This window comes from Colletes latitarsis, chromosome 8 (genome assembly GCF_051014445.1).
Source record: "Colletes latitarsis isolate SP2378_abdomen chromosome 8, iyColLati1, whole genome shotgun sequence".
In the NCBI taxonomy this organism is placed as follows: domain Eukaryota; kingdom Metazoa; phylum Arthropoda; class Insecta; order Hymenoptera; family Colletidae; genus Colletes; species Colletes latitarsis.
In genome coordinates, this window is record NC_135141.1 from 23,521,937 (window position 1) to 24,088,952 (window position 567,016).

Here is a 567,016-nt window from a genome sequence, read left to right on the forward strand (position 1 = left end):
GTGTCGCGACAAAGTAGTCGAGCAAACTGCACCTGCGATCGTACGTATCCTTCTTGCTTTCCGGTTCGGTTGTCGAGGCGACAGTTTCGGTTTAACTATTTGCATGATACAACGCTAGACGTATGGAACTTGGCCCCTTGTTTATCGATACACCATGCATTGTATTCACTCATTTTTATTTAACCGGTCGGGATTCAGTTGATTAGAGGACAAACGTACCTTGGCGCCCATAATAAGCGCAGCTGAAGGGTCCTGGTGGCGTAATTACCGGTCAACGATAAATCCCGAGTGCGTGCTGTAGCGCGCTTAGAAAGGGGACTCGTGGTCCACCTGTGAGCGCGTTATCGTTTCATCTAAACGATTTCCAGTGTACGTATCCGACAAATGGTCAACGTAGATGAGAGACTCTCATTATTCGGAGCCCGCGTGCTTTGCGAGTAGAAACAAGTGCACGAAGGGAACGTTTAAGTGCATTCTCGATTCACTCCGGTCGCTTTAAAGTTATTCGACTGATTCTCAGCCGCTGACGAGCATTTGAGATGCCTTTTTCGAAGAGCGAGATACTGTAAAATAGTTATATACCAATTCTTTATAAACCATGTTATTGCTTTAAAACTACAATCGTTATAGAGGGTTGAGTATGGGTGAGAATTGAGTCAACGCGACCCATAAGAGATTCGAGACTATAGAAATTTGGGTGGGAAAACGAAGTCCGAAATGTTCGACCCTCGGCTAGGTGTTTACATCCCGTGGATCGCGTGGCAAGTGCAAAACGACGACGTTAAATTGTTCCAGTCCCTTTTGGTTCGTGCGAGTCGAATAGGACGCGGTCCATATCTGTCGCTTTTATGGCTTGTAAAATATCTGTGCCGACGAATACACGATACGCGTTGAGCTTGTGTTCCGAATATAAAAAGGGGGGCTGTTCCGGTCCCCTCGATCGGGTTTAATCCATTTCGGTGCTCCCTTGCGTACCAGGTACGCAGACCCCGCGAAGGACACAGGAGACAGGATCGAGCGGAGTCCTCCAACCGAGGAAAGGAATAAAATGGAGCGACGGTTAAAAATCTTAACATGCTTGCAAGCATAGCAAGACCCCTTCTTTTCGCGTAATGTATGCTGCGAGAGCTGTTTTTAACGACTTCAACGAGGAACGTTCCAAGAGGATGGGAATTAACCGAACACATCCCCCCCTCGTGCCCCTCACTATCGCCGATCAGAACAGGCCAATGAATATTTTCCCCCCCAACCCCTTCCACCGATCGAATGTTTCATTCTCTTTGAGCCTAACCCAAATAGCAAGCTTTGCAATATTGCAAGCGCACTAGCATTTTTCTTAACGAAATATGGAAAAGGGTACCTTGGATAGGAAGGTGAAGCTCCACAATAATTTCTACGAAGCTAAATTTGTCAAGCAAAGATTGCAAATGGTCGTCTAGACGTGACACCAGTCGGGGGTTGGAATTTGTCGCTGTCAGCGCGATTAATTCGCATGAAACGCGCGACAGAGGCATCGCGAAAACCGCCGATACAATGCGATTATTCACGGCTCGGAGACAAGAAAGAAGAAGCCATTAACGGTCCCGATTTGCCTCCTCGAGGGTTGCTTCCTCGGCTAACCCCGAAGAAAACAAGAATCGCCACGAAACTTGGCACGAGTTTCGCCCGGTCCAGCCCCCTTCCACGCATGAAGGGAGATCCACGGACGAGAGACGATCCGCATCGTTCTTGCGAACTGAATCGTGCCTTGATCGGTTGAAAGGAACCGTGCAGACTTCTTGCAAGCATACAAAAACAAAATGAAAGAAGGATCGTTGTAGAAAAAGAGCAGGTGATCACTGCGCGAACCCTCGAAATCTCTGGAGGATCTACCGACGGATTGCGTTTCCAAAGATCTCTTGGTTAAATAATAAAATGGCTTGATTAAATAAATAAACAGTACGAGTTTCGGTGGAAAATAAAATACCTAGATGCCGAGGAACCTTTCTTGGAGCTGACGCGCGAAGAGATAAGAGAAGACATCGCCGCGGAGCTGTGAGTTTCTTAAGAAGATATTCGGTGGTCTCTGGCGGAAGAAAGAGGAGGTCGAGGGGGGAGGGCAGGTGAACACTTCGTACCTAATCCCTTTTGAAAACGTCGTGGCGAATACACGCGAGCGAAGGTTACACGCACGAGAAGAAGTGTACGGTCTGTGTACGGTCCCTAAAAATAGTCTATTCAAGTTGGTGAACCCGGTCCCCTCTCGCCCAGCCCCCTTGGCCGCCGTTTCTTCGAGTTCCTTCCGCGCTCTCCTCACGGCTAAGCTCGGAGACTCGGTTCTGATTTATATTGGATTGACCCCGGGCACACCTTTCGCTGGTGGCGTTTCTCTCGAAATGGTCCCGTGTCTCCGTCGAGTATGACGAGCCGAGGGGCGAAAAACGGCCAAGGGCGAGACGAGCGAACGCCCCAGTCGGTAAAGGAGAGACGACCGAAACCTGGAACCCACCAGAGGGGTGGGATTTCACAAGAGAGCCAGTCGAGGGACAATCAAACGCGCATTCACGGGGTTTGGCTCGGTTTTCGGCGATAGAGCGAGACGGACTGATCGAACCAGAGCTGGGGAGGTCAAAGAATCGGAGCAGGGACAGGAAGCGGAGGAAATGCGTTCCGAAGACAGACTTTCGAGTCTGCGCTATTTGGAGCACACCTGTCCACCGGTTTTCTCCGTCCCTCTTTCCTATTCCCATGTTCCCCTCGACGTCGCGATCGCGATCCTCTTGTCGCTGAAACGTATTTTTCGGCGGGGGTGCAGAAACTAACAACGCAATTCACTAATAGAAAACGCAAAATCTTGAATCTTTCGAACCAAATAATCTCCTAGCACCTGTAAATAAACATAGTGTTTCCATCGATTGAAGAACCGTGTTGTCATTCGTTAACTAGCATTATTTCTTACTAAACTAATTTTAAAGTCAAAGTGATTTATAGGTTTCCCGGTTAAGTACTTTTCGAAGCCGTGGCTATAGATGAAAACTTTAGATCGATAATGCTTTCGAGCTACTTCTATTACTCTAAATAATAGTTTGATACGTGTCGTTTTATAACACCAATATATCTTGGAGTAAATAATTCAATCGAAATTACGTTATTCGAAGCACAATGGTTCGGTGTTTGCAAAACGCTAAAGATCTCGTTCGACGACAGTCAACAGTCACAAAGTCCAAGTTTCCCTTTCATCCTGAAGTCTGGGAATCGGTTAAAAGGGAACGAGTCCCGGCCCCAACGCGAATAATCGAAACGCAAATGACCGTCAAAGGGGTAAGGAATAGGTGGAAGACCGATTGTAATTAAACTGGAAATTTGCGAATTGCAAAGGAAATCGGGGGCACGTTTCAGGATTGCTGACACCCTTTCCCGACGGGCCGAGGCAGGGTGCGGACATTCAGGACGCGCCTCGAAAATAAGACAGGAACAATGGAGCGAAACGAGTCCTGGCGAACAAACGCCTGGCCATTTAAATGAAGGGATCCCCGAGAAAAGGTTCCACGAGCTGGACCCACGGGGTCCTTGGAACTTCGACAGGAAAGTTTGTATAGGACCCACGGGTCTCAGACTTTGCTGGCTCCTTCGTTACGAGTCCCTTTCAGTTTTTTCTACCCCCCCCCCCCCCTTACTTCTTCTTATCCGTTCCTTTTTCTGCCTCCTTTCCCGATTCTCTTTCGTTTACCCTTCTTTGACAGATGTACCGGGAGCCACGCGCGTTCGCGTTCCTTTTTTCTTCGCCGTCGTTTTACCTCCGAAAGACCCGTGTGCTACAGGATCCGCGGAGCCTCGCAATTAGACGAACTTCTAACGTCGCTTTTAAGAGAGCACTGGGCTTTGTTCGGTCAACGACCAAATTCTCCACACCGTTTCGAGATAAGCCCCGACCCTCGCCTTGTTCGCGTTTTCCTTAGCTACTCCACGCCAAGGTCGCATCGTTCTCTATTCCTACGTTTCGATGATCTTGCAAATTTGCTGGACTTTTAACTTTCGTGGTCCTGTTCCCAATAACGTGTCGCGTTGTAACGTGGTTAATACGTTAGGAAATCGTGTTGTAGGAGAATTTTTAAGAGAAATTCCCCTGATTTCGACAAACATCACAGATCATCGAGCCATTAGGGACCCTTATGCTTTTTCCCTGGCGTTTTCTTCATTTTTCCACGGCCATAGAAGCCGATCGACCGCGGAGAAATAAATGAATACGCGAGAAACTTGATAACGATTGAGACATAAAGGTTCGTGCAATCGGAAACGACAATAATCGGACGGTAGACGGTAAAGGATACCTATCGATCCGAGCCATTAATAATTCAGGGCTGATATCCGTGCGGTTACCAAAGTGCCTTCGATTGATTCCAAGGTGGATGGTCGCTCTAATGCCGATACGCCCGGGAATAGCGTTACAGCCAAGAGCTGATTAACCCCTTGCATTACGATTTATTTTCAACCGAACGTGCTTACTCAGTTTATTAAATTTCCATTCTTGGGCAGCAAATTATACGGCTGCATCGTTCGAAAATAATGCCTCCAAGACGATAAAAACAATTACCATTCTCATCGTTGACTTGAATCGTATCATTCGATTACTGTTGCGTAACAAACAATGCGTACACGCGGGAAATTTGAATTTCACTGAGCATACGTAAGAAATGATCACCGAGGGGAAGCTTATTTTTCGAAGAACTTTCGCGATTGCTCTGGGAAAACCGTTCCACTAACGGAAGACGTTGGAAAAGTACAGCTCGGAACGGTTCAAAGGACGAAAACGTCGGGCCTGGTCCTCCGGTTCACCCAAGTTCCCGAAACCGGTCGGTATAAAATGTATACTCACTGCGTGTCCTTGAGGATAAACGCGATTCGGCTAATATATCCAAAATTAGCACCGATTGTCAGTCACTATTTCGATCACAGATTTCGATGCACATAATCCGCGGTGGCGAACACACTGGCGGGAAGAACGAAACGGTTCGCGATAGAACGCAACGAAAGGTGCAGGAACACGGCACGGAGAGGTGTCGGGAACGTGGGCACTTCAAAGGCTGGCTCTCTACTGACGTGGTGGGGTGAGAACGTGGGCCTTATGTAGGAAAGGGTCCCTAGGTGAGGCTACGAAACAAGAGAGACCGGCTCTATACTGTCTGTACTATACCTGTATCCCCACTCCCGAGAACCACAGTGACCTGACCACGGCAGCCACTCCACTCGCCCCAGGTGGACGGTCCCTGGACTCCGCGACTCGAAGGCGCTGGTGGGTGTCTCGAGATTGCGGACGATTGGAATGTTAGGTACCGATAACGGAACGACGACGAAGATCCTTCCGATAAGGTCCTCCGGACAGATTATTGTCTCTATCTTTACTGGAGGAGCCTGTTACAGCGATCTTTCGTTAACGTTCGCTAGCTTGGGTCCGCGACGCGAACGTTACCGTGGGATTACTGTGTTTGCTGAAACAAATTAACTCTAGATTTATAGAGCTAATCATGAGCTCTCCGCACCGGTGACGTGGAAAATTGTTATCCCCCTCAACACAATTTGAAATTACTATCTTGCAAAATAACAAAGACGTAGGTTTAGTCGTTTTCGTCTCTATAGAGCTCCGATGTCGCAATCTCGATCAACCGTGTCGCGTGTTCAACGATACGTAGCAACCGAAATAATCGAGTTTTCGAGTGGGCAGCTAGATTAAGATCGGAATGTTTTCCCAACCAGAAAACTCCGGTGCACGTTGCAGTCGCCAACGTCGCGCTAAATAGTTAAAGTGCATTTGTACTCGTGCAAGAGAAAGTCGGGACACCGAGGGACCAACTGCCTACGTAGTATAGTCGGTTAGATCTGTTTACAAAAGTTACATCGAACCCACGTCAGGCCGGTCTTTCGCGTGATTTCTAATCTCACGGTTGTTTCCTCTATGGAAGACCTTAAAGGTTCGATCCCTCGACGTCCAGGTAAAGCATACATCTTTCAGAGACCTGTCCTTCCGCGTTAAAAGCTTCCTCTGGTCGAGGCGTACCACAAATGTGCACGATGGACTTCGGTTCCAATATCGATGGCACACTTTTCATTCAGAGTGGAATAAAACGAAAACCTTAAACGTCAACCGTTAACGCTAGATTTACAGAACAATTTGATGAGTGTCAGATTCCATATTTAAGAAAATTGTTGGCAATTTCAATGTTATCAATTCTTCCTACGGATCTTTCTATAAATTTATCTACTTCGAAAGCTAGAAAGAATTTTTGTTGATACGATCTCACGACGTACGCTTGAATAAATGTTATTCAATGCCACAACCTGGAATCTAACAAGGTTTTAATAAGCAAGGGCGAGTGGTATATAACTGGTGCAATACGATGCATAACCGTAAAGATGACGAAAAAAGAAGAAGAAGAGACACGATATCGATCACGCACGAATAACTCGAGCGATCTTTTACGAGCACGCGACAATCTTCCAGTCGTTGCTTCTAAAAGAAGTAACCGCGTCCTTCGGCCGAATAGGTCTCTGTGCAAGGACTGGATTCTTTTGTGCACTCCCCCGCACGTGCCAAGAAAGAACTCGGGGCTCCTTTCTCTCCTCTCCCCCCTTAAAACGCATACGCACAAGGTCCAATTACTCGGGCCGATTCGACGTATTCTTCGAGTCCGAGCTTCTCGATCTCAAACCTCTCGACAAATTCGTTCGAGATCCTCCTGACAGCTGGTGGTCTCTTCGCCCGGAAATCGACGCTCGTATCGCAGAGAAGACCTCCTTTTCCGTGTGCTTATATAAATATAAGAAAAAGATTAAAAGTCTGAAGATTCGCAAGCGGAGCGCACAAAAGTCGAAGAACGTTGAGGCTGGAACCGTTTCACGGTTTTGTAGATGCGGGACAGCTGCGCTGGTGGGTGAGATCGTACGAGAAAGGATATATCGAGCAGGGATCCTTGTCCCGGGGAGAATAAAGCGGTTTCATTATTACTGGCGAATTTCGATGCGAACACAAGGCCCCGCATGTCCTCGGTCATAATTAGAGGCGGCCCGTTTCGCGTGTTCTTAAACGCAACGCGTACCCGCACCGAACCCCCCGTCCCAGACAAAGAAATCCAAGACAAGGGAACTCTTGACTCGTAATTAAAACCGAGTCAATGGTTCCGAGCGAGAAACGAACGGGGGCGCGATGACCCTAACACAAATAATGGACCCTTTCGAAAGGAGCTCTCTCTTTCTCTCTTTAACGCGTTCAAATTATACTCGAGTATAAGTGTACTCGCATTGGAATTGTTAAAAATCCTAAATGTAAACGATTTTGAAGATTAAATCACATTCTGTGACAATGTGATCTGTACCGCAAAGAGTTCGGTTAATGGTATTAATCTATTTATTTAAAAACCCAGCATAATTTATAATTGTAAAGTGCATAAACCAGTGTGTTTCAAATGCTTAATAAAGAAATAAAAGAAAATTTTCGATGTTCAACGACTTTGTTGCTGTCATTCGAAACGAAAAGGGGAAAGAAGGGGAGCTCGTTTCGAACGTGACGCCATGTTGCCCGTTCCTATTCAACGATGGAAAGAAAAAACCGCAAAAGGGCACACGTACCAACGAATCACCCCAGTTTTCCTCGAGTTTTTCCGAAACGGGACCAAGAGGGAACGTTCGCCAAATTAGAGCGTGATTCGATTGTTCGGATTCGCGGGCCTGGAAACACGTAGACGGTAGATTTTTTCAACATCGACTACGAAGGGAGATGCTCCTCTTATTTTCCTCTCGCTCTGCCCTTCGACGGAGCTCTTCGTGATTCAAGTTTTCGAGTTCCCACGTCTGTCACGGTCCCACAAGGCGACACGTCGACCTTTGTTGAGAGATTTTTGCAAAATATGATCAAAATACGTTCTTGTTTGCCTTTCTCGTTAACGAAACAGTCGCTCAGGATCAGGGTTCTTGGAGCTTATCCACGAAGACCGATCCAAGCCACCCCTGTTTCCGGGAACAAGGTGAAACTTTGATTGACATCTTTATAAAGAATTTCTGTCCATAAAGCGCACATAAATTTTTGAATCAAGGTTTGGATCGAGCAGTGGTGGCTCAATCTTTCTCAATTTCGCGTCGCTGAAACGAATCCCTAAATCAACACCTGGCACGAGTCCAGAATTACGAAAAATGAGTTCGTTAGAGAAATAGTAAATATCGAGCTTTCATTGAGCAGTTTAATTCGCGTGCAATTCCATTTACAATGAAAGGGAATCTTAAATGTAACTTTCGACGAACACACCTAATTTCTGGGAAATCATGGACTTGTTCAAAATTATTTAATTTCTTTAGACGTTTAGAAACGAACGACGCGTGCGGCGTTCGAGTCGCCAAAGCGCCTAGGGAAAATCGAGGATAATTAATAAAGCAGCTGCGGGGAATAATAAATGCGCTAGCTGTGCCAAGCAAAAACAAAAGCAGCTGCGCTAAAGAATTATTAGCGTGTACGTTGATTATTCCTATCGATCGCTAGACGAAGGGATTGGGGGGTTGTCCACACGGTGTCCCTGAAAGTTACATGTAGGCATCAGGTAATTCCCGAAGACGGAATTTCCTGGGTCGTTTTCAGTAAAATTAGTCCTCTAGATTGACTTTGAAAGGATCCTTTGACTCGCAACCCTTTCGTCAACGGGGTTTAAACTCTCGAGGAACGTGAAAAGCCTGAAGAGGGGTCGATAGTATCTTCGAGCCTGGGACATTATTTAAAAACAAGCCCTAGGAACGATCTCTCGAGTCTCTTCGAGAAACCCTATCGCTTCTGTGGCCGCTAAAACGTACAAAACCATTTCGTTGACAAATTTCTTTTCTGAAATTAGGGTCTGCGGACATTAAAGGGGCCCATGAAACGGCTCGAACCCTTTTCGGGTATCGGGTGCAGCTTCCGCGATCGACCGGAAAACGAATCTTCGATTCTTAGATCGAATTTGTGAGATCATTCTCGGAAGTTATGGAGACGCAGCGACGCTTTACTAATGGCCATAAATCTCTAGTGTTCGCGAAGCTGAAAATTTAGTATTCGAAATTCTTATCGTTTCTTTTATCAAATATCACAATGAGGAAAAATATTATTAAATATCAGATAATATTGTTATTTTATAGCCTCGGTGTCCCCTGCAGAATAATTATTCTATTAAACGTATATAAATAACAAATCGAAAGGGAAAAGAGCACATTGGTATTTGTCTCGATCGAAAGATTAGAATTCCATGCATGGAGGTGTTTCATCCACCTTATCGGACATATCGATCGCGGTTGGGGGTCGTGCGTACTTGTAAAACGTGTCGCGTAATCGCTCGAGGGGCTTACTTTTGAAAAGAAACGTCGACGTTTTGCGGTAAAGCGATCGCAACCCTTTCAACGAGCAAGTACCAACTTTTGCGCCGCGAACAATGGACGGAGTCGTTGACCCCTCCCTCTTAAACAATCAGCTATGAATACCCCTATGGATTATCGTCTAGCGTTCGAAATAACGCGAGGAGAAATGTGCACAGTGACAAAAAGGGATCCTGATTTCGAAGCATAATTTTGGATCAATTTTAATCCTTCGGGACAGGAGATGGAAACGATTTTAATACTTCAACTGCCGCGTCATCCATATACGAATGACAGAATTTTTACGAAGGAACGAAAATAAGTATTGAGACGAGTTTAAAGCTATGTAGTTTACGATTGTCAAAGTTCGTTCTTCTGTGCCAATGGTGGAGTGAATAAATTAGTAACAAGTTTAATTCGGTTAGCGAGTTCGAGCCCTCGATCGAAGCTGATTGCACGGTTTCGTGAAATGTTTATGTAATTAGACGACGGCGTGCATAGATTAAGGATCGATCGGCGTTGCCGCAGCCCCGACAGATTAACGGGGTTAATACTGGAACGAGGCATGAATCAGGATTACCACCTGCCAGGATTTATGACCGTGCTCATTGTACCGTCACACGTTACTTTTTGGTCAGGAGGAAGGAATCGTATCCGCGTATGAATATGCAATTTCATCGACGGCTGCTCGCATATCGATCCGAGTTACGCACGGAACGCGTTTCTACACTACGAAACACAAACGATCGGACATTTTACACATCTATTTCTAACGTTCTGAAACGAAAGCTTCAAAAGACAATCAGACGCTCGTTTTTCGACGACGTTATGGGCTGCATCGAGAAAGCAAAGATAGCGTGGGAGTCACGAATAATTGAAAAATTGAGATAAACGCGTGGCGGATGGCAAAAGAACGCGACGACAGAGCTCCGATAAACACGTGTCAAGTACGGAAGAGTTCCTCGTTGCAGGGGCGGACAGCAGCGATAAAGCGTGTCAATAATTCCGTGGACTTGGGGAAAACGGTGCAAGATATCGAGAAGCAGACGCCAGAGAAGAATATAAACATGTCACGGTGACGACGAGGAAATCGTGGAAAAAAGAGGCGCGGAGATATTTATTAGAAGCTACAGAGCAGGAGAGAGCTCCCTCTCATCGACCTAATCGACTATTGTCGCGTTATTTCTAAGCCGTTAAGCCGGGCCCGATTCTATTCTCTGGAAGGTGGCCGCCTCCCCGTTTCGCCGTGACACTTTTTTTCGTCGCTACCACCACTTCTTCTTACTTTTCGATCGTCCTTCCAACGACGAGTCGAGAAACTCGAGAATTGACACTACTATAAAGTACGTCGCAGAATAATCTTCATTAGAGGTTGAAACTGCATTTAAAGAAAGTAAAGACGATTTCGCGACATTGGAGATGGTTGAAATGTCGTCGATCGGGGGGCGTCGGTTCGTGGAAAAGGCGGGAAGAAAAAATTTAGCCCATCGAGAGGCACACGTGCGCGTCTCTTCTTGCGTGGAGGGTATAGATCGAAGGAGACGGTTAGCAAAACTGCCTCCCATGGGAGCTTCTCTCGTGCTAGAACACGCGGATCCCGCTTCCGTTACGAAAATAAAGTACGGTCGGGAACGGCGCCGCGAACCGTATCAGCTCCCGAACAAACAAGAAGAGCGCAAGCGTTCGATTGTGCTGCCAAAAGCTATTACGGTTCTATTCGAAGTCCGCCATCTAAACGGAAGTAAATCAGGGCCTTGTTGACGTCATGAAAGAAACGAGAGAACGCGCACAAGTCCCATCTAATCTTAACTCGTTCGCTTCCTCTCCCTTTCCCCGCTCCGAATATTCTTGACCGTCCCGGTTTTACCACGAATTGGACTCTCGTATAACGCGGTTTATACGTTAGGAGAAATCCAAGAAAAATTGTCGAATTGCGTTATTCTTAGCATGGTATAAGAGTCACATAATAAATTGCGAAGATCTCGAAATACTCCTAGACCACATTTCGAAAATGGTGGCGATACACCCTGACCTATGGGATATTAGGCATAGTTGTCGTTTCGGAGGGCACTGGACAGTCGGATATAAATCCCACCCCTGATTATCCGTGACACCCCCGACTGGGTAACTGCCAAGAGCAGCAGCGGTGGCAATGGAGCGAAGATATTGCCGGGAGGGATTGATGGAAGGCCGTGTTCGTGAAAACAGGTCAACGAAGAATGCTACTACCGCGTGAGAATAACCTAAATACGTTGGATACTCCATGAAAACGACAGCTGAATTATCCACAGATTTCGTTTACCTTGATCCTCGAGTTACCTTCCCTGTGCGACCATCTATTTCATTTTGTTTTCAATTTTACTGAGCAGTATCGGGTTTACGGAGGAAGCAATTTCGTTTACGGAGTCGGGATCAATCCCATAGGTACGACAAATATTGGACACTTTCTTATCCTATCAACTAGACTGGATGATAAGGTAAAGAAACTAATTTCCAGAAACTAAGGGATTAATAAGTCACGACGTAACCAATATAAATCAGCAAAGAAATGAATTTTTTAACAAGTTAACAAATCAATGAAATTACTTTCCCATCGATTCAATACTAAAGTGGAACGCAAAGGGTTGGTCTTTGAGCAGCGAGAACCTTGCCGATTCGACAATTTATCGCGGCAGTTTCTTAAGCCGGTGCTTCTTTTCTCAAGGAGAGGACGTCCTTCCCGAGGAGGAAGACGAACGAGCGTGCGATATACGCCACCCCCGATCGGTCGAGACGCCCCTCCGAGCGTGAGAGGTCGAAAAAGGTGTTATAGGAGGGCAGGAACGTCGAAGGAAGGAAACGCGTGACGGGGCAGGTCGAGAAATAGTCCGTGCTCACCGCGGGAAGTCCGATATACAGAAGGATCCGGGACACGATAATGAGCCTGATTCTCGAATCAAGCCTGTCATTGTCATCTGGGCCATTCGTCGCCGTTGTATCGCATTATCCCACCATAGAATCGTGCGTGTTACCGTTTTCTTTCATCCGAGTCGTCTCTTCCACTTTCTTCGTCGACCCTTCGACGCCGTTAATCCCGAAAGCAGCTGTATCGGGATCTACGAGGCTCTGCGGCGAGAATTCCCGTGCAATTAGAATTCATTCGATTCAAATTCGGGAGATTATCCAAAGCGTTGGTCAGCATTATCCAGAGAATTGACGAGGACGTATAAACCGAGACCGTTATTTTGTAACGTTTCGGGGCTCCCACGCAACGCGAGCAGGATACTTTCGTTCGAACTATCGAGCGACTCTTATTTTATTACCACTTTCCACTCGAAAGCAAGGCATTTCTTTATAGGTCATAAAAAATATACTAGTCACCAGACAGCAATTTATTCGTTCCGGGCGGCTTAACGGAAACGTGCCAATGGATACGATGAAAAAGATGGCTCCGGCCAGGCTTCCATTATCCATCGCCATCGATCAATTATACTAAAAAATTAAGGGCAATGATTTTGCAACATCTCTCTTTCTCCCTCTCGATTCCCCTGCAATTTGATGCATGATCTCTTTAACATTTTGATCCACTTTGTAGGAACGTATCTAAAAAAAGGATAAATTAACTAAAATGTTTCTTTACTAGTCTCGCAGCTTTCCTCCTTTGCTCGTCTCTGACCTCGTCGCAATAATCGTGCATTAACTTATGTTCCCTTGACTGGTCTGCTTATCCATTATCCCCAAAATTACCCCGTGTCGGCCGCGTATGCCATGGTTACTGTCGACATTTCGTCGTCAATAATAAGTGCGTTCTGGCGTAATAACGTCGACAGGATAAATGCCAGTGATAAGACCCTGTAATTAGGTGGGTAGACTCGAGTCCAGAGGGGTTCTCGTGCGCGTTCGCGTTGTTAGTTGCATAGGTACCACCTCCCACGTTGGTCGTAGTGGTCAACCCTTGACATACATTACAATGAGAAACGTAAACGAACGTAGAAAAAGCATGAATGCATAATTTACTGTGAACCGGTGGCACAGGCCACGGCGATGATGAGGGGGTGGTGCGACGAGTTACGGAGTTTACGCTCTGTTAACCGCGCACGGGGCACGAAGGGTTGGTATTCGTGCCTCCCCGTGCCGCCGCGGATGAACGGCGGTTGTCCAAACAGAATGACGTTTCCTCCTTTTCACGAAACGCTAACCTTCTGCGCTTTAACTCCATTTTACACGCATTTTTATTTCAAAGGGAGGTTCGAAGATTTCCTTAATGTTTCTTTTATAACTACCCCTTCGTTCGTTTGAATTCGGTGACTATTTAAAAATTGAGTAGATCGAATTACTTGTAACAGAAAAAATATCCTTGGAAACTCAATTGATTCGACATCGATACAAAAAAAAACAAAGGTGGTCGATAAATAGAGGACACTAGTGGGAAACGCATTTTTGGTACGGAAGAGTCGTTATCGAGAGATTGAAACAATTGAAACAAGAGCGGTGGGCTCTGTGTCAAGAAACAAGATCGACGACAGACTCCGGACTAAGGGGTAGCGCGAGTAAAATTATCTCGGTTCGGTCGGTGAACGAGCGAGGAAGAAAAATGGCGGAGAAGCAGAAGGGAGAGAGAGGAAACGTCGGAACGGTGGATTTTCTACCCGCTCCGACGTCGCTTCCTCTGCCGCTAATTGGCGAGAATGACGCACGACCCTTATAATTGCCCGAACGATGCGAAGAAACCGAAGGATGATATGTGTCTTCCTCCCGCGGGCCGCGCTCCAACTTTTCTCGTTTTCCTCGAAAATTTTCATCGTTATCGGATTACATTTTCTCCGACTTCGTTAAACGTAATATTTAAAGATCTCCTTACATAGTAAACCGATATACCTCTTAATTGTTGGCAAAACATGTCCGATAAACAATCCTTGGTTTCTTTCCTCCCGTCGAAAATACGTAACCATTTTCGTTTACTCGTCGTCCCTAAAAACGAAGCAATGAAAATAGAAAATTCAAGACGCTGCGACGCGACGACGAAGGTCGCCGAAGAGAGTGCTTTAATTAAACCTTAATTAGTAACCTTATTTCGTAACGAAGCGACGAAAGCATCGAAAGTAGAGAAGCAAAAGCTATCACTCGGAAGATTTAAGGGAACGTGCGAGCGATCTTGACCAGCATTGTAGCACGAGGGCGAACGGAGCTACATTTCGTCGGAAATTTATGTTCCAGCTATATTCTTGGTTCCTTTAGACAAGACCGTACAACCCTAGGGAGGAGACCTCTTGGACACAGAGTCGTTCTTTGCTCGTTGTAACGCGATGGCGTCACGGTGGCCAATGACCGCATATCTGCGGCCGACCTTCCGCTTTTTCGCTCGTAACCGATATTCGCCCCGTAAACGCGGAATGCGGAACCTTTCGATATAGGAAAGAATGTCGTAGGTTAGTTAATACTTTAATATACAGGGTGTTCGGCCGCCCTTAGAAAAAAATTTTAATGGGAGATTCTAAAGGTCAAAATAAGACGAGAATCAAGAATACCAATTTGTTGATTGAGGCTTCGTTAAAAAGTTATTAACATTTAAAGTTCCGTCTGTAAGGCGGCAGTTTGCGAAAAGTTGCGTGTGCGCGATAATAGTTCTTACCACAGACGAGATATACGAGTACACCTTACACCTTATGGACTTTTGTGGTTCAATCTAACTGCTATACTGACCGGAAAATTTTTCGGTGTAATTAAAAAATTTCGAATCGTTCTAAAAAAATTATTTTTAGTTGCGAGAGTCAACTATAGTCATTTTTGGTCAACAGACATACCCCCGAAATCCTACTCAGTTTCGAGAAAAAAATTCCTTACCGAAAATATAATTTCTGGCCAGAAATGTCTGCCCAAATTTTCATGCGAATCTTTAAAACGTCATAACTTCTGAACGGATTGGACGATTTTAATGTTTAAAAAAGCAAACTACGCGTATTTTGATGGAGAATATGTACAAATCGTAAAAATATTCGAAAAGTTGGTCCTTGACCCCGCAAAATGAGAAAACCCCCATAAAAACGGTCCAATTTTCAAACAGCCATAACTCCTACAATTGTGAATATATTTCAATGAAACTTTTTTCTGAAGTAGAGCTCATGGGTACCTACAAAAAAGTATTAGACATCTTTTCCGTAGGGCGTCAAACAAAATTACTAAAAATGAAAAACGAATTTTTAAGAAAAATCGACAGGGGGTAGGTGCTTAAATTTTTCGGCGAAAAAAAAAATTTTCGAATCATTCTAAAAAAATTATTTTCAGTTGCGGGGGTCAAATACAATAATTTTTGGTGAAGAGACATACCCCCGAAATCCTACTCAGTTTCGAGAAAAAAATTCCTTACCGAAAATATAATTTCTGGCCAGAAATGTCTGCCCGAATTTTCATGCGAATCTTTAAAACGTCATAACTTCTGAACGGATTGGACGATTTTAATGTTTAAAAAAGCAAACTACGCGTATTTTGATGGAGAATATGTACAAATCGTAAAAATATTCGAAAAGTTGGTTCTTGACCCCGCAAAATGAGAAAAATCCCATAAAAACGGTCCAATTTTCAAACAGCCATAACTCCTACAATTGTGAATATATTTCAATGAAACTTTTTTCTGAAGTAGAGCTCATGGGTACCTACAAAAAAGTATTAGACAACTTTTCCGTAGGGCGTCAAACAAAATTACTAAAAATGAAAAACGAATTTTTAAGAAAAATCGACAAGGGGTAGGTGCTTAAATTTTTCGGCGAAAAAAAAAATTTTCGAATCGTTCTAAAAAAATTATTTTCAGTTGCGGAGGTCAAATACAATCATTTTTGGTGAACACACATAACCCCGAAATCCTATACACCTTCGAGGAAAAAATTCTGGAATGTTGACAAATTTTTCTGTATACTGCTAGCAACTTAAAGAACTGCGTAAAACGCGTAGGAAGGAATAGAATTCGACGAATGAAGGTAGCTGAGGTTATTGTTAATTGATCTTCGCAAACTAGGCCCAATTCGTCCAGAATAGAGCCTCGTGAATCTCGTCCGATTCGACGAAAACGTAACCGTCGCTCGAAAGGATCGAGTTCCGTTTCGCAGACCCCCAAATTTTCTTTCATAGTTCTTAATCGAATGTCTTCACGGTGGCCAATGGCCGCCATCCGCATACCATTCTTGTCTGCCGTACTCCGGGGACGAGTTGCTCCTCTCCACGACGCGTCTTCTTCTACTGTTAGATTTAAGGCGTCACGGAACATTAAACGTCGCTGCTCGGCCGGCACCCTTCGACGTCTGTAGACACCCGATGAGAGGCGAATTTGAAAGAAGAACTCGGAAGTTGATAGTTAGGTAATTATCGTAAATTCACCGGGCTTCTCTGCCGTGACGATTGCCGTTCTTCCGTAACGCAGGGCACAGCTCCCTTCCTACGGCAGAGCGAATTTCTGTAAATATCGATGAAATACTGACCCCGACCATTTCTCACCCCGAAAACGAGCCACTCCAATTTCGAAAGAGTTTCTGCCGCTTCTAACTTGAGACATCTTCTTGCAAGGAAGCGTTCCGTCGTTCGAGCCTGATAGCTTTCAAACTTGCAGACAGAGTTTTGGGATATCACCTCTACCTAAAAGTGAATTTAATATACCGTCGAACAGAGGACCCGTGAAGTAAATGGAGACTATTGGAAAAACCGACAGTCATGTTTGCTAGCACTCGTAAATATGTCAGGGGACCATCGTGGTCGAAATCTGGAATTACAGAACGATGACGAGGCAGCTCTTCTATGCCAAGTCTAATGACATTAACCGTATGCAATGTAAATAATTTGCTTACAATAACGTTTTTACGAGATACTTGTTGCCACCTTACGATCTCGATTAATTTAATAGCTCGATTGTATCGTACGAGTGGTAGCGAGATACACTGCGGACAGCGAAGAAAGAAGAAGACGGTGGAGAATATGAAAATATACGAAGAATACCTTGGAGGATGTTTCCCCGAAGCCACGCATATGGAAACTATTCTGGGGGTTGTCAAGCAACGATCACTGTCACGGTGGTCAAAACTGCATCTGTGGTTTCGGTAGACCGACCCCTCTTCGCGTTTCAGAACGTCGGACACTGATCGGTCTCGACGGATGCAGGATCTCTCACGATCCCTTCTCAGCCTTCTGAAAAATCGGCTGCTTTATAACAGAAAATAAAACAGCGATCGAAAGCTAATGTACTTCTCGAAATAATAGTATTGCAAGGAGTAAAAACGACAGAGGAGTCTGGAAAGCGAGGGACAAAAGCGACAGGAGAGAACACGATGTCTTGGAGGCACACGGACGACTATCGCGAAGAGAAAGACGATGACAAAGACACGACAGAGTGTCCAGGCTCGACTCATAATTTTCCACCGAGCGTCGCACGATGCGCGACGTGTACGTGTCACGGCGTCGCGACGCACTCGTCCGTCTCAACGCGGCTGGAACACCAAAAACGAAGCTATTTTATTGCTGTCCTTCGAGACGGAGATTCCTCCATTTTTCTTGCGCGGTCATACGGTTGTTTGGTGGCTACCAGCCATCTTTGGCGAACGACTCTCCAGTTGCGTTCGAAAATCGCTTGCGGAACATATAGCGAGTGGTGTCTTCTTCTAGTTAGAACCGAGTGCTTTGCAGAGATGAAAAAATATCTATCGATTGATGACTCTTTGATTTCGATCACTTTAAAAATCTTATAAGGCACGATATTATCAACAAGTTTTTTCTGTACAAATAATTGTAGGTTTTGAAAGCATTAATCGACAGATTCGCAAATATTTGGCGAAGCAAAGGGTTAACGGAGCCTATTTTGTAAGATAACCTGATACATTCGGCGGTTCCCTATTTATTCCGAGGAAAATAATCCGACTTAAGCGAGCGTCGAAAGTGGACAGCGAACGAACGGGCGCACAGACGCGTTTTATTGGGCCAGCACGGTTGACAGCAAGAGTGACTGCGCTCGTAAAAGCCTCGTATAAATAAAATCGCCGGGAATATAATTGTTGCCGAGAGCCAGTAACGTTCGTTCCACTCTGAAGTGTAGAACGCGGTCAGCTGTCGACAGTCCGTTCTCCAGCTTTTAATGCATTTTTACGTCGATCCTTACCAAACACCGTAAAACTCTCCTTTCTTCTCGAATTCTATTCCGTGCCGGTCAGGCGAAATATCCTCATCCGCGCGGTACTTGGATTCAATCACTCGTAATTCCAAAGTATTCGAATCATGGACTTTCGGTTACAGTAACTATTGCTCCTCTTTTCTCCTAATTCGAATCAGAAGCAAGAACCAAGGACCGTGATCTCGAAAAAAGCGGGGGAAGTTCGGCGAGTAAGAGAAAGGATCGGGGTTCTCGCGTTAAAGCGAAATCGTTACTCGACACCCTTGTGTAACGAGAGCCAAGCCGCGGCCATGAAGAAGACCAATGTTCTAGGGGCATAAAGAACCGTGGTTCGAAAAGACCCTGAAAATCGACACCACCGTGACGCCGGCGCCTGTCGTTTATTCTGTTTCCATGCTGAACTCGTACACTTTCGAAATTTCGATACTTTCCCCAGAAATTCAAATACGGAAGTTCGAGTTCTACGCGTTGAGAGTCAAAAAACCCGCGTCGACTTTGAAAGCATCGCGAAAAGGAAGAACAAAAGACAAGCGTGAAAGTGTTATCGCGATGACAGTAAAATTTCTTGAAGAATCGTCTGCGAACGAGGCTTTTTAACCCCGAAGAGTTGCGTGGAGAAAACGGCAAAGGCCCAGCGGTATCGTTTCGAAACCAATCAGCTTCTAATGAAGGTGGAGCTTGACGAGGAAATCTCCACCTACTCTTAAAATGCGCTATTTCTCTCCTCTCCTGCATGCGTGTCTCTCCGCGTGGAAGGCAGAACGCGTTGAGAAACAGCGGGGGTGAGAGAGAAAGAGAGAGTGAGAGACAAACAGTCGAGAGGGGAAGAAACGAAGAGGAGAAACAAATGAAGAGACCGAGGAGGAGATCTTCAAGTACGTTTTAACTCGGCCAAGTCAGTTGGCATCCCGCCGCACCGACTAATACGATGGTTTCGTTGGAACACGGTTTCCGCGGTGATCTTTCGATGAAATCGATCGATCAGTTGTGAATTTCGCGCGCGTCCCGACCGAGTAAACGAACGTTTCATCTCAAGGCGGCAAAAACGACGATCTCTGTATTTCCGTAGTGGGTGATCATCGTGCGAATGTCCCAAATTTCGCATTTAAATTGAAATCGAAGACATTACGCTTCCCTAGAGAAACCAACTACGAAGGATATTCTCAATCCTCGCTACTGCGAAAGAGAAGACCACGAGAAGACACAAGGATCGTGAATTTCGTTATAACTCTAACGCGTAGAGGAGCGATTCTTCCGACGGGAATTGATATTCGTGTAACACAATAATTGGGTCACCAGGGTTCTTTTTATCCCACCTAATTTGCATCCTCGCGGTTGCATTTAAACGCGAAGAGTGAAGGCGCGCATTGACTCGAGTCGCCCCTTTCAGCGAGGGAACGTTGAAACGAATCGTAAAATTGATCGTAACGAACGACGAAATCTTAATCGTAACCATCGATAATATATTCGGCAGTAAATCTCCGATAAAATTTCCACGACGACGCGTCGTCACGGATGCAGGAGAATTGAAACGCTCCCAAGGTAGTTGGGGATAAAATACGAGAAATTAATGTTCACCCGAGGAATACACATAAACGCGACTCAACTTTCAACAATTATTATTAAACGAGTGACGGACGATCGTTCGAATAGAAATAGAAAAGTTGGAACGACGAGGCCGATAGCGAGGCGAAAAATATTTTCGGAAAACCAATAAAACGTTTTTCGGAAGGTCGTAAAAACACTGAGCCGTGCTCGACCACCACGTGACAAACGAGACCCTAATTGCTGTGTCACGCTTCGCCTCGGCGATGCTTCGATTAACATATTCGAACGCAAATTACGTATGAAAGGCCCATCTCGTATATCTTCGTTTCCCCGTAAATAATTGTTACATCTACCCGAACAACTTGGCGGTTCCGGCGAATCCATAGGACGCCCGTTTCCGGAGATTGAAACGCGTGAAATGTCATATTGCGATCCGTCGGACACCACGTTAACGAAATTATCCTACAACGGTCGCCTCCGTACCTCGAAATAATCGCCCTCCAAAGGAACGTTAATCGATGCGTCCAGTGAACGAATCGAAAGAGGAATACAATGTTGTGCGCGAATTCCGAGCAAGATGGAAACAACGGCGTGATAGTTTCGCAAGTCGCGAATCTTCATGCGCCGCAAGACTTCACCGTTTCGCGCCTTTTATCCACGCCGACTCATTCGTTGGGTAAGAATCCTATTCGAACCATTTAATTTTTTTTTACGACATTTTGACGTATCGTTAATTGCCGCCATGGTTTTTTCTTTGTACACGTGATAAAGAAACTCCATCAAAGTACTTTACATACCAGGATTTTTACTTAAAAGCGACCTATCGGGTTTTGCCATCCGACCGCAGGATTAATGCTTTCGTTTTTGCCAAGATTGGAAAAAAAAGAATTGTTAGCTTTAGCATTCGCGACGCACAGTGTTTTACGTAATTTTCTGTGGACATACTGTTCGATATATTAATTCTTACAAACGCTTACGTAACGTGACAGGAATTGCTAACCGCGGTTTAGAGATCGCGCGTGTTTCGCAGAGGCAGACAACCGGAATATATCCTTGACGCGTTTCCACGTTCAATCCATGGTCCACGGTGCGTTTGATTCCATCGAAATCATGCATTTCCAGTCATGCTGTTCACGTTATACCGCTTTGATGAATGCTCAAACACAGTGGATTCATTCAAGAATAGCCGCGCCTATGCCGCCTCTCTTCTCATTCTCCTTTAGTTTTTTGAACGCGTTGCTTCTTCATCGCAAGCGGCATCTCCGAGCATTCTGGTTAGATTTTCGTTTTAATATAATTAATCTCACCCCTTGACCTCTCAGGTACAATAACAAATTGGACACTTTCTGAACGTATAAGCAGGGGCTGATTTTCTATTTTTGGTCTAGGCAGATCCTTTGTCCATGGTTCGATGGTTCAATTTTTTTAGAATGCAACGAGAGTTCCTCGCCGGCCGCGAGCAGGAGACCTAGACGAAGCAGAACGACGTTTTCAGCGCAACAATTGGCTGCTTTGGAAAGGGTCTTCGAAAGGACGCACTATCCCGACGCTTTCGTCCGGGAGGAACTGGCAACCCGAGTGTCCTTATCGGAAGCCAGAGTCCAGGTAACGTCGCGACACTCTTAAACTATCGTAATGAGTCGAATGTAGTCGCGAGGTTTGACAAGACCTTTTAGAAACACTTTGTATACTAGAACCAGGGAGCAAAGAATGTCTCGGATGACAATTGACACGACGAAAAAAGCTTCGACCTTAAGTCGCGGTAGTATCTTTTGATGACGACTTCCACTTTGCAAAGAGGAAGAATGTCCATCAGAAAAAGTATCGGTGCCTGTGATGGGCCAGGTTCGCACATGTTCCGCGAGATTATGGTGGATAGCGGCATAAAGACAGACGGAGGCGGTGGCGGAGGGTGGCGTAGGGAGGAGAGGAAGGAGAAGAAAAAAGGGAGTAACGGAGAAGGAGGGTGGAGGTCGCGGATAGCTAGGCAGAAAATCGGAGGAGACAGGTTGTCAGGGCAAGGAGCTATGATTAGCTTGCCGGGATAGCTGCGCCGTTCCAGCAGCATCTGTGCTTGGCATACGGCACAGAGGGTATGATGCGCGGCCGTATCCAGCACGTGTGTGGTGTGGCTCGTCTCTTCTCTTCTCTTCTCCTATACACGGTCGCGCGGAGAGCACACTTTTCGTTGCTCGTGTCAAACCATCCGCTACCGCTGCTGTTGCTACGTCCCGCGTCTCCCGCGGATGTCTGTCTATCCGTCTGTCTGCGGACTGTACGCCTGCCAGGAGCCGTCACGCTGTCCCGTCTTTGCTCGGTGCATCCCTTCTTACCATTCGTCCGTTCGTCTCCTCTTCGCTTCCTTTCCTCGGCCCGGGCGGAATCTCTTCGATAAGACGTTCTAACGATAATTCCCTCGCAGGTATGGTTTCAGAACAGACGCGCGAAATTCCGTCGGAACGAAAGGAGTTCCGCTATTAACCGCGGAGTCTCCTCGAGCAGGGAAATGGAAGCCGCGTTGCCTCTGCGGCCAATCAGAGTAACCCACACCCAGGAAAACAACACGGAAGCTTTGCAAACGTCTCAAACGGCTCCGTATCCGTACACCGAATATTGGCGGTCGTCGCAACACTACGCTTCTATGCAAGCGACGACAACCTGCCACGGGTTCATCAACGGTAATTTGGGAAACGTAAATCTTCCGTCTTACCATCAGACTGAAATTCACGGGGGACTAGAGGGAACCGCGATGAACAGTCTGAACGCACTTAGGTTCAGAACGCATCCGTACGGAACCGCGTACTCCGCCATGCACGCGAGCATGTAACATCTTCATGAAACCGAGCAAGTGCTTCCGATCGCGATGTACAACCAGGAAAAGCAACCTGATACACCGAAGAGAACAATATTTGAATATACACTATTTTTAGACGAACAATTGCCGGCCATCGACTACATTTTCATACACTTTTTTTTTTAAATATGGAATACAATAAGAGTAGCGTGTGGTCAGATGTTTGTTTCCCTGATTGTACGTGCTTATCGGCAATCCCAAAGGCACTTCATCTCGATAAATGCCAATCTGTTTATCGAATGCCAAAGCTTTTATTCTGTTATGTAAGATAATCCAGAAGCGCGCGAAATAATGAAGCGATAAAGACCAAACGCTCACACGCAATTATATAAGGTATATAGCGTTTAAGCACAAAACACAGGGTAGAATTTATGTAGCGTAATAAATGATAAAAATCGTAAATATATTATGTTATTGATACAAGAAATATATACAGAAAACGATATTATAATCTACAAAGCCGACATTATATGTACGTTAATAGTAAAAAAAAAAGGAAGATGTATACGAATACAAATATTGAAGTACGGAAGAACGGGACGTTCACTTGTTGCGGCAAGAAACATCTAAAATTACAGTCATAAACAAGTATTGTTACTTGTACAATATATAGTACGTGAATATTGGCACAAAATTAGAATACGAATTTTATAGATGTATTGGTCATATTCGTGTCTTTTATAGTACTAAACGAGCTACAACCACGTAAAAAGTTTCCAAAAATGTGTTTTGTATGTTATCGTCCGTCCAAAAATTCTTAAATATACAAATGTCTTTAGTACTATACAGTTACTTGTACATTTTGTACAGCATTGCTCCAGTCCACTTTGGAAGGAACCAAATAAAACGCGGGTGCTATTTTGCTGCCACATGGGCATTGACTGCCAGCTATCCAACTAAAAGAACCCAATTTTGTACTGCATTTTGGGCAGTTCAACTTTCCTTCGACCTTATGCGTTATATCGGGCATCCAAGCCAATGGCTCTACAAATAATATTTTAGTACAAAGCTCTGCAGGCTGTTGCTCTTCTTTCTTCTGTGGTTCCACAGGCTCGTGCGAAGGTTTTGATTGCTTAGACGTTCTCTTTGTACTTATATGCCTCCAGATTTGTTTTTCCCTCGGCATATGCGGCAGAATGTTACTAGCACTAGCCACGATTCTCCGACATTTTTTACAGCGATAAACCGTGGGCTCTGGACGTACCGTAGCAAGAGCCGGATCTGGTTTTATCAATTCTGTACAGTTTTGTGGTAAAATTTTTGCTTTCCGAACTTTATCAGCAGCAATTTGCAATTTGTACATCTTAAATTGGACGCTAGTACTGTCTATACCAAAATTCATTTCTTCGTAAAGTTTCAACTGAGCTAGAAATCCGGCATTAGGTCCAACAAAACGTCGCTTTTCTTTCACAACTTCAAACGTGTCGGAGAAACTTTTACCATACTTCTTCATTAAATACGCAATTACTAATGTGGCTGATCTAGAGACACCAAAATAGCAGTGCACCAATATTTTATTGTTTGATTCTAAAGCATGATCTATAAATTCATAAGAATCTCCAAAATGAGTCAGGAGATCTTCGCGTGGCATGTCTGTAATTTGTATGTATTTTACAGTCAAATTTGGCAAAAGCTCTTGGATCTTCCGAGGTAATGGACAAGAATCCACTGTAAGTATATAATTTATTTTTGCTTCTTTCAACCATTCAACATCCGTGGCAGCTGTAAGATTTCCAAGAAATAAACCAGAAATAATTTCATCGTAACTAGAAGGACCAGCATCAAAATCTTCTCTAAATAATTTGTCTGTAGCTTCTTGCGCCATGCTGGCTACTCTGAAATAAAAAATAAAGCTACGGTATGCAATCTTGAACGTAACTAATTAATTTTTCAATTATAATATACAATGCACATAAATGTCAAATAAAATTTCTACATAATCTTACTAATTACAAAAATAATTTGTAAAACCTAAGAAGTATTAAATTAAACATAAACTTGCCAAATAAAAAGACTTGTCCACGCGTGGTAGAACGATGAACATCCAAAATTTGCCAGCCTATTTATGAATCATGCTCTAAATTCAAATTAAAGTGTTTATTACCTGGCTTATGCGTACAGCGAATAATTAAAATATGCCAGTTCATAGAACTAAATATTCTATGAATTTTGTCTAATAAAGAAGCCTCAATAACAATGTTTTTCGTAAAAATTGACTTTTTTTTTCTAATATGAAAAATTTTTGTTTTAGCAAACGCAATTGCATTTCTAGAACAAAATAATCAACGGTTTTCAAACCTTCATCGTATCACACATCTTGCACACGCTTTGCTACATCTTGAACGTGAATAATATATCTTTTTTTTATTTTTTAAAAATATAAAATAATAAAAAAGACAATATTTTACATTTATGAAATACGACTCGAGAGTAAATTTTTAATTATCAACGCATGAGTACGATGACGCCTGCGGTCTCTTGGTGTAGTTGTACATTCATGAACAATACGATCCCTAGCGTATCAATAGTGTAAAACTAGGAACAAAATTCAATCCATTTTACGCATTTATGTCGCATATCTACCAACATTAGAAGAGATGGTAAACTCTGCACTAGTAACTTTCCCCTCAAAATGTTGAGAACTAAATTGCCAACAATTTAAAAATATATTAAACCTGACAATTATGGTTCATAGTCTATCAGAATCAATTTGATCGCTTGTGTGTACGTCTATATAGTGAAACTCTATTTATATGAACCTGACGAGGGACAAGCAGTTCATATAATCGGATAGGTTCATATAATAAGAGTCCACTGATTATCCCCACTACTTGTAACCTCTCATTCAAATAACCGGAGTTCTCGTACAGATAAGTGGATATAATCATTCGTTTAGCTCATTGTTCAGATTATATATAATAATATTTCAATCTTTATGAACTTGAAGATGACTTGTGAGGAATAAATGCTAAATCCTTTAAATCTTTCAAACATTGTAGATTAATTTTATTTACATCCGGCTATGCTTTTAATCATTGCATTAATAATTAATAATTGCATTTACGGAATACAGTACGTCAATATGCCTGGAAACTAATTCGTTATACAATCTTCACTATCTTACATCGACAACAATGACAACAGAGTATAAATATGTTTTGTTTATATAACTAAAATGACGCTTGGCAATAGTTTAGATAATAGAAGTCCAAAAGTTCATTACATCGGGAATTGATAAAAATTTCGTTCCAATAAATGGAATTCTATTGTACTTTTAAAACATTCTAAAGGATTTAATTTCAACACGATTAGCGTATGTGCGCCATATCGTATAGATCGTTAAGAAATAACAATATTTTGACAACAGCTTTGCGATATTTAAACTTTTGTAGATGATGTAGTTGCGCCATCAAGCGAACGAATCAAATGAATACTTTCTAGTGATTAATTATGAATGTAACGATCTCACTTGCTTCAACAATGATATTTCTCTCGCACGGCACAAATCTGTATTATCAATTACATATTGTTTGAAAATACACATTTAGATAAATTGTATTCTATAAGCAAAGAAACACTTGTTTTAAAATGGTATAAACTTTGTTAAGTAGCCATGCCATTGTTCGAATAAAAAGAACTTGGTTAAATTTTGTAACACAATTTCATTGACTTGAAGTATTAAATTTTACTTAGAAATAATCGTAAAAATTAAGAACAATGTTCTTTCTTATTGTATATTTGTATAGATAGTAAAGTATATTACTAAAGACTAAGGCATATCAATAGAAGAGACAAATTACCAAAGGAGGTTCAATTTACTAGTCAATTCAAATGACAGTCGAGAAAGTAAATGTAATTCGAGTGGTCAACCCATCTTTACACTTTCGAAAAGATAGCGGAATAAGTTGTTTGACCACGTACGCCGGAAATGACGCGACCTCGATCCTCCACATCACTCGAAAGAGTCGCGAGAATATTGCTCGCATAGTCGTGCCAAGCTACTGTACCTGCCTGTTCCGTGTTTCTCCGATTTTCTCCCTCTATCTCGCTCCTTTCACCTATCTCTGTTGTTCTCTTTTCTGCGGTACCACTTGCGTGCGCGCACGTGTGTATACGTGAGTGTATGGGTTATTTTTTGATTTTTGAATAAAACAAGATGCGGATCTCTAAAGAGGTGATCTCTAAAGCAGAGGAAATCGCTGATCAGGTGAAGTTACGAGCCAATTATGCTCGATTTATTTTCTTGTGTGTGTGCAGTGTTGTGTTTGTAAAAAAATTCGTGATAGAAGACCAGCAGAAATCCTGTAGGAGCACAGGTGCACTCCTGTCAACGTCATCGTAGCACGATTGCCTATATATACTCGCATATTTTAAATCGGATCTGTCCTTTCTTCCATAATGCGTTGTTGTAAAATGCGTTTTATGTCATTAAATGTTGCAAACTGTCCTGTATTACTGCCTGTATACTTGGAAAGGTTATGCACTCTCGAGAAAATACATGTTACAAATTTTACCATCCCACCCGGTTTTAGTTCGTTGTAAAATAATAATTCGAAATAGTTCGTTATTTGTGCAATACATCTTGTACTTGCCGGCAAAACTTACTCTTGTGCTTTAAATTTAAATAAATTACATTAATAAGAATTTGAAAAAATATGTAAATGATGTTCATTTTTATCATTATTCAGTTTATCTTATGTAATGCTGTTTTCACTAAAATGCTTGCTATGATATATATGTATCATTAACTTTCACAAACTTAATTTCATTCTTTCTTTTTTATTGTAATGCTGGATAATGTTCAGATGATGCAATAGAAATGTTGTGAATGATTTTAAGAATTTAGTATACTATCATATTTTAAGTATTCAACATTATTATAGCTACATTTCTTTTCATAATGATAGGTAATCCGCAATGGGAAACACATACTACCAACTCTTGCAAGACTTTGCCTCATAGCCACATTTTTAGAAGATGGATTGAGAATGTGGTTTCAATGGTCAGAACAGAAAGAATTTATGGACAACACATGGAATTGTGGTGTTTTTTTAGCTACACTTTTTGTCTTGGTTAATTTAATTGGGCAGCTTGGAGGTTGTGTTATGGTTATTGGAAGATGGAAAGTCAGCATTGCTTGCGAAATCTTATTCTTCATAGTGGTCCTACAAACATTAGCTTACAACATTCTCTGGGATGTAACATTCCTATTCAGAAATTTAGCATTAATAGGTGCACTTTTACTTGTTCTGGCTGAGTCAAGAGTAGAGGGGAGATCATTATTTGCTGGAGTACCAAGTCTTGGAGATAATAAGCCTAAAAATCTACTACAATTAACTGGCAGAATTTTGTTGGCATTCATGTTTACCACATTAATTCGCTTTGAAATATCATTACTTCAAATTATGCAAGATATTCTTGGAAGTACTTTGATGATCTTGGTGACTATTGGATATAAAACTAAACTCAGTGCCTTGTTACTTGTGTTATTATTAACAGCACTCAATTTCTACCACAATGCATGGTGGGCCATTCCAGAATATAAAGCACTTAGGGACTTCCTTAAATATGACTTCTTTCAGGTAATAATTTATTAACTATTATTACAGGTATCCCTCGAGTTACGCGATTAATTGGTTCCGCGTAAATCGAAACCACGTAAGTCGAGACTCAGAATTAGTCTCTGAAATATTCTGAAATATATACAAACTATTGTGAAATACATATTGTGTAATACCTATTATCTTTTTTATTTAAAAACATTCATCTATAATTACCGTGTAACTCGAGCATTGCCGCAATTTTTTTTCCGCGTAACTCGAGGGAATCCGGTATTTAACTTACTTGATATTTCTTTTATTTTTTTCTTAAATAAATGTGTTTATTTGCAGACACTGTCAGTGATTGGTGGGCTTTTAATGATAGTCTCTTTAGGCCCTGGAGGTGTATCAATGGATGAACATAAGAAAGAATGGTAGATGTCATGATGTTAACTGACTGCACATCATTACATTTTCATGATTATTAAGTAAAAACAGTCTCCCATTCCTGTTCCTTCCTATGCTCAATTGAGTTTACAATATGTTTACAATTTATTGAATGAAAAGCTGTAGCATGCACTCATGTTGAATTGATCAATGTGGGTACAGGTATCATCAGAGTATTGTTGAAATTATGTATTTTAAGGTGACATAAATTAAACTACATGAAATTATAAAGAAAAAATACAAGAAACTCCAGGATAATACTATTAAGATACAAACAAAAAGAAGACAACACCAAGACTAATTTATATTATGAAGCATTGTACTTATGACACTGCGTTTATCAAGGCAAAACAAAATATATTTTTTCTGTGTGTTTTTAATACATCAGCATATTCTTCCATAGAACTACAGTTATGTTATTTTATTAAATTTATAGACAATAGAGCAATGAAAATATCAAGTTTTCAAGATTTTTATACTATTAAATTATTGCAAATAAATATTCCATTTCAGATTTTTTCATTTATAATTATTTCTACAATCATTAGACAATCATTACTCGTAAAATAACTATTGCTAATTACCAGATTTAGATTCTTCCAATAATAAGTTTTACTAAAATAAACTGATCTCAAAATAGTCTGTAGGTAAACTTACATGATCAAAGTGGTAAATAACTAGAGTTACTTAATGTTGCATTGTGTTATTTAATATCGTATTAAAATATAAAGAATTAATTTCAAATAATTCGTTTTTAATAAAAATGAGAATACAGAATGGATATAAACGGCTGCCCGTAGTTACAGGAACTACTATTTTAACTGCGAAACCTTTTGTTTACGTTTTACGATCTTTGTATCGTACTAAAAGATGTGACCATTGTTTACAAAGGTAATTACAATTAAATAAATAACTTTCGGTCGTAAGTGTACGCTATATATTATTCTTCGGTATTTATTATTTCTACCAACGACTCGTTTTTACTAAATGAATTTCTTGGGTTTTTACTATATATTATCAATATGTTCTTTTATTTTTTAATAAATTAAATTAAAAGAAAACGAATGTGTAAAAACATTTAATCAATATTAATTTAGGTTATCTTTTCAAACCAATCGTTTCCTATACTCTCGTTTCTATTATTCTTTACAATTTGTAATTGCTTATTCATGTTGAAAATAAACGTTTTTAATAAATAAAACTTTTAATAGAGATGAGTATAAGTGGAAATTCTATAAAGAAAGGAAGTACTATATTGACTACCAAACCATTCGCTTATGTTCTTAGTTCAAAATATAAAACTGATCGATGCGATTATTGTTTAAAAAGGTATAATTTGATCATTCTAAAAAAATGAAAACGTCTTTAAACTTAATTATATTTTTATACATTTTCGTAATACGTTTAAAATCTTCTTATTACTTAATAAGTCTATAATAATATTAACTACATATCTCAAAAGGACATATACTTTGAGCTTTATTTACATATTTTAGTGGGAAACTTCTAAAATGCTCTGCTTGTCAGTGTGTTTATTATTGCAATCGATCTTGTCAACAAAGTGCTTGGCCTGTACACAATACAGAATGTGCAAATTTAAAAAGAGTTTCGCCAAAAGTTGTTCCAGACATGGCACGACTTATAGCTCGTATAATTATAAAATTAAATCAAGGTGGAGGTGAAGAAGTAGGATATTACAGTGAAACAAATTACAGAAAATTTAAAGATTTAATGTCTCGTAAGTATTTTATAATGATTAGTAAAAAAAATATGAACATTCTGATTCATTGATAATCAACTTATTATATCATTAGATTATTCTGATATAAAGAAGGATGAAAAAAGAATGGAACATTTTATGTGCTTATGTGGGGTTTTATTTGAATTCCTTCGAGATGTACCTATGCCAAATTCTGCAGAATTAATGGGCATTTATGGCAGAATATGCATTAACTCATTTAATATATTTGATTTTGATATGAATAGCATTGGTGTTGGCATTTATTTGGGACCTTCTATCATAGATCATAGTTGTGCACCAAATGCTGTACCTACTTTTGAAGGAACTACTATAATTATCAGAACAATAGAAGATCTTCCTTGTTTAGATTGGTCTCAGGCAAGTGTTTCACATTTTTATGCTTACACTAAGCTTCAATGAAAGTTTTTATTGGAAAAACCTTGTACAATATACAGCATTATAATTGTAACTATTTATATATCTAGATAAGAATATCATATATTGACATATTTAAAACAACAAAGGACCGGCGTGCAGAATTACAGAGTTCATATTATTTTTGGTGTACTTGCAAAAAATGTGAACAACCAGATGTACTAGAAGAAGCTGCAGCATGTCCAAACAAATTTTGCACATATCCATGTACTCCTGATACAAATATGTGTCAAAAATGTAATACACAGTTCCCTGAAAAATTTAAAGAAACCTTTAAGGAGGTATCTGAGTTTAGTGCACATCATTTACAAAACATGAAGAATATGGCTTGTATCCTTTTTAATAATAATATTGGGTAATTGCATTAGCAACAACACTCGATAAATATACAATTTTTTTAACTGGGAACTTAGATCTAGATATAAGCAAGATGTGTCTGAAAAAACAAGAAGGTATTTTACATTCTTTTAATGTACAGCATGTGCAAACTCTACAAAGTGCTTTTGATTCAGCTGTAAGTTTGCAACATTGGGAGGAAGCAGAATCTTATGCTAAAAGACTTATTAATGGCTACTTGTAAGAAAACGATTTTTTTTATCATATCCAATTAATAAATGAAAAATAATAACTCATTTTCATGTTGTCAGGATCTATTATGGAGAGATTCATCCACTCACTGGAGTATTGTATCTTATGACAGGAAAACTTCAATTATATTTGGACAAATCAAAACAAGCTCTAGAATCATTAAAGAAAGCAAAAACGGTGCTAACAATAACTCATGGAGAAAAGCACACTTTCCTAAAAGAGAATTTAAAACCTCTTCTTCAACAGGTCACAATGAAAGAACTTTAATAAATCATATTTATTAAAATGTATTAGCAATTTGTAATAATACTAATAAACGGTTTTAGTACTTAAACAAGTACAATTAATCTCCAGTTTTTATTAAAAATGCAATACCCGTTAATATGTGCAGCACATAAACGGATCTTAAAAAGTACCGCTTTCATTACTGCCACAATTTTAACAAATATTTACGTACCAACATTACCATCAGAAAATAAGTACCAACAGTAATGTTACCAAATGACAGACTGCTGACTGATGTCCAGAAGAAACTACTCCTTCCCTTTTGCACGACCACAAATACATGAGCTTTTGCGCTTGGAACAGCTTCGGGAATTCCAAAAAGAAAGTGAATGTGTACCATTCTTTCTCGCTCTCGAAACAACTGAAATCGGAAACGAGAAGGAAAAGCTCACATTTACCTACTTTTCTCAAATCCCCGAATTTATCCGAAGCACCAGATCTCAAATACATGTTGCTGTGCATTAGTGTGTGTAAGTGGAGGGGTAGTTTCCTCTTGGACACCGGTCTGCCGTCTGGTAACACTGATCTACAGCCATGTACAGCTGCTAAGTGACAGCTGCTTAAGTTCTATTGAATCGGTTATCTGTTTCTAATGAATTTTTATTTTCAATGGAAAATTTAGAATAACATGTGGTAAGCAATCTAATAATCTGCTATTCACGTTGCAATTTATTCCTAAATTAGTCACATTAGAATGTTTATTTTCTTACAACAAACATACTTTTGCTGTATAATTATAACAAGCATTAGGGAATATTAGTTTGTTTATTAACGAAACACTCTCTAAAATTTTTCATTGTGTTGGACAGTTCAGTAGATCAAACTATGATAGTGTGAACACTAATCATGTTTCATTCGGACATAATAAAGGAATTTAATATTTGTGTATTCTTTCTATTTAGATATTTGTTTTAATATTATTAAGGAAAATAGTCTTTTCCTACATTATTATTGACTGAACTGAAAAAACGTGAACAATGTTATCTGCATTTAAAAGATTAGCTGGAAAATCTGATGGAGTTGGTAATATATCTCCTAGACCAGCTCATCAATCGATGCCAACAACATTACAGAGAAAATTTGCCAAAGGTGTACAGTATAATAGTAAGTATATTTCACTAATTGATCTTTAATAAAAATGTAAAATACTTAAAATAAAAGAAATTTTATTTTTTAGTGAAAATTATTATAAAGGGTGATAGGAATGTGGGAAAAACCTGTTTATTCCATAGACTTCAGGGCCAAAAATTTATAGAAGAATATATACCAACAGAAGAAATACAAGTGACCAGTATTCAATGGAATTATAAAGCTACTGATGACATTGTTAAAGTAGAAGTTTGGGATGTTGTAGATAAAGGTCGACGTAGAAAAAAATTAGAAGGTCTGAAAATGGACAATTCACCATCCGAAAATATTATTGAAGAACCTGCATTAGATGCAGAGTTTCTTGATGTATATAAAGGGACCAATGGTGTTATCATTATGATGGACATTACAAAATCTTGGACATTTGATTATGTACAAAGAGAACTTCCAAAAATACCTAGCCATATTCCAGTCATTGTTTTAGGAAATCATTGTGATATGGCACATCATAGAACAGTCACAGCAGATCATGTGACATATTTTATTGATTCATTACACGAAAGATCAGCGCAAGTAAATTTGCTGCTATTATTAGACATAATTGTTTGAAAAAGCATGCTTGTAACATTCTGTACTTTCCTATTTTTCATAGGTAAGATATGCAGAATCATCTATGAGAAATGGCTTTGGGTTAAAACTTTTGCACAAATTCTTCAATCTTCCATTCCTTCAACTACAACGACAAACACTATTGAAACAAGTTGAAACCAATGAAGAAGAAACTCGTTTAACGACCCAAGAACTTGATCTCTTTCAGGAGAGCACTGACGCCGATTATAACGTATATTTGGATAATCTTATTAACAAGAGAAGAGCCTTTGCTGACTCTATTTCTGCCACCATTCTAGTCCCCAATGTTACATCTTCTCTAAGCAATCATCAAATATCATCTTCCAATGGTAATACAAACGTAAATGTTGAAATTAGGAGATCAGTTACAATGCCTGGTCCAATAGGAGGTGGAACACCGATTCCAGTGAAGAATATAGATTTGAAATCTTTGCCAAAAAAAGAAAATATGAATACTTTGGAGAATCAAGCAGTTCCTATTAAAAACTCGCAAATTGCATCAGCATTATCTGCCACACAAATTATTTCAAAAACAGATTCTAAAATGGCTGAATTTTTAAATGATAATTCTGATAGAAAAGACTCGATTGGCAAACCACAATCACTTATGTCAAAGATATTTGGCAATAAAAAGGAAGATGAAGTGGACAGAGCAGCCCAGATTAATAATACGAATACGAGTGTACCATTAACTAGCGTTGAAGATTTTGTACCGGACGACGGTCTTTTAGATCGATCGTTTTTAGAAGATGGTAGTCAAATTTCACCACAGAAAGTACAACACGATGACCTAGATTCTGAAAGGTATATTGTAAGAAATTTAAATAAACAAAACTACATGAAACTTAACCCCTTAGTCTACCTTTCAACTCCTGACTGCTCGGGCCACAATACTTAAATAACGCGGTCATGCGTCGAACCAGGCTCGTGTTATTAACGTTTGTTCTGAATCAAGTACCACGAGCCAGGCTCGTGTCGCTTACATATGGTCCGAACAAAGTACCACGAGTCACACTCGTGCTTATTGCTTTTGGCCCGAGTTTCTTATCACGAGTCTCACTCGTCATTGTAGGCCAAGGGGTTAATTTAATTTTCATTATTATTATCTTTTTTTTTAATAGCGAAACTGAAACTGCGAATCCTTTGGTCGCTGGTTATGAGGATGATTTATCATCAGCTGAAGAAACGACACCTCCGGTTCAACCAAAATTGGTCGAAAATCCTTTATCTAAACAGAAACACAAACGTGAGACTTTATCGAACGCAGAAGTAAATTCAGAAAAGCTACGGCAAACCGATAAGCGTGATTCTGTTTCATCCATAGACCAAGAATTGCAAATATCGAACGATTATGATATAAATGAACAGCAGGAAATTAGTTCCGACGCGTTTGATAGTTGGCTTCGACGCGATTCTAAATGGAGACAAAGTCCTGAAGGCGGTGAAGACGTAAGCAGTAACAGCACCAGGAAGGACAGACTAGAGTTAAGTGATAAAAGTTTAGACGTCAGCGTGACAAGTTCTAATGTTCATTTAGAATTACTTGACAATACTAGCGTACGTCAAATGAGTTCTGATGGCGGTAGCCCTGTACTAAAAGAAAAAAAAAAGCACAAAGAAAAGGTATGAAATTAAATATTTTTTAATGCATTTTCATTTTATATTAATACCTCTTTGAACTGAATTTATTTTAGACGGAAGATAAGGAGAAAAAGAAGAAGAAGAAAGCTAAGGATAAAGACAAGGATAAAGACAAAACAGATAAAGCAGAAAAGAAAAAGAAACGTTCGCTACATCGTTCTAGAGACGAAAATAGAGAACGCGATGAACTGGAGGAATTTCTCAATGGTTCAGTGACTAGAATTGGTGTTGACGTTGCTTATGAAGCGATATAGCGTTTTACATAAATAACGTTACATTAACCGTATTTTTAATTAATAACGTTGTCTTCTGGTAAGATGCGCAAGATGTCCTTTAACAATAAATTTTCAAAAATTGAAATCAAATAAATGTTTGCAAATAATTTTACAGCAAGCAATATACGATACAAAAATTATGTTAACATTCTATATATGACAAAACAATATTATGAATTGTAACAACAAAAGAATTTTTAGCAAACCAAAAGTAAAATTATATTTTTAAGTTTCAACCTTCAATACTTGTTGATTTATATATATATATTGCCAAATTAGCATTCTACGCGTGTCTGATGTAAAAATGTGTACGATATCGTTCGAATTCAAATATTTTATCATTGCATGTTTAAAAGCATTTATAATCTTATGTATTTAAAATATTTATTTTGATACTAATTTTCATCAATGACATACTTCTTAAAATATTTGATATAAGTATTTTTTAAATTATTAATTGTAAGTTTCCATTAACGATCATTTTTATTGTTGAGTATGTTTTTTTTTAAATAAAGAGATGAAAAGTTACAATAAATTAATATGTTAATTAAAAAATGTTACATAATTATTGTTTCTTCTTTTCTTTCGAATATATCATTATAGTTTCACTGTTGCAGCCTCATGTTAATATATGTATATAAATAAATAACAAATTGTCATATTATATGATAATTTACTTTTTATTCGTGATGTTTCCGAGGACTTTCATACCTAAAAATATTGAGTTTCCCTCTGACAATCAACGCCCTCTCCTAAATATAAAGTTACGATTGTTAAAAATCTATGAAAAATTTGTTCGAAACATAGTGAATTTATCAGAGACTGTCTATAGTATCATGTTGAGGTCATGCCGACATTTTCGTCTGTCGCACGTTGTGATATATTCCTAATTGAAGAATATTGAGTGTGATAAGTGAAACGCAAATTCAGAAAAAATGTCTTTATGTTTACGTACTCTTCCAAACAAGTTAACATCTTTTGTTAATACAAGAAAACAAGTAACGAAAATCGACCGTCACTTACTAAAACATGTTACATCGTCTCTGTTATTTAAAGAGGTATATACTTGATATTTTTCTAAGACATTTGTTAGTTATTAAACTTTCAACAACATTTTCGTCTGTTAATAATTAAAATTCTTTTGTCGTAAATTATTATTACTTTCTATCACTATACAGATTTGCCGAAATAAGTTAACCTTAAAATTCTTATGTAATAGGCATTTTATCATAATAATTGTATATGTTTGTAATTTTTGATTGTTATTAGAATTGTTATAACTCTGAAATTTCTCTCCTCTTTCCGCCGTCTGTTTCTTCATACCTTTTACAAGTTCAGAGCATATTAATATATGTGTATTAGTATTCTAAAACTAAAATTTTAATAAATAAAACTGAAAGATACATTTTATTCAATTTCAGTTTTTGGGTACACAAACAGCAGCATGTACAAGAATGAATTGTAAAGAAAAATCTTTAAATTCTACAATTCATTCAGTACATCAATATTTATTTACAAATTATATGGATACTTGTGCAAAGTGGCCAGAAATATTAAATAAAAAATGTAACTGGAATCAAGAGCAAACATTATTGTTGCAGCAACAGAGACAAACAAATACTAGAACATTGAATGCATGTAATATTAGTGTTGCAAATAACTTTACACTCAATAGTACACAATGGTCAGAACCTCACATAAATTCTAACTACTTGCATAGAAATAAGAAGTCTTGTATGTTTAATACTAAGATGCTCTCAGTTAGCAAAACTGTAGACAATGATTTATTTAATCCTGAAAAGAAAAGAATATTATATACAGAATTATCTCCTAATGAACAAAGTGTAAATAAAAAGGCATCTCCAGAGGATCATAAACCATCTGAAGCACAATTACAACATGTATTTGACACTCTTAGCAAAGAAGTATGTTGTTCTATTTTGAAAACGAATTATATACTTGGAATGATATAAAGTTTAATAACCTTTTTTTATTGAAATATGTTTTTTTCAGTTACCTAGCCTGTTTATTAAAACAATGGATTATGGAATGTATACACAAGATGTAGTATTTATAAACAATATTCGAGGAACATCAACTACGTATGTATATAATGTGAAATATTTTCATTGTTAATATTATTTATACAGGTATCCCTCGAATTATGCGATTAATTGGTTCCGCGTAAGTCGAGACTCAGAATTAGGTCTCTGAAATATTCTGAAATATATACAAACTATTGTGAAATATATATTGTGTAATACCTATTATCTTTTTTATTTAAAAACATTCATCTATAATTACCGCGTAACTCGAGCATTGCCGCAATTTTTTTTCCGCGTAACTCGAGGGATACCTGTAGTTAAATTAATATGTATTATAGAAAATGTATAATATATATGCTTGAAAATGTTTCACAGGGGTATTGTTAATTATATAAAACAAATAGCATTCTTAAAAATAGTAGGTCATATAAAGTTTGCCTATGTTAAATTTGATATTTTAAAAATAACTATGCATCCAGAAGATAGCAGTATTAAAGTTCGTTGGCGGATAATAGGCATTACTGGTACACACATATTTCTTCAATTTTGGAGACTTAAAATTTGGAAGATGAAACAACATATACGAGATCAACAATCGTAAGTAAATTCAATTATTGTTGTAGTAAATTATTTCTTACATTCTGTAATATCAATTACAAAAATTTATCAATAGGTGGTATGACGGTTTTTCTACGTTTTATGTTAATAATGACGGTAAAATATTTAAACACGTTGTCGATAAAATGATGCCAGATCAAGATGGATATACAAAAACATCTATAGAGGCAAAATTAGCTTTATTTTCATCATTGCTAAATTTAGATTCCTACAATTTCAGTAAACTTTGTTCAAAAATAAAATTTCGTATCACTCAAATAAAATGAAATAAACAAATGTAAAAGAATTTGCGGAGTTACTATCCTAAATAAGAAGTAATTCATGTATCGAAGTACATTATCTGTTTAGATATATCACTTAAATATATCTATGAAACTACACGTGCGAATAAACATATGGCACGAATACTTTATGTATTTATAATAAAATATAAATATTTAATTGCGAAGAAGTTTTATGAATTACATTCTGAACAGTTTACACCAATGGGGTAAGAATAAGCAATCCCACAATATTCTGTTAATACTATTAAAGTTGTGCAAATTGCATAGCTCCAATTTGAGTATGTGTGGTAGTGCCCACCAATTCTTGGAAGCCAAGCGGCTTCGACATCGAGCGTGCCGAGCGTAACTTGATGCCGGTTGTTATCGATACATTGTATATATGATTTCGGGTGCCAGCTATTGTATCTTACTCGCGCTTATCCTCTTTCCTTATCTCCGTTGAATTCTGAGAAGTAACCATGCCCACAAACGACCACGACCGGTCCTGAGCGCGGACACTTAAGTGGGCACTACTGTAATTCTAATCACTTGTATGTAGAGGCATTTAATAAGAATTAAATTATTTATTATTAATAAATGCAATAAAACATTTTTGGTTTAAATGTTCTTTAATATTGTAAATTATATTTTACAATTTTATATTAAATGTACATATTGTGATTAAAAATTGTTTTCATTAATAATTCTCAATAATATTTTTTTCCCGTGTTTGTTTTATATTATAGCAATTGGAGGAGGAACTTGTATGTTTTGATTTCTTATTGAAATGTATTTTAATATCATTCCGTAAAAAATAATTTTATTTACCGTTACAAATTTATGCATAATTAAACAATCAATGTTTATTCTCTTTAGTTGCACACAAGTCCTATAAAAGAGATACGTTTATAAAGACAGTATTATAAATAAAGTTATTAGTCAATAAAATATATAATTACCTAAATAATCATCCATTAATGTTCCAATGGCAAACTGTAAATAAAAATATAATATTAACATTTAGTAGCATAAAATATAAAGAAACAAATGTTATGTGCTTCAATACTAACAATTCCTGTAGCATCAACTCTTGTACCAACAATTTTTAATCTTATTTCATCATCTGGTTGAATAATTACATCCTGTAATGTATATTATCACATACAGGGTGTTCGGCCACCCCTGGGAAAAATTTTAATGGGGGATTCTAGAGGCCAAAATAAGACGAAAATTAAGAATATCAATTTGTTGATTGAGGCTTCGTTAAAAAGTTATTAAAAAATTTCAAATCATTCACGAAAAAATCATTTTCGGTTGCGGGGGTCAGTTACAATCATTTTTGGTCAATAGAGATACCCCCGAAATCCTACGTACTTTCGAGAAAAAAATTCTTTACCGAAAATATACCGCGTGGCCGGAAATGTTTCTATAACTTTTTAACTAAGCCTCAATCAACAAATTAGTATCCTTGATTTTCGTCTTATTTTGGCCTCTAGAATCACCCATTAAAATTTTTCCCAGGGGTGGCTGAATACCCTGCATAATTATAAAGTTAGAACTATGCAACACATTACTTGTAACAAAATTTACCTCTTCTTTTGATTTGTAGCATGGAGGATTTACATTTGGGCAAAATTGCATATCTGCTGGGATTGACTGTAAACAATATTACTAAATTATTAAACAAAATTATAAAATTACGACTCGTTCGAGAGTAACTTACATGATGAGATATAAAACATGAAAGTGGACCAATTTCTGCAAACATTCCAACCTATTGAAAAGAAAAAAGAAATTATCAATAATATTGTGGTTTTATATACATGTATATAACTATTCCTTTACCTTGTTTACTTGTGTTACAATAGCATCCAATACTTCTCCTTTGAATGGTCTAAAAACAATGGCTTTATATTTAACTGGATATACTACAAATCCTTGTCCTGGTTGTATGATACCTGCACCTATATTATCTATTGTTGTTACAGCAACTACAAAACCGTATCTAAAATGCCATAAATTATTTAATATAAATTTCCTGCTTTTAATATAATTATAAACTATGAACTTACTTTCCTGTGCAGGTACCTTCAACCTCTGTGTACAATTTTTGTTTGACAGTATCTAACAATTGAGGTCCAAAATATCTAGGATGTAACAAAATTTCATGTTCCAAGGATATCTACAAAGGTATAATGATTTAAAATTACAATACAATTAGATCGAGTCAAGAATTATTTCTAATCTTGGATTATAATCGTTATTCAATTACAGTATCTATTTATTAAGATTCTTTGTAGATTAGTAGATGGAAAAAGTTTCGTACAAATGAAATGACTTACGTGATAAAACATGATGTGTTTTAATATTATAAAATTAAATAATATTTAATAATTCAAAGCTTGAGAAGTGCTCTACGTATGTTCCACTGTTTTAGGTTATATTCGAAAATCGAGTAAGTACCATCTTTTATTGAAAATTTTCATTATTATTTAAGAGTTTATAATTACTTAAATGTTGGGTATATTTTTCTGTGTATTTCGTTAATTATTTATTTACGATATTGATTTACAAGGAAAAATACGAATCAATACTAAAAGATAATTTTTGAAATTGATAGTATAGATATTGCGGTTATGTATCATTAATTGCGCGGGAAGATGTAAATAGAAATAAACAGTTTACATCCATATTTTTATTATTTTTTATTATATTACATTTTTATACAAGAAGCATACTGCAGATTCAAAAATTAATTTTAGAAAATGATAACACATCCAAATTTGATGCAGAAAAATATATTTATTCTAGTTCGTTTAATACATTTTAGGAATTCTTAACAGAACTATCTCTGTAACATGTAATATTATATTAATTTAATTAATTCACGTACTAATTTCGAGCAAGCTGGTATGCTAGTTATTAGTTTATACGAATTATAGATCAAATGTGAAGTTATATTATTTATCATCATCTACAGAGTTCATTTTTTTTTTTATTTCTAAAGCTAATTTGTATCCAAGTTCCGGTCGTCGATCTTTTCCTTCGACCATTGCTTTTACCTGATTCGAATTCACAATTACACCATTATTATTTATGACAGTAGCTTTCGTTTTTTCTATATCTACAAGATCTACTCCTCGACTACAATCGTCGATGAGAATAGTTCGATAACCACTTTTAAGTGCATCAACTGCGGTAGCTCCGACGCAAACATCATAAGCTAGTCCACAAATATATATATCTGTTGTCCCAGTTTCTTGTAATTGTGAAGACAACGTGGTGTCTTGCAATTTCTTGTTATCCCAAAACACAGAATATGAATCCACTTCTGGATTTGTTCCTTTGTATATTTTAATTGCGTTATCAACGATCTTTAGGTCTTTATGAAGCTCTGCACCCCAAGAGTCTTGAATGCAATGACGCGGCCAAAGACGTTGCGTTAGTAGCGGTGGTCCTTTGAATGTAACCGTATCATAAACTTGTGCTATTTCTTTTGGAATTTCGCTACTAGGATCAACTTCTCTGCACAAAGATATTTAACTTGTAAGTATGACTATAAAAATGTACTAATAAGATTCAAATATGTATTAATTACCTAAGATGTAAATTATCGATGAAAGAGACATGATCTACAGGATGCCAATCAAGAGAGTAAAATACTGCATCAAATGGTACAGTATCCAACAAACGATTGATTGGTTCGATCACTTCTGAACCATCGTGCTGTGCAGCACATTGTTTTATATTTAACGAACCCGTTATAAAATCATTTTGTACATCTACAATCAAAAAGACACTTTTTGGACGACAACATATTTTAATCCAACGATTCCAGCACATCTGCAAAATTATGAAAAAATGTTAAACTTACTTTCAATTTTTAACATTATAATTAGATTAGATTAGATCTTATGGTTACATTGGACATGCAATATTTACAAATATACCTCGAACTCTTCCCTATCAATCTTTCCATCTTTTTTCCAATCAAATACAGAATATATTTCATTTAACTGATTCTTGTCAAGAGTATAAATTTTTCCGCGATCATTACGAAACAATGCACGACAAATGAGTTCAAATTCTGTGAGAGACAAATATCCATCTTCATCTTTGTCAAAAGCAGTGAAACATGCATCCATATTTCTTTGCTGTTACTTGTCTCTAAGTCATTTGTTTAATCAATACTCGTTTTAGCAGTGCACAGCCACATTATATACTTCTTTTTATACCTCCTTACAGGCAAAACTGCTGATAAAATACTGCAATGTATTTCTATATGATCTATTTCAATTTTACTGCAGTGCAGTACTAACTTTTCATATTTTCATTCAGTACATAGAGCATACACACCCTTCTTCAATGTCAACATTTTATTATATTTTGTACGTAAATATTAAAAAAAATTTATTAGAAACTAAAAAATATTTATTAGTGTCTGTCGTAAATTAAAAATTTACATTAAGAATTATTATAAAATATATATTCTGTTTATATGTTGAGTAACATGTAGTTATATAAGTGTAGTACAGAATCATTGTGAAAGTCTTTGATGAGTTAATAACGATATATCAACCATTGGCTCAGGTTCTAATAAGTTATTTACTTTATATTTCATAGATTCTTCGTAAGCATATGTAACAGATGTATCTGTTAGGTGCATATTACATTTTGCTAAAATTAAAATACAATTACGAAGTCGTGCACAAACTTCACGATTTTCCTGTGGGATCCTTGATAAATCTTGAGTGAAACCACCCTCTGATCTGTCAGTATCTTGTTTACTAGCTCCAATCCATATATAACCATTGTTTCCTAATATTAAACTTGCACCATTCTCCAAATTGTGAAAATGTGTTTTCTTTCGTTTTATGAGTGCTGGTGAAACTTTTATCATTATACCCTGAGATAATTTACCATATTTTAAGACTCTGGTATGCAACGAAAGCGAGCCATCTACAAAATTACTTTGTACTTCTGCACAAATTAAATCTCCCTCTTGAAGATATCTTCGCATTGTTTGTTCATCTTCTGCAGATCTTCTCCTCTAATAAATTACAATGAAAAATAATATTTGCATTTAAAATCATTTACACTTTAAATATCGAGTTATGAAAGATGGCATAGTTATATATCCTACCAATTCTCCTCCAGGCAAATTAACACTAGATAGTAAAAGTACAGAGTCAAGTTTTGAATTAGTATCAACTTTCCATCGTTTTTGTTGCACCTCGGTTATACGCCCAACAACAACATCTCCTATTTCGCCCTGATAACGTGCTTTCAAGGGTCTTATCGAAATAAGTTTGTTTACTTTTTCTAAAACGCCAGCTACGGACGCACGTAATGTATTCTCATCATCTACATATGTTCCATGACCCCTAATGAAAATTCATATAGAATGAAAATTCTGCTTCTTATTCATAGGCAGGTTACACGCAGTTTCATTACCTCAAAAAATCAGGTTGACTAGATATTTCTTCTCCCGGTGTATATATTCGCGGCTGTATATCTTCGTTTCTGATTAAATTTAGATCAATTCTATTTACAGCCAAACGTATATTAATCGGCGGATATTCTTCCATCGTAATTAAATTATAATTTTCCTATATTTTATACAGGTAAGAAATATCGATATGCTCAAACTTATTTTTTGTTATCTTTTACGCATGCACAGATTATATTTGAGGTTATGTCTACTCATCGCTTATATTAACCCTTTTTATCCCGCAATTTTTCAATGTTCATGTAAATAAACCTTAGTACTTGTAAATTTTTTATGAGTGTCATGGATATTACGAATAATATAATTATTAGAAATGTGGTAACTATTTTTATTAGTTGTTGTCGTGTACATGTGAAAAAAAAAGTTATAGATATATAACTAATAATTTAATATTCAACATTGTATAATAGTTTTTAGATATCATTTTGTTTAATATGTATGTAACTATTATTTAGTCTCAACAAATTTCACTTGTAATAAGAATTCATTGTTTTTTAGTACATTACAATGGAAGATTTTATTCCGACGCGGGTGTCGAAGATGAAAAAAGATCTTGCAGAAGAATTCGTATCAGTTAATTACAAGCAACCAAGGAAAAAGGTAAAGGAGAATGTTAATTTTCGAGACGACAAAGAAAAAACTGATGCACAGGACAAAACTAAAGAAGATCAAAAAAGGAAACAAGAATTAGAAATGAAACGTTTTAGGTACGAAGTTATGAGATTTGGTATATCCGGTTTCGAAAAAGCAAAGGCAAAGAAATCAAAAATCGAGCTTGTCTTAAGTTTAGGCGCAAAACCTCCTAAAAACAGGAGAATAAATTATAAAACATTGAAAATGCAAAAAGCAAGGCAAAAGGAAAAGCAACAAAACGAGAAAGATGTATCAGGAGCTGCAAGTAGTATGGTAAAACATAAAACTACAAAGATTCGTAAGAAAAAATCTGATAATATATTGGAGGTTTATGGAAATGTGAATGAAAAACCATTGAGTAGAAAAAAAAAAACATGAAATTTTAACTGTAAATGTTTAAAATATTTTTAGTTGTTTCAACGTAATCTATACAACAATCAACTAATTATGTTTAACAATAACATGTTCCATATATTGTATGTTATATACGAAGAATAATGAGTAATAAAATAATATTTTCATGTATGTGAATTCATTTGGGTCAGCTTTGCAAGCTTTGATAATAGAATACACATTTTTGTCTATGCATATTTAAAATAGATATCTACAAATGGTTCACCATGCTGCAATGGAATGATTTGGCATTAAAAGAACCGTTCCTTGCATTCGATCGAGGTCAGTCAAAGGCTGCAGCCGTCGGTGCTACCTCGAGTAACATTTGAAGGAAGGCATTCACACCTTCTGCAAATCAGAAAAGTAATATTTTACCCTTAATATATTTGCTCCTTATGTGTTGCTTCCTATTAAATTCCCACTTACCCATAAATTTGGGCACATATCCGTATTTAACAAATGGGAGGTAGACAAGCATGCCCGCAAATATGAACCCGGTCGCATACAAGTACTCGATTTGAGGCTTGTCAATGATTGGTGCTACAATCAGGTACGCAGAGATTCCAAGTACGAGCACAGGTATCACCAGCGGACATTTGTATGGTCGTGGATGATTTGGTCTGGTCCTTCGCATCACCAACAGAGCAAGCATTGCTCCGCCATAAAAGATCCAAGCGGTAAATGAAAAAAAGTCGATCAAGGAATCTATGTTTCCAGACAATACCATCGTTCCTAATTGACGTGAACGTATTTTATTAAATAATTAGTACCTTTATACTAATGTATATTTCATTGTGTTTAGAATAGGCGCATAAACGATACCTGCAACGAGAGAGTGGAAGATAAGTCCTGGCGCGGGAGTGAAGCGTCGCACGTGCACGTAACTGAGACAGTCGAGTAAATGACCCTCTCGGGATGCGGCGAAGCATAGTCTACCTGCTGCAAAGAGAGTACCATTTGCGGAACCGAACGTGCTGATTGCAACCGAGAGCGGCATGAGCCACGCCATTACGCCAAGAATCCGATTGCCAAAAGTCTGCAAAACATTATAGAAGGATGACTCTCTCCGTTGAATAGATTTTGACTTGTATGCTTTTTTTCATTTTTCTTTTCGAAAAATCCGATTAGCTCTAAAAAATAACGAGGATGCGAGGTGTCTGTTCTAATTCTTGGCTTCTAATCGAAATAACGATGAAATTACAAATTGTCGTCTTACCACTGCAACGGCTTCGCTTTCGATCATTTCCGACGGCGACATCACGGCTAGATAAGAGACGTTTATCAACGCGTAACAGAGCGTGACAAGAGGTATACCGATCATGATGGAACGCGGCAGATTTTTCGAGGGGTCTTTGATTTCTTCTGTGACGTAATTTAGATTGTTCCAACCGTCGTACGCCCACAGGCCAGTGTAGAAGGCCGTGGCCAATCTTCCGATATTCACGGTATTGTCGCCGTCAATCATGTCGAATGCGCCTTTCAGATGCTGCGTGTTACCCTGTATCAGCTTGTAAGAACCACCGGCGATTACAACGAGTATGGCAATCAATTTGGCCGCAGTGAACGCGTTCTGCACACCCGTGGCCAGATTAACGCTGTAACAATTCACCAGCAGTATAAGTATGATCGCCAGGAGCGCCACGATCTTTACGATTTCCTCGGGTGGATCGCAATCGGCCGCGAACGCTTCTACCGCGTATTGCGCGAACGAGAGGCATATGATCGCCATCTGAGACGGCTTCAGGACCAAAGTGGAGACCCACGAGAAGAGGAAAGCAGGCGGAGCACCGAACGCGTCCATGAAGTATGCGTATTCCGCGCCGCTGCTCGTGTTCATCGTACCCAGTTCGGCGTATGCCAACGCGCCGCACAGACTTAACAAGCCGCAGGCCGTCCATACGAGGAAGCTAATTCCAATACTGCCAGTTCGAACCAAAAGCCCTGACGGCGAAACGAATATCCCGGAACCTGGACCAGAAACGTAAACAAATGTTATGCATCCTACAATTAAAGTACAGGTCCTTCGGGTTCCCGATTTTGGTAAAACCTTATACTCTCGTGGATCTAGGCATCCTGTTCATGATAACAGGTGGCATTATTTTAGTTTTTGAGGTTTCACCGAAATCGGTGACCGATATTGACCCTTACCTATCATGGTACCAACGATTAGAGCCACCCCACTGACGAGTCCCACCCGTCTCTTGAGGTGAACAGAGTTGTTCTCCTCTGGGTCCGCCCCCTCCAGCCCTCCACCCCCTCCACCCCCGTCTTCATCATCTCCCACATCCCCAGATTTAGTTTCTTTTTGTTTCCGTTCGTGTAGCTGTTGTTGAGGCTGAAACGGCGTCGTAACAACGGGGTTCCAGCCGTTGCTGTTCCCATTGATCCTAGCTGATCGCGAAACCAACGTTGTCTCGGGAGCTCCAGTCCAACTACCGGGTTGCAGTTGTTGTTGCGGCTGATTGCCGTTGCTCGTCTGTGGATCATGTCCCACGGTAGCTGAAACAATACATTTCATGTTTTTACTTTTCTATCCTCCAAAACATGATAAAATGCAAATATCTGCCAACGTATCACGTATGCCACTACTCTTTGAAACATTAAACTTTACGATCGAAGCGTGATGCGCATTTATCGCACTAGAACTGAAACAGGACAATTATCGTACTAATTATCATGTAAACTTTCGCGAAGGAATGCGATTTTTACCCGTCATTGATTCCTATCATTTGCTATCAGCAGTTATTGACAAGTGGAATTGTTAGCATTCTTCACTGCCGCGCGACATAGACAGGCAAACGGAGGTTGTCCCACGAAAAAAAAACAGTTTCACTTATAGTTCCATTCGCATCGTTTAAGTGAATAGGAAACACCTGCTCGATATAGCCTGTTAAATCGGTGCTGATAGTCGTGTACACTTCAGTAATTCTTAAACACCGTCTCGAAAAGCCGGTTACACTGCGCCGCGAATGTTTAACATGTGTTTAAATTGTTCGCGAGCAAAAACCGTGCCAGGTTTGTCTCGATAAATTCGATCGACTCGAAATAAATTAAAATATCTTAAACAGACTGGAGAAGTTTAAAAACCACTGTGTTACTTGAAAAATCACTTGTGGTTCAAATCACGCGACCGTACCGCGTCGCTTGCTTCTCGTGACTAACGAAAGATGAGCGAACTAATTCAAAGCATTTCTTGAAAGGATCTGAAAAGTGGCAGATCGTCGAGCTTGTGTTTACTTTGTCACGTGACATATATTATTATCTTTGGGACGTTGCTGTTACCGTAATAGTTCTCGTGGCCGGATGCCAAAAGATTTCTCGTGACCGAGATCGTTATGCCTTCTTTACGTGCTTCGTCGCACAATAGAACAAGACGCACGCGACACGCAAAACGCGCGCGATTTTTCTCCGATTATACAGGGTGTTCGTTCGAAAAGTTACTAGTTGGAAATATTTCGCAAACTTTCTAATTTTTCAAACCTCGTATAGTGGAAATGTGTCGATAAAGATATCGGAACAGATTCGATACCGAGTTGATTAATCATTCTCGTAATCGGTTCTGCGATTTTACTCACACATCGAAAATCAATATTATGGATAACAAAGGACTGATAAGCTATATAGGAAGGCAATAAATCTTCCTAGATTAAACGATCGTATGTAATAAACGCAGTAACTGCTTATATGGTGCGCAATACGAGCACGTTGCATTCTTTCAAAACGGATTTAGTCTTGAGGCGATTGAACACTCGTAATACGCCAGGCGTGTTGAGCGTGGTTTCTTATTCAAGGTGACCTTTCGATAAGGGACTATCGATTTTCTTGACGCTGGCAATGGTTTTTCATTGTATAACATTTAAAGTACTGTCCACCTTAAAATATCGTTTACTTTCTCCCCTGAAAGGTGCACGCGTGCGAGTTTTTTTTTTTGCGTGGCAAAAATATCCATGGAAAATGTTTCAAACGTTCGACTCGATTTTCCGATAAAGCACTTAGTTCTTTAGTATTTCCTGGACATTTTAAAATGCAGTTCTTATTAACCAGACTCTCTCGTAAAATTTATCCGTCAAGTTCAAAGATCTATACGTAAAATATGAGGGTGCATTCTTTCAAGTATATTTTCAATGACTTTAGAGAAAGTCATTGCACAAATTGCTGACAGCAATAAATAATTTGTGTCACGAATACCTCGTATATTGATTACACGCAAGAATTCGAAAAATAAATTATTTCTGTCGTAGTCATTTTTCAGTTACAGGAATATTTCGTTATTGTTCTAAACGTCAAAATATCTAATCACAGCTTTGAACATTAATAATATCGTCTTTCCATAAATTTGTTGAAAATATGTTTTCTTATTATTATAGAATCAAGGCGTACGTGGTCAAATGTACAAACATGCAATATAGATAGAACAATTACCGTTATTGAATGTACACGTATTAAATTTTCATCGGATAGAGAGCAAGGTCATAGCTAGTAATTGTTTTAGTTATGCATCTAATCAGACAAGATATATTTTGTTCGAAAAAATAAAAAAACTCTAAAATCAGTATGATTAACTACGATACTTCGGTATGTACATATTTTATTTTCAGGAGGAAAATTTTAAAGACTTAAAAGTTGTGGCGTAATCAAGAAATCAGCAAATTGCACTGTCGAGTAAAAGAATTCGAAAGAAAACAGCGCCAGAAATTTCTGCAGAACCGAATAATGCACGATTAAAATCAGTATCATTAGCAACTGTAGAAATACATCTTAGGGATTTAGCTTGAGGGAGTAGTATTCTAGTGTGAAATTTAAGCTACTTGGATCTAAATGCTGAATTTATGTTTGCCGTTCTACCAAGGAAAAGATGATAACATCACGTATACACCTCACAGTGATGTATGGAGATGGATCTATTTAAGTCTGAAAGATGTTTGTCAGCCTCAGGAATAGGTGATCTTGTTTACATAGATCGTACATCAAACAAAGAATATTATAAACAAATATTGGAACACCACACCACCGCGTCTGGACTATGTCTAATTAGAGATTTGTCTTACAAAAAGATAATGATCCTAAATATTCGTACAAATTTTGGGATTATCTGGAAATTGGATGCTTGTAATTAGTATAATTCCTCCCCTATTTTTGTGTTATTGATTATACATTTATTGTTATCATACATACTCTTAGGGTAAATAGTATAGGTCTGATTTTATAACTTTCTGACCTGCAAGGAAGAAGGATGCTTTTGGTTTTAATGGCATAAGAAACTATAAAGTTTTCAGTTACCTTATGCTAAGTATCGCAGGTCACTCTTCGTTTGCGATAACGTATGTAACACGAGCATAAAAAATGCTTGGTAATAGTTCTTAGTCAGGTATGCAATTAACAATATATTAGCCGTAAAGTTCGTAAATATCGACGAATATGTACTGTTGTCAGCGGAAAGTTAAACCGACCACTTAAATGCTTGGCATAGATTCAGCGAATAATTAAAAATAAAAGTTAAATCGGTTCGGTTAATGTATGAAACTAAGAAAAAATACAAAGATTATATTGTCCTAATATCGTATGAATTTATAAATAGAGCAAATCTAACGAGACTGCTCCGTAGTAACGAAAGTCTTTCTGGCTTTGATCGTTCGGTTGCAATGATGCAATACCGAAAATGATTTCCAACGTTCTGCGGCTTTTGAGATGATTTATGCGACCGAGACACAATGAATTTAACATCTCAAAACTATTTTACGAGGCATTATATAAAATGCTCGTATAAAGTAAAACGAAAGAGGGGAAGAAGGACGGTTTTCGTTACTTTGCGACGCTATTGCATCGTTTTCAACCGGACAAGCGTGTTGAGAGTACGCAGAATGTAATTCGGTCTTGTTTAACACTAGATTTACGGGCATTGATCGCACGTATATTTATTGATGCCTTTCACGTTGACGGTTACCTTAAAATACGATTTTTCTTTTAATTAGAATATGTATTCATACCATTGCATCAAACAAATTCAACATAAATTGTTAAAAAATAATATTTATGCGTTCTGCAATTTTAAATATGGAATCTGACATCCGTCAAATTGACGGCTTCCGTAAATCTAGTGTTAAAAGCAATTGCGAGTGATATTTCGTTCTATCGTCGAGCGATGTAATTGCTCGACTCGAAAGGAATGTGAGTTTAATGGTTTTAAACGATTAAGGAACATGAGTTTAATCGTTTTAAACGATTCAAGTAACAAAGATGTTGCTCGATAAAAGGTGATTGTCACCTATCATGGTTGTTCTCGCGCTACGAATTAAGTTACAAATTTTTTCGAACTGGTAACACGATACGCTAGCTAACACTGACGTTTGCAGAGTTTAATAGGCAGTGTCTATCAATGGTTACTTTATCTTTCGATACTGCACAAACATTACATTCCTTTAAATGCATTAATTACCACATAGGGTGAGAAGATTTTTTACCAAGGAACTGAAAATATTAATTTTTACCGTGGAATGTTAAAGAAAAATAATCAATGGAAATCCAGATGATCGTATTCTAAAATGTAAGTACTTTTATCATATTAATCTATTTATTCTTGTTTGTCTCAGTTTACAAAATCCAGTGATGGATCATAATTTACGAATTATTCAAAAAATTGCTTTGCTGATAGTGAATGTAATACTATATTCATATCCCGTATTTTTCTTTCAGTTAATCTTCAACGTACAACCACGAAACGAAGATAATTGTCAGCGTTGTTGGGACTCACGTATAATTAACAAACCATAGAGCTGTTGTTAAATTGCGCGCTAATGGCTCATTGTGACCAAGCATCGAATTGATCCAATTGCGTTTAATTGATTGTATGAAAGGAACGATATTCGCGCGCGCGTAGACTCGCGAACGATTGCGACCACGACGAAGGTCGAGTCGGTCGTAAAATAAGCATTAAATCGCGCCTGGAAGCTATTAAATTCGTTTGACAGAGTCTCGTTCGTCACGAGAGTTGCATTTCTACGACCTCCTCGCAACCGCCGGCGACACGTACGCGTCTGTAGAAAATCTGAAACGATGAGATCAACGCTACGACAAAGAGGAACGGCTTTTTGCGTCGCGACCAACAGTTGTCTTCGAGTCTTATACGCTCGACACGTGGTTCATGATGACCTACTCCGCGAACTGTGAGGTCTAACACTTTGAACCACTTGGCCGGACGCATGAACCCGTCGATCGATTCGTCGAGTCGAAAATCGTGCTGAAACGCCGCTGCATTCCGCTGATATCCGAAAACTCTCGTTTCTGTTGCGCAAATACCGCTGGGAAACGTTCAATTCGTTTCTCATGCCAATCCGTAATATTGCCCGTGTAAAGCCGACGATTTGATGATTTTCGTTTCATTTTATCGATTACGGGTGCTCGCCATTGTCTTATAACCCGGAGCAGATAGCTTTTCTTCGCGCATAAAATATAAATTGAAATCGAAACGACGTTATGCGGATAGAATGTCACGTCGGAAGTGATCGGTGAGCTTTACAGTTTAAATTAGAGATTTTCTTCGACGCGGTAACGAATTTTTGTCGTAGAACCGACGGATTTTCAAGCACGTACGACCCAGATAGTGACGGACCACCATTGAAAAGAATTAACGCGCGTATTGGTTTGCGCGTAAATGGGCATAATTCGCTTAAACGGAACGTGTCGCCGGAGCGTTTGTCGTCGTTCTTCTCCATCGAGTGATTCGTTGAAGAACCCGATCGTCTATTTACGGCCACTTCGTACAGCACATATTCATTGTGAAACGTTAAAAATAAACCCGCGAACTCGAACGTGGGAAGAGTGTTCGATCGGCATCGAACTTATATCCACAATGCTTGCTCGTTTACGAGAAACTATTCCTTCATGTATGCCTTCGTGTTGAAAAATTGTTTATGATTATTTGAATCTGGACATTCGATTCGGTATAATAACAACGTAAGTGTAAAGAAATAATGTTAGAACGAACGTGTTCTTGACTTGGGTCATTTTCTTTGGCATTGCCACTCTACGGAGGGAATCAAACAGGAAGCACGAAGATATTTTCGGAATAACTTAAGGATTCCATGCACCCTGCGACTCGAGCTTTCCGTTTCACGAGATGACGCAACTGTCCGTAGATTTCGGTAGTCGGGCTCCCGCGTTGCATAACCAAGACTTTCCATTGCATTTAGACCTAACGAACGTTTCCGTTTTTATTCGACCTTACTGCTGCGAGTTCCGCTTTGGAACGGTTCGTTGAATCGTCTACATATATAGCTATCTGTGCCAATTACGCGCGACTGTAAACATCCGAAATTGCCAAGATCAAACGGTGCACGTGCGTAAATTACGTGCTATACGTTAAATAGCGTTTCGTGTTGTTCTATACGATCTTAAAGGCAAAGCACAGAGAAGTGCACAGCTCAATTTCCACGATCTATCCCCACTCTTGCCTTGAGCTCGGCAAAAATTGACCCAGCAGAGAGGGAAAGAGAATCGATTAACTCTGGATTCACGGAACCCGCCGATTTAATGGGTTTCAGATTCCATAAAAGTTACAATTTATGTTGAACTGTATTGTTTCAGGTACAAGTGAAATGGTTTCTGGGACCACATAATTCTAAGAAGGACGAATGACACGTACTTATGCGATGACCTAATGCATAATATCAGCTGCAGTAATTTAAGCTTTTAAAGTGTTATCAGCACTTTTCTTGTAACAGAAGGCAGCGATGAAGAGTAATTCTATACGAAGGGCAGTTCTCTTTCTATAAGGTAACACGACACTTGACAAACTCCAGGTGACAGATGACAAAGAAATTGTACATTTGAAAAACATAAGATGTAAATTGTTTTCCCGCGTAAGAGAATATCAACTGGGTATATAACTAAATCGGATATATTGTTAGTGTCGTACGTCACTAGGTCTACTTCTTGGCTGACAATTTATGGGCTCAAATTATTGAGAAAACTGTTCTTACAGGTAATAGTACCCAGAGCCAAGTTTGGGTCGTTTGAGTAGCCTGTCTCGACCATACGGAGAATGTTGAGGGGGATGGTAATTCTGGGTCTTTCCCTCCCCTTTGTTGTGGAAGGGCCCGGGGGTGGATTCTATACACAAGCTAAAGGAAGTATGTAAGTAAGAAATTCTAAGAGTCTAAACAATACTGGAGGTTCGTGTAGAATGAATGATGTAACACGATACTTGTGTATTCAAACAAGAAAATTCAACACCAACTTCTACGAACAATTCATTATTACGTTACTTGTTCTAACGAACTTGCATTGCGTCATCTACGCTGCTTGTTTCAAACGTTTTTGCATGGTAGAAAAATGTAAAAGTATTTTCTCTATTATAGCGTTAGGAGACCCCGCTAGATAAGACTAAAACGTTAATACATAATTACACTCGCCGACGGCCGGGTACAGCGAAACTAAAATGGCGGTGCAACTTGGCACGTGCTATCTCGTTCTATAACTCAAAACACAAGCGTGCACCAACAGGTTTTGTTCGACCGATGAATTGTGTCTTTTTCCGCGAAGGTTTCGAAACATTCTGCGCTTGATTTATGCTAAGCAAGTAGTCTTTCTGACGGATGATTTTTGAAATATTTACATGTAAAGCAGTTTCTACGATTTCGCTTATTATCTATATATTTTTAATCGTTAGTCGTTGTCCAATTTTTACGGAAATATTTTACATGCTGCCGTAAGTTGGAACGAAATTACCATAGTTTCTAGTACGTATACCGATAGAGTTCATTATATTTTTATAATAACAAAATATTCTGTATAAAAAAAGTCTCGATAGAGTTAGTGGTAAATGGTTCCGCGCAACTCGAAACTTCTCGTGTATAGTAACAATCGCGCACGCTTGACGCAGTGTTCGTATAGCTCGTCAGTCTCGACGAGAGGGTCTTGTCCTAAGAATGAGAGCAGTGTTTATGAATGAAGTGACCCGGCGAGGGTAAAAAGCGCGCGAATCTTTCCAATTACGAACAAGTATCTGGCAGCCTTGACGATATCGCGCGGAAAAAGGATAAAAACGGCCAACGATGGGCAAGGAAAAGCGTCGCTCACCTCGTTTGAAGGGCGCGACATGCATGACTCTAATAGGGACCGATAAGAAGGGCGGATTGTGAGACCGCCTCTCATGACACCACGCCGACTTTTCGGTGCAACCACTGCCTTTGCCAGACTACAGCTGTCTTCTGCTCGCCGTCTGACTCTCTTCTCGCGCTAAATTAGCTCGCAAGTCGCTCGTTTCGAGGGGCGACCGTTCCGTACGCCCTTCTTTTCTGCTTGGATTTCTTTAACGGTGTCACCACGCCGCGACTCCCTTCTGCTTGCGAAACCTCTACGTCTCTGACTTGGCTTTTCTACCGCGAATATCCGTATGCGTCGTGCGAGGCTGCGGTATTGCAACACGATATAAATCCGATCCAGCTCTGACCAGCTCTGACGATAAACTGGGCGTTTAACAGAAGGAGACGTATTCGCCGAACAGCGAACAGAAACGAGGTCGGGTAGGGGAAACTGAAAGAGCGAGAGGGAAGGAAGGATGGACGCCGGAGCGCCCAGCGTCGGCGCCCGAACTCGCTCGATATCGTTTTTCTGTCTTTCGAGTTCTACCGGACACCTACGGATTCACCTCGTAAATCGATATCTTATCTAAATCACATCTATAAACTGGTCTTGCGTTCCTTTAATTCCTCGTCGCTTCGACAAATCGAAACTTATTAATATTTCTCATTTTTCTCTTCAAGCATCGAATGAAGATTTTCACCATTACGCGTATGGTAGCACGTAGATTATCCGAAGTAATTTAATAAAGAAGAAAATGCATATATTTTATTTGAATAATGATTTCAGAATCTGGAACCGTGCTATAGAATTTCTATTCCGCAAATCAGTAATATTTCTCTTTATTAATGCAATATCTAACTAGACTTTGTTTTTGGAATATTCATTTCTGTGTCAATGGGTCTAATATATATCGTTATTTGCCAATTTTTAACACGGCGATGATTATTACTTTGATCATTCGTTTCTGTTTCGTTGACTTTTCAATATTCCGTGGTTAAACTAGAAACTCCTTCGCTTCTTTTGAAACGTTCCATAATGTGTAATTTGAACTATGTATTTACATTTAATATTTGCAGCACAGTAAGTGCGTTTACACAGTCAGAATTTATGCCGGTGTTACATACAACATCGATATACACCGGGGAACATTAATTCTTGCCCTCTAGGAGAAAGTTACCAGCTTCGTCACTAGTTCGCCTCCAATGGCGGATACAAGGGGAAGTTACAGAAATTTTAATCGTTGATATTTCTAATCCTGTTTATATAAGTGGGGATCTTGAATTCTTAAAATCTTGAGTGTTTCTATTGCAAATCTGCCATTGCTTGCTTAGAAACGTTTACATGGTACAAAAACTGATCATGTGTAGTCTAAGGAAATTTGCAATCCCATCGTGTGTCAATTTAACAGTATTATAGTTTGACATTACGTATGAAGTTCTATTCATAACTAATAATAACTTGTTAAGTGACATATCTACTATTGCGTTCTTTCAAACATCGATCACGTAATTATATTTAACATCTCGCCGTAACTTCGTTATATGCAAATGCAGTCTATTCGGATGAATTGTTTAATGTATTTGAATCTTACAAGTATGTGCAAGTATCTAAAGAATGTATCATGAATTGAGGACTGAACCACAGACTAGGTACAGAATAGATCTACCGTTAAATGTATTTTCATGTCTCACGGTATGGGGACAATTTTCATTGATCATAGTTCTCAAGATCACCGTGCTTCAAACAAGGAGGTCGCTCGAAATCCAATGGTTTTTTTTACCAGATCGGTATTGCAGTATGTGCGACACCAATTACCATAAGTAGTCTGCCTGTACCGCAGATGATACGTACAGATGCAAAGATAATATCGTTGGCAATTGTTCGAACTGATGTACAAAAAGACATGTATTAACAAAAATTAACAAATAGAAAATGAGTAATACTACAGATACGGAGGTTATACATATATGTCTTGATAAATCTAAAAATTGATTCATAACAGTGTTATCAGATGGCAGACCGGTGTCCAGAGTAAGCTTACCCCTCCATTTACACACACCAATTCACAACCATGTGTACGTGAGCTTAGGTGCTTTGGACAGTTTCGGGAATTCAAGAAAGAAGGCGAATGTGAGTCTTTCTTTCTTGCTTTCAAAACAGCTAAAATCCGATTTGTGTCAACCTGCATACGATTTTGAGTCTCGACTGCCCAGGCATTTTTATTTTCCAACCCATGTATATCTATTACACATAAACGAGGTAAAGAATAGACCTATCGCTAGTGGGATGAACGCTATCGCTGTACCATGAGTATTTTATAACATGAGATACTGTTCCAAAGTGGAACAAAATGTTAAAAAGATCATGCATCAAATTGTAAGGAGATCCTCGTAAGATGGCTTTAATCTTCGTAATGGTTTTAATGGGTCGATGATCAACAATAACTTATGGTCACTGGTGGTCAACAGTGAGGTTGACCTCAAGGTCAACGGTCCAGTGAAGATCTAGAAATGGTCAAGAGGTGGGACCAATCGAAATAGGGTTGTTCTCTAGACCAAGTGGTTCTTAACTCTTCACGTTGACACTGTCTCCCCACTCTTCGACTTCCCCACTTAAAGACTACCGCTGGACAAATTCTTCAGTACCCCTGGAGCATCCAGGGGAATCGGGTCTCGCGGGCCATTCGTGGATCACTGACCACTGGGGGGACCAGGAGTGACCAGGACTGACCAGGACTGACCAGAACTGACCACTACTGACCAGTGCTGACCAGTGGAGATTCGACTAGTGACCACTACTGACCAGTGCCGGACGGTGATGACCAACGGTAAGAACTGTTTAAAAATTCTCTCCCCTCTTCTATTCTATCGTTTGATACCAATTTCTCTTCAATAAACTGATTTTGCCTTGCTTGTCTAACTGATGTTGCTATAATACGAATATTTTCTTATTTTACAGTTGGTCCAGTGGCAACAGTGGTTACAGTGGCTTAGTGGTAACTATCCTATGTACTGACGATAAGTAGTAAGTCCATTCCTCTTATTTATATTTTATTATTTTTATTTGTTTGTTTGATGTGAATTCACCTCTATTTATCTATCTTATTTTATTTGATTATTATGAATGTCCCTTTTCTCTGTTTCCATTTTTACATTGTTTGTCGAATTTATGTTATTGCTTTCATATGTATAATATTGCAGGATATAATAATGTAATTTCAGGTATTTTTATTCCACTGATTAGAATAAGATTTTTGTGGTTACGTTCTTGCTCGAATTCTCGTAATAATCTGCGGAGGTACTTTGTTTGATTCTTTCGTTTCATTTGATTGTTTGGTGTTGATTCAATTTGGGGTCTCGATCTAAGTTTGTTTCATTACTATGAAAGTTCGTTTTGATATGTACAACACTGTGTTGATTCAATTTGGGGTCTCGATCCAAGTTTCTTCCATTATTACGAATGTTCGTTTTGGTATCTATAACATTGTGTCGATGTATATACCATATTTGTTTCGATGACACTGATTAATATAAGAGTTTTATTTTTATGTTTCAGCTTAAATTCTTGTAATATGTTGCTTAATTTCCTTCCATATCTTACTAATATAAATATTAGTTTCGATTTCAGTTTAAATTTAGATTAATCGCAAGGACATCGAGGGAGTACGCCACAACCGCCGGGGGACTTCTAATTCCAAGTTGATTAGTTTTAAGCTTCGTCGCGAATCTTAGAATTAACGTCGAAGATTTCTTTATTGTACATATTTCCGCGTCCTACCAAGCAATTATTCAATAAGTAGCTTCTCGTTTTCTCGTTCCCTCGTTCCTAGCTTCGGTCACCGCTGTTTCATCGATTGAAACATGTGATCGGCCGTGTATCTGGTCCGAAAGATCTAATCGCCTTCCCTTGGTAAGCTTGATTGAGGGAAAACGGCACTTCGCTGGAAGGTGTGGAGTTTCCGTATTCTGCGGAAACGCATACCTTCCAGCGGAAGTCGACTCTGTCTCAGGTACTCTCTCTTTGTCAGACAGCCTAAGTCGGGTCCTTCGGGCTCCCGGCGGGTTGCGTTGGAGAAATGGAGACCTCGATTCGGAGTTGCAGTTCTCTGTTTTCTTGTTGAGATCGAGTTAGCAAGGGCAGTAGGTTCGATCCTCGGATCCGCTGCACGGTACAGCATCGCGTCGCGTCGCGTCGCGTATCCCACGATTTAGCTTCATCCCTCTTTTTAATCACATAATTGCTTGGTACAAGGAACTTTGTTTCCTACTATCGTCCGAATTTTAGCTTCAACTTGACTAGACTCGAGCTTCGACGTTAATTTTAAGTCTCTAGTGTATGCGTCTCCCAATATTGCCAAGTAATTATTTAACAAGTAGCTTCTCTCGACTCGTTATCTCGTTTCTTGCTTCGGTCACCACTGTTTCGTCGAACGAAACATGTGATCGGCCGTCCAGTTTGTCCGAAAGATCTAGTCGCCTGCCAATGATAGATCGATTTCTAGAAATAGAAATCAATTTACCAAGGGCAGTGTCGATTCGATCCGAAGATCTGCTGCACGGTTCAGCATCGCGTCGCGTCGCGTCGTGTCTCCAACAATTTAGCTTCATCCCTTTTTAAACAAAATAATTACTTGGCATGACTAATCTAGCTTCTAAGGATGTAAAAGGGAGATCGATGGAACTTGGATTCCATCTATCTCTCTTTGGGTCTCCACTCGCAGCAACCTCCTCGTGGTGAGACCTGGTAATCGGTGTCACCCACGATAGAAAAGTTATTCTTCGTGGGTGACACCGAGCTAATGGCTGCGAATTTAGAAGTGTTTCTTGATATAATAAACGAATTTAGATTTATAGTTAGGCAGGTGTTTGGTTAACCATTATGTTACGCAGATTATTTTTGCTTGAAGACAAATTCTTTTGAAAATTCTTTCAACTCTCTTCGTTGGTTGTGCATATTACATTGGTTGCACTTTCGTTTGTTTCTTCTTCGACCAACGATCGTTGGTCACAGAAGATCTTTATTAATGAAGGATGATTGGGAATCAGTTAGGGCGGGTCTCCATTCGCAGCAACCTCCACGTGGTGAGACCTGGGTAATATTATTTAACGTTTAATTAATAATCGTATCACTCTTAGCTGGGTAATGCAATTATTAATTAAAAACTAAGTAATATTAGCAAATTAGGCTGCGATCCGCTTTGCATAGGTCATCATAAATATAGAGCTTCTTCGCTAGGTTAGTTTTGATTCTCATTGATTCATCAAAGATTCTAGAGTATTGTTAAAGACGAGGTATACGAGTAAATCTTTCACCCAATGTATTTTTTCGGCCCATTTTTATGGGGTCTCGAAACCCCATTACCATTTTCATGTCATTCGCAACGCTACCAACAGATTCAAAAATGAATTTTAATCCCTTCCATAGTCAACTCACATGTATTTACGCAAACACTACAGCTGTTTGGCTGCAATACTAATTCAGTGAATAGTTTCTCAACTGACCGCCATCCATGAGAAGAGGACGCTAAAATCACCTCCGAATTTTCAGGTCGGTATGGCAGTTAGATTGGGCCACGAAAGTCCATAAGGTGAAAAGTCTACTCGTATACATCGTCTGTGCTTTTATATCTAATATCTACATAGTTTTAAACAATTATCATGCAAAAGAAATTTTCTAATTTTTATTCTTATAAAATGAAACAGTATTAATGCTAGAATTATATCTAAATAAAACGCTATAAATTAATTTTGGTAAAATAAAAATTTTGAACAGTATTTTCCGAAATTGTTCTAGTTGATTTTTAATGTTATTGCATATTGATTATTATTTCATTAACATCAATATTTCAGCCTTTCTAATATAAGAATGTATTTTTGGTGTTAAATTATTATAGATGTATAGTGCGAGAGAAGTGATATGTTATGTGAATTAATTATTTTATTAGATTGATGTACATAAAATATAAAATACGTCATTTAATATTTAAAAATAATATACTACGGTAAGCACCGTAATATTCAAAGTTGGATTACAGTCATACAACTGACCGTGTGGCCTAATGGATAAGGCGTCGGACTTCGGATCCGAAGATTGCAGGTTCGAGTCCTGTCACGGTCGAATGGTCAATTCTTTTTTTCTTGACTTTGTTTAATTTTATAATATTTAAACACTAATAAAAAAATACATGTTATATGTAGGTTCATTATTTTTAGCAACATTTTGATTGAATAGTAATTATATACTTTTATTTACTTGTTTTTCTACGTCCATTTATTCTGAAATGAAAACGATTGCATTTATTTGTAATGTAGAAGCGTAGAATTATTAAACATACCCTTAAAATGTTATACTGTATGTTAATGTTCAGTATATGTCTTATAGCTAATTGCAAAAGTAATTACATAATTAATAATTGATAGTATTGGGTAACAAAAATATTATTATAATAACAAAATCGTTATAACATATAATACTTTAAAAAGGGAGAATAAAAAAAAAATTCCTTCGAGCCGGATTTGAACCAGCGACCTATGGATGTCTCATTCAATCGTGCCTACTACAGTCCACCGCTCTACCAACTGAGCTATCGAAGGTTTGATAATTCTGGTCTGTCGTTAGAATAGTGATAAGTAAATTATTGTATGGATTCATTCGAATTGTTTGATTTTATATTAATTATGAACATTGTTTCAGAAAGACTAAGCTAATATTTTGAAAAAATATTATAAACAAATATTGGAACACCACACCACCACGTCTGGACTATGTCTAATCAGAGATTTGTCTTACAAAAAGATAATGAACCTAAATATTCGTACAAATTTTGGGATTATCTGGACACTGGATGCTTATAATTAGTATAATTTCTCCCCTATTTTTGTGTTATTGATTATACTTATATTATCATACATACTCTTAGGGTAAATAGTATAGGTCTGATTTTATTACTTTCTGACCTGCAAGGAAGAAGAATGCTTTTGGTTTTAATGGCATAAGAAACTATAAAGTTTTCAGTTACCTTATGCTAAGTATCGCAGGTCACTCTTCGTTTGCGATAACGTATGTAACACGAGCATAAAATATGCTTGGTAATAGTTCTTGGTCAGGTATGCAATTAACAATATATTAGCTGTAAAAAAATCGTTATAACATATAATACTTTAAAAAGGGAGAATAAAAAAAAAATTCCTTCGAGCCGGATTTGAACCAGCGACCTATGGATGTCTCAATTCAATCGTGCCTACTACAGTCCACCGCTCTACCAACTGAGCTATCGAAGGTTCGACGATTGTGGTCTGTCGTTAGAATAATGATAAGGAAATTATTGTACAGATTCATTCAGATCGTTTGATTTTATATTAATTACGAACATTGTCTCAGAAAGACTAAGCTAACACTTTGAAGTAACGATTATGTTGCACACGAAGTGCGTCACAGTCGTGAATTACGACAGCACACGAGAGATAAGAAACTTGATGGGCATTGTACATTATTTAGAGCAGGAATTAAGAATTCGGAATAATTCATCAACATGTAACGGAATATAATATTTACGATCTTTCGTTTCTTTATAATGAGGCTAGCATCAAGTTCTTCGATAAAGAACACGTGTGAGGAGCAACTTGACCTCGAAACATTTCTTTCAATAGAGAAAGATAGAAGAGTGAATGTGACGCGAAGATGAAGGGAATTATTTGTCGCACGCATTGACATTATCGTGATTATAAAGGTCGGAGGTATTTTTTAAAATCCTACCACGGATTTCATGTATATTTTTGTTTGTAGACCATTATCGAAAGTAATCAGAAGAAATATTACAGTATATATTAACGATCAATTAATGCAGGTTATGATTGTATAGGTTATGTAGCTTTTATATAAAATATTTTTTTCTTTTAATATTGAAAGAGCGTAATTAGAAATTATCTAGAGTAAATTAAGACGATTACCAATCAGGTTAATTAACATCTGTGTATGTATAGTATAGTTCGAGGTCATCTTACGTATCTAATCGATCTGAAAGGATGAAAATCGTTGTCAAGTGCAGAAACAATTAATGCGTGCTAGTGTGAATGTTAATTTAATTACTGTGGCCAATTAGCATATTGTCAGTGCGTAATACGAAACGACAACAACTCTGTAACCTCTTTGAAGTTGTTTTAGGACAGATAAAGGCTATTAATGTGTCCGATGGACGACCAATTTTCCTGTCTTGTTTTAATTGTTATTTTCTTAAGTCGACCATTATTCGACACATTTTCTAAATGTTCTCGTTGAAATTATCGTATATTGTTCTTTCTAAAATTGAATCAAAGTTTTCAAAGTGTCTGGTTTAATTTCACAATAGAAGTGGCTTCTGGACATTTAAAGAGAAACAGTAATTTGTTTTCGCATAGGATTGCGTAATATGTTTTTTTTTTTATTCGAATGATTCGTATCGATTCGAAGCATTTTCACGGCAAAATCCATCTGGGTGTGTCGCTTCTCTAATCAGAACATAGTGAATCCATTTTGACAGAACCGCACCTAAATGTCGGTCGTACTTCAGACGATCCTTTCTTTTGATTTTGTTTCACCCATTCGTTCGTACAACCAAATATATTATGGCTATTTCATAGTTTCTTTTACTTAATTTCCCCATTAACAGTTTCTTGTTTTAGAGGACAAGTAAAAAACTGATTATAAAATGTGGATAATAATATTGAAAAAAATAATTAAAAAAATTTTTGTTTAGTGCACGTATTAAGCATCCGCCGGAAGAAACTTAAAAAAGTAAAGTAGTGAGTTTTCGATCGAAAGATGCTTATAAGGGGAGTACATCAATAAAATAGTCAACATCGTCCTCCACGGAAGTAAATATTCGATATTGCTCTACCAGCAGCCGGAAATTCGTACAAAGCATAGTTCAGTGGCATGCAAATACTTGAAGATACTTGGAAACTTCAATAAATATCCGGATACGTCTATTGAATCAATCTCTGATCATCCGACACGATGCACCCGTTTTACGATACAATTATTCTATCGGTTATTGTTGTACGATGTTATATTCTTGTTTTAGCGATTTTTTTTATTACGGTTTTTAATTCATGTATGCCATAAGTATGCGTAACTGTAGCGTGCGATAACAACATACGGTACAAAAATCGTGGGAAATATATTATGTATTTTCCCACATATTAAATGATATACCATCGATACGGCAGAACCCCTTTTCGATTGCGTGTACTTTTTTTTTTATTTCGATCGCCAGCGTCGTTGCTAACGTATAAAAAATTAAATATTTATATGTAGACATGTCGTTTGTTTTAGGATGACTTATATAGTAGGGTAATTAATTTTAAACTTTGGTATTGAAGGTTACGTGTCACAATTAGGAAGTACTGTATTCGTTAGGACAGTTTGTATAACGATAACAGAATTTATTTATAGGCACATTTTATTTTTAAATTACAAACGAACTGAGTATATATATTTATACATGTAAATACTATTGATCGTATGCTTCCGTGTTTAAATATTTATCGATCGCGTCTTATACAATAGTAAGTAAACGCAGATGTATTTCAATAAGTATTCGAATGACTGATTGCTAATTTGTATTTCGTTTGTAGTCGACTGTCTAAAAGTATTCGCGCGTTGCAACTACAAATTAATTTTCAGCTTCGATATAAAATATAAAATGCGCAGGTAATTTGAAATTCCCCAGCCAATGAATGTCGAATATATTAGCATTTCGTATACGATAGATTAGAATATGCAGACTACTTTATTCGGTTTTAGTATTCGATACATTTTAATGTAGGTCATGGCTGGCGAACTTGCGACTCGTGGGTCACATGCAATTCCTTCCCCGCTTTGTCTATTCCGTTGAACAACCTCAATCATATCCATTTGACCCCTACATTTTACATTATAAACAATATTATACATGGTCTTCCAAGACAGTGGAATCTTTTGTTTTGAAACATTCTGCATATTTTTAACTTTAGACTGTGTTCAAGTGGGGAAGGAACTACATACGATCCGTAGCAGGAAGTTTGCTGACCCTGATCTATGTGATGAATAACTAACATCTGACCTATGAATAAATTCTTACTAAAATATTTAAGCGGGTGTCGTGTGATAAATTTCCAATTTGTATTTACATATTAATTCCTAGAAAATTTATTTGATCAAAAACTTATAAATGGTTAATAAAACATTTATTATGTCATTCGGGAAGAGGCTTTAAACAATGAAAAAATTATTGAAATCGATGCAGTAGTTTGTGAGTGTTCACAAAATGTTCACCCCCGAACGCAACCTATGAATATGTACGTTAGAAATGTCATTTTTGTCGAAGGTGCATAATTTACCCCGCACGGTCATACGTCCCTCGACGATGGCGCAAGAGGATGAAAACGCGTGTCGCCATCCGCCGGCTGACGTCGGCAGGCGGCATAACGTATTCCCGATGTCGGAGGGTGAGACGGGTGGGTAATTCCCTCCAGATCACGCTACTCCAACGAATAGTCTTGTAGCGAAGGAAGAGGATGAATAGAGAAAGAATTGGAGGGACAAAGAACGTTAGAAGAACGCAGACGCGGGCCTGTTCATGACAGCGTGGTGCGCCTGTGCGGATCATGACCGGGCTGGAGGGCGAGAAAGAGGGTGCGAAGGTAGGGGAAGAGAATGGAAACACGGTAAGAAGAATAGAGAGAAAGATAGATGAGCGTGACACGAGAGAATTATAATAAAGGTAAGGAGAGGGAAGGAGATACACTGAGAAAAGGAATATACATGTAGAGGAGAGCATAAAAATTACAATACAATAGGAAAGCAACAGAAAGAAAGTTGGATGAAGATGGGTAAAATGTTATGAGAAAAAAACACGAAGTTACGCGGTAATTAGAGGTAGCAATATAGAATATACATAATACAAAAATTGGCATCTAGGATTAGATAATGAAACGTGTAACGAATGGAAAGAAAGTACGGATAAAAGGGTGGATAGAACTGAGAAAGATGGCACGCGAGACGTCGGCGTAAAAAAGAGAGAGATGACCAATGTAAAACGATACAAGGGATAATAGTGGGGATGAAGCAGAACAGGCAAGAAAGGTGGCGCTCTCGGGCAGTCTGGCGTCGTCGGCCGACGGGTACGTGGTCAGGTCGTCGTTATTTGCAACCTACTGTCGTTTCATCGTATTTGCGGCCGTGTTCCAACCGTGATATCGTCAGTTTTATCGTTCTTGAGGATCATTCTTTCAGTGTCGTAGCAAAGTTTGTAGTAGTATTAACGGTAGTAAGCAAGAAAACTCGTTACGCCGGTCGATGAGCTCCTTTAACCTGTGTCGTGGGGAATCTCGCGTACGATGGTCGTCGGCCGATTCGAGGGGTAATAAGGTAAAGTTTCATCGTGAGAGTTGCACTCGCGAGTTATTTAACGTGGACTGCTTGTCCAGGCCGGTAGCGGATCGATTTTCACGAAGAGTGAAGCGGGTGCTGTATGAGAGGGACAGAGTGAACGAGAGGGCAGGGTGCGGAGTGAGAGAAGAATGGTAACAGCCAGAAATTCAGTAATGCGTGTAGGGTTTTGCCATCATTTTCCTTTGTCTTCTTACTACCCCCTTCCTCTCCTTCTCGTGTTTACCCCTCGTTCTTCGACTCGTCTTTCGACCCTTTGTTTCGTAATTTCTGACGCCCGAAACGTGTTTTTTTTTTAATCCACCCTCTATTATTACATTCTCGGTTTCTTATTTCATTATTTTTCTCCATCTATTCCGCTCGGTTGCGCTTTCCGCTTTCATCCGCGTGCACACGCGCCCGCGCGCGCGCGCGTATATTTCGCGATCAGAGGGACACGAACCCTTAACTGGAACTTGGAACACGCTTCGGTAACACCGCATCGACCATGTTACCGTAGATTGATCGTCGGAAAGTATCTTAGGTGAGAAAAATAAAAGAATCGGTAAAGATTATCAGACTGTTCTCCCTCGATCGTGTTCGATCGCACGGATACATTATTTCGTCATAGAATGTGCTTTCGAATCACGAAAACATCGAGAAAACGAGGAAGAGGGTTTACCAGTTGGTGCGAAAAATGAGAGACTCCACGGTAGATTAATTTCAGCCATTGTACCCTCCGTGCACGAACGCGAAGACAAAAGCACTTGGCGTTCAGAAGACCATGGATTTTCGAACGATACCGACGTTAGCGTTTCGCGATCAAATGTGACAAATCGCGAGTGGAATGAGATCGAACGATTACGAAGATGCTAATGACAAGGACGATTATACGGATTATTACCAGATGCACGGGTGCGACGTTTAGCGACCTCTGCGTGCCGATGCACAAGCAGTAATCGCTTTAAAAGCGTCCTAAACGAATTAGAATTCGTTGACCGGAGGAAAGCTGACGCATCTGCAACCACGAGAAACTCGTGGAAGAATTGTGCCGAGATGTGTGTAGGTACGCGTACCGTACCCGTAATCGTGCAGAATTTTCAGTGTGTTCCGCGTCTCTGACCCTCTTCCGCCCTCCGATTCTCACCGGTCGATAGACCCGACTCGACGTGGGTACTCTCTCTTTCTCTTTCTCGCTCTAGCGCGATTCCTGTAACGAACAGAGACGCTAGCATAAGAAACAAGGAACGAGTAAGATACACCGAAAATCGTACGATCGCGATTGCATATACGGGACACAGTGGTTTCCGCTGCGTTTCTGATCGATATACACGGTCGCGAAGTGCACACGAAACGAGGAGAACGTGATGATAAACAAAGTGACGGTGAAAGGTTAGCACGGTGATAATTTAACCCTTTGTTTCGTAAGGATCGTGACTCGGGGCAGGGAGGGATACGAGGCACAGAAGGGATTTCTAAAGCTCCGCGACCCGAATTAATCGGTACACAGAACACACGTCCGAGTTAGGATTTCCGGAAGGAAACGATGTTTCTTTGCTCGCGATGGATCGAGGGCCCCTCGGGCAATTATGCTTTTCGACTTCATCCGGCGGTGAGTCAGCGACAGAGAACATTATGAGTGTTGAACGATGCAGATGCGTGCGGTTAGTTGAACGCAGAATGAAATTTGATTCTGTTTAAACGAACGGAAACGGATAGTGCTTTTGTAACAAACGAGTGAATCTGTCTCGAGGGATTTAAGATTTACCGTGGGTTCTGCTTTTTTTTGCAAATTCCTCCAGTAGAAAATGTTAAGCGATTAATATTAGCGAATGGATGACGAATTTATGACGAACGTCACAAATTTAATTAACGGATTTGCGCGGAGAATAGCGATGCAAATATCTCCGTGTTTTTCAATTAAGCTTTCCGCCAGCGAGACAAACGGAAACAATGTTCTCGAGCTTATCGTTTTATTTGCTTTCTTTGGGATTACTATGAAACGTTCGTTTTGTCGAAATCGCGACGTATTGCTACCTTCGTTCGTGCGTTTAAAATTCTTATCGTACCGAAAGGTTAGGAACTGCGTGATGGGAAGACGAAGTAACTAGAGATAACGAGCCAAGTTGGCGAACGGACAAACCAGCACTTTCATAGAAGGAAGTAAAAGAGGTCGTGCGATCAGAGCTTTCGGAACATCCCAATGGTGAATCCGTAATGATCAGGTTCCGAAGAAATTCATTCGCCTACCCTTTCCTGAGACGGAGATTCACGCAGTACGAACATTACGTTAGTAGTTTTTGTTTTACCGCGAAGACAACGAGTTCATATCATGAAACCTTCTTCCGCTGTGTCTGCGGCTTACGCGACTTTCGTTTGATGCGATTAAATCCTGGATACGTGCGCGACGAGTGCACCGCAACAAGTAATCTCGTAGGGTCTTTGTAGTGCTTCGAGATTATACGCTTACGTGCTGGTTTGTTCCTATTCCCCTGTCTTCTCGATATTAGTCCTCGTTATTCTTTCATTACACGTATCTCGTTCCACTTTGTCATCGCGAAATTTTTCTCTCTAGAGAAAAAACCCGACTGCTCACTTCGCCCCTAAAACTCTTCGAGGCGTAACTTAAACCGTACGCTGGCATCAGGTTTTGTGAATTTTTTCTCTCCATATTTACGGTACAGAGAATGTTCAGGTTTTTAGAAAAATTCAGTAATATGGATGAAACATTAGTAATAACAAAAAAGACACTGACTTTTTAATCTACATAATAATGTCTTCACAGAGTAATAAACTTGTAGCGCAAGTTGGAGCTCTTAAAGCATTGGCTTCCTGAGAAAGTGACAGACTCATTTAACCGATCCTCCAATTATTCTGAAGAGCCTAAGTGTCTATTATGTCCAAAGTAACGTGGGCGAGTTAAAAAAAAAGAAGTTTACCCATGTATACGTACACGAATTCAACATTTGAACCTACTTATTCTAATCACATTGTTCTTTTCTAATAATTTTACTTGTTGCGTCGGAAATGAATAAAATACAGGGTGTTCGGCCACCCCTGGGACAAATTTTAATGGCAGATTCTAGAGGCCAAAATAAGACGAAAATCAAGAATACTGATTTGTTGATCGAGGCTTTGTTAAAAAGTTATTAACGTTTAAAGTTCCGCCTGTAGAACGACAATCTGCGAACATTTGCGCGCGATAGTGGAACTTCGAACGTTAATAACTTTTTAACGAAGCCTTGATCAACAAATTGGTGTTCTTGATTTTCGTCTTATTTTGGCCTCTAGAATCGGCCAGGGGTGGCCAAACACCCTGTATATAAAATGGTCGGATCGTTAAAAATACTTGAAACAGCTTAACCTTAAAATTATTTTATCCCGAACAGTAATTAAAATTTTAATTGGAATCTAATTAACTGGAAACGCGATCGAGGTAATTTACGCGTCTGTGCTTCTAATAGCTTAACCGTTGAGCTACTTTCTAATTTAGCGCACTGCAAACAATGAAGTTATCGCTCATCGTGTCCCCTCTGTTTGATTTTGTACATCGTTTTATCGTCGTTAAGCCCTTGACATTACTTTCATTTTTTCTCGTTATCTTGAACATATATTCATCGCGATGCATCTATTTTGCATAAATATTCACGAACGCAGGGGCAATCGTACCAATTCCCTTGATTCATTTTCACGACGATCGCGCAACGAATAATTCTTTATTCGTTTTTTGAGGACAACTCGGGGAGAAGTCTCTGAGGAGTCTGTTTCACCACCCGTGTCATTATTCATTCCTAGTAAACATCTCATTATGACATCAGTATTCTGTGACGCACGTCGACAATATCAATTGTTCCGGCACGGAATCATCTTACGTATCTACGATCGTGACGTTTACGACATGGAATGAATATGCACACATACGTGATCTATACTTTTCAAAAGCGCGACGTAAAACGCTCGGTATCTTGCATGGATCGTGATACATAAAATTTCGACTGCATTCCTTGACGTCATTCGCATAAAAAATAATCAGTTGCTTTGGAGAACCGTCTTCGCTTATTCGACAAATATATGAGTAAATAAATTTAAATTAATATTAACGTTCTAACAGAAAATATTTTTTTATTAATTTGATTCGTAAAGCGTTTATCTTTTATTCGATTGAGAATTTTTTTCGGTTCTGTTTGCCGTGTAATTCTAGCGGCCAGATCGCCGAATAGGAAGCGTAGTGAGCCACGATGGCGTCGGTTTGTCTCGTCGGCCGTTCCTTACCTCGACAACCCTCCATGTCGTGGGGTGACGACCCTGCACGTCTGGCCAGAGACTCCCGTGTATTTCGTATTTATTATTTATACGTCGACAAGTGTCTACATCCGGTGGAAAAGCGCGGGGGATCCACTTCGTTAGAGCCACCGTATCGTGCTCTTCGCGCAAAATTATACAATTAAGAGCTTCCCGGCTTCTTCTTCCAAACGAACGAACGTTAAATTCAACGCTAATGCAATATAACACGACAAAAGATGCTATACGCGTATTTTATAAAATAAATTCTATTACGTGAATTTAAAATTATATGAAATAAAACAATAAAAAAGCACGAATTAAAATATCAGTAAATGAGATGATTAATATTACATACAGCAAATCGTGAACCCAACGTAAAAGGCGTTTAACAAGACAATGAAACCAGTAAATACTGCTCGAAACTATTAAAGTCTCAACAATTGTACCGACTATTTACGAAACATAATCTGCTTCGGGGAGATTAAAGCACACAATTTGTAGGATTTCTGTCTTTATCGAAGAAGTTTAATTATTTACGGTTCTTCGTGTTGGGTAACATCCGTTCAGGAAAGAAATGGTCTGATTGGGAAATAGCAAATGCCAGTATTTATATCTAAATCACAACTATTTATATCTAGATCCGTCTGTTGTGTTTCATTTATTATTTACGTCGAACGAGGGTGCGCACCCTACGTAAGTTCGGAGGAAGGAAACCTTTATAAAAAATGTAATAGCACGCGTGCAAAACGCGATATCCTGCGTGAAGCATTCTATTTCTGTTTGTTGATCGTTCCGAATCGTACAAATGTTCCTATCCGACTCATGGTTGCTCAAAGGCCACATTTATTTAACAAAACCAAGTATTGAAATTGATGTTTCGTGGATTTCCGACGTTAAATATTCAATGTTCGCCACGAGCAATCAAAAGTTAATATTAATCGTGAAATGATTTTGAACGATACCGGCAATATTAATGTCATTAAATATTAGCATAAATTCTTCGATGGAATTCAGATTCATCGATCAGAATGAAACTGCAACTTATAGAAATTATCGAAAAATTGTACAATTTTATTTTATATATCCGGTGTGATGCGACAAAACGAATCGAAGAGGCGGAACAAATAGTTTCTGGGAAAAACGATGTTGAAAGTTGCGTGACGTTGTCACGATACGCCAAGTGCGTCCATACTTAATCAACTTTCAAAGTCGATTATCTCAAAAAGGAAGTTCCGTTCGAGAATTATGTATCCCGCGAATTCGATTTAGTTTTAGACATAGAAAGTCGATCTCGACGCACCCTGCGGAATATCGTATACGGAATCGTTTTAATTTCTGCGCGAGATCTACTTTCATTTGGAATTAATGCATTCCATGTTGGATAACAAGTTCCACCGTTGTTCGTTCACAGATGAGAGGTAAACTTTTCCATTCGATTTCTATACGAGGATAATCCATATGGATGGAGCCAACGGAAAGGGTTAAGGGAACAAGAAAATCGTCGTTTCCTTGGTCTCCGGCTCGGCCCGTCGTCGGATCGCGTACGTCGACCAGGGGCAGGGTTCATCTGTCCGTGGCCAAATGTGAGTAAATGTATTCTATGTCGATCTTCGGCTATTTCCTTTTCTTATACACGGTGTTCCACGCGTCTAGGAAAAGCCTATATCGATACCAGATATTTCAAATATCAAGTACGTAACGAATAAACATTCATTTGCATACAGAAAGTAAACATATTTTAACGAAACAAAACATTTTCGTCCTATTTTTGTCCACAGAATGTCTTGCCAAAGTTTATATTGGAATCCGTTGTATTTCTTGCATATTTTCCATCGTGCATTTCAAGTCATAAATATGGATGACGGATATGCACAATATCGACGAAGCACATTTATTATACTGATTTCTTTTTCCTCGGAATAATGATCGTTTCAGCAATTTAATGACGCAAACAAATTTATAATTCGATGCATAGAAACGTTTCGGGACACGTTTGTTATTAAAATTATTTCTATTGCGTTCAACAAACATTTTCAAACGTGTATTTAATTCACGAGCATCTTTGTTTCGATAGAAAAGAAGTTAGTGCATTTCCTTAATCTGTCTGTGTCACATATTTTCTATCGAATAAAATTATCGAGATCTTGGCAAAGGGAACAATCTCTTGGCGAAATATCTGAAAAGTATATTGTACGCATACAATAAATGTGTATGATTATATAATTATTTGACAAGCATTGCGCAAACACTAAAGTTGTTACAAAAGATTCGCAATGTTATAAGGTGCAGCTACCGAACACAGGATGTTGGTGGGATTGCAAATTGATTAGTTATTGACATTTAACTTTTTTATGGGTATTTTTTTATGCAATACACCCACCCAAGCAACCGTACTAGAGGTTTAACCTTAAAATGCCACACTGGGGTACAGTGGACCCCCAGTCTATTTGTACACAGAGTGACATTTGGGTTCCTTCTCCCACGATCACAAATGTTTATGGCACCAACGTTATGGTTGATGTCGTGTCAGTTTCAGTATGTTCGAGGAATTTAAATAACGATCTTATGAAGTTACATAGGTTGCACCGTATAATTTATGTATAAATTTTACAATCATTTCCTTTCATCTGGCAAAAAGTACTCGTCCACGTAAACTTACTTTGACTCCCGATTGGGGTGGGTCGTTGATAACTGCCATCGTGTTTCTGATAGTATGAGCAAGTTTTTCGCGTGGGGTATACCACACAGTGTCCTCGTACGTTTCTTTCCCCGTCTATTAATAGATGTAAGGTCTGTGAACTGTCTCCTCTGTCAAACGTAACGGGGTACTGAGGTTTGCCTTAAGATTTTTAAGGTTTACACGGTCCAGGTTCTTACGATTAATCGTTAACCCCTGATAATTAGAAATAAGAACAAAAATAGCCAACTTTAATCCAATCGTTAAACCTGGGACCATATAGAATGAAATTCTGAATACCATTATGCAACTTGCTACAACTTTGTCGAGGCCAAATGTTAAACAGCTTGTGTTTAAGATGTAAAGCCAGTCTGCGAACTTACTTAACCTCAAGAAGCCAGTAGAAAGCAAAATATAGTAAGCCTTTATAAGCCTTAAATATATGTATTATTACGTTACGTTCAAATATATAATTTTATCATTCTTATCAGCCGAAAATTGGCTGGCAGAATATATTATTCTATTTTATTTAGTCTGCTAGCGAAGAGGGATATGCACCATTGCTGTAAATGTTAGCCAAAGAAGCGAAGCAATGATAACGATTGATAAAAAAAATGTCCCAATATCTGACCATCGAAGCAAATATTAATTATTATTATTTATATGCGCTAGATAGAAATAATATTTTGACTCATTTATATTATGTGTACATTGTAATATGCCCTGGTGTCTTAAGCTTTGTTATTGGTATATTTATCTTATGAGAAACACGGTACAGTGGCGTGCAAAAATTTTTGAACAATTACTTTCATAGTTATTCCGCTGAGAGAAAAGTGTCCCTTGCAAATGAAATAAACGTTTCTGTTACATATTTCTGCCTTGTAGCTCATTGTATGTACTCTACTTCACCGGATTAAGGCCGTCGCATACTTAGCAACGCGACACATGAACAGCATTAACCCGGAATCGACACGTTCGCATTATTGTATACCATATGGCCCAAATAAAGTGTTGCCAGATGTTTTCTCAGAGACCACTGAAGATATTGCCTTTATCGTGTTTTTAAATTAAACGATCCAGGGGGTCAATCTTTTCAGTTACGTGAAAACAATTCTCGAACCACTGGATCCACGCTCAGTCGTTTATTCGTTACGTTGGCGGTCTCCCTACGAATAATTTAATTCTTTGTTATTGCGAATTCATCTCTGATCCTCTCGATAAAAAGATACGTAGTTTGTACGCCACTGTACGTCCCTGAACGATATATGAAATTTAATTACATTGTACAAGAGATATCACGTAACATACTAATTGGGAATTTTTAATAAAAATGTAAGGCCTGTCACGGCTCCGTGAGATCATATTGTTGAATCAAGTGTTTTTAATAATGTCTCGTGCTCCTGACCGAGGACAAAAGTGTAGTATGTGTTTGCTGTTCGGGTTACAAGTGTGCAACCATGTTTACAAACCGACTTATCTATAGTAATCTCGTATCGTGATCATCGTATTAAACAGTTTGATACGTAGATTCAAGACTGCGCAGCGGGTCAGAGTTAATTCGAAGCTCGACAACGATAATTGATTAATGTCAGTGAGAACCGCGTAGAAAAATATTCGATAAGTAATTTATTTAATATTTAACGACTAATTGTATTTGAATCGTGCAAACGCAAGTTATAGATGGAAAAACTGGCTTCGTTCCCATCGTGATTATGGCACAAAGTCATACTTTATAACTTCTCGCAGTAGACAATGATAGTATCTTCTTAAGGTTCTTGTCAGCTATGACTGTCAGCAACGACAACACCGATCATGAACGTCGACATCTGCAAACAGTTATGAAATATTGATGCATGTATGTACAGACTTCATGGTGAATGTTAGACTCTGTATAAAAATGTTTGTATTGGCTACTTGGGGTTTTCATATTGGAAAACTGAAGAATTTTAATAAATAAAAATTGTATCGCCTTTTAAATTTTACAAAAATTAAATTAATTCCGTTGTTCTTGCTGAGAGCAGTCGATTGTTTTTGTTGTTTCATGGATGAATTTTGCCCTACTTAGCTGCAGAGTAAACTTCGAATGGGGTAAAGCAGGCATGATAATTAGATTCAGTATGATTCAGTAGACTTTGCGAACTGCTTTACCATTGTATCTATTTGTTTCGTGTTTATTGTGATAACGTAGTTTTGTCTCTTGCGTGCTATTTATGCTGGGAGTATACATTTACACGAATAACTTCTGCCACTAACGAAGAACAACGAAACGCCTAAAAGATCGGTATCAGCTAATTTGGTCTTCTTCCAATTTTGAAATTGAATTTAAACAATACGGTATTTGTTCCTATCCCCTGTCGTAATTAACTATGGTGTTCGAAACTGGCGCCGACACTTGGTCTCTCGGTATCAGTGAAAAAATGATCTCTGCGAAGTATTGTTGACTGGTGTTAAAAGGCTGTGTACATCCGCGACCTTCGACGCGGTAGCTAACTGCGAATTGGTCCTTGGGCCAAAATGAGTTTAACATGCCTGGGATAAAGAGTTGAACGGTTGGTCTCGTTTCAGAGCGTAGCGATCAACCTCCAGCGATGCACGGGAGCCGGTTCTCGTAAAACCGAAACTGTGTTTGGCGAATTGCAACGACTCGGAACTGGTCGGTAATCGCTGTCGGCACCGAGGATGGCGAGGAACAGCGGCACTGCAAACGCATACCGACGATGCACCGATTGCACCGTGGTCGTTCATCGCGATGCCGCTGTCGCAGTCCGTAGTACGTCCCCTCGCGAATTACGATCGATCGGAATCGGGTACGGTAGAAACGGCAACGGCACTGGTACCTCTGGCAACACCAGCTACGCTACCAATTTCGATCAGGGAGAGGGCACGGCTGATTAGAGTCGTCTCTTTCTATATAACTGCCGAGCAGCACGTGATTCATGTAAGTCTTGAACCATTGATTTTTAGATACGCGCGCAATATATTTATTTTTACCAAGACCCATCGTGTACCCACTCTAACAACCCCTTCACACGATACGATTCTTCTTTACCGAATCGGTAATACCCAAAATTACAGGCGCTGCTGTCGATAATATGGAATATGTTGCATTATCGATAAGACAAATTTAGTTTTAAAGTTTCTTTATGAGCTGTTCAAACAAGAATAAATAGGTTCGTCATTGTTGATTTAACTGTATATGATACATGTATATGGGATGTTTCACGCAACTGGGCCAGGCTGTAATATATAAAAGAATAATTTTATTAAAGTAATTGTTCAAAGAATCGTCACGTTACGACATACAGAGTAACTACTATAAGATTATTTCATATTAATATTTAATTAAATTCGGTAAAACCGGCCACGAAAACCGTATCGTGTGAACGGACGATACAGCGATCTATTTGCCATGTTTATCGGACCAGATATTCGTATAATTGATAAAAATGTAGATGGATTTAAATGGCTACCTCGCTGAAATCCGTAATGATGGGAGGATTTGATTCTGAAAAATACCTTTTACTCGAATATAATAATCCCTTCACTTCTACACCATTCTTACTATTAATCCTGTCATGATTATGGAGTTATTTGAACAAGTTTTTATCCATTCAACGTGAATTATAATTTTATTCCAGAATTTAATACTTTTTTGTGGAAATACAAACTGACCTAACGTAGCATAATTCAAAATGTGTCGTTCTTTTAAATAGTAACGTATTCTTCGTTTAAACACTAGAAGTGACGCAGGTGCCATATGGTATACTAATTTTAAACTTCAATTCATAAAATTTTTACGACGAGAAGAAATATCCTACTGTTCGATCGTAACACAGAAATCGCATGTTTTTATGTTGTGTTACTTTTGTAGCTTACGCGCGATACGTACGTCCGTCAGTTAATTGTTTTTTAAGTATTTAACAAAAATTTTAGGAGCATCGAACTGACCTTGACAGAACATTTTTCTATTAAGCAAACAGGTTTCGATTCGATAGTTGAATTAGTCATTAATTTTCGCGAAGGCATCGCGATAATATTGTCGTTGATTCGACGAAACGCTCAAAGGTTCCGAGAACACAGCCGTCGAATAGATTAGATTTTAGTCGGTTCTATTGGCTTTGTTGTCAGGTAGTGGAATTTCTTTGGTAATTCACGATTCTACGAAACGTGCATGCGCGTTACGCTTAATTCGATGACACAAGTGTTACACCCATGTAGCGTAATACGATGATTAACTGTCGATTAAAACCATTGTATGGATATAGACAATACCATTGCCGTTTTAACGTGCGAAAAATAAAACGCGAAACCATTAAATGCCTCTGCAATATTAGAAGCTTTGATCGCTAAAATACTATCGAGGAATACATTTTACCGGAAAGTAAATTTTCCAATCGAGGCGTTATCAAAATAAACATTTTATACCTAAAAACATTTAAACAGTCTGTCGTATTTTGTACAATCACCTTGTGTTTCTAGGAATTATTGAATATGTTGTGCACGTTTATCGATCACAGCTTATCGATTAGATGTCCAGGCAGAATTAGCTAAAGAAACAGTTAAGGTTTTGAACTTAGAATTTCTCTATCAAATATAAATTAAGCTCATTTTTGGATGGCTTTGTTAATAAAAAAATTGTCGAATCTGGGAAATGTTAATATCAATAGCTAAGCAAGTCGTTGTGTAGGTTGGTTTTCTGGCTGGTGAGGTCATTAACCTGTCGCTGTTATCGAAAAATATTGTTTTTAAAGCGATCTGTTTCAATGGTTCGAGTTAATCAATTTCTTGTCGTAATACGTACTGCGAAAACTTTGAGAAAAATTGTTCAGTCGCTCGAAACAACCGAGGCGAATGTAAATCCGTGGAAGTTGTTCCTTGTCTGGGCTTTTTAACTTTCGACGAGGTCTCGAGACAGGAATAAAAGGGCTCAAACATGGCAAGTTGAGATCGCGCGTGGAACGAAGTTAGAATTATGCAACAGCTTAAGCTAGCATGGTGATGCAACCTCGAGAGAGAAAAAAAAATGTGCAATGAATGTTTTATTATGTAATTGCATCGACTGTAAAAATTGGACACGAGTGATGATTCAGGAATGTCTATCGTGATTCTTCGCGTTACGTACAAGACTCATTCGGTTCTTTGATTTATTTTTTTTTTAAATAGAAAATCAGACTGATGAGAAACGCCTAAATAAAATACGGTAAGAAACGACAGAGTTTGTGGGATGGCCTGATATATTAATTTTCAAAAACACCGATTAATTCTACGATTTTCCGCTTTAATGAAAATTCTTCGAACTGTTACGATTTTTCATAACGAAATACGTGGGAAAGGACGAGCGAGAATTTTTCAACCGGACTTTCGTTTATGAGAAAAACTGCTTTGAAAGTGGTCGCGCGCTGGTGCATTCGACAAAGCAGACTCAGTGGTTCTCGCGCTCCGCCGGGCACCGGTAATTGATTTTCAAAGTCAATTTTCTCGAAAAGGAAGCCTCGCGTGAGAAACATTTATTCCGCAGTTTCGACTTATTTTTTAACCAGAATGCGACTGTCGTTCGTTTGGAGCCCGACGATATTAAAGTTGTCGCACAATTGAAGGAAAAAACGAAAGCAAACTTACATCGAGCTCCGAAGTCGATCGTCAAAATTGCTAAGAATTTGGGAATTTCTATAAATTGAAAGATGAAAATTCCGCGTGAGAATGGCTGATTATTCCGTGCAGAAGATAGACGGTTGCTTCACACTTTCCCCTTCCTTCATTTTATGCCTCCATCGCTCAATATCGTACAACGAACCAGGTCCGCACAATATGTATCGGTTTTTTTGTTTCGTAGGCCACGATAGAGAACTATGCGAGGACCTTGACATATTCGTTGGTATATTGCTCGCTACTACACGCGCGAACGCTCAAATAGTGCAAACGACGAATTATCGACCACATCGCGACTGTTTCTCTGCGAAACAGACGTTAGAGGCCCTTGACAAAGAAGTTATGGTCGTGGCGAACAGTTTCGTCGCGTTTGGGGCGGTGTTGGGCATTATTCGAACAATTTTATCGCAATTTTTATAAACCATACACGAATGTACAAAAATTACATAACAAAGTACAGGAAGTTATCAGTTATAAATATTAATATTACGTAATTTTTCCTACTACGTTTTAATGAACGTACGAGTTAGTCGAGTTCTAAATCCTACATAGTAAACTTATTTTGCAACAATTTTTACACGATATGCAATCTATGCTAATAACTTCGTACATTGTTCTTATGTAAGTACATTGTCTAACCGTAGGTTTTTATCGTTTCCCAGTCGAACACATTTATATAAACGTACTTGCTTTTTCTTACGTTTTCTTTAATAAAAATACTGGTTCCAAACATTTAGCCCGAGAAATTGGTTAAAAAGCACCGATACGAACGATTTGGCTCCAATCAGGATGTTACGTTAGAGGATGCACTCCCAAACTTGGCACACACTAACGGGTCACCCCGTTAGTTATAGAAGCGACACGTGCACTTGAACTAACACGTCGTATTGATTGCTTTGAACCGATCGTCCCGGTGTAGTTCGTTACATCCGCCTGTATATTTTGTTCGATCGAACGGTTCTCATCTCTCGTTCAATCGGTTGATGATCTCGGTTCGTTTCTGTTGCAGAAATCGAGAGGACGAGTGAATCTCGCGGAATGGATTTGTGCGGGGTCTACTTGTCGCAGCTGCGAGCGATGCTCGTGAGGAATCTGCTCCTGAAGAAACGAGAGAAACGGAAGACTACGGCGGTACGTACAACTTTTCATCGTTGTTTCCTTGAAAATCGTAAAATAGATTCCGCGAGATATAGTACATTTAAGGATTTACTGACGTCCTTGGAACCGTAGAAAGTAGGACGATTCGCAAAATTTTCGTCGAGTATTTTACGAAGTTGCTTTTAGTGTCCCTTTACGTTACAAAAATCGATTGCTAACTACAGTAAATTTCCAATTATCCGGCATACTCGGGACTGGGGCAATGTCGAAAAATCAAATATGTCGGATAATTGGACTATATCTATACAGGGTGTTCGGCCACCCCTGGGAAAAATTTTAATGGGAGATTCTAGAGGCCAAAATAAGACGAAAATCAAGAATACCAATTTGTTGATGGAGGCTTCGTTAAAAAGTTATTAACAATTAAATTAAAAAATTTCAAATCGTTTTGGAAAAATTATTTTCGGTTGCGGGGGTCAATTACAATAATTTTTTATGAATACACATATCCCCGAAATCCTACCCTCCTTCGAGAAAAAAATTCGGGTAGATGGTGAAATTTCTCGGCGAAAAAAAAAATTTTTCAAATCGTTCTAAAAAAATTATTTCTGATTGCAAGGGTCGATTATAATCATTTTTTATGAATAGATATACCCCGGAAATCCTACCCAGTTTGGAGAAAAAAATTCGAGAAGGTGTGAAATTTTTCAACAAAATTAAAAAATTTTAAATCGTTCTAAAAAAATTATTTTTGATTGCAGGGACCAATTATAATAATTTTTGGTCAATAGACATACCCTCGAAATCCTACTCAGTTTCGAGAAAAAAATTCCTTACCGAAAATATAATTTCTGGCCAGAAATCTCTGCCCGAATTTTCATGCGAATCTTTAAAACGTCATAACTTCTGAACGGATTGGACGATTTTAATGTTTAAAAAAGCAAACTACGCGTATTTTGATGGAGAATATGTACAAATCATAAAAATATTCGAAAAGTTGGTCCTTGACCCCGCAAAATGAGAAAACCCCCATAAAAACGGTCCAATTTTCAAACAGCCATAACTCCTACAATTGTGAATATATTTCAATGAAACTTTTTTCTGAAGTAGAGCTCATGGGTACCTACAAAAAAGTATTAGACAACTTTTCTGTAGGGTGTCAAACAAAATTACTAAAAATGAAAAACGAATTTTTAAGAAAAATCGACAGGGGGTAGGTGCCTAAATTTTACGGCGAAATTGAAATGTTTCAAATCGTCTTGGAAAAATTATTTCCAGTTGCGGGGGTCAATGACAATCATTTTTGGTCATTACACCTACCCTCGAAATCCTACCCAGTTTCGAGGAAAAAATTCCTTACCGAAAATCTAATGTGAGGTCAGAAATGCTTCCTTGAAATCTCATGCGAATGTTTAAAACATCATAACTTCTGAACGGATTGGACGATTTTAATGTTTAAAAAAGCAAACTACGCGTATTTTGATGGAGAATATGTACAAATCATAAAAATATTCGAAAAGTTGGTCCTTGACCCCGCAAAATGAGAAAACCCCCATAAAAACGGTCCAATTTTCAAACAGCCATAACTCCTACAATTGTGAATATATTTCAATGAAACTTTTTTCTGAAGTAGAGCTCATGGGTACCTACAAAAAAGTATTAGACAACTTTTCCGTAAGGCGTCAAGCGAAATTATTAAAAATCAAAAACGAATTTTTAAGGAAAATCGACAGGGGGTAGGTGCCTAAATTTTTCGGCGAAATTGAAAAGTTTCAAATCGTTCTGGAAAAATTATTTTCGGTTGCGGGGGTCAATTACAATCATTTTTGCTGAATAGACATACCCCAAAAATCCTGCGCATTTTCGAGAAAAAAATTCAGTATTGACGGAACTTTAAACGTTAATAACTTCTTAACGAAGCCATCATCAACAAATTGGTATTCTTGATTTTCGCCTTATTTTGGCCTCTAGAATCTCCCATTAAAATTTTTCCCAGGGGTGACCGAACACCCTGTATATGAAGCGATAAAAACGAGGAATATAATTACAGATCTCTGGCCACATATTATATTTGCAGTAAAGAATTTTTTTTTCAAAAATGTGTAGGATTTCGAGGGTATGTGTATTGACCAAAAATGATTGTAATTGACCTCTGCAAGTAAAAATAATTTTTTTAGAACGATTTGAAAAAATTCTTTTTCTCCAAAAAATTGACACCAACCTCCTGTCGATTTTTTTTTTAAATTTGTTTTTTATTAATACAAAATAAAATATGTAAATTCCTACGCTTTATTCGCCTGTGAAGATTCTCAAACATTTCAAAAAGGTGCAATTGTTTTTTACAGATACACCAGTGCATGAAACTGCATACAATATTTTCAGATTATCGTTCGATACGATATTTTTATTCATCGATAATTGTTTTGAAAATACAGCTTGTCCCAATGGCGCGGCACACTTTGTATATGTTTGATGCAATATCGTTCTTCGAGCAGAAACTGTTGTTTCGATTCCTGAACGATAAAGAAATATAAAGTAACGTGTCGTCGATAATGAGCGAACGATGTTTTATAAGACAGAGTGTACCACATATTACTACACACGCATTTTATTCCGCTTTATGTCATCGGCGAGGTTTAACAATTTTATGGTAGAAGATATTTTAATCGAGTGACTCGCGTTAGGAGGGCGGGGCTAAGTATAGACGCGAATACTTATTTTATGTATAAATCGATTTTCTCTGCTTCTAACGAGCTATATTTAGGTTTGCTTTTCCCCTCTGCCCCTTTGGTCGACCCTTTATCCCAGAAAATTGACGCAGAGGTTTGACGAGCGACGTTGAATTGTTCGAAATTTGATCATGGAAACGTGCTCCCCAGGGGACAGGAATTTTTTTCAAATTGGAGGTACATTGTTAAGCTGATATTTCAAAAAAGATTGAAAATATTCAGTGCAATTCTACCACACGAGTAACAATTACTTTTACGATTTGGAAACTTTTTTTCAGAAATGCGGTTCGCGTCAACAAATGATAGAAGGTTTTCGCTAAACAAGAATACACCGGACGAATCGTTTAACTCTGCCATCTGAATTCGCTCGTGAAATTATTCGTTGTACAGATTTTCGCTCTCGTTATGCGATATAGTAATTAGTATTTCGATATTTGGTTACTTTATCGAGACACGAACATTTGTCTGCAAACAGTCAGAGACGCTGCTGGATCTCGAGAAATTGGAACCTTCTTAAGGATAGTACACAAATTAGTCGAGTACACAACTGTGGAATGTTCTAATATGTAAACGAATGCCTGTGCCCGCCGTTGAGGAACGACAGAATAAACATTTCGCGAGATAGCGTGGAAACATTTTGTAAATCAAGAGTTATCTCGGCAATGTTGATACTTAAGAAGAAGGAACTTCCGAAAATAGCAACGAAATTATGTTCCGCCCGGAAGAAAAGTTATTGAACTTTTTTAAACATTGGAGGGGTATCTGAGTTAATAATAAAATTAATCGGAATTCGTTTATAACAGCATTGTTTCGCAATTGAAATTTTTGAATTTTAATTACTTCCTTGGTAATTAATTAAAATGGCCAAACTTTTCGATAGATAATGCGGAAATGTTTTCCAAACTAGAGCAGTATTGGTGTCGCCGGTGCCCGAAGAAGAAAAGAAAAAACCCCGCAGCTCTCGCGAGTGCCAGCGAAATTATGTTTTCTCGAACAACAAGAATTATCGTATATTTCTACCGATTTGGAAGTTTGCTAGGAAATCCGTACTGAAATATAAAACAAACGAAGCGTTCTTGAATGCGAACTGACGACCGATTCCGACCGTAAAGGAGCCTCGTAAGGCGAATCGAGTACGTATTAGACGAGAGAAAAAAAGAAAAAACGCGAAAGAAGAGAAACATGTGGACGTTCGACGCCAGCGTATATTTGAATTTGCCAACTACAATCGCGAAACTTGGGAAAAGAGAGAAAGAGGGTGTCCGTAGACTTCCACGAATGGCGACGAAACGACTGCGTTTCGCGGACGGCCACGTTTGCCAACCGTGAGGGCGCCTTGCCAATTCGTTTTCGGCGGATGTTTTTGCGTGCCCATTTTGCGCGGCGGAATTTTTCTGTTCTCTACAACTTTCATCTCTTTTTTCGTTTCCTTTACGATTTCGATCGGATCGTATCGCGAACCAACTCTCTTTAATTAACGGTTCACTTTGGACGATCGTCCACGGTGAGAAGTAAAAAAAAACGTTGCTTTCATCTGCATTTCCTTTAAATCAAGCAACGAACGAAGCAGAATGCATTTAGCGACAAGTCTGATCCGGAAAACGAGCGAACGCAATCATATCGTAGCGACCTCCTCTAGCGATCTTAAAATAAAGTCGATCGTGAGATCCGTCTCGTAATTTCGGTGATGATTGCGTGTGTATTATTCTCCGCGGGATGAAAGGATGACGGAAGCGTAGACGGATCTGAAGATGGTTACGCAACTACGGAGAATCTTTGTCCTTTTGGACCTAGCTGTCGTGTAAAGTGTCGAACAAATGTATTGTGTAAAGTAAGAATATTAAACGGTACCAATTTTAATATCAAGTACAATAGAGGACGAAGACTGTATAAGCTCATTTCTTTCGAGAGATCTTCTGCTTCTCTCTTCCCTTGAAAATAGCGGGATCTAGGACGTTGATCGGTCCGTTGTTCCACATCGAAGTGGAAATGGTCTCGACGGGTTCGACAGTAGAAGGCAGTAGGTGTGGACCAACGAGGAAGTAGACTTGCTCGACCCACGTGGGCAGTGGAACAGCAGCCACGCAGCACTGCCACATCGGTAGACCAAGATGGACGATCATCATACGAAAGTACACGGTGAAATTGCCCGCCAAGTGGTACCATCGATCCGCGTCTTCTCGATGCAACCAGACGCTCGGGGGCTCCTGTTCTGGTTTCGTACGGTACACCAGATAAACCTTGGCCTTTCCACTCTCTGGGAAACATCGGCCGATCTCGAACATCTTGCAGCTACGCGAGTCACTGTGCGGAAGAGAAATCACGTCCTCGAGGCTGGTCGCGCTTCCGGGTTCCGTCTCTGGTCTCTCCGAATCGACTTCCTGTTTCGTGGATTCCGCTTGCGGCTCTTTGGCGTTGTACCGTTTCAGGGAAGAGAAACTGCCGATTTCCATGCGACCCACCGAGAATTCTTCGCCTGCGAAACCGTGAAATTACTCGCACTGCGGTATTTTTCAAAGCGGGGGAGTAACGTCTATTTGTATCATTTCTAGAAAAAAAAACTTGGGAAGTTTAACGTTGAATAATCTTTAATTTCGAACGAAATTAGCAGAAATTCTCTTTTTTTTAGCAAGGTATTCTTCGAAAAATTTGAAAACCACTGCCATAAGGTTACGTCATCCAATTGGGGACGAGTTGTACCTCGTGTTTCGTTGAAGATAGAACGAAATTGTAGAGGAAAATGTTGAATGGTATAACAAGGTCTATCTTCCTACGACCTCGCTTTTTTCCGAGTGCATCTGTAAAGTGCAATTGCACTTTGTATTAAATGACACTGTATATCAATTTTTTTTTTTATATATCATTTCTTCTCGTTGCCCTGTTTGCGAAAATATTAGAGCAAGGTGCTCAAAGAATGTAGTAAAGTATCGATGTGACTAATTATGTCTCTGTTCTCACATATTTATCCATGCATTTCGTTTGCAATTATTCTGTTATCACAACCAGCACGTTGAACATGGCGACAATCCAGGTCACCAAAAACATTAAAGACAAAGACATTCTATTCGCTCGAAATAAATGGCTTTTTGATTTATGAACCAAAGACGGAGCCTACAAAGAAACAACTGATAGCAAAAGTAAAGATATTTACATCAAGCATTTTTACACCCTGGTAAAAACCTAGAATTATTAGCCCTCTCAATATTCTCCATACCATCGAGGAGGGGTGCTTGAACGATCCAATCTTGGCTTCGAGTGCTATTCCGTGGACGATTTCTTGGGTTTCATTATTCGGTTCGAGTGTATAATAATCCAACAGCTCGGCCAGGAACTCTAGTCCCGGAAACACGGGAACAACAGAACGATAGTATTGATCTCTCCCGTTTGAAACGATACGAATGGAAGTACCGAGTGATCGTTAATAATTTCTGATTAATAATTGGCGGAAAATTCCAAGGGACAGAAACGCTAAGAGGAACAACATATGGCGCGGGTGAAACCCTAACAAAGGGAATACTGGAAACGCGTGGATAATTATCTTAATGGGTTACCTGCTATCTCGAGGTTCCACAGAAGCTGAAAGCCGTCGATCGAGAGATAGAAGTTTCGAACATCCTCTGGGAGAAGGCAGCAATGCCTTTGCTCCCAGTTGACGATGGTCGTCAACTCGCATCCGTTTCTCCTTTCTACTCGTACATTTTTCACGTATGGCACGTTTTCGAGGAGCTTCACCACGCCCAGCGTCAGGTTCTCGTAGAAGGAATCCTCGGTAACGACGTCCACGTAGAAGGACATGTCAACCTCGTGAAAAAAGACCCTGTCGCGATCAAATTCGAGTCTCGGACCGACAATGTTCGTGAAAATTTTCCTCTCGTTTTAAAGTATAATTTTTAAAACTCTGAAGCGTCTATTTTATTACCAATTTAAAAAAAAAACCTTTAAGCAACTGTACCTACGATGTTTCGTAATCAGTCCACTCCGTGCGGTCTCCTCGTAGGATACGCTCGCAAGACGAACTTCATCTTGGAATTCTTCAGTTTCCCCAATCGCCCTTAACAGTTTACACTTCTTCCCCGTTCGGAATTTCTCGATTCCCGATTATTGTCAAAGTTCGCGACGGGATCCCGAAACGTTTCTAATATTCGGGGAATCGAGGACAGTCGTCCCGATGGCTAAAATCGTACGGTTGTTGATCGCCATGGTGACCGAATATCAAACCGAACCTCCGTGTCTAACTTTTCAGCATTCGTCGGCGGTGGGTCGTCGTATCGAACCGCTTGCGCAGGTTTGCACGACAGGTGTGGGAGAGGGTGCAGGTGGACTAATTATTATGCACGCACGAGAGAGTTTCTTTTCACTGCTGGCCCTACCATTTCGAATGTGGAATAATTATATAGAATTTTCAAGTTGCATTATTAACTATCAATCGAGGGCAGCAACGCCCCGGAACCAATTCTAGCGGAGTTGAAAGCTTACCATATCCAGATCTGGAGCAAAAAATGTCTCCCTCTTTTTTTTTTTTGTACCCCACGCTTTGCGTCTGTTACGTACATCGCTAGAAAACTTTTGCTATACTGCCTTATTCGTTCATATTTTTTCAGAATAATTCCCCGTCGCAATCAATACGTTCGTGCATACGACTAAACCGGTCATTAAACGTTTCCTGCCATTTTTCCTCCGATGGATTTGCGTATTGTTCGGTCCCACGATGCTGAAAGCGTTTTATTCCTAATTTGGGACAGTTTTCGCTCGAATACGAACATCGGTTGATAAAAACAAATATCAAACAATTACCAATCCTTTATCTGTGCGCCATATTTCCCTGTAAGCGTTCGTCGATAAGTTGAAAAGAATGCATGAAACTTGTTGAGTTTAGGAGTAACACTACGATGGATTTATGATTCCTTCAATTTGCCTATTTACAGGAGATTTTCCTGCCCCTTTGCACCTTAGGCGTGTTGATCGTGGTAAAAGTCTTGCCACCGAATCCGAATTACCCTGCGATGACAACGCAGAGACAAGAGGGTGGGATTTTCGAGACGTTCAACGGGTACAAGAACAACACGGTGGCTGTTGTTCCCAACTCGACGGAAACTTTGGTACACATTAATAAAGAATTTACGAAGGAAAGAGTAGAGTACAATTTTAAGTAATATTCCTCCAGTCGTTTCTACAACGTTGGTCCTTTTCTAGAACTTTTTGAACTCGATGAACGCCCTGTGGTTGTCAATGTGGGATTATCCCGGCAAGCTTCCCCTGAATTTTATGGTGTTCGACACAAAAGACGATCTGCAAGCGGCGTATTGGAGAGACCCTTACAGTGTACCCATAGCAGTTATCTTCGAAGACTCTCAGCCTATATCTCAACGTCTCCTGTAAGGATTCCATTGTATAATCTGACGTGGATTAGCCATTTGCAGTCCAAGACATTTTTAATATTTCTTTAATAATCTGGCTCGACGTGGGACCGCAAAAGGTTAAATTTGTATTCGTATGCTTCCTAGATACGAGATAAGAACTAATCCTTCATACACGAATCCACCTTCGCCGACCGAATTGTATTCCGCCCCAGTTACTTGTCGAAAGGACACGAGCCACTGGATGGGTGGCGTATTGTCGATAGAGACTGGTGGATCATGCCCCGTGAACAATTACTTGCACTCCGGCTTCCTGGCGTTGCAATTGATAATGGATGTTACAAAGATAAGAGTACGTCTTGAATACTCCGTTTTACCGAAATAAAAATTTACCGTCGCTTAATGCACGATACTAACGCAACTGTGTACGTTTGGCACTTTGTAGCTAGACACAGGAAACAATGATGTAACCGTACCGGATGTTAAACTCGAGATGTTCCCAAAGGAAGCCTTTACTGCAGGTGAAATTATGTCTTAAATGTTTGAGAGATTATCATCTTCTTGTACGTTTTTGCACGATGAGTAATAAATACTATCTACCTGATATTAGAATAAACTTAGTAGACTAATGATTATAGAAGAAAGAAGGTACCTTTGTTTAGAAATTAAATTTATATTTAACACGTTGACTGTCATAGCGATAACTGGTGACCGGACTAACAAGTACACCACAAGTATGTTTAACAGTCAACGTGTTAAACAACTTTTTTTTTACTTTGTTTTGCGGGCATATTTCTAAGAATATGTTTTATTTAGACTGGATGCTGGCCTTTAGAGTTGTTATACCTCTCTTTATGGTTCTGGCTCTTTCGCAATTCGTCACTTATCTCCTGATTCTGATAGTCGGTGAGAAGGAGAAAAAGATCAAGGAAGGAATGAAGATAATGGGCCTAAAAGATTCTATCTTTTGGTAGGTTTGCAGTTTACGGTAGCGCCGCTTACAAATTCTATTTTTTTCCCTTTTTTTTTCAACAAGCAACGCATGTTTAATGACACGTGTCTTGCATGAAGCAATCGGTAGAAAAGTTCACGCGAAAGTTTTCGAATTTACTCGAACGATTAAGAAATAATTTCCTTTCTCGTTTCAGGTTGTCGTGGTTCATTATCTACAGCGTCTTTGTCTTGTTACTATCCGCCGTTGGGGTGATACTACTTTTTACACTGCAAATGTTTCAGCACACACACTTTCTACCGATATTCCTTTTAGTAGTGCTCTACAGTTTCTCCATAATCATGTTTGCTTTCATGATAACGCCTTTCTTCGACAAGTCACGGGTAAGCATTCGAACGACGCTTTATTGTGCTGTTGTTATGTAAATGTTAAATTCAACAACTGTAACTCTGTTTTCCAGACCGCCGGTGTACTCGGCAACTTTGCAGTGACGATATTAAGCTTGATGTACTTTATCCAAGTTTTCGTGAATGACTCTAGTTCAATTTCATTCTGGGTAGTCTCTCTTCTCAGTCCAACGGGCGTTGCTTTAGCAATGGATAAGGTTTGTATCCAAACAACGTATTGTTGATTTTTGTATCTACTAAATGAAATATTAACACAAAAAGATAGCGAAATTCAATGAAGTGATTTTGGTAAAAGACTTGACGTTCGTTTCTGCAGGCTCTTGTATTGGATTTACAAGGTGAAGGGGTAAACTTTGATAATCTTTGGTCAGGACCCGGTATACCGTTTGGTGGAAGTCTCATTATGATGACTTTAGACATATTTCTGTACGCCTGTTTAGCCTACTATTTCGATTCCGTCATACCTAGTACGTTTACTCAAATATTTTTTGTACCGTTTAATGCTTTACTGGAATTATAATTAAAAATAAATTAAATATTAAATAAATGTTTATCCTAGGTGAATATGGAATAAAAAGAACTCCTTGGTTTTGCTTTACGCCGAGATTCTGGTGTCAGAGGAAGGCTCCACGGGTGGGTTTAATGCATAACAACACAAAGTATCGAATGTATAGGAAATTGGAAAAAATTTTGTTCACAGTCGTATTTACAGGTACCGTCGTCGAATGGAGAGTCGAACTCCTTTATACCTGGTGAGGAGACCAATCGTGATATTGAGCCAGTGGTGCGAGAAATGAAAGGACGCGAAGCCATTAGGATAGTCGGTCTTTACAAATCGTACCAAAAATGTCGCAAGCCAGAGATCAAAGCCGTGGATGGCATTAACCTGACGATTTACGAGGGACAAATTACAGCAATACTCGGGCATAACGGCGCTGGGAAAACAAGTCTCTTCAACATATTAACTGGTCTGACTGCGCCTACCGCCGGCACTGCCTTGATTTTCGGTTACGATGTCAGAGATTCCAACGACATGCAAATGATTAGAAGTATGACTGGCGTTTGTCCACAGCACGACATCCTCTTCGATCTTCTAACACCAAGGGAACACCTTGAATTCTTTGCTGCTGTACGGGGCATTCCAAAAACGATGATCGAGCACGAGGTACGTGTTCGGTCTTCTTGTAACTTTTATAATTTGTACAAGTTATCATCCCACTTTCCTTGGGTTGTAGTACAAAGCAAACTCCTTTTTTTATTCTTTTTTTTTACCATTATTAAATTAATCTGCGGACAATTTGTTCCGTGATCATCTTCAGGTGCAGAAAACTTTAAAAGACATCGATTTGTACGAGCAAGCAGATACTTTCGCAAAATATTTAAGCGGTGGGCAGAAAAGGAAATTGTCCGTTGGTATCGCTATTATAGGCGATCCGAAAATTATTATCCTCGACGAACCCACCGCCGGAGTAGATCCTTATTCCAGGAGACAGATGTGGTCGTTTTTGCAATCTAGACGTCATGGGAAAGTGATTTTATTGACGACGCATTTTATGGATGAGGCAGACATATTAGCGGATAGGAAAGCGGTTATCAGTAAAGGAAAGTTAAGGTGCTGCGGTAGTTCCCTGTTCTTGAAAAATAAATTCGGCATTGGATATCACTTAACGTAAGTCAGAAACATATTACAGTATTTCCTTGAAAGATGTCAAGATGCTCAAACGTTTCTTCATTGCACTATAAACATGTTCGATAACGTTTATATCAGGCAAGTGAATATCTCTCAAGGAAGTAGTTAGGAAGTAAATAATACCATGTTATAATAAGGTGTGTTTTGGTACATTAAAAAAATACTACACAGGTTGGTGCTCGAAGGAAACGCGAGAGAGCATGCCATTTCCAGATTAGTAAGTTCTCACGTATCGAAGTCAGAAAAAGCGAGACGCCACGGACGCGAATTAAGTTTCATTCTGCCACACAATTCCGTCGAGAATTTTGCACCACTTTTCTCAGCCATAGAACACGAGATTAGAACTCGATCGAGTCGATTGGGCATTAGCAGTTACGGAGTCTCTATGACTACTTTGGAAGAAGTATTTCTACATCTAGAGAAAGACGAGGGCACAGAGTGCACGATGGATAATTTGTCGAAAAAAATGGTGCGTAACCGTGCACTAAGCAGGTCATTGTCCTTGCAATCCAAAAGCACTTCTTATCAAAGTTTGCAGAACGAAGGTGTCACTGTTCAAAACGATGGTCAAGGAAAAGGTATGTACATATTTTTTAATGTGTACAAAGTATTTATATCAAGTTTCGAAATTGCATCTGATTGCAGGCGGTGGAGATTTACCAGATGGAGTTCATAGTGACAGAAACCCTCCTATTCTCGGCCTCGGATTAGACCCCATAAAAATCCGGCCTAATTTCCTACAAATCCTGTACGCTATGCTTCGCCTAAGGATACTAAGGCTCTTTAGGAACATCCAGTTACTGTATTTCACTATCGTTGCGCCTCTTTTTCTGGTAGTCCTTGGCCTCTATTTGAATAGCATTCAAATGGTTGAGATCAAAATGCAATCTCTTAGATTGAATACTGGTACGTCGTGTCTTTCGTTATTGAAAAACTATTTTTTATATTTTATAAATAAAGTGACTACGGAAAGTACTGGCAAGGAGAGTTCACGATTCGGACGAGGATTTTTTAACACTTTGATAAGCTCGTCTAGGTCTTCAGCTTTCCTTGCGGGAATGTTCGTTAACATTAAGACGTATGTACATATCTATTTCTTTCCATTTTGATAGACACGTACGGCAACGAAACGAAACTTTTGTACGCGAACAATACTGATCACGACATCACAGACTTGATCGAGGGAATAAGTCAAGACGTGAAATACATTGACGAATACTACGGAAACTTTGCGAACTTGCTCAAAATTGCACCACACATGGCAGCTTTAAATATTAACGAATACAGTCAGCAGAAGCTCGATTTGACCGTTGCTTATAACGACACTACGCAACATTCCCTACCAATTTTGATAAATCTTTTATCCAACACCTATCATAGGTAAGATCAGTAGTTCAGAGAAATATTCTGAATTTAAATATTTACTCGTAAGGTTTATTGTTTGCTGTTAGGTTGACCTCGGACAAAAGTCATTTAAAACCAATCGAAGTTAAGACACATCCTTTCCAGCAGACTTCCCAACCGCAGGAGTTCAATATTGGTACAGCTAGCTCTGCTGTATTTATCGGAATGAATTTTGTTCTGTTGCCAATAACTCTAGTTGTAGACATGGTCTACGATCGAGAAGTAAGATATCTTTATCGGGAGTGTATATAAATAAACAGAATGCAGCTAAATAACATGTACGAGTGGGCAATTCTTCACAAGAAATTATCCCGCCCGCTTGTACATGTCATTTAACCGCATCCTATGTATAGTTTCATTAACTTTTAACGTTATGTATCCATAGATAAAAGCGAAGAATCAACTTCGTGTGAACGGTTTATCATTTTCTATGTACTTCCTGACATACTTCATCGTACTTGTCGGCCTGATGATGTTCATTTGTCTGTGCATTCTCGGCATTATATTTCTCTTCGATGTGCCTTCGCTTCAAGAAATACCAGCACTAATCACCCTCGGCGGTCTTTTAATGCTTTATTGCCCGTCGTCCATTCTATTCTCAACGTGTTTAAGTTACATTTTTGACAAAATGGATTCTGCGCAGAGTATTTTGCCCAATATATCAACATTCTTCGGGCTTATACCCTTTATACTAGTCACGATTCTTGATATGTTAGGTCTCAGTAAGTAGCAATCATTTATAAACAGATTTGTTATCGAATAGACATTTCTGTACTCGTAAATGTTAAACATCGAATAATCAATTTTCAGGTGGAACCGCAGCATTTGTTTTACATGTAATTTTTTCACTATTAAACACATTGTACGTGCCATATGCTGCAGTGTATTACGTAGAACGAGTCCACTTGATGTGCTCCATCAATGCGGCTTGTCATCATTTGACTATGTCCGATTATCTGACCACAGAAATCATTTTAATGGCCTTTGGCGTACTCCTGCACTGTCCGGTGTGGTTCTTCGTACTTTTGTTATTGGACATTAAAAAGAGTGGTGGGAACGTCGGCGATATCTTCAAGCATTTCCTGGTTAGAATATTCTTTACACAATCTGTTAAAGATGTTCCGTTAACGGGTTGGTTGCCGCATATCTAAAATTGCATTTGATACTAAAAGTACTTTTTATATCCATAGCGTAATGGTGGTTCTGTTGGTGAGGAAATAATGGAGAACTCTGACATTGGAGAGCATGAAGACGCAGATGTTAAAGCCGAGAGACAAAAAGTTTTTAATCTCATTACTTCATCATCCGTTCAAGAACCACCTGTAGTTCTAGTACAGGTATGAATTGCAGTCACCTGAATAGTTCGGCCAGTTTTGTATTATATAATTATAAACATAAAATTGCAATTACATTAAAATGTTGTATTTGTTAGAATTTGAGAAAAGAATATAGACAAAGGGAGTCAGGTTCGTGTAGTTGCTGCTCTAAACAGGAAGAGGAAGCCAATCAAATACAACGAAAAGTTGCTGTAAGAAATCTCTCGTTAGCGGTTGAGCCGGGAGAAGTATTTGGTTTGTTGGGCCATAACGGTGCTGGAAAAACTACGACAATGAAGATTATCATAGCAGAGGAAGCAGCCACCCGAGGCAGGGTGCAGATCGGAGGCCATAACATTAATTCCAATATGGCAGAAGCTTTCAGACAGATGGGATATTGCCCCCAACATGATGCTCAGTGGAAAAACATTACAGTCAGGGAACATTTAGAATGTTACGCTGCGATACGCGGTGTGCCATGGGGAGATATCAGCAGGTAATTTATTCAAATCAATTGAATATTTTTCGAATTCTTACAGAATCAATTAGAAACGATAGAACTAATAAGTTCCGTATTATAGAATCGTGGACTTGTATCTTACTGGTCTACAAATCCACGAACATGCCGACAAGCAGACTCAAGAATGTTCAGGTGGGACTAGAAGGAAACTTAGTTTTGCCATGGCAATGATCGGAGGTCCAAAAGTTGTTCTAATGGATGAACCTAGTACAGGAATGGATCCTAGATCGAAAAGGTTTTTATGGGATACAATTCTCGCCAGTTTTCAGGTTAGTTTAACGAACAAAATGATTATGATCTATATTGCAAGAGGCACGACCTTTAAATACCATTTCTTCATTGGTAAACTTTGTTGCAACAGGGTGGTAGAGGAGCAATTTTAACGACTCATTCGATGGAAGAAGCTGATGCCCTGTGTTCTAGAGTCGGGATAATGGTGAAAGGAGAAATGAGGTGTATTGGTTCTACCCAACATCTGAAAAATCTCTATGGTGCTGGATACACCCTCGAGATGAAACTCTTAGGCGGTGACTGTACGCCAACGACACCCTCCGGCGACAGGATTACGGGTTTGAAGGAGTTTGTTTCCAGTCTCTTTCCAGATGCAAGTCTTGAAGAAAGTTTCGCTGACAGATTAGTTTTCGGTGTTCCCCAACACGCAGTTAACTCGCTGGCCGAGTGCTTTATGCAGTTGGAGAAAGGCAAGTGTAAAGCTAACAATTGATCGTATTATAAAGAAATGTATTATAAAACATTTATTACATCGATAAAAACTTATATTTCTAGCCAAACTCGAGCTGGATATTGAAGAGTACAGCTTCAGCCAAACTACTCTGGAACAAGTTTTCCTCAAATTTTCACACTATGATGAAACTAATTCAGGAGAATGATAACTCGTAAAGAGAAATGTGTTTGTTCTTATGTGTTGCATAGTGATATAATCGTGAAACTGTTCAAAGTCGTGCGAAAAGTGTGATAAAGTTCTTCTCGTCGAGAAAAGTGATTTGTTCTTTTAGTGTTCAAAGGCGAACGCTATGCAAAACTACGAAAACAGGAACGATATCTGTATTCTAAATATCAAAAACATTATTAATAGTTACAAACAGATTTCACATTTGTCATTTGATGCAGACTTTAAAGTTATGTATTCTTATTTTAATTCTGACGATCCTGTAAGTGAACAAAAATCGTAATATTTTTACGGTACATATCGATCGACCTAATACAGAAACAGAAAAATTAGATGGTATATCTTTTTTTCTAACTGTTGTTCTGCGCTGTTATGTACATCAGAGTTGCAGTGACTTCCTGGTGAGTGAAATAAATAAACAGGACGTGTAAAATTAACTTGATTTGTAAATAGTGGAGACTACGAACAATTTATCCCATTATCAACAGAAGTGGTAATAATACTATTCAACACTCATCGTTTTGAAATTGTATTGTAATCTAGTCTATTATTCGATTCCTACAAATAGGTCTCACAATTAATATTGCTGTGGAATTGGAACGTTATTATCATCATAAGTATATAAATATTCGTTGACAGGAAAAAGAATAAGGATCAACGCATCGATATTAAATTCTTTTTAAACGCAGTGAATTCAATGAATTACCTATCTACACTGACAAAACATAGGGAATAACCTTAACAAGGCTATTCATTTAGCAACATTTATAATCGCTCGTGATTATTTCAAGCGTCGTTAACATGATGATACCGTTGTTTAGAAAGGGTGCTGCTATATCGAGAACGAGCTGCATATATACAATCGAGTGACTTAATTTGTGCATATAACTTACTGTGTAGTACGTATTTATAAATTTCTCCAGAGCTGGCTTATGGTATTTACCAAAGCCTTTCAAATAATGAGAAAGACATGATAGGTTGTTAATCTTGCCTCAATAGCACGTAAGATGATAATAATTTGACACGAGACATTTTCGTGATGGTGACAATTTAAGCATAATAGGACAACTCAAATTTGGTAAAAATAATCTGTAGAAGAATTTTTATGGTCCATGAATTAAACTTTATTGCTGCATACGTATGTAGATCTTATAATTTATTCCAGCAAAATTTAGTTATTATAAAGTTATTTGCTAGTAATCTTCCCAACACATTCATTTCTCTTGGCAACACTGAATTTGAATTTTTTTTTTTCTTTTTTTTTTTTTTGCAAAAACAAAGAGAATCATTCATCACGATGAAAATAAAAGATTTAACATTAACAAAAACAGCCATTTTTGATTACATTATATAAGGCTACTTCAAACGATTTCTAAATTTGACATTTGTAGGTAGGTCTAGAGGATACTAGATGTCTTATCTTATAAAAGACGAACTTTGAGCATAACCAAGGAAGCCTGGTATGCGTTAAAGTGTTCATTATTGGAAGAGTAAAAAAAAATACGTAGTCAAAAGTATTAGGAAAAAAAATTGTATGCTCTTTAAAACTTTCTATGATGAAAGATTTTGTTTTTAGACATACACATGCATACGTTCGATCTTCCGAGAACAGAATCCCGAAAAATCGAACGGAAATAATAGTAGGGGCACCGTTTCCAGGACTGAATGAAATATTTTGTAGAGGATAGTACATAGGTAGTCAAAAATTGAAATCTCGTGATTAAGGGATATATTAATTTTTTGTAAATAAAACTCGTTATAAGAATGATTCATATTATAAATCATATAGGATTTCCTATACATCGTATAGGAAGTATTAAATAAAAAAATAATACGTGTGCCCCAATGCATGTACGCATTTATAGGGATTGTGTAATTACGCACAACTCTCGTTCTAGCTAATACCAATATGATATAAAATTTAGTCAATTATGGAATTACACGAATAAAAACAAGAACTACAGACAATTTTATGAAAATTATATATAAATATATAAATGTGCGTATATTTATATATTTATATAAAGTATAATATATATATATATATACGTATACCATTTTTTAAAACACGTATCACAGTTACGAGATACACAAGAATATTGTAAACATTCCTAAAGACAAGTACTGTTGCTGCATTAAGAAATAAGTATACTTGCATTCATGCCAAGTAATTTTATTATGTTTTTTTTCTTTTATCTGTAGCTATACCTACATCTCTCTTCTCTGCTCATACTAATCGCCACTTTTTGGCTTTACTTGTTACGGCTCGTTCATACACGTCAAACTTTCATATCGATCAATACGTATATACACGTATAAATATAAAAAAAAATATATGTTAATATATATGGATTTATATTTATGTATGCTATCGAAGAGTTTGCAATAAGAATGAGATCACGCCGTTTTTTAGAGTTACTCGATGGTATTTGTTATTTCAAGGCTTACGAAAATCCATCGATTATTTAATATTTTGAGAACAAATTGAATTTACCTTCGCAGAAAAAACAGTTTTTAGAAACAAAGTTACGAACTCATCTTTAATAAAAAAAATATTAAAATTTTAATTCTACAGAGAATAAAAAGAAACAGTGCTCTCGTTAAAAATTTCATCTTTCATTATCTCAATCGAGGCAGCACGCGATTGTAAAACGTCGATGAAAGGTTTAATTGCCTCTTCTACTGCAAACCCTTTAACGATTTTAAAAGAATACTGTAATAATGTCATAAACCATTGAATTGATTTATAGTAATCGGTTGGACTTTAAATCTTACTTATTCTATGGTGATTTTTAAGGAGACTATTTAAAAGTTTTTCATATTTTACGTTTTCTATATATCGTAACTACGAAGAAGTACAGAAAAATATGATATTGTATAACGCTATCCAATTATTTACAGAATCGAATGAAAATAACTGAGTGTACGTGAAACATTGTTTTCTTGTAAGAATGATCAGGTGCACATAATCGAATCTTAAGCTTGTAAATTGAATGTAAAATTGATTGCCCATTGGTATGTATGATTTTATAGGAGTAATATATACATATATACGTATCGAGATACGAACCAGCGACCATTGTCGGTCGGTTTTTCGTTTTGTATATCAACGACCTCGTTCGAACGAGAGAACGAACGAAAGAAACGAGGGATATCCTTTGCACGTACCGCACTCATGCACTCTACAAGGACTTCGCGCGTATAGACAAGACACGCACTCACACTCAAAGAAATTAAGAGAGAAAGAGACTCGTATATAATAGTTACAATTATTAAATGCGATTATCATCATCAATAAGCTACACGCCGAATACACCCTGTCGATAAACAATTGACTTTGCGGAACTACGTATTTGTTGTGTAAAGTGAATGTAATCAATTGGTTAACAGAAGCTTTTTCACCAATAAAAAAAGATCAGTTAAACATTTACGAAGTGTCCTTCTTCAAGCGTTTCGTGGTTTTTTAAGTATAAAGCAAATAAGTCTCGAAAACAACGCGAACGCCCAAGTGTTTCTTGTTTCTCGAATCTATCCATTGTTGTTTAATGTATAATTTAGAGTAATTAAATAGTGATACACATTCGATCTAATTGATACCGTTTGTTATGTACTAATTAACGAGGTTTAGGGATAAGCATATTTCCTTTGAAAGACTTCGTTTCATAGTACATACGTTGCGACTGTAATAGAACCTGGCAGATTTTTAGGTTATCTGTCGAGGATCTTACATTAATATTGGACTCGTAACATCTATTATGATATCTTAGATGGACTTGTCGATGAGGTGTATGCTCACGGTTTCGAATGGATTTTAAATGTTTTGTCAACGGCGTCATTTTGAACAATTCTGTTCTTGTCCGTTTTGTGTCGGTCGATCTTGATCTTCAAAATGTATTAACAAACATCTGACATGATGTTGCAGAGAGAAACAAGCCTACCCTGAATTTAATCCCATTTAAATCTACGAGTTTTCAACGTATTTAAAATACGTTGAAAGTGAAACAGATAGGCAGGAAAACTTGCTATAAATGATGTTCTTGACAACATGATTCAAGGTCATTAAAATCATCGAGTACCTACATACTTACCTCATCGACAAATTCACCGTATCTTATAACGTCTTACATTTATTTCTACCGGACGGAAGATAACATTTGTTAAACGAAAAATATATTTGTATAATCTTTTATATAGTTGGAAAGACAATAGCTTTGTTGAGATTAATTGGCTTAGACTTTGTATACAGTTTTTGTAAATTAATTCGAACTTTTACGTTGTACAAGGATTTTAGCTACCGTAAAATTATTTTTATTACTACGTAGGGTAGCAGAAATTTCATTATCAAGAATATTAGTATAAAATATATATTTGTCCTCCATTTGTATTTACACTACTGGTTCTTACATTATATACATACACATATGTAGCATATGCTTTCTATCGAACAGAATTTACATATAATGAAAAGTGTTCGTCACGTTTCGTGAACTGCAAGACGTATCAAAAAAATTTCCGATTACCCTTAACCATAGCGAGCCTCTTTTACTAAGATATTTAGACGATTTGTTTACTAATCGATTGCCGACGATAACGATAATAATTAACTCTGTAAAAGGGCGTTAGGTCCGTCGCTTCGGATAAATAAATTTACAACATTCAATTTATTGTATTATTGTTATATTACAATAAATATATATATACAAGACGGTTTATAAAATTGCAAAGAAAATGTTATTTATGATCAGTTCGTTTTATAATATTTAACGTACATGTATAATAGTTATACCGTTAACCAAATATCGTCCAAGATTTTACGCGAAAAATGTCCTGCATAGATGTTCTCTATTATCGTTACCCTAATTGACCTCAACTCTTACTGCTTTCTCCGCTGTACAGTAATTGAAAAAAAAGAAATTCTTTTTACTATTCCTATACAGGGTGTTCGAACACCCCTGGGAAAAATTTTAATGGGGAATTCTATAGACCAAAATAAGACGTTAAAAAGTTATTAACAATTAAATTCAAAAATTTCAAATCATTCTGGAAAAATTATTTTCGGTTGCGGGGGTCAGTTACAATCATTTTTGGTGAATAGACATACCCCCGGATTTCTGCGCATTTTCGAGAAAAAAATTCAATACGGTCGGAACTTTAAACGTTAATAACTTTTTAACAAAGCCTCCATCGACAAATTGGTATTCTTGATTTTCGTCTTATTTTGGCCTCTAGAATCCCTCATTAAAATTTTTCCCAGAGGTGGCCGAACACCCTGTATATGAGTGTACATATGTATACACCTTACCTTCGTTCAGTTATTTAGACTCGATTGTATTAATAATATACGTATTTCTTTTTCTTCGATAATTAAAATATGATTAGTATGCTGTAAAGCATGCATCCGTTTTTTCTGCTGAATGCTTGGCAATGGAAATAGCTGCTGATTATGCCTACCTGGACCACGCCAAATCTTATTTAACCCCTTCCCGTGGCATTTAGCTCGACGAAAGACTTTCTGTTCGCGAGTCTGGCTGGTGATATTCCGCTTTGGGCCAAAATCTTCATCACGAGTCAGACTCGTTAAAGTACGGGAAGGGGTTAATATACATAGAGTCACTCAGCTTATTATAGAAATTACAAAAAGCACTTTGAACCTAAAAACTAAATAATTTCAATCGTAAAAGTACTATAAAAAGAACATACTACTCATCAATTTAATTTATTTATGAAATGTGCTATCAAGATTTTGAGGCATATTTTTATTTAATAGAGTTAGAAATATGTAAAACATTCCATATGTTTATATTAATAAAAAATTGAATCATTGTACATACTTTCCATGCTTTTTATTTACATTCTCCCTCAACCTTTAACATTAATTTCTTAATTTTTATAATCCCTCACAACTGTTACAAATATTATTCGACTCCAATTACTATCTAATAAAGTTCGTCAACCATCTCTCTATTCACGTAATTAATAAGTTATAAACGATTACTGGAAGCGACAGGTATGTATTTCTCTTTATATAGACTTTTATTCTATCCAAGATATACACATATGTATTTCAATTATTTGCGCCAAAAAGTGACAAAAATATGTGTCGCCATCTAGTAACAGGATTCGAACTAAAAAATTCGTGCCAGGATCACAGAATGTGTAAGGAGGTATCCGGGGTACAGGTACCCCCACTCCTGCTATTTCTGATACGCAATACCTTGATTAATCGCTAATAACTCCTTCTCTGAGATTAAAATATGAACTTTTAGAATTGAAGAATATAGTATAGACCCTTGGCTACATTCAAGGATACTTTTTATCACCATTCCGTCTGTAATTAACAAGTTATTAACGAATATCGGAAGCCGGAACATTTACGGCTGTATCACTGTCTGCTTTAATCGATTAATTATCAACTTTTCAACAATAATAGGCATATTTTGGCTATTACAGAACCAAGTAGACATCCCTGGCAACATTCAAGGATCGATTTTACAACGCTCCATGCTCCAATTAATTAGTTATTAGCGATAGATCTCCAAGGTGTCGCGTTAAAAGGTTAGAAACAGTGCGCCGACTTCCGATATTCGTTAATAACTATTTAATAACTTATGGAATGGTTATAAAAAGCATCCTTGAATCTTGCCAAGGGTTCATACTATATTCTTAAACTCTAAAAGTTCGTAACTTATTCCCAGGAAAGGCGTAATTAGTAAATTAAGGAGCAATAGTTCATTAAATACAGAGAAATACATAGTACTCTGTTTCCGCCACTAGTTGGCGCCACATGTAAAGAATCAATAATTCACCGGTTCTAATGAATCACTGCTCGTTAATTTACTAATTACGCCTTTCCTGAGAACAAATTATGAAGTTTTAGAGTTTAAGTATATAGTATGGACCCTTGACAAGATTCAAGGATACCTGTCACGAACATGGCATGCCTCATTAAATAGTTATTAACGAATATCGGAAGTCGGCGCACTGTTTCTAACCTTTTAACGCGACACCTTGGAGATCTATCGCTAATAACTAATTAATTGGAGCATGGAGCGTTGCAAAATCGATCCTTGAATGTTGCCAGGGATGTCTACTTGGTTCTCTAATAGCCAAAATATGTCTGTTATTGTTGAAAAGTTGATAATTAATCGATTAAAGCAGACAGTGGTATAGCCGTAAATGTTCCGGCTTCCGATATTCGTTAATAACTTGTTAATTACAGACGGAATGGTGATAAAAAGTATCCTTGAATGTAGCCAAGGGTCTATACTATATTCTTCAATTCTAAAAGTTCATATTTTAATTTCAGAAAAGGAGTTATTAGCGATTAATCAAGATATTGCGTATCAGAAGTAGCAGGAGTGGGGGTACCTGTACCCCGGATACCTCTTTACACATTCTGTGATCCTGGCACGATTTTAGCAGTACGAATCCCTGATATTAGATGGCGACACATATTTTTGTCACTTTTTGGCGCAAATAATTGAAATACATATGTGTATATCTTGGATAGAATAAAATTCAATATAAAGAGAAATACATACCTGTCGCTTCCAGTAATCGTTTATAACTTATTAATTGCATGAATAGAGAGATGGTTGAAGAACTTAATGAAATTGGAATAATACTTGGAGTAGTTATAAGGGATTATAAAACTTTAGAATTTATAAAAATTAGGAAATTAATGGGAAAGGTAGAGGAGAATATAAAGAAGAAGCATGGAAAACATGTATTATGATTTTGACTTTTTATTAATGTAAACATAAAGAATGTTTTACACATTTCTAACTCTATTAAATAAAAACATGCCTCGAAATCTTGATAGTACGTTTTATAAATAAATTTCTCGGCATTAATAACTGACCACCTAATTATGTAATGTGAAACTTGACTGGCCGTCTGATAGTAGAAGGGTCAGTTGGCTAGAATTGGGGCCACTTGTGGCTCTCAACGAGGACGTGAATCACCCCTGTTGTACGATATATTTGTAAGAAATGTTGAAATGAATATTTTGGTATTTCGTTAAATTAATACTTAATTTGTTTATTTTATTAAGTTAATATGTATCACATCGGTTAACATAATAATTAAAAAAAGGTCCTTTCACTTCTGATGTGTCTTTAATAAAAGTACCATTCTTAGAATATGTTCTCATGTTACTATCTACCATGCGTATCTACCATAACTCATTCCTATTTACATTTTCTAGTTAGTGGTTTACGCTGTACTTTCTCGTTGCCGGATAACTGCTTGCACACACTTGGCCATTGTAGACGAAGCGCGGGATATTGCGTCTGTCATGAAAAATTCATCCAACGTCTTTTGCTTAACTTCCAATGGACTCGATGATAAGGATCCGTTTGACTCCTATATAATCAAATAAAAATCAATATTAACTTATTTTGTATTATATCATTAAATCGTATTTAATTGCTATTTAAATATTATATGTACATGTACCTTTGATAACTGTAAAGCCTGAGCAAAATAATTAGCTGGTTCCACGTTTCCGTATCTAACTAAATGCGGTGCAATGTCTTCTAGTCTAGACCTGACCTCCAACAAATTGTCGTACGGCAAACACACTCCGCAAATCTATGGAAAATTTTCATTAACTCTATCTTTCCGACTAATGCTAAATATTTAAGAAAATATTAAAAATTACCTCGGAAATAGCTCGAATAATCTTCCAATCTGGTCGTGCCATACCCGGTGGGGTAATTGCAGCACAAGTTTCTTGAGCACGACCTTCCGTATTTACGTATGTTGCCACTTTTTCGGTATATGCAGCACCAGGAAGTATAATATCTGCAATCAAAGCTCCTTCATCTCCATGGCTACCTGGAAAAATTAATTGAAAAGATATACATTTACGTTTGACCGCTAAAGAAGTAAATTTGCCATATACCTATGTATACGATAGAAGTGTTTGAAAAGTCTTCTTTCTTTATATTTGCATCGTCGGCTCCCAATAGAAATAGAACTTTCGGTTGCAGCTGCTTTATTTCCTCGATGGTCGAAGAATAACCTATATCTAAAGCAGCTACTTGTGACGCATTCGTATGAAGAACATTTAGAACTTTCCATCCTTCAGGAGTCTAATGAAAAGTAAAATCATACAATATACCTACAATGCATATGCGTACGTGAAAAAAATATTATACAGTGATTTCTTTCTTACATTCGAATTTTCTCCCAAAGACTGTGCCAGTAATTGTGTTTCAGACAAAATTTTCGCGCCATCTTTTCTATTTAATTGTTCAACGCCCAAAATGACAAGAGGTTTTTTAGCAGCTTTTAAAGTTTTCGAAAATGCATGAGTACCATTCCTTAATTGTGTTATAATTTCCGGAGACTGGCCCAAATGCTAGAACGAAGGTAAAACTTCAATTTTTGTACATGGAAGGCCAAGATAATATCAAAATTGTCAAATGATGCAGTACCTACCTCGTGATCGTATGTTAAATCTACATTGGGACCAATTAAAGCAATAGTCTGTTCACCATGAATGTATCCTTTTCTTAAACGAGTATTTACTAGTGGTGCTTCGTATCTTGGATTTGTACCAATTAATAATACGACATCGGCATCCTCGACTGCAGCGATTGTATTATTTAATAAATAATTGCTTCTTATATCAATACCTGCACCATTTTTTGGGAAATTTTGTTCTGTTGCAAGATTTTCACTACCAAGTGCATTTACAAAATCCTTCAATGCTACCAAAGACTCGGCATCTGCTAGTTTTCCAGCAATTGCTGCACACTTATTCGAGGGTATATTGTGTAAAACTTCACCAACTAAAAAATAGTATATTACAATTTGTTATAAGCAATACCTAAATGTTTTTAACATCAAAGACTAAAATGCTTAAAATCTAATTACTATATACCTGCTACAAGAGCATCTTCCCAATCAACGGCTTCCAACTTTCCATTAATTTTCATCATGGGTGTTATGAGTCTTTGACGCTTAAGTCCGTCATAAGAGAAGCGTGCTTTATCCGACAGCCATTCTTCGTTTACTTCCTACACAGTACCATGATGTTAAAGGTAATGAATACACTTTAAGTAGCGATTGCCAATAACGATACTAACTTCGTTTACCCTTGGTAGAATTCTTAAGACTTCACCTGTTCTATGTGATACCACTATATTACTACCAACAGCATCATGGACATCGATGCTATCTGTGCGACGCGTCTCCCATGGACGCGCAACAAAAGCATATGGTTTACTGGTTAAAGCTCCAACAGGACACAGGTCAATGATATTACCAGATAATTCAGATAGGAACATCTTTTCTACGTAAGTTCCTACCTAAAAAATACAACATAATAAATACACAAATATTAAAAGAACTAAACTATACCTAAAATAAATACTAAGCTGAATTTAACAAATTGTTAAACTTACTTGCATATCATTTCCACGACCTGTAGTTCCCAAATCATCGATACCAGCTACTTCAGATGCAAAACGAATACACCTTGTACAATGAATGCAACGTGTCATAACTGTTTTTACCAAAGGTCCAATGTCCTTATCTTCAACTGCTCTTTTACCACTGTAATTAATGTCAACAAATCTGCTCCTATCACTGCCAAATGCCATACTTTGGTCTTGCAAATCACATTCGCCACCTTGATCACAGATTGGACAATCTAAAGGATGATTTACTAACAAAAACTCCATGACACCTTCACGAGCTTTACGAGTTAAATCTGAATTAGTCTTCACCCTCCAGCCTTTCATTACAGGCATGGCACAAGCAGCAACAGGCTAAGCATATTTACATAAGAAAATATGTATATTCATATATATAAATACATAATATTATTATTATCTGTTTGTCATTTATATTATAGCACATACCTTAACTTGTTTTTCAATTTCTACCAAACACATTCTACAATTTCCTGCCACAGCTAAACGTTCATGATAACAAAATCTGGGAATTTCTACTCCAACCTTTGCAGCTGCCTAAAAAAAAGACAATTAAAGAGTTACAAATTTTCATAAAACTCAAAAAGTATCTAAATTGAATTTATGGACAAGAACATTAATGGAATTTAGTAAAGAGATTAAAAATGATTTACCTGCAAAACAGTTGTCCCTGGCGGAACTTGAACAGGTTTGTCATCTATGAATACTTCTACCAATTCTTGTTGTAGCTTGGAGGATGTATGCAATCCCACAGCAAAAGGCCTACCATTTTGCAATCCTGTAGATAGTCTTATCACTGAGAGCCTCAACATTTTGGCTCAATCACCCCTTATGCGTCGATATTATACTGTTATGTAAGAAAAAGTCATAGCTGAAGCTTCGACTAACAAACCAAATGTAATAACCTAGTTCTACGTCAATCGGTAGATCTACATTTTAATCTTTTAACATACATAGAATGAAATCAACCAGCAAGTCAAATTATATTAAATAATAATATAATGAAACTCTACTCGGTGTAATTTCTGTTTTAAAATATTTACATTGATTTTATTTGATCTAAAATTACCAAAACTTTCCTCCGTCCCACGAATACCTTCCCAACGTAGGAAAGCCTGGACCTGGGCAAGCAATCGACAAGACTGATCATAAATAGGACTCGTTGCGTCGTTGCTATTTAATTTCGAATATTGGCAAGGAATCATATGTTCAATAATGGCTAATTTTCGAACAAACCTTTCACAAGATCAACCAAAAATAAATTAATTTTGTATAAATAATTGTTTGGCTACATAAGGTAAGAAGACTATATGTACTTATATACGCAACACGCTATTAATATACATTTCGTTCTTTCTCGAAAAAATATTCTACTTCGCAATACCTCTTTACATGAAGTAATCTACACGAATATAATTTTGAACTATCTTTGTAGATAGATGAAACATACAATAATAGTAATTACGACTCGTATACCTTTCTAAACAATAATGTAGAATAAAAACAAATATAGCTAAGACCAAGATAACTTGACTAACGATGGCTAAAAGTGCAATCGGTGCAATATTGAAAAAGTACAAGAGTTTGCGTTTGATATTATAGTGAAGAATAGTAGTTTCGTAATTTTGAATGACATAGGACTTTAGAACAGATAAAGGGGGATCATTAGGTTTCATAATTTGGGTTTTCTATTTACCAACCAGTTACTAGTTACTTTTTTATTTCCCGACAGTAATGTACCGGAATGACGTCATGTTGCATCGAGCAACGAATCGTCAAGTTTTCACCGCATGTAGCTTTCTCTTCCGGTGAGCAGATAGAGGGTACTTTGTTACCATCAGCTCCCATCAAGTACTATCTTTTTACCTGCATTTTCGCGATGGCTAATGGTGATCTTAAGACTGATAAGGGTATCAAAGATTTAAATTCTTATTTAGCAGATCATAGTTATATCGAAGGGTGAGTCTATTTCCATTATTGTAGAATTTTATTGCGGTACACGTGCTCATCTTGTCGGCATTTTAGTGCAACATATTCGTTTTTCTTCTTTCTGTATCGAGTAACGTCTTTGAACTAAATAAACTTTTCAGTATGACAGTCTCGATGTCGTTTGACATTATTTTTATCAGTCTATATACAATATTTGCAATAATCTATGTTTGATTTTTATTTTTGTAAATGTTTTCGAACTTCCCTTAAGCCACCCGATCCATATGCGTATCAAAAATGTGAATGAAAATCGAACTTATCGTTAGAAAAACTATTATCTAGTAGTTTGTACGCGACTGTAATTAGAGCTGTTATATATAGATACATTTAATATTGTGTACCATCCTTTAATCATTACAACATCCGTGATGTGTAATCACGTGTCTATTTTTGACGTTTCGTTAAAAATGCAATTATATGATTTCCATTGACATAAGCACTTCACATTAGACGAGAAAATTGAATAATAAACAATTCTTTCAAGGTGGCAACCCAGTCAAGCTGATGTGGCAGTCTTAGAAGCTTTAGGAAAACCTCCAACATCTTCGAATCCTCATCTTTTACGATGGTATAATCACATCAGATTGTATGATTTAAAGACACTTCCTGGAGAAAAGAAGGCACCTAACTTCTTAAATAGTGATAACTCTAATAATGCAACAACAATAGCTAAAACTGAAGATGATGATAAAGATGTGGATCTTTTTGGATCAGATGAAGAGGAAGATGCAGAGGCTGTGAGAATCAGAGAGGAAAGATTAAAGGCATATGCAGAGAAGAAATCTAAAAAACCAGCAGTCATTGCTAAGTCTAGTCTTGTATTGGATGTTAAACCATGGGGAGATGATACGGATATGAATGCTATGGAAAAAGCTGTCAGATCTATTCAAATGGATGGATTAGTTTGGGGAGTTTGTAAGTTGGCTCTTTACCTGTTTGAATTTAACTCTTTGCTGCTCAAAACCAAAATATTTTTTTTGTACCTTATCTTAACCTTTTTTACTTTTGTGAAGTCTTATACATTTTATAAATAATGAAAACTAACTTCATGTTTTCAGCTAAACTGGTAGCTGTGGGTTATGGAATTAATAAATTCAGAATAATATGTGTCATAGAAGATGACAAGGTATCTGTGGACTTACTGGTGGACCAAATTGAAAGTTTTGAAGAATTAGTTCAATCTGTCGACATTGAATCATTCAATAAAATATAAATGACTGTTTATGCCCGTTACTTTTAATATAAACTTAATAAATAATAACCATTGTTTTGTATATATAATTTGTTATTGGATGATCCTGAAGAATTACTAATGCAACTTCAGTGGTAATATATTAGCAAAGCTTTAAATAGTGTGTTTATTTGAGTGATTCTGCCATAGTAACAAAAATAGATTGTAACTTTCACGTTTTAAATTTAATATGTTCTTTGCCTATTTCAAAATTTGATATTTTATATTCGTGTAACTACTTGGCAGTAGATGATGGAAAGAGTATACTTTCTTTATTGATTAAAATATAATTCTTTGTTAGCATGCAATGTTATTAAGGCTAATTTAGAATACCGTGTTACTATTGATTAAAACATGTGTATCAATGTCATGCAATTACTTTTCAACAAATTTGATAATTCCTTAATGACAACAATTATATAATGAAACTCCATTTTCCTAATTAAGAAGTATATCTTATTGTCGTTTATTAAACACCTTTTCGAAGCGTTTCTAACTTGTTGTAGAACCACTAAGTTCATACACTTCTGCATACTTCTTGAATAATTTGCCAGGTAAATAATGTTAATCAAATACATGAAACATTGACCGTAGTCCGAAAAATCCACATATAAAAGCAATGAATACCATGTATGTTAAGATCCTGAAAATTAATTACAAAAAATTTGTGCTATGGAGAGTAGAAGAGACTGTCATTCTCTATTCTCCGTTGTTTGTATATTATGCGAGTCGTTTATGGTATACATATGTAGCTTTTCCAATAAACACGTTGGTATGGATCAACCGATGCACGCGAAAAGTGGACTAATTGAGATGAAAATCTCAAGTTGAGATCCCTAGAGAGGTGAGCGTTATTGGAGCGTGCCCGATCATGATCGGAAAAGGATGATCGCATCCTTCTATGTCTTATAGCGTCCACCGAGAAGTACAGTGGGACATAAAATTATTCATTCAATCGATAATGCATCAAAGATGAATAAAGTAATCAAGCAACGAAGGATATTTTTATACTTCCATTTGGATATACATAATTTATATAATGTAACAAAATCGTAAAAAAATTTTAACAATTATGATTTATAATTGCAGAAAAAAGAATTATAACAAATTTTTATACTTTCGAATATGAAGACCTGAGTTTATCTTACAGGGGACTCTATAAACTATTGAATTATTAATTAATTGCAGAAAATAGTGTAAACTCTGAGAGTTTTTCGTATTATAGATGTTGCACAGTCTACTCTAGCATTCATATACACATGGCACACTTAGGCTTCAGTGTGTGGGAATCCGGGTTTTAACATGACGACATTCCCCCTCACACTTCGCCGCTCTGAAAACACCGTTCCTTGTTTTATGCTCTGTCTCCTTATTACTGTGTCTGTGAATATCATGCAACAAACAGCCCTTGGTTAATACACATGAGGCTAGAAAAATTTTTTCGAACTGACTTTGTTCATGTTCAATATTGTATTAATTATAGATGAAAAATTTGATCCGGAAAAGTACGAATAAAAGGATACATGACTAAAGAATCAATATCTAATCGAATTCGATCGTACGGTTCTCGAAAATGTTAATATCTATATGAGTCTGAACATTGAGCACGATTGCTTAAACGAATTTGATATTTCGTAAATAAAAAGTCATCAGCCGATGTAATCTTTCATTTTTTATGTTGCCATGACCTTGAATTGTCTATGAATGCTAAATCAAAATTCAAATGCATAATACAAATCGAAATGTACGATTTGTTTAATTTCGACCTTAAACTTATATTCAATTTGATAGATATCACTTACAAAAAGAGAAAGTTATTTCCTTCTGGTAACTACAATGTCGCGACAACTCGAATTCCAAAAGAAGATACGAATCTTTGTTTTTCAATCGCGATCATTCTCAAAGGATTGCAGTCCTTGCCACTGACCTCTGTTGAAATCCCCACTTCTGTAGACGACTCACACGTTCACCGCCCACTTGCCGCACACGCTACAACTGTTTTCTATATAAAAGAACGAAAGAACGGAATATCGGAGTGAATATCGTGTCAAGTGTCGCGAGGGAATTCCCAAATATTAAGTACATTACGAGTTCAAAGATAATTAGCTTATCCGTCGAATAACAAATCACTCGAGTACGGAAATAGTAGAAACATGGCCCTTTTATCGAATATTTTGTTTACTGCGTGTTTATTGCCGGTAATATTAATTTGCGGTAAGTAGACACCTATCATTTCAAGTATAAGTACGCAAACAATCATTTTTGTTGCAATCTCATTTAAATTAAATATCAATTCCTAACATCTATTAAATATTAATCATAATTCTTTATGGTAGAGTATTGTTTAAATCCTATAGAATAAAGTATTTCACACATCATCTTCCTTAGATCCCAAAATGGAAGAAAACTTTAGAGGACCTCTAGAATAGTATTAAATTATTATTTTTGAAATAAAAGAAGTTATTCAATCATAAAATAATATGGGGAACTGTAGAATTCTCTTTTTTAAATCGAGATTTCATTGCACACTGTCTAGCTGTCTTCAAAATCATGTATTTATATTTTATAATTTTCTATTATATTTAAATCGAGTGGATTGAATACGATTTTTAGAACAAAATTTTGTATATATTCTATAGAATGAGGCATTTATGACAGGTTACCTGGCTAACTCGTTTATTTTTAAAGACGAGGAAGAATGTTTAAGACAAAAATTGTTTGATTTCACGAGAGACATAGTGTGATGACGTTTTTTGGGCCCACGTAAAAGCGTCAAGGATATTTCAAGGTTAAGATTTATAAGATGAATAATTTACAATTCAAAGAACAACTACGAAGACGAAGAAAATATTTTATCCCAAAAGACAGATGCAATAGTTACATTTTTATATTTAAAATTCTAATTTAAGCGTTCGAAATAACGACCTTGAATGATAATACATGGTTGATGCGGTTCGATACGAACATTATTGCATTTCGAATTTTATTTTCAACTACTCGTAGCACAAGCTTTTTTTTGTATTCTCCTTCCTTGTATACACTTACTACTATATTGTAATTCAACGACGTGTCCTTCGATATTAAAAAATATCTAAACAAAGAACATTCTATCTTGATAAGGTAACGACGAGAGTTCTTTGTAATTACTTTCAAAGTTTTATAGTGTTTTATACGAATGAACAGGAAATAGAGATTAAATTTCTTTAGAGTCTACATATATTGGCGTTCAAGATCACTATCTTGAATACTTACATTAGAACTTTTGAATTTATCTTTGATCGAGGTCCTCAACGGATGTCTTGTTTGCCAATAGGATAACGCGTCACTGCTCTTATCACAAATTTGCGAATCCTTAGATGTCCGTAAACCACAGTTTGAGAAACACTGTAGTCATGTAGAGTACATAAATTGCAGTTTATCACAAATAAGTCGTAAATAACATTATATCACATTATATTTTACTAATATTAGTCATATCATCATCGAAGTAGTTTAGCTGAACTCAATACAATGTTATATAAAATTCTTGATTGTTTTTAAGCTTATGAATAGTTTAAATTGCATAGATTAAGAATGTTCAAGAATGAAGACAAGGATATAGTAGAATTCAGGTTATCTTTTCATTTTTTTACTGAGTGTAAAACTGCGTTAAGATGAAATCCGGTTTTCTATATAAGCATAATATTACAACCGGCGCTATTTACGAATGGTTCTCCCAAGGTGTAATGAACTATGCTTGACAACAAGTTCAAGGAAATCCAGTCAATGCGTTGAAATAAAAAGCTAATAATAATAAAAATACTTATTATTATTTTCTTCTTTTTTATCCATATTTCACTCTTCGTTATTTTTGAAAACTATACCGAACGAAAAATTATGAGACTTCTTTTACACAGCACAAGCACCAGTATCGGGGGGTGTAACGATATCAAAAACTTGTTTCGGATGCATATGCGAAGCTGCTTCCGGATGCAATGTCACATTGGGTTGCGACGGTTCTGTTTGTGGAGCATTTCGTATAACATGGGGTTATTGGGCCGATGGTGGAAAACCAAAACTTGATGGGAGTTCGGATCAGGACAAAGACGGTTATTATGAAATACTGTCGATGCATATACATAAATAAAAATCTTTTTTTTTGTTTTATAAAGATGTTTTCTTTCGTTTAGCGTATTCACGATGCGTAAACGACCCGTATTGTGCGGCTCGTGCGGTACAGGGTTACATGGACAAATTTGCTCAGGTAAATTTTCAAATAAACACATCTGTATGCACGTACACATACATATTTAGAATAAATATTGGAATACTATATTCGAAGCAATCATAATTGTTTTTTTGTCTCATCTTTCCTCGTTTATAGGATTGTAATGGAGATGGTAACATCAATTGTGACGACTTTCTACGCATTCATCGATTGGGTGGATACGGATGCAGTGCTCCTCTAGATGCAAAATACGAAAATACTTATAAGCTTTGTATGAAAACCTTCGAGACGGTTTAATAACAAACTTTTAATGACGTGCACACATGACAAGATATGAATATTGAATTATAAAATTATATTACATTTATTCTCATTGCAAGGTTTACAAACTGATCAAATAAACTTAAAAAATAATCTGACATCGTTCTAGTTCAATTCCCTTCAAAAACGTGACGTAGGAAAGAAAAAAAAGGGTGGTACATAGAAGGTATTATTTACAATTATGTTAACATTGGAGAATTTATTATATTTTACTAGTATCAAAATATAACCTTGGACCCATCTAAAATTAATATTTTATCTACTAATTCAGCTCTTCTCTTTAACATCATTATTTTCGTATCTAACATGTCACTCGAATTTATATTTTTTATTAGAAAACAACTGATGAATAAGCGAAGACTTTCTTTAAAAGTTTGCAATTGAGGAGAAATGGATATTCTCTTAAATACTTCCAGGCAAGCCTGTTCATTTTTGTGCAATAGAATACCTAATATGATTTGTCTAAGGAGTTTCATAGTAGATTTGTCTAATTCTGTGAATTCAATAACCTATAATAAAGAAAAGAATTCATTATACACGGCAAACCATTCATAAAATATAGTAAAAAATATAGAATTTACTTTTAAAATTGATAAAGCCAGACATTTTTCAATGAATAAATAGGTAAAAAATCGTGCCAGGTTGTTTAGCTGTCTTGTTCCATAAATTTCCAGTGTTTTCAATTTATCCCATAAAGCGTATTGTATTGTGAGCTAAAATATTATTAATAATTTACATATCTATATATGCTTGTGTGTGCATTTGTGCAACATATGAAATTAGAATACTATACTTGGTATTTTCGGTTATATTCGCATAATTTTTGCGCCAATACCGCATAGTAAGGATTGAACTTATTTTCTTGCAAACAACAATGCATTAATACATGTACAATTTCATCTCCTTGTTGATCTTTCAAACCAAGATGATGAAGTTTTTCAAAAGCATCTAAGTAGTCTTCAGCTGTCATAAGAATGCAAAAAATATTTTTTCTTGTATCCGTGTTCATTCTTTGCTTCTGTGCCAGATCTAATATTTTTTTGCCGAAGTTAAGTTTATTTTGTCTTTCTGCCTTTCCTTGATTGTCCATATTATTCGATCCTGTCCAAGCTGAACCAATGATCCACCATTTTCCATTTTCATCAGCTATTGGAAGAAACAATTGAATACAGTATTTTAACTGTTTAAGTGCCAAAGATGATTGCAATACTCTGTAGTTTAACTCAACAATATTGCTTACTATGTAACAAATCCTCTAGAGACACATTAAATTGTGTTATACTATTGCCTTTGCGTATAACATTTTTTATTATCTTCTTTAAATGTTCCACATGTGAAGAGTCATATTGAGGTATTTTACTGATGTTATTATTCTTTATTGCTAACAAAACATCCAACATATATTTAACTCTTGAACTGAATAATAACAATATTATGTAAATCAAGTATCTATGCTAGTTTCTATCTTTGAAATAATTAATGTACAAAACTTACCTTTGTCTATCACTATTGCTAGCCTTTTGTTGCAAATTGTGTATAAATTCTTTCAAAGCAATTGGATCATCTTTTCGCAGTGGAAATCCGACTGTTTTTAAAATAAGCAATATCAATTCAATCTCTTTCTCTGTGAATTTGATCATAAGTGTATTGAGTATTTGATAGAGAAGTTTATGCCCATATACCTGTATTAAATTCAATTAAGGAAAATACAATCCAGCATCTATTTTAATTAATGATCAGTTAATAAAATTATTGTACCTTAAAGTTGTATAGATGGGAAATCATGAGAATCACATTATCTAATTCTTTGTTCTCTACATCCTGTGGTACTTCCATTGTTTTCACAAATTTTTTGACAAGTGTTTCTAAAAAGTGAGCACCAATTTCAACACCAACATTAGCATGTAGAATAGCAATTAACATCATATGTTCACAAATGAGACGGTCTGGTGTAAGTACATGTGCAACTAAAGCTTCAAATGCTAAATTTGATAACATGTAATTCATATTATTACGACTGTGTGTCATGTACATTTCTTCTATCTATAATATGCAAATTATATAATGAACAAATTTATTATTTTTACATCCCTATTTCTTTAACATATATTATTACCTGATTAGCTATAGTGTGAATGTTATGTTCTGCTACTCTATTCAAACATCCCTTTAATTGTTTTCTCAAAGAAAGTAATTTTTCAGAATCCATATTTCCATTTGGAATAATACGTGCAGCTGGAGGAATATATCTTCTAACTTCATGAACAATATTACCACCTTTATCCCTTTTTCTTCCATAGATGTCTTCCCATAAACCTTCATCTTTAATATTGATATTTACAGATTTTTCATTTTGTCTAGCATCAGGTTTTATTTTGTTGTTCATACATATTTTTAAATTGCTGCTGTTAGCTGCAAGATCTTCACTTATGCAAATAGAACTATTATCTGTGTCTTCATTTTCATTTTCATTACTCTTAAACAATTCATCATTAGTTTGCACATTTTCTATCAGATTTTCTTTTACAGCCATAGTGAAATCTGCTTCAAATTCATTATTAATTTCATTTTCTAATTGTTCCCTTTCTGTTTCTACCATGCATTTTCTATCTTCTTCTAAACAAAAATCCAAAAGATCTGTATTCATATTAAGGAACTATTCACTTAGCCAAAAGTAATTTTTCAGACATATAATCGTTTATCCTAATAAACATTATAGGACAAAATAAATCGTCAAATAAAACAAAAAGGATACAATCTAAACCATCTGCTACAAAAGATTGAGGAATTGACTTCTTCTTTCTTTTATTTAATTTCAATTGCTTCTCCAATTTTTTAATGATTTTATCTTCTTTCAAGTTTGCTTCCTTAAGTAATTCACATTTTTCATTGTTTTTTTTGCGTTCTACTTTCTGTCGTTTTTTTTCCTTGACAGTTTTTTGTTGCAAATTAATAGTCTTGTCAATTGTACAATCATCGCCATTCTCATCTTCGTTGGCTGTAACTACTTTTAATCGTTTGTTACTACGAGTACCTGTAATACACAATTCACTTTTCTTTTGAAAATAAATTGCTCTATCTGTTTTCTTTTGCTTCCTTGCCTCTTTACGCATTTGTTTACGTGATTTCTTTACCAATTTTGAACTTGCATTTCTCCTTTCTTTATTCTTTACTTTCGATCGTTTAAACGAACTCATAGTTATTTAATTTAATAAAACTTATAAAAGTATCGACTTCAAAATTCATTTACTTTCATTCTTACTCAGTGTGGCCAAATCGGGCATAATTGAGTGCATCGAAATCGACAATAGTAACGACGAACTTCCATAGCATTTAACGGAGTGGTGGGGAAAGTCGACATATCCTACCGCATAAGCCACATGCTACGCCAGGTCAACACTTCATGTAACTTCGGAAAATCGACGAAGAACGTGAACGGGAGCCTTTCCTTCTTGCTCTTGAACAGCTGAAGTCTGTCCTCGTGTCAATGGCATACAATTTCGAATCTCGACTGCCCAGCCGCCCAAGTTTGTCGTGGAATAGTTCGCTATTTTCAACGATAGATGGCGCTTATTTTTCGACCTCAAACCCTCTGGTGCTAAAACGCCCAAGTTTGTCGTGGAATAGTTCGTTATCTACAACGCTAGATGGCGCTTATTTTTCGACCTCAAACCCTCTGGTGTTAAAACGCCCAAGTTTGTCGTGGAATAGTTCGGTACCTCCGACGCTAGATGGCGCTTATTTACCGACCTCAAAACCTCTGGTGCTAAAAAGCCCAAGCTTCTCGAGAAATCCATCTAGCGTGGACGATACGAACTATTCCACGACAAACTTGGGCGTTTTAGCACCAGAGGGTTTGAGGTCGAAAAATACGCGCCATCTGGCGTTGTAGGTAACGAACTATTCTACGACAAACTTGGGCGTTTTAGCATCAAAGCGAAAGTCACTAGCACCGATTAATCCTTTCTCTGTTTTAACAAGTCTTAAAAAGTCCTACAACAGTGGCATCACTGATTCATACAATTTTATCTTTGATCAGGGATGCCAGAAAGGCACCGAAGGTGCTCTCTCACACTATGTCAGATCACGTGTACGTGAGCTCGTAGAGTTTCGAAAAGTCGACAAAGGCAAACTGACACATGCTCTCTTTCTCGATTATTCTGAAGCTGCCCAAAGTAATTTCGGACCGTCTCGTGGGAGTCGAGAGAGAAAGGTTCACACTTCCCTTCTCGCCCTTGAACAACTAATATCCGACCTCCCGTCAACAGGTCTCCATTGGCCTCTGCTGACCGCTGCTGACCACTCCTGTTACTTCTGACAACGTATAACGATTACGACTGGCTACTGTTAGCCTCTCCCAGCCTCTGCTGAACACTGCTGACCACCGCTTATATTTCTGACAACGTATATAACGATTACTATTGATTTCTGCCTGCCTCCGCTGGACTCTGCTGACCGCTACTGCCCACTCCTAATACTTCTGACAACGTACAACGCTTACAACTTGCTACTGCCTGCCCCTGCTGGACTCTGCTTGTCACTGCTTGCCACTGCTAGCCTCTGCTGACCACAGCTGACCACCCCTGATGCTTCCGACAACGTACAACGCTTACAACTTGCTACTGCCTGCCCCTGCTGGACTCTACTTGCCTCTGCATGCCTCTGCTGGCCTCCGTTGGCCTCTGCTGACCACTGCTGACCGTTGCTGACAACTTGTGACATGATGTAATATAATATAATACGTTAATATGTATTAAAGTTTTGTATAATGTAAATCTATGACAATAAATGATATAATTTCAAAGAATTCTATGTATTCTCTCATCATTTTTTACCCCCCTCTCTCATTTCTAAGAATTCCTGAAAATTCTCGGATCCCTGAAACTTACCGGCGTCCCTGAAACTTCTCGGAATCCCTGAAATTTCCAAGAAGTTTCAGACAGCGGCTAAAATTCCGGCCTGAATTTTTCGGCAAAAATTTTAAAAAGCCGTTACGTAATATTACGTAGCATTACGTAATAGCTTCTTAAAATTTTTCGCGGCCGGGATTTTTCGGCAAAAATTACATAATATTACGTAACATTATGTAATATTACGTAATAGCTCTTTAAAATTTCTCCGGCCGGAATTTTTCGGCGAAAATTATGTAATGTTACGTAATATTACGTAATATTACGTAATAGCTCTTTAAAATTTTTGCCGAAAAATTCAGGCCGGAATTTTTGCCGTTGCCTGAAGCTTCTTGGAAATTTCAGGGATTCCGAGAAGTTTCAGGGACGCCGGTAAGTTTCAGGGATTCCGAGAATTTTCGAATTCATAAAAATTCCTGCCAGCGGGAAATTTGAAATCTTTCCGGGGAACTTAGAAAATTTCAAAAGATTCGGAGTGCCTTATAACTAAGAGAATGATTTCGATAGGAAAAGAAGGGTAAAAATGATGAAAACACATAGAATTCTTTGAAATTATATCATTTATTGCCATAGATTTACATTATACAACACTTTAATACATATAAACATATTATATTATATTAAATCGTGTCACAATTTGTCAGCAACGGTCAGCGATGGTCAGCGATGGTCAGCTGACTTCGGGAGATGTTGGTAGAGGTTAACAGAGAAAGGCAGGAGTCGTAGTAATCGTTGTACGTTGCCAGAAATATAAGCGGTGGTCAGCAGAGGCCAGCAGTGACAAGCAGAGATCACCAAGGGCGAATAGTAGCAAGTAGTAAGCGTTATATGTTGTCAGAAGCATCAGAGGTGGTCAGCAGCGGTCAGCAGAGACGAGCAGAGGCATGCAGTGGCAAGCAGAGATCAGCAGGGGCGAACAGTAGCATGTAGTAATTGTTATACGATGTCAGAAGCATCAGGGGTGGTCAGCAGTGTTCAGCAGAGGCCATCAAAGGCATGCACAGGCAAGCAGAAACCTGCAAAGCAAGCAGAGACTTGTAGGGGCATGCAGTAGTAAGTATTAATCGTTATACATTATCAGAAATACCTGTAGTGGTCAGTAGCGTTCGGCAGAGACCAGGAAAGTTCAGCAGAGACAAGCACACGCTGACAGAGATCAGCAAAGACCAACAGAGGTTAGCAGAAGTCAGTAGTAATCGTTATAGGTTGTCAGAAATATAAGCGATGGTCAGCAGAGTTCAGCAGAGGCAAGCAGTAATCAGGAGCAGTCAGTAACAGTCGCTGTATGGTGTCAAAAGTTGTCGGGAGTTCTGTACTTTTGTCAGCACTGGTCATCAGAGGTCATCAGAGGTCATCAGAGGCAAATAGAAACCAGGAGTAATTTGCAGAGTTCAGTAATGAACTCTAGGAAAGACAAGTAAAAATACCTGGGCAGTCGAGATTCCAAATCGTATGCCGTAGACGGGAGGTCTGATTTCAGTTGTTAAGAGCGAGAAGGCAAATGTGAGCCTTTCTCTCTCGATTCCCACGAGGCGGTCCGAAATTACTTCGGGCAGCTTCGGAATAATCGAGAAAGAGGGCATGTGTCAGTTTGCCCTTGTCGACTTTCCGAAACCCTACGAGCTCACGTACGCGTGATCTGGTATGTGTGAGTAGGGCACCGGGTGCTGAATCTGGCATCTCTGTCTTTGATTCGTATTTCATAGCTATATGTTTGTTCATATTCGAAGGAAAAGTGGTATTGAGGCTATTTTTGGGTTAATCACTTTTCACTTTCGAAGTGTGGGAAGTGGAGAGTCAATTTAAATGTTGACAAATTTTTTACAATCGCTAATATGCAAGCATTGATGAAAGTGTCACAATCTTCCTTGATATTTGCCGTTAAAAAAAGGTAACTATTATGAAAGAAGGAAAAATTGTACGATAGTACATACAAATTTTCTTTTTACTAACCTTCTAAAAGCACATACTTTTATAATTATGGTTATATTATTGTGGATGTGGTTGTGCTTTTGATAACTATCTTTTTTTTAAACATAAGTAATGTTCTTACAACCAAAAATATTACTTCATTCGGTTAACCTATATGATAAACAAAGAAATTAATGTTTGTTACAGTACAATGCAAAGAAAGTCGTTTTTCTTCTTGAGGAGGTGCAATTTTTCCTCTCAAAACATTTCGGATAATAAAATAGCACGAAATTCAATTGTTACACCATTTCCTTCACTGACCAAGCCTATTCCTAATTTACCTAAAGCAGTGTATGCTACAGCAAAAGAAGAGCATCAAACAACTAAAGTTACAGTTCTCTCTAACGGACTGAGAGTTGCTTCTGAAAATAGATTTGGTCAATTTTGCACAGTAGGTGGTAAGTTTAGAAAAACATTTATGTACTATAAATGATTATGTTGTTATCTATGTTGTAAATTATTGTTATTTTACAGTTCTACTTGATTCGGGTCCTCGCTATGAAATTGCATATCCAAGCGGTATTTCTCATTTTCTGGAGAAATTGGCATTTGGAGTAAGATTTTTATTGTACATCAAAGAATTACTATTCGAGGAATAAAAAAATTAGTAATTTACTTTTGCAGTCAACAAAAACGTACGAGAGTAAAGATCAAATAATGCTTGCACTAGAAAAGCATGGGGGAATATGTGATTGTCAAGCAACAAGGGATGCATTTATTTATGCTGCATCTGCAGAACGTCATGGATTGGATACAGTTGTACAAATTCTAGGCGATATTGTTTTAAGACCTCAAATTACAGTTGATGAAGTAAGAAAAATGTCCTTCATATATTTTATACATACATTATACATTGTACAATCTACAGTATAGAAAGTACCCTCTGTAAATTGGTGACTGTCAAAGCTACTTCACCAATACTGCTATCTTTTTCAAATAGGCAGAATGGCTTTCACGAATCAATTTGTATGGTGGTTACTGTAGTATTATAATTGTGAATGTAATCTATAAACTATAAAATACAAAAATAAACCAAGCATTAATCCAGAATAACTATTAAAAGATAAAATATTATAATTTCTGTTTCTAGGTAGCTGCTGCAAGACAAATGATCAGATTTGAATTGGAATCTTTACTTACAAGACCAGAACAAGAACCAATACTTATGGATATGATTCATGCTGTAAGTAAAAGAACTAGATTCACATAATGTTAAAAGATATTCTAAATAAACATAAAAAAATACGCGTTTAATTGTTCAGGCTGCATACAGAAACAATACTCTTGGTCTTCCAAAAATTTGTCCAGAAGAAAACATCGACCATATAGATAGGAAAATATTATTTGAATATTTAAAAAACCATTATACTCCAAGCAGAATGGTAGTTGCTGGAGTTGGTGTAAAACATGAAGATTTGATTTCAGCTGTTCAAAAGTAATGATATATAAAAGTGTTAAGTATTCATTGATATAAATTAAAGTACAGTAAAACTCCCATTAAACGCTCGGAATACATTTTTAACAGTTTGAGTGCCGCAATAGACTCAACTGACTATTTTTGAATTCTACTGCAACACAGTTTTGATTATATAACTATTTAAAGTTTTTCTTGATAGAACATAACGTAGAGAATCTTTATTACATTTTACACAAATTAAATTTGATTTTCGAATGTTAATACTATTGGTTCGATATTTTTCGACATGAAACAATGATTCTCCTTCTTGCAATGACCCTCGGTACTCAAATGGCTAAAATTTAAAGCATTATGCGAAACAGTGCTGAGTGAGGTTATTTTAACGTCATATAAATAGAAATAGGTAAAAGACAAATATACTTATACTAGATGTTGCTAAATTTAAAGTAGCTTCAATATCAGTCTGACCAGGGTCGAATCCAAGAGTTATGAAATTTTAAGAACATATTATTTACTTTACATGACGTTCTATAAACGTAACTATATTATTTTTCGTAAATGAATTTTATAAACTCATAACGAAACAGTGTTAAACGGGGTCGCGTTAAGTGAGGTCTTATTGTATTATCATTCGTATTTTAATTGATTAACAATCTTCGAGCAAAGTTGACACTACTATTATTTTAGACATTTTGTTGAGAAAAAATCTATTTGGGAAGAAGAAGAAAAAGTAAATACTAATTCTGTATCGTCAGAGAAGCTGTTAAGTACAGTTGATAAATCTATTGCGCAATACACTGGAGGCTATATACTAGTAATTATCTAAAATTAGTTATTTGTTAATGACATACACAAAGAGGTACGTTTAAATGTGGTGATATTTAATCATTTTAAGCTTCATAATTCTATAGGAAGAATGTAACGTGCCCGTATATGCAGGACCAAGTGGATTACCAGAATTATCCCACGTTGTAATAGGTTTAGAGGGTTGTTCTTATCAAGATAAAGATTTTGTAGCGATGTGTGTCTTGAATATGATGATGGGTGGCGGTGGTAGCTTCAGTGCCGGTGGTCCAGGAAAAGGCATGTATACTCGTTTGTATACAAATGTATTAAACAGGTGAGGGCTAGAATGTGTTGTTGGTCGGGAAAATAAATTATGTTGGAAGTTACAACCACAAGAAATCATTTTATAGGTATCATTGGTTATATAGTGCAACTGCGTACAATCATGTATACGCTGACACGGGTATCTTTTGCGTTCATGCATCGTGTACTCCATTTCACGTAAAGGAAATGGTAGAAGTGATAGTGCACGAAATGGTTGCCATGACTAGTAATATAACGGACAGCGAATTAGCAGTATGATTTTATTTATAATTTCTATTTGTGTATTGATATTTATTTTTTATTATAATTTAAATGAAATTATTCCTTAATAATTTAGAGAGCCAAAAAACAACTACAATCTATGTTACTCATGAATTTGGAACACAGGCCGGTTATTTTTGAAGATATTGGAAGGCAAGTTTTAGCCACTGGATCTAGAAAACGACCGGAGTTCTTCATAAAAGCAATTGGTAAGCAATAAACAACAATAAAATAAATTAAACACTACACGTAATATAAAGTAGAATTGTGTATTTTGTGTAATTGTAGATGAAGTATCAAAAGACGATATAAATAACGCGGCACGACGTTTACTTAAATCACCTCCTAGTGTAGCTGCCCGAGGAGAAGTAAGAGCAGTTCCTTCGATAGGAGACATTCAAGCCGGATTGATCGACGAGCAAGGCAGATTACCTGGTTCTCGCAATAGATTGTCACTTTTTCGTTAATACATAAACATACCATTTTCCTAAAATTCATGCATCTTTTTTTTCATGCGGTAACTTTCGAACGAAAGTACATTATATTCAAACCATCGTGTTTATATTAAAATGCAAGATAAAATATACTTTTCTAGATATTGGAAAAAGTAAATTTCATATAATATTTCATCTACTTAAATCTAGATTGTTAAGTAATTTATTACGATATTTCAAATTGTTATTATATTATTAGATGCATTGTGCATAGGTGCTCTATAATATCAAATGTACGTAATGTATGGTTGTAAGTATAATCCATAATATACTATGTTCAGTAAGTTGTAAATTAAACCTCAATACGTAAAATGAAATAGTAAGAATGAACAGTCGTAATTATGTTAATGATTAATTTGAAACATATTTTTGTTATAGACGAGGCTTACCAATGTACGGCGGTATGTTTAAGTAAATTATTGCATCATAATTAATTGTTATTCGAACAAATAAATGAAAAAATAGAAAATTGTCATCGAATGTTTTATTTTTATATCATAATTTTTTCTATATGTTGGACACATACTCAAAATAAAAAATCCACGTGTTCCAGATAAACACTGATCTTGATATAAAATAACAAACGACTGACGACGAACTTAAACCTCCACTTCTTCCAGTGTCTTGAGGAATGAAGCTTTTTTCTGGGCGACACGATTCTTTCTTTCCGACAAAGATAATTTTGCGCGGTTCCATCGCTTTTTCACAGGTACTTTTTCTTTTACAATCTTCGTGTGTTCAGGATTACTTCGTATCGCTTCATGAGCATTTTTATATATGCCCTCGATCTATTAATAGAAACAATATGTTTTTCAAACGTAAAACAATGTCTTAATAGCAGAATATATTAATAACTAAGATGTAACATTGATCAATGTGAAAAATGCCATGGTTTAAGCTGTTATCTTTTATAATCAATGTATTTATTATAGTCCAACTGCGACACTACGAAGATAGTGATATCTGAGAGTAATTATTAGTTGGACGAAGTCCATATGCATAAAATACGTAGATACTTACGCTATCGGCAGTAATGCCGTTTTTAATATATTGTGAAAACTGCCTCTTAAAAACTTCATCATCCTCTTCTTCTAATGTTCTCATATAATTTGCAACATGTTGTCCGAAAATGTGTTGTCGATGGACATCATCATTAAAAGATTTCGATTCGCTATCATATCCAGGAAACCTCTTGGTACTGGCAACAAAAATACGAAACAAAGATTAGAAGCTGTCAACCTTTGTGCAACTGATATATTCTACTGTACGTTATCAGAGACACGTTTTCTAATCTTTTTATATCTGTGCAAAACTTGTACACTGTATTGTAAAACACAAATACAGAGCCATGCTATGCTGTGATTCAGATGACGCGCATGTGTCATAAAATCATCATTATGTCATTTATCTGGTACTTTTTTGGCATTTTGCAAAAAATATTCTGTAAAAACTTAATTAACAAATACCTATGTGGAATATTAAGACCACCATCAACAGCACCTTTCATGGCACCAAAAACTCTAGCACCTGTAGTTGTACGCATAAGACCAGTGTCTAAGTAACACCTGAATGCTCCAGGTCCTTTATCTGATTCTTCAACATTATATTCATTTCCTGTTACTTCTGTTGTTCCAGTATACAATGTGTCTAGACCCAATTTTTTCAGCAACTAAACAAAAATGTACTATTTTAAATGTACATGAATGTGTTATTTCAATCGTATTTAATGTTATAAAATTATTGTTCAGAATTAAATAATTGGGAACAAATGAGTTTTCATCATTTAAGCATCGAAGCGAGCTGAGTGTTTCATCATTAGCTAAAATATACATAATTAAATAAGATAAAATAGATAATTAAATAACAAAATGCTTACTCTACGAGCTAAAAGAAGACCTGTGCAATATGCAGATGCATAATTAGTAAGGCCAACTTTTACACCATACTTAGGAAGTTCATGACTATATGCTGCACATACTATTCTATCTCCCTCAATTCTTGAATATGCAACCTGTACAAGAATATAATATATATTAATATCTTTAAATTCAAACATTTATTTAAGTAATTTTAAATTAAGTATAATTACCTGGCATGTAATATCCTTATTTGATAGACGTACTATTAGTCTATATTTGGGAGTATTATATTTATTTTTATCCTGAATAGTTAATCTTTTGCGTGCATAATAATCGGTCTTTCCTTCACGTCGCCTTTTGAATTTGACTTGGTAACGTTTAAAATACTGCTTATTTTTAACAACTTTTACAAAACCCTAAAATGTAGTATACAACTATCAATATAGAAAGATACCATTTCTACATTTTACATTTTATTTGTATGTAAGATTCAGTTATATAGGATTAAATATTTTCATATTTTTATCAAAGTGAGCTAAGATCATCATCATATAAAATAGTATTATTTATTAAAATAGAAATTTATTAATTCACATAATGGTTCTGTTAATTTACACATATATACTTGTACTAATACCATATGTCTAAAATGAACTGTAATAAAACTTTTAAAATAATTCGTAACATAAAGTCCAATATTTATAAAACATTATTTCATACAAAATATGTTAGCACATTTTTCCAGCTTATAAAAATAATGGTTACTTGGAACAGCTTCGTGGTTACAACGAAACATCGATTTTCGAATCCTACTGAATTTCAAGCATCTAACGTTTTTACTGATATTAAATAACTTGTGTAAATAATAAAAAACCTCATTTATTGAATTACATTAATCTTAATCAAACTTGACTTACCATTTTAATGAAAAATACAGGAAAGATCCTGTATGAATAGAACCTCCGAATGTTCCACGTACAAAAAGGAAGTTATAGCTTGCGCATGCTGCGCCCTCATACACGAATTACGGATCTAGAGTATTTTACGTATGAAACTGTTCGAATTCTAAGAGAAAATCACCAGCTCAGTATGCAACCACATTGTCGACTGTGATTGGTATAGATTATATATCTTGTTTAATGTTGCGACCTTTACTAAAATATAAAATTAATGTATTTCGATCTCCATTGTAAATTTAAGTTTAAAAAGTTTGTAATTTTATATCAATTTCAAGGAACCTTTTGTGAAAACCTTGTTATTCAAATATAATTTATTTCTTCTATCGAATATCGTAGTTATTTTTCACGAAATTCGGTATGTTGAAAATTTGTTCATTTGAAAATTACTGACAAAACTTTACTGTACACATATAATGATTACGACTAAGGGACTAGTATTCTTTTGGTTTCATTAGATACAGTTAACCAAATGTTAATAAGTATCTTATTTTTCATACGTGTAGTGTCACAGTCGACTCTAGTACTAGCCACGCTAAACGAGAAACAGTAAAACCGCGAGTTTGATTGTGCACTTGAAAGTACGCAGCATTTATACATCTGTTATCCAGTGCAAAATCGGACTCTAGCAGCTTTACTGCCTCTCGTTCAGCGTAATTCGTAATAGATTCGGCTGTGGTAGGATGTACAAAATATTTCTTACTAAAATCTGTTAAAAAATTCAGCTTGACTTTGAATTCAAGGACACAAAACAGAAGTGCTTTTCGGTGAGAAGCAATTTTACATAACCTAATTTATTGGCAAAAACTGTACCAATTTCTGTAAACTCTTTATTTTTTTTTTTGTAGAATAGTATATACAGAAGTAAATAAAAAATTCAATGTTCAATTTCACAGTCAAGATGAATTTTAAAATCATTTTTTTTAACAGCTTTGCATGGATTCAGATGTATAGATTCATCTGTGAAAGCTACGATAAATAATTCTATTTTTACACATTGTATAATAAATATGATCAAAAACAGTAAACTTTTCTTAAATTTTCAATTCTTGAGCATCTTCTATTCCCCAATCACTTAAATCATCATCCCAACCATCATTCTCTTCGGTTGCTTCCAGTTCAGTTAATACTTTTATGTCAAATACACTTTTTGGTAGTATTTGCGGTTGTTGTACATGCAAGACTTGTGTTTTTTTTATTACAGGTTCCATATCTGTGAAGAAATCATACTCTTCCTTGGCAGAATTGGTCAATTTTGAATTCTTGATATCAAGCTCTGAAATATCGGATAAGATAATCGATTTCTTTGGCAATTTAGATTCAATTATTTTGGCTTTGTCTATATTTAATATTTTGTCTGAATCTATTTCAATCGTTAATGTTGAATCCACAGTTGAAATCTCATTAGATTGACAAATTATGTCAGGAGATCTTGAAACACAAAGATGTATATCTCCAGTAGTGGTTTCTTGTGTATCCCAATCAGACCATGTATATTCTTCTTCAGTAATGGAAGACATGATTTCCTTTTTATCTTCACCTCCGTCTGGTGATGGTCTTTCCGGTAATTGAACTGTTTTTTTGTCATCGCTCATAGGGACTGTAAATTCAACAATATTTGTAAAAGATGAGGTACTGTTATTATCTTGTCCAGTTTCTTTTACTTTGTTTGGTCGACCATCTGTAAATAATTTTCCTCTGTTTCCACCAATCACAGTGGCCGCACCTAGGATCGGAACTATATCGGCCAATGCTTTTAATGTTGCTGACACAAGATGATCATTAGTATCTTTAATTCCAACAAGTAATTCTGGAAGTACTTGGGATTTTAGTTCATCCACTTGAAATGTATGAACAAACGAATTCAAATGCGATAACAGGACTAAACGAATTGATACATCTCTTATACAAAACATTTGCAACAGTTTAGGTACTAAGTAAACTTTGAATGTTGAAACTGCAAAAAGATTATTGTCCATTTTGTCTTTCCCATCTGTAAGTGAACATGTGCTCTCAATATATCTTAAATACAAGGTTTTATTAAGAATTGACTACCTCTTGGTTTTAAGACGAATGGTAGAAGTTTTTCCTGTGCTGTTTCATCTAATAAAACCATCCTAGAAAGTAATAATCGGCCTAATTGTTCTGCGACAATATTTTCAGGAAATTTTCGTAATTGCATTATTAAGGTTCTGTAATTTGAAGACATATTTTCTATGTGTAACATGAACAACTACCTTCTATTAAAAACACTTATTCGTTTACTTTTATTAAAAATGTTTACCCAAAAAATATTTCTTTCTCTAAACTGTTCTTTAAGGGCAGTTCCTCTAAAAATGCATGTATTCGCATAAAATCATGGGTAAAAAATGGATGCTGGAGCACACTTGATAATTCACTTCTCAAGCATGGATCTGCATTTTGCAAATTTTCCTTGCAAAATTGTTTAAATTCTAGGAGACTTGGGACATCTTCTGAAATGATATAAAGTATCTGTTAAGATTATAATTTCTCAAGATAGAATAAACTACACATAATACACTATATACTTACCTGAATCTTTTAATTTTAGTATATCCTCAGCCAAAATTCCAAATGCATATGCATCAATAGTTGAGTAACTTGCAGATGAAACTGTTGCATCTTCGTCAACTGATATTGCTCTCTCATATCTATAGCTTCTAATCTTTTTTAAATAAATAGAAGTTAATTCCTTAGATTTACATAGACATTCTAATCCACCAAGTTTCCAACATCCTTCTGATGTAACATAAATAGAACTTCCACAAATGTTGTTATGGGATGCAGATGCTTTTTCATGAAGAAATACTAATGCACGTAAAATGCTATATAAGCCCATGCATATTTGCAGAGTACTTTGTGTTTGTATGGATTGAATCAGAGGTTTAACATGTTCAGTAGTAAGGAAAAATTTACTGCCTTTAGACCACGAAGAAACATACTTGAGTATACAAGGATGTCTATATAACATTAAATTCTGAAAAATACAAGCATTATTCGTATAAACATATCTATAAAAATAATTTAGTTAACTGAAACTATAACGTAAGAAAAATACATAATTTAGGTGAGCAACTCGTATACGTATGTGTGTAATCCTACAATATACAAAGTAATCAATAAACTAATGTTAACCTTTGCAGCTTTTTCTAAAGGAGATGGATTTCCAAAATTTGCGCTATAATGCAAAGACGGTTCACTGATAAAAAGGGACACTTTTTGTGCACCATAACCATTCACACAGGCTGTATAATGCACCCAAAAATCTGTTACTTCCACAGATTTTTCATCAATTTCTAGCCCGTTAAGGGCACTTATTTCATTCCCCATTAATTTTGCTAATCCTTAGAAGAAAATAAATTCGTCGTTACAACGATTAAAACCATCAAACCAACAATAAACATTTAACTCGTTCTAAAAGAATTTGTTGAAAGTTTATTACTTGTTTCACAATCATTGAAATTTATTAATTCACAGAATATTGATCATTACGGGTAACATTCACCCATTTCTTATTTTTTCCTGCGATAAAGTGTAGGTAACACCAGGTAACACTACGCCCTGTCAGCTTTCTGTCACTATATTTATAATAAATATAGAAACCTACCTACCTTACACATCTGCGATTTTAGCGCCGTCAGATAAATTGTGCATCAAAACTGGTCAAACTTCATTTTATGCGATGTTAAAAAGTAGCATGTTACTTGCAATGATTTTTGCATTTTGTATTTACAGGATATAAGAAAGAATATGCATGTGTGAAAAAAGATAATATTTTTGGTGAGAAATAAACAAATTTAAGTTAAATGTTTTGTTACATCTACAAGATTAGATAAATTACGTAAATATCAGATACTGTCAAGTACTGATTAGAAATCGAGGATGATTCTTTATCAGTTCTTACTTTATTTTCATGTTTTAGTAGATAGTTGTATGTATAAGTTAGATCATTAACTATAGATAGATAAAATTATGGGTGCTCTAGTCATTAGAACTAGGTACGAGGGTCTGTCACATTTGTTATGTTGCATTTTAAACATTTACAAAGGGTAATGATTACCGTAATATTTATTTCGTTACTTTCGCAGCACAGAACTTAGTAACGTATCTCTGTAGTGTTCGAGAATATAACACTAAATTTAAAAACAAATATATAGCGATACATGTGTATATTGTCAGAAATAATAATGATTATCGCCATCACGTTCATTACACATTTAACGTTTTGTACTAGCCACATACACACATATGCGCGCACTCGCTTTTTTTCAACAGACGAAAAGTATTTTTATATTTTACATCAATCATGAATAATTGAAAATACTCATCACCGACAAAATAGTACATACTTTTTCTACGCCTAAATGTACCGGTATATTACAATTTCATGGTAAATTTTTTCATTATTACCACCTCGTCACAGAGTAATCAGACAGACCCTTGCGCCTGCATCCAAATCGGTATTTTTAATATACATTCCAGAAAAAAGATCATGTTTCATATAAGCAATAATAGGCAAACGAATAAACGAATAAACAATATATATATATACACACACATATATATATATATATATATATGCTTTATAATATTTCGAGGATACTTTCACGCAATCGGACGCTGTACTTCTTACTTACTCGTCTTTCTATTTGTTCTTCATCTTCGTGTTGCCATCTGCTGAATGTGCACTTGTAAGAATAATGTTGTTTAATTAATCATGAAGGTAACAATGACAATTAGATCAACAATATTAATCTCATTGACAACAAGGATGATAATAATAGCAATGATAATGACAACGACGATTGATTATGATTGTATAAGAGGTACAGTCTAATACATTAACCATGAATATGTGAAACTGGTATATAAAATTCACGCAGTATGTTATACTGCATGACAATAGTAAGGAGGAGGAGAAGGTTGACGGCGACGACGGTTAGTGGTAATTATATCAAGTAGTAGTAAAGGTAACACTAAGAACGGAATAGTACTTTAAACAATATAATGAAAAATGATAGTGAAAAAGAGGAAGGTGATACTCGATCTAACATAATACAGATAAATGTAAGAAAAAAAACAATAAATGTAGTGGTACAATTACAAAGTATGAAATAATACTACTGTAGTAATAAATAATATGCAGCAGTAGAAATAACAGTAATAGTAGTAGTAATTGTTAAAGTAACAGCAGCGATAGTGTCTCGCATTGTAATAAACTGTAATAATACTTTTTCTAGTGGTTGGTAGTGATGATAGATAGCTGAAGTAACAACGCACTACTACTACTATTTTTTTCACTACTGCTATTACTACTACTCTACTACTACTACTACTATTACTACTGCTACTACTACTACTACTACTACTACTACTACTACTACTACTACTACTACTACTACTATTGTTGCTGCTGCTGCTGCTGCTACTGCTGCTCCTGCTGCTGCTGCTGCTGTCGCTGTCGCTGCTACTACTACTACTACTACTACTACTAGACACCACCGCCGCTACTACTTCTATTAACAAATGCTTCTGCTACAACTATATTACTATTAGAAATATGAGACGACATATGAGAAGAAACAAAATAAAATAATAAAGAATAATACACTGTCAGAACTTATTATTATTCTTAATAATTTCGTTATTTTGCTTAAAATATTATGTTTTTAACATCGTTCGAAATGAACGAAAAAGATGCTTATTTACGTGGCAGTATGTTAAAGCCACCATGTCTCATCTTTTTTTCCAAGCGCATGCTACAGTATTGTAGTCGTATTTGCGTGTAGTCAAGGCCATTGAAATTTTGTTAAAAAATATGCATTAAAATGAAAAAAATGAATTGGATAAATCACTTCTCCTATAACAGGTACATTTTAAAAGTGTTAAAACTGTTGTAAGATTCTATCATTTTTAACGCCTTTTTAATTTGTATGCAATATTTGCATCAATGTTGTATAACAGTACTCAAAGTTCAAGAATAGCGATCGATAATACAATTGGCAGTATATTAATTATTTCTTGATTACTTATATTTTGATACTATATAGTAAATTCTATTAAACTTGTTTTGAATGAATAACTGTTATCCTAATAGAACTAGTAAAGATGAACTCTTGTAAATACTACTGTTTATTTTCATTGACTGAATAATTATAATATAGTAGTAATGATAATGTTGTTGATGAGGACTACGATGGTTATAATAATAATAATAATAATAAGTGTAATAATAATAATAATTATAATAATAGCAGTAGTGGTAGTAGTAGTAGTAGTAATAGTAGTAGCAGTGGCAGTGGCAGTGGCAGTGGCAGTGGCAGTGATAGTAGCAGTAATAGTAGTAATAATAATAATAATAATAATAGTAGTAGTAGTAGTAGTAGTAGTAGTAGTAGTAATAATAATAATAATAATAATAATAATAATAATAATAATAATAATCACCGTAGTAACTACAATGAAGTGATGATAATTGTCGTAGTAAATAGATAGTAAATAGTAGCAGCGGCAGTATTAACGACGATGATGGTAATATAACATTACATGATATAGTATACCAATACAATAGAAATAATAATAATAATAATAATAATAATAATAATAATAATAATAATAATGACGATGGTGATGGTGGTGAATGATAACATTACAAATAATAATAATAATAATAATAATAATAATAATAATTGTAATGCTCGAATCGCAACGAAAGCAGAGAATATACAATCCTTTTTCTACAACTTGTACGTTGCGACAGTGCTGCGACCTAGCAAAATATTACTACGCACAAAAGACCGAGTGCGTTTCATATTTTTTTTTTCAAGCGTTATCATATATTATTATATTTATAATTATTGGTACTCTTTCTGAGCGTGGCTAGGTCATGATAATATATTCAGTAACTATAAACAATTGTTGCACTATTTATTTTTCACAAGCTTCGTCATGACCTCACATTATATCAGTAAACGATTAATGTACACGAACTTTTTACTTGTCACACTGTATTAGGGACAACGTCATGCAGATCTATACGACCATCGCATGGGTAATTTATAATTTCGATATACACAAAACAGTCTTCTTTATCGACGTCTGTTTTTTCTTTTTCCCCATTTTAATGGTGCTCTACAAAATGTAGCGACGGTCGTGTAACATCTTTGTCGAACTACATTTCCGAAAAAATCTGGATTTTACATTATCGTATACCACAGACCGCCGTCGTGCCCATATACAGAAATATGAGTCTTGTGCACATTTATTAGCTTCATATTCAATGTAATTAATTGTTAGGGTGATCGATTAACACCGAGTAGCGATACGTTGTGCGTACCAGTCCAATCGTTTGGCTCTTTCGACTCCCATTGCACGTTGAACTGAACAACGCGTTGTAATTGCAACATTATAATGTTGAAGTAATCCGCATAGACTTTTTCTTTTGGACAATACCAGTCTGTTCCCGATGTATCGATCGAGTTCATTTTTCTCGAATTTTTTTTTTTATCATCTTTTTAACATGCAGCATTGCAATTAGTTCGCACTATTTTTTCGAACAAAGAGGAATGTTCGATAACGTGATTAGTTCGTTGAATTCATGAGTTAATTCGGAGAAGCATTGGTGTGTACAATGACAATATCACGTATTTTTCTTTCCATCGATGCACCAAGATTAAATTATTCTAACTAGACATGGCCAAGTATCAATTACGATTCCTAAGCTCGCGAGCTTCTTTAAACTGGCAAATACAATATCATTTGGAGCATTGTCTTTTCCATGTACGAAAACAATTAATCATTATCATTTACCTTTCAATCGACGTCATGTCAGTATGATCAAAACTGTATTTTTCAAATGGTAGAACGAACGGTCTTTTTCACATTCACTCATTTTGTTGATTCACTTCTTCCTTATTCTCATTATCCTGTGGGTTTACATTTGGTTTAGTACTTCCTTGCTGAGCACTGGAACCATTGTCGTTGATTTTATCGTTATGGGAATCTGTTTTCTCATTTGTATCCATTTTGACGTTTCCTGAAAAACAAAAAAGTAAAATAAGTAATTTCTTCTTAAATCTGTAACGTTTCATTGACATAACGTTGTGTCAAAAAACAAACCTTGAGTAGAATAATATTGCTGTTGCATCTTCATATTACGTTGTTGCTGCTGCTGTTGATGCAAATTCGATCTGTGACGATTAATTTGAGTCTGTGATGGTTGTTGTTGCGATGGCATGCAATTAGGCTGCTGCTGGGTAGGATTATTCGGATTTGGACCTGGTGTGAATGGAACAACTGGTCTTTGAATTGGTGGTGGATACCGTTGTTGCGACGATTGAATACCGGCGCGTGGTGGCATACCCATACCACGTACATTTTGCTGTAAAACCTGTAATTTAGTTAGTGTTAGTTTTGTAATAAGGGACGCTTGTACTTCAATTACATTACAAATACCGGTTTTTACCAAACTTAAATTACATTTTCTTCTCCTGTCTCCTTCGTTCATTATTTCTCTGACTTACGGTCATGAGTGAAAATTCTTCTTATCTAAGGTATACTACTCTATAAGTATTAATTACAAATAAATTTTGTAACTTAGCAAACATTAAAAAAACATCCATGCTCATGAAATCCAGTATTTGTTAATCGGTTATTTCGTTAATGATGTTTTGATTAAATGTAAGAGCGATACATACATAGTTATTATAACTGCTTACCAGAGCAGATTGATTAACGCCCTGATATTGTTGATACTTGTAATGTTGCGTGGGACTTGGTTGTGGTTGTTGAGACGAAGATTGTTGTTTACAGTTTCTCGACTTAGGAGACGGTATTTGTGGCGCTGTGACAAATGTTTATTATTATTGTACATTACAAAAAAGATCAAGATGAAAAAAAAAAAAAATGAATCAAAAAAATCAAACTTACTGCAACTGAAAACTGATGCAAGAGCATCTTGTTGATTTCCTGACGGGCTCTTTAATTGTCTCGGTTGTTCCTGTGGTTGATGTTTGCTAAGAAAATTAGGTCCCGCGTTTCCCGGTCCCGGAAGTCCTCCCGTAGGATTACGAAATTGCTGAGCTGCCGCAGCCGCGGCAATTTGTAATCCGGAATTGGATAAAAAGCCAGAGCTAAAATTTTGTAGCCCAACAGGCGTAGCACTGCCAGTTGCCAAACTTTGGCTATGTTGGCCGAATCCTTGTAATCCGTAATGAGTGCCTGTCTGTTGTGTAGCACCGCCTGGTTGATAAAAACCTGTTTGCGAGCCGGGAAATACATCTGAAAATGTTGTTAGACGGAGATATAAAATATAGAAATAACAATACATAAGCTGCGAAAATCGGTGTGTATTCAAAATTCAATACTTACCAGCTGAAGTCGCGCTATAATAACTATTGGCAGAAGCTTGAACATTCGGACCAGGTCTCTGTACCAATTGGGAGTTGCCCATGTAACTGCCACTCACGCCTAGTACTTGATTTGGATCATACGATATGTATGTTAACTAAAAAAAAGAAAGAAAAAGAAAGAAAAAAAAGGACTCGTATATATGCCACAAACAATTCAGTACATTATTTAACCCAAAAAGTTAATAAATTTTAACTATATTGTTGAACTAAATTAAGACGTACTGAGTTTGGTTGTGGAGCAGATGGTGCTTGGAAATGAGGAGCTTTTGTTCCAATAGCGCCAATGGGTTGAGAGGATGGCTTCACACTCGCTGATATCAATGAATTTGACGAGGAACTAATAAGAACTGTATTTGGATTATTACTGAGCTGCTGGTTTTGTCCGAAAGGGGGGGCAGCAGCTGCGGTCTATAAAAAGTGAACATTATATATAATATTGTAAGTTTTCCTGAAATAAAATATGCTATTCTACTTACGATGCGATACTGGGAAAGATTGTTTTGGTACATATCCGGAGTAGGTGCATTTGGCGCATGTGGTGGCGGTGGTGGCGGTTGCTGTAAGTAGACGTTTTGTTGGCTAAACGAATTTTGAAGGGATGGCGCATATGGTGAATACTGTGTGAAAGAAGACCGGCTCTGATCCAACTGAAATGCTCCATAAAGACCTCCTGCTTGTGCTGGTAATTGACCAGAACCCGTGTTAAACAACACGGCTGGTGGGGACGGTATAGCAGACATACTGCCATACTGTGCAGCTTGAGAGCCTGGGTATTGAGGAAACTCCTAAAAGGAAACATAAGATGCGGTTTAACTATGTTATAGCAATAAAGAGGTGACTGTAGATAGAATGTAAAAAAGCTGGAAATGTCCTTCAAGAGTAACATCACCTGATAATTTATGTGAGAAGGTTGTCCAGTAGAGTTAAATGGAAGTGGGCTCAATGGTCCTTGAAGACTAACAGGAGGATGACCAATAGGACTTTGACCTGCTCCAATAGGACTTGGTCCAGGAACAGTTGAACCAGACTGGCCACTGCTGCTGCCCGAAGATTGTTGCTGCGGCTTCACCTGCGGGGGAACCAGCTGCGCATCAGGCAAAGAGTCAGCATCTTCCCACAGGGGACATGGTGTTTCGTTATTTAGTTTCCTATTTACATCACTATCAACTGCCGTTCTAATTGATGCTGACCGAATGACACGTATTTTGAGAAACAATTTTTGTCTCCTTTAATCTTCTTCTAAACTCTGGTGAAAATAGTTAGGTTCATCGCTAATCGCGTAAGCTTCATAAAAAAAAATAAAGAAATAAACAAAAAAGTAGAGGCCAACAAAAAACGAAGACTCTTACGCAGAGAAAAGCCGTGATCGGATGATGATAATAAAAGCAACAACGACGATGAAAGTGAAGATAACATATTGAAATGGTAACGAGTGTAATTAATCTATAATTAATGATTATATACTAATATTTGTACAATGAAGAGTCTTATAGAGAAAATGATACGTGTTTTAAATGTAAACAAAATTGGATTAACGATGCGCGTTAGCCACTTACCTTTCTCATTTTCACCATGGTAACTACTTAAGGGAATTTTTAACTAACAAAATGAACAAATAAGAAAGTATATTTTACTCGAATTTATGTTGAATGCCGAGTCAATTTCTAGTGATGTAATAGCTTAGATATGCATGCATGATAATATGATAATTAATGTTCGCGAAATGATTTCTCACCTTGCACACATTCGTAGAAGTGGTTATTTCACTTTTCATGTTATTTTGATTGTACTGTTGATGAGGACTGTAACTATCGTCGACATCTGTACTTTCGAACGCCTGAGGGAAAGTATTACCGCTACTGACAACATTGCCGTCTTCGTGCTCGACCACCGTTGGCATAGGAGGGGCATTTTCCCAAACTTTCTTCACCGATGCAATTTTTAAATTGAGCTCCGCAGTGGAGGGCGAAATAGTACTTTGACCAGCAGCCATATGCATAGATCGAGTCATTCCTAAGCTTTTACTTTTATCTTCTGTCAACTGCGTGAGGTCCGAATCAAAAGTGAAGTCCAATTTCATGTCTGCGTTATCTTCATTTTTGTTAAAGGAAAGAGGCATTTGAATTGGTTCTTGATTCTTGTCTTTCATCAAATCGTTCGGTTTGTTCGAAAACGCGACAGGAAGGCTTTGCTGTTGTTGCTGCATAGAAGTAGCATTACCTTCCTCTTCCAAATCTACGCGCTTCTCAACACGTTGTTGTTGAGTCTTTATATGATTCGGAAATTTCGTTTTCACTGCCAGATCGGAAGGGCCAGCCTTGGTAGTTTTTGAATAATTTGTATTCTCAAAAATTAAAGTTTGCACTGGAGGCGAAGAAACATCAGAAACAGAGTTTTTTTCTACCAGCTGTTCTTTTAAACTTTTCCCGGTTTTTTCGCCATTCGGTGAATTTCGTTGGCTACTGTTTCCGGAGTTCACTTGTTCGTTTACTTCGTGGCTATGAACGTGACCGTGATCATTTTGTGTAGACAAACCTGGCATTAACTGAATATCAGTAGGAACAGTTGATGGAGAATTTGATCGTAACTGACTCGTTGTAAACGGTTTATCCCAAGCATTAACGGATGGTGGTGGCGCTGGGCCGCTCGACGAATCTTTACCATAGCTGTTGTTCGAGTTGTTCACTTTATTCGAATCGTTAGCATCTAATGGACACATCTGCTGTTGTTGCTGTTGCTGCTTCGCTAAACAACGTTGTTTTTGAAATCTTGGAGCAAGTTTTTGACTTCTTGAAGCTCTGTCATACTGTTTTTGCAACATATTTGCAGGTTGTAGAATAGTTTGACCTAACAGAGGTGGTATATTTTGCATTTGTTGTAAAGAAGCCGGTTGCGAACCGTTTGCCTTCGATTTTGAACGATCTCGTTCTCTATCTTTTTCTTTATCGCGTTTTAGTGGTTTTGACTCCTCCTTTTGGCTATGCCTAGATTCCTTTACATTTTTCTTCGAACGAACTTCTTGGAAGCCGTCGGAATCGACCTTATCTTCCGTAGCATTAGATCCATCCTCGGTGCAATTATTCGTTTCTATTTCACATTCGATTGTCGTCTTTTTTTCTTTTATCTGAGACTTCTTGTTTATGTCGTTAAGAGCTTGGTTAACCAAATTAGGGTCGCTTAACTTTATTTCATCTATGCGATTCACTGTACTATCTTTTGTAGTCGATTTACTCAATATTGTTGAATTATTTCCAGAAGTTTGACTTCTTGATCTTCCATTTTGAACTTGACTGGTTTGCATCAGTGGTGGAATGCTAGAAGAATGACTTTTCTGGTTGCCAAAACCTAAATTTTGCAAGTTTCGTTTTTCTGCGCCAGGTGCTCGAGATGTTACATTGGAAGACTTTAAATTCTTTTCTCGGTGTTCACGGTTATTTCCTGTCTGCTCATTTCTGCGAGCATGTATATTTGATCCTAAAGCATTTAGACTGCTACCTGAACTTGCACGTGCAGCAAACTGTTTGTTTCGACTGCTACGTGATTCTTTATGGTCTTCCACGTGTTCTTCGCTATTCTCTGATGTAGTTTCCCAATCTTCATTCCCTACGTCTGAAGAGGTTTGTTTCGACACGTTGCTGCTACTCCCACGATATCGTGGTTCACGATTGTCTCTACCCTATAAATACAGAACAAGTTTATATATAAATTAATCGAATTCGATGAATAGTGTGATAAGGTAAAAAGAACTTGATTGTTTCCCAGAAAGGAATGATTTTTCAGAAACCGATATTAGTACTGGAATATTTCTATTTTCAAAGATTTTTACATTTAAATCTAAGATCGTCCAGAATTTAGAGACTTACCCTTCTGCTGCTGCTGCGAGTTCGCTTTGAGCGTGATTCTTCTTTACGAACTTGTACCTTTTGAGAAGTAGCATTACTGCTTGCGTGATTAACGTCTTGTTTATTGGAAGGTTGTTGAGTCTGCTGAGACTGTTGGGAGGATTGTTGATTTGGAGATTTGGAACGTTTACCGGTTATTCCAGCAGTGAGTGCTTGTTGCTTTGCTATAATTTTATCGCTGGCAGACTCGACCTGAGAAGATACCAAGGAATTTGATTCCTTTTCGGGGGTAGGCGTCAGTGGATTCTGTCGTGTGGAATTTTGTTTTTCGTCGGCACTGCGTTCAGACGAAAAAGGACTCTTACTGGAGGGTGGTCCGTATCCCTCCATACGGCTGCCTGTACTGGTTGCGCTTCGAATTCGAAAACTACCTCGACCACGACGAGAAGGTTCACCCGAAGGCGCGAATCCTTCGCGGCTAGATTTACTGTCGTATGCTCGTTTCTCGCTACGCTGTGACTGAGGATAGTCAGTTCGTTTCTCGTCTCTGCCGGATACTTCACGGTTACGTTCTTCTTTTTCTGCTTTCTGGCTAGGTTTCGGTGACCTAGAAGATTTCTTCTCTTCTTTGCCAGATTCAGTTGAACAAGATATCTCATCGGCACTATTCTCTGAATCTGTGTGTCCATATGAACCGCTTCTAGCGGAAGCTGGCCTACCAGCAGTTCTAGGACCACCCCTTCGTCCTCTTGACTCTGAGCCGCGCCAACCTCGAGTATATACACTACAGGTACCCCATTGGCGTCCTCCTCGAGAATCACGGACTCTCGAATTCGATCCTCCACTGCTAGTTCGATTTCGAATACTTTTTTCCCGTTTTTCTTCTTTTACTTGTTGCTCCGTCGCGTCTTCGTTTAGAGTATCTTCCCTCTTCTCTGAAGTTAATTTGTCAAAATTCTGTTTTATGTCGTCTGCATCTTTATCAATTTTAACAGGCTCCATCGTTTTTTCTTCCTCTTTTTCAAACGTCGGAGATACAGCATCGGCCCATGCTTTCGGAGAATTATCGCCTCTTTCTATTGTTCTATTATTCTCGTTAACTCTTTCAATTTTTCTACTCCAAACTTCCGTTTCCTTCTTCGTTTCTGCAGAAGGTTCTTTTATCTGATCCTTCTTATCCTGTTCTGAACTCGCTCGTTTCAACTGAGTTAGATTGCGTTTTTCACTTTTCAATTCGTCTGCTTCAATTCTCTCTTTGGTTACTGGTCCGAGTGGTTGTCTCCTTTCTCTTTCTCGCTCCCGAGTATCTTCGTGATATGTATCACGCTTATTTTCTTCGAAATCAGCAACTTCATTCACCCAGGAACTACAATCGCGCAACTTGTGCGAATCATCTTCACGTAAAGACGTTTTTGATTCTCGAGAAGCACGACTGTTACGTGAATCTGGTCTTTGAGGACGTTCGTTACGTTCCACTCGCTCTTCTCGTTGCGTATCGCGGCGATTATCGATCGATCTGTCTTGTATGATACGTTCTTCGCGCCACTCTGTACTCTCTGATCTTTCTCTTTGATCACGATCTCGTTCACGATCACGCTCACGCTCTCGATCACGATCACGCTCACGTTCACGGTCTCGGTCACGCTCACGTTCACGCTCGCGCTCGCGGTCACGGTCACGATCACGGTCGCGATCACGGTCACGGTCACGATCACGGTCACGATCGCGGTCACGGTCACGATCACGATCACGGTCGTCAAAGGAATCCTATTGATGAATACAGATTTCGGATTACAATACATGAATATACGTGTTACTATTAAATTTTAATTAACATATTAACGATAGAAAATTCTGAATACCTTCAAATAATTATCATAATCCTTCTTAACTTTATTATCTCTTTCCTTGTTTTCCCTCACATCTCGGTTATCCCTGTTTGCTCGACTATCTCGAACATCTCGACTTTCTCTGGCCTCCCTCGACTCTAGATTGTCCTTCGAATCTCGATCTTTGTCATCGAAGTATCTTTCACGCTCCCAAGAATCACGAGAATGTCCATCGTCGTAATCATGCTCTCTATAGTTGCGATTGTACTCATCATAGTAACCACCAGACTTGCGAGTATCATAAGGTCGATGCGAAGAATGACGATATCGATCATCTCGGAGAAGCGATCCACGATAATCTCTAGATGGGGGTCGATCGTCATCCACTGAAGTAGAGATGTCTGAGTCTGTTCTACTCCGACGTTGTGACGGAGCACCATGCGATGGTTTCAAGCTATTGTCTACTAATACAAGTTTTATTGAATATGTAATATGTATTATTTACAAGAGAGTAATGAAAGTAGAAAAATATTTACAAATAAACTAAACCTCTTATAAATAGTAACAGTATGAATTAGAGTAGTATAAGACTTTCAAAATAAAGTGAAACAAATTATTCGTTCAATCGTTTTAACATTACTAGTTCTCATAATACAGTTATGAATAATTATTATTAATGTCGATCTTAGAACTAAAAGGATTGAAAATAAATACTGCGAAATGATATACTCGAAGCCACTTACTTAAAGAGCTGTGATTATGAAGCCATCTACCAGGATCATATTGCTGGGAAAATGAAACAGATTGGGCAGATGATCTTTCAGTATTAGGCGAAATTCGATTAAAACCAGCATTGCTTCTCTCCGCTTGTTGTTTTTGAAATCGGGGCGGTAAATTGTTTTGAAAATGACGAGAAAATGCTAAATGTTCACGATCCCTCATGTCTCTTTGATCGCGATCGCGATCGCGATCACGTTCACGTTCACGATCACGATCACGATCACGTTCACGATCACGTTCACGGTCACGATCACGTTCACGATCTCGTTCTCTTTCACGTTCATTACGCACAGTAGCATCCTGTTGTCTCATGAAACTTTGTCGATCGCTTTGTCGAAAATCTGACATTAGCTGATCACGAGAATCTCTGCCGTATTTCGGGCCATCTCTAGATTCACGTGACTCGCGGGCCAAAGACTTTTCATCTTTACCTTCGGAGGATACGGTGCAAGACCGTTCTCGTTCTCTGTTTTCTCTTTCTCGTTCCCAATCAGGAACTGGAATCGGAACAGGTGGAACACTTATCAAACCTTTCGATTCATTTGACTGTCCACGTTCCTCTTCTTTATACTTTGCATGTTTTTCCTTTAACTTATGCTGTTGTACATCCTGCAATTTTTTAGCTGCTGCTTGTCTACTTGATTCTTCATACATTTTTTCTACCTCCTCTTTGCGTTGTTGAGCACGCTCAGCAACGGATGCAACTTCAACTCTTACTACTCTGCGCCTCTCATTCCACCCTTCATCGTCTTCCACCCCTGTTTTTAAGATAAAAATGAAACATGTATAATTTAGTACATATAGATACTCAGTCAAGTGTCACGAGTAAATGAAAATAAATTGAAATACTATAATTATATTATATTAACATAAATATTCTGACCTCTCAAAGAATGCACCGAGTGCAGTTGTGACTGACCGCTGTAACTACCAGACCCATTTGATCCACGGTAATCACGAGGTAAAGAGCTCTGAGTCCATGATCGATGAGTTTGTTGATCTCGAGATTCTTTCGAATCTCGATTATCGTGATTATCACGATTATCTCTAATCTTATCTTTATCTTCTGTTGTATTTTCTTCAGGTTTTTCTTCTTTAATATCTTTTCTTTCATCTTTTTTCGACGGTTCAGGATCGGCTTCATCATCGCTAAAAGTAAGTTTTTTGTTGTAATCAATATCGTCATGTGCCGCCCAACCAGCGTCTCGAGAAATGTCGTCCATTCGTGTAAGATCCTCTTCTTTGATAATTGGTCGGGTGACAATTTCCTCCTCGGGAACACGCTCACGTTCCTGTTGACGAGGAGGTGGAGGAGGGAATCGTTCTGAGGAATAATTAACCCGCGGTCTGGTGGTCCCACCGGAACCCGTGTTTGATGGAAACTGCGAAGGGAACCCACCAGAAAAGTTTCCTCGATACATCTAAATTTGTTTATATAGGTTAACAAATTTTGGGGTCTACCATTCGCTAAGAAAGGTAAAAATAATAACAGAACTCACGAATGGAAGAATAAGTCCTCTGTAGTGATGTAGATTTGGGCCAACTTGGTGAGAACCAGTCGTTAATGCATTTTGGCTGTTTGAAGAATTATGAGGGCCTCCCTGGGCCATGGCCATGTTGGGAGATTGGACCAAGTTCTGTCGTCCGCCGCCAGATATGTCGGCATGTCCTCCCGATCCAGTAATGTTCAATGGGGGGGCCTGGACCCCTGAAGTGGTCCCACTTCCGGGACCAGTTGTTCCTAACCCTACACCACTGGGTGTACGGCTTCCACCTTGTATCCAACTTCCTTCCGCTAATAAATAATTTCATTAAATAAGTAACTAAAGCTGTTTCTCGTTCAGCATGACTAATACCGGAGTTGGCTGTGATTGTGTATGTTTAAAATAAAAAATAAAAAGATTGTCAAATTACGACTTACTTTGTGGTCGTAAACTTGGTCCGGGTCCATATTGTGCACTTAATTCCCGATTTGTCGATTGCTGTTGTTGGCCTCCTGATGCAGTGCCTGATCATCAGTAAATATAATGGTAACACAAACAAATGATTATTGTCCCGATGTTATATTAATTCTTAATTTCCTATTTAACTTTTTATTTTATACTTTATAAAGAATAGGTATGTTAAAAAAAATTTAATCATATAGTAAATTATATGAACATGTAATAATTAATTTGTGAAATATATCTATGGATATAAGAAATTGTTATAAAAACATATACTTTTTTATATGAAACATCATTGATTAAAATATAATGTAAATAAATTTACACAATACAAGCAGTATTGAATACAATAAAATTATAAAAGAGAGTAGAAAGTAAAACAAACTCTTTTACAAGAGTTTATGTATTAAAATTAAGTAACATTTATCACAAAGTACCATATATTTATGTGTATTATAAAACAATGTGTTTTTACATACCATCTCCAGATTTGCTCATTATCGCGCTCCATGATGATTTGTTGTTCACATCGGAAGAGTATGAAGACTGAGAAACGTTTTGTTGTCCTGGGAGTAAGGGATGTAGTGATGTTGTTACAACAGTTCCCGCTACACATTGTGCGGGTGAAGAATTTGACTGTTAATAAAACAGCGAATTTTATTATTAACGTTCCTTAATTTTTAATAAAAACATGAATTATACAAATAAGGAAACAAGTTGTAAATATTAAATGTTGTCTAGCATATATTAAATATTATTGTAAAAGAATAGATTTAACAAAATACTGGTATCAGACTTGTAATCAATTGATGAATGTAATACAATGTTTCTTTGTCAATGTTATTACAAAGCAAATACCTATGTATTAGCACAAGTCTATAAATCTTATTTAAAAGACATAACTGAAAAATACAGTAAAAATTGTTAGCAATTTTGAATATGTGTTATTAGAAAATTTACAGTAGTTATATCCGATGAAGTTACAACTGTAGTGGTTGTCGTTGTCGAATCTTTGGTAGTAGCCCAACCACTTCCTCCACTTGGTACAAGACTAACAGCTGGGTCGCTACTACTGTGTTCACTTTTCAAACTTGGCAGATTAGCAGGAGGTCGTCGTGCCGAAGGCACCTTTCCAAGACTTTGCATTCCATGTTTGCGTGGTAATGTGTTTTTCTGTTGATGTTGCTCCAAAGATTCTCCCTATATCCATAATAAATCAGATATAAATGTAATTTTTATTATTTTTCAATGATATACAATGATTTCATAATTCATGAAAAGCAAAAAAGGGAAAAAAAGAAGATTTTTACACCAATTATCATGAAAGTATACACAAATTGCACGAATGGAATAATTGAAGACCACAATGAATGTAACTGAACTCTACTTAGCTAACTCACTCTATATTCCCTGTACAAGCTATTGATGTCTAATGATTGGAACTTGGATTTTCCTTTCTCCCCCTTCGACACAAGCCCTGACAGAGTAGACATGCTGTCTGCAGGCAACCATTTAGTACCAATCAGACCCAAAGAACGAACCTTTTGTCTGAAATCATAATTTATTTTTTGTGTTTTATAAATGTTTTATTTTATTAGTATCATAATAGAAACTTTCCGGTTGTGAAAATATATGTAATGAAATTATAATTTTCCAAGTGCATAATAATAATAATAATAATAAAGGTATACTTTATATAAAAAAATAAGAGTAAAAACGAAATTATCTATCTGCAGATCTCTCTTGCATTACAATTTAATAATCATTATAATCTATTCAAAAATAATATTAAATACATAGCTTTTTTTATACCCATACAAAATTATTTATTCTCATAAAAAAGTAAATAATTATATTTATAAAATAAAAATAATATATACAGACGAGCGTGGGCATGCATACACATGCAATAAAAGCATGATACTCAAATATGAAACTAAACTAAATTTGATGAACATTAATATAAATGTTGGAAAAATACGAGAAATAATGGTAACTAAATTGATTAGAAAATTAACTAAAAAGGAAACCATCATAATATAAAAGTTACGATGAAAAACACTAGCGAAAACAATTATACAAAACTTAAGAATAACACTTATGTACGTACAATGAACTACACAACAAGAAGGTTGACAAGAACGTTCGATGCGGAAAGTGAGCGAGAAAGAGAGAGAGGGAGCACGCGAGAGAGGGCGAGAGAGAGGAAGAGAGAGTCGGATAGCTTTGTTATGTTGAAAAAATGAAAAAGAGAAACGCAGGCAAAAAGAAAATAGTAAATGGTTATAAAAATACAAGAATATCGAACAAAATAAGCAACCGTAGTTAATCGGAAAGAAGAGGAACAGTTGGAGCGTAACATTCTGACCCAACCCCTCGATCGTGATGTCAAAGTCACGAAAATTCAAAACAAAAAGATTCGCATCGAAACAGTCATAAATTTAGTTAATCGGAAACGATTCGTGGAATGGAAAGCTTATAAAATATTGAAATGATGCGATGACCACACAAATTTGGAAAAAGCATTCGAGGATGAATGCTCACAGGACGAAGTTGAATAGCAAGGTTTCCACGTAGAAAAAAAGATTTGGACAAGGAAGCAAATCAAGGAAATAACGACTTACCTTGGTCCGTCCAAATGGGTTTCTAATTCACAAAAGGGTTAATTCCCAGTTAAACTAATTAAGGTCTGGATCGTCGCGGATTACAATTGTTACAAGCGTAGCGCCTGCGAGACACAGATACTTCTTTTCCACAATTCGTCCAAGATGGCGAATGCGCGACTTTCGGCTCTTCTTCCGCGATCAATACAATTACGTCATACGACCAAAGAGAGCCGTTTGCACAGACGCGCCACTCGTCCGGATTTTCTTGTCACTCCGTTATGACTTTCACGATTAAGTTTTTTCCTTCCTTATTGTATAAAATATAATGTTATTTTCAATTTAAATGACCTTAAATGCGCTTTTTACGAATTAAACCTATGCCACGATACTCGATATGTTTTTTTTACCTAACCGTTACTTATGACGAGAAACGAGCGGAACATTCAACAGAAATAAGTGGCGCTGCTTTGATGATTCCTTACCGCTTCAAACCAAAGTCAAATTGATTACAAATACTTGGATATCATCTATGAATTACGTTTCATACATTTATTCGTGATTTAAATGCCCTTGGGTTTACTCATTGGAACATATATTTTGTTTCCCTAGTTTCTTTACAATTTCTTTTACAACAATATATTAAAGAATCTCTGAATTTGTTTGAAAATAAATACATACATTTGATCTTGTTGGTAATTCTATAAAATTCAAAATGGCTGACCATATATATGTATATACATACATGCGTACTAAGTTTTTTTTATTGATATTCATTAGATGGTGAATTAAGAATTTAAGAGACGTTAATAATAAGAAATAACACATTTTAATTTTAATAAATCAATTGATAGTTTTACTGAACATGGTGCATAAATAAACAATTTGTTTTATTTATTACGTTAGAAATATTTGTATAGGTTTTGTACTAATGTATCCAAAAGGTAATTGTTTCTAATTTCTAGAGCGTAACTTTACACACTGACGTCGGAGATATAAAGATAGAATTATTTTGTGAATTATGTCCAAAAACATGTGAGGTAATATTATTTTAATTTTTCATATTATAGTTTTATAATCATTGTTTTCTGTATTGTATTCATTATAAAACTATTTATTTTTACAGAATTTTCTTGCTTTGTGTGCTAGTAATTATTATAACAATTGTTTATTTCATCGAAATATAAAAGGATTTATTGTGCAAACTGGGGATCCTTCGCAAAGTGGTAAAGGTGGAACATCAATATGGAATCGTAAATTTGAAGATGAGTTTAAGGAAGAATTAAAGCATAATGCTAGAGGTCTTGTATCTATGGCTAATAATGGTCCAAATACAAATGGAAGTCAATTTTTTATAACATATGGACCTCAGCCACATTTAGATTTGAAGTATACATTATTTGGAAAGTAAATATTTGGGACTCACAGATTATTTTGATATCTAAACTAATAGACTCTAGAGATATTTAAAAAATTGTTTTCTTTCAGGGTAATAGATGGTTTAGAAACTCTTGAACAGCTAGAAAAATTACCTGTAAATGTTAAAAATTACAAACCGCTTACAGAAACTCGTATAAACAATGTAACTATACATGTCAATCCTTTGGCAGGATAGATTGAAATAAATTAAAATTACATAAGATCTTTTGAAATTTAAAAAAAATTGAGGATTATTGTCATTTTCTCATTGTCAATATATTCCCATTAATCTTTTGTTTTGAGGATCAAATGGACTTCGAAGATAAAGGTTTGCTGTATGTCGTTTTCCCATTACTTCAATCTCATATCTACCAGTTTGTAGAAATTCCTTTGTGACATTTTCTCCATTTGGATGTTTGATATACCTAACATTATAAAAATAATAAGAGTTTATAATAAATATCTATATTTTCTTTTAATGCAATTGTATTTACCCAATTCCAATAGTATTTCCATAGCTATATCCCTGTTCTGCTCTTCGTAAGTAACCAACAAAAGAATTATCTCTATATATAGCTTCCAAACCCCATATTGGAACAGTACTGTTACAATAAGCAATATTATTATATAGGTAATAATTATAAGCATGATGATTAGGAATGATATTTTGTAATACCTACTCATTTATATGAATATGGGCCAGTCTTCTTTTGATTCCATTTTGTCGTAATTGATCAACTGCTAATTTTCCTAGATACTGACCAATACTACGACAACTAAATGCTAATCCAGCTTCCACAGGATTATCATCTGGTCTAAGATCTGAGCCCCAAAGATGATAACCTGTTATGAATAGTTGTATTAGTGATGCACATTCGTGAAGTAATATTGATCATATATACCTTTTTCACAACTGAGACTGTACATTGCTCTGAATCCAGCAAGTCTCATGTCATATGACTTGCCACATTCCATTAAAGCTCTATACACTATTTGGCAGGATGATTTTGGAATGTGTAACTCAAATCCAAGTTCACCAACAAAACTAAGCCTTATCAAGCGCACTACTTCGTTTTTAATTTTTACTAATTTTGTAGTTGACAATTTGAAATCTTCATTCAAGAGTTCATCTCCTATTAGTGTTTCTATTATCTTTCGGCTGTATCGTGAATCGTATTTTTTAAATTTCTGAATAAAAGTCAAATTACATAAGTTTGTTCAATACAATACCTATTTGGTCCTTGTACAGAAAGTAATCCAATTTGTTCGGTAACATCATGTAGAGATACGTCGAAGCCACTCTTTTTTATGACTTCGTTCATGTGAGCCCACGTATGATAAGCCGACATGCCGCTTGAAACTAACATTCAAAATCATGAAAAAGTCGCTAATTCGATGACTTCGTACAAAGGAGGATAATAAATTATACAAACATACCAATGTAGAATGCTTTTTCTTTAAATATTGGATTTACAATTCCACTCGAACCTGGTTCTATAATTGTGACAGTGCAATCCATTTCCACTCCTCCAGCATTATTTAACATACAAGTATAAACTGTTCTGTTGAATTCACAATTTGTATTTGCCGTAAATAAATAATCCGCTGCTTTTTGTGCTTCTGGCCCACACAGATAAAATTTTCCAAGATAGGACATATTAAATAAAGCAGCATTTTTGCGACAGGCGAGAGCTTCTTCTCGAACCTAATCAAAATATATGATTTGTTTAGTAATATCTTCAACATACCTTACTTTCAGAAACTTACTATGCTATCATAGGATGACAATTGAAAACTGTACTCTTTTTCTAATATTGCACGATATTCGTCGTTCTCGTTTCTTGGTATTGTACAATATCCACCATAATCATAGGGCATAACTTTTAGTTTCTTATTTCTATAAAACCATCCAGGTCGCTCCCAACCTTGACGTTCTTCCATAACAGCACCTTCTTCAACTAATAACTGCAAAATATGGATCTTTTATATAATGATTTATACTTAAATGCAATACGTATGTAGAATATAAATTTTTACATCGTGAAAAGGGTCTATCTTAACATTTCTGCCACTTAATGGTTCATCATGTGGAAATACAATATTGTAATTTTTGGCATATGCCTCGTGAGATCTTTCATTTATCCAAATTAAATTGTTTCTCTGTTCTGGAATAAATCTATGAAATAAAAAATAAATACGTATTATATTGCAATTATTAATACAAAATTACCAGAGATAAAAACATTACAATACTTTCAGATAGCTAGAGAAACTAATTATTTTGAGTATATTTAATTAAAAATATAATTGTATAATTTACAAATTGAATATAAGTGAATTTTTCATGCCTTTTGAAATCCATTCAGCTGTTTATATGCGATCATGTTAACACATATACATATAATAAAATGTGATTTTACCTTGTAAGTTGGAAAGTAAAAAAGAATAATGTTTACCTTCTGATATCGTAGTTGAACATGTACCTATTTGGCCGGCCATTAATTATCCAATGTGCAATTTGTTCTCCACATCCACCCCCTAACATCATTCCAGCACTATTATAGCCACAAGAATAAAATAATCCAGAACAGTTAGGATCTTCACCTATTATATATAATAAAAGTTGAACTAGATATCATATGGAATTGTAAGATCAAAAATTTGTTACATATTCTTAAATTTTTACCCATAATTGGTCTATGATCAGGAGTGAAACTTTCTGGACCACATACTGTGGTTCTTATTCCAGTTGTTGATAATTTAGGAATCAATTGAATCATTGAATTTTGGTGTGTACTGAAAATATCCCAATCTAACTCATAGAGACGAAATGAAAAATGTTCAGGTACCTTATACATAAATATAGAGTGCATTAAATAACTAAAAGTTATTCTTTAAAATACTTGCAGAAATTTGTTTGAAGCTATAAATTTGCTTATTATGAATTAAATCTGGTTTAATATAAACTTACAGATTGTAGTAGAATGGGATTCTGTTCATAACCACCTGCAGCCAAAGAGTTACCCTGAATTCGGAAGTATATATTCCTATCTGGATCTCTAACGTTTGGAAGATGCTGTAATCCTTCTATTGGTTCCGTAACAACGTAAGCATGTTTCATTGGTGTTAAAGGAATATCTACTTGCACCATGTTTGCAACATTTTTGGACCAAACTCCAGCAGCATTAAGAATAATATCTGTTTTTATAGTTCCATACGGCGTTTCTACGCCATAAACTTTTTTCTTGTTCAGAATGGTATCCTTTCGGAGTATTTTCGTTACAGGGCAATCTTCGATGATCTAAGAAATAACAATAGTTTTTTGTTTCCTCATTTAAACAATATTCATATAAAAAACAAACAAATTTCTACCTGACAACCATTATTTTTTGCTGATTTTACTAAAGCATTTATTAACATAGTTGGATCGACACCACCATCTTCTGAACAATAAATGGCTCCTTGAAAAGCATTTTCATCAAGTATGGGAAATAATTTTGTTGCTTCTTGAGGAGAGATTAGATGTGCTTCGATGCCAAAAGCTTTGGAGCCGGTAATTAGCCTTTTATAGTCGGCTAATCGTTCCTACAAAATTACAAAGAATGCTATATAGTAACAGTAATAATAATAGTATGAAAATATAAAATTTGAATATTCACATTAGAATGAGCAATGTAAAGTCCACCATTCTTTATCCACCCAGGATTTATTCCAGTTTCTTTTTCTAAAGAGTTTAGAACAGATTTTGTAACACTTAGTAATTCCATGTCAACATCATTTGGACTACGCATACTCCATATAAGACCTGCAGTGTGCCATGTAGTGCCAGATGTTAATTTTGACTTATCTAATAATACAGTATTAATACCGCGTTTTCCCAAATGATAAAGTGCATTACAGCCTGCACTACCACCACCTGGAAATGATACAGACTTACAATTTTATATGTTAATAAATAAAATATTTTTTGATTTTTTTCTACTTACCTATTATTACAACGTCCGCATAGTCTGGTAGTTGTATCGAAGACGATAAACTTAATGCTCTTGTTTTTACTGATCTAATGCACTTGATGTAGATTTTACATAACTAAAAATTTATCGAAAACCCCGTGAATTTGATAAAAAGTAAAACAGAAATGTATAAATACCTGATGTTTTTTTAAGTGAAACATGTTTTTGTTTAGAAGTAGACAACACGAATTTACATCATTCTAGTAGCACAAGCATATTACACTTCAAGCAGTAAAACTGTTCTGCCTATTTTATAGGTCCGGCACTTTTGTTTTTAATGTGCATTATCAAATGTACTGATTAATCTCCTATACTATTTAACAATGTTTCCTTTATAATGACCTATACTTACATGCAAAACATTCAAGAGATAATAGGCTTGAAATATTAGCTATCATACATTAAAATAAAATAACACATTTTAATATTTTTATATGTTGTTGCGATAATAAATTTTGAAGAATATGATAATGTCTAAAAAATAAATCGTTTTTTGTGCCTTATCAATGAAAGTCTTACCGGCGGATAATTTATTTTAATTCTCTTACAATATGTTTTGCATAGAATATAATAAAAATATAATTAAACGATATCCTTTTCGATTATTTTGCGCTTTTAAGTAATAAGCATTAAACCATAATATTATAGACGTTATTGATAATGTCTACAGCAGTGTAAAGTTGAATGAATTATCATGCGTTATTGAGTTCAATATATGTCAAGCGATACAATAATATTGACTTGTATTGCTTCTACGATATTTCTTGATTGCAAAGTGAAAACGATTCGTCAATAATTTTTAACGAAAAAATACTTCGAAGCAGAGAGAGAGAGAGAGAGAGAGAGAGAGAGAGAGAGAGAGAGAGAGAGAGAGAGAGAGAGAGAGAGAGAGAGAGAGAGATATGAGTAAATGGGTGTAATTCGTAAAATATATATTAAACATAAATAAATAAATAAATAAAGACTATAGATGTGTGCAATAAATTATGATCAATATTATGCGTATGTATGTATATACATGATACGTATGCGTATATGTTCATTACTCATAATACTTTCACTGCATTTAATTATTTTACGAAGTATTTTCGGTGTAGTTTTGTATAATATACTGCAAATTGTAGATACATATACATATACGATTAATAAATTTCAGCTAGAACTTTACCAACAACTAAAAAGCGATACATACTTGCGATTCATTATATGATCAACATTTTATATATTCTTATTGAAATAAATGAAATATACTCGCTTAAAATTTTTTATTATAATCTATAAACTGAAGCGTTAGTTGCTTTATTTCATGAATGATTTATAGCATATCTTGCTACCGTAGTTGTTGATATTAGATTATTTCCGCTTATTTATACTTAACGTGGTGCAATATTGTATACACACGTTACACACATACGTAAACACACACACAGTCACACGCTACACACATTCTATACTATTTATGTACAGTATCTGCGTTTTACTTTGCTAAGGCTTAAATAATAAAAGAAAAAAGAACGCATATACAAATCATACAGTTAAATATAAAAATGTGCGATATTTCCATATATTCCAGGAAAAAAAAATGCTAAAAATGTCGAATTTAATTCACAAAATCATAATCTTTATTATATTCTAGTTATACTTAAACAAAAGTCTAATTAGAAAATTTTAAGAAAGTTAGAAAAATACAGAACAACAGGTCTTGGATTCGATAGAGTTCATCTCTACACACAGTACGAATTCTGTAATTAAATCATGATTGATTCTATAGTATCGTTCGTTGTTCTTGCTGGAACGCCACCTAAAAATGCGTTGAATTGAAATGTTTTTCTTTTTTGTTTTTGAAAGTAGAACTTTTATTAACGATAACTATAATTGCTTTTAACGCATTTCGATAGTAGCCTTTAATTATAGTCTTCCATTTCAAAATAGCTTTTTAAATCGAGGACTATGAGCTTTTTTGATGATAGTAAATCAGATAATTGCCAAAATTTAATTAGGGATATGATTTTAGGATTTTAGGAATTAAATTCAACGTTTTTGCGTCAGGGTTCCAGTAAAGTTCGTCAGATCTGAATTTAACGGATACATATATGTATGTATTGGATGAACGCTTTTATTTCTACTCGATTGAATTAAATCCAATAAAAAAGAAGCTAATATGTATCACTATTTCGTTTTGGCATGCGTAAAGTACTTTATAAGAGTAAATCGCTCTTATTATTAACAACACAACATATACACGAATTGCTGATGGACAACCAATCGTGAGAGATAAATATGTAATAACATTAAGAGGCCTAGATTGAAGAAATTTAAAGGACTTTCAAGGAAGAAATTACGAAATCGATTTCATTAAAGCGAAGTATGTTCTTCGCTAGTAAGACTGTCAGTTTCTTCGGTGTCTGAACCAGTCGCAGCTTGAACACGGGCATATTCGTCGGTGTCGATACTCTTACAAAAATGTATCGCGTATTTTAATTTTTGACGCAATACCGGTTTACACGAATATCGCGGCATTTTCAGGAGGAAAAAACATGTATAACTTTCAGGAAGAAAGTGATCAGGTGGGCTGTACTTATCCATTACCTGAGAAAATAGTTCCAGATACGTTACGACACGTTGATTCACTCACCGATCAGTAAGTAACGAAATGATAAAAAGAAAATTCATGTTACCTGTAAAACGAAATCTCTTCCGCGGAAATCGGCAATCGTGCGTGGTAAACGAGTTCTGCCCCAAACGAATCGAAGAAACAGAGATCTCTCTTGATTTGAAAACTCTTCCATCACCTCCCAGAACCACTGAATTAAAGGTGCAGTCGGTTCGATGCCTAAGACGTACGAAAAATTTTATGAACGAATCGATGAAAATTTGTAAACTTAGCAAATATAAAACCAGACTATTATTATTATATTACTATAAAAAACATACCTTTGTAAGTTGCAACGGACTTCAATAAAGTAAGCGGTATATCTGGACTGCCACAGACCATTGTCTCCAATTCTGCTCCGCTGAATAATGCCAGAAACGGTACGGGAATTACTTTTGACATTCCCTCACGCACTGCAGCTACCTGAGCGTCAAATTCACGCAATCTATAGTTCAATGCCAATCGGACGTACTCGTGCTTATTTGTTGGTGTGATTTTCTGATATCTAAAACATAACAATTAATGGCAGAGAACGCGTTGAATTTAAAGTTTGCCAGAAGAAGCAACCGACGAACTGTTCACGTACCTATTAGATAAAAGAACATCGTGTCCAACAGCTGATGGCGTGGAGAAAGGCATTTCGAGGGTTTGAAATACCTTTTCGTTGGGATCCATGTCACGGATACATAATAATCCAGGAACATAGTCTCTGTCAACCTCGGTCAAATCCGCGGGCGTTAAGGGTGTACCTGCCAGTTGTTTCCACACAGGTTCTGCCAAGTTTAAGCTTAGAGGACTACCAGTTCTTATCGCTATACCCATTAAGATTCCAAGAAATTGGAACATATTCATATGCAACGTCGAATCAGCCATCGGATTCAACAGAAAACAATCCCTATTGGTGCCACTATCGTCTCGACCATTTGGGGTCGGTATAAACAACGGTAGGGAACCGTTCTGTAATTCGTCGCACATTTCCGCTATACTTTCGCTGTATCCACCACCACAATCATCTACACTCTCTCCTGTTGAGAAACGACGATAATTCAGTTAATATTGGATATAATTGTATTCCCTATAGCTATTAATCGCTGCCTTCTGTCAAAAACAACGAAGCGCGACCAATCGAAACAGATTATACTTTGATTACGCACCGACAAATTTTACTTTCCAGATTCTGTGAGGGAAAAAGAGAACGTCTTGCGTTAATAGAGACATCTTTGAAACCATTTGACCGAAGACCGACTTCATACCGTCGGGTCCAGCCAGTCCACCCTTTCCTCTAGCTCGTTTCACTTGAATTCGATTTAACTCTATCACTGGCCCGTGTTGTCGATCTCTGACCATCGTTGCTTGGACCACTTTACGAAAAGTTGCTTCTTTGATGCTGTATACTAACATTGGAGCCAATTTACTCAAGCTGAGGGGCCCAGTGATTGGAAACATCGGCAAACACGGGCAAAGTAGTTCGGCAAAATGATGAAGAAGCACCAGTCGGTTGTGCAGTACAGGGAAGGGAAGATCTTTAACTAGATCATACTCCATCGGTGTAGAGGCAGGCATTCTGCTTTGTGTGGCTTTCATCGTGCTCCATGCCAAAGTATGTGCACTACCGCAAGCGACTCGCGTGATTTTTTTACCTTGCAGTGCATGAATCAGTCTAGGTCTTTGAAGGGCGCTTGTTGTCCCGTCCCCTAACTGGCCCTCATCGTTATCTCCCCAAGTGAAAACTTCACCTTTATCGGAACACGCTACACAATGTAACGAACCTGTCGCTATGGAGATGATTTTCTTTCCCTGGAGTGATGCAACTTTGCGCGGTCTTCGCACATGATCATCCGTACCGTGACCTAAACGATGGTAATCTCCTTTACCCCTGTTTAAAGACATATTATTAACTACAAGAATTAATATGATTGAGATTTGCAGAAACAGGAAATCAAGACACAAGGAGGAATAGAACAGTACTAAAGTCCGTTCACCGTGTAGAGTCAAATTAAATGGCCTTACCACGTATATATTGCCCCAGATCTTGTCAAAGCCACAGAGAATTGACTACCGCACTCGACTTTAACAACACCAAGTCCCGCCAGTGATTCAATTTTCATTGGGACTTTGCAACCGTCACTACCTCCTCTGCCTAATTTTCCGTAGTCACCGTCACCCCAACTCCAAACGTTGTCGTCGTCGGTAACGCAAAGAGTCTGCGCGTCTCCGCTTCCACAAGCAACGTCGATCACCTTGTAATCCTGCAATGCTTCAATCAATTTCGGTGTCAATTGATCTTCGCTATCTCCGTGTCCTAAACGTCCATATCGGCCTACAATCAGATCGAACCTGTTGCATTCTAACAATTCAGAAGGGATACCCTGTATGCTCGTTTAAGAAAACGAGATAGAATGAATCTTATTACATAAATGCGTCACCTTTTCCCCAAGTGTAAAGCCAGCCGGCGCTGGTAATTGCTGCGCTATGGTGACCACCGCATGCTATGTCCACGATTTCGGTTCCCAGCAACTCTTCGATTAATTTTGGTCGGTCATACGACAACCTGTTTCCGTGTCCTAATTTACCATCGTCACCCTCGCCCCAGGAGTAAACGTGGCCTTCGGAACTCAAGGCAAGGCAATGTTTACCACCCGAATTAACAGCAACCTTTTTCACGAATACATGTTGGATGGATTCCAACAGAGTCGGTACCATAACAGAGTCCGTTCCCCCAATTCCGAGACGTCCGAGTGCGCCATAACCTATGATAAATTAATTAGAGCGCAGCTAACGCACAAATAAAAAATGGTTGTGTCCGTGTTTATGCTCACCGGTTGCATAGACTTTTCCATCGGCAGTGACGGCGAACAAAGTTTGCTCGCCACCGGTGAGCTGGACAGGCCGCAATGCGGACAAGCTTTCGCAGAGAACGGGTAATTTCACCTTCGCTCCTTCTAGACCGCCAAGCTGACCGCGATGATTGTGACCCCAGCCGTAAATCGCCCCGGATCCGTTCCACGATAACGTCCAATCTTCCGGTCTTCGATTCAACCACTGCAACAACTGTTCGTCGTGTTCTTGCTTAAATAATTCGTGATTCTCGTGATCCTTTGTGCTACCCTCTCCTGCCGTGATCATTTCGTTGATGCGTTTGGTAACTTCGAGACAAAACGGTTTCGGAAGCGGCGTTCGATTCACCAGAGACTTGGCGACCCGTGCGGATAAGCAGTACCTTCGAAACCAAGACCATTTGTGAATTTCTGAGCAGCACTGCATCCCATCCAACTCAATATCGCAAGCGAGAGCTACGAGAACCTTGAAGAAATCGCTGTGCATCAATTGTTTTCCTCCTCTGACCAACGGATCCTCGTAAGCGTATTGTTTTAATAGCGCTTGTGGCAACGAACCGAGAAGAGAAGAAAGAGCGACTTCCGGACGTATCGCTGGTCCGGTTGTATAGACGACTTGTAACTTCTTCAACGCCCACATTCGTTGCTGGGCTGATAAGACGCTCAGTTGGCTGCATTGAGCTAACGTTACGGCAAGCCGCGTGGCAATATTCTTATCCAAATTAATCAGACTGTTGTCCAGCAAGCATTCCGCTAGAGCTATAGATGGCTGCGAGAGAACCGCCCTATCCGAGACGAGCTCGTGCGGTGCAAGCGTCGTGTGCACCGGGTATACTGTGAAACGCCATCCCCAGCCGTTTACAGATCCGTCCGAGGAAAATCTCCATCTGAGTTCGTCTCCTGGAATTCGAATCTCGCCAGCCCACTCGCTCCACTCTCGGCCTGACTTTACGGCCAAAACTCTGTTGTTTCCGTCCATTATCGTCAACGGATCGTGCTTTCTCTCGGTAGAGCACCGTCGATCGAATTCTATGCTGAGCCCCTCAGCACCAGGAATCCTCACGTGACCGGTTAATGTGGTGCCGTCTATGTATGGATGCAGGCTCTCCTGTACCACTGGTTGCGGTGCATTCTTTCTATTATTCGAGTTTGCTACAGTGTCTTCCAGTTCCATGATACACAGCTCCAATATCATGCTCCGAATCGAGTGATTCGTTTTAGCCAGCGCGACCAATACCGAGGATATAGTCTCCTTTGCACCCTCGCATACGCGATTGGCAACAGCCAATTTCAGCAGATCGACGAGCATTCTAGCGTCGTCTTCGGTCAACGTGGATGTAAAATCGTCCAAGCTGGGGTCGCTGGTGATTCCCTCGCCGACCACTTGGGCGTTGGATGTGAGCGTAGCGGCGATCACGCTCATCGCGCTGGTCGACATCTTGGAGGCGCGGGAGGATAAACTCGCCGAACTGGACATCGAGGGGAACATCGCTAACGGATAGTCCTCGGATTCAGGACTTGTTCGTGGGTTGGTTATCAAATTAACGACCTCTGCCGCATTAGCCGGGGCTTCTCCGCCACCTTGCGCACTGTCCCCGACATTCTGATAAACGGTATGTCCTCCGCTAGCGATGCTAGTGTCACTGACCGCTCCATCCGGTGGCATTTCGGTGACTGCACACCCGCCACCGCTGCCAGTCTTCAACGTCGAGTGGCTTTGCAATGCCGTCACTAGCGCGATACGAGCTTGTATTATGCAAAGAGCATTGATCACGTGTTGCAATGCTTGCTGCTTCGCAACGTTACTTTCCAACGACAGGACGATACTCGAAAGAGAGGGTCTACTGGTATTGCGTATATTGGTACTAGTACTAGGCGAGCCATCGCAGCTAACATTACCGACAGTTCCACTGTTATTACCGGTGGCCATTGCGTTTCCGTGACCGTGGCTACTTTTCGAGCAAGATGGCGGACAAACGACACTCGTTTCCGCTGTACTTTTAAATTTCAACGACGTTTGGCCCAACGGATCTTTCGTCGTAGGAAACATAACAGGTTCTTGATTATTAGTCGTCGGTTGATCGGTTAAGACCCAAGCAACGCTGTGACTCGAGCCACAGGACACTCGATTTACCCTGGTGTCGTCGAGTTCGTGCACCAACGACGGCTTCTTGTTAACAATCGTCGAGCCATTTCCCTGTTGTCCGTGATCGTTGTCACCCCAGGCGTACACGTGACCGGTGTCCGTTACCGCTAGACAGTGCAAAGCACCTACAGCCACGTGAACCACCTTCTTCCCTCGCAGTCCGTCGACTAACGTAGGCTTTCGGACGTGGTGGTCGTTACTGTGGCCCAATCGGAAATAATCTCCTTTGCCCCACGTCCAAACTTCCCCGTATTTGGTTAATGCGAGCGAGAACTGTGCTCCGCACTCGATTTGTACGACACCCAGGCCGTTCAGACGATCCACCGACAAAGGCGTGTAACAACCATCGCTGCCTCCACGACCAAGCTTGCCAAAGTCTCCGTCGCCCCAGGAGTAAACCGAACCGTCGGCCGTCAACGCCATTGTCTGCGCGTCTCTGCTGCCGCAGGCAACTTGTATCACTCTCTGACCTACCAACGACTGCACCAATTTCGGTTTCCGCTGCGTGCTGGTGTCGCCATGACCTAATCTCCCGTATTCGCCCAGACCCCACGTGTAAAGCTCGCCGCTACTCGTTATAGCAGCCGAATGACCGGATCCACAGGCAATGTCTCGAATTCTTTTCGACTTAAGAGACTCGATCAGCCTCGGCTTGTCCAAAGAGAGACAATTCCCGTGGCCTAGTTTACCGTCCTCTCCTTCGCCCCAAGAGAAAACTTTGCCATCCTGCGTTAAAGCCAGGGCATGCTTTCCACCCGAATGCACCGCTACCTTTTTAATCACGTATTGACTCAAGAACGGAATAGGTTTCGGCTCGCATACGTTACTGTCGTCCCCAAGGCCGAGCCTGCCGTTTGTACCTTCTCCACACGCATACAATTTTCCTTCTTGGCTAACCACGAATAACGTCTTGCTGCCACCAACGATATGAACGGGTTTCAATTTGGAAAGGGCCTCGCTGTAAATAGGTAACTTGATTTTTGATCCTTTCAGTCCGCCAAGCTGGTCTTTGTCATTCAAACCCCACACGTAGACTGCAGACTGCTGCGGAGCTTCTATCCCGCGCTGCGAGCTCATTTGCTCTTGAACTATCTCCCAATCCGAAGCTAGAAAAGAAACGGATGTAGCCAACTGATTTTCGAATACCTTTCTTTTGCCGATTATCTGTAGAGCATGAATCTTGCAATCTATACCACCGTTTCTACACTGTTTTATCATAATCTCGATACAAGGATAATATTCTTTGGTATCCTGCAAAAGCAGGACGCTGGTGTCGGTATTGCGTACGCTAATGGTCGCCAACTCCCCCAGACTGTTGAACGAGTCGCCGACATTTACCGCTATCAACGACGGCATGTAACTGCTGTCCTTCGGATTAACAACAATTTTCAGCGAATGCACGAGAATGCCCGGCAACATTTCTAGCCGGATCCAATGCTTGCCCTGCGAGCCGCAACTCTGCCAATATTGTCCAGATTCGTTGACAAGTCGCGTCGCCCAGCCTTCTCGCGAGGACACGCTCAGCGTGCGAATACACATGGACCAATCGTCGATCAACGATGATTCTGTAAGATCTTGCCCATGATATTTTCCCGGTTTACCGGCGTACACCGCCGCCAGGCCTGGTTCCATGATACGTTTGAATCCGTGTTTGTGACAACGTTTCGTGTAAAAGCAGTTCTCGCACAAGTTATAATTTTCGCAATACTTACATTTGAATCTCGGACCGGAGATCGGCAAAAGGTGGCAAGAGTTGCAAGCAACCGAATGATGGCAGGATGGTACTCTTTCCATTTCTGTAGCACAACCAGTCCAACCACTCTGTTGCGGAAAATCTACGGACAGATCCTTTCCATTGTTTATTACACCCGTGACTATTCCCACACTCTGATGATTTACCGATCCCCATTTGTACTTTGGTACCGTTACGGAGGCCTTTACTCGCACCTTGTCGCCGATCTTCGGCGCGACCGGTCCAGGTATCGTTGGCGGATGGCCCAACAATTCGATATGAATGAATCTCACCCAATAGGTGCCTCCTTTACGCTTCCAGGCGACTTGTACGTTTAAATCGTGCAAGCCTTCTGGATCGATCTTAATTACCTGACCAACGTCTCCGTATTCGACTTCCTCGTAACTTTTGCAACAGCGTACTAGCATTCCTGGAATTAGATTGTCCCGCACGTAAATCGCGTACTCGTCGACTGACAGAAAGTCGGATCGTTTCATATAATTGGGTGGCATCAACGAGGAAACGGCATCGTGCGTAGACGGTGAATCGTCAATGTTCTCGCTGATCGAGTTCTCAAGATCCGACAATCCATACACGCTCGAGAGTGTTTCGCTGTCGCTCAGAGCAACATCAGGATTTTCGAGAAGCCAAGCAACTACGCTTTCAGCGGTGATAAATCCCACGGTCGTACTGAGGCTCTTGATCGCAAATTCCACGCTTTTCTTCGGAAATCCCATCTCTGTAAGTTGCGCTACCAGCGGACTCATAGGAGGCGGAGAACTTTTCCTCCCGTTGCTCCTGCAATGCTTCTTCTGACTGGACGTTAGCGATACAAGCGAGCAATCGGACACTGGAGAATCCGGTTCTGAAAAAGGACCAATACGTTGAATGGGCGAATGTCTCAGTTCAGAAGCCAAATACTGGGAAACTGCCAAAGCAGCCTCCTCCAATTCTTTTCGTTTGAATATAGGTTTTAACGGTTGCGGTCTTGTGGCTCGCATCAGCATTTCTTGGAGCAAAGTCGTGCGTCTGTCACGACAATCGTCTCTATCGTCGACGATGTTATCATTCTCACCATCACCGTCGCTGATAGCATTATCGTTTCCATTTACGGCATCGCCGGCCCAACGAGTAACTTCTATATCACGACTGGGTGCACCGCCTTCGTCGTCGTCCTCGTCATCGTCGTCGTCATCGTCGTCATCGTCGTCGTCATCGTCGTCGTCTTCGACGCCGTTACCACTGCAACCGAGACCGTTGTCGTCACCACCGCCGCCAATATCGTCGTCGTTTACGTTACCATCGTTGTTCTTATTAATTATGTATTTCAATATTTTTCTCAATTTCATTTGATGATCCAAGATCATCTTCCCGGCGTTTAACGCTGCAAGCTGTTGCTGTTGATTACGCAAAATAGTTGCGTTTACCGCGCCAGCTATCACAGGCATGCCGTTTGGCCTCTTGTCCATTCCACGATGACCCAACAGTAAATTGGCCCAGGTGGACAGAAAAGAGTCCGGCGTGGGCATACGATCCAAACGAAACTTCTCGCCAAGATGTTTAACCGCGAAAAAAGGAACTACTTTCCGCGTGTCGCCATCGTGTATTTGAACGACGATCTTCGAGTGTTTGGTGAACTTGCAGATCGTACCGATTTGTCCGTCGACATCGACCAAACCGCCGATTCTCGGTCTATCGTCAAGGCCTCCGACGACGAGGAGAGCTGCCATTACCGTTTGTTGAATGTTTGCGCTGTTCTCTCCGCCATTCTCGTTCACCTGTATGTGAAATAACGGACCGTCGCTGAAAAGATCAGAAGCCAGTGACAATTTCGCAGAAACAAATACGTTTAACGTTGCGTTCCATCTTGAGAGCGAATGCAAGCACCTGATCAAAGAGACCAGCTCCTCGACGATCGTGGAACTATGAGATGCCGTAAGTGATACGCGACATTTGTTCGAATAAAGTTCAGTCGACGAACCGAGGTCGCAAGCCAACGCGACGTGTCCCAATATGCGAAAAGTTTTCTCGAGAAAGGGTATCGTGTTGGAATTGTCGGTCGACCAAGAAGGTAATACGGCCGCCAACAACCGCACTGCCATGATCTGCTCCTCCAAATTCGGGTGATCTTCCTCGGCAATTACGGACAACAAGAAATCAATCCACGCTTTGGTGCTCAGAGATTTGCAGAGTTCCGAGGACTTGGCGATTGCTCTCAATAAACTAAGAGTGGCCCAGGTTTCGTGATGCTCCCTCGAGAGCTGCAACTGCGTGGTGTGACCGGGCTTGTGTGCAGACGACGTTACGCCACGTAAAATGGAAGCAAGTATCTTTATAGCGGAGGGAGCTACCTTGTCAGCCTCAAGGCCACAACAGAGCAGAACAATGCGGAGCACGGTAATGGAGGCGGACTTGAGACAAGTGATCGGATGAATATCCCCGAACGTATCCATCCGTTTCTCCGTTTTACCTTTAACGGTGTCGATCGGTGAATCGACGTCTGTGTCCGTTTCCGGCGGCGTAGGTGGCTCGGCCAGTTTCAAATCGTACTTGTCCTCCTTCCCCATACGATACGAATTCGTCGTACCACTATCCCACAGCACGCGTATCCAGCTATCTTCACCAAGTTCTCCGATTACTTGACCCTCTCCTGGTGGCGACCCGTCTTGATCGCCCCACTTCCAATCCACGCCGCGAACCACTCTGGTCCCAATTTTCATCAGGGCTGCTAGTTCCATTCCACTGAGTTGAACGTTCGACGGTTTGCTCTTTTCCAAAGTGTCCTCGTATATAGCCGTCGTTTCTTTCGTTTTCGACTCGTCGATCGCCGCCGTGGACACCGTGGGTCCGATCTGTCTGAGCAACGTCAAAATGCTCGATATCGTTCCTGAATTAATCAACAGCCCAATTTCGTTCGCATGCTGATAACTGGTCAACATGCCCAAAATTGTCAGCAAAAACCTGGCTCTCGGTAACTTTCGCAGCCAAGTGTACGTCCCTTGATTCAGGCTGCTTTTGTCGCTGACTTTCGGTTTGCTCGGCAGTTCTGCTTGAACGACATACGCGCGTAACGCTTCGACCGCCCACGATGTCACCTCCGCCTCGGCCAAAATAATCTTCGATTTCTGATACGGTGTTATCAATTGGATATTCTTTAAGCAATGCGTTATTCCGTCGCCGAGAGATTTATTCTCGTGCGACAGACCAAGCCAACCGTTCAACAACGAATACTTGACAGACGTTACCAGGCAATCTTTTTTCAACAATTGTTGCATCATCAGGATTCCCTGTTCGCGCAACTTGGCGCGCTGTATTTGACAATACATGGCCCTGCGTAGCGTCTCGACGTCCCCGCCATCCTCGGTAACCACAAAATTTATAATATTTACCATCAACTCGCTCGAATCGATATTTAACGTTCGCTGTTTCATCTTCTCGGTTATCTTGACGATCATTTTCCTCGTATCCGACGCAGTCTCGAGTCTTGGAGACGCCGGTGGAGGTCTGACCTCTTTCGGTGTCGTATCCTCGTCGGATTTAGTTTTCATCTTCGCGTTTTGAATCGAGGCGTTCACGATATCCTCCGGTTTGCTCGGTGATCCTCTGTTCCTTCGAATATCTCTTATTACCGTTCGAACGGTCTTCTTAAATCTGGGAACCGTGTGCAATAACTTCAAATCCTGCAATCCTTTTATCTCATAACTGGTCGCAGATCTCACTTCGTGAAGAAGAAATCTACATTTCTCCTGCGCTGGAGCGCACACCTCTTTGTAACTCCTGTTTTGTTGCTGCCTGATGTGAATCAAATTCCATTTCGTCCGATGAATCGCCCTGACCATCTCAGCCAATGGCTTCGTGAGCTTTGCATTGTTATCGTTTCCCGTTTCCTGGTCGATCAAGTCGATCGCCTGATGGCCTAGAGCGAGGTGTTTTATGATCACCGCCATTAAAAGTCGACTAACTTCTTCCACCGGATGATCGCCGCAAAACTCGGTATGCGCCAAGAGATTGTTAGCCTTTGAATATTTATCGACCATCGTTAGAAATGAATGGACCTGCGCGTCGGTTTTATGGGTTTCGGCCAGCGCGTAAATAAACGCCGTGACGCGATCGTCTCTCTCCTTCTGTGGTTCGTTTTTCGTGCGTGCTGGAAGTGGAGGTTCGGTCGGTGAGTTCGCGGCCGTCGACGTGTTGCTTCTCGCCTCTCCTTTTTCCTCCTCGTACGGATTTGGTGGCTGTAATATTTGCAATCCGCCTCTCAAGAAATTCGCATTCAACCAAACTCCGGCTTCTTCTTCCGCCGGTTGCAGCGACGAGCTTTGCCGCATTCTGTGAGCGTGTAATCCCAGGAGAAATCCGAGGGCTCTTTCCGTGTCGAGCAAAGAGGAACACACGTCTGTGACGTCGATTGTAATTTTAGTATTTTCTGGTTCTGAATTACAATAATGACCAACGAAATAAGAATCCATCATGGTTCGCGGTGGTAGTTGGCCACGAGGGACATGATTCGGGCTCGACAAATACGTCCCAGATGAAACAGTTTGGTCCCAACCGGCCACAGTTTTCTGAATGCCCTCCAACGAATTCCCACCGAATGTTTCTAGTCGAACGTCTTGGACATCGTACACATTGTTATTCACGACTACCCAAAGGCCACCGTCGCGATTATGATTTTCTAGATCAGCCCAACGAATGACGGACGTTTCGTCCGATATTGACATTTTATTGCCATGTTGAGGAGCTATGATACCTGGCCAAGACAGATCGTCCGCCTCGTTTTTCTCGATCGTCGGTACCAGCTTGTTGAACTGATCGAGCGAATCCAACATCGGAGTCATTATTTCCATCCAATTCATGTTAAGTAGTAACATCGGATAGTCTACCTGCAATAAGATAAGGCAAGTAACCAATTCAGGGAGTAAAATGTTTACAATGTCGCCCCTTAGAACGGTACTGACAAAAACGAACTGCTTGACGCTTGCGTTCGCCAACTCAGCCGCGGACGCCATTATCTCAGTCACGTGAATGCAAATTTGTGAAATGTATTTTTTTAAAAGTGATTCCGCTCCAAGCATCTCTTGGTCACGTAAATTCTCCGTTTTAGATTCGTTGATGCACTCGTATACGCGAGCTACTAGTAACCGTTGAAACTTTAGCAAAAAATTCAAGCTGGGAGAACTATCATTCCTTTGCTGCGACTCCTCGTTATGAACCAACTGTTCCACCCAACCTTGTTGTAATCTGGACTGTGTGATACAGGTTCCATTTTTTATCAATTGTTTCACTAGCTGCAACAGCGAAATAGTTGTGTTATTCTTCTCGGAGTTCAGTTCTTTTACTTGTTTCGCGTCGCTGGATTTGCTCGTGTTGTTCATCACAAGAAACTCCTTTTCATCAGTAACGTCGCTCATTTCCGCTTTCATCGCAGTTTTCAATGCCAATTCCAATCCACCATCCGCCATCAAACTGGAAACCAACAAGTCTGCCATAAATTGTTGACCATTACTAGTATTTGCTTGATCCAAATTTCCGTTTAATTTCGATAAAAAGTTCGAGAGAGTCTTTGCTCGTTCGTTTGCCGTGGGCAACAGAATGCTCCAACCAGTTTGTAACACCGCTTGGGCCGCTTCTTGAATTGTCGCCAAAATTCCTGTACTACTCGCTAGTGTCACGCATCGTTGCTTCAAAGAATTTAACAACGGAGTACCGGCAAGTCCGACAGATTTACCATCAATGTTGTGTGTTACCATAGTATGGAGCTGCAATCTGACCAAATTTAAAGTGGCGACCGCCAAACATTCTCGATCCTGGGTAGGTGGTCGTGTACCTGGTAATCCTTCGCAGCCATGTCCCAATAGAGTGTCTAGCAATCGAAAGGTGTCTTCACAAATGTCTACAACGAACGCCACTCTATTGGCAACGGACCAAGCTGATGTACACCACGCAAAGCTCTGCGTCGGCCCGCAAGCTAAACCAATCACATTTTTTCCAGACAACGTTGGGCATAAAGTAGGTTCGGGCACAACCGTATCCAACGCTGAGTCGATTTGACCGTAATCGTTTCTTCCCCATCCATACACCAATTGATCTTCCGTTAATGCCAGCACGTGTAAACTTCCCACGCATAGTTCCTTCACCTTTTTAGTTTTCAGCGCTTCAATTACTTTCGGATATCTTACGTGCTCCTCGTTTCCATGGCCTAAACGATACGCTTCTCCTTTACCCCAACTATAAACTTCTCCGTATGCTGTCAAAGCCGCTGAAAATTGTCCGCCGCAGTAAACTTTTGCTACGTTTATGTCCAACAGTTTGTCAACGATCTTTGGCGTTTTAGATCCATCGCAACCTCCTCTGCCAAGCTTTCCGTAATCACCGTCGCCCCATGAAAACACTATACCCGACGCGGTAACGCATAACGTTTGCGAATCCCCACTACCGCAAGACACATACACGACCATATGCCCATTCAAAGCAGTTACCAGCGTAGGAATTGTCACATCGTCAGAATTTCCGTGACCGAGTCTTCCGTAATTTCCTCTTCCCCAAGTATACAATTCACCATTTGAATTAAGCGCTGCCGAGTACGTGCTTCCGCAAGCTATAAATGTAATATTCTTATCGGTCAGTGCTTCGATTAACTTTGGCTCGTCGTAGCATGTTCTTTCTCCATGTCCTAAACGTCCGCCATCTCCGTTTCCCCATGAATATACAGAGTTGTCTTGCGTTAAAGCCAAGTAATGCTTACCGTCCGAGTGAGAGGCAATCATTATAACGGGCTTATCCGAAAACCCATACACTCTTTGAGGATACTGAGTCTCCGATCCGTAATACATCATGTACACATTCCCACTGATGGAAAGAATCATAAGAGCTCGTTCAGTACAACAAAGTTGTTTGATGCCTAGCTCTGCGATCGCGTCACAATAAAATGGAGACGTTCCGTTGCCAAACTGTACGCTTCCCCAAGCCAAAGCTTCTTGAAACGTTTGACTCTGAGTTTTTGGAAACCTATCGGTAACAACAGGAGGTAACAAAGGAGCAGCTAGTCTGCTTAAATTACACATTATAATCACTGCCGCTTTTCGCAAATCGACAGATGTAGTGTCGTCCTCGGGAAGTCTCAAATACTTAAGTAAAACTTCACAAGGACCTGGTGCCACATTCTCATCTATTCGTCTTGACTTTGAAGCTGGAATTGTGTTCAAGCGTCTCAATAGCGGCACCAATGGTGCCGTACTTCCAGGTGGCATTACACGATTATCTTGATGTTTATGTATATCACTGAGAAAAAGTAACAAACAAACGGAATCCAACAAACTGGATAATGTAGCTCTTTGCGTTACCAATTCCAACAACAAACAAAGAGCAGTGTGCTGATCGGATAAGGGGATAGGACACCACGATCTTCCGCTAACTATAGCCCTGAAAACGAAAATTTTTACATGATTATATTCGAAATAAATCCCTAAAATATCAAGTTTCGATAGTTTCAATAAACATTTTAAATCAAGTTAATCCGAGACTTTTAAAGAACAAATATAGTAATATTGTTAATAAAACGTAATAAATTTTTAAATAGAAAATACCCTGTAACAACTTGTCTTAAGAACTTTGCTGATCGCTCCACTACTTCCAGCCAAACTTGAGAAACATTATTTTCGTCGAAAAGCGTAGCTTCAGGCAATGACTGTAAAGCTTCCAACGATTCGGATAAAAGCTCGCTGCAAAATTCTATGTCCTCTCCAGATCTCCAAGCCCGTCTTAAGTATGCAAATGAAAAATTTAGTGCTGCACGAGATCCTACTCGCGCTAAACCTAATGTCGCCTTCTCATTAGGTCTCGTCCTGAAATTGTTGTATACCCATTGAATAAATTGAAGTACAATACGAATTAATTCTAGGTACTATAAAAATTTAAATATTGAAAATGTGCCGATAACGACTGTTAAAAGTAAATTTTATACATCCTAATGGTTTTGGTTTTACTACATTATTTTGGAAATTGATCACTATACATTTTTTGTAATTTAGTTGAAGATTTTGACGATGCTGGAATATCTTTAGTTTCCTGTGGTTTATGACGAGAAAGAGCAGTAAAGTATCGCCGCGCTACTACTAATCGTTGTCTCAATCGTGTAGCGGATAATGTACTGTTTGCAACTTCATAACATAATTTTCTTTGTTCCTTGATTAATAAATCAATACATGCTGTTAAGTCAGAAACAGCTGAAAAATTTGACGTGAATTAAAAAAATGCAAGTAGCCTAAATACAAATATTTAGAATACAATACTATGAATGAAAAGGAGTTTTTTACATGGTTGAGGACCCCAAAGCCATGATTCCATTACATGACAAGCTGGTATGGTTTTCTCCACAAATGTGTTCATTCTTGCTGCTTCTTCTTCATCTAATTTTTGACAAGGTCCACAGTTACAACCATACCGTGGACCACAAATGCCATCGCAACAAGGACATGATAATACCCTCATATTACAATAATAATGACCACTTTCACCTAAAAATAATAAAATATTGTAAGACTATGATTAATTTTAATCAGAATAACATTATATCAAACATTAAATCCATACCTTTTCTAGATGTTATACCTGCAGCATTTATTAGGCCATCGCTAAAAGAACCCACAATTTCCCCATCACGAATCATTTCATTCCAAAGTTCAGCCAAGCCATCTCGATAAAGTAAACGCTTCAAATCTGTTTTGAGCCATTTTGCATCCAAACGGATCTCTGGCCTTACTATAATATCCAATTGAACACTCATGATGATTTGTCAGTATATATTAAGTTTCTAAATTTGTTTGATTTATGTTGTGGAGATCAACTGTTTAGTTTTGGAATACATAATTAAGTGTACATACTCTCTATGATATTCCCTCTATTTTCTATCTAATAAAGTGTATTAACAATACTTTAAAACGATATTGAAACACTGTTACTCATTTCACTCATATCATTTAAAGTCTGTTTTACGATCTTCACTATTTAATTGTGCAATTTAAATTCCAAACGAATAAAAAAAAATTTAAACGTTAAATAATTTCTGATGCTGTAATTTCACAAAGCCGCTTTTCGTAGGTTAGTCAAACGATTTAGGTGAAATTTTCGTTATCATTGCATTGACGCATTTAGGAACTTGCAATTTACTCATTTCGTCTTAGAGTAAACCAATCGGTGTATATCAAAATTATTAATCATTGTCTTTTAATGATGCTTTAATGACAGATCGTTTGACAAGTCACAATAACAGTTGTCGATTTGTAAATACTTAAAACTGTCATTGCCGATTATTGAAAATATAACGTTTATTTGATATTACTATTTTCAATTACGGCATCATTCAGTTTAATTTTTTTTACAGAAAATCGCTCGATCTTCGTCTATGTATTGATCGTAAAAAAAAAACTCAAACGATGGTCACGAAGTCGCGGTAATCAGTGAAGGATAACAAACGGCGCAGGAAATCCATCGCCGATTATTCAAGCAGATAGTCACAGTCTGTGACTGTCAAAGCTTTGGTAGCTATGTTCGTCCGGTACACTATAGACGTTTCATGGATACATTGCATAAATGACACTACACGGGTACCATGCGGTACAGTGTGATATGTAAAAGTATCGATGTGTTAGAATTTTGTTAAACGAAAAATCTTGGTACATTTAAATAAATCTTAATTTAAAGTAGATCAGAATGTTCATCAGTGTAAGAAATTCTGTTATATTACAGATTAGAAAATATGGTAAGAAATCAAATTAAGAATAGCTATAAATAATAGGTTATACGTTTGCAGACTGTACAAAGTAGCAAATGTAAATTTAAAATTTATACATTACTTTAATATTAATCGTAATTCTAGGACAACGAACATACATTCGTCAATCTATAGGTAAATTTACAAATAACTTAAATCGACAAACCGAAGAGTCATCATCTACTCTTTGTCGAACATGTGGACAACCAACAGCAATAACACACCCTCATCTAATGAAAGATGGAGAAGTTGTACCAGGTATTCCACTCAGTGAATTCAGAAAGAGAAGGAGTAAACTGATGGAAAATATTGTTTCACATGCTAGTGGCACAAGTCCCAGCAAACCACATATTGTGATTATTCCATCATCCTCTAAAGTGTACATGTCTGACAAAATACCGTATGTTTTCCGCCAAAACACAGATTTTTTATATTTCACTGGTTGTCAAGAACCCGACAGTATTTTGGTAATTACAGCAAAGAATGAAAATTTTGTAACCACGCTGTTCGTAAGGGAACAAGACAAGCATTTTGAATTATGGGATGGTCCTAGAACTGGAGTCGAAGATGCACCAAAAATGTTTGATGTTGATTTTGCACTTCCTGTAACAGAGTTTGAACAGTTTTTTGTTTCATTTATAAATGAAAACAAAAAGAGTATAATTTGGTATGATAATATTGATACAGTACAACCAAGTCTGCATAGAAAATTACTTGAATTAATTAAAGTAACTGATAGTCAAAGATTTGTTTCTCCAATAAGTATAATGCATAAAATTAGATTAATTAAATCACAATATGAAATTGACTTAATGAAAAAAAGCTGTGAGATTGTTTCAGCAGCAATATCTAAAACAATAAAAATATCAAAACCAGGATTGAGCGAGCATCAACTTTTTGCAACTGTGGATTATGAATGCCGCATGAATGGTGCTGAATTCTTAGCATATCCACCAGTTGTTGCAGGAGGTAAAAATGCTAATATCATTCATTATATTACTAATAACCAGATTATTCAAAACGGAGATATGGTTTTGATGGATGCAGGTTTGTCTAATATGCTAATCCACATAAAATTGCGTTTTTATTTAAGTTCAGTATAATTTTATCTTTTCAACTTTCGTTAGGTTGTGAGTATCATGGTTATTCATCGGATGTAACCAGAACATGGCCGATTAATGGCACATTTACACAAGAACAAAGAATTTTATATGATATCATACTGGACGTTCAAAACATTTTAATTAATACATTAAAAGAATTGCCTTCCTTGGATCAATTATTTCAAGATATGTGTTCTTTGTTAGGCAAAAGATTACAAGAAATTGGATTAATACCAAAACATTTGAGCAGAGATAAGTTACTTTCTGCAGCTTATTCTTATTGTCCGCATCATGTAAGTCATTACTTGGGAATGGATGTACACGACACAGGGAAAATTTCCAGAAGCATAAAACTTCAACCAGGGATGATTGTGACTGTAGAACCCGGTATAATAGATTGACAAATATCACTTTATTTGTAACTTTCAGAATAATTATTTTATTATTTTCAGGTATATATATAAATCCTAGAAACCAATTCGCCTTACCAGAATTTTATGGTTTAGGTATTCGCATCGAAGATGATGTCTTAATAACGGAAAGCGGATCAGTAATTTTAACAGAAAGTTGTCCAAAAGGAATTGCTGAAATAGAAACTTTAGCGAATCAAAATCAATAATAACAATAAAAATACTATGTAAATATTTATGTCAGTTAATTCTTCTAATTTTACGATACATTGATGTAGATAATGAATTAATCATTTTATTTTATTTCAGATTAAACAAGTAATACGTTGAAACCGATTATGTACAAAATTATATAGATTCTCGTTAATTAAAAATTTATTTAAAATTAAATAAGAGGAGGTACAGTAATATAGTATGTGCAAAAGGAACTACTTCGACATATCAGTTACGGATCACTGCTCAAATTCGAACATTTTATATATTGTAAAAGGATATACTATTAATAAAAAAAAAGCAAAAAATTATTATGTCCGCTGCAAGAATATCAAATTAAAAAGTATTTGTTATACCTTCACTTCTGATTTAATAGTAACACTATGTTCGGATATAAAATAATTATTATTAATATATAAATTGCAAAATTATTCAAAACACCGTTTTTAAAAATATTTATCAACGGAACATTTCTTACATAACAGCATTTCTGAATTTCATATCGGCTTGCTTTAAACCGATAAAATTCGTTAATTGCTTTACCCGCAGACGTGCCCAAACAAGATGATCATGCATTGCATGAATCTGAGCTGCTGCGAGTGCTGCACTTTCAGGATAAATGACTGTGGTGCACCCAATTCCTATGAGAATAGAATATACTTAATAGTATACTTTTAGCACAGATTACGATTACAAACAAATATACTTTGTAATTCACCTGAAGGTACATTAATCGATGACCATAAATCTTGTGAAATGTTTTCTGGTTTGCAAGGTGGACAATTAATAACAGGCAAAGGCGTATTTCCCGACAATACTGGACCCAATCCGTTACTTCTCCCTGCTACAGCTATTAGCACTACCTGTAAGAGACAAAACTTGTGAGAATTGAGAATTCAGTTTTTCTATAAAGTAACTCTTACATTTTTATTGAGTATATGAAATATTTCTTAATAAGAAAATACTGAAATTCTAACCAAGATAATAAAAAATAAACATACCTTTTCACAGCTACCTTCATACTCTGCAAGAATACGCAATGTTTCCTGAGTACCTTTGTGGGCACTACTTACTCGAAGTTGTACATTTAAACCTAAAGACTTAGCATATTTTGCTATTGTTTTACAATGCTCACTATCAGATGGTGAACCCATTAAAATAACAACGAGACTACTATGTGGTAGAATGAGATAGTCTAATTGATCTGCCACCCATTTAAAATTATGTTTTACAACATCCAAGTCTTCTTGAGTTACTGTACTTAAATTTCTATATACCTGGTATAAAAAATGTAATGCTAAAATAAGAAATTAAATCATAGTAAGTAAAATAATTGTATCAAGTACTTGTTTGTCTTTCATCAGCCTTTTATCACCAGATGGCCAAAGTCGCCAAGAATCACTATCAATTATATCTGCTACCATAATTTCACCATTTGTGTCTAAACCAAATTCTATCTTCATATCTATAAGAGCACAGTTTCTGGTTGCCCATGCTCTTTCCAAAATTTCAAAAACAACAAGGGTGGTATATTTCATAATATCATATTCATCTTTTCCTATTGTAATTCCATTCAACTTAAAACCAGCAGAAATAATTTGTTCCTCTGACCATTGAGGATCATGATTTTCATCATCTTTAAAGAATGTTTCCTGTAATGGTGGATTAAACCTATATCCTTCAGGAACTCCTACAAAACCATATGAGTAAATACATACAAAATTCCATAAGTTTGAGGATATCTATTGAGTTTTTATACCTGAATGTCTGCGTAGAAAACTACCAGTAGCTAATCTTCTAGTAACCCATTCAATTGGAACCATTTGACACTTTCTGGCAATGAAAGCAGTGTCACTTACTACTTTAACAAAGGCAGTTTTCAGTCCAGCCTCATTTAATAATTGAAATACTTTAGCTGTAGTAGCTGTACTAATTGCAGCTTTGCCTTCTAACTCATGAGATTTTACACCATCTCCAGCAGTAATGCGATCTTTACTTTGTAAGAGACATAATGTAGGATCATCAGAAAGTTCAAAGACTTTTTTAGTCTTCCCTTCAATAATCAATTTTCCACATTTGTATTCTATACAGACGAAAAATTGTTTATAAAACAATTAAATAATTTAAACAAATAAATAAATCATCAAAAAAGTATTATCTTAGATACATTTTTTAAATTAATAATATTTCGTTTTGATTTTTGTATAAATATTAATGACAACTCGAAATCACATTTTAACGCGATCGTTTAATTACCTATTAATTCTTGTTAATCGCATAAAGTGACTATTCACTTAAATCGTAATTTAAACAACTAAAACAAAATATAGCTTTTGTATATTTTATATACAAAAAATATTTTTATTAATCAATCAATTTTTCGCTGAAATAATTAGTTCTTCAGATAGAAAATTATAATGTTTTAAATTTCTTTCGAATAATAATAATACAAACGAGGTACATGTCTATAAAATCTATCTATACTTTGTTTATAATAATGCATAGATCCTATTGTACAGTCCTTTCAAAAAAACCTTTTATACAATAATATGAATCTTTCCAATGTAAGCATCGCGTCGGTACATTGCGAAACGCACATTACATTGAGTTAATTATAAATCAACGATATCATTTTATTTTGTTGTTTTAATACATGTCATAAGACCGCGATTCTTAACCTATGGTCTCCAGACCCCCGGGGGGTCGCAGTCTTCACACACACACGCGCGCAAATAAGTCACTGAGAGAAAAGCATGCGATATTTGTTGGACGGTTACATGTTTAACACTGCGATTGTATTTATTTATTTATAATAAATATCCTTCCTCTAAATTTAAAAATTGTTTATATATATATATATATATATCTGATGCACGTCATGGATTTACATCTCATGTTAAATTTTGGGGGTTTGTGATAATAAAAAATTATTTAAAGGGGTCCGTGGTAAATAAAAAATTAAGAATCGCTGCTTAAAGCCAAACATATAACAATTTTCCTAATTGTCTGAGCAGATGAAGAATTTCTATTTCGAAAAGGGAATCAAATATTTTAAAATTAAAATAATATGCTCAGATTTATAAAACATATTACGCATAGAAACAACAACTAACATTTTTATTTATAATTAAAACATCCGTATTAAATTGTTACTTACCGGTCATGTTTCCTCTTATCCGTTTCCAGCACGAATGTCGGTTTCTCACTTATATCGTATGCTGTAGACGGAAGGTCGGATTTCAGTTGTTAAGAGCAAGAAGGCAAATGTGAGCCTTTCTCTCTCGATTCTCACGAGGCGGTCCGAAATTACTTCGGGCAACTTCGGAGAGTCGAGAAAAAGGGCATGTGTCATTTTGCCTTTGTCGGGTTTCCGAAACTCCACGAGCTCACATACGCGTGATCTGGCATAATATGAGAAAGCACCTTCGGTACTTTTCTGGAATCTCTGACTTATTGTCGAATCGTTAACGACCTCCCCTTCTAAAATTCTGCTTCATTCGATTAGCGTAAATTTATAAAATATCTTAACACGGATAAACTGGTAAATAATGTAGATCGCGCGTATCATATAAACAAAAACTATTGAAAAACCATGAAGGCCTCTATTGATTCTTGTGTGAATTGTATAAAATAAATAGCAGAGAAAAACGATTCCATAAATAATATTTTTATCGTTATATAATTTAAAATTGATGCATAATGTGTTTACAGAAGATATAAACTATGGACAACTTCTTCGATGCAAATAAGAAAATATATTGATGATCGAACGTAAAATAATATTTATTTAAATAAGTTTATTACTATATACATAGCCACATGATTAAATAGTTTTTATGAAAGTTTGGCGAATTATACTTGCTTTTCTAATTGATATAAGCAAGCAATCAAAGAATTTAAAAATAAGATAATAACTAAATGAGCTAACCCCTCCAGTCAAAAGCAGGTTTCCATTGGTTAACACAATCATTTGTGCTACGGAAGCCAGTCGAGTGCAGATATGCCAGAAAAGCACCGAAGGTGCTTTCTCACACTATGCCAGATCACGCGTACGTGAGCTCGTGGAGTTTCGGAAAGTCGACAAAGGCAAACTGACACATGCCCTCTTTCTCGATTATTCCGAAGCTGCCCGAAGTAATTTCGGTCCGCCTCGTGGGAGTCGAGAGAGAAAGGCTCACATTTGCCTTCTCGCTCTTAACAACTGAAATCCGACCTCCCGTCTACGGCATACGATTTGGAATCTCGAGCCGTGATTTTCGACTGCCCAGGCATTTTTATTTTCCGACCTATGTAGGCGCACATAAGCAAAGTACCCATAATGGAAAAAAAATTTTGTAAAATTTATTTTACGGAAATACACGTTTTAAGACCCTCTGATCATATTTTAATTATTGAAAAAAAAGAAATTTTTTTTTATTATTCCCATGTATGAGTGTACATATGTATATTATTAATACGATTGAGTATAAATGGCTGAATGAATTTAAATGGAACTTTACATTTCAGTTTTATGTTCTCATTTCAAAGTCCGATTAGTCTTTGTCTATAATCAGCCCATGGATAATAATGATTATATCTCTTGTTTCATAGTTGTTCCGATACATAGGCGTAATTTATAAAAGATCTTTTAAATGTTTCATATAAATCTTGGGAAGAATTCAATTTTATGTAAGAAAAATTAAATAAACTTTTTCTTTATCTTCTCTAGAAAAGAAAAACTTAAATGAAATCTTATACATTACATGCTTACTTAAATCGCATTGAAAACGAATACCACAAATGTTTTAGAATAATGTGCAAAATGGTTTTACTCGCAAAGGGTTAATTGAGAAATAAATGCTTGGTAATTAAAAACAGCAGTAAACAACTTAACCGGCTGGGATTTTCGCTAAAACAAATTGAAAACTCGATTCTAATAAGGGAAAGTTGGAATGGTACCCGATTTTGGGTTAAGTTTTACTGCAAGATATTATTAAAGTTATTACAGCTACTTATCTTCAAGAATAGAACCAAATTCACCAATAATCAGCATGCCGTGAAGGATGAGGTGTTTGATTGCAAGTTCAAGCTTCTTTTGCTCTGCAGGTTCGAACCCTGCTAAAAGAAATCTTTTTTTTCTTAATTATATTTTAATCGTACGCTAAATGTGACATTATATTTTTGTCTGATCTTCGAATATTTTTTTTTAAAGTTGAATTTACCAATTACATTTAACATGTGTTATTTTCAATATATGAAGTACATGAATCTGAATGGTATTTTTCGTAAAAACAGTCAAAACATAAAAATTTTAAAAACCACGTACATCTAATGAGAATTCTGTTCTCACAGAAATTACAAAATTTTGTATTTAACTCTGATGGAAAGGCCGCTTCATTTACATTGATATAATGTGAATGATTTTCGGATTTCGATTTACTTGTACCTCGTACTTTTTACCTTATACTTCAGGTAAAAAGGGATATAACTGGCTAAAACAGTTTTATGATAGTACCTGGTAACTCATGTTACTGTTCTAAAATGAAACGCTGTTTTGTACCTTTAAAAATATTCGACTATGTCCTTTTCAAATTTAAAATCCAACCCATACTTTGTATCATACTGGCAAACGGGATCACTATTCCTTTGTTTTTAAACGGTTTGATGGTGGGAATCTCGTGACTATAGCTCGTATGTACATTAATCAAAAATTAATGTATTCACGAGCTCTTTTTTCATTACGTTAGTTTAAACATTTCAATATTGCACATTGCATAATTAAATAACAGTTTTTTACATTTCCCTCCTGATGGAAGAGACCACCACCTTTCCGTGGTTTCCATTGAGCGGTATCGTGCACATTATTAATTTTTATGGATCGATACAATCATTTTTTTATGCAAAATTAAGCCAAATCAAACATATAATATTTAGTTCGTCATATCAAATTGATACGGTTAACTTAAAATATATCGAGGAAAATCATTATTAATTAATTTCCTCAACTATTAATTCTACTTTTTTGTTTATGTTATAAAAATATGAACTCTTCTTATTGAAAAATGCCACAGCGTGCACGATACTGGCAAAGAGTGGACTCTCATTTTAATTTATTAATTTTCAATCTTAAAGAATTTTGATTTGAAAAAATCGTATTATTAATATGCATATGTTTGCTCATACATGGGAATAATAAAAAAAAATTTCTTTTTTTTCAATAATTAAAATATGATCAGAGGGTCTTAAAACGTGTATTTCCGTAAAATAAATTTTACAAAATTTTTTTTCCATTATGGGTACTTTGCTTATGTGCGCCTACATAGGTCGGAAAATAAAAATGCCTGGGCAGTCGAAAATCACGGCTCGAGATTCCAAATCGTATGCCGTAGACGGGAAGTCGGATTTCAGTTGTTAAGAGCGAGAAGGCAAATGTGAGCCTTTCTCTCTCGACTCCCACGAGGCGGACCGAAATTACTTCGGGCAGCTTCGGAATAATCGAGAAAGAGGGCATGTGTCAGTTTGCCTTTGTCGACTTTCCGAAACTCCACGAGCTCACGTACGCGTGATCTGCCATGTGTGAGTATCGCACCGGGTGCTGAATCTGGCATCTATGGTCGAGTGGCATATTTCATGCGGATCTCTTTCAAGCTGACAGCAGAACAACACGACATTCAAACGTTTGACGCGCGTGGTATGTATGGCACACATGCTTTAAACTCGTATACTTAAATGAGAATGCCGTCCGAAATAATCATCGAGTCCTATAAAGCATACATTCTTACAAAAATGCTACGAAGAAAGTTTATTCATGCGAAATAAAGCTTAAAAGAATTATAGATGTAACTTACTTTTTATATTTGGTACAAGGCCGCCAAGAATTTCATTCAACAAGTGAGTACAGTCTCTAATAAAATTATGACTCTAACACAACACAAGCTTATATTATAATAATCAATTGAACCTTGAATAAATTAGTAGAATTATTACGATAACAATATTATCAGAAAAAAATTAAATCCTTTACTGAATTGTCTACATTTTTTATGTAATTTATTTCCTTCAAACAAGCTTATTTCAACCTACATTATAAATACGTACTTGCACACGTGCGTATTTTATTAGAACTCTTTAATTGTATGAAGTATAAGTTTTTTCTTTAGAGCAAGATCTATAATATTATATCTGTCTATAAGAGTAGTTTATGAGTATAAATGTTTTTCATGAACACTGATGTCAATGTGGTACAATGACGAAATCAGTTGCGAAATGCTGATTAAGCAAGTGTATACAAAAAATACAGTAGTAACATTGAAAGATGAGTTCTATCAGCTCAACAGGGGTCAATAGTTTACAAGAACGTTACTGATAATTCCGGAGAAATCTCGAGGGGGTCTGGTTCATGTTTTACAGTATAAGAATACTAGTAATATTGTTTACTTTTGTAAGGATTGTGTAATGTTATATATGTTGAAGAATATAATTTTTAAATTTTAAGAGAAAACTAATTCTGTAATGTACAGTTAATAATCTCATTTTTAATTTAACATAGTGAAATAAAATATTTATCATAAAATTATAATTTAATATACAGTTTAATTAACCATTATTTACATATATGGTTTTTAGACTTAAATGGAAATGTCTCGCAGCATGCAAGCAGAATCTTGCAGTCGAATAATGTCTATAGAAAATGAAAGAGGTAAAAGGTTGCCTGTTAAAGGAGAGGCTAAGAATTTAGGAATGTCTGGCCTTACACACGAATGTGGAGTTTTTGGATGCATAGCTGCTGGTGATTGGCCCTCTCAAATTGATGTTGGTCAAGTTATTTGTTTAGGTAAATTAGAACATATTTAACATTGCTTATTTCTTTTTTAAATTACCAACTACTTCTGGCAGACAACATGTTTGTAGGTTTGGTTGCCTTACAACACAGGGGCCAAGAAAGTGCTGGTATTGTTACCAGTGAAGGTGTTTGTTCAAAGTCCTTTCATGTTCACAAGGGTATGGGAATGATTAATAACATTTTTAATGATGAAAATATGAAGAAACTCTGTGGAAATCTTGGAATTGGTCATACTAGATACAGCACAAGTGCAGCAAGCGAAGAAGTCAATTGTCAACCATTTGTAGTTCATACTGCACATGGGGCATTAGCAGTTGCTCATAATGGAGAACTTGTGAATACAGAATCGTTAAGAAAAATGGTAATTTATGTATGGTACAGTTCAGTATAGTTGTGCTCCATTGGAATTTGTTATTAATACTTTGTGATTTATTAGGTATTAGGTCGAGGAGTTGGCCTATCAACCTACTCTGACTCTGAGTTAATAACACAAGCTCTTTGCTTGAATCCTCCTGAAGGTGAAGTTAATGGCCCAGATTGGCCAGCACGTATAAAACATCTTATGCAGTTAGCACCATTATCATATTCGTTAGTAATTATGCAAAGGGATAAGATATATGGTGTTAGAGATCCTTATGGGAATCGTCCATTATGCCTTGGAAAAATTGTACCAATTGGTAATTTAGGTATGTAATCAAATTGTAAAAGATAGATAAAGTACTGTTATAATAGAATACTAAAATTGTATAACTACATTTTATAATATAACAAAAATAAATAACTTGTTTCTTTGCACTTTATTCAATTTGATTTAATATTTTCATGCAGCAGGAGATGAATCAGACGATGACGACGAAGCCGAAGGTTGGGTCATTTCATCCGAATCTTGTGGATTTTTAAGTATTGGAGCACGATATGTGCGCGAAGTATTTCCTGGAGAAATAGTAGAGTTGACCCGCGAGGGTATTAAAACTATAGATATTGTTGATAGACCAGATAAAAAGCCACAAGCCTTTTGTATTTTCGAATACGTTTATTTTGCACGAAGCGACAGTATTTTCGAAGGTAAACCATAATAATAAATATTGAAAGAAGAATATATAATACCAATTGTGATATATATCTTGCATAAAAACTTACTTAATAGGACAAATGGTTTATTCTGTTCGTATGCAATGTGGACGAGAACTTGCTTTAGAATGTCCAGTGGATGCAGATATAGTCAGTTCAGTACCTGAATCTGGAACTGCAGCAGCACATGGCTATGCTAGACAGGTAAAGATGTTAAATCTGTTCTTTATATGATTAATCTGAAGTATAAACTTGAGGTTTGTACACATTTTATAAAAGAATAAAAATAGTGTTGAAAAAGAATTTTTTACTTTTACAGTCTCAAATACCTTTTGCGGAAGTATTGTGCAAAAATAGGTATGTTGGCAGAACATTTATTCAACCTAGTACACGACTTAGGCAACTTGGTGTAGCAAAAAAATTTGGAGCCTTATCAGAAAACGTAAAAGGAAAAAAGTTAATTCTTATTGATGATTCAATTGTTAGAGGAAATACTATTGGACCTATTATTAAATTACTTCGTGATGCAGGAGCAAAGGAAGCAAGTATCCTTTTCAACCACTTTTAATTTCGTATTTTATATATTATCCAGGAACATATAAAAAAACAAATGACATCTACATGTATTTTCGTAGGTTCATATTAGAATAGCTTCTCCTCCGTTAAAATATCCATGCTACATGGGAATAAACATACCAACAAGGGAAGAACTAATCGCAAATAAATTAGATAATATAAAACTAGCAAAACATGTTGGAGCTAACAGTTTAACATACCTCTCAGTGGATGGACTTATTAAAGCTGTAAGATTTGGTATGGATAATCGAGAAAGCAGTTATATTGGTCACTGTACTGCTTGTTTAACTGGTGATTATCCTGATGAACTTCCTGGTGATTTGGATTGGTGAAATAATGAACCGTACTTACAAATCTATAGACAGTGATACATTATTAAACTATGTATTATCAACATTATCTATTATCATATCACAACCAAAGCCACGTAACAAGATCTAATTTAATGTAATTTAAAATTTTGTTGTACATGTCAGCTCAGCATATAATATCAAAAATAGTTCAGTATTTCGAGAAATAATTTAAATAGTTGATACAAATTTATTAAAAAGTATTGTCTGTGAGATTTTTAAATAAAAGAAACAGAAATTTTTCTCTTTACATATATATATTAATTGATAAGTATAATGTAATAAGAAAATTTTATTAAAAAATATAAACAAAGAAGTAAATAAATATTATTAAAAATATTAACGTCTTATGTTCCTGTTCTAAAATTTAAAAAAACTGTATATTTAGTGTCCGGTGTCCATTAGAGAGTTTTGTTTTCAAAAGTTAAGAATTTTTACACACAGAAGCCGATTTTGCGATAGTTTCGAGTGACTAGGCAACTTTTAACATGAAGGTTCTTCTTCACGTATCTATCTAAAAGAACCATTGATTCTTGAGAACAAAATTCTCCAGTGGGCACCAGACATAAATACTGCTTTATATTTAAAACTTTTGTTATAAATATTAAAGAGATACTAAAATTATTGAGAAATAGGATATTAGCAAAATAAAACAATTGGTGAAAAGTAAAAGTAATACATACATTTATATCAATTCACTGTTGTGTTTGTATTTTCTTCTGCAATTGCTTTCAATTTTTCTAAAATCTCTTTCATTTTTGCTTCTCGCTTAAGTTGTTTCATAGTTTTGCTATTAGTTGAATCTATTTGATTAGCTTCCATTTTTGACCTTTCAATCAATGTAGTTTTATGCTCCTCATTTAACATTTCATTTTCACCTTCAGTAATATCTAATGTATTTTCACTTTCAGTAACACTGGATTTATTCAATTCTTCTGATTTTTTTTCAATATTTAATGATTCTTTATGTTTATTATCAAGTAATGAAGTTTTATCTTTTGATAAAATTCGTGTGTTTCTGTTTTTTATTCTCTGTACATTATGAACTTTACTAATGTTCTTCTTTTGAGATGTCTTGGTTTTATATGTCTTTATAGATTTAACTGGACAAGAACCATGATCTTTTGAGACTGAGGATTGGGCTTCTAATAAGTTCTTAAGTTCCTTGAGATTATCCTCAGAAATTTCTTCAGCCACATCTGCATTTTCACTGGCAATTTCTTTAGGAAACTTAAATTTAGAATAAAGTTTGTTATCAGAGTAATTTTGCTCATCTTCTAATCTACCACAAATATCTTCAGATACATTCGTACTGCCAAATTCTTCTTTATGTCTATATATGGCAAAAGGGTTATCTTCATCAGAATCAGACTCTAACATAATACCTTGTGATTTTTTTTGTTGCCTAATTCGTTGTTTTTCTAAGTATAAATTCAATGCTTTCAATCTATTGTTGCGCATAGTCTTCCAAAAAGAAAGAGCTATAAAACAATGTTTATTATGGTTTAAATAATCCTTACAAGAAATATAATCTTGCCAAGTACAGTTAATAGTAAATTGTACCTTCTGTTTGATATCGATGTGGTACTCCAGCCTGTTTAAGTGTATCCAAATTTGGAATGCATTTGCAATGCTCAGAATCACCAAGAACTTCAGTTCTAGGTTTTATAAAAACTCTTTGCATCTTTAGAAACTTTTTACTTTTAGCAAAATATTTTAAATTAGGAGCAACATCAAAGACAGGATCATCCACCACAGAAGTCTCATTTTTTGTAAAGAACATGTATGTACCATTAACATCTTCATAAGTACCTTCATAGAACTAAAATTATAAACACACATTTAATATCAGAATAATTTTATGTCGTATTATTCGATCTGCACAAAATCATAAATCTAAACATTTGAATACTTTCGTTAACCACAGTAAGTTTATAGTTACCTTTCCGTTAATTTGCATTATCGGATGTTCTGTGTCTATACCGATCATATCTAACTGTAACTGTTCTTGACTAAATATATTACCATCGACGAGTCCTTCGAATTCTACGTATACAAAAATCTCTTCCTCGTCTTCGGGTAACTCATTATCGGATCCCATTTCGATTGTCACTTGTTAATCTTTCACTGGAAACTGGAAATCATTCATCGTGTAATATGTACTTACATACATAAACGCATACTTATCGTAAACGTTTATTTGAGGTTGGGTCAGTGAATATTTCTTCCTATGTATCTCAGGGTTGTTGGTAATGGTCGGCATATATTTGTTACGTTGGTGAAAATGTTGGAATTATTCTGGAAAAATTATTTTCGGTTGCCTCCTCAAAAATGTTCTCTTACATCTCCAAAAAGTCCAATCTAAATGAATAATAATTTAAAAAAAAATCAAATATTTGTTACTTTTAGAACTGTTACACAGAATCCCACCTTAAACCACATTGTTGTAATATATAACGACATTACCAGATATTTTGAATGGTACGTAACGTATATGCATATTTAATGCAGATATTTTTCTTGCGTTCTTATGAAATAACTATTAATTAAATAATATATATTAAAATAACAATTACTTACAATTAATTTTGTATTTAACAATTTATTCATTATTAATTAAGTTCATCAAATTGTATCATCCACGTGCTCGGTAAGAGGATATACAATAATTTTGTTAAATTTTTCGTGCAATATTGCAGTCGCGTATTTTCCTCGATTGTTATGAGATTAACAAATAAATATGAAACAACAATGTTAAGCATTTGATCTCTTGAACGAATTTTCTGAAGGTTTATATTTTAATATAAATAAGTATATATATAAGTTCGAATTAAATTACAATTAGGTTTATTAAATAAATATATTTTTCTTTTATACTGTGAATAAAACAATTTTCTGTGTTGTACAGGATAAAAAATGGTGAGACATAATAATCAATTACCGGAAAATCTTCCACAATTGCAGAATCTTATTAAACGTGACCCAGAATCTTACAAAGAAGAAGTAAGTTTTTTAATATAATACTATGCATAAATTATAAAATGACTTACACGCATGTATTCTTATAGTTTCTTCAACAGCAGCAGCATTATAAGTCTACTTTGGAAGTGTTTTGTCTAACACCAAATAAATTTAACAAGAGTCTTGATGAAATAATCACCTTTTTAGCACAGGTAAGGATTTTGGTAATATAAGGATGTACATATGTGAATTTATAATTCTTATTAATTCATATTCTTAATATAGTCCTAGTGTTATGAAACTGTAGTATGTTAGAAGAGTTCTTTCTCTTCCAGGTATGATAAACAAAATATAAGAAAAAAAATTTCAGGAAACAGTTTCTATATTGTAACATTCTTACAATTGGTTATTATATTATTAAGGAATTTTTAAAAACAGTAATCATGGAAAAATATTTGGAATCTGTAGAAGAAAAGATTATATGTCGGAAAAGTGTTATAAATCAACTTTATTCATTGATTGGTTACTCAGATGAACCAATGCCTTGCAGCATATTTGTTTATGGACATATAGCTACTGGAAAGTCTTTAGTAGTGGAAACTATGCTTTCCTATTTAAAATACAATGTTACTATAATTAATTGTATTGAACATGCGAATAGTAAACACATATTTGATTATATCTTGAGTGATCTATCTTTGAATGTGACTAATTCTAAGATGAATACCAAATTGCAACTCAAATGTGACAATATTATAGACTTTATAATTAATCTTAAAGAGGTTTCATTAAAGGACAGTCGGCCGATTGTAATAGTGTTCGATAAATGTGAAAAACTAAGAGATATGAATGCTAGTTTATTACCTGCATTCTCAAGATTGAAGGAGCTATCAAATGTTAATGTCTGTGTAATATTTATAAGTGGTATAGTATGGGAAAAGTTTCATGCAAAAATCGGTATCTACGAACCGATTAAAGTTCATTTTCCACAATACAATCGAAATGAATTTGCGGAAATACTGCTTTCATTCAAAACATGTGATTATGAGGAATTGTTTTACAAAAATTATTTAAATTTATTCCTCTCTGTATTCTTTCGATTCTGTAGAGATCTTAATGAACTTCGTTACATGGCCAAGATAAATTTTTCTAAATACATACAACCTATTGAAACTGATAAATCTAAGAAGGTTGACTCTGCCATACTATGGAGAAACATTTCTGCTGTTTTTAAGGCAAACTTAGAAGTTATTTATCTGCGAGTTTCGTCTGATGATTTTGTAAAAAATAATCAATTTTCTAAAGAAATTGAATCAACAACAAAATTAGCATTAAGTTTTGAATTACCATATTATGCAAAATATATGTTAATTGCTTCATATCTTGCCTCGTATAATCCTGCAAAAGAAGACAAACATTTGTTTGTGAAAGAAAAGACAAAGAAAAAAATAAAAGCTACTATTAAAAAAAAAACAGCAAAATTAAGTACACAATGTGGCCCTTATAATTTTCCAGTATCTAGAATGCTTGCTATTTTTTGCGCTATTCTCGATGAAAAAGTTGATATAAATGCCAATTTGCTTGCACAAATACCATCTATGTGTCAACTTGGTTTATTAACTGTTGTGGGAAATTATAATTTAGATGAACCTAAGCTTAAGTGTTGTGTATCCTACGATTTCATTCTCGTTATAGCTAAGACTGTTGGATTTTCTATTCAGAATTATATATATGATATGCATTAAAGAATGTGTACGTTCGATAAAACGCTATTATATATTGTCTTTTGTATTTATTTCTCGATTTTTAACAAATAAAGAGTTACAATTTGTAAATAAATTTTGTTTTTGTATGGACAAAATACTTTATAACAATATACATACAAAATTAGATACAGATTATTACTTTTCGATTATAACATAATTTCATTGTTTTAATGCAGGTGGCTCATTGTTACCCAAATACTTTAGAATCATTCCCTCAGGAAATCATTGATGTACTGCAAACTTATAATACAGTACTTGACAATGAAATGCGATTAGTAAGTGTGCAATAAAACAAGCTGTTATTAAATCTAGCTAATTTTTTCTGAATTAATTATACTAATTAGTACTTTTTTTGTAGACATTTTGCAAAGCTCTAATTCAACTGCGTAACAAATCTCTTTTGGAACCCACTGTGCTTCTGAATTTATTTTTCCAACTTTTAAGATGCCAAGATAAAAATTTGAGACAATTTCTTGAAACACATATTATTGCTGATATTAAAAATGTTAATGCTAAACAAAAAAATACAAAACTTAATACAACTTTGCAAAACTTTATGTTTTCAATGTTGAAAGATTCTAACATTAGAGCAGCAAAAATGTCTGCGGATATTATGATAGAATTGTACAATAAAAACATTTGGAATGATGCAAAAACTGTAAATGTGTTGGCAACAGGATGTTTTGCTAAAACTACAAAAGTCATGGTCGCTTGTTTAAAATTTTTTTTGGGATCGAGTATAGTAGATCGAGAAAGTGACGATAGCGATAGCGATAGCGAACCGAATATTAAAGAAATTATTATGTCTAATAAAGTAAATAAGAAGACAAAGAAACGTGAGAAACAATTAGCAAAAGCAAAGCAGTTGTTAGCGGTAAGTCAGTGACGATCAACACATTGTTGTTAATGTTATAATTTTCTTCTACTGCATATTTAATTTTTCTCTATTTTAGAAGTCTAAAAAGAAAGCTACAAAAGCACCAGCATTTCATTTCTCAGCATTACATTTAATACACGATCCACAAGGTTTTGCAGAGAAACTATTTAAACAGTTGGAAAAAAATAATGATAGATTTGAAATTAAACTGATAACTTTAGATGTAATTTCTAGGCTTATTGGTTTGCATAATTTATTTCTACTAAATTTTTATCCATACCTTCAAAGATTTCTGCAACCACATCAAAGAGGTAAATATTTTTATTATCAAAAAATTATCATTACACCTGTATAAAATCTAAACTGGTTATCCCTAATCATTTTAGAGGTAACGAAACTTTTGCAATTTGTTGCTCAATCCTGTCATGAACTTGTACCTCCTGATGTATTGGAACCTGTTTTGAAAACTTTGGCAAATAATTTTGTTACTGAACGAAATTCTGCTGATGTTATGGCCATTGGGTATGTATAAATTAGCAGTTGATTGATGTTTCTAGAGTAGTGTTGTTTATTTCTTATAAATTGATTGCAGCTTGAATGCCATTCGAGAAATATGTGCGCGGTGTCCTTTAGTTATGAGTGCAGATTTATTACAAGATTTAGCACGATACAAGCATTACCGAGAACGTAGCGTAATGATGGCTGCACGTTCTTTGATCGGTTTATTTAGAAGCACAATACCAGAGTTTTTACATAAAAAGGACAGAGGACGGCCTACAGAGGCAACTGTTACTTTAGAAATCCCAAAGTATGGTCAAGTATCTGCTAATGATTTTGTTCCAGGAGCTGAAATTTTGCTTGATAATAAAGTAGACAAGGTTGAAAAATCTTCTGAGATTTACTTTGAAAATGATGTAAGTAATAAAGATATTGTGGAATGATGTATAATTAATGTATGTTTGTGATTAGTTTTGTAAAAAGGATTGTAATTTAAAAATCTTGATTACAGAGTAGTGACAATGAGTGGATTGATGTAAGCCACAGTAGCAATGATGAGAGCATTGATGATGATGATGATGATGATTATGATTATGATTATGACGATGACGACGATGATAATCATGATAATGATGAAAACTCACTTACAAATACTAAAAACGATGATAATAAAACTTCAACATGCAACATTGAATCTAACATAAAAGATAATAGCGACAATGTGGGATCTGCATTTAAGGAAGGACAGGTAAAAATCGAAAAACACAAAGATGATAGAGTGAATGAAAGTAATGAGTCAGAGAAAGAGATCGCAGATGTAAGAATTGTCGTTAACAGTGTACAAAATAAAAAACAAAAAAGTAAGCATAATATGATGAAAAGAATTGAACGAAAAAAACTAAAAATTAAGAAACAAGAAGACTCTAAAATTGAAAAAAGTCAGATAGGAATAGCAGAAAAAAAAGGAAAGGCATCTGTAATTTCTACCGAACGGATATTGACCGACGAGGACTTCGCGAAAATAGATATGGCACTAGCGAAGCAACAAGTAACGTATGCCAAGCGCAGCGTAAAGAGAACTCACTCAAATGATGGTGAACGTGGAGATTTTGTTAAATTGACGGATATTGAAAATATTTATAAGAAACGAAAACATGATAAACAAGCTCGTATCGAATCTGTAAAGGTTTGTTTCAGTTTTATCACAAAACTTAAAATGTCCCTCCTACATTTTAGAAAATACAATTGATTTCGGTTATACATTTGAACTACTTATTCAAGCCAGATATATCCTAATTAACTAAAATCAACTGTAGTTACTTAAAACGCGTTTGCAACAGTAAAACTAAAAGCAAAAAAAGATATATATTTGTTGATTTATTTTTTGTGGTTTCTTTCAGAGAGGTCAAGAGACAAGAGAAAAATTTGGTTACAAAGATGGTCGTCAAAATCCACTTTGTAGTAAAACAAATCGCGAAAAGAGAAAGACGAAAGCTTTTCAAATGTTGAAACACAAAATAAAAGCAAAAGTGAAACGTTCTTTCAAAGAAAAACAGATTGCTTTGAGGAATCATTTATTGAAGCAAAAGAGAATGAAATAATTAGCAGATGCATAAGCTCGTGCATACACATTTAAGTATTTTATATGTGAGCGAATATGTTCATGTATATAGATGACTGAATATAGAATTATATGTATAACCCAATTGTAATATTTTACATACATGTTGATTTTGTTATAATAAATTATAATAAAATATAATACAAAAATTTTAGACAAGATATTTCTGTACCTTCTACCACTTTCGAGTAAACATTCACTCATACTTAAACGAATAATACGGAAACAGAAAATTCCTTTAACAGAAAAGTGTCTTTAACGACCGTTCTAACAGAGGATCCGTGACAATCCGTGATGAATAAGAATCATTGGTGTACTATGCTTACCGATTTTAGTGTTATGGTTCAGTTGATTATCATTCATGAAGTCATCATTCTGAAACGTAGAGTGCGTTATAAAACCAATGATTTTTGTGAGGTTGGTGAATACTTCACTTTGAAACACTAACTTTCATTGAAATGCATCTTATATTATATTTTATCGGCGGTCATATATTTTTCCACTGAATGCTACGTCTATCCTAGATCACGTTTGTGGTTTAATGCTTTACCAATACTAATGCCATCTCACACAAAGTTTGAATCGTGACAAGATTATAATCACCTCTTATCTACTGTATATTTCTGTGTGCTACGCCTAGCTGTATCGCAATATTATTGTGTGGTGTGTAGTAGACGCGAAGTGATCATAATTTGATAAAAAATTGACATGTGTCCTTGCGAGTTAAATCGTTTTCGTTGTGCATTGATTGCAAATTATTTGTGAAGTTAGATGCCGGCAAGACGATTGAATACGTCGTTATTTAGAATAATAGGTTACTAATGTTTTTATCTAACTGTTAGTGTTTCTGTAGGTTATTATTATTTCTGTTTCAACAAACGAAAACTTCGTATTTAGTGTAATATGTTGATAAATCAAGATCCACAGTGGAGTGGCGTCATAGCGCCAGAAATACAAATGTTTCCAGACCTTGAACTCATCGGTGGTACGGCATATACTTTTTCAAAATAAAATACTTCATTTTTCTCATTTATCATTACGTTTCTATAATTTAGTTTTACAAAGAATATTCGCAGTTTTACATTCTTATTTATTATTAAATTAGTAATAAATGAACTAAATTGACTAGATTACAATAACTTTTTCAGAATTAAATTTATATGCTTCAAATATATATTATGAAAAATAAACATTTGTTATTATTTATAGTTTAAATTAGATGAATAAATTTTTCACAGATGGCGATTGTTTGCCTCTACCAGATGACTTATTTCAAACATTAAGTTCTGAATTAGATATGCCGCTTTTCATGGACAGTGAAGTATCTTTTGAGACAAACAATGATTCTGATAATCAAATTATGAAAGATGTTTCTTTAGGAGAATCTGCAACTTGTTTTGAAGATTTTACTATGAATGTTTCGCAGCAAAGTTCAGGTATAAGCTTTACACATTATCATTTTAATAAGTTTACAATTATTTGTAAAATTATAAACACATAAATTTACACAGATTTAGATGTAACTAATGATGTGAACATGGAAATTAAATTGGAACCTGCAAGCCCTTATGTTCAGCTGCCTCTTTCTCCAGCTTTAAGTCATTCAGAATCTAGTAGATCTGAATTACAAGTAGAAACAGACACTGTTTCTCCATTATGTGATTTTAAGGTAAAGTTGATGTAACTAAATTTGATTGATTATGGTAAGACTGCCATATAAATGTTTTATATGTTAATTTATTATAGCCAACTCTAGAAACACCACCAATTTCACCTCCACAAAATGTTTCTCCATCTGCATCTCCTGAACCAATACTGAATGCAATCATTCCAAAACAAATAAAAGTTATGCCTCTTACATCTCAGGTTGAGAAGCATGCAAAATTTATTCTTTCTAAAGGAAATATGGTTAAACGTATTAGATTACAACCAAAGGATAATGTGCAACCTATGACCGATGGTAAAGCCTAATTTATTTTAATTAATATTTTATATTCGCTTTTAAGTTATACAGTATTTATTTATGTATTTTTTATTTCCCAGAACAGCCCCAGAAAGCTATATTTTTGAGTGCACAAAATTTTGTTGCACTCACCCAAAAAGTTAAGCAGAATTATGCATCATATCCTTTTACACGACATTTATTGCCAACAAATGGGAATATTAAAACCCAAACTTCAGTACAGTTTTCACCACTACAAGTGAAGGCGGAAACAAGTACAGTTCAAATACCACAAGAGAATCATGTGAAAGTAATGGATAATAGTCCTGATGTGTGTATATCAGGCAGAGAATCAACAGTTAGCGTTACGGACTCGCCCTTGATTCTTAAAAATGGAACAACTAGATGCACGTCTATAGTTGTAAAAAATGATTCATCTGGTTGTAGGCCAATAGTAATTAAGGCAGAGAATTCGAACTATACACCAATTGTTATAAAAAATGAGACTCAAGATATAGTTAATTTTACTGGACGACAAGAGTGTGAAATGAAAGCATTGAAACGACAGCAAAGAATGATTAAGAATAGAGAATCGGCTTGTCTTTCACGAAAAAAAAAGAAGGAGTATGTATCTTCGTTGGAAAAACAAATCTGCGAATTACAGCATGAAAATAAACAATTAAAAATGGTGAGAATTATGATAAAGTTAGATATTCATTGCTGCACTAAGTTAGTCATCTTAAGATAAATGATGTAATTAAATTGCGCTTGTATCAGGAAAATATAAACTTAAAACAGAAACTCTCAACATTAGAAGATACAATGGGTACTGATAACAAACTTAGGAGTATGAAATTCAATGCAAATAAGAAGAATGTTGCTATTCTTTTGGGAATGGTTTTTATGATTTCCTTAAATTTTAATAGTTTTAGGTAAGTTTTCAACAACATTTATGATTTTATTATTAGAATAATTGAATATTTTATGTTCATGTATAAGATCCAATTGGTTTGGTGAAATAAGTATAAAAAATAAAAGTTTTTCTCTTACAGTGGTATATTTTTGCAAAGTAATCGAGTGAATATCTTACCAGCTGACGTTCCTGTTAGCACACAACATGTCAGACATGGTAGAACGTTACTTTGGACGCTTAAGGATCAAATTCCAGATGAAGACGAAGAGAGTTTTCGTAAAAATACATCGATTCCTCAACCAATGTGTCCAATGCACATTAATCAAAGTGAATCTATTCGTTTAGACTACGAATTGAGACGCTGGATCGGTAGAGAATCTGATCAATATAATTGGACTATACCACAAAAAACGAAGTCAGATGCAAAGCTGGTGGGAAAATTGTTATCATCGCCAAACGTAATGCTAAACAAATTTAAAGATAAACATAAACTAAAGATAAACTTATCTCGAAAAAACAAATATGAAATACATCGAAAAACGACAGATTCAACAATATCGAACGCGGTGGAAGTATTTTCTCCAACATTAAAGGAGCATGCTTCTTTATTCGAAGCATTGGGAAGAAGAGATGACACGTTTTATGTCGTTTGGTTTAGCGGAGAGCATTTGCTATTACCAGCTTCAAACAAAAATAGTACAGGTAGACCAAGAATGTCATTGGTCCTTCCTGCCTTGCCTATGAACGGTAAGAGTCTAACGCTTTATTTATACCTATCGAATAGAAACAAAAATGTTTACATAATCGAATGAATTATTTTATAGAAACATTTTCAACACCTGCAAATCATATAACAATGATGCAAATCGACTGTGAAGTTACCAATACCCAATTGTTACATTTAGAACAATCAGTCATACCTAATCATTTGAAAAGTAATAATAGGTCCCGAAGTCATACGCACGAAACTCGTGCGGCCAGTGACGTCTCGGATGCAATAACTGCGAATATGACTAAGAATTACAAACCATATTTCATCAAAGAATCTGATCACAAAATTTTCCACAAAAGGAACTTGAAAGATATTTATATAGATAAAAATAATGAAAATCATAATAAGACAACCGCATATATATTAAAACAGAAATTTATTTCCGAATTTGATTTGGAAGAGGTGAAAACTGAAATGTTAAGAGACTTACGGAAAACAGAATCGCGGACAAGGTCTATGACGTCACAAAAAACAGAAAAATAGAAATATTTATTGCACTTGATCGATTGTCTGCGTAAAATGAAATGTGTTACAATAGGATTAAAGTAATACGCGATAGAGTACGCGTACGCCGCACATACAACGTATCAGTAAGATATACACAAATAGTTAATAGTGTTTTTATTCTATAAATGGATCACGATGCATGGTGGATGAATTCAACGAAAAGTAAGTAAAACTCTTCTTTTGTAAAGTTGGTGATCAAGATCTGTGTATCATACACATTTGCATTAGGTTTAACTTTATATGACGAGGGTATTGAACCTTTTGTTTGAAAGGTTAAAAATAATCTGTATGTGAGTATACATTTATACTTATTGCAAAAATAAAAAACTTGAAAAGAATAGATTTTTATTTATTGTAATAAATAAATTATTTTATTTTCCGTATATGCACTCGTGTAGTAACTTAAAAAAAAAACATACATAAATATGTTTATTTTAAGTTTGGCGTAGAACCGCCAAGATATGATCTTAAATCTATTATTGTAGATCGTATTAGTTTAGCTTTTATGAATGGTTTACCGAGTCGTTGATGAGCTGTGTATCGATGACAACCACCGAAGGAATAATAATAATCACCACCTGTAACCAAAAAAAAAAGTATAGTTACACAAAGAAATTTGAAATAATGCAATTTAGTTATATATATATTTTTAATATAAATAAAAAATTATCAACAATATAACGTATTACCTTCGCTACCTTTGATCCATAAAACGTCAATTGGTGGTACAAACGATTCCGTCTCGGGATTTTTTAACGTGTCCATTAAACTTTGTACCTTCTCCTCATCAACGATTGGCGGAATAGGCCTGATAAGTACGTTCATTGGAATGTCGTAAATCTCGGCATTTACATCAGACTGAATGCTAGTGGGACTTTTATTATTCATCTTAGAATCTGGATTTATAAGATAAAATAAGATAAGAAAATTGATGGCAAATTACGCTGTTTGTTTAAAATAAGACGGCAACACCACACACTTTTTTATGAATTATGCTTACATAAATACTTTTGCAGCGACGTGGAGTACGTTACAAATTGCCTTATTCTAAGTGAGATCATGATTAATATGAAAATTTACAAAATCTTTAAACAAATACATACGTTCTAAAACTTGTACACAATAATGTCTGCAATTACACGATCTGCGTTTTTACGATATTATTTCGAATTGTTTTTTTAGTATGAATAAGTTATTACTTATTCTTTTATAATATTCACAACATAATCGAACGTGAAACGACACACCTAATTCTTAAGAAACATACATACATAGAAAGCATTACGCACAATATAAATGCTCGCGATGAGTCATCCGGAAAACGGGACGAGCGATACATTCACAGTTTGTAGAGGTATCAAGAGAGGGGATAAAGTATTAAAGTAAGTAGGGATACAAATGATTACAGAGAAATCATGAATTGAAAATAAATTCTACACATCTTTCGGTATTTTGTGAATTCTTGTGCTGTATGATTGATTGAATAATGTAAAGAGTGAATAAAGAGTAATCGATTACTTTTTAATGGAAAGCTACAATTAGGAAGAAACTTTTAAACACCTTTTAAAAATAATATCACTCTTCGTGTATTGGTTGATTAGCTAAAAATGAGATTATGCATTCTGCTAAATTTTTGTATGCACTGGCTCGAATACTGTTTGGAGCAGACAACACAACTGGTTTACCAACTTCACAACTTTCTGCAATATCTTCAGAGAGAGGCATTGTTTGTAAGATTTGCACATCTAAAAAGAGATGCAAAGAAGTACAAACCTATATTAGTATATATATATATATATATATGTACATTTACAAACTTAATACCAAGTTCTTCAGCCATTGCTCTTACTCCATTGCTGTAAAGGGTTATTTCATTATTGCATTTAGGGCACATTATGCTGCTCATATTTTCTACAATTCCAGCAATTGGAACATTCAATCGTTTAAACATGTCTGCCCCTCTCCTAGTTACTTCCAAGGCAGCTTTTTGAGGTGTAGTTACCAATAATACACCAGCAACTGGAAGGTTCTGTATTATAGAAAGATGTGTGTCTCCTGTTCCAGGTGGAGTATCTACAATGAGATAATCCAAGGGACTCCATGCTACTTGGTGTAACAATTTGTCAATTGCATTCATTACCATTAATCCTCGCCAAATTACAGGAGACTTTTCGTCGATTAAAAAGCCCATTGACATACTATGCATGACAAGAGAAAATGTTTATGATTCTAGAATAATTTTACGAGAATCAAACATATATGCAAAATATGGGATCATATCTTTACCATTTCACCCCATAATTTACAAGCGGTTCTATAAGATTTGCATCATTAACTACAGGGGATTGTCGTATATTCATCATCAGAGGTATAGATGGTCCAAATACATCAGCATCGAGTAAACCAACAGACTTTTCAGGCTGAAGAATTTTCAAAGCAATTGATAAATTTACAGCAGTTGTGGATTTTCCGACGCCTCCTTTTCCGGACGCGACCACAAAGATTTGTTTGATACCTTTTAGCGGCTTCTGTTTTGGAAGACCGCGCGCCATTATTTCTTTTCGTTTCGTTTCGATTTCTTTTTGCTTACGTTCGTCGAGAAAAACCGAATGGCTCTGTAATGGAATAAATAACAATATCGATAATTAGAAAAGAATATTTAATAAATGCATATCACCGGAAGTGTCATTGCCCACGTGGAGTTACGTTACCGCGTATGTAGTAGTACGTATCGTCTATTTCCACGTGCGTTTGAACAAATCAAACATATCGCAACGACTTACCGAACATGATGGAAAATATCTTAGATGACAAAAGGTGTACATACTAACGAGAGTAATCGGTAATTATTCGCTCCGCTATGATCACATCGGAAACGTGTGAGAATTTTGCTAGAGGCGAATACGAACGACATCTTCGGCAGCGGTGTACGTAGAACTGCTCGACGAAATTGGCAATATATTTCTAACCTGACATTTTAAATCACATAACTGTTGATTTGTTTTGTTCTGAATCTCTGACAAACATGCTATATGACTTTTTTAAATTGCCTTGTAGTATAATCTTTGGTTCAATACTTCATTCATGCGTACTTTGATAGTACGTTTTCATCAGTTTTGTTTGCACCCATTCAAGATTTTGATGTTCTCACTGAAAGTAACTTGAATGTTTAACGCGAGGGCGGTGCAGTTTTTCATTGCTGTGAAGCACATATCAGTAATGTGGTGCATTTTATGTTTTTTTAAAAATGTAAATATGTGAATGTAAGTTCCATTTTTGTTTTTAAGACGTTTCAGAATTAATTTCTTATCTACATAACTTTCAGTGCTAATGTTGAATATCAGTTTTATTCTTTGTGAACTTCCTTCGTTACAGATGTACTATCGTTGTCTTATAGTTAACCTAGATTTTCAATTGTAACACATATCGACTTTCGTGCTTTGAATAAATCATATTATTTGAAACATTTGTCAAAGTCTTGTTTTGTTGAAACGTCGCGTATTTAAATATTTCGGTCAATATGTAGTTATTGGATAAATTCTCTTGCATAGGTCAAGATAAGATTCATAATACGAAAAAACACGCGTAATCGTTTGGATTCATCAACACGATTCTGAATTAGATCGATACACGAAGTATTTTTCACGTAGGAATTATTCAATATTTTCTACGTAATAAATAATAAAAAAATTCGTATGTTGTGAGCAAACTAATTTATTAAAGGAAATCGGTAATTAAAATTCTGTGTATTGTGCTGTATCTATATCAACTTGATAAAATTATGATGTTTTTATGTGAGTGTATTAATTCTTAAATATGTATTTCTCGCGGACAAGCGCACGTGTCTATAAAAATGTATGTATTTCTTCTTGTTACGACACTTCACAAACCACCGGATATTATAAACTTCAATTTCTTGTGTGTATCAAATGGTATAACATGTACAATAAATTTTGTATTTACATAGGCAAAACGTATCATATTAACAAGTCAAGGTGCACAGAATATGGGCCTAAACGCAGCTGTACAAGCTTTAAAGTAAGTTAACAAAGATATAACCTTTTAAATGTACTAAAAATGTCTATGTAATGTTTGTTGAAAATTTATTTGATCATACTTTTATTAGAAAAGCCGAGCCATTAAAGGATAAAGTTCAACGTTGCAAAGATCTTTTAAATGACAGTGATGCATGGGTATGTCAACAACAATTACAAAAAATATATCAACAAGTTCTTATATTGGATCTGGAATATGCACTGGATAGAAAGGTTGAACAAGAACTTTGGAACCTTGGATTTAAGAATTACATAGCAACTTTGCAATCACAAGCAAAAGACAGGAAGAATCCAAAGCGAGGAGAATCACAGGCTTTGCTTAGTTGGTGTTTGGAAGCAGCAAGTGGTTTCTATTTGACATTACTACAGGAAATTTGTACTGCATTTGATTTAGATTTACCATTCAGGAGGTAATTAGTTGGAATACATTATCATATATTTTTTTTTCCTATACAATGAATTTTACTTGAAATATGGTAATTTGAAGAAATGGCAAATTTATATATTGAATATGTTTTCCAGGAAAGGTTACATTTATGGGTGTACGTCGCCGTGGAAAGCTGTTGAAAAATTATCAGTGCCTCATAAGTCGTCGTGTTTTTACGCGTGTCAGTATTGCCTTGTGCATTTAGGTGATATTGCTCGTTATAGAAACGAGAGTAAACAAGCAGAGCTGTTCTACAGGCACGCGGTATCATTATCACCATCCAGTGGACAACCGTACAATCAATTAGCCCTTCTCGAAGCGTCTCGCGGCAATAAATTAGGCACCGTGTTTCATTATACACGGTCTGTTGCCGTAAAACATCCTTTTCCTGTGGCTACAACAAACTTGGCAAAAACGTTATCCTCCGCCTTAAACGACACTTCGTTGAATATTGACGGAAAAACTAAATTAACTTCTCAAGAGTACATAGCAGTCTTCTTAAAGCTTCATGGTATTATCCATAATCTTGGGGATTTGAAGGTTGCGTTTACGTATGCAAAATTATTGACAGAAACACTGACAGCTTTGGTCGCGACAGAAAGTTTTAGCTCTTGGATGCTCGTACAAATGTTCGTAATTAATTTGTATGCCTTGGAACATACGACAAGTGTTGTCGTAGGTAGCACCGAATCGTTGAAAAACGAACAATTTACGTTCGATGAAAAAAATGCTCGAGATTGCATTTTGGATCTCATAGCGGGCAGTTTATCCGCTTTATTACTACCTGTCTATACAATAAAGAATTCTATTGTCGAATACTTCGCTTTGCCTTCTATAAAACTGTGCCTTGATTGGATCCATACGAAACCCACAGTTTTGGAGGAAGTAGCTTTTACGTCGAGACTTCAAATCTGGCCCAGCCTTTGCGTCTTATTAAACGCCTTGCAGAATTGCGTAATCGATTTCGCTTACAATCAGTACGTTAAAGTACCACTGCCAGAGGATCGTGATTTACAAGGTTTCTTACCATTGGAGAAAAGTTTTGAGTATTTAAAATTTACAAGTACCGATTTAGAGGATGATATCGAGGCTTACAATAAATTACGGGCGGTTCGTATTCTTCGTTTAGGCCATTGTTTAGCCCAATATAGAATTAATGGTTCTGCATTAATTGCTATCACATTGGGAGAGGAGAAAGGCGATAACAAATTTAGCTCTATGAGTGAAGGAAGTGGGCCGAGTAACGAATTGATGAAAGAACTAGAAGAACTTAGTTTAAATAAAGAAAGACAGTCTGCGATATCGGCCAGCCCAGTGTTTTCGGAATCTGCCAGTAGTAAAGGTTCCACAGACGTCGATATGTTGGAAAGTACATTAGATAAAAGAATAGGTATATTGAAACCTCAGGGTTCATTGGAGCGAAGTAAAGATTCAAATACAGAATGTAACAATTTTGAGAGCAACACACTATCTATAACCAGAAAACCAAGACAAAATATAGCAATGCAAGCTATTATGCGACGTGCTGAAACTGAACAGAAGCAAGTTACTTTTAAGAATGTGTCTCCACTAGTCGTGGAAGAGGAAAATGAGAAAAAGACTAAATCGACTTTGGCATCACCAGCAAAAAATATGCCTGTTGGAAACAAAAATATGTCAGTGATTGGAGAAGCATCAAAACCAAGTAATGTTCCTAACGCGTCCACGAGCACATTAGTTACCGTTCCGAATCGGTTACCGTTAATGCCTTTTGCTACGACTACTGTACAAAGTCAGATTATTTCTGCTCAAAACCAAACCAAAGCAGCGAAATTACAGCACACTGTCTCGCAACCACCGCAGATTAATCATCTTGCTACGAAAGAACAGCAAACATCTGGGATGTTAGCCCCGATATCGAGTATATCTCAATGCGTGGGAAATATTTGTTACCAAAGCCCATCGTTCAATGTACAAAATCCGCAATTCACGAAAAATTATATGACAAACCATGTTGGAAATATGTCGAGCTATCCAATTCAGGGACATTTTACTAATTCGGTGCAACAATCGATGTCTCAAAATATAAGTTTGCAACATACGTCGAATCAAAATAGACCTTTGCATCAGAGAATGCAGATCCACAGTATGCCCCAGAATTCGTTATTACATCAAAATGTTGGCCTTCCATCTTCTACTCAGCAAAATGTCTTGCCGAATGTTTCGCAAAACATTAGTTCTCAGCAAGCTGGAAATCTTGGTCTACAACAAAGTATAAATATGCAACAACAATGTCATAGTTTAGACATTCAACAGAATCACAACTTGGGTGTGCAACCACAAAATCTGACAAAGACCAATCTTAGACCGAGCGCGATATCCTTACATAATCAAGTTAGTTTAACTAGTTCAGCGATCATGAACGCTTCTACTTTGTCAACGTTAAATACATATCAAAAGAAGCTTCATCAAACCGCGTCTATGGTGCCTCCAAATGTACCGAATGCACCGGGTAATACGTTAAGTCCAACCACTACATCAAGCTTCCAGTTTAATTTTAACCAAAGTGACTTCAACCAAAATACCTTTGGTCAATTATCTCAGAAACAATTATCGTCATCCATATACAATAAAAGTTCGGATATCTTGGAATTTTCATTTCCCAATCAGGTGGGCATATCGAAAAGCTCGTCACAACCTGCGGATAATTATCCGCTTTTTCATAATTACGAGAATACAAACTTCAATTTGTGGAAAGACACTCGACAGTCACAGCTTTCAATACCTTGTTGGGGTTCAACCAGCGGAAATACGCAATTGCACGGTAAAGATACATCCATTGTGGAGAACTATCACAGTTGGGAGGACTCTGTTAATCCTGGAAACATGATCTCACAAGTTCCATTGAGAACTTCTAATTACCAATCGGATTTGCAACATGCCAAACACTTCACGGGTGGAAATAATTTCGAACAATCTAGATCTCTAGAAGTATGTATTACTGTATCTTGGCATCCGACGTATTGCTACAAATACTATAGGTACTGTTACATATTTGTCCACAGGTGGACTTGAAATCGACTCAATCGATCAGTACGGGAAACACCTATTCGTTGTTCAGCAGTAACAATACTTGGGGATCTAGTTCACAAGCTTGTAACTTATCAAGTCAAGATCAGGCAAAGACCCGACTCAGTCAACAATCTTTATGGTCTGGACCTGGCCCATCTCCTTTGGAACGGCTTCTGGAACAGCAAAAATCGTTACGCGAAGGAGGTACTTGAAGGAAAGCAGAATAGATTGTGTCGAAGTATATTGGAAAGGGATCTATCCAATTTGTGGATTCAGCTAACCAAGGGGATCTAGCAAAACATACCACAATAAATATCATCGATTGTTCGACGAAAATGTTAAATTTGTTACAAAGCAACAGTTAGTGAGAGGTTTTGTAGCCGCTTAGAAATTCGTTTAATTAAAACGAATAATACATACGTCCAAAGCGTTATGAAATACGCTCTAGAAATACATAGGTATTACTTACTTACGCTAATTATTACGCGCACGGTAGAAAATAAACTTATTCTAATAGTGCGTGTGGCACGATTGAGTTTTCCAGAATAGTCCTTTTAAAATCTATTAAAGCGTGTCTAATTGAAAATTTAGTTCGGATCACGTAGAAGAAATGAGAATTCAAGGATAAAATAATTCATCGCCAAGGAATAAGTAGTATAGAGACGTATACACAGATCATGTCGCTAAAGCTAGTAGCGTGTGTAATCTGTGTAAGTTTATATCGTGAAAGGTATACATATTCCGGTCAGTCGATCAATTTGATACTTTGATTCTACGAATAAAATCGGAAAGAAAGCACCTTTCTTTTGTTTTATTTTTGGACATGAACATATATGTTCGTAAACGTACACATACATTCTATTCGTACATGTGTTGGTGCAGTTGTAATTGTTAGTATGCATTTTGTATCGTATTAATCAGCTTTACTATTGCGTATGTCTGTTTTCAACCACTCAATTTACAAGCATATTTATCTTTCAGTTTATTTTGTAACAATTATGTACAACTTTTGCTTATAGATAATGCATTACAAAAGAAACACATAAAATGTATGAATATGCGAATTACCCACATTTTGCAATAAAAAAAAAAAAGGGGGTAGAACAGTTTTGAAAACCGATGCGTTATTGAACCTTCGGACTTGAATGAAGCAAATGAAATAATAGTGTCTAACATTGCAAAGCTGAGAAAGAACTCAATGTAACAAGTATTCATATAAACAGTAATTTTGTCTAAACGATTGAAATTAAAAGTTGCGTTGAACTATTTGCAAATACAGGATGTTAAAAGTTTAATGAAAATTGTGTATTAATTTAATAATTTTAATTTCATACCAATTCATTTTTATCCAGTAAGTATAAGAGAATGGTGTCAACACACAATACACATATTATATGAGATACTTGTACATATAATCGTGTAGACAAACCTTTAACATCATTAATATATTTCATGTACTTCAACATATTTTTTTTTAATTAGCAATTATTACATTTTATTTTTAAATATTGCAAGAGCATGGTTTTATAGTTATAGACTCAAATATTTTAGATTGTATAATAGGTTCCATAAACTTTTAGTAGATGATTGAATTATAACAAGACGCCACTGTCTTGTTTGTAATGCTTGCTTTTTTGATCCATATACAAGGCAATCATTAAACACTAATTTGTGTTAAATAACTTAACATGGATAAACATGGACTATTAATCCTTAGATTGTTTTAATGCAAGTAATATCATCTTTCCATACCTTTTTATAGTATATTCTTCATTTACGAGTCTGAGATCGTCATCCACTATGCACTTAGAAAACTTAACTTTCAAAATTTAAATTTAGTAGAATCTAGTTTCAAATCAAATAGTAATCGAAAGTGCTATCTGACGGACTAATTTTGAACTTTAATTCATAAAATTTTCCCAACGAGAAGAGATATCTATATCATACTATTCATTGGTCATAATTCAAAAATTCCATTTTTTGAGTTACTTTTGTAACTTGTGGGCAATATGTAAACCGATTATCTTATTTTTTCATGGCCTTTTGGTAATTGTTTTATGTAATGTGCATTAAAATTTTTATGTTCAGTAATAAGTAAAATCGAATTCATTTTTAGATATGTGTAAATAGGTCCTACGTTCAAACCCTAAATCCATCTATCTATATAGAGTCAGTGCTTAAACCACTTTGAGTTGTAGATACTAAAGAAAATGGCACGTTTTGGAAGGTTAATACGTTCTATAGAAATAGGAAACTTATCAACAAGGTAAAGTGATCTTTTATTATACCGCATTCATGTAGTTTAAATACATGTTTTGTTAAAACAAGCTTTTATAGAAGTTTCTAATACAAATAGTATGGTTGTAATTTCAGTGATAGTGCACGTGCGTTAGTTTCTTTTTGGTGACATAACTTCATCTAATAATTTTGCTTAAATTCGTTATTATACTATTTATAAAGGCAATTTATTATTTAATTACAGTAATGTTTTTTCTTGTGTAATTTGCTCAACAAAAATACATTTATAAAAGTGTACAAACAGATTCTTTCTTTGTTACATCGTTTTTCGTTAATACAAAAAAGTGAATTCATTTTTATTTTAGAAATTACCTGCTAAGTTGTTATCAGAATTTCTCAAAAACTATATTAAAATGTTCGCAAGAAGACATAATTCCTATGAAACCAAAGAAACCTGAAAGTGCATTCCTTTTATACATTCGAAGTATTAAGCCAAACTTTATGGGAAAAGATCATACTATGTCATATAAGGAATTCCTACCAGTGGCAGCCAAAGAATGGGCAAATTTGAATCCTAATGAGAAAGAAGACTTTAGAAAACAATATAAAACAAACTATGAAATATATGTTCAAGAATTAAAGGAATATGAAGATTCCTTAACTCCAGAGCAAAAACAGTTATTAATAAATCAGAAAATGAAACAAAAGGAACAAAAAACCAAATTAGCGAATAAACAGGTAAACACATTATATTCTTTATTGATTAATATCTTTTTATTGTTTTATCTAAAGTGAATTGCAGAAACAAGAAACTTTTGGAAAACCAAAACAACCACTAAATGCATTTATGTTGTATGTAGCATCGAAGAAACATGAAAAAACTTCAGACATAATTCGTACGGTATGATAAATTTACCTTTGATTAATAAAAATATATTACCTCTCTATTAGACTTAAAAGGACAAAAAAAATAATGTTACTATTTATTCTTTGTTCAATAGTTTCATTGCTTTCTGTATTAATGGAACATCTTCAGATTAGTTAATTCATATGTTAAGTCTTTTTTCTTTTTGTTCATCTTATTAGCAATGGATGAGTTTATTGACAAAAGATTGGCATAACATGACGGATGTAGAAAAAGAAAACTATTTTATAAAGGCAAAACAGTTGAAAGCAAAGTATGATGAAGACCTAGAAAATTGGGAAATGGATATGCTGGATTTGGGTCATACAGACATTGTAAGACGTAAAACTCTATTTAAACATAAATCCATTGAAAAGAAACAAAAATAAGACTAAGACCTGAATTGTCTTGCATTTACTTCCTTTTTCTATAATAGACTTAAAATAATTTAATTAAACCCAATGCCCAATAATGTTATAACACGTAAGAATGCAAGATTACGAAATTGATAACAAAGTGAAATCCATGCATAGTAGATTTAAAATGCTTTATTTATATTTCATGTACAGAGTACTTATTATTCCGCCATAATATTTTCATTTTACTATTCTTATTTTGTAGATCTTTCCATAAATTACTCTGAGTTTTGAAATAAATTCTTAATTAAAAAAGTCGATTATTAGAATATCGTTCATTGTCGATCAGCAACTGTACAAAGTATACTTTAAATAACTATATCTTGAAAAGAAATAATTTATAATCCGATACTTATAAAAAAAATTTGAATTTTTTTTAATATCTATTTAGACTCAATTTGTAAGTAGAATGTAAAGAAAAAAGGATTGCCATTTTAAAAAAATAGACAAATACTGTTTTCAATTATTTAGATTTTTTTAGTTGTGGTCATCATATTGATGAATTGTGATAAATTTTAAAAAAGTTTAATGCAACATATGACATGTGCATTTATTATCTATAAATTTTTTTAATTATTATCTATAAAAATTTAAACAAAATTCTCAGGATAAGCATTTTGTCTAGTTCCATTTGATACATAATAATGTTTACACATTTAAATCAGTTAGAATATCTGTTTTATGAAAATATATAGTATATTAAGGTAAAACTAAAAATGTATAAAGCTAAATCTCCAAGTATTATGTGAAGTATTGTTACAAATTTTTTAAATTGGTAAATCAAATTGGGTTTAATGTTACATAAGATTAAAACAGCATTCAGTAAACTACCATATTGCGTTTCCCGCGTATTTTTACAACTGTACAAACGTGCCATCACTATTGGAAGGTATGGAATTGTAATTGTCTGAAACATTTAATCAGTAATTATATATGAATGAAGTAGTAATTTGTTACTATATGAATATAAGTATAAAAGAACAATGAAATTGTTCAGCATTCCAATATTTTTTATTACCTTCCCAAATATATAATCCAGTTCTAGTAAAAATAATATATTGACAAAGAAAGCTAACAATACATAATTTATACGGTTTGTTAATAATGCAAGTGGTAACAATTTTGTATGAGCAGGAGTATTGTGAATATTTTCAGTTCTTATATCATCATAATCATTTCTGGAAGTAGTCTGTATATCATTCCAAATATCATCGAATTTAAAAACATTTGTATCGTTAATGTCATTGTTACATTTGTCTGTAACAATATAACAAACGAATAATGCCAAATATTAAAATCTTCTCTTGTACGTCTGTATAGAAAAATAAATTCTGACCAGACGTGTTTATAAATTATAACAAATTGTTTACCTTCTGATTGTGTATAACTATTTCGACCAGTAAGTTTTAACAAACGGTTTTCTGAATTTTCCAAAATTTTCCTTCTCCTTGCCTCTCTTCTAGCGTTAATATCGTCCATAGCTTTCACAATATGTTGACTAATCGGATGTTATAGGTTAGAATTTGTACTCGTTCGTAAGAAATAATTCATTAGATAAATTTCATATGACGAATAATACAAAGAATATATAATTTCAAACGATCAAAAAATGATTTTTTAAATTTAGATGATTGATGCTTCGGTTTGTCACAACATATTCGCGATCCCACGTATTGGCGACGAATGCTCAATGACACTAATCTTGCGTCCACGGATTTGTTTTGCGGATTTTTAAACACTTTTCATGAATAAAACATACGAATTACATTATGTACATCGCATATAATAATTCAACGAATTTAAAAAAAACTTATTGTGTATTGTAAATTTGATTGTATTGCCTAGCAGTGGCTTCCCTATCATTTAGTAATAGTTGTAATTGATATTATTTGTCTATGACATATAGTGTTAACAGCAAGCAGACCAGTGCCCAGAAGAAACTGCCCCTCCACTTACGCACACAATGTACAACCACGTGTACCTGAGCTCTGGTGTTTCGGACAGCTTCGGGGATTCGAGAAAGAAGGCGAATGTGAGTTTTTACTATAGATCTATACTATACATCAGTGGTCTTTAATCTTTTGTTTTCATCGATCCTTTTTGACAGCCTAATGAAGCTCGTGGACCCTTTCTATGCAATATTCCTCAAAATAACGTTCTTAAATGTTAGTTAAAACAGTGTTGAAAATCCTGACTCGCTTAAACATAACGTATCAAACAGAATGAAACATCCGAATCCTCTAAGACTTTTTTAGTTTGTACTCTAGCAAAGTTTTGATACTGGTCAATTACACCATGTAATTTTATTTATTTAATACGACACACATGTTAATCATTCATATGTATGTAACGTTAAAAAATGTACTATACAGATGTAATTTAAACTACGTATCGCAAAAGATTAGGTTGTCCATTCATGTGTGTGATTGTACAATGAAAACGCGGCGTATGTTTAAGGCATTCTAGCAAGTACGTTTGCATTTTTGATGAATTCCGGCTGTGCTTCGCGGCTTTTTGGCGGGTTAAAGATTTTGTCGGTATTTCACGAATTATATTAAAAATTTAACGAAACGTAAGGATGGGTGATAAAGACGGCGGTAAGAATAAGATTCGTTGTTTTGTAACCATGTTAAGTTTTCTAATTGTTCATATAATTACAGCGGTCGGTTGTTCGTTCAAAGGACGCTTTCGTATTATAGTAAACAAGATTACTTTAAGCGAGAAATTTATATAAATTCATTTTTGTTAGAAATAAAATACGTTTTTCAAAATCGGATTCACCTTTGATATTGAATTATGGCTATGATCAAACGTTAAATGTTTCTGTATTGTGAAATCAAAAGGTTTAAGAAAAAGATTCGTATTTACTGACCGGCAGGTTATATTATCGCGAAAGTCACCGATTTTATTAATTGAAATTTTAATCGATACTAATGTTACGTTATATCTGATTTTCCTTAAACAATTAAGTTAATCTATATAGAATATTTTTTTGTATAAACTAAATATTTTTCAATTTGATATACCTACTTTTTCATCATTTTTTAATAAAGTTATGCGATGTAACTGTTTGTGTTTAATATTTACGTTTACATTGATATTTTATAAGTATTAATATGTTTACTCCATATTCTATTTCATTGCAGAGACTTTTGATGATGCCGTAGAGGAAAGAGTTATCAACGAAGAATATAAAATATGGAAAAAAAATACTCCCTTTTTGTACGACCTTGTGATGACACATGCTCTAGAATGGCCATCTTTAACTGCCCAGTGGTTGCCTGATGTAACAAGACCAGAGGGAAAGGATTATTCTGTACACCGCCTTATACTGGGTACACATACTTCGGACGAACAGAATCATTTACTTATTGCTAGTGTTCAATTGCCAAATGAAGATGCTCAGTTTGATGCCTCTCATTATGATAATGAAAAAGGCGAGTTTGGAGGATTTGGTTCTGTTAGTGGGAAGATAGAAATTGAAATAAAGATAAATCATGAGGGAGAGGTAAACAGAGCACGATATATGCCACAAAATCCTTGCGTAATCGCAACTAAAACACCATCTAGCGATGTTTTAGTATTTGATTACACAAAACATCCTAGTAAACCAGATCCAAATGGTGAATGTCAGCCTGATCTAAGGTGAGTAAGCAAAAAATATCTTTTTGAACAAAGTTTGTATATAGTTGGTATATCTATAAATTTTATTTGCTAACACTTAATTAGATTGAGAGGACATCAAAAGGAAGGTTATGGCCTTTCGTGGAATCCAAATCTCAATGGATACCTGCTCAGTGCGTCCGATGATCATACCATCTGTCTGTGGGATATTAACGCGCCACCTAAAGAAAATCGCGTTATAGATGCGAAAACAATTTTTACCGGGCACACGGCTGTCGTCGAAGATGTAGCTTGGCATCTATTGCACGAATCTTTATTTGGTTCTGTTGCAGATGATCAAAAATTAATGATATGGGACACAAGGTAATTATTTATCATTATCGTCGATAAAACAAATAGGTAGAAAATATGATAATTTTTCAATAATTTATAGGTGTAACAATACCAGCAAACCAAGTCATACGGTCGATGCTCACACTGCTGAAGTTAATTGTTTAAGTTTCAATCCGTATTCGGAATTCATTCTTGCGACCGGTAGCGCTGATAAAACGGTGGCGCTCTGGGATTTAAGGAATCTTAAACTAAAATTACATTCGTTCGAATCTCATAAAGACGAGATCTTTCAAGTACAGTGGTCACCGCATAACGAGACGATATTAGCTAGTAGTGGTACAGATAGGCGCCTACACGTATGGGATCTTAGTAAAATTGGCGAAGAGCAGTCTAGCGAGGATGCCGAAGATGGTCCACCCGAATTACTGGTACATTCGATATTTTTATTCTTGGGGACAGTGATTCGTACTGTAAGAAAAGTAAGTCATGTGTCTGTTTGAATTTTACAGTTTATACATGGCGGCCACACAGCAAAGATTAGTGATTTTTCATGGAATCCAAACGAACCGTGGGTTATATGTTCAGTGTCAGAGGATAATATAATGCAGGTGTGGCAAATGGCAGAAAACATTTACAATGACGAAGAACCGGATACGCCAGCCAGTGAACTAGAAGCTGGTGCTTCATAAACCGTGAGAAATAATAAAGATTAAATTATTTGATATTGACATTTTCTACCAACATAAACGTATCCTCGCGCGAAACCAACTATCCGAACTAGTATAAGGAAAACGTTAAAACGAAAAGATCTTCAAGAAGCAATAACGCCTATTTTTATTACCAATTTGGAAGTCCGTTTGCCAAGTTATGTGCACATTTACACAAATGATTAACTGAGCGTCGAATATCCGTGTTCAGTGTTTCCTAGACGTGATCGATGCTTGTATTTCCCTGATCCTTGTAAGATTATAAGACACATTATGTATGAAATTATTGGAAAATCAGTTTTTCCGTGGATTCTGTGATGTAATTTCTTACGTTCGTATAAAGTTGCGTCCTAAGTTCTATGATTTGCAACGAAAGGTTAATTTTTTGGGTTTGATCTTATTGGATACCGTAATTAGTGTATTGGTTTGAAAACAAATAATTATGTAAGACAAGATTGTTCGGTAGTAGGAAGATTTTTATTCGAATTTAATCAAGTATTATTTGTTTGATAACTCAAGCATTACGGTAAAATGTGTTATTTCTCTGTTCGAAACGATAACAAAAAGGAATGATATACGCACGCATCGTCGCTGGTATTTATACAAGAGAATATTATTTTTTTCTGTTTATTTTTGTATCGTTTTGCGTTATTAGTGTCGATATATTTCTACTAAATCAGCGAGGGATGGAAACATTGTAGAAACATGTAATGAAAACACAACGAAGAAGTGACGAGTTTTCGACGATTGTAAAGTGATAGTTCATTGTTTCCCTTTATGTTCGACAGATGCAGGTATCTTGGGTGTCTTTTAATACTTTAAATAATAAAGTTGACCGTACATGTACAACTTTTCTTTATTCGTTTTTCCTTATTTCTTGTCTTCTTCTTACTTTTCCATTAAATATATCATCGTTGCATCGTCGTTAGGATTGAAACTATTTTTTGGCACTTGGTAGAGAAACGTACGAATACACGATCCTCGATTAAATGAACGCGTCCAAGGATCGCGTACCGAATAAACTTTGTTCCCACAATTATACAGCCGTGTTCGAAAGCTCGTTGTATATTTCGTCGAGCAATGAATTTTCGCAAACCGTGTCTGGTCTGTGCAGAGACACTGCATCGACATCGACGGTATCGTCCAAGCTTGCAAGTCTGTAAAAGTAGGAAAGAGGATTTAAGTTTTAATGATTGTTACGTTCCAAGTTTATGTTGATTAATCTCGGATCTTTGGTGTCATTACCAAAATTTGCGTGTTAAATACACGTCGCTTATAGAGCGTGACCTCTGCCTGTTGTGCATGCAAAATGAATCTTTAGCGAAATAGAAAAATGGCCAGGAACAAGTTTATACGATTTTGGCGTAGCGTTTTCGTTACCTCTTATTGACGTTTTGTCGTTTAATGCCGTCGAGCAAGTTGACGATTGGCGGTGTTAAAGTTGGTCGAAATATCTACGAGAAAGATTGGTAGTAGGTAAATTTTAACAGAACAAAAACTCGATAATTCTTACCGTGACGGGAGCGCTTCGCATTTCACGAAGATCGATGTTTCTGAATAAATCATGAACGAGAAGCTCTTGGATGATTTTTTGACGATTCGTTGGTTCACCGAATATAAATTTCAGTAACTCGACAACCTGTATACGTGAACGGTTCGATCAGTTTCCTCTGGCGCGAGGCAGGTCCGTGTATTTTTTCATGGACTCGCGAATAAATTAAACAACAATCGGTCGAAGCGCGTAATTTAATTTTCGTCGTCGACTAAACGTTGCTTCTTTCTACGACTACGCAAATATCGCTACTGCTAAAATTTTTACGAGCCCATGAAAAAATCGGACCGAACGACAATACTGTATGTTAAAGAAAGAAAATGGAAACGAGCTGACGAGGGTGTGTGATAAATAGATAGATAGGTAGATAGATAGATAGATAGATAGATAGAGAGAGAGAGAGATTTGTACTTGTGGATACATTTCAAGATCCGAGAGATGTACGGAATTCGGTTTAAACGATCGTAATTCGTAACCAGCGCACATTTCAAATAGCATATGACCTAGAAGGATATTTAGACAGTGAAAAATAACGATGCTTATGGCTCGATCGAATAGTCGATAGAAATTTATCTTACCGAAACATATAGTGTCGATGGAAGTGGTTGGTTGCGACATTCGCGACGTGATTACCGGATGTATTCGACTGGTGAATCCGAGAAGCGTGTTCTCGAGGCCGGCGAGCCGCGCGACACCGTTTTGTACGAGCACGTTTCCCGAGTGCAAATGGGTCACGGTTGGAAATCCTCTTTCTTTCAAAAAAATCAACGCTTCCAATACTTGACGTCCCATTTGTTGAACCTGAGGCAAGGGGAGTCCCTTACCGCGAGAAGCGTACTTTTGGCCCCAATCTTCGTTCCAGCCGGTTCTTTCAATCTACCGAATAGCACCGACAGCACGTTGGAAAACTCGTCATTTCTCTCCGTTTATATTTTTTTTTTTCATTTCGCGGCTACTACCCAACGCTACCGTATCGTTACTCACCCCGTATATCAAGTCTTTCAGACTACCTTGGCTGATCGGCTGAACCAGGATAACGTAATTCTGATTCTCGTATTCGAGAAAATCGATATCGAATATAGGACATATGTACGGATGTTGCAAGGCTAAGAACAAATCGTTTAAGATGTTTTTCGTCAGGGGAGAAATGCTTAACGAACAGTTTTTGCTCAATGGAGCTAACGTGATCAGTCGGTCGGTCTTTAGGGAGTTGTCTCTCACCGCGAACCAGTGTTTGTCCATTCTCGAGCCTGAAATATCACCGAAAAGATCAAAAGACTTCGGTACTTTAATTTTTTTGCGAAATTAACATTCACTGGCCCTTATTAAATTTACTAGTATCGAATTAATACTAATATCAAAGTCCTTGCTCTACTAAACTCTGTCGTATCGCAGACACATGCCTGGCTGGCTACTTTGGTTTCTTCTTGAAACACACTACCGAGCCAGGTGTACACGGATAGTGGATCGGGTCGTCGTTGAGGCCGTGGTGTACTCCTCGAGGAAGGACACTCGCCGCAGAATACTTACGTACGCGTTTACGTGGTCGTCTTGCACGTATACTGGAAAATAAAAGTTGCGCCGGAGATGCAAAGGGGGGCGAGCTTACCGAGATTATTCAGCTGCTTGATGAGACTGTAGCGCGGCGTTCCTCGGATATAAACCTGACAGATTGATAAGGCACGGTCTCGGGATCTTCTCTCCATTTCCATGTACTCGCCAACGTCCTCGCAAACGGACGGTCCGTGACCCAGTGCCGTGTAATTGTGTCTTCCATTTCTGTCGTGTGCAAACAACGAAGAAATTTAGCTCGATCTTGTTCCCTTTCGCTACCAGGAATCGATTTCCGCTCTTGCAAACGCACAAAGTTCTTTTCCATGTGCCTTTTAGTACGTTGGACACGAAAGTATTCCAACGATGAGATATTTAGAAGTAATCGTCGGTCTCTAACGATCTTTTGTCTCAAACGGAAGATATGGCACTTGTTGCTAACAATAAGTGACCATCCCTTACACTTGTCGACACAATGCAACAACGAACGGGGTTCGTGCCCAAATATCGAGCTTCCACTACCTTAAATTACCTCAATGATGAAGCAACTATCACAGGTATTTGCATACCTGACATAGGCAAGCCTACTTGTTGTTGTCTGAGAGGTAATTCGCGTCGGAGGTAATCGTAACGAAAAGTTTAAGGAACGAGAATGAAAGTAGAAGTAGTAATACCTATCGTTCGGAAAATCATAATCGTGTTTAACAACAATTTCTTGGCCGGGTGAATGATTTCCCGAGTGATCCCAATAATGGATTAGACTCCAGAAGCAACGACTACAAACTGGATCGACCGCGTTAGCGTTGCCAGCGAGCAGCCATCCGTGCCTACGAACGGAAGGGTTTCATCCAATTAGACGACAGTTGTAAAATAATATCGAGGTTGTCGACGTACTCTCGACGCCCCACGGCTTTCGATTTTTCTCCAGTTCGCGAATAAACTAAGCTTATCCCACCGAGTCGAAATTCTCGAATTCCTGTTAGCCTCCGCCACCTACGTTTACTTCCATATAGGGCTTGGACTATTCCAACAGTTTATTATTCGGATTTATATTACTTAAAATCGATAAATACGTGTGAGGAATTCGGAGAAAAAAAAATTTCACTTGAAATTTTGCTTTCCTTCTATCTTTTTAATTTGATTGCGAACGGATGTCACCTAAACGATCGTGGCTGCGTTGTCGGTATTCGTTTCCCTCGAAATTTAACATTCTGCAAGCAATCCCTGTGACGGTCGTCAGTGTACCGTGATAGCGTCTCAACGGTCTGCGTCGTCATAATTAAAAGTTTTAATCGGGGCTTGGCCCTACTTAAAATTCCACGTGCACGTTATTTCGTTCCTTACTATGTACGAATAGTCGCAGCCCTACTTTTTAATACGGATAGAGTGCAGTTTTCACGGAGTTTTCACTCATCGCGTCGACGCGTTCCGATCGAAAATCGTTTGGATCAACCACGTTCGTAGGCACTGTTACTTATAGTGATCGCGCGTTTACTGTTCAACAGTCGAACCGTTTGTAAACGAAAAGCTAACTTGGGTACTCGTGTATCGTGTAGTTGAGAGACCGAAGGATACTCGAGGTCGATCGATAGTCTTCGGTGAAAGAAATCTTGGAAACGGTGTCTCGTTGGATATAGTGTTAACAGATTCGATTCGAAGCGCAGGTAGCAACACAATTCTGCTGTCGTTAGCTGTAATCGAGTAACTCTGCTGCTATCGATCGTACGAAACGTTTCTCTTTCTCTCCCTCTCTTCCTTATTGGATAGGTAATCGATAATATTGGGTTGTTCGAATAATTTGAAACGAAATTTCTGTTTCCCCAACAGGTGTGTCGCGAAACGCTTGCAATAAATTAACCCTCGCTCAGCGGACTCCGGGTCCGTTTAGACCCGTGCAAATTATTTCTATCAGAGTCGTGAATACACAGGATAAACAAGAAATAACATTTTTTCGTTCGTTTTTTTTCTTTTTTGAGAAAATCGACATCAAAGAGGAATCGGGTACTTGGACTTTGGTGCAAGTAGAAAAAACGATTAATGGTCAGACGCGTCATCGGTAAAACTTTCTTCGGATGTAATTCATATTTTCGTATAGCTAATGCCGATTCTTTTGTCAATTCCACGATCGTTGTCGTACAACGCTATTATATAGGGTGGTACAAGTGCCAACGAGGCTTTGTTTTCAAGGAAAACAACTTTGAGAATTTGTCGTACGTAGAAAGTTTATAAAAATATCTGTTGAGTCGAGGCAACCTAGCGCGCGTGCCCAGGAAATTTTCGAATTTAGCGAGTCCAAATTTCGGCATTATCCTAGTTCCTATACTAGTTTTGTCACAGTGTGTAGCTAGACTGTTGGAATTACCTGACATCGGACTCCTTGCAGCCCCTTGCGGCAGACACGCGACTAAATAATATTTTTGCTAGATTGTCGATTTTATTAGTCAACTGGTAGCCCTTCTCATCGTCGCTGTCTTCGTCCTCGATGCTCGCGCTTCTTCCACGGCGCAGAGTTCCCCGTGCGGATACTATAGCCTCGGAATCGAGTTCGATGGCACTCTGGGTCCTTCGATTGACGGCGCGACGTTTTCGCCGCGTCTTCGGACGTTCTTGCCAGAATCTGTCGTGCCCGGTGACCACCGGTTCCTTGTGTTCGTCGTCCCTCTTGTTCAAATTCTGATAGAGATTGAACATTTTGCGCGAGTTCCCTGCCCCGCCGCGCGCCGTTTTGGATCGTCGACCGCCGTATCCGCTCCGCCGGGTAATAAATAATTCCCTATGCCTTAGTTTGCGATGCTTCAACGTGCCCGTTGCATCGAACCGTATACATACGCGGTCAAAGGGGCGTTCGTCGTCACCATTAGAGGCTCAGCGAGTCCCGACTTTCATTCAGACGATTCTACGTCAGACAATGAGCTTCCCTTTGATTCTCGACGCTTCTCAAAAACGAAAATTCATTTTTCCATTCTTCTTGACTCTCTCTAACGTCGAACAAGTCCGTGAAACGCGTGGCATCGTTCGATGCAGGACGATCGTCCCGAAGGATCGCACGATATTTCGTTGTTCTTCCTACGCGGTGTTCCCTCGGTCGTTGTAAATCGTTTTCATCGTTACTACTATTTTAGTTCGTCCAGTTACGCGGACGATTATATCGGGAAACGAGGTTCGCCCGTGTACGCGATTTCTCTCTACCGAATTTGGTCCCCCGTTGTCAGCGACTAATCGCCGGTGTTAGGCCAGAGATAGGCCTTGCACTACGATGAAAGAATGGTTTGCAGAAGTAGGGTAAGAGTGCAGGGATGCGCGCGGTACTGCGACACTACGAACCGCGCGCGCCGCGACGCAAAGCGTCTACCTACCCACCAGACCCGGCTGGAACACCGACGAACACTGACCGTCGACTCGCGTTCAGCACCTGCTTTGCAGCCCGGCCTGACTGACACAGATTCGCTGCACTGGTAGTTGGACAGCTGGTACGGTTCACCGTGGGTACTCTTCACTGCGCAATCACGCTCTTGCCATTCGCGAACGGGAAAGTTACGTTTTCGAATGAAGAGCGCCGACGATAACGATATCCGTCCGCTTCGTTTATCCTCTAACGTTTCTACGATTTTTTACGGATTCGTACGTATCGTAACTCGTCCGAGAATCGACCTCTTCTTCCATGAATTTATTTACGTATCTCAGCCTGCATTAATTGTAAATGAAATTAATTAAAAAGAAATATTCACGTAGAGAGAAATTTATATTCGTACGAGTAGTTCATTGTGCAATGCACGTTTAATCCTTCAAGTTCCAAAAGTCTATCACGAATATCTGAATGTTCTTTTGTTCTTCCGTAGTTAGCTTCTTCCTTCCTTCGCGAATTGTAGTAGGGCAACGTCATCGATCTGGATCTTCTCTCGATCGTCCGATATTTTCACTGAAAATCATGGTTTTCAACAATTGATAGCGATCGAGGACGTGTTTAGGACGAGAAACTCTATAAGGATAACGTAGTGGATATTGCAAAACAAAATTGGTGTTGGACAGTGTAATCGGGTTTCCGATGCACGCTGGAATAGTAAGAGATTAAGCTGCTACCGTCGACTTAACGGAAACCTCACGATTAAGCATTCGGTACTGTCTGGCCTGATGTAGCCTGTCGCTTGTCTTTTTCCATGGCTGTCAAAATATAATAAAATGCGTCGTGGAAAAATCATTATGGATGTTTCTCTCCCGTAACAAGGCCGAAGCATTTATGTTTATGCGTAAAGTAACTTACCGGAATGCACGTAAGGTTCTATCGAAGTATTATTCGTTCGCAAACAAAATTAGGACAGCTTGTTTTATTGTTGCAAATTTCGAATGTCACAATAAGAATAATGACGATTCGATGGTTTCTGTAACTTCATTTCGTTCGAAGCTCGTCGAGTTGTGCAACGTAACGTTGTAAGAAAATATGAATCCGATTAGATTTGGTTAAAACTAGGGCAACTGAGCGTGTTTCAGATTCCTCTGACCCCTGTGCTGAACTCGAAGACCGCGTACGAACTTTAATCTCGCTTTGCAGTTTTATGGCTGCACTCAGGGACATTTGAAGAAATTTGCTACTTATTGTTAGTCAGGAAAATATCGTTTTCGAAACTACTCTGTTGACTGATTAACACAAATTTATTTTTGTACAATGTATAAACAGTTAATAAACATAATCAGTCAATAAACATAATGCAACAGTTTATCCATAATGTGGATCAGTGGAGATTCTTCGATTTTTCTCGTGCGATCATAGTTTTAAACTGCAACGGCCAATTTTGTATTGGACGTCCATTGTAGACCTGCGCGTAAACGATATTGTATGTCGCTTATTCTATATGTACGCTATTACAGTAAGTCATCCACTTACGCGGTTAATTCGTTCTGAAGCTTTTAAGTGTGGGACAAATTGTATAAATATCAAAATACGGTAAAATTGTTTAACTCAAAGCTACGAATCTGCGTAACTCGAGGACTCACTGTACGGAAATAAGTATAGAATATGTTATTACTTCCGACATAAATTCCAAAGATGCGCGTCGAGAAAATTCATACTCTGCTCTAGGTCCCCATTTATATTCAATTTTTGATGAATCTTCCTTGTCCACGACTATCTTCTCGAGATACTTTTGGGCAACAAATATCTGAACACGCAATAGGGTTGGATCAATATTATTCTTTTTTCGAATTTGTAATATCGTGCAATATCTTTATCCCTTTCTTCTTACCTCGTCTATATAGTGTACAACATTGCCAAAGTAATAGTGATGGGTGTTGTCTGAGCATGTAATACCCAAATTTCTAAGAAACTGCCACAGTGATTCTAAAGCGTTTTTGAAAACGTTAACGGCATATTTTCATCTCTCGCGATTTTCTTCGGTAACGTTTAAAAGTTACCTTTGGTAGAGGATCCCTCGAGCATAAAAATGTGCGTGAGCACTAAAAATAACAGTACTTGTTGTTTACTTTGGGAATCAGACGGACGAATGTGCAATGTCGCGTTATCTATTTCGTTTGCCAACATGTATTTGTTACCCTCCAGTTCCACCAGACGGTATCCAAAAATCTATCAATGCGTATCATTATGCAAACCAAATTGTAGTAAATAACGCGAAATTAAATTTTCGATTATACCTTTGATAATATATCTTTTGCTTCAGTCATCACTCTATGAAAATGTTTCCCCTGATTGCCAAAGACGTTCTTGATTATGCGTGATTTACTTATAATCTGTTTTTTCTTGTCTAATGCAAAAAAATACTTTATCAAGGTACAGACATGTTGATTTTCTACTTCGTGAGCCATAAACAGTTCTTCCTCAACATGTTCCCTTTGATTATGCCTCATTGTTTGATTATTTCTACTTCTACTTTGAAGAGGTTGAGACAAACTGGTAACATTATTGGTTCTTGACCTGTTGCTTGTTTGTGACAAAAATTTAGTTTGGTGTACGCTTGACTTCCCTTTTTGTGGTAAACCTGCGCAACCAAATAGAATTGGTCTAGTTTATATGGATGTAAGGAACAGGAAACGTGAATTAAATACTTTATTGTAGTGATTTTTAATCTATGATCCACGGAGCCCAAACATATCTAGGCGTCTACAATCTTACATATAGAAAGTCAGGATTTTTAACACTGGTTAAAATATATTGATTCAACTAATTTTTAGAAACGTTATTCTGAAAAACGTTGCATATAAGAGTCCACGAGTTCCATTAGACTATTAAAAGGGGTCCGTGGAAAAGAAAAATGTTAAGAACAAATGCTCTATTGTTATTACGTACCCATTTTACACAGTAGCCAATAAAAACACGTTATTTAAAAATACAATATACATGTAACGTGTAAATCTGACAATTTAGGAAAGAATTCTTTATTCAGATTATATTTCGAGGTTAAGAGTGCACGTTACGCGTGTTCGAATAACGCCAAATCTTGTTTACAATACAATCACAGACGAGGTATATCTGACTGCCATACCGCCTGAAAATTTGGAGGCGATTTTAGCGTCCTCTTTTCATGGATGGCGGTCAGTTGAAAAACTATTCACTGAATTAGTATTGACGGGCAGCAGCTGTAGTGCTGCTCATGGATACGTACAAAAAAGTATTAAATAACATTTCCGTACAGCGACACATAAATTTATTAACAATCAAAACCGAATTTTTAAGAAAAATCGACAGGAGGTAGGTGCCTAAATTTTTTGACGAAAAAAGAAATTTCAAATCGTTCTGAAAAAATTATTTTCGATTGTGGGGGTTAATTACAATCATTTTTGGTGAATAGACATACCCCCGAATTCCTACGCACTTTCAAGAAAAAAATTCTTTACCAAAAATATAATGTGAGGTTAGAATGTTTTCCTGAAAGATCATGCGTATGTTTCAAACATCATAACTTCTGATCGGATTGAAGAATTTTAATGTTTCTAAAGGCAAACAACGCGTGTTTTGGCGTAGAATATGTAAAAATTTCAAGACTAATCAGAATGTTGTTCCGTAATCACGTACAGTGATAAAAACCCCATAAAAATGGTCCAATTTTCAAATGGCCATAACTCCTACAATAGTTAATGACTTTCACTTTAGTCTGAAAGTAGGGTTCATGGATACCTACAAAAAAGTATTAGACAATATTTTCTTACAGCGTCAAACAAATTTATTACAAATGAAAAACGGTAGGTGTCTAAATTTTTCGACGAAAAAAAATTTCAAATCGTTCTGTAAAAATTATTTTCGATTGTGGGGGTCAATTATAATCATTTATGGTGAATAGATATACCCCCAAAATCCTACGCACTTTCGAAAAAAAAATTTTTTCCCAAAAATATAATTTCGGGCTAGAAATGTTCTGTAATTCACGTTAGGTTCCGCAACTTCTTTACCAACGGAGATGACCTTCCTTATCGTTAGTTGGAAATTTTTATTTGAACTACAGATGAGATACAGTGTAGACGTTTCATTTTATGGGTTTTGATGTCATTCGAATTGAAGTACCAATTTGATACGAAATCAGTGGTTTTAGGACAACTTCGTGCATTTATCTGTGAGAGGAACATCTTTTCTCTGAATCAGACGACCAGAGGAAGGCAACTGACGGTCATATTCTTGTCAGGTATAATGCATAACCTATTAACAGCTTTTACACGAGATTAGACAAGATATTCATACGAGCGTAAGCACAAATTTTTATACGTTCCGTGCCAAGTCATTTTTGTATTACTTTGTATATATTTAGGTCAAGTATACTTAAAATAGTATATGGTGAAGAGTTTGCCACTAATTTAAATTGTTTCTCGTCTATGGCAACGGATCGCCACTTGTCATTTCTTACTGTGAAGTTCATAAATCCACCATTGGTGTCTTGGCGTTTGTACGCAGGTGTTTTCATCTGCGTAAAACGGCAAAATTGGGTAAATTTTATTCACGAATAACGATTAAAGATGTGAGATTCGTTCGTAAATTAGAACTAAGTTAAACAAAAGCGAGTTTACTAATGAATGTAATATTTTTATTCGTCATTCGTGATTGAAATTTGTCCAATTTACGGCTAGTCGGCATTTCTTGATCGATTTTGATTTGTGGGTTAGAGTACAGCACGGTAAAAGTGGCGCTACCTTCATCTTGTTAGTGGTGATATATCGATTACATAGCTAGACTCTTATTATTGGTAAGCATCACGAATGTATTATTTGAAATTTTATGTCGTAAAATTTATACATATATTCTCTGTTGTGTAAAGTACATATACGTGTTACGTCTTTTATTATTGTAATATAATAATACGATCGCACTCGTATTAGGTTGTTTAGACTCGATATATGAGACATAAACGTAAATTATGGTTATAGCGTTCAATTTTAATCGAAAACAAGATGGCCGTTGCCATGGTTACGTCGCTTGTTATTTCGCGTAGTGACGAGAGATGCGTGTCAAAGGATCAATTTTCACAAATCGTTACCGAAAGAATGACGAACAACACAGAAAACGAATAATAGTGGTGTGTATTTCTACTCGTATTAGGTCGTTTAGACTCGCTATACAAGTAAACGTAAATTATGATTCTAGCGTTCGATTTTAATCGAAAACAAGATGGCCGTTGCTATGGTTACGTCGCTTGTTATTTCGCGTAGTGACGAGAGATGCGTTTTAAAGGATCAATTTTCGCAAATCGATACCGAAAGAATGACGAACAACACAGAAAACGAATAATAGTGGTGTGTATTTCTACTCGTCGTGTTTGGTTTCAAGATGGTGTAAGAATACAAGGTATAGTTAATGCATATACGAGGTCGCATTAAGTACATATTTGTCAGTGAACGAACAACGAATTTGTTACGTTTGAGGTAGAAATCGTAGAAAAGTCATTCGTTTTGTCTATTCGCTGATAAGGCGACTGAATCCATAGTGCATTGTTATATCTGCATATACAGAACAAAATTAATCAGTAATTAAATCGTAATATAATCATTATTTATGAATCCCCCATTTAGAACTAGAGAATTTAAAAATAGTAAATGTTACAGGTGGTTCTACGACGTTCGATCGAGATTGTCGACCATAATATTGCCTACTTTTGCAAATAAATGTTCGACCGGAATTGACATTTTCTACAATTGACAGGTCAAGACTGACAACAACGGGTAAGTGATTTTATGTATGTACTTAACAATAATTCATTGAGAATCTCAAGTTTCAATGACCAAATCATGTCATAAACATAGGTGAGAAAAACGTGTTTAAAGTATTGTTACTGTTTTCGTGAAATAAACAAATATGAAAACAAACAGGGAGTATAGATACAGGATATTCGAGAAGAATTGGTATTTTTAAAGATTCATAGTAGAATAATTCCTCAATAAAGCTTTTAAGGACCCACGTTTATACAGCGTTTTCGGCCACCCCGGAGAAAAGTTTTAATAGAGGATTCTAGAGGCCAAAATAAGACGAAAATCAAGAATACCAATTTGTTGATGGAGGCTTCGTTAAAAAGTTATTAACAATTAAATTCAAAAATTTCAAATCGTTCTGGAAAAATTATTTTCGGTTGCGGGGGTCAATTACAATCATTTTTGGTGAATACACATACTTCCGAAATCCTGCCCACTTTCGAGAAAAAAATTCGAGTAAGTGCTGAAAGTTTTGGGTGAAAAAAAAGACTTTCGAATCGTCTTGGAAAAATTATTTTTAATGGCAGGGGTCGATTACAATCATTTTTGGTCATTACATGTACCCCTGAAATCCTACGCATTTTCGAGAAAAAAATTCCTTACCGAAAATCTAATTTGAGGCCAGAAATGTTTGCCCGAATTTTCATGCAAATCTTTAAAACGTCATAACTCTTGAACGGATTGGACGATTTTAATGTTTAAAAAAGCAAACCACGCGTATTTTGATGGAGAATATGTACAAATCGCAAAAATATTCGAAAAGTTGGTCCTTGACCACACAAAATGAGAAAAACTCCATAAAAATGGTCCAATTTTCAAACAGCCATAACTCCTACAATAGCGAATATATTTCAATGAAACTTTTTTCTGAAGTAGAGCTCATGAGTACCTACAAAAAAGTATTAGACAACTTTTCTGTAGGGCGTCAAACGAAATTACTAAAAATGAGAAAGTAATTTTTATGAAAAATCGACAGGGGGTAGGTGCCTAAATTTTTCGGCGAAAAAAAAAAATTTTAAATCGTTCTGAAAAAATTATTTTCGGTTGTGGGGATCAATTACAGTCATTTTTGGTGAATAGACATACCCCCGAAATCCTACCCACTTTCGAGAAAAAAATTCGAGTAGGTGGACAAATTTTTCGGCGAAATTAAAATTTTTCAAATCGTTCTAAAAAAATTATTTTCAATTACAGGGGTCGATTACAATCATTTTTGGTCATTACATGTACCCCTGAAATCCTACGCATTTTCGAGAAAAAAATTCCATACCGAAAATCTAATTTGAGGCCAGAAATGTTTGCCCGAATTTTCATGCGAATCTTTAAAATGTCATAACTCTTGAACGGATTGGACGATTTTAATGTTTAAAAAAGCAAACTACGCGTATTTTGATGGAGAATATGTATAAATTCTAAAAATATTCGAAAAGTTGGTCCTTGACCACGCAAAATGAGAAAAACCCCATAAAAATGGTCCAATTTTCAAACAGCCATAACTCCTACAATTGTGAATATATTTCAATGAAACTTTTTTCTGAAGTAGAGCTCATGGGTACCTACAAAAAAGTATTAGACAACTTTTCTGTAGGGCGTCAAACAAAATTACTAAAAATGAGGAAGGAATTTTTAAGAAAAATCGACAGGGGGTAGGTGCCTAAATTTTTCGGCGAAAAAAAAAAATTTTAAATCGTTCTGAAAAAATTATTTCCGGTTGCGGGGGGCAATTACAATCATTTTTGGTGAATAGACATACCCCCGAAATCTTGCGCATTTTCGAGAAAAAAATTCAGTACGGTCGGAACTTTAAACGTTAATAACTATTTAACAAAGCCTTCATCAACAAATTGGTATTCTTGATTTTCGTCTTATTTTGGCTTCTAGAATCCTCCATTAAAATTTTTCTCAGGGGTGGCCGAACACCCTGTATAACAGTTTTTTTTGTTACTTAGGTCTTTATATTGACAAAGTTTGGCTATTCAAATTTGAGATACGCTGTATAAAGAATGAATTTCACACAAAATAATCTTTCATATTGTTAAACTTAAAAATCTTATTACATTTGGCTGTGTAATTTTTAATTTGTGCCCAGAACTAATTGTAAGCTGGACTTAGTTCATAGTGATATGGTTGTAGTTAAAGTATAAGTTTCTTATGATTACTTGGCATTGCGTTGCGCGCGTGATACATTTTTGGATAGAACGTCGTGTTGATGTAACGTACCAATGAAATTGTGGTCAGGTAACAAGCTTTGTTTACATCCAACTTGGTCTTCTGAGGGAACGTAAGGGGGTAGTAGATCCTTAAGACGTTTGAGAATAAAAGAAACGCATATAGATTTATTCGTGTGAAATTTTCATCCGGGACAAGGATTTTGCTCATTGTTGGTCTCCACCGACAGCGTCCAAAATGTCGTACAGAGGAGAGCGTGAAAGGATCGATGCGATGCGACGCGAACGAACGAAGAAACGCATCGCGTATCACGTGGTTTGTAAAAAAAACGTGCTCTGGTGGCTGTATTCGGTTTTTGCCGGAGACTCTGTCAAACGGCTGGCTCCGTTGGTTCTTTCTCGAACACCCTGTACACTGGTCTGCGCGCACCGTCGCGAAAGAGCGGAGGAAACTGGCTTGTATGCGAGAGCTTGGCGCCACACTGTCGCATCCTATATACAGAATCGCTCTCGCACCGACTACACGAGGAGCACATACTTGGACAGAACACGTACGCACTGCGTGCCTACGGGGGAGAGATAGAGAGACAGATAGCGAGGGAGTTGCGGCCGATTCTTGCAAGAGAACGGTATCGTTCTCTTTGCTCGTTCTTCCTTGTACTTGGTCTTCCGTTTCTTCTTCGCTTCCTTTTATTAAATTTCCACTCCCCCCTCCCGTTAGTTTGCTACGGCCGAAATGTTTATTGGTTTTCCAAAGTTTCAGTTTTACGGTCCGATTCGGTCAGACCTTGGATCATCGACACCAGGGTTCTGGAAATAACTGTTTCAAACTGTTATATTAGGTCATACCCATAAGGTCGTGTCGAATTTTGCACTAGAACTTGAAGCAATATTTTAAACGTACCATGGAATTTTAGGGTAAACGATATACCACTTCTCGTTTATCAACCCCCTCCCATTACTTTGATTTTCCATTAGAATGGTCAAAGAGAGGTGCTTTTATATAGTAAGGAAACGAAAAGGACTAGCTAATATTAATATGTATTTGAAATACATCGTATGTAGTCGTGTAGAAAATCGATCTAGAAATTGAATCCCCATAGAGGATGTTTGTGGTTTCTCCGGTGGCGTACCGGTAGAGAGCCGAGACGCTGCGTTAATTAAGCGCAGGTACCGATACCTTGTCACCCGCCATTTGCCATTCGTGTCCGCGTTCGTTAGGATAGTCGCGACCTACACGCATACACAAATCGGGACACAACGTACGGGCGATCCGATTTGTAGCGAACGATTCTGTTCGTCCGGTACCAAAACGCGATCGCGACCAAAAAATGCGCGCCATCGTTTTATCGCGTTCTTAAAGGCAAGCAAGGCTCGTACGCGCGCGGAAAAGGAACGCGTCTCGGTTACGATCGAACCTCTGCGCTATCGTGGCCACGTTTGCGTCTCCTTTTTTCTCTTTTGTCCCCTTTAGCCAGGAACCAACAGACGATTTGTTCTCTTCCACTAACATAGCGTCGACGTTGTTTTCGATACCAGAGAGACGGATACGTAACACGACTACATAGTAGAACAGGCATCGAGCCAGCGAATCGCCGAACCAGCAATCTAGTCAGCCAGACAGCCAGTCAACCGAGCAATTAGACGAGTAACAGCGAGCCACATGGCAGTGAAAAAGGGAAGTGGAAAATAAAGTAGAATGATTGGCTCGATGCCTGGCGCGGTATAGATGGGAGATCGGTTTTGTCTACCTACGTAAGCTCCACGATTAACGCTTCGCAGGCAACCTTAGCCGCATATTTAAAAATTTAGCAAGAGAACAATTACTTTACGCTAGAACTCTTGGATCGTACTAGAACACGTTTCGTACGGGGGATCGGAATTTCGAGGTTCGATCGTTCCTGGGGGTTACCCTGTTTCTGGTACTCGGAAAACCATAACGATTCCGTCGGGTCACGTGTTAAATCTCGCGACGAAAACCATGCGTCCACGGGCGAAAGAATCTCGGGGGAGACGAGGAGGAGGAATCGAATCGCGAAGCGACGAGCAGACCGTGGTCTCGGAGGAGATTGTTTTGCGCTCGGCTGGTATACCGCGAATCACGCTTACCAGGAGACTGCGAACAAGGTCCGGGAGTAGGAGCAAGCGTGTACGCACGCATTCGCGTAGGTCGTTCGACGTAGCGACCGGCGACCGGCGACGGTCAGCTGGCGCCAACGCTCTGGCAACCTCCCACCAGACAGTATTTCGCCTCGTTAATCTTGTTTTATGGTCACCGCTCTACCTAAATTCCGCGACTGTTTTCGTCTCCCTATGTTCTGCGTGACTCGCGACTCCGTAACTCGAGACCCGGTATTTCCTTGCATCTCTATACTCTTGGATCTCCATCTTTTTCGTCGTCCACCGTCATAGTGAACCTCCTTTCTTTTCGTCCCAAGAACCCCAGAACAATTTCAATCAGCGTAGTATCGAAGCTTCGAAGTTTGGAGAACGATTGGAGAACAGCGAAACTTCCGTATTCGTGGGTGGTTTGATTCCAAGACTTTAAAATCATTATTTTATATTCGTCTCGTTCCTCGACTATTGTTACGATTCATGGCGAATCAACTCGCGATGCATCATCCCCGGTTAACAGTTATAGCGAAAAGCCTCCTCGAGCCTTGAAAGTAATTATCGTCGCAGAATAATTGTACCGCGGCATCGTTTACATAATTCCACGTTGCGTTGGTCTGCGTTCGATGCACGGTTAGCGTACTAATCGGCCCTTGTCGAACGTACCCCGAACAAGAGACGTTTGATTGTCTTTGGACAAGATGCAAAGCATGGAATTAGTCGTTGTCAAACAGCGGGATCGCCGGCGCGTCGATGTCGACGTCGATATCGTTTGCGGGTACGGTGGAGCGCGGTAATTTCGTCGCGTTCTCTTTGTAAGAGAGTCAAGAGCCGTCCGATGCAAGGAGCCGATTATTATTCGCGGCGTGTACCCGCCGAAAATTAAGCGATGCTCATGAAAGCGGGTAAACGCACCTGCGCTCCGCAGCAGGTGCGCGAGTACAATTTCTCGCCGTGTCGGATCTGCTCGATGCAGTGTGAATGGCGACGAGTAGGCACCGCAGCCGTGCATCGCGGCCCGTTTCGTTTCTCGTTCCGTACCGTTTCTCAATTTCCGATTCGTTCGCGTTTCCCGTTACACGGCACCTTTGAAAAAATCAATTTTTATTTTATCTTCTAAAGGAAACTCGATCAACTGTATCGCACGAGGGATCGATTTGACGATCGCTCGATTCGTAAATCGACGGTCGCTGCATGCGCTCGATCGACTACGCGTCGCGACACAGGCAAGGGTATCCCTAACATGGGCATCGTGTAGCGCCTCGCCAGGAGAGACAGAGAGAAAAGCCCAGAGCGCAAAAACACATCAGCCCTTCTGTTCCCGGTGGTCCCGTTTTTGCTCTTGGCTTTTGCGACTGTCGTTTTACTTACCTCGTCCAATTCGTTTCCTCTTCCTGTCAACGTTCGCGTATCGCAATCGTGCCGTTTCACGCTCGTGCGAATAAAAGTCGCGAGCGCGAGTGCGCGATCTCGTTATTCGACCGGTAGTTGGGGTCGATTAGGGCAGCGCTTCTCAAACTAACGAGGAGAGGTCCCAGAGTGTGACCGATCAGCTTTTGCACAATTGTCTCTCGAGGAGTATGAGTATGGAAACTCTGTACTTTTTTTCCTCTCTTTGAAACCTGGAACGCTTTAGCTTTTCTTTCGTATCGGTTCTGTGATAGTTGTTTCTGTTCGAAATCGATTTCTCTGCAGAAATCGAACATCCTCGGGTCATAAGACGCGTCGAAACGCAGACAAACGCGGCGAAGCTGAGCGAACCGATACCATGGCCGGAGCATCGGAGGCCGGTTTTCGAGCAGGTAGCTCCTCTCGAGTCGACATCATTGCCACCTGCTGCACGAATGCTCTCGGAATGGACGGGTAGACAAACTGGATGGAATGATGGCAATTCCGAAAGCCCGGAAGGAAGGTAACAAAAATTGTTACTTTCACGAACGATCGTTTGTTTTTTTTTTAAGACCAAGGATCGCTAGACGCGTAATTCACCGATCGTTCGACGGCTCTTTTAGATTCGACGTGCACGGTCCACTCAACACCCACGTTTTCGCACAGATTCGCAAACGCGTTCTTATCGTCGAGTATTAGGCGTTAACTCGTCGCTACGCTGATAACGAACGCGATTTCGCGCAGGTTGAGACTACGTTCCAAGAATCTGGCGGCAACCGGTTACGTCTATCGCAGAAATGGGCATAATTTTATTCCAACGATGCAACGATGGAACAGTTGTTATAAGTTTCTTATTTGTTTGATACGAGATATGCCTAACGTTCTATAATTGAAACTCTAACTTTGTTCTACCTTTCTTTGTACGAAATTCTCATCTAGATCAGAACGTTGCCCATCCCCGATCCTTGATCGTTCGTAATAACTTCTAATCCATCTTCAACAAAAGAGATATCTCGTTCTACGATTAAAATTATTCGTCAACTATTAGTGGACAACAAGTTCTGTATCTTTCATTTGTTATTCAGGATTTCGTATTTAGATAAGAATTTTGCAGATTGGAATCGAACCAGCTCCCATCGTCGATTCTCTTTCGTTCATCGTGATATAGTATCGTTCTGTAATTAAAATTCTAATCTTTAATCGACCAGCAACGAACACAAAGTCCTCTATCTTTCATTTATCATTCTAGATTGTTGCTAGATAAGAAGTAGATAAGAATTTTGCCTATCCTTGATTCACCGACGGATCAGCGTCCACGAATTCTCGAGTTTAGTCCTGAAAGTCGTAGCTGTAGAAATGGAAGAGGTTTATCGTAAGTAGTAAGACATTTGCAATATTTTTAGATTCGTCTCTCGTTTTATTTCGTTGAACTTTGATGGAAGTGGGCGCGTGCGGCCTCAATAATCGTTTTACAACGTAGAAGGATACACTTAGGTGCGCATCGTTATCGGTCGATGCGCGAATCGAAGCAACGTGCTGCTTAGCTCGATGCCGTTCATACATACATACATGCATACATTCTTTCATAACGTTCGCGAGCGCTATAATCTTGGACTTGCTGCACAATATAACTACCGGGACAAACCAGAGAACGTTCGTATTTTGATCACAATTCATTGCGATGGTCATCTGTTGCTTAAAGAAAAGTACTATCGGGCCGAAGATTCAAACCGAGAGAAAACGGTACCCAACAGAAAACGTAAATGTAATTTTTGTGGCACGGGCGAGAACGAGGGTTCTCCACATGCCAGCAGGCGACAACAAGGAATGTTGACCCGAGATCTAGGTTCACGTCACGCAGCTTTAGTTTTAGAAGCTTCTTCCTCTTTGTCTTCCACGTACCTTCGTAATTTAAATAATAAAGACTGATCGCTTTATTTATTCTTATCCATTCGCTTGACTTCTCGAGGTATTCAAGTAATATATCGGTGCGTTCCAGAAAATATTGCGAAGTTTTAATCTCTTCGGTGATGCAGTTTTTTAACGAGAAGCAGGAGACCATAAATCATCGTACACCGATTTATTTTTCGTTGTAACCGTGATTTAACGAATCAAAATTTTGAAATTCAGGATATTTTCTGGAACGCCCATCGTTCGATACTAAATTTTTACAAACGTATTTCAAATTCGGCCTATTTTATCGTAAAAAATAATGTCAGATGACTTTTCACATATAATAATTTGCATTCGTTACAAATTAGTCGCGCGTCGTGAGATTAAGCATCGATCCCCATAGATTATCGATCCGTTACTCGGTTTACTGAACATTTTTTTCTTTTCTTAACACGCGCGCGGCTGACCCTCGATTCAAATCGTCTGGCGGACCCGATATTTCGTCTCGAAGCGAGGGACCGTCGCGTCTCGGTTCAGTATCGTAAACGAAACGAGGAAATAAAAGGAAATCGAGGATAAGCTATCTAGATCGATCGTGGAGGATCGGTGGGTTAGAGGATACTGCTGCGACAGCGTCGGCGGTTGCGCATTAATTTGTACGTTGCAGTTGTCGGGCGATAATCTCCCGACCGCGTGGGTGGATGGTTTCAGTCTTCCTTCCTCTTTCTGAGCTTGCCCTCCGTTTGAATTGTTTTCGACACGATATCCACGCAAGCCCCTAACGGCGCGCCGTTCGTCGGCTCTCCCTCGGGAGTATTGACTATCTTGCCGAGAGTCATAATGTAACTACAGGCGATCTTTAGCACGGACAGTTTCGAGAGCTTTTGATTGTGCGAGTAGGCGGGAATGGCGCGTCTCAGAGTGTCGAACGCGGCGCTTATCGTGTGCACCCTCGTCCTTTCTCTGGCGTTCGCCTCTATTCTCCTTTCGCGAGTCATGTTCTTGTAGTTCCTTTGTTGGCCGGCCGCAGGATGTTGCCTCGGGTGGCCGGTTTGCGGGCTCGACGTCGCGGTTGTTGTCATCATCATCGTCTGGGAGGAACCGCAACCGTTCGTGCCGGACCGATGATTTTCTTGACGATTGAGCAACACCGACGACGACGACGAGGACGTCGAGGACGACGAGGAGGAGGACGACGACGCGGACGACACGTTCGCGTGGCCCACGGAGTACGAGCACCTCCTCTCGTAACTTCCGTTTACGGCAGGATGCGACGGCACTCTGGTGGCTATTTCTCCCCTTAAAACGAGCGCTAGCGGTTCCTCTTGCAGTCTCGGATGCGTCGAGGACGACACCACGGGCGTCGACGTCGACGTTACCGACAATGTTGTCGCGTTCGAGGACGACGACGCCACGCTGACCACCGTCGTCGCGTCCATGTTCTGACGAGAGGATTCTCGCCTCTCGATTCGCGGTAGACGATTTTGCGCCGACTGGCGTAGCCTCGATGGCAGCTCTTCCGCCTCTGTTTTCCCTTGGACGGCATTTTCCAGGGTCGCATGGCTACGATCGTCCTCGTGGCCGCTGTCCTCGTAGATTCGATTCGAAACGGCGGACGTTGCCGAGGATAGCGTGCTCGATGGCAACGAGGAGGCCGTTTGGTAGGTTGGCTGCGTCCCCGTGGTCTGTTCCGTGCGAATCAGAGGCGAGATTTTCGAATCCACGCTCTTCCTCGAGCTGCTCCATGGTCGAAACGGACTCGGTGACCGCGTCGTTCTCGATTCCTCTTCTTCCGCCACCACGGCCTCCTCGAACCTTCTTTTCTTTAATGGCGCGGTGCTAGGTTCTTGGATCTTCCTCGGTTCGGCGAGTTTTCTCTTGTTTCTCAACGATATCGGCGTCACTTGTACCTCCACGCTGTCCTCCGAGGCGCTCGGAGAATGTAGCCCCGACATATCGTCCTCGTCTCCGCCGCTGCAGAACCCGGCATCCCTTTCGGACCCCGCCATGACACCCGCTGAAACCGAAACAACATTTGCCAGTTAGATCACGAAAGTGGCGCGTTCGTGTTACGTTACATCGATTTAGATCTTAATGGTAGGCGTTGCGTTTAGATTCTACATTAATATCGTATAGTATAGATATATTTTCGAGCTTGGTAACTAAATTGCCGCCACTGTATCGCCTTATCCAGCCCACCTTCCTCCTAGCAGGAGCACTGTACGCGACGGTGATGCTATCTTTGATGCGATTCCGTGGACGAGATCATTTCGTCTCGTCTCGTCTCGCTTCGTCTCGCCTCATATCGCCACGTATCGCCAAGGAGACAGGATGTTTTCAGGTTCGGTGCGTCATCCAACTGGTACCATCTGGCGCACAGGTCTGGCCCGAGATTATAATACGCGTAACCCTCTTCTCTTTCCGTGTCCCTCGTTTCATCTCCCTCCCGCCATTTTATCCGCGTTATCGGTTTCGCTCCCTTCGACGAATGGCCCACGGTGTTTGTTCGTCTATTTGTTGCTCGCTGCGCAATCTCTATCGTTCGTTCGCGCCGTACAGCAACGTTGATGCTTTACCAAACGGAATCCATCCGCAGACAAATTAATGTATTTTTGTCATCGTTGACCAAAAGGAGATGAAACATTCGAAAAACAAATCGATAGAAGCTAAAATGGAGCATGGTACCACGATCCTTCCGTATCTAACATACATTCTATCGAAGATACCAGACCGGAAACGCTTGGGGGGTGTTTGGCTAACTCCGAGTATCGTATAATACGAGGGAAAGTTGATTATCGTCGTACAAGGGTTAAAGTACCGGCCGCCAGTGACTACCATGACAGTGAACGCGTTCTATTAATCGAATAGTCGCGGCTCTAATTCGTAATCGATCGGTAGAGTGTTGAATTTTCACAGAACGCGACGCACTCGACGCGTCCCAGTTCCTCGATCGAAATCGAAGAGAGAGGAGGAACGTTTTATCCGTTGACCCGTAGTGGTCGCGTCGCGTCGCGTCGCGCAGCGTGCGTCGTCTTGGAAGTGTAAGTAGCGGCGGGCTATCTCGATTCGTCCCCGTCCATTTAAACGCTAGGAGAAGCGAAGCGCGGAGGGGAACGAAGACCACATGGCGCTGGCGCCAACCGCTGCTCCGCGTCGTTGTTCTCGTTTTGTTGCCTTTTGCGGAGTCGTACGGACGCGGGGACGCCGCGCGTCTACGATTCTACGGGTCGGGATCCGTTCTCCTCCCTACCGGCTGCATCGATGCCAACGTGCCTCTCGACCTCGACGTGCTGCGATATCTCGTCGACGATTCGATCCTCGACTGTTTGTCGTGGTAGTCGTAGTTGTCTCGTCTCGTCGAGGAACACGAGGTAACCGCGAAACCTCTCTAATTGTAAGCCAGAATCAACCCTTTGCGGTCTTATCTCGATTCTGTTTCGACGTGGAATCTTCTAACTCCTGTTACATTTATTTGTAATTAACAAGAAAACCTCCTTTGATACAGATAGAACCATAACATTTAGAATTCAAATAGGAATACAAAAAGACGATATAACAGGTGTAAACAATTGTTATGTCAAGCAAGCGTAGTTTCAGTACTTTTCCGACATGTTTTATTGCTAACATAGGTGCACACAGCTTTCCAAGTACCGTATGTGTACAGCCTGTCGCACGGCGTTGCCATTTTGGATGTCAATATGGCGCCTGACGTACGATTATCGGTCCAATTCGAAAGACCCATCCAGTAGGATAAATTGTTGCGTCTATGGTCCTCGATATTTATCGAGGATCGTGTGCCAATGGAAAGTTTCGCGTTAGATGTTGCATTTTTCGTGTGTTTTGTTGGAAATCGATCGACTCGCGTGCAAAATCGATTTACCTTTAGAACGGTTCGATACAGAGGCCTGCGTCGGTAGATAACGACTCGCGCACCTGGCGACAACGTGGTCCGCTCGTCTAAAGGACGCTTATCGCTGCCTCGATAAGAATTCTCTGCTTTCGATATTGAGCATGTGCTTGAGAGCGAATCGGTGGGAAACGAGGCGGGTGCGTGTGTGCCTGTGCAAGCTCACACGCGTTCGAAATGTTTGCAACGAAACGAACAAAATTAGAGACGGGGGGAGCGCAAAATTCGAGATAACAACGAGCAAATCTCGGTCAAATTCTGAGTGTGAAAATGATGCACCCGTCGAACACGTAAACAGGGAAAAAGAGAAGATCGATAGTGGTGTAAGTTCACCTTAAACTCTTTTACCCCGAATTGATTACAAATAAAATTGATCGAGAAAGCAAATAGTTAAGAAACAACAGGTAAAGTAACTTGAAATTTATAAATGCTGAAAAATGTGTTATTCCGCGTGAAGAACGTCAACAGGGCACCGAAGAAACGTTTATGTTTCCGGAATGTTTGAATCTAAATATAGAACTTGTTTAAGCGACAAATCCATAAATATATACATACACGAAGATAAGTGAACAGAATTTAACTCTATTTTTGCTTTTGTATCGAGCATTTGCGTAGCTGTTCGCCTGGAGGTTAAAGATACGGTTTTTAAATTCACTTCGAAAGGTTATAGAAAACTAAAATTCACTGTACGATAGAAAATCGATTGACAAACATTCCGAGGAGACCCAATATTTTGAAAGTGTTCAACATTCTCGTGTGTTTGATGTGCGATTCCCGCGATTTCATCAAGTCGAAGGAAGGTGTAAATCAAGGAGAGAGAGATAGAGAGAGAAAGAGAGAGAGACTGAAGCTTGAAAAATTAGAAAAATGTCGGGAAAGCGAAATCGATGGTTGGGGCTGACTCGTTGGTTGAGCGCGAAATGTCGGTTACGTCGTGGGAGAAAACCGGTCTATTTCCACGGGATCCGGCTGACGCGGATGGAAAGGACACGTGTCTCTGGATTACGCTCGCGAATATCTCGCTGCCACCTTTGTCGTCCCGTTCGGCAATTGTTCAAACAAACCGAAATAACCGTGAACATCTGTGTAAACTCGCGCGAAGGCGCGCATCCACCACACGCGGCTGGATATCTCCGAACCAACAGATACCCGTGACAGACGCCATACGTTCTTTCATTTCGACGAGCGCTCGTTTCTCGTCCAGCCTGATCTTCGCGTGATCCGTAATATATTTATTTTATTTATAAACCGAACGAACCCTGCTCTACAGCGGGTTTCCAAACTCTACGAGGCGTTTACTTAACCCTTTCGATACTAATACGTAACGATATCTAAACCAAACATCGAAAATTGTTTTACGCGTATCCCTAATATTGAGTCATCGACTTCTGGGACAACTGGCAGACTAACGAGCGAAAGTTGTCGCGGCAGTCGAAAGAATCGGCCAACGAAGTTCGTTCGCGACCCATTCGGGAACCATTATTCGAACAAATATTTATTCGAGACGATTATCCGAATAATAAAATTTACTATACTTGGGCAAAAGTGCTTTGAATCGCGGAAGGAGCCGGTCAGGGACGATCGAGAGTCGAAGATATCGATCGTTCGATAAAATAGTCACGGATTTAGACTGTTCGATCGTTCGCGCCAGTATTCCTTCGTAATTCGCGGTCGCAGACGACTCTGTCGGTCCGCGGAAGCTGTCAACGCCGCTCCCTTCCTTCGTCGGGCGTCCTTACGCTCCAGAAATAGTCGAATGTAGCGTTTGTGGATTCAACTGTCTCGAAATAAGAAGGAGAAGGAACCGCGGCCAACTTTCGCGGTGATTATAAATAAACGACGTGGACTGGCGCGGGAACGAGAAGAAGGCGAAGAAGAAGCAACGCGTAGACGCATGCAGCGAATGCCAATCTCTCTCCTTCCTCCTCTTTCTATCTCGTCGAATTAAAAGAATCTACGAGCAACGATATCGATCTCGATTTTTGGGATGGATGCAAATTTTTAAAATCAAAGCGGGAAAAGTCGAAGTTGTTGGTCCGTTCGAACGCGTCGGAATGCGAGTCGATCGGCCGATTCTCTGTTCGATTCCCTTGTTCCGCTGCTCGCGGAAGAGGAAAACGAGCAGCCGAGCGTCATATCTCTTTGACCCCAAGGAGGAAGAGTCGGCCCCGATGAAAAGCGAGGCGGAGGAGAACGGATAAGAGGAGTAGGAGGAGTCGCCGCTAGCCAGATGGTCCACGCACGAGTTTAAATCGATATCGTTGGTTGCGACAGCGGCGCGACTTCGAGCTTTTCTCGGCCCGTCGATTTCTTCAACGTCTTCCCGCCGTTGTGCTTACACCGAAATGCCCCGACTGTTCTCGTCGAATTTAGAAACGAACATCTGTTCCTACGCGGTACAGCGAAGCTCGCACAAGTGAAATGATTTTACCCCGGATAACTGAAAGGGTACCATCCTCACCATCGTTCGAGGTCTCTTCGGTTTTTGGAGACGGACATTTTGGAGCACGAAGACTATAGAAATCAGTATTGATTAATAACTTTATTTTATCTGTACGTCATTCCCAATGAATTTCTAATCAACATCGATATTTGCGGAGTAAAAATTTTCCCTGCTCGTATGTGGGTCAGTGAACGCGTCAAAAGCATTCGTTAGTTCTGTTATTTTACTACTTTAGTTTATGTTATCAGAAGCAAAACTCGAATTGAGTTGTAATGCATGTTATATGTATGTCGCCGTTGCGGCGCCAGTGGAGTGCAAAGGGTTAAAACGATGACGCACGCGTATCGGTTCCGACAGCTACTAATGCAAATTAAAAACTTTTGTATTTCACATTCTATCTTCGTAAGAACATTATCAATGGTTCAATTCTATAATACGTTCGTCGATATAGCAATCCCTATCGCTGTGCAAGAGCTTGTTGAAGCGTCGTCGACTCGCCGGACGAAAACACGAGTTCGATTAACTGAAACGCATCTGTCTCGATTTGGTTGCAGTTACGCGGGCGATACCGTACTCCGCAAGGTTACCGTTTCGCGGTGCGCCCGTCGGATGAACGTTCTATCTTCTCTAACTAACGTCGCTCGCGGCGCGAATCGTACAAATATTTGCCTCGCGAACGTAAACGCGAGACGCGACATGCGCGCGTTCCAAGAATATCGATAGCGTAGCTGTGACCGCGAGCGAGATATCGACTGGTCGCGATACGCGAACCGATCTTCCGCATGCTTCGCGTCTTCTGAATGAACCGAGAGTGCGCGCGTACCGATAATCGAACGACGCCGCACCGGGAGATGCGAATCGTTCGCGACGATAAGGAAACTTCTCTCGCTAGTCGCGACCTTGTCTTTCGACCTTTGTCGGCGATCCGTTTCCACGATCGAACTACATACTGCGTCGTCGACGTCGAAAAGAAACTGTGTCGATACGGTGCACGCAAATTCGTCAGTTTCACTCGGCGTGTTTAAGAACGGCAATTTTAAAATGCACCCACGAAAATTAGCGATCCAAAATTTTTAATTTTGACAAAGGTCGAGGACCAGATTTCTGGGTATGGAAAAGTGGCGCGGCAGTCAACCTGTTAAGGAAAGAAAGGTGGTTGAGAGAAGGTTGGCTGCGAAAGACTACAGGTCCAACGGAAGAGGTCCGGTTCAGGTAGCAGGTGCGACTTTGCGCACAGGTGGGTGGAAGGTTCGGCGCTTACCGCAGCACCCTTCGTCCCTTCCCCCTCGATCCCCCCTAACCAATTCCCTTTTGCAGCGTTCCTACCTGTGCGTACCTGTGCCACGCACAATAGGGTATCGATTACGTTCGAGAAACGGTGACGGTAAAATCTGGTTTAACTGGTAATCGCATTCTTGGAACTATCTTAATTCCGGAGTTCCGACGACCGATTTCAAGGGTTTCCCCGCGACAAACAAACGCTCCCGACGCGCCCTTAATGTTACTCCCTTCGTTTATCGATCCGTTTGATCGATCGTTTCGATAGGCGATTTCACTTTCCCGCCAAATAATTGAATCTAGAAAGCGGAGGAGGTAGTTGCTATCGGGCGCAACTCGATACACCTGTTCTGATTTTTGGGGGGTATTCTTGGTCCTTCGAAGTAGAATTATTTACAATTCTGCGTGTGATCATCACGGTAGTCAAAAGGAAATGGAATACAGCAAATACGCTTGATTGTTCATTTACGTATCTATTGTCTATCATATATATTTCTAACTATAAATAGTCAAAGTGGTAATGAATTATATAAACCATAAGCGTGGAGTGTCCAACAGGTGTGCACGCAAACTTTTCTAACCTTCTACGTAGTTAAATATAAAACGAAAACTACTTCGTTCAAAAGTTTGTAACATTTTAATTGCAACGGGGAATCAATTTCCGATAACGATAGTCGATTTCAAGAGCTACAGAAATAGTACTGTATAGAAAAAAATTACACGTAAGCGTAGCCTTACGCGGGGAAAATTTCTCAACGAAAGAATCTGTGAGAATATCAAACTATTTGATCAGACATTCCATTCAGCGCGGTAAATGCATCTGTATGTGTTATTAATCTAACCGAGGTTAGGTTAATGACAGCGTATAGCTGTACCTCTGCTTTGCACCTAGCGAACGTTTACAGCGTATGTAACCATGTTTAGAATTTCTTATTTTCATTCAATTCTACAGTCTTAATGTTCGCAACTTTAGTATACCAGGTGTGTTTCGACAGAAATTCGTGAAACTTAGTAATTTTTTTAGGACTTTTAGATCGGGAATCGATTTGTGACGCGTATTTACGTAGTTACGTTCTACATCGATATGGAGAAAATTCGACACCAACGTCGCCAGTTCTTTTCTTTTTTTTGAGTACGACAACGCTGGTCCCGCGAATCAAGGTAACAGCGTTACCGTCAACGATCGAACGTTGCGGAAATCGAATCGCTTAGTCATTGTTTCCATATTATTCGGGTTACTCAAAGGCCAAAGGTGTCGAATCGAGTTGCAAAACAAGATTCGAAACATAGCAGTTCAAACGAAATAACTAGAATAATTTTAAATATTCTTACACGAAAGAAATTATGTATTCAATATGCCTACTCCTAGTATCGCTCGTAAGCGTTAAAATTGATCGTTCGTGAATCCACTGACGTATTACAGAATTTGACTCGTACTCGAAACGTTTTATAGCGTTTCGTCCGCGCCTTAAACGTCGGAGGGGTCTTTTACCTTACAAGGTAACGAAGAAGAAAAATGGATAAGTTCGGGATAACAAGGTCGAGCAGCGTCGATATCGGTGATAGGAAAGATCGGCGAGAAAAAAAGTTTTGGATAAACGTGGAACGCGGTGGTCGTCGATTAGACGTCGAGTTTGGAGTTTGGTCAAGGGGTCGTTTGTTCCGTACGAGTTGGTTCGCCTGCTGGCTCGTCTGTGCGGCAACCCACGCTGGCGCCGCCGCGCCCTGTCTCTCTCTCGCATCCTCCTTCTCGATCAGCCGTCACTTCTCTCCTCCCTCGACTTACCATTCCTTACCGTCTGCGGTCTCTCTCAGCCTCTCGGACGTAGGTATATCTGCTGACGCACACACATGCAATTTCTCTCTTTCTTTCTCTCTCTGTCTGTCTAGGTGACTCTCCGTGTCCGTCTGTTTCTCGCAGCCGCGCGACTCCGTTCCTCCGTGGCTGCTGAACCAGTCGATCTCTCGCTCGGGGACGGCTGGCGCCGTTCATAACAATAATTATCGTTCTTCGCAACTCCCACCAGACAGACTATCAATCGACCGAACGGCGATTCTATCGCGCTAACGCTTATGGTCCTCGATCTGGCAACTCCTAGCGACCAACGACAAATCCCACCGATTCTTGACCGGTCGCCAAACGGAGTAGATTTTCGTTTTTCGCAATTTTCGACGGAAATTCGATTACTGCTAGACGCAATTACGGAGAACGATCGATGGTGGATCGCGAGATCGACGGGGCTTCGTTTGACGAGCGACGATCGATTCTACCGATGCACCGGACCTGGGAATACTTTCGTTCGAGTAACAGACGCGATCGAACGATCGCAGAAATCGATCGAAATTGTAATTTATGTTTAACGCGCTGACCGGACGGAAAGAAATGCGCGATATCATAGATCTTTGTTTGAATATTCACCTTTCATGAAAGCAGACAGCTCGGAGGTAGATTCCACCACGTGATGGGTCATTTTCGTCGGTGATTGCGGGGGCGCGATCGCGCACCACGAGACGCGGTTTTGAACACAGTCTTCTATTCTAGATCACTGCACACGCACTAGTTTCATAGGACGAATTCCACGTACACGTGCGGGCCGGGCAGGTTTTTCGAATCGTGGCGTTGTTTCTGTACTTTTCCCTCGTGCGGGTTGAGTTTCGATCCTTGCGACAGGTAATCCAATGTAATCAGAGTCACTGAAAAAACTTGATGGCGAGCGACGAAAAAGGTTGGCCCGAGTCCAAGGACTGGAAGAGTCGAGGATCGCGGAAGTGCAGCCGGTCCTCGTTCGATCGCGGTCGACGATGTACTGACTCGCCTCGTGCGTTCGAGCCTCTTTCATCGGATACGCGTGCGAGGGAGTCCCGACTGGCCTGCGACTTTGCTGCCTCTAACGTTACCACTACCAACGTGACCACTACCAACGCGCCTCCGTGTCGACCTAACCGCGCACGTACACCACTACCAATCCGATGCTAGTCGTTTCTTTTACCAACCACGGGACCACTACCCACGAACGATCTATGTAGTAGCGTTATTCTACTACGCGGTTACATACTACGATAAGGCGCGGGCAGCGAAACATCGTCTCTGTGCACACACGGAAACTCGATCGGCTAGCGCGACACGGAGGAGCCTCGAGCGTGTTGTCCGGTCCATGATTCAACGGGACGGAGGTTCGTTAGAAAGGATCCCACGAGAGCGGTGTCGTCGTTGATGATGGCGCACTGCGATGGTGGTGGTAAGGTGCGTCGGTGTTGGTGTTGGCGTTGACGGTGGTGACGGTGGCAGGCCAAGGAGGCGGGAACGGGGGAGAGGTGTGCGGCGCGCATTGTTGGCGGCAAGAGGCAGCGGGGGCCGCCAGAACGGCGCCAGCCGGCCGAGAGTTTGACTCGGCTTCTCCGAGCCGTTCATCTTTCTTCCTCTCTCTTATCTTGGCGTTACCCGATGCTCTTTCCTCCTGCTTTCTCGCTCTTTTCCCCTCTTGCCGGTCCCGGCGCGGCGCGAGTGTCTTAAACGTTCTCGATTCGATTTCGAGTCAGCAGCCACCCGCGGCGGATCGTAACGCGCGGGACTGTGCCGTCGGGTCGCGTCTCCTCACGAACGACTACGCGCGTGCAAGAAGCGCCAGTTTACGGGACACGCATCGACCACCGTGTCGAGAATCCCTCTTTGGTCAACGAGGACATTTACCCGTACCACTCCTCGAAAACGCCAACCAAACTCTAATTTTCCTCTTGAAAATCCATAAAATCTTCATCAGAGATTCTCTTCTCTCAGAAACTCAAACAATTTTGAAACTTTAGGGACACGTAGGTCAGGTGGATTCCACGACTCGAAACGAGACGATAATCAAGAATAAGAGAATTGCGTAGGAGGAATTTGAATATCGATCAAGTACGCGTGCATTTGCGATTCAATTTTTTGCTGTGTTTACTCGCAAACAGAGTTTTCGTCTGTTCATCGCTCCTTGCCGTAAACATTTAGAAACAATTTGTCAATAAAACTCAAACGTTTGGAGCTCCAAGTTCCACAGCAATTAATTTCTAAAGAATCACGGGCATTTACAGCTTTTAAGGCGGTACAACCCCTTGAACCGTCCCGTCCCACTCGGGCCCCTTCGTTTCCAGTGTTCCTTCCCCCGCGTTGGTCATCCTGCGAGTCCTTGGCCTGGCAGGATGGTTTTTACGGCCGCCGCGTCACGTGTACTTGGCCACGGGACGACAAAGGGTCTGCTTTCTACCCCCGCTGGACTATTTACGACCCGAAAAATCCTTCGAACGGTCTTGGTTTCTCGATCGTGGTGCGGGCCGCGGCTACGCTCCATCGTCGTATGGTCGACATCTGCTGGGGCCCAGCCATGGTAATCCCCAGTTACAACCGGTCGGATCAACGGCGACGCGCTTCGCTCTAATCCGATCGGTTAATCGCACCTTTGTAACTTTGCGTTCGCGTCCACTCGCGGTGGGCCAGATTTAAAAATCAATTGTTCGAATGAATTTTTCAAAAAATACAATTCACCTAAATTATAGGAACTTAATCTCTAATCTGTCCGTCAAACCGACGCACGGTTGTCTATCGCGACACGCTTCGCGTCATTCACGATGGACGATGCTTTTTTTGAAGCAGCTGGCTGGGCGGGACGGAAGTGCTGAAATGTAAATTAATGCTTGCATCAACCTGTAATATCAGCTTGAGCTTGTATATAACTTAAAAATTTGGCTGAGAATGTTCTTTAGTATTCCACCCTCTAGAATCGCCCTTATGGCACGAATGTTGTAACTACGTACACCCGTTGCATCGTTTTATCTTTCTTCCTACCGATCGATTATATGAAAATTCGTTTACGGAGAATGGTTTCCCCCAGTATTATTTATGACAGCCCGCGCTCTACGCACGTATTTATTTGGCTGGATTTTCCTCGACGTCGCCATTGTAGGTTGTCGAAGGGAAAGCGAATCGCCGTGGCAATTAGTGAATATTTGTAAGAATGCGGAAATACCGCCGTTGGAGTTTCCAAATGCGTTTGGCTCGCGAGGGCGGTCGGTCGGTGCCCTTGGGAATTTCCTTGGCCTTTTTCGTCACATCTGGCAGACACACGCATCCCGACGAATCCGATGGCCTGCTCGCCTTTTCTCTTTAATACCCTTAACGCACCCCTATACGTGCATATGCTTCGCAGATACCGGACGAACGCGTTCGCACCAGGGGTTCTTGGTTCCTCCGTCGCCCTTGTCGGTCTTCGTTCGACGTTGGCCATTTTATCGGGTCGTACAAATTTGAAAATTTCGCCCGAAAAAACGGGAAACTTAACCCTTCGTCGTAAATAATATTTTTTCGAAGCAACGAACCAGTCCTAAATTGTTCGAGGCGAACAAATTGTTAAACCGATCGGTGGTCGTGGTAACGAAATGTTTCCCGTTGATTAGAAACGTACGTCGATTCAACGGGAAACAAATTGAACGATGGCACGAGGACGACAGCACGGAGAAGCGTCATTCGCAATTTTCGAACCAATCGTTTGAATAACGCCAGGACCACATGTTCCGCGAAACGTGGCGTGATCGGTGCCGATTCATCCACATCAACAAAATATCGGGATGATACAACTGTTCGCGGTCGTAACGTCGAGTGCATTGCTATAGGAGACTATTACCTGTTCACGGTTTCGAGGATAGTTGCACCGTTGATAGCAAGCGCGATATCTTTCGGTTGTACCTTATCGAACATGCCGATCTCGATGATCGAAATTCAGAGATTTAACTGTCCGCAAACAATGCTCTTGGCACGTGCATGGACTCGCGAATTCCATTTCGTTGGCCCATCGGATGTTTCGAACGTCCGACTATTTTTCGACGCGTCGAAATTAAATCTTTGTAATACGCGTACGATAATTGACGATTTCCAAAATAGATCTTAGTAATATTCAAAATCATAACAAGTTTGTAGTTCTCGAAACTCGAAACACATCGGGTCTCGATGCATTTCGAGGTTTCGAGGTTTCGACTGTCCCGTTCCTAGCATTTTTAGCTCGAGGCCGTGATCTCCAGTTTCGAGCGAGAGTACACACACCCTCGGTGCGATCGATCGCGGCATCTGGTACGATAAGATTTCCGCTCGGAAGATGCTCGCGATGGTTCGACGCGATCGGTGTTCGTTGTGCGTGTACGCGGTAGTAACCTGTCGGGCAAGTTTGGCAAGGGTCCTCGGTTCTCCGAGGGCGTTTGCGATTTGTCAGTCTCCCCACTGTCGTAACTAGCGGCACACGCACCTGCCGTTGCCTTCTTGGCTGCCAGTCGCGCGCTAATAAATCTTATTCCTCGGGGCCCGCTTCGACCGCGTCCACCTCGTCCATTTAATTGCTCTATCGCACGGGATTCGAGAGACGAGAGAAGGCAAACGAGCCGCGCGAAACATTATCGATTCTCGCGACTCGACTCGACTCGACTCGACTCGACGCGGACGTAACTCGTTTCTTTCCGTTTGCTATGCGATTAAAACGAGCGACGCGCGTGCGCCCGCCGGACGTTTACGTGGAAACGCGCGAACGACGTCACAGCGGCATGTGCGTACTTTATAATCTCTAAATATTTGATGGGCGGACCGCGCGGCTGCGTTCGCATCTGCGCCAGTGTCAGCTTCAATTATTAAAGCTTTGCCATATGTCCTCTCTCTTCGTTGGTTATACGAGCTCCCCTTCGCCCTGCACATCCCGTTTCGTTTCGTCTTCTTTCTCCCTTGATCCCTTTAGCCGATAGCCACTTTCTCGTTAACTCGATTGCCACGCAATTGCCTCTGCTACCACGCGCTCCGCTCCCGAGGTAAGTTTTGCTCGATTGGCATCTATTCGCGGTGTTCTTTTATTCCTTCGTTCAGCCCCTCGACTCGCCCGTGCTTTTTCTATCACGCGAAAATGATTACAGATTATACTTCGAGCACCAGTTTCTTTAGAAAGAGTCAAACATTACGGCGGGCGGTAATAAAATTGCATAGTCTGTGCCTCCTAGAAAAATTCTAAATGGTAAAACTCGGGACGAATCTCATGGGCGAGTTTAATCGCACGATGGCAGCGGGTTTCGCGCAGACAGGCAGAAATTGGACCAAGCTTGTCGCGGAGCAGACGGCGTCCGATAACGCGATGATGGTTCCACCATCGGCTTGCCTTCTGTCTCGCTGGACACGAGGGCGCTCTTTCAATTACCGCGACCGGATGGTAGGTCGCATCGCCTGCCAAGGGGGACAGTTGGATACGAGCGCAGATAGATGGACAGATATACGCGTGCGTTGCATCTGTGCTAAAAATGCCTGCTAAACTCGAAGAGGAGACGATAGGGGAACGCTCCTCCGTGTCTCGGGAGGCAAAGCGTGCGGAATTCGTCGTGAAATTCGATCGGTTTCGGGCGTGAACGCGGTGGATGATTGCCAGTCGAGGGAAAGACCGCTCCGTCGTTAGAGACGAATCGATATCGTCGAGCTATCGATACCTCCGCTTGTTACTCGCGTCGATAGAACCTATCCTCGACTACTGGGTATCGAAACGAACGCATATTTTGGTTATTCGATTTTCGAGTTGGAAACATGTTTATACGCGCGTAAAATTGTTCGAGTTACGGGCTGAAGAAACATTCGAATGCATGGACAAACAAAAATTCTGAAAATACGTTTTATGACAGCATCGTTGGACGGATCCAAAAATATCAAAAATTCGGAGGAAAAACGAATTTTTCAAAAATACTTACAGATTTGTTTATACACGTTACTCGTCCGCTTATAGCGTTTGAGAGTCTTCGTTCGATACGAGTGGGGGCGGTTGTAGCAGAGAGTATTCAATATTTTCCAAAACCGATCCAGGGCGAACTTGCGACCGAGTTTCTTCCGATAGCTGTCCCTTTCCGAAGAAGGCGAGTTTCTCTTCGGAGTCAAGGTTGACCATATTTACGCGATTACGGTCGATGGCTTGGGAAGCAAGGCAGGTGGCGAAGGCAACGCGTAGCCGAGAGAACGTGCGTGCGTGTCATCGAGACGGCCGAATTATTTTTCGCGTGGATCGCGAGCCTCTTCGCACCTGCCGTTGTCAAAAACTGCCCAGCCTTCCGGCCGCTGTCGACTCGGATCCACGCGGTTCCGCTCGATAAGGATCGACAGTCCATACTTCCGACCGCTTTCCGTCTTATTGTTCATCGTTTCTCGCGAATCTCGAGCCAGAATCTCGACGCGCAACGAGGTAAGCATTTGCACCGAAAAAACGCAGCTAAACTTTTTCACGAGGATCCTAAGAATAATGTTACGAGGATTTACAAACGTAGAGATACCGTGGCGAGTGTACGAGACAAAACTTTAACCTCAACAGCCATAATAAGCTGTTCAGGATGATAAAATCGCATAGACGCGACTGCATTCGCATTATGTTTATTTTATCCGTCTGTTCGATGGTCGTTGTCAAGATCGTCCTACGAAATGCAAGAGGTTCGCAGACGCTGGAGGCGGCAGTCGGCGTTCGGCGTTGTAGCGTCTCCGTTCATCCTTGGAATTCGAGAAGGTGTACGCGTGGTTTCGAGGGCTTTGGCCCGTAGGGAGCTAGCATTAAAAGTTTATAGTAGTAATTTGTAGCCGTTGAAGCCCGAGGAGAGATCGGCGTAGGCTCCCACGCTTGCCACGCAGCTATGCGATAATGGAACGAAGGAATCTTGGTATCGTTCGGTAGCTGACGGTAGCGATCGGTACCGGTCTCTCTCTTTTTCGTTCGCGACCGTTTCATACGATCGATCGCGTTCCCCGTTCGCGACAGAGTTCGTTAAGAATCGAAGGGAATAGGAGGATCGCGTAAAAAATGAAGAAGAAACGATCGTCTTCGACGTACTCGTACTAACCGGAGACGGAACACGGCCTCCTTATCGATAGCATCTCGACGTTCGACGTTTCGTCCGCGACTCGTGTTTTTCTACGAAATTTACACCGACGAACCGTGGGAAACGTACGGGACGAGAGTTACCGCTCCTCCAAGCGGTCCGAGAGTAGCCACGACGCGTTTAAGCGGACAAACAACCCGATACCTCGTCTTCTATTTATCGCTTCGTACTCGACCCTCGGGAGTACCATTTACCGACTACCGTGGTACACGTTGCCTTGCCGAACCGCTGTATCGTGCCGCGATAGCCCGCAGACTTTTCCGTTTACGAGTGTATAGCGAGGATACCAGCTGTGAGGGACTTGCTCGAGCCTGTCCACCGTTATTCCCTGGCCCATTCCGCGTCAAACCGATCACTTTTTGCATCTCGAGATCGGAGATTTTGATGAAATTTAAATACACGGTCTACCCGAAACGTTCCCGGAATAATTTTATACGGATTTGTATTTTCTACGTTTTCTACGCACACATGGGAGTCCTAAGAGTCCTTGTAACAGAAAAATTTTTGAATTTTTTTGCGAATCATTCGTCGAGGTCGATCGCGTGGCAAAATTGGTTCGCGTGACTTCGAAACGGAACGATCGATTCGGTGGCGCGTTATTCCGTAGGCAAAAAGGACATCTGCCCGAGGCCTCGATCGTAGGGGGCCCCCGAAATCAATGTTTGACTCGCAACAGCAAAGACTCGGTGCTTCACGGACCCCCGCCCGTGAAAGAACGGAGTAAATAATATATTCGTATTCGATGCAGTGATTTTTCAAACTGTGTCCACGATATTTCAAAATTTAAAGCAATTAGTTTTTGTGCACTTTTCGAGCATGTACTTGTTTGGTGCTTGGGAGCAAAAGGGTAAAAGCAGTGCTCGAAAGAAGAACGTCGCGACGCGGGGAACGAGCCTCGGCGGGACTCAACAGGTGGGTCGATCGAGAACGGGATGAGAGAGCGAGAGAGAGAGAGAGTGAGAGGCGGGAGAGTGGAACGGCCTAAGAGCATTCTTAAACGACTTTTCTCCGAGCGCAGCCGTACTGCGCTCGTATTTCATCTCGCGCGTATACGCCGTCGTTTATTTCTCACGTTCTCGAAGCTCGAGGGCTTCGGCTTCCTGACTTACGGTCCTTGAAATATCGCGCGCCAATTACCTCCTACCGCCGGTTACAGCGAATGTAGGCGCTCGGGCTGTCGGACCAGTTTCCTTAATTTCACGCTTTTATCGCTATCGAGGCTCGAACTTCCCGAGAGTCGCGACACGTATCTATCGGTCGCTTGTACCGTACATTCTCCTCCATTTTCTTTTCCATCGTCTCCAGACTTGTCATCTTTGCTGTCAAAACTAGTTACAGAAACCGAATATCTTTAAGATCAATCATCTTTGAGGATTTCCCTTAATTGGCGCCATTAAGTTAACTTAATTTTTCGTTTTCGTCCATTGTGGTCTCCGTCATGTTCCGTGCGGCGTATCAGCCGCCTGGAAGCGACGGAAGTGATTCGAAACGAAGAAGCATCGACGCCGAGAGGCCCTTCGAGCCAATTCCTTCGGTCCAAGTTACAGGTTACAGGTGCACGGAGCCTGGGACCGGGCCACTCGTTAAACACGCCACGATGCACCTGCCGCGCGGCATCATTCATTGCCTTTATTTCTCTACCCTCCGCCACACCCTTCGTCGCCGTCGACTCTCCTCCACCCCTACACCCTTAGCCCCTGGCTCTGTCTATCGTTTTGCATTCCCCATCCTGCGTCCTGTAGCCCCGGTCGTCCAACCTGTCTCCACCATACTCCGAATCCCGTCCTCGATTTGCCCTCTTTGGGAAACCATTCGCGCTTCCATCCCTAACCTCTTGGACGATTCCGGTCCTTTTCGATAACGCGATGCTAACGTCCTCGCGGCGACCGCTTCGCTGCAACCTGGCCCTCTCGTTCGATTCGAATCGATGCTTAGAACTCGTAAAAGTCTCGAGTCTTCGAGGTCTCATTAGATTAGGGAGCGTCAAAAGTTCCGATAGCAGTTGGCGTACAATAGAATCCAGTCGTAAAGAGTTAGACTCTCGCAGACCTCGTGAAAGCGTCCGGAACAGGACCGTTATAGAGGAGTAATGCTCGTTGTATTATTTTAAACGTTCGCTTTGAAATGGTCGGAGCAACGGCGGAGCCTGTCGAAAAACGACAACCGAGCAATGTAACTGTGGGTATGGTGGGATTCGTCTCGGTCGGGATGGTCGAGGCGAAGACGAGTCGGACAGGTGTACGAGAAAATACGAATAGGTTTAGGTATCGGTTACAAAGCTTTTCGAGAGCCGACCCTTTATAGCCCCGGTCGCATCAAGACCGTATTGTTCGACGTGGAAAATTTACGAATGCCAAGCGTGCGGGTGGTGCGAGAGTGTACGAGCGTAACGAGTCCCTTGGCGAAGGTCTGATTTATGTGAGGTTGTAAGAACCCGGGCCCTCACCTGCCGAGATCTTTTTGCCTGCTATTCTGCCCCGCTCGTCGACGCTTCTAGACAAATTTTATCCCGAAGCGTGTCACCGTACGCGCAACGCCATTTTCTATCGCGGCGATTCATAACAGTTGATTCTTATGGCGAAATGTTCAGGGAAACGAATCGAACGTGTATCGAAATCTTATTCTGATCCGATTCACCGTACGCGACGCGTTAATAAACGTTGTTTCCGAGCTCGTAGTTTCTGTTCCCGGCGTTCACAGCTTGACAACTCGAATCGCGACAAGGGCTCGACGAATCGAGCAACACAAAGGGCAAGGTGCGCAAAGGCCGGGCAATTATGCGGACAGAGGTACAGGTAGAAGATCAGCCTGTTCTCGGAACCAGAGAGTATCGGTTACAAGGCGAACAATGACTGCTGGCCGTATTTGGGGTATCGGTGACACCGTATACAATTCCTTTACCACCTGGGTCATCGAACCGTCGTTCGGACACCGCCATTATTACCTCGAGGACCCCGGCACCTAGGTATTTCGTCCCTGGCGCGCGGTCGCCTCCCGAGCGTCGAATCTCGACCGGTACTCTCTCGTTTTTCGTTCGCTGTAAAGGCCGTTGCCCACTTTAAGGGTTCGCGAAGCCCGATACGTCGAAATCCACATCGTTCCAAACTCTCGAACGTGACCAGTACCATATTTACTAAGTATTAAATGATCAACGGATCGTGGGATCGAGTTCAAGGCTTTCAAAATGTAACTCTGGCTTCTTGAAGTGTACGACGTGGGGCTCTCTCTAGCTTTCGGAGTAGTTCTATATATAACATGCCTCACAGAAAGATTCATAGAAGGGATAGTTTCTTAGAGGCTATAGATACCTACGTACAAGTCGAAACGTTCCAAAGATGCAAGGGAAAATTGTCGACGCGGTAAATCGTGCAGGGGGTTAATAGGGTCGGCGACATTTTGGATTTTTCAATTCGTTCCGTTTACGTCGAATTGGTAGTCGGAATGCTACGTAGGAGAAGGCGATCGAATTCGCGAGGCAGTCGCGCGTAAAATGTTGCCCTTATTGTTGCGACTATGAAACACGATACGACCGGCTGGCGCGGAGTAGGTATGGTACTGCGTTCTCGAATGCTTGCCAGGCTGGGAGTCGGAGCGAGAAGGAGCTTGCGTGTCCGAACGGGCGAGCAAAGAGGAAGGGCGCGAGCAAAGGGGGAGGGCAAAGTTTGGTCTAAAGATTACGAGGCGCGACATCTGGCGCCACATGCACATTTAAAAGCTGTCGCGTACGTGTAATCCGACGATGGCTTGGAATCGCTCTTGACGCTCTAGCGATCCTCCGCTTCCGTTTTCCGATTCTCTTTAACCTTCGACCGGCAACGATTTACATGATGCCATTTTGGTATCGCTTCGCCGACCAAATGCAAACAGGTTAAAACGTTGACTGTCACGGTGGTCGCGTATCAATAGTGTTTACAATGGAGAAACCCTAATGCACCCTCCATTGCCACGATCTGCTCGGAGTAAAGAAACGTCTGCCTCCGGGCGGAGAAGGAATGCGTCGGTGCATCGAGTCGCGAAGCGTGTTTCGGATTCGAAAGAAGATCGAGGCTTTTGCTCGCCCATTGAATCTCGTTCGAGCATGCTCGGACACGAGGGCACGAGCGCGTGCAACCGCGCGTAACCCGCGATACTCGGTCCATTTCTATTCCACCCGCGAAACACCTGGTGATAGACCTGCTTACCCGAGCGAAACAAAGAATTAACCACTCCAAGAGAGAGGCAGTTGACGCGTACACAGAGATTTTAGATGTAGATACAGACTCATTTACCGATCTGGAACACTATCGTTTACGATCACGATGAGATACCGGAGCAAAATTTAAAGCTATTATTATCACCTTCGCTGGCCATTCCTGGAATAGCGAGCGCTGTCTGAACGTACGATAAGATTTTTATAGTAAAAATATCTTGCTATCGTTCGCTAAATACGATGCAATCGTTCTCTTTCCGACGTGATTGCAATTTTTAGGTTCAACAAATTTTTTTTTATTCTGTATTTTCATAAGGAATAATCGTCAACGTGGAAATTGGAAAAATTCAGGGTGTGGCAGGCAACTGTCGTCACGGTTTTCGAACAGTAGTTAATCAGTTTTCAGTCGACTACGAATTGTACTTTCTTCAGACTTTTTACTGGAAAAAATTTCCAACTCGAATTGCACAACATTATCGTGGATGCTGAGTACATTGAGTACGACTGTTACAAGAGTGCAAACCTAACATTGCTCCATTTAATTTTAAAATGTACGAGTGTGTACAGCTAAGACGTTAAGCACTCGTTTTATTTTCGTTCGATACGACTTCTTCAGACGCGTCGGACCAATTTGATAAGGCATCGTTTATACCGAGCGTTTGATACGCATCAGGTACTTGAGTACGCTTATCAAACGGCCGGTGTAAACTAGTTCACTTCGTTATCGAGCCATATTAAAGTATGTCTTCCAACGATTTGTCGTCTATCGATTACACGAGACTCGATATCTGTTTAATTACAATTCATCGAAGTTGACAGAAGCGACAGTAACATTTAACATAATAGAATTTAACAAATTCTGCATAGGTGATATTATTAATTCTTAATCAAACTTTGATTCTTTTGTCAAACGAATGTACAACGAAGGCAAGGTCCCCGGTGGGCCTTAAGTAAAACTCGCAGGCCATTTACTACCGTGAGTCGAATATTTTTGTTGGATTTTACCGAATTGACCAGGTTTACGAGTTTCTTTTAATTGACAATAGGTCATAAACCTGAAACGACGAACGCGGCATCTTGGACGGTCCCTTTGCGACCGTAACGGGGCCACCAAAATGGGCCCAGCGAGCGCACGTGTTCGGTGACACGGCACAGTCGCTAACCATACCGAATAAAACCCCTAAATTGGCAAACTTATGGCGGAAACCTGGCACTTCCACCGCCGAATTTCTTCCAAAGTCTGCTCGTCGTTGGGGATCGTGAAAATCGGTAAAGACGGAGGGAAAACGCAAACGTTGGTGCATCGACGAAATCAAGATGCGTTCCACGTTCCCTCTACGCTCGATTTGGCCGGTTTCGTCTCCTTTTCCCGGCTTCCTCGGAACGTTCTAATTCCGTGCCGGACACGTGCCCGGATGGAAACAGATGTATACCTCTCGCGCGTCGTATAAATACATCGGTGCTCTACTCGTTCTGGTACTTGACTAACCGGCCCAGCCGAATATCCCCGACAGATACTCGCTGCACGAGTCGACAGAATCGATATAAAGTTACCAGCACGTTGGCGCCAGCGTGACTGCGAGATTCCAGCGAGATTCTTACGCGTATCGATGCAACTCGCTTGGAACGCATCCGAATCAGTCGTTTTCAAACTCGTCGATAAGCTCCAACCTTCTGAGAAAAAGAATTTCCACCTACGAGACAGTTGGTGGATACAACCCCCGTTGGTCTTTCATTTTTGCAACTCAATTTGCATCTCGAGAACACTCTTCCGCGTATTTGAAATAACAGTAAACGAAAGATGACCCGGATTCGAGAACGGAAAGTGTTCCGCGTTCATTTGTAGCGAAACGCTCGATCCGACCGAAGGAAGCGGGATTTCTTTTAACGAAAGTATTAACCAACTTCGTAATGAATTAGCATTCGTAGCAATTTCACGGGGAGACGACGCGTGCCAGTGGACAAGCTAAGCGATGCTTGCGTGCTCGAACAACTTCCGGTTTCGGGGTCGGGACGCCTGGAACGCAAGTACGTTCTCTCGTCCACCTGTCGCAGACGCTTGTCTTTGAAATTTCCTCGTTCGAACGCCGGTTGCTCAGCCTCTATCGAAATTTGCACCTGACGCGAGGAGCAGCCCCTTCACCAAGATCGACCCGCCGATAACGACGTTAATGGTTGCGAATTGAGACCACTTCCCCTGGACGACCATCGACAAATGATCCTACGAAAAGAAACGCTCGATCTCGCGCAGCTTTCCTACGCCTCACGCGATTTACAGACTCGCCGATCCTTCGAAAATTGACCCGTACGACTCGAACGATCACTCAGGCCTCTTTGTAAAAATTTTTGCAATATTTTTATTAGTTCATAGTCGTGTTCGTCAAGTTACGTTTGGCTCGTTCGTTTCCCCCGTGATTTCCATGCAACGATCGCAATTGCGAGCACGCGTAAACGCATCGATATCGTTAATTCGTCAGAATTAAGGACACCCGTTACAGGGTCGGGTACGCGCGCTTTCAACGACGCGGCAAACACCTGACTAGCTCTTCGCGCGACCATCACCTGCCCGGTCACCGTGCACAATTTTAAAGCGCCTACCGTTTGCGATTCGCTACCAGCAAAAAAACGCGAAATTTATCGCGCGAACGCATCCCGAAACTAATTAAGACTTTGGATGCATCGATGCGTCTATGGGCCGTGCACCTGCGCGTGGCAAACACCTTCCGCGAACTCATCGTTGCTCGGTATTCTTATGATTATGCCCGCGCGAAGAATAGTCGTTTCGGTGGCTCGTTGTTATTCGTAAGACGCAGAGAAAACATAATATTCGCGTAATAAAAGAATAATAAAAAGGTTAAGTCGCGTGTTCGATGCCTGCCTTTGACCCTACGCGTAGCCCCTGCGCGTTCAATAATACTGCAATTACCACGCTTAATTACAGCGGACTCATTACTCCGTCGTTACCCTGCTATTACTTTCCCTGCCTTGCACTCTCGGTATTAGCGTCATTAATTTACCGCGGTACCAGTCGAGTGCACATTGATTCGACGAAGAAAATCTTTATGAAAATATCAAATTCGTATCCTCTTTGTAGAAATAAAATCCAGAATTTCGGGTCGTTTCCGCGTGAAACAGACGCTGGTTGCTCGAGTTCGCTTCTGTCTTCTCGCTGTTGGGAGAAAAAGGGCTCGCGTGACGGCGGCGTGTGCCCGCGGGGGCGTTCGTTCGATTCTCTTTCGAGTTCCCCGAATCGCGTGCTGAGCACGGAGACGAACCCGGGTGGTTCGCGTGGTTCTTAAGCCATGGCGATTCCGTGAAAGTTGTCGAAGCAGCAACAGCAGCAGTATCGGCAGTCGGTTTACCACGCTCGAGAGCCATGGGGCGAGTCCGGGGCGGAAGAGTGTGCGGCATAAACGTGGGCGGATCGCCGCGGCGGCCAGTCGCCCCGGGTGTTTCTCACCCGCATACCTAGCATACGTGCCGCTCATCTTCGGCCTTTTTCTCTTTCCTCTTCGTGTCTCTGCCCCCACCCCATCCCCGGCCCTGACCCCTGAAACCCGAACCCGAACCCGAACCCTGGCTCCATCTCCACCACCGACTCGCTACCGCCTCCTGCTCCTCATTCTCTTTCCTCCCTTTGTTCCTAAGATCGTCTTCTCAAGATCCGTTCCTACGCTTCGCCTTTTTTGCATATCTTCCTCCGCCCGCGGCTTCTGCTTCTGCTTCTGCTTCTTACTCCTTCCCCCCTCGCGTTCCACCCTGTGTCTCTTTTCAGCAGCCCCTCGCTGCTTTTATTTATAAAGCTACATTAGCTTTGATTCATAGTACCAACGATCGTAGCATCGCAAAGAAAGGTGTCGTGTGACAGAAAGCCGCCAGTGGACGACTAGCGTTTACCCTCGTTTGTTCGTCGCTAAGCTCGCACGATTTCTACCCAAGTATCCCGGAATCGCCGGGCGCATTCTTCCGAAATTACTGGTCGGTAGATTGGCTCGAAGTTCGGGTTACGCACGATTCCATTTCGAAATCGAAATCAGAGAGGGAGAGAGTGGGAGCTGAGACGATGGGAGCAGAGAAGAGAAGTTGAACGTTGGCCTGTATCGCCCCGGGGATGTTCCCATGAGTCGGGGGCGGTCAGGGCAGCAGTTCGCTGCGCTGAAAGTTGTTCTCTGGCCACTCGAGGGCATCGGCGTCCCTCGAGATCGGTGCGTGCAACCGGCCATTCTCGAGCGCGTTATTACGAGAATCCTTAATAATCGCCCGTGGACCACTCTCCCCCGTGTTCCTGCGTTCCGCGCGGAACTACTGGGCCAATTGCTTTGAATAAATTGCGCAATTCCTCGACGCGATCGACGTCGATCCCTATCTTTCGACTCTGGTCCTTCGCGGAAAATCCACCATCCGGGAAGGGACCACCATTTTTGGAAATACATCATTTTTACACTTGCCAGAGCAATCTTATTATGTTAAATACATGATTCTCACAGACTCTGTATACATATACTCTATAAGCGTGATTGAAAACATTAACCAACGAGCCTACAGAAAAAAAAAAAACAGATCGTGCTGAAAAAATTATTTTTGGTTGCGGGGGTCAATTACAATCATTTTTGGTGAATAAACATATCCGCGAAATCCTATCCACTTTTGAGAAAAAAATTCAGGAAGGTGGTGACATTTTTCGGCGAAATTAAAAAATTTCAAATCCTTCTGGAAAAATTATTTTTAGTTGCAGGGGTCAATTACAATCATTTTTGGTCATTATATGTACCCCTGAAATCCTACGCATTTTCGAGAAAAAAATTCCTTACCGAAAATATAATTTCTGGCCAGAAATGTCTGCCCGAATTTTCATAGGAATCTTTAAAACGTCATAACTTCTGAACGAATTGGACGATTTTAATGTTTAAAAAAGCAAACTACGCGTATTTTGATGGAGAATATGTACAAATCGCAAAAATATTCGAAAAGTTGGTCCTTGACCTCGCAAAATGAGAAAAACCCCATAAAAATGGTCCAATTTTCAAACAGCCATAACTCCCACAATTGTGAATATATTTGAATGAAACTTTTTTCTGAAGTAGAGCTCATGGGTACCTACAAGAAAGTATTAGACAACTATTCTGTAGGGCGTCAAACAAATTTATCAAAAATGAAAAACTAATTTTTAAGAAATATCGACAGGGGGTAGGTGCCTAAATTTTTCGGTGAAAAAAAAAAAATTTTAAATCGTTCTGAAAAAATTATTTTCGGCTGTGGGGATCAATTACAGTTATTTTTGGTGAATAGACATACCCCCGAAATCCTACCCACTTTCGAGAAAAAAATTCGAGTAGGTGGACAAATTTTTCGGCGAAATTAAAATTTTTCAAATCGTTCTAAAAAAATTATTTTCGTTTGCGGGGGTCAATTACAATCATTTTTGGTGAATAGACATATCCTCGAAATCCTACGCACTTTCGAGGAAAAAATTCAGAAAGGTGGACAAATTTTTCGACGAAATTAAAATATTTCAAATCGTTCTGAAAAAATTATTTTCGGTTGCGGGGGTCAATTGCAATCATTTTTGGTGAATAGACATATCCGCGAAATCCTATCCACTTTTGAGAAAAAAATTCAGGAAGGTGGTGACATTTTTCGGCGAAATTAAAAAATTTCAAATCCTTTTGGAAAAATTATTTTTAGTTGCAGGGGTCAATTACAGTTATTTTTGGTCATTATATGTACCCCTGAAATCCTACGCATTTTCGAGAAAAAAATTCCTTACCGAAAATATAATTTCTGGCCAGAAATGTCTGCCCGAATTTTCATAGGAATCTTTAAAACGTCATAACTTCTGAACGAATTGGACGATTTTAATGTTTAAAAAAGCAAACTACGCGTATTTTGATGGAGAATATATACAAATCGCAAAAATATTCGAAAAGTTGGTCCTTGACCTCGCAAAATGAGAAAAACCCCATAAAAATGGTCCAATTTTCAAACAGCCATAACTCCCACAATTGTGAATATATTTGAATGAAACTTTTTTCTGAAGTAGAGCTCATGGGTACCTACAAAAAAGTATTAGACAACTTTTCTGTAGGGCGTCAAACAAAATTACTAAAAATGAAAAAGGAATTTTTAAGAAAAATCGACAGGGGGTAGGTGCCTAAATTTTTCGGTGAAAAAAAAAAATTTTAAATCGTTCTGAAAAAATTATTTTCGGTTGTGGGGATCAATTACAGTTATTTTTGGTGAATAGACATACCCTCGAAATCCTACGCACTTTCGAGAAAAAAATTCAGAAAGGTGGACAAATTTTTCGACGAAATTAAAATATTTCAAATCGTTCTGAAAAAATTATTTTCGGTTGCGGGGGTCAATTGCAATCATTTTTGGTGAATAGACATACCCTCGAAATCCTATCTACTGTTGAGAAAAAAATTCAGGAGTGTGGTGAAATTTTTCGGCGAAATTAAAAAATAGTAAATCCTTCTGGAAAAATTATTTTTAGTTGCAGGGGTCAATTACAATCATTTTTGGTCAATAAACATACCCCCGAAATACTATGCACTTTCGAGAAAAAAATTCTTTACCGAAAATATAATATGTGTGGCCAGGAATGTTTCTGTAATTTTATTTTCTGTCTCACTTCCTCTTGTGCTCATTTGTGTAACTTGTTGTGTACATACTCGTATACCTCATCTGTGGTATAATGTACGAAAAGGAAACTTCAACGAAGACAAGATCAACGGAGGTTCGACTCAAGATAAATGTAATTTTCATCGTTCGATACAGGGGTGAACGATATTGTTACAAGCAACTAGTACTGTTCGACGACGGACCTGAAAGTTGCACAAATCTACGTTTCTTAAACAAAACGTAAGGTCAACCATTATTACTTTCTTTGGCTTATTCGGAAGATAGTCGCAGCTGCACAAATGCCAAACAGCAATTACGAGGCCATAAAGATATTAAAATACAGGCATATTACCGAAACACTTATTTCGAGGACAATAAGAACGTATTCGGAGTTTCTACCTGAATCGTTCTGACCTCTTCGCAATTCTAGAGTGTCTAGAAAATAAATTTTTAGCGATTATATGGCCTTGGATATTCCAGAGAATTTCTCAAAGCATTAAACCAAATAAGATTAAGGAGAAATATTCAGCAGGCGAGACTAGACAAATGGCGTCCACGTCGATGGATATTGAGTGCGCGCGAGACATCCAGGAAACATGACACGCAAGGAAACTCCGTGTCGACAACAACCACCACCCGAATCGTATTAACGCCGATCGAAGAGGAGATTGAACCGAGAAAACAGTTAATCCGTTTGGTACAGCAACGGGCAACCATTTTCTCCTGCGACCCGAAACCGAAAACACATTAATAGTGTTTTATGAGGGGTTTAAATTCGCCCTGCAACGCTACATACCGTTCTACACGTTATTGTACAAATATTTTTATTTCTACCGACTATTTCTCACGTCGCTGATCCAGCAGAAAAGGGGTAGATTCGGATTAATTTATCTGAAAACGCGAGGAATTCGCGGACCGTAGTACTGGCTTCAATCGCTATGTCGTAGAGGAACGGAGATCAAAAGAACAATGGAGGTGAGCTTGAGGAGAGTTTGCCGCGCGGGACCGCCCGCTAGATAAAGCGTTTATCAGTGAAACAGGTTAACGAGGTGGTCGTACTTCGCAGCGTAGCCTCTTGCGATCCGATGTTGTCCTGCTCTGCTGTGATTAACTAAGGTTTAATCAGCTTTACAAGCTTTCTTTCGCGAACATGCACATGCATGATAATCCACCGGCTATCTTTCCGCGCTGTTCGATGCCCGAAACCCCTCGGATGCGTCGAATTCGCGCTCGTTTCGCGACGAGTCTCCAGTTCCCTACCTTTTCCACCGAACACGTTCGACTAGATGCCACCGCTCCAGCACGGTCGCTCTCATGTGACCCTGTCCCAGTCGCTCGCAGATGTTTCGACAACGAAACGTTGGAAAGCGCGCCGTTGGGAAAACGTTCCGCGCGACGACGCGTTACTTCTCGCTAAGTGGTGTCGGCGTTCGCGAAAGAGAATCGATCGCGTTAAGGTCGACCGGATGTCAGGATATTTCCTTACGTTTCGAAGGAGTTGTCCGCGCAGGTTTTTTAAACGGTCTCGTAAGCGGAGTCGCCGACGAACGCGAGGCAGTATTTCCACGAGGAGACGAACAAACGGGCGGATTCGATTCGGCGAACAGTACCAAGATGGAGGTCGGATTCTCGGAATACGTTCTCCTCCACGTTCGTCTGTTCTCCTGGCACATCGGTGGAGCGCCGCAGCGCCACGCGTCACGGCGAACATCACCGCAACGCGCGGCGCCCCTACGCCGGTCATCGCGACGCGGATGCGCCGCCGTTCCGTGCTTTCTCTGCTTTGCATTCTACGCGCTGCGTCCTGAGGTCGTCGGCGTCTCTTCTGTCTCGTTTTACCGTCCCTTATCTCGCGCACAGTCTCTCACCTTCGCCACAGTCACCGTTTCTTTCTCGTCGTTGCTATACGCGATGGCTAAAATCATATTGGGTAAAACGATAGTCGAACAGCGACGTCGCGTAAAATTGAAATAATTTGCCCGAGGGGGTAGGGGGGGGGGCTGTTGCGATATCGTGGGTACACAATGTATCAAAATTTGATGATAACTCGATGAGAAAGTTACTCGTTAATCGTATTATCGGTTGTTGGTAAGCGAATGCATCGAGCTGGGATGCAATTATGGTCGCCGTGGCGCTATCGATCAGAGAACGAAACACCTAACTTGAATACGTGTGGACGAAAAGATTGTTCGCTGTACGTTTGAATAAAATAAACAAACACACGGGTTACCGCACCGAGGAACAAAGTTTATATAATTTTTGAAAATTACTTCCTCGATTTACGATACGGTAATTACGTTATTGTAATCGAAGGTTCTTACAAATAAAACTGCAATAAGAATTTGGCAGACCGACGAAAGACAAATGCCTCGACGCTCCTAAAAGTCACGTTCGAGTCGCATACTTGGCGTTAGGTGTCCGTGTCTCGTTCACCCTACCCACTCGTTCCGACACGAGAAAGAAAACACGCGAGAATTCGTGAAAGCAGGCTTCCCTTGATAGGTGGCCAGATATGGCACCGAGCCACGGTCAACTAACTATCGTTATTCTTAACAAGCATCTTGCATCACCGAACGCAGATTAGGTATTCGCTGTTCCATTCATAATATAACGTAGAAGCAAAAATGTACGTCTTTGTTCAGGTAACGATCGTTTATAAATTACGAACGCCGTCTCGTAAGCGTACGGAAAGAGGAACATTTTCTAATACAGTTACAATCGTCTAGCTTTGATTGATCTAGCGTTTGGCAAACGCGGATACTTCCGGTATCGGCGGAAAAGAATTCAATCTACCGTTCGCGACCGTTTCGTTAGGATATACTTTTGTCGTTCAAGGGTATGGATTCTTGGTGGTCCAAAACACTTTCGACGTTCGTTTTCTTTTGATTCTCACTCTCCAAGGGATTGTTCCATTTCTGCAACTCTCCGGTGCCGAAAAACGCGAACGTCAGCGCACCGAAGCAATACGTGCACGCCAGGATCCAAAAGATGATGCTCCATTGAGCGTAGCTCTGATTCTTGTAAGTTATCATGCCGACCATGTGGCTGCTTAGGAATCCGCCTAGAGAGCTGAGCGTGTTCGCCATGCCGAAAATAGTTCCCGAGAAGTTGGGTGCGATGTCCAAACCGTTCCCCAGATAACCCGCCGTCACGGCGCCATTGATGGTCAGGGCGATGGTGAAGATCGTCACCGACGTTACGCGATCGCATCCACGATAAGCCTGCACGATCATCAGCAGTCCTGGACTCATCACGGCTGAAAAATATACACATCGAAGGATAATCGTTTACCAAAATGGTACAGCGTCGAGCAAAAGAGACTTTGTAGAAGCTACAAAAATATTAACACTAAGTTAGACACAGAGAAGATAATTTTAAACAAGTTTGGCACTCGTCCGATGCAAAAGTTGGAGCAAAGTTCGGTGTGTTTTCTACTCACCGAAGGTGGTGAAAATTTTTCGAATTGCCGTTACCGACAGCTTCTTCTTCCTGAGCAGATAGTCGGCCAACGAGGACATGGCCACGGCGAAGATGTATTTACCGAGGTAGGGTAACGACGACAACAGTCCATTCTGCGTGGGATCAACGGATTCGTATGAAATTATAAACTAGGTATAGACTAGAGTCTACGTTTCAGTCCCAGAAAATATTTCATCAGCAAAGTCCATCTATTTTTATAGCTTCGACGTTTCATAGACAATGATTCGAAAAATTCAAAGATGCTACGACAGCTGGAACGTGAAATACTTTGATGTTACTTGATTAAAACAAAGCGTTTATTCGCAAACGTTATATACGCTCTTTAAACTATGCTCGAACAGGTATCTGTAATGTCGTTTGATGCAATTTGGTGGCGCCATCTAGAACGTACGCTATATGTGAGTTGCTATGAAGCAGATAAAATCATTTTCTAACAATTATACTTTTAAATATATTTAAAATTTAAATAATTGAGTAGAGGATTTTATACGATAGTCAAAACTCGAGTATGCTCGAGTGCAGTAGTCGAAAGGTACTACGCGTAGAAGATCAAAGGCTCTGACAAGTAAGCGAAACGTAAACACCAACCTGTTTAATGTTAAAGTTCAAAATGTACTTCATGTAAGTGGGCAATTGATTGACGACGGTGAAGTATCCGAAAACGCTGCACGCGTGAGTGATTATGATGGCCCAAACAGGCATTGAAAGGAAAATAGATTTCCATGGAACGGGTAGACGCTGAAACCAAAAACAAACGGATCGTTTGGCATTTATTTCAACAAAAATGAAGTCGTTTTCCGTTTACTTTGTTCGTGGAAGTCATGCCGATCGCTTGTTCGATGTATCGTCGTTCTTCCATGGAGATTCTGGGATGCTGGGCGGGAGAATCGAATACCAAAAGAAACCAGGCTATGTTCCACGCGAGACCGATGATTCCAGTTACGTAAAAGACGTATTCCCATCCCAACGAGGCGATCAGGAATCCACAAATCGGCATAGTTATCGCAGCACCGAGCGACGAAGCTGAAACAATTTATGATAATTTTATTGTGATTCGCTTGCTGTTTCATCGAACATGCGCCAAGCATTCGTTCGTTCGATAGACTCATCCTAAACGCATCCTAACTATGCCGTTTCTAATTATACAATATTTACCCATCATGTTGGCGACAAACTTGCTGCGCTCGTTCGGTGGAATCCATCGAGCGGTCATCGGTTGAATGGCGGGCCAAGTAGCTCCCTGATAGATTATCACGTCAATTAGCACGAAGAATTTTGCAGAGGGTAGGCAAACAATTAAACCGAAAACCCACCAACATGAATCCAAGAACGGCCCTCAGAGCAGCGACTGCTATGCAACCGTAGCTTGCTGCCAACGGGGTGAACAACGTTATAGCACTGGACACCAGCATGCTGTATCCAAACACTCTTTTCGCGCCTACGACTTCCGCGAGTCTTCCACCTGGCAGCTCCGTGCATATGTAGCCCCAGAAGAAGCTTCCCAATGCGAGATTTACTTCGTATTCGTTCCACGGATACCTCGTCTGCTCCAACTCTTCCTGCGGTAACATGGAATCGTTATTGCTTGAACCGAGGAACAAGAAATGAAAGGCAAGGCGTACATGTTTCGATGTGTCGGGGATGATGGAGGTCGTAGGTGGTTGTTTGGTGATCGCCGTAGCATTATCGAGTGAAGCGACGACGATACTTCGACCGTCGCAATCGCTCGACGGATGCAGTCCGCTGGGATGCGACGTGTCGTTGCTGGGAGTCACCATCGACACGATGGCGATCGTCAGATTCACGCGTAACATGTAATTCAACATGAATCCCAAGATGACCATGATGTTCAGCACTTGTCTGCACGTCAGCCAATCTGGAAGGAAAATTAAACCATTAGATGTCTGAAACGTATAATTACGTCTTCTGCAGGCTACCATGCAACAACCGGAGGCGTCGTAAGCGATCGTTTACGGTACTGAAATCTTATATTTCTTTCCTGCAATGTAACTCTGACTCGTACTACCGTCCATAAATATCATCGCGACTGTGTACGTAGGATCATACAATTTTGAATAGATCAAAGAGACATCGCGAGTCAAGACAGAACCTCCCCCGTTAAGTAAACAATTTCTTTTATTTAACGCGGTTTTAATCCACTTTACAAGTACGCTGAATATATATCAGTACTATTAAGAAAATCTAATCTAACCTTATTAGTTAGCAAAATCTCAAGACGCAAATTTATTATGAACCGAACGAAATGTGTTTACAAATCCTATTATTTACCAGACATCCGTAATCGCGGTCATCGGTGCTACGTAATCTAGTATTATGAATACAATTTTAGCATGAACTTTGAGTTCTGGAATGCGAACACAAAGTACGAAGTATTTCGTGAACTATATCATTTTCAATGGTCGTGTCTCGATAGTTTCACTAATTCTCTCATCCAAAGACCATGCACGCATCTAAGAAATACGCCCTACGTTTCACTCTACCGTAAACTCTTGTCATTCACAGTCTAGCTCGCTCTTATCACTTTTGCTCGACCGCAGTTCGCGCAAGATATTCAACAAATCACTCGTTTCCATTCATTCGCGTACACATACAAACCATTCACACACTTGTTCTATAACAATATCCTACATATTGCATTTGAAATATCTCTGTCGTGGAATTCAATGGAGTCTTGTTCCAGATTCCAACCAACCAACCTGTATAATGTACTTTTGCAGCTACAGAGATTCCCATAAATGTATTTACCATATTGTTGCACGTGGTTTTTACATTTAGCTGAATACATACATATAAAGAGTGTCTCGCGACACCGACTTAGGTCAGTGATGCGTTGGAATGACGCGACGTTGCACTTTACCCGATGTGATTCAATTTCTAAATCGTGCATCCTAATTTCACGTTTCCTCGGTTGCACAATCGCGCTCGAGGTCTGTAAATAATTTTTACGTAAGTCGTGGGCGCCCGTCTCCGTTTCGTTCAGGGATGGGTGCGATCGAATGGCATTGTCATTCCGATATACAAAAGTCATGCTGATATATACGACGTTTGCGATTAACTTGGTATATCGAACTTAAAATACGATATCAAGTGGTGCATAATCTAAAAGCAAAACATTCATCTCGTAGAGAATTTGACGAAGTTGGGCTGCCAGTGGATGTATTAATTTGTGATTTCGACAATTCCGGTTTGGGTGACAGCATGATCTTTGGAATGGAGAGACTAACCTTGCCCTGGACGAAGCGATACGACTGAAACGCGTTCGTTGACGTAACACGGTTGTACGAAAGGTCGAGCAGGTACTCGTGGGAGTAGATAGGCTTTATGGAAATTACGACAGTCGCGCGACGAAACATCGCTGGGAGTTAATTCCCTCGAGATCGTTTGCGTTGCGTTCAAAGCCCGTGAACTTATTGCGTAAAGTATGTATTTCTTATCTCGAGGGCCCAAGGAATCGAACGAAACCTTTGCACTTCCTTTAAATTAAGTTTGGAGAATAATTACGTTTTCAAAGTATCGGACGAAATTTGTACGATTGTCAGAATTTTTAATTTTGAGTCTTCGTGCGGCAGATGAAAAATTTTTATAAAGATCGAGCCGATTTTGGATCGAACGATACACGATAGTTATAGTGGGTGATTACTAACGCGCGGTTCTCATACCGGCGATCGACTAGGAAGACAAAAACAGCGAAAGAAGTTCGTATAAACATGTACACTAGTTAACCTTGTTGCGGAGTTATAGCTATTTTTGTACTCTGACAATTCTCAATCACAAGCTAGGCTATTAATTACAATCGAGTCTACCGAAGTGTTTGTATACAATATTCGATAACTGCTTGTTTTCCTTAATGCGAGATTAATAGGTCAATCTCGTGTCAATTTCTTGAGTAATCAATTGCAGATATTATTAAAAGAAGTTTCATTAGATCTATATTGCAAATGATTTACGTGTGACGGTGCACTGGGCATATTACGAGATCATGTAGCTCGCCGGAGGAACGATTTCCTGACAGATAAATAGATCGTTGCGAAGATCTATCGCCTGGCCCGTTCGTTCCCCGGATATTTAAATCCGTAGGATTTGGATAATTCGTTAGATGATTATCGAACGAAATATTTGATAAAAAAGGTCGATTGCTTTGTTCGAGTAAAACTGTGGCTATTGGTCGGTTGGTAGATTTACGGTCCGTGAGACTGAAGCACCGCGTAGGGTCTTGATTACACTTTTCATTAGGTCATGGATTCGAGAACCGAGAGCTAACCGCTTTTGATAACTAGAACACGGTGCATGCGTCGTTTGTTCATATCACGAGTGTATCAAACGAATTATCAAATCAAAGGGTGCGCTGCTGATCCCAATGAGAAAATAATTCCATCTCGTTCGAATAATTCAACCTTCAGCTTTTATCTCTGACAGTGGCAACTTCGAGTCAATCACGATCGTGGAACGAAATCCTGCGAAGGGCAGGTTGTTCGCTGCAAGAGGGTGGCTAATCGTTTGGCGGATTTATCGGATGGATCGGTTAAAAGCAGAGACGAGACGCTCGAGTTGGCGTAAATTTTAGTTTCTAGATTTAGAGTATTAATTTGTAGATTCGATGGAAAAGGAGTTTCAGGGAATCCGTGTCGCGTGTTTTACGGCGACTTTGAAAATTTGCTGAGGCGACCTTCACCCAGAACTTGACGCGAACGTTTCCGTCAGCTATTTATACGCGTTGGCGAGCGTCGTCGCGCTTGTTTCGAGCAGAACGCTCGGTGGTCGCGCGTGGCGAGCGACGCCTCACGAAAGACGGTCGATTTTATATCTATCTACATAAACGAATAAATGGAATTGATACAATATGAAAAATCGATCCGTGTTTATCTTATCCGTGTACTCTCTGCTTTCTTGAAACTGTTGAGTATATCTGATAGTTAACGCTATCAATAGCGATATTGTAATAAACTATTATATTTAAATTTTGCTGAAGCCGATTGTTCTAACAGAAAAATATTTAAAATGTATCGATAAGAAGAGATAATTGAATACACCAACTTAGATTATTAAAAACTCAAAATTCCATTCGTATATAAAATTAATTGTCTTTGCAGTTACCCAACACTTTAATAATAATAATTACAATTTCTAGACCGGGAACGACACGGTTTTTGCATTAGACTAACAAGAAGAACCTCGATAATACCTCTATTTTATATCTACTTTAAAAACGACCTGACCCGGCAACAGGTCACATGACAGCAGTCATAAATAAATGCTCGAATACGCTCAGATTTTGGGATCCATTTTTAACAATTGTTATATTATGATACTATGTTGCGTCCCGCGTAACATAGTAAACATGCGTGTGTGGCTCGAGAAAAAAATAATAAATAAGTCTAGTATGACTGGCATGGACTATGAGCTATCGTGGACCGATAATTCGCACTTTTAATAACTCTTGGCCCCCGAGTGCCGGCGAGGTTAATCCAAAGCTGACCAAAGTCTTGTTTCACGAAAAAGACGCGCGATTCGCGTTGCACTGGCGATTAAGGGGTAGCGACAGTTGAATTCGTATACAGTATATTGCAAAACATTTAAAGCTTAGGTCTCTTGAAAGTTTCGAGTCTTCAAGATGTTCAAGCCCAAAAATTTCGAATCGTTTCAAAGCTGAGGCTGACGGGGGTGGTTTCCAAAAGCGGAAGTAAGCTCTTACCTCGTACATTCCGGCTGGACGCCATCCTCGACTCTTTTATCCTCCGAATAAAGTTAGGGGGTGGTTTTCCTCGTATCCTTTTGGCGCGTCGCGAAAATCGGTTTTACCGACGCCCGCGCGTCGGCTGCGAGTTCGCGCGCGTCAGGTGGACGATCGCGTAGACAACGAACCGGGAAACTGACGCGAGGAAGAAGCCGACGGGAACGAGGTTTCTGTGCCCGTTGCCAAAAATTCCGAACCCGTGGTCGTCGCTTACGAATCGTGGCGCGATGCTGGCAGCTGCTGCTCGAACTGCTCGGTGAGCCTACAGTGCCAGCGTCTGCTGCCCGATTACGACAGCGTCGATTACCTCGACGGACTACCGAGCTACTCTGACACGCGTGTTGGTATTATACTATTCCCGTTCCTACTAGCAGCCGCGGATGTAATGGTGGCGCGTGTTTCTTTTCCACGAGCACCCACGCACACAGTCACGAGCCGTTGTCGCAAACGCCACCGTCATCGACGCCGTCACAGCGTCGTGGCAATCGTCACCGAACGCGTCATACGTGTCGAGAGACGAACCGACGCTTCGAGCGAAGCAACGATACTTTTGTGAAACGTGGGAAGCGAGCCACCCTAGGCCCTTCGAGAACCGTTAGGGCAACGATGGATCGTGCATCGACGTTTTGTTCCGGGGCGTTTGGGTATGGTTTCCAAGAGGGTCCCCAACCGTGGGTCTCAAACGGAGGGAAAATCGTCGCGCGCCTCCGTTTGAGACCCACCGCTCCGGGACCTTTGCCCTTTGATACCAACGAGGGGAGGATCTCGGTACGACGGTCCTCGACCCGGAGATTCCGAAAATGTTCAAACTTTCGGGATACATAGGGCATGCGTAGATACGTAGACTAATTGCTATAAATATCCTGAAACTCAAAAGGGGGAGTTAACCAAAAATCGTTAGGAATAGAACTATTCAAGTTTCGACGATTCTTCAACGTGATAATAGATTCTGGGGGGCTCGAACTCTTGAAATCTCACTCCCCTCCTCTTCTTGAAGGCATTCGTTGCTAAATAGAGAGGGACGTTTACGAATTTTCCAAGTAGGGAATAGATTGATAAAAGAAGACGATTCAGAGATTTACGATATAAATTTTACTCGACTCTATGTACATGTTGCATTTCATTCTCGTTGATGAACATCTTTAATGAAAGATGCGTCTCGCTTACAAGCATATATTTTTTCAAGGCGTCCACTTCAGAGTTTCACGTTTGAAATAGTAATACCTGGTGTCTACTTATTTTTTTACTTACTTTTTTGTTAATTAAACGAAATTTTATTTCGTAGCAAAGTTGAGCATTTACTCTCAAGAGTAAAATTCTCAAGCAGGCACCAGGCACAAGCTTTTTTCGAGGACACTGTATCGGGAGTAAGGGTTCTTTCACGCAGGAATCGAGCATACGAGAGTTGAGGCAATTCCTCGTTTGCACGCGTAAAAGAGCCCTTATTTGATAGCGACTAAAATTGGCAGAATAAATATAACGATCTATTTACGTTTTAAGTGGTCTGTTAGGCGATTCCCTTGTCGGATGCCAGCTACTATGTGGTTTTCTCTGTTCCAGCGCTCGCAGTTCGTTGAACGTAAGGTTCATTTACTTTTTAACGTTTAGATCCTTAACACCAGTTATAGAACGCATAAATATCGTTTGTTAGCAATTTGTGTTGAATTAGATCCGGTATCTCGATACCCCTACGTGCTATCGAAGGATCTTGAGATCCTCCAGTTTTTACAAGATCGCTGTATTTATTCTCCACAGTACAGAAAGTGGCATGAAGTCGCTTTCTCCCGCGAATACGAAATTCTCCACGGTGAATCCATACGGTGAATCAGTCCAAGATGTTGAGTTTGCTGTTGGTTTTCCTAAGCTGAGCTCGCCACGGAATGATCTGAGCATCGTCCTCCTCGTCGAGTTCGTTCACGTGGTTCGTTTGATTGCCGAGGCTCGTGTCGGTTTTCTTCTCTTCGATTTCCAGCTTCTCCTCGAGCTGATTCGATCGCGAAGGAGTCGGCGAAACGTCCCGTTTCAGCGACCCTGCGGAGTCTACCTTTACCACTGGCGCCCCGAGCACTGGGTTCAGTCTAGAGAAAATGGGAAATTAACTGTTGTTTCGGATAACAATTAATTAGATTCGTTAGAGTGATTCTCACCTTTTTTCTTCGTGATCCTTTTTGGCGAGGAGTTGCCTCTTCCACGCGGGAATCGCCTTCTGTCGTCTCTCCTCGTTCTCCCTGGCTATTTGCTCTTCCAGCTCCTTCTTTGCTCGCTCGGCAGCCTTCCGAGCCAGCATTTGTCGCTTCCATATTGGTATCATGTTCCCGGAACTGTCTTTCTCCGGAATCTGTCGACGAGAGTCGTGTTAACGCGATGCATGGAATTAAAATCGAGAATAAGGAAGGATATCGTGTTACATTATCGGCTACCTGGTCCACGAAGTTCGAAACGCTGAACGCCTTGTTGATCTCCGACATGAGATTCTGCTCCTGCGTCTTCTCGACCTGCGCCATCTCCACCTTGAGTTTCTTTATTCCGGGAATGTCCTTGGTCCTTTTCAACTCCGCGATCAAGTCCGTCTTCTGGACGAAGAACGGCTCCGAAACTAGACGAGAGGGAATACAATCGTGTCATAAAAATTATTTGGACTCGATTGCATTTTGGACTACTTTCCGTCCTGCGTTTCATTCTTTTTCGTAGTTTATGAAAGATATCACGGATATATTACGGAGCATCAGCCTTAAAACCCGTTATCCGAAACGACGTTTAACAGTATACATTGGAAACAAGAGTAAAAAACAGTAATAACGACTAGAAAAACAGTGAAAGCGAGTCAGAAACTCGATCGTTGTATGCGTTTCATGCGTATTGCCCCTCTAACTAAAAATCGGTCAAACATAATCTGATCCGGCATCATTTTTACTACGAGAATCTAGTCGATTCGATCAAACTACCATCGCAACAATAAAATGCATAAATATACAAATTTTACTCTCCTGTTTTTGATTTATATGCACTTACGACGTACAGTAATGGTCGAAAGAAAGTTTAAAATTGGCATTCCTGAACATTTAACTTAATTAAAAGAGCAATTATGAATTCAGAAATTATTTTCACGTAACAACACGACTCTAGAAACTGGGACGATCCGTAGCTCTTTTCTAATATATGCGTATTGCACTAACACCGTTGCATCAAACAAAAAAAATTATGTCATCGAAAGATGGACCCGGCGCGGGGAATTCAACTTTCTTCTTCTCTACGAAGTTTTTTCCGTCTTCGTTTAGAAAATAGCTATACCCTGTCCTAGTTTCTAGAATCGCACGATTAACAAAATTTCTGGCGAATAGAAACGATTTTACTGGACTTGTCGAACTCGATACCATCAGATTATTAAAATACGTCTTTTCTCGAACCGTTAATCTTTCATCTTCTATAATAACTTACGAAAGTTTATATAGACCAACCTGACACGGTGAAAAGTGCAGTACTCACCGTTCGTCATAGACACGCTGCGTGGAGGCGGCGCGGAGAACGTTTTGGTCGCGTTCATTTTAACGGTGGTTCGTCTTAGTTGAATGCTCGTCAGGTCCTGGATGCTGATGGTGGCTAGAGGTTGCGGAGTCTTGGACATCGAGTGCTCGGAGTCGACGGTTGCACCGACGCCGGCGCCGGTAGCACCGCCGGCACCGACGTCCTCGCCGATCCGTCGAGACCTTTGCAGGGGCGACAACGGCGGTGGCGGAGGTCCAAAGGTCGATTCTTTTTCCTCCTCCCCTTCCCCCACTTGGCGGTCCTCCTCCTCCTTCTCCTCGTCCTCCTCCTCCGCGTTAATTTCACGTCGATAGACGCCTCTGCTCTGGATGTCCAAGTTGTCCACCGACCTGCGGAAACCATCGGTACACCCTGAACTCGACGAACAAACGCGACCGTTGAACCGAATTTTCACCGACCTTGCTTTCGAGAGACTGTTCTTAGACGATGCTTTGCAGATGCTCTTCAAGTACTCGGACGGCTTGAGCAGAGTGTTCGAGTCCGCATTGGCGAACTTGGGCGGTATGAACGGCAGCACCATGTGCCTGTTGACCAGGTGGGACGCTTGGTTCGCCTTAATTTCCTCGGTGTCCGTCGGCGGACTGGCAGGAGGTACTTCCGGCTGTTGATGCTCGCCGCAGGATACGTCGGACTTGTTGGTCGCTGTTCCGAAACAGAGGCAGTAGGGAGAACGGAATCGTTGTACGGCGGGCAAGTGAAATCTAGGTAAGTGTATTATATGCCCGATGAGCGCTATGGTCTAGTAAGTTATGCCCGTCTTCGCCATCCGCCGGCGGCTTAATTGTTAAGGCGAGCCGAGTTACATTAATTTGGGCGATCGTTCGATTAAATCGCGGGACCGTCCTCTGCGACACCTATTCTCGCTAAGGATGCTACCCTTGGCCAAATCTGATTTCTCGACGAGGCTCCGGCGCGACGATAGACCTCCAAGTTGCAAGGCGGTTATGGTTTCGTGGGTATACGGTTAACAGTTTACGAGAGACGCTTATATTGGCCATATTCGATATAAGTCAAAGTTAGCACCTAGGGTAAATGAGAATGCTTACCGGAAGATGGGGTAGGTCCGTTCTCGGTTCTTCCATCCCGATTGGTCTCGCCAGGAGCGTCCTTCTTCTCGTCCCGCGCGGTCGCTTCCGTGTTCTGCTTGGCGTTCACCAGAAGCACCACGACGTCCTCCCTGTCCGGCGGTGGGGGTGGTGGTGGTGGCGGCGGTGGCTTCGCGAAACTACGAAAGACGTGCGGAGGAAGGGATACAGAGAGTACCGTAAGCTCGATTTTTCCTAATATCCGTACGCGTCGGTCCGTTACGAACGGAACTGTGTCCGCGCGAGCCATCGAACCCTCGACCGACCACGAGTTACAGAATCGGTAGCGTTCGATCGAACCGTAAATACCACGCGCATCGAATCTTGTTTCTTAGTTTAGCCACGACTATTGCGTCGCGGCAAAATGGTTAAATGGAACCGCGATCGATCGACGTTCGACCGCTTCTTATCGATTTTCCGTCGTTTTAGTCGATTATCGTTCGTCCTACTTACCTAGCTCCGCTGCTAGCCGGTTTAATCTCCTTTTCGCTTTCTACTTGCGAGCCGGTCGAATCTTTTTTCTCTGAAAGTCAATCGCGATGCTTTCGTTAATATTTCATTTTTTCATTTCGTCAACCGAGAGCCACGTACCGTGTGGGAATTCGGCGGCGATCTTCGCGTTCTTGCCGATCCGTTCGTTGCTGCTGTTCCTCGAGAGCGACGGGGTTGAAGCGCTCGACGAGAAACAGGGCACCTCGCTGCTCAGGTTCGACGACTCGCTGGCGCTACTCGATCTGCTGTATCTCCGATCGGTTTTCTGGGAACGACTGAAATCGGTCCGACTTTGATCGTTTATCGCGCCTTTGGGACCGTGATAAAAATTGCGCGACGCGTCTACCTCTCGACTTGCCTCGACCAACAGAACCGTTCGTAAGGAATTTGGAAATTAACAATTTCGAGAAGCATCCGGCGCGAACTTTCTAAGCAGTAAAAACTAAAATATGTATCTCCATCGCGAAGGTAACGATGCATAGTACGTAGAATGTTTAGCAGAGTACTTATTGTTACGATAATCGTCTTTCTAGTCGTTCGAGTCGTATTCATGATTCCAGGTAAACGCAGTCAACGTGTTAAGCATGCGTGCAATTAACTAGCCACCGTCTGCTCGCTTCGCTCAATCTGGCTAGACATCGCTGCTTCTGTTCGCGTTTAGAAGCGACGTCGAATCATTAGTGTCGCGATTGCTTGTCTACTTCCACTTAGGATTGTCTGTCTATTAGAATTACCAGTGCTTCGGAAGCCGTCGAGACGGAACCAGTCCTGTTTGGCTTTTGACATCGCTGGACTTCGATTTCTGTCCTCGCGAACGAGATTCACAGAAAACGAGGTCGCCGAGCGTTTTCGACGAACGGCTGATCGAGCATCAGCGGAAACGAACGAGTTTCGAAATCGATCGTCCTCGACTCGTAAGTTTAACAAACGTGGACCAAAAATATGCACGTTTTCCAAACGAGCATCGATTTATTTACGTTGTGGTCTTTAGATTTCTGTCGTGTTCAGCATCCGTGAATATCGCGATTACGTTCGCGAGTTAGGAGCTCGACGGAAAAGGAATTTTCAAGTTTGCCGGTTCGATTGATGGCTTGCGATTCGCGACGCGATAACGGGGCGCGTTTCCAGCGTAGCGGTAGTCGCGTCGAGACAAGCGTTTTTTCCCCCCAGCGCGATTTTTAGACGATAATTTACGAGGGGTCGGTATATTTGTTCCACCAAGTATACCTGCCGTCGGAGGCGTTGTCGGGGACCCTTTTCTGTCCAGCAGTGGCAGCTTCCGGATCCTGCCTCAAACAGATTTGCTCGTACGCGTGCTCGTACGGCTCGCGAACCGCCTCTGATTTAGTCGCGTAACCGTTTCCACTGGTCGGTCGGTCAAGAACGCCATTGTTGATGTGCACGTCCACTTTCACTGCAATGGGATGACAGCAGGCTGACCGTTTAAAATGATTTCGTGTATTATCGAGCAATAATGCGATCGAGATCGATAATAGGCACAGAGGAAAAGCAATTACTCGAGAGAGCGAATTTATTCGTGATTGATAACCACGCTTGAAATTATTCGTTCGTGCGGTTGCAATTTTACGAATTAAAGGTTTGAAACGCGTAATATTTTCTGGGACACTCTAATAGCTTCGAGCCACAAGGGCCACAGACGCAATGATTTATCACATGATGAGTCAGCTCGACAGGGTGCAACGATAGTTACACCGACTCGTACGTTGCTTTTTTAATGAACGTAACGACTTGTCTTTCAATAAACCTTTTAAAAAGTAGTTGTACAATTGACCGTAAAATACTTCCTGGTCTGGGCTTCTGGATGAAAGCTGAAATCGTATGGGTAATCTTCGCGACTGGTTATTGCAAATCATTTCATCTATCCTTCGTCGATTATTCTAGCATTACACTGTTACGTAAGCAAGCAAGGCAACGTTAAAATGCATTAGAATTGTCGTTTGAATGGTCGATGTTTAAATTACCGTAGATTAATCGTTGATAGTTCATTATTTAAATGAATCCATCGCGACGATTATGATTGAAATGTCGTGACGTCGCGGAAACTGATGTCGCGGCACTCGCAGTGCCACGATATTTAAAGTCGCGACCCCGCGTCGCGTGAAAACGGACATTAACCCTAATTTTACCGGGATGTAACCCTCGGTCAACGTAACGAGATTCGATAAAAATGTGTGGAATCGTGTCCGCGAATCTTCGTCAAAGACTATTCTCGAGGTTACGTCATGAAATAAGTGTTTCGCGAGAGGAAGATAACGCGTTGTTCGAAATGACTTTTCGAATAGAGTCGTTTAAAAAGTGGCCAGGCGTATACGTTGAAGCGCGACGACTATAACGCGAGAGCGGGGACGATAAATGTGGGACGTGCCACTTACCAGTCAAAGTCTCGTCTTTCCTCTCGAAGTGCCGATGCTTGCCGGTGTCCGAGAACAGTCGCGTTATCCTGGTGTAGACGAGATCGTGCGGGCTGTGAAGATAGAAGGACTCCGTGTCCTTTGGTTTGGCCGATTCGCCGATGTACGCGGTCATCGGATTTATGTAAATTCCATCGCGGGGCCGAGAACCTGGCGGATGCAGGAAAAACGGCTCTTGAAACATGCCGCAGCCGCGCAACGAGCACTGAAACCAACAGTCCCCGGCAACCATTATCGGACACCGCCGCTTGCTGCCGCCGCCACCGTTCCCGCAGTCTCGCATAACTCTGGCACGCTCTTCCGGAAGAGTGATCGCGCGCTAGCTCGAATCAAACATCGGCTACCGTTCCCCCGTTGCTTTCGATCGATCGCGATTTTCGCGATACAGGATCGATCGACATCTCAAACGGTGCCGCGCGATCTCTCTTCCCGTAAAACGTTCATCCTTAACGCCATCAGGCACGGATTAACGAACGAACTTTGCAACCCCGGGAGTCTCAGATTTTCGAATGAAATAAATTTGTACAAAATTGTAGGCTCCGTCTCTCGGATTTCGGTGATCTTGAAATGTTTCGTCGAGGCCATCAATTTCCCCCTTAATCCGTGCCGTGACCATACAAAATTAAAGATCGTTCGATAGACTACGCCGGAAGCTTGGAAGGATTAAGAACCAGTACCGATAGAGCCACGCCAAGCAACGAATCGTTTGTTTTACTAGCCTTGTCGATGGAATTTGTCGTGCAACTGCAGGTCGTGGCGTCACTCATGTTCTCCGAATATTCCGAACCAGAACGATCCCTGGCCATTCTGCCGGTGACATTGGCACGATACGCTTCGCTCGTTTCCTGCGAAACGTCGCGTTTTTTACTTTCATTTCGTATCTTAGCCATCGAACGACGGTGCAGGGACTTTTCTACTCAAGTTTAGTTATGGAATCAGCGTGTTTAGCAAAACTAATCCAAAATTACGTTGAGAAAACGAACGATTAATGGTTGTGACCTTGTGCAACGACCTGTTGCATGCTCGAGGGGGTGGCAACGATCGCTATTACGTCGGCGAGTAAGCGAAATGTCAGAGACTTTTGGCACGATCGAACGCGGTGGATCGAGCGAACGGCCGATACCGGGGCGTAGATTTAATACGCGGCAACTTTCTACAAGGAAGAAGGAATTAATCTTTATGCCCCCATCGGCGAGATAAATGCGCCGATAAAACGGCGAACGTAATCGCGATTGCAAGATGGTTACGCTTATATGTACGTGTACGGCTGCTGGCCGTTACAATGTTAGATTTTAATGGCCGTCGAACATCTATGATCTATATCGTTTCAGCCTCGTTAACCCTTTCATTCCCACTGTAATTTCTTTTTATTTTATTTAACGACTTTGTTTGCCACAGTCTATCGAATACATTATTCGTTTCGACTATTTTTAACACGAATAAAATCAGTTTTGTTGCGTTTGCGCTACACTCGAAACCATAATCGTGATTCTACGATCGAAACTGCAATTCGCCTAGCATATACGGGAGGCGAGTAACAAGGGTAAGCCTGTAACAGTCCCTGCAATTTCCAAATTTCGTAATGGACGACGCTGAGAATAAACATTTAGGCTTTCGAAACCCGCGTTCTCATGGTGATAATAATTCGTGTCGTTGGGTAGTCGGTTTCGCCACGCAAATTACGGAACGCGGTTTTCTCGACGCAATTTACGATTCGAAAAGCACACAATAGTTATAGAAAACTGAAGATACGTTATTATTTCCGATATTAAATAAGCTTTTCCTCGATTTTCTCTAACAAAAGGTTCGTGGAATGCGACTCGTTCGCGTTGAGTTGCGCTCGCAGCTGACTCCGGCGGCGTTCTAATCGCGTGAAATAAGGTAACGCGCGTGAAAATTCCTTGTTTCCACGTGTCGTCGTTCATCTTCGAACCGGTGTGCTCGCGTACACGGAGAAAATGCGTTTCGATTCCGAAGCGAAACGCTGGTGCTCGCCTCTTACCAGAGAAAATCGTGTTTCTCGCAAACGTCACGGACAGTTTCGAGAAGAAACGGTCGTTGCGCCCGACGCGGCGCGCCGTGGCGCGCGTATTTTAATCCGACGAACAAGATCGGTCGGAACGGGCGCGATAGCAACGAGAAAACCTGACTCCTTTCGTTCGTCCACCTTTCCCGGTAGTATTCCATTGCACGCGCCATAGTGCGGATAACGACATGCTGACTGAATAACCGGGTGAAGGACGATGGACGAATTCGCGTGACGCGCGAATAGAAAAACGGACGTTGTTGTGCCTTGCCGCTCGCAAACGGTTGCTTTTTATCTTCAACGATCCGACCAAGTCGCCAACGAACAGTATCATTGAAGGAGGAAAGAAAGAACGATCCTAGATTACCCTTCCCAAGTCTGGAAAACCATAATGAAAAACCAAGAATCGTAGTACAAATATATACACATACCATACGTACCACCTTAAGTAGCTCTTAATTCAATTACTGTGCATGAAATGTTTTCAAACAAATGCATCGTGACGAGGACACGTGAAATGCGAATCGCTTTTTCGCTACCTTACATCGTTACAAAGATGTCGAGGTCATCTTCCATTTATTAAAACGCTTATCTTTTTATTACATCATAGGGGAGTCGAATTCTCAGTAAAACGATGTTAGAATGCACGTGGCATATAATTAACATTTACCGAGATACTAACGAAGATGGAAACTTTTGAACGATGGTTTAAACGAGGGAATATTATTTTACTATCGCTAGACCTCGATATGAAATTAATGTTCATAATAAATGGCCATTCTCGGTAATGCATTTTTTCCTGCGAAGGATAGTAACTTTCCAGAGAACGCGTACATGCAAATTTTACGACCAAGTCGGTTATTTCCTTTTTTCCGGAAGATTCAGTCCGCTTATCTTTTACCTCTATTCCTAGAAGAAGCTTTCTCCCTACAAAATATGTCCGATTAGACGATTAAATAATTTCATTGACCGTCGTTGTCGTCGACTACTGTGACAAATAACCAATTAGTCTGTATGCAAATTCTAAGGCTCGAACGAATACCGTAAAAGAAGTTGTTCCAATTCAAAATTCACGTAGAAACTTGATCTTTAACTAATCTACAAGTATCTGATTCGTTGCAGAAGAAAGGTGGTCAATTTCGTTTTCATTTGAGCTAAATTATTTACGATCAATTTAGCTATTTTATTCCTGTCCGAACTCGCCTTAAAATATTTTCAACGCTAAAACTGTTCTCCTTGATATCATAGTAAATGTTAGCTATAGATCACACGAATTGAAACACTTTTTAACTTAGAATTTAATTCACTTTCGAACGGTAGAATAAACTGTTGGGCATTTCGTTTAGAAAATGGAAGACGACCTTGATACCTCCGTGGAAAAGCAAGGTATCTTAGTAGTTGAAACGAAAACTATTAGTTTTATTACGAGAAACTTTAACAGGTTGACTGCTATATCTAGACTCGGTATCAAGACTCTAACGAGCACAGTATTAAGAATAAGTGTTTTTTTTTCACACAAAAACACGAGAATAAATTTAACGAGCGATGAAGCAACTTCTCTCACCACGAAGGTCTTTCGTTTGCTCCTGTGAAAAAGCTTATTCTCGATACCGACTATGTATCAACAACCGAGAATATCAGAGATCGAGAGATGTCTGGGCCATTTATCTCTCAGAGACTTACACAATCCTGACAGAAGTATATTATAACTGTCATGTTTGCATAATAAGTAATATTTTGAATACATTATTACAGCGTTTGAGCAATATTATAGCGTTTCATCTCGTACCAGCGTAATCAAACCTAGCATATCCTGCTTAGACACGGTATTAATGATCGTTCGAACAATCTATCGAAACTAATTATCTTCTAACAGGGGACCTATTAATTACAGATTGTTCCAGGGCTTGCTAGGAAAGCCTTCGATCCAACTGGCAATAATATTGCTCTTTCTATCAAACACAAAAAAATTCTGTCTTTTTAGTATGGAGAAGAAACGTGCAGAGGATGTATAAAACAAACTAATGTATTCGTTAAAGTAATTACCCTCGCACGCAATGACTTTCTCCCAACGCGAAACAAGCTTACAAATGCCACTTTTATAAAGATTGCGATCTTCGGAGGGAAAAATCGTTCTACGGATTCTACGATACCGAATCTCTGATCGCGGTAATGGAATTTCGGTGACCGCCTACGATGCTCAATTATCGTTTTGTCGTGGAAATCATGGTCATCGGGACGCGATTTCTATCGCGTTTCTCACGACGCGATCGAATGTAAATGGAACGGAAACGTTCCAGGGAACTCGGGCTTTAACTCGCTAGCGATTCGCGCGATGGAACCCGATCGAACCCAACCGCGGTTCCGTCGTTGCACTGTCCGTTCTAAATCTAAATCTAAGTCCTTTGGCGCTCGCCTTTCACCGAAATCTCCGTAGACGCGACGGATGGAAAACGCTAGCTCGCTCGCTCTCGCGCGATTATGCACTCCTCCTTCCGCCATTGCGAGCAGCGTCCGGTTTTATCCTCTTCTCGCGTAATAATCTGCGTCGGGGCGTCGGTGGAAAACCGTTATCGATTCGCGGAGGGTGACGATCGACGGAACGGGGGATTGGATCGAGGCTCGTTCTGGTTCACTTACGTGCACACCCATGCAAAACCGGGACGTCGTTCGTTTGTACCGCGGAAAGAGATCTCGACGCGGTCCCGGTCATTCGGATGGGACACGGCTCATCCGGATCCACGATGTCCTTGGACACACTCGACGAAATTTAGCGAATCTTTCACCGCGAATCCAACGAAGATCTCTCCACGAACGCGCACTGTGTACGTCAATGGCGACAGCATGCGCGACAGGACGTAAACCGGAGGACTGTTAGTCGGTCTAACGGTCCGTTCACCGACTGGCTTTTATACGCGGGTACATGTAAGTATTTCGGTTGTTGAATCGTACTTTTTCGTGGCCGAAAGCGAGAACGCGGGGGACCGGTCCGGGCAACAAACTCGATCCGTGCACGGTAAGCGGCAGACCGAGACTCTCTCGACTCGGGCCCACCTGTTCTAAGCGAGAGCCGGCCAACTGGTCCCCGTCGAGCCGCCGAGGAAGGGGTTACGGGCCTCGTCAGCTACCTAGTTACCACCGATCTTCGAATCGTGCCCGTTCCACGCCGTTCCGTGCCACGTCTTGCCGCACCGTTCACCGTACCGCTCTTCTTCTCTATTTTTTCATCATTATTATTACTATTTATTAACGTTCGAGCGAATATCTTTTAGCTTATACCTTGCACAGAGAATATTTAATACGTACGTTCACCGCGACCGCTCTAGATACAACGTTCCAGCGAAATATAGTCGTTCGACTGGCTCTTGGATCCATCGTTCGTCCGTTCAGGAATTGCCAATTATTATATTACGTGTATAATATTACTTTGTCGTTATAGGCAGTAGATACAGCATTTTATTTTAAATTATTCCAGACGATAGTATTTGTTTTCGATCACCTGGCTTGTCGTGCAGTCACGATTAGTGATTGAAAGAACATAAATATTTACCAATAAAATTAACACGTTTAAAATGGAGGCACAGTTATTCTAGTCCAAGAAGAGGAAAAAGGAACCGTTTCAACACTACCCGTATCGGTAAACTAAAACGAGCTAACCAGAAGAATATAACTAAAAAGCACAGAAACGTAATTAATATAATTGGTCCGAGTCCAATTTCAACTTATTTAAACGCCTAAGCGTGGGCAATAACTCTTAATTACCTTCGTCAGAATCCTCTCCATCGTTAGTTGTTTCTTTCAGAGCCGTAGATATGGATGTCGATGGTTCTGGTTCAATAAATGGAGAACGTAGTAACGATGAAACACTAGAATCCAATTTAAGTTTTCTTAGCTGTTGTTTTTTCATCCTGTTTCTTATGTTTCGCATAAAAGATTGCAAACTTTTCATGGCCTGATAAATATGTCTTCTACGCGAACAATTAAACGACAACGAAAATATCTTTGCCACTTACTTTTTTATTCAGCATGTATCTAACCGTGTTAGGCGATATCTTTATAGTCTCGTTAGTTTTTGAACAGATCGCGTACGTGTCCGATATTAAAAGATGGATCACTTCCTCCTCCTAGTCACTCCGTTCGCCATTTTTCGTTATTCTCGTTCTAGCGCGTTCGTCCGAGGTCCGCTGAATGCGCTAGACTCAATTCCACGAGCATCCGTGTCGAGCTTTAACCGGAAACTGGCAAACTGGATCGAAAGTTTCTGATCGCCGGGCCCAATCACGGGAACGCGTTATCAAACGCTTTTCTCCCAGCAGACCCATTTCATTCTACACACGGTAACTTAAAACACATCGAAACTCTAGTTTCTTACAGTGAAAGTTAAGTAAATAGGTGACAATATAAGGTATTCTTAGAGAGAATTTGTATCGATCATGACACTCAGCTACCATGAAACTGTAAGGAAGTCGTTTATTCGTTTGAAACCGAAGATTTTTCCTCCGAAAAATTGTGTTGGGTCCGGTCGAGATTATGGGTCCAAGCGCGGAAAAGTGCGCGACGCCGGCGGGTTTCCGTTAGTTCTCTTTCGAAGTAGGGTGCAGAAGGAAGGTTACTCTGTCGTCGGAGAAAGATTCTTCTCGTGCAACCTCGGTTAACTGTAAACGGCCCCCACCTCGGGTTTCCCTTCTCCATGGTTCCTCGTTGCTCGTCGCTAAGGCTACCGCGCCATATCGAAACGCAAACGACTCTTTTAACGCGGCCAATTACGCGCAATTAACTCCATTTCGCCCGACGACGGTGTCCGTTCTGCTCGTCTTCCTCGCGAAGAATTCGATACGAAATGTCCGCTCGAACCACGAAGATACGCTCGCGCGCCGCGTTCCTCCGATCGCGGGAATGCTGTTTCAACTTTGGCCTCGATTCCGTACGATTAACGGAATTCTTCGAGGAACGTTGCTTACGATCGTGGTCGCCGTTTATAATCAAAATTAATAAACGACCAAGTTTTTAATCGTTCTTTCTGTGCCGGCGTAAATCTACTTTGTTTTCTGTATTAGGTAGGAGAAACGATTTGGAAACACAATGCAACGATTAACATCTCGCGTGCATTTGGACAAAGCATCGAATTTCAGATAGAAAAGTATATAGCATAATGGTATCTAAAATGGTTACCGAGACGTAAATTATCGCGTAATTGGAAAACACGTTTAGTTAACGTGACTGTTAACACGATTTGCGAGACAAGTTTGTTTACGACGTCAAGTTATACTGGCAAACATAGCTCTCCTCAGACGTTAAACATCGTCGATACACTAATGTTAGCAAAGGTAGAAGTCGTATACGTGGGAGATCTTACTTTCATTACGACGTTCAGTAACAGCGAGTAATACTTTTACTAATTTTAGTTGCTAGCTCGTGTTGGCGATGTCTAACATCTAAGGACTGTGTTTACCATTATGACCAGTCGTTGTAAATAAAATTGTCTTACAAGTGTTAACAGTCACGTTGTCATATGTAGAATGAGTAGTTATTCTTGGTATAAATTCTTCTTATATAAGTTGTTAAAAACTCAACAGAGATGCGATGTAAATAATTTAAATTAATTAAACGACATTCTTCACCGGTCAAACGTCTGTGTACCCTAGAACATTAACTCTGACTCCGATAAATTACATAACCAGTTCCGCGTTCGAAATTCTGAATCAAAAAGGTGCAAAGATTTATGATGCTTGCTTTTATTTTCGTTCATTTTGTTTATTTATTACATTGATCAATGGTCTTTATTAATTGCGATTAACGGGTTTCGTCAGGCACGCGGTCACATATTCCCCGCATAACCGATCGAAGCGTACCCGTTTGCATTTTTTCCAAGGACCAGTTTTCGCGAGCGAAAGGTGCGAATCGTTTTGCTACTCCGATGTAGAAATCACTGTCGCTCTTAGTTCTCGATTCTTCTCGATTGTCGGACGTTTCTCGAGCCAGAGTTCACGAATAATTCATTATTTTTTTTTAAAGAAATTTTCTCAACTTTGTCCCGAGTTATTTTCCTGTCGCGATCGCCAATGTATCGTTTATTCACCGAGTGTGTCGGTCGATGTCTCAACAGTGAACAATCATATCGCGTCTACAAAACGATGATTTCGCAATGATATTCGCGTTTCGGTTCAGGAGGTCGAAGCAAAAGATCGACCATGTTTACGGTAGCGAGCGATTTACGATTGTTACGGCACGAGCTTTTTTTCATTTCGATCGATGAATCACTTTCGAATCATGCAAGGTTTTTTTCCTATCGACGCACCTCGATAAGAAATCCTCGGAAATTTTCCTCCTTTGTTTCGACCTTGCACGAACTAAACGAGATTTGTCTGTGGACTATGGGAAATTTATTTTCGAAAATAAATGAAATTTACAATTTCCTAGATCTTTCTCGAGAAAGATTTATCACCCGAAGAGCTATCTGCAATGCAAATCTCCGATATTTAAAACATCCATCGTCGAAGGATACGTACTATCGAGGGGCTCGTCTCGGGAATTAAGACACAAGACGATAAATTATCATAGAGTGCGTGGAATTTCTGGTTGCTGGACGAGATGGGTGTTGATCGAATGTTTTAATGAGTCGTGCCTTCGTATGCGCGGACACGCGATTGGTCGAGGCAGTAGCAAACAACGTAAACATGTTTTTCTTTTGCATAACGACAATCTCGTTTAGATATTACGTATCGTGTGAGGTCGACCGGTGTCGTTTAGTATAAAAGGGTGTAGCCACGAAAAGACACGTTTATTTCGCCATAGGAGAACATCACGCGATGAAAGACGATTTGAAGGTAGAAGAATTCTCGGCTCACAATGATCAAAATTGATTTCCAGCACGAAAAACCGTGATATTGACTTTAATAAGTTTTTCTTTGGTTTCAGTATCTGACCGGGTTTGACTGTGAGTTTTCGAGCGAAGACGAACGATGTCCTGGCGCTCTTCCCGTTGGTCAGAACAGTCCTCAAAACTGTCCTTACGGACTGTATGCTGAGCAGCTGTCCGGCACGGCGTTTACCGGTAAGTATAGCAAGTCCTAGAGTTACGCGAATTCGTAAACTTTCAAGGGAGAGTTGACAAACTCGTATCGCTTAATGTATTTTATCTTAGATTTCCTAATTGTCGTTAATGCATACGTAAATAAATATTACGCCACTTATTGTGACACGTTAAAGTTTCCACCGAGTATAGATTAATCACAAGCCTTTCGATTACCTAGTGAAAACATAAAATGTACACAACCGGTTTTCTAAATTGTACAAGTTTCTAAAATCGTACCAAGAGCTGGGTAAAATAATATTTCAAATCGTACGTGCACTTTCGAAAATAATATATTTTATTTATTGTATAACACGGAATTAAAAATTACTAAGTTTCTCTAAGAAGCAAACGTAGTTTCCAACGAATAATAAAACTATTATTTTGCTTTGGCGATTACGGTGGACATATTTATTAGTAATCGTGTTGCAGAAGTGCTATACGGGGGTTGTACACTCTGCGTATAGTTCAAGTTGTTCGAAGAAATAATAGTATAAATTTCTGTAACATAGTCGTTGTAAACGTCGTAGTAGCGAACTCGATGCATAGTCTAGTGACCTCGTTCCTTAGATTCTTGTTCGTTTCCTTCGTGTTCCGTCCACGTGTGAGCACCCTTCTTCGCGCCTCGCTTAACTTACATACGTGTTCCACCAACTATATCGAAAAGAACTACTTACATAGATTAACTCTCAGAGACAGTCGAACGAGAACCGATAGAGTGCCATTCGTTGTTTAACAGCTCCGCGTTGTCAGAACAAACGCTCGTGGCTCTATCGAATTCGACCGTCGGTCGTCCACAAGTCCTTCGTACCGGTCGTCGACGCAGCCTCGCGTTTGATCTACGAATGGGACCAAACCACACCCAATCAGGTATCACGAGACTCGATCTCGTTCGATGATCTACGATTAACTTCGTATTTTTCTTAGTTAAGATGGAAACCGTTCGACGTGCCGAGCAGACAGGCTGCAGAAGTGGATTTCGTCGACGGTTTGCACACGATTTGTGGTGCAGGCGACTGCCGTACACGGCAAGGCATAGCCATTCATACTTATCTTTGCAACGCTTCCATGAGGGACAAGGCCTTTTACAACGCTGACGGAGATTTCCTCGTTGGTACGTGGTTCGAGCTATTAGGGTAGTTATAGGGTGTATTGTGATGTGTAGTGCTTGATATCTCTCATCCTTTTCGATTGAAAATTAGTGAATTTTTAGCACGTTAGGTTGATAGGCTAACTCTCTGCACGAACACTTGCCAAGTATGGTGCTTGAAATTGCAGTGCCTCAGCTAGGCTCTTTGATGATAACCACGGAATTTGGCAAGATTCGTTGCGAACCGAACGAAATATGCGTGGTCCAGCAAGGTATGCGATTCAACGTTACGGTTTTTGGACCGTCCCGTGGGTACATTCTAGAAGTGTTCGACGATCATTTTCGCCTACCCGACTTAGGACCCATAGGTAAACTAATGCACTGCTCGATATAGTGGTTGAATGAAAAGAAGTTCGAGGTTATACCGTTGTCGACCATTTTTGAGCAGGAGCAAACGGTTTGGCGAGCCCACGGGACTTTCAAACACCTGTCGCGCACTACGAGGACCGCGATACTGATTATAAAATTGTGTGCAAGTATCACGGCAAGCTTTTCGTTGCCAAGCAAGATCACAGCCCGTTCGACGTGGTGGCTTGGCATGGAAATTACGTCCCTTTTAAATACGATCTCGCCAGATTTATGACTATAAATTCGGTTTCCTTCGATCACTGCGTAAGTATAACACATCGAACATTTTTAGTGACCATTTCAAACCACCTCGTAGCGTCTAGTTGCTATATTAGCGAATAGATAGTGATTGTATTCTTTGTAGCCATTTACGAGGGAAAGTCAAGTAGGGACATTTTTATTTGCCAATTAGGAGATTAGGAACTCTGATTTCTTCGATGTTAGACTAACGCGAACTTCATTTGTAATGCTCCCCGCTGTCCGCGCCAAAGAATAAATGCAAGTAGCGATACGTTTTCTTCACTCGGAGGAGGTGAAATCTACCAGAGATTATTTGTAGGATGAAGTAGCAGTATGGTGATAGTCGTTTAAGTCGAAGCAATATCTGATTTCCATCTTTTTCTACCGTTTGAAGAATAGCGAAACGAAAGGAAGTTTACGTCCGATGAACAGATCATCGGAGCGGTGCAAAGTTGGTTACGCACGAGATCGAGAAGTTTCTTTCAGGATGAAAAGAAATCTGGATAGAACTTCGATCGTTTGAAAACAACAATTAAACTTAAACGTCCCTTTACTTTTTGACTTTTCCTCGTACATGGAATTACAATGGACGTGACAAAGCTTTTTAGACTCGATTCTTTATGTATCCTCTCGATTCTCCGCTGCGTCCATGAGAGTCGCTATATTTGTTTGGTCAAATGGAACGTCCATGACGATTCGAAGTGATCGACGATGGATGAAAGCTAGGATTTCGTTTCCTCGGTAGGATCCATCAATTTTTACGGTTCTGACCTGCCCCTCGAGGAAGCCTGGGACCGCGGCGGCCGATTTCGTGATATTCCCACCCCGCTGGTCCGTGCAGGAACACACTTTCCGGCCTCCTTATTATCACAGTAAGTAGAAAGTCGTCGTACGACGCCTCTACTCGAGCAAAACGCAAAAGAGGGAACTTAACGAACGGTCGACGGAGAAATTTCGAGAGTATCCGCCGTGTAAAGCAATGTCGGTGCCGCGATCTATAATTGAAACCGAGATCGGGGGCCCGTCCCACCTCCTTCCTTTTCTTTTCGCTTTTTCGCTTTCCAGCTGAAACGCAGATAACGCTGCGGCCCCGTCCTGTCCTTTTGCCTTTCTACGATGATTCGTTGTCAATTGCACGGAGCTTCCCTTCTAGACACACTTCGCTATGCTTGACCGCTTCTAAAAGCCGTTTAATCGCGGGATGCCGGTGAAAACTCGGAATTTTCTCTGACGATATCGACTTTTCCTTTTTCTCGCGACGATAGTTCTGCCGTTTCTTTTGCCCGAGAAACGTATAATTTTTACCCTCGTCCTGTCTCATCCTGTCGTGTCTCTCTCTCTTTCCTTCATTTTTTCGAATTTTTTCGAGACTAAACGTCTCGATCTTCGCGGGATAAGTCGACCGGACGAACGAAGACGTCCCTGTCGAAAGGAAACGCGATCATCTTTTTATTATACCCAATTCTGAAACTGATCCGTATCCACGTGTTCATACGAGTGATTTCGACCCTCAGGAAATTGTATGAGCGAGTTCATGGGTCTTATAAAAGGACGGTACGAAGCTAAAGAGGAAAGTTTCCATTCAGGCGGAGCGTCGTTGCATTCTATTATGACGCCTCATGGACCGGATGCACGTTGTTTCGAAACTGCTTCTAATAGCGAGCTTAAACCGGAACGCGTCGCTGATGGAACTCAGGCTTTCATGTTTGAGACCTCTTACAGCATGGCGGTCACCGAGTGGGCCATGAAGCTGTCCAATAAACTCGACAACGATTATAACAAATGCTGGGAAGGATTGAAAAAACATTTCAATCCGAACGCCAAACCTGAAACGTCCCTTATCTAATTTCCTACTGTATCGTACTTAAGATATCTTGTTTCTTTTTATACGTTTTGTTTGCTGTTGCAACTGTTAATAAAGTCACAAATTTACCCGTTGGTCTTCTATAATTACTATTATTTTAAGATACGACTGGTGCCTGTCGACGATACACGAAAGAAAACTATTTTGAGAAAATTTTTTTCCAGTTTTGGCATTGTCGACAATACAAAAATGGGGGTACACGGTTTCGAAATCATCCTAGTTTAGTTTATTTTTGTTAGACATTTATTAGACATTTAAATATTGCACTTACAGAACAACTTTTTATGTTTCTGTTGTCTATAATAAATAAATTAACGTAGTAAAAAGCAATGAACATTTTAATAGTTCAGGAAAATCTAAAGCCTTAAACTTAAAATTATCGTAGTGTCCAGATATTAAAGTAACTAACTGTATGTAACGCGTTCTTCGTACGTATGAGAATTTAATCTCTATTTTACAATTGTTTCCATACTTTGTCAGGCACGTTGTTGTGAAATCAAGTATATTATTCGATAGCTTATTATAAACAAATTAACGTTTATCATTACGGTTATACGTGCAAGATTACATTTTTGTACGGTAGAGTGCGCCTGCCTGCATACTTGGGACAACGAGCGTCCAATGTGGTCCAAAGATTGTTTGCTCTCAATCGTTTTGAGGAATTTTTTATCGAAAAATGTAGACTTCGTGGTGTTGTGTTGTAGACAAATTAAATTATAAAACGTTTTCTGAAGTTCGAAGCCACGCAAATATGTTCGCGTCGATAAAATCTACGTGCACTTACTGTTATTGACTCGTAACTCTAACCTTAAAATGTGGAACATTGTCAACCTGACGTTACTTCTTTGTTACTTCGGCAGAAGCGTTACAGCCTCCTTTTGTTATCCAGATTACTGTCAGGCTTCGGTAATTGTCTTAAATTTTCTGTTTATTTCTGTTTGAATTCCTCGCAATCCTATATTAAATATCTCTGATCGATAAGCTTTCTTCGTATCGTATTCGTAAATGCGAATGAAATTTATAGTCCACGCCACTAATTTAACGATTCGTGATTTGATTTTTTGCAGTCGAACTTAGCGCCTGTACCTGGTTTCCAGTGTATACTCACAAGAATACAAAGGGATGGAGGTACAAAATTATTATTAAATAATGCGTGTCGTCGATAAATCAGTCGTATCTAAAGTGTAAGGATCATAACAGGTAATAACTTATTTATTTTGTTAGATTGCGCTAAACTTAGCTTCAAAAGCTCAAGTTCTATAGTACTGAAAAATGACACTGCCAAATTTAGCCTACGTACTTATGTATACAAGGAAGCTCAAACCAAAGTCACTGCATTTAATTTAAGCATTACCGATGCAAATTTCGACAGTAAGAGTTTTTAATGAAATAATTTTCATATATATATGGCAATGCTCTGATAATACATGCAATTCTTTATAATAAAATAGGATTAAATATACGTTATCAGAGCTTACTGAATGAAAATCAGTTGGCTTGTAGAAGTATAAAACTTTCTGGGAACGAAACTCATCTTGCTCCAAAGGAACTATACGTTTCTTGCCCATTCGCTAATGATTCTTACGAATCCACTCCTTACCAATTTGATTATTTAGTGACTGGTAAAACGTATAACTATAGCAAACAATATATTTTCAATGTACCTGCGCATAAATTTATCGGTGAGTGCACAAGGCAGCATGAAGTGGAAACTTGTCCTAGAGAATTCAGCGTTTTTTCTTTCAATGAAACTTATACCTTTGCAGAAGAAGGCATAAGCATAAAAGACTACACACCATTTGTATATATAAATATATCCCACGCGCCTCTTCACTCGTTACACATTCAGTCGATGCGGGAATCGTATAATGTAACAAAATACAAAATTTGGTTGATAAACAATGACACAGATTCAAATATTTTGTTCACGACGAGCGAACAAAGTATCTTATACGACTTCACAGGGCACACCGGTGTGTACTACTTTAAAGTCTCTGCAATACATCCACATTGCGGGGAAAATGGATGTGCAAACAGTACTACACCTTTTATCATTATACGTAAGCAAAGACAAATTATTTGCGCGTAAAGACGCGTGTTAAAATTGTTTGCACATTGCATTATTCGACGAGGTTTCTACTTTGCAGAAAAACCATCTCACCGTCTTCTCATTATGATTATCAGCACCGTGTGGATACCACCGGCGATACTGTGCGTGCTTTATCTCCTTTACAAATTGTACACGAAGGGTAATGTCGCGTTATAAATTTCGAGATGCTTTCTTCCGTTGTATCTACATTCAGGCGTCGCATGCATGTAGTATCTTTTGCAGGAGGATTGAAAGGGAGAAGAAAACCTAATTGTTTGTTAGTTTATTCGCCCACGCGTCTGACGCACATCAACGCGATGAACGAGTTAGTTAAATATTTAAGAAATTCGAACGTTGCCGTAATAGATATGATCGATGTCACGGATAGTACGAGGAAAGTTAGTATGAGACGCGATCATTTGTATTAATCGTCAGCGATCGTCGTGCGGATCTTAATCTCGTACCTTTCCATTCATACAGGATACCGAAGATTGGTGCAACGGTGCTTTTCGAAGCGCAGACGTCGTCCTCGTTGCCACTTCGCCACCGCCTATAAAACCTGCGGTGTCGTTGATTTATAGAGACAACGATAATCATTTTTTGAAGTTAGTCAAAGAGAATCAATTTCAGAAAGGGAAGAGGTATTATATCGTGCAATTGCCGTATTGCACACCGAACGACGTACCCGAGGAGACCAGGCATTTGAAGAGATTTTGCTTGCCGAAAGAGTTACCAAAACTCGTCAAGGTAATTCATCAGATTCAAAGCTCGAGATGGGTTTCCGCGTGCGATAGGGAGTTTTTAGATAGCGTAAAATTAGCGAAATTGGAGATACTCGAGGAGGATGGAAGCGCGACGAAAGGAACACGAGAGACAGGTCAGTGGTTTTGTAGATTCGAAATTAATCTTCGATCTTTTGGTCCAACGTCTTGTTTCTTAATGCAGAAAATCTATTAACGTCGGGAAACGACCCAATGCCAGACACGCGGAATTCCGTGTCGACGGTGTTGGAAAGTAATCCCATTCCCCAGGCTTTTGCAACGAATATCGACGAGTTGAATTTGCTTGGGGAAAACGGAGATGGCGGAGAGGCATTCGTTTATAGCACGCCGTCGAGCAATGGCAACTTTTGCGTCCGCGACTTAAATTTGTGATTTTATATTTTACAGTATTTTTTTTTTTGTTACTGACGTCCACGAAGAAATTTATCTTGCCTAAGGTTGTTTTTTAAGATGTAGGATATCTTATACTTGTACCGATTCAATAAACGAGGTAACTTTTCGTTACTGTACAACCCCTTTGGTCTATTCGTTGAAATCATCGATTTTGTAACGTTTTTTTTGATGAGTTTATTTCCTGTGTGTGTATGTGTGTATATATATATATATTAGGTACAAGAAAATAACGATGGCACGATAACAGTTATGTTCACGGTATGCGTCTTCGCTAAAACTAGTCAACTCTCGAAAAGTAATAAGAAGTATAGAACACGATACAAACTAAACTTGTACGTGTAGATTTGCGCGGTAAACGATAAATAACTAATGTAATGGAATGCTCTGCTTTATACATAAATACAAAAGGGACGTATTTATTCGACGAGGTATGGAAACGCAGTCTTCTTTGGATATGATTACATCGATCAGTAGTCGTAATTAAGTCTACGCGTCGACAGTTATCGAATCTCGTTCTTCAGTTCCGTGTCATCCAACACTTTAAACGCTGCTCTAGGCGTGTACGCGAAAGCGGGAAGCACGTGCGCGGGATAAGTGCATTTTATTCGATTGGAAGCGTAAACATTTAATAATTTATGGTAAACCCTCTAATTCCTGTCGTTTTGTTTTTCGATGAAATCTCGATTCCTCAACGTAAAAAATGTTGGAAGATGAAGTAATTAACAGAGATGCGTGCTACGTTGTTCGGGAAACAATCGGTGGGTGGGAAACATTCGACATCTTCGCGTCGATCTCGATCGTTCGTATAAATTAAACTACTCGTAAACGGTAAAGCGCGGGAAGATCAAAGTTGGGTTCGTACGCGTTCTACCGTTGCGCGTTTCGACAGTAAGAGTATCAGAGTACAAAGGCGTGCAGTTTGCATCGAAATGATTCGGATACATCTAGGTAGACGAGATAATAAGTATATTTCCTATATGTTCGATATAGGACGCGATACTTTATACATAAAAATAGGCTTCTTCGTCGACTATTTGTATTGGTTACGCGATATCGGTTATTATCCTGCCACGGGTATCGCGTCGTTTTCAATCCTTCGGTATCGTAAAGGAGCAAAACGCCGATTTCGTTTCGTAGCCTCCGTTGCTCGCGATCCGCGAACAATTCGTCAGTTTTCATCCTCGAGTTTCTTCGTCGGTTCCTCAGTTACCTTCGTCTCTGTCGTTGCTACCGTTTATACTGGCGAATACTAGAAGGTCCTCGGACTCCGCGGACTTCTTGCCCTCCATGTCGATGTAGGATTGCGGCCGTTCGTTGGTCGGCGTGACCAGGTCGTTCTCGCTGTTGCTGGTCACGCTCGCGTTTCTGAATTTAATCGGGCTTTCGTAGTGATTCGCGCACAAGTTCGGTGACCTGTCGTTCACGTAGGACAGCTTGACGGATTCCTCGGGGAAGGAGGCTATAGGTTCTTGCCAAAGGGTATGAAGCTTGTCGACCTTGTCGCACTTGGTCACCGTGTCGGAAGACGGCTTCTCGAGGTAGTTGACGACGTCGGTTCTCAACGAGTTGATCTCACCCGCGTCGTTCTCGTCGTTCCCGGAACCTGTTGCATCGAAACATTTCGAATCTATTAAAAGTAGTCTTCGTGCTCGTTAATGGTTAAAGATTCGCGCGGAGGCGACGAGAGAAAGTAGGATACGCACTGTTTGGGCTGTCCAGGTCGTGAAGGGAGGCGAAGTAGGCCTGATTGTGGACGGTTCTAGGATTTAGATCCAAGTATTCGACGCTATCTTCTAACATTCTTTCCCAATGACTGGTCAGCTCTTTGAAAGACGGCCTCATTCCGGGTTCTTGGTGCCAGCACGACACCATCAACTTGTACCTGCGATCAAACTACTTTTCAGACTAAAATCCTTCGTATCTTTGAGGGAATTCAACGTAGGGACGCGAAAGCCAAGTTGCGATAGTTGAAAGATAGGCAGACTATTGATGTTTGATAGCAGGTTGCACTTACAAATGTTGCGAACAATTGGGTGGCCTCTCCATGCGGTACCCGGCTTTGAGTAAATTGTAGAGATTGTGAACGTCGACGCCAGGGTAGGGAGAGGCTCCCAAAGTGACCAGCTCCCACAGGAGCACACCGAAGCTCCAAACATCCGACTTGCTGGTGTACACGTGATCGGCCAGGGATTCCGGTGCCATCCATTTCACGGGTACTAAGAACGAATCGTAAAATCTTGGATTAAACGAGGACTCGGGAACGAGGATTTTACTCTTATGCGCAAATCCTTTGAGAATTATGAGCGGGAGCATCTGGACGCCTGGAGGAGCTGGTTTACGCTGTTTCGAATCAATTCGAAATATTCCTAGAATTTCCTTACGCGGCATAATCGTTCTTCGTTTATAAACGACAATTTCAAATTCTTCCCTGTCGATTTTCTGACGATATGCCATTTGGAACGTATTCGTTAAATTATATTGGACAAAGTTTTAGTCGTGCGAAGTTTGATGGAAAGTTTTTCGAGTGATCCTCTCGCGAAGACTCTCTTAGTGAAAAGGTACACACGGGAGGTAATACGTATATATAATCGCTGTTTCGTATTGCAACATTGCGAAAAGATAGATAGAAAAGATAGTATAGAATAGAATGGAAAATAAGGGACGAATTCACGTACCTCGTCCTTTGCTGCGTTTGAGGTACGCGTCGTCCTCGTAGACGTCGCGCGTCAGTCCAAAGTCCGAGATCTTGCAAACTTTTCCCGTCGCTAGTAGTACGTTTCTAGCTGCGAGATCTCTGTGAACCAACTGGACGACGAGATATCGTTAGTAAAAGATGTTTAGATCGTACTCGAATCTCAATTATTACCTTAATGTCGGCGAGATAGGTCATTCCTTTGCTGATTTGCCAGGCGAACGAGAGAATGTCGCGAGACGTGACGGTATATGTGGACGTCGCGTCCGTGTCCCGCGATTCCTCGGCCAGGTTGGACAACGAGGCGCAACCACCAGCGGGTCTCCCCTCGGATTCCAAGTGTCGGCTGCGTCTCAAGTAATTTCTGCAAAATAGCGCATATCCGTGCTCGTAATATCGCGGGACGCGTAACGGCGTCGCCAACGGGACGCTATTTTTCCTTCCGTCGCGCCTACGGTGGTATTCCGTCGCGCGTTTCTTTCCCGCGTTCCGTGAAAACGCAAAATGCCCGAAGAATTTAATTACCGCGATGTTACGAGAACCCTTTGCGGACACCGGTTATTGTCCCGATGCCGACGGAATCCCGCAATACGAAATTCCACGGTTCGTTGACGCTGGTCTCGACGGTCTCCATATTTGTCTCGCGGCTCGAACCGTAAAATGATATTTCGAAACGTTTCGATAGACTCACCGCAAAGATCCAAACTCCGCGAACTCGATGATGAGGTAGACCGGGGCTCCTGGAGTGGTGCAAGCACCCAGGAGTTTGATCACGTTCGGATGCTGGGCCTCCTTCAGAAGCTGATACTCCGAGAGCAAGTCAGCGAGCTCCGAGGCACAGGCGTGTTCCTTGAGAGTTTTAACCGCCACGGTTGTCGGACCTGTCGTCCCATCGATGTCGATTGCTTTGGCACGCAAAACGCGACCGAATTCTCCTTCGCCCAGCACTTGCTCGATGGTCAACCGCGATCGCGGAAATTCCCATTTCGGATCCGGCTGGCCGAAAACATCGAACCATTGTTAGCAGCATTCCTTGTTGCATTTCGCGTTGCATAGTTCGATAATACGATGCAATAGAATTTAGGAACTTTGACACTCCGGAAGTATTCAACATCGATTGCACGATATTTTGGAAAACTTTGAATTTGCGACTGACAGGATTAATATATCACGTTTGGATATCGGGAGTACTATTTTTACGAGTTTTATTTTCTTAGATAGGGTAATTTTACTCTGTTTCAATATTGTTTTAAAATTATCTAAAGTATGTAAAAATAGAGTTACGCCAATAGAAGAGAACCTAATAGGTACCCAAGAAAGTTTTTAAATTAATGTAATTTAAAATTGTATTCAATCCTGTTCGGTAAGAACCTATTTCGGTGCTTTATATTTCGTATAAAGAGTCAGTGGGTGTGAAGGAGTTTGTATTTCGAGTCGTAAACCGCTATACTCGTTTCTCGAGTAGCATAGAACGTCGTATCGCGTTCTATTCTTCGTTTTTCGTCGATAAAAATTCACCTCTGCGGGCATTGCGCGACGGTTGATCGTGTATCGCTCAAGGTTTTTGCTTTTCTGTATAGTACTGCAGTCCTCGGACTGCGGATTCGCAGGAGACTCGATAAGGACGTCCTATCGTTGGCACTTAACCGACTAAATGGACGTGCACGCAAAAACCGTATCCAGAGGAAATTGGGAAACTTGGGATCGTGTCGCGAGTTAATTTCACCTAGAGTTAGTTTCGTCGAAATTCGAGATTATCGCGTGCATTCGTCAGCTTTTACGTCGGAAGCTCTGAATTACTTGCCAGCTTTACGCGCCGATGCTTACGCGTTTGTCGACAACAGAAAGGATATAAACTCCAACCTGGGGCCACTTAATTATTTTACGAAATGGTCAGCCCCGAAAACAGAGAATATCGGCGCTGGTCTTTTTTGTCGTGTTTCCGTAGTATTTAGGGGTCGTAAACGCAACGATTTATCGTGCAATAATTTGCAAAATTTTCATTGATAGGATCGTTCAGACGATAATTGTAAAACGCGTGGATTTGTACAATTTATTGCACGGTGGATTTGTGGTTGAATGGCAATATAAAGCTGCCATAAAATTTGGTGCAAGGCCTCCTCTTTAAAATGGTTCTTGGTTATTGTCGATCCGACTTTCTGTTTTCGAGATATCGCAATTTATGTAAAAGGTAATATTTAAAATTCTGTTTTCTGCCTTAGAAAAGGCTATTAACGTGCATTAAAAATATTAAAAGTTTAGACGCGTGCAGTTTCCAAACTACTAGTGTTTTATTAATTATTAAGGCATTGTTAGAAGCGGCAAGGCCTCCCCTTTAAAACGGCTTTTGGTTTTTGTCGATCGGACTTTCCGTTTTCGAGATATCGCAATTTATGTAAAAGATAATTTTTTAAATTTCGCTCTCCGCCTTAGAAAAGGCTATTAACACGCATTAAAAATACTAAAACTTTAGACGCGTGTAGTTCTGAAACTACTAGTGTTTTATTAATTATTAAGGCATTGTTAGAAACGGCAAGGCCTCCCCTTTAAAATGGTTTTTGGTTTTTGTCGATCGGACTTTCCGTTTTCGAGATATCGCAATTTATGTAAAAGATAATTTTAAAAATTTCGCTCTCCGCCTTAGAAAAGGCTATTAGCCCGCATTAAAAATACTAAAACTTTAGACGCGTGTAGTTTTGAAACTACTAGTGTTTTATTAATTATTAAGGCATTGTTAGAAGCGGCTAGGCCTCCCCTTTAAAATGGCTTTTGGTTTTTGTTGATCCGACTTTCCGTTTTCGAGATATCGTAATTTATATAAAAGGGTATTTTTCTTAATTTGACTATCTGTGTCTCCGTCTGACGCGTCGCGTCGTACCTCCTTGTCGCGCGTGAGTCGAGACAGTCACGTGACCAGGAAGTAGTAGTATTTCCAAGAATTTACTACGCACTGTTTACTATTGTCGCGCGTGCGAGTTCATTCTAGTCAATGAACGTAAACAAACGCTTCGAACCCTCGTATCTTCGTAACTAGCCACCGCATCGACTTGAAATTAAAATTGCGATATCTCTGGAACTAATAAAGCTATCGACTCGTACAAACGCTCATTTTAAAGGGCATTTCATCCTCTACCTAATGATCATATCACCTACTATAATTTTTGCTACCTTCTATGTTTATTTTGACATTTACTTTGTTGCTACATACCCAAAAGAAATTTCAGCAATTCCTACTGATCGTACGACTAGTGTACGATAAAACTGAATCATAAATTGTTTATTTAATTGAAAATTAATTTAAATTTGTATATAGGGCGTTTGCATAATTACTATGCCATTTTTCGTAAATAATTGTTTTCTCCGGAATTAATTACGGTATTGACTGGAAATAAAATTCGTTTTCAAGGGCGTTTTATCTTCTATTCGATGAGAATTAAAAAATTTTTTGACATAAAAGAGAAGGATATCTTACGAATAAAAATCAAAACACAACTTTCTATACACATAATGCAATAATTACGTTGCTTCGTAAAAGAGAAAAAGAAAGACTGGTCATCTGACCGGTCATGATGGGAATGGGTATACATGAAGTGTCGGTAGGTTTAGGTCTGACGTCGAGAGACGTTTCGTAGCACCGATTATCGGAAGTCGCTCAAGCAGAGGAAGTTCCAAGCAAATAATAGATGTCACGAAGAAACGTTACTCACCGGGTAGGTCTTGGGGATGAGTAAGTGCCGATTTGCCGCGGTGAAGGTGTCCAATCCGATCAGCAGCCCATCGCCCCGGTCGATGTAATCGGAAGGCAATATAGCAACCCCGTTCGTGTCTCCGTTCGCTGCTCTCCGTTTGCTTTCGCGACGAGCTCCTTTCGCGGCCATTCTGAAACCCAAAGTGCTCGCTCGCGTAAACCCCGGACGGTTGTTACGAAAGTGGAGTTTAAAGCGGCCCGACGCGCAAACGATGAGGAAACTTTTTTAATTTCGCTCGTTGCTGAAACGCTTCTCGTCGTTTACGCGCGCGATAGAAGCTCGAGGGATCCGGGAATCGTTGCGTCGGATCGTTTCGCAACTTTTCAGGTTGCTCGTGTTCGTGTTCGCGCCGTGAATGGAAAACGACGAAGGGAGTTCGACGAAAGGAGACCACCGGTTGCTCGCTCGGACGCGGCCGCTGACAAAAGGAACCTCTGCTTCGAGAGAAATCGATAGTGCACCCTGATAAGCGTATCTACTGTTGCGCGTCACCGAAATATTAGAGAATCGCGGACCCTCGATAGTTCGATCGTTCGCACGTACGAGGGACACACGTTCCAGAATTATCTCCGATTCGGGCAGCTGGGATTCTCCAGCTGTCGCACGAACACCGCGTACTGTGCTATAAACATCGTTGATACAGTCGTTTCGCTTTTGGTCACGTTTCGATACTCTGATTTCTCTTATTTTGTTTCTCTGCGGATCGTCGAGTGGATGCTCACCTGAATCTCGAAACGACGACGTAGAGAACGATCGCGATCAGCACGACGAAACTACCACCGATCAGGCCTATCATGCAGAAAGGGCCGCAGGATCCGGTACCTGCTGTAAAAAACGACGGACCAAGTTTAGCAGTACGTCTTTGTTTTGTTAAACTTTGATAATCCTGTCGAACCTTTAAATTCTGATTTATATTTGACCGAGTAATGAATGGAAAATCAGTTAGATGAGTGGACTAAGATCGCGAAATAATGGACGAACCTTTTTGAGTATTAGGCGCCGTGACCTCGTTTTCCCGGTCTCGTAACTCATGACCTCTTGCGTCTTTATTGCTTTTCTCGTTGTTGTCGTTTCGCGCGGGAAAGCTATGGACGTTGCAGGTGCATTGCAGTTGATCGGTGCAGGCGCAGGTTCCCAGACCTCTCTTGATTCCACGTCCGCCTTCGTTTATTTCAGCAAACAGCGTGTACGCTGAAACGTACAGATTTCTTCGTGGTCTCGTTACAAGTTTCCCTCGCGGGCGATTTGAACACACGCGAGACAGGAATTTTTCGTCGGGCTCGTTTCAAATTGAAATAAAATGGAACTCTAACTAAATACAAAATTCGGTATTCTAGAAACGAGTCTTGTCGCTTACATTCGATGGTGCAATCCTGAGGGCAAATGCGAGCGTCCAGTTCTTCGAGCTGGTCGCACCGATTGTCTGGACAGTGACTCAGATCGGGAGAACAGGTCGGATAATTCTCCGACATGTAGGAACTGTTCGAACGATTGTTCCTTCTCCACGTGCAATGCCCAACGAAGCTGCCCTTGCTGAAATATCGAAGCGTTTCTCGTACCGCGTTCAAGAGTTGGAAAATGAAATAACAGGCAATCTTGGAATACTTTTCTATCTGTCAGAGAGATATTCATGTAGTTAAAATCAAAGTATGGCGCTCCGAGGTTAACGTTTAATCGAAAAGCTGGAGCGTGGGTGGTTGAAACGCGAGGTCGAGGAGGAGTATTCGAAATAATTTATTACTTTAATTCGAATAAAGTGTTGCTCAAAGCTTGGTCCAGAGCGACGTTCACGTGCTTAAAAACAAAGTATGGTGCTCTAGGGTTAACGTGTAATCGAAAGGCTGGAAAGAGTGCGTGGGTGGACTCGAGGAGGCGTTCGCCGTCGAAGGAAGAATTACGACCGGTGGGAAATTTCGAAACTCCGTGCTGGTCGTGGAAAAGTAATCTCGCGGGAGCGTAGAGGAGGATTTTTCGCGTTGCAGACGTTTCGCGAGGGTAGAACGGGGTGAAAAAAAACGCACGGGTTATACCTGAAAAGTCCGCTGGCGACACCGCAGCTGGATTCGCAGTCCTCCGGCGTTTCCGCGATGGCGCAGGAATGCAATCGTCCGAACTCGACGTGATTGCACCCGTCGTCCTTCGAGGCTTGCACCGTCGTCAAGTTGATCTTTATGATCTTCCAATGATCCCTCCCGCTCCACTTGATCTTCAGTCTGAAATATCGGTCGATCGTTAAGTCCGTACCACACGGTCGACTTCCCCAGTCGCGAGATTAAAAGGTCTTCTCGGTCTAAAGAGTTTAAAAAATCATTTCGAGGGTACGCGTCTCGTTGGAAAATATACAGACAACGTTGTACGTAGATTTCGAGTTAGAAAAATTCTGACCTACGGTTAAGTAATCCGTAAGACCGCGTGTAAAATTTTAGGAGGATCCGGCGCGCGGTTTTCGTGGAAAAAATTCTGGAAGACGATGCATTTTTCGGAGCGTCAGCGAGAAGACCCCTTAAATTGCTCGCGTGACTTACTGCAACGTCGATGGCTCCGTCTTGAGCAGATTTTCGTCGGCCACGTAAACGATGCCCCCCTTCTGGGTAATGTTGAACGCGTTCGAGCCGTGGATGCTGAAGTTTACAGAAGGGTGCGGCTCGCTCGACGGTTTCGCGACTCGCGAGTAACGAGACGCCAGCCGAGCGACTTTCACGTTCGAAGGATACGATAATTGCTGTTTGCTCGATACCGACGACACCGTCGTCGTCGATGTCGATGTTCGGTGTTCCGGCCCGTGGAAGGTCAACGTGATGTTCAACTAACGACACGAACCCCTTTTTAACCCATTTGCGTGACCGTACTTTCGTAAACATTGATCGTTCGAAGCTTCGATCCTGATATTGGACCATCTTCGATGAGAAATTATAAATATTAAAATAATAAAAAAAAGAAATGGAAGTAATTAAAATTCAAAACGACTCGAGAGGTCTCGAGCTCCCATGGGTCTGGCACGATTAAGCACATTCTACTGAACGTGTTGGAAAAATATTGTCGACGGTAATAGGGGTCGATAAAAGTTCAAATTTGAATAATTCAGCAGTTAATATTGTAAATTCATTGTGCGAAGGTAACTTCTCAACGTTGAGAATTCTATCAAAGATCGTTCCTTGGTTCACGGAAGTCGAGCTCGTGATAAACGACGTTATGCAACGAAGCTACAAAGGAAACCGAAAGTCTATGCGTTCTTGTCGTCGCGAGTTATCAATCAATCTTCGTAACATCGACGAACCCACAGATGCGAATAATAGGATCGAAAGGGTAAAAAATTTTCGGGGGTGCGAAGAGAAATATTCAAACCGGAAGTTCGTCGACGAGATAATAAGATGGTTCCGCCCACGCGACGAATATCGGGCGATTTTCGCGCGAAACGATCCCATTAATTCCCGTTTAACCCGGGTCCGTGGAATCCGGGGTTGAAACCGCGCCTCGCCCACCCGACTCGCAGCTCTCGTTGTCTAATTGTTTAACGAGCCGCGATTATGCCGACGGATACGGACGAACAAACGGTACAAGGTGCGTTTAATTGCCTCCTCTTCGTTATTGGGATAATTTCGTCGAGTTCCGGTCGGACTGGTCGACCGACTTGACGCCGTGCACTCGAAACGATATTTCCATCGGTAGGGAAACGTTTGTGGATGCTCGAGAGGGGGGCACGCGGGGGTGGCGAGAGGATCGAGGGTGGCTCGGCTTTTCGAGGAGGGTTACGGCGGAACGGACGCATCGCTTCGAGAGATTTTCTTTGAAAGCAGAAACGAGGGGGAAAAGAGACCAGGGAAACTCGTAATTGATTCGTCGAGGCTTCCAGGTTCCGTCGATGACTCTCATCTCCCGAGTTGCTTTTGGCAATGGTCGATCGGTCGAAACCACCTGACGTCCTTTTGCGCGTTATCTGCCCCTAGCGAGTCATTCTTCCTATCGTTCGTTACGCAGCTAGCCCGTCTACGACGTTTTCCAATCGCGGGGCTACCATTGTTTCGCAGTCTCGTCGGTTACACGGCATTTAGGAGAACGATCGTATAGATACTGGGATCCTTACTCACCGTGTTCTCGCCGTAGCCCGGAATAAGAGACACGTCCTTCACCTGAAGCGTCACTCGATAAGGCGACTTTGGCAGCAGAGTGGTTTTCGCGGAAATCCCTGTAACAGGACGAGGACGAATAGTTTTAACCGCAGAGATTCTCAGGAGACAAAACGTTTTATCATTCCGTCGACCGCTATTGTCGCGCACACGTGACTCCGCCAACTAATGGCTATCGACCGCTCTCACGTATGCGTGATTCTTTGTTCAAGCTCTTATCTTGCGTGTCCATCGCGGTGTCTAATTTTACGTTTCCGCGTAATGATATCCCTAACGTTCTCGCGTGTCTAATTTCGCTCGAGAAATTTAGCAAGTCTTTAGCTGTCGACATTAAGCAAATAAGAGGGACTTACTCGTAAAAATGCCCGTGTAAGGGATTCCGGTCGACGTCTCGATCGGCAGAGTGTTGTAGGTGACGTTCAGGGCGTCGTGCGAGTCCCCGATTATGCGAATCACGTAACGATTACTGCTCACCGTGTCCGCGTCCTTCAGGATCAACATGTTGTCGTCCACCAGCTTGTCGCCCTGTTGAACGAAACTTTTGACCAACACTGACTCGCCCACGAGTACCTCTTGACCGCATTTAAAACAATTTCTACGAACTTCCCAACAATAGCCTACGATCGAATCTCGCGGAAAGGCTAACGGTACTCGATGAATTGAGGGGTTACAATAGATTGGTGAAGTAGAATATTCATGGATCGTTAAAAATCAATTGCAGTGGAAATGCTAGAAGCTTTAGCTATCCTAGTCGTAAGAAAAGTCGTAAGAATTATCTTCGAAACAAGTACCAGAATCTGAATTTGATTCACGAGCAGGAGTGCCATTTGCTTGCCTCAGCCTTACAGTTCTCGTTCCTCGACTGTTCATCATTCGAACATTTATGCAAATATGTAGTCCATATTGCTCGGTTCGCGTCAGCGGCAGAAATGCAATTATTCCTAACTGCTAGTTCAAGGAAGACGCTAAGTTCGTCGATCGATTCGTCTGCGAGCTTTCCTTCCCCGTCGAGGCCTTTATCATCTTCTTTTATTCGTCCAAGTTTCGAACCGTTTTTGCACGTGTCCGATCAAGGTCTGTCGAGAGGACCGGATTACGTATTTGCCTGCTAAATGCCCCATCTGCTAAAGGCCGCGTTAATACTAATCGTGGGCGCTTAGGATTAGGGTGGAACATAATCCGTTAACACTCGGACGACTAGCGTCAATATGCTCTTACGTCGACTTACGGCGGCCGGAATATGTTTCTACTGGAACTTACAGCGAGCGAAAATGGTTAGAAACTGATATTATAGTTAATATCGTGCAACGATCGTCGTCTTTAAATTTTTAAGAGGACCAGAATTTATAGCTGACAGTCGTAAATACTAATAAAGCTTGCAAATATAATTAACAAGTAGATAGATCTCAAAGCGAGGCTGTACGAGGAATTTCCTCGGCTCGCCAGGTCGATAGGATGAAAGAAATTTAATCCTCCGGTGGGTTCCACCTTGTTTATTGTATATTGATAACCGTTTCAGATTATAGAACTCTTTCAGACGAAACAAAACTCACTTCCTAGAATGTTGTAGTTTAATTTCCACGGATTAAATTTCCCTCCTCGACCAGTTATCGGTAACCATTGCCAAGAAAATTGCTCTCGCAGCCAAACAAGCCTGGACATCTCTCCACTTAGGAGTTATTTAATTATTCTTGTAATCTTTATTAGTATTTACAAAGACGGTGCCTCGGTAGGTTGCATTTAATGGCAAACTTGAATTCCATTGGCCGCGGTAAGCCGCGTAGAAGATCAATTAAAAAATATTCGTAACAGTTAATTTCGGGAGTTTGTTGCGCAAGCTGGAAAGTAATTTTCTCTGCGTAAGCTTCGCTTTTCGGTCGAGTTCGTCCCGTAATAGCTCTATTGGGTTCAGACCCTCGGATCGAGGTCGCCAATTTATAATTATCAACCTTCTTTTGTCTCTTCGGTGTTGTTAAATATTCCCGACAGACTCCTAACCGTTTGGTTGCAAGACAGAAAAGAGCATTCCTAGTCCGGGTGGAAGTGCATTCTTTCGCAGGATCGATAAATATATTTCTTCCTTTAGTGTTCCGGATACTTTTATCAAACTTTCGATGTTACGAGCTGTAAAATACCCCGGGTATCATCTACCGATTCCTCTTCGTTCTTTATGGGAGGTAAAACGATCTTGCAATAGTTTGCCTGTTGATCTATCCTTGTTGGCCTCCAGACACTCTCGCGTTTCCAAAACTTTGAAAACTTCGATACTGTGCCCTCTGGGAAATTATCCAACGTGTATTTCATAGCCATAGCAGTGATTTTGTACTGACAATTCGAATTGGTGCACGCAAAGGCAACGAATCGAGGTTCTAGCTTGTTAATAATCGGTAATACGACGAAATCGGTCGCAAAAACCATATCGTGCACGGGGGATGTAACTGTACCGGTTTCGGGAGCCGCGATTTGAATGGCCCGGAGGCATCGAGAGCGCGTTAGCGAGTTACCGGCGTCCTTTTATCAACGGCGAGGAAAGGGCGAACGCGCGAAGCTGCGAGCGACGAGACACGAGTGAAAAGCTGCGTAGGGAAGGGACGGTTGTACAGACAGACAGACAGACGACTGAAGGAAAAAGAGATCCGAGCTTAATCAAGATCAGCCCCCGAAGGCTTTTTCTTCCTTCTCGCGCCCAGATCCTTTCACCCGTTCTTCGGAGATTCTTTCGCCGTTTCCGCGTCTTTTCACGTCCGCTATCCAAAACAATGCCGGAAACGATCGCGAGGACAATGCCCCGCTGATTAAGTCCGATCTCGTCTATCCGTTGCGACCGGATCGATCCGGACGATTCTATTCGTGAACGCGTACGCGATCATTCTCTACTCACCGCGGTGAAGTCGCGTAGAGTAATGGCGATCGAATCGTTTTCCTGGGCTATCGGCGCGTTGTCGTCCTGGTCCAAAATCTCCACGTCCAGGACCTTTATCGGAGCGTACTGCTTACCCGTGGTCTCCTCCCAGACGATGCACTGAACCTGAACGCTCACGCGAGGTCCTGGTCCTCCCGGAGGACCCAACGCGTCCCTGTCCAGGGAGGCGTTCGCGAACAGCGTGTCGTTCGTCGCGTGAAAATACTCCGTGCCTAGAAATTTATTTATTTATTCGCATATTTTATAGGCAAAGTTGATGTTATCACCGAACAATGGGCCGGTCGTTTCCACGGTTGGCCTAATTTCTACGATAATTTCGCAGAAATTCCGAGGCAGAAATTTTCGAGCGATGTGTTCGCGCGCTCGGACAAGCGAGGTCGTCAATTAATCATGCGTTGCAGAGATCCGCGGATAGGATAACCTGCGCGCGGCCCGTTCTGCGGCGTCGGAATTATTAATTTTCACTCCGGCGAGCCGAGCTTCGCCGTCGAGAAGAAAAGCGTCGGGACTCGAATTACGCGGATTCGAAATTTTTTTGCAATTAACGCTTACCGTTTAGCAGCTTGTACCCGGTCACGTAAAACTTGGGGCAAATGTCCGCGTAAGCCGCGGGCCCGAAGCTGCCGATCATTGTGATCGGTTGGTTCTCGTAGATCTTGTATCTCGACGAGTTCCAGAAGCACATATCCTGAAACGAGTGAAACAAATCGTTTCGCGAATTATCGTTTACGTTTCGATTCGATCTTCTTCGAAAGTGATGTAGACAATGTGGTATAGTATAAGAGAACACTGTTTATATAAATTATAGAACTTCAGCGGCCTATTTGAGTTTGGCCAATTGCGAGGGATGATTCTCCACCGACCCTCTGTTGGAGAAAATGGGTGGTCTTTATTTTTTATCTTTTCTCTCGTGAGTAGTACGCAAGAGTTTCAGAGAAAAACCACTAGCGTTAGAGTTTTATGTGTTTTCTGGTAGATGAAGACTGAACAATGTTCTCACATTTTTTTTATGTTTTTCTCAGAAGATCATCCGCCACAGACAGCGCTGTATAAACTATATTGTCTCTAAAGAAGATCGAAACGATTTCAACGTAAACGTCACTGCTGAAAATTAAGAATTTCTATCAACGATTGTAATTCGCGCAATTACCTGAACGTACTCCGTGCAATTAATTTGCTTTCCCTCGACGCGAATCGACTGAACTTCGATCTTCAGGACAGCCTCGTTGCTGGCCTCGTCCTCCTTCGCCAGGATCACGATCGTGCCGTTTCCGGGCCCGCCTACGCAACCAGCGAAGAACGATAACGGTCCGTTCTAGGGTACAGAACCAACGGAAACTTACCTTCTTTCGGGGGACCGTGCAACAACAGACTTTTCGTTTTCGGATCTATCGATACGATCCCCTCGTGTGGCACGGTGACGCGATAAATCACGTTTTCCGATTCCATCGAGTCGTTTCGAAGCGTCCTTAGCTCGAGCAGTTTCACATTGGACGATTTCTCATGGTTCCGCGCCAAGTATGGCAGCCTCAGGGTCAGATCCGACTGTGGGAAGTACAATTCTGCAACAAGCATACGTCGTGCATCTTGTTAAAGTCTATCTTCGACGCGCGTTGCAATTTCCATGAAAATGTCGTATCTCGCGAAACGACGCTCCTAAAACAACGTTTCTCGACCCTATTTACTCGTGACCCCTGCTAATTTATGTTTAGATTAGAGCTTTCCACGTTTAAAGCTTTATGTCTAATATTTTCACAAGTTAAATGGCTCAGATTTCTCGTACCTAATAACAATTTACTTGGATTGGACAGAAGTAGTTATAGGGAAATCGCAAACAGATAGACGTTTAATTTTATGCTGATGTAAAAATTCCAGGCAGCGCAGTGTGGATTCTACCGAGAAACTCTCAGCTAACAACGAATATAATGCAGCTCCACGAATTTAATCGCGGTGATGTAGCACGTAGGACGGTCACGAAAATGTCGGATAAAACTTTTCGTAGGACGCTACCGCGCGACATCGATTAAAGCGAGCGGAACTTTTCGCAAAATAGATAACCGGTGCCTCCACAGACGCCTTTTTCGGGAAGATAAGGAGGACCGTTTGTTACGCCGGTCACGTTTTTCATTTGAACGAATCGCACTTTACGGTTCTTGATGTCAGGTGCATACAGTATACGAGCCTCGTAACGACGATATAAACGAGAACAGCTTTTTCCCTAGAATGATTGCACAATTTCTGGCATTCTAATAACGGATGAGCTAGATACCAGTTTCGATTTTTGATTCATTAAAAATGAGCCCTTTTCCCCAGAAAGAATACTGCCTCCAGTTTAAAATAAAAGATTCGGTCGATCCGCAGGAATAAACCGTTTACGTCGTCTCGCGTCGGTCTAAAGTGTAAAGTTCAACGTCGTAGGTTCACGCACGGTCAGGTTCGTGGAAACGACCCTGTGTCAAGGTGAACGTTTAATCGATACTCGGAAGGCGGTTGACGATTTATGCAGAGATCTCTGCTGCGTGGACGACACGATCGCGAGAACGCTTTTGCACGCGGCTGTTTCACGAACTCGGTTCGTCCATTTACAGAGCCGATTATACGCTCGACGAGATTTGGACCGCTGTCGAGGGTTCCGATCAGTTGCAATATCGATACGTCGACGGAAAAATGCTTTCAGGGAAATGTTTACTCGCGATCGATCCAAAACGAGCGATCGCGTGCAGCCGTTCCGTATTTCGATCTTGTCCGCGACATTTTGCTCGCGTGCAGAGGGTAGTTTTCGCCGGTTAGCTTAAACATTTCTACGCGCGGCGTATTAAAGGGGTGCTTCGAGGACGTCAAAGAGACGCGTCTTATTCTCTCGAACAACTTCACATATTTTCTAGATTTTTTAAATATTTTAGAAAAATTGGTATGCGCCCTCAAAGTCATCTGTCATCGCGCGCATTCCGACCAACTTTGTTTCAACCCCCAAAGCGGATGGCACGTAACTTGCTAATAAGAATAGCATGATCGATGGCGCCAACAGTTTTATGGAAGTCAGAGCACACTATAGCGGTTCTTAACCACCGAGCTTTTTAAACTCACAGCTTGAAACAGACCTTGACGCGTGACGACAGGCTATAAATACTGCCCTTTTAAAAAGAAAAGTTTCGTTTACTATTCGACACTGTTTTGTTCTCGCGTCTCGAACGTTTCAAATTGAACGAAGAGGGATACGTCGTCCCAGACGAGGCGCGCCCGAAGACATCGATATTTTCGCCCGCGTGCGGTTATTGCGAGTCGCGGGGGTGGGAACAGAGACTTCGAAAGGGAGAGGAAGATAAGGGTGCTCCGGTCGTCGAGAGCCATCCCAGATGATTCGACTGCATTTAAGCGAGTTTACGAGCGAACGAGCGTATTTGGTGAAAAGGGCTTCCCGGGAACGAAGATATTTCGGGTGGATTTTTCGAGGGAGAGGGCGAGGTTGGCGAGCAACGGAGGCCGTCGTCAGCGAGGGAAAAGCGTGCAGCCGCGGGACGTCGGTCACGCGAAAGTCGAGTTAAATCGAAAGTATCTCTCGACGCGTTGCGTACGCCATACACGGCTCTCCAGGCACGTTAATACGATCTCGGTTATGGGTTGCCGTGTACGCGAACGGAGTTCTTCGCGTGCTAAGCGCCCCGCGTTATTTGCATATTTACGAGCAGACTCGGGGTTGGAAAGATCGCGAGATTCGACGCTCGGCTCGAGAACCACGCCGTTTCTATTATTAGTCGACGATGCTTAGAAACGAACTCTAGCGAGAGTCCTTTCTTCCGGTGCTTCCTCGAACCATTATTATCGACGAGCCGTTAACGTTAGAGATCCAGGAGAGACGTTTCCAGCCCCTATAAACGGGGGTTAAGACAACGACGGACTATTAATTTCGCGGTATCGAACGCATTCGGCGACGAAGACCAACCAGACTCACGACGCGCGCGCGAACCACCCTAACCGCTTCCCGTGATCCCGCTTTATCGTCGGTGTCAGCCGTTAAACGTCAAGAATCAACGACAAACCTGGAAAATTCTAACCCACACCTTCCTTGGATTTATTAATCCAGCCATTACGAGATACGCGACTTTTAAAGTGTCTTAAACCCGCTCTTCGATCGTGGTAAGCTATAAATCATCGACGAAAGGTCACACTATCGATTATCGTTGCGATACAATTTTCATTATAAGTTTGAAATATCTGTAACAAAAAATTGCAGTGGAAGAAGATAAGTCGATTCGTTGCATTGTTTCCTCTGCTTTTTGTAATGCGTCTGTGATATTTATTGTCTTTCGTTCGATTTAATTATACGATTCCTGGAGCGGGTTTCCAGTTAATTAAACTTCGCAGAATTTCAAGTTTAATATTTAACTAAAACCGTGGTCGGGTTGTCGATCACTGGGTCGACGTCGTACATAGGAACAGCTGATTAAAAATATATTATCCGATACTCCGTTTGTATCTATCATTATCGTTGAATATTTTGGTATCGAGTTTGACCATTTAACTGACGCGTGGTATCAATCTAATCGTTTAGGATAAGAGCGCGACGACGCGCAGGAAAACAGGGAACAGCGCTTTAGGTGCGCAGGCACGAGATCGTTGCACCTGGAAACCCTATTCGTACATCGAGTTACAATTCCCGAAAACAGAGACCGTGAATACGATACGCGCAGCCATACAACTCTCGAGGCGCAGCCCTCTCGGTCGGCGATCTCCAAGGACCTTCCGCGTTTAGGGTCGGGGACAGGGCTAGACCAACGCAGACGACGGGAGCAACCCTAACTCGGACGCGCGGACAGTGTTTCCCGGTGGATCCTTGCGCTCGTCGTGTAAATTGATTCGCCATCGAGGCCCGACACAACGCCACGTATAATTTACTCCCTCGAGTTCCACCTTTTCTCGCCTTCGAACAATTCGCGTTCCCGCACTCCGAGGGTCGGCAACCTCCTCGAAAACATTTCAATAAATTTCGAATCTGGCCCACCGGAACTGATTTCACTCGAGACATTATGAAATTCATTTTTTAAAATGTCTTTTCCCGCGAATAGACGAGCCCTGGTTAATTTCCTAGTATCGTCCCTTTTGTGGAAACTCTCAACCCCTCGACGATCTATAAAGATTAGTATTTTGCCAACGACTGTCGACAAAATGCTATTTAAACCCGAACTTCCTTCTCGGAACGCTCTCCATCGAAGCTGGGTTTACCGTAAGCAGGATTCCGAATTTTCATAATAGCCCCGTTCAGACGAAAACCCTCGCGCAATTATTGAATCAGGGCATCGAGAGGGATTTCCCGTGAATGCGTGGATAGGAATTTTAGAAGATCGATCTCTAGAACCACTTTTCTACCGAACAGAACGACGATTTTAGCAAGTGTCTCTCTCTCTTTATTTCGTTTTCCCCGGGTAACCGAACAAGTTATACGCCGTTTTAAGGGTTAAACCGCGTTTCGAACAAAGTATGTGACCAGAGTCCAACAAACATTGGACTTGTTTGGTCGAACCACACGTGTACAAATTGTATCCCGTGTTTCTTAACGATTAATAACACTCGCGAGTCGAAGGAAGCTCGAGGATAGATCATCGGGCAGCCACGGACACCTGCGCGCATGTGGCATCGATAAATAACGGCGTGCGTTCGCTGTCGTTCCTTAAATTATCTTCCAGTTTCCTCCTTTCCCCATTTCTTACCTTTTCCTCCCTTTTCCTCGATGACCGACGCGCGTTTTACGGCCGCGCCGAATTCGGAAATAGCTTCACTATATTTAGGTTACTTCGACACCCCGGCGAAAGATCCGACCAACTGTTAAGCGCCGTAACAACGAACTTACGACCTTCTTAAAATCTTCGGTGATTTTTATTGCCTCGACGAGCTCGCCTAAAACTGTCCGTCAACGCTCGCGTGGCTACCTTAACACCCCTAGCAAACTCCGGCTATTTGTCAGCGTGGTTTCTGTTTCTAAAACGCTCAGAGTTCGCGTACGATCTCGTTTTCCACGCAAATCTACCGAGACGGGATATCGAACGCTTCTTTAATTCACCCTTATATGCTCTATTATTGGCGTTTGGATGAGTTTGCCTCGAGACCGTAGAACAAACATATCGGGGCAGTTTTACTGGCAATAAGGTGTCAGACGCTTAATCAAAGTCGCGGTAAACATGGCCTACTTTTTAAGAAGCTGATCCCCGGAGGCTTCGTCGATCGATCGAATCATACAGCATAAATCGTTCCACGAAACGGAAGTCTTCTTAAACATTACATCCAAAAAAAAAAACAAATTCTCACCCCTCGTCTCGTACAATGACAAGTTACAAGTTAATAAGCCGTCACGAAATTTAATACGTCAAAATCCACCCATTTTCGCGTTCTCCCTCGAATCTAATTTCCATTATCGCGCTCTACGATGAGTCTCGGATTTTTTATTCCAAGAACTTGGCTCGCTTTTCGTCGCATCATTTTTCGTCTGTCGGATCCGAAAACGTTGAATTTCGCTGTCGTTTCACCACGTTTATTCCATAGAAGCAAAGTGTCTGACGAGCATTGATCTTTTCCTACGATTTGCTCCGTTCGTGTATGATTTTTTGTTCGAGCCATTCTACTGTCCGACCGCCTACAATTTTTTTCGTTTCCACCAGCATTTTTCCTCGTCTTACCGTAAGACGAAGGTCTTTTAGCGTGATCGAATTACGACAACTTAACGTCGAAGAAACATTTGCGCAGTTGTATTCTCATTAACGAGGCTCGTATGGCGGTGGTTCGATCGGTGGTTATATCCCGCGCGACGAATACGTAGCTAAGCGATGTTGACAAGGGTCAACCACATGTCGTTCGACGCACTGTTTGCTCGGTATACATAGATCCCGCGTTATAATGTTGCGGATGCAACGTGCAAACGATACACTGGACGACAAACCGAGACGGTTAATTTTCCTTTTTACGGCCATTCGTTCGCTCGCCAATCGACCATGGTATATTATAATTTCACGCCCAGGAAACCTACAGCAATTTTAAAAGACTCAATTTTTATTTGGCCTTGTCGAGCAACATCGTTGCGAAGATAATTAGACATTTCGTATTCTTAAACTTTAAAGTAATCATCATTGACCAGCAAATAAAATAGCTTTGCCCCGTTTGGTTCAATAATTCAGATCATTCTGTTTCGATAATTTCGAAGACAGTCGCAAACGTTTGGTCTAGACCGTCAAAGAGAAATAATAAATGACTCATTACGTCCCCACCGACTGTTATTGATCGTAATGCGGTCCATATTCCTAGTAACATCACGTGTATCGATGCGAGCTTTGGCATAGTTGATCGATGGTCCCTAATCTGCGGTGACGGATTTGCGTTCTTCCGAGTTCCCAGTGACGCTGCTCGACCATTCGGCCGACATACGAGGCATTTCCGAGCTCAGTCTGCAGAAACTCATCGGTCTTTGTTCAGGTCGAAACTATTGTCGCGTTGCAATATCTCCTACACCTCGTCGAGTGTTTTTAAAGCGACATTTCGAAACAAAGAATACCGTGGTCTCCGTCGAGAGGCAAAACGAGGCTCGTGGCTCGTCGGATCTGCATTTAATTAACGCCAGCTTTAAGAGGCTCGGCATTAGCATACGCGTAATACGTCCAACCGCGAGGAACCACCGCAAACTTACTTTCGACGAGCCAGTCGTTCCCGTCTTTCCACCAGCCACTCCGTTTAGACTTTTAAATTAGGCATTCGTACGTTAATAGTTCTATTGAAAGCGTCGCTTTCGTCGAACCAAAAACGAACGCGTGCCAGGACTCGCGCGAAACACGGGAAAAATGTCCAACGTCCACCTCCCAGAACGTTCCAACAAACGCTGAAGTTAGTTAAATTTTTTTAGTCACGTTAACAACGATTAAACGATACGAAAGTTTCATTCGCGTGGATCGAGAGATCGTCCGCAAGTTGTTGCGAAGCACGAATCAACGAATCGATCCTATGGCTCTCCGGGGACAATGGATAACTCGTTGAAAAGAAGGTTTGACAAAGCGGGTCGTTCGTAGTTTTTAGTATTTGGGTTATGGGGTGTGGCAAACCGAGAGCCCCCGTGGGATCGTCGTTATTGGTGTCGGTTCACCTACATACGTCTAACGCTATTCCTAGGAAACCTTAGATTAAATTACATCGTTACAATCTATTATGCGGGAAAACGTAAGAGCCACGTAACGTTATAGTTCGCATTGGATGTCGCAAATTTATCGCGATTCCACCCCCAACCATCGTCGCCTTTTATTACCCTCATTTGTCGTCTCCGGTACGATATTCACGCGACCGATCTAAGACTGTTTTGCAACGATAATAGTCATTGAATGACATTGAATGTCGTCGTAACAAGCCATTTATTTCACAACGTTTATAGCCTTGAAAACTATTAAAATTGGATGATCTACGTTGAAACTAGAAAACCAACATGGTGGGTATCGCGTACAGCGATCGTGTTTGACCCTTTACCATTTCGTTCGCGATCTAATCTCTTTCAATTTGTTTAAAACCTTTTTCTTCACGCGTGTACTCGTAGTCTGTAAAGTTCAAAGGAAAGTATAGTAAAATATACGATAACGTTCCCTTTGGAAACAAGAAAACTGACAATTTTTACCCAAAAAATGGAGAACATGTTTCGAACGTATGCCAGTAAAGTAAAATTTGAGATGCAAAATAAAAGAGCGTTCGGTCAATAGCGCGCGGACAAGCTGACTGATGGTTATTTGAATTTTAAATCACCCGCGACAGCAAATCCATACGATGCACTTTAATTCAATTTCGGTATTTGTTCATTTTCTGGCCGGTTGCTCTGATTCGAACGCGCTCATCTCTCGTTGCAATCGCTGCAAACCCCGTGCCTTGTATTTTTCAAACCGAAGCCAAGTTATTTTATTCCCTCCTATTTCCTATCCCCCGGTACGAATAGCTTAATTAACCGTTGTTTAAGGTCGCGTACATTTTCGGATGGTGGGCGTAACGGAGGGTGAAACGGGTGCGTTCGGGACGACCACACCGAAATATCTTGGCAAACGAGGCAAGAATCGTCGGCATTGTATCGCGAGTAAATAAACAACGGGGCCCCGGGAACGATCGACGGCCGATCGGCGCGCAGGTATCGCAGGAAAAGATTAAAATAGCGCTACGACAGTGGAGAACAAAAGTCAGGGGGGAAAAATGTGCCGTCGGGATTACGCTCATTGTCGGGAGAGCGTCGTTCTCGGAGGCAACGAATCGACGAACTGGCTTACAGCGTACGTTGGCGTATGTATGTATACCTATCGGGCGAAACGTGAACAGCAAACACGAGGATACGGTCGATACGATTTGCCCACGGTGCTCGGGGAAACGTTTACGATCTACCGAAATGTCCTTTCTCTCGAGGCGAGTGCAAGACGTAAACCTTAACAGAGTTTCAACCCTTCGTGAACTTTCCTCGAGAGTAGCTTTATTTGCTACGTACTCTATAATATAATAATATGAAATTCGACGATTTCCATTGCATCATTTTCACCCCCTTAACACTGTACAACTCTTTTTTTATAATTACAGTTCAAATGTCCTCGATCGAGACACCGCAGCGTAGATTTATACGGTTTGTTTCCTATCATGTCTGCGTATTGCCATAATTACGATCCCATACAGTCGTACCTCGGGTTATTGACTCTCGAGCAACGTCGTAGGCTCGCCTACTCTTTGTACGTAAACTAATTAATCGACCAATTACCTGTCCCGATATTCCGCGGGAAATGGATTTTCCCCGACAGTCGTTGGAAATTTTAGGAACTTTACGGTGAATGTATTCGTTTCGATTCATTAACATTTTGCACTATCGTCGAGTTGAAACGTTCGTACCGAGCAAATAAATCAAATCAAATTAAAGCGCCGTCGATAGAAGTGCAAGAGCTTTCCAAGAACGTCGAATCGATTTTGCTAGCACTGAATTGGTTTTCGTTTCGAGAGACGTTTAGTTTGAACGCGGTCAAGAACGAACGGAAACAGGTACGAAATAGCGATACAGGATATCCGCGGAGAAATCGAAATAGAAAACGTGACTAAAACGGACTGCCTTATTTATTTATACAATTTATAATACGTTGCTTGAGCATCCGGGATTGAATTTCAGTTTCCAATATTCGTCATTGTCGAATAAGTGGTAGAGATTACGTACACTGGTATAATAATCAAATAGCTGTTTTAAATTGGCGACAGAGATATGTATCGTACCTTTTATATAGAGATTTTTTTAACTACGGTCGATCTTTTCTTATTGAATGACCCTCGTACTTATCATTGCCGAAAGTGCTCGAAATAACCACATTCGACCTAAATACGAGTATGCAGACGTCCTGCGGCAGAGTTTCTCAATCTTCCTACCGTTTCAGGTATTTTGTCAATTTGTTAGTAACCTTTTTTAATAATTCGTTCGACTAATTATTGCCAATACGTTCCCATTGGATATTGTTTATGATTTGACAGAAGAATATAGACGACTGATCGATGACAAAATTGGCTCGTGTCAAAGTTTTTTAACCATTCGAACACATCTTCAGTATATGTGGACCCTAAAAATAAAAGTCCTGTGGCTTTGGTTCCAAGGAAAGACCAGGTAATAGGTCCTGCAGGACCTATTGATCTGTAAGAAATCGTTCGTGCAAGAACTATTGGGCTATTCTGTCGAAATGGGACGATGCACTATCGTGCACACCTAATGGACCATCTTTTTCCAATAATTCGCCCAATATACAGGATGTTCGGCCACCCCTGGGAAAAATTTTAATGGCAGATTCTAGAGACCAAAATAAGATGAAAATCAAGGATACTAATTTGTTGATTGAGGCTTCTTTAAAAAGTTATAGAAATCTTTCGGGTCACACAGTATATTTTCGGCAAAGAATTTTTTTCTCGACAGTGGATAGGATTTCGGGGGTATATCTATTCACCAAAAATGATTGTAATTGACCTCCACAGCCAAAAATAATTTGTTTAGGACGATTTGAAACTTTTCAATTTCGCTGAAAAATTTATGCACCCTTCTGAATTTTTTTCTTGAAACTGCGTAGGATTTCGAGGGAATGTATATTCAACAAAAATGATTGTAATTGACCCCTGCAACTGAAAATAATTTTTTTAGAACGATTCGAAAATTTTTTTTTTCGCCCAAAAATTTAGGCACCTACCCCCTGTCGATTTTTCTTAAAAATTCGTTTTTCATTTTTAATAAACTTGTTTGACGCTCTACAGAAAAGTTGTCTAATACTTTTTTGTAGGTACCCATGGGCTCTATTTCAGAAAAAAATTTCATTGAAGTATATTCACTATTGTAGGAGTTATGGCTGTTTGAAAATTGGACCATTTTTATGAGGTTTTTCTCATTTTGCGGGTTCAAGGACCAACTTTTCGAATATTTTTGCGACTTGTACATATTCTCCACCAAAATACGCGTAGTTTGCTTTTTTAAACATTAAAATCGTCCAATCCGTTCAGAAGTTATGATGTTTTAAAGATACGCATGAAAATTCGGGCAGACATTTCTGGCCAGAAATTAGATTTTCGGTAAGGAATTTTTTTCTCGAAACTGGGTAGGATTTCGAGGATATGTGTAATGACCAAAAATGATTGTATTTGACCCCTGCAACTGAAAATAATTTTTTTAGAACGATTTGAAAATTTTTTTTTTCACCGAAAAATTTAGGCACCTACCCCCTGTCGATTTTTCTTAAAAATTCGTTTTTCATTTTTAATAATTTTGTTTGACGCCCTACAGAAAAGTTGTTTAACACTTTTTTGTTGGTACCTATGAGCTCTATTTCAGAAAAAAGTTTCATTGAAATATATTCACTATTGCAGGAGTTATGGCTGTTTGAAAATTGGACCATTTTTATGGGGTTTTTCTCACTTTACGGGATCAAAGAACAACTTTTCGAATATTTTTAGAATTTCTACATATTCTACACTAAAATACGCGTTGTTTGCTTTTTGAAACTTCAAAATCGTCCAATCCGTTCAGAAGTTATGATATTTTAAACATTTGCATGAAATTTCAAAGGAGCATTTCTGACCAGAAATTTCGGCAAAGATTTTTTTTCTTGAAAGTGCATAGGATTTCGGGGGTATGTCTATTCATCAAAAATGATTGTAATCGACTCCTGCAACTGAAAATTTTTTTTAGAATGATTTGAAATTTTTTAATTTCGACGAAAGATTTGTCCACTTACTGAGTTTTTTTCTCGAAAGTGGATAGGATTTCGGGGGTATATCTATTCACAAAAAATGATTATAATTGACCCCTGCAGCCGAAAATAATTTTTCCGTGAATGATTTGAAATTTTTTAATAACTTTTTAACGAAGCCTCAATCAAGAAATAATTTATATTCTTGATCTTCGTCTTATTTTGGCCTCTAGAATCTCCCATTCAAATTTTTCCCAGGGGTGGTCGAAAACTCTGTATACTCAGGAGACTGACGTTAGATTTTATTAATCTCCCATTAAAGAAAACAAGCAGTTACGAATCATATAAGCGCTAAACTATGAAAACACACAGTACAAATTCAAAATATACAATTGTTTCTCTACCTCCGAAGAAGTTCAGATTACCACGATTGTTCGTCAAACGATATAATCCGACGATAGGTTCTGTGTACCTATATTCAGAGACTCGAAAGATGCTAATTCTTCTCTCTGTCACGCGTAGAAGAACAGTCGGCTCGTTATACGACCATTCAATGGTTTCTAGAGAAGAATATGCTCATAGTTCTCTCCTCGAGGGTGGTAATCCGTGGGGGATGCTTCAAAGATACTATTAGTCCCTTTCGTTGAAGGAGATCGGATGATTTATAGAGGACACATTTTAGACACATATGCTGTACATCCCCCGATATAACTTTCTGCTTATTATAGAACGGAGACCAAATTGTAGATTCTTATTCTTTGGAAACGATGCTAACGTTTTCGAACAACGCTTCAAGACGTTCACAGGTAACGCAAGGATCGATTCCCTTCGGTCAGGCTAGTTGAACCGCGTGCGTCCGCAGGCGCGCATAATGCACGAACTCTCCTCTTTCTCTTTCTTTCTCTCTCACCCTCTCTCCTGATTACGAATCGGTAGTTGCAGTAAGGGCGAGGGTTGCTTTTAAGACCCGTCTTGATTAACGATTTCGGGGCTGCACGCAATGTTTGACGTTCGTATTTCACCGTTCGCGACCTTACGGTTACCTCTTGCTTCGACCAAGAGGCTATTTTACAAAGTTGAAATCGGTTTCTATCTTATCGTTTCGATAGCAACGAGATTCGGCGACGACCAGGATAACGATGACCGAATATTCCTCGAGTACGGAGGTCGTTTATTAGAAAAACACCTCCGGTAACCGAGTAAAATTCAAACAAACGAGGAAACGATGGAAATAAAAATGCCTGCGAAAAAGTTAACAAAAGTTCTCGTTACGGTTGGCTTCCACGAAGCTACGAAAGGTATCGGTGTAATTCGATATTTTAGCTCCAACGGACGAACCGTAGCGCAGCACTCGTTATTAGAAATTTCTCGTGGTAAGAATTTTCATTACGGTTTTAACGAAGTTCCAAAACGCGTTAACGTTACACGATTATTTAGCTCGAATGGACGGACGTAACACTCGTTAGATAACACACTGTTTATAAATTCTACTCGTTTCCCGCGAGGCATTAATTTACAAAGAAAACCCAGGCAATTTTTCCCCCAAATGGCGATCAAGGATCAACGATCGGGGGTGCATCGAGTGCTCAGAGTTTTGGAGCCCCGGTAAAAATTCGATCAAAGCAATCGATCGGTGAAATTCGTAATTGGAGTTGGTAAATCGACACGATTGGATGACATTTGAGTTCGTCGGGGGCCGCGAAAGCGAAATCCGCTGTCTGGAGATGGGACTTGGTAATTATTCGGCGCAAACGAATGCGGGCGCGAGCGGATGTTAATCGTAGGCAAGCAACGGGTCCCGTGATCGACGTTAGTTCCTGTCCCTCGTTGGTTTTATCGACCGTATGTACGGTGAACTCGTGATTCGAGCGTGTCGTGCTCGCCGCTATCCGCGTCGGTGTATTGTGTAACGCGTCGAGTCGATCGACTTTTTTTTCTCCACCCGGCCGAGAATTTGCACGCGAATGGAGAACCGTTCTTGCGAATGACCGATAAAGGTGTCGCGTTCGCGTTGCTCGGAACTCAACCCGATCGTCCCTCCGCGCCACGATCGAATCCTCGCTTTCGTCGCATTCTCTCCCTCGACAAAGAAAACCATTGTACCCCGAATAGCAAACGGGGGCCCGCCGCTTGCGACGCGTCTGCAAACACCTCGGGTTTCGCCACAATCGACACGTTTTCACTCTTTTCAATTTTATCGCTTTTTACCCGCTCTCTGAACGACAGATGCGACCAGGAAATTATAAGACTCCCCGTAGAATTACCGCGATAAGGGCTCAACAGTGGATTTCTATCGCGCAACGTTGCAAAAGTAAATAAACTTCCAGTTTGAAAAATCTCGAGAAAACGAAATTCCATCCAGCGAAGGACGAGAGCTTTTCCGCGATCGATGAAATGGATCCTCGGACTAGCCGGGCATATTCAACGCGATCCGTTACGCTCGCGTGTTTTCCTGCTATTAAATTGTTGGTTTGCATGTTTTTTCATGTTTCCTCGAGATACCAACGCGTACGCACGCACTTAAAAAATTTCGTAATTAATCCAGCTCGAACTACGGTGCGTTAATGAATTCACCGCTGGCCAGTGTTTATTCCCCAAAGCTGTAATTATGTTTGCGATACTGTAACCGGTGAACATTTGGGTCGCGCGGAACGGCGGCAAAATTCGAATATGCTTTGAATTTTACGTTTTACAATAATCGATCGATGGGTGCAATCATCTTACCTCCTTACGAAAACAATGGCTCGAAAAGGTACGCGCGAACGTGTAAACTCGACCAAAGGGCAGTATCGATTTTAGGCCTTGCATTGGAATCACGCGAGACCGAGGTTGCACGCGACATCGCGATATCGCGTTTTCTGATTACGGTCAAGTGCGAATGTCATCGTCGTTTCAACCTTCGCGTGGGCCCGTTTGGTTCAAAATTTGACCGAGAAACGATTCCCGGAAGAATACCGAGCATCGATCACAACGGAATCCGGAATCCGGAATCTGGATTTATGTATATTTTTCAGTTTACTTTTTTCACTAAATATCATTTTTCTTCGTCACTGTCAAACTCAGAAGTCCTCGCGAAAGATCGACGATCCATAAATTAATGGGTGATATTTTTTCGACAGATTCTTGAATACACTACGCTCCAAACATATTTTTTCCGCCCCAATAAAGGTCCTTGGTCGTTAAAGGATTAAAAGGGAGTAACAATTCTACGAAACGGTTTAACTTATCGCGAAAACCATTAACGTTCTCGTACGTAGAATTTATACAGCTGGATTTGCCACGAGCTGTACGATAAGTCTTAATGCGTACAGAGTTTCCTTGACATTACGGTTGGAGCATGGAGATTAATTAACTCTGGAATTCCAGGGAAAATCGTACAGCTGTTTAATATATCGGATATAAATAATGGGATGCCGACCGATGGTTCGCTAAAGAAATTAGACCGATTGATTCGGTTAGAGATGTTTTCCATTTGCTGGGAAATTTATCGTAGGGATTTGTTCTGTATTTTTTTCTAAAAGGTTGCCATATCTATCGTACGTTTTTGTGCTCCTCTCGTTGGAATCGTAGCGGCTTGTGCAACATACGCGAAAATTTATGGATCGATCCTGCCCGACGAGTTAATCTCGAAACGATGGACCAGATTTTGTGTCGTTTGGCGCGCGAAAAGCTCCGTGTCAGCTGTTTCTGATGCCATCGAAAACAAAGCACGTGCAAATTAAATAATTTTCTGTTTACGTCGATTTAAATGTCGTAATTCAGATCGTAATCATAATACTACGTACTTTATGCGATGGAAATCTTAAAAATTTATATTGCACTCTCTCCAAAATCACTTCCTCCGTAAAATATGCAGGAAACCATAAATAGAGACCTATTCTAAATGAGCTAACTAGCATTTCGTGCAGTAGTTTAATATGTATATTTATAAAATCGGATGGAAAGCGTATTATAAAGTGGGGGAGAGGGGCAATGATTTCTCTGATTCTTATCAATCCTTAGACGATCACGTGATTTTATCCTACGCAATTTTGCGATATTCAATCCGTTAATTATGTAACGTACCATATGTGATCGTTAACCGATTCCAGGATCAAAGTATTGAATTGGATTCAATTTCAAATAATTTCGAAACGCGTAATCGCGGTACAGGATTAAAGAGATTAAAAGAGAGGATTACCCAAAATAGCAAGTATTAATTCGATCGAATCAATGAGGTATTAATGAAGTAATGGGATTGAGATCTCTAATGGATCCCAGGTCGTCTTAAGGGTTGTCGTAGGATTATCAAGTTCGTACGGATATGCAAAAACTATTATGGGACAAACTCATAATATGGCACTTAGCATACAGAAGCAACGTTACATGTATAAAAGTGTCAACACCCTGAACAAAATTATTATTATTCGTCTACGTTGTACAAGTTGCAATTATAACGTTCGTTTCCGGGGATTTAATTTTCATTTCCGTGAATTTAAATTTCGTTTTCAGGGAGCGGATCGTTAATTTTCAGCGTAGAAAAACAAAGAGCCTCCGTGGAAACACGAGGATTAGCTGTTGCAAATCCTACGGCGCCAGTGTTTCTCAAATTTCATCTCTCTACCCATTCCTCCATCCACCAAGAAAAATTTTAACGATTCCTCTGGACCAGAACTAACTCCATACTTTTTTAAATACAATTTCAAACTTGCAGCCAACTCCACCAGTTAAATAAACTAATCGATTTACAACTATATTCGTTAAATTTTATGGTTGGTTCTATAGAATCAGTTTGCAAATACAAAAGAGAATACTATTGTCTGTGCAAATGATATTTGTTAGATATTCAATAGACTCCCAAGTAAAAACAGTCCTGATTCACACGTGGGTCGACGCGACAATAACAAAACATTATGAAAAGCATACAATATCTAATTTTTCTCTCGAGGATCCCTATGAACGCGTTCGAAGACCCCAATTCGCGCACCGGAATTTCAAAACTCGTCGGGGCACGATTTCCGCGCTCCAATTTTCGACGGTACGCGAATTCGCGATCGCGGTTGACAATACTGACTCGAGTTCATCGTGCACGCGAAGTTTAGCATACAATGCTAGGCCGCGTTAATTACCCACGGACTGGATGGCGTGACTTTGCGCAACGAAACCGCGGCGAACGTATCGGTACCGCGAGTCCCATCGTTTCGGGGCTCGTCGAATCACGGTAGAAATAGCTGTCCGTTCGTGAAATCGAGCGTTGTATCGAAAATATCGACTCACCGGAAGCAGGTGCCCGTAAAGGTAGCAACGACAATAGCAGAAGAAGCATCATCTTCGACGTCGGCCGGTCTTCGGATTCACCAGGATCGCGATCGCGTCACTGTGTCCGCATCGTGGATCGCGCGGACCCGACTTTCCGGCGTTCTTTTTCCTCTTCTTTTCGTATCGATCGTCGATCTTCCCACGAGGAGCGTTTAATCGCGCGGTGCACGTTTCCCGAGCATCCGCGAGCGACGATCGCCGCGCGCGTTAACTCGGAAAGGGGCTGTTTTCTTCCCGCGAAGTGGCGCGCATCTCGACCGACTCGGGGCTAATTCGCAAAGACCGGTGCAAATTAAACGAAAGCACCGCGAGCAACAGACTCGACCACCCCCCGTGTTATTATTCTTATGATTCGTCGATCGCGCGAATTCACGTTTAGCTTTTAATCTTTCGTGGTCCTCGAGTTTCAGTGTTTCAACTATTCGGCGAACGTGTTATCGTTCGACCCCGAAGGGCTAGTCGGTGTCGCGAGGCGCTGAAATGGCGAGGGTTTCGTAGTCGCGAGTATCGCGTCTACGGTAAATCGGTATTTCATCCTGTGGCGATCGATCGGTCAGGAGTCTCGCAGGTGAGAGACGGTCGTATGGTAAGCGGTCAAGAGGATCGGTGGACGCGTACCGACGTTACGGCGTTGCAGCCAGCACTGAGGACGTCGGGACGCCCGCCGTTATCAGACAATTTTCAGCGCGTGCGCGTCCACACGCGTGCGCACCCCCGCACACGCGGCCCAAACGAAGGGATTCTCCCCGCGATCGGCTCGTTCGGGGAATAGGGGAATAAGGGAATAGGTGCGACCCTTAGAAACCTCCTCTGCCACGCGCCTCTCCTTCTAATTATTCCTTTACGCGACTCCCTAACGCGCTCAAAGTTTTATCTTCGGACCATTCCATGCCGAATCGATCACCTTTCGAATTCCTTCCTATAGGAATTTTAGGACAGAACTCTTACGAACGCAACACCTTAAAGTTTGCAATTCTCACCAATTTTCACGAAAACCAACGTCCCAATTAGAAAAATTTGAAAAGTTAGTTTATTTATGTAGGATTTAACGAACAGAATTTATTTGAGGAAAATGAATTGAACATAACCGAATTTGACACAAATTATAATCACATCTGTCTTTCACGATCGTTTCATATTCCTTCTCGAATAAAACACTTTCAACCCTTTTGCACATAAATTAACGTTCAACAACACTACAGCGTGGCACAAATATTCAATACAAATCTCTTACATATAGTTTTAAGGACGTCTGGGGCACGTGCCTTGACACGGTCCTGGTTCCGTAAAACGCGTTCCAGACGATCCGATTAACCCCGATGGAATCATTTTGGAGCATATTGTTTCGCTGGAACCACGTTCTATCTACGTTGGTGACTTTGTCTAGACTGCGACGTGAACAGGTGGCGAACGGGTGGCGTCAACAGTCGAGGCGACGTCCAGCACTGATTAAATCGAAATGTCGGTTCTATCAACGACGAATCAATTGAAACATTTTAATATCAATAGATCGCTGGTAGTTCGTTATTCGAACGATTAATGCACCGGCACGATTTATTTTTGCTCCTCGTGGAAGGACTCGAGCGTAAAAGGTTCAAAAAATCAATGTCTTCTTTCAAGAACGTATTTGAAAATTAACGACAACATTAAGGTCGACATGAAACATCATTTGTTGCGTATCGTATCGCAAAATATCATTATTTCCATCCCATAGTTATGGTTTAAAGTCGATTTACTTTAGCCCGGTAATCGAACGTCATCCTCGTTTTCTCGTCGAGCTCGAAAAGCGAAGCGTAGGCTTAGCCACGCGATATCCTTGATTTAAAACTTGCGTTGGTTCTTCCAACCTTGCGCGTTAAAACACGGGACACTTTCGTATCTCGTGATTTACGGAGCTGTTAGCGTGGAATACACTTAACGAAATGATCTCGTTTCTCGGTCTTCTCCGTGCGAATACGCCGCCTCCAAGATTGCTTCTCTGTCACCATGAATATTTCCGCGGCTTTCGAGGAGATGAATTTCTAGGCTCGGCGAACAAGCGTCCAGAGCAAGGTTGAACAAACTTTGATTCGTGGGCCAGATCTTTCCCACTGCCCATTATTCTATGGCCAGCGAACGATTAATCTGTTCGATCGAATAAACTAAACGAATTTTTAAACGAATTTCATAGCCGAATTACGACGCTGCTACTTCGGTATCCACAAAATCCTCGCGAATTCTTTAGCACGGGTTAATTACAATATTCGTGACAACCTATTTGCGTGCAAAGACATTTCCAAAGATGAAAATTTCGACCAGAAAATTTCCTTCGAAATTACACCGCCCGGCGAGCATTTGCAATCGATTTTAATTACAGTTCCACCTCGCTCCTTGCATTATTCTACGTTAGGGGTATATGCGACGGTATTATACTCACCGTTGTTTATGTTTCAAGCGTTCTAATTAAAAACCCATTTGAGCGACCTGTTTGAACTTGACCTATTCCGAGAACAAAATTTATCGAACGGTGTTCTTCGAACCAAAAGAACATGAACGGTGGAACGATTCGCTTTCTCCTGTAATCGTGCTAAAATTCTATCTTTAAACGGCTGCGATATCGATCGAGGCGTAGGATCGATCGGACGCGCGTCATTTTTCGTATCGCGGGACGATCGAGGTTGCTTCTACCGCTGCACGGTGCCCGTGGATAATTACGCGAAATCGATGGATTAATCTAAAATAAATTATTCGACGAACGATAAATTGAGTACGAGGTCAGTATTCCATGTATAGATCGGGATTTCTTTGTATCTTTCGTCCAGCGTCGCTTAATCCGTTTCGATGGCCCGGGAGCCAACTTTCGCCGAGGAAAATAGACATTCACCCTTGAAACGATAACAACGGGACACACGAGGGGTGCATTTCAATTCAATTGATCCGTCGCCTAGCGTCGGAAGGGTTCGTTGACCATCATTATCGTTACTACATAGTAACGTGCACGCGAATTTGCCGAATGCCTTTCAAGAAATAATCGTTATCCCGTTAAAATCGTGGCTTCCGACGATCGGAACATCTCCGACGAGCTACCGTTCGTTTTTCGCAGGACAAAATGGAATTTCTCCTAGCTTATTTTTGCACAGTCATGTCGAGGCCTCTTTCCTGTTTGGTCCACGTAAACGATACGATGAATCCTGTTAAAAAAAAAGAACTTCGATCGCGTTATATGTATTCATAAAATTCCAACCTCTACGTCCAAAGTTTAGTTATTATTTTTGTGCGTTATTTGACGTCTTTATTTACCGATCGCGCATAAAATATCGTGGTACGTTGATTCGACCATTGATAGTAGCTGCGGACTGGTCTCGTTGATCGATTGGTCGTTTTCATCCGGGGGAAAATGCGTTGGACGTCGGATGACGCAGCGGCAGGAATCGCGGAACGTAAAGCGTGATTCCTCTTAGGAGACGAAAAGGACGAATCCTAGTCTGACTCATCGTTTCCCGATCCACCAAGGACGAACGACTTTTGCCCGATATCGTTGTAGCCTCGTTCCTCTTTCCGTCTCGTTAACGCTATATTAAGATAAACGTATCAATAACCGACAAAAACAAATAATGTCCCAATACTTGATCAGTAAAACAAGTATTAACTATTATTAAGTACGTATATAAGATAGGAATATTCAGATTCGTGCATTGGAAATTATATCGACGAATACTGTCTTTGAAACGTTTAAAAAATTGTCTGCATTATTATAATTATACAGGGTGTTCGGCCACCCCTGGGAAAAATTTTAGAGGGAGATTCTAGAGGCCAAAATAAGACGAAAATCAAGAATACCAATTTGTTGATTGTGACTTCGTTAAAAAGATATTAACAAAATTATTAATAAAATTTGTCCACCTACTCGAATTTTTTTCTCGAAATTGCGTAGGATTTCGCGGGTATGTCTATTCACCAAAAATGATTGTAATTGACTCACGCAACTGAAAATAATTTTTTCAGAATTATTTGCAATTTTTTAATTTCGCCGAAAATATTTCTAGTCTGTATGGAACTTTATGCAACTCGTGGAAATTATGCGTGAGAGAATGGCAAAACCGAAAATCTATAACAATTAATATGATATCGCCATTCATCAATATGATTCTAAAGTCAAGGTATTTACATTGTTCTAGTGAGTCTTCATTTATTTTGTATCCGTGGTTTCTACCTGAGCCATCCCTCGGATTCGTAATACAAGCTTCGTGAGACATCGGACCTTCCCCCACCGCGCCACCTACCTCGCGAGCGTTACCGAGGGGCCGCCATTTGTACTCTGACGATTAACGTAGTAAGACGTGTCAAGACGTATCGGCGTTTCGCGGCCGAGGTGCGTAATTCTAACCTCTTAATTTCTATTATTACTTTTCACATCTTAATTACGATCTCTTGCAATACGGTTTCGATTTAATTATTACTTAATTATAATAATCGTTTATGTACTTTAATGGGTCTTTATTTTGTTTCTGTTACAGTCTCTTATTGGAATTCGAAATCAAGATATTCCTTTTCTTCGAAATAATAAGACGTGTCGGCGTTTCGCAACCAACGAAGTACGTATTTCTAACCTTCTGATATTTCTTCATTATTATCAATTATTGTTTAATTATCATTTAATTAGTATTTTATTTCTGTTACAGTCCCTGATTGAAATCGACACCATGGAAAGTTTTATTGGCGCGTGAACGACACCATAACAGATGGCAGACAACCGACACATTTTGGAGGGAATATTGGTGACGTTTAAACAATTATAACAAAAAATAACGTGCATATTAATATTTATATATCTCTTTCTATTTATGAAATTCGTTGCAAGCATGATCATAATTTTCTAATCGGCTATTGTTAAGATAAAATATGAATATCGTTAACAAACTTTTCATCCACTTCGATATATCGAAGTATATAGAAATCGCGTCGGTAGATATCAACGATGAATTGAAATAGTTTATATTTAACTGTATTCTGATCGCGATTGAATATTTTCGAGTGATATTTATTTAATTGATTGTTTGTTTCTTTCTTTATGAATCGTCGTAATTGGAATTTGCATTCATATTTCGATGCAAGTTTAAGAAATCGTAGAAGCTGCGTAGTTGGAATATGCTTATGAAGCATAAATAACCAACAAACTTTAATTCTTGCAAATTTCGGAATATTTATAAAAATTACGGGATATTTTAACATTCGGTAAAGTAAACATAATCATGCTTACAACTCTAACTATGAAACTTGGTGATGTAATATTTATAAATTGAATAATTATTTTCGTAGATAATATTTCGTCGCTGAAATTCTCATTGAGAATATTTCGCCTTCGTGACATTGATCTTTTACGTGGCAATCTATGTATACAGCAGTACTAAGTAAAGCAGTGTTTTCGTTGTCGAACTCTAGTAAGAAGAAAAAAGAAAATCAATAGGCAAAGCACAGATGTGCTTGTTGTATTTCTTGTCCCCTGTCCCTTTCTATTCACCTTTTTCTTTCCAGGAAATTTGTTGGCCGCGCGCAATGCGGCCGGTAGATTCAGTGATTGTGCGTAGCAACAAGTTTGTTTCTCGGGGCAAAGTGACCCCAACGTACGTTGTCGTTCACGGTGTTAGGCAAACGCGAGAATAGAAGCAGTGTTTTCTACGTACTTTTAAATTACTTCCAGAGCATCGTGGCTCTTCTTGTTTTCTGAATCGCGATAATAGAATCATTTGTTCGCCGATATGAATTTTCGGTCGCGGTAATCTAATTTAATAACTAATAAACTTGATTATCTTTTTAATTTGAAATCAAAATTCTTCGTTATCGTGGTTAGAGTCAGCAAATCACTAAAGAGGAATATTGGGCGGTGCTCTACGAGCGAACAATGTAAGTATAAATTTATAATTTCAAATTTTTAATGAAAAATCTCTCTAGTTTTAACAATAGATTCTAATTGTTTTCTTATAGTTTTCTTACAGTCTCTGAACCTGATCCTGAAAACCAGCAGCAGTACCCGGGGGGTATCGGGCGATGGACCACGAGCGAACAACGTAAGTATAAATTTATACTTTGAAATTTTTAATCAAAAATCTCTATAATTTTAACAACAGATTCTAATTGTTTTCTTGCATTCTTCTTACAGTTTCATCCTGGAAACCAGCAGGACCATGCTGACTTCGCTGATGACTTCAAGTGGTCAACATCGTCATGCGAGCATTTACATTCTACAATTGAGTAAGTCGCATGCATTTATGTTCCTCTGGTCCCCAACCATGTTGTAGGATGAAAGATCCGAATCAACACGGGTGATCAGTTGTATACTTAATATTTTTGACGAGTCAAGTGACCATGGGTATTTTTAATACCCATGAGTAGTACCACATATTGTTATATTTTTTTAGTGCAGGCTAGGGTCTTCTTGCACTCGCGTTTTTTAATGTTATAAATAAATATTACATAATATGATTATTATACAATTTTTATGAAAATATATAAAACAATTTTTATTAACTTTACGTGAATTATATATTGAATATATATATTGAATGTGAAAACATTATATTAATCGTATGATAGAGTAGAATATAAATATTAACTACTATAACATTATATAGTAGTTTTAATAACATTAATATAATTCTTAAATATTGATCGTATTTAATGTATTTTATGTGCAAGAAGACATTTCGCGACTGATCGATTTTTGAGTCAAAGTAATATGTATTGTATACTAGTTTCGTCTTTTTAAAAATTTACTTTGACGATAGAATCGATTATGAATTGTTGAATTTTTTAAATAATGTTATTTATTAAATTTATTTCAATAATATATTTCAATTTTCAAATAAATTAATTCAATTTAAAGTAAATTATCATAAAATCTTAAATAAAGTCTTTTGTTTCACATAATTCAATTACAAACATAATAATTTTCTTGAGTAATAATATTTTACAATATTAAAGTATTTTTTTCTTGATATATTTGATATAACAAGTCGAGTCTTTTTGATTAAAAATTAAATAATAAATACCGTTTAGCCACATTTAATTAACCACTTTTTCTAGTTAGGATTTTCAGATTAATCTTTCCGTGTTCGTTGCCCAAGTTCATGCACATGCCCAGGTGCTATTTGCATGAGCGAAGGCAACGGGCACGATGACTTACATTATAACAATTTATAATAATGTATCGACGACTGACATTGGTTAGTGAATCGTGCACGACGTACTGTCCACATGTGTGTGTTGTGGTTAGGTTGTGGAAGTACGTCGTTTAAACAATTCATTACAATTTTCTATACTTCTATTAACTGCAACATTCAATTTTTATTTACCCATTTATTAAATTAATTATGGATTTTGCTGTTTATATACTCATTTCCATACACGATAATTCTAATAATTCATACTACAATAAAGTAATAAATACAATGTACTTGATTAATGATTTTGTATTATGTTAAATTATATTAAGATTTTGTATTATACTAAAATATTATCTATAATATAAATACACAAAGATCACTAGCCTTTGTCAGTCCACTGCAAAAACTGGTACGTACACAATTAGAGTGTGATTGAAGTCAGTTATGTCCGGGTGTCGGAGGAACCCCGGGGAGTCCTCTCTAGTTTAGGTCGCGCCCGGACATAATGTATGAGAACCGTGGAGTGTATGTTTGAGAGACTGAGTTTTGCAATTTTTTAAATATAGGGTTAGGTAGGTAGGTAACTTTCTGGTATGTGTGCTAGATTTAAGTAGGTAGGGTCAGGGCAGGACTGTCCACATTAGTAATTCGGGTAAGCGCGTTTTCGCGTGGCAGTTCTGTTCCTGTAGTTACGATTTCGAGAGTAGAAATCTTGCTGATTCAAACGGTGTATGCTGTTTGTTTTAGCTTTATTTTCGACTCCTTGAATCGCGCGACTCTTAAAAGTCGCTCTCTCGCGCTCGCGGTCGCGATTAGGTCCCTTACGAAACGCTCGTCCCGCTCGAGATTCACCACGTATGCTCGACCAACAATTCGTATATTGTTGGAAGACTACGTATTGCACAAAATCTCGAGCCAAATCTTAAGTAAGTTTCAGGCTTCGGCAGGACCGTCGAAGAAAGAAAAGGCTCTACATGGGCTGAAGAGGCCCTAACAAATTGTTTCAAGAGTGGGCTACAACAAATGGCTTTTCATCTTCATCCTCGGATGAGGATGGAAAGTCATTCCTGTTACTACTTTGTCACTTAACTCGTCTGTAGTTGTAGTTAGTTTGTTTTTCTGGCTGACTCACGTATGCATGTACTTTGTACATGATTGCACCATACATGCCAGCCATCCTTCCCCTGTATTCTGTTGGCTGGCTCACGTATGCATGTACCAGGTACATGATTGCACCATACATGCCAGCCATCAGGGCATCTCGCGGTTGTAGTATATATAGAGTTGCGAATATCCTATAATCGCGTTTGCATTTAGAGTTGCGAACTGTTATTTTTCGCGTTGCCTTTTCAGGGTAGTGTTGCGACTTGACACGATACGCGATTGGTTTTATGCAAACTTAGCTACGGAATGTTTGCTTTAAAAATAGCGTTGCGAATTATTGATAAACGCGTTTGCATTTAGAGTTGCGAAATATTATTTTTCGCGTTTGCTTTTCAGGGTAATGTTGCGAATAATCACGATTCGCGTTGCTTTTTTGTTCTTTTATACATATAATGGATATCAACCGCGTTTGTAATTTTCATGTTATAAATTAGCGTTGCGATCCTGATTTATCGTGCGATTTTTTATTTAACGTTGCGATACTTTCAATGCCAAAATTCTTCCCCATCTATAGTATTAGAAGTAGTTAGTTTATTTTGTGGCCAGTACATGTGAAATTACATGTACCATGATTCCCTTGATTAAAGTTAGAGTTGCGAATAATATACAATGTTCGCGTTGTCTCGTAGAGTTGCGAATTAATATTTATCGCGTTGATATGTTAGTGTTGCTTATAAACACGAGTCGCGATTGTTTTTATGCAAACCTAGGAATCGGGAGTTTGCTTTAAAAATAGCGTTGCGATTGATTAGTAAACGCGATTGCGAATTAGAGTTGCGAATCACTATTTTTCGCGTTTGCTTTTCAGGGTAGTGTTGCGAATGATTACCATTCACGGTTGCTTTTATTGTTACAAGTCGCGTTTGGAATTTTTTTATTATAAACCAGCGTTGCGATTGTTGATTTATCGCGTTGTTGCCCCGTAGTGTTGCGATATTTAAAACATCTAACTTCATCCCCATATGTGCCACTCTATTGTAGTTTGAAGTAGCTTGAAGTAGTTAGTTTATTTCGTGCATGTATGTTGTAGCTACAACTGAAGACGCCAGCACCCGATCCAGCATTTTTGGGCAAAACGCGATTTGCATTAGCGTTGCGAAACATAAATATATTTCCATTAAAGATAGAGTTGCGAATATACAATAATCACGTTTGTTTATAGAGTTGCGAATTCCTATTTTTCGCGTTTCCTTTTCAGGGTAGCGTTGCGAATTCCATACGCGATTGCTTTTATTGTTATTTAAGAACAGTGTTGCGAATGAACTGATCGGTTTGCTCTTAGCGTTGCGAATTACTATTTTTCGCGTTTACTTTTCAGGGTAGTGTTGCGAGTAATCACCATTCGCGGTTGCTTTTATTGTTATAAATCGCGTTTGAAATTTTTCTATTATAAATTAGCGTTGCGATCTTGACTTGTCGCGTTTTTTATTAATTAGAGTTGCGATCCAATGCCCAAAAGCTGGCCAGAGACACTGCTCCAGGATCATCATGACGGAGCTGGGATTCAACAAAGCCTTGAATGGCTCAACATCATTATTAAAATTAGTGTTGCGCATGATTGAATATGGGTGCACGCGATTTAATTAATAAAGGAACCCTGTGCGGTTCATTTTACGAATAATAAGCACCACTCGCGTATACTTTTTTATTTTATAAATTAGAGTTGCGAGAGAAATCCACTCACGGGTTGTTTTTTGAATTTATGAGTGGAAATTTTACCCTAACTATGTGAAATATATCCTTTTCTTTATATATTTGTCAATGAAAATACTGCTTGAAAGTACTGGTGTAAATAGACCAATTATTTCCTTTTTCAAAACGCGTTAAAACCTGTAATTTTTATGAATATATTTTTATTACAGATTTGTGATGCATTTAAAAAATGCTATATTATAATTAATTTTATTATAGATTGAATTCATGATTCCAATATATACATATATCTATATCACTAATTATTCATTATTAGAGTTGATAATTTTTACGGGATATAATAACTTTGCAACTAAATTGTTATTTATAAATAGTGAATTTTTTTTATAAATATTCTGTACTCTGCATGAATCACAGTTTGTTCGCGATCATTGTTTTAATTGATGGAATATAGAATGCTTGCATCAAAACAGTATGGAAATTGCAATTCGGTATTTCATATTGAGAGTTAATTTCCACGTAGAATCGACATTTTTGTTCGCTATTGCTTTTTCTATATGAATCCAATTTAGTTTTGAATTCAGTAAAATATAATTATTGCAATATATACGTGTTAAAAAATTTTTTATTTCATAAAGGAAACGAAAAATAAAATCTACGGTAACAAATGAATGAAATTTTCAATCTATTTCGTATTTTTATCTTAACACTGAGACGAATTTAACTTTTCATTCAATTTTAATTACGTAATATTTATATTTTTTAATTTTTTAATATCAATTTTTACTCGTGGAAGTTTTAGTTCAAATATTAATTTCATAATATCACCATTACTATGATTGATTACCATGAGTCTATCTTGACGGTACATAATTATTTTTTTTTGTGTCCATTAATACACTTTCATTTCAGCTATTAATTCTTTGAACAAGTTCTTGTTACAGGTTATTGAAGAATGGAATTGGAAATGGTACACGGATTCCATCTTGATCGTTCTTAGAGAAATACTTCATACAATTCTATTTACTGTCTGCGTTTATGTTTCAGGGAAACATCGTGGGATTAACCAAGACACAAAGAAGAAAATATCTTGTCATATTTCTTCGTTTTATATCGGTTATATTTATTGTATATGAGTGTATGTTTTAGAAAAACATCGTGGGATTGATGAAGACACCAAGAAGAAAATATTTCCTCGTATTTCTTCGTTTCCACAGATTGCGTTAGAATTTAAGTAAAAATGTATATAGATTATAAGATAAATAAGCATTCTCCAGTGTTTTATTAAATACTACCAAAGCGTGTGTGTATATTTAAGTAGGGATGATTAATATTAAGGTACATATTAGTATTCTAATATGCAAGGTCCATACGTGCAATTGCACATTTCTGGTTGAGTCTTCAGTGCCTTATTAGGCACTATCATAATAAAAGCATCAATTTAAGAAGAAACAATTAATAATAAGGTACATATTGATACTTTAGTAATCAGGATTCGTACGTGCAGTCGCACATTTCAATTTTGTTTCTAAAAAACGTCTGCTAGATTATCTCACATGTATTAACATTTTGGTAGGTTGTTGATCTCTTCATAGGTCAGAGTTCGTACGTGCAGTTGCACATTTCAATTTCGTTTCTAGAAAACATGTGTATCATCTCACATGTGTTGACATTTTGTTAGGTTCTTCGTCTCTTGATAGGGCAGTTCTTTTAAGAACTCTCTCTTTGTAGCTCATTTCTAACTTTTCGATAGCTTCTCTCGTAGATAGGTATTCGAATTCCTCGCCAAAGGAAGGGTGGTTGGGGCGAGGCTAGGGTGGGTCTCCATTCGCAGCAACCTCCTCGCGGTGAGACCTGGAGATTATTATTTACTATGTAATTAATATAATTATTAATTACATAGCAAATAATATGAGCTAATAGCTGCGTTTTTCTTATAGTTTCACATACGTTCTTCGCCCCGGTGTGTGGTCTGATACCACCGATTTCGAGTTGCAAATACGTTTTTGCCGAGTTATTTTTTATATAAATGATATATTACAATTTAAAATAAAAAATAGAGGATTTGCGGTGTACTTATCAATGAGATACATCCTTGCGTATTTTAATAATCTTGATATCTTTAAATAATCTTAATCGATTGGTTACTCCAATGAAATTAATCGATTGATGTTTAATTCTGGACCGTACAGCTTTCATTCCGTTAAAAAATAGTAAAATTTCTGTAATTTCATTTTCTGTCACACTTCCTCTTGCGTTTACTTCTAAATCTGTTGGTAACTTTGCGGGTGACACGGAAATGGTAATGGGGCTCTAGAGCCCCAGAAAAATGGGCCGAGAAAATACATTGGGTAAAAGATCTACTCGTATAGCTCGTCTGTGGTTTTAGTTCTCGTAGCGTTACAGTCTTATGCTGTGTTAGGTTGGTAACATTGTATGTGACCCGATAATGGTAACGGAGTTATGTTACCCCTCGAGCTGTGTGATTCTTTTTTTTTACATATACACGTAGTTTAAAGTATAATGTTATCTTGTGTTTGTAATCGTTGACTTATGGTTTGAAAGTAATTGTTAAATTCCATTTTAAGCGAGTGTAGATCCCTGTATTGTTAGTTAGCGGTGCGGAGGTCGATCTGCTCCTCCACAAACTTGGCACTTTTGCCGCTGATGGCGCCTAACGCCATGGCCACAGTAATTCCCATTAAAGCGAATGCGATTGAGGATATTCGATTTTGAAACTAATTGCATAGCAAAGTAACTAAAATCAGTTCGATACAAAATCATTTTTCCAATTACCAACTATTTTTCAGGCATACTTCGTAATGTTTAAGTTACATCTACGTATCTATGTTTAAAGAATTATAAAGGATTTAGGTGTCCCGTCATATTTGATAATTTTTTTTTTAGAAATATAGATGTTTCACGCGGTGTCGGTGCGCCTGCACGAGGAAACGCGCAGACCTGTCTGCTTGGCCGTATGCCATCGCGGTGAATACCGCGATGTTATAGCGTGTTCGAGAGAGAAATGAAGCGAAAAGCGGATAGCGAAAGAGCGACGGGGAAAACTCGGACTGAGAGGAAAAAACGGAGTACACAGTAGCCGAGTAGCGAGCCGCGGATTAATGCGAGTTTCCACTCGGCGTAGCCCAGACTCGCATTTACACGAACATCAGTTCCTGACCCCGTTTTGTGTTTCGTTTAAATTTCTCTCATCGCGGTACGGTGTATCGGGAATCGAAGAATGCACCAGCTGTAACGACGCATCATCGGCCTCCCGTCGAAGGAATTTTTCATTCCCTTTTTGTGCGACTCGCCATCGATGCTTTCTATTTTCCTTTTTTTTTTTTTTTTTTAAAAGGGTAATCAAAACTGAAATTTTTTAATAAAACCGCGCGCGCGTTCCAATAGGCTGGCAATTTAGTGAACAATTCAAAAAATGCCACTCTGGACCCCGAACGGTTGAAATAAATTGAGGAAGTTGTTGAACGCATCTCGATTAAACCTTTCGATCTGCCTAATAATGTTTTTTCCTATCGTGAGAAGCAAGTGAGTTATTTGTCGATTCAGAGACGCAGAATTCCGCTATAATGATCGGTGATACATAATTTCCCATCACCCTGTACGCAGCGTAACGGTCGTTTTATTTACTGGTGTATTTCTACGTACACGTCGGAGAATAATTCTAACGGTAATGATTTTCTAATTCTGTCTTCGACGAATGTCAAGCGGGAAAAGTAGTTTCGTTTGAATCTGCATTAAAAGCGATGTCACCCAAATTGGAATTCGACTAATTGCGCGACAATTACCGGGAAACAGTCCGTTTAAAGTCGGCGTTTCCAATGGACAATCAATGGAGAGCAATTAATAATACGAAAAATAATTATTCCCGACGGAGAACGGAGCAATTAAAATAATTTCAATATAAATCTCGTACATACAACCAAGTATATTGCTTTAGGTCAGCTGCGATCTTATAATAATAATAAAATGGTATTTGTCGAATTTTTAGACTTCTCTAAGCGCGATGTGCAATTATCGCTGTTCGATTCTTGATCCATTTACTCTGTTTATTTAAACGAAAAGACATCTTTCGACACCTTTGCGTTTTGATCCAAAATAACCGTGGAAAAACGATTAAAACGTTCCTCGCTTTGGGGTAAAAAAATGTCTACAGCGACGATAATCGTAAGATTCGAACGTCGTCCACGGTTTAACTGGTCCAGTCGGGGCGAGTGATTCTGTTACCGAGAACTCAGTGGGCGATAACGTGAGATCTACGGTCTGTTACTCGAGCGGATCGATGCTCGATCGTGTTGTGTGTCGCAAATCCGCGCGTGGACACGTGGCGAGCGTAAGTCACGCCAGCCAGTGTCCTCCTCGCGACTACCGCAAAGGCGGTATTCGTCGAATTCGTCGACGATTCCGTGAAATCACCGGGGATTATATTGCCCGGACGCACCTGTATTTCGCGGCGGACGTCTCGCGAGGAAGACGATCCTCTTCTACGAATTCGGCCCGCTGGACGAAACTCTGTCCGCCATTATTCATCGCGACGGTGCACGCACGGTTCGTGCGCCGATTTTTCTGCCAACCCCGGCCCTCGTTGCCGCTTTGTCGGCGAGGGCTGTCGTGTTGGGAAAAGCACTAAACTGTCGCACGATTCGGGGAAGAGAGACACAGCTAGCCCTCCTGCAACACGGTTTCGCTATAATACGATTCATAAATTGGGAGAACCCTAGTTGGGTCATTCCATACAAAGTTGGACACCTTTTGGAGTACCATGTCGGATTTTGCTCTAATTTGAACATGTTGTAGTCTTTAGTGATATACAGGGAGTTCAACCACCCCTGGGAAAAATTTTAATGGGAGATTTTAGAGGCCAAAATAAAACGAAAATCAAGAATATCAATTTCTTGACTGAGGCTTTGTTGAAAAGTTATTAAAAAGATAAATTAAAAAATTTCAAATCGTTCTGGAAAAATTATTTTTGATTAGGAGGGTCAATTACAATCATTTTTGGTGAATAGACATAGTCCCGAATTCCTACCCACTTTCGAGAAAAAAATTCGAGTAGGTGACTAAATTTTTCGACGAAATTAAAACATTTCAAATCATACTAAAAAAATTATATTTAGTTATAGGGGTCAATTGCAAGCATTTTTGGTCAATAGACATGCCCCCGAAATCCTACTCAGTTTCGAGAAACAAATTCCTTATCGAAAATCTGATTTCTGGCCAGAAATGTCTGCTCGAATTTTCATGCGAATCTTCAAAACGTCATAACTTCTGAACGGATTGGACGATTTTAATGTTTAAAAAAGCAAACTACGCGTATTTTGATGGAGAATATGTAGAAATTCAAAAAATATTCGAAAAGTTGGTCCTTGACCCCGCAAAATGAGAAAAACCCATAAAAATGGTCCAATTTTCAAACAGCCATAACTCCTACAATTGTGAATATATTTCAATGAAACTTTTATCTGAAGTAGAGCTCATGGGTACCTACAAAAAAGTATTAGACAACTTTTCCGTAGGGCGTCAAACAAAATTACTAATAATGAAAAACGAATTTTTAAGAAAAATCGACAGGGGGTAGGTGCTTAAATTTTTCGGCGAAAAAAAAAATTTTCGAATCGTTCTAAAAAAATTATTTTCAGTTGCGGGGGTCAAATACAATAATTTTTGGTGAAGAGACATACCCCCGAAATCCTACTCAGTTTCGAGAAAAAAATTCCTTACCAAAAATATAATTTCTGGCCAGAAATGTCTGCCCGAATTTTCATGCGAATCTTTAAAACGTCATGACTTCTGAACGGATTGGACGATTTTAATGTTTAAAAAAGCAAACTACGCGTATTTTGATGGAGAATATGTACAAATCGTAAAAATATTCGAAAAGTTGGTTCTTGACCCCGCAAAATGAGAAAAATCCCATAAAAACGGTCCAATTTTCAAACAGCCATAACTCCTACAATTGTGAATATATTTCAATGAAACTTTTTTCTGAAGTAGAGCTCATGGGTACCTACAAAAAAGTATTAGACAACTTTTCCGTAGGGCGTCAAACAAAATTACTAATAATGAAAAACGAATTTTTAAGAATAATTGACAGGGGGTAGTGCCTAAATTTTTCGGCGAAAAAAAAAAATTTCAAATCGTTCTGGAAAAATTATTGTTAGCTGTGGGGGTCAATTACAATCATTTTTGGTGAATAAACATACCCCCGAAATCCTACCCACTTCCGAGAAAAAAATTCGAGTAAGTGCTGAAAGTTTTGGGTGAAAAAAAAAGACTTTCGAATCGTCTTGGAAAAATTATTTTTAGTTGCAGGGATCAATTACAAGCATTTTTGGTGAATACACATACCCCTGAAATCCTACTCAGTTTCGAGAAAAAAATTCCTTATCGAAAATCTAATTTCTGGCCAGAAATGTCTGCCCAAATTTTCATGCGAATCTTTAAGACGTCGTAACTTCTGAACGGATAGGACGATTTTAATGTTTAAAAAAGCAAACTACGCGTATTTTGATGAAGAATATGTACAAATCGCAAAAATATTGGAAAAGTTGGTCCTTGACTTCGCAAAATGAGTAAAACCCCATAAAAATGGTCCAATTTTCAAACAGCCATAACTCCTACAATTGTGAATATATTTCAATGAAACTTTTTTCTGAAGTAGAGCTCATGGGTACCTACAAAAAAGTATTAGACAACTTTTCTGTAGGGCGTCAAACAAAATTACTAATAATTAAAAACGAATTTTTAAGAAAAATCGTCAGGGGGTAGGTGCCTAAATTTTTCGACGAAAAAAAAAAATTTCAAATCGTTCGGAAAAAATTATTTTCGTTTCCGGGGGTTAATTGCAAGCATTTTTGGTCATTACACATATCCTCGAAATCCTACCCAGTTTCGAGGAAAAAATTCAGTACGGGCGAAACTTTAAACGTTAATAACTTGTTAACGAAGCCTCCATCAACAAATTGGTATTCTTGATTTTCGTCTTATTTTGGCCTCTAGAATCTCCCATTAAAAATTTTCCCAGCGATGGCCTAACACCCTGTATAAACGTATCTCGAAGGATCTTTAAAAATTTTAAAAATTATTGGTCTTATATCTGTTTGAAATATAGAGCTCACTTTTTTTCAATAACTTCCACTGGATGTCTCGAACAACGTTCATCATTTGTGCGGTCACGTTTAAACTCATTTACCCAATTGTAAATAATTGCAAACACAGGAGCAGATGTTTCATCCAACTCAGCTTTGATTTCTTTCGATGTTAAGCCTTTTAAATACAAGTGTTTAATCACCGCTCGAAACTCACTTTTTTCCATTTTTCTAAATAAGCGAAAGTTTCTTGCTTCAATGGGCAATAAAAATGAAATCGTGTGGTGGATATAACTGAGAATTTGACAGCTGTCTGGTGAGTCATGATGCTTACTAAAAACAAACGTTTTCGATGTTACAAGCACCTGGATTTTCCAAGGACTTATTGAACGATCCTCGTATTTATTAAATATAATTTCGAAACTGTTCGGCTTACCTAAAATCGCAGCGGCAACAAGAAGAAGAACAGCTGTAGGCGCCGCGGTGTCGCGAGTGCATCGATCACAAAGAGTCGCCTAGGCGCACCCGTGATTCAGAGTAGCGGCTACCCCCTCGGCTTGTAAGTGCCTCTACGTGGCCTCTCTCTAGCTCGAGCACCAGGAGCCTCATGAAACATGGATCGAGAGACTCCCTGGAAGAAGCTGCGGGAAAGAAGCCGACCGCCTGCCGCGCGCTCGACGATCATCACCGATAGCGATGGGACCAATACCCTCGCGCCCATACGTGATTCGTAAATTGAACGTTTCGAGACAGGGACAACATTTACAAAACGATACAAATTAAAATGTCTTTGGTCGATTAATACGAATTCCCTTTTCGATTTGTTTAAATACTGTTTCCCCCGGGTCGACTTCGAGGATTCAACGATATAGTTGCGTAGAAATGCACGAGAAACGAACACGCCAGGAAGCGACGTTCGTCTTAAGAATCGTTACCGTCCTCCTGGACGTCGTCGATCAAAACGATCCGTAAAACGTTTGGCGTGTCTGATCGATGGTCCGACGTAACAAGGTGGCGTCGGAGGGAGGCGCGAGGAGCATCGTCGAGGTGTTCGAGGCTACGGGAACATCCATAATCGGAATTAGAAGGCCCTCCCGCGCGGAATTATGGCCGTCTCGGGGGCCTGGACCAAGATGGAAACGTGGGAATCGGGAACTGGGAACCGTGCGTGGGTGGGAATCAAAGAGGGAAAGGGGCTTGCAAAGGACGTTGGAGAAGAACGCGTGGAAATGCAGGAATTTAGAAATCTCTGTCGATTGCACGGAAATGTAGGAATATCGAGGTTAGCTGGGGGACGAGTGGATCAGAAACGCGGTGATGTCGAAGGGAAACGACCGATGGCGGATTCTAGACGACGGATAGAGCGTATAGGGGATGCGTTTTGAAAACGCGACGAGTCGAACGATTCTAGGATCGGTCCCATCGCTAATCACCCGATGTGACTACGCTCGGTTAGTTCCCCTGTGTGTGTGGGGGATCTCACCGAGCAAGAAAAGCTTCCTGGCGCTGTTCGATTCACGGAAATTAGTGCCACCGCGATGCTTGGCCTGAACATTACTACGTACGCCGATATGCATTATGCAAAACCGGGAACCACCGCGTCGTAATTGTATCGTTTTGATAAGTAAGCGCGAGAACCATCCTTCCCCCACCTTTGGCTATGCTTCTGCGATTTACTTCTTTTAACGATAATTGTACAGGGCGATGCACGAACGCGTGTCTGCGCGCCGGAGTTACGCGGCATCGCCTTTGAGTTATGGCGGATTAATTATTGACCAGCGTCGTTCAAGATTACACGCGACAAACCTGCTCGAACGTTATCAACAAAAGAAGATATAGCTGGCGCGAGAAGCGTGAGTTTGTTGCGTATGCGAATTTTTAAAACGAAAGCAATTTTACTTCGGTTCGAGTTAGTTCCACAAATATTGGGTTGTTCGGAAAGTACTTTCGTTCTTTTACTTCGTTGAAAAGGAACAATTTTCTTATGATATATAAATATTTTATTGAATTATGTACTGACCATTTTGGTCCATCTTTTGCCATTTTCCTGGTAGTGGCATGATTCCATGTTTGTAAAATTTCTGATTTAAGTTATAAAAAACTGATGCAAGTGATTTCTGACTTCGCCAGTTTCAGTAAATGTTTTATCGTTTAAGAAATTTTTTAAAAACTGAAACAAGTGATAATTTGATGGTGCCAGATCTGACGTGTATGATGGGTACACTATCAATAGCTTCTAACGAGTTACTAAACTTGTGTGAGGTCTAGCATTATCATGGTGGAACCCAAATGTCGAGCTTTGAAATGAAACCAAGTCGTTTCATATGATCACAAACGGTCGAATTCGACAAATTTAACCTCTTAACAATTTCTCGTGTTGTTATTCGTCGGTTTGCTTCAATCAATACCTTCATTTCGCTTTCGTCGGCTTTAACTGACCTTTCAAAACGTGGGCCACATTTGATATCAAAATTGCAGGAACGAAATTCTGCGAACTAGTTTTGGCACTGCCATTCTGTTAAAACATCTTTTCCGTATACGTCATAGAATTTTATTCTTGCTTGAACAGCATTCTTACCTTTCTGGTAACAAAAAAGCAAAATATGCCGAAAATGCAGCTTCTGATTTTCCATATTTGACGGGACACCAAAGGAACACAATTGCACAGAAACAAACAATCCTGGAAGTGTCAGCTGTGAAAATATATAATGAAAATCCGATTTAGAATAAAGTTGGCTGGTTAAAAATACAATTAACGTCTCTGTTGGTAAGAAAACGAAACTACTCTCGGAACAATCCAATAGATTCATCCCCCGACGCGTGTTTATGATCGATCCTGTACCTTGATCTTGTCGACAGAATTTGTCGCTCGACGAGACGTTTGTTAATATTTCTGATCGCGTAAAATTCTCGTTGAATCTCGATACGGTTAATATTTTAACAAACGTGATGGATTTTACGACCAACGTGCATCCAGAGTGCATTAGAGCCGAATGGTGTAAAAGGCTTAACCAGATTTATTAACGAGAACGTATAACGGCGATAATCGCGGGTGTATTTAGCGTTCGGATATTAGGTAACGCGTTTATGAACAAACGATCGAAGATTACTGTAATCGTGGCGCGATTATTTCGTCGCATTAACTCTTACCGAATAGCTGGATCAGGTACAATTCTGCTCGTGGGTTCGCGTTCGCTGGATTACGTTCTAATTTTCGGATTTTTTAACGCGATAGTTTCTTGACAATAAGATCTTTTCGAAGGAAAAAAATAAGTTGAAGCAAAAATCCCTTGGAACGCGAAATAAAATTGAGATTTAGTTTACGGTGGATCCAGAGTTAAGAATTAAGGTTGAAAAATCAATATTTAGTTGGATAAGTTCGATCAGTGCCTACTCCATTCGTAGCTTAGGTTTGAAATAAAACTAAATTAATCCTCGGTTTTCGCGAGCGGGCAGCAGTTAGAGCGCGGGGTTTACTACTTGAAAGAGGAAACCAGAAATGTTTTACGAAATCCATCTTGCTTGATTGCGTCGGGTAGTCGGGGAAAATATTTGCTCGCGGATGAAACATGTGGACTGCAATTAGAGGCGGACGTTACTGTTTGAAGAAGTAAATGGAGGATGTTTTAGGGAATTCAAGCTCGCCGCGGACGTCGCAGGACGATATCGCTCGGGATGAAATACGCCGAGCGCAATTAGAACAAAGAAGAAACGGCACCGTAATGCCAGATAGTCGAAAAAACCCTGGTACGCCGCGATGGGATCGAGCTAGCGATGGGACTGATTCGATTAGGTATCGATAATATTCGAACAATTCGATTCCAAACACTTTCATAAGGGTCCTTAATAGCGCATCAAGGCGCCCACAGTGGGCGACATCAGGACAAAAATCGAGTTTTAACTTTTGTTTAGATCAGTGTTTCCCAACGTGGGTTCCATGAAATAATTTTGGGGTTCTGCAAGACAAGTGATGTAACATTAAAATAAAATTTGCTGCAATATTTTCATAGAAACGCATTCAAATATTAACAAACTATTAAATAAATTCAGTCATATTTTCTTGCCAAAGGCATTATTGTTTATCTGTCGTTTCAAAGTCGTTTATTCCAAGATCAGCTCACTAGATCCGAATTGTTCTAAGAAAGTGAATTCCGTTTGTCTATTTTTGCCTAATGAAAAGATATTAATAATACAATATTATATGTATTTTCACGTAGACAGTTAAGGGGGAATACCCAGGATCAAGAAAGGCTATTTATGTGAATCTCTTGTAAAAAATATCTTGAATTAAGTTCATTGCATGTGTTAATAACATTTTAAAATTAATAACAAATTGTTATTAACAAATGAATATATTTAAAATGGAATCTATACTACTTGATGAGCGAAATATATTGGACTATCTCGTATATCTCTTATAATTGCATATATTTTAAAATATAATTAAAACAGCAATCAAATCAAATTCAGTCACTGTTAAATCTGAAGATAATGTTCAATATTAACAATCCAGAAATCATTATTAATATATGTATATATGTGAAATCTCTTCCATATAAGATGGAACATGGAAATAATGTTAAAACTAAAACTAAACCGGATCTCTTTCACCTTCTACTCTCGAAACAACTTGGGTTTCGAATTTGTAGAGTATAGGATGGATTTGATTGGGAGAAAGGTAAATTTGAAGTTGTATATTTCCGGAGTTGATTCGCGAGAGCTCGGTGAACTTGATCCCATCCCTGGCGGGTTCCGTCCGACAAAATATTTGTCGCGTCGGGACGCGCGAATCGGGCAAGTTTCTTGCGCGCGAGCATAATTATGTTAAAAGCTCGAAGGAAGACGGTCGAGCGTCGCGTGGAAATTAATTGAAAGCGCTCGCAGAGAGCTCGGGAGGGAAAACTACATTACGAAATTAAGTAGGGAGGAAACCTGGATCATCCCTCTGCACTCGACGATAATACCGAAGCCTACGATGACTTTTAATTCCTGTGCTGCGTAACTTTTATTAAAACTCACGGTCCTCTTCTATCGAGAGTCTGAAAATTCCTAAACTCCTAAACCTTGAGTCCTCCTCGATGATTCGGGAGTCCTGTGGTCGATCGTCTTCGTTGAAAATCGCGGTAGGAGGGATGATCGGTGGAACACACGGTCGTGTAAAAGAGAAAAAGGGAGAAATTGATCCATGGGGAGATCGGGGGGTGGGGTAGCCTCGTTACAAAATACTCGATACTCACGGGAGGTCGGGTTTCGTTCGAAACGGCTCTATCTTCATGCGAAACCAGAGAACCAGGTGGCTACGCGGCCATAAATGGGTGATGTACGACGTAACGATCTCTTCACCCTCTCGTTCCCGACATCACAATTAGCCATCTACGTAGACACGGCTGCGAACTAACAAACCGACCGAACAAACTGTCGCCGGACCGGGCGGCGCGCATCGAGGAATTGCGTTCGTTCAATTAACGACAGACTCGATTAACTGTATTCCCCGTTGGTAGCGCGGCCCGGCGCGAATATAAATTAGCGACTTCGATCGATTGTTTGCCCAGGTCCGGGAGAGATCGGCAAACCGTCGCGACGAGTGATCGGGAAATCATGGGACACGGAACTTTGCACGCCTACGATCCCCCCACTGGATAGTTACAAGTTTTCAGGACGATAGGAACCAGACTCTAATCCCCAGAAGGGGATCATAACTTTTCAGACGATCGAAAGATCGTCCATTGGGTGTTTGACAATTTCGAGTTTTAAGAAATATAGATTTCGAGGTCCTCAGAGTCCTCTATTTAAATCTAAAATACGAAGTTTTATCGCAATCCTGATAAAGATTTGAAATGAAAGAGTTGGCAGATTGAAGTTCTTGAAATCGGGGATTTAATAATGCAGCGCGCGGGCATTTACAAGCAACCTTTGAGAATCGAGCTTAACCTCCCACGAAATTACCTCGGGAATTTTTTTAGCATTTTTCCACGCGACAACGTGAACGAATAAAGATGACTTTCGTAATCGAAGCGGAACACAGCGGCGGGATCGTCGTTAAATTTTTCTCTTTGGCCCGATACACGGACGGGTGATTTTTTGATGGGGCCTGGAATCGGATCAGGATGTTTGTAATTGGACGAAAAAAACACGCGTGTACACGAAGAGAGAGAGAGAGAGAGGGGAGGGGAAAAATGCGGAAAGGAACGAAATCCATTCGCATTCGTCGAACTGAAATTTCGAATAATGCCGCGCGCGTTTTTGGTTCTGCACTTTTGACGTTTCACGAGCTTTTCAGCAGCGACCAGCGATTTTCAATGGGATTGTCCTGCGGGAAGAGCGACTTCAAAGGGAGCAGCATTCGTAAATTGAGCAGAGTCCGTTGAAATATCTTTTTTGCTCTGATTGTGTGTGTGTGTGTGTGTTTTTTTCATACGGGTACAGATGCGTGAAAGCAAAATACTTGTTCTTTCGCAATCTCGGACAGGCTTGGTTTATCGAAATTTATTTATTACCAACTACTATCCGCAGCTTTGTTAATTTCATTTGCATAGATAAATAATTTTTTGAACATTTTCCGAGCAAGAAAACCACCCCCTCTCAGGCTCCGATCGTGCCGCGAAGGCGTCGACTATAAATGCCAAATTTCGAGTTCTCGATATTAAAATAAACCGGCGCAACGAAGAGGGGGTGGAAGCTCAAAGGGAGTCCCAAAGGCAAACGATAGAACGGGAGAGTTCTATCTGCATAAAAATTCAAGCGTTTCCGGGTTCAAAGTCGGAAGGAAATCCGTGCTCCACGAAATGTTAGGTGAAAGCTTTTCATACTTGGAGGATCGCGTAATGCAGAAAGGCCGATCCATCAGCGGCCGGTTCAGCGCCGAATAGAAACGAAAGGATTGTTCTGGGATGCTGTTTGATCGTTCTCGAGCGTCTTGCGACTAGGTTTTCTTTCCTCCTCGGTGTTTTTTACCGTATCGAGCCCCAAGAGAGGAGTCTCTGTGCTCCGGGACTCCAGTTCCCCAGATTTGTCGGCGCAGCAAGATGGATAGACTTGTCCACGGCACGCTTTTCTGCGCCGCGTCCTTATTGGCCCGTTCGCATTTATTTGCCCCCCCCCTCCCTCGATTTATTTCGTCTCACCCCCCCTCGGCTACGGCCCACTGCACACGCGATCACGGTTTTTCCGGGGCTAATACGAGCCACACGGGATCGAGTACGAATCGAAAGTGCGTCCGGTTTTCAGCGATCGCTCGCGTTTTCTCTCCCCCACCTGCCGCGAAGACGGAACAACCGACGACTACTTTTTACAGCTTCTACGAATCGGCTGAGTGGCTGGAAGATTGAATTATTTACCGACCCGATCGCCCCGCTTCCGACACGGACGAGCGTTTCGTTACGATCGGTTACGAATCTGATTTCATTCCACTTTTGTTCGAACAAACAGGATCGTGTCTCCGCTTTTAATTGAGATCGGTTCGAAAAATCAATGATTCTCCTTTTCGTAACTATCGGATAACCTTTTGTGCCGCGAACGAGGATAATTCGAACATTTTCAAAGCTGGAATTCAAACGGAGATTCCACCTTTTCGAGGGGGAAAATTCCCTGCATATTCAAGCATGAAAAAAAAAAATTGGTAAATATAGAAGCGTATTATTCTAGTTGCCACTATAGGTGTACTATAAAGGAAAATTCCCTCCAATTATTCTTCTCGCCGTTTCGAAAAATGCAGTTTCGAGTGACAGGCGTTCGCATTTCGATCGACGTGCATTCGAACCACGTTGTTTATACCTGTTCCCTTTATGGATCGTTACTATTCAAACTTTTATAACTTTGTCAAAAATAGAATGGAATACATCGAACTAAACAAAATCAAAGTTATCGAATCGCTTGCTTATACGTTCGGGAACTAATTAATCCTCGAACTGACACGTAATCGAAAGAAATTATTTCTTTGTTGGCTTCGCGCGTCCAGGAACTAATTAATCGTAAAAGTAAATAATAGAATACCTCTCGTTCCCAGAATAAAACATTACGCGAACGTCTCGTAATTCTTCCGTAAAGAACTTTGCGAAGAATTCTTTTACTAGATCGTAAATTATATAATATAGTAGCCTTTCTCAAACTTAATTTTTTCCAACTGTTGATAATTTAAAGAACAAGCCTAACGTCGACGCTGTTTCCCCAACGTTCCTCGGGCTCCTCGAAGATTCGATCTCGTTTCGAAGGCGGTGTTAGCCCGAGGCTCAGATCGCAGATTAGTCGAGGCGTTGTTGAACTCTACTTTAAATAACGCACGATTATTAACGAAACAGAATATCGAGAAAAGCGATCAACGATCGCGAATTCCGTTTTCTTGTTCACGGGGCAGGGCTTACCGATTTTCCATGCTTCGTTTCAGGCCGTTCTTATTTTATTCCTTTTTATTCGTTTCCCGGCGCTCGCGACTATCGGTGTACGAGGAAACATCCGAAAAGATGAATTTCGCCGGTGTCCCATCCTATGCAAACGTTCCGGTTATTTGTACAGCGTTTCGCATCTCAATGGAAACGTTATTCCGTTTCGAAATAATTTTACTTGGTAATACGATTTTCTGTTTACCCCGCTTTCTTTCCTGCAACGAAACTGTGCATGTAATGTTACGCTCGCCGCTGCTTTCTGCTTTCCGCGACCGTCTTCCACCCACGAAAATTATTTTTTAAACGACCGCGCGACGACTCCTCTCCGTCGTTATTGCCAGAAGATCTCGGTAGATTCTTAGAAATTTTTATGCCCGAGGCACCTCGCGTTGCGTTTGGACCGTTAATTCCAGCGGATAAATAAAAAAAGGTGTTATCTAGAACAGGTGCTCGAAAGCCGAGGCGTCCCTCACTAAAACGCCAACTCAACCCCCCCGTAGGTTATCTCGAGAAATCCATCTAAATGCAGTCTCAACGCATAGACTAGTCTATAATCCGGGTCTAGCTTCCAGAGTGAAATAGGAGTGAAATAGGATCAGTGGGCTCCCACGAAGAGACTCTTCGAAGCATCCGGCGGAGAAGAAACGACGAACTGGTAATTTTCAGGCGGGAATTACGCGTTCGTCGTTAGCGAGCTAGAGACCAGGCGGACTCTAGGACCCCGGGCCTCTGGTAAACGCGGCAGAAACCGTGGAAGAACACGCGAGGAGGCACGTTCGTGCCACGGAAATCCCGAAGCTCCTTGAGAAGCGCGAGCTAAAGCCGTCGTAAAGTACATATCCTTGCAGTTAGAGCCGAGCATCGGGGATCTTTGCATGAGGCGGATCACCGTCGTCGTACAACCTACGCGGAGGTGGCTGCAGATAGGAGGAGGAGGGACAAGGGGGACCGGGAGGGAGGATGAAAAACGAAAAACAGGACGGGGCAAGGGTATACCTGTAGGTAGCCAAGCCTGGAGAAAGGCTGAAAGAGTCGAGAGTCCACCTTAGCGGGAGGAAAGAACGACCAAGAGAAAAGAAACGGCCACCTGGTGCATGGTCCTGCCCATTATCAACCAGAATTTAAACTTTTAACTCTCTTCGACGATTTACGATATAATATTTCGTCGTATGAGGATTGATTGAAAGTTGTTAGATTTTGTTTCTTCGTTCTACTTCGTATGAAGAAGCTCAGAATCAGGATTTATCGAAGTAGTAATCGTTTGAGCGTTTTGAAAATATCACGACCGAAGGGGGAAGAAGAAAGAAGCGGACGTAGGAGGACGTACAACAGGAAGACGGATCGAAGAGACCGCTAAAAGAGTAGGAGGAAGAACAAGTTGGGTATCGACTACGGTACTACGGTACAACTTCGTAGTAAACAGACTGTCAGACTGTGCCTCGATTTTGTACGCAGTAGACAGTCGAAGTTCCTGTGTGTTTCGATAAAGCAAATTACAGTCCTCCTTGCAATCTCGACCGATGATGATTGAGCCGTTTATTTTGAAAGTGGCGCAAGTCCATTTATGTTCGAATCGAGATATTGAAGGGTTTGCGTTGGTTTAAATTGTAAAAATAGTAGAATAATGTTTTTGGGTTTCTAAGAGTGTCAAATTTATCATCGCAATTAGCATAATTAACATTATTATATATATTTTAAATATATTAGTAACAAGTTGCTTCAGAATGAAACGATCATGTAAAAATGTAACTATTAAGGTAGCTAGCTCGATTTTTTTGGAAAATGGACTCAATTATGAACTACTGTTACGATGAACGAGGCACTGGTACTTTCAGAAGTTCCTTCGAAGGAAGGTTGTCTTCGGGACGTACGCCACCGTTCTCGCGTCATCTGCACCCCGAAAGAACCAAACTGCTCGAAAATATTCCGAGTTAAACTGTAAATTAGACGCGTATTAACGTTTGAAAATTTCATTTGCATTATTACGTAGCGTGACAGTTGAGGTAAGTGGGGGTTTCGAGGGTCGAAAGACTCGGTAAAAATGTCTGTCTAGTCGGTTATCTATTTATTCAGAGGAAAAAGGAACAGCCGTGCAGGAGTAAAAATGCTCACGGAAGGATGGAACGCGGAGGATAGGAGTTACGAAGCAGAAGAGAAAATCACATGCTCGCGGTAGGAGGAGGCAGGCGGAGAGAAGAAGAACGGGTACTTAAGCGTGCCTCGAGCGGAAGAGGCGAATAAAGCGCGGCAAGAAGTCGGGGAAAAGAAGAGAGAACAAGGTGAACGCGAAGTCTACTTAACGGCGAAGAAGATAATTACGAAAACGAGCAACGCGAACGCCCCCCCGAACGAGTGTCGCGCTATTTGCGGGAAACGAGGAACGAAGGACCCGGAAGTCGAGGGACAAACGAACACGGTTTTCATTTTTATTTTATATTTTACGATTGTCCGTCAACGCTGAGAAGGTCGAGCGGGCGAAAAATAAAATTTGCAGCGATTCGGTCGAGCGGAAGATGGTACAGGATTTCGTGGACGAAGGAACGAAGGAACCGAGAGAGGAAGAAAAATGGCGAGGAGGAGGAAGTGAGTCGGCGGAGTCGAGGAAACGAGCAAGAGAGCGGTGTGTATCGGTCGAGGAGGAAGACGGTGTACCAGAGAACGAAGTGGAAGAAGAGGAAGAGGAAAGAAGGGAGCCAAGGTAAAAGGGAGACGTGCGAGAGAGGTGGCGAGGGGACGAGGTCTGGGTTGGGTAAGGTGAGGGCTCCTACGGGTGAGTACCACTCACTTCATTGACTCGTGCGTACGCCCGCACGTCTGTCAGTCCATCCTCACTCACTCGATCCTCGCACGGCCTCGCAGCCGCTCTCTGCGTAGTCCGGTTCTCTCCTTGGAGCTCCACGGATAATCCCGTCCACGTAGTGCACGACCTCCGGCGAGTCGAGGTCGACCGAACCGACGACCGCCCAACGACCGTGCTACCGCGATATATATCGTTCCGTTTCGAGGCTCTCGAGTGGCTGGAACCTGCCCGCCACCGGGTCGAGCAGGATGACCCTGGCCGGTCTGGGAAGGATCCTCGCGGTCCTGGCGCTGCTGCTCCTGGAAACCTCCTGGACGAGGGCCAAGCCTCAGCAGATCAAACCAGGTGAGCGTTTTTCACACTCCCCGGGACCAGAGTCTCACGGAAACAATCTCTCCAACGTCTCGCGTAGAAAATAGGGAATTCGATTCCTTCGCCATTGTCTCGTTTCGTTTTTATCGAGACAAACGACGCCATAATTGCAGAGGATTCGTAACGAGGGAAGAGATTCCTCCTCGTTCCCTCGTTCGTTACGGTTCAGAGTTTATCGACGCGGATCTAGCGGATGGAAAAAACGACGCCATTGTCGGGGAGCCGTATCGACAGGCTTCCGAAGAAAGTCCGCGATCGACAGACGTCAACGACGAAACGCTTTTTTACCCACGTGCACGAGAAACCATTGTCTTTCCGGCAAAATGAAACTTGACGCCGCTGTACTCGGAGATTAATTACAATTAGACGCGGATCGAGATCTGTGTACCACCTGGAATACAGTTTGAGAGACCCTGGTCCGCGACATCCGACTTTGTATCGACGAAAACGATGGAAAAAGGCAAAAGAGCGAAGCAAAGAGCAACAGGGATCGTTTGTTGCGCAATGGGTCGGGGCCAGGGTGAACGCACCGATGAACACACCAGGATTCGTTCGGAGGCGCGATCGATCGGGATCGTGATCGTGATCGATCACGCGGATCCGGCCGTTGTCAGGATCCACCGTTTCGATTTTGATCTCTCCGCGTACGAGAAAGCGTTCGTTTAATTTATGCAAATTTATTTAAACGGATTCCGTGCGTGTCGCGACTCGCCCGACGCGAATTACGCGTATCTTCTTTCTCGCTTTCGTACGCCGCCGAATCGGGACTCGCGTGTTCCACGACCTCCTAATGCAATGTTTTCCAAACCAGTTAACGACCGTGGGAGTACGCCGACAATAATTGTTGCTAGTTATACGGGACGCTCGATGTAACAGTCTCGACGACTTTTTCTTTTTTCGACTGTTCCACCGAAAAAAGTGTTACGCGAATCGATCAAGCATCATCATCGTTGATTCTACGATCCTAAAATAAATTCTACGGGGATTTCGTTTAATTTCTCATTATCGAAGAAGAAACAAAACAGTAGAAAGGTGCGTGTACATTTAGGACTTTCTTGGCCCTGAAAGGTTCGTTGGAGGCTACGTGACCAAGCTCGCGTCCACGACGTCCCAAACGTTCGTGAACTCCGTTCGATAAGACCACCGAAACCACTGTCCAGGCCACGAATCGGCCGCCTTCGGGTTCGCATTGCTTAAAAGTGACGCCTGTACCGAAATTTGCGTCACGTTTGAGCGTTTCGGTTCTCGTTTAACGATCTGTCTGGCTCGGGCTCAGGGCGGAATCGTCATTTAAGCGCTGAACCGGAGGGGACGCCGTGTGCAGTTAAGTACCACGAACGTCCAAGAATAGTTGGCGCAACGATAGGAACGGGCGCTTAGAGTTTACGTTCCTTAGTACACCGTGAGCTCCTGGCGTTACGGCCGCTGTAAATGTCTAAGAACTTTAGCTGTTTCGGTTAAAGCATGTATATCCCTTTCTCGATGGGAAATTATTGTCTCGTCCCGGGCTGGTCCCTGCATCAAAGTTACCCGGGTTATAGAAATATCGCGAGTGTTCGCGTTCCACCTAACGGAAGGGCGAAACTGCTTGGGGGGGAACGCTGGTCGAAAAACTTCCTCCGCGCAAGTTGTTTCCGAACCGGTATCGCGGAACTTTTAGGATTATTCATTTTTCGGGGAAGAATATGGGTCGTATCCAGAAGTTTCCCAACAGATTTACTGCACTCGCGTAAACATTGTTCTAGGCTAGTTTCCATCTTTGGCGATTCCGCAGTCTAGTGACTTTACGGGACGCAAAGTCGCTTATTGTTTTCGTGTACCCTCTAATTTTCGCTAAAATCATTTCGACGAAGTAGTTCCACCGTCGATCGTCAAAGTGTCCGGATATCAGTGTACATATTTTTTGTTAACGAGTATATTTGTGTAAAGTGACACTTTTCCCGCGTTTGACGCGGCGATTGCACCGCCGTGCGACGTTTCATCCTATCCGGGTGTTCATAAATCTCCACCGGGGACACCCCTATCCGTGCGTCTACAAATTGAAGCCACTCCGGGTCGCCTCTGGTCTTTCTCAAGCCACCGTGACGTATGAAATTCGTACGCTAGATTCCCGAAGGTCCGTCGATCTTTCGCAGAAATCGTTGGTTTTTCCGGCATCAAACATCCATTATCTCTCGCGTCAGGCTCGCGATCGGTCCGCCCCCGCCCTCGAACGGATTCGATTCCCCCGTGCTGGTCCATGGATCGGTTAAGTGATTCTTTCCCGTGCCACCGGTTGGCCAGCGAATGAATCTTACATTGTACGTCCCGGCCAGGCAGACTCTATACATCATTCCGACTGGAAAACTGTACCCGATCTCCTTGGTTGTCCCTTCACCCTCTCCTATATATCCCTCCAGGACCAATTCACCGTGCCAAATGCTCGGGATGTGTCGGACCAGCAAAGCGATATGGAACCGTTCAGGTTTATCGGAGGCAGCATATGCACCCAGAAAACATCTGGTCCGGTCGCGAGATATATCGTCCACGCAACCAGCGAACTCGATTCCGAAGGCTTTCACGCTCGTTGGCCTCCTGCTACGAGAAACCATTCGTTTCCTTCGAGGCGTCCCGAATTAACGGATGCTATGCCACCACTAATCGCACGTAATATGGAACACTCGATTTCGAGAGCTTCTCAAATGTTATTGACACTGAAACTCGTATCAATCTATCTTTTGCAGTCAAAGGGTTAAGCAAACCGAGTCAAGCAACGACAAACTTGACTGATATCTCGTATGGAAATTAACGCTTTCGCTGTCAGTACAAATTGATCGTTCGTATACGTTTTTTATAGTCGGAGGGTTAAACAAATCGAGTCAAGCAACGACAAACTTCATGGAAAACGCTTCCGTTGCTATTTTAAACGTTCGAGCTGTTTTAAGATTGTAATTCCGAAAGAAGAGACGGTTCGTTGGAGCGTCAGGCTAGAATAGTTTAACGAAATGTATTTTCTTTTTAGGAATTCACTCACGGTGGCCTTCGTTCCGCGAAATCGGCTCCCTTACCCCGGAATCATCTCGGTTCAGCTGTTTTCCTTCGTCCGGGCACCGTTTCCACGCGCAGAAGTGGCCAAAGTTTTAATGGAAAGGACTTCGCGGGACCGCGCGATAAATTACGTCGACCGCGTTTAAGATAATTAGAGACGTTGTGTATCGCGCGGTCTCGTCCGCCCCCGCCATCGATCCTCCCTCGCCTTTGATTTCTTTCGTCTTGGTTTTCACATTCGGATAATTAACAGGATTCGTTGTGAAAGTCTCGGGCTAAAATTTAATCGCTCGCCCGCTCGGATTAAAATTTTCTTCCGCGCGGAAACCGTCCGTTTCTCCTCCCTCTCTCTTTCTCATATTTTCATCGTTGGCGAAAATAAACCAGCCCCGTAAAATCCTGCAGAATTCTTTTAATTAAACGCCAAATTGTACAAGTCGTAATAAAGCTGGGAGTCGAATTTTTACGATTAATAGAAAACCGACGAACATACGTCGGCGGAGCCAATATTATGGCGAACGAAACTACGAGGTCGTTCAATAAGTCCTTAGAAAAAGATAGAGAAACAAATTATTTTAGGTAGATTTTTCTTTATTTTTCAACATAATCTCCTTTTAGCTCTATACACTTTTCCAAGCGTTTCTCCAACTTTCTTAAGCCATCTAAAAAGTAAGATTTTGGAAGGTTCTCAAAATAGGTATCTGTTTAGGCGGTGACATTTTTTAAAATTTTTTAAAAAGCGACAAAACTGCCTCAGAGTCGACCACACGATTGCGTTTATTCTCCACTTCCACTGAACGTTTCGAACGACGTTCATCATTTGTGGATGTACGGTCACGTTTAAATTCATTTACCCAATTGTAAATAGTTGCAAACACAGGAGCAGATATGCCACGAACTTCATCCAACTCAGTTTTGATCTCTTTCGGTGTTAAGCCTTTTAAATACAAGTGTTTAATCACCGCTCGAAACTCACTTTTTTTAATTTTTCTAAATAAGCGAAAGTTTCTTGCTTCAATAGGCAATAAAAATGAAATCGTGTGGTGGATATAACTGAGAATTTGACAGTTGTCTAGTGAGTCATGATGCTTACTAAAAACAAAATTTTTCGATGCTACGAGCACCAGCTCTTGGATTTTCTAAGGACTTATTGAATGACCCTCGTACTTCCGCAGTCCGGGGGAATTATTTATCCTAGTGCAGTTTCGGGAATCAATTTTGGTCGCCTAAGTTAACAAACGAAAGAAACAAGCCCCGTGGGTTCGATAAAAATTTAATTTTCCATGAATGGGAGACGACCACACACTGTCGAGGACAGCGAATCGCGTCGCATGCCTGCGAAACCGGCCGCGCCACTTTTCTTTTATGAAAATTAATATTTCCATACCCCCCCATCCGGATGTCACGGCCACGGAAAGTGAAACGGATATTACGCGAGGTATTAAGCGCGGTCAAGACGATAAAAAACGTATTAATTGTTTCCCTCCATCGAGGTCTGGTATCCCCTCCCATGTTTATAATTGCCACGCGTGTGGTCTTTAATCGGAGAAAAGTGCAGAGATACGAGGACGACGCACGGTGGTCCGTGATTCGTATTTATAAAGGAAACCTGACACGGAACAAAGCAACAAAATATAAATTACGATCAATCGCGTCGTTGAACCTTAAAATCTGAAACGAGCATTGGTTTCGACGAAAGATCGGCTCGAGAAAGAGGGAGCGCGGAACGAACTGGTCCCGACATAAATGAAAAGAAGTACGAGGGAGGAAATCGCAGCCGGTGTAGCGGTAGGTCGGCGATTTCCTGAGGACGCGGCGGCCACCCGGTATGTGCTCGGTACGTCCAGGCTAATTACCCGTACCGAGAACACATAATAATGCCAGCTAGCGGAGGGCTGGCCTGGAAAAAACTAGTACAAAGTATCCGTCGTGTCTCTGTGTCCACGGCGAGCTCCTCGCCGGAGTCGTGAATGAGCTCGGTTCTTGTCCTCCTCTGACTAAATGCCAGCCCATGTCGGCCGCCATAGGCGTCGATCCCCTCGCATTGTTTACCTCCGTACCCCCTTCGCGATCCCTCCGAAGAATCTTGGCCGTTCTTGAAATCCAACGATTTTTCCTCAAACGATCGATATGGCCGCTCTTTGGGCCACCAACGATCCATCGGAGGCTACTGTATTCGCTTGGAAAATATTAGATTGTTCCAAACAAAGTGTCCCCTTTTTTCCCATTCCTTGGATCCGCTTTCGTTGCAGACAGATCCGACGTCGTTCCGAAATCATGGGTACGCGCGTCGGAAATTCGCATCGACGGCTCGTGGCGCAATGATTCATAAAGCTTTGATCACGTTAATTGCGCGCCATCGGATGACTCTCAACGGGAGCAATTATAATGGCGCGCGTTTCGTTGCCGAGAATTAATTCGAACAGAGGCCGTAGCTCGATTGTTCGCCGCGAACACATTTAATTATTAATTATCTGGCATCGCGTCGATCGTTACACAATGATAATTAATAAAATAATTAATATTCAAGGAATATTACAACTTCAACGAACCGCGTGATTCGATAACGATGCCACCGCGAGTCTAAAACCCTTTACATCCCATCGACTGTTTTACCTATTTACTTTATTAAGTTACTATCCGTAATTAATATAAAATCGAAATACGACTCCGTACGTAAGCAAAATGACGCGTCCCACAGATGAGAATCGAAGACGCTAAACTGTCGGATGTCTAGACGTCCGAGCGATAGCATAAATCGGAACGAGCCACGACGACGGCATGCAAATCGCGCGTTGCGTGTCGCGCGTGCTGAAGGTTAAATCGCCAGGACCTGCTCGGACTGTCGATACAGCCACGAAACGGACCGTTCTTCTGGCCCTGGGTTCTCCCGTTTCGCGCGAATCCCGCTGGTCGGTTCGAATATAGTTCAACGGATCGGTCCAATTAGCCTGATGTATATTAAAGACGGCCGGCTCGTTTACATTCAATCAGACATCTAGGAGAACGAAGTCAGACTATTTATAATTCGGTCAGTCTCCTTGGAACCGGCGGCGATTAACATTCGAACCGAACCGCTCGTCGAACGATCGGGGGTTTTTTTTTATACGGGCAATTAAATCGAATCACCGTGGCCGAGGGCAAAGACGAAAGCGATAGCTCGCAAAGAAATATTCTTACCCTCGATTACCGATGCGAGAACGATTTTTTATCGAGGGGTCAAGACGACGATCTTCGAAGAATCGCGAGACGGTCATCTGGAAAACTAGAGCGATCTCTGTCTATTAACTTACGCGTTTGAGAAGAGTCTCGTCGTTACAGGGAGCTTTGTCGAAAGCATTTAGAGAAGGATTCCTGTCACGTTTGATTGCTTTCAGTTGTCAAAGGACCGATTTTGCCCGAAAGGTACTTTAACAGAGTCAGGTTGACCGAGGGCTGCTGGTTTTCGAAAAGGGTTTGCGTCGCGTTGTTGGACCAAGTATGGAAGGTTAATAGGATCTGGGAATTTGAGAGTAACAAAGGTTGGTAATTAGCCGTTCAAAGGAGTAAAGGGGACCAAATCCATGTTTGACAACATTTGACAGTTTAATAGGATTTGCGAATCTTTGTCAAACATTAATTGTTCGAGAGGTCAGAATTCATTACGAACACGTTTGTTGTTAAAATATCGACTGTTAATAGTTAGCTAATAACTCGACGAAATATTGAGAATTTAGGGTACGGATGCGGGTTTTACTTCGAAACAGAGTTCGGGAGATAGAATGAAGTCATAACTGTTAATGGGCGGCGTAAAATTGCACGCACGCGAGAAGGTAGTCCGTGTGCGACATGCAAATGACTTTCTTCGTCGGAAGTTAACTAGGTGGCAATTTGGTATTCACAAAACGCGAGCTGCGAGGCACACCTCGGTATGAAGGATGTGACGGCATTGGGTCACGATTGTCCTTTTGATCCTTCGCTCCAGAAACTTTCCTCCAAACTACCTCTCTCGATCCTCTTCGAATCTAATTAATTTCTAATTAAAGCTTCCGCGTTCCGCGTTCGATCCTTATCACGGTTTAAAAAAAAAAACGACCAATCTCTTTCCCTATTATCGAGAGAATCGATGACTGTTTGGACAGGTTATTCGTCGTTTAATATTCGTGAGTCAGGGGTTCGTGTCAGGTAAACGTGTATTACGCAACGTTCGAGGCGATCGGACGATCCAGCGATTCTTCGTGCGTAGAATTCTTCCTTGTTCGTCGGCTAGGTGGTCACACACTCGGCGAACAGTCACGAGATGTACGTCGTATAATTTCAAAGGCCTTAAGGCTGACCTGAGTCAACAAGAGTGACTGGAGAGGAACGTGGGAAGCAGAGTGGCGTGTGGACAGAGAAACGCGACACGCTTGAAATATTTCGCGAAGATCCGAGCGGCGTCCACTTTTCGAATCGATCGTTCTCCGTACTCCGTTTTTACCGTGGATCTCCGTTCATCGTTAGCGAAATTCCCCCGAAAGGCCCAGCAGACCGATTAGAAGGGTAAAAGAATCGTGTCTGAACCACGGAGCGAATTTCACGATTCTTCGAGCGTAGATGTGGTTTCCTCCTCGTTGCAGTTCCTCGAATCGATTTTATTCGAGGAAGATTCGCGGAAGGTGAATCGAAAGAGAGAGCTGTTTGTTCGACGAGTGGAGGAAATCGAGTATTTCACGCGGGCGAACACGATCGCGTCCCTTATGCAAATTCGAGGCTTTTCGAGGCTGTTGCGCGCGAGTATCGCGCGCCCTGGAATGCCATTACGCGAGAAAGTTAATAGAAAAGCGCTCGACGCTTTTGCATGGAAATCGTGGAAAGGGACAAGCGCGGTATGATGCGATCGAGAAAATTGGAAATAAAATTCCGAGGATATTCGAGCGATAGATCGGTATCTGTAACCGTCTACGTCCAATGACGTTCAGAAACGTTTGATCTTTGCTTCTCTGTATCTTTTTCTTTTCCCCTTCTAAAATACGTAAAATTACAGCAGCGTTCGTTTTTATGCATTATTAAAATAATCGGAGAAAACCGTTAGTCTGAATATTTATTCCCTGAATATTTGTGCGATCGGGACGCGGGAAAAACAGTTTTGTCGAGTTAACGATTAGAAAAAAGTCCCTGGAAACTTTTAAGCTGGTCCAATAGCTTCGATCGACGATCGTTCGTTATCGATACGCTGTAGGGGGTAAGTTCGCGGGCGGAAGTCTCGCGAGTCCCATCCAGCAGTCGGAAAATTATGGCCACCTTCCATTGTGGTAATTCGAAAGATGGCGGTGATTTGTTGTTGAAGAGAAATCGTTGCGATCGAACTTAACTTACGGCGCGCCGCTGCTGGAAGGAATTAAAGCTCTGGCTTTCCACATCGAGTTTTCAGAGGCAGCAAGAACTATGGGACCGATTCGGGGACGCGATCATTAAACAAACTAATGGCGAAATGCTGCGACGAAGCTACGACCAAGTATAAACAAACCGTGGAATATTATAGGCTTACCGGGTAAATTATTTTATTTTATTTATCCGCGAACGAAGTTGAACGGGTTCTAACGCCGTGATGTAATTGATAGGCAAGTTTTGATACGAGAATAGCAATTTCGAATGTAAATGCGTCGATGGTATCGAAACCTGTCTTCCAATTTGTCAGTCTTCGTACCTGTGACCGATCGAACCAGACGAAAATGGCTCGAACGGTCCGTTCTTGTTCGTTTTTAACGCCCGATCGCGCATTCATTTTGCGTTCCCTCGACGATTTTCGTTTCGATAAATCGAGAACTCGCGCGTCTCGGATATAAATGGAACCCCGGCGCTCATTAGTAGGGTAATTATAAGAAAAGTATTTCTACCGACGGCAGAAAATCAAAGTTTCCCTTTGGAAGTTCTCCAGGCTTTAAAAAGCGCGCTGAAAGTCACTTACCTGTCCGACTGCAGCTTTTTTTTTTTGCCCCGTCCCATTAAGGCGATTTCGTAGCTACGTTAACGACTCAAAGTGCCGAGCGTCCAATTTTATTACCATTCGCAATTTCATCGTATACATTAAAATTGAAAAGAAGATCATTCTCTTTACGTCGGAATGAATTTAAAAAAATTGTCACTCGTACCTACCTTATCGAGGATTTCGGTCAAGTGGAAAACGTTCTTCGGAGTCACGGAGTCGATTCGACTTAAAGTTTTTGCGAAAAACATTCTACGCTTTTCGAGTTTTCCGCGTTTCACCTGTGTTTCGAAGTTCGTTGATCGATTCTCGTTGCACGAAGCGAAGAGAAACGATTCTCGTTCGTCGAGCGAGCGGCGCGCGAATCGAATCGCGCTAGTAGTCGCAGCAAGCATAAAACGCCTAATTATTCGGATCATGAATTATTCAGTTTACAAATCAGTCGACTGGCTGGCTGGGTCGAAAGTAGCGACGGGTTCAATACGCTTCGTGGCACGTTGAATTACTCGAAATTCAGACCGATAGTTAGAAAATATAGTCTCACACCTGTCGATCATACAATTAATTAGATACCGTCGACGATATTATTAGGCATTTCTATTAAAAGACGTTTCGATGGACTCTGACGCGATCTACGATATTAAAGGATAAATAAAAGGTCGCATAAGGGACGAATCGTTGGAAAATTTGTGAGTAAGGAGGATCAAATGCCATCGTTTGTCAGGGTTCGGTGAAATCGACGTGCGCTTTTCTGTTTCGGTCTTTCTTCTCGACTTACTTTTTTTCGATAAACGAATACGTTCTCGCGGAACCTGTCCGCTGGATAGTTTGGTCGTAAAATCGGGGATAAAGATATATCGCGTTAGACGACGCTGACACGGTACTCGCAAAAGATGAAAATATTGCTCGAACCCGTTATTGACGCGCCGGGCAGAGACGACACCGGCCATTGATACGAATTCGCTTTGTCTCCGTCTGCTCGTTCCCCGATGACAGTTTTCCACTTTTCATATTTCGTTCCCGTCAAGACGCGCCTATTAAAAAATATATACCGTAACGGTACAGGGATCGAACCAGCCATCGTTCGATATTGCATCCGGTAATTCGAACATTCGGGGGAGGAGAAATTTCGTGGAATAATATCAGTGGAAGAAACACAGCAGTAAAACTACCAAAGTTATTTAATTTCTCGTCTAATATTATTTTTTTTTTTATTCACAGTGGATGATCTTGGGTTTTTAAATAGTGGAAGGGAGTTGGTCAAATCAAAGATTTGATTTTCACGTTTCTTTCGAGTCCTCTCGCGCGAAGTGTAGGTAGAGTAATCGAATGGCGGAAAGTTGAAAGGGGGTGGAGGTTTGGAAATTTGTGGAAAATATTGAAAAGAGGTTGGGATTGGTTTCTACGCCAATGATCCACGGTACGGCGGCTACACCTTTCCGTAGCCCGTTCCACGAGTAACTTTCGAAGGTATATACGAGCAGCCGGCGATGAATGGACACCGGAACAGGTTCTGAATCTTATGCAATGATAAACGAGCGAGCCCGCGGCATCTCGGCTTCACCTGCACACCTGGACGAGTACACGCGCGCGCGTCTCGGTAACGCATCGCTGAATGGGTCCTCGTTCGAACGAACATCTGTGTAAATTAATCGATCAAATAATCGTTTCCGCGAAACTCACGCGGAAACGGAGCCCGGGGACTGTGGGAACCCGTCGACTCTCGGTTCGCCTCGATGGGAATTTTCTTCCTACGTTTTCTGCATTTTTTTTTTCAAGGCTCGTACGATAAACATCTATGGGAAACATATAGGTTGCATTTCTATTTAAAAAAGTGTACTTAGAGGAGTTTTCTTCGACTCTCGCCTCTCTGTAAAATCGTACGCGTTTAGAAACAATATCGTCGGGTGTTTTAAGGGGCCATTCTACTTTTTAGCCAAGAAAAATACAGGTTTATGGTTTTTTTTGCGGGCTATTAAAGAGCGATTAATTTCGGGGTTTGTGGATATATTTATTATATATTTAACTATATTTACGAATTTTTGCAACGCATAATATCTATTGATTACGCAGTTTTCATTTTGTTTTGTTTTGGCGCCTGACTGCGTAGGTGATATACAAGTTATTCGAAATCCAAAAACCAAAGATATTATTAATATAGATAAGTTTGGTTATAGCATGAACCAGGATCTTTTCAAAAGAACGAAAAATGGCAAAATGACAGCTTTTTTACGAAAAAATACTGAATATTTTCATATATTCGGTTGCTTTTTTGTTAATAAAAGAAGAAGTATTGCATATATTGCAATTATCCTAGTTCATGCCATAGAGAGACCAGTTCTAAAGATACTGAATGCATTTGATGTTGATATCTTGAATAGTGTTCATGTTATCGTCTACACAGTGTCGAAAAAAACAGCTTTAAAGTTTCACGTCCAGTTATACTTGCGTGTGGTACATTTCAGCAGGCTATAACATCGTTAGTTTTCCAAATTTTAATTTAATATTTGCTACATATATTTTCGAGACCACATAAAAGAAAACGAAAAAAAAAATTCGATTTTTCAAATTCCACAAAGTAGAAAAGCAATTTAAAGTTTTACGTCCAGTTATACTTGCGTGTGGTACATTTCAGCAGGCTATAACATCGTTAGTTTTCCAAATTTCAATTTAATATTTTCTAGATATATTTTCGAGCCCACATAAAAGAAAACGAAAAAAAAATTCGATTTTTCAAATCCCACAAAGTAGAAAGGCCCCTTAATAAAGATGAAACGTTTTCTAGTCCAGGTGGAAACACGGAAAACAATTAAGCTCGAGTTAGGACGGTACAATGAAAAGCTAACTTGCCTTTTTGCTATCTGAACGTTACAGAATTCCTCTTCGACTGTTGCGTCCTTGGAGAATAATAACGTTGCAAACTAAAGTATTATCGTACACATTTTTATCTGGAAATACAGTTAGGAACGATTGAGTTTTAAGATCAGTAAAAAGTTTACAGAGAGGAACACGGAAAATAATTAAACTCGCGTCGAAACGGTACAAAGGAGACCAACTTGCTGTTTCACTGTTTGGACTTTATATTCTCTTTGACTGTCGTCCGTTGTTTCTATTGGATTTCGTTTGACTCCGTAGGGTCGGGCACTGCAAAACTAACAACGATAGACCAAATTCAAACTTTTCGATTGTTTAATAAAATCACTGTTAATCGTAATACGCGAATTCTAATAATTCCTGTTTTCATACGAAGATACCGAAAGGAGCGCTGAATCACAGCGTGAAATTGCAAACTACTCCAGGATTATTCCGCGGTATCGTAATAGTCGCTAGAACACTGGGATGAAATGATTCCCCAACAGTGGCACTTAATAACTCAAGCTTCAGACAGAGACTCATCGAGAACATTCTCCGTGTCAGCGTTGTTCATCATCATCTTCAACATCTACGAAGGACAGGGAAAAGATTAACCAATCATTTTTGCATTCACGGTACCGTGTATCGATTTATTTAAACTTCTCCTTTTTCGTTTCCCTTCTACGGCGATTAATCCTCAACGAATCGCTGCTTCGATTATTTATTATTCCAAAGTGTCTCTGGTTAGATAATTTAAACAGGATGGCTCGCTCGGTCTTTCGGTCAAATTCGTAATCGGTTTCGCGTTGTCGCGAAATGTTTCACAATACGCGACCCGTGCATTAGTTTATGGGAAAATTATGGTAATTGCGGCGATCTCTGCTTGAGCGTCAATTACACAGTCAGGGGGTTCGTTAACCGCGAAACCGACGCTTTCAGACTACCAGCGATCCGTGTTCTGGCGATCAGCACGAATTAACGCATGTTCATCGAAATTTCTAAATCGCGAACGATGGAAAACTGTTTAAATTGGCATTACAGGCGTTGCGTTTGTGCATTCTTTGAGGGAAATATTTTATTTCTTAGGAAGTATCCGTTGCAGACGAAATTCTAATTCCTTTCATAACGCGTTTCCCGCTGGTCGTTGGAAGTATTACTGAATTTTCACCGCGAAATCGATTGTCCCGTTTCCGCGCGGTTGGATTTTCGCAATTTCATCGGAATTAATAATCCCCCGTGGCCGCGATCCCAAGGATCGGTTCTTTTAATAGGTTCCACGGGCTAGAATACATAAATCTTCGTATTCCCCGCGATCTGCGTTTCCATCGCGTTTTTATTTTAATCGGGAATACCATCGATTCCGCGGACGGGTCGACATTACCGAACGATTACCAACGTTTCCCTTCGTTTCTCGCAATCGATAACTTCCTCGATTTGCTTAATTCTCGCGATACGTTTTTCCGCCAGTCTGATCGAACGGGATCGATGGATATTCTATACCGGTGTGGATCCTTACTTCCTCTTCTCTCGGCCGTTTCAAAGCGAATAATAATTTTCTCGATTCGTTTGATCGAACGAACGATAGCGAAACAAAAAGAAAATCGCCGTGGAAATTCGTCGTTCGCGATCTCTGTTAACCTTTTATCTCTGTCTTCGCGCAACGACGATTAATAAATGCTCGATCTGTTTGACGTGGCGGTATTAAAAGTGGAATATTTGTTTTCTAGTTTACTATTTGCGCGACGGATTTTCCACGGCTCCGATATACGCGATTCGGGAAAACACCGATGTTGGTGCATGCCGCATTTTTCGCGTTATTTTATTTAATCTCCGACTATAAACATTTGATAGTCGCCGCTTACGCAAATATCGTTCGATCGTTGGTAAAACGCGATTATCAAAACACTATCGTGTTTGGAGAAACGATGATTACTTAATTTCACGAAGAAAAATGGCGTTCGATATTTTCCGTAACCGCGAGATACAAATGGGACGATCGATTCAATTTTTCTGAAACCTTTCGCGAACTTAACAGCCCTTCGACGGTCGCGACTTTCTCGATCGATTGTTTTTTACTCGGATCCCGCGATCGCGATTACGTTTCCAGTAATAGGATTACGTAGCTGGAATTCTCGAATCTTTTTATCAGGCAGCGGCAGCCTGGCGAGTTTCTTTAGGCGTTTTACGAACCTCCAGACGCGACGGCGTTTGATATTCTTATTGTATGCTGAAAAGCGGATTTCTCTTGGTCCCGTACCGACGATGGGATAATAATAGATGCTTTTCAAACGTTTGACAACATTTCTACGGTTTTATTTATTTCGATCGTTTTACAGGCTGTAATGATTTACGCGTTACGGTGCGGCAAAAAGTATCGTGCGTTTCAGGAGCCTCGTTTATCGAGGGATAACTGCAACAAAATATCGTTTCGACCACGATGATCTACGGTCTTCTATCATCGTTTTGAAAGCAATTGCGTTCCTCCGCAATTCCGCGTTGGGTTCTTTCGACACGAAAAACATCGTAATTGCTGAATCGTTTCTCTGGTCGCAGGGTCTCGATCGCAAGTCTCAAACGCAAGGAAACATAAGTATTTATTAGGTTGTTCGGCAAGTAGTTTCGTTTTCTTATCAACAGAGACGTTAATTGTATTTTTAACCAGCCAACTTTATTCTAAATCATGTTTTCATTATTTTCACAGCTGACACTTGGATACTTGTTTGTAAAAAACTGTTTGTTTCTGTGCAATTGTATTTCCTTGGTGTCCCGTCAAATATGGAAAATCAGAAGCTGCATGTTCAGGATATTTTGCTTTTTCATTATCGAGAAGGTGAGAATGCTGTTCAAGCAAGAATAAAATTGTGTGACGCGTGTGGAGAAGATGTTTTAACAGAATGGCAGTGCCAAAACTCGTTCGCAAAATTTCGTTTCTGCAATTTTGATATCAAATGTGGCCCACGTTCTAGAAGGTCAATTAAAGCCGATGAAAACGAAATAAAGGTATTGGTTGAAGCAAACCGACGAATAACAATACGAGAAATTGTTAAGAGATCAAATTTGTCGAATTCGACCGATTGTGATCATATGAAACGACTTGGTTTCATTTAAAAACTCGACATTTGGGTTCCACCATGATAATGCCAGACCTCACGCAAATTTAGTAACTCGTCAGAAGCTATTGATAGTGTACCCATCATACACTCCAGATATGGCACCATCAAATTATTACTTGTTTCGGTCTTTAAAAAATTTTTTAAACGGTAAAACATGTACTTAAAGTGACGATGTAAAAAAATCAGAAATTTTACGTGCATGGAATCATGCTACTACCAGGAAGATGGCAAAAGATATTAAATCAAAATGATCAGTACATAATTCAATAAAATATTTATATATTATAAGAAAATTGTTCCTTTGCACGAAGAGGAAAAACGAAATTACTTTCCGAACTAATAGATATAGTATTTAGAAAGATTGACGAGGTCGATGAACTCGTGACGTCAGCTACGACACAAGTCAAAAATGGATTGAATTAGGGAAAGTTAATGCAACTGTTCGTTCCATTTAGCAGGCTATTTTGGAACAATAAAGACGCGTTATCGTTATCACGGTTTAACGCCAATAGGGACGGCAATATTGACGTTAATTTTAGGCATGGCTGGTACAGACACGAATGTTGATATTAGCACGGAATTTCGTGATAATATCGAGGGATGGAATACTGTCAGTTCGCAATATACGTATAAATTCCAATGGCACGGCAATTCGCTATTAACTGTGGTCGTAATATCCATAGTACAATAAGGTTTGTCCCCGTACGATCCTCACCTTTCCCACATACGAGCATCCTACCTGTTTAGGATAACTGTTATTTCTAATCTCTGCTCGTACGCGTGACGAACCATCCGCAAAGTATTTCTCTAAAATTACCTCGATCTTTCTAAAGGATCTTTCTCGCCATTTTGTACGTAAAGATATTTAAAATCTCTAAACGAAGCTTCAACGCGTACAGAGGCTATTAACCTATCTAATTCTCAATCACACCCTCGGTTTCATAGTGAAGTTCGATAATTACGTTTCATCCACTATCGGATACACTTCAATCTCCCAAAGTTATGTTACAGCCAACCATCGAGGATCATTTCAATTCGGAACGAACGTTCAATAACGGACGATGAACCGGGGAATTTATCCTGAACGTTGTACAAAACGTAGTTGTTACGGGTAAAACATCGAAAATAAAAACTTTGTCTCTTGTTCGTTGATTAAAATAATTCTCCGTCTCAGAAACGATCTGTTGATAAATATTTGTCTGTTTTCTTGGACTTTGGGCAGAGGTTTCCTTTAATCGTTCGTCTCGTGACTCGTTCAGGTTTCCGGGGCTCAAAGGAGCGGAGGAATCAGCGCGTAAATTACGTTTCCGCTTTGGCTGGGATTCGAATTCGGCGCGCGTAGACGCGAGAATTTCAACGGATCATCGGCGGTATTAAATAAATCATTCCCGTGTGAAATTACATCGTTCCAGAGGCTCGAACGAATTACAGCTCAGCCAGCGTGCGGAACGTTAATATATAACGAGGTTGGTTAAACATTTCTGCCGGGTTATCAGGTCTCGTCAATCGTTTTCCGGCTGCTTATTCGCCTATGTACGCGAGACCTCGACGAGCGTTTCCAACGTACGAAGTTTAATTCACCGCCTTTAAAACATAATCAGAGATTAAATCGAAGAATAATCGCTCGATAGAAATTCCTCGTTACGCGTTTACTTTAGCTACCAGCCTGGTATATTGAATTTCATAACTATTTATTAGATTGGCTAAATAAGTAACGGAGAAACGTTTATTAAGAGATTCTAATTGTTTGTATCAATTCTAACCTTCCACGACTTGCCATTAATTATTTGAGACCTCCAGGCAATTTCTGTGAAGTTTCACGTTTCAACCCATTGTTTTCGAGTCTTCCCATTGGATGTAGACTCGCAGCTAGCTGATTGCAACGTAGTAATAACATAACGTAGAGACAATGTAAACGGAACATTGTAACGCGTGCATTATTTACGGTTCGCGATGCAATTCTGTATAACAACAAGTCCAGTGTGGTGCATGACGATTCTCCATACAGGGTGTTTGGCCACTCCTGGGGAAAATTTTAATGGGAGATTCTAGAAGCCAAAATAAGACGAAAATCAAGAATACTAATTTGTTGATGAAGGCTTTGTTAAAAAGTTATTAACGTTTAAAGTTCCGCCTGTACTGAATTTTTTTCTAGAAAGTGGGTAGGATTTCAGAGGTATGTCTATTCACCAAAAGTGCTTGTAATTGACCCCTGTAGCTAAATATAATTTTTTTAGTATGATTTGAAATTTTTTAATATCGTCTAAAAATTTCAGTACCTACTTGAATTTTTTTCTCCAAAGTGGGTAAGATTTCAGGGGTAGGTCTATTCACTATAAATTATTGTACTTGACCCCTGCAACTGAAAATAATTTTTCCAGAACGATTCGAAATTTTCTTTTTCATCGAAAAATTTAGGCACCTACTCTCCGTCGATTTTTCTTATAAATTAGTTTTTCATTTTTAATAATTTTGTTTGACACTCTACAGAAAAGTTGTCTAATACTTTTCTGTAGGTACTCATGAGCTCTACTTCAGAAAAAAGTTTCATTGAAATACATTCACAATTGTAGGAGTTATGACTGTTTGAAAATTGGACCATTTTTATGGGGTTTTTCTCATTTTGCGAGGTCAAAGACCAACTTTTCGAAGATTTTTGCGATTTGTACATATTCTACACTAAAATACGCGTCGTTTGCCTTTTTAAACATTAAAATCGTCCAATCCGTTCAGGAGTTATGACATTTTAAAGATTCGCATGAAATTTCAGGGCAGCATTTCTGGCCTCACATTAGATTTTCGGTAAGGAATTATTTCTTCGAAACTGGGTAGGATTTCGAGGATATGTGTAATGACCAAAAATGATTGTACTTGACCCCTGCAAATGAAAATAATTTTTTTAGAACGATTCGAAAGTTTTTTTTTTTCACCCAAAACTTTCAGCACTTACTCGAATTTTTTTCTCGGAAGTGGGTAGGATTTCGGAAGTATGTGTATTCACCAAAAATGATTGTAATTGACCCCCGCAACCGAAAATAATTTTTCAAGAACGATTCGAAAATTTTTTTTTTCGTTGAAAAATTTAGGCACCTACCCCCCGTCGACTTCTCTTAAAAATTCCTTTTTCATTTTTGGTAATTTTGTTTGACGCCCTACAGAAAAGTTGTCTAATACTTTTTCGTAGGTACCCATAGGCTCTACTTCAGAAAAAAGTTTCATTGGAATATATTCACTATTGTAGGAGTTATCGCTGTTTGAAAATTGGACCATTTTTATGTGGCTTTTCTCACTTTACGGTGTCAAGGAACAACTTTTCGAATATTTTTGCAATTTGTACATATTCTCCATCAAAATACGCATAGTTTGCTTTTTTAAACATTAAAATCGTCCAATCCGTTCAGAAGTTATGACGTTTTAAAGATTCCCATGAAAATTCGGGCAGACATTTCTGGCCAGAAATTATATTTTCGGTAAGGAATTTTTTTCTCGAAACTGAGCAGGATTTCGAGGGTATGTCTCTTCACCAAAAATTATTGTATTTGACCCCCGCAACTGAAAATAATTTTTTTAGAACGATTCGAAAATTTTTTTTTTCGCCGAAAAATTTAGGCACCTACCCCCTTGTCGATTTTTCTTAAAAATTCCTTTTTCATTTTTAGTATTTTTGTTTGATGCCCTACAGAAAAGTTGTCTAATACTTTTTTGTAGGTACCCATGGGCTCTACTTCAGAAAAAAATTTCACTGAAGTATATTCATTATTGTAGGAGTTATGGCTGTTTGATAATCGGACCATTTTTATGAGGTTTTTCTTATTTTACGGAATTAAGGAACAATTTTTTCAATATTTTTTGAATTTCTACATATTCTACACTAAAATACGCGTCGTTTGCTTTTTTAAACATTAAAATTGTCCAATCCGGTCAAGAGTTATGACATTTTAAAGATTCGCATGAAATTTCAGGGAAGCATTTCTTGGCCTCACATTAGATTTTCGGTAAAGAATTTTTTTCGCGAAAGTGCTTCGGAATTCGCAGTAAGTCTATTCACCAAAAGTGCTTGTAATTAACCCCTGTAACTAAATATAATTTTTTTAGTATGATTTGAAATTTTTTAATTTCGTCTAAAAATTTCAGTACCTACTTAAATTTTTTTCTCGAAAGTGGGTAAGATTTCAGGGGTATGTGTATTCACCAAAAATGATTGTAATTGAGCCTCGCAACCAAAAGTAATTTTTTCAGAATGATTTGAAACTTTTTAATAACTTTTTAATGAAGCTTCAGATGAAATTATATTCTTGAAATTGATTTGGCCTCTAGAATCTCCCATTAAAATTTTTCCCAGGGTTGGTCGAACACCCTGTATACTACAGAATATTGTTTCAGTGAAATTTTCAGTAAAACTAATTTACCTATCTCGTTGGTTTAATTTTTGTTCCCGAATCGAGAAAGATTTCCAGTTTGCCTGTTCGACGATTCGCGTAATTTCGAATCCATGGTTTTTAATCAACGAAGAACAGGGCCGATCGACGGGAAACGGCGTCTATTCCGTCGAGACGGCGACGAAACCACGTCGCGAAGGTCCTCGCGAGGATCTCGAGTTTTTAATTAAAACATGGCGTCCGAAGAAACCCGATCGGGCCGGATTATTAATCGGATACGATCACGCGATATTTCCTCGCGATACGTCCGCCTGGCCAGCACGAATTTATCGTCGCGGCCCGGCTGATTTATCAGCCGGAATCCGATTTATCAGCGCGTCGCAGCCGCGCGAGAGATCCTCGCGATTCCAGGAGTCAGATTGGTCAATCTCGTCCACCGTGACGGGTCCCTTTTTCCCCCCTATTGGTCCCTACGCCCTTCCAGAAACCGATCGATCCTATTTTTACCCGTGAATCGAGCGAATTCGACGTCGGTTTAATTTCCGGTCAGCGACTTCTTCGATCCCGACGCTCGAATCCCCAGACTTCCGGCAATTGTCCGAATCGAAGCACGAGAACGCGACCCTCGTGCTCGTTTCTTTATAAACAATAGATGGTTTAATGGTTCTCCACGAGTCGATCAAGGATTTTAACTCTTTCGACCCTTCTTTTCTGGAAAACCTTATAAATAGGAAATAGGTACGTATTCCGTTGGTAAATATTAGTATCTTTAATTTACTATTTTCATTAGTATCGATAAGAAATTTTCTTTTTAAATATCGACGTAGGGGGGATTGCTGGAATATACGTAAGAGGTAGAGACCCGTGTAAAAAGATAAAAAAGGAGAAATATGTATCGCGCTACTAAAACATCGCATCATCGTAAGATTACTTTGTTATGCAAATGAGGTAAAGGTTTCGACAAAGAGGAAGCGGTCTCCTCAAACTTAATGCAATAAAGGTTTGCCATTGGGTTTACCAATATCCTGTTCTTTGACAGCGTTCTTCAAAGAGTCACGGTCTATAGAGGGTCCTCTCGAGGAAAGAAAGCAGCTTTCCTCGAGGACAAAACGCCTACTTTCCCGAAGAAAGGGACACCTTTTACAAGAAAATACTACCCTTTTTGTCGACGACGAAGAGAGAATCTTTAGGTAACCTCTCGAAATATTTTCTGCCGCGTTAAAGCGCTCGGTTCAAGGCAGAGCACGACCGAGGAACGGTTACCTGGACGGAGCTTTCATTAACGCAGGCCGGCTAAGAAAGAAACAGGAAGTATAAAACTATCCATTCATTGTACTAATCGATTGCTATTACATCGTAATGGCCTGCTACTTAAGACTGAAGCACGGTTATCCGTTCAATCGTAATGACTGCCGTATATTCTCACCATAAATTCTCGCACGAGACCGCAAGTAGATGGTTAGAAATATTGGATATCCTCGGCGTTCTGGTCGAATATGTTGGTCGCTCGAGGACCATACTATCATCGCGTCGATCACCTACTCCCATTATAGTGTCACATTCGATGAACGTTATTTTGCACTATTCCTAATATCAATTAGTAGCTAATATACATCAAGATTTTTAAGACTCGGGACCCTCAAGAGTTCCGAGCTTCGAATCGTTTCAAACTCAAGATTTCACCAATTTATCAAGCGTAGAACGCGACTCCAAAGGTGGGGGTCACCGATCTCGGTGGAGCAGGCGACCTTGAGCGGCCAAAACCTTTGGCCTGCACCTCGCGGGCCGCCCACGCTCGCGTGCGTGTAACGTTACGTTATTCGTTGTGTTGTTTCGCGGAGAAGGGGGGCAAAGAAGAGTCGTAGAAGGAGAAAGGTTGAACGAAACAGGAAATGCGAAGACGGTGAGGGTGGGAGAAAGGGTTAGGAGAAGGAGAGTGGTTCGAGAGTGGTTTGAAAGTGGGAGGCGAGGGCAGAGTTCGGTCCATTCATGCGACTATTGCGTGGATCGCGATACCGGGCAGTGGCTCTCAATGGCAATGAGCACGACTCACGGTTAGCCTCCCTTGTCTTTCTAATTGGCAAGACGCGCGAGCGGCGTCGAGGCTTTTGTCGCTCGGTTCTGGGGGTTGCGGGTTTCATTGGAAGTTGAAATTCACGGGCTAGCGAGCCGCTATTCACCACGGGGGTGGATTCTCCCTTTGCAAGGAAGATGGTGCGTCAATTGGCGCGATCGACTGGCGGTCGGGGAAGTTGTTCACGAAGATCGCCGTCGATGGGATTGGGGGGACGTTGTATGATCGATAGGACGTCCGAGGCTGCGGTTTCTTCTTTGGTCGTCGGTGAGTACCGTCGTGTTAGACGTCTATGAAATTGTGATTTAGAGTTTGGGTCTCGAGAGAGCCTCGAGGAATATCAAATTCCTTTTTTAGGGACGAAAGTAAGCGGACAGGTGGAAATAGCTATCGATGGAAATTTTTTTATTAATCTCCGTCCACTTGAAAGTCGCGATGTTTTATAAATTCTTAAAATTTTTAATAACTTCACGGTGGTTAGGAACGCCGTGGAATAATAAATACACCTTTGAATCACGTAGTGTATCTGCTCCTCCAGGAAGGATAATATTGTAATTTAGGGATAACGTCTCGCGCAGCTTCAAAGTGTTCTACGAGGTCAGAGTAGACGTCGTTCCTGAAGGATATCGACCCCATTCTTCGGGAAGTATAAAATTGTAATTTGGGGGTTACGTCCTCTGCCACTTGGAAAGCGTTCCAGGAGGTCAAAGTAGACGAGACTCTCGGAGGATATCAAACCCGTACTTCGGGAAACTGTTTTTGGGAGCGTTAATCTTTCGTGGTCTCTGACGTAGTTGCTAATGATCCTGACAAACTCGAACTTGGACGGTCACCGGGAGCACGTAATCTCGAAATCGAATCGACGGAGGACTCCGGGGCATCGTTTTCGTCGTTTTTAAACTCAATTTGTCGGATATTCGCACGTTTTCAATTTAACATCGCGAGCAAACAATGAGTGGCCAACTCCATAGGAGAACAATGCGCGGAAATTCGGTAGTTTCATCGATCGGGGTACATTATGCAATAACGAACAATAATTAACTGCCTTATTCATGGGGTGTAATATGCTTTGGGTCAGTGGTGCGCAACCCGCTCGATGTTTTGCCTCTTCGAACACGCTCGACGATTTGTTTCACTCGCGTTAACGACCACGATGATGCCTCGAACGATTCTCTAACAAAGTTTCCGTCGAACACGCTTCCTCTCTTTCCTCGAGATTAAAATCTTCTTCGCGAGATCGCCCCTGCCTCCACCCTTCTGCCATTATCCGGTTTTGCGCCATTAGCTACTACGGCTTACTGCGCGTACGAGTGTCTTTGGCCAACAATGGAGTACCTTTTCCACCGTGGCACTCGCGTTACCTCCGACTAATGGCAGCCTAATTCTCCAGCGTTGTGTCAACCTGGTGTTCGTGCTCCGGGACATCAAGCACGCAAGAAGTACTCCCGAGGACCTATTTTTCGACGTTAATTCGGCGGTACGAGCTCGTTTGCTTTGATACTTAGCGTCGTTAGCATTTTTTCTTTAAACATTGTACTCTGCAGGAAATAATTAGTAGAATTCGAAGGATCGTTCGATAAGGTTTACGTCGTGTTAGTTATTTATAAATAGTTGGAGAATTTGCAGTTTTCTATTTAAGAGGTAATGCGTGGTCTTAGTAGATTAGGTCGGCGATAGTCAGACGAGGAACGTCTGTCCTCTGACGAAGTATTTTCTGATTTTAACTAGACGTTCTTCGTTTACACAGGGTTTCGAAACAAATGGTAGAACGCGGTAATAAATTTGGTAATTTATCGCTTTTGGAAGGTAAAGCGCTCGGAGCTTTGCTTTGATTTATTTCACGATGATTTACGATACAATTTTTCGTTATCTCTTATTAAGCGCGACATAATTTCAGTTTGTCGATCGAAGATTGTTAAAAAATCTGAACTTTCCGGGGTTTCGAGCGTAACTGTCTAAAACCAAAATATCTACGCTCGAATCTTTGATTCCATTCTATCCGAAGATGTATTTTTGAAATGTGGTTAATTTTAATATTTTCCAACATGCAGGTCCACTTGTAAGTTATTTACACTGCCTAATTTAATCTGAATCCATATAAATTTAATGCAAACACAAATGTTTAATTTCCCTTGCTGTTTATATATTAATAATTAATTACATTTCATTAACGTTATAGATATTACCGAATTGGGTTGGAAATTAGTCGACAAGTTATTCAAGCTTAATATTATTTAGTTTGTCCATTTTTCGTGGAAAATTGGACGGGATAAGAACGCGTTTTCGGGTTCGAATTCTTTCGACGAGGTGGAAGTTCGACTAGCGAAACGCTAAAGGCTATATGCCTTAACGCATGGAACAGTTTGCTCTGCATTATAATACTAAATGTTTCATTACTCTGTACCGCGTATTTAGCATCAAACCGAAAGTTTCCTTATTCTATATACACAGCTAACTCGCTTTATGCTTCTCCCTCTTCTTCCACCATCATTACTCCACACTTCGCGTTACTTTACACAGTCTACCCGGTAATCCCATCTCCATAAACACACGAGCAGTTTCGCCAGTCGCATAAACACTTATTTCTCGTTTTCTCGACCTTTAAACCTTAACGTTCGCGAACCGTCCAGCGTTTATGTTGATTTAATAATTTTTTCTCCGCTGCGGAATGTCCCGTTCAAGGGACGAATCCACCCTTGTAACTTATTTGGTGCCATTTCGAAAAAAAATCTTTTTTTAAAAAAAAAACATGGAATACGCGTTTATTTTTTGTACGAATATAATCCTTTGCCGGATAAAAATCCCACATCGAGCCTATGAATAACTTACATCCATATAATATTCCATTGTTCAAATTTGGTTTCTACTCGTTAAAAATAACATGCACGCCATGTTTCGAAATTTCTATAGACTACCTCGAAAAAATAGTTTGCAAAAAATAGTCTGAACACCGAATGGTACATTCAAAAGGGAGTAGAGTGGGTGGTGGGAAATAAGTCGTTCGTTTCCTGTTTCTCGAGCGAACGGAACTTCCAACTTGAATTGTCTCGCGCGAAAAGTGATTCTTAACTCTTGGTTTTTGGAACTGTTGAATTTCGCGCTCCTTCCGGGCAACGTTTTCGCCGCCACCGAGCCGTGGTACGAGGGAACCGAGGGAAAAACAAAGAGACGAGGAAAAACACCGGGGCGAGGAACAGACGGCCGCCAGTTGGTTTCGTTCGAGTTTTCCAGCCGTAGTCGAGCCTCTTTTCTTCTCTTTTCTGCCTCCTGACGCCCCGGGTTCGCCTTTGTGGCTAAGTAGCGCGAGTAACTCCTTTCAGGCGTTTTGCTTTACCCGGTACCTTTCCTCTGGATGACCCCAAACCCAAAGCAGATCGTTCCATGGTGCTCTACTGAACTCTTACCGAACTATTTTCTATCATTCTGGCCTACAAAAAAATTCTGTTCGCTCGATAAAATATTTATCTGCCCTTCTCGAAGATCAAATAAATTTTACATAGTTATTTGCATTCTAGTTAGTACATTACTTTGAGTTACTCTATAAAGGTTCGCCTTTGTGGCTAAGTAGCGCGAGTAACTCCTTTCAGGCGTTTTGCTTTTCCTCTGAATTACTCCAAACACAAAGCAGATCGCTCCATGGTGCTCTACTGGATTCTTACCGAATTATTTTCTATCGTTTCTGGCCTATAAATAAATTCTATTCGCTCGATAAAATATTTATCTGTTCTTCTCGAAGATAAAATAAATTTTACGGTATTAGCGAATGCACGAAATTTGTCAGAGTTATTTACACTATAGTTTACTTTGAATAGCTCTATAAAATTTCCCATTGGTTGTCTAATGAGGACACGGCCTTATTATTATTCCGACAGGCCGATGTGGAACACCGAGTTTCAATGACCCGATGATCCCTGGAAGCGTAAATATACGAGGGATCCGTGGTCTGCGGTAACGAGCAGAAAATCTGTCTAGGAAGCGACGAGGAAGCCGCGATTATTAACAATCCGGTTAGTCGTTAATTAGCGTCCGCTAAACTTTCGCCGTACGCTCGATTTACGTAATCAACGGGACCGACATTGCGAGCGGTGATCCGATCTGTTATTGGATCACGCGACATACGAGCTGGAAAATTTGCGAAATTCCATCCTCTCTATTTCCCTGCATTTTTCATTCTATGCGACGCGGGGGTGAAACTTCACCCATGGAACCTTTTACGTGTGTGACGTCGCCTCCCATGCTCGCCACCAGAGGGATCACGCTCTCACAAGCGCTCGACCGACCTCTCGATTATTATACAGGATGTTCGGCCAAGCCTGGGGAAAATTTTAATGAGAGATTCTAGAGCCCAAAATAAGACGAAAATCAAGAATACCAATTTGTTGATGGAGGCTTCGTTAAAAAGTTATTAACATTTAAAGTTCCGCCTGGACTGAATTTTTTTCTCGAAAATGCGCAAGATTTCGGGGGTATGTCTATTCACCAAAAATGATTGTAATTGACCCCCACAACCGAAAATAATTTTTCCAGAACGATTTGAAATTTTTTTTTCGTCGAAAAGCACCTAATTAGATTTTCGGTAAAGAATTTTTTTTCTCGAAAGTGCGTAGGATTTCGGGGATATGTGTAATGACCAAGAATGATTGTAATTGACCCACGCAACCGAAAATAATTTTTCCAGAACGATTTGAAATTTTTTTTTTCCGTCGAAAAATTTTCACACCTCGAATTTTTTTCTAGAAAGTGGATAGGATTTCGGGGGTACGTCTATTCACTAAAAATGATTATAATTGACCCCTGCAACCGAAAATAATTTTTCCAGAACGATTTGAAATTTTTGAATTTAATTGTTAACTTTTTAACGAAGCCTCCATCAACAAGTTGGTATTCTTCATTTTTGTCTTATTTTGGTCTCTAGAATCTCCCATTAAAATTTTTCCCAGGGGTGGCCGAACACCCTGTATATTGTGTACTGTTAAATTTTGAGAGATAAATGTCAAGTATTGTGGATTGTCGAATATTTTTTGTATAGCTCTCGCGGTAATTACCGAAACGTTACTTTCTTAACTGGCGTAGATGAAATCTCAAAAACTATACGTTCGATTGCTTTGAAGTTTTTACACGTTGTTCCACATACTAACAGTTCTCGCCCGTACCAAAATCAAATTGTTATAATGAGTTTATCATATCTCTTTATTATAAAGTTGCAAAAGAAACGACGAAATTTTGCAATTTTTATTTTAAGCTTTCACCATTTTGTCAATTTGCAACATAAATTAATTACTTTGGTACGGGCCATAACTGTAAACCTATCGAATAAAAATCTGTTTGATTTTTTTGATTTAGTCAACCTTGAGAGCTGCAAAAATTAATAAAAAAATTATCTTGTATTCCCAAAGGATACCTTAGTAAATTGCAAAAACGAATCATAACGTCAGATGTAACATTTCCTTAAAACACGATTAAGAAAAATGGTTCAATTTTCTATCATTCGCACGAGACTCCCCCCTTAAAAATAGAAATAACACGGAGATTCGATGATAAAGCGTAATTCATCTTTTTTTACAATGTTCGTGGGGGTCCCTTGACAGGAATTTTTCGCGTAAATTGCACGAACATTAACGAGGATTCTCGCTGGAGGCTTGAAAATCGATTTAAGCACGGGGATGGCGCGGGATTAAATACAATAGAATCAGTGCGGAACAAGTTGTAATAGAGCTGTACACGGCGGGACAACGCGATCGCGAAATAACATCTAATTCGCGATGTCCCCCTTGGATATTTTCCAGAGAGGATATCAACAATTTTTCCACTCGAAACGACGATGTTTCCCGTTTCGATGCACCGAACGGCGATAAAGCTACTCCGTTGGGCATATTTTTTCGCGTTTCGAGGAGAAATTCCGGTAGAACGATCTTCTTAACTCACACAGAAAGTTTGATATTCTTAAGTGGACTATCAACTGAATTATTTTAACAAACTGGTAAATGGAAATCAACTTTAAAGCATTTAAAAAATAGTATACATAAATTTTCAAATAATTATATTTACATACTAAATAATTATCCACTTAAGTGTTCAGTAATCGATATTTCGCGTATTCCATGGGGTCCAAATAAAGCTTTAGTTTTATTTACCTGAAACTATTAATTTCTTTTCGAGGAATCAGCCTACAATCTTGGTCCTCCCCTCAGGGAGTGTCTCAACATTTACTATTCCCAATGATCTTTTCATTTCGTTTCTTTACGATTCTTCTTCCCACGTATCCATCGTTTTATGACTCCATTACATTTTACTTTCGTTGAATAAATGCATAAAGAAATGCTTCGTTCCCTATGTATTATAAGATAGAGTTTCGGTCTGACAGGAGGGGACATTTTGTTGCAGGATGCAGGTACGAGGGTCGCAGGTACCAGGAGGGCACGTCGGTGGTCACGTCTGAGCCTTGTCTGCAGTGCAGGTGCATCGAAGGTGCGCTCAGATGCCGTCTTCGGGTTTGTCCACGATTACCCAGCCCTCCGCCCTCGGGTTGTCGCGCTCGTCCACCGGGGGAGAACGTCTGCTGCGCGGAATTGGTTTGCGGCGAGACACGTTAGTATCATTTAGGGAAATCCAATCGAAAGAATATCGAGAGAAAATACTGGCCACGGTAATAAATTTGCCCTTAAGAAACACTAGTCGTTTGCCTCGAATATAGGAAAGTTTGCTAAACGTGCATTTGGCAAGCCCTTCCTTGCGATTCTGTTTACAGCCAGACTTTAAATAATTTATCGTTTATACGTAAAGCGTACGTACAGAGAAAACAAATATAAATCGAAAGTGCAAAGAGGCGAATCGCGTAGCTAGAATGCTGTAACGAAATCTAATTTCAGTAAGATTTAACGTCAATACTGATTAACGTAAAGAAACACCGACGAAGACAGAGGGGTTGAAAGCTCGTGGAATTTGCAGGGGACTCCGTGAATATTTTACGAAGATCGAACGTTCGTGTAGAGCAGGAAGAGACGTACGAGGAGGATTATCAGAATTCTCACTTTCAAGGTAACGATTAGTGGCAGTGAACGTGTCAAAGCATTTCAAAAATAATGAATTAACAATTGCATGAATTTTCAAATAATTACATTGATATACATTAAACAATTATTGGTTTAAACCCGTGGATAATAATCCACTTAAGGGTTAACGAAGTATTTAGTGATTTTTAAGAACGAAAGATTAGATGCAGTTTTCTTAAAGTTGTATATTTATTAGGATCTAGCAAGGGTTTAAGGTCAGGTGCTGGATTGAACCGGTGTTTTGATGATCAGGTTGCCTGCACGAGGGGGTGAGATACGGTCCAGGTTCAGCGATGATGGGCTCGCGCAGATGCGAGTACTGCTACTGCATCTCCGGTGCAAGAAGATGCATCAGACCGAAGTGCCTGTTGCCCCTGCCAGGATGCACTCCGCTGTACGCGCCGCACTCATGCTGCCCGGTTGCCTACAATTGCACCCGTGAGTGTTCTTCCTGTCAGCCTCGCGAGTTCGCGAAATAACTCATTCTGGTCTTTTCTTTTTCTTAAAGATCTCCACTCCTCCACCCTGGCGCCGGTCGTGGGAAACGGTGAGTTCAAACACTCTTCTTCGCGCGACGCTTCGTGTTTTGATTTTTATTCGTAAGATATCCGTCTCTCTTATGTTAACCAAGTTTTTAATTTTCATCGAATAGAAGATAAAACTCTCTTGAATACGAATTTCGTTTCAAATTGATACCTTAGTTAGTTCTAGAGAAAACAATTATTTAAGAAAAAGAACTGGCTAGTAATTATGCAAACACCCTGTATACAAATTTAAATTCATTTTAAACGTAACGTTTCTTTCCATTCCTACCATGATCGGTCAAATGACCAGTCTTTATTTTTCTCTTTTACGAAGCAACGTAATTATTGCATTGTATGTATAGAAAGTTGTGTTTTGATTTTTATTCGTAAAAAAATTTTTTAATTTTCATTGGATAGAAGATAAAACGCCCTTGCAAACGAATTTTGTTTCCAGTCTATACCGTAGTTAATTCCGAAGAAAACAATTATTTACGAAAAAATACTGGCTAGTAATTTCGCAAACATCCTGTATTTAAATTCATTTTCAATTAAATAAACAATTTATAGTCCAGTTTTATCCCACATCAGTCGTATGATCAAGAGGAAGTACTTAAACTACTTTGGGTATGTAGCGTCAAAGTAAATGTAAAAATAAACATAGAAGATAGCAAAAATTATAGTAGGTGATATGATCGTTAGGTAGAGGATGAAATGCCCTTTAAAATGAGCGTTTGTACGAGTCGATAGCTTTATTAGTTCCGGAGATATCGCAATTTTAATTTCAAGTCGATGCGGTGGCTAGTTACGGAGATACGACGGTCCGAGGAGTTTGTTTACGTTCATTGATATCAATGAACTCGCGCGCGTAACCATAGTAAACAGTGCGTAGTAAATTCTTGGAAATACTACTACTTCCTGGTCACGTGACTGTCTCGACTCACGCGCGACAAGGAGGTACGACGCGACGCGTCAGACGGAGACAGAGATAGTCAAATTAAGAAAAATACCCTTTTACATAAATTACGATATCTCGAAAACGGAAAGTCGGATCGACAAAAACCAAAAGCCGTTTTAAAGGGGAGGCCTTGCCGCTCCTAACAATACCTTAATAATTAATAAAACACTAGTAGTTTCGGAACTACACGCGTCTAAACTTTTAGTATTTTTAATGCGTGTTAATAGCCTTTTCTAAGGCGGAGAGCGGAATTTTAAAAATTATCTTTTACATAAATTGCGATATCTCGAAAACGGAAAGTCCGATCGACAAAAACCAAAAGCCGTTTTAAAGGGGAGGCCTTGCCGCTCCTAACAATACCTTAATAATTAATAAAACACTAGTAGTTTCGGAACTACACGCGTCTAAACTTTTAGTATTTTTAATGCGTGTTAATAGCCTTTTCTAAGGCGGGGAGCGGAATTTTAAAAATTATCTTTTACATAAATTGCGATATCTCGAAAACGAAAAGTCCGATCGACAGAAATCAAAAGCCGTTTTAAAGGGGAGGCCTTGCCGCTTCTAACAATGCCTTAATATTTAATAAAACAGTAGTTGTTTCGGAACTGCACGTGTCTAAAGTTTAACTATTTTTAATACACATTGTTAGTCTGTTCTAAGACAGTGGAAAATGAAGATTCTCTCCTTTCGTCTATGATATACACATATTTCCTAAAATATTTCCTAAAACCAAATTTTGTTCAAATATGAATCATACAACCGGTCAAACAACCGGTCGTGGTAGGTTTAGCGTTAACGTGGAAATCCACTAACATATCGTACGATTAATAAAGTTTTCCAATGGTAAAGTTGTTGGTAAATCGACACGAACGATAGGGTTAAGCTCGCCGGATCGCGCATTATCCCCGGGATCCTTAACAAAATGAAACTTTCGATCTATTTCGACATCGCGTTCCGGCGTTTGTCTTCGCTAAGAGTTTAATCACCGGCTGCCACGGCAGCAGTCACGTCGACGCTGTCGTCTGGGAAAAGCCTCTCTCAAACAGCGACCCCCGTCCAGGGAAAGTTGCAACGAAAAGTTTCCCGGCGCGATAAAAAGGAAAGTTTGCGGCCCCCTCGTTCTCGTCCACGGTCGCCGCATCGCTTTGGAAGAAGCCGCTGGTCGAGTTTAAATTTAAGCTCGGCTTACGAGGAAAAATCGCCGCGCGGGACGAAATCAGGCGGAGACCCTGTACCGCGAATTTTAATCCTCTTAAGTCGTAACAGCCTCTCATCCGCGAGCATCTCTAATTATCGTCGCGAAAGATCCTTTTAAGAATCCCCTCCGGTCGTTTCTCCGCGAGAAGGGACAAACTTCCCACCCCTTTTTCCGGAATACGCCGCGCGCGCGCGCGTCGGAAAGTTGGAGGGAAACGTTTAGCGCAATAAAACACGGTTACTGTCGGCGTTACTTTATCCCGTGACACTTGCTTCAGAAAGATTTCTACCGTCGTTTCTCAGCTCGTTCACTTAACGCCCAGTTTCATTCAATTTTACGACGCGGCGGCCCTTTCCCGGGCAAACTGGAAATCACGTTTCCAGGTAAATCTGACGGGTGAAGAGACGCCCGGCGCGCGAGCGTCGCTTTTTCCATTTCCCGCCTGCTCCCCCACCCTCCGTCCCCGCGCAGACGTTGTCGCGAAATTTTTTATTTTTTAATTTTCTGTTCGCTCGCGATGAAAATCGAACGTTTTTTTAAAACGCTGCACGGGACCCCGTACATGATTTAATTTACGTCACGTCCAGCGGCGGATCGGGCACGCGAAAACAACGAAAAATTTCATATAAATATTTCCTACGTTAAATAACTCTCCATTCGTTTTTCCATACTTCGACCCGTGGAAAATAGGTTTCGAAAGCACTCGCTACTTTTGTTTTCCTCGTCGTCTGTTTCTACTGGCCGAGTTCTCTCGACAGCCTAGCTCAGACGTTGCTGGTTGCTGTCGGTTTAACGGCCAGTTTCGCGCGACTGCTTAAAACTTTAAACCAACCTCTGAACCCTCGTTTCCCTCCATTATGCGAGCGCTCATGGCGATTACAGAACCATTCCCCAACGTACGCATTTTAGAAAGAATAAGTACACAGAGTGTTTTGTAGTTTATTTTATCGGGCGTAATATTTTTCTAGCTTTTAAATTTTGTATTTTTCTGATGATTCGAGGTTATCCAGGGCCACTGAGGGGTAGTTACGGAGAAATATGTATCGTTTCTGGCGAAGAACCCTCGGTGACCTTGGAATTGCTAGCTAAAAATCGTACGACAGCCCCGTTGTTTCGTCTCGAATCAGAAAACAACGCGTGCCCCCGTCGAACGTCGCCATAACATCGTAATAACGCCCTCGGGAGACGTTTTCGCGATAGAACTTCGTCCTGGAACGGATCATCGGGACCGATATTGGGTTCGTTCGGTTTTCAACCCTGCCCACCCTCGAAAGAGGGTGAAAGGAGATTGGCTCTCGGCGCTTTATGAAGTGCTGTATCACCTTCGACCGAATGGATTCTAAAGATTATCCTTCCTTTCTCCCTTCGAAGGCACCCGTCTCCTTTCGCTTCTCCCTGGATTCGGTTCGGTTTGAAAGTTTAATTGCCGGATTTGCCAACTTTTCTGGAATAACTATGTGCGATAGTTCTCTTTTACTTTTCCAACCTTTTTTATATTCCATTGCTTTGTTCGAGGATGTTTTATTTGAAACGCCTTTAGAGGCTGGGAAAATTTATTATAAATAAATACAGTTGCAACGTAGAATGTAACTGTAATCTGATTACGATCTAATTACACGACAATCAGTTTTTACAGGATTTATTCACGACAATTATTGCACAGTAACGATAATTACTGTGGGATTAATCGTATATGAATCAATGCATTTGGAGGCTGAGAAAATTTATTATAAATAAATACAGTCGCAATGTGGAATGTAACTGTAATCTGATTACGATCTAATTACACGATAATCAGGTTTTACAGGATTTATTCACGACAATTATTGCACAGTAACGATAATTACTATGTATATACTTGTATTTGGATCGACGCATTTGGAGGCTAGGAAAATTTATTATAAATAAATACAGTTGCAACGTAGAATGTAACTGTAATCTGATTACGATCTAATTACACGACAATCAGTTTTTACAGGATTTATTCAAGATAATTATTGCACAGTAAAGATAATTACCTATTTGGACCAATGCATTTGGAGGCTGGAAAAATTTATTATAAATGAATACAGTCACAGCGTGGAATGTAACTGTAGTCTGATTACGATCTAATTACACGACAATCAGTTTTTACAGGATTTATTCACGACAATTATTGCACAGTAAGGATAATTACTGTGCGATTAATCGTATATGAATCAACGCATTTGGAGGCTAGGAAAATTTATTATAAATAAATATAGTTGCAACGTAGAATGTAACTGTAATCTGATTACGATCTAATTACAGGATAATCAGTTTCTACAGGATTTATTCACGACAATTATTGCACAGTAACGATAATTACTGTGGAATTAATTGTATTTGGATCAATGCATTTGGAGGTTGGGAAAATTTATTATAAATGAATACAGTTGCAGCGTGGAATGTAACTGTAATCTGATTACGATCTAATTACACGATAATCAGTTTCTACGGGATTTATTTACAATTATTGCACAGTAACGATAATTACTGTGCGATTAATCGTATCATGGTGAAGATATCGCCTCAGATATTACGAGTACGGAGACTCGAGACCATGATTTAAGAACCCGATCTAAGGGATTCTAAATTTTACCGATAACAAGTCGAATTTAATTCGAAAGACTTTATCGGGGCATTTTCTATCAGACACCTTGAACCATTCGTTTCTTTTTATCGGTTTCTTTTTTTTTTAAAGAGTGCCCCTGAAAATATATCCTGTGAATTTTATATCGACGTATGAGAAATTGTCGAACTTATAATACTTGGAGGAGAACACCGCGCGAACAGAAAAGCATGATATAAATCTGGCGCTCTTAAAACTTCGAAAGCGTTTTTCTCAGAACCATTCTTCTCGGGACTCTGTCGACGCGATATCTTGGGAATCGACGATCGATTTTAAATTTCGAGTCCATGCGGAGTGGATGTTCCCGGCGTCAAACCTAAGCGGACATCTTTGAAACCATATTTTTCTCTCAGCCACGCTCCTTTCCGACCCGATCTCAAAAATTATATTTCCATCGACGGTAGACCATCGATTTGTTCGCGAATACTTTTTATTTTACTAACGAAAACAAACTATTTGTATCTTGAAACATTAAAGAACATACAGGGTGTTCGGCCATCCCTGGGAAAAATTTTAATGGGAGATTCTAGAGGCCAAAATAAGACGAAAATCAAGAATACTAATTTCTTGATGGAGGCTTTGTTAAGAAGTTATTAACGTTTAAAGTTTCACCCCTACTGAATTTTTTTCGAGAAAGTGGGTAGGATTTCGGGGGTAGGTCTGTTCACCCAAAATTATTGTAATTAACTCCTGTAACTGAAAATAATTTTTTCAGAACGATTTGAAATATTTTAATTTCGTCGAAAAATTTCACAACTTGTCGAATTTTTTTCTCGAAAGTGGGTAAGATTTCGAGGGTATGTGTAGTAACCAAAAATGATTGCAATTGACACCCACAATCGAAAATAATTTTTCCAGAACGATTTGAAATTTTTTTTTTCGTTGAAAAATTTAGGCAGCTACCCCCGTCGATTTTTCTTAAAAATTCGTTTTTCATTTTTAATTACTTTGGTTGACACTGTACGGAAAAGTTGTTTAATACTTTTTTGTATATATATATGAGTTCTACTTCCATACTAAATTTCAATGCAATCCATCAACTATTGTAGAAGTTATGGCCGTTTGAAAATTGGATGAGATTTATTGTGTTTTTGTTACTTTACGTGGTCAAGGAACAACTTTTTCAACATTGTTAGAATTGCTACATATTCTACACTAAAATACGCGTCATTTGCCTTTTTGAACATTAAAATCGTCCAATCCGTTCAGGAGTTATGACGTTTTAAAGATACACACGAAATTTTGGAGTGACATTTCTGGCCTGAAATTATATTTTCGGTAAGGAATTTTTTTCTCGAAAATGGTTAGGATTTCGAGGGTATATCTATTGACCTAAAATGATTATAATTAACCCCCGCAACCAAAAATAATTTTCTCAGAATGATTTGACATTTTTTAATTTAATATTTTAATAACTTTTTAATGAAGCCTCAGTCAGCAAATTGATATTCTTGATTATCGTCTTATTTTGGCCTCTAGAATCTTCCATTAAAATTTTTCCCAGGGGTGCTCGAACACCCTGTATGTGGAAAGTGGCGAAAAGTTTCGTCGAACCCTTACGTCGTAAAAAAATGATCAAATATCGCTTCCCGTTTTTATCATTTTACACGAGTCTTCACCCTTGAATATGGAATTTTTTTTTTGTTGTCTCTACAGGGTGTCGTGTGGGTTCGCGAGTGTACGAGGAGGGTGAGATGGTGAGGGACATCGAGTGGAAGGCTGCTTGCGACAATTGCTTTTGCGCGATGGGCGCGGTACGTTGCGTTCCGTTGGCCTGCGCGCCACCTCTTCAAGGCTGCAGCCCCATCGTACGCGATGGACACTGCTGTCCATCCACCTACAACTGCAGTGAGTCGCAATAATCTATGCACCAGGGTTGCCGCGATTTCGCCCCGCCCGAAAGGCCCACCCCGGATTGTGTTTCGCGTTCCCCCTCGGCGTCAATTTCTATCAGGGCAAGAAAAAAAATGTACAAAATGTTCAAAATCTATTTTTCGACCGTTTAAAATTCGTTGGTGGGAATTTTAAAATCGTCGTCCACTCGGAAAAGTGAAATTCGAACGGTTCGACGAGCGGTCGTATTCCGCGGGAGCACAATGTTGATAAAAAGAGCCGCGCTGTCGACACGTATGTATCTGGAAGTACTCCATTTTCGTTGATTCGTTCAACGGGTGGGGGGTAGCGTTTTATTCGATCCGGTAGCAGCTCGAGATTGGATACATCGCGACTAACGAATGAAAATAATTCAGCGAGCCGTGATATGTTTGTCGTAAAAGTAAAAAACGAATATTCGCTTTTAAGGGGGAAAACGCGTTCGATGGTTTGACACGGGCCAAAACGGTTTCTCTCCAGTCGTTGCATAGAATAAAACTTAGTCAAAAATATCTTGCCTCGATATGCGCTAAACTCCCCTAATTAGACGCGGAATCCTTGACGTAAAAACAAAATTACAGGCACGTGATTTTTCGCAGAAGTCAAAAATTACTTCAGTCGACCCATTTATTAAGATATATACAGGGTGGTCCACGTAATTTGTGCAGCTCTACCACCGATTCTCCGTCGTTTCAACCCTTAAGTGGACTCTCAATCTTCATGGAATTATTTTACCAAATTGGTAAATGGAAATCAAATTCAAATAATTACATTTACGTTTAATCCACTTAAGGGTTAACTCGACTTTTCCCCATTCTTTTTTATTTACTATCACTATTACATATACAGGGTGGTCCACGTAACTTGTGCAGCTCTGTAACTTCCAAAATATGCGTTGCACGAAAAAATTTTTTGTACAAAAATTGCATGATTTAAAGGAATACATTGTGTAGCGTGTTTACTTTTGTATACGTAGAGGCGTTTCGGAGATTTGATGGTCAATCTGATTTTTTTAAATAGAATGCTATATTTTTTGTATTAAAATATGGAAGAATATCGAATTGTGAGTAAAAAGTATTGACGTTTATTAGTCCTAAACCTAATAGCTAACGAGTAATTTCACTTCATTCCCTGATTGTTTTCACTGTTCTACAGAGATCTGCGATAAGGTTGAGTCTCCAATTTGATATTACGTAAAGAAAATTGTCAAGAAATAAAGTGAAATTACTCGTTAGCTATTAATTAATACCTTTTTAACTCAGAATTCGATATTCTTCCATATTTTCATACAAAAAATATACTATTCTATTTAAAAAAAACAAAGTTGACTTTCAAATCTCCGAAACGCCTCTACGTATAAAAAAAAATAAATGCACTACCTAATGTACACTTTTAAATCATGCAATTTTAGTACACAAAATTTGTTCGTGCAACGTAAAAAACGTGCAAAGAATGGGGAAAAGTCGAGTTAACCCTTAAGTGGATTAAACGTAAATGTAATTATTTGAATTCGATCACCATTCACCAATTTGGTAAAATAATTCAGTGGAGATTGAGAGTCCACTTAAGGTTTGAAACGACGGAGAATCGGTGGTAGGTTAGTTTCGGGATTTCCTGTGCAAGAAATTAGGTTTGCTCTTGTGAGATATTTCTAAAAAGTGTGAAGTTTTTCGAAAGCCCTAACGAAGACGGATCTGGCGACACGAGAACGAGTGGTCGTTCGAATTTTCGCCGAGAAGAAAGACGGAAACACAAGCGGGGCCGGGCGCAGCGCAAAAACCCTGTGCTCTTTCACAACCCTGATTACCACCTAGGTGTTCTAGCCCGAATGCCATAAGAAACTGACAGATTAAACGTTCAAGGCGGTAGCATCGAGGTTAAGGCCACCCAGAACTACGCCTCGTACGCGTTCATCAGCAAGGACTACGCCAAGTTCCGCAAGGAGACCAATTTCTTTGTATGTTTTCGCCTTTCACTCTTCGAATTCTTTTCCCTCGCTTCTTCTGTCTGTCCGACTTGTCGCTTCGACGAATCAATCATCCTGTCCCTGTGCTTTCAGCTTCCACTCCGTGCATGCTTCTTTCGCCTTCCCGGTGATTGGCTGGAAATTTTCAACTTTTCGTACTCCCATACCTTCTCTACCCCGCTTTTCGAGAATTTTGTGATTCGCTCCACTTTCGGCTCTGGGCTTTTTTCGTCGGCTTTGGTCGAATTGGATGGATCCCCGATTTCTTATTCTTTAGCTCTCGTGTATATACGGGGTGTTTGGCCAACCCTGAGAAAAATTTGAATGGGAGATTCTAGAGGCCAAAATAAGACGAAAATCAAGAATATCAATTTCTTGACTGAGGCTTCATTAAAAAGTTATTAAAGAATTGAATTAACAAATTTCAAATCATTCTGAAAAAATTATTGTTGGTTGTGGGGCTCAATTACAATCATTTTTGGTGAATACACATATCTCTGAAATCCTACCCACTTTCGAGAAAAAAATTCGAGTAGGTACTGAAATTTTTAGACGAAATTAAAAAATTTCAGTATCGTTCTAAAAAAATTATTTTTAGTTGCAGAGGTCAATTACAATCATGTTTGTCCAATATATATACCCCCGAAATACTACTCACTTTCGAGAAAAAAATTCGAGTAGGTACTGAAATTTTTAGACGAAATTAAAAAATTTCAGTATCGTTCTAAAAAAATTATTTTTAGTTGCAGCGATCAATTACAATCATGTTTGTCCAATATATATACCCCCGAAATACTACCCACTTTCGAGAAAAAAATTCGAGTAGGTACTGAAATTTTTAGACGAAATTAAAAAATTTCAGTATCGTTCTAAAAAAATTATTTTTAGTTGCAGAGGTCAATTACAATCATGTTTGTCCAATATATATACCCCCGAAATACTACCCACTTTCGAGAAAAAAATTCGAGTAGGTACTGAAATTTTTAAACGAAATTAAAAAATTTCAGTATCGTTCTAAAAAAATTATTTTTAGTTGCAGCGATCAATTACAATCATTTTTGGTGAATAGACATAACCCCAAAATCCTACACATTTTCGAGAAAAAAATTCCTTACCGAAAAATGTAACGTCTGACCAAACATCGATATGTTTCACTGAAATTTTTTGGCGAAATAAAATTTTTTCAAATCGTTCTAGAAAAAATATATTTAGTTATAGGGGTCAATTACAAGCATTTTTGGTGAATAGACATATCCTCGAAATCCTACCCACTTTCGAGAAAAAAATTCGAAAAGGTGTGAAATTTTTCGACGAAATTAAAAAATTTCAAATCATACTAAAAAAATTATATTTAGTTACAGTGGTCAATTGCAAGCATTTTTGGTGAATAGACATACCCTCGAAATCCTACCCATTTTCTAGAAAAAAATTCAGTACAGGCGGAACTTTAAACGTTAATAACTTTTTAACGAAGCCTCCATCAACAAGTTAGTATTCTTGATTTTGGTCTTATTTTGGCCTCTAGAATCTCTCTTTAAAATTTTTCCCAGGGTTGGCGGAACACCCTGTATATATTTTAGAAAGCCAACGGACGACCCGGAAATATTAATTTAAAATGAATTTGAAATTCTTTTCGCGGTAGTGTTTGATTTTTTCTCAGCGATCCAAAGAGACTTATCGACGAGGAATCGAGAAATGTTTAAATCTTATCCGAAACGTTAGGAAGTATCGATCGTGTTTTCATATTTTTCGTCGAGGAAAGGAGCTACGGTACTCTGACACCGATAAATTTCTCGTTCCCGACGATATCCGTCCGAAACGTTATAAAACCGACTGAAAAATCGCCCGGTGTAAGAGGAGCGTGAAAATAAAAATGAAAAAAATCACCACGGACCATTTTATCCGCGTCCGCGTTTCCTAAAATCGCTGTTTTCGTATTCGGTGGATGTACTTTGAAAAGGGGACACGAGATCTCTCGAAGGATGATCCGACACATCGTGCGACGAACGAATCATTTCTTGACAGTGTATTTGCTCAGAGAATTATTTCACTGTCGAGTACTTTGTTTAAATTTAGTTTCGAGCTTTCTGCAGCACGGAAAATTTCTCAGCTTCCGCAAGGGAGATTCCGAAGCTTCTGGTCCGATAGCTTCTCGAATATTGAACATTTCGAGGGACAAAATCGCTCGAATAAATGGTCCTATAATTGTTTAGGGCGGTTTAACGCCGACAGCACCGTAACAGACGCGACTGTCCAATTCGAGGCTGAAGTCTCTGACGAGGAATGCTTCACTTCGCGTTCCCGGATTAACTAAGTTAAATGTCTAACCGGCGCGACGTCCGTTCCGTTGGGATTGCATTAATTAAATTCCACTACGGGTTGTAAATCACGTGGCCGCGAACGAGATTATACATCGATGACAAAAGGAATAGTTGACGATCCTTGCTTCGTGCGCCCTAAACCCTTCCATTCTCGATTAATTAAAAAGTCACGGGGAAAAAATATTTCCACGAATTTTTCACCGTATTAGAATAGAAATGTTTGCGGTCGAACAGCAAACCAGACTCTTGCATTATCGGATCGTATATTATTTTAGTGAATTTTTCGAATAATTTTCTGTTATTTTCGCTCCGTGCACTATCTACCATTTAGATGAAATTAAAATAAATTAATACATCACGGATTTAATAAATCCACGCGACGGCAGTATTTTATTTGATAATATTAAATATCTAGCCATTTGGATAACAGTGAAAACGAATGGTTTAATATTTTCCTTCGATATTAATAAGGTAAGTGCACCTAATATCGATATAACCCAATCATCGGCACTTTCGATTCATTTCATTAACGCGATTATTAATAATTTGATAAAAGCATTTACGTTTTTTCTCAATATTTCATATACTTCGGATTTATTGATATCGCTATAATGTCGCTAATAAATAATCGTAGCGTTCGAAATAAAAATACAGACGTGAAATCAATATTGCAGTCGTCAATATTCAAATAAATGTTAAAAGAGAATGTTTTTTCATTACACTGTCGAACATTTGTACATTGATATTTAATTTGTTAAAAATTTTAATAATTCCTACTATTTCCAAAAATAAATGGTGATTTTTTAGAGCTCCTGTTTTACTTCAGATTCGAGACGCAGTCGTTCCATATTTGTTTTAATCAAATACGCGAGACGTATTTTTTTTTCAGGCGACGCTGCATTTAGTCCCCTCTAATTAACATTGAAATTTTTGTCCCTAGTACGTTATTAACTATTCAGCGTAGAGTTGCAAAGCTCTGTGCAGGCTCCGACTCTTGTTTCCATCTCTCGAAAACGAATGGAGCAAATGTAATTTCGCTTCTTTTGCCTTGTAGATGAAAGAAGTAGCTCTCCCGTGGCATGTCACACGCTTCGAAAAATGGATTCTGAATGTTATTTCCTTGCCTTGAATTCTTCAGCATTAAGTGCAACGGGTGGCAAGAGCGTGCATCCTAAACTTAACGTTACATGGAAGTTAAAACTCTATTAATGCCTGTAAATATTAATATATTATTAATACGTTAGCATTAAAACCACTGCAATTGCCAAAATAATGCAGCAATAACGGTCTAACCATTTTAACGAGACAGTGTAATCATTAAGTTACCTGACTCCGTTAATATATTAAATTCACTCAACGTCGAACCGTGAAATTGTATGCTTTAATTTCGATAATTGAGCTTAGTGCGTTATAACGAATAACAAACAATTCTACAAAATGAAAAGCTGCGAATAAACGATAGGCTTTGCGAAACATTTGTTTTGAAATAATTATAAGTTAATACTTCTGGTTTTTGGTATATTTTCACCTCGTAGAAAAAACAATTCCTTTGTTCTCTCTTATTCTATTAAAATTTCATGATGTTTCGATCATATTTTTTAGTCGTTTACACGTTCTGGTGAAACAAGCTCGAAAAAAATAAACGCGGCTGCATCGTTCCAATTATATTCCCGTACGTTTCGTATCTCGGGAATAATTCACGTTTTTTCAAATATTTTTCTGGAAGAATGACAAAATATTGTGAACACGCGGCAGTCCATCATTTTTACAAACGAAGCTGGGCAAATATTTTATGTGCAACAGTGGTTACCTCTCTGACGAAACAGAATGATTTTGATCACGCGTTACGCCGGTTAGGCAAATATATTTTTTTTTTAATATTGATTTGCTTTCCTGGTCCCTTTGAAACCAACTCGAATAGTTTAAATCATTAGGACGAACGCAAACTATGATAGAACTTTTATTAATTGGATCGTTTACTATTTGGACAAATATTTATTGCAAAGGATCAAAATACCGTGTCGAAAGCTCATGTGAAAAAGCGTTCAGTTCGATCCATTGACGAGTTTAATAAAATCGAGTTGTATAAACACGTTAATTTGGTTCGATGTGAGAAAGGTGTACAGTAAACGCGGCATTCGTAGAATTTTAATTACTGTTTCGAGCGGGAGTAGAAACGATCGATCGGTGTTGTTTGTTAACGGGGAACGATAGAGTGAAAAGCTCGGTGTTTTTTAGCGATTAGGCCACGAACGATTTTCTGTGCAGCCGGCAGTGGAGCAAATAACGAATCCACCGGTCGAGGGACGCGGTCATCGAGTGGTCGACGAACGAATCGATTCCAGCACGACCGATCGCGAGGAGTCCTCGATCCCCACCGATCCCACGTCCTGGCCATCCACCTTCGAGACCGACATCATGGACAACGAGATCCTCGTGGAGACGGTGGACTACGTGAAATCCAGCCCAGAAATCGCCACCACGACGCCAGCGTCCCTGGACGAGGTAATCTCCCCAACATCCAACACGAGCGTCCATTTTTCGTCTCGCGAATTACGAGAATTTAAAATTTTCCATCGCGATTTTCGTATCGCGGAAAGTATCTGAGATATTTCATTTTACGGAGGACTGGTTATCTCAAGGTCGTGTCATATATTAACTATAACGTAGTAGCATAGTCAGGCGAATTCCCTCGCCTGGGAATACATGATACATAGAGGCACACTGCTATAATCCTGCATCCCAGCTACCACTCTAAGTTACGTCTTACGTTCAATTAGGACAGCTGTTTGTCCCTCTGTCTCCATCCGTCCAGAATACGAGCCATAACGTACCTAGTTCACCAGCTGTACCACTCTCCTGCACAATCAGACCTTTTTACCCGGTGTTTAGTACAGTTCCCACTCGAACAAACATTGGTGATCTCTTTTATTCCGTGAAACTGGGCGTCTCGTCCAAACCGACCCATTTTTGATACTGAGGGGGCTAGTGGGTAAAACGACAACCCAGCAAGCTACCCCACAATTATTAACTGGTTATTTGCGGGTGTGGGTCACATGCAGCCACACGTAGGTTAAGATATAAATAATTACAATAATCTGGACTGTTACAACAATGCTCTGAACACGCGGCTAAGTCTTCACCAGACTGTTTCTTTCTTAAACCTCTACTCCCTATACAGGGTGTTCGGCCATCCCTGGGAAAAATTTTAATGGGGAATTTTAGAGGCCAAAATAAGACGAAAATCAAGAATACCAATTTGTTAATTGAGGCTTCGTTAAAAAGTTATTAACATTTGAAGTTTCAATCGTACTGAATTTTTTTCTCGAAAATGCGCAAGATTTCGGGGGTATGTCTATTCACCAAAAATGATTGCAATTGACCCTCACAGCTAACAATATTTTTTTCAGAACGATTTGAAATATTTTAATTTCGTTGAAAAATTTCACACCTTGTCGAATTTTTTTCTCGAAAGTGGATAGGATTTCGAAGGTATGTGTATTCACCAAAAATGATTGTAATTGATCCCCGCAACCGAAAATAATTTTTTCAGAACGATTTGAAATTTTTTTTTTTTGCCGAAAAATTTAGGCACCTACCCCCTATGGGTTTTCCTTATAAATTCGTTTTTCATTTTTAGTAATTTTGTTTGGCGCCCTACAGAAAAGTTGTCTAATACTTTTTTGTAGGTACCCATGAGCTCTACTTCAGAAAAAAGTTTCATTGAAATATATTCACAATTGTAGGAGTTATGGCTGTTTGAAAATTGGACCAGTTTTATGGGGTTTTTCTCATTTCACGGTGTCAAGGAACAACTTTTCGGATATTTTTGCGATGTGTACATATTCTCCATCAAAATACGCGTAGTTTGCTTTTTTAAACATTAAAATCGTCCAATCCGTTCAGAAATTATGACGTTTTAAAGATTCGCATGAAAATTCGGGCAGACATTTCAGCCCTCAGATTATACTTTCGGTAAGGAATTTTTTTCTCGAAACTGAGTAGGATTTCGGGGGTATGTGTATTCACCAAAAATGATTGTAATTGACCCCCGCAAACGAAAATAATTTTTTCAGAACGATTTGAAATTTTTTTTTTTTGCCGAAAAATATAGGCACCTACCCCCTGTCGATTTTTCTTGAAAATTCGTTTTTCATTTTTAGTAATTTTGTTTGACGCCCCACAGAAAAGTTGTCTAATACTTTTTTGTAGGTACCCATGGGCTCTACTTCAGAAAAAAGTTTCATTGAAATATATTCGCAATTGTAGGAGTTATGGCTGTTTGAAAATTGGACCAGTTTTATTGGGTTTTTCTCATTTCACGGTGTCAAGGAACAACTTTTCGAAGATTTTTGCAATTTGTACATATTCTCCATCAAAATACGCGTAGTTTGCTTTTTTAAACATTAAAATCGTCCAATCCGTTCAGAAGTTATGACGTTTTAAAGATTCGCATGAAAATTCGGGCAGACATTTCAGCCCTCAGATTATATTTTCGGTAAGGAATTTTTTTCTCGAAATTGAGTAGGATTTCGGGGGTATGTGTAATGATAAAAAATGATTATAATTGACCCCCGCAACCGAAAATAATTTTTCCAGAACGATTTGAAATTTTTGAATTTAATTGTTAATAACTTTTTAACGAAGCCTCCATCAACAAATTGGTAATCTTGATTTTCGTCTTATTTTGGCCTCTAGAATCCCCCATTAAAATTTTTCCCTGGGTTGGCCGAACACCCTGTATAACTCTAAAATGAAAAATTCGATATTTTGTTTTTTGGCTTAAATAATAGTTTGAAGCCTTGAAATCATTATGCGAAAGGTCCCAGTGTCGGAACAATGTTTGTGCTAAAAATTTAGAGCCTCAAACAATGACGTATATCTGCTTATATCTGCATATATCAAACTTTAAATGCATTTTCCTCGGAACTATGTTCTACAAAATGGTGTGCAGAATTACTCCAGTTCTAATTAATCAAATGCTTTGAAAATGTACAGTTATCTTTACTATTATATTTATTAAGCATTGACGATCCGTTTTTTAAATAATTGTTTAATAATTCTGCAAAATATTAGTAATAAAAACTCGATTTTTGATCAAATTCAATTTTAGGTTTCAAATATCTGCCATATTGTTCATTTTTATACAAATTGAAATGTCTCATCGTCAATGCTAAGGACTTTTATCATAGTTAATGGAATATTTCGACAACCATTTTACCATAATCCTGCACACCAGTTAGGCATCAAAAAATGAAGTGGCTCGGGAACATGGCGCTGTGTAGGCTTAATTACAAATATTTTTTAAACATTGCCAAGGGTTTTTTTCAATATTTGTTATACCTAAATACAGTGCAAAGTCTCAGAATAATTGACTACTTACTTTTTCTTCATTGTAGCTTAAAAAATTGCCTTGTTTTCCATACCGCTAGTTACCCTTTAACAGGACGACCAGGCTCGCACGAGACCCTGGGAAAATGGAAAAATAGAAAGCTTAAAACTAGCCTCACATTCCATTCCCATTCATACTCTTGCAAGGGCGTAGTGGCTATACAATGGCCGCTACGATACTATCGATAATGCTAGAAAATGTTTATGGATGGTTTAAATTTCGAAAATCTGTGTTGAACGTAGTTACTCGTGTTTCTCAGCTGACCAGCGTGGTCGATTCGACGACGCTGGAGTCGACTCTGGCCAGCAGAGAAGACGAATTCGCGAACGATTTGTCGACGACGTTTTCGACCAGCGTCGAGGGATCGACGATCACCACGATCGAGGATCTCTCGTCCGTGGAGGACGCGACGACGGACCGGACGACCCCGCTACCGGAAGCCATCGGAAACGATACGGTAACGGAACCAGAGGATACCAAGATGAACGTAACCGTGAGGAACAAGAACACCGTCTCGAATCTGACGGATGCTGCGTTCAAAGAAGACCTCGAGCACGCAAACTTCACGGTCAGTGAATAGATCATTAAACAAGCTGCATCTTTAACCCTTTGCAGCTCCCAACGCTTTGAAATTTACGTTAATCAAAAAATAGAGCAATTTAGACAAATAGAGGAACAAACTTAAACTTATGTAATCCTCCATTAGTTCATTATTTTTTAAATGCTTCAGAGTTCCATTTACCAATTTGGTAAAATAATTCAGTCGAGATCGAGAGTCCAGTTAAGTATCTGTTTCATTTACACTATTGTTGTATTTTTGTAATTTCCAAGCGTACGATGTCTCTTTGATTTGTATGTCCAGTCACACTCGACATAGGAGTGCGAAGGGTTAATTTACTAATGATTGAAGTTTAAGAATCGAAAGGGGATTCGATAATTGATAAGCTCCGTCGCTTGTACCAGTGAACTAATTTCCCAGAGAGGATCGATTAAAAGCGAAATTAGGGATCGGTGTCAATCGTGGGGGGTTGACGTTTAACAACCTGTTGCGATTAGATCGAGCCATCGGAGACAATGGAGTCCATAACCAAAGGGGCCGTCACCAAAACGTCATCCAGTGTACTAATGCCGGATGACATCCTGGTGATGAACGTGACTGTGAAAACGAACGTCTCGGTGGGTCACATTCAGGGTGTCACGATAAACCCGATTAGGTCAATCCCGCCGGACGTGGAGGCCATACTGAACATCACTCATCGGGAGAAGGGGGAGGACTACGATTACGATTACAGCGAGCCTACTCTGCCGCCGTCCCTACCGAATGTCAGGTAAGGTAAATACGATTCTACGAGACACGGTTCGAAACCACACGAACGAAGTAACAATACCAATTACCGAGATTGAAGGGTACCCTGGACATCGGAGAACAAAAGATGGCAAAGGAGCGAGAATTCTCTTCAGTCTCACCCCTTTTGTTATCCTTCACCGGTGCCCGGTGTGATTTTAACGGAGAACTCGAAATGGTCGTAACAAAAGAAGTCTGTAGCTTTGATTCTTCTGTTTTAGTTTCCCCTCGTTTATTGTGTTACTTTTGAAAGACGAACCCTCGCGAATGGAACAGCAAAGAAAACACGTTTCAATGCAGAATCTCGCGCAGCTAACAACCAACCATTTCTCTCGACAGTTTCTGTCGCCCTTGGACGTCCCCGTCTTGTAACTGAAATTCATTAAGAAAGCGACCAACTTTCGAATTTCGTATTCTTTTTTTTTTGTATTGTAGAGGTGGATCCTTTCTTAAAGAATGCTTTCATTTTCGAATTTATACTCCTCGACGAGGGTGGTTTCGGAACTCTGATGCAATACAGGTTATCGTTGCTATTTTGGTGGCTACGGTAACGTAACAAGAAAATGGACGGAGAAACTCTCGGGAGGAGCGTGTTCGAAACTGGATCTGCTAATGGATTCGTTGGTAAGGCTATCTATTGTCGGGACGGAAGAGATTGGGCTGTCAAGGTCACTTTCCTCGACTGTGAATCACACGAGTCACGATTCCCAATTCCACGACAAGCCAGCTTGTTCCTCCGTTTAATCTCTTCGGGGACGAATTACTTTCGCCGAAATATAAAACAACCCAAACCTAACCCGTTCATCATCCTACCGACGGATTAGCCGCGTCCTATCGCTGGAAACTTTATTTATAAACATTTCAAAAGTCCATATCCTTGTGTTTTATAAAATTTATGTAGAATTTTACCTTGTTTAACCCCTTGCACTATTTTCACGAGTCAGACTCGTTGTTCAATGTCATGTCAAACGTGAATAACGCGAGTGTGACTCGTAATTGACATTTTGGCAGAACATAAATATCACGAGTCGAACTCGTAAATATCGATATTCCGTCGATCGACATATCGTGTAGGCACGGTTTCTTCCGAATTTCAGCGCAGTGCAAGGGGTTAATTACAATGTCGCCAAATTTAATGTAAATACAATATATTTCGCCGAAGAGGTTAAAAAAGTCATAATACTCTTCCAAATTCCCCGGTTCGAGTAACAAAAAGATAGGCAAAGAGATGGGGGTAGTTAACCCAGCGACCTTGAGCGGCCAATTAACTTTGCCTGGACTCTGCTTGAAAGGGGAAAGCCCTCGAAATTCTATCGAAGCACCCAGGTACTTGGATCGATGACAGAAAGACTGCAGAAATGGAATCAGCATTTCTAGGGTTTGCCCATTCGTCCCTGCAAAGTAGCCCTTTCGCTTTAACTATTACTTCGTTTCCCCCGATAACACATCGTGTCTCGTGCATTCAATACGGTCGGTGGTCAGACATTTGACTATTTAGAAGGACTGTGTGCGGATGGTTTCAAAGCCCGTTTGAAAATGCAGGGCCCTGAATGGTGGACACAGCAATCAATCCTGGTTAGCACAAAGAAACAAACAAACTTTATGGTCCTTTGACGTCCTGGCTATGGTCCACTCCGATCCTCGTGTCCCTCGAGCAGTTTGTATGCTTTTCCACGCGAGCTACGTAATTTATAGATATCCGTTGAAAATTACAGCAAATATGAGTCGTCGAGCAAACCTTTGCTACTTTGCCATTCCCAGAAACGTCTCGTTAATATCGGTAAGGAGACTTTGACTGTGTAAATGCACCGCAGATATTAATCAAGGTACTGGTATTCGTACTCCGTGCAATTTCACTCGTTTTTACATGGTCCAATTCTTTGGCTGCCAAGATAATTTACAAATTGTTCGACGCTTGGCGCGAATAAACAAGGAAACGGTTGGAGTTTGAGACGCTGTGAAATAAGATGGGGTTGTGTACGTTTCCCGTGTAGGATAATTCCGTTCGTGGCGGCGGACGCGCTGGTGAAAGACAAGACGGTTCCGTCGCCTGTCACCGGATATCCTTCCGGTTCGGTGGTCGTGCCACCGGAACTACGACCGACCGACACTTCTGGATTTTACGATATCGCCACTCAGGAAAACAGATTTAGTCCGCCGGTCGAGACCGAAGGTGGGTCGTATTTTAAATTTCCAAGATTCCCGGCACCGGCGTTCACACTTTATCCGTCCCGTAAATTTCAAATTTCTCGCGATGCATGCCCGACGACGAACATTCTCGTACCTTCCTGTCCCTCCGGGGACCCGTTCGAAACAGTTTCGACCAGCGATGGGACCCCCGTAAAACGAAAATCAGTTTACCTCGTTCATCCCCGACGCCTTCCCTTATTACTACCAAGGTCCAACGATAGTTTAAAACGCCCAGAAAACAGTGATTTCAAAGATTTCCTAATAAAATTCAACTATTTTCTATTTTTCCCAGTGCAAGGCGATTTTCGCTGGCTTATCGCCGCGCTCGTTATTATCAAACTTGAAAATAAATGTAAACGCGTCTCGGTTCCATCGCTGGTTTCACCGCCGGTGGCTGCACACGTGCTATTACTTTTTCGGTTGTCTCTTTTTTTTTTTTTGTATTTTTTTTGTTCCTTTCCGCAGAAACCTATTTCGAGCAATTGAAAAATTTCCAGCTGCTGCCGGAGAAACGGACATGGGCGCTCGAAGTTATAACAATTTTTTTTTTGCGATCAACGTGACGCTGACGTGCATGCATTTCGCGAGCCTTCGCTTTGTGAGATTGTACAATTTACCGGGGCAGACACACTGGGCTTGACAGTATTTTCGACGATATTTTCGTTTTTTTTACCGACGCGTCCATTTATATAATTTGGACGTTTTTTCGTCATTAGTTGCAGACAGATTCGTAAATCAAACTGTCGTTTATTGTCGATTTTAATGTGTCTGTTCCGAAGTTCGTCTAGTATGCTAGAGTGGTCCATAAGATCATTACAAATACCACCATTGGGAATTTCGAGGCCTCCAAACGCTACGTCGTATAAATAAAATATATTTAGTCAGCTGGAAGAGTCGTGGAAAAAACTGAAAGAACTTATGGACTGTCCCAGTATACTGCTCGCCGTCTTACTTGTTTATTGTTGAAACTGATTTGTTTTTGCAAGGTGGCTTCGTGCCAAGGGAACCGCCCTATTTCGACGCCCCTTATCATTCCACCGATTTGAATCTGGAAATTGGAACAGCCGTCACTGTTGTTCCAGCACCGATCACGAATCCTCACCGTAAAAGCGATGGTAACTCACTCGATTTTTGCAACTATCCTCAATTACACCTTACCGTTTTCTTACTATTCTACATAGAGTTTGCTTTAACATCGAAATCTGAATCCTCCTTTATTTCGAGTATTAAATTTCTGTCTAATATCCCCAATTATCCAACTACGCTGTTATTAACGTAATTATTTTCGCAGTATCTTCCGTCTAATTGCTTCTGTTTCCCTAAAAATATCAATTTCGGTACCGCTGCTAACGACCCGCTTCGTTTATTTTATTTTCGAACTTGGTTCGAAGAGTGGCTGTGTTTTTGTTTCACGAAACTTCAGGCAGCAACTGCCTGTTCGAAAGTATGGAGCACCGTCACGGCGAGATTCTGCCTAGCAGCAATATCTGCGTGATTTGCATGTGTTACTACGGGGAGGTGGTGTGCTCGTCGGAGAAGTGTCCGCCCCTGAAGATCGGTTGCCGAAGAATAAACACCGAGGAAGCCTGCTGCGGGAAAATTGTCTGCGGTATGCAAGAAACACACCAGATTTAACACACAAAATCCCGCGTAACAAAGCAGAATCCCCGGCTCGTGCTTGGCACCCTTTTCTCTCACCCCCTCCCATTAGAACTTGCAGCTTGTTAGGGGTGGAAACTTTTACTGTTTAAGAGCAGCATTACACCGACTATAAATCGTTGCAGCGCGGGCTAGTGTGACCCGGTCATAAATTTCCCCAGACAGTTTTAAGGAAGTTTTAACCAGTTAGACAGAAAAGGGGATGATCCAACCCTTTTGTGCCCCGAGACGTTTCTCTGATCACCCACCAGCCGTCTTGACGCGCAAATTTTTGAAAAATTTTTTTTAACGAAGTTACATCGTAATCAACCTTTAATATATAACGATTATCGGTCAAATGGAAAGTTTATCCGCGACGACGGTGTTTATTGCGAGAAAACTATGTCTCTCAAATTACCAGTAACTAGAAACTAGTTTAACTCCGAGTCTAACGATACTCATAATAGCCACAAGTTTCCTCCTCGCTGAACATTGACCCTGGCTACGATCCACCCACGTTGTATTAGACCTTTGAACCTACGTCTAATGGAGTAGAAATAGAATCTACATTCTTCTTTCCAATGTTTCAAACGCTCGAAGAAGTATCGTCGCTGATACGCGACCCCCAAATCTTTTTTCTGACCACCAACGGGCTTCCTCGACTTCGAAGCTCCATATTCAGCTGTTTGAATTGTTCCAGTGGAGGCGGAGGAGTCGCCAACGGTGGTGTTGGATCGCGCAGACGCAACAGCCCCGTCTCTGCATCAACCGATCGTATCGCCAGATCCGTTTCGCGACGTGATCAAGACGGAACCAGCCCCCGACCTGCCTTCCCTCATCGAGGACATGATCCCCTACCTGGTGGAGCACGGAATCACCACCCCGAGACCGACCACCACCACCAGCACGTCGAAGCCTTTGCAACCCCAAGGATCCAATCACCCTCAGCACGCGTCCAACTTCGATTACATGGACAAGTTACCCCTGATCCGCCCACCGTACGATTACAGGCCGGAAGAAGCTCCCGACAGGCTAATCTCCAAGACCAAATACGCCGCCAATCAGGATAACCATCCGAAAGAACCGGTTCCATCGAGTTACGGCTCAAAGAACACTGATCAGACACCGAGCCACGTTTCGGAAAGTGTCCTGGGAACTTTTGATTTTGATAGAATCAGTTTGCCACCGCTGGAACGTACCACTGGGAACCCGGAGGATCGTTCTTCCAGCAACGTCACGGATCCCGGACCTATCAAGTCGAACAACTCCAGGGACGTGGATGTCCCGATCGGATCAATGTCCAAGGACTCTCTAGCTAAAACAGACGATTCCAAGGTTTCTTCCACGACCAGCAAACCTCTCGAGGACCCGGAGCCAATCTTCTCGCTGGACAACGTTTTGGATCTGTTGTTCTCCTCCGACAACGATCCCAGCAGCGAAAGTACCAGGACGCAGAGTGTCTCCACCACTGATGGTACCACTACGGTCGAAACAAAGAACGTCAGCGAGTCGACGGGGAGCACGAGGAAGCCTGTCACGGAGACCGGAAGTCCCTCGAAGGTCCTGGAGAACGAGATCCCCGTCTCTGTGGCCAGTCTGCTCAAGCTGGCCGGGTGTAACATTTATGGGAGGATGTACCGCGTGGGGAGGATCATCACCGAGCTCTCTGGTCCTTGTCTAGAGTGCAGGTGCACGGAGATCGGCGTCCAATGCAAGCAGCTGCAGTGTTGATCGTCGTGGAGGAGGTCGTCTTCCTTTCCGATGGTCCTGAGATTCGATTCGGTCCGGATTAACGCGTTCGCTGTTCTTGAAGGGGAAATTGGCTCACAGGTTGTCTAGGGAGTCCCCAGGTTTATACGTTCCAATGAATCTCAATGCATTTTAGCGTGCGTAGAGTTTGGAAACGCCTACGTACCGGAGGAACAGTGTTGCCCAACATTTCGAAGAAAAAGTCGTACAAGTTTTTAAAAAGATTCCAATGCAAAATTGCAACGATCGAGAGACCTGAAAGTATTCAATTATCCCTGTGCTACTTACCTTCTCGTCCACGGAGGAGGTTTCTCTCGCCTTATTCCGGCCGCGTCGTTGACCAGCCCATAAACGCCCCTTGGAAAGGATCCACAGCCTTGGGAGGATCGATCAGGATGTAATTGTGAGGAATAGTCCTTCCGTGCTTCGCAAGGATAAGTGGATAAAGACGGAAGTTAGCGCCTCGGCCAGGCCCCTTCGCTTTAATGGGAATTATCCTCGGCTATATAGACGTCCCATTTTGATTTATCTCTGCAATTTATCTCCGTTGGTTAAATGCAAAAGATACGACCCCGGGGGACAGCGGAGACCCAGGTTATCTTGTTAGGTTAGCTTCGCTCTTCGCCCTTTCGTTCCACTCAAGTTTATTTCGTTATGGTACTCCCGTGGATCATCGACAGATTTCGAAACCGAGAGGAAAAATTCTCTCGGCCCTTTCTTCTCGTCGAGAGGCAAAATCGGAATCGCTTGGCACTTGTCAGGAATAATTTGCAAATTACCCTTCGTCCTCCTTGCATCAGATAATTGTCGGAATTTAGATTTCACGTAGCCGAAACGACGAACGGTACGTTATATCGTTTGCAAAATTTATTAATTTATTTCCACGACGAAGTTTTCTTCGCGAACAAACGATCGCACGCGAATGGAAATGCATGAACGAGCGACGCAGAGCATTCAATTGCAGGTAGGAACTAGTACTTCAATGAAACAAGGAATTTCATTTCAACAGAGTGATACAAACTTTATTATAGTAAATAGAAACGAGACACGAAGTCGTTGAGACTCCGGGGAATACTACTCCGGGGCTGCTTACAGGAAATTAAAGTCGCAAGAAAGTGGAGAAACAACGGGAAACTCCTTTTTTGGTCGGCGGGAGCAATTACTGCCAACGTGAATTGATTCGTCGACCCTTTGTTTTACGTTGAAAGCCTTTTTCAGGACTCCCGACAAATTCATTAGCCAAAACAATGCAAAATGGGAGGTTTCGGTTATTTTCACGTTTTCTCGCGACTGGAATTTTGTTTCCACCGGTTCAATGAATCCGAGCAATTTGAAATTGTTTAGAAATTAAGAAAATAATTCAGCCGCAAACGATCCAGTTTCAAACTGGAGGCAACAATTTCACCGTTGTTTGAGTAAACGGGAACATTCTCCGACAGACTCGTCGACGATCTTGCCGCGAAAAGTTTCTGCGTTGATGTTAGAATCGCGACAGTCGTTAGAAGCCATTCGAGAAACATAACAGTTTTCCTTTCCTCCGAACTTACCGGGTTCTCTCTCGCGAGAATGTTGTACATTTATACAACGCGTCTCTGTGAAATGGTTTCGAAATTGAATTTTTAATAATCAGATTGAATCGGGAACAAAGAAGTTAAATAAAAGCTATCGTGTTTCTCGGAATCGCTACCCACGAGTAACGTTTTATATCGAGTAAGAGCATCGGGATACTATTTGCTGACTTTCTGTGTCCATTAATCGGGTAAAGCGAGCTATCGGTTTCACTTACCGTCATCGGCAGCGTTATCGTAGATCGTAAGGGTAGCCAGTAATTGATGTAATCGATCAAGACTATAATCTCGACGCATGGAACGAACAGGTAAAAACGATTCCTCGCGTTGGACTCGTTCGATCTTCTCTCTCTATAAGTACACCTCCCGTGTTTGTTCTCTCTCCCCGTTTAAGAATTAAGGATACGCTTGAATCGCATTGGAAAGGATGACGGGAAAGCGCACAGTCGTTTCTGTATCGCGTTTCAAGGCCGTAAATTCGCTCTGAATGCCGCACAGAGGCTTGTACTATACGTTTTATGTTCGTCGTAATAAACGTTTACGGAATTCACGTCCTCGCCCTTCACGATCTCCCTCCTCGTTCCAGGATTAAAAACAATTCACGAAATTATTCAATGAAAATAACGGTTTGATCTTTTATCGCTTGCGTAGAAAACATAGTAGGGTAAGTAGAAATAGTCTTACCAAGGTAAAAGTTTAATTTCAAACAATGAATAGCTATTTCTACGTTTCTGTTAAGGATAAACGGAAACGGGAATAATTATTTGGAACGATGACTTTGGCGATTGCTCGCGTTAACACCTGAAATTGAATAAAAATGACGGGTTGGATGAAAAGACGCGTGGATACGGGAACCGCGGTACGATATCGACTTTATTGCAGGCAATCGATTGTTCCGATACACAATGGGGAGGTGACGGCTCCTCGTTTATATGCCCGTGATCGAATCACAGTGTATATAATCGTATTTATATTCAATAGTCGGTTCTATTTACAGATCGTATTATCGTTATTATTAATCGTGTCGACGTAGTCAGTAACACTAACATAATCACAGCCAGTTCGCCTCGTGTGTATAATATCGGTAAACAAGTAGGTACAATCATCGACTAAACTGCCGGGGAGAACACATCCTTTATTTGCTCAGATTCTCCGTAAACTATCCACGAAATTCCTTCGCCGGAAAATTCAATCCACTCCATAATGAATTTTCCCTAAGTGAACTCCTTGGCTCTTTAAACAAAAATCATTTACTTCCCCTAAAATTAATTTTATCCTCCTTTGTTCCACAAAAAAACCTTGTTTCGCTTTTACTTCAGTAATTTTCCATCGCGAAGTAATTAAAGAACCGTTTTAAATTTCCCGCCAAAGACTTTGTTACCTTAACTACTTTCCCCTCGATCGCGCGTAACTTAAAATTTTTTTATTTTAAACGTTCGTGGAAATTTGCGGACAACCTGAGCACGTTTCGGCTCTACGATCCACTATCGAATAGTTTCTACGTATAACTATAAATGTATTCTTTTTATTTTTTTTTTTTTTAATTTTTTCGCAGCATCGTTCGATGCTCCGTCGCGATGGAACTATGGGAACATCTCCTAGAAACAGGCCTCTGGGAAATTCTCGCAATTCCACGAAAATTGTTCGATTGCCTGGGAAGCTTGGATTCCTTCCTTTTAGCCGGAGCTTCTATTTTGCGAACCAAGTGCACTCGCGAATTATTTTTCCAGCGATTTTACGAACGCTCGCGTCGATACCCGATCCCTTCGAGTCGATTGCGCGCCTCGAGACGTCTGGTTTCGATCTTGTTGTCTCGGATCGCGAGAAACTGGAACCGGAAGAGATCCACGTCGCGCCTTTGAAGTCCTCGCGAAAGGAATCCAAGCGAAAGTGATCCTCCGACAGCATTTCTCAACCCTTAATAAGCGTTAAACTCTACTCGGCCACACAGAGAGCCCCGTAGTTTCTTTTGTTCTTGCGTTCGTTCATTTATGCTTCTATTTTTCAGTGGAAAGTGGCGCACGATAATTGGTTGGCCACTCGCAACAGCGATCGATCTAATCAAATTTAAATTGCGCTTTCGAAAGTTTCGCGAGAAAGATGGGACAAGAGAATCTATTTAATTTAAGAGAGGGCAGGGAGAATTTTTATTTTATCTGTTTTCTTCTGTTCTTGGCCGATCAATTATCGCGCAATGTTTGGCAGAGATTTAGTCGAGCCTTTCGTGTAGGGTGATTCAGGATGAGAATTACTGGCGAGCTGATAGAAAAGATACCTTTAGCTTAGAATTAAGGGTGCGGCGTCGTAAATACAAGAGGGTGCGGGGGCGGATGCCGTTAGGTCGCGTCTGTTTTTCAACGCGGGGGAAAAAAGACTGACCAAGGATGCACGATTAGAGCGTTCGAAAGGTACTAATGTCGCGATTAAAATTGCAGACACGTTTCGCGAACGTGCGCCGTTTATGGCGATCCCGCGAATATTCTTCCGGAATTCGGCTTCATTAAATTCTTTCGTTAAATTTTTTCCCCTCCCGGGACAATATATCCTAATAAAAGGTCTATCGTCCTTTCTATCAACACAATTAAATTTCAACAGACCACTTATAAGTTCGTTGATTTTTCACGATTAAACTTATTTCTCGATTCAGGCAATTTAACGTTTGGAAGTCAGTGATATTAATATAGTTTTACGACAAACCTGCGATTAGGGCTGGGACAACTTTTTATGGTTCTGATTATGGTTCGATCAGTTTGTGCCATGCTCAAGTATTTCGATATTCGCTGTACTTAAATATTTGAAATAATAATATTTAATACTCAAATATTTCGCGTGGAATATTCGAATACTAAGCTGTTTGAATAGTCCCATATATAAAAGTATCTGAACAGTTCCCTATTGAATCTACGCACGAAGTACTAGAATATTAAATTATTTAAATAGTTCCATATAGAATGCGTAAAATACTGGAATATTAAATTATTTTACCATTCCCATATCGAATATATAAAATATTTGAATATTAAATGATTCGACTAGTCATGTTAAATAATGTTTAATCAATCACGTGATGGATGTAGAAAATGCTTGTGCATCGAATGATTTTCATAGTCCCCGCCCTACGTGGAATGCAAAGGGTCGACGCGGACCTGTATCGAAGATCGTAAATTTGAACACAGAAGCGCAGGATTTCTCCAAGTGAAATTGAAATAACGTCAGCCTTTGACGCGTCGATATCTTTGACAACGGCGGTACGTCAGTCTTAACGTAAAAAATGCATCGACAGCGTGCGATCGACGCGGACAATGAATCCGAGATCCGAACACGATCTCTCGAGTCACGCAATTTCCTCGAGTTTCGTCGGATTTCCGGGTAGCTGAAATGCCAGGCAGCATGGAGATTGCGTTGTCCGCTGCAGCTTAAACACCGAACCAACTTACGCTACTTTTATCGATAGTTAATATCGAAGAACGACTCGAAACACCCTTATCGATTAACATCTCTAACGCTGTGCGCAGATTGACCAAAAGTTTGATTCGATAGAAAACGATTATTTCTCTTTCGTACATACAGGATGGTCTACACAACTTGTGCACCTCTATAATTTCCAAAATATATGTTGCACGAATAAATTTTATATACAAAAGTTGCATGGTTTGAAGAGATACATTATACAGGGTGTTCGGCCACCCCTGGGAAAAATTTTAATGGGGAATTCTAGAGGCCAAAATAAAACGAAAATAAAGAATACCAATTTGTTGATGGAGGCTTTGTTAAATAGTTATTAATAATTAAATTAAAAAATTTCAAATCGTTCTGGAAAAATTATTTTCGGTTGCGAGGGCCAATTATAATCGTTCTTGGTCAATAAACATACCCTCAAAATCCTAATCATTTTCGAGAAAAAAATTCGAGAAGGTGTGAAATTTTTCGATGGAAAAAAAAAATTTCAAATCGTTCTGGAAAAATTATTTTTGGTTGTGGGGGTCAATTACAATTATTTTTGGTGAATAGACATACCCCCGAAATCCTACCCAGTTTCGAGAAAAAAATTCGAGAAGGTGTGAAATTTTTCGACAAAATTAAAAAATTTCAAATCGTTCTAAAAAAATTATTTTTGATTGCAGGGACCAATTATAATCATTTTTGGTCAATAAACATACCCCCGAAATCCTAATCATTTTCGAGAAAAAAATTCGAGAAGGTGTGAAATTTTTCGATGGAAAAAAAGAATTTCAAATCGTTCTGGAAAAATTATTTTTGGTTGTGGGGGTCAATTACAATTATTTTTGGTGAATAGACATACCCCCGAAATCCTACCCAGTTTCGAGAAAAAAATTCGAGAAGGTGTGAAATTTTTCGACAAAATTAAAAAATTTCAAATCGTTCTAAAAAAATTATTTTTGATTGCAGGGACCAATTATAATCATTTTTGGTCAATAAACATACCCCCGAAATCCTAATCATTTTCGAGAAAAAAATTCGAGAAGGTGTGAAATTTTTCGATGGAAAAAAAAAATTTCAAATCGTTCTGGAAAAATTATTTTTGGTTGTGGGGGTCAATTACAATTATTTTTGGTGAATAGACATACCCCCGAAATCCTACCCAGTTTCGAGAAAAAAATTCGAGAAGGTGTGAAATTTTTCGACAAAATTAAAAAATTTCAAATCGTTCTAAAAAAATTATTTTTGATTGCAGGGACCAATTATAATCATTTTTGGTCAATAAACATACCCCCGAAATCCTACTCACTTTCGAGAAAAAAATTCGAGAAGGTGTGAAATTTTTCGATGGACAAAAAAAAATTTAAAATCGTTCTGGAAAAATTATTTTTGGTTGCGGGGGTCAATTACAGTCATTTTTGGTGAATAGACATACCCTCGAAATCCTGCGCATTTTCGAAAAAAATTTCGAGTAAGTGCTGAAAGTTTCGGTGAAAAAAAAGACTTTCGAATCGTCTTGGAAAAATTATTTTTAGTTGCAGGAGTCAATTGCAAGCATTTTTGGTCAACAGACATACCCCCAAAATCCTACTCAATTTCGAGAAAAAAATTCCTTACCGAAAATATAATCTGAGGGCTGAAATGTCTGCCCGAATTTTCATGCGAATCTTTAAAACGTCATACCTTCTGAACGGATTGGACAATTTTCATGTTTAAAAAAGCAAACTACGCGTATTTTGATGGAGAATATGTACAAATCGCAAAAATATCCGAAAAGTTGTTCCTTGACACCGTGAAATGAGAAAAACCCAATAAAACTGGTCCAATTTTCAAACAACCATAAATCCTACAATTGTGAATATATTTCAATGAAACTTTTTTCTGAAGTAGAGCTCATGGGTACCTACAAAAAAGTGTTAGACAATTTTTCTGTAGGGCGTCAAACAAAATTACTAAAAATGAAAAACGAATTTTTAAGAAAAATCGACAGGGAGTAGGTGCCTAAATTTTTCAACGAAAAAAAAAATTTTCGAATCGTTCTAAAAAAATTATTTTCAGTTGCGGGGGTCAAATACAATAATTTTTGGTGAAGAGACATACCCCCGAAATCCTGCTCAGTTTCGAGAAAAAAATTCCTTACCGAAAATATAATTTCTGGCCAGAAATGTCTGCCCGAATTTTCATGGGAATCTTTAAAACGTCATAACTTCTGAACGGATTGGACAATTTTCATGTTTAAAAAAGCAAACTACGCGTATTTTGATGGAGAATATGTACAAATCGCAAAAATATCCGAAAAGTTGTTCCTTGACACCGTGAAATGAGAAAAACCCAATAAAACTGGTCCAATTTTCAAACAACCATAAATCCTACAATTGTGAATATATTTCAATGAAACTTTTTTCTGAAGTAGAGCTCATGGGTACCTACAAAAAAGTGTTAGACAATTTTTCTGTAGGGCGTCAAACAAAATTACTAAAAATGAGGAAGGAATTTTTAAGAAAAATCGACAGGGAGTAGGTGTCTATATTTTTCGATGAAAAAAAAAAATTTCAAATCGTTCTGAAAAAATTATTTTCGTTTGCGGGGGTCAATTATAATCATTTTTAGTGAATACACATACCTTCGAAATCTTATCCATTTTCGAGAAAAAAAATTCGAGAAGGTGTGAAATTTTTCGACGAAACTAAAATATTTCAAATCGTTTTGAAAAAAATATTGTTAGCTGTGGGGGTCAATTGCAATCATTTTTGGTGAATAGACATACCCCCGAAATCCTGTGCATTTTCGAGAAAAAAATTCAATACGGACGGAACTTAAACGTTAATAACTTTTTAACAAAGCCTTCATTAACAAATTGGTATTCTTGATTTTCGTCTCATTTTGGTCTTTAGAATGCCCCATTAAAATTTTTCCCAGGGGTGGCCGAACACCCTGTATAGTGGATTTACTTCTTTTATAGGTGGAGGCGCTTCGGAGATTTGATGGTCAAGTTTGGTTTTTTGAATAGAATACTATTTTTTTTGTATCAAAATATGGAAAAATATCGAATTCTGAGTAAAAAAGTATTGATCTTTATTAGCCCTAAACCTAATAGCTAACGAGCAATTTCATTTCATTTCTTGACAATTTTCTTCACGTAATATCAAATAATAAGGAGTAATAATAATAAATAATAATGTCGATGAGGTACATGGCAAGAAATAGTTTGCACGAGATGACCTTTTTTATACTAAACTGTATTTCAATGCATCTCTCTCACGTGTCGTAAGATATACTAACCGATCGACTACGTAGCACTCTCGATCTACAATCGACCTCAATAAATAATAACTAATTAGTAATTTCACTCTATTTCTTGATAATTTTCACTGTTCTATAGAAATCTGTGATAAGGTTGAGTTTCTAATTTGATAGTAAAATTACTTGCTATTGAATTCGATATTCTTCTATATTTTGATATCAAAAATATAGTATTCTATTTATAAAAACAAAGTTGACTTTCAAATCTCCGAAATACCTCCACCTATAAAAAAAAATAAACGCACTACGTAATTTACACCTTTAAACCATGTAACTTTTGTACACTAAATTTTTTCGTGCGACACGTATATTTTGGAAATTATGGAGCTGCACAAGTTGCGTGAACCAGCCTGTATACTTCGATATAAATTTTGACTAGAATCAACGTTTGAAGATCACCAGAAATTAGAAGTGAAACGTTTGCTTCAAAGTACTCTTACCAATCAAAGGACCAGTTAGAAATTATTGTCCTCGTTCGCCTCCCGTGCAACAATTCGATACCTAAGGCGTCTAAAATTAAACTCCGGAACGGACATCGTGATAATTTCTCCATGAATCGATCTGCACGCAGGAAAAAAAAAACAACGATCTACCGATACTTTACCAATCAACGGATTCGTAGCTTACTGATAGTCGATTGTACACTCGTCGTCAACGTTCACCGTAGTTCTTGCTCCGCGTCGAATCGGTTTCGATCACTCTAACGTCGTTTCCAAACAAAAACTTAGCGATCACTTGGCAAAGCTGTGAACTTTGAACGGCACCAACAACATCTTCATTAAGTCTAACTCGTCTTGGACTCGTTCGATCCACGGAAACCGGGTTACGTCGATCCTCCAGCTTGGAAGCGTCTTAGCGTTAAATACTCGATTACACCGAAGAGTCCTGGTTAGGCGATTTATAGTACAGAGGCGTCCATTTGTTCCGGAAACCGGCGATTCGTCAGCGTTTCCGCCGGGGGGAAAAAACGGTCGCCGCGCAACAATCTTCTAATCTTACAATTAGAGACGGCCACGACCGTCCGTAAATTTCACGAAGAAACCCGCGCGGCTGGTTTCCGCCAGAGTTTGATTAACAGCACGGAGGATTCCTCCAAGGATTTTCGATCCTTCCTGTCGATACCGATCGACCCGGACCCCGATTAAACCGAGTGTACTTTGGCAGCTGGTTGTCTTTGGTTAAGTTCCGCGGAATTTCCGGTGATCTCCTTCATCCGTCTTTCCATTATCCAGCGTCCTATTTTCTTCTCCCGGCTTCCGGCGGGGACCAAGTATCAATAATCGGGAAACGAGTTCCCTCGACGCCCCCAAGTCCACGGTCCACCGATCCTCGTGGACGTTGAGAATTATCCAACAGTTTGTTAATCGCGTTCGCCCAACGCGATAATTTATCAAGCTTTTTAATTTCACCGTCGCTTACAGCGGGCCAATAACAATACTCGATCGCATCACTTTGAACGTCCAGACCAACGCTCGATCGTTTCGAAATTCCAATCGATTCCAAAATTCCTTCAGTCTCTCGCGACTCTATCTCTCGGTAATCACAATTTCTAATTATTTTTCCCCCCAAGAATTCCTATTCCGTAAAGATTTCCAGGGGTGGTTCTACTCGAAAACGCTCTCGGCGGCCTCCCGGATCTTGATGATGAGGAAGGACCGCCTGCAGAACTTGACGAGCAGCTCGATCCTCTGTCAGGATGGCTTTCTGAGCTGGGGCAGAGCGATCAGGTAGATGTTGCCGAAGATGGCGCCCACCGCCAGCAGCATCACGCTGATAGCCGACAACAGGCGCACGAACCTAACGAATCTGCGTCCCCTGGCGTCCTTCTTGCTCTGATTCGGGAACACCGCCAGGCCCAGAAGGGGCCCCGCGAGGGCCCCGGCCACGTGCGCCGCCCAACCGACCCTTCCGCAACCGAGCAACGCCGGAACCGGAAGCGACGCCACGTCCGCGCTGGCCAACAACAACACGGCAGCCAGACGCCAGCTGGCGTAACGTAGCTCCCCGTGACACTGCAACAAAACAAAGACCACTGTGTGGTCATTTTGCACGAGATGCGATGTCCAAAGGGTTGCAAAAGGTCCACGGGCGTTTGTTTACAATGTTTAAAACGTGTACGCCATTGCATTCGATAGATAAAACTTAATGCATACATGCAACAAGGAAGCCACAGCCGCATGCAACCAGCACGACATCGATACCAAAAAGACTCAACATCAAATACAAATTTTTTAAGAAAAATCGACAGAATGTAGGTGGAGAAATTTTTCGGGGAAAAAAAATTTTTTCAAATCGTTCTGAAAAAATTATTTTCAGTTGCAGGGGTCAATTGTAAGCATTTTTGGTCAACATACATACCCCCGAAATCCTACTCAGTTTCGAGAAAAAAATTCCTTACCGAAAATATAATCTGAGGACTAAAATGTCTGCCCGAATTTTCATGCGAATCTTTAAAACGTCATAACTTCTGAACGGATTGGACGATTTTAATGTTTAAAAAAGCAAACTACGCGTATTTTGGTGGAGAATATGTACAAATCGCAAAAATAATCGAAAAGTTGGTCTCTGACCTCGCAAAATGAGAAAAACCTCATAAAAATGATCCAATTTTCAAACAGCCATAACTCCTACAATTGTGAATATATTTGAATGAAACTTTTTTCTGAAGTAGAGCTCATGGGTACCTACAAAAAAGTATTAGACAACTTTTCTGTAGGGCGTCAAACAAAATTACTAAATATGAAAAAGGAATTTTTAAGAAAAATCGACAGGGGGTAGGTGCCTATATTTTTCGGCAAAAAACAAAAATTTCAAATCGTTCTGAAAAAATTATTTTTAGCTGTGGGAGTCGATTGCAATTATTTTTTGTGAATAGACATACCCCCGAAATCCTACGGGCTTTCGAGAAAAAAATTCATTACCGAAAATCTAATGTGAGGCCAAAAATCGCATACCGAAATTTCATGCGTGTCTTTAAAACACCATAACTTTTGAACGAATTGGACGATTTTCAAGTTTAAAAAAGCAAACAACGCGTATTTTCGTGTAGAATATGTACAAATTATAAAAATATTGGAAATGTTATTCCTTGACCCAGTAAAGTTAGAAAAACCTTATAAAAATGGTCCAATTTTCAAACAGCCATAACTCCTACAATTGTGAATATATTTCAATGAAACTTTTTTTTTAAGTAGAGCTCATGGGTACCTACAAAAAAGTATTATACAACTTTTCTGTAGAACGTCAAACGAAATTACTAAAAATGAAAAACGAATTTTTAAGAAAATTCGACAGGGGGTAGGTGCCTAAATTTTTCGACGAAAAAAAAAAATTTCAAATCCTTCTGGAAAAATTATTTTCGGTTGCAGGGATCAATTGCAAGCATTTTTGGTCATTACATATACCTTCGAAATCCTACTCAGTTTCGAGAAAAAAATTCCTTACCGAAAATATAATTTCTGGCCAGAAATATCTGCCCGAATTTTTATGCGAATCTTTAAAACGTCATTACTTCTGAACGGATTGGACGATTTTAATGTTTAAAAAAGCAAACTACGCGTATTTTGATGGAGAATATGTACAAATCGCAAAAATAATCGAAAAGTTGGTCTCTGACCTCGCAAAATGAGAAAAACCTCATAAAAATGATCCAATTTTCAAACAGCCATAACTCCTACAATTGTGAATATATTTGAATGAAACTTTTTTCTGAAGTAGAGCTCATGGGTACCTACAAAAAAGTATTAGACAACTTTTCTGTCGAACGTCAAACGAAATTACTAAAAATGAAAAACGAATTTTTAAGAAAATTCGACAGGGGGTAGGTGCCTAAATTTTTCGACGAAAAACAATTTTTTCAAATCGTTCTAAAAAAATTATTTTCGGTTACAAGGGTCAATTATAATCATTTTTGGTCATTCCACATACCCCCGAAATCCTACGCAATTTTGAGAAAAAACTTCAATAGGTGGACAAATTCTTCGGTGAAAAAAAAAATTTGATATTGTTCCAAAAAAAATTATTTTTAGTTGCGGGGGTCGATTACAATCATTTTTGGTGAACAGACATACTCCCGATATCCTCCGCACTTTCGAGAAAAAAATTCCTTACCGAAAATGTAATGTCTGATCATACGTTGCTATGTTTCACTGAAATTTCATACGTATGTTTAAAAACTCGTAACTTCTGAACGGATTGGACGATTTTAATGTTTGAAAAGGCAAACAACGCGTATTTTAGTGTAGAATATGTAGAGATTCTAACAATATTCGAAAAGTTGTTTCTTAACCCGGTAAAATTACAAAAACCCCATAAAAATGGTCCAATTCCTCGTTTTTATCACTTCATATGTAGGTAGGTTTACGGTTCACGAGAAAATAGTTTGAGAACCGCTGGTCTGCAGAGTCACTAAACAAATAATTGTCCGGAAACTTTTGCACGCCACCGGTACTGTTATTAACCGAATCGCGAATTTCTCCCTAAGAGAATCCAAGCGGAACCAGGGATCTGTAAAAACAATTTCCCCGGTTTTACAATGTTACTGCGCCCGGCATATTCCAGGGAGGGTTAAGTTCGTAGTTACCGCGAAACAAATTCCCCCCGTTGGCGAAGTTTCCTCCGGCGTCGATTCCCGGACGACAAGAAACGATCCCACAAAGCGTAACTTCGATAAAACTGCACTGAACGCAGTAACTTCGGAATGGAAAACACATCCAGAAACAATCGCGACGAAGCCAAACCAGATTCAAGAGCCCCGCGATCTCCGTTAATCCCTCGGAAGTTCGTTGTTTTTCAACCCCCTCCGTTCCCCTCCGTGTCCCCGGATCGCTTCGACGAATACCGGACCGTTGAAATTTATTATTCCCCGATTTAATGAGATTTAACGAAAAGAAAGGGCGGAAGCACGAAGAGGGAACTCCGTCGAGCGTGTCCCATCGAGTTTTTCCTCCGGCGAACGGTCGCGAGGAATTGGAACTCCGGCGTCGATGGATCGAACTTTTTCTTGGACTTACCAAGTAAAGATGCGCGAGATGGCTGGTGAGCAACGCGTAAACACCTGCAGAGGCGCCCATCAGGAACAGACTCGGCTGCAGAAGGGATGCTCCCAGAGCACCGCAGACGCCTCCACCCAGGTAGATCGTCGCCACCCCTATTCGACCCTGCTCCACCTGCGAACATCGCGTTCCCCGCGTTTCGACGCTTGGCCATTTGCTTTCATTCTCTCTCATAAACTAACTATCGACTCTTAACCCGATAAGATTGCGTCGAAGGAATAGGACACTTTCGACGTAGCGTTGTTCCTGAATCTTTGAATCGTCAATTATGCCGGACACGACGTTTCAATCCCCCAAAAATTGACCCTCGTTTCGAGCGTTTGATGTCTCGGGCGGTTTCCGGTCGATTCGAGCCACTCAGCGTACGAAATCGATGGAACGTCCCCACCGAAAGATTCGCTTTGCTCGCGAGTGGAAAAAGGGTGGCTCCCCGCGATAGCCCTAGCAATTAGTCTGATTAACTCACCTCGAGCGGAGTGGCCAGCACCAACTGGATGACCACGTTGAGTGCAAGGTGAAGTGCATTCCAGTGCAGGAGCATGTACGAGGCGAACCTCCATCCCTGGACCCTCTGACGCGGATCGTAGACCAACCACCTGCGCAAGGTCGCTTCATCCCCCAAACAGTGGACGGCTATCTGTCGTCATCGAGAATACCTTTCAATCTACCGACTTACGCAGCCTGTCGAATCGCAAACGAAAGAACTAACGAGGGAAAGGGCCGAATAAGTAATCTTTATTTCACAGCATTATCGCGAATTTTTTATTTAACTTTTACTTTTAGGTGAGAATAAATTTCCTGGGGTTGTTGTTGTACGAAATAATTTTATCAAAATTTCGGAAGATTTTCAAAAATTCCACGGTGCATTCGATAAATCTCTAGCAAACATACATCATTATTATTATGGGGATTAATGTAGTCCTTTATTAATTCCCGTTCGTTTAATGCACGCCGTTAATGTAATATTATTAAATTAGAGAGGAAATTACAGAAATCTGTTCAATTATTTACAGAGCTAACCGTAACCCAAATTTGTAGAGAAACGCGTGGTGTTTTTTTTCCGTTAGAATTATTCAGAATTATTCTGCAAACAGAATAAATGTATACGTACAGGTTAAGCGGCCCGTTTCGCTGGGTAAAACGACGCGAAAATTCAAACTGCGCTGTTATCGACAAACAATCTAGCCAATAATTAACGGAAATTCTACTGACAGAATGGTAATTAATCAAAATTGCCTTATTTAAACGCCGAATAAACCACAGTAATTATCAGCTTTTAAACAACGAAAGGTGTGAACGCGCTTCGGATTGATACGAACGATAATCGACGACACGAAAAGGCTTGCTATTATTCGTTATTAATTGTTCTTAATCGATACTTTCAGGCTATTTCTACTTTCAAATCACTCGAACGAACAACGACTTCCTCTCTATAACCAGAATAGAAGTTATTAAAAGCGCGATAAAATAATTTTCTTCAATTTTATATTCAACGATAGCTCGACGGGGGATTTGATTACTACTCGTATGAATTTTTTGCAAGATCTTTTCAATCCCAGTCGCCCATAAATATCTCGTATATTTATATAATAATTCATTGAACAAAAATAGAAGTTCTGGGTTGGTTTAAATGGTTCGAATAAGATATCCATGCTCAGCAATTTATTTTCATCGAAACGGGCTACGAGGCAAACGAAATTATCGACAAACAACGGCGTATCTAATTGGTCGATTGAGAATAAATACCAGCCAGAACGATCGTGCGATAAAACTTGTTCGATAGGACTTGGTCAAATATTCTGGAGTCGCAAATATTCGTTCGAAAGCGATCGACGGCTGGGAAAAGCAATATCTACGGTGGAAATAATTCTTGAACTCGGAAACATACGCGACGACGGGACTTTCCCGCCTGGCCAGACGAGACGAAATTTTGTTAAATCGAGTTTGACCGTGTCTGATCCGAACGGCTCGGTTAAAGTTAGTTAAACGCTTCGGTGTATTAAATTCTGCGGGTTAAACTGAATCGGGCGTCGATTGCGTTCGCGATAAAATTCGAAATCCGATTAAGCGGCGAGTGATATCAAATTTTCCAGACAAATCGTGTTAAAGAACCGACAGAAGATTTCTTAATTAGATCAAAAGGCGAGGATCTTGACGCTAAATATACGGAAACCATCGAGTCACTCGATGGTGTGTTAGTAATAGTAATAATCGAAGGGTTTTTAATTAAATCAGGACATTGGTTGGAACGTCTGTTAAATCCTTGAAAGACTGGAACCAATTTTATTCGTACGTGTTAATTTTATTGGAGAAAGTAATTTTAATCCGTCTGGTCGATCGCGAGTTTATATTACTGTATATACAGGATGGAGATGAATTCGTAATGCAACCGAATGGAGAATGATACCTTGTGGAAAAATGAATGGAAAATATCGAATGAAATTTTTTGATACGACCTTTTGTTCCCGAGGAAATTGATTTTTAAATCGTTCGGTACGTGACTGGCGTGCCTGACCATTCTTCGATGTTTCTACTTGCGTCGACGGTTTTAAACGTTCACGGCGATACTGGCTGGCTTCAATCGGTTCTAATTACTTAGAAGTATCTGATTCTAACCACTTTATAGCATCGTTTATAGAAAACACGATATCATATCGGTTCAGGTTTAGAAAACGATAATGCAAGTAGAAATACCACGAAATGGTCAGACGCGTCTCGGAGCGTTTAGAAAATTAAAACACTCTACATTCTCGATGTATTTTTCCACGAGGAGTCACCTTGTTTTTTTATTATAACACAAGCTTGTTGTAACTGGTGTATTTGGTCGAATAGTTACGACGGAAAGAAACCTCGACAGCGTGGGCCACAAATCGCGCGAATTCCTGTATCTTTTCACGCGATCTTTTTCTGATATCCTCTTTTTACGTTTCACGCTATGTTCACGCCCCGACCACGAGCTTTCTCTCTGTAAATCATCCGCTCGCCGCGGATACACGGCACTTTTGGGCTGCGGGGGCGGCGTTTCGGGGCCATCCATTTTTACGTCACGGCTTTTACGACCCTTGCGAGGTTTCAGTCTCGCTCTACCGCTTAATGCCCTGTCGTGTTTGTAGTCTTGGGAAACGTCGGGACCCTCGAAAATTCGGGCCACGACCGGCAATAAAGAATTTCCATATTCTCTTCGCGTCACACCCCCTCCCACGCTCTCCTCTCTCGTTCCTCTTTCGCCAAAAAGCCGTGGAACAAGCGTCGATCGATCGTTCATCGATACTCTCTTCGTGTAAAATATACTCTGTACACGGTTAACATATTTTACGTAGCAGTAAATTTCTTTTTACTTTATTCGTTTAATTGTATTAAATTATGTTGCAAATTTGTAGTATTCTAGATCTTTAAATGACAAAATTTATATCATTGGTAGTTTAGAAATATCAGAAAGGAAGATTAATGGATTGGGAACGCCGACTCAAGTGGAAATATCGAGCTATGGTCAGACTAGAGTCGGTCTCCCCACGAATTCTCGATTTATTGTCACACTTGTATTGTTTTGTGTAATTATTTGAGCGTTCATTTTGTACAAAACGTGGTGGTGTTTCGATCGAAGACAAGTGGAGATCGTAGGAAGGATGGACGACGCCCGGGGATCATTATAAGGAGGCAGGATCGAGGTACCCGGGAGTCGTCCGCGGCGGTTGCGGTATCGTTCTGGCGTATCTCGACGTTTCATTAGCCCCGGGAACGTTCATTGTCGTTTTACTATCCCTGTTACATTTTCCAGCAATTTTAAGTTCAACCGTTCTAGATTGGACGCATTCTTCGGTGGCGCGGCCCAGCCATAACGACTCCCGCAACTTCGAAGCAATTATTATCTCCGAAAGAGCTGACCTCGCGAGCCAAGCCACGATCTTTCGCGATTTCGAAACGCTTCTCACTTCCCGGACGCGTCAATTTCCATTAAAAGGCGACAGGCCAAAGTAAAAGCCCGATACTACCACGTTCCAATTAATTTCGATATCTGCAAAATTAAACACCGCTACTGTCCGCTATGGTTAATTATCTGGATCGAAGCTAGTATTCTATGAGTTCAGAATAGCTATCAAAGTCACGGAAAGTCCCGAAGTGATCGAATTCCATCGAATAGAGAAAATAAGCGGCGGCAATTGGGGAAGTTTTATTCTATTCAAAAATCATTCGTCGTGGAAACTTACTAACTAACTCTGAGCAGCTTATTCCTATTTTGTTTGTAACGTTCACGAGCACATTGGAGCTTTTAAACAATCTCACGTGGGCGTTTACTTTGTCGTGGGGCTGAATTCAGTGTCTGAAATATTTCCAGAGAACAAATCTCGAACTAAAGAGGGACTCAGAATTTTGCAAGTGCCATAACGACTCCCGCAACTTCGAAGCAATTATTATCTCCGAAAGAGCTGACCTCGTGAGCCAAGCCACGATCTTTCGCGATTTCGAAACGCTTCTCACTTCCCCGACGCGTCAATTTCCATTAAAAGGCGACAGGCCAAAGTAAAAGCCCGATACTACCACGTTCCAATTAATTTCGATATCTGCAAAATTAAACACCGCTACTGTCCGCTATGGTTAATTATCTGGATCGAAGCTGGTATTCTATGAGTTCAGAATAGCTATCAAAGTCACGGAAAGTCCCGAAGTGATCGAATTCCAACGAATAGAGAAAATAAGCGGCGGCAATTGGGGTGTTTTATTCTATTTAAAAATCGTTCGTCGTGGAAACTTACTAACTAACTCTGAGCAGCTTATTCCTATTTTGTTTGTAACGTTCACGAGCACATTGGAGCTTTTAAACAATCTCACGTGGGCGTTTACTTTGTCGTGGGGCTGAATTCAGTGTCTGAAATATTTCCAGAGAACAAATCTCGAACTAAAGAGGGACTCAGAATTTTGCAAGTGCCATAACGACTCCCGCAACTTCGAAGCAATTATTATCTCCGAAAGAGCTGACCTCGCGAGCCAAGCCACGATCTTTCGCGATTTCGAAACGCTTCTCACTTCCCGGACGCGTCAATTTCCATTAAAAGGCGACAGGCCAAAGTAAAAGCCCGATACTACCACGTTCCAATTAATTTCGATATCTGCAAAATTAAACACCGCTACTGTCCGCTATGGTTAATTATCTGGATCGAAGCTAGTATTCTATGAGTTCAGAATAGCTATCAAAGTCACGGAAAGTCCCGAAGTGATCGAATTCCAACGAATAGAGAAAATAAACGGCGGCAATTGGGGAATTTTATTCTATTTAAAAATCGTTCGTCGTGGAAACTTAACCGCGATTTATCAGCGAATCCTCTAACGAGCCATATTTACGACGGCGCGTTTGCTCGTGATTTATCGAGTCCGTTATCCTATCTCTGGCGATATTAGGGAAGAACTCGACCGATTATTACGACGCAGACGGGGAAAGTCGACCTTTCGGCGAGAAGCCGCGTAACCGGATATCGCCGTTTCCGCTATCTCAGCGTTTCATTAAACCCGCCCCCGCCCTTTCGAAACATTATCGTTCGTTCCATCGCGCGAAACTGGACGGGGCAGAGTACAGACTGCGATTAGCGTTCCTTGAAATGGAAACTGCCAAAAGGCTCCGGGGTCTTGCTTTCATTTCACCCAGGGGCAAAAATTCGCTATTGAAATCTCGCTCTATCGGAGTCGATAACTTCGACAGAATTCGAGGAATGGCGTTCAATTACAACGACGAACAAAACTGAGCGCGTTTCGTGAATTTTTTCAAAGGCATCGTATTGATTAAAAACTAAATCGACAATATGACTTATACGAGCCTCGATTATTCGACAAAATCGATCACAAATATTCCTAACAGCCTCGCGTTTATCGCACAAGACGATATAAATGAAATTGCAAATTTTACAAACGTACAATTTTTAGTTTCGTGCTTTTAGAATTCTTCTCTACAGAGACTGTCTACATTCTGGGACAAAAGGATAGCACATGTTACATTTTTTATAGTTTTGTATTAAAAACTGGTTGAAATACACATTTTATGTTATTACTAGCCTTGGGCATGCCTGTACGTATGGCATACTGAATATCATCAACAATATTCACTTCGACAGAATTCTGCTAATGAAAACGTAAATATTGTGGTATGCAAGCGGAACAAAATGATAGCACAAGCACAAAATCTACGTTTTTCAGTTGCATATGAGCTACGGAGTAACAAAGGTCGAACGTGAATCATGATTATTGAAGTGTGTAGTAACACTCTGTAATTAATTTTTGTTAGAAGGAGCAATATATTAATAAAAATGGGCCGAGGAAAGAAACTCAGAGGTAATGAAATACAGACCATGCTGAAATTAAAGGATGAGTAATATTCAGTGGCCCAAATATCGAAAGTTACAAACAGAATTTATTAAAAGATCCAGAAAATTATGGGAAATAAGTGGGTTGAATAAGCAACATAAAACTAATCGTCTGCGATTTGCAGAGAAACATATACATATGAGGAAAAAATGGCGAAAGGTCATATTTATGGACGAAATGAGATGGTCCTGATGGCTTGAATTATTATTGTCACGATTTAAGGAATCATTTGGTCTGGTATTGGCTATTATGGGAAAATGGACGTAAACTTTATTAGTGGAAAATTGAATAGCACAAAATATTTGTTCATAGCGCAAAAGTAGCGAAGGCATACTTTTTCTCAAAAAAGATTCAAATTCTAGACTGGCCATCAAGATCTACCGACCTCAATATTATTGAAAATTCTTGGGGGAATCTTGCCAGGGCAGTATATGTATAAGAATGGTAGGCAATTTAAAACTGTTGTGAATTTAACACTAGATTTACGGAAGACGTCAATTTGACGGATGTCAAACTCCATATTAAAAATTGCAGAACGCGTAAATATTATTTTTTAACAATTTATGTTTAATTTGATTGATGCAATTGCATAAATATACATTCTAATTAAAAGAAAAATCGTATTTTAAGGTAATCGTCAACATGAAAGGTATCGATAAATATATGTGCGATCAATGCCCGTAAATCTAGTGTTAAAACAGTGTATTCAGGAGAAGTGGGAAAACTTAACACAGAAAAGTATTAAAAAACTGAATAAATCCTTACCCAATAGTACGCTTACCGTCATTAACTCTACAGGAGGTGCAACAAAATACTAAATACAAAATATCGTTCATAAATTTGTTAATATTTTAATATTAACATGTGCTATCATTTTGTCCCACTAGATTTTGGCAAAAGTACAATTTCCTTTAAATAAAATTAGACGGGTAGATAAAGTTAAATTTGATTTTACTTAAGTCTGTTAATAAACCTATTCTGAAATAATGTGCAGGGAGAAATTTCGGTTGCAATGCAAAAATAGATTAGTATTATGGAAATCTTAATCTGTGCTATCCTTTTGTCCCGGAGTGCAATATTTCGAAGTATACATAATTTGACTCGACTTTAACTGCAGAAAATAAATACGATAGGACAGTTTCGAGAGTTGTTTCGAAGCAACTTGGAGATTTCCGGTTTAAAGCGTAAGAGAGCGTGTGAAACGAACACGCGAACGCGATCCCCGTCGTTTTATCGCGGATCTCGACCGATTATTGTACCCATGAACTAACGGAATTCGATTTCGAGCCAGGACCAACGGCAATCCTGGTCGGTCCGGACTCTCTCCGCAATCTCGGGCGTTTCATTAACTCCCCGCTGGCGTTAACTTCTGTTTTATTGCGCGAAACTGCGGGAAAGAAGGGTGCATTTAACTTCGCAGCTTTAACAGGGGACCGTTGCACGCTTCCCGCGCCGACGAGCTTCGGGAAACGCTCGAACAAGCTCTCCTGGAATTATTATCGAGCGTGGGAAGGCGGATTCACGCGTTCGGGGGACCTCACGTTTCGTTCTTTTTTTTGTTTTTTTCTGTTTTTCACCCGAGAGTTCTTCTCGAGCGGGAGTTTCTTGAAATACCGGTACGATGTTCGTCCGTGAACTCGTGCGTATAATTGAGAGAGATTCCCATCGGCCTGCTCTGTCCTTGTCCCGCCACCCCCGCGATGCATTAGCTCGGCTAATGGGAAATCTTTCGTGCTCAAACCCCGTGTCTTCGGGTAATACGTGTACCGGTTGTTGCCAATTTCCCTCCTAGGAAACGTTACCGATGGCGCAAGCAGGCGTTTGGCCCCTAATCTTCCGAGACTGCCACGGCTGATATCGCGTTTCGTAATTTTTCAGGTTTCACTGATTTTTTACTGGGAATAACACCATCGAAAATGGCATAAATCGCTCTAATGTTACAACTCGTAAAAATTTTAAAGAAATATGAAGAATAGCTGATTTCAGGGCGATTAGAAACTGACAAACACGGAGAAGAAGGACTGTCCAGACCACGAGTGCAGTCTCTCGCAGCGGGACGCAATTAATTGGCCGCTCAAGGCCACCGAAAGCCTATCCCCACCACGTGGTGTCGCTCCGCCCACCGCTCTGTTCTCCGTCGCGACGCCCCGCCCACACGCGTTGTTCGTTTCTCCCTAAATTTAACTAAAATCACTAGTACGATCCACGGTAATTCGCCGATCTCGAATATAGAGAAAGAACGACTGATTGATATTACAAAATATTTCCCGGAGCACTTGCAGTACGGAGCTTTCTGGCGTGGAAATTGTGGCCTTGAGCGGTCAATTTATCTCGTCCCGACTATATTTGCTCGTCGAATCGGTCGCGTGGTTAATTAACGAGGGCGAATTCCCCGTTTCGCTGCTGTTTGCCCAGCCGTTTCTAATATTCATCGAACTATTCGACGACAGCTCGCCTCCCAAATTGATCGAGGACTAGTTTTAATCGCGCGTTTAGAACTCTGTTTAGCGAGACTCACCTCGAGGATGCTGATACAGATCATAAGGTAGGGCGGTCGTATCCGGAAGTTGGGCTTCCTGGGCGGCAGTGGATGCCTGGGCGTTGGTCTAGGCGTGACCTCGTCATCCTTGGTCTTCTTGTAGGAGGGCTTGACGATGATCGGCGATTCCGGGGAGTAGGGGGACCCGGGGCCAGAGTACGTAGTGTCCGTGCAGTCGGACGAGATGGTCGAGAGTGTCGGAGAGTTCTCCAGGAGCGCAGCCTCGACGTCCATCTTGGCCTACCTGCGAAAAAACAACGGGACTCGTTAACCTCTGGCTTCGAGTGGCCCTTCTGCGCATAATCTCCGCGTTAACAGTTGCCCTCCGAGGGCTACGATTATGAAATAATTCGAGGGTCCTCCACGAAGTCGTCTGAAAACGGTTTTTGTCGTCATTATGGAACTTACTCGCTGTTCCAACAGAATATCTATCTGAGCAGCTTATTCCTATTTTGTTTGTAACGTTCACGAGCACATTGGGGTTTTTAAATAATCTTACGTGGGCGTTTACTTTATCGTAGGGCTGAATTCAGTGTCTGAAATATTTCCAGAGAACAAATCTCGAACTAAAGAGGGACTCAGAATTTTGCAAGTGTCGTAATCCAGAGCTCCAGCGTGTAACTTCTGAGCATTGACCTTCCCAGGTTCAAAGTTTTCCCCTTTTAACGTCTCAGGGCGAAAAGTTTCCCGGAGCGCTTTAACGCTTGACTTTTCACCCTCGAGCTTTTCGAGTCTTTGTCTTTTCCTGCTCTCTCAAGGTCCGAACTTCAGCCCTCGAGCTTTCCGTGTCGGAGTTTGCAACATTGATCTTTCGAGGGTTTAATTTGTCACTCTTTAAGGTTCTCTAGACCTCGGAGCTTTCGACCTCGAGATCTCTAAATTGAAGCTTCCTGGTTTGAGGGCTCCTTGACTACGGTTTTTCGTCAACTTTCGCGAGCTTTCGGTACCGTTGACCTTCCGAAGATCAAAGCTTCTCGATTGAGACTTAACCTCGTTGAGCTGAGAATTTTCAAATCAAGCTGGAACTTTCATTCTTTCAGAATTTAAGCTATTCACGGTCGAAACTTTCCGGTACTTCGATCTTCAGCTTTCCAAGGTTTAAAGATTCTTTCGAGGGTTTAATTTGTCACTCTTTAAGGTTCTCTAGACCTCGAAGCTTTCGACCTCGAGATCTCTAAATTGAAGCTTCCTGGTTCTGAAGCTTCTCGAGCACCGTCTTTCGCCAACTTTCGCGAGCTTTTAGTACCGTTGACCTTACGAAGAACAAAGCTTCTCTATTGAGACTTAACCTCGTTGAGATGAGAATTTTCAAATCAAGCTGGAGCTTGCATCCTTTCAGAATTTAAGCTATTCACAGTCGAAACTTTGCGGTACTTCGATCTTGAGCTTTCCAAGGTTTAAAGATTCTTTCGAGGGTTTAATTTGTCACTCTTTAAGGTTCTCTAGACCTCGGAGCTTTCGACCTCGAGATCTCTAAATTGAAGCTTCCTGGTTTGAGGGCTCCTTGACTACGGTTTTTCGTCAACTTTCGCGAGCTTTCGGTACCGTTGACCTTCCGAAGATCAAAGCTTCTCGATTGAGACTTAACCTCGTTGAGCTGAGAAGTTTCAAATCAAGCTGGAACTTTCATTCTTTCAGAATTTAAGCTATTCACGGTCGAAACTTTCCGGTACTTCGATCTTGAGCTTTCCAAGGTTTAAAGATTCTTTCGAGGGTTTAATTTGTCACTCTTTAAGGTTCTCTAGACCTCGGAGCTTTCGACCTCGAGATCTCTAAATTGAAGCTTCCTGGTTTGAGGGCTCCTTGACTACGGTTTTTCGTCAACTTTCGCGAGCTTTCGGTACCGTTGACCTTATGAAGGACAAAGCTTCTCTATTGAGACTCAACCTCGTTAAGCTGAGAATTTTCAAATCAAGCTGGAACTTTCATTCTTTCAGAATTTAAGCTATTCACGGCCGAAACTTTGCGGTACTTTCGATCTTGAGTTTTCCAATGTTTAAAGATTCTTTCGAGGGTTTAATTTGTCACTCTTTAAGGTTCTCTAGACCTCGGAGCTTTCGACCTCGAGATCTCTAAATTGAAGCTTCCTGGTTCTGAAGCTTCTCGAGCACCGTCTTTCGCCAACTTTCGCGAGCTTTTAGTACCGTTGACCTTACGAAGAACAAAGCTTCTCTATTGAGACTTAACCTCGTTGAGATGAGAATTTTCAAATCAAGCTGGAGCTTACATCCTTTCAGAATTTAAGCTATTCACGGTCGAAACTTTGCGGTACTTCGATCTTGAGCTTTCCAAGGTTTAAAGATTCTTTCGAGGGTTTAATTTGTCACTCTTTAAGGAGGTATTGCTGTCTAGTCTGTCAATTTCACGACCCTTTTTGTGATTTTTTTTTTAATGATAGATAGGTTGTTTTGTACTGAGACTTTGTAGATATATTTATTTATCTTATAAGCATATACAATATTTTTTTCATGGAAAAATATTAAAAATCGTGGGAATTATAACTTCTTATTTAATGGCTCTTTTGGAAGCGGTGCTCCAATGGCTTCTAGGATTCCAGATAATTTGAAACAGAGGGGGTTAAAGTATCTTCATAAGGAAGGTTGTCAAAATCCTGATAAATAAAGAAATGGCGACGCTTCAAGTTTCGAATTTCTATTTGTTAATCGTGCTTTTGTATTTAGCGTATCAAAAAAAATAGTAAAACTCAATATTTTTTTAAATCTCTAGTTCCAGCTATAAAGGCGTGTCTGCTGAATATTTTCTCCAAATTTGAAGTCAATCAGTTTGCTAGATCTTGAAATATCATGTAAGCCAGTTTAAATGCATTCTTTTAAACAAGGAGCTATAACTCTCGGAATTTTTAATATTTTTTGATGAAAAAAATTCTATACATACCTATAAGACAAATAAATATATCTGCAAAATGTCATTACAAAACAACCTACCTGTCGTTAAAAAAAAATCACAAAAAAAGGCCGAACAAATGACAGCCTAGACAGCAATACTCCCTTAAGGTACTATAAACCTCGAGATCTCTAAATTTCGCGAGCTTTCGGTACCGCTGACCTTCCGAAGATCAAAGCTTCTCGATTGAGACTCAACCTCGTTGAGCTGAGAATTTTCAAATCAAGCTGGAGCTTTCGTCCTTTCAGAATTTAAGTTATTCACGATCGAAACTTTGCGGTACTTTCGATCTTGAGCTTTCCAAGGTTTAAAGATTCCGGTCAAAAAATTCACCCTTCATCTTTCGAAGGTCGAAACGTCAAGGACTTTGTGCCTTCGCGTGGCAGAGACAGGTAGGAAGACCGTCTGGCAGCGAGAGAAAAATGGACGTAGTTCCGGGGACTAAATCACGATGCGATCGCCGTCCAGTTATCGCGATAAGCCCGCCACGGACGCGACTAATCGTAATTTATGGACCGTGACGCTTTCGGTCCCGGGGATATTCTTTCTCCCCGTGAAAGATTACCGTAAAATACTTCTCGTGGAAACGTCTGGAGAGAGAAGTACAAGTGGAAACGTGATCTCCGTAGACGTCGGGGGGCCTCGCCGGCGAAGAAACGACCCGACCGGAAGGAAGAAACGTTCCGTTTCGCGCACCAGGTAGAGAAAAACGAACGTTCGCAGCTACGTGGGCCGGAATATTAATTAAACGGGTTTCTTTCACGGCTGTGAACGTGTACGATTAAAAGGAAAAAGCGTAGGAGGTGGGTGGTGGGGCGAACAAAGCGTCGAAGAACGGAAGCTGCAGAACCGGAATCCATAATTAGCGCGAAGAGCTTTCGCCGCGCTATTACACGCGTATGGCTCCCTAAACTCACTTTGGCCGCACTTTACTGCCCGCCAACGGGCAGGCATTAATTTGCATGCGGTTTCAAGTACACGGTTCCGCGCTAAACACGGCCATTCCGCCGTTCCTGGTCGAACGATCCCGCCTTCGATAAATTCGCGAATTCTTGACAAACCCCACTGTGAACGGATAATTCGTGAACGCGCCGAAACAACTGTTTTCCAGATTTATTCGTCGAAACATTCCCTCCGCGTTTAGATACTTACGACGCCATTCACTACGCTATGAAAATTTTATTTCTAATGCCAGAAATACCCGAGTGGTAACAACGATTTCGCCACAGATGCCGAATTAGTTGACTCCTCGCTCTCCCTCGACCCTACAATTTCACTTCTGGACGTTGTCTTCGCTTCTAATTGCACAAAGGAGAAGCCCAACGCTAAAAGAGATCCACGGAGATTTTTCCCGCTTCGTTAACCCACCGGACGTAGCCTCTAATCCCGAACGCGTCGAGGTGCATTCGTTTGGGTGTTAAATACAGGGAAAGGTCGACAGTGGCTCACGAGTGACCGAGATGCCAGCGTTAGGGTTTACTGAGTGATTTATCGAGTATTAATTACTCGTGGAACGTGAATTACAAATTTAAGAACTTGTTAGCCAGGGAAGACCTGGTTGGAGCAGAACGGAGCAAGACAGGGCGAAGTTTTGGGCTTTGGGTCAATCCTGGCGACCCCTTTTGTCCGTTCCGACACTGGTCTTTGTTCCGGGGCCGTGTTTTCGTGCCACCCATAGAATTCGGCTGTGAATTATTGGGGCTCGTCGAGTTGGAGAACGGGTCTTCGTCGCAGCCACGAAACCGGGAGGCGATCCTGATGCTGGCTGCCTGGGTACGAATCGATTTCGTGACGAAATCCGGGAGATCTCGCGGGAAGATACGCGGAGACGGGTGACGCGCACTTTTCACATGCAAAAAGGCACACCCGGGCCTCTGGAATCGAAGGGCGTTAACGTTTATTTAAGCCGTCTCCGGCTCGTTCCGCGACGGAATGAGTCGTTTTCAGGAGCTCGATTTTTCGAAAGACGTCGACGCACCGGGAATCGAAAGTACCGCGATCTGTTCGCGTTTAATACATATTTCATTCCCTCGAATCGGAGAGTTCACTTTGAATCTGTAGGATTTGCAGGGAAACAACTTTTAATAATATACAGGGTGTTTGGCCACCCCTGGGAGGTGGATTCTAGAGACCAAAATAGGACGAAAATCAAGAATATCAATTTCTTGACAGAAGCTTCATTCAAAGGTTAATAAAAATTTAAATTAAAAAATTTCAAATCATTCTGAAAAAATCATTTTCGGTTGCTAGGGTCAATTACAATCATTTTTGGTGAATACACACACCCCTAAAATCCTACCCACTTTCGAGAAAAAAATTCGAGTAGGTACTGAAGTTTCTAGACGAAATTAAAAAATTTCAGATCGTACTAAAAAAATTATATTTAGTTATAGGGGTCAATTAGAAGCATTTTTTGTGATTAGACATACCCTCGAAATCCTACGCACTTTTGAGAAAAAAATTCCTTACCGAAAATCTAATTAGGTGCCTAAATTTTTAGACGAAATTAAACAATTTTAGTTCGTACTAAAAAAATTATATTTAGTTATAGGGATCAATTACAAGCATTTTTTGTGATTAGACATACCCTCGAAATCCTACGCACTTTCGAGAAAAAAATTCGAGTAGGTACTGAAGTTTCTAGACGAAATTAAAAAATTTCAGATCGTACTAAAAAAATTATATTTAGTTATAGGGGTTAATTACAAGCATTTTTTGTGATTAGACATACCCTCGAAATCCTACCCACTTTCGAGAAAAAAATTCGAGTAGGTACTGAAGTTTCTAGACGAAATTAAAAAATTTCAGATCGTACTAAAAAAATTATATTTAGTTATAGGGGTCAATTACAAGCATTTTTTGTGATTAGACATACCCTCGAAATCCTACGCACTTTTGAGAAAAAAATTCCTTACCGAAAATGTAATGTCTGACCATACATTGATATGTTTCACTGAAATTTGTTGACAAAAAAATTTTTTCAAATCGTTCTGGAAAAATTATTTTCAGATGCGGGGGTCAATTACAATCGTTTTTGGTGAATAGACATACCCTCGAAATCCTATCTACTTTCGAGAAAAAAATTCTTTACCGAAAATCTAATATGAGGCCAGAAATGCTTCCCTGAAATTTCATGTGAATCTTTAAACTGTCATAACTCCTGAACGGATTGGACGATTTTAATGTTTCAAAATGCAAATAACGCGTATTTTAGTGGGGAATATGTAGACATTCTAAAAATATTGGAAATGTTATTCCTTGACCCCGTTAAGTGAGAAACACTTCATAAAACTGGTCCAATTTTCAAACGGCCATACCTTCTACAATAGTGAACATATTTGAATAAAATTTTTTTTTGAAGCAGAGTCCATGGATACCTACAAAAAGGTATTAGACAACTTTTCTGTAGAGCATCAAACAAATTTATTAAAAATGAAAAACAACTTTTAAGAAAAATCGACAGGGGACGATTTTCATCTTATTTTGACCTCTAGAATCTCCCATTAAAATTTTTCCCAGGTGTGGCCAAACACCCTGTATATATTTCAAAACTCTCGCAACTCAAACTCTTCGCTCGATTCGCTTAAAACATTCCAATTAATAAACATTCGTCTGCCATCGAGAAGAGATATTGCAAGAAATATGATATTTCAAGTACCGTTGAAAAAATACAGAAAATTCAACCCTTGGTCGTCCGAGAAAATTAGAACGATTCCTTATTAATTCCAGCTGCGTCGCCTTGGGGCTCCAGTCTCGATAAAGGGGTGGGTGGAACAAATTCGTGTGAAATACGCGTATTGTTTGGGCAACTCTATCCCCGGGGAGAAGGATCCAAGGATTAACGGAATCGGTCGAACGCATCCGAGGAGCCAGTTACCGCGAAATTCGGGCGTAAATCATAGAGGGTGGCTTTTGCCGTCGAGGGAATAATAATCCCGGCGTGGCGTCGATGTCGCGGAGCGTTCGAGGACCGCGAAACGATCATTGGCAGCCACTTGAAACGCGCGGGCACGCGGAAACGGAAACGCACGGTACACTTTCGACCGCAGGGTAAATCAATGTTCCCCCCCATCGCGTTTTCCGCGGACAGCTACGGCCGCTACGCGACGCGACACCGCGTTTGATGTTCATTATTGTAACGGGCGTTCGTCCATTTCGATGATAAACGATCGCTGCGGTCGAGCATCGTTCTACCCTCCGCTCCGAGTAAATGAATCTCGCGGTAGACCATCAGAGAGAGAAAGATAGAAAGAGAGAGAGAGAGAAATAGATCCGTTTTATTTTTTTTCTCGGTTCGCTTTAATTGCCGCGACTTTCATATCTCGCCCTCCACCCCTCCCCCACAAAGCTGGATAAACGGGAAACGAGCTTTTTTAAAATTTACTACCCCTGAATTTTAATTCCTGATTATGACTGGGCCGAGCGCGGTTTTTTTCAAATATTTATTCGCCCATCTTGGCTCCTGTCCGTGCATCCCTTCCGCGCGGAATGTTTCGGAAAAACGATCGCGATTGTTGCTAACGGGGTCTTTTTTTTATAGTCTCCCTGGGGAGGAACGAACGGCGGAAAATAAATCCGTTGAGTGGGAAAGAATTCGAGGTTACAAAACTGTTAAATGGAGGCGAGACGTAACCGAGTTGTGGTTTGACGTTTATTCGTAAAATATCCTTCTCTTTTATGTCAAGAAATTTTGTTTCCAGTCTATATCGTAGTTAATTCTAAAGAAAACAATTATTTACGAAAAAGTACTGGCTAGTAATTTCGCAAACATCCTGTATTTAAATTCATTTTCAATTAAATGACCAATTTATAGTCCAGTTTTATCCCACATCAGTCGTAAGATCAATAGAAAGTACTTAAACTACTTTGGGTATGTAGCGTCAAAGTAAATGTCAAAATAAACATAGAAGATAGCAGAAATTATAGTAGGTGGTATGATCATTAGGTAGAGGATGGAATGCCCTTTAAAATGAGCGTTCGTACGAGTCGATAGCTTTATTAGTTCCGGAGATATGGCGATTTTAATTTCAAGTCGATCGCGTGAGTCCGAAGGGTCTGTTTACGTTTGTTTACGTCGCGAGATCAATGAACTCACGTGACCGTAGTAAGTAGTAAACGTGACGTCACTCAGTCACTCGGTCAGTGGGTCAACGTGCGACAAGGAGGTCCGACGCGACGCGTTAGACGGAGACAGCGATAGTCGAATTAAGAAAAATTACCATTTACATAAATTACGATATCTCGAAAACGGAAAGTCCGATCAACAAAATTCAAAAGCCATTTTAAAGAGGAAGGTTCACCGCTGCCAACAGTGGATCAATAATTAATAAAACACTAATAGTTTCGGAACTGCACGCGTCCAAAGTTTTACTATTTTTAATACGCGTCAATAGCCTTTCCTAAGGCGTAGAGCGGAATTTAAAAAATTACCTTTTACATAAATTGCGATATCTCGAAAACGGAAAGTCCGATCGACAAAAACCAAAAGCCATTTTAAAGGGGAGGCCTTGCCGCTTCTAACAATGCCTCAATAATTAATAAAACACTAATAGTTTCGGAACTACACGCGTCTAAACTTTTACTATTTTTAATACGCGTTCATAGTCTTTTCTAACACGGGGAAGCGAGTGGTCGATGCAAGGGTTGTAAAACATGCAGCTGTTTTCTAAATTTGGAAAGGTTCTGTAGTGGTCTTGTATCGACACGTACAGGGCTACAGTATTTTTCTTTAGAGCTAGATCGAAATATATTGTAACGCAATAAAAACTTTATAGATCTTCGCTTATTTTCACTTTTTACCGATTATATTCGAATTTCATCGCGTACTATTGTGATATTTCCGAGTAGGATTTGGTCTCGACGAAGAAGACGATCGCTGGGGTCGTCGATGGCGTGTAATCGGACGCACGGACGGTCACGGGAGCGTGATCTATGCGGGAGCAGCCCGCATTGTTCTTCGCGCAGCCTGGGAGAGGCCTTAATTACGCCGCTCCTCGTACGTCCGCGTACGTTTGATTTGCGTGGGCGTCGACCAGACGGCCGTTACGTTAATTACGCGCGGACAGGTACACGCTTTTGCCGGACGCGTCAATGCTTCATTAAGCACGACGGCGAACGGTGCGTCGAACTTTCGCGGCGACAGCCTTATCATCGCCCATCCCTGCGATCGGTTATTCAGAACCCGGTCGTTTCGCAGAAACTTTCCGATCGAACTTCGTTTTCGAACTCGCGAATCGGTCTACCCGGTGCGACGATGGAATGCACCGGCCAGGGCAACGCGTTTCGTTCGCGAAACTTTATAAAGGACAATACCAGAAATTGGCCAATTTCGAAACTTGCCATCGGATACTTTTTTACTGGCAGCACGCGTCTCCACCGGATGTATCCGTTCTAATCTTTATTGTCATTCGTTTATTCGCGAGAATAATTTGGTACACAAATCTATACAGGGTGTTCGGCCAACGCTGGGAAAAATTTGAATGGGGGCATTCTAGAGGCCAAAATAAGACGAAAATCAAGAATACCAATTTGCTGATGGAGGTTTCGTTAAAAAGCTATTGACAAATCGCTCTGGAAAAATTATTTTCGATTACAAGGGTCGATTATAATCATTTTTGATGAATAGATATACCCCCGAAATCCTACCCAGTTTCGAGAAAAAAATTCGTGAAGGTGGGAACTTTTTCGACAAAATTAAAAAATTTCAAATCGTTCTAAAAAAATTATTTTCGATTGCAGGGACCAATTATAATCATTTTTGGTCAATAAACATGCCCTCGAAATCCTAACCATTTTCGAGAAAAAAATTTCTTATCGAAAATTTAATGTGAGGTCAGAAATGCTTCCCTGAAATCTCATGCGAATCTTTAAAACACCATAACTTCTGAACGGATTGGACGATTTTAATGTTCAAAAAGCCAAACGCCGTGTATTTTAGTGTAGAATATGTAGCAACTATAAAAATATTCGAAAGGTTGTTCCTTGACCCCGTAATGTTGGAAAACCCCCATAAAAATGGTCCAATTTTCAAACAGCCATAACTCCTATAATAGTGAATATATATCAATGAAACTTTTTTCTGAAGTAGAGCCCATAGGCACCTACAAAAAAGTATTAAACAATTTTTCTGTAGAACGTCAAGGGAAATTACTAAAAATGAAAAAGGAATGTATAAGAAAAATCGACGGGGGGTAGGTGCCTAAATTTTTCGGTGAAATTGAAAAGTTTCAAATCGTTCTGGAAAAATTATTTTCGGTTGCGAGGACCAATTATAATCATTTTTGGTCGATAGACATACCCTCGAAATCCTAACCATTTTCGGGGAAAAAATTCCTTACCGAAAATATAATTTCAAGCCAGAAATGCTTCCCTGAAATTTCATGCGAATCTTTAAAACACCATAACTTCTGAACGGATTGGACGATTTTAATGTTCAAAAAGCCAAACGCCGCGTATTTTAGTGTAGAATATGTAGCAACTATAAAAATATTCGAAAGGTTGTTCCTTGGCCCCGTAATGTTAGAAAAACCCCATAAAAATGGTCCAATTTTCAAACAGCCATAACTCCTATAACAGTGAATATATTTCAATGAAACTTTTTTCTGAAGTAGAGCCCATAGGCACCTACAAAAAAGTATTAAACAACTTTTCTATAGGACGTCAAACGAAATTATTAAAAATCAAAAACAAATTTTTAAGAAAAATCGACAGGGGTCAGGTGCCTAAACAATAAACAATTAATTTAGTCAACTCACTTAGCGACTTACATTTTTTAAATTTAACCTCTGATAGTTTTAGGGCACAGGCAATCAGATTGTTAGTGTCTTTGAATATTCAGTTATAAGCACTAGTGTGACTTCGATCAATACATCTCCTATGTAATTGTGCTCCTCCGTTTTTCACTGTTTCATAAAGGGTGTTTACCCTTAAGGATGTTAAACAAATAAATTACTCACGAACGATTACGTTTCCGATAACGTGATGTCTGAAAAGGCTCGATAGCAGTTCGAAAACTACGAATACGTGATTTCATCCATTCACGGGACTCGAATCGTAGACTTTTCCTGGAAAGCTGGCGCGCTGGGGAATTTTTTCCCCCCCGAAAGCCAGTCCCAACGGGGCCCGAAGAACTACAAACGCGGCGATCATTAATTATTCCGGCTCGACTAGCGGGGCTACACACGATTGGCTCATTAATTTTCAGCGACGTTCCATCGACTTTCTGTCACGAGCCCTTGCCACTCCGAAATCCCGATCCGCGTTGGAGCGTCGACCACAAATCAAAATTGCAACCGAACACGCCTAAATAATTTCAAAGTTTCGCCCGTTCCCGGTCGCAGCTGAACGCGTCCTGGCTGCTGTCTTTCCGCCATCCTTCTTTCTTTTCGATTTTTCGTTGCGCGATTTACGCGAACGCGAACCGATGCCTCGCGGAATTGCTAATTGGAGAGTCGAGCGTGGCCCGAATTCGCGGAGTAAGTTCGACCGCGTGCAGTTTCCGGGGTTGTTTGTTCTAGGAATTTCATGCTACGCGAAATTTCCGAAATTCCCCTATTAGAATATTTTTACGCGGACTGGGCGCGTTTAGAAACTCGCCGTTGGATAAATGTCACGATTATCGGGGCGTGGGTAACGAGATTGTTGGCAGGAACGACTTCGCCGCGGAGTAATGGTTACTTAAATAAATTGAAATTACGATTGGGCCAACTTTACCTCGAGCATCAACGAATTTGGAACGATCCCAAGCTGCCCTAAACTTCATAATTCTTGGCGTCCCGTCAGCTTCCGCGTGTGTGGGAGTCCAATAGTTTCTTGGTCGGGGGAAAAAAAAAATTCCCGTACATCCGGGGGAAGTTGTCGAAGACGAGAATCGAGAACTTTTTGGACGCGAAAATTTTTTTAATTTAGAAATCTCGCGTGTCCAGAAGCGCCTCGAATTTCGAAACTTTTTAAATTAAGTAGAACCCTGGACGTTTGAGAACCTCTGGAACTTTTTAATTGAAAAAACACTGTTTCCTTTTTTTTTTTTTCTTTATTTTACAACCTCCCCCGTCGTTGTCAACGGAATTTTAAGCGACGGCATCGAAAACAGCGTCGAACTAATTCCCTCGGATTTATCCGATAAACGTCGATCGTTTCTCGAGATAACACCGATAATGATTAATCACGGCGGACGATAATCGATCGCGCGAATAAACGATTAAATAAACGAGCGCTTCGCCCGGTGAAAAAGCACACCTGACAATTTCTATTCAACGTGTTTCGATTTGTATCGTGCTCACGGTTCATTGGTCCGTGCCTCGATTAATTTTTGCATTCGGTCGTTCGATCGTCCGCAACGATCTATCGAACGTTGGCGATTATTTCCCGCGTCAAGATCAAACGGTTTCAGTCGCTCGCGATTTGGGAGAAATTGTTTCTTTTTAAAATCGATGTCTTCTTTGGTTATAAATAAAACTGCCTTGGTAGCACAGTGGTTAATTTCATAGATCTAGGTGGACAAAATGAAAATATTAGTGTTATCGAAACAGCCCCAAATCTTATAAATTTATCTCATATGTACTGTAAAATGCCTAACTTCATGAAAATCGTTTAACTTCGAAAAATAACACTATTCATTCATATTATACGGACAGTTTTTTATACTGATAGGTTATACATACAGGGAATTCGGCCACCCCTGGGAAAAATTTTATTGAGAGATTCTAGAGGCCAAAATAAGAGGAAAATTAAGAATGCTAATTTGTTGATGGAGGTTTCGTTAAAAATTAACAATTAAATTCAAAAATTTCAAATCGTTTCGAAAAAATTATTTTTGGTTTCGGGGGTCAATTACAATCATTTTTGGTGAATACACATACCTCCGAAATCCTACCCACTTTCTAGAAAAAAATTCGAGTAGGTGTGAAGTTTTTCGACGGAAAAAAAAAATTTCAAATCGTTTTGGAAAAATTATTTTCGGTTGCGAGAGTCAATTACAATCATTTTTTATCATTACACATACCCTCGAAATCCTACGCATTTTCGAGAAAAAAATTCCTTACCGAAAATCTAATTAGGTGCCTAAATTTTTCGACGAAAAAAAAGAAATTTCAAATCGTTATAATAATGATTATTATTATTATATTACATTTACAATATTATAGTTTTAAGTAATATTATAATAATAATAATAATGAATTTGATGTCACTATCTGTTTTTTATACATATTTACGGTTTTTAACGATAATATAAACGCATCGTAATATAATAATAATAATATGCAAATATGCATAAAAAACCAGATAGTAACAACAAATTCGTTATTATTATTATTATTATTATATTACGATGCGTTTATATTATCGTTAAAAAACCGTAAATATGTATAAAAAACAAATAGATACAATATGTATAAAAAAAAGAACAAAAATTCATGAACATGTTTCTTAAGAAATTTGTCCATCTAATTTAAAATTTGTCATCGTTTAAACTGCCCACTGTGCGACGCTTCGTTATCTTCGTACCTATTCTTCGTTGTTTCGTGCCGTCAAAGCAGTCCATTGTCACATGCAAATAGAGCACAGTGTTAATGGATCGCGTGCACTGCAATTTTATATAATCCCCGGCCTATTTCTAGTTTTCAGACCTCCGTGCCGTTAATTACATAATCGACAAAAGTGATCAATTTTCGTTACGACAATAGGGGGGAAAAGTATTCGCTAAATCCACTATCGTGTTTAGTCCGTCAAACAAAATGATTTCTACTTTCTGGTATCTCCAACTGTTGCTCCATCTCCGCGACGCAATCAACCTCTATGCACAGGTAGACAAAAGCCCAAATCGTACAATGTGTCGCAAACGGTCCATTGTGCTTCGAAGGAACCAACGTTAAAACTAGAATACCTGATTCCGCGATCCATCAGAAGCACCTTTTCTTCGTTTTCTCGAGTATCGAGCTCATCGACACGGTTAATTTTCCACCGATTCTACACCGTGATCGTTCAGAATTCCACCTAGGACTCTGTTCGCGTAGGAAACAAACGCGAAAACTGGAACACCTGATTCGCTCGACCGTCGGAAGTACCTTAACATCCGTGTTCCGTTATTCCAGCCCGTCGACGCAGTTCCCACACACGCACACGACCGAGCCAAAACGCCGATAGTGCACTATATCCTTCGACGTTGGGCTCTAAACGCCGATCGGGTCACCGTCCACGGACAAAACCGACGTCGAATCTGGAGCGCCGGTTACGCAAACCGGAAGCGCGCGATCAGCGCGCGTCGAAAAGACTCGTCGCGAAACGATCGAGCGCTCGCTCGAATCGAAAGAAAAGGGGAACACAGACTGGAAAACCCGCGTCGATTAGACTCGTCGGGCCGTCGACGCGCGAATGCACTTAGGCGAGGAAACCGGTCGTTGCAGTCGTCTTTGCATAAATTATGTAACCACGCGCGGCTCAAGGCTGCCGGATACAGCGATTGCCAGAGCTGCTCGATCAATCGACGCTCTATCTAGAATTTCAAACTTGACCCCGTGGAATCGACCGCGAGGAGGAGGGGGGGAACTCGTTAAAAAGGGAAATTAAACGCGAACGAGCTGCTGGAAACTCGCGGCGGTCCCTGAATCCCTTTTCAATTCGTTTCGACGACCGCCACTCGGATATTTTGGCTTAGCGAATTTCGACGGTTCTTAACACTTTGACTGTCACACGTTGGTCACATATGAGTTGAATGAAAATTGACATTTAGTGCATTTTGAACGTAATCGCTAATTAGAAGATACTTTGAAATAACAAATGCCCCACTGAGCGATTAAAATCGGTGCACGAAGTGTTAACCCTTTCACACTTTTAACGATAACATTTAACGAAATAGATTCAATAGATGTTTTGGAGTCGAGAAAGAGAATTACAAATTTGTATTTCTCGGTGGTTCTCTCGAGTCTTTTCGAAGAATTACGTAGTACCGTTCACGGTGCAACGGCGATCGAGCAACTCGTAGGAAACTAATGTCGCGCGACTGAATCGAGGAAAGGATCGAATTACTATGGAAGGTTTCGCGTAACCGAGAAAATAAAATCTCGGTAAACCGCGAAAGACGTCCGCTTCCATTATTTCTGCGGTCGATGCGTCGAACAGAATCTCTGAACGACCGAAAGAAGTCGTGTAAATATCCTTTGGCGTCGCGTAGCGAAATAATGGGTGCAATTTGACGATTTTCTTTGATCGAGCCAAGACGCTTCCCGCAGGAATAAATTATGGATCGCGAGGATCCCGTGCCACTTTTCTTTGTTGCTAGGTTCCGTGGATCGTGCAGCTTTGTGCCGCGCGAAGACATTAGCTTCCGAGTTGTATCGCAACGCGTGGAATCTATTTTATCCGGCGACGCTCGGATGATCGATGGCTGGTTTCCATTCAACGGCCGCGATCTATGGAATTCGGCGAGTTCTATGGGAACCTGTCTCGCTCCAGTTAAGGAGGTATTGCTGCCTAGACTGTCAATTTTACGGCCCTTTTTGAGATTTTTTTTTTAATGATAGGTAGGCTGTTTTGTACTGAGACTTTGTAGATATATTTATTCATCTTATAAGCATGCACAGTATTTTTTTCGTGGAAAAATATTAAAAATCATGGGAATTATAACTTCTTGTTTAAACAGAGGGGGCTAAAATATCTTCATAAGGAAGGTTGTAGTTACAGCAGGAACTAGGGAGTTCGAATTTTTATTTATTAATATTTCTCTATTTGTAAATATTACTCAATATTTTTTTAAATCTCTAGATCCAGTCATAAAGGTCTGTCTGCTGAATATTTTCTCCAAATTTGAAATCAATCGGTCCGCTAGATCTTGAAATATCATGTAAGCCAGTTTAAATGCGTTCTTTTAATCAAGGAGCTATAACTCTCGGAATTTTTAATATTTTTTGATGAAAAAAATACTGTACATGCCTATAAGACGAATAAATATGTCTGCAAAATGTCAGTACAAAACAACCTACCTGTCGTTAAGAAAAAAATACACAAGACACAAGATGATCTTACAGATCATCGTTATTATTATTGTTATTATTTTTTGTTATTATTGCTGTTATCATTATTGCTATTATTATTATTATTATTATTATTCATTTATTAATGGGATTAAACCCTTTAGTACAAAGATGTAAAGATACAGATGTGGATTTTACATAGTCGAACATTATCGCTTAGTGAATTTAACAAAAATAAATTAATTTACAATATGTTGCAAGGATAATTTTAGACTTTCTAACGATTGTTCAATTAAATCTGTTTTAGTGTGTACAAAATGTGAATTACTAATCATTCTAGTTACACAATTGTGAGATCCAAACGTTGTGCGGTAACCTTCAGAGTAAAATAGAAAGTGATGAATATTTAGATGGTACATACAAAGGAAACAATTGAATAATCGTTGAACACGAAATATGAGCTTTGATTAACTTACTTACAAACATAATATCTGGAATTCTTCTTTTACTATGCAGTGCTTGAAGATTAATATTAATAAGTAAGTAATCATAATTATGTAATCCAAGAGGCATTGTACTCCCACTATACCTAGCAACAAGACGAAGGTGTTGAACTCTCTCAATGTTGTCAATGTATGTTTTGTAATAAGGAGACCAAATGCTGCCATATTCTAGAATCTCGTCAAAGCACAATATAAGATTTTAAGTGTTTGAGTTTTAATAAAGTATCTGGAAACCCTATGAATAAGTCCCAGAGAGCAGAGACTTTGCGAAATAATTTGTTCATATTGATTTTTCAAAGATAAATTAAAAGAGAAAGTTACACCAAGATCTTTAACATGATTAAGCGAGGTTAGTTCGATGCCATTTAGAGTATAGTTATAAACTATATTATTTTTCTTAAACTTAACGACATGGCACTTATCTAAATTGAGGGACAATTTATTTATTGAGCACCAATTCTGAAGCCTGTAAAGGTCATCTTGAATTGATATAATAAAAATTTAGAGTGTTGGAATACCTTAGAAATGTCATTGATATATATTATAAATAGAGGAGGTCCCAAATGTGAACCTTGTAGAACACCAGATGTAACGTTAATTTCTCTTGAGTAATTATTATTGAATTTAACTATTTGAACTCTATCTGATAAAAGACTGGATAGCCAAGAAAGCATACTGCTGTTTATTCCTAATGCCTTTAATTTGAACATTAAGATTGAATAATTAATAGAATCAAAGGCTTTAGAAAAATCAGTATAAACAGTATCAACCTGCATGCCTTTATCCATACAGTTAGTTAAATAATAATGGTACTCTACAAGGTTACTCACAGTCGATCTGCCAATAACGAATCCACGCTGCTCATCAATGATGATGCCTTTGCAAAAAAAAGGATAGTTTACGACTAATTAAGTTTTCCATAATCTTAGGCATGACATTTTGAGAACTAATAGATCTAAAGTTTGGAATTGACTTGCGTTAGTAGATTTAGGAATCGGTTTAACTAAACATAACTTCCATAATTTGGGAAAGATGCCAGCAGATAAAGATTTATTAAATATTAACCATAAGACCCTGGACATAATAAAATCATATGATTTATAATTATGTAATCCAAGAGACATGGGACTCTCACTATGCCTAGCAACAAGACGAAGAAATTTGCGTTGAACTCTCTCAATGTTGTCGATGTATGTTTTGTAATAAGGAGACCAAATGCTGCCATATTCTAGAATCTCGTCAAAGCACAATATAAGATTTTAAGTGTTTGAGTTTTAATAAAGTATCTGGAAACCCTATGAATAAGTCCCAGAGAGCAGAGACTTTGCGAAATAATTTGTTCATATTGAATTTTCAAAGATAAATTAAAAGAGAAAGTTACACCAAGATCTTTAACATGATTAAACGAAGTTGGTTCGATGCCATTTAGGGTATAATCGTAGGCGTTCCAAAGCGACAACACGTTGGTCTAACAAGATTCTGTAACGTTTAGTCGCAATTAGGGAACTTTTCGACCCGAAAGCTCTCCGGGAATAAATTTCTGAAAAGATGAAAATCGAATTGCACGCAAGTTCCGGCGAGCTCCTCGGACTCGAACGCTCCGAAAACTCTCGGGGAAACAATTTCTACCAAAGCACAATTAAACCCTGCATAATGGAACGCCTTCACTTTGCCGAATCGCAACGATGATTTATTAAAAACGGAGAGGGTGGGGAACGATTCGACAAAGAACCAGACGGAGTCACGCTCGAGAGAAACCGTCGCCAGGCTTTGAAATATTCATCGAGCCGCTCTCGTTGCTTTGACGAAATAACGTTTCGTCGTAAGAAACGCCAGGCCATTACTCTTTCTCCGATTACAGCCGACTCGGAATGATTTAATAAACGTAAGCTTAATAAACGTCGCTGTAATCCCGAGCAATCGCGATTAGCAGACGCGCGTGGGACCAGAAGGCGATCCCGCGATGGCTACAGGCCGCTTCAAACGCACCGCCATTTTTTAGATCTCGAAATATACGTGGAAAATTGAAAATCGATGCCACTTTTGGAAGTACGCGTTTCTTAAAGTAAAATGGCGAGCTCGAAGCGTGGGATCCATATCAATAAAAGCCCCAATAAAAGAGAAGTTAAAGTATTTAGTAAGTGGGGATGAGGAATGGAGTTTATACGACTATCCTGAGAGACAATGGCGCTGAATTGATAAAGAAGCCAGGGTTACATCCTCGTAAAATTGTTTTATACGTTCGATGGGACCATGAAAGCACTTTGTACGCCATCGTATAACGAAACTATTACGTCGAATACAAATTGCAGTCTGTTAAAAAATATTATTCGAAATATAAAATCGTGGCGGTTCGTCTGTTAATATACGGTCTCGCAATACTGAAGCGAATCAAAGGTTTTGCGTTTACCAATATTTTTGAATAAACAGAGGAACCCTCAAATACCCGGAAACTTGGAAAATTCGTACCTGCAACGGTTCTATGGAAAAATAACTGTTCAAATATGTACCAGTGTCAAATATTTGCTACGAGTTTAGGCAGAAGCTGCAAAAACAGCGAGGCAAACGCGTTTTGTAAACGAGCGTGTGTTAACGTAACGCGTGTGTGTTTTCGTTCTGTTACTCTATGTGCGCCGGACGTTTTCCAATTAAACCATCAAATTGCGTCGATGTAAGTTCGACGAACAGAAATTGCAACAGGATTCGACGATGTGTCGACAAGCTGTAGCGGAAAAGTTGCATCGAAAAGCGGGAAACCATTCGTTAAAGTGGCCTTTCGAAACCTCGATGATACAAAATAACTTTTTAGTTTTTACGCGAGAGAATCTTACTCGATTTATTTAGGAGCGTACCGCGGACGTTTCTGGTTTGTAAAAGGGATTTTTCGAGATAAGACGAGTCCGGGGGGCCGGTCGCGTTGCATTAAATCACATCGAGTTGCAATTGTACCGGGGCTTTTCCCACTCTACTTATTTTCTGGCCCGCGGCGCACGGTAACTCGATTCCGTTCGATCCGTCATTTTTACCGTTCGCAAGAAACCCGCCCGCGACTTTGGTTCCGCGGCGTTTCCTCCGTGCTCTGCGAAAAATGTGCTCGTTATCGAGGAACACGCGACCCCGTGCGCCAATTACGCCCCAAGAAGTCGAGCTTCGGGATCCAGTTTCCATGTTCGACTTCCTGGAAAGATACGCGGTATCGGAGAACTCTGATATCATGCAGCTCACGCCCGTATCCTTCGCGAGCATGATTTCGTAGTTCCAACCAGGCCGGGTTGCTGAAAATTTCGTTGTTGAATCGAGTATCGAGAAGCTTCGTGAGTTCTAGTCAGATTGGGCAAAGGATAGGGATTTTAATAAAAATTGCAACGGAGATCGGTAAATTCCAAGCCCATGAGTCGCTTAACGACACAAACTTGGTAGACACATTACCAAATTATTGTAATTTCTGTTTATTAAACGTTACAAATTCAGCTTTTTGTATGCACATATTTTCAGACTGCCCTTGTCGATACATATGAATCAAATGAAACGAACTAAATCTATCTATTTTTATTTAAATGATAGCACACTTAACGAAAAACTTAAAAAATAAAACAATTAATGAATAAAAGTTAATGCTTAATATTTTGTGGAACCTCCTTTACATCTAATAATTTCTCTAAATCTGTTTGGTAAAGATTTACACAATTGTTTAATACTTTTTTGACTAATAGTCTCCAATTCGTCCACAATGCACTGTTTTAAATCGTTAATATTTTGAAATTGTCTGCCATTTTGGTATACAGTTCTGACAAGATGTCTTCAACAATTTTCCAGCCATTCTTACAGCATATGTGTTTAGTTGTTCTAAATGTGTAATAACCTAAACCGTCTGGTTCATCTAAATTAAATCTGTTTTCGTCGGTAAATATGACTCTTTTCCACTTTGTTGCCATATTTATATGAAACGCTTTATGCTCTTTCATTAACCAAGGTTTCTTCTCTGCAATTTCCTTTGCACTAAATGCTTACATTTTTGTAAAACACGATACACATTCTTTACATTAATGTTTACACTAGCACTTTCTGCAATTTGTCTCGCAGTCATCCTTGAATTTGATGCTATTCTCAATATTGCACGTATTTCGCGAGTACTTAAACTTCGTGGACGACCAGAACTCTTACTTTTTCCATAATTTTCGGGATTTTTTAATCAGTTCATGATAACCTTACGACTTCTATTTGCAACTTTCAACATTTGTGCAATTGAATATTGTTCTTTCTTTAACATCAATATCGTATATATTCCACATTCATTTAGCTTTTTCACATTTGTGCAATTGAATATTGTTCTTTCTTTAACATCAATATCGTATATATTTCACATTCATTTCGCCTTAGCTGCGATTTTTTTAATCAAATAACCACGAAGAACGGTAGGACACAGATTATCAACCACGTTTTACAAGGAATATTCGCTATTCATTAACTTATACACAACTTCCTGGAATTCTGTTGAAGTAAATACTGTGAATGATACTCAGTACATTATACATACCCATGCCCATAGATGCAAACATATTAAAATATTAATTTCTTTTCAATTTATAATACCAAACGGGGGAAATTATAAGATCTTTTTGTCCTCGAGTGTACATGTATGGAACGGAGACTCACTGGAAGTCCAACTAGGGATCTAAGAACACGCTACAGGGTGGCAATGACGTACATTTTGTAAACCCAAACGATCAAAGTTTCAGATCCAGGTGAAACAGTTTGCAACCGTCTAATTCCCTAATACGCCTGACCATCGAGAATTCTTCGTAGCCTTTTTCAAACGGTTCCAGGCAACTGGTCGACGCCAACGAGGAATAAAAAATTCGTACGTTTGCAATGGAAGTTCCCGTTTCCGCGTCGATAGTTTAATTTCTTCGAGAAACTAATATTTCCTTGAATGTGATGTTTATAAAACCGTCCGGGAAAGTACAATCGAAGGGCAATAACGCGAATGCAAAGGACCTCGTGTTCCATTTCCGATGCACGGAGCAATCGCCCCCGTAAGACAGGGACGAAACTTTCCATCGGACGCCATATTTGCATAGTTTCTTTCCCGGTAGTTGCATGGAATTTTCGTCTCGAGCGGAAAGGCGGCCGATCGACTTTCGCCGGTTTTCTTCCGTCGACGAAACGAATTCGGAAAGTTTCGCGATCGATCGACCCACGAGTCGGACAGCGAATTCGCTCGGAACTGAACAAAGGCGAAGAGAATCGTTACCCCTGCTTGAACTTTCGGTGTACCATTGAAAAATTCACGCGAAAACGGGAATTTAACGCGTTAAAATGGTTTGTCGAATTTTCTTAGGGGGTGGTTTCGATCAACTATTTTCGAGTCAGGTGCGTGTGGGACACGGTCGCAATTTTTCCCAATTTCCCGGCGAGTTGCATCGCGAAATACTCGAAATAACGTCGCGTGGTTGGACGTTCGCGTAACGTATGGGCGTCGGACGGTAATGGACCGGTCGGTCGTCGGGACGCGCAGGTCCACTCGTTAACTTTCGACGTTTTATCGCGAATATCCTGCAATGTGTACCCGACCCTGCAACTTTTACCCGAGGCGTGACGTAACTCTGGATTCCCCGACTCTTTGAAAGCTCTCGGGCGACCTCGATAGCGTCGAGACCCCGGCAAACACTGCTTAATCTTTCATCGTGGAAATCTTTTTACCCTACACCATACCAACCCTGGTCTAGTCTCCGGATCCGATTCGATTCGCGCGATTCCACGATCCACGGTGCATTTTTGCACCTCGCGAGCCTTCCACTTCGATACTAGGATCCCTGGACCTTGGACAAAACTAAGGGGGAGACTCGTGCGTAATGGTGAAACGAGAAACGATATTTGACAATTTTTTTACAGCATAAGCGTTCGATGAAACTTTTCGCCTACAGGGTGTTTGACCACACCGGGGAAAAATTTTAATGGGAGATTCTAGAGGCTAAAATAAAACGAAAGTCAAGGATACTAATTTGTTGATTGAGGCTCCGTTAAAAAGTTACAAAAACATTTTCAGCCACACAGTATATTTTCAGTAAGGAATTTTTTTCTCGAAACTGAGTAGGATTTCGGGGGTATGTCTGTTGACCAAAAATGATTGTAATTGACCCCTGTAACTAAAAATAATTTTTTTAGAACGATTTGAAATTTTTTAATTTTGTTCAAAAATGTATCCACCTTTCTGAATTTTTTTTCCCAAAAATGCGTAGGATTTCGGGGGTATATGTAATGACCAAAAATAATTATAATTGATCCCCGCAACCGAAAATAATTTTTTTAGAACGATTTGAAAAAATTGTTTTTCATCCAAAAATTTCAGCAGCTATCCCTTGTCGATTTTTCTTAAGAATTCATTTTTGATTTGTAGTAATTTTGTTTGACGCTCTATAGAAAAGTTGTCTAATACTTTTTTGTGGGTACCCATGAGCTCTACTTCAGAAAAAAGTTTCATTGAAATATATTCACAATTGTAGAAGTTATGGCTGTTTGAAAGTTGAATCAGTTTTATGGAGTTTTTCTAACTTTACGGGGTCAAGGAACAACTTTTCGAATATTTTTAGAATTTCTACATATTCTACACTAGAATACGCGTTGTTTGCTTTTTTAAACTTGAAAATCGTCCAATCCGTTCAAAAGTTATGACATTTTAAAGATTAGCATAAGATTTCAGGGAAGCATTTCTGGTCAGACATTACATTTTCGGTAAGGAATTTTTTTCTCGAAAGTCCGTAGGATTTCGGGGTTATGTCTATTCACCACAAATGATTATAATTGACCCCTGCAACTAAATATAATTTTTTTAGAACGATCTGAAATTTTTTAATTTCGTCCAAATTTGTCCCCCTACTCGAATTTTTTTCTCGAAAGTGGATAGGATTTCGATGGTATGTCTATTCACCAATAATGATAGTAATTGACTCCTGCAATTAAACATAATTTTTCCAAAACGATTTGAGACTTTTTTTCTGTCGAAAAATTTCAGTGAAACATATCAATGTATGATCAGACATTACATTTTCGATAAGGAATTTTTTTCTCGAAAGTGCGTAGGATTTCGATGGTATGTCTATTCACCAAAAATGATTGTAATCGACCCCTGTAACTAAAAATAATTTTTTCAGAACGATTTGAAATTTGTAAATTTCGCCGAAAAATTTCCTCAAACCCTTATGCTGTAAAAAAATTGTCAAATATCATATACATGAACCTCCCCCCTTAATGCAGCAATTTTAACCAGAAACGTACATTTCATTGAAACTCTTTGCTCGTGCCCTTTTGTAAATTTCCTTTCCCCGAACGGAGCGCAGTCTCTAGCAGAATATCGTACATTTTTAAAATACATATTTTCCGCCTCCTGCCTCCGCTGCCGGTGGAAGAAACGGACAAACGCGTAATTACGCATGTAATTTACAACTCGCTAATGAGAGCCACAGTTGCACGTTACGGCCTGGATTCTGCTGTTTGCGCGTCGACGACGCTGTGCGGGCGTTGTGTTTGCGGATTTCTTGTGCAAAGCTATGCGAGGACAACCGCCGTTGGCAAACAGGCGGCATGACAATGTTTGTTTCCGTTTCTTGGCGGTCATCGATCACGCTGGAGGAACCTTCTACTCCAAGACTGTCTCTCATAGTTGTTACGGGATTTTATCTCAAAAGCAAAAGAGACCTTCCAGCAATTGAGACAAAATCCATAAGCATACGCTTTGCTCGACTTAATCAAAAAGAAGAATACAGATTGGGAAATATATTGTCCAACGTGCTCGCGTGATATTGCTCCCCTATCGGATCAGGAAAGAACGATCTGAAATTTTTTAATTTTGTCCAAATTTGTCCCCCTACTCGAATTTTTTTCTCGAAAGTGGATAGGATTTCGAGGGTATGCCCATTCACCAAGAATGATTGTAATCGAGCCCCGCAGCTAAAAAGAATTTTTTCAGAACGATTTGAAACTCTTTTTCTGTCGAAAAATTTCAGTGAAACATATCAATGTCTGGTCAGACATTGCATTTCAGGGATTTCATCTCAAAAGCAAAAGAGACCTTCCAGCAATTGAGACAAAATCGAAGCAAAAGATATCGTTTAGCAATTTCCATAAAAATTTCGGTAACCATAAGCATACGCTTTGCTCGACTTAATCAAAAAGAAGAATACTGATTGGGAAATATACAGGGTGGGGCAGTAACTGTTAGCACCTCAGATATCTTCGAAACTATAAGTTTCACAGAAATATTTGCTAAAGTAAATTGCACAGTACGAAGGGCGCTATTGGGTGGCGATAATAGTTTTTTTGCAGGTGGAGGTACTTCGGACATTTGAAGGTCACATCCATTTTTTTAAATGGATCGGTATATTTTTGCTTCCGTATCACGATAGAGGATCTTAAAACGAGTTCAACGACCTATTACACAAGGACATTGAAGGTCATAGAAAGTAGAGAAAGGCGATAATACTTACGGTTTTGGTAGTAAATGAAACATACGTATTGTCAACAGTAGAGGAATGCGTAATGCTTACCGTTTACTTCCGTGAGAATAAACACTGCTTGAAGGACACTTTAATAGTTTGCAGAGTAAGATAAACATCATAAGATTAGTATCGATAAATCGGTCAATCCGGTACGATGTATCCGTTTGAAGAGCAGGTTGATATGCTTCTTATTTATGGCGAATGCCAACAAAATTCTGCAAGGGCGAAAAACTTGTATGCTGAACGATTCCACATCGGTCTCAGCCTTCGCGTCAAACATTTAAAAATGTGTATGATAAACTTAGGCAAACCGGTAGTTTAAGTGGTCGTAAAAGTGAACGCCAGAAACGAGTAATTAACGAAGAAATGGAAATCGGTGTGCTCGCTAGTGTGTCTAGAAATTCTCATATTAGTTCGCGACAAATTGAACGCGAATCTGGCATTACTAGGAGGAGTGTACTTCGCATTTTGCACCGTCACAAATTTCATCCGTATCACGTTAGTCTTCACCAAGAATTGCATGGGAACGACTTCATGAATCGCGTTGAGTTTTGTCGATGGGCTATACGTCAGATTCAAAACAATGAGCTTTTTTTTAATACCGTCTTATTTACTGATGAAGCAACATTCACAAATCACGGGAATGTTAATTTGCATAACATGCATTTATGGGCAGCGGAAAATCCACATTGCCTGCGACAGGTTGAATCAAAAACAATGGTCTGTGAATGTATGGTGCGGTATCATAGGTGATCAAATTATTGGACCTTATTTTATCAATGGAAATTTGAATGGCAACGTCTATGCTAATTTTATTAAGGATACATTGGGTCTTTTGCTAGAAGAGTTACCTTTATTTACACGACAAACCATGTGGTATCAACATGATGGATGTCTAGCACATTATTCATCGATTGCGCAAAGGGAACTCGATGAAAAATTTCGAAATCGTTGGATTGGACGCGGCGGTCCAATATCGTGGCCAGCTCGTTCACCAGATATAACACCTTTAGATTTCTTTCTGTGGGGAACACTGAACGAGAAAGTGTACAAAGAAGTACCAACTACATCTCACGATATGCAACAGCGAATTATTGCAGCCTGTGCATCAATAAGTTCTGACGCTGTAAGATTTGCAAGTCAATCAATCGTAAAAAGAATCCAACGGTGCATTGACAGTGATGGTCATCATTTCGAACACCTACTATAAACATGTTTCATTTACTACCAAAACCGTGAGTATTATCGCCTTTCTCTACTTTCTATGACCTTCAATGACCTTGTGTAATAGGTCGTTGAACTCGTTTTAAGATCCTCTATCGTGATACGGAAGCAAAAACATACCGATCCATTTAAAAAAATGGATGTGACCTTCAAATGCCCGAAGTACCTCCACCTGCAAAAAAACTATTATCGCCATCCAATAGCGCCCTTCGTACTGTGCAATTTACTTTAGCAAATATTTCTGTGAAACTTATAGTTTCCAAGATATTTGAGGTGCTAATAGTTACTGCCCCACCCTGTATTGTTCAACGTGCTCGCGTGATATTGCTCCCCTATCGGATCAGGAATTATTATCGAAGGTAAAAGGACAGCATTTGGCCATCAATCTTATCCCATCGAGCATCGAGGGATCGTTGTTTCGTCCCCGCGACGTTTCCTCTCGATCACCTTTTGCGGGCGGGACAAAAATTGGATCGCGGCCCGTAAATCCAGCAGCCGGGCGAGCCTGGTTCCCTCCCCCGTCGAAAGAAAATCCGTTCGAGGGGGCGAGAGGTGGCCGTGATCCGGCGTCGAGTCCTCGATTCTTCCGAGTTCCGCTCGTTACATTAAAGCCACGCGGAGCGTCGTAAATAAATAAGGGAACCAGGACCCTCTCCGGGTATTAAAAATGCACTTTGCCCGATGAATCTTCCGGAGCGAGTTGAGAGCCGCGAACAAACCGTCCGCGCCGCTGTGCAAACTCGACAGTGGCGTAGGAGGCCGCCCAGGGTCCCGGGGGCTGCGCCGTTTCGACGTCGGTAAACAACACGGTACGGTCGATGGTGTAAACGTTCTAAGAAAACATTGGATCCACCGACCGTCCCTGGACCTGGATACCGCAAGTCCCGCGCGAAATCTTCCGACGCCAAGAACAACGACGCAAACATGCAAATCACGCGGGGGATGTTTCGTCGCGAGTTCCCGTTCTGGCATCTAAACTTTCGACCATGGGCCAGGAATCGAGATCTCGCTCGCGATCGACGAAGATACGAGGGTCGTTCAATAAGTCCTTGGAAAAAGATGGAGAAACAAATTATTTTAGGTGGATTTTCTTTTATTTTTCAACGTTATCTTCTTTTAGCTCCATACACTTTTCCAAGCGTTTCTCCAACTTTTTTAAGCCAAAAGTAAAATTTTGGAAGGTTCGCGAAACAGGCATCAAAATTTGGAAATAAAAAAAAGTCACTGAAAGTCACTAAAAGAAACTCACTTTTCTCCGTTTTTCTAAATAAGCGAAAGTTTCTTGCTTCAATGGACAATAAAAATGAAATCGTGTGGTAGATATAACTGAGAATTTGACAGTTGTCTAGTGAGTCACGATGCTTACTAAAAACAAAAGTTTTCGATGCTACGTGCACCAGCTCTTGGATTTTCTAAGGACTTATTGAACGACCCTCGTACATTTTACGGTCGCTCTGAAACTACTTTTGGCTTTGCTCGTCTGAAAGTCGATTTAAAAAATCTGTCGATAAACTTTAATTTACAAACGAGTTTATAAATAAATGTGCTGTAGGCAACCTTTATATTATCGATCGAAGGCACTGCAGAGTATTCATTTTTTAGTTCCGCGCTTGTTAATAATAATTTCAGCTAATAACGTTCGAGTTAACTTTCCATATACAAGGTGTTCGGCCATCCCTGGGAAAAATTTTAACAGAGGATTCTAGAGGCCAAAATAAGACGAAAATCAAGAATATCAATTTGTTGATGGAGGCTTCGTTAAAAAGTGATTAACAATTAAATTCAAAAATTTCAAATCGTTCTGGAAAAATTATTTTTAGTTGCAGGGGTCAATTGTAATCATTTTTGGTCAACAGACATACCCCCGAAATCCTACTCAGTTTCGAGAAAAAAATTCCTTACCGAAATTATAATTTCTGGCCAGAAATGCTTCTCTGAGATCTCATGCTAATCTTTAAAACGTCATAACTTTTGAACGGATTGAATGATTTTGAAGTTTCAAAAAGCAAACGACGCGTATTTTAGCGTAGAATATATAAAAATTCTAAAAATATTCGAAAAGTTGTTCCTTAACCCCGCAAAATGAGAAAAACCCCATAAAAATGGTCAAATATTCAAACAGCCATAACTTCTACAATTGTGAATATATTTCAATGAAACTTTTTTCTGAAGTAGAGCTCATGGGTACCCACAAAAAAGTATTAGACAACTTTTCTATAGAGCGTCAAACAAAATTACTAAAAATCAAATATGAATTCTTAAGAAAAATCGACAAGGGATAGCTGCTGAAATTTTTGGGTGAGAAATAATTTTTTCAAATCGTTCTAAAAAAATTATTTTCGGTTGCGGGGGTCAATTGTAATCATTTTTGGTCATTACACATACCCCCGAAATCCTACGCATTTTCGAGAAAAAAAATTCAGAAAGGTCGATACATTTTTGAACAAAATTAAAAAATTTCAAATCGTTCTAAAAAAATTCTTTTTAGTTACAGGGGTTAATTACAATCATTTTTGGTCATTACATGTACCCTCGAAATTCTACGGGCTTTCGAGAAAAAAATTCAGTACGGTTGTAACTTTAAACGTTAATAACTGTTTAACGAAGCCTCCGTTAACAAATTGATATTCTTAATTTTCGTCTTATTTTTGCCTCTAAAATCCCCCATTAAATCCACTAGGTTTACGGAATACGTCAATTTGACGCATTAAGATTCTAAACCTAACGTTACAGAACACATAAATATTATTTTTTAGCAATTTACGTTGGATTTAATTGATGTAACGATATGAATATACACTCTAATTAAAAGAAAAATTACATTTTAATGTAACTGTTAAACGAGTGTCCGTAAACCTAGTGTTAAAGGAAAAATATCTAGAAACCCCTTTAAATGGTGAATAAAATTTGAAACGCAAGTCACGGAATAAAACAGAAATCCGTGTAACAATCGAAAAGAATAATTTGTCAATGAAACGAAATTTTTGCCCCAGCAGCGAGAAGTGAATCTGGGGGAAACTTGCCGGAAGCGCAATAGATTCTTCTCGACATGAATTTCCCCGTGCCTGGTTTAAGTTAGGATGCTATAACGTATATTATCACGTAGCGAGTATCGGCCATTCAACGGGTTAAACCCGAAACTAGTAGCCCGATTCAATTCAAAGTTTCAATGAGTTGCGGCTTCCGATTAAGAACCCGAGAGACTCCTCGGTTTCAGCCATCATGTCCGTCCGTTTCCTGTTTGCGGTGGAAAAGTCTCGAATGGAGCGGGACAGAAATTAATCGATTCGATTCGATGAAATTAATCTCCGACCTCTTTTTTCCGCGAAGTTTCCCACTACGGTCACGACCAGCCGGATATTTCGAAAACTACGCTAAATTGGTACGAACTGCTTTTGCCTTTCAAGCAGCGCACAAATAATCTTGACAAAATAGAGAACCGATTTCGTCGATCACCGATCTAGTTTACTTGTGCTATACATGGAAAAGAAATACGTTTGAACACGTTCCTTCGTCGTCAAAATATGTCAATCTTTTCTCTCTCGTTTATTCGCAATAAAATAAATAATTAATTCTCACACACAACTTGGGTTACTCGGAACTATTTACTTTTATCATAGATTTTCGAAAAAATCTAGAAATGTTCACCGAGTGCGATGCGACGTGGATACCAGCGCAAGTAGAAACAGCGTATCACTGGTCAGACGCGTCGAGCAAGACTTTCAAACTCGATTATCTCGAAAATGAAGGGTTGTAAACAAAAATGTTATTCTACGTTTTCGACTTATTTCTTCACGTAGAATCACCCTCTATTAGGATCGATGCAATCCATACTGTAAGATTCTGTATATCGAAGGAGAATCATCCAACCTTTCCAAGAGAATTTATAAATCTGTACTCGAACCCCCCAAAAGAGTATTGCAGCGTGATTTTTCAACGGGATTCGTCTCAATTTAAGTAAGGGGAAAATCTGTGAGAAGGTGAGGGTAATTCCAGCCGGATAAGAGGAGGCCCAGGGGCCGCGGAAACACGGTATTACAATAAATCCGTGGAGGCGCAGTCGCGACACGAACTAACGCGATTCCGATGAATTCAATTCCCTTCGAACACGACTGCTCCGCGCTCGTAATTACCAGCCACCGGGGGATAATACCATTATCTTGCACGCGCCTTTCCACCGAATATTCCCAACGTACGCGTCAAGGGTGTGTATCATTAACATGCAAATGTTACAATTCCAAAGCGGGCCGTGTCGAGAGCGCCGCGACGCCTTTTCGCGGCGGTTTCGAGGGTCGAAGGGGAACACGGAGGGAGGCGTGTTACAACAAACACGAAACGCGGAATGCGAAACGCTGACTGTAGTCACGGGACCGCGGTGCGCGCACGTCCGCCCTGTGAATTACGAATCTGTCAAGGGTTCGCACTTCGCGGGACAACGTCACATAATTTACACGGGGTTGCGTTTCCGCGCGGGGGAACGCCAACTTTACAGAAACGCTACGAAACGGCACCTCGAATTTCACGCGGGGAACCAACGAAATCTCCATTAAAACGAATCTTTCGTTTAAATTTATTTTCACCGTCCGTTTCACGCGCCCCTGTTTCGTTCGAAAGGTGCACCTCGCAGCGGAAGAAAAATATTTCCACCGAGGTCCCAACCACGTTGTAACTTCGAGACTCGCGACGAATTTAATTTTTCAACCACCGACTTCGTTGGCTGAATCCGAGCGAGTCTGTGAGCTCCGTTTAATTATTAAATAATTCGTTTCTGCAGCTGCCGGGTCCCATCCGGGACAAAGAGGCGGCGTCGAACCGGGCGAGACAGTTTCTAGTTTTCGGACAATTAAAATCGAAAACGCTCGCGTCGACGGAGCAAAGGCGAGGGAGGATTTAATGCGACGACCGTTCTCGCGGCCCAACCGCGACAGTTCGCGTAAAATAATCGCCGCGGCGAACCGAAACGCCATTTGCCGCCGTCGCCTATGGGATTCCGGGCCATTTTTAACGCGAGGCTCCGGCGAAAGAACCGCGAATATCGGTTCCGCGCGTAAAATGGAAAATAAAAGAGACAAACGGGCGTCGAAGACACTGAAAATTTGGAAAAAATGTCTGGATATAAGCTACGATTTTTTTTATAGCGAGTCTAACCAAATTTAGACAGAGATAATTGAAGACTTGTACGAGCACGTAAACCCTGCACTTTTTGGTAAGGAATTTTTTCCTCAAAACAGAGTAGGATTTCAGGGGTATGTGTATTCACCAAAAATGATTGCAATTAACCCCCGCAACCGGAAATAATTTTTCCACAAAGATTTGAAAAAATTTTTTTTCGTTGAAAAATTTGTCCATCTTATTGAATTTTTTTCTCGAAAGTGGGTAGGATTTCGGGGGTATGTCTATTCACCAGAAGTGATTGTAATCGGCGCCCGCAACTGAAAATAATTTTTCCACGACGATTTGAAAAAATTGTTTTTCGGTGAAAAATTTCAGTGAAAGATATCAATGCATGGTCAGACATTACATTTTCGGTAAAGAATTTTTTTCTCGAAAGTGCGTAGGATTACGAGATTATGTCTATTCACCAAAAATGGTTGTAATTGACCCCTACAACTAAAAATAATTATTCCAGAATGGTTTGAAATATTTTAATTCAATTTTTTAATAACTTTTTAACGAAAGCTCAATCGAGAAATTAATATTCTCGATTTTTGTCTTCTAGAATCTCGCATTAAAATTTTCCCCAGGGTTGGCCGAACACCCTGTATACCCGGTTGAATCGTTGGATATGATTTTCCCGTTCAACGGTTTTGAGGTAATTGTCTGGCTGTTCCTCGCAGACCTCGTAACAGAAGACATCTACCTTCTCCATTCCGCGGCTAGATCCTTCGAGACAATATCTCCATTGTTTAAGCAATGCAACGTCGGTTGTTTGTCTCGCTCGACGCATTCAAACCTACTCAGTGCAATCAATCCCACGGCATCCGATAGTTACGTGACTTCGAGTCGCTGGATATCGCCCGTGGAACCGCTCTCGGGGCTTTATGGGTTAAGTTACGGTACCGTTCGTCCTCTGACGCAACCATAAACTTTTCAAAACCTCCGCAATCGTCTTCGAACAATTCCTAAAAAACGTCGATACATCAAACATTTTCACATTCGATGGTATCCGCAACTATTTGATGCTAGAGACATAGATTACACACAAAAGAAATTGTAGAAACTCGCTACGAGCGTTTCTATGATCAAACGGAATAAAGACAAAAAGGAACCGTTTGCAAATTGTGTGCGTTAACTGCTGCCTATCTGTGAATTCTGGAGGAATTTCCGGAAACTGGAACGTCGACGAGGTTGCAGGAAAACAGGAAATATTGGCGAATAATTCGCGTTTGATCGTAATCGAGGAGAATAAAATGGTTGCCCTTCCGCGATGAGCTCGAGGACCACTAGATCGCAACATCGTGGGCAGAGTACTAACGATATTAATCGTGATAAAGCGTTGAGGCCGAGGCTCGCGCATGTCGGCGACTCCATGAAAGCGGTACACTGTTTGAGAATTACGTGCGTTAAAGCTAAACATCGTAACGGACTGTGTAATAATTGCCCATCCCTTTGCCAGGATGATGTACCGCGGTCGCGAGTACCGAATGCAAACGTTACAAGTGGAACAGGAACTCGTGACTCACAGGCTCCCTTTGACAACAGGATCACTCAACCGACGGATAATCGGTGAAGCGTTAATCGCTACGGGAAGTGAAACGTCGGGAGGCCATGTAAACGTTTAAATTCGCAAATATTCCGGAGCTGAAATTTCGCGACTTTTAAGTCTCGAGTCTGGGAACTTTCGGGGTAACCGGAAGTTCCCGAGTCTCAGCGTTCGAAGGTTCACGGAGTCCCGGAGTCTCGGGATCTTGGAACTTTGATATCTCAGAGTATTCGAAACTTAAGCGCCAAAGACTCCCATCGAAGATCCTAATATCTTAGAGTTTCGATGTCTTGGAAAATTCACGGTCTCATATTTTCACGCTGAGTCTCAGGGTCGATGTTAGAGAGTCTAATCGCAAGTTTTGAGGACTCGAAAGAGCCCTTTGTATCCCAAAGTCTCGGGAAGAAATTTTGGAAATCTTCCAATATCCGTTTAATTAACAAAGTGTTCGTTTTAAATCCTCGAGCGTTCGAAGGATCGAGTTTCTATACACGGAGACTCCACGTTTTCGAGAACCGCGAACTCCTTTGATTCGCGATCGCGCAGCTGTTGCTTTGGTAAGCTCCAAAGGCGAACAGATCCCGCGAAGAGTATCGAGTATAGGAAAAATTGAAATGGCTGTGGCGCACAATGCGAGCGTACGATGCACGGGTCCATTACGCGTTTCATGATCCACCGATTTGGATTATGCGCATCACTATACGCCCCGACGTTACGTGTGTTCGACGATTTTTCCGTAGGCGAACGTGTAGGCGCGCGCTCGTTGTATCGAAGATTTTGATTTATCCCAGGATTTGAATAACATGAGGTGCAATGCCTCCGGAAGGCGTTACGAGCTCCCACGTCGTATCGGTTTCTAGATAAATTTACAATTCCACTTCCGGCGCGCTCGAAACATCCTCTCTTACTATTTTAATTGGTGATTTTCTTTCCTTCCGCGTGCCTCCAGATTAATATTCAACATTAAAAGAGGTGTTTTTAAAGATAGAAATTTCTATATTATAGCACGAAAAATAAAATAAAGTATTCATAGTGATATTTATTAAATCACCGCTATCTCGATTATATTAGGCAACCGAATAGGTTCTTTATCGTCGCACCTCTGCTCGACGATGGCGAGGATTAAACGATTATAAATAGAACTTAGCATTGTTTAACATTACAGTAGTGTGAACAATTGTTAACAATATGTGGCGTATGAATAATGAAACAATTCTTTTACGTAAATATTCGTTCTTCCTCTTTCGGTCATCTTAAAGGAAGCATATGTGAGACTGCTTTGACCAATCTTGTAAAAAGGCTTTAATCGTCAAATTCGCGATGACTTTAATTAACCGTTGATTACTCGATATCATCAATGGTCAACAATAAGGTTAACATGAAGGTGACAGTGTTTCAATGAAGGTCCAAGAATAGCTAAGAGGTAGGACCAATCGAAAGAGTTCTGTAAATCAGGCGATAATCTTGACTGTTAGGTCTAAGTTCGAGTCCCCTCATCGATCGATTATTCGATGGTCAACGATGATTAGCTTATGGTCATCGATGGTCAACAACGGGGTTGACATCATGGTCAGTGGTCCAGTGAAGACCCAGGAATAGCCAAGAAGTAGGACCAATCGAAAGAGTTCTGTAAATCAGGCGATAATCTTGACTGTTAGGTCTAAGTTCGAGTCTCCTCATCGATCGATTATTCGATGATCAACGATGATTAGCTTATGGTCATCGACGGTCAACAACGGGGTTGACATCAAGGTCAGTGGTCCAGTGAAGACCCAGGAATAGCCAAGAGGTAGGACCAATCGAAAGAGTTCCGTAGATCAGGCGATCTTAGCCGTTAACTTCGACAGTGGCTTGGACTTTCGGTCTCCCCACCCTTCCATTACCTTCGACAGAGGTATACCTAGGTCTAGTCCGAACGAATGCTTCAGTCTCGTCGCGATTTCGGGGGTGTACGGATGGCCATAAGTGAGCTGCTGGGTGCTGCTGACCACCGGTGACCTCCCTTGACCACTGCTGACCTCTGCTGACCACTGCTGACCAGCTGACCACTACTGACCAGGCTTGGCACGACTACTGACCACTACTGACCACTACTGACCAGTGCTGACCAGTGCTGAAATACCGCGTGTAACTATGTGTCAACAAGTTGTAAGTCCATTCCACTCATTTATATGTATTAGTAAGTCCGTTCCACTCGTTTATAGGTATCAGTACAAAATTTGTTTGTTTCTTTTATTTGATCGTACGGTGGCAATTGGATTTTGTCTATCTATTCGGTTTTATTTCATTATTACAGATGTTTCTTTTGTTCTTTTCGACTTTTGCATTATTTTTCGAATCGGTATGATTGGTTTGACATTCATAACAGCACTGACCAGTGCTGATATACTGCATGTAACTATGTGTCAACAAGTTGTAAGTCCATTCCACTCATTTATATGTATTAGTAAGTCCGTTCCACTCGTTTATAGGTATCAGTACAAAATTTGTTTGTTTCTTTTATTTGATCGTACGGTGGCAATTGGATTTTGTCTGTCTATTCGGTTTTATTTAATTATTATGAAAGTTTCCTTCGTTCTTTTCGACTTTTGCATTATTTTTCGAATCGGTATGATTGGTTTGACATTCATAACATCAAATGAAAATGGTACTGAACTACCGTGTTGGTTCATCCTCATATTTGTTTCTACAATATTTCGTGAATTTTGATGACATCGATGGGAATTAGGTGTTATTGCTCAAATTCTCGTAATATTTCACTGAGATACTTTGTTCAATTGTCCGGTACTTTCTTTTTGACGTTATCTGTGAAATTGTTTCGACGTTTTCACTACATGTGTGATAATAGAATTTCACCTAATGAGAAATTCCTTGTTACATAAAATGTGTCGAATATGTATCCAGATCGTCATTATTTTCTGATTAATCAGAATTTTTATTTTGTTCGTTGGTTAATTACAATTTTGTCGATATTTGTGAATAATTTGATTCACTGTCTCATTATGTGTCTATTTTGTACATTTCTTTAGGTATTCTTTAGGTACACCACTACATTCTTCGATATATCAGTCCCCTAATTGCTTAGTTTCTTTAATATGATACTAATATAGGTATGTGTTTCTGTTTTTGGTCAGATCTATTACACATCAATTGCAAGGACATCGAGGGAAGACGCCACAACCGCCGAGGGACATATAATTCTAAGTCCATTAGATTTAAGCTTCGTCGCGAGTTTTAAAATTAACGTCGAAGATTTCTTTATTGTTTCTCCGCGTCCTACCAAGCAATTATTCAATAAGTAGCTTCTCTTTCCCCCGTTCTCTCGATTCTCGCTTCGGTCACCGCTGTTTCATCGATTGAAACATGTGATCGGCCGTGTATCTGGTCCGAAAGATCTAATCGCCTTCCCTTGGTAAGCTTGGTTGAGGGAAAACGGCACTTCGCTGGAAGGTGTGGAGTTTCCGTATTCTGCGGAAACGCACACCTTCCAGCGGAAGTCGACTCTGTCTCAGGTACTCTCTCTTTGTCAGACAGCCTAAGTCGGGTCCTTCGGGCTCCCGGCGGGTTGCGTTGGAGAAATGGAGACCTCGATTCGGGGTTGCAGTTCTCTGTTTTCTTGTCGAGATCGAGTTAGCAAGGGCAGTAGGTTCGATCCTCGGATCTGCTGCACGGTTCAGCATCGCGTCGCGTCGCGTCTCCCACGATTTAGCTTCATCCCTCTTTTTAACCAACTAATTGCTTGGTACAACTAAATCCAAGGAACTTTGTTCCCTTCTCTCATCCGACTTTTAGTTTTAACTTGACTAGACTTGAGCTTCGACGTTAATTTTAAGTCTCTATTTTATGCGACTCCCAATAATGCCAAGTAATTATTCAACAAGTAGCTTCTCTCGACTCGTTATCTCGTTTCTTGCTTCGGTCACCGCTGTTTCGACGAACGAAACATGTGATCGGCCGTCCAGTTTGTCCGAAAGATCTAGTCGCCTGCCAATGATAGATCGATTTCTAGAAATAGAAATCAATCTACCAAGGGTAGTGTCGATTCGATCCGAAGATCTGCTGCACGGTTTAGCATCGCATCGCGTCGCGTTTCCCTCGCATTAGCTTCACCCTCTTTAAACAAAATAATTACTTGGCATAAACTAGACATAAGCCTCGTCTCTATTGTACGCGTCTCCGTAAAATGTCAAGCAATTATAAAACAAGTAGCTTCTCTCTCTTTCGTTCCTCCGTTCCTAGCTTCGATCACCGCTGTTTCATCGATTGAAACATGTGATCGGCCGTGTATCTGGCCCGAAAGATCTAATCGCCTTCCCTTGGTAGCTGGATCGAGGGAAAATGTTTCTTCGCTGGAAGGTGTGGAGTTTCCGTATTCTGCGGAAACGCATACCTTCCAGCGGAAGTCGGCCCTGTCTCAGGTACTCTCTCTTTGTCAGACAGCCTAAGTCGGGTCCTTCGGGCTCCCGGCGGGTTGCGTTGGGGAAATGGAGACCTCGATTCAGGGTTGCAGCATCCGTTCTCCCATAGAGATCGAGTTAGCAACGGCAGTAGGTTCGATCCTCGGATCAGCTGCACGGTTCAGCATCGCGTCGCGTCGCGTCTCCCACAATTTAGCTTCATCCTTCTTTTAAACGAAATAATTGCTTGACATAACTAAACTAGAAGATCGAAGGAACTTTGCTTCCTTCTATCTCTCTAGTTTAGTATCTAAGAATGTAAAAGGGAGATGGGTGGAACTTGGATTCCATCCATCTCTCTTCGGGTCTCCACTCGCAGCAACCTCCACGTGGTGAGACCTGGTAATCGGTGGTACCCACGTTAGAAAAACTTCTCTAGCTAATGGCTGCTAATTTAAAATTGTTTCTCGAGATATAATAGAAGTAAGAGTCTATGAGCTTTGAATGCTTGTACGATAAAGAAGTTTTTCTGACGTGGGTAGCACCGAGCTAATGGCTGCTAATTTAAAATTGTTTCTCGTGATGTAATAGAAGTAAGAGTGAATGTACCTTGAATGCTTGTACAGAGTTGAGATGCATATATAATAAGTATTCCAATTTAAACGACGAATTAAATTATTTTATCCAACTCTGGAGTCGCGGTTTCAAGTTCGAGTTAACGCGGCGCGGTGTATTCCGTGCAAAACGATACTTTGGAACAAGAAATCCTCAAGAATCCCCCGCAACGACCCAACAAAACCTGAAAACAAACTCCAGCCCGGCTCTTATAAGCCATACGAATACGAAGTTCAATATTTATGCAAAGTTCGTGCGATATTTAAGCCCGGATAACGCGGAAAGAAAAGTTTCCCTAAGCTAAGAATTAAAAGTCTCGAAGTACGAGAATTTTTGCTCGTTTTGACGGAGCCGCGCTTTCGCTACAAGAGTTTAATTCAACGCGTTTTCCTCTTTTTTCCTTTCTCTTGATACGTTCAACGTAAGCAGGGAAATTACTATACCGTCGAGATTCGAAGAAGGTTTAATTGCAAGTTGCTCCAGCGTGTTTTAGAATCGATCCCGCTCGGCGATTTAGTAAATTACCCCCCTTAAACGACTCTCTAATTACTGTTCTTGCCGCGGATCGTATAATCGTTACTTTTGCCGTCGAGACTTTTAAAAACTTTTCGACTTATCAATAAACTTCTCGGTTACCGCATACTTTTATCGAGCTCGCGGAACGACGACAATTCCGGAGCCCCCGTCGGGCGGATTCATTAAAAATGTCAATTAGAGCTTCCGAGAGGATTCGTCGAGAATGCGTAATAAGAAATTTCTCCCTCCAGCGCGGCGATATCTTCCGCTTTTTCGAGTTTTATCGATTCGCGACGCGGACCTCGCGAATCCAGGCTGGTCCGGCGCTCTGAATTTCCGAAATACGTTCGACGAGAACTGATATTACGCTCTAGAAATACGGAAATGTTTCAATCAGAATCTCGAGATGCCGAAATGGACGTTTCCCAGCGCCTTTTACGGCGGTGGCATTTTTGAGCAGGGCGCTTGGAAATTCCTGAAAACACCTTTCACGATATTACGGGGCATTAATTTAATTTATTAAATGCGTTTCATGGGTTTTCTCGAGTGGGACGTTCCCGCGGGTCGTTTCTGCTGGTTGTATTTCGCTTTTAGGGTCGTCTGCAACGCGTTTATTGACGAGACCGGGAAGATCCCGACCGATCTCGCGGCGAATATTGGAATTACGAGTGCCATTAGGGGTCGTCGGAGGGTCGACGTAGAAAATGTTCCGCGTCGAGGCCCTTTTACGAGCGACGCCGACCTGCTGACGGAAGAGAATCGACCTCGAGTACTTTCGTCCCGAGGAAAACTTTTACCGCGAGTCTGTGACACAGAAAAAAAATCCATAAAACGCGACACAGTCGGTCGAAACGTGACGTGCACGGCGACGTCTAAATAAATGGTCCCCGAGTCTCGACATCGCGTTTCGTTCCCAGCAGAACATTTGCATCGTAAAAGCGAAAAATATCCTCTTTAGAAACAAATTGATCGTTCATTTTCAGTCCCCATCGACTCGTTACCATTACTAAGTGGTGAAAATGTTTGAAAGATTCTTTCGTTTGCGTTAAAAATCGTACTTGCAGAGAACATATCGCTCATCAGATACACCCACGCCTGTTTTGTATATCCGCAACAAATTCCTCTCGAGTTACTTCGTTATGTTTTCGCGTTTATTCGCTAAATACGCGCGCACCGAACCTACGAGGTTTAATTGAAAACGCTTCTCTTCTTCGCGTTCTCGGTCTATCCTGCATTAACGCGTATGTAAATTTAATATTCACTGACCGAGGTTAAGCATCGCGCGATACTTTAAATCGAAATTCGATTGGTTGGTAATTAAATTATACGCGCGGCGAGCATCGACGATTTTTACGAGATTAAAAGCAACGTCTAATCTTGGTCTTCGTTTACGAGCAACGCGGCATCGCTTTCATTTATCTCTGCCAATATTAATAGAAACCATTAAAGCGGAGACATACAAAATATTTATTCCCACAAAAATGACCGAATGAATATAAAAACTGCAAGTGTAAAATGGAATGTTTCATAACGTAGAAATAACAATTTAACTGTTTGATCGAATGAAAGTGACAAATAAATTGCCATATATATTCGTTTCGCCCGCTATCTTTTATTTACGTTAAATTGTGCCCGTTTATAAATACGGTTTTAATAAAATCAGCACTCCATATTCCCTGGACTGCATGAATTTTTCAATCGTTTAACAAACTTTTAAAGAATTAGAATCCGATGCATTCACGAAACGTTCCACCCCCGCGCGGGCAATTTCATCTTCTTGATCGTTATCCGCGGTTATTCTCTAATTTCCCCGTTCGTACATATCAAACAACCGCTAACATTTTTTTTTCCCGGTCATTATTTTTTTAACGAGTTCCAGCGCGGAACAATATTGCTCGGTATCGTGAATATTCAGCAATATCGGGGAGCAGCACGACGTTTTGATTAAATTCATTCGGGCATAAAAAAAAAAAAAAAAAAAATAATAAAAATAAAAGAAACATCGAGGTGGGGGAGGAAAACAAGTATGGAAATCGTGGAACCGACGCGAAACGCGTTACATTTTTAACGTGTAAATACACGGCGGATCTCGAAACCCGACGTGGATTAATTTATTGACTGTGGTTTGATATTGCCGCGCGGCGAATGTTATCACGCGTCATGAACACTTATCAAATTCGGTATTTATCGAGCGCATTCGGCTAAAATCGTCCAGCGTTTTCGATATCCGGCTGCATTGAATATTTCTGCACGGCCCCTATGTAAACGCTGTAAATCAGTGACCGTGATAATTACGTTCGCCAGCCAGAATCCTTTTAACCAGGACCTCGCGATCGATGGACGCGAACGATCGCCGCGTGTATTAGCGTGTATTAGCTAACACGCGTTACCGATCCAAAGAAACTTCTAAAATTCACTTTTTGTGATTTTTTTTTTAATGATAGATAGGCTGTTTTGTACTGAGACTTTGTAGATATATTTATTCATCTTCTAAGAATGTACAATATTTTTTTCATGGAAAAATATTAAAAATCGTGGGAATTGTAACTTCTTATTTAATGGCTCTTTTGTAAAAGGTGCTCCAATAGCTTCCAGGATTCCAGATAATTTGAAACAGAGGGAGTTAAAGTATCTTCATAAGAAAGGTTGTAGTTATAGCAGGAATTAGGGAGAAGTCAAAATCCTGATAAATAAAGAAATGGCGACGCTTCGAGTTTCGAATTTCTATTTGTTAATCGTTCTGTTGTCTTTAGCGTATTAAAAAAAATAGAAAAACTCAATATTTTTTTAAATCTCTAGTTCTAGCTATAAAGTCAATCAAATTTGAAGTCAATCGATTTGCTAGATCTTGAAATATCATGTAAGATAATTTAAATGCGTTTTTTTAAACAAGAAGCTATAACTCTCGCAATTTTTAATATTTTTTGATGAAAAAAATAATATACATACGTATAAGACAAATAAATATATCTGCAAAATGTCACTACAAAACAACCTACCTGTCGTTAAAAAAAAAATCAGAAAGAAAGGCCGAAGAAATGACAGCCTAGACAGCAATACTCCCTTAAAAGGAAGGTTTCACAGGCGTCCAATTAGTCACGAACAAATTTAGATACCTACTTTGTAAGTGTCGTGCTCGATTAAAACTTTGGCAAGAACAGATCATGCTGCTAGAATTGCAAATTTCAATTATATTGCACGGAATACCCAAAACGCGAAGAACGTGGTCTCCGTCCAGGCTGATCGTGAAATTCCAATTCTACTTTTCGCGAAATTTATTCTCTTTTCCTAACAAACGCGTGCATTACGAGTTTCGTTGCGCTCGCTCGTGCTGAAAACGAATACGTATCGATAAACAAACAACAATATTGCGAGCACGAGCGTCCGGGACGAAATTAAAAACTTCACGTAGACTCGATAAACCCTTCGCGCGGCGATGGATATCAATGGAGGGTTTAAATCGAACAAGTCGAGGAATTAATGCACGCATGGAAAATACATTGGATAAAGTGGGTAGTATATTTGCAGATGAAAGTAATATAACGGATCGATACGACCGTTTATTTTCATCGGATTTGGTTTGTTTATGATCACTGTGTATTAATACGGCATCGTCAATTGGAGGATTACAGTTTGCACTATAACTGTTAAAAACACAAAAATCTTTCCCGAAGCGTCACGTGTCTGCGCATTATTGATTATTTCCACTCGCGTCGATGTTTGCGGACCTTAATGGTGGTATAATGTCTTCTAACTAGTCGGAAGACATGTACACAGACTGAAAATAGATAGTGCTACACTCCCTTCGCATCGACGCAAGTGGAAATGATCGATAATAGTCAGACGCGTTAACCCACGCGCGTATAATCATCGAAATTAATTTCCACGAAGCCAAATACACCTACCAAACGATCTATCGCTATTTATCACGTCCTGAGAGTAAATCTAAAGCGCAGAATAAAACAAAGTTCGTTCGTGCGAGCTTCCAATCGCGATAAAATCGACTTCAAAGATTTTTGAGGCAAATGAACTACTCCTTGGCGGACGCGTCTGACTAATATTCGTTATTTCTACTCGTGTTGATGTTTAACGTTAACTAGTTAGAAGACATATCATACCAAACTAACTAATCTAACTAAATGGTCCGCGTGCCCCACAAATTTCCAAACTTTTTCTCCAGAACGAAGACTCCTATCGAGAACGCGTACTCCATCTTTTCGACTCATTTTTTCAGGAAGAACTCGACTACCAAAAGTCCCATCGATCCTCCCCACCTGCACCGTGCAAAATAACTGATTCTGACACAGTATCAACGCACGAAGATAAAGAAAATATGTCTCGCGTTCTTTCTTAGCATCCGAGAAACGTTCTCCAGATAGAGATAATAAATGCGTCTGGGTACGTGTCGTATCGCGATCCTTGGCGGCGTTTTTCGCGAAATTTCGCCCCCCGAAACGCTTATCGCCGCACGGGGCCAGGATGCTCCAAATTGCCAGTCGTTGCTGCACAACAAACCGGATCGTTGCTCAAGTTCCACCCCCGCAAGAAAAGCTTTTCCATCTGGCGACGCGTGGCTACCCCATCCACCACGGTCTGGCACCATCCTAAACTTATTAATTTACCTTACTTTCGGTTCGACTACCGGCAGCTTCGTTAATTTTCCCCGAACTTCGCCTGTTTCGCGATGATCGTCATAACCGGATGCTTCCATTCCCTTGGGTACCTTTCGAGGAACGAAAATTCTATTAAACACATTCATTTTGTTATCGTTGCTCCTCGCTTTTCCGGGCAAATATTTATGGCGCCGAGTCAATATTTTGCCGAGAGCTTTATCCCGTCGATGTTATCGTTCGAATCTTCTGCGATCAAATTTTCATTCGTGTTTCAAGGAATTACACTGCAGATTGTATTATCGTGGAAACGTAATTCGACCCACCTGAGAGTCCATTAGAGAAATAAGCGAGCCGAGAAAAACAAAGCTGATTCGATTAGCAGTCGAACGATAAGAAGGGCGGGAAAATTGTTTATCGCGACGCGAACTGGGGCCCTTTTTGTCGCTACTGGCGATAAAAATCCACGACGCCGAAAGCGCCCGGGGAGCAGAATTGGTGACAAAGTGCGACACGCGACACGGTCCGGTTCTCTCTTTTCTCTCGGAGTTGCGAGCAGACGCGTCGGAGAACCGGATCGAGTACATTGCTCGCATACCGCCCCCAACAAACTCCTCCCCCGTGCCCGCGGAGACCCTTTCTTTCCATCGAATTTGTCAGGCGTCGTAAATTCGACGCGAGGCGCCGCGAGACGACGCGTCGATTCCGTCGATTTACGATCCGGCGTTAAGCTGCTATTTATTTGTTTATGGAGCCCGGAAGGCGTTTCGTGGCTTCCGCCGACTGCGGGGGCGCGTTCATTCGACGCTACTCGACGGATTGAAACGTAAATACGTGGAATCGATTCGCTTTCAGCCGTATCGATCCCCGGACAAATCGCTCGTATCGAGCTCTCCGGAAACTCCTTGCGTTCTCTCTCGTAATTAAGCTCGTACGTGAACCGGAAGGCGCTGGAAGTCGCAAGCGTGGTACTGAGAAACACGAGATCGAGGATAGATCGTCGAACGCGGTTAATAGGAGACGTACAGAGACGTTCTTTTTCGATTTTATGGGGTGTACCAAGTTAATAGGACCAGCTGTATTTTCGGAATTAAACGTTAGAGGGCGAGCCACGCCGTGTAGGTGAGATTAACCGGAGACGCTTAAAGACTTTGAAGTTGCCCTCGAGATTTCGTAGGCAGTCTAGATTTCTCAGAAGTTAAAGGCATTTAAGACCTCCAAAGGCACTTAGTCCAGTTTCAATTGTTCCATGCGTGTCAAGGCTTTCAACCTGTTAGCTATGCACGATGAGCGCGCTCGTCGCGAATGAATGGTAATTTTTCTCCATTACGACTAGCATGTGTACTCGTTACGAAAAGAGTAATTAGCATTTGCTGTTCGAATTAGAATTTTACCGTATCCTCCTTCGTAAAAGTTCCACGGTTTCGAGACGTTCGTAATTATTCAAACTTTCGTGATCTCCAAGATACTCTTGTGACTTTGAATAATTTCATCCAGGATTTTCTGGACCCCCGCGACGCGCACCACATTTATGAAACAAGAGTTTGATTAATTGCTCGACGAGAATGAATTACTCAACGGCAGAAATCGCTCCAGGAGATTCCACGATACTTAAAAATGCTTGGAAAGGCGTAGCGAAGGTTCCACGATAAGTTACGATTCAAAAAAATTCTCTCCCTTTCGAATATTCATATTTTCGAATCCTTTGATATTCCATGGGATTGTGGTTTGGTCCTCGATCGTAGAGCGCCGCAGCGGAATATATCCAAGCTGGAGTCGACCGCGAAGGAGAGTAAACCGTGTGTGGGGGGTCTCCGGTGGAAAACAACCGATAAATTTCAGAAAATCCCGTCTCCGGACACTTTTTCACCAAAATCTCGCCACGGATGCCGCGAGTCCGGACGGTTCCAGGGGATCTGGGCGCGGGAGGACGGAAAGGGCCAGGCTAGGAGCGGCGATTCGAAGCGGAAAGAGGGTGCTAATGGGGGCGCTCAACGGAGAGAGGGTTTTGGCCTTCAGAGCCTGTTCATTGGTCGATGAAATGCGACGACCGCCGGCATGTGGTCATTAGCACGGATGACTGGCTCGAAATCTATGGTCGTTTGGCCACCGTCGGCCATCGCTCGAGAACGACCGACTCGTCTTCACGCCTTACGCATATTTGCGTTAATTGCCTGGCTTGGTCGTTCACAATGCGCTCCGTTCCGGCTCCGCTGTTCACGCTGACGGGAACACGCTCGAAAACTCGCGATACCGAACAATGACGCCCGAAAGTACCCCCCTGGAAATCGATGACGGAACGAACGGCCAGCTGAAATTATACCAGGGGATTTTTTTCGTCCATAGGATTCTCCATTCGTGTTCCGTCACGAGAGGCCGATTAATGAGATTTTCATTCTCGTCCGTGTAGAATTATGGAGGCTGAAACAACGGACCGAAACGTTTTTAATAATCATCTTTTAATGCGACGGCGGATCAGCGAAAGAACAATGAGGACGAGGAACGCGATTTTTATCCGAAATTGTGCTATTGTAATGCCTGGTGCAGTCTATTTAATATTATACGCTGAAAGATAAAGCGGAAAGAGACAGATAAAATTAACAAAGTTACGTTTTTGGGGAGGATTCCAAGAATCGAGACTCGGTCGTTTCCGGCAATTCTCAATGACGAAGCTTGAAAATTGTTCGGATAGGAGCGACTCGGTGCGCCGCTGTTTAACTTGGCGAAGAAAAATAAAGGAAATATGAACGTTCGAGAGAGGGAGGGAAAGACAAAGACCTTAAGCGTTTTAATTACCAGCCCTTAGACGCGTTTCATTAAAACCGAGTCGTTTAATTTACTCGTGCAGCTGCTCTGTGCAACCGATACAAGTAATCAAGATTCCTAATTTCGCTGTTATCGCTCGATCGTTCGTCGTGAACTCGAGACGGAGGACGGCGTTCGAAACCGACACCTAGGGACGAACGTTCGACGATAAATTAAGCACCTAATGACCGAGTTTCCGAGATTACAGCGAAACAGACCGTAACTAGCACTTTTTCCGCGCTAGGATAATTGTACAGACCGTGATTCGCTTTCTCGTAGCAACACTATACGATTGTACAAGATATCTTTAATTTAAAAACTATACTACTAACTATAGGGTGTTCGACCACCCCTGGAAAAAATTATAATGAGAGATTCTAGAGGCCAAAATAAGTCGAAAATCAAGAATATTAATTTGTTGATGGAGGCTTCGTTAAAAGGTTATTAACATTTAAAGTTCTGTCCGTACTGAATTTTTTTCTAGAAAGTAGGTAGGATTTCGGGGGTAGGTCTATTCACCAAAAATTATTGTAATTGACCCCGGCAACTGAAAATAATTTTTTTAGAACGATTTGAAAAATTTTTTTTTCGTCGAAAAATTTAGGCACCTACCCCCTGACAATGTTTCTTAAAACTCCTTTTTTCATTTTTAGTAATTTTGTTCGACGCCCTACAGAAAAGTTGTCTAATACTTTTTTGTGGGTACCCATGAGCTCTACTTGAGAAAAAAGTTTCATTGGAATATATTCACTATTCTAGGAGTTATGGCTGTTTGAAAATTGGACCATTTTTATGGGGTTTTTCTCATTTTGCGGGGTCAAGGACCAACTTTTCGAATATTTTTGCGATTTGTACATATTCTCCACCAAAATACGCGTAGTTTGCTTTTTTAAACTTTAAAATCGTCCAATCCGTTCAAAAGTTATGACATTTTAAAGATTAGCATGAGATTTCAGTGAAACACATCAATGATATGGTCAGACATATTTTCGGTAATGAATTTTTTTCTCGAAACTGAGTAGGATTTCGGGGGTATGTGTATTGACCAAAAATGATTGTGATTGACCCCTGCAACCAAAACTAATTTTTCCAGAACTATTTGATATTTTTTAATTTAATTTGTTAATAACTTTTTAATGAAGCATCAGTCAAGAAATTGATATTCTTGATTTTCGCCTTATTTTGGCCTCCAGAATCTCCCATTAAAATTTTTACCAGGGATGGCCGAACACCCTGTATATACACTTTCTAAACGACGAGGAAATATTGTTTTAACGACCGAGTACTGGAATTTAGCTTCCGTCAAACGCGACTCGCCCCTTTAACCGTTCGTTTTCAGCCAGTTAACGAATTTAGATCGATTTTCAATGGGTGTAAGGTCGATTCCAAAGTTACCATTATTATTTTCATACGCTTGACCTTACACGTTTCACAGATACTTTGACAATGGCCTCCGATGACAGGCCGGGGTATCGATCTTCGATGCCACTATTGTGTTTCGGATCGTGAGTATTGCTTTTGTGGCCTCTGATAGAATTACCCTTGTATACATCGGTTCGCATCTAGTTATTAATTAAGTACACGCGTCGCTCTATCGATATTTGACCCTATGCAAGATTTATTCTCGATCGACCCGGATATACAGGGTGTTCGGCACACACCTGGGGAAAATTTTAATGGGAGATTCTAGAGAAATTAATAAATATTAATTTCTTGATTGAGGCTTCGTTAAAAAGTTATTAAAACATTAAATAGAAAAATTTCAAATCATTCTGGAAAAATTATTTTCGGTTGCGGGGGTCAAATACAATCATTTTTGGTCAATAGACATACCCTCGAAATCCTGACCATTTTCGAGAAAAAAATTCCTTACCGAAAATATAATTTCTGGCCAGAAATGCTTCCCTGAAATCTCATGCTAATCTTTAAAATGTCATAACTTTTGAACGGATTGAACGATTTTGAAGTTTCAAAAAGCAAACAGCGCGTATTTTAGTCTAGAATATGTAGAAATTCTAAAAATATTCGAAAAGTTGTTCCTTGACCCCGTAAAGTGAGGGAAACTCCATAAAACTGGTTCAACTTTCAAACAGCCATAACTTCTACAATTGTGAATATATTTCAATGAAACTTTTTTCTGAAATAGAGCTCATGGGTACCCACAAAAAAGTATTAGACAACTTTTCTGTAGGACGCCAAACAAAATTATGGAAAATGAAAAACGAATTTTTAAGGAAAATCGACGGGGGGTAGGTGCCTAAATTTTTCGGCGAAATTGAAACGTTTCAAATCGTTCTGGAAAAATTATTTTCGGTTGTGGGGGTCAATTACAATAATTTTTGGTGAATAGACATACCCCCGAATTCCTATCCACTTTCGAGAAAAAAATTCGAGTAGGGGAACAAATTTGGACGAAATTAAAAAATTTCAGATCGTCCTAAAAAAATTATTTTTAGTTACAGGGCTCAATTACAATCATTTTTGGTCAATAGACATACCCTCGAAATCCTAACCATTTACGAGAAAAAAATTCCTTACCGAAAATATAATTTCTGGCCAGAAATGGTTCTCTGAGATCTCATGCTAATCTTTAAAATGTCATAACTTTTGAACGGATTGAACGATTTTGAAGTTTCAAAAAGCAAACAACGCGTATTTTGATGGAGAATATGTACAAATCGTAAAAATATTCGAAAAGTTATAAATTATTCGAAAATAAAACTGGTTCAACTTTCAAACAGCCATAACTTCTACAATTGTAAATATATTTCAATGAAACTTTTTTCTCAAGTAGAGCTCATGGGTACCCACAAAAAAGTATTAGACAACTTTTCTGTAGGGCGTCAAACAAAATTACTAAAAATGAAAAAAGAAGTTTTAAGAAACATTGTCAGGGGGTAGGTGCCTAAATTTTTCGACGAAAAAAAAATTTTTCAAATCGTTCTAAAAAAATTATTTTCAGTTGCGGGGGTCAATTACAATAATTTTTGGTGAATAGACATACCCCCGAAATCCTGCCCACTTTCGAGAAAAAAATTCAGTACGGACAGAACTTTAAATGTTAATAACCTTTTAACGAAGCCTCCATCAACAAATTAATATTCTTGATTTTCGACTTATTTTGGCCTCTAGAATCTCCCATTAAAATTTTCCCCAGGGGGTTGTCGAACACCCTGTATTTGCGGAATGGCGACAGCCTCGTCGAACAACCCCCTTAATAAAGAATATATTTAGGTCAGGGAGCCCTCCAGCGTGGAATTTCAGGGTTAAATTCTTAATAGCCGAGCAATTATTCGGGATTTCAGTAACGGTGAACCGACGAACTGCAACCAGGGGGATGCCATTCGAGTAAAATATCGACGATGGATAGGATGTCGGTGGTTTGGCGAGGCTTCCTGGGTCCCAGGCACGCGAAACGCTTTGGTCCATTCGATCGAGCCTTCTCACCTCGGCTATAATCATGTTAATTAATTGGCTGCCGGTTCACCTTGCCGGCTGCGGTTCACGAGGGGATACGTTGCGGTCTGGCTGGCGGTTACCAACCTTGTCTCTAGTTTCGGAGTGGCTGCATCAAGGACTGGATTGTTGTCCCCGCGTCGGGATCATCTCGGTGAAAGAGGAATTACGGGGGGTCATTGTGACCCCCGGATCGAGCCTGCCGTCCCCGTAATTTTACCCCTTCGGCAAAGTGCCGCGTGACGGTCATTTAGTTTCGCGGAATATGCGAAACCTCGGGCAATAAGGACGCCTCCCGTCGAATTCCCTTCAGTGCCGGATATTTCAGCGGGAAATATCGCCGCGACGCTGATTAAATTGCGCTTCTGATACCGCCGGATAGACTTCCGCCACGTTTCCAGATTAAGAACCACCGTAACGAGTTCCATTCCGGGTTTAATATTTCACGTACCGCGTCCACTCTTCGATCGAGTCTCCGCAAATATTTAGAAACCGGAAGATTATCCGTCGAGGAACGTTGTAGAATTTCTACACGGTTAAAGAAGATTCTTTTTAAACATTACACTCCATTTAGAATGATTTCGAGACTACGAAATTACCGATCAGAATCATCGAATAAAAGCAACGACTAAAAAATGTATTCGTATCTAACCCTTAAGGGGTAAGAACACTGTAACAACCTGAAATAAAGCGTTTTTTTCTTTTGGATGGATGGAAATGCAAGAGGATAGTAATATTCAAGAATGTTATTAACCATGTCGTTACAAAAATAGTGCAAATGTTCTCTTAATCTACATGAGTATAGATAGAGAAATACGTGAAGGATCTTCGATAAATTAATTTTAACATTATTTATTGACCCATTTTTTGTACAAAATTGAACTTTCTACTTCAAATGCTCGCCAATCAAACAAAAATTAATGTTTCAAAAATCCCCTAAGTATTTCTCTAGCTATACTCATGTAGATTAAGAGAAAATTTTCTGTTTTTTTCCAGATACGCGTCAGTTACATTGCGTGCCGCAGAGCGCCTCAAATTCGTCATTTTGCACTATTTTTGAATAAATATTTTTTTCTTTAACACTTAACGACATGGTTAACACTAGATTTACGGAAGCTGTCAATTTGACGGATGTCAAATTCCATATTTAAAATTGCAGAACACGTAAATATTATTTTTTAACAACTTATGTTGAATTTGATTGATGCAATGGCATGAATACATACTCTAATTAAAAGAAAAATCGTATTTTAAGGTAATCGTCAACATGAGAGGTATCAATAAATATACGTGCTATCAATGCCCGTAAATCTAGTGTTAATAACATTCTTGAATATTATTATCCTCTTACTTCTCCATCCATCCAAAAAAAAAACGCTTCATTTCAAGATTTTACAGTGGTCTACCCCTTAAGTAGACGTAATTATTTGAAAATTTATGTAATCTCCATCGATTAATTATTTTTTAAACGCTTTAAAGTTGATCGATTAATGGTTAATCCGCAACTATCGTTTAATATCCGAAAATGCCAAAAATGCAAGTTTCGCGAGCATCGATCCGCCCAGTGGCGTATTAATTTAATTGAAACGCGGAGGGCTTTGAAAAATATTGAATCCCGTCGATTTGAATATCGCCGTTAGAGAAAAGGCGCACGCTTTTCAATCGAACCCCCACGGGTTCCCGATAAAAAGTTTTCCCCGTGGAATACGTCCGCGTAGATCCCTCGGTCGTTTATTTTTAACTTTCGCGAACACTTAAGACGGGCTTTTAGAAGTTCGCCGTTGCGGGTTCCGGGCGACGAGAAAGAGTCGCTGGAAGCGCAAACTGTATCAGACGTACGGTGAGGGTGGCGTGAATGTTGTCTTTGCGGAGCGAATGATCGAAGGACGACCGCGTCGACATACATCGAACGTAAACTTTGACTCTAGTTTCAGGCTGGGGTGTCGTAGTTCAAAGCGTCCGCAGTTCTGTTAAATCAATACCTCTATTGGCGAACGTGTGCCCGGTGGAACGGGATACCGCCAACGGACACGTAACGCCGTTATCAGAGACAAATAGAGTGACAAAAACCGGCCGCGATAACGTTAACGCTGCATCGTTATAATTGGAATTAATTTACCCCGGTGCAAAAGTACTCGTTTTCAGCCGTAATTCGCGGACGTGGACGATCGAACTTTGTAAACGATATCGTTCTACGATCGTAACGAATTATTAGCTACTTTATGGAAACCGACGTACGCGATTCCGGTCGAGTTCGTTGCGTAATTAACGTTCGATTAACCTTTGCCTTCGAGCCCTTCGAAACTTTCGGGTCGTCGGATTTATTCGAGGCGTTTCTAGAAATCAGAGTTTGATTAATTACGGGGATTTACAGTGGGAGTATTTTGTTCGAATATACACTCCAAAGCAAGAAGATAGCACACCTTATATTTTCTTTTACCGATAACTCAGAGCATGTCTGTGTACACAATTTACGAAATATCATAGCAATCGAAACTCGAAGCCTGATCGGCCGAAAATAGATCCACTCGAGGTATGATCTACGACGACGCGTATACAGGGTGGGGCAGTAACTATTAGCACCTCAGATATCTTGGAAACTATAAGTTTCACAGAAATATTTGCTAAAGTAAATTGCACAGTACGAAGGGCGCTATTGGGTGGCGATAATAGTTTTTTGCAGGTGGAGGTACCTCGGACATTTGAAGGTCACATCCATTTTTTTAAATGGATCGGTATGTTTTTGCTTCCGTATCACGATAGAGGATCTTAAAACGAGTTCAACGACCTATTACACAAGGTCATTGAAGGTCATAGAAAGTAGAGAAAGGCGATAATACTTACGGTTTTGGTAGTAAATGAAACATGTTTATAGTAGGTGTTCGAAATGATGACCATCACTGTCAATGCACCGTTGGATTCTTTTTACGATTGATTGACTTGCAAGTCTTACAGCGTCAGAACTTATTGATGCACAGGCTGTAATAATTCGCTGTTGCATATCGTGAGATGTAGTTGGTACTTCTTTGTACACTTTCTCTTTTAGTGTTCCCCACAGAAAGAAATCTAAAGGTGTTATGTCTGGTGAACGAGCTGGCCACGATATTGGACCGCCGCGTCCAATCCAACGATTTCGAAATTTTTCATCGAGTTCCCTTCGCGCAATCGATGAATAATGTGCTAGACATCCATCATGTTGATACCACATGGTTTGTCGTGTAAATAAAGGTAACTCTTCTAGCAAAAGACCCAATGTATCCTTAATAAAATTAGCATAGACGTTGCCATTCAAATTTCCATTGATAAAATAAGGTCCAATAATTTTATCACCTATGATACCGCACCATACATTCACAGACCATTGTTTTTGATTCAACCTGTCGCAGGCAATGTGGATTTTCCGCTGCCCATAAATACATGTTATGCAAATTAACATTCCCGTGATTTGTGAATGTTGCTTGATCAGTAAATAAGACGGTATTAAAAAAAAGCTCATTGTTTTGAATCTGACGTATAGCCCATCGACAAAACTCAACGCGATTCATGAAGTCGTTCCCATGCAATTCTTGGTGAAGACTAACGTGATACGGATGAAATCTGTGATGATGCAAAATGCGAAGTACGCTCCTCCTAGTAATGCCAGATTCGCGTTCAATTTGTCGCGAACTAATATGAGAATTTCTAGACACACTAGCGAGCACACCGATTTCCATTTCTTCGTTAATTACTCGTTTCTGGCGTTCACTTTTACGAACACTTAAACTACCGGTTTGCCTAAGTTTATCATACACATTTTTAAATGTTTGACGCGAAGGCTGAGACCGATGTGGATATCGTTCAGCATACAAGTTTTTCGCCCTTACAGAATTTTGTTGGCATTCGCCATAAATGAGAAGCATATCAACCTGCTCTTCAAACGGATACATCGTGCCGGATTGACCGATTTATCGATACTAATCTTATGATGTTTATCTTACTCTGCAAACTATTAAAGTGTCCTTCAAGCAGTGTTTATTCTCAGTAAAGTAAACGATAAGCATTACTCATTCCTCTACTGTTGACAATACGTATGTTTCATTTACTACCAAAACCGTAAGTATTATTGCCTTTCTCTACTTTCTATGACCTTCAATGACCTTGTGTAATAGGTCGTTGAACTCGTTTTAAGATCCTCTATCATGATACGGAAGCAAAAATATACCGATCCATTTAAAAAAATGGATGTGACCTTCAAATGTCCGAAGTACCTCCACCTGCAAAAAAACTATTATCACCACCCAATAGCGCCCTTCGTACTGTGCAATTTACTTTAGCAAACATTTCTGTGAAACTTATAGTTTCCAAGATATCTGAGGTGCTAATAGTTACTGCCCCACCCTGTATACTTCGACAGGATTCTAACACAAAAGTTCGCAAGCGGGACAAAACGATAGCACATGTAAATCTACGCTTTCCAGTTACACTGAAGCTCGCGAATTGCGAACATCAATCTCGGAACATAGTTAATAAAGTCCGTGATATTACTTCGTGTTGTATATTTGTTCAAAATAGGCGAAGTATTATAAAAAATGGGTCGCGGAAAGAGATTGAACGCGCGTGAAATGGATATAATTTTAAGTTAAATGTGTTAACATTTTGTCTCACTATATTTCCTTGAAAGTGAAATTCAATTCAATTTCATTTGTGTATGTTTATAGAGGTATTTTGCAAGAATGTATAAAAACAAAATCTTGGTTGTAATGTTAAATAAAAATTACGTTAATTTTAAAGCGTGCTATCTTTTTGTCCCGGAGTGTAGCTTTGACGGGGCTGTAAAAGCCGCGTAATTTATCCACTGTTGAATGGCGGGGCTCGAGAAAGATCGCGAATAAGTATCGGTGTTGCGCGATAAATTCCATCGCGCTTGTCCAAAGTAGCTTATCAGCATTCGGTCCCTGATTAAACCCTCTCGTCGTTTCAGCCCCCGATAAACCGTACCGATTTTCAGATAAGACACGATCGTTCACCGAGCGAATGACGTTTAGCTGCGGCGATGAATCGAGGTTAAACGAGACGACGTTACCCTCGAATCGTGTCGCTGCGGATCGTGTTCTACGATTAACCTTCGACATTCTAGGCTAGAGAGCACCAGCAAACCGCAACCGATGCTCCCGGTGATTTACGGACACCTCTGTTTCCACATTAATTCAATATTTGCGGAAATTGATATTCGTCGCGAAATAGCACCGCATTCCTCTTACGCTTCTCTCTTTGGACCTAAATACTACGACTATCCAGGAACTAAATTTGGAAAAGTGTCTACGTTTTGTACACACGCCTACTTAAATTTGTGAGAGTATTTCAGGGGTTGCTTAGAGAAACAAAGACAACACACAGTTCGTTGACACTTTATTTACAAAAATGGTGAAGCTGGTAGCTGACGAGAATCTTAGTATGTACTATCCAGTGATGACTTGATGGCTAGGCACGCTGATTGGCCGTAATAGCGACGCCTGCCCTCACACGCATTGTCATTATTGGCTGAGCCGCTCGCAACTATAATTCCATCGCGTGACAAAGGACGTGAACGAAACGTGTAGGGACAAAGTAGGATAGGACAAGATTGAGAGACATTGGCGTAACCGTTCGCTCAAAATACTAGCCGTGAATAGGACAAAAATGTATCTCTCGTGGTTATGCAAGTCATCACTGAATAGTACTGTCTGAATGAGCGTTGAATGAATTGGATTTGCTTGTAGATTTGGTAAAGGTTGCGATTGGCTGCTGCTATTTTGTGGAAAGATGAGACGGATGAATTCTTATTCTTCAGGAATGGTCTTGAGGTGTAGCTTGAATGTTTAAACATTTTAGAGAAATTTAGGTCGACTAACTAGCAAGTACTTAGCTGATGTGCAGCTGTCGAGGAAGACTAGGTTTATGGGGACGGTTCTGGTCGCGAAAATACACGATTGCCGACCTTTCGCCAGCTAGCTGTATTGAGCTCAAATGTGCTAACAGAATGTCCCGTTCTTAAAATATTTCGCTTCGCGACGGTCTATTTTATGGACTATTCGGGGAAATCATTTTTATCGTTCCCCAGCGGGGACACCTAATTCTAATTCGCGTGAAAACTCGAGCGATAGATTTTTATTCCGCCATTAGCGGGTCTCGTGAGCGTTCCTATCTTCTCGAATTGGGCCAGAATATCTCTGCGCCGATAATGAAACGCGCACGGGTGAAAGCACTCCGTCGGATGGAACGTAAATTCCGGCGTTTCCACGCTGCGAACGTGATTGACAACCAGCCACGCTATCGTTGTCCGATACCCACCCTCCACCGTTTCCTTCCCCCTTTCCCCTCCATTCTCCGTGTGCTCCTGCACCTCGATAAATAGGATAGAACGAGCTCGACGCGACGCCGTGAAAAGAGTATTCGTCGTAAAGGGCGGGTCGATACGAGACTGATAAAAGGGGCTGAAACACGTAATGGGATGCGTCGGGGAAAGCGGGACCGATAGTCGAACTGGAAAGCAACGATACTCGGAACGTGGCGAGTATTTCCTCGACGAGAGAATGGAATCCTCGGAATTCGATCCAGGAACTCCAGAAATCGGCACGAAATACTTACGGGGGGTATTAATATCCAACGTGACCCCGCGCGTTTCGAGTTTTTCACGCCTTTTCCTCGATAAAATAAAACGTCTTATCGAGAGTTAATTTCTATTGATAGTCCGTCACGTTAAAATCGTAAACAGATATTGTTTTTAGGAAACGGTGTATCCACCATCGAAATTGCTTCCGAGATCTGCTGTTCGCTCGACGACAACTTGACAAACACTGATTACGGGAAACCGAGTGGAGCGTCGAGATAAAGCACGGTATCGTCGATTTCCTTTATCAGCCTAAATTGGCCTCGTTATTGGGAGGTGCGCCTCGTTGCTCCAGGAATGATAGTCGCGTGAAATTCATTTGCCACGGATCCACGACCACGACGTAATCAAAAACAAGAGGAAACTCCGATATCAGAAATTCCGTAAATTTATATTACGATCGATGCGTGATCGTCGAAACGAACCGGGGGTTAAAAAAAGATCGTTGAAAAGAAAACGGAAACGCGTCGGGTCGTTAACGCGAAGGGAACTCGAGCTGGAAATCGGACGTTTAATTTGATTAATCGTCTCGAGGGTCTCGAAGCAAGCGGGTCCGAGAGTGGCTGGCCTGCCAAGAATATTCTCGAAGCCTGCGGGGGAGTAGCAGGCGTGTTTAATTAAATTAACGTTAGCCGCTCGCGAGTCCTCGCTGCCGATTACACGCTCGACACGGCTAATCGTCGGACTCCGGGGCTTTCAATTAGGGAACACTGCGCCGGAAGACCCTTTTTTCCACCCTCGAACTGGCCCAGGTGCTCTGTTTCGCGAGACTTTGTCGAAGGGCGCGTCGAGGAGGCTAGTTTCGCCACGAACTAGACGCAAAATGGTCAACGAATTATTTCGGTGAAAATGATCTAACTTAATGGTCTGATAATTGAAATTAGTTAAAATGAATTCGTCACCCTCCTGTTATTCTGGACAATAACATTCGCGAATCAAACTTTTATAGATTGATAATTGTCCATTAATTTTGACAGAGTTATGGGGGTGAGTTTTGGCTTCTAGCTGGGGGAATAGGATCGCTGGCCCTTCCCTTTGGACGAGGGGCAACCCTTGGAGAATTAGCCGGCTCGAATGGCGGATCAGTGTTCGGGGAGAAATACCGAGACCCGTTTGTCACTGCGCGGTTGATCGATGCCTCTCGATTGGGTACATTTATTGGGGTGAACCGATTTAATCAGTCGTCGAGAACGGGGTAGTTCGTGTGACGGGCACCCGACAAGCGAAATTTTGACGAATGGCGGATCACTGGAGGTGTCGAATCGAGGCTTCGATGGGACTTTGAATTGATCGCTGCTCTTTGAGAGTTTGGATCGAGCGTGTCCCTCTGACTTGCACGTTCCAAAATCACCTTACAAACGGCAGAAGCAAGCATTTCAAACAGTAATTTTATGGTAAAATCGTAGCAAAAAATTAATTAACCCTTCTAACGTGGGAATATTTAAACACGGTCTGAAAATGTAAATAGCTCCGATTTCAGTTGAACGTTCTTGCCAGGATATATTAAGTTGCTTCATTTTTCCTCGGCTAATATTTGCAGAATTTTCGCTTCTTGCGCGGTTCCAGTCGGCCCTTATCTAGGTCGGAAAATTGTAGAACGTACAGTTCAAAGAAAACGTAGGAACCCTTGCTTTCGACAGGATTCGTCTTAAATATGTATAAGATTTCGTAAGAATCCTGCAGCGATCGATGACTATTTTTCTTTTTAAATTTCAACTTCTCGAAATGTTGAAAGCTTGAGTATTTGAATAGTTGGAGCATTTTTCCTGTATCGAGTTACTTCGTTGCTCCTTCGCTAATATTTGCATAATCTCCACGTTGGCCGGCTACGTCCACCGCGCCGTTCGACTCGTTTTTCCCGGCGAGAGAATCACCGACGGTGGAAAAAGGACTTTGTCTTCGGCATGGTCGATAAGATTCGAAGAGAAAATTGCTGGTTCGCGCAGCTAATTATTATTTGAACTTCGTCGAAGCCGTCATGCTTCCGGAAAGTTAATCGCCGGTCCCCTTCCAGCCCTCTCCGGCGGCCAAAGGAAGCGGAAACGATGAAAGGAATTGTAATTATTGGACTCTCTGAGAGCCCCGTTTGTCGAACGAACCGAACGGTAAAGCAGGAATCGTCGATTCTTTCGAAAAGAGTAACCATCAATTTTGTACGACATTAATCCTCCGACGTCAATATTTGAAAAGCACGCGCGCCAATATTTATTTGTTCGTACACGAAATATCGGTGCGTCTATTTCGTCCTGCAAAAGGATGACTAGACAATGCAAGCATTATGTTATTCGCAAATAATAGTTACTGGAACATGTAAGATATTTTTGTGCTAATAATTGTCAAATATTTCCGTATATTTTTGTATCCCAAAAACTAAACTGATCGTAACCGTAACAAAAGATTAACAAATTGCATGAATAACTTTAAAACGTACACTTCACACGAAACACTCGCACACAGTCGGCAATGCACTCAATCGATACTCTCACACATCGTAATTGCATTCATTCATTATAAACCTCTGCTTACAAACAAATATAAAAATTCTTTTCGCGTATAGGAAAGTCGCTTCTTTTTAGGGGTTGAGATCCTCCTGTCTCGTTGATTCTATCAGTAAAAATATAAATAATGTAAGAAGCGGTTTTAAAAATATCTCGAACGCGGTGTTCTCGGTTTCTATTTATCGGGGTGCTTTAACACATTGATTAACCGCTAATCGACGGAAGCGTGGCGCAAAGTACCTTCGGCGTTACTTAATCCGTCCCCGGAAGCAAGCCCGAAAAAGCGTGCGCAACTAAAGTTCGCATCCCCGGGAAACCAATTACTCGCCACCGACCATTATTTCTACCTTTCCCCGGCGCACCAGCCGTACACGCACGTAACAAACGAACCCCGAAACGAACCAAACTACGCGCATCCATCCGCCCCTTTCCAGAAAAAGGATTAGCATCCGGCAGGAAACTTCTCAGTGGCTCGTCGTTCGGTAATTGATACTCCAACTTTCCGCGTATTTCAAAACTTTATTCCCTCTTCCCCTCCCCCCTCGCGAAACGATCGGGGGTGGGCGTGAAAAAGACGGCACGAAACACGAACCACCCTGTTCCGTGCGGAATCGTGGCAAACATCGACTCGTCGGTGAAGTTCGCGGGTGGAAAGGGCAACGAACAGCCCTCCCCGAAAAATGATAACAGAGATAAGAGCAAAAGGAGAAACGCAGCCACTATTGGCATCCAATAAAGGAAACGTAGAGCAACGGCCGGTATTGGCCCGATGGTTTATATTTATAGATTGAAATCCTCTTTTCCCCCGTCCAGCTTCCACCCCTTCTTTGTCTACGTCCGTGACTGGGATCTCGTCACAGACAAGTGTTTTATAGGATCGATGATTAAACCCTTTTCGCGCCGGGACGCATACAGAAACTACTTGTAGCACCGTTTTTGTCCCTGACTGTACGTCCACTCCTGCCTCCCCGTCTCCATTTCTCCGATTTACTTCCCTCCCCGTTTGTGCACGGCCACGCACACGTACATCCATCTCTTCTATCTGGCCAATGGAGGAAGCGCCCCCGACAGAGAAGGGTCGAAGGACGGAGGAAAGGACCGGAGAGTCGGTGCCATCCATTCCGTTTGATCTCGCAACCGTGATATTTTTCCAGATTCCTCCCTCTCTGTCGGGGCTCCATCATCCATCCGGCGGAAACAAAAAGTAGGAACGCGTCCGCGTGCTCTCCGTGCGATTGTATCGCGGCGAGGACGTCCCCGCGAGTCGATACGAACCGGGAAGAGCGCTTCGAAAGGGTGCATCCGAACGTAGACCACGCGAAAACATCCCCTCCCCGGGATAATCTCGCGTCGCGAACACCTTTGCGCGAACGAAGAAACTCGTCGGGAAATTACTGCCAATCGACGATAAAAAAAAAGAGGATTGAAAAACAATCGACTATTCGAAGGATACCGGGTGTAATTTAATTCGATCCTCGGGCAAGAATTTCGCGGAGGGTCGAGTAAACTCGTTTAAATCCGTATCGCGTTAAAGGGGCTCGCGTTCGATTCGAGGGTAAATTAAGGGAGCAAATGGTACAGAGAATCCACGGCGAATAATACGGGATACACCGAGGCTCGCCTAGGTTTCGCAGAAATAGAAGCCGGGTTTGTGAAAGGGGAGCTTTCGAGCAGCGGGCTCGTTGCGAAACGCCCAGCGTCGCGATAACTGGTTCACTGAACGCTTCCGTTCCACCATTTTGTTGATATCGAAAGAGCCGGACCGTGGCCCCCGCGGGCCACCGAGCAATGATAAATGCGATTACACCGACTAAATTTTATTGACGTTCGAAAAACGTAGTCGTGACCCAGAATTTTTATCTGGATTCCCGAGCATCTCTGGCGGGCAACGCGTTTCTCTCTCTCTCTCTCTCTCTCTGTCCCCCCTCTCTGCTCTACGCCCTATTTTTCTCTTTCGACCACGTTCACCGGGTCGAGAAACGAAATTCCCCGTCCCGATAAAGAGCACGGAAGATTCTTGGTCGAAAAATAGCTCGGGAAACGAACGCGTTGCGTGGAAACAAGTATTTCCTGGGAACATTGTAAATCGTACGAAGCGACGTTCGCCTTCAATTTACATTTCGTCGAGGAAATAACGACGCCCCGAGTGCGGTAACGGTCGCGGCGCAAACTGCATTTTTGAGCGAAATTTATTTTTACTTTGGATCTCTTTTTAATTGCTCCGAACCGTCCCCTCTCTCGACAGGGACAATCCAACGCTCCGCGGCTTTTATTTATTCATTTCCCCGCGAGGAGGGCTCAGTGATTTATTTATTGTTACAGTGGTAGGCTTGATATTTCTGCTGGTTGCAAAGATTGCAAAGGAACGGGATTGGAAGTAAGAAACTGTAACGAGACTCGTTTGAACAACTTTGTCACGGTTTTAAAGAATTAGAAACTTTTCAAATTGTTGTTAAATTGTTGTGAACTTTTGAGACTTGAATCATACCGAGAGTGTGTAGAAACTTCTCAGGAATAACTATTCTATCGTTATGTACAGTAGGTGATCTCTGTGTCTGACCATATACGGTCTGCTATCACTTGGAGCCTCGTGTTATAATTCACAAAAGGAGTTTCTACCTTGTTTATCAAGGAAATAGAACATGCTTGATAATTTACTTTATGTAAACTATTAAGTAGATCGCTTCCAATTTGAAGAATTTGAAAATTTCTCGATTTTTAACGCGTAATATGGAAATAACTCTTCGTCCGACCGTATACGTGACCTTATCACTAGCGCCATGTTACGGTCGATTAATAAACTGTAACTTTTGATGCGCGCGTTATTCGACAAAATTTTTCCAACAAATATCCCCCCGTTTCGTGCAAACTTTTCGTACCTGCCGGCATTTTCCAGGAAAATTTCGCCCGCGTATCGCAAATTACGTTTCTCTTCGGCCGGTACATATTAGCGTCGTAAACTCTGCCAGAGGGCGAATGTTTGAGCTCTAACAAGTTGTTTGTCGAGTACCGGTGGCGCTCTATCGAGTCTCGAAAACAAAAGAATCGGACGAGTATCGCGATACAGCGTGTTGCGACGGCAACAACGACGCCAATAACCGGAGAGCAATTAACTCGATTACAGACGAAAGTAAAAATAACACGGGCAGAGCTCGGTGCATGGCGCCGCGAGCACAGCTGTTGTAATTATCGACAATAAATGGAGAGGGTCGCGGATGTGGGGGGTGAAATAACGGAGGCATTGGCTTCTCGGAGGCGGACTCCATTGTTGCAATTTGTCGCAGAGCGAACATCGACAAATTAAAAAAGGGCTTTTACCGTGCATAGAACCGAACCCACCACCCTCGTCTCCCTATTTCATTTCACGATCGGCGAATTGAATGCGTTGTTTGCGAACGATGCGTTCGAGAAATTCTCACCGCCCCCGCGGAAGATATACTGGGCCGGGCAGAGACTTTGGGAATCGCTAAAACCAGTCAAAAATGCTTACAGTTTATTTGTGAAACAAAAGCTTCGTCCTCCACGGTACTTGTATTTGCTTTAATTTCCTTGGATTTCCTCGAATCGTCCCTAATTAAACGCGCAATTATAAATGTTGCTTTTCTTCCCATTGGAGACCTATTATTATTTTCGCAATTATAAACGTAAAAATCTTTGCTTTGGTACCGTTAATCGGCTCGTGTTTATCTGTCGCTTAATGAACGCGCTCGCCGCTTGCGCGAAACAAAAGCTCCTTTCGCTCCATCATTTATTTATTCGCCACTTATTGTCCCCGAGCCGAGCCAAGCAGGGGAACGAAGCAGAAAAACCTGCTTCTGCTCATTATTCGCTACTTAAAATGTACTCGTAATTATAACTGCAAAATGAAAATTTCCTCCGTCGCATCCTCTATTCGACTTAACGTATAATTGTGATTGTATGATGATAATCCCTTTGCCAATCTGGCCCATTCATTAATAATGTAATTCAATATTCATTCCGGGACGAGCAACCACCGTGAAATAAAAATCCGACTACGTGCTTAGAAATCCTTTTAAAATTTATTATTCCGCCTTAGCGTTTCGTTATCGTTGAACAGTTTCACCGAGCCTGCCTGGAACAATTCCTTGCAACAAATTCGTGAATTTTATAGATTCGTTACGTATTTATTACGACGAATTTGTAAATTTTACGAATCCATAACGAACCGTACGACAAATTGCATTGAAAACAATAAAGGGCTACGAGATCGACTGTTCCATTATTTCGCGGTTGGTTCTCGTTTAAACAATTTCCGACCTAGGGTAACACGATTCTTCTGGTCTCTTCTCTGCTTATCGTTCGTATCAACCGTTTATTTATTCACTGCTCGTCGCTCGTCTAATTGCAATCTTGTAACAGGAGGATCACCGTTCCCTGCGACCGAGCCCTTTGTTTATTAACTAATTGCCAGGACAAAAGCACTCCATCTGCTCTCGTATCCGACGGTCCCGTCCCGTTCGTCTATCTCTCGCAATCTCCATTCACGGGCCGGGGCCAATTGTTTCAACTTTTGCGGGAATTACACGGCTGGGGGAACAACGGTTTCATCGAACACTGCGGGATCGGCCGAAATTGGGACAGGGAAGAGGGCTGGAAATTTCGAAAACGGGCCATCGAGGGGATCCCACGAGCCACGATGATGTCCTCGTCGCGCTAATTTGCATTCGATCATTCGACGTAATCAAATCGATCCCCTCAATACCTTCCAGCGTTCGTTGCCTCGTCATAACTTGTACAGCGTTTCAGTCGTGTCGTTAGAATTTTGTATTTTGCAACCAACCGACGGACTGAACTAAATAAAACAGAAATTTTCTATCGTAAATCGTAATCAGTCGATAAATGAGAGAACTAACGCTGAATAAAGTATGTCTGCCCATACGCGGATCTTTATCACTTAAATTTTCAAGCTGCGCTCGTACCAACGAATACATTTTCTCCATTTATTTTATATTTCGTTTCAACGTTTTATACGTAAATAGATATATTCGAGAATAAAAAATGATATTCGTGCGTATCACAGGATAAATTTATATTTGATGCTTCGATCAAACCGAGTAATTCTGCTCGAAAAAGTATGTAAAATAACGTGTAAACAGCACATTGGAGGTAAATATGATGCATCCAGCGTTGCAATGCATTTGATCGTGCACGGTCCACTGTTTTACTCATTCATGCTGCACTGGTTCGTTTATTTAATACATGAAATATGGAGTTTTAGTCAAATTGAATAACTTCTCTCGAACGATACCGAAAATGACGCTCTATATTGCAAGCTAGAGTCGATACGGAGATTGAAATCTGAATAAAAATATAAGAAATGTATTCTCTTTGGATGGGCTATTTTTACATGCTCGCAGAAATGTAGAATTTAATCTAAACGTAATAATATCTGTTACGGTGCTTTAAAATACAGTTTCAATAGAGGATGCACTCGAGAATTTCTGATAGATAGATAGTATGGTTCCTATCATGCCAAGCTTTAGCCTCCAGTGCCTTATAACTCAAGTTACAGAGAAGTGTAATATATACAGCACTCGGTGTATAATGCGTCTGACCATAGATGAGTTACTATCCTTTGCACGTTCTCTCTGTTCTTGTACGAATAATTGAAACTCGAGTGATACATTTATGCATATTGAAGCAAACTAAAGTACTCTACTCGAAAAAATTATAAATTACGTTTCAATTACCATAAGCTACGCTTTCACGATTAATTCATATTCGAAAGGTGTACCGGCGTAGTTCAAACAATCCAATGCTTTTAAGTGAGTTTGTAAACGTTCGTCTGTCCGTAGAGGGTGTTCCATTGTTCTCTTATACTCACTGAATTTGTACAATTAATTTATATTGAAAACGTGAAGCTTTGAAACTCCGATTAAACCGAATAAATTCCTCTCGTAAAAGTTTCCAAAATAACGCCATACATCGTGAATTACAGGCAGATGTAATGTATGTGCGCTCGGCGTACAATGTGGCTGACCACAGATTATCCGCTTTCACTCACAGTCTCAAGCTACGCTCGCACTACCGCCATACGTTCCAACAACTTTTAATCCGTGGCAAAACTTTCGACATTATTTTAAATCGAAGACACCTTTCGACGCAACCTTCGATATTCAGCCATCGATTCCACCTCAATATCTACAATTTTTTTTCTCGAAAGTGCGTACGATTTCTCGAGAGTATGTGTCTGTTCACCAAAAATGATTGTAATCGGCCCACACAACTAAAAATAATTTTTTTAGATCGATCCGAAAGTTTTCAATTTCGCTGAAAAATTCAAGCACCTACTCGAATTTTTTTCTCGAAAGCACGTAGGATTTTGGGGGTAAGTCTATTGACCAAAAATTACTATAATCGACCCCTGAAACTAAAAATAATTTTTTCAAAACGATTCGAAACTTTTCAATTTTGCCGAAAAATTTGTCCGTCTTCCTGAATTTTTTTCTCGGAACTGCGTAGGATTTGGGGGGTATGTATATTCACCAAAAATGATTGTATTTGACCCCCCGAACCAAAAATAATTTTTTCAGAATGATTCGAAATTTTTGTTTTTCACCGAAAAATTTAGGCACCTACCCCCTGTCGATTTTTCTTAAAAATTCGTTCTTCATTTTTAATAATTTTGTTTGACGCCCTACAGAAAAGTTGTCTAATACTTTTTTGTAGGTACCCATGAGCTCTACTTCAGAAAAAAGTTTCATTGAAATATATTCACTATTCTAGGAGTTATGGCTGTTTAAAAATTGGACCATTTTTATGGGGTTTTTCTAACTTTATGGGGTCAAGGAATAACTTTTCGAATATTTTTAGAATTTCTACATATTCTACACTAAAATACGCGTTGTTTGCTTTTTTAAACTTCAAAATCGTCCAATCCGTTCAAAAGTTATGACATTTTAAAGATTAGCATGAGATTTCAGTGAAAGACATCAATGATATGGTCAGACATATTTTCGGTAATGAATTTTTTTCTCGCAACTGAGTAGGATTTCGCGGGTATATGTAATGACCAAAAATGATTGTAATTGACCTCTGCAACTAAAAATAATTTTTCCAAGACTGTTCGAAAGTCTTTTTTTTCACCGAAAAATTTCAGCACCTACCCGAATTTTTTTCTCAAAAGTAGCTAAGATTTCGGGTGTATGTCTATTGACCAAAAATGATTGTAATCGACCCCCGCAAGTAAAAATAATTTTTTTAGATCGATCTAAAATTTTTTTTTCGCCAAAAAATTTAGGCACCTCCGAATTTTCAGATGGATACGACAGTCAGATTGGGCCACGAAAGTCCATAAGGTTTAAGGTCTGCTCGTATAACTCGTCTGTGGTAGTATATCGCGGTCGATAAATTGAAAAGTATCGCTGGATTATGTGTCCCAATGAAATTGACTTTATCGATAAGTCTTCCAGCGCAATATATGTGCTAATACGAAAGTAATTTGCGAAGGCAGCCAGGAAGGGGTTCATCGATTGATTTATGCATGACCGCGCCGGATCTACCATTATCTAATTCTCCTCGAATATAGGTCGCCATAACGTTCCTCGATCATTCTCGCTGGATGAAAAATAGTTGCCAAATTCACCAGGCAGGACTCGATTGATGTTGAAACAGCAACGATCGACGTTTCGACATTACGATATACGAAGCAAGATGCTCGTAAGTGGATTCGAGTTCTAAATTGATCGACGGCTGAAGCTTCGCAGAAGCTCCGTTTCCGTGTCGCGAAAAATAGACGCAGAATAATCGCAAATGCTTGGAAATAGACCCTCAGTTTGAATAGTGTCAAGACAAAACAGATCCCCTCGATATTAATAATATTATTAATGCGAAAGGAAAGTCCAGAGAATGAAACTGGACTTTCAAGGATGTCCGACTACGTACGAGCCACTACCACTTGATTCCCTCGACACGGAATCGCGCGTCCAGACTCGAAATTTGTAAATGGTTCGGTTCGAAGGAAGCAGCAGGTGTACCATTACCGATTTATCGTTGGAACCAGACATCATGGATCGTAACTCCCGTGAAAATTCGTCCGGGAAAAAGGATCGCGTCGCTGGAGGACCGGGCCACGGCATCGGTCGCCATTTTTAAGCAATAATAAGAACGTCGTATTCGTTGAATCACGGCTCGCCTGTTTCCTTCGGGCTTGGAAACTTTACGAGCCGCTATTACTCGCTACGACCTACCTCACTTTTATACCCGATCGCCGCGGGGGGGCGGTGGGTCGCGACGCACATACACAATTCCTCTCTATCCGGCGTCTTTTCGCGTCTACGGTCGGTTCAACGTACCGCCTTTCTTCAAAAACTTTATCGAATCTCGCTGGAAAGTGTTCGCGACAGCTGCGGGTGCAGGTGCACGTGTTCCACGGCGCGACGAGACAAACCCGTGGGGATGGAGAACAGCGGCGAAACTGGAGGGGATGCCGAGGAGGGGCTCGTGTTATCGAAACGCCAACTATTCCCAAGTTTTCCCCGTTCTCGTTAATAAAAAGAACGAAACCTGTGGAATCTGGCAGCGCCGGATAGGGAAGCAATTTAAGATTCCCAGGAATTTCGTTGCGATCCGCCGTAATTAAATTTAGTTTTAGATTATTTTTTTTTTTTTTGTTACCCGCTTCGTAGACGATTTATTTTATTAGTGCGGGCCTTTCGCGAATTCTTCGAGCGTTATTTTTCAAGGTAATCTCTTTGTATTTTATTTCGAGTTTAGTAATCGACCACCTACGCGTAGTAGTTTGCAATTATTTATTATCGTTGTGTTTACAGTCTTCTTAGCGAGGAAGACCCATTCGCCTACGATCAAGCTAATATTTCTATAGAACTAACAGGAAGAGTAAATGCAGATATTAAGGTATCGCGTTCCCGTTTACCGAACGATAAGGGATTCGCGTAGGGGGCGAAACGGGGGCGGAAAAAAATACGAGAGAATCTTGTCGGCGGATTTGTGCAAACGTTTCCCGGGCCGTTGCCAAAACTGTATGACGTGCAAACTTCGCGTTGGCGGTACGTGGCGATTGCCAAATCCTATAAATGAATCAACAAGTTGGGAACTCGATAGAAATTCGAGCGTCGAAATCGCGCAATCAGCAAAACGCTTCAAACGAGATAAAAATAAACGATCCAGCCCCGGGATCCTACGATCAATAAGGAATTTAAATTCAACCGTCGAAAACCGGTTCTGGTAAAGATTCGTCCCTATACGGCCAATCGCCATTTCGTCCAATTAGATTTAATTGACGATCTATTATACGCGCCAACGATACTCGGGACTCTTTGATGTTCCGTCTGTTTCCCGGATTCGTCAAAGTGTGGTTAACAGGAAGCAAAGAGAGCTATTCCTCTATCTTGGCATCCTCCGTAGCTAATTTATTAAATACAGGGTGGGGCAGTAACTATTAGCACCTCAGATATCTTGGAAACTATAAGTTTCACAGAAATGTTTGCTAAAGTAAATTGCACAGTACGAAGGGCGCTATTGGGCGGCGATAAAAGTTTTTTTGCAGGTGGAGGTACTTCGGACATTTGAAGGTCACACCCATTTTTTTAAATGGATCGGTATGTTTTTGCTTCCGTATCACGATAGAAGATCTTAAAACGAGTTCAACGACCTATTACACAAGGTCATTGAAGGTCATAGAAAGTAGAGAAAGACGATAATACTTACGGTTTTGGTAGTAAATGAAACATACGTATTGTCAACAGTAGAGGAATGAGTAATGCTTATCGTTTACTTTACTGAGAATAAACACTGCTTGAAGGACACTTTAATAGTTTGCAGAGTAAGATAAACATCATAAGATTAGTATCGATAAATCGGTCAATCCGGCACGATGTATCCGTTTGAAGAGCAGGTTGATATGCTTCCCATTTATGGTGAATGCCAACAAAATTCTGTAAGGGCGAAAAACTTGTATGCTGAACGATATCCACATCGGTCTCAGCCTTCGCGTCAAACATTTAAAAATGTGTATGATAAACTTAGGCAAACCGGTAGTTTAAGTGTTCGTAAAAGTGAACGCCAGAAACGAGTAATTAACGAAGAAATGGAAATCGGTGTGCTCGCTAGTGTGTCTAGAAATTCTCATATTAGTTCGCGACAAATTGAACGCAAATCTGGCATTAGTAGGGGGAGCGTACTTCGCATTTTGCACCGTCACAAATTTCATCCGTATCACGTTAGTCTTCACCAAGAATTGCATGGGAACGACTTCATGAATCGCGTTGAGTTTTGTCGATGGGCTATACGTCAGATTCAAAACAATGAGCTTTTTTTTAATACCGTCTTATTTACTGATCAAGCAACATTCACAAATCACGGGAATGTTAATTTGCATAACATGCATTTATGGGCAGCGGAAAATCCACATTGCCTGCGACAGGTTGAATCAAAAACAATGGTCTGTGAATGTATGGTGCGATATCATAGGTGATTAAATTATTGGACCTTATTTTATCAATGGAAATTTCAATGGCAACGTCTATGCTGATTTTATTAAGGATACATTGGGTCTTTTGCTAGAAGAGTTACCTTTATTTACATGACAAACCATGTGGTATCAACATGATGGATGTCTAGCACATTATTCATCGATTGCGCGAAGGGAACTCGACGAAAAATTTCGAAATCGTTGGATTGGACGCGGCGGTCCAATATCGTGGCCAGCTCGTTCACCAGACATAACACCTTTAGATTTCTTTCTGTGGGGAACATTGAAAGAGAAAGTGTACAAAGAAGTACCAACTACATCTCACGATATGCAACAGCGAATTATTGCAGCCTGTGCATCAATAAGTTCTGATGCTGTAAGACTTGCAAGTCAATCAATCGTAAAAAGAATCCAACGGTGCATTGACAGTGATGGTCATCATTTCGAACACCTACTATAAACATGTTTCATTTACTACCAAAACCGTAAGTATTATCGCCTTTCTCTACTTTCTATGACCTTCAATGACCTTGTGTAATAGGTCGTTGAACTCGTTTTAAGATCCTCTATCGTGATACGGAAGCAAAAATATACCGATCCATTTAAAAAAATGGATGTGACCTTCAAATGTCCGAAGTACCTCCACCTGCAAAAAAACTATTATCGCCACCCAATAGCGCCCTTCGTACTGTGCAATTTACTTTAGCAAACATTTCTGTGAAACTTATAATTTCCAAGATATCTGAGGTGCTAATAGTTACTGCCCCACGCTGTATACGCGTCGTCGTAGATCATACCTCGAGTGGATCTATTTTCGGCCGATCAGGCTTCGAGTTTCGATTGCTTCCGAGTGGCAGAGACCCTCTGACGTAATCGAGAGCTAAGACCGCGTAGTTCCTATTATGCGAAATGGGACGCTTAAAATTGTATTACTCGAGCCGCGCCATTAAATCGGAACATTTTACGATACCGTAGAATCGGTAACGATTCGATGGAAAATTGCTAGAATTTATCGGTGACGTATCCTTTGAGAATACAATATCGATACGATCCTCCCAGAGCGTCGGAAGATAAGAGTATTGAATTTTTTGAAAGACCCTCCGCGCGTCCGGAAGCGTTACATTTAGGAAATAGAATTGTGCCCTGCGTTAGCGAGTTTTTCCAGAAACATACGTTTAAATGTTTCACGCGCCTAAGAAGCACGTATGAAAGAAAAAATTGAACAACGCCATTTCGATTCGCGTCGAGGAATGGGGGGAATGGCGCCGCCCGGAAAAAATTTGAATAGGAAACGTCGAAACGAACCGGGCCAATGGGGAGTCCCGGTAAATAAAAACGCTGGAAAGATTAACATATCCGTGGATTTAAATAGAAATGTAAACGGAAAGCTGGTGGTGCGAACGCGACGCAATAAATTCGTCGGAAAAATTAAAATTCGCAACGCTGCCGGGCCGCTGCGTTTTTTTTTTTTTTTTTCGTGGAAACGCGGCCGCACGTGCGCGCAGGTGAGAATATTCATAACGAGGCCGAAAGAACGTATGGCATTAATGGACGGGGGGAGGGGGGGATTTAAACGTTTCCGCCGCGGGGAAAATTGCAATCCCGTGGAAATTACGAGGTCGGACCCGGTCCGAGCTGCCCCATGATTCGCGAATAAAAGACAAGAGCTTCGGAGACGAAAATTGGTTTTCATCGAAAGTCACGGAATCTGCGTTTTTTTTCGCACGGTAGGTCAAAGATGGGGTCGAAGAGTCTCTTTCCAGCCTCTCGTGAAAATTAAATCCACGCAAGATCTCCGAAATTGCAGTCACTAACGGGCATTATATCGGTCAGTTTTTATTTATCGCGAACTATACAGGGGATACGATACGCGTCAAATTACGAGACACTCCGGGGACAAATAGCAGCGATGAAGCTTTACAAGGTATAGGTACGAGGAATTTTGCAACAACAATCGAGGTTACGATAGGAAATCCATCGAACGTTCGCCATTGTTCCACGCGCGATTCTCTATTGTCGACGCACGGTATTGTTCGCCATTTAATTACAGAAAATTAGCGATACTTAATAATCCCCTCGCATCGACGGAACCAATGACATTCGTTACACAAACGCGACCATGATACGTTACGCGATTCGACGATAAACAATAATGCAGCGGAAATTAAATCGCCCGATTTCGACGCGGTTTCCCACCCCACGGAACCTTTTAACTCTTTTGCGGTAGATAATTTTGTTTTCCTTCCATTTTCCACCGGTTCGAAGATCTATTCAGATCTATCAACTACCAAAGAAACAGTGTTACGATCGCTAACAGATTACGTGTTTCCGAAAACGTTTAACGGTTTGTCGATCGCTTTGGGAACGATGTGTTCAACCTGAACGGTCAACTGGTACATTCGCCTTAATTGCAATCGTAATTATCGGCGAATCGACTCCTCCATAATTTACGATCACGGACCCGGAGAAACGAGTTCGCGCGATCGACGCTATGCGAATAATATTTATATCGTAATCGGATTAACGGCGAATAAATCTTCGACGTTGGCGATATTATTGATAAAGCTGCTCGACGGAGCGCGAATTAACGGCCCCGGACGGCAGATAAAATCGCAAAGTAGCTTAATCCCGGCGTTACGAATTACCGTTATCGACGAAACACGAAACCGCGGGTCGAAATTCTGTGAAAATCAACCCGGCGCGCGTAAACGACGAAAAAAAAAAATGATGTCAAAACGCGAGCCGTACATTGGAATAATCGATAAACGCGGTACCGTCCATTTAATCGCGACAAAAAACGACTCTAAAAGGAAACTCTGTACCGTCGCTCGGTCAAAGATAACCGACGGTCTCGATTTTCGATCTTCGAGCGAGGAATTACTGTAACGACGGTGTTTCGGCCATCTGCGACGTAATTTACGACGAAGGGCGAAAGATTTACAGGAAACTGCGGAAGAGGGAGAAAATCGAGGGAAGCTTATGTCTCGTTTATTGACTGCGCGCATGCACACACACACCGACGCGCGCCAACGAGCGCTCTTAATTAATTAACCGATCGAACTCGCGTGCGTTCCGCGCCCGTGGAAACTCCAATTAGTGTCTCCTCGGCGAATCGCGATTGCTCGCTGATCTCTTCTCGGTGACTGCAGCAGTCGTTTGATCCAGCTTTTCTTTGAGAACTCCGCGGCCTTTCGTTCGCCTCTTGTCGTAAACAGTTTGTTTCAGCCTTTCACTTTGTTTACCGCATTTAGAGCAGCGAATATTAATTTAAAATATCCCAATTTCTAGATTTAAGGGACGATCTGGTTTTCCAAACGACGTGGATCGCCAAAAAACGCATTAAAAATTAATTGGGCGTCACGTTTCGCATATTACCCGATCGTAAGAGCCCGGTCTGCGCTGTCAATAACTCATCCTTTCAATTTTCCGCGTTATCCGGTTAACGCCATTCACACGGCGACTTCATTTTTCGACGGGAGATCCAGTCGAGCAGACCCGTCCAATAATTGTCGGTCCGTTGACCGAGCACAAGGAAATCCGAGTTTTCAGACTTTCCCGCGCAACTGTCCGCCATTACTCAAATTCAATAAGCGAGCCGCAAATATCGCGCGTGAAACGCTTTTTGTCCGATCCATTCCCCTCCTCCCCCCGGCCCCGGTTTAACCGACGACTCTATTTTTCCTCGCTTTTATCGCCGCGGTCCACTAAAAATTCGAAAGTATTATTAATTCATTCGAATTTCGCGCCCTCCGGCGTCGAGCAGTTCCGGCATTGCGGTCCGTTGTAACGCAACAACGTTGGCTGGCCGTAATCCCGTCTTTATGAACTTTCCATTACGTTCTTTTATTGGTTCTTCATAAATATTCATTTTTTTTTAACTTCTATTCTTTAGTGTATACATATACTTTTTTTTCAGGGATTCCTCGAGCAACTGGACGATGCTCCTATATCCAAAATCGAGCCAATTGTTGCTTCGCTCCTGAGAAATATTTTACAGAATTCTCGTCGCGTTAGACGATTTTATTGGTTCTTCATGAATATTCATTTTTTTTTAACCTCCATTCTTTATTGTATACGTATACTTTTTTTTTCAGGGGTTCCTCGAGCAACTGGACGATGTTCCTATATCCAAAATACATCGAGCCAATTGTTGCTTCGCTCCTGAGAAATATTTTACAGAATTCTCGTCGCGTTAGACGATTTTCTTGGTTCTTCATAAATATTCATTTTTTTTAAACCTCCATTCTTTAGTGTATACGTATACTTTTTTTCAGGGGTTCCTCGAGCAACTGGACGATGCTCCTATATCCAAAATACATCGAGCCAATTGTTGCTTCGCTCCTGAGAAATATTTTACAGAATTCTCGTCGCGTTAGACGATTTTCTTGGTTCTTCATAAATATTCATTTTTTTTAAACCTCTCTTCTTTAGTGTATACATATACTTTTTTTTTCAGGGGTTGCTCGAGCAACTGGACGATGTTCCTATATCCAAAATACATCAAGCCAATTGTTGCTTCGCTCCTGAGAAATATTTTACAGAATTCTCGTCGCGTTAGACGATTTTCTTGGTTCTTCATAAATATTCATTTTTTTTAAACCTCCATTCTTTAGTGTATACGTATACTTTTTTTCAGGGGTTCCTCGAGCAACTGGACGATGCTCCTATATCCAAAATACATCGAGCCAATTGTTGCTTCGCTCCTGAGAAATATTTTACAGAATTCTCGTCGCGTTAGACGATTTTCTTGGTTCTTCATAAATATTCATTTTTTTTAAACCTCTCTTCTTTAGTGTATACATATACTTTTTTTTTCAGGGGTTGCTCGAGCAACTGGACGATGTTCCTATATCCAAAATACATCAAGCCAATTGTTGCTTCGCTCCTGAGAAATATTTTACAGAATTCTCGTCGCGTTAGACGATTTTCTTGGTTCTTCATAAATATTCATTTTTGTTTAACCTCTCTTCTTTAGTGTATACGTATACTTTTTTTCAGGGGTTCCTCGAGCAACTGGACGATGCTCCTATATCCAAAATACATCAAGCCAATTGTTGCTTCGCTCTTGAGGAATATTATAAAGAATTCCCGTAGCGTTAGACGATAATCGAGAGTTTGTCTTATTAGAAGTCAACGATAAATAGAAGCCAAGGAGGGGCGTCGTAATTTCGATTGCGCCGAGCCACGACGACGCGGTGAAAGAAACAAGAAAAGAATAAAAATGGATGGAAGCGCGCGGTTCTAATCAAAGACCGCGGAGGGTCGACAAAGACAAAATGACATATGCCCTCTTTCCCGATTCACCGAAGCTGCTCAAAGTAAGTTCGAACCGTCTCGTGGGAGTCGAGAGAGAAAGGCTCACACTTCCCTTCACGCCCTTGAACAACTAATATCCGACTTCCTGCCAACAGGTCCCCATTGGCCTCTGCTGACCGCTGCTGACCACTCCTGGAATTTCTGACAACGTATAACGATTACAACTGGCTACTGTTAGCCTCTCCCAGCCTCTGCTGACCACTGCTGACCACCGCTTATATTTCTGTCAACCTGCAACGATTATTACTGACTTCTGCCTGCCTCCGCTGGACTCTGCTGACCGCTACTGACCACCCCTTATATTCCTGACAACGTATTACGATTACTACTGACTTCTGCCAGCCTCTGCCCGTCTCTGCTGACCGCTGTTGACCACTCCTGACACTTGTGATAACGTACAACGATTACAACTGTCTTCTGCCAGCCTGTGCCTGCCAATGCTGACCACTGCTGGTCTCTACATACCTCTACTGGTGGTTAACTTGTGTTAGCAGGTAATTTTGTAAAACTGTTTTACGCTTTTTGGCTGAATTATAATGTAAAAAGTACGAGGTACAAGGTATGACTACATGTAATTCTGAATTTTTCTCACAGGCCTCCGCTGGCCTCTGCTGACCGCTGCTGACCACTCCTGGAATTTCTGACAACGCATAACGATTACGACTGGCTACTGTTAGCCTCTCCCAGCCTCTGCTGACCACTGCTGACCACCGCTTATATTTCTGTCAACCTACAACGATTAGTACTGACTTCTGCCACCCTCCGCTGGACTCTGCTGACCGCTACTGACCACCCCTTATATTCTTGACAACGTATTACGATTACTACTGACTTCTGCCAGCCTCTGCCCGTCTCTGCTGACCGCTGTTGACCACTCCTGATACTTGTGATAACGTACAACGATTACTACTGTCTTCTGCCAGCCTGTGCACGCCACTGCTGACCACTGCTGGTCTCTACATACCTCTACTGGTGGTTAACTTGTGTTAGCAGGTAATTTTGTAAAACTGTTTTACGCTTTTTGGCTGAATTATAATGTAAAAAGTACGAGGTACAAGGTATGACTACATGTGATTCTGAATTTTTCTCACAGACCTCCGCTGGCCTCTGCTGACCGCTGCTGATCACCCCTGGTACTTCTGACAACGTATGACGATTACTACTGGCTTTTGCCAGCCTCCCCGACTTCTGCTCCCCTCTGCTGACCACCGCTTATATTTCTGTCAACCTACAACGATTACTACTAACTTCTGCCTGCCTCCGCTGGACTCTGCTAACCGCTGCTGACCACTCCTGATACTTCTGACAACGTGTAAGGATTACTACTTGCTACTGTTTGCCAGCTGACCTCTGTCAACATCTCCCGACGTCAGTTAATCATCGCTGACCACAGCTGGTCATTGCTGACAACTTGTGATATGATATAATATAATATAATATGTTTATATGTATTGAAGTTTTGTATAATGTAAATCTATGACAATAAATAATATAATTTTAAAGAATGCTATGTGTTCTCATCATTTCTACCTTTCCTTTCCTCTCGAAACCATTCCCTTAGTTATAAGATACGTGCCAACTGTTCCCCTACCATGTCCTCCTGATAACAATGTCCAAATTGTCCAAAAACCGTCAGCGCCAGACCCATGGTCGATTAGAGATACTTATTCATTCATTCAGTAAACGTCAGCTCCCGTACTAGCTGCAGAGATAAAAATTTTCTAGTCTAAAATGGACCTGAAACCGTCAGCGCCATAGCTACGGGTCGATAGGTAAACAGCAGCTCTGCGTACTAGCTGCCAGAGGCAAAAATTTTCAAAGTCCCGCGGAAAGATTTCAAATCTGCCGCCGCCTAGGCTTTCTCACAAGCGCTCGCTCGGGCCTTCGTTTCTATATATACACTCGTTAACCCAACTCTAAATGGGCCATTTCATGACATGCCTTCCTAGCAGCAACATCTCCAGCAGCAGCGGAGCCGGCAGGAGCTGGTCCTCCCCTGGAGGGGAGGGGGGTGGGAGTCCGGCCAGGTCTGGCTGGCGGTCTCCCACCCAGTGGGGGGGGGGGGGGGGGGGGTCGCTGCAAAATTTTCGGGATGTTCCTTCCCGAAAATTTTCTAAGTTCCACAGCCGGCAGGAGACAACAACAATGGCGGATGGCGACTACCAGGAGAGCGGAGAGGGGGCCAGCGACGATCTTCCAGAAAAATGTCTAAGTTCCACGGCTGGCAGGAGGACGACAAACACTTGGCGGAAAAATTTCAAAGTCCCACGGCTGGCAGGAGACAACAAACACTTGGCCGAAAAATTTCAAAGTCCCACAGCTAGCACGAGGCACTGGCGGTTGACGGCTGGCAGGAGAGATGAAAGCCCGGGCTGCCGGATGGGTTCTTCCAGAGAAATGTCAAAGTGCCCGGGAAAGATTTCAGGGGGGGGCTCTTTAAAATTTTTGCCGAAAAATTCAGGCCGCAGCTGCTGCCTGAAACTTCCAAGAAATTTCAGGGATTCCGAGAAATTTCAGGGATTCCAAGAAATTTCAGGGTTTCCGAGAAGTTTCAGGGATTCCGAGAAGTTTCAGGGATTCCGAGAAGTTTCAGGGATTCCGAGAATTTTCAGGAATTCTTAGAAATGACGTCATTTCCAGGAATTCCCAGAAATTTCTGGCGGCGGGAGATTTGAAATCTTTCCGGGGAACTTAGAAAATTTTTAAAGATACGGAGAGTCGATCGAGCGTTTGTGAAGGTCTTATAATTAAGGGAATGATTTGGAGAGGGAAAGAAAGGTAAAAAATGATGAAAACACATCGAATTCTTTAAATTTATATCATTTATTGCCACAGATTTACATTATACAAAACTATAATACATATAAACATATTATATTATATTATATCATGTCACAAGTTGTCTGCAACGGTCAGCAGTGGTCAGCAATGGTCAGCTGACGTCGGAAGATGTTCACAGAGGCCAGCTTAGGCCAGGAGATGCTGACAGAGGTCAGCAGAGGCTGCCAGTAGCAAGTAGTAATCGTTATACGTTGTCACAAGTATCAGGAGTGGTCAGCAGCGGTCAGCAGAGACGAGCAGAGGCCAACGGAGGTCAGTAGCGGTCAGCAGAGTCCAGCGGAGGCAGGCAGAAGTCAGTAGTAATTGTTATACGTTGTCAGAAGTGACAGGAGTGGTCAGTAGCGGTCAGTAGAGTCCAGCGGAGGCAGGCAGAAGTCAGTAGTAATCGTTGTACGTTGCCAGAAATATAAGCGGTGGTCAGCAGAGGCTAGCAGTGGCAAGCAGAGATCACCAGGGACGAATAGTAGCAAGTAGTAAGCGTTATATGTTGTAAGAAGCATCGGAGGTGGTCAGCAGCGGTCAGCGGAGACGAGCAGAGGCATGCAGTGGCAAGCAGAGATCAGCAGGGGTGAACAGTAGCATGTAGTAATTGTTATACGATATCAGAAGCATCAGGGGTGGTCAGCAGTGTTCAGCAGAGGCCAGCAAAGGCATGCACAGGCAAGCAAAAACCTGCAAAGTCAAGCAGAGACTTGTAGGGGCATGCAGTAGTAAATATTAATCGTTATACATTATCAGAAATACCTGCAGTGGTCAGTAGCGTTCGGCAGAGGCCAGGAAAGTTCAGCAGAGACAAGCACACGCTGACAGAGATCAGCAAAGACCAACAGAGGTTAGCAGAAGTCAGTAGTAATCGTTATAGGTTGTCGGAAATATAAGCGATGGTCAGCAGAGTCCAGCAGAGGCAAGCAGTAATCAGGAGCAGTCAGTAACAGTCGCTGTATGGTGTGAAAAGTTGTCGGGAGTTCTGTACTTTTGTCAGCACTGGTCATCAGAGATCATCAGAGGCAACTAGAAACCAGGAGTAATTTGCAGAGTTCAGTAATGAACTCTAGGGAAGGCAAGTAAAAATACCTGGGCAGTCGAGATTCCAAATCGTATGCCGCAGACGGGAGGTCGGATTTCAGTTGTTAGGAGCGAGAAGGCAAATGTGAGCCTTTTTCTCTCGACTCCCACGAGGCGGTCCGAAATTACTTCGGGCAGCTTCGGAATAATCGAGAAAGAGGGCATGTGTCAGTTTGCCTTTGTCGACTTTCCGAAACTCTACGAGCTCACGTACGCGTGATCTGATGTGTGTGAGTAGAGCACCGGGTGCTGAATCTGGCATCTCTGGGTTCTATCTCCGGCCGCGAGCGACCAACGGCGATTTTTCCGATTTTCTCGGGCATAAATCCACCGAGCGTTTCCGTTTTTTTCTTATTTCACAACCGGCTCGCACTTTTTAATAAAAGCATTTGCCCGGCGGTCCTCCTAATGAAATATCGTCTCTGCCGCGCGTTTCTACCTACACGCGTCGCTGTTCTTGCGCGCGCCCGACTGCCTGCTATACCAATCTTCTCTAACGGGTGTCCAGAACTATAATATTTAATCCGAAATAAAATTCTACGCGCGGGATTCGTACGTCTAGCCGGATGGCGTAAACAGGGCCTCGAAATTGCAACCGGGACGGGAGTGGAAAAAATTACGCGTGCAAATTAATTCGGTTCGCTCGTTACTACGCTGAGCGTTTTCATTTTCTTGAGGCGACGTGACGCGAGCCGGGGAGCGGTACAACGACAACCGCCTTAATTGCGAGGCGTCGGGATTGCCATCGCGACCTCTGTCTTTGCTCTTATCGAGGATGGTACGGTATCAGGGACGCGGGAGCACCGACGCCGACGCAGCGGGGAATTTCAAACAGCTAACTCGACGCGGATGAAATTATAAACTTTTTTTTTATCGCGTTCCGTTAGCAGCTATTAACGCGGAGGACGTTGCTGCCTCGCCTCGGCGCTGTTTTATCGTTACGATGTCGTTAGGGGTCGACTAGGGAAATTCGAGGGTGCTTCGCGCCGAGCTGCTCGAAATTTAAGGCCCCCACGAACAAAAGGACGAAGATTTTTATTTGCAACCGGCATCGTATACCAAATTGAAAATTTCACGATTATTCTATACTTACAACGCAGAGTGATTACTTTATTCAGCTACTTGGATTAATCGAGGCCAACTCCAGGGAACGGTTAGGGCGTAACAAATGATCGTACCGTTCCAGCAATCTTTAAAACGATATTTACGCGAAAGTTCTTGGTAGTTTTACAGATTTTCTAGCACCGCCGGGCGTTTCCCGCGGATTATAAAACATCTCGTATTTCCTTCTCATAACACATTGCGGCTGAAGCAGTCGACCATGGGGGAGAACAAGGTTTGTTGTTCATACGTTCGTTCGCGTCTCATTCAGCATTTATGCGATCCCAAGTTGGGAATATTTTTCTCCGTACAGGCGTCGGGGCGCCGGTAATTCAGAGGAACACGGAGCTGCCACGGCACGGGAGCTTTACTTTCCTACGAATTCCTCCCTGGAGAACTTCGCCGTGCGAGTCTTCTTGCCCCTTTGTTTCCTTCTCTTCCAGGCTCGGCCACGCTCGAGTACCGTGGAAACTTTAGCACGACCTAGCCTTAGAGGGTCGGTTAAACCGAAATTAGACGGAAAACGCGATTCTTTGTGCTTCCGCGAGACCTGTGTAATCTGCACGACCTGACACGCGCGACACTCCACCATTGTTCCGACTAGAAATGGCTGATTCCTTAAGAGGGACACGATGGAGTTTAACTGCCTACGTCGTCTGTTCTTACATCCTACATTTTCGTGAAAACAGTGTATTTGGAATTAATACCTCGACGTTTTTTTGATGTCATTGATATTAGGAATAGTATAAAGTACTAAAAGTTTCACTGTCGAGGCGGAACGTGTCGCGCCTAATTTCGAAAACGGAAACGGCATCATCGGGTAGAGGAAGAAAAATCCCGCGAAACCGCATCGAAACGAGCGCGGAATAAACGACAAATATATCAACTGTTCTCCAGCAGCGCGAAAACTGCGGAACATTCTCCTCCGAACTTTACGATCCTCGTAAAACGGAACGCGTGCAGCGACGACATTTAGGCGTTTTATTTAAATACGCTGCAACCGCTGATAAACGAATCCTTGAGCGTACTATTCAAATTACACCGCGTCTGTTGCGCGTTCGTGAATATGGCAAGGTATATCGAATTTGAGGGCGAAACAGAATGCAGTGGAACCTCCATTGTACGAATATTCAATTGCGTAGGTGGATAAGTATGGTATTGAATATCATACAGTCGCTCTTATTGGGCAAATAAACTTGTTACGTATAGAAAGAAAATTCACATTATTTCCTTTTCAATGCGGTAAAACCATTAATTATTTTTAACCATTAATTAAACATTGTTTCCGAATATAATTTTAAAATATAGAGGGAACGATTCTACGTGGAAAAATAAGTCGAAGAGAAAGGAACGATATTTTTTGTTCGAGACTTCGTTTTCCAGATAATTGAATTCGAAAACCTGTCCGACCATCGACCGATTTTTCTACTTAGACCGAGCAGGTTCTAATGCACTCTTACTTTCTCGAAATTACAAACGTTTACTTTTAATCTGAGAAATTGGTTTCTCGAGCAATTGAAATTCCAAGATCGAACTTACTCTGTACAGTGTACTCCCTTTATAATCCAAGTCGTTTTAACAACGCTACTTTGAACTGCCGGTCGTTTCACGATCGAGAGTTGGGTCACGGACGTCGATAAACCGGTGTAACGAGCGGCCATCGGCGACTGTTCTGCCGATTTAGTTTTCCCTAGTTACAAATTGGAGTGTCAGGAATTTTCCCCAGCCCGAGGAGGGGGTGGATCCCCAGGTGGGTCGATCGCGCGTCAACTTCCATCGCCTCGTATTATTTCCTGCCATTCGGAACCATCGAGTTCGTTCGACGAACGCTTTTCGCGTCTTCGGAGGTCTTCTAATTCGGTGGATTTATTTCTCTGTCATACAGACGATTTCTAGTAATAACAGTTCCGATCGAGCCACGGTATTGCAACTTCAGCGATCCAGAAAAACGCAACAAGGTCTACGGACGCCAACCTAAAATCGAACCTCCATCTCGTATCGAATAATCGAGCAAGAGAAAGCTCGAAGCTTTCAGACGGACGGTTTGTCTCAAAGCAAACAAAACCTCCTCGAGGCCCTCGTCGCTCCGAGCCAGTAGTTCCCCACTTTTCCTTTTCCCTCTTTCCCTTCCGAGTCGGTTGGAAATTAAATTTTACATCTCCTCGATGTCCGTTGTTTCTACTCTCGAGAATAGACTCGCCTTCCTGGATCTACCGAAAACGGTACAAACACCACTGGTTTCGAATTTATTTTAAATAATTCGGACTTAGCACAACGAAGTAACTTTGTGCGAATATTTAAAGTAAGAATTAGCGGACTGTATTGGATGTTGTTAATCAGTGTGGTGACTCGAAATAACGATGTTTATTTGTTACGTGTCGAAAATTTCTTGTACGATTGCTACATTTGTACGAAATGCGGTTAGACGTTACTAATCTAAGAAAACGCTGATTTGTCAAAAGTAAATGAGGCTAAACCAAAAATTTAATGTCCAGGGTGGTACCAAAGTTCGGAAAATGATGGTCCAGTTGACCGTGGCGCGCAATAATGCTGGTAGTCTGAAGTGTTGAGAAAAAACTATTGTAAAAATGGACTCGACGGGCAACTGTTAAACATCTGGCACGGAAACAAAATTTGTGAAAGTATATTAGGGTAAAGGCTATTTTTAAAATCGGTATTTGGCTGTTGCCTGGTCGTAAATGAGGGCTCATAATACTTGCAACGATCTGCCTTACCCGATTTTTGGTTAAATAATTACGAAATCTAACTATGGAATAATTTTTAGCTGGTCTGATAGAAATCGTAAAACGTTGGTTGTAGCGTAAAGGAGAAAAAAATCCCGAGTAAGCAGACGGGGAACCACTGTCGGGGAAGTTGGAGGTACTCTTTTCTTCGCGGCAGGGTCGCGACGCTTTTGTTTCGCGAGAATTTTTCCGTCGGGATGAACTCGACGTGCTTTCCATCCGCGGCGAAACATTGAATTATGTATACGGAATAAGTAAAGCCCGGCTGAGGGAAATTGGACGACGCGGGCGCGTCGTTTAGGGCCCGAGGGCAATTTGAATTTTCGCGCCTACACGGGAGTTGCGCGGAATCTATTAAACCGTTCCCGGGAGACCGACTAGTCTCGAAACTTAGTCACGTCTTCTCGCATGGTTTGTATACGATGAATATTGATACGGTAATTTCGCCGTTATTTTGAAACCATCCACCAACCATTTTAAATACATTTACCAAATATATTTACAGCTCGCGAATCCTCGACGAATAAAATTTGTTTATTTTGCGAGATCTTATCGTCGTTGGATTAATTTTAAACAACGTTCCAACAATTTTTCCATTATCTTCGTCGATTAATATTCTTTTTATCCGCGGGCAAACATTCGAGGCACGTACGAAAATAAATTCGAATCGAAGGATTTAATGATTCACGAATTAAGCAAAGGTTAACAAAAAATGATGGCGACGCGATTATTTTTCCACTCGATCGAGAGTTTTGGAAATATTATCGCTGCAAATATACTTACTGAGATATGTATCGATTAACTCGGTCGGATACGAGCGCCGCGATAATCGTTTTCATTCGAACCGATCGAGCCCGGTGGATTTTCCATACAATTCCGGGTCCGTGCGCGTTCGAATTTTATTTTTCGAAAAAAAAAAAAAAAAACACTCGACTCGATGCACGATTGGACCGATTTCTGTTAATATCGAGAGCGTTATCGCCGCGAGGTCGACACGTCAACGCGTGAATCATCGATGGAGTCGATACGTCGGAGAATTGTTTTCGAAATGCGCGTGAAATTAATGTTCCTTTCGGAAACAGCGAAATTAATCAAACGCAGCGAACCCTCTGCTACCCGAAACACGCTTTGTGATGAAACGTTTCGCTCTGCAGACACCGTTTAACTGCACGGCTCCCATATCCGAACGAGCGCCCTTTCAGAGATCTCTGGCCACAAATTATTTAACTGGAGCGATTTACGAATGGACCGAGGATATTTATAAATATGCAAGCATATCCCATTTACGCCCGTCAAATATGCAAATTCGAGGGAAAAATATGCGATATGTACGAGCAACAATAGGTGTATACATTTAACGATACTTTCTGAAATCATCCATGGGAACTGTAGATCGGGTTACATAAATTCGACTGCTAAAAGATCCTGAATTAGTGTTTAGAATTGTTTCTTGCTGAAGGCAGATGTTCTCTCGTCGATCTCTCGACCCATCGTCAATTTAATTCTCGACAATTTGCTCGATCCCGGAAAACAGTTCGATTTCCAAATTACTCTAATTGCCGCAACGCACGGCAGGATTAATAAAACACCTGCTCCCGGCTCGCTCTCGGCTCGCTGAATTTCCAATATTTTCACGGAATCAAGAGCTAGAGGGATAGTTGGCCAGGCTGGAGGCTGGAATGGGGTCGAAGCGGCAAAATGTTTTTTCTAGTCGATTGAAAAGCGCGACGCGCGTTTACGCTTTCCGTTTGCCCGGAGGCCTCGCTTCCTTTGTTTCGTTGGCGACCCTTAGTCGCATTTATTGGTGCCACTGCGTAATCCACATAATCAGAAAATGGACTCTGTCGAGTTTAGCAAAGAAATTTTGGAGAAAATTTTGTAATATATTTCTCAACATAATATTCAACCGATTGAGGGGCCATTCAACTTTCTAGACAAGAAAAATACATGTTTCTTCGTGATTTTTTTTTGCGGGCTATTAAAGAGCGATTAATTTCGAGTTTTATGGATATATTTCTTATATATTTAACTATATTTACGAATTTTTGCAACGCATAATATCTATCGATTAAGCAGTTTTTGTTGATCAACAGTTTCTATTTTTGCACAGAGGTTTCCTTTATGATGTATACAAGGAATAAGAAAAGATATTCCGAAATTCAACCCCTAAGGGGATGGAAAGGGGTTGCAACGTTTGTATGAGGAATATTTTATTTGTGGTCGGATTTATTTGAAACTCGGTCTTATTGCTCTTTGGCATAATTAATCAGACACCTGTTTCGGCATTTTAAAAAATTCTACCCCTGGAGGGGTGAAAGGGGGTTGCAACGTTTGTATGGAACATATTTTGCTCGTGGTCGGATTTACCTGATACTTGGTCTGATAAATGTGTCTTTTTAATTGTTTTCTGTATGTTGAGGCCCATTAGAAACAATATCAATATCGAGCGAAGCCGCGGGCAAAAGCTAGTATTTTCATATATTCGGTTGCTTTTTTGTTAATAAAAGAAAAAGTATTGCATACATCGCAATTATCCTAGTTCATGCGATAGAGAGACCAGTTCTAAAGATTCTGATATCTCTATTTTGATATCTCGAATAGTGTTCATGTTATCGTCTACACAGTGTCGAAAAATGTAGTTTCGAGAAAAACAGCTTTAAAGTTTTACGTCCAGTTGTTATACCTGCGCCTGGCACATTTCAGCAGGCTATAACTTCGTTAGTTTTCCGAATTTCAATTTAATATTTGCTAGATATATTTTCGAGACTATATACTAAAAAAAAGTGCAAAAAAATTCAATTTTTTTAATCCCACAAAGTAGAAAGGCCACTTAAAGTTCTGCGTCCAATTATACCTGCGCGTGGCACATTTCAGCAGGCTATAACTTCGTCAATTTTCCGAATTTCAATTTAATATTTTCTAGATATATTTTCAAGATTACATACTAAAAGAAAATGCAAAAAAAATTCAATTTTTTTAATCCCACAACGTAGAAAGGCCCCTTAAACGAGTGTCTTAAATACACAAGTATCGAGAGCATGTATGTTGCACGTATTAAAAACAGTTTAGAATTTAACAATAATTCTCCGTTCGTTGAGCAAGATTCGCGTGACGTAATATATTGGATTCTAGGGCAACACGGCCCTGATTCTCCGCGAAAATGGCACGCCATTACGCGGCAACGATTCGCCGAAGTAATAAGCGATTTATTACCGGCCAATTATCATAATTGATTTACCGGCGCGTGCGACGAGAGAGATTTTGGCACGGGCCGTTCGCTCGTTAATGCGTCGTTAATGTAAAAGGCTAAATCACGCGGCAAAGCGCCCTGCGGGATATATCGCGTGCCTGTTAAGGGAGTCGTTTGTCATCGGCGAAAAAGCATCCCTTGGATCGCGTTTGTGTCTCGCCACTCGTTTCCTGGCAATGCCTCACGGACGATCACCGTCATAAAAACCGCGATTATTCGTGTTTTAGTAGCTCCTCCTTTCGTTCTTCCTTTTGCGACCACTTCCTGCCACCCCCGGGGAAATCGAATTACATCTGCTCGTTTTCAAATATCCATCGCCTTTAAGAAACTTTGCACCGATCCAGTTACTAATTTATGGAAATTTGCATTAAAAATTTGAGGATGATAAAAATCGTAAGGAAGGAACGCAGAGCATTATTCCTATGAAAAGACTTTCGAAAAGAGGTTGTGCGTGGGTTCATAATTTTCGAAAGTTCCATAAAACCCGGGGATAAGGGTAGGAAATTACCTTGGAGCGTCCCTGTTCGTCCTCGGGAACGAAAGAGCATCGACCCTGCGAAGTTTCTCGTTACCACAAATGGTTCCACGGGTGGCTTCGACGCGCATAAACGAGCGATATCGCTAAGCCGGAATTCGTTTCCACCCACGAATAAAACTGACCATCCCAGGGCCAGCGTCCGGCATCGACGGTCCTCCGTCAAACTCGATAAAAAGCATCGTTCGACGACGGTCCCGCGAGACGAGACGAAAATTTAATAATCGACCGTACGTAAAGGCGGGCATAACGGGTGTCGTAAACGCGATAGGAGGGAGGGTCGTAAGAAGGTATTGCACCGAGGAGCCGATGGCCCGTCGGAGTACGTATCCTCGTTCTCGACAGCACCGAGAGGCGACGCCGAAGATTAGAACCATTTTCGTCGACGCTTTCGTCAATGTAGCTCGGTCGCCCACGGGGCCGTTATCGAAAGGAGAAAAGGAAATTGCCGACGCTCTTCCGCTGCTAGTCGCGCGGAATGTTCGCGAAACGTCTGATCGAACATCGCGTGTTTGCTTAAAGATACGCCCCGAAAAGCTGCAAGGAAACGGCTCTATTAATTCTACTGAGCGTCTCGTTCGGTACGTCACTCGCTACATTGTATCGTGAATAAGCTCGGTGCAATTAGTTGCATCGTGACACACTTAGGTGTATCGCGATAGCTTCGTCAAGCAAGATTCATCGAGATGTCACAGCTGGCTCGAACTATCAGCGGTATGCTCGAGTGTAACGATCAGTCTTGTACGTAGGTCTGACAGCTGTACATTACGGTCGACAATGGGGACCGACAGGGCTACCTACGGAGGTGGTTAGGCAATTTCTGCGCTATAAGATCCTCGGAATTTCGGCAATTAATAAAATTCGTACGTTCTATGGAAGAACGATCGAAAAGTTTGCGTGCTTGCATCGGCTAAATTACAAATCCAATTCGTTTGGAAGATTCTTGTATCGAAACGTCGCTCATAAATCCGAGTCTTTTTTTAATTTACATTACCGAGCGACGAGACGAATAAATTTAATGCCTCCCCCCGCGTTACGCCTTCTCCATAAATACAGAGAACGTTCAAGAGTCCGCAATCCACGAGATTGCTCCGCGAAGCTGGAATCCAGCAGGAAAAAGGCTACTTTGGTACGCGGGACTGCGACTCCCAAGAAGAGCGCTTCCACGTCGTTACAATTAAACGGAATTCCCGAAGCTTGGCCCGGAACGTTTTAAAAACACCTTGTATACAAGCTCCGCGGGAATCGACGGGGGTAGTAAGCAAATAATCCAATCAGATTCCTTCGTTCACGGGAAAGCTTGCGTCCCTCGCGCTGCCCCGGGAATTCTTTCACCGGGTAAAAGGACGCCGAGGAAAAACGGACGAGGAGAGCCGATTCGAGGAAGCAAGAACGAAGGAGGGTGAGGCTGGTGGGGGTGGAAAGGGGTTAGAAAAGCCCGTGTTTTTCCTCGGTTCCGGCTTTCTATGGAGTTCCTCGGTAGTCCTTCTGTGTATACAGCGTTCTTTTCTTCGTTCCATTTCCGCCGTTTTCCATTCCCCCTTCCTCCCTGCCTTGTTTTCGATTCTAGCCGAGTTCCATCCCGCTACTATCTACCCTGCGTGCACGCTCGTTCGCCCGATGAATCGCGAGAGCGTAATTTCCCGTGATTAATAATCCTCTTTCATCGCTTTGCCGAATGAGCCTCGAAGGAATTACGATGCACCGCCCGATGACTACCGATACCGGTTCGATCGTTCGTCGAAGAAACTCTGTGCCACGGCCACCCCTTCTGCAACGCAATTTTCCCACCGTTCCGCCGGAAGAATTATGGTCGCGGTGATTCTCGCAGCATCGTCCGTCCAGCAATATTTCAAGTACCGTGCTATTTATTACGGAGGATTTAATTGGACCGGACGAACGACCGACGATAATTACGAAATTCATATTTCAACGAACCCGCGCCAACGACTGAGGGTGGACCGAAGGAATTCGCGACGTCCAGCGACCAAACAGGACCAGCCTATCGTTGTTTCGAGATTTACTAGGAACCCCGGCAGAACGCCCGATTATCGCAACTAATTAAAACTAGCGATCGTAATGAGCAACAAAGACGCTTTCATAGATATATACGCCCGAGTTCGAGAAAAAGGATTCGATGACAGTGTAGTCGATACCTTCGAACGCGTCTGAGCATATTTTCCATTTCGTTCTTTGTTTTTGCTCGCGATGAAAAGGGAATATCTTCGGGCAACAAATATTCGAGAAACGTTGCGTTTACATAAGTTTCCCTATAAAATTACTCCCAGTCCACTCGTGTTCCCTCGGAGAACAGTTCCAGTTGTTCGCTACATTAACGATGAGAGATTGTTTTGCAAGATGCGCAATCGCGAAATAACTCGTGGAATTGAAATTCGATAGTCGAATCTCAGAATTTTTAAGAATGTTTAGTCAGTGTAGCAGCGACCGTATCGTTCGTTAAATCCGGATTTTCAATCAAGTACCTTTCCTTCGAGGATCGTTTAAACTCGAGGCAAAGAAGTAACAGAAACGAAAAGCGTTCGCATCCCGATGAATGTCTATACCCCGGGCGATTAACTCACTCCGGAGCGACGAAGTGACATAATTTCGAGAAAGCCAGGCTCCGGTTAATTACACAGGCGGTGAATTAACGAAACCCGTCGTTTTGTCTTGCGCGCGTCCTCAGCGAGGGCTTCCCCTGTAAGAAGCTCCCCTTTGAACGCTGTTAATCCGGATGCTGCTTTCGTTACATACTTCGTTTGCGCTTTACAACGACCCTTTGCCGATGAAAGTGGCCATGGACGACAGACTCGTGTTTTAAAACTTCATTGCCGCGAGCAGAGCTTTCATCCTTCGCCATTCATTGCTCGACAAGTTCCTCCGGGATTGTACACCGGGTTATTTTTTCTGCTTAACCGCGACATCTGACGGTCCATATATCCTTTTTTGGCCACATAATTAACACGGAACCTATCACGACCGGTCAAATAAAAATCTTCAGTTTCTTAACGCGTTTATTAACGCGTATTAAAAATAGTCAAACTTTGGACGCGTGCAGTTCCGAAACAACTAGTGTTTTATTAATTATTCAGCCATTGTTAGAAGCGGCAAGGCCTCCCCTTTAAAATGGCTTTTGGTTTTTGTCGATCGCACTTTCCGTTTTCGAGATATCGCAATTTATGTAAAAGGGAATATTTTAAATTCCGCTCCACGCCTTAGAAAAGGCTATTAACGCGCATTAAAAATAGTAAAACTTTGGACGCGTGCAGTTCCGAAACTATTAGTGTTTTATTAATAATTGATCCACTGTTGGCAGCGGTGAACCTTCCTCTTTAAAATGGCTTTTGAATTTTGTTGATCGGACTTTCCGTTTTCGAGATATCGTAATTTATGTAAATGGTAATTTTTCTTAATTCGACTATCGCTGTCTCCGTCTAACGCGTCGCGTCGAACCTCCTTGTCGCACGTTGACCCACTGACCGAGTGACTGAGTGACGTCACGTTTACTATTTACTACGGTCACGTGAGTTCATTGATACGCGATGTAAACAAACGTAAACAGACCCTTCGGACTCACGCGATCGATTTGAAATTAAAATCGCCATATCTCCGGAACTAATAAAGCTATCGACTCGTACAAACGCTCATTTTAAAGGGCATTTAATCCTCTACCTAATGATCATATCACCTACTATAATTTTTGCTATCTTCTATGTTTATTTTGACATTTACTTTGACGCTACATACCCAACGAAGTTTCAGCAATATCTATTGATTATACGACTGACGTGCGATAAAACTATTATTTATAGCGCTGTTCGGTGCTAACCATCATACACAAAATCATAAGCTAGCGGTTCGTAGATCATGTCCAGCTCAACGCCACTTGAAACAAAGAAATTGACGAACGATACGGGCGCAACGCGGAAAGCTGAAGCTCGAACGCTGCAACATTTCACCTACCCCTGAAAATAGGAGAACGTTCGAGCAATAAAAATTCCTATATTTTCACCGATATCCCGAAACATTCGAACGATTCGGGTACGTCCATAACGCAGCCATCGAACGTCGAAAATTCAGGATCAGCGTATCAAAACGCAACCGCTGTAACCTGAAAAGCCAGTATCGCAAAAGGGTTCGGAGGTTCGAGAGACCCCGGAGCTCGATCGAAGCCCCATCGTGAAAAAAAGCACGCGTCGGGATCGTCCCTGGAAAATTCGATTTTATCGACGCCCAGCGACGAATATGACCGGAATCGTCGATCGGTTCTACCGAAATTCGACGCGCCGTCCCGATTAATTCTAATTCACCGTCCTGCATTACTATATCGCCTATAAATGGCGCACAATGCGACCGGACCATAACAATTACTGGTACATCCAGTCGCACGCGAACATCTCGCGGACGCGCACCGATTCCGGGGCATGCATACAAACAAACCGAGCGTCCATTATGTTTCTGCACGCACCACGAGGTTACGTTTCGAGAAATTTAATACGGAAGTTTCGTTGAAAATTCAGTCGAACCTCGTAAATTGTACACTCCCAAGAATTTTCCAACTAGATACGTTTATAGTTGTCTGGTTCGGCGTGTTGCGTCTTGTTTGATGGAGTTACAATACTACAATATGCAATCTAGGTCCTGCGCTGGATTCCCACAGCTACAAGATGCATCTCCAATGATGCCTATTCTAGCCAATGAAGCTGCTAGATTACAGTGGTTTGCTCTGGCTCTATTAATTCAAACAATCATCCATCTAGGGACGCGCAGATTCTGAAATCGCGGGTTCTTGAATTGCTTCTGGGTGCGCTACTAATAGCGTTTCATCTTCCTTATTTTTTAGAGGATATATGCATCGAAAATGTAGTATTTGTAACTCCATATTCGCGTCCGGCGACTCGAAAAATTCTCAATTAGGAAATTTGGAGCGAACTCGGCTTTCAATTTTAAATTCAATTCTCAAAAAATAATACCTGTTATCAAAAAATCTTTCGTAAATCAGAAAGCACCGACTTGTACATCGTCTGAACGCAAACGACACTCGTTAAAGTTAAAAAAAATCATTCCCGGTGGCCGACGAGCCGTGGAAATAATGGACGGTGCGAAGATTGCTTCAATTTTGGGGCCGGGCGATGGTATTAATTTCGCCGGGCGTCTGAACAAAGGCAGCGTGGGTGGTGGTATCGCGTAAATTTTTGGATCACGTAACGCGATATAATACGTGCCAGAAATATCGATACCGCCTACTCGTCGTTAAGGGGAGGACACGGTCGCTATCAGTTTTCAGCGTCCAAGCGATTATGCAAATCGTGCCACCGTCGACAATTATTCCGAATTAAATCGAATTCTTAATCGTGACCGGAATTCCGTGGGAATCGGGGAGCGCCGTCGGTGGTGCTAGCTCTGCTGGAAAGTATTCGTCTAGGTGGGTTTCAGCGCGCGAACGCCACCGCTTAATCCACTCCGCGAGCCCCATTGTTATATTGTTTCCGAGGCCCGAACAATGCGAGCTTTCGTGATCGTTGGAAATACGCGCGTGCGCTAACAGGGGCGTCTATTAACGCGCGGAATCGAACTTGAGCGCGCTGTAATCCGCGCTCACGCATCCGCCGTTAGGTGAATTCCTAAGTCGTATATATTCGATAACGCCATGAACGCGTTATACGTATAGCCAGAGCACCGCAGCTGTTATTAGCCGCTAACGGGCCGTCGCCATTATGCAAAACCGGGCAGCTCGGTTAGGCGGAATTGATTCGGCCATTGATCGTTCAACGAAAAGGAGCTCGGATTTGCCAACGATGAACCGCAACTTGCAAGGAAAATAATTGTTTCGAACCGCTGATTACCGTCAGACTCTTTCTAATCTAGGATAACCTCATCCACGTTTTACTCTTTCGAAGTCGAGCTTGGAGCTCGAATAAATCCGACCGCTGTTTTCACTCTATGGAGTCCTACCATATTCCGACGAGATTCTAGCGTGTGTGCCCAGCTGTGCACCGGAGGTAGGGGGCGAACACGAACTTTCCAGCTTGGAGAAGCCCACGTGGTCGCGACAGAAAATATTCCGACGGTAACACCTTGCAAAATTTCGCCGAAAAAGGTGTCGGACAATGCACTGCCCTAACCACGATTATGGGATATCCCTTTCGGACCCTGGATCTCAAACACCAACGATCTACTATTTCCTACATCCTCCTCAGAACGAGTGTGTTCCAAACAAAGACAAAGACCGCTAGGATTCTCCTGCACCGAATTTAGAATCGTCTTGTACCTAGTGACCGAGTTGTAGAAGCACCGCGTTCTCCAGAAAATCCCCAGAACGCGTTTTCGAGGTAAATCCGTGCCGGTCGAGGCGAAAGCCTCTCTTTATCCGTGGAAATTGCCGTGTGTAGAGGCGTGCACGCATGGAAAATGCAAATCGCGACCGATGAGCCTTCTCGATGGCTCGTTTCTGCGGTACAATACCGATACACGACCCCTCGAAGCCTTGCTGTGCCCGCGGAACGAGCCACACCGACGACGGTCTCGATGGTGCTGGTACACAAATATCGCGTCCAGGAGAGATGGACGCGGCTCTCTCTCCGTACGTCCAACGACGTGTAAACGGCTTAAGCCATTACATCGGACGGCTGCTCGGGCACGTATGCACGTTAATTCTCCTGTATCGCGGCGTATGATCCCCCGGAAATTTACATAACCCGTTGGCGTTCGCGTAAGTGCGTGCACACTGGATTGCCGGCACGAGCGACCCGGAACAATTATTACGAGGGTCCTGCTTTCGGTGTGTATCGTTTAACTCGACAAAGATTCGACCACCCACTTCCGAGACTAACAAGGGACCCTCTCGATGGGATTTACCCGCGAAATAAATCTCAAACTATTTTCAGTCCCGTACATTTTGGAAGACGATTGGAAAAATGGACAATCGTTGACCGTAGTTTCTGTATTTTGCGCCGCTGAAATATAGTTTCGTTCTATCGAGAACTTTGGGGTAGTTGGAGTTCGATGCTCGGAGGCTGTACGTGTCTAAAACTGGCCAAGAACAGTGCGATCGTGGGTGTATCGTGTCCAGGGCCATTGTTCCGTCATTTATGACGTAACTGGAAGCGGGACCGCCGCAGAAACGAGCAATCAAGTACATTCAGCGCTGCAATCTATCCTCCGCATGCATATAGAAGGTGTCATGAAATCCTACAGGGACAGAGATCTAAGTTTCGTCAGAGCGGACTGCGAGTTTCGAGATAATATTACCATCGGAATAGTAATTGCCTTGATTCCTGCGTACCGTGTCACTAAAGTGCTCCGATTCCGGGAAATAATCGTCCCCCATGATAACTACCCTCCACTCGTCACAATCCCCTATTGTTCTGCGAAACTTGTACGAAACGTACGGAATTGGATGGAAACGACGTTCGTGTTTTCTCACACAAGCGTTAAAAAAATATAAGCATTAAAATAGAGGATTCTAGAGGCCAAAATAAGACGAAAATCAAGAATACCAATTTGTTGATGGAGGCTTCGTTAAGAAGTTATTAACAATTAAATTCAAAAATTTCAAATCGTTCTGGAAAAATTATTTTCGGTTGCGGGGGTTAATTACAAACATTTTTGGTGAATACACACACTTCCGAAATCCTATCCACTTTCGAGAAAAAAATTCGAGTAAATGCTGAAAGTTTTAGGGAAAAAAAAAGACTTTCGAATCGTCTTGGAAAAATTATTTTTAGTTGCAGGGGTCAATTGCAAGCATTTTTGGTCAATAGACATACCCCCGAATTCCTACTCAGTTTCGAGAAAAAAATTCCTTACCGAAAATATCATTTCTGGCCAGAAATGTCTGCCCGAATTTTCATGCGAATCTTTAAATCGTCATAACTTCTGAACGGATTGGACGATTTTAATGTTTAAAAAAGCAAACTACGCGTATTTTGCTGGAGAATGTGTATAAATCGCAAAAATATTCGAAAAGTTGGTCCTTGAACCCGCAAAATGAGAAAAACCCCATAAAAATGGTCCAATTTTCAAACAGCCATAACTCCTACAATTGTGAATATATTTGAATGAAACTTTTTTCTGAAGTAGAGCTCATGGGTACCTACAAAAAAGTATTAGACAACTTTTCTGTAGGGCGTCAAACAAAATTACTATAAATGAAAAAGTAATTTTTAAGAATAATTGACAGGGGGCAGGTGCCTAAATTTTTCGACGAAAAAAAAAATTTTTAATTAATTCTAAAAAAATTATTTTCGATTCCGGGGGTCAATTACAATCATTTTTGGTGAATAGACATACCCCCGAAATCCTACTCAGTTTCGAGAAAAAAAATGGGGTTGGTGCTGAAATTTTTCGGTGAAAAAAAAGACTTTCGAATCGTCGTGAAAAAATTATTTTTAGTTGCAGGGGTCAATTACAAGCATTTTTGGTCAACAGACATACCCCCGAAATCCTACTTAGTTTCGAGAAAAAAATTCCTTACCGAAAATATCATTTCTGGCCAGAAATGTCTGCCCGAATTTTCATGCGAATCTTTAAAACGTCATAACTTCTGAACGGATTGGACGATTTTAATGTTTAAAAAAGCAAACTACGCGTATTTTGATGGAGAATATATACAAATCGCAAAAATATTCGAAAAGTTGGTCCTTGACCCCGCAAAATGAGAAAACCCCCATAAAAATGGTCCAATTTTCAAACAGCCATAACTCCTACAATTGTGAATATATTTCAATGAAACTTTTTTCTGAAGTAGAGCTCATGGGTACCTACAAAAAAGTATTAGACAACTTTTCTGTAGGGCGTCAAACAAAATTACTATAAATGAAAAAGTAATTTTTAAGAAAAATCGACAGGGGGTAGGTGCCTAAATTTTTCGGCGAAAAAAAAAATTTTCGAATCGTTCTAAAAAAATTATTTTCAGTTGCGGGGGTCAAGTACAATCATTTTTTGTCAATAGACATATCCTCGAAATCCTAACCATTTTCGAGAAAAAAATTCAGTACGGTCGGAACTTTAAACGTTAATAACTGTTTAACGAAGCCTTCATCAACAAATTGGTATTCTTGAGTTTCGTCTTATTTTGGCCTCTAGAATCTCCCATTAAAATTTTTCCCAGGGGTGACCGATCACTCTGTGTAATATCAAGGTATTTCAATGTTCTATAAATAAAAAAAAAATTGAATTTCGCGAAACGTTTGGTACTATCATGTCGCGTATATTTTATTCGTATAAAATTTCGTGGAATTTGTAGAATCGTGATTCGCGTCTGTCCACGTCGATGCTATTACAGTCGACTTCCTGCTTACGTTTAATACGTGACACCTGCCTCTTCGCCGGAAATCTCGTGGTTCCGTGAACGCGTCCGTGCATCCCTGAATATTCGAACACGAAACGACCAGAGGACATTCAATAGAGCGATTTGCACTTCGCCGACGCTCGCAGAGACCACCGTCACGCGAAATTCCGCAGAGAGATAGGTGTGTAGCTTCCGTCGAACTAACCGTGGGAAGAGAACTTTGGGACGAGCTTGCAACCCGTACACCAGTAATAATTATTATAATTCTGCGTGTTTCTGCTGCTTAACTACAGCCGGCTCGCGCGCCACGCTCGACATAATCCGCGTCTGCCCGGGACCAAACAATACTCCGTCGCGTTTCCGGCAGTTTCTCGGTCCTCCTTTTTTATTTCGCGACAAAGGGATTTCAATTACCGAATGTTTCTGCGCCGTGGACCCGCGAAACTTACTCGAAATTTTTCCGGCGTTAACCGTTCGTTAACAGCGCGACGAATCGGGGTCGAAATATTCATTTTGCCCGGCGCGACCGAAAACTCGTTAACCCTGCTGTCCGTTAGGATCTACTCGACCGGAAACGAATTTCGTTTAACCGTGACTCCGCCATTTAGGAAGCTTATGAAACCACCTACCGTTTAAGTGGCCTTTCTACTTTGTGGGATTAAAAAAATTGAATTTCTTTTTTGCATTTTCTTTTAGTATGTAGTCTCGAGAATATATCTACCAAATATTAAATTGAAATTCGGAAAACTAACGAAGTTATAGCCTGCTGAAATGTACCACGCGCAGGTATAACAACTGGACGTGAAACTTTAAAGCTGTTTTTCTCGAAATTACATTTTTCAAATTTATACAGTATCTTTCGAACTGGTCTCTCTATGGCATGAACTAGGATAATTGCAATACTTCTTTTATTAACAAAAAAGCAACCGAATATATGAAAATATTCAGTATTTTTTCGTAAAATAGCTGCCATTTCGCCAATTTTCGTTTCGTTGAAAAGATCCTAGTCCATGCTATAACCAAACTTATCTATATTAAGAATATCTATGGTTTTTGGATTTTGGATAACTTGTTCGCAAGATATCACCTACGCAGTCGGGCGCCAAAACAAAACAAAACGAAAACTGCCTAATCAATAGATATTATGCGTTGCAAAAATTCTTAAACATAGTTAAATATACAGGATGTTCGGCCAACCCTGGGAAAAATTTTAATGGGGGATTCTAGAAGCTAAAATAAGACGAAAATCAAGAATATCAATTTCTTGACTGAGGCTTTATTGAAACATTATTAAAAAATTAAATTCAAAAATTTCAAATCGTTGTGAAAAAATTACTTTCAGTTGCGAGGGTCAATTACCATCATTTTTGGTGAACAGACATACCTTCGAAATCCTATCCACTTTCGAGAAAAAAATTCGAGTAAATGCTAAGGTTTTGGGTAAAAAAAAAGACTTTCGAATAATCTTGGGAAAATTATTTTTAGTTGCAGGGGTCAATTGTAAGTATTTTTGGTCAACAGATATACCCCCGAAATCCTACTCAGTTTCGAAAAAAAAATTCATTACCGAAAATATGTCTGACCATATTATTGATGTGTTTCACTGAAATTTCATGCATATCTTTAAAACATCATAACTTCTGAACGGATTAAAGGATTTTAATGTTTAAAAAAGCAAACGACGCGTATTTTAGTGTAGAATATGTAGACATTCTAAAAATATTCAAAAAGTTGGTCCTTAATCCCGAAAAATGAGAAAAACCCAATAAAAATGGTCCAATATTCAAACAGCCATAACTCCTACAATAGTGAATATATTTCAATGAAACTTTTTTCTGAAGTAGAGCCCATGGGTACCTACAAAAAAGTATTAGACAACTTTTCTGTAGAGCGTCAAACAAAATTACTAAAAATGAAAAAGGAATTTTTAAGAAAAATTGACAGGGGGTAGGTGCCTAAATTTTTTGACGAAAAAAAAAATTTTTAATTAATTCTAAAAAAATTATTTTCGGTTGCGAGGGTCAATTACAATCATTTTTGGTGAATACACATACTTCCGAAATCCTACCCACTTTCGAGAAAAAAATTCATTGCCGAAAATATAATCTGAGGGCTGAAATGTCTGCCCGAATTTTCATGCGAATCTTTAAAATGTCATAACTTCTGAACGGATTGGACGATTTTAATGTTTAAAAAAGCAAACTACGCGTATTTTGATGGAGAATATGTACAAATTGCAAAAATATTCGAAAAGTTGTTCCTTGACACCGTAAAATGAGAAAAACCCAATAAAAATGGTCCAATTTTCAAACAGCCATAAATCCTAGAATTGTGAATATATTTCAATGAAACTTTTTTCTGAAGTAGAGCCCATGGGTACCTACAAAAAAGTATTAGACAACTTTTCTGTAGAGCGTCAAACAAAATTACTAAAAATGAAAAAGGAATTTTTAAGAAAAATCGACAGGGTGTAAATGCCTAAATTTTTCGACGAAAAAAAAAAATTTCAAATCGTTCTGAAAACATTATTTTTAGTTGTTGGGGTCAATTCCAATCATCTTTGATGAATACACGTACCTTCGAAATCCTATGCACTTTCGAGAAATAAAATCGAGGAGGTGTTAATTTTTTCGACGAAATTAAAATATTTCAAATCGTTCTGAAAAAAATATTGTTAGCTGTGGGGGTCAATTGTAATCATTTTTGGTGAATAGACATACCCCCGAAATCTTGCGCATTTTCGAGAAAAAAATTCAGTACGATCAGAACTTTAAACGTTAATAACTGTTTAACGAAGCCTCCATCAACAAATTGGTATTCTTGATTTTCGTCTTATTTTGGCCTCTAGAATCCCCCGTTAAAATTTTTCTCAAGGGTGGCCGAACACCCTGTATAATAAATATATCCACAAAACCCAGAATTAATCGCTCTTTAATAGCCCGCAAAAAAGAATCATAAAGAAACGTGTATTTTTCTTGCCTACAAAGTAGAATGGTAACGAATTTAATAGTCCACGAGACGACTAGAAAGAAAAAGAAATGTAGTCGATATTTCTGGCAACGGTTTGTTGCAATTGTAAGGAAGCGAAAGGGGGATCGCATGTGCAAACAATTAGTTCTCGATTAAAACTTAAATTGTCCGATACTCCAGGACGAGGAAAATCGATAGCGGACGGACGATAAATAAGATCAGAAAGGGTTGTTAGTTGCCTGCACGGTATCGGATATACGTGAATCGGGAATCGAGGATGCCCGGTGCTATTCAATAGCTTGAGTCGCGATTTGCATGCATACACGGCGCTGTTGCGAAATTCTATGAGGCTTCGGATATAGGTTTCGTCGAACTAAGGCCAGACAATTCGATGAAGATCTATAGGGATCGCGGAGACTCGCGATAGTCGAGCGCCGGAACTCGTTTCGTGGACTGAAATTGCAGCCGAAACCCCCTCGAAAGTTCTTGACAGAAAAAGATCGAGTTTCCCAACTGTCTACGCCGCTGTATTGCCGGCCGATGCGCCATGTGCGGCGTATATAATCGTCCAGCGGTAGACGCGACGTCATCGAAACGTAACTTTCTCGATGGGCAGTTTGCGCTTTTCTATATTCCTTTAAAAAGAAAATAACGAGGGGCTTTCGGTGCGCGACACGAAACAGAATAAATTCAGCGATATTTCACGATCGTCGGTATCGAGTCGCGTGATATTTCTTTCGTCCGAGGGTGAAAGGGGGTTGAATAATCTCGTATATCGACCGGCAGCGTCGACGCAATCGTTTACGCGGGGAAGAAAATGATCTGGCGATCGAGAGGAACGCCCCGGACGGGGGGGTAAAGGCGGTACGATTTATATTATTTCGAATCCGGGAAAATCCATTTCGTCGGTGCAGTCCTTCCGGGCGATTTCGGGCAGCTCGGGACGAAGTCGGCCGCTGTCGATCTGACGAATGGCGCCGATAGATCGAGAGTCGGTGCACGGCGAATTCCTAAACCCCGTGAACGAGGAAAAAAACGGCACGGCGAAGGAGAGGGAAGCGTGGATAGAACCCGAACGCCATCGAAGAAAGGACGAAGAGGCGGATCGCGAGGAACGACAAGCGAAAAGTCGAGCTGTCGATCCGACGAATGGCGGGGGGGCGGCGTGGGGCGGAAAATTCCGTATCTGAGAAATAAATGGGGACAGTAGCATAATCTCGTTCGCTTACACCGGCCAGATTTCCTGGCAGCCCCGGTGAACTATTGAACTTTTTCCCGCGAACGGAGCCAAGTATTTGCCTCGGGCGGCGTCTGCTCGGAACGCGCGAGAAATTCGAAGGAACGGTATTCGTTAACGGGGTAAGAAAAGTTACCAAAGTACGGGGTGAACCGGGAAAAACCGTGGATCGAATCTCTATCGCCGAAACAGAGTAATTTTTAGAGTTGTTTGGGCTTCGGTGGGTCGATCAGGCTTATGACACAGACCGCGTTTTAGTCGAGGCCAGCATGGGCAAAGTTAGAGTTTCGTTAATAGAACAAAGTGTCATAAACTTGGTCGGTGAAGGCAGTCTCGAGTGGTTGCAACCCCAGCGGACTGTCGGATGGCCCACACGTGCTCGGATTCGTATACCTGGGCCTCCCTTGTTCGTAGATAGTTTTGCACGCGGTGGAAAATCCCTGGAGTTGCCAAACGTAGCACTTTTCACCTTAGACGCCAAGTTACAGTGGCATCGTTGCACCCCCGCCACGGAAACTCTTGGTGGAAGGGGGTGCAAAAGGCCAACGCCTTGGAAAAGTCGTGGAAACGTCACTTCATTTTTGACTTTCGAACACTTGGGTTTTAGCATAGAACCAAACCACTTCGTCTTTGACCGCAATAGCTTCATTTTAAACACTAGAACACTTCGCATTAGCATTCGAATACTTCGTCTTTAGCACAGACACTAGTTTAGACTCGGTCACGTGTACTGTTTGCTGAGTTTTAATAAATATAGAAAACCAATTCGTCTCGTTAGTCCCCTGAAGAGGGGTGGTCCTTCGAGCTTAGTTTTAGTCGGCTTTCAATATCCGAACGAGCCTGTCTCAACCATGGATTAAACAAGAGTAATACTCTTCGTAAAAGTGAGCATCATGGGCCGTTTTAGGAATATGCTTTGATAAAGCGGAGGATCGTAGAGATTCCTGCAACCGTAGGACGTTAAGGGAACAATAGAAACACCGAGAAACCGAGAAACCGAGAAAGAAAAGCAACACGAAGGGTCCATAAAGTTCGCAACATGCGAGCTCGGATGGAGGAAGGATCAAAGGGAAGATAATCTCGAGAAGGGGATTATTTGAAACTTATCCTCACGGATGAAACTACCTGGCGAAACTTTCCGCAGGAATTTACCGAAGATGCCATAAAGGATTCACGAACGTCGATGGGGGTAAACTGCTCGAGGATTGTTGACCCTCGTGGACGTGGATGGGTTGTTCGACACCAAAGCCAAACACATCAGGCCACGTTCCAAGTTGAAACATCCGGTTGATCCCCGGAGCTTTTGCTTCTCGATCTTGCCCTCTTACCTGCAAGTAAGAAAAAGAGAAACCTTCGATTAGTATCGTTCACCGAATCCTTACACGGATTGCTGCGATTCTGTAACGGAAGCACGAATGGGGTTGACTGCCTGATAATAGTCTTTTGTAAAGAACGTTGTGCAAGGTTGACGCGTTAACTTTTAATGGTTCTTCGCGTGCAGCGTTATTACGTAGTTTGATTCAGGAATTCTGTAAAAATCTCGTTCGTCGAGACGTTCCGCCTGGATTTCGTTGCGGAAGATTGCGACTCGCGAGGTCGAAAACGAGAAAAGGACAACGACGAGAGGAAAAAATGGAACGAGGGAGGCTATGTCTGTCGCGAAGCGTAAGCAAAAGCTCGACGAGTAAAGAAATACCGCTCGGGGCCACGACGCCAATAAAATCCTCGCCGCGAAATCACGAATGAAGTGGCTCGTTTATTTTCCTCTCGATGAGAATCGCCCGGAGCTGGGTCAACAAGCAACGATGCGCCGCGGCAAAGCAAGACGAAAGAGTCGACGAACACGAAGGAAATGAAATCCGACCGGTTCCAACCGTGGAGCCTGCAATCCGTCCTCTGTTTGCGGTCCTAAAGAAGCTTAAAAAATGAAAATGCTCGAGGAACGTCTGCCGCGGCGAGATCTCTCCCCCGTTGCGAGCCTCGCGAAACGATCGGTCGATTTCTGTGTGTATTTGTGTGTGGGTGGTTGTGTGTTCTGCGAAATTCCGACCGAAACGCTCGGAATTAATCGTCGAGTGGCGTTTCGAAAGGAACGCTGGGATCCATTCAAAGATCCCTCGTCGCGCGACTAACGACCCGAATAGATGCTTTCGCGTGATTATCGATTGGTCCAAGGCTGGGAGAAACCTTTTTTGGCCGCTGAAAGAACGCGCGCGAGGTCAATTTTGCGGAAATTATATACAGATACGGTGCTGCTGCTCTTGGAAATCGAATCGAGACTTAAAGTATCGTATATCGAGGGAACAATCCGATCAATAACCGAAGCAATACTCTAGCGTCGACGCAAACGTGTACGATACATTGTACAGGAATTCTTGTCGTACGTTTACTTCGATCCCGAACCGTTTCTCATAAAATTGAAACGAAAAGTTGCGTAGAAAATTTCGGGAAATGAAATTATGACGAAGAACGTAAATAATAAATATCTCGTCAGAGCTGCAACCAACATTATTAAATGCTCGTTTGCCTACGTAATTGAAAAAACGAGTATTAAAAGCAACATCTGTTTAATTACAGTTACGCTTCCGCTGCCTTTCTCGCTGGTACATCTTTCGTGTATCATTTTACAGGATCGTAATAAAAACGTTATTAATTAATTCTGAACACATTAACTCGACTGCCAATTAAGAAATTGCATATACCATTTTTGCGACTCCGATATTTCCCACTTGAAGAATTACGAATTAGGTCACCGCAGTTTTTATTTCATCATTATGTTATAATTAAGTATCTTTGTAATAACGTTATCAAGAAGCTTATGCATACGTTTAAAAAATAGATTCCCTTGAAATTTCGAGCTCCGAAAAACGTGTCTTGCAAATTAGTGGTTTAGAAATTTGAATAACTGGCCAAGTTACGGGAATTGGGAGATAGCCACGTGCGGATAAAAATCGAAAATGCAGATTATCTTCGTCGCCGAATAATTTATGCCCTGGAGAGACCAATTTCTATACGGTTATCCTACCGATCCAAATAAAATTCCATTTATTCAAAATAGTCATCTTTCTCTATTGATATAGCGTAAGGAATACAACCTCGAAATAATTTCATCCTGCAAAAATAGTATAGAGAGAATAGTAGGACTTACAGCAACGTGGCCTGTAAAATTAATTTTAATAGGGAAGAACAGCTAACCATGTTTCTTCTGCACTAAAATTAGACTTACATCTGTTCCGTAATAAAGGACTCATATTTCCGCGATAAATTAATATTCCTTTGCGTTAAAAAATACACGTTCCCTAAAAATATGTATAAATGAACGTGCAAAGTTTGAAACAGGTATCGGTATCAGTGTTCCAAAGAGAAAATTTCAAAAAGGGACGGGCTATTTTTCGCGTTCTAAAGTAGAAAATCCCTTAATTAATTCTCGTGGCATTGATTACACGCGCTTTCGCCTGCAACCATTTCGCGTATTGAAGCTCGTACAGCCGGAAGTTCGACGTATCCAATATATACGCTTGTCGAAGCGCGAGTCGGTTGCTCTCGTTCTGATCCGCGCGTCCAATAAGCTCGACGTTCCTTTCGTTCGCCAAGGGCTGCAAGTATCTCGTTTGGATCGCGATTTTTTTCTTACTTTCCTTCCCCGTGATTTAATTTCATTCGTCGAGGCTCGATCTCCGGAACACCGAAGCCACGGTTCGACCTCGATGCCCTCGTTGACCCTCTCCTGCTCGAGAAACCGATGTTACGTGCACGCAAAGTCTTTTTTCACGTCGTTAACATCATCGTGGACATTTTAGAAATCGATATCGCAAAGATTCGATCGTAACGAGAATAAATCGAACGAACGATCGCGAGAATTCGAACCATTGTTCCCGTTGAACCGACGAGCAGACAAAGCGTCGAGCTAAAATATCTTGGAAACGGTGTCTCATTGTGACAAAACCCATTAGGGTTTTTCTTTTATACTCTGTACTGCAATTTGTACATAGTGTAATTCTAAAAGCAATTTCCACACCCGTGCCCGTCCCTCGCGAGTGTTTTGCCTGTAGTCTATTCAGTCTGACTATCCACGGTGGAATTGACTACCATTGACAGAGTGTCCGGAAAGAAACCAACCGAAAAATTGGATTCTGAACGGCCGGATCTGATAAGAGAAGAACCACGTATGGTCTCGTTAAGGGCGTGGATAATTGGCGTCAAATATGGATCACGGATCGTTCCTTTGTCTTCGTTTGTAACACGTATTTACTTTATTCGGAACGCAAGCGTTGCAAAATTAAATTACAACGGTTCTACGTATTCCCCTGACGTAATTCTTCATATCGTCTTTATTAAAATAAATCTCCGCGGCTCTGGAACAAAATAATAAATATTATCCTAGAACTCCGTGCTCCATGTTCAAACGTTTCGTTTGCGGAACAATATTCGCTGGATTTATTAAACAGACGTCTCCTTGGGCTATTTTCGAAGACATCGAAGGAACGTTTCGTTCACGAATCAAGCAGCCCTAGCAGTTTTCCCTCCAGAGCTACGATCGCTGGTAGGCGGGGGCGGTCCTTTGAGGATTATTGGGTTATATCCATATATATCCATATCCATACATCCGGGACCCCTTGGTATCTTCGTGTTCGGCGTCGAAGCTCCAGTTAGCTTCCCCATTCGACAAAAGTATCAGCCGCGAGCTCCGAAACCTCCTCGTATCCTCGTTCGAGGCTCGCGTTTCCTTTTCAATCGGCCGCCGCCACAGATGAGTCGCCCACCGGAAGCCGCTCCAGGCGCCTCGATATCTTATCAGTTCCCTCCTCTCACGAGATCTCCTCGTCCCAGAAAAGTAGACCAAGAAACCTCCAAAACCTCTGGTATCGTCCTTTCTCGGTTTATTTTCTACTCCGCCACTTCCTGGCGCCCGGGTTCCTCCTTCTTATCTCGTCCCTTTGTTTAAAATTTATTAAACATGTTCAGTCACCCTTGGAAATACCGTGTAAAATAACTTTCCTTTCAACTATATTTTTATATCATCGCGTTGCTTTCATATAGAGGACGAACAATTCCCATGCATCGTTGTAAAAGTTTTATATTTAATAGTTCGCGTCTGTTTGCGTAATGCTTCCGAGTTGAGGTTGAAAAACAACCCCCGGCTCTGCCTCGTCGCTATGCAAAGATATTCTTTGTGTTATAATATGCAGGATGTTTACCCGCGTAATAATCCGTGGGATTATTGCACGTGCAATAATAATGAAATTGAGAGTGATGGTTCACGTTGTTCTAGACAATTACGATGGAAGTCCACTCGAGAGAAGAGGGAAACGACTAAATTGCGTTTCGACTGCGCTCGATGAGTTCGACGGAAGGTTTTCGCGGGAACGGAAAAATGTGCACTCTCCGGCACGTATTTCCGTTACAGGCGGAAGCCAGAGAACAGGAAGAACGACGCAGATAAGAGGGAAGAAGAGCGCGTGGCGTGCAACCAAGTCGAAAATAAACTGGAAAAGACCGAGAGACGATACGAGGGCAAGCGCAGCCGAGTCTACGCGAGAAGACCTTTTGGGGGAGGTTGGTTTTATGGTGGAAAAGGGTCGACGAGCCATCGAGGACTAAAGTCAACCCTCTTGTCTTGCTATTCGCGACTGGCGAAGGGAACCAACGGGAATGGAATTAAATGCCAAATTACGGCGAGGTGAGAAGTGGCTACGTCCACAGAGGATGATTCCAGAGAAAAAGCCAACGAGAGCTTGACTGATGGCTGAAAAATTGTAATTCGCGTTTAACGAGAGGATTATGCTCCTTCGAGAGACCTCGTTGAATACGTTTGCATAAACCACCGAAACTCTAATCGTATTAACATACAGGACCGTATCGTTCTGACCCAAAGTTCGACGATGAATTTCTCGTCGAATATAATTATTCCAGACGGTTTGTAAATGCTTCTTGACCCGTTGCTGGAAACAATTACTCGTTGTTCTCGATAAGAATGGTCACCTCCGCTGTCCAGCGGACGAACGCTGCGCGAATGCCGATAAGGCGAGGGGGAATGGAAAATATTTTACCAAGAGAGCGATTCCTTAATCAATTCCCGGGCTCGATAACCTCGATTAATCGCCGCGAACGTCCAGGGAGAAAGAAATCTGGTCGAGTAGCGCGAAATCAAAGCCGGACGAAATTCCCGTTGAAATAAAGAGCGGCCGAGTTGGTCCGCGCTCGCGGAATTAATTCCCGGACTCATTAAAGTAATTAAAACCGAGGGAGAAGCGCGCCCGGAGGAAGACAACGGCCCGAGCGGGGATCAGAAGCTGCAATAATAAAAGTAGCGGAGCAAAGAAAAACTGAATCGAGCAATTCGAACGGAAACGAGCACACCTGAGACGCCTCGATTAATCCGGAGGCCAGAGATGGAATTTGGGGATAAAAATATTAACGGATTTGTACTGCTTCGCGTCGAGCGTTCTTCCACTGGACAAAGACTGTTTATCGACCAGAAAAATTCAGTGTCACGATGTTCGCGCGAGCAATTTCGTGGGTAGAGTTGGTTCGTCAAAGGTCGAGAGGGTGAGAGACCCGAAGGCGTCGGCGTCTTTAATAGCTAACGTCGGCTCTTTTGTCTCCGAGAGGGACAAACTGGGTTGCGACCTTAGTCCAAGTTAATAACGCGGAAGAAACGCGCCAGAGTGTGTGGCCAGGGACGAAGAGTGGACCTGGTGTGGGCATCGACTGGCCTCCGGAATTTGCTCGCTGCATTATGCACGCAAGAAAATAGGCTTGCACGAGCAGCACTAGGGCTGCTGTCGTTTCACAGCCCTTTTGTCTCGATTTAATTAACCTTTTAGTTTCTGCAAACGTGCTATTCTGCTTGGGGGATGAAATTTTCCACACGAAACACAAACACAGGACGTTCGACTACCCCTGAGAAAAATTTTAATGGGAGATTTCTAGATAACTTGTTCGCAAGATATCACCTACGCAGTCGGGCGCCAAAACAAAACAAAACGAAAACTGCGTAATCAATAGATATTATTCGTTGCAAAAATTCGTAAATATAGTTAAATATACAGGATGTTCGGCCACCCCTGGGAAAAATTTTAATGGGGGATCCTAGAAGCCAAAATAATACGAAAATCAAGAATATCAATTTTTGAGGTTTCATTGAAACGTTATTAAAAAATTAAATTAAAAAATTTTAAATCATTCTGAAAAAATTATTTTTGTTTGCGAGGCTCAATGACAATCATTTTTGGTGAATACACATACCTCTGAAATCCCATCCACTTTCGAGAAAAAAATTCGAGCAGGTATTGAAATTTTTAAACGAAATTAAAAAATTTCAAATCATACTAGAAAAATTATATTTAGTTACAGGGGTCGATTACAAGCATTTCTAGTGAATAGACATACCCCGAAATCCTGCACACTTTCGAGAAAAAAATTTTTTATCGAAAATCTAATATGAGATCAGAAATGCTTTCCTGAAATTTCATGCGAATCTTTAAAATGTCATAACTTCTGAACGGATTGGACGATTTTAATGTTTAAAAAAGCAAACGACGCGTATTTTAGTGTAGAATATGTAGACATTCTAAAAATATTCAAAAAGTTGGTCCTTAACTCCGAAAAATGAGAAAACCCCCATAAAAATGGTCAAATTTTCGAACAGCCATAACTCCTACAATAGTGAATATATTTCAATGAAACTTTTTTCTGAAGTAGAGCTCATGGGTACCTACAAAAAAGTATTAAACAAATTTTCCCTACAGCGTGAACCAAATTTATTAAAAATGAAAAACGAATTTTTAAGAAAAATCGACAGGGGGTAATAAGGTGCCTAAATTTTTCGGCGAAAAAAAAAAATTTCAAATCGTTCTGGAAAAATTATTGTTAGCTGTGGGGGTCAATTACAATCATTTTTGGTGAATAAACATACCCCCGAAATCCTACCCACTTCCGAGAAAAAAATTCGAGTAAGTGCTGAAAGTTTTGGGTGAAAAAAAAGACTTTCGAATCGTCTTGGAAAAATTATTTTTAGTTGCAGGGATCAATTACAAGCATTTTTGGTGAATACACATAGCCCTGAAATCCTACTCAGTTTCGAGAAAAAAATTCCTTATCGAAAATCTAATTTCTGGCCAGAAATGTCTGCCCAAATTTTCATGCGAATCTTCAAAACGTCATAACTTCTGAACGGATTGGACGATTTTAATGTTTAAAAAAGCAAACTATGCGTATTTTGATGGAGAATATGTACAAATCGCAAAAATATTCGAAAAGTTGGTCCTTGACCCCGCAAAATGAGAAAAACCCCATAAAAATGGTCCAATTTTCAAACAGCCATAACTCCTACAATTGTGAATATATTTCAATGAAACTTTTTTCTGAAGTAGAGCTCATGGGTACCTACAAAAAAGTATTAAACAAATTTTCCCTACAGCGTGAACCAAATTTATTAAAAATGAAAAACGAATTTTTAAGAAAAATCGGCAAGGGGTAGGTGCCTAAATTTTCTGACGAAAAAAAAAAATTTCAAATCGTTCTAAAAAAATTATTTTCAGTTGCAGGGGTCGATTACAATAATTTTTGGTGATTAGACATACCCCCGATATCGTACCCACTTTCGAGAAAAAAATTCAGTACGACCGGAACTTCAAACGTTAATAACTTTTTAACGAAGCCTCCATCAATAAATTAGTATTCTTGATTTTCGTCTTATTTTGGTCTATAAAATCTCCCATTAAAATTTTTCCCAGTGGTGGCCGAACACCCTGTATAAACCTGATCAAATCGTTAGAATTATCTATAACAAGCTGTTTGGACCACAAACAGCGACCATTCGCGGATAATGAACTCGATATCCAAGGTACAAAGATCTCCTAGCATGCTTAATTTGCGCGGTAACGATCGCCATTATTCGTGCAAATGCAAAGGATAAAAGCTTACTGAAAGAAGCGAGTAAATTTTCCCGGCGTCCTCAATTTTCCAAGCGAATAATCCAAATTAGATTAGACGAAACCGGACAGAAAAAGACGTCTCGCGAATAGAAGCGCAGACTCGCGTAAAATGCAGAGAACCGCGGAGAACTCTTCTCGTAGACGTTACGCTAATATATTGCAGTCATCTTCGTGAGCTTGGCAAAAGATACCAGACGCTTTTCCACGACAATTTTCCGAGCATCTGGGATTACCGTATAGACCTCCCGCGAAGCACTGCTATGTACACTCCAACATTACTGCCACGGTTGCTGACGTTACGCCATTTTTCTCTCGTCGTCTGAGCCCGACCGTCTTTATTACCTGAGAACTTCAGCGAACGAAACACGCGAAAACAATGAATTGGCGTTAAATAACCAGCGTATCTCGCGCGTCGGCGGAAATTATGACGAACCAGGAGAGAATTTTGTTACAGAGACAACGCGGTGTTTTTCAAAATAAAGGTTCACGCGAAGATCTTAAGATCTTTTAATTCATAGCAAACATGGCTAAGGTATTTAAAATATCGAATAAAAAAAGTTTCGGTAAAAGATTATGTTATGTTCGAACATTGATGATTCAACTGTATTTCGGTAGCCAGTTATTTATAACGGGTGCGTTCCCATTTTCAGGTCGAAAAGTTAGCGCGATTGTTTGTCTTCGTATTTGATTCACCGCGCTCGATTAAACGCGGTTTGATCGTAATCCCGTTCGTTGTTTTCGATCGTTATAGCATGCGGTCGGTTGTTATCGATAATTCGAAACTGTGTACCTTCGCGATAACACATTGTTCTTGGGTGAAAGGGGTCGCGGGTTCACGAGCAGTGATTCCTATCAATTAGCGAGCAATCGAGGGATGCGTTTAATTCAATTACACAGAGGCCCCCGACAAAGAGGACATTACAATTTAGGGTTGGGATTTTGTACCAGGAATCGGAATTTTATACGCCACCGATACGATCGCGAAAATTTATTCGCGACGATTACTCGTCCGAACGGTTAAATTTACAAACGCGTTCGACGTTAAACGTTTCGTTCCGTAATTGAATTATTTTTATTTCCATCGTAACGAGCAACGATTCTTTATTTGTTTATTCGTCGCGTCGCGGGGAAAAGGTTCGAAAAATAACGAAAATATCGGTCTATAATTTCTGTCCGCGTTTAAGGTATGAAAATCGAAAACGTAAGAAACGGGACACTCGATTCGGTGGAATATGCAGTTTCGATTCTGTCTGAAATTGGAATCTGAACGGGACCGTATGATAAATAAACCGTTGCCGGGGCTTGGTAGCCGAATAAAAAGGGCGGTATCCCCGGGAGCGTTCTCGTCACGTTTTCGACTCATTGGACGCCTCGTAGTCGATAACGAGAAAGATTTCCTTTCGAGCAGAAGAACGGTTTCCCGTTGGCACGGAAGATGGTCACTTCGGCCACGAATTTCCGATGTCGAACCCGCTCGTTTTTCGGACTCCGTTTACCGGCCATATCGACTGCCAAGGTTCCTCCGAACGATTCCAAAGAAATACCCCAAGCTGAGATAACGCGATAAAGGAACGTTCCGAGACAATGGCACAACAGCACCGAGCTTCCTTCGACGGAATTAACTCTCGAGAAAAGTTCCAAAGAATCGTTAACCGATACGCCGCGACGAACGTTGACAGTTTCCACTTGGAATTCCGCTCGTGATAATATTTTAATATTTGAGTATTGATTTCTCCAAAGATAAAATTAAAAATACAGACAGAGGTTACTTAAGATTGTCAGAAATACGAATGAATCGCACGGTGGTATCGTTACGGAGAATTTGTTGGTTCCAGCCACCAACGAGGGGATTATTCCTCCACGAGTTCGGACATTTTACCGTCTAGAGCGTCGACCACAGGGAAATCATTCGCGAGCAAACCCACAGACTTTGCCTTTTACATTAGTAATTAGCACCGACGATATTTGTCCAGCGTTCGGCGGACTAGCGAGTTTAAAATCATCCTGATCTACTACGTTAAAAGCGCGCGATGAAATATTTTCGCGTTCGTCTTGGATTGCTCGACGAAATCTTATGAAACGTAGCTGGTGGCGTGTAAAGCCTTGCGTAGAGCGTCCGGAGATTGCCGTGGTTACACGCGCGACGCCTCGTTCTCAGTCTACGGCCTCATCGGAGCTATCTATCTTCGAAACTGCCGAACCCTGGGTAATCTAAAGTGCCGCAGGCAACCGATAAACGCGAGCTCCTCGTCTAAAATGCGAAACCTACTGCTTGTCCTTTGGAACGGGACCGATAGAAACACCGATTGCTGCTGATAGGTGAAGCGTACCTATCGTAACTTTGCCCATTACACTCGCCCTACACACAACTGAACGCGTACTGGTGCGAACATTAATACGATACATCAAACGTTCTGACTCCAGTTGCATCGGGGTGACAGTGAAATAGATCTGGGATCCACTTTGGTAGCTATTCTGACCTTCCGTTTGCAACCTCTGATCACCAGTGGAATCCACGTATTAAACAGAAAATCTAGCCGCCAAAAATCAAATTTATTTCGTTCGAAACAACAACGCGACGAATAAATGAAATTCGAGGAGGAAACGAGGAGCTGTTTTCTGGGTATGACTGATGGTAAATCTCCCAAAGTATATTCTTTCCTCGACCCAGCGGACAGCCATGAAGCAGAATCGAGCGTCAAGGAAACAATGGAAGCATAAAAGACGAAAAACCGTGGAAAAGAATCTTGCGAACGAAAGGAACCGCAGCGACGTCTGGACGTCTCAAATTTATCTCGTCCACGTTCTTCATAACGTTGACAAAGTCCGTTCCTCCGGGACGTGGCTGATTCCCGTAACGGGATAGAATGGAGAAAACGGTTTTCTTTTGGCACGAGGTCGTCGTTCCGGCCACGAAACCCCCGGCTTCTCTTTTCTCTTTTTTTTTCGAATTCCGTTTCCAGCGGCTCACGAGCCCCGTCTCTCAATCCCTCTCCCTCCTGATTCGAGGGAATCGAGCATTGGCGGTCTTCCAGGAACACCCTTATCCGGAATACGTCGTTAAAAGGATTCACGAGTCCTTGGCCTGACAATAACAAGTTCGAGCGACGGTGCAAGGAACGGGGTAATACGGAAGCGATCCATGATCGAAACGAACGAATTACTTCGTACGTCAACCTTCGACGTCTGAAGCCAAACTACGAAGCTACCGTAACTAGTACGAATTAATATCGGTTCTCATTATTTCAAATTGAAACGACAATTGTACAGAAGATTCGGCAAAAATGAAATCAATAACGCGACGTACAGTATTTTCAGCTTAAAATATAAATCCGTCCCCCACACGATTTCCATCCAGATTCATTACCGTCCAATTGAAACAAATTTCTCTCGCTTATTGCGTTCCCTAATTGTAACGAAAATTCAATTACCCCGCGTACTCGCTGTAACGTCGCCGTAATCCCACGCAACTACGATCATGTTCGCGAACGGAGTAAATTAATTAAGTTACATTTTTAAACTTTCCTCTTAACAAACACCACGCTGCCGGTTGTGGTTGTCCATCTAAATCACTCCGGCGGGAAATTAGCTAAGTGTGCATCTGCTGGATAAAAATACCAACATCAGCCTTGTTTAAATTCTCCGGTAAAAACTAACGCCGCGACACAACAGCAATTCATTTTCGTGAAAGGTATGCGAATTAATGACACGGGAAAACCAGAAACCGTAAAAATACTAGCTGTTCTTAAATAACAATTGCATCTAAAACGATTTAGACCAAAGCGTAACACAAAGTACTTTTATACTTGTGATAAAATTTATCAAGAACACTCTAAAATTTCATAAAAATGTAGTTGCATTACCGAAACTTTAATAAATCGTCGAACGAAATTTCGGAGTCTAATAATTTTTATTTCTATTCACTCTGCAAGAATTACCAATTTTTCATGCCGTCAAAGTAGAAACCCCCGTTAAGTGTCCAACCCGTCACTGTCACGAGCTAATGTTGCTCGCTCGCACATACGGGCACATGACTCGTTGGATGTTGCACGCTCTTTTTCATAGTTGCGTTCCGCGGTATCGTGAGAAAATATTTTTTAAAAACGAGACGATAATAAATGGAGTCGAAGATCCTAAATAATTTCCCAGATACACCCGCAGCAGAAACGATAGAGGCGAAATACATGCTCGCGAATAACGTCCAATGAGTACTTGAAAGAGAAACGAAGCTCGAGAGGCAATAGTTCGCAGCCGTTTCTACGGAATCCAGAGCAATGGGCCAGAACGAACGAGGAGGCAGCGAATGCACAGAACGATAAGAAGCACGAATACAATTTTCCATGAGCAGAAGATGAGCTCCAGGAAACTTCTGAATCTTGTTCTTGCTTCCGGTGAAAAAGTTTCGGCCTCGCCGGTATCGGGGCTCGCCTCTCGCGCGTACGTGTACAGGGAGGGAAAGATTTTTGTTCGGAGTAACGAAGCTCTCCGCGAATTTTCGGGGCCGGTGGGGGCGGAGGGGAATCAGAAGCTGGCGACGCGCCAGAAATATCTTATCTGGGTACACTTCGGTCGAGACTCTCGCCGGAAGATCCCGAAGGTACTGGCAATTACCAACGAAGAGAAGGAGGAGGTGGAGGAGGAAGGAAGGAGGAGGGAAACCAGAGGCGTCGACGCCCTCCGCTTTGACGAAGGCGTTAACTCGAACCGAAACTTTCGATCTCGAACGACTTCGATCGGTCACCGCCTCCGGGCGAAACTAGGCGAACGAAAGCCGATGAAAAGTTTCGCGAGCTTATTTCTAGGTTAGGTCAATAATACGTGCGCTTAAAATTTAACTTTTCGACCTGGCTGCATTAAATACGCATTTATTTAACTCTAGCAGAATAGAAACGTGGTATCGTCGTTATTGTTATGTCACGAATCGACGATCGCCGTGAGCAGATTCTTCAGCCCGTGGACACAAAGGGGATGATATCTTCCCTTTCGCAGCCTTTTTTCCCCGACACTTTCGCTTTCATGGCGTACGAAAGGACAGCGAGGAAAAAGTGTGCAAGGCCGCAGGCACCCTCGTGTGACTCACGGCCCTCTTTTTCACAGGTCCGTTTATTTTCCTTACCTTCCGCCCTTCGTTTCCCGCACTTGACCCTACGTGTGTGCACCCTCGGCCGTCGACGCGCCCGGAAACGTAAATATTATACGTTTGCTTGCCATTCTTTCGACGCGATAAATCACCCTTAATGGGTATATTAGCCGCATAAATCAGACGAATCGGTTCCAGTTTTCGTTGGTCGCTCTTTTGACCCCGCCGGAAAGAAATATTCGCGGCTCTCTGCGGCGGAACCGCAACTTTTAAACCGTCCAATTTGAATTTCACAATAGGCCATTCCCGCGACCGTTTGCGTTGCACGGGCCACTCCCGCCTGAATTCAATACCGACGATTCGTATATACCCATTCCAAACATTCTGTATACAAATTTAGATTCATTTTCAACCGAATAAAGAATTTATAATCCAGTTATAATATAGAAACTTCTTTGGGTGCATAAAGTAAAATTAGATTTCAAAATAAATATAGAAGAAAACATAAATTAGAATAGTTGTTAGGTTCATAGGATAGAGGATTAAATGCCCTTTAAAATGAGCGTTCGTACGAGTCGATAGCTTTATTAGTTCCGGAGATATAGCGATTTTAGTTTCGCGTCGATGCGGTGGCTAGTTCCAGAGATACGAGGGTCCGAAGCGTTTGTTTACGTTTCATTGATGATGAATGAACTCGCGCGCGCGCGTAAATAGTAGCGCGTAGTAAATTCTTGGAAACACTACGCGGAACTAGGTCACGACAGTCACGTACGTAGGGTAGGTCAACACAACGCACGAGCGAGCGAGAGGTCCGACGCGCTAGACGGAGACAGAGAGACTCGAATTAAGAAAAATTACCTTTTACATAAATTACGATATCTCGAAAACGGAAAGTCGGATCGACAAAAACCAAAAACCATTTTAAAGGGGAAGCTTCACCGCTGCCAACAGTGGTTCAATTATTAATAAAACACTAGTAGTTTCGGAACTGTACGAGTCTAAACTTTTAGTATTTTTAATAGCCTTTTCTAAGCCGGGAAGCGAGAGACGGCGGAATTTAAAAAATTACCTTTTACATAAATTACGATATCTCGAAAACGGAAAGCCGGATCGACAAAAACCAAAAACCATTTTAAAGGGGAAGCTTCACCGCTGCCAACAGTGGTTCAATTATTAATAAAATACTAGTAGTTTCGGAACTGTACGAGTCTAAACTTTTAGTATTTTTAATAGCCTTTTCTAAGCCGGGAAGCGAGAGACGGCGGAATTTAAAAAATTACCTTTTACATAAATTACGATATCTCGAAAACGGAAAGTCGGATCGACAAAAATCAAAACCCATCTTAAAGGGGAGGCCTTGCCGCTTCTAACAATGGCTCGATAATTAATAAAACAGTAATGGTTTCGAAACTGCACGCCTCTAAAGTTTAACTATTTTTAATACGCGTTAATAGACTTTTGTAAGGCAGTGGAAACTGAAAATTCTCTCTTTTCATCGTTGCTATATATGCAGTATCCTTTTCGAGAGGAAAATAACCCCAGAAATTATTTTATGTGTAGAAATCAGAAAGTTTCCTTTAAAGAAATGAGGTGCATTTCCATCACAAAAATCTTCGTACCAACAAAATGAACGAGTTCGACCGAACTTTTGAAATTAAGTTCTTTGAGAAGCAACTTCCCTTTACACGAATTTCCGTTCAAGATTTGTTTAAACGAAGTTAATTAGCAGCTACGAAGTCTCTCGGGTATGTTTCGCGGAAGTTTTGGTTGTCTTTCTCCGGTTGTATTTTACGCGTAGAATCGAAAGGGTTGAAAGAGGATCGGAACCCCCGCGACGAGTAAGCTTCGAGGAACGTCGCAGTCGTCGCGAACCTCGTCTGAGACGTTCTTTCTACTCGAGCTTCCCTCGTCACGCGAAAGCGATACGAGATATTCTCGCGCCATGGAAGAACTAATCTGGCTTCATCGAAGTCACTCGATATAGAAGGACTCCGTCTTTAAGGTTAGCACCTTCCTCGAAGACGAGGGCGAACCAGCCGTTCCTGATCCTCTTCGACTTCGTAATTGCCGGGGCTTTCGAGATCCCCTTGAAAATCTTTCATCGAGCTCGCCACTTTTCGAATCGCCAAGCCTTTCGCGACTTCGCGTCTTCGACTCAAAATTCTTTAATTGGATCGGTTCTGAACGCAACCCGGCGCGATAACTGCTTCGACTGGATGCAGGGCGAATTTTCAAAGCTTTCGAGAACTCGATGCGTCAACTTGGTCGTTGGAAAATTCACTAACGCTGTTTCTCGCTAATAGAATAATAATTTCCTTGTTGCACACACGATGGAGCCCCCATTGGAATATTTAAAAAATTAAATAACAATTGAGAATATTTCTTCAATATTTTTATTTGCTATACGCGATAAAAAGCGAGACTTAATATCTCCAGGGATGAATTACGATACGTACCGAGATTATTTGTAAAAGTGTCAGGAGTAAAAAAGCGAAGTGAAAATATTAATGTATGTGTTCATTCGATAATTCTCCGAGCGTTTCGCTGACCTTTTTTATCGTTGCCTTTGACACGCGAACGTTTGTAATTATAAAGCAACGGATAATCGGATTGAAAACATTTTTTGCCCGGAATAATTCTAGTTCCGCTGCATGTTCGGTCAGAAAATAGAATGGAAAAGGGGAACTCGTTGGAACACCTTGGATATTATCGAATTGAAAAGAAAGTGTAACTTTTTATACGTTTCTTGACATTTCTGTCGACTAAATATTTGAACAGTTAAAGTTTGGCAAACGTAACGAGCAAATTTTCAATTTTCCCCTGGAAAACTGAAATCGAATGCAACAGGGAAAGGGCATCGTCGATTAATTATTTAAGCCCGAGCGTCGACGCGAACGGTACCCTACACCCACGCTTTTTCCCGACTGACAGTGCGCGAGCGTTTCCCGCGATTCGTTTAATTAGGTTAATTTAATTAAATTTCATCCCACTCTAATTAGTTGCGCAACATCCTCGGTCAACGGAGCAAAGCTAAAGGGTCCCGGGCGAGCTCGCCATTGTTGCTCCATGTAACGAACTCTCTCTTCTCAAACAGTCACGGACAAAAGAAAAAGGGAGCGAAAAGGAAAAAGGAAAGGTGAATAGTCGTCGAAAATAAAAGATCCCCGGGGGACTCGCGACTCGTAATTATCGAAAGCTCCGATTCTCTCCCGGGGGCGAGGGAATTTTATACGACGGGATCGTTCGCAGAATTTTTAAGAAGCTCCCCTCGGTTCCTCGACTCGCGAATTTTACAATCCAGTCACCGATACGCGACCTCCTTCCATTCCTCGTCTTCCATCGTTACGAGGGAAATTCGAGCTAATGAGGAGTCTGTTACAGACCCAATTCCACCTACGTACGTCAAATTCCATTTCAGGAACAACCCTTTGCGGATTCCGTCTTCTCGTACCTCGTATCTCGCGGTGAACGATAATTTACAGGCTGGATAGAACGTTCTCTGAATCTTTTCAAAGGTACACAAAACAGTTTCTATGAATTCGATAGAGCAAGGATTGCCACGATTGAAAAGGCTTGTCGATTCTGGGGCCAAACTACCCGATTGAAAAAGACAAGTATCCCTTTTATTTCTGGCCACTCGAAGAGCCAACAAAGTTTCATGAAAATCGATGGTGCTTGGCGAATATTCCATGTTAATGCAAGAAAAATAAAGCACTTGTACGTTCTCATAAATTGTCCCGGGAGTTCTACGTCCCCCCGGTGACAAAAATTCATCCTGCTGGTAGCCACGAAGAAATCCACGGTCGATTAAAAAGCCAGTGGCAGCTGGTCGAGCATCCTTTTCATCGAGGACCGCGTAAAAAAGGTACGCGCGCGAGACGCGGCCCGAGACTGCGGAATCCCATTCCGTCATCCCTTTCAGGATAACTAAGTCTTCCCTTCGCCTTTCAGACAGCCTTTCCCGTTCTTTGTTCTTCCGTCTCGTCCGTATCCGGCGCTCGCAACCCCTCGCGTCGTAAATAATCGGGCCACGTGACAGCCGGCAAGAAAACCGACGTAAAGCAATCCCTTCTCTCCGCGTATCGCGGAAGCTGGATGAATTTTAAAAACGAACCACCCCCGCGAGGAAGTGCAGGGACGAAGTATCGATCTTCGACGCGCGGGTTCTCGTGCATGGAAATGTTTCGTGACACTCGACGAGGGTCTTCTAAGTTCCGTGAAATATTTGGGTTGTTGCATCCCGAAGTGAAACGAATTTAACAATTTTGTCTGGCAAATTTGAGAGCGATTCGTGGTCAGGATGCAGCAACGTGACGGGTATCCGTCGAGGGTGTCGTTAAAAATTAACGATATTTCCCCGGGGCGACGTAATGAAAAAACTCAGGTCGATGGACAATGGCGAATCGCGCCAGTGATTCTACCGGGCGAGGAAAAATCGACGGGAAATCGCGTCCCGACGAGGCCATTATTCTCGCGTCGCGACGCGTGTGCGTGCGTGTTTACGAGTCGAATAAAATTAGCGATTAAATATTAACGGTACGACGACCGGCGGCGCATCGTACGCGCGAATGGCTGGAGAAAGAATTAATGGGAAAGCGTTTTCCAATAGCCGCCCCCTCTTTGCACCCGGCGCACACGCGTTCCGAGAGCCTGATACTCGCACGAAATTCACGACACTACGCGACAAGAATCGCGAAACAAGGAGTCCACCCGCTGGAGGAAGACTAGAGGATAATATCAAATTTTCTATGCTTTTAAATAAATTTTAAATAGAGGAAAAGAAACGATTCGTGAAAAAACCGTGAAACAGTTATGGCTTAACGATGGGAATTACTCGAACAGAAAGTCAGATATACCGGATAAAAGTCACAAGTACGATGGAGCCCAGTCACGAACCGGACAGCTTTCGGTCGAGTTTACCGAGCAAACAGAAACGTGGTCGATCGGTATTTTTCCAGGGAAAGGAAAAAGACCGTTATGCAGGATCAAAGAACACAGTGTAAAATGTAAATTGCACGCGGAACCGCGAAGCGAACAGGACGCAGGTAGATAAATTAGACAGTTTAAAATTCCCCGGCAGTCGTTTTTCAGCTACCTCGTCAAATCTTTCATTGCTCCGTTCCATCTCGTTTCATCGTTTCTGCCAACCCGTTTTCTCCTCATCCTCCACTGTCAGCGCAGTTTCTTTGCCGAGTAACGCACGAGACGTCTCCTTTTTCTGGACGATAAAAGAATGGCAATTTATGTCCCGATGTAACGCGGCGGAGAAGTTGCTGCAGTAAAATACATATTGTGGAAGTTTTATGGCGGAACTTCGTTTATTCGAACACACGTTGACAAATAACCGCGGTGATAGAAATTTATCGATTACGGCAATAATTTTCCCCGCCCCTCGGGACGCTTTTCTTTCGATGGTTCGATGTTGCCTCGGTTGCTTTTTTCGTGTTTCGTTGTTCAAGAATATTCGGGTTAAGATAAGATACAGTTTCTTAGAATTAAGGTTTGGGTGTTAGTTGTGCAAACTCTGGTCTAGATAATTTCAACATTATATAGACGGGTTGCCATGGTAATGATTAATAATAATTTCCGTCGGAAGCCCACCTGAAACTGTAACTTCTCGCCTAACGGCCATCAGTCGGTGTCGGTTAACGCCAAGCTAACGCCAAACATAATACCTCGCTCCAAAGTTATGTAAACACCAGTTCCGGAAGGTGGATGATCGAGATTTAAAAGAAAATCAGAAATTTACGGAGGGACCACCACTAAATCCACCATTTAGAGATCCACGGATGAACTCGCGAAATATAAATTGCATTAAAAAGAAGCGTTAATGATAATTATAGCCGGAACTTTATGAGAAATATATTCGCGTCGAGGTTGGTGTAAAATATGGCCGATTCTGATTTTTCACCCGAGGGGGTTGCATCCCTTGCGTTTTCTCCTGCAACAGGAAATCGAGGAAAGAAACTGCTGAAGTCATCAGTTTCTCGAAAAAATGCTCGTTTCCGGGGCAGCGACTTATCGCCATTAGCTGACACCTCAACCGAGGGTGCTTCTGCTTTTTCATTCGAACATCCCCCGAAAGGGTTACAAAAGCGTCGTGAATTCACCGTTAATTCCAAACGAGACGAGCCTAGAAGGTGAAAGAGCGCGCCTCGAAAAATGAGATTACGAAGTTGCCGAAGAAGCAGAGAAACGCGAAGATTTCATCCCTTTCCCTTCTCGAATCCGGAAGGTAGGCGAATCTCGGGACGAAAGCTGGTTTAATCTCGAGAAATCGTCCACCCTTGTTCGCGAAAAAGTATATAACAGTTTCTTATTCGCGAAAGAAACAATTCTGCAGTGGAGCAAAACGAATGTTGGTAAAATTTATCCTAATATCAAAGAAAATATACTTTTTCTAAACAGTACGTTCAGCGAAAAGCGTATAAAAAAAAAAGCTTCGAGAGAGGAATACCAAAGGAGAAACGTTTCTCTGCTCCTACCAAGGAAGAAAACGCGTTATCAGAAGTTTGCCAACTTTTTCCAGTTTCTGAATAACAATGCCCCGGGCCTAATCTGACCGACTAAACTTTCGATTCTTCGTTTTCCGCTCGTTCTGCCTCGAAAAATCGCTAGCTTTCGAGTTACGAATTGTCGAGCGGGCCAGACCGGAGCCGCTCTAAATACGAAACAGTTTCTTCTACCCCGATTTGGCTTTGTCCCGCGACTTGAAACCCTACGACGCGCGGGTGCACAAAGACAAGAGGCACGGCAAAGTTTTTCATAAATTTTCATCCCCGGGACACGGTCGCCGACGAAATCGACCCACTTTCCTCGTTACGGGACTCAAAGGCGCAGAAACCGCGTCGTCAAAACATTGTACGATCTCCCTATATCGTTTACATCCAACACGTTATATTTTCCCATATTTTTAGCGAAGTTTTATACATACTTACCGCATAGAGATTACACGCGCATCGACTCGAGATGCAAAAATTCCACTTCAAACAATATTCACGGTTAAAATTACAGATATAATTTTAATTTCCGCGCCAAACTAGAGTCGGCTCCGAGTACGCGAGAATTTCTTCCACGTTGATTTCGGTGTCTCTGGTCAAAGCAATGGCGAGAGGCGCGGGACAGTTTTTTCATAAGTTTTCGTCTACGAAATCGTCCCACTTTCCTCGTTACGTGGCTCAAAGGGGCCGGGAAAACCGCGTCGTCAAAGCATTGTATATTCCACGTTAATTCCGCGGAGTCGAGCCCCGAAGACGCTCGGTCCGCGAGGACGTCTCGAAAAATGATATTACACGCGTGGCGGACGACGAAACGACGGAGCTGGGCGCACTTTTCGCCGACCAAGTAATTGAAGAAGACTTCGCCTTTTGCTCGGCCCGTCCCTGCCGCGCCTCAAAGGGACCACGCCCCCTCATTTTCCGAGCGAACGCTTTAAAAACTTATAATTAAAAAATCGCGGAACGCCTGAAAACTCGCGGCGCCGCTTTGTGCCGCGGACCAAGGTATCTGAAAAATTACGCCAGCTACGCTGCGATCGCAAATTGCCGATTTTTCAACATTTCCTACGCTAGGCATCGATTTCGAAATTTTCCCGTGAATTTATAATCATTTGAAACTTGAACTTTGGAAGAATTTGCACCTAGCGTGACAATTTTTAATAAACGTTCGGAGGAGGAACCGGCCAAAACAAACGAGGGTCGCGTGTTCGAAACAGAGTAATTTTCTATCTTCCATCGCGTCTCATGAATACGCGTAAACGAAAATGTCAACCAAGGCCCCGGGGCACCCGTGACACCCATTCACAATTGCCATTCGCAGGCGAACGCAAATTTTATTTGTCAGTCGTAACTGCGAACGGCGTGTGCACGATGGCATAAACGTCAGCCATTTTCGCTCATATTGCATTACTTTTTCCTCCCCCCCCTGGCCGCCTTTAACCCCTCGGCGGCCCGGGTTTTCTGGTCGCGCACGCACGAACAGTTTCACGGCTGCGAGACTGCTCGAATTCACATACGGAACGAAATTCAGAGAAAACCCGAGGTCGTCGAGCGCCCGGCGACTCAGTCGTTACGTCATTAGCATCGTCAGCTCGTTTGCGATACTATTCGAACTCCCGCCACCCCCTCCTCGTTACGACCAATCGACGGTAACTTTAAAAACTGCCTCGCACTTTCGAATACGCCCCCGCTCTACTCCCATCCCCGGGACCTTTTCGAATCCTCTCGTTTATCTCGCTCCAAATCAATCCCAGTTCATTGTTGGTGCCGAAAAGTACAATTGCCAAATTTAAAACTAAATATGTCAAAGGATGGAATCGCGTACGCAGCGAGTGGACGTCGAGTATCCGCGAAATTCTCGTTTGGACCGTGTAAAACGACGAGTTCGGTGTTTGCGATCAATTATAAAACGTTGCACCGGAGGCATTCTCGTTGGAAGGGGTCCCGTCGACGTCGGCATGCAGTTCTGCGGTCGACGGAAGGCCCTCCTAAAGAGGCAATCGTGGTAAATTTAGGGAAAATCCGAGGACGTCGAGCCCCGGCATCGTCGACGTCGACGTCGTCGTCGATTCTCTCGTTACGTCATTAACGTCGCCGACACAATGTGTCCTGAGTTCGTTACCGCGAGTGCGATCGCTCGCGACACTCTCTGGGTCCTCTCCTACGACCTCGTTACGCCGCTGCACTCCCATTAGAGGAAAATTGATAGTGACTATCTCTCTCTCTCTCTCCTCCCACGACCACCTTGCTATCCTGGCACCTCTCCTCCCATCCCTCTTCGGATATCTCCGTCTCTCATCCACCTTATTGCTCAGACTGTTTCCCTCCCTATCTCGTTTCTTTGTTTCCGTATCTCTTTCTCCGCTCCCCTGTATCACGACTGCTTATCGTTCTGCTCTTTATCCGGCCTCTACGTGTTTCTGTTTTCACTTCTCCGCTCCTTTTCCCCGCTTTTTATCTATCTCCCCCTTCTTTGTTCTCGCGTAATTATACTCCATCCCCCACCCATCTTCGATGCTATCTCTTGTTTCTTACTTATGCTCTCTTTAGGTAGCATTATGAGAAGCTTTCTTTCCTGCCTCTACGCCCATAGTCGGATTCCACTTAAACCTCTAATTTCCCTTGTATTATCGCTTCTTGCGTATTCGTCCCCGACTGTTAACTCGTTCCGTCGTTTCTTTCTCCTCGGTTTCTCTAACTTTTGTTAGCTTTGTCAGTTTCGCCGCGTTGGCCTACGGTTTTTATATCCTCTTACCCGTTACGACTTTCCTTCATTAACACGCGCTCACGGCAACTTTCACGGTGCGATTTTAATAGTAATGCGATAACAACTGCGCTCCAGGTTTGTTCTACCGTTCCATCGCGATTGCTATTTACATTATTTTTAATCGTATTAATATTTCTACCGCTATTATTAGTTGCTTCCTTGCTTCAAGCAATTGCAGTGATCGGCATAATAAAGTGACCATCCTATATTGTATCGTAGAATATCTTAATACTAATGTGTTTAATGAAAACAGATCCTATTATTGGATTTTTTCTTAACACTTGGTTTACGGTACGCGTCAATTTGACGCATTCAGATTTTAAACTTAACGTTATAGGACTCATAAATATTATTTGTTAGCAATTTATGTTGAATTGAATTGATGTAATGATATGGATGTATCCTCTAATTAAAAGAAAAACTGCATTTTAATGCAACTGTCAACGTAGCGAATTATAATAAAAATATGCGCAACGAGTGACCATAAACCTAGTGTTAAGATTTATTGTCACACCAAAGGTTTATTACAAAAATTAAAATGCCTGTTTTGCTAAAATAATGTTATAGGTTCTCGTTATTGCAAATACTCTTTTAATTTTTGTAACAAACCTTTCAAAAAAGCCCAATAATAGCATCCTCTTTCATTAAAAACGTTAGTTTTAAGATATTCTACGATAGAATATAGGATGGTCACTTTATTATGCCGGTCACTGTACTTGTACCTAGCGTACCTAAACTACCCTCTTCCCAGATTCGCCAATACCAAAGGATTAAAACTTAAATCTTGATTTATTAATATCCTCAGAAACTGTGTAAGTCTTCTTGAATTTGTGAAATATTTAGCATACCGCAAAATCCAGGTGCTAACGATAGGTAACGAATTAGGTTTCGAGTAATCGTGCCGCCATTAGGGCAAACCGTCGAGTGGGATATGGCGATAGGAAGGAAACTACTCCCTTTCGGCGGGGGCGAGACAGTCAGGTAATTTCTGCGGTCGCTTCTGATAAATCGTCGAACGGTAATTTATGAATGGCGACGAGTTATCGCCTCCCCCGGAATACCTTGCAGAGTGTTTACCCCCGGAACGAGCGTTTGCTAAATCTTTCGCGATCAATTGCACCCTCCTTTTTTTTGCACGCCGTCAGTGAATTACACCACCGCGGTCTGCACTTCCCAAGTAATTTATTTCTCGCGTCGAACCGTTTCTTTCGGCCCGACCCCGGCGCTTTTCATCGATTCCTGATGAACTTTTAATGACGCGAGGTTTCTGTAATGTTTTACGAAGAACAATTCAAAATTCGAAACGCAAGTATTCGATATCTCTTTCGAATAAACTGACAAGCGACATTTGAAAGGAAAGTACCAAAAAGTGGTTTTCTTTCGACACGGATTATTAATATTATAATCGACCAATGCGTTTCGGAAACAAAGGGTCCATTAATGAATTGCTAACGCTGCTTCTACCAACCGAGCTTTCTTATTTTTATACCTCCATTAGGTAATGGGTTCGTGATATGTAAAGCCTCGACGCGAAGAATTAACGAGATCGGGGAAACGACACATTAACGATTCAGGGACGATTATTGGAACTGAATTATGTCGTGGACGATTTAAGTGCCATTAGGGCCCGTCGTGTGCCATAAACTTCGCGGGGAAAGAAAACGGGAATAGCTCTCGAAGACACGAAGATATTCGCCAAGAAAATTCCAACGGAAGTCACTGTCGAGGAATACTTCTGGATGCTTCCTGAAGTAATGTAAATATTTTTATCGAAAGCAGCTTATTTAATTTCTTTTTTTGTAGTATTCGTGACACCCTGAGTCCACTCGAAGCCTCGAAGCCTCGCGAGATCTTAAAACGTTCGCGGGAAACACGGGGAATCGATAACGGTTTTCCGAAGGTGCAGCGTGGAACGCATGCAACCAGCCATATTAAAATGCAATTTCTCGTCGAAAGAAGTAGGGTAATCGCAATATCCGATTACCTCAAGAGCAAATTGTTGAAAACGAATTCTCCGAACTACTTCCGGGGATCAGAGTCGACAACCGAGTTGATGGCTTTATACTACGGCCCGCCAACTATTAGAGGAACAGTAGCTGCAGTCCCGAACAAAGTTAGCAGCTCGCAAATTACTGGTACATGTCTGCACGGACGACCGAAAATTTCTAACCCGTACAGGTAATTCGGGGGTTTCGTCCATTCTTGTCACGAGTCCCCATGACTGTGCATAATCTGCAAAACTCGACTTCTGCTCGCGCGAAAGTAAATTTAAATTGCCTTCACTGATAATGTAATTCGACTCTCGACCGTTAACAAATCTACCGATCGAGTTATTGCAACGCGAAGAAGCCGGAGTCTTTGCACGATAAATGTCACCAGGACATCAGGTCCAGTAAATAATTATATCTTATTAGGTAGTCGTGGTGGGGGCAGGGGAAAAAGGAACCGCGGAGTGGCTCATTCCGTATGCGTCTAGCGATAGAAAGGGGCTCACGTAGTTGCACGCTCATTCGGTCGGAGCGACACGAAGATGGCCATAAAAAGGAACTCTTCGACGCGAACGAGAGACCGGAAATTAATGTCCTTTCCGACGTTTCTCTCGCTGACGAGGAAGGAACCGTGGCAGAATTTTGCTCTCCCGTCACGCGATACGACCTCCGCGACAAATGCGCGCGAGGGTGCAGTTACGTCCTCCTAGGGCTTCCATCGCCCTCCATCCACCCCCGCGGCTGACTAAAATCTGACATTCCACGTCCAGGAACACCCTCGATGCTTACTAAAATTCTAACATAAAAAATCATGTTTCTTCCGAATATTCTGCGTCGTACGGTTTCTCATAACTATCCATTTACTCGAAATTAGGCCAAAAGGAGCGGAACGTTCTCCGACATGTTTGAGCAACTTGTATATTAACGTCGGTTTATCGGTAGAATTTGATTTCCAAAATTCAGAAGAGTTGTTCGAACGTATCAAAGAAACATTCCGCTTCTCTAGACTTAGTTTCGAGCACAAGAACAAAAACAAAACGTTGCGCCGTTTATACAAAATTAATTCGTACCATACGTCCAACTAGGAAAGTTGATATTAAACGGTAATTCGTTCCAACGTTGGAGCGCTCTGTTCTCTACGTATTAAATCAAAGGCAGCGTTTAACAACACACGGCGAGTTTACAAATTTTTCAAAGGCTCCGCGGACCTGGCTGAAAAAGTTCCCCGGCCTTTTCCATTTACACTTTGCCGCCAGGTTTTTACTCCATTTCGCGATAACCGGGAATTCTTTAACTAAAACCTCGCAATCAAGAGCACTCGCGTATACGAAAGTGCATCCTCGTTCCAGAAATACAGGGTGCGGCCGAATAACATGTACTAGCGGGCACGAGGTGGTTCCTTATGAAAAAATATGGAATAAAATTTTTTCATTTAAAACTTAGTTTTCGAGAAAATCGAGTTTGAAAATCCTATTCGTACGTATGCTGATACGGCTAAGTTACGGTTCGTCGAGCATCGTATAACGCGTATCGTGTACGTCATCGTTAGATAGATCAACGAAAACTGACTGCTTAGGCAAATAACTATTAGAAAAAGCCTCGGGTCATTGTTCATAAACGCGATACGCGTTATACGATGCTCGACGAACCGTAACAGCATATGTACGAATAGGATTTTCAAACTCGATTTTCTCGAAAACTAAGCTTTAAATAAAAAAATTTTATTCCATATTTTTTCATAAGGAACCACCTCGTGCCCGCTAGTACATGTTATTCGGCCGCACCCTGTATATAATTGCTAATAAATAAAATAAATACGTTGGAAATATTAGAAGGAAAATTCTCAGTGCGTGGGTGTGATATTGTCCCGCAAAAACGGGTATCGCGAATTCTTTCGAATCGTCTCCCGACCATTACGTCGTTAATTAATGTAATTAAGCCTGACGTTGTAACAGACGAGGCAAAGGGACGCAATGATTACGGCCGACTGTTCCGAGATTAATAGCGAAGGGAAGAGGAACGAGATTAAAGAGCCGTCGGGGAGGTGAAAAATCGGACGATCTCGCGCTTCTTTAAATGGAATCTTCGCGGAGAAGGCTCGAGGCCGGAAAGTTCGCAATTAAAACGGCAATTAATGCCGACTACGCGTTATCGGGGACTGCGAATCGTCGCGCTACTTTGATAAATCGTTTCCATTTCGGGAATTTTTAATTGTAACGAGTTGACTCGCGCGAATGGGGCCCAAACGGAGTGAATTTTTCATTTCAACCGGGTTATTCCGCGGCTGGGGGCCAAGAATCCAGCAATTTGAATGACAATTAACGAGATTTCCACGAGACACGCTCGTCCCCCCGGGATTATGCAAATCCGAAATCGTACAAAGCCGTCGTCTTTCGTACGATCGTCGCACGACGTTGAAAGAGAAACGTTTTATTCTGATTTACGAATGAGTTTACAAACGTTAGAGAACTCAAATTTTCGTCTATTCGAAATGCAAGAATTCCCGTTGCTATCTTCGTAACGCGATTACGATAAAGCGCGAGTGCACTGCGGTCGAGTGAAGCGGATTCAGCCCGAGTCGATCTTTAACGAGTAATTACGCAAACGGCGAACTCTCGAAACAGGGAAGAGAATAAATTCGAGTTGCTCCCACCTGACCGGTTAATCTGCACTTGACTTCCCGGGGTCAAAGAGGGGAGTTCGAAAAGTTGTCCCTCGTCGGGAGAAATTTATATTTTCGCAACGTTCGCGTCCGCCGAATGACGAACGGTTCGGTTCAGAGAGAGACGAGAGATCGTCAGGGCGGAGGTCAGCGTAGCGAAAGACCAACAGAGGGTGGAAATAAAGCGAAACAGAGGGGAGGAATCTGAATAAAACGAGCGGAGACACCGGCGTGGCGTGGGAGAGGAGAAAAAAAGAGCCCCGAAGGGAAAGATATAGCGACGCAAAGTCGGATAGAGACGGGGGGATTAACAAAACTACAGACAGAAAAATAGAAGGAAGACGCGAAAAAGCGAAATGGAGCGAAAGGGACACGGAAAGTAGAGCGAACGAGAAGACGGGGAAAGACAGAAAAAATCGAGAGGGAACAATGAAGCGAAAGGGGAACAGAGACCCGGCGGAGGGTGAAGTACGATTCCGTTAAAAGTTCGGACGATTAATTAATGCCGTGGCAGCGAGTCTGTCTCGACCGTCCCTCTCGAATCCCCTTTTCTTTTCTGTCCGTCCCCTCAGAACCGGAGCGTAAATTCGGTCCTCGTTACCTTCGTTCAAACTCGCGCACCCGAGAAACCGAGGTCCTGCCAAGACGGACGTTTAGGCCTCCCCCGCCCCCACCTCCGTCCCTTTCGTTCATTTACTTGCAAATTTCGCGGTTTGTCGACGAACGCGAACGAGGGGAGCGAAGTTTTGCCCCGGCTTGAAACGACGAAATTGCTTGTTTCGTAACATTTATCGCCGGGTGCACGATAGAACCGGAGCGACGACGAGAGGGTAGAAATTTATGCTGGCCAAGATATGACAACTTTTCGACGGGATTCACCCTCGAGGAACTTTTCGGTAAACAGCGAGGGCGAAGGCCGTTTAACAAAAATTACGTCGCGTTCTACAGGATACCGGCTGGAACAGTTCGACGATCGGATAACATTTATTAAATACAACCTCTCTAAATTGACCTCTGTATCGCTTTATATCCCAGGAATCGTTTATCGGGAAATCAAGAAAACTGGTACAACAGTGTTCAGATTATTCGCCATCCGGTTACCCGAATAACTGCAATAAAAGGTGGACAAATTTTTCGACGAAAAAAAAAATTTCGAATCGGTCTAAACAAATTATTTTCGGTTGCAGGGGTCAAATACAATCATTTTTGGTGAATACACATACCCTCGAAATCCTACGCACTTTCGAGAAAAAAATTCGAATAGGTGGACAAATTTTCGACTATATTAAAAGATTTCAAATCGTTCTAAAAAAATTATTTTTAGATCAAAGGCTCGATTGCAATCATTTTTGGTCAATGGACATACCCCCGAAATCCTATGCACTTTCGAGAAAAAAATTCGAATAGCTGGACAAATTTTTCGACGAAATCAAAAAATTTCAAATCGTTCTAAAAAAATTATTTTTAGTTCAAAGGGTCGATTACAATCATTTTTGGTGAATAGACATACCCTCGAAATCCTGCGCATTTTCGAGAAAAAAATTCCTTACTGAAAATGTAATGTCTGACCATACATTGATATGTTTCACTGAGATTTCATGCGTATGTTTAAAAAATCATAACTTCTGAACGGATTGGACGATCGTAATGTTTCAAAGGGCAAACAACGCGTATTTTAGTGTAGAATATGTAGAGATTCTAATAATATTCGAAAAGTTGTTCCTTAATCCCGTAAAGTGAGAAAAACCTCATAAAAGTGATCCAATTTCCAAAATTCGGAAAAGATATTTCTGCGAGACCCGGTAGTGTATCCTTTCTATCCATATTAAAAGCGCGGTGCAGTTCCATCGTGGATGTAACAAAGTTCCTAGTTAGCCCCGAAACGATCCGAAAAATACCTTGGTCCGACCTTCGCGAAACTTTTCCTGGCAAGTTTCGTCGATTCCTGCTCGCGGAAAATCGCTCGGCGAGACCCCGACGCTCTGGAACGTTCTTAACAAGTTTCCCGGCCTTTTATTTCGCCTACGGAAAAATTTACTTCCCCCTTTCGCTTCTTTTTCTTCGGTTGCTTCTTCCGGGAAAATACCGCGAAGTTACGCGCTCGAGATCGTTCGCTCGTTACAATTTTTACGCTCCCCTTCGCGGCGAGAGAGTTAGTATATTTTTAAACGAAACAACCAAATGCTCCTTCCGCGTATTTCCCTCGGTCTCCCCTCTATCTCTTCCCGTATTAATGGGTATTTAATCCCGTGAATAAATAAATAATTAAATCCGACTCGTCACGGCATGGAAAGTTAAAGGAAAAAAGATCGACGAGGGTAGTCGTTGTACCCTGACTGGCTGAACGAGCTCTTGATCTCTTCTATTATAGGATTCGTTCCAAGCCGTATAATTAACCGGGGTTTCAATTTCTGCGTCCCGGTCGCATAATCGAAAACGATAAATCCCCGGGGAATCGCGCCTCGTGTCCGGAGACACCCGCGACGACAGGGTTTCGCCGTTGCAAAGCAATTTTGCTGCTCGAGCATTAACCGGTCGCGGCGACAGAAACTTTATTTTTATAATCTCGTCGCGGGACGACGTCGTCGTCGTCGTCGGTTCCCTTCCCCCATCGGCGCTGTCTACGTAAACCGTGGTGAATTCCGCGTAGATACCGTCGGCTCGCAAACAAAACGGCCATCCTCTCTCCTTTCTCCGCGACTCTAATACCATAAAGGCCTTAGCACGGAGAATCTTTTATCTCGTGGCTGCTCGGTGGCCCGAGCTCTTGCGGGCGTTTCCGTCGCGTCGTCGACCGAGAACGAGCGCCTTAAGGTAGCCGGAAATTCGACGTGTCTAGGTTAGCCGTCTAGCCAGGGGGCGGACGGAGGAAAATAGCAGTCCCGGTGAACGAAAAGTGCCCTGGAACGAGCCGCGTTTCCTCCTCGGTTCCTTTCGACCGGTTCCTTCGCGTACCGCAACCCCCGAAAGAGAAAGAGAGATGTTTATTGCCATCGCGGGCGCAAAAGCGGTTACGTTCGGCCAGGATCGTCTCGTTTGCCACCTACGAGGGTGTCTTCACTCCGATATTTACGCTCTCCCACGCCTGGGGATACTATCTCTCTCGTTTCGTCGCGCAAGTTTCACGAAAACTGCTAAGATTTTCCGCCACTGTTCCAGCAGAGGTTTTTCTCCATTCGGGGATTACCCCGGCGTTCAAACTCTAAAAACCAATTTCTTCCCTCCCTTTAATTAAATTATCAACCTTTAACGCGTTCCGCAAATGTAAAATTTGTTTCAGTACTTCTTTTCGTAACCTTGTTAAAATTCACAAGTTCATTTCCCTCGCCTTCTTAACTTGAGAATTAATTTTTCTAGTATGGTAATGATAAATCCTGTCGCGCACGTATGACAGTCGAAGGAAAATCGAATATGCCAAGAACCCAACTCCCGTTCAAATAATAATAACAATAATAATAATAATTGCAACGCAACACGATTCGATTGGAATTAATTGGAAACGAATAAATTCTTGGACCATCGAAACGGGAAATGTAAATTTCAAGTAGAAATTTGCTGACGTTATTGTTCACAGAATTATGAATGAGGTTTCGAAATACGTGCCTTTATTTGCCACTCAAACAATCATAAATAGTCAAATATAATGAGTAACAATTGGCGCGGTTCGACTAGCACCGTTTCTCGAATTTCAGCGTTTATTCATAGAGCGGGAACCCGTTTCAATATTTGCGTCGAGTCGAGCGAACGCGATCCGACTACCATTAATTAACAAAATACGTATTTATTTCCGTGTTGATGCAACAAGATCATCAACACCGCTCACACCGCGTCCATCTACGCTCGATATTTATCGATCACGTACCGACAAACCAGCTACAATAATATTGCAAATAACGCGCACCTTAAATTGTATTTGTCCGTTGACTTATCGACAGTTAAACAAACCTCGTTAGTGGTTACTGCATCAAAATAATGCATAATTACGCGTGTTAAAATTGTATTGCCCGTCGAAAACTCGATATTTTGCCTCGAGGTACTCGTGATAAAGATCACGAGCCGATTTTCGGCTTTTGGATGCTACGAGGGTTAAGGGTTAGTACATTTTACTTGAAATTATCGTGTTTGACCACAGGCTTGGCTCGATATTAGGGTAGTTATAGCTACGATACACTGACAGTAATATCTTTAACCCAGAATCAAATTCGAAAGATTCGTGTAAATGTATATTCTTCAACTTTCTTTTGCAAGATTCATAATTTCTTCGCAAGCTCCTATTTGTAGAACGTAACGCGAAATGAATAATTTCTTTTAAATTTCCCAACTCCGAAACCCGTCTCGTTAACTATTACGAATATTTACACGGAATTATCAAGCGAAATCCGGAGACGTCGTTTTCGTTTTCGTTTTCGTTTTTGTTTTCTGGTTCGTCAACGTTTCTAAACTGCGTTGTCGCGCGACGCCGACGAATCAAGGGGAGAAATTTCACCGACGACCAGAGATAAAGCCGTGGAAAAACAATTCCGAGTAAGTTTTAATAGAAAACGGACCGCCCTCCCCCAACTTCGCGGCACTGACACGTCATTAAAGAAAGAACATTTTTCTCTTACGGTAGAGCAGAGAAAGAGGTAAAGAAATAGAGGAACGTCGAGTTCGCGAAAATTATGCCGCCCACCTTCGATTCTAACGCGATCTCGTTTTCCGCGCCAATGGGGAAACGCACCGAGGGGGTTGTGAGCAAAGAAACTGGTAAAGTAACACGTTCCAACGAACCTACCAACGGATCCAACTCATTAATACCGATACTTATCGATTCTCAATCATATAAATTCGGTTATACAGAATGTTCCGCCACCCCTGGGAAAAATTTTAATGGAAGATTCTAGAGGCCAAAATAAAACGAAAATCAAGAATATCAATTTTTGAATGAGGCTTCGTTAAAAACTTATTAAAAAATTAAATTAAAAAATTTCAAATCATTTTGAAAAAATTATTTTTCATTGTAGAGGTCAATTACAATCATTTTTTATGAATACACATATCCCTGAAATCCTACCCCCCTTCGAGAAAAAAATTCGTGTAGGTGGTATTTTTCAGTGAAAAAAAAAATGTTTCAAAGCGTTCTAAAAAAATTATTTTCAATTGCAAGGGTCGATTATAATCATTTTTTATGAACAGATATACCCCCGAAATCCTACCCAGTTTCGAGAAAAAAATTCGAGAAGGTGTGAAATTTTTCGACAAAATTAAAAAATTTCAAATCGTTCTAAAAAAATTATTTTTAGTTGCAGGGGTCAATTACAATCATTTTTGGTCATTACACATACCCCCGAAATCCTACTCAGTTTCGAGAAAAAAATTCATTACCGAAAATATGTCTGACCATATCGTTGATGTGTTTCACTGAAATTTCATGCATATTTTTAAAAGATCATAACTTCTGAACGGATTGAAGGATTTTAATGTTTAAAAAAGCAAACAACGCGTATTTTAGTGTAGAATATGTAGAAATTCTAACAATAACGAAAAAGTTGTTCCTTAACCCCGTAAAATGAGAAAAACCCCATAAAACTGGTCCAATTTTCAAACAGTCATAACTCCTACAATTGCCAATATATTTCAATGAAACTTTTTTCTGAAGTAGAGCTCATGGGCACCTACAAAAAAGTATTAGACAACTTTTCTGTGGGGCGTTAAACAAAATTACTAAAAATGAAAAAGGAATTTTTAAGAAAAATTGACAGGGGGTAGGTGCCTAAATTTTTCGGCGAAATTGAAAAGTTTCAAATCGTTCTAGAAAAATTATTTTCGGTTGCGGGGGTCAATTACAATCATTTTTGGTGAATAGACATACCCCCGAAATCCTGCGCATTTCCGAGAAAAAAATTCAATAGGGGCAGAACTTTAAACGTTAATAACTTCTTAACGAAGCCACCATCAACAAATTGGTATTCTTGATTTTCGTCTTATTTTGGCCTCTAGAATCTCCCATTAAAATTTTTCCCAAGGGTGGCCGAATACCTTGTATAAATTCAACGTCGAAAATTTTCAGAAAAGATACGCATAGAAAATCCAACATTATCGCCCGGATAGCTAAGGATAAAAATAATAAAAAAAAAACGTATCAAAATAAGTCTCGAATCCAATCAGCAGGCGAATCGGTTTCGCGAGAGATACGAGTCGAGGGTGGATGGTTCCAGAAAATTATGTTTTTTTTCTCCCCTGGAATGGGTAATCTTGTTTTCCACGGTGTCGTGGAGAAAATCCAAGGAAGAAGGGAACGAGGGGGACCAACGAGCGTGAGTAACGGGCGCCCGGATCGTCGGAGCATTTCCAAAAATTAGATTCTTCGTTCGGGGTCGGATCGTTTCCGCCATTTTATATCTTTCAATTTCCATTGTGCTCTCGTATAGTTCTGTCTGAGCGTTCTCGGATGATCCGTGAGTATTAAAGCCGGGTGCTTAGGACACATCGATCTACACCGTTGTCGATTCCAGGGTGAAATTAATTCGCTGCGCCTGGGGTGTTCCTCGATTCGATCATCCCCGAGGAAACGTCTTCGAGACGATCGATTTTTAGCGAAAATTACGAGTCTGCAAACTCGCTCCTCGACCAGAAGTCACGACAAACGTTAAATAAAAATCAGAGTGTCGAGCAAGCGGGTTGATATCACCGACCAGGCCGTTACTTTCCCGTGGTTTATTCCTGAAAATGCACGATGACCGTACAATTATTTTTGTAATTAATGGTTTAACGCAGCCCCGTAGAATTTCTCGTATTTTCCGGCCACGCGAACGCAACAAAAAGACAGGAACATAAGAATAAAAGGACGTCGAGACAAAGGCCTTCTGCGAGTTTCCTTATCAATGCATCAAGCACGGGCCCGTGGCGACGGTGCTACTCGAACTTTTTAGACTTTTCTTCCGGACGGACAATGGACGCCGCCGCCACCGAAAGTACACGTGAATACTAAATTTTAAAAGTAAGCCCCGGCGCCGGCGAAATTTATGACTCGCGCGAGTACAAGTTTACAATTGCACGGAAGAACGGGGTCGAGGAATTCGCATCTTAATCCCCTTTTTATCTCCGCGAGCCTCCCTCCCACGCCTCGTCCACCCTCTGCTCGTGGTATCTATGACCCTTCGAGGGAAATCTAGGCGCCCCGTAGATATACGTAGATACGAAACGAGCGACGATCGCAGATACCCCGGAAATCAGGTCCCGAGATTAGGAGGAAAATACATATTCCTTTACATGGAAATTTATCGATCGACTGGCTTTTCGGGGCACGCGATCTCCCAGGTATTTATTTTTAATCAAGACCGACGAGGGAACTGGAATCCGCGCGTTACCCTCGTTTGCATCGATTGGCCCTCGAAAAACGCAGAACAAGCCTTTGAAACGTTACAAGCATGCTACGTACGTATTTCCAAAAAATTATCGACGAATAAAGGGAAGGGTCAAGACAATTTGTTCTAAATTCTAATCGTTTGGCACAAACTCTTATTAAATTTGATGAGATTGCCAAAAGGCGTACGAAACCCGTTGCGAAAGCACGCTTGGCACTAATCTGCCCGCAAAGCGTGATTCAGATGTGCCGTAAAGATTCGTAAAATACATTCCCAGAGCTGATTCAGAGCCAGGCTTAGAAGTAATACCGGCGCAAAGGGTTAACAGGTGCTTTTACACGGCACAGGCTCCGGCTCGGATCCCTAAGATGGGCGAACGTTTAGATGAGAAAATCGGGCGGACGGGATTAAGTGACACGTTTTCGTTTCAACGGCCAAAATGGGGGATCGCGAGGTACCGGAAAAATGGCATCGTATCCAGTTTGTCCCGGAATCGAAAATGTTCGCAACGAGAACACAAAGCGCGAGAATCGACGCCAGTTAATCTCGATGTTACCGTCTTGTAGCTACCGGTCGTACGCATATAGGAAAGTTTTTCTCTCGTGCAAACGGCCCACGTAATTTACGACTCTCGTTCGTCGAAGCTGTTTTTGAGGAAGATATTTTCCAGTCTTGAATAGCGATTGCTTTTAGTAAATTCTTTTCCTAAGTCCCTCAACAGCAAATAGAGACGTAAATTAGGGATTTCCGGAGGACACTCGAAGCGTTCCGAAAACAAGCACGTCGTGGGAGTAAGAAATAGGCGGTGATTAGGGGAAAATAAACGGCCCTAATTGGAAAGGCCCAACGCGTGGATTGTTTAACAATTTTACCAGTGCGAACGGGGGTGACAACGAGAAGAAAATCACGGAACAGAACTAATTCAGCTTCCAAACTTTGTAAAGATGTTCCAAAAGGTTTTAACCAAGAAATAAAGAATATCTGTGTCATCTACACGGGTCTCAGTCATTCAACACATCTACCCAACAGTCTCTACGGAAATGATCGATTTATGTGTCAAGGGTAACGCGAAAGAAGCTTCGTGTCTGAGGGATATCGCAACGTCCAAGTCCGTGCCAACTGTGGAAGCTCTTGATACCGTCTACCAGGTCGCAGACTGTTTCCATCATACTCTAAATTCCAAGTTTATATATGTCGTCGCTCGGCACCATCTGCGCGGACGCACGTGCTGGTCCAAATTTACTCCGGGCGCTAGCATCCTTCGAATTACTGTTCTACTACGCTAGATAACCTTATTACAATTGAAATTATCTTGCTGAGCGAATCATCCTGCCCCCCTCAACGAGCTTTAAATAATTAACGACGTACCTTGGATGTTATTGAAATCAGTATAAACGGGGGAACACGCAAATAATTTATAGCAAATACATTCGATACTGTTTACCAAGTAAACGAGTACAAATTCGTGCAAGCTCTGTTTCTAGGACTTTGGAAATTGCAAAAGATACGTTCCATAGTTTTTTTTTAAGTGAAAACAATCTAAATCGAGTGGCTCGAGTGCTTATTTTCAGACTATATTTATTATATTCCTTCTTTAGATTCTGGTATTTCAGAAATTTCAATATCGTACAACGATCCAGGTTATGCTGTGAAAATATGTTGAAACAATCCTCGCCTGAAATATTATATAACCGTGGAACGTTTACGAATCGAACTGTTGGAGGAAAAGGAAGATCGTTAAGCCTCTCGAAGACGAACAACGAGTCTCTTTCTGTTAACTTCCGTCGAATATATTCCCGAGGGCAGAAAATTAAAATGGGTTTTAGTGCAAGATTCCCGGCGTCCATCGACACATTATTTAACGTCGCCGGTGAAACTTCGCTCGGAGTATTTAAAAAGGACGTTTTACCTAACGTGCCGCGCCCGATAGAAGCAGGAATTAACGCAAAATGGAAAACTTTAAGGCGCTTTAATTACGTCTCGCGAGTTAAGCCGGCCCTTCGTGGTTACGTGCCACGAAGTCGCCCTGTCTTAAGGGGATTCTCACGAGGTGCCGACGACTAATTGCGGGGAAAGAAAGACCTTAGTCGCCCCGACATTTTGCAAATTCAGCGACGGGACCGTTCAACCGAAAACGCGCGATTCTCCGTTTTAATGATCCGAGCAAAACTAGAATCGAGATTTTTTTCTGGTTAAAAAAAAAAGTTTGATTTGCTTTATAGACCGAAGGGTGCTCGAAAACTTTAGAGCCGCGATGTATGCTCTGTCAGATATACCCCGGACGAGCGGTGGAAGGTTTACGCGGGTAGCAACTGCAAATATTTTCTAACGGGTAGCGCGCAGGGGGGTGGCGATTTTTCAAGTATATCCGACCAACAACGAATCTCTGCTGTATTATTCGCGGCGGACACTAGAAAGGCTTTAAGCTCGATCTGGCATCGGACCAATTTCGCGTCGATCGCGTACCCCCCGTACACGTTTCACCGGCTCGACGGGAAATTGGCGGGGGCGGCAGGGACGTCGAACGAGAGAAAAAAAGGAAACGGAGATCGTGAATAACCCCATCGGCGTGTAATCAGTACGCGAAAATGTCCCAGGGCGCTTTAATAAACCGATACGAGTTTTTCGGGCCGCGCTTTGATTTACCTTCTCGGTCGAGTTCGCTGCATCGGCGATATTATCTACGCGGAGAGTCGGTTACCAGCGTTTCCGTGGCCACGGAGCAAAAGCGTACTGTCTCCCGGTTACTGTTAATATTTTATCGGTCCGAGGAATCCGATTAACGCGTATGCATTCGACCCGACGCGATAACGTAGCTCGAAACTTCCGTGGCGCGATGTGATTCCAGGTTCGATCGACCGGCAGGAAATATTCCTCGTCTGAAAATAAGACGAAATCGCCGAGTAAAATTTGCTCGAACGAGACCTCGACGAGATAAGAGACTTTCAAGAGTCAAGGGGCACCGAGCTTTTTGACTTTGCGTCCTCTTATTAAACACAGGCCCCGATTACGCAAATCGCCGCTTATATTCATCGTACTGCTAAAATATCTCACGAATCAGAGTATTTTCTCTGTACAGGTAACCCTCCTATAACACGGTGGATAGGTTCCTAGAAAATGACCCAGACCAAGTACAGAAAGGGAAGTTACGTTCCGAAAATTTATTAAAAACAAATATTTTTTTTTAATTCTACATAAGCAATTTAAGTTTTACGAAAAATATAAATGTATGTATAACACAAAATAAAAAAAAAACAAAATATTATTTTAATTTAACGTAACCTTAATTTAATAAATTATAATTTGTTTATATTTTTTCATGTGAAGCCACTATAGTTCATTATTCCTTCGCGTCATTATTTTAAGGTAATTTAGTTTTCAAATATGTTAAGCAAAAATCATATTATCTAGTGCTGTAGAAGTATAGTATTGTACAAAGGTTTTCGCAATTTTCTTATATAAGATGCCGTGTTGTAGGAGGGTTCTCGCAATTTATGAATCGTGCTATAGGATGCAGTGTTGTAGGAGGACTACCTGTATTTATATTGAAAAAAGGAAGCACCAATGTGATCGATCGTACATAATTAGTATACCGTGGCAGGTCGTTACAGATTGTATCGGTTAGTCGAATCCTGACCTTTGTAGGGATTACATCTAGATACAGTATGTTTAATTCGTTATCGATTGTGTTTGTGAACCAACATATTGGAATTTTAGGGCTATGGGTTCTATGACTGAATTAAACAATAATACTTAACTGTAGAGTATTTAGTCTTTATTCTTATACAGGGTGTTCAGCCACCCTTGGGAAAAATGTTAATGGGGGATTCTAGAGGCCAAAATAAGACAAAAATCAAGAATACCAATTTGTTAATGAAGGCTTTGTTACACAGTTATTAACGTTTAAAGTTCCGACCGTACTGAATTTTTTTCTCGAAAATACGCAAAATTTCGGGGGTACGTCTATTCACCAAAAATGATTGTAATTGACCCCCGCAACCGAAAATAATTTTTCTAAAACGATATGAAATTTTTTTTTCCGTCGAAAAATTTCACACCTTCTCGAATTTTTTTCTAGAAAGTGGGTAGGATTTCGGGGGTATGTCTATTCACCAAAAATGATTGTGATTGACCCCCACAACTGAAAATAATTTTTTTAGAACGATTTGAAAAATTTTGTTTTTCGTCGAAAAATTTAGGCACCTACCTGTCGATTTTCCTTAAAAATTCCTTTTTCATTTTTAGTAATTTTGTTTGACGCCCTACAGAAAAGTTATCTAATACTTTTTTGTAGGTGCCCATGAGCTCTACTTCAGAAAAAAGTTTCATTGAAATATATTCACAATTGTAGAAGTTGTGGCTGTTTGAATATTTGACCATTTTTATGGGGTTTTTCCCATTTTGCGGGGTCAAGGACGGACTTTTCAAATATTTTTGCGATTTGTACATATTCTCCACCAAAATACGCGTAGTTTGCTTTTTTAAACATTAAAATCGTCCAATCCGTTCAGAAGTTATGACGATTTAAAGATTCGCCTGAAAATTCGAGCAGACATTTCTGGCCAGAAATTATATTTTCAGTAAGGAATTTTTTTCTCGAAACTGAGTAGGTTTTCGGGGGTATGTCTGTTGATCAAAAATGCTTGCAATTGACCCCTGCAACTAAAAATAATTTTTCCAAGACGATTCGAAAGTCTTTTTTTTCTCCCAAAACTTTCAGCACTTACTCGAATTTTTTTCTCGAAAGTGGGTAGGATTTCGGAAGTATGTGTATTCACCAAAAATGATTGTAATTGACCCCCGCGACCGAAAATAATTTTTCCAGAACGATTTGAAATTTTTGAATTTAACGAAGCCATCATCAACAAATTGGTATTCTTGATTTTCGTCTTATTTTGGCCTCTAGAATACTCTATTAAAATTTTTCCCAGGGGTGGCCGAACACCCTGTATTAGCATATGACCTGAAAATTATACGGGCTCATAGAGGTTTAAGATTTTTGGATAAACGATATCTGTTATTCCAATTAGTTCTGCGATTGAAATTTGCGTGCACCTTATAAAATAAATAAAAAGTCTGGGCAGCAATTTCTCGACGGAAATTAGAGAAATGAAAGAACGCACTTCCATCAGACATCCAATTGATATCGTGTCGCTAACGTTGTTTTGTCTCTGGGGGAGGTCGAAGAGCAGCCTCGTCGTCCTGTTACCGTGAGAGCCACCGTTTCTTCGTTCCGTCCTTTTATTCGTCGTTACGTCCATTGTCACCGAGAGACGGGGGCGAGAAAGAAAGTCGCGTTGATGCCGTCGTCGGGCAGAAATACGATTTGTCCCGTGAAAACTGCCGCCTCGTTGCGCTCCGACTGCTATTGTATCGGCTGTCATCCAGACGACGATCACGACGAATTCGATGCCTGACCGATCGACTGCATTTATTTATACGTGCACGCTATTATTGGACGGCGATTCGTTTTAATCGAACAAACGACGGGGATCCAGACGAACGTCGCTGGTTTGGACAGACTGCTGATCGGCTCATTAACCTTTTAACTCGAGCTCGAATAACTGCACTCTCGATGCCAAACCACGACAAAAAATATAGATACATTTTTTAAAACAATTTTAGACTACGAGGTGTGGCTATTAAATAACGGGACTGACGCTCTAAAACATTTTATTTTGATCTCACGCATATTTACTTATTATCACCTTCAATATACACCCCGCCTTTATCCCTACAACGCTCTATGCGAATCTTCCGTTGTTCGAAACAGTGCTGGAAGTCTCCTATCAGCTCCTTCAGGACGCGTGCCGCTTCTTCTTTCACAGCTTCAACGGACTCAAATCTTGTTCCTTTTAATGCGGATTTTATAGGCCCAGAATTGTATTGGCTTTTGCCGTGAGCAGTCACAAAATGCAGTTTTAGAAAGTCCACTCCGTGTTGATTTTATTAAAACGCCCGACCGCTATCCTGACCATGATAGCATCTTTCTTACACAAGGTTTTTAGTTGACCGCATTTTTGAACTTAGAACGGGGGGAACAGTTTCTCACATAGTACAATCGCGCTAATATTAAAACATTATACAGTCCACTTATTATCGTTATACAATAAACGTTTTTAAAAATCACAAACAAATTTCAATCCCGACCAAGCATATTCGAGCGCGAACAAAATCAAAATAAAATGTTTTAGAGCGTCAGCCCCGTTATTTAATAGCCATACCTCGTATATCGTAAGGATGCCAGGGATGGCTACAAGCGTGTGGTCAGATTCAAAGTTGCCGTAAATAATCGTCAGACAAAAGGGAGAGAAATTGAATCCATCGAAAAAGTACGCGGCTGTTTCTATTAGTTCGATTCGATCGTCGACCCGTTCCCGTTCTTATCGCAACGCGGCATCTCGGGGAAACGAAAGAACGAAGTTCGACCGCCTTCGTCCCTTCCTGAATTAACATTCCGAGATATGATCAACGCAACGGTAATATTTATACGAAGATTTGGATCGGCTCCAATCGCGCGATGCCAGGCACGGTTTTATCCCACGTTGCACGGGATAGGAAACCGTGAGATTATTTTTTCGCGATCCCGTCCATGGAATTACGATCCTCGTTCCGTTCCGCGGTTACGACGAACGAATCCGAAATGAAATCACTTTTCCGTCTCCTTAACGAGACCGCCGCTATCGGTCCTTCCAATCGGAACGGAAGCTTTACGGTTCGAAACAATTGCAAATATTCTTTAAGGGGCTCACAGACGTTGGCGATTTTTCAACCACCGGTTTTTCATTCGCCTCCTATAAATTACTTCCCTGGTTTGCTCCCGAATAAATTCTCAAAGAGATGGAACACTTTTCTGGCGGACATTTCGTGCACCACAATATTTAGTCCCGGTATTTATTCGTTTAGAGTACAAAGTGAAGCGATACGCAAGGATCAGCAAAATAAAGTGTTGGTTATTACTTTATTTTTATAGGTGTCTCATGGTGTTACAAAAATCATCTCCAGTGACCAAAGTTTCTTTTCTGATGTGGCCATGGGTTCTATGAACTCATGGTGTTTGTTATACGAAGATGAGTGTTCGTCGTTAGGGCGAACTGCTCTTCACTCTCGTCTTCCTTCTGCACAGTTTAGAAACCGATTTCAGACTGAACAGATCTCCAAGATACACATGTGTATATCTTTACGATATACAGGGTGTTCGGCCACCCCTGGGAAAAATTTTAATAGAGGATTCTAGAGGCCAAAATAAGACGAAAATCAAGAATACCAATTTGTCGATGGAGGCTTCGTCAAAAAATTATTAACAATTAAATTCAAAAATTTCAAATCGTTCTGGAAAAATTATTTTCAGTTGCGGGGGTCAATTACAATCATTTTTGGTGAATAGACATACCCTCGAAATCCTATGCATTTTCGAGAAAAAAATTCGAGCAAGTGCTGAAAGTTTTGGGTGAAAAGAAAGACTTTCGAATCGTCTTGGAAAAATTATTTTTAGTTGCAGGGGTCAATTGCAAGCATTTTTGGTCAATAGACATACCCTCGAAATCCCAACCCTTTCCGAGAAAAAAATTCCTTACCGAAAATCTAATGTCAGGCCAGAAATGCTTCCCTGAAATTTCATGCGAATCTTTAAAACGTCATAACTTCTGAACGGATTGGACGATTTTAATGATTAAAAAAGCAAACTACGCGTATTTTGATGGAGAATATGTATAAATTATAAAAATATTGGAAAAGTTGCTCCTTGAC

At 40.3% G+C, this 567,016-nt stretch overlaps 45 protein-coding genes, 1 long non-coding RNA gene and 3 other non-coding genes across 109 annotated transcripts in view; 24 read left to right on the top strand and 25 right to left on the bottom strand.

Annotated features, from left to right (window-relative positions):
- Nucleotides 1-19,240: 19,240 nt before the first annotated feature.
- Nucleotides 19,241-23,294, top strand: LOC143344513 (dorsal root ganglia homeobox protein). The gene is made up of 3 exons (XM_076770638.1): nt 19,241-20,696; nt 21,450-21,625; nt 22,443-23,294. The coding sequence occupies exons 1-3, from the start codon at nt 20,573-20,575 to the stop codon at nt 22,845-22,847; spliced, it is 705 nt and encodes a 234-aa protein (XP_076626753.1). The 5' UTR covers nt 19,241-20,572; the 3' UTR covers nt 22,848-23,294.
- Mkp-4 (dual specificity protein phosphatase MPK-4) lies at nt 23,259-26,112 on the bottom strand. Of its 5 annotated transcripts, none has more exons than XM_076770637.1 (2): nt 25,173-26,112; nt 23,259-24,709 (listed from the first exon to the last, which is right to left on the bottom strand). In XM_076770637.1, the coding sequence occupies exon 2, from the start codon at nt 24,697-24,699 to the stop codon at nt 23,656-23,658; it is 1,044 nt and encodes a 347-aa protein (XP_076626752.1). In that variant the 5' UTR covers nt 24,700-24,709; nt 25,173-26,112; the 3' UTR covers nt 23,259-23,655. The 5 variants fall into 5 exon arrangements, with proteins under 5 accessions (XP_076626752.1, XP_076626751.1, XP_076626749.1 ...); XM_076770636.1 differs by having other exon boundaries at nt 24,979-26,111; XM_076770634.1 differs by having other exon boundaries at nt 24,877-26,111.
- Nucleotides 26,113-26,837: 725 nt separating this feature from the next.
- On the top strand, nt 26,838-29,243 carry Surf4 (Surfeit locus protein 4). The gene is made up of 3 exons (XM_076770745.1): nt 26,838-27,081; nt 27,782-28,456; nt 28,766-29,243. Exons 1-3 carry the CDS (start codon nt 27,031-27,033, stop codon nt 28,850-28,852), a joined length of 813 nt encoding a protein of 270 aa, XP_076626860.1. The 5' UTR covers nt 26,838-27,030; the 3' UTR covers nt 28,853-29,243.
- Nucleotides 29,244-29,521: 278 nt separating this feature from the next.
- On the top strand, nt 29,522-31,953 carry Smyd3 (SET and MYND domain containing, class 3). Of its 3 annotated transcripts, XM_076770743.1 has the most exons (7): nt 29,666-29,752; nt 30,073-30,190; nt 30,358-30,599; nt 30,676-30,980; nt 31,088-31,367; nt 31,451-31,613; nt 31,685-31,953. In XM_076770743.1, the coding sequence occupies exons 2-7, from the start codon at nt 30,075-30,077 to the stop codon at nt 31,890-31,892; spliced, it is 1,314 nt and encodes a 437-aa protein (XP_076626858.1). In that variant the 5' UTR covers nt 29,666-29,752; nt 30,073-30,074; the 3' UTR covers nt 31,893-31,953. The 3 variants fall into 3 exon arrangements, with proteins under 3 accessions (XP_076626856.1, XP_076626858.1, XP_076626857.1); XM_076770741.1 differs by lacking the exon at nt 30,073-30,190 and having other exon boundaries at nt 29,522-29,752; XM_076770742.1 differs by lacking the exon at nt 29,666-29,752 and having other exon boundaries at nt 29,806-30,190.
- A 204-nt stretch (nt 31,954-32,157) lies between these two features.
- On the top strand, nt 32,158-36,110 carry LOC143344702 (rab-like protein 6). 2 transcript variants are annotated; one of them, XM_076771010.1, is made up of 7 exons: nt 32,158-32,543; nt 32,813-33,014; nt 33,088-33,572; nt 33,652-34,433; nt 34,751-34,875; nt 34,954-35,252; nt 35,324-36,110. In XM_076771010.1, exons 2-7 carry the CDS (start codon nt 32,888-32,890, stop codon nt 35,522-35,524), a joined length of 2,019 nt encoding a protein of 672 aa, XP_076627125.1. In that variant the 5' UTR covers nt 32,158-32,543; nt 32,813-32,887; the 3' UTR covers nt 35,525-36,110. The 2 variants fall into 2 exon arrangements, with proteins under 2 accessions (XP_076627125.1, XP_076627124.1); XM_076771009.1 differs by having other exon boundaries at nt 34,751-35,252.
- A 221-nt stretch (nt 36,111-36,331) lies between these two features.
- On the top strand, nt 36,332-39,133 carry LOC143345133 (uncharacterized). Its single transcript, XM_076771967.1, has 5 exons — nt 36,332-36,603; nt 36,967-37,470; nt 37,559-37,647; nt 37,966-38,187; nt 38,264-39,133. Exons 1-5 carry the CDS (start codon nt 36,481-36,483, stop codon nt 38,472-38,474), a joined length of 1,149 nt encoding a protein of 382 aa, XP_076628082.1. The 5' UTR covers nt 36,332-36,480; the 3' UTR covers nt 38,475-39,133.
- A 141-nt stretch (nt 39,134-39,274) lies between these two features.
- Nucleotides 39,275-41,099, bottom strand: Rpb7 (DNA-directed RNA polymerase II subunit RPB7). 3 transcript variants are annotated; one of them, XM_076771970.1, is made up of 8 exons: nt 40,814-41,099; nt 40,544-40,653; nt 40,317-40,476; nt 40,195-40,245; nt 40,062-40,127; nt 39,542-39,613; nt 39,431-39,464; nt 39,275-39,360 (listed from the first exon to the last, which is right to left on the bottom strand). In XM_076771970.1, the coding sequence occupies exons 1-8, from the start codon at nt 40,823-40,825 to the stop codon at nt 39,344-39,346; spliced, it is 522 nt and encodes a 173-aa protein (XP_076628085.1). In that variant the 5' UTR covers nt 40,826-41,099; the 3' UTR covers nt 39,275-39,343. The 3 variants fall into 3 exon arrangements, with proteins under 3 accessions (XP_076628085.1, XP_076628087.1, XP_076628084.1); XM_076771972.1 differs by lacking the exon at nt 39,542-39,613; XM_076771969.1 differs by lacking the exon at nt 39,275-39,360 and having other exon boundaries at nt 39,411-39,464.
- A 27-nt stretch (nt 41,100-41,126) lies between these two features.
- On the bottom strand, nt 41,127-44,485 carry Naam (Nicotinamide amidase). The gene is made up of 6 exons (XM_076771973.1): nt 43,926-44,485; nt 43,615-43,855; nt 43,051-43,521; nt 42,422-42,625; nt 42,070-42,314; nt 41,127-41,996 (listed from the first exon to the last, which is right to left on the bottom strand). The coding sequence occupies exons 1-6, from the start codon at nt 44,057-44,059 to the stop codon at nt 41,432-41,434; spliced, it is 1,860 nt and encodes a 619-aa protein (XP_076628088.1). The 5' UTR covers nt 44,060-44,485; the 3' UTR covers nt 41,127-41,431.
- On the top strand, nt 44,179-45,138 carry LOC143345134 (uncharacterized). Its single transcript, XM_076771968.1, has 2 exons — nt 44,179-44,298; nt 44,479-45,138. Exons 1-2 carry the CDS (start codon nt 44,254-44,256, stop codon nt 44,989-44,991), a joined length of 558 nt encoding a protein of 185 aa, XP_076628083.1. The 5' UTR covers nt 44,179-44,253; the 3' UTR covers nt 44,992-45,138.
- Nucleotides 44,994-55,480, bottom strand: LOC143345132 (b(0,+)-type amino acid transporter 1). Of its 2 annotated transcripts, none has more exons than XM_076771965.1 (6): nt 55,084-55,480; nt 47,155-47,505; nt 46,223-46,974; nt 45,829-46,042; nt 45,433-45,738; nt 44,994-45,354 (listed from the first exon to the last, which is right to left on the bottom strand). In XM_076771965.1, the coding sequence occupies exons 1-6, from the start codon at nt 55,106-55,108 to the stop codon at nt 45,290-45,292; spliced, it is 1,713 nt and encodes a 570-aa protein (XP_076628080.1). In that variant the 5' UTR covers nt 55,109-55,480; the 3' UTR covers nt 44,994-45,289. The 2 variants fall into 2 exon arrangements, with proteins under 2 accessions (XP_076628080.1, XP_076628081.1); XM_076771966.1 differs by lacking the exon at nt 55,084-55,480 and adding an exon at nt 47,716-48,276.
- Nucleotides 55,481-61,133: 5,653 nt separating this feature from the next.
- Nucleotides 61,134-61,206, top strand: Trnar-ucg (transfer RNA arginine (anticodon UCG)). The gene has a single exon. It is a non-coding gene; the product is annotated as a tRNA-Arg (tRNA).
- Nucleotides 61,207-61,589: 383 nt separating this feature from the next.
- On the bottom strand, nt 61,590-61,682 carry Trnay-gua (transfer RNA tyrosine (anticodon GUA)). Its single transcript has 2 exons — nt 61,646-61,682; nt 61,590-61,625 (listed from the first exon to the last, which is right to left on the bottom strand). It is a non-coding gene; the product is annotated as a tRNA-Tyr (tRNA).
- Nucleotides 61,683-62,275: 593 nt separating this feature from the next.
- Trnay-gua (transfer RNA tyrosine (anticodon GUA)) lies at nt 62,276-62,369 on the bottom strand. The gene is made up of 2 exons: nt 62,333-62,369; nt 62,276-62,311 (listed from the first exon to the last, which is right to left on the bottom strand). It is a non-coding gene; the product is annotated as a tRNA-Tyr (tRNA).
- A 3,823-nt stretch (nt 62,370-66,192) lies between these two features.
- Nucleotides 66,193-98,900, top strand: LOC143345118 (cholesterol transporter ABCA5). Of its 3 annotated transcripts, XM_076771933.1 has the most exons (27): nt 66,193-66,477; nt 72,173-72,344; nt 76,004-76,376; nt 80,097-80,218; nt 87,840-88,013; nt 88,108-88,289; nt 88,419-88,623; nt 88,717-88,792; nt 89,088-89,241; nt 89,420-89,606; nt 89,684-89,827; nt 89,947-90,097; nt 90,190-90,263; nt 90,331-90,795; nt 90,950-91,299; nt 91,492-91,789; nt 91,859-91,898; nt 91,966-92,226; nt 92,433-92,700; nt 92,772-92,946; nt 93,110-93,446; nt 93,535-93,809; nt 93,915-94,061; nt 94,157-94,536; nt 94,622-94,829; nt 94,922-95,261; nt 95,347-98,900. In XM_076771933.1, the coding sequence occupies exons 4-27, from the start codon at nt 80,126-80,128 to the stop codon at nt 95,448-95,450; spliced, it is 5,088 nt and encodes a 1,695-aa protein (XP_076628048.1). In that variant the 5' UTR covers nt 66,193-66,477; nt 72,173-72,344; nt 76,004-76,376; nt 80,097-80,125; the 3' UTR covers nt 95,451-98,900. The 3 variants fall into 3 exon arrangements, with proteins under 3 accessions (XP_076628048.1, XP_076628046.1, XP_076628047.1); XM_076771931.1 differs by having other exon boundaries at nt 91,492-91,898; XM_076771932.1 differs by having other exon boundaries at nt 66,194-66,477; nt 90,343-90,795; nt 91,492-91,898.
- On the bottom strand, nt 84,076-86,794 carry LOC143345119 (tubulin polyglutamylase complex subunit 2). Its single transcript, XM_076771934.1, has 2 exons — nt 86,466-86,794; nt 84,076-85,390 (listed from the first exon to the last, which is right to left on the bottom strand). Exons 1-2 carry the CDS (start codon nt 86,707-86,709, stop codon nt 84,810-84,812), a joined length of 825 nt encoding a protein of 274 aa, XP_076628049.1. The 5' UTR covers nt 86,710-86,794; the 3' UTR covers nt 84,076-84,809.
- Nucleotides 98,901-103,199: 4,299 nt separating the features above from the next.
- On the bottom strand, nt 103,200-107,147 carry Nd-75 (NADH dehydrogenase (ubiquinone) 75 kDa subunit). Of its 4 annotated transcripts, XM_076771364.1 has the most exons (13): nt 106,982-107,147; nt 106,566-106,759; nt 106,342-106,449; nt 105,883-106,248; nt 105,565-105,786; nt 105,360-105,495; nt 104,915-105,267; nt 104,649-104,834; nt 104,376-104,565; nt 104,133-104,308; nt 103,928-104,062; nt 103,668-103,834; nt 103,200-103,436 (listed from the first exon to the last, which is right to left on the bottom strand). In XM_076771364.1, exons 2-12 carry the CDS (start codon nt 106,722-106,724, stop codon nt 103,685-103,687), a joined length of 2,181 nt encoding a protein of 726 aa, XP_076627479.1. In that variant the 5' UTR covers nt 106,725-106,759; nt 106,982-107,147; the 3' UTR covers nt 103,200-103,436; nt 103,668-103,684. The 4 variants fall into 4 exon arrangements, with proteins under 4 accessions (XP_076627479.1, XP_076627476.1, XP_076627477.1 ...); XM_076771361.1 differs by lacking the exon at nt 103,200-103,436 and having other exon boundaries at nt 103,485-103,834; XM_076771362.1 differs by lacking the exon at nt 103,200-103,436 and having other exon boundaries at nt 103,485-103,834; nt 106,956-107,060.
- A 138-nt stretch (nt 107,148-107,285) lies between these two features.
- Nucleotides 107,286-109,175, top strand: Eef1beta (elongation factor 1-beta). Its single transcript, XM_076771399.1, has 4 exons — nt 107,286-107,309; nt 107,645-107,871; nt 108,386-108,816; nt 108,960-109,175. The coding sequence occupies exons 2-4, from the start codon at nt 107,657-107,659 to the stop codon at nt 109,112-109,114; spliced, it is 801 nt and encodes a 266-aa protein (XP_076627514.1). The 5' UTR covers nt 107,286-107,309; nt 107,645-107,656; the 3' UTR covers nt 109,115-109,175.
- Nucleotides 109,176-111,125: 1,950 nt separating this feature from the next.
- LOC143344865 (lysozyme) lies at nt 111,126-113,758 on the top strand. Its single transcript, XM_076771406.1, has 4 exons — nt 111,126-111,346; nt 113,029-113,220; nt 113,302-113,375; nt 113,496-113,758. Exons 1-4 carry the CDS (start codon nt 111,286-111,288, stop codon nt 113,634-113,636), a joined length of 468 nt encoding a protein of 155 aa, XP_076627521.1. The 5' UTR covers nt 111,126-111,285; the 3' UTR covers nt 113,637-113,758.
- Nucleotides 113,759-113,874: 116 nt separating this feature from the next.
- LOC143344842 (nucleolar MIF4G domain-containing protein 1) lies at nt 113,875-117,200 on the bottom strand. The gene is made up of 8 exons (XM_076771356.1): nt 116,416-117,200; nt 115,777-116,297; nt 115,419-115,703; nt 115,155-115,342; nt 114,901-115,076; nt 114,454-114,806; nt 114,242-114,373; nt 113,875-114,169 (listed from the first exon to the last, which is right to left on the bottom strand). The coding sequence occupies exons 1-8, from the start codon at nt 116,855-116,857 to the stop codon at nt 113,879-113,881; spliced, it is 2,388 nt and encodes a 795-aa protein (XP_076627471.1). The 5' UTR covers nt 116,858-117,200; the 3' UTR covers nt 113,875-113,878.
- A 3,053-nt stretch (nt 117,201-120,253) lies between these two features.
- Nucleotides 120,254-124,298, top strand: LOC143344848 (mitochondrial-processing peptidase subunit alpha). 2 transcript variants are annotated; one of them, XM_076771369.1, is made up of 11 exons: nt 120,254-120,461; nt 120,689-120,939; nt 121,016-121,095; nt 121,166-121,351; nt 121,632-121,724; nt 121,804-121,976; nt 122,646-122,772; nt 122,870-123,078; nt 123,155-123,320; nt 123,406-123,538; nt 123,618-124,298. In XM_076771369.1, exons 1-11 carry the CDS (start codon nt 120,406-120,408, stop codon nt 123,794-123,796), a joined length of 1,653 nt encoding a protein of 550 aa, XP_076627484.1. In that variant the 5' UTR covers nt 120,254-120,405; the 3' UTR covers nt 123,797-124,298. The 2 variants fall into 2 exon arrangements, with proteins under 2 accessions (XP_076627484.1, XP_076627485.1); XM_076771370.1 differs by lacking the exon at nt 120,254-120,461 and having other exon boundaries at nt 120,799-120,939; nt 121,150-121,351.
- On the bottom strand, nt 124,293-126,737 carry Rpl5 (ribosomal protein L5). Its single transcript, XM_076771396.1, has 6 exons — nt 126,600-126,737; nt 125,913-126,098; nt 125,700-125,834; nt 125,290-125,492; nt 124,844-125,021; nt 124,293-124,611 (listed from the first exon to the last, which is right to left on the bottom strand). The coding sequence occupies exons 1-6, from the start codon at nt 126,600-126,602 to the stop codon at nt 124,423-124,425; spliced, it is 894 nt and encodes a 297-aa protein (XP_076627511.1). The 5' UTR covers nt 126,603-126,737; the 3' UTR covers nt 124,293-124,422.
- On the bottom strand, nt 126,700-131,747 carry LOC143344846 (protein-associating with the carboxyl-terminal domain of ezrin). Of its 5 annotated transcripts, none has more exons than XR_013080164.1 (6): nt 129,795-131,747; nt 129,192-129,636; nt 128,923-129,112; nt 128,694-128,830; nt 126,921-128,631; nt 126,700-126,836 (listed from the first exon to the last, which is right to left on the bottom strand). XR_013080164.1 is itself a non-coding variant. In XM_076771366.1 (6 exons), the coding sequence occupies exons 2-6, from the start codon at nt 129,987-129,989 to the stop codon at nt 127,673-127,675; spliced, it is 1,926 nt and encodes a 641-aa protein (XP_076627481.1). In that variant the 5' UTR covers nt 129,990-130,003; nt 130,102-131,747; the 3' UTR covers nt 126,889-127,672. The 5 variants fall into 5 exon arrangements, 4 of the variants coding, with proteins under 4 accessions (XP_076627481.1, XP_076627482.1, XP_076627483.1 ...); XM_076771366.1 differs by lacking the exon at nt 126,700-126,836 and having other exon boundaries at nt 126,889-128,631; nt 129,795-130,003; nt 130,102-131,747; XM_076771367.1 differs by lacking the exon at nt 126,700-126,836 and having other exon boundaries at nt 126,889-128,631; nt 128,923-129,109.
- Nucleotides 131,748-133,561: 1,814 nt separating this feature from the next.
- Nucleotides 133,562-147,513, bottom strand: Nocte (no circadian temperature entrainment). Of its 7 annotated transcripts, none has more exons than XR_013080163.1 (20): nt 147,091-147,513; nt 145,867-146,014; nt 145,427-145,666; nt 144,946-145,102; nt 144,442-144,528; nt 144,020-144,315; nt 143,404-143,941; nt 142,484-143,278; nt 141,774-142,204; nt 139,933-141,678; nt 137,805-139,745; nt 136,959-137,153; nt 136,546-136,854; nt 136,292-136,477; nt 136,029-136,164; nt 135,588-135,938; nt 135,356-135,501; nt 134,778-135,048; nt 134,469-134,694; nt 133,562-134,398 (listed from the first exon to the last, which is right to left on the bottom strand). XR_013080163.1 is itself a non-coding variant. In XM_076771350.1 (20 exons), exons 2-20 carry the CDS (start codon nt 145,957-145,959, stop codon nt 134,543-134,545), a joined length of 8,034 nt encoding a protein of 2,677 aa, XP_076627465.1. In that variant the 5' UTR covers nt 145,960-146,014; nt 147,091-147,513; the 3' UTR covers nt 133,562-134,542. The 7 variants fall into 7 exon arrangements, 6 of the variants coding, with proteins under 6 accessions (XP_076627465.1, XP_076627466.1, XP_076627461.1 ...); XM_076771350.1 differs by having other exon boundaries at nt 133,562-134,694; nt 139,933-141,577; nt 141,614-141,678; XM_076771351.1 differs by having other exon boundaries at nt 133,562-134,694; nt 143,404-143,902.
- A 282-nt stretch (nt 147,514-147,795) lies between these two features.
- On the top strand, nt 147,796-148,711 carry LOC143344864 (peptidyl-prolyl cis-trans isomerase-like 3). Its single transcript, XM_076771405.1, has 4 exons — nt 147,796-147,937; nt 148,035-148,109; nt 148,196-148,476; nt 148,558-148,711. Exons 1-4 carry the CDS (start codon nt 147,935-147,937, stop codon nt 148,682-148,684), a joined length of 486 nt encoding a protein of 161 aa, XP_076627520.1. The 5' UTR covers nt 147,796-147,934; the 3' UTR covers nt 148,685-148,711.
- Herc2 (E3 ubiquitin-protein ligase HERC2) lies at nt 147,943-171,331 on the bottom strand. 5 transcript variants are annotated; one of them, XM_076771342.1, is made up of 16 exons: nt 170,462-171,331; nt 170,185-170,385; nt 169,884-170,094; nt 169,456-169,713; nt 157,974-169,291; nt 157,581-157,904; nt 157,165-157,474; nt 156,309-157,030; nt 155,741-156,179; nt 155,436-155,659; nt 155,180-155,334; nt 153,021-155,090; nt 152,854-152,892; nt 152,639-152,766; nt 152,475-152,548; nt 152,282-152,404 (listed from the first exon to the last, which is right to left on the bottom strand). In XM_076771342.1, exons 1-12 carry the CDS (start codon nt 170,652-170,654, stop codon nt 154,857-154,859), a joined length of 14,589 nt encoding a protein of 4,862 aa, XP_076627457.1. In that variant the 5' UTR covers nt 170,655-171,331; the 3' UTR covers nt 152,282-152,404; nt 152,475-152,548; nt 152,639-152,766; nt 152,854-152,892; nt 153,021-154,856. The 5 variants fall into 5 exon arrangements, with proteins under 5 accessions (XP_076627458.1, XP_076627459.1, XP_076627457.1 ...); XM_076771343.1 differs by lacking the exons at nt 155,180-155,334; nt 155,436-155,659; nt 155,741-156,179; ... (6 more) ...; nt 170,185-170,385; nt 170,462-171,331 and adding exons at nt 147,943-148,913; nt 148,983-149,090; nt 149,169-149,331; ... (7 more) ...; nt 151,460-151,789; nt 151,861-152,073 and having other exon boundaries at nt 152,148-152,404; nt 152,475-152,577; nt 152,639-153,344; XM_076771344.1 differs by lacking the exons at nt 155,180-155,334; nt 155,436-155,659; nt 155,741-156,179; ... (6 more) ...; nt 170,185-170,385; nt 170,462-171,331 and adding exons at nt 148,893-148,913; nt 148,983-149,090; nt 149,165-149,331; ... (7 more) ...; nt 151,460-151,789; nt 151,861-152,073 and having other exon boundaries at nt 152,148-152,404; nt 152,475-152,577; nt 152,639-153,347.
- Nucleotides 171,332-171,369: 38 nt separating this feature from the next.
- LOC143344850 (xaa-Pro aminopeptidase 3) lies at nt 171,370-174,705 on the top strand. Of its 5 annotated transcripts, none has more exons than XM_076771376.1 (6): nt 171,375-171,629; nt 171,747-172,688; nt 172,769-173,131; nt 173,197-173,381; nt 173,464-174,301; nt 174,379-174,705. In XM_076771376.1, the coding sequence occupies exons 1-4, from the start codon at nt 171,581-171,583 to the stop codon at nt 173,361-173,363; spliced, it is 1,521 nt and encodes a 506-aa protein (XP_076627491.1). In that variant the 5' UTR covers nt 171,375-171,580; the 3' UTR covers nt 173,364-173,381; nt 173,464-174,301; nt 174,379-174,705. The 5 variants fall into 5 exon arrangements, with proteins under 5 accessions (XP_076627495.1, XP_076627491.1, XP_076627494.1 ...); XM_076771379.1 differs by having other exon boundaries at nt 173,464-174,279; XM_076771378.1 differs by having other exon boundaries at nt 173,464-174,248.
- Paics (PAICS bifunctional enzyme) lies at nt 173,222-176,783 on the bottom strand. Its single transcript, XM_076771386.1, has 7 exons — nt 176,525-176,783; nt 175,127-175,450; nt 174,714-175,057; nt 174,369-174,644; nt 174,086-174,230; nt 173,846-174,008; nt 173,222-173,328 (listed from the first exon to the last, which is right to left on the bottom strand). Exons 1-7 carry the CDS (start codon nt 176,529-176,531, stop codon nt 173,301-173,303), a joined length of 1,287 nt encoding a protein of 428 aa, XP_076627501.1. The 5' UTR covers nt 176,532-176,783; the 3' UTR covers nt 173,222-173,300.
- A 3,146-nt stretch (nt 176,784-179,929) lies between these two features.
- LOC143344849 (amidophosphoribosyltransferase) lies at nt 179,930-183,168 on the top strand. Of its 4 annotated transcripts, none has more exons than XM_076771371.1 (8): nt 179,930-180,037; nt 180,973-181,180; nt 181,243-181,550; nt 181,626-181,875; nt 182,018-182,254; nt 182,337-182,464; nt 182,580-182,801; nt 182,896-183,168. In XM_076771371.1, the coding sequence occupies exons 2-8, from the start codon at nt 180,979-180,981 to the stop codon at nt 183,166-183,168; spliced, it is 1,620 nt and encodes a 539-aa protein (XP_076627486.1). In that variant the 5' UTR covers nt 179,930-180,037; nt 180,973-180,978. The 4 variants fall into 4 exon arrangements, with proteins under 4 accessions (XP_076627486.1, XP_076627488.1, XP_076627490.1 ...); XM_076771373.1 differs by having other exon boundaries at nt 179,934-180,237; nt 182,021-182,254; XM_076771375.1 differs by having other exon boundaries at nt 179,944-180,237; nt 181,258-181,550; nt 182,021-182,254.
- On the bottom strand, nt 181,255-191,496 carry LOC143344855 (uncharacterized). 4 transcript variants are annotated; one of them, XM_076771390.1, is made up of 6 exons: nt 191,358-191,496; nt 191,236-191,284; nt 185,129-185,547; nt 184,750-185,008; nt 183,870-184,667; nt 181,255-183,191 (listed from the first exon to the last, which is right to left on the bottom strand). In XM_076771390.1, exons 3-5 carry the CDS (start codon nt 185,285-185,287, stop codon nt 183,877-183,879), a joined length of 1,209 nt encoding a protein of 402 aa, XP_076627505.1. In that variant the 5' UTR covers nt 185,288-185,547; nt 191,236-191,284; nt 191,358-191,496; the 3' UTR covers nt 181,255-183,191; nt 183,870-183,876. The 4 variants fall into 4 exon arrangements, 2 of the variants coding, with proteins under 2 accessions (XP_076627505.1, XP_076627506.1); XR_013080166.1 differs by lacking the exons at nt 191,236-191,284; nt 191,358-191,496 and having other exon boundaries at nt 181,255-182,451; nt 183,037-183,191; nt 185,129-185,324; XR_013080165.1 differs by lacking the exons at nt 191,236-191,284; nt 191,358-191,496 and having other exon boundaries at nt 181,255-182,456; nt 183,037-183,191; nt 185,129-185,324.
- Nucleotides 185,536-191,029, top strand: Mys45a (SDA1 domain containing protein Mys45A). Of its 3 annotated transcripts, none has more exons than XM_076771357.1 (10): nt 185,536-185,667; nt 186,095-186,189; nt 186,255-186,359; nt 188,090-188,188; nt 188,272-188,787; nt 188,867-189,101; nt 189,177-189,312; nt 189,383-189,704; nt 189,800-190,474; nt 190,689-191,029. In XM_076771357.1, the coding sequence occupies exons 2-10, from the start codon at nt 186,103-186,105 to the stop codon at nt 190,887-190,889; spliced, it is 2,376 nt and encodes a 791-aa protein (XP_076627472.1). In that variant the 5' UTR covers nt 185,536-185,667; nt 186,095-186,102; the 3' UTR covers nt 190,890-191,029. The 3 variants fall into 3 exon arrangements, with proteins under 3 accessions (XP_076627472.1, XP_076627475.1, XP_076627474.1); XM_076771360.1 differs by lacking the exon at nt 185,536-185,667 and adding an exon at nt 185,695-185,836; XM_076771359.1 differs by lacking the exon at nt 185,536-185,667 and adding an exon at nt 185,874-185,975.
- On the top strand, nt 186,155-187,976 carry Orc5 (origin recognition complex subunit 5). The gene is made up of 3 exons (XM_076771385.1): nt 186,155-186,189; nt 186,255-186,359; nt 186,483-187,976. Exon 3 carries the CDS (start codon nt 186,591-186,593, stop codon nt 187,890-187,892), a length of 1,302 nt encoding a protein of 433 aa, XP_076627500.1. The 5' UTR covers nt 186,155-186,189; nt 186,255-186,359; nt 186,483-186,590; the 3' UTR covers nt 187,893-187,976.
- A 256-nt stretch (nt 191,497-191,752) lies between the features above and the next one.
- Atf6 (bZIP_ATF6 domain-containing protein ATf6) lies at nt 191,753-195,223 on the top strand. Its single transcript, XM_076771355.1, has 8 exons — nt 191,753-191,894; nt 192,148-192,345; nt 192,421-192,578; nt 192,656-192,869; nt 192,953-193,539; nt 193,629-193,783; nt 193,904-194,511; nt 194,589-195,223. The coding sequence occupies exons 1-8, from the start codon at nt 191,813-191,815 to the stop codon at nt 195,017-195,019; spliced, it is 2,433 nt and encodes an 810-aa protein (XP_076627470.1). The 5' UTR covers nt 191,753-191,812; the 3' UTR covers nt 195,020-195,223.
- Nucleotides 195,224-195,376: 153 nt separating this feature from the next.
- Nucleotides 195,377-196,455, bottom strand: LOC143344866 (sulfiredoxin-1-like). The gene is made up of 3 exons (XM_076771408.1): nt 196,044-196,455; nt 195,733-195,939; nt 195,377-195,621 (listed from the first exon to the last, which is right to left on the bottom strand). Exons 1-3 carry the CDS (start codon nt 196,102-196,104, stop codon nt 195,473-195,475), a joined length of 417 nt encoding a protein of 138 aa, XP_076627523.1. The 5' UTR covers nt 196,105-196,455; the 3' UTR covers nt 195,377-195,472.
- Nucleotides 196,456-196,618: 163 nt separating this feature from the next.
- On the bottom strand, nt 196,619-198,004 carry LOC143344857 (iron-sulfur cluster transfer protein NUBPL-like). Of its 3 annotated transcripts, none has more exons than XM_076771392.1 (4): nt 197,871-198,004; nt 197,330-197,658; nt 196,868-197,241; nt 196,619-196,788 (listed from the first exon to the last, which is right to left on the bottom strand). In XM_076771392.1, the coding sequence occupies exons 1-4, from the start codon at nt 197,955-197,957 to the stop codon at nt 196,619-196,621; spliced, it is 960 nt and encodes a 319-aa protein (XP_076627507.1). In that variant the 5' UTR covers nt 197,958-198,004. The 3 variants fall into 3 exon arrangements, with proteins under 3 accessions (XP_076627507.1, XP_076627508.1, XP_076627510.1); XM_076771393.1 differs by lacking the exon at nt 197,871-198,004 and adding an exon at nt 197,827-197,870; XM_076771395.1 differs by lacking the exon at nt 197,871-198,004 and adding an exon at nt 197,721-197,774.
- On the top strand, nt 197,652-203,889 carry LOC143344840 (uncharacterized). 3 transcript variants are annotated; one of them, XM_076771352.1, is made up of 6 exons: nt 198,259-198,306; nt 198,595-198,898; nt 199,011-199,081; nt 199,170-199,508; nt 199,621-202,495; nt 202,570-203,889. In XM_076771352.1, exons 2-6 carry the CDS (start codon nt 198,860-198,862, stop codon nt 202,786-202,788), a joined length of 3,543 nt encoding a protein of 1,180 aa, XP_076627467.1. In that variant the 5' UTR covers nt 198,259-198,306; nt 198,595-198,859; the 3' UTR covers nt 202,789-203,889. The 3 variants fall into 3 exon arrangements, with proteins under 3 accessions (XP_076627469.1, XP_076627468.1, XP_076627467.1); XM_076771354.1 differs by lacking the exons at nt 198,259-198,306; nt 198,595-198,898 and adding an exon at nt 197,652-197,970; XM_076771353.1 differs by lacking the exon at nt 198,595-198,898 and having other exon boundaries at nt 198,190-198,306.
- A 645-nt stretch (nt 203,890-204,534) lies between these two features.
- Nucleotides 204,535-206,392, top strand: Tfam (mitochondrial transcription factor A). 3 transcript variants are annotated; one of them, XM_076771400.1, is made up of 5 exons: nt 204,535-204,622; nt 204,693-204,842; nt 205,180-205,552; nt 205,617-205,715; nt 205,901-206,392. In XM_076771400.1, the coding sequence occupies exons 2-5, from the start codon at nt 204,787-204,789 to the stop codon at nt 206,105-206,107; spliced, it is 735 nt and encodes a 244-aa protein (XP_076627515.1). In that variant the 5' UTR covers nt 204,535-204,622; nt 204,693-204,786; the 3' UTR covers nt 206,108-206,392. The 3 variants fall into 3 exon arrangements, with proteins under 3 accessions (XP_076627515.1, XP_076627516.1, XP_076627517.1); XM_076771401.1 differs by lacking the exon at nt 204,535-204,622 and having other exon boundaries at nt 204,636-204,842; XM_076771402.1 differs by lacking the exon at nt 204,535-204,622 and having other exon boundaries at nt 204,713-204,852; nt 205,187-205,552.
- On the bottom strand, nt 206,241-207,639 carry LOC143344863 (uncharacterized). Its single transcript, XM_076771404.1, has 3 exons — nt 207,505-207,639; nt 207,153-207,391; nt 206,241-207,041 (listed from the first exon to the last, which is right to left on the bottom strand). The coding sequence occupies exons 1-3, from the start codon at nt 207,611-207,613 to the stop codon at nt 206,814-206,816; spliced, it is 576 nt and encodes a 191-aa protein (XP_076627519.1). The 5' UTR covers nt 207,614-207,639; the 3' UTR covers nt 206,241-206,813.
- Nucleotides 207,640-208,046: 407 nt separating this feature from the next.
- On the top strand, nt 208,047-216,718 carry Caf1-55 (chromatin assembly factor 1 p55 subunit). 3 transcript variants are annotated; one of them, XM_076771388.1, is made up of 5 exons: nt 208,047-208,166; nt 209,281-209,779; nt 209,864-210,121; nt 210,192-210,519; nt 210,601-216,718. In XM_076771388.1, the coding sequence occupies exons 2-5, from the start codon at nt 209,370-209,372 to the stop codon at nt 210,778-210,780; spliced, it is 1,176 nt and encodes a 391-aa protein (XP_076627503.1). In that variant the 5' UTR covers nt 208,047-208,166; nt 209,281-209,369; the 3' UTR covers nt 210,781-216,718. The 3 variants fall into 3 exon arrangements, with proteins under 3 accessions (XP_076627503.1, XP_076627502.1, XP_076627504.1); XM_076771387.1 differs by lacking the exon at nt 208,047-208,166 and adding an exon at nt 208,609-208,731; XM_076771389.1 differs by lacking the exon at nt 208,047-208,166 and adding an exon at nt 208,868-208,977.
- Slob (Slowpoke binding protein) lies at nt 211,639-216,592 on the bottom strand. 3 transcript variants are annotated; one of them, XM_076771384.1, is made up of 9 exons: nt 216,264-216,592; nt 213,960-214,129; nt 213,335-213,600; nt 212,929-213,226; nt 212,762-212,853; nt 212,312-212,437; nt 212,179-212,252; nt 212,044-212,091; nt 211,817-211,955 (listed from the first exon to the last, which is right to left on the bottom strand). In XM_076771384.1, coding segments are annotated over exons 1-9 (1,404 nt in total). In that variant the 3' UTR covers nt 211,817-211,954. The 3 variants fall into 3 exon arrangements, with proteins under 3 accessions (XP_076627496.1, XP_076627499.1, XP_076627498.1); XM_076771381.1 differs by lacking the exon at nt 212,044-212,091 and having other exon boundaries at nt 211,639-211,955; XM_076771383.1 differs by lacking the exon at nt 211,817-211,955 and having other exon boundaries at nt 212,025-212,091.
- Nucleotides 216,719-218,532: 1,814 nt separating the features above from the next.
- On the bottom strand, nt 218,533-220,360 carry LOC143344859 (non-structural maintenance of chromosomes element 3 homolog). Of its 2 annotated transcripts, XM_076771398.1 has the most exons (7): nt 220,200-220,360; nt 219,692-219,891; nt 219,548-219,598; nt 219,311-219,479; nt 219,142-219,236; nt 218,926-219,057; nt 218,533-218,715 (listed from the first exon to the last, which is right to left on the bottom strand). In XM_076771398.1, exons 1-7 carry the CDS (start codon nt 220,201-220,203, stop codon nt 218,632-218,634), a joined length of 735 nt encoding a protein of 244 aa, XP_076627513.1. In that variant the 5' UTR covers nt 220,204-220,360; the 3' UTR covers nt 218,533-218,631. The 2 variants fall into 2 exon arrangements, with proteins under 2 accessions (XP_076627513.1, XP_076627512.1); XM_076771397.1 differs by having other exon boundaries at nt 219,548-219,891; nt 220,200-220,357.
- Nucleotides 220,361-222,156: 1,796 nt separating this feature from the next.
- Nucleotides 222,157-271,429, top strand: LOC143344417 (uncharacterized). The gene is made up of 4 exons (XR_013080102.1): nt 222,157-222,414; nt 222,483-222,683; nt 222,941-223,057; nt 271,213-271,429. It is a non-coding gene; the product is annotated as an uncharacterized LOC143344417 (long non-coding RNA).
- Net (atonal bHLH transcription factor 8-like protein net) lies at nt 230,166-241,539 on the bottom strand. The gene is made up of 2 exons (XM_076770941.1): nt 240,694-241,539; nt 230,166-232,663 (listed from the first exon to the last, which is right to left on the bottom strand). Exons 1-2 carry the CDS (start codon nt 240,743-240,745, stop codon nt 231,354-231,356), a joined length of 1,362 nt encoding a protein of 453 aa, XP_076627056.1. The 5' UTR covers nt 240,746-241,539; the 3' UTR covers nt 230,166-231,353.
- Nucleotides 258,746-267,575, bottom strand: LOC143344415 (putative inorganic phosphate cotransporter). 2 transcript variants are annotated; one of them, XM_076770456.1, is made up of 8 exons: nt 267,188-267,575; nt 263,097-263,350; nt 262,788-263,033; nt 262,630-262,714; nt 262,280-262,497; nt 262,063-262,212; nt 261,434-261,566; nt 258,746-261,250 (listed from the first exon to the last, which is right to left on the bottom strand). In XM_076770456.1, exons 1-8 carry the CDS (start codon nt 267,210-267,212, stop codon nt 260,805-260,807), a joined length of 1,557 nt encoding a protein of 518 aa, XP_076626571.1. In that variant the 5' UTR covers nt 267,213-267,575; the 3' UTR covers nt 258,746-260,804. The 2 variants fall into 2 exon arrangements, with proteins under 2 accessions (XP_076626571.1, XP_076626570.1); XM_076770455.1 differs by having other exon boundaries at nt 262,788-263,350.
- On the bottom strand, nt 268,337-279,798 carry F (espin protein forked). 3 transcript variants are annotated; one of them, XM_076770454.1, is made up of 12 exons: nt 279,451-279,798; nt 275,504-275,629; nt 274,746-274,989; nt 273,580-273,766; nt 272,452-272,627; nt 272,314-272,383; nt 271,822-272,000; nt 271,174-271,417; nt 270,716-271,104; nt 269,650-269,825; nt 269,377-269,567; nt 268,337-269,307 (listed from the first exon to the last, which is right to left on the bottom strand). In XM_076770454.1, the coding sequence occupies exons 1-12, from the start codon at nt 279,460-279,462 to the stop codon at nt 269,055-269,057; spliced, it is 2,247 nt and encodes a 748-aa protein (XP_076626569.1). In that variant the 5' UTR covers nt 279,463-279,798; the 3' UTR covers nt 268,337-269,054. The 3 variants fall into 3 exon arrangements, with proteins under 3 accessions (XP_076626569.1, XP_076626568.1, XP_076626567.1); XM_076770453.1 differs by having other exon boundaries at nt 269,638-269,825; XM_076770452.1 differs by having other exon boundaries at nt 273,580-273,787.
- Nucleotides 279,799-283,553: 3,755 nt separating this feature from the next.
- Hgo (homogentisate 1,2-dioxygenase) lies at nt 283,554-287,515 on the top strand. Its single transcript, XM_076770382.1, has 8 exons — nt 283,554-283,637; nt 283,729-283,864; nt 284,622-284,752; nt 284,810-284,996; nt 285,161-285,340; nt 285,421-285,644; nt 286,366-286,492; nt 287,135-287,515. The coding sequence occupies exons 1-8, from the start codon at nt 283,620-283,622 to the stop codon at nt 287,464-287,466; spliced, it is 1,335 nt and encodes a 444-aa protein (XP_076626497.1). The 5' UTR covers nt 283,554-283,619; the 3' UTR covers nt 287,467-287,515.
- Nucleotides 287,516-287,940: 425 nt separating this feature from the next.
- Nucleotides 287,941-290,867, top strand: LOC143344374 (uncharacterized). 2 transcript variants are annotated; one of them, XM_076770381.1, is made up of 9 exons: nt 287,945-288,390; nt 288,552-288,612; nt 288,709-288,855; nt 288,936-289,166; nt 289,251-289,544; nt 289,632-289,733; nt 289,817-289,971; nt 290,054-290,450; nt 290,519-290,867. In XM_076770381.1, the coding sequence occupies exons 1-9, from the start codon at nt 288,298-288,300 to the stop codon at nt 290,725-290,727; spliced, it is 1,689 nt and encodes a 562-aa protein (XP_076626496.1). In that variant the 5' UTR covers nt 287,945-288,297; the 3' UTR covers nt 290,728-290,867. The 2 variants fall into 2 exon arrangements, with proteins under 2 accessions (XP_076626495.1, XP_076626496.1); XM_076770380.1 differs by having other exon boundaries at nt 287,941-288,390; nt 288,936-289,544.
- Nucleotides 290,868-290,937: 70 nt separating this feature from the next.
- Nucleotides 290,938-322,361, bottom strand: Ret (protein kinase receptor Ret oncogene). 2 transcript variants are annotated; one of them, XM_076770379.1, is made up of 19 exons: nt 321,693-322,361; nt 305,583-305,801; nt 305,390-305,520; nt 304,792-304,927; nt 304,198-304,451; nt 301,670-301,841; nt 301,278-301,375; nt 299,715-299,995; nt 299,220-299,402; nt 298,547-298,722; nt 298,171-298,380; nt 297,912-298,014; nt 297,148-297,319; nt 294,132-294,436; nt 293,615-293,804; nt 293,424-293,553; nt 292,763-292,964; nt 292,452-292,630; nt 290,938-292,351 (listed from the first exon to the last, which is right to left on the bottom strand). In XM_076770379.1, the coding sequence occupies exons 1-19, from the start codon at nt 321,742-321,744 to the stop codon at nt 291,951-291,953; spliced, it is 3,594 nt and encodes a 1,197-aa protein (XP_076626494.1). In that variant the 5' UTR covers nt 321,745-322,361; the 3' UTR covers nt 290,938-291,950. The 2 variants fall into 2 exon arrangements, with proteins under 2 accessions (XP_076626494.1, XP_076626493.1); XM_076770378.1 differs by having other exon boundaries at nt 290,938-292,375.
- Nucleotides 322,362-371,988: 49,627 nt separating this feature from the next.
- On the top strand, nt 371,989-402,671 carry LOC143344422 (uncharacterized). Its single transcript, XM_076770466.1, has 14 exons — nt 371,989-372,012; nt 378,130-378,333; nt 378,694-378,783; nt 379,050-379,235; nt 379,306-379,344; nt 385,781-385,972; nt 387,859-387,953; nt 392,552-392,788; nt 395,935-396,243; nt 396,732-397,003; nt 399,015-399,193; nt 400,197-400,325; nt 400,634-400,819; nt 401,549-402,671. Exons 4-14 carry the CDS (start codon nt 379,091-379,093, stop codon nt 402,577-402,579), a joined length of 2,814 nt encoding a protein of 937 aa, XP_076626581.1. The 5' UTR covers nt 371,989-372,012; nt 378,130-378,333; nt 378,694-378,783; nt 379,050-379,090; the 3' UTR covers nt 402,580-402,671.
- A 7,197-nt stretch (nt 402,672-409,868) lies between these two features.
- Rho-6 (serine protease rhomboid 6) overlaps nt 409,869-567,016 on the bottom strand; it is a 163,620-nt gene continuing 6,472 nt past the window's right edge. The window contains exons 1-5 of one of the 3 annotated variants that reach the window (XM_076770774.1): nt 438,827-439,108; nt 424,836-425,100; nt 416,430-416,600; nt 415,922-416,077; nt 409,869-412,921 (exon numbers count right to left, since the gene is read on the bottom strand). In XM_076770774.1, the coding sequence (XP_076626889.1) occupies nt 412,601-412,921; nt 415,922-416,077; nt 416,430-416,600; nt 424,836-425,090 (903 nt within the window). In that variant the 5' untranslated portion in view covers nt 425,091-425,100; nt 438,827-439,108 and the 3' untranslated portion in view covers nt 409,869-412,600. Of the gene's footprint in view, nt 412,922-415,921; nt 416,078-416,429; nt 416,601-424,835; nt 425,101-438,645; nt 439,109-567,016 lie in introns of those variants that run through there. The other 2 variants (XM_076770773.1, XM_076770775.1) reach the window with 2 other exon arrangements.

What these genes read in the sequence shown, in the direction of transcription:
- LOC143345118 (XM_076771931.1), top strand. Translation starts at nt 80,126, where the DNA reads ATGGATTTGTGCGGGGTCTACTTGTCGCAGCTGCGAGCGATGCTCGTG. An exon ending in TGGATGTTACAAAGATAAGA is followed by an intron (nt 88,624 to 88,716) that starts GTACGTCTTGAA and finishes GGCACTTTGTAG; the next exon opens with CTAGACACAGGAAACAATGA. An exon ending in CTTTCTTCGACAAGTCACGG is followed by an intron (nt 89,607 to 89,683) that starts GTAAGCATTCGA and finishes TCTGTTTTCCAG; the next exon opens with ACCGCCGGTGTACTCGGCAA.
- Rpl5 (XM_076771396.1), bottom strand. An exon ending in ATAAGGATATTACATGCCAG is followed by an intron (nt 125,835 to 125,912) that starts GTAATTATACTT and finishes ATTCTTGTACAG; the next exon opens with GTTGCATATTCAAGAATTGA. An exon ending in GGTCTTAATATTCCACATAG is followed by an intron (nt 125,022 to 125,289) that starts GTATTTGTTAAT and finishes TTTTGTTGCCAG; the next exon opens with TACCAAGAGGTTTCCTGGAT.
- LOC143344850 (XM_076771376.1), top strand. Translation starts at nt 171,581, where the DNA reads ATGTTCATCAGTGTAAGAAATTCTGTTATATTACAGATTAGAAAATAT. An exon ending in TATGGTTTTGATGGATGCAG is followed by an intron (nt 172,689 to 172,768) that starts GTTTGTCTAATA and finishes AACTTTCGTTAG; the next exon opens with GTTGTGAGTATCATGGTTAT. An exon ending in GATTGTGACTGTAGAACCCG is followed by an intron (nt 173,132 to 173,196) that starts GTATAATAGATT and finishes TATTATTTTCAG; the next exon opens with GTATATATATAAATCCTAGA.
- Naam (XM_076771973.1), bottom strand. Translation starts at nt 44,059, where the DNA reads ATGGAAGAATATCCGCCGATTAATATACGTTTGGCTGTAAATAGAATT. An exon ending in TTGATAGGGAAGAGTTCGAG is followed by an intron (nt 42,315 to 42,421) that starts GTATATTTGTAA and finishes ATAATTTTGCAG; the next exon opens with ATGTGCTGGAATCGTTGGAT. An exon ending in ATCGATAATTTACATCTTAG is followed by an intron (nt 41,997 to 42,069) that starts GTAATTAATACA and finishes ATCTTTGTGCAG; the next exon opens with AGAAGTTGATCCTAGTAGCG.
- Ret (XM_076770378.1), bottom strand. Translation starts at nt 321,744, where the DNA reads ATGATGCTTCTTCTGCTATTGTCGTTGCTACCTTTACGGGCACCTGCT. An exon ending in GCGGAGTTTGGATCTTTGCG is followed by an intron (nt 293,805 to 294,131) that starts GTGAGTCTATCG and finishes GCTATTTTGCAG; the next exon opens with AAATTACTTGAGACGCAGCC. An exon ending in CAAACGCAGCAAAGGACGAG is followed by an intron (nt 292,965 to 293,423) that starts GTACGTGAATTC and finishes ATTCGTTCTTAG; the next exon opens with TACCCGTGAAATGGATGGCA.
- Tfam (XM_076771400.1), top strand. Translation starts at nt 204,787, where the DNA reads ATGGCACGTTTTGGAAGGTTAATACGTTCTATAGAAATAGGAAACTTA. An exon ending in CCAAATTAGCGAATAAACAG is followed by an intron (nt 205,553 to 205,616) that starts GTAAACACATTA and finishes AGTGAATTGCAG; the next exon opens with AAACAAGAAACTTTTGGAAA. An exon ending in CTTCAGACATAATTCGTACG is followed by an intron (nt 205,716 to 205,900) that starts GTATGATAAATT and finishes TCATCTTATTAG; the next exon opens with CAATGGATGAGTTTATTGAC.
- Rpb7 (XM_076771969.1), bottom strand. An exon ending in GAAGGTACCTGCACAGGAAA is followed by an intron (nt 40,477 to 40,543) that starts GTAAGTTCATAG and finishes ATGGCATTTTAG; the next exon opens with ATACGGTTTTGTAGTTGCTG. An exon ending in GAGTTGATGCTACAGGAATT is followed by an intron (nt 39,465 to 39,541) that starts GTTAGTATTGAA and finishes TTTTATTTACAG; the next exon opens with TTTGCCATTGGAACATTAAT.
- LOC143344849 (XM_076771371.1), top strand. Translation starts at nt 180,979, where the DNA reads ATGGAAATGTCTCGCAGCATGCAAGCAGAATCTTGCAGTCGAATAATG. An exon ending in TGGTCAAGTTATTTGTTTAG is followed by an intron (nt 181,181 to 181,242) that starts GTAAATTAGAAC and finishes TACTTCTGGCAG; the next exon opens with ACAACATGTTTGTAGGTTTG. An exon ending in GTGATGCAGGAGCAAAGGAA is followed by an intron (nt 182,802 to 182,895) that starts GCAAGTATCCTT and finishes GTATTTTCGTAG; the next exon opens with GTTCATATTAGAATAGCTTC.
- F (XM_076770452.1), bottom strand. An exon ending in GACAACGCCTCCGACGGCAG is followed by an intron (nt 272,628 to 273,579) that starts GTATACTTGGTG and finishes GACCGATTTCAG; the next exon opens with TCGTTCCCAGAAAACCGATC. An exon ending in AAGGATCACGAAGAAAAAAG is followed by an intron (nt 269,308 to 269,376) that starts GTGAGAATCACT and finishes CATTTTCTCTAG; the next exon opens with ACTGAACCCAGTGCTCGGGG.
- LOC143344863 (XM_076771404.1), bottom strand. Translation starts at nt 207,613, where the DNA reads ATGGACGATATTAACGCTAGAAGAGAGGCAAGGAGAAGGAAAATTTTG. An exon ending in TAGTTATACACAATCAGAAG is followed by an intron (nt 207,392 to 207,504) that starts GTAAACAATTTG and finishes ATATTGTTACAG; the next exon opens with ACAAATGTAACAATGACATT. An exon ending in TGGATTATATATTTGGGAAG is followed by an intron (nt 207,042 to 207,152) that starts GTAATAAAAAAT and finishes TAAATGTTTCAG; the next exon opens with ACAATTACAATTCCATACCT.
- LOC143344842 (XM_076771356.1), bottom strand. Translation starts at nt 116,857, where the DNA reads ATGAGTTCGTTTAAACGATCGAAAGTAAAGAATAAAGAAAGGAGAAAT. An exon ending in CCCATCTATACAACTTTAAG is followed by an intron (nt 115,343 to 115,418) that starts GTACAATAATTT and finishes AATTTAATACAG; the next exon opens with GTATATGGGCATAAACTTCT. An exon ending in TGGCTTTATCAATTTTAAAA is followed by an intron (nt 114,170 to 114,241) that starts GTAAATTCTATA and finishes TCTTTATTATAG; the next exon opens with GTTATTGAATTCACAGAATT.
- Mkp-4 (XM_076770637.1), bottom strand. Translation starts at nt 24,699, where the DNA reads ATGGCGCAAGAAGCTACAGACAAATTATTTAGAGAAGATTTTGATGCT.
- Smyd3 (XM_076770741.1), top strand. Translation starts at nt 29,625, where the DNA reads ATGAGAATACAGAATGGATATAAACGGCTGCCCGTAGTTACAGGAACT. An exon ending in TGTGACCATTGTTTACAAAG is followed by an intron (nt 29,753 to 30,357) that starts GTAATTACAATT and finishes TACATATTTTAG; the next exon opens with TGGGAAACTTCTAAAATGCT. An exon ending in AGACTTATTAATGGCTACTT is followed by an intron (nt 31,614 to 31,684) that starts GTAAGAAAACGA and finishes TCATGTTGTCAG; the next exon opens with GATCTATTATGGAGAGATTC.
- LOC143344374 (XM_076770380.1), top strand. Translation starts at nt 288,298, where the DNA reads ATGTGGAACATTGTCAACCTGACGTTACTTCTTTGTTACTTCGGCAGA. An exon ending in TACCGATGCAAATTTCGACA is followed by an intron (nt 288,856 to 288,935) that starts GTAAGAGTTTTT and finishes ATAATAAAATAG; the next exon opens with GATTAAATATACGTTATCAG. An exon ending in TTACAAATTGTACACGAAGG is followed by an intron (nt 289,734 to 289,816) that starts GTAATGTCGCGT and finishes TATCTTTTGCAG; the next exon opens with GAGGATTGAAAGGGAGAAGA.
- Mys45a (XM_076771357.1), top strand. Translation starts at nt 186,103, where the DNA reads ATGGTGAGACATAATAATCAATTACCGGAAAATCTTCCACAATTGCAG. An exon ending in TTGACAATGAAATGCGATTA is followed by an intron (nt 188,189 to 188,271) that starts GTAAGTGTGCAA and finishes CTTTTTTTGTAG; the next exon opens with ACATTTTGCAAAGCTCTAAT. An exon ending in TCTGCAACCACATCAAAGAG is followed by an intron (nt 189,102 to 189,176) that starts GTAAATATTTTT and finishes TAATCATTTTAG; the next exon opens with AGGTAACGAAACTTTTGCAA.
- Net (XM_076770941.1), bottom strand. Translation starts at nt 240,745, where the DNA reads ATGACCCATCACGTGGTGGAATCTACCTCCGAGCTGTCTGCTTTCATG. An exon ending in GCTGTCTGCTTTCATGAAAG is followed by an intron (nt 232,664 to 240,693) that starts GTGAATATTCAA and finishes TTTCGGTTTCAG; the next exon opens with CGGGTGTCATGGCGGGGTCC.
- Nocte (XM_076771345.1), bottom strand. Translation starts at nt 145,959, where the DNA reads ATGTCTACTCTGTCAGGGCTTGTGTCGAAGGGGGAGAAAGGAAAATCC. An exon ending in AATGAGCAAATCTGGAGATG is followed by an intron (nt 144,529 to 144,945) that starts GTATGTAAAAAC and finishes ACTGATGATCAG; the next exon opens with GCACTGCATCAGGAGGCCAA. An exon ending in CTGCTCCACAACCAAACTCA is followed by an intron (nt 136,165 to 136,291) that starts GTACGTCTTAAT and finishes TCTTTTTTTTAG; the next exon opens with TTAACATACATATCGTATGA.
- Orc5 (XM_076771385.1), top strand. Translation starts at nt 186,591, where the DNA reads ATGGAAAAATATTTGGAATCTGTAGAAGAAAAGATTATATGTCGGAAA.
- LOC143344859 (XM_076771397.1), bottom strand. An exon ending in CGAGGGATCCTCTACCAAAG is followed by an intron (nt 219,237 to 219,310) that starts GTAACTTTTAAA and finishes AAAACGCTTTAG; the next exon opens with AATCACTGTGGCAGTTTCTT. An exon ending in CTTTGGAATTTATGTCGGAA is followed by an intron (nt 218,716 to 218,925) that starts GTAATAACATAT and finishes GTTTACGCGCAG; the next exon opens with GTCTACAATGGACGTCCAAT.
- LOC143344857 (XM_076771392.1), bottom strand. Translation starts at nt 197,957, where the DNA reads ATGTCGTTCGTATTCGCCTCTAGCAAAATTCTCACACGTTTCCGATGT. An exon ending in ATTACCGATTACTCTCGTTA is followed by an intron (nt 197,659 to 197,870) that starts GTATGTACACCT and finishes ATTCCATTACAG; the next exon opens with AGCCATTCGGTTTTTCTCGA. An exon ending in AGCAATGGCTGAAGAACTTG is followed by an intron (nt 196,789 to 196,867) that starts GTATTAAGTTTG and finishes ATCTCTTTTTAG; the next exon opens with ATGTGCAAATCTTACAAACA.
- LOC143344855 (XM_076771390.1), bottom strand. Translation starts at nt 185,287, where the DNA reads ATGGGATCCGATAATGAGTTACCCGAAGACGAGGAAGAGATTTTTGTA. An exon ending in TAATGCAAATTAACGGAAAG is followed by an intron (nt 185,009 to 185,128) that starts GTAACTATAAAC and finishes TTATAATTTTAG; the next exon opens with TTCTATGAAGGTACTTATGA. An exon ending in ACATCGATATCAAACAGAAG is followed by an intron (nt 184,668 to 184,749) that starts GTACAATTTACT and finishes ATTGTTTTATAG; the next exon opens with CTCTTTCTTTTTGGAAGACT.
- LOC143345133 (XM_076771967.1), top strand. Translation starts at nt 36,481, where the DNA reads ATGTCTTTATGTTTACGTACTCTTCCAAACAAGTTAACATCTTTTGTT. An exon ending in ATTCGAGGAACATCAACTAC is followed by an intron (nt 37,648 to 37,965) that starts GTATGTATATAA and finishes AATGTTTCACAG; the next exon opens with GGGTATTGTTAATTATATAA. An exon ending in CATATACGAGATCAACAATC is followed by an intron (nt 38,188 to 38,263) that starts GTAAGTAAATTC and finishes ATTTATCAATAG; the next exon opens with GTGGTATGACGGTTTTTCTA.
- LOC143344422 (XM_076770466.1), top strand. Translation starts at nt 379,091, where the DNA reads ATGATGGGCTCGCGCAGATGCGAGTACTGCTACTGCATCTCCGGTGCA. An exon ending in GCAAGGAGACCAATTTCTTT is followed by an intron (nt 387,954 to 392,551) that starts GTATGTTTTCGC and finishes TTTTCTGTGCAG; the next exon opens with CCGGCAGTGGAGCAAATAAC. An exon ending in TCCTCACCGTAAAAGCGATG is followed by an intron (nt 400,326 to 400,633) that starts GTAACTCACTCG and finishes ACGAAACTTCAG; the next exon opens with GCAGCAACTGCCTGTTCGAA.
- LOC143345119 (XM_076771934.1), bottom strand. Translation starts at nt 86,709, where the DNA reads ATGTCCTTCTACGTGGACGTCGTTACCGAGGATTCCTTCTACGAGAAC. An exon ending in GTGGAACCTCGAGATAGCAG is followed by an intron (nt 85,391 to 86,465) that starts GTAACCCATTAA and finishes ACGGTTTCGCAG; the next exon opens with GCGAAGAATTCTCGGTGGGT.
- LOC143344864 (XM_076771405.1), top strand. An exon ending in TATGTCCAAAAACATGTGAG is followed by an intron (nt 148,110 to 148,195) that starts GTAATATTATTT and finishes TTATTTTTACAG; the next exon opens with AATTTTCTTGCTTTGTGTGC. An exon ending in AAGTATACATTATTTGGAAA is followed by an intron (nt 148,477 to 148,557) that starts GTAAATATTTGG and finishes GTTTTCTTTCAG; the next exon opens with GGTAATAGATGGTTTAGAAA.
- LOC143344865 (XM_076771406.1), top strand. Translation starts at nt 111,286, where the DNA reads ATGGCCCTTTTATCGAATATTTTGTTTACTGCGTGTTTATTGCCGGTA. An exon ending in TTCGGATCAGGACAAAGACG is followed by an intron (nt 113,221 to 113,301) that starts GTTATTATGAAA and finishes TCTTTCGTTTAG; the next exon opens with CGTATTCACGATGCGTAAAC. An exon ending in ACATGGACAAATTTGCTCAG is followed by an intron (nt 113,376 to 113,495) that starts GTAAATTTTCAA and finishes CCTCGTTTATAG; the next exon opens with GATTGTAATGGAGATGGTAA.
- LOC143344415 (XM_076770455.1), bottom strand. Translation starts at nt 267,212, where the DNA reads ATGGCGTCCAGCCGGAATGTACGAG. An exon ending in GTCCAGCCGGAATGTACGAG is followed by an intron (nt 263,351 to 267,187) that starts GTAAGAGCTTAC and finishes TTTTCCTTCCAG; the next exon opens with ATTGGCTGACGTGCAGACAA. An exon ending in CCGTTCTTGGATTCATGTTG is followed by an intron (nt 262,715 to 262,787) that starts GTGGGTTTTCGG and finishes ATAATCTATCAG; the next exon opens with GGAGCTACTTGGCCCGCCAT.
- LOC143345132 (XM_076771965.1), bottom strand. Translation starts at nt 55,108, where the DNA reads ATGCATGTCGCGCCCTTCAAACGAG. An exon ending in AATCGTTGGTACCATGATAG is followed by an intron (nt 46,975 to 47,154) that starts GTAAGGGTCAAT and finishes TTTCTGGTCCAG; the next exon opens with GTTCCGGGATATTCGTTTCG. An exon ending in CTTCCACTCTCTCGTTGCAG is followed by an intron (nt 45,739 to 45,828) that starts GTATCGTTTATG and finishes CACGTCAATTAG; the next exon opens with GAACGATGGTATTGTCTGGA.
- LOC143344702 (XM_076771009.1), top strand. Translation starts at nt 32,888, where the DNA reads ATGTTATCTGCATTTAAAAGATTAGCTGGAAAATCTGATGGAGTTGGT. An exon ending in CAAAGGTGTACAGTATAATA is followed by an intron (nt 33,015 to 33,087) that starts GTAAGTATATTT and finishes TTTATTTTTTAG; the next exon opens with TGAAAATTATTATAAAGGGT. An exon ending in GATGACCTAGATTCTGAAAG is followed by an intron (nt 34,434 to 34,750) that starts GTATATTGTAAG and finishes TTTTTTTAATAG; the next exon opens with CGAAACTGAAACTGCGAATC.
- LOC143344840 (XM_076771352.1), top strand. Translation starts at nt 198,860, where the DNA reads ATGTATTTCTCGCGGACAAGCGCACGTGTCTATAAAAAT. An exon ending in GCGCACGTGTCTATAAAAAT is followed by an intron (nt 198,899 to 199,010) that starts GTATGTATTTCT and finishes GTATTTACATAG; the next exon opens with GCAAAACGTATCATATTAAC. An exon ending in TTAGATTTACCATTCAGGAG is followed by an intron (nt 199,509 to 199,620) that starts GTAATTAGTTGG and finishes TATGTTTTCCAG; the next exon opens with GAAAGGTTACATTTATGGGT.
- Herc2 (XM_076771342.1), bottom strand. Translation starts at nt 170,654, where the DNA reads ATGAGTGTTCAATTGGATATTATAGTAAGGCCAGAGATCCGTTTGGAT. An exon ending in TCAACTAAATTACAAAAAAT is followed by an intron (nt 169,714 to 169,883) that starts GTATAGTGATCA and finishes CAACAATTTCAG; the next exon opens with GACGAGACCTAATGAGAAGG. An exon ending in TCTGGGGCAATATATACGTG is followed by an intron (nt 157,031 to 157,164) that starts GTAAGGCCATTT and finishes GTCTTTAAACAG; the next exon opens with GGGTAAAGGAGATTACCATC.
- Atf6 (XM_076771355.1), top strand. Translation starts at nt 191,813, where the DNA reads ATGTTGATAAATCAAGATCCACAGTGGAGTGGCGTCATAGCGCCAGAA. An exon ending in TGTTTCGCAGCAAAGTTCAG is followed by an intron (nt 192,346 to 192,420) that starts GTATAAGCTTTA and finishes AAATTTACACAG; the next exon opens with ATTTAGATGTAACTAATGAT. An exon ending in TCCTGCCTTGCCTATGAACG is followed by an intron (nt 194,512 to 194,588) that starts GTAAGAGTCTAA and finishes ATTATTTTATAG; the next exon opens with AAACATTTTCAACACCTGCA.
- LOC143344848 (XM_076771369.1), top strand. Translation starts at nt 120,406, where the DNA reads ATGCAAGCATTGATGAAAGTGTCACAATCTTCCTTGATATTTGCCGTT. An exon ending in TTGATTTCAGCTGTTCAAAA is followed by an intron (nt 121,977 to 122,645) that starts GTAATGATATAT and finishes CTATTATTTTAG; the next exon opens with ACATTTTGTTGAGAAAAAAT. An exon ending in ACACTGGAGGCTATATACTA is followed by an intron (nt 122,773 to 122,869) that starts GTAATTATCTAA and finishes ATAATTCTATAG; the next exon opens with GAAGAATGTAACGTGCCCGT.
- Hgo (XM_076770382.1), top strand. An exon ending in GTCCGGCACGGCGTTTACCG is followed by an intron (nt 283,865 to 284,621) that starts GTAAGTATAGCA and finishes GTTGTTTAACAG; the next exon opens with CTCCGCGTTGTCAGAACAAA. An exon ending in ACCAAACCACACCCAATCAG is followed by an intron (nt 284,753 to 284,809) that starts GTATCACGAGAC and finishes TATTTTTCTTAG; the next exon opens with TTAAGATGGAAACCGTTCGA.
- Nd-75 (XM_076771364.1), bottom strand. Translation starts at nt 106,724, where the DNA reads ATGTTGAGGCTCTCAGTGATAAGACTATCTACAGGATTGCAAAATGGT. An exon ending in ATTTAACATACGATCACGAG is followed by an intron (nt 104,835 to 104,914) that starts GTAGGTACTGCA and finishes CCTTCGTTCTAG; the next exon opens with CATTTGGGCCAGTCTCCGGA. An exon ending in CTTTGGGAGAAAATTCGAAT is followed by an intron (nt 104,566 to 104,648) that starts GTAAGAAAGAAA and finishes ACTTTTCATTAG; the next exon opens with ACTCCTGAAGGATGGAAAGT.
- Caf1-55 (XM_076771387.1), top strand. An exon ending in GAATGTCAGCCTGATCTAAG is followed by an intron (nt 209,780 to 209,863) that starts GTGAGTAAGCAA and finishes ACACTTAATTAG; the next exon opens with ATTGAGAGGACATCAAAAGG. An exon ending in TTAATGATATGGGACACAAG is followed by an intron (nt 210,122 to 210,191) that starts GTAATTATTTAT and finishes AATAATTTATAG; the next exon opens with GTGTAACAATACCAGCAAAC.
- Surf4 (XM_076770745.1), top strand. Translation starts at nt 27,031, where the DNA reads ATGCGGATCTCTAAAGAGGTGATCTCTAAAGCAGAGGAAATCGCTGAT. An exon ending in CAGAGGAAATCGCTGATCAG is followed by an intron (nt 27,082 to 27,781) that starts GTGAAGTTACGA and finishes TCATAATGATAG; the next exon opens with GTAATCCGCAATGGGAAACA. An exon ending in TTAAATATGACTTCTTTCAG is followed by an intron (nt 28,457 to 28,765) that starts GTAATAATTTAT and finishes GTTTATTTGCAG; the next exon opens with ACACTGTCAGTGATTGGTGG.
- Eef1beta (XM_076771399.1), top strand. Translation starts at nt 107,657, where the DNA reads ATGACGTCATGTTGCATCGAGCAACGAATCGTCAAGTTTTCACCGCAT. An exon ending in GATCATAGTTATATCGAAGG is followed by an intron (nt 107,872 to 108,385) that starts GTGAGTCTATTT and finishes AATTCTTTCAAG; the next exon opens with GTGGCAACCCAGTCAAGCTG. An exon ending in TGGATTAGTTTGGGGAGTTT is followed by an intron (nt 108,817 to 108,959) that starts GTAAGTTGGCTC and finishes TCATGTTTTCAG; the next exon opens with CTAAACTGGTAGCTGTGGGT.
- LOC143345134 (XM_076771968.1), top strand. Translation starts at nt 44,254, where the DNA reads ATGAGTGTCATGGATATTACGAATAATATAATTATTAGAAATGTG. An exon ending in ATATAATTATTAGAAATGTG is followed by an intron (nt 44,299 to 44,478) that starts GTAACTATTTTT and finishes ATTGTTTTTTAG; the next exon opens with TACATTACAATGGAAGATTT.
- LOC143344513 (XM_076770638.1), top strand. Translation starts at nt 20,573, where the DNA reads ATGTTGTGCGCGAATTCCGAGCAAGATGGAAACAACGGCGTGATAGTT. An exon ending in CACGCCGACTCATTCGTTGG is followed by an intron (nt 20,697 to 21,449) that starts GTAAGAATCCTA and finishes CAATTTTTTTAG; the next exon opens with AATGCAACGAGAGTTCCTCG. An exon ending in TATCGGAAGCCAGAGTCCAG is followed by an intron (nt 21,626 to 22,442) that starts GTAACGTCGCGA and finishes ATTCCCTCGCAG; the next exon opens with GTATGGTTTCAGAACAGACG.
- Paics (XM_076771386.1), bottom strand. An exon ending in TTTTCTACGCAGACATTCAG is followed by an intron (nt 175,058 to 175,126) that starts GTATAAAAACTC and finishes ATGGTTTTGTAG; the next exon opens with GAGTTCCTGAAGGATATAGG. An exon ending in ATCGATTAATGTACCTTCAG is followed by an intron (nt 174,009 to 174,085) that starts GTGAATTACAAA and finishes CTATTCTCATAG; the next exon opens with GAATTGGGTGCACCACAGTC.
- LOC143344846 (XM_076771366.1), bottom strand. Translation starts at nt 129,989, where the DNA reads ATGGGGAATGAAATAAGTGCCCTTAACGGGCTAGAAATTGATGAAAAA. An exon ending in CTTTAGAAAAAGCTGCAAAG is followed by an intron (nt 129,637 to 129,794) that starts GTTAACATTAGT and finishes TGTATTTTTCAG; the next exon opens with AATTTAATGTTATATAGACA. An exon ending in GAGAAAGAAATATTTTTTGG is followed by an intron (nt 128,831 to 128,922) that starts GTAAACATTTTT and finishes TTCAAATTACAG; the next exon opens with AACCTTAATAATGCAATTAC.
- LOC143344866 (XM_076771408.1), bottom strand. Translation starts at nt 196,104, where the DNA reads ATGATCTCACTTAGAATAAGGCAATTTGTAACGTACTCCACGTCGCTG. An exon ending in GTCGCTGCAAAAGTATTTAT is followed by an intron (nt 195,940 to 196,043) that starts GTAAGCATAATT and finishes TTATAAATCCAG; the next exon opens with ATTCTAAGATGAATAATAAA. An exon ending in ATGGATCAAAGGTAGCGAAG is followed by an intron (nt 195,622 to 195,732) that starts GTAATACGTTAT and finishes TTTTGGTTACAG; the next exon opens with GTGGTGATTATTATTATTCC.
- Slob (XM_076771381.1), bottom strand. Translation starts at nt 216,592, where the DNA reads ATGTTCAATCTCTATCAGAATTTGAACAAGAGGGACGACGAACACAAG. An exon ending in TGAAAGACTTGATATACGGG is followed by an intron (nt 213,227 to 213,334) that starts GTGAGTAACGAT and finishes GCTATTCGGTAG; the next exon opens with ATTGAAAGAACCGGCTGGAA. An exon ending in ATCTTGAAATGTATCCACAA is followed by an intron (nt 212,438 to 212,761) that starts GTACAAATCTCT and finishes TCACGTATACAG; the next exon opens with GTTGTCGAGTTACTGAAATT.